The 554,529-nt window shown below is 42.5% G+C and overlaps 5 protein-coding genes, 2 non-coding genes and 2 gene segments (V, D, J or C); 8 read left to right on the top strand and 1 right to left on the bottom strand.

Moving 5' to 3' along the window:
* The first annotated feature begins 86,958 nt into the window (after nucleotides 1–86,958).
* AMPH (amphiphysin) lies at nucleotides 86,959–328,812 on the top strand. Of its 5 annotated transcripts, XM_055147150.1 has the most exons (22): nucleotides 86,959–87,110; nucleotides 184,275–184,355; nucleotides 218,402–218,456; nucleotides 224,371–224,465; nucleotides 230,009–230,104; nucleotides 253,664–253,771; nucleotides 254,759–254,844; nucleotides 267,817–267,892; nucleotides 268,563–268,645; nucleotides 270,876–271,014; nucleotides 272,213–272,341; nucleotides 280,572–280,688; nucleotides 284,654–284,677; nucleotides 286,550–286,573; nucleotides 286,838–287,347; nucleotides 289,422–289,454; nucleotides 294,538–294,588; nucleotides 299,037–299,159; nucleotides 320,668–320,859; nucleotides 323,215–323,385; nucleotides 324,486–324,587; nucleotides 327,577–328,812. In XM_055147150.1, the coding sequence occupies exons 1-22, from the start codon at nucleotides 87,042–87,044 to the stop codon at nucleotides 327,682–327,684; spliced, it is 2,472 nt and encodes an 823-aa protein (XP_055003125.1). In that variant the 5' UTR covers nucleotides 86,959–87,041; the 3' UTR covers nucleotides 327,685–328,812. The 5 variants fall into 5 exon arrangements, with proteins under 5 accessions (XP_055003125.1, XP_055003130.1, XP_055003126.1 ...); XM_055147155.1 differs by lacking the exon at nucleotides 286,838–287,347; XM_055147151.1 differs by lacking the exon at nucleotides 294,538–294,588.
* Nucleotides 155,319–155,424, top strand: LOC129401475 (U6 spliceosomal RNA). Its single transcript, XR_008628367.1, has one exon. It is a non-coding gene; the product is annotated as a U6 spliceosomal RNA (small nuclear RNA).
* LOC105942945 (histone H3.3A-like) lies at nucleotides 157,286–157,725 on the top strand. The gene has a single exon (XM_012932378.2). The coding sequence runs from the start codon at nucleotides 157,286–157,288 to the stop codon at nucleotides 157,658–157,660; it is 375 nt and encodes a 124-aa protein (XP_012787832.2). The 3' UTR covers nucleotides 157,661–157,725.
* TRNAK-CUU (transfer RNA lysine (anticodon CUU)) lies at nucleotides 275,707–275,779 on the top strand. Its single transcript has one exon. It is a non-coding gene; the product is annotated as a tRNA-Lys (tRNA).
* An 11,210-nt stretch (nucleotides 328,813–340,022) lies between the features above and the next one.
* On the top strand, nucleotides 340,023–353,863 carry LOC129402353 (T cell receptor gamma variable 8-like). The segment is given in 3 exon segments: nucleotides 340,023–340,057; nucleotides 352,490–352,722; nucleotides 353,769–353,863. Coding segments are annotated over 3 exon segments (363 nt in total).
* A 1,344-nt stretch (nucleotides 353,864–355,207) lies between these two features.
* On the top strand, nucleotides 355,208–356,084 carry LOC129402349 (T cell receptor gamma variable 8-like). The segment is given in 2 exon segments: nucleotides 355,208–355,448; nucleotides 355,525–356,084. Coding segments are annotated over 2 exon segments (606 nt in total).
* A 12,180-nt stretch (nucleotides 356,085–368,264) lies between these two features.
* On the top strand, nucleotides 368,265–368,411 carry LOC129403404 (T-cell receptor gamma alternate reading frame protein; the record flags this gene model as incomplete). The annotated part of the gene is given in 1 exon segment (XM_055131209.1): nucleotides 368,265–368,411. A coding segment is annotated over 1 exon segment (147 nt), but the record flags the coding sequence as incomplete, so codon positions are not given.
* A 5,499-nt stretch (nucleotides 368,412–373,910) lies between these two features.
* On the top strand, nucleotides 373,911–403,264 carry LOC101557335 (T-cell receptor gamma chain C region C7.5). Its single transcript, XM_055123647.1, has 7 exons — nucleotides 373,911–373,985; nucleotides 374,493–374,793; nucleotides 376,623–376,626; nucleotides 391,526–391,589; nucleotides 398,537–398,870; nucleotides 400,508–400,545; nucleotides 403,119–403,264. The coding sequence occupies exons 1-7, from the start codon at nucleotides 373,943–373,945 to the stop codon at nucleotides 403,262–403,264; spliced, it is 930 nt and encodes a 309-aa protein (XP_054979622.1). The 5' UTR covers nucleotides 373,911–373,942.
* A 9,096-nt stretch (nucleotides 403,265–412,360) lies between these two features.
* Nucleotides 412,361–461,003, bottom strand: STARD3NL (STARD3 N-terminal like). 2 transcript variants are annotated; one of them, XM_004606891.3, is made up of 9 exons: nucleotides 460,903–461,003; nucleotides 435,649–435,927; nucleotides 431,385–431,462; nucleotides 427,425–427,502; nucleotides 425,330–425,383; nucleotides 425,105–425,222; nucleotides 423,220–423,315; nucleotides 414,144–414,219; nucleotides 412,361–412,820 (listed from the first exon to the last, which is right to left on the bottom strand). In XM_004606891.3, exons 2-8 carry the CDS (start codon nucleotides 435,850–435,852, stop codon nucleotides 414,161–414,163), a joined length of 687 nt encoding a protein of 228 aa, XP_004606948.1. In that variant the 5' UTR covers nucleotides 435,853–435,927; nucleotides 460,903–461,003; the 3' UTR covers nucleotides 412,361–412,820; nucleotides 414,144–414,160. The 2 variants fall into 2 exon arrangements, with proteins under 2 accessions (XP_004606948.1, XP_054978601.1); XM_055122626.1 differs by lacking the exon at nucleotides 431,385–431,462.
* Nucleotides 461,004–554,529: the final 93,526 nt, after the last annotated feature.

Below are 554,529 nucleotides of genomic sequence, written 5' to 3'. Positions count from 1 at the left end.
GTTCTAGATGCTTCCAGCTGGGAAGTCCTTTGTTGGTTGTGAGGGCCCCACGGCCCCCTGTGACAGATGATTCCCAGACAAACATTCCTGCTGCCACGCTGCTAATTTCCTGCTCTGTGTTTTCACCTGAGGAACCCTGCTTTGGGGGTTCTAGCTGGGGCACTGCACCCAGATCAGCTGCATGTAAGCCAAGCACTTTGCCCCTGAACTCTCTCTGGCCCTTAGAGAATCTCTCTCTCTCTCTCTCTCTCTCTCTCTCTCTCTCTCTCTCTCTCTCTCTCTCTCTCTCTCTCTCTCTCTCTCTCTCTCTCTCTCACACACACACACACACACACACACACACACACACTACAAGAAATACCTATATTCATTATATACATAAAGAGCATATAGACTTGTTTCTGGCATTATCATTTGTGTAATAAACATGGGGCTCTTTCCTCAGGGTTGGTGTGGGTGGTTACGGCAGGGAGAAGGTGTGTGTCCTGCTTGCTCTTATTGCCCAGATGATTTCTCCTCTTGATACCTGGTCACTACAGAGATCCACTTTCCCTCATTTCCCTTTCGTATTATATGTGTTTTGTAAAAGTGAAGCTTTCTCTTCATTTTCAGAAATAGGCACATTGGTAAGGCCCTTGGATCCAGACATTAAAGAAGCCTGAACGGGTCCGATCACCACGTCTCATTATTCCTTTTGGCATTGATATTGTCATGCCCAGGATGTAACTTCAAGAGTTCATCAACTCAGCTTTGTCGAGAGCAGTTACACCATCTGTGAGCCAATAAGGACATTGAGAGAATGAGTGGGCACCACTGGACACTAAACAGTGGGACTCTGGCAACCTTAGGAATCTAGCACCATCCTCTGACACATAATACTAGTACTTCAGTCTTGCGTGCAAAGCGGGAGGACACTGAAAGCCAGACCCTAGGCACAGCCTTATAAGACATTTTGTGTAAGCCAACACAGTCGGGATAATTAATTTGCTCTGATCACTCTCACTTTTGCTGGTGGGAAAATGGCATAGATTGCGGAGAGAAGACAGGTGGGTGGCACTGGAGCTTGGGGAAAGCAAGTGGGGAGGGGAGGTAGTGATGCTTAGCTTCAAAGAGCAGGAAGGCATTAAACCACCATGAGATACACAATTATGAAATATTTCATGATTGGGTTTCAATCATACAGTCTTCCAACACCCGTCCCTTCACCAGTGTAACTGTCCCTTCGCCCAGTCCCATCATCAGCACCCCCAGTTTAACCAGTGACCAACAACAAATCAACGTTCATTTAAGTTCATTTAAAGCCATGGTGGTAAGTGGTAAGTGTTGGGGCTGGACTGAGCTATCAGGATGAGCCCATGTAGCTCACCAAGAGTTCATCAACTCAGCTTTGTGTACAGCAGTTACACCATCTGTGAGCCAATAAGGACATTGAGAGAGGATGAGTGGGCACCACTGGACACTAAACAGTGGGACTCTGGCAACCTTCCAACGGGCAAGAACATAGGGGGGCCCATGAAAATGGGCGAGATTTCTCATGTGTCCTGACTGTTTTGGATGAAGCTGAACATCTTTTTTCCTTTAAGCTGCCTTCAGTAAATAATTTCATAAATTTCAGTATATTGAGTCAGTTTTTCCTTTTCTCACAGAAGCCCAGTCTGATCTTTGACATGTAGATTCCGGGCTCTGGCCCAGTTTGTCTTTGGGATCACTGTACCCCTGTATCACTGTCATCCTGTTGCTCATTGACTTGCTCAAGCGGTCACCAGTAATGTCTCCATTGTGAGACTTGCTGTTACTGTTCTTGGCATATCGAATACGCCACAGGTAGCTTGCCAGGCTCTGCCATCCAGGCAGCATACTCTCGGTAGCTTGCTGGGCTCTCTGAGAGGGACTAAGGAATCAAACCCGGATCGGCCACATGCAAGGCGAACACCCTACCCACTGTGCTATTGCTAAAGATTTGTAGCCCAAGAAAGGTTTCAGTTCGGTTTTGTATCTCATTCCTTAGGCCAAAATGCACTGGCCTGCGGGTACAAGGAAACAATACATGCTTTGCCTACCTCGATGTTCTTTCTGTAACTTTTTTTGATGCTTCTGATGACATCACAGTATTGCACTGGGTAGAGGTTCCTAGATCAATAAAAGGAGATTTCGGGGCTCTCTACCTTTGTCACAGGTCTGAGAAAACCTGGACCCTCCATAATGTAAATTGCTTTCCCATTCCTTGTCTCAGTGCCTCTGACTGAATATTCATGCAATAGGTAAGTGCATGCTGCTTCAAATCTACAATGCCCTGGCTTTGATTCCTGGCGCCCCACTCCAAGCCAGGAATCAGAGTTCCCAGGTCAGACAGTGGGCAGTTCATCGCAGATCACTTTCTTTTCTAAATCTTGAGGTTCTTTCTAAATCTGCCTGTATTTCTGTAACTTCAATGATTTCAGAGAGTTGTGGGGCTTCATTTTTGGCTTTCATTTCTATTTTGTACTGTTAATAGTTGTTCTGAAAGAGCAGTATGCCGTACAAACTTACTTCACAATAGAAGTGACACTCATTGACACCTAAAGCCCTTCCACTATGTACAGACTCTCAGCACCCGACCTTGCTCCCCTGTCGCATTCCACCTCCCGCTTGCTCATAACTCACCCCTCTGGCCTTCTGTAAGTATTCCAGACTAATTCTTCATTAAGATCTTGTTGCTTGTTTTTATTTTTTTCCTTCCTGATATTTCTGATCCTTTTTTTACTTACATGGTTTTTTCATTTTCATCTAATACATTACATGTAAAAATTGGTCTGCATAGCCAAACCATTAAAAATACATAAATAGGGGGCTGGAGCGATAGCACAGCGGGTAGGGCGTTTGCCTTGCACGCGGCCGACCCGGGTTCAAATCCCAGCATCCCATATGGTCCCCTGAGCACCGCCAGGAGTAATTCCTGAGTGCAGAGCCAGGAATAACCCCTGTGCATCGCCAGGTGTGACCCAAAAAACAAAACAAAAAAAATAAAAATACATAAATAGTAAATAGGGACCAAAGAGCACAGCAGGTAAGACACTTGCATACAGGCAACTCAGGTTTGATCCCCGGCATCCCATGTGGTCCTCTAACCACTTCCAGGAGTGATTCCTTAGTGCAGATCCAGGAGTCACCTCAGCATTACCAGGTATGACTCAAAAACAAAACCAGTAATAAAAAATACACTTGTCACTTGTTATCCTGTTGATCTTCGAGTTGCTCGAGCGGGCAACAGTAACCTCTCCATTCGTCCCTGTCGCATGCTAGTGTAGCCCAATGGTATCTGCTCGCTCCAGGAACAGGAGGAGCCTCAAACTGTGCGTTCAGGGTTTTGACGAAGAAGTCTGACCATCTTGTAAGTGAACGGCCACGCGGTTGAAAATATAAAAATACATTGTAAATAAAAAATAGAGTGGTTTAGATTTAGAGAATTGAGCAAGGTTTTGGGAAGGAAGAACAAGCAACCTGGCTACTCAGTGACTTCTAAAGAAAGAAAAAATATTCCGCTTTGGAATGCATGACGTTAATCCTTGCCACTGCCACGGAATGTTCTGTATCATTGTTAATATAAGCAGTGTCACCGATTAGCAACTTTTAGCAAGAATCAAGGAACAGTGTTCCACAGTCATGAGGGACAGCAGCAAGCAGCAAGAGCTGCAGTGGCTGGGAACATGACACTCAGAACATCAGAACCCTGGACTTGCTGCAGTGTTGACAGGATTGTGGATAAAGGCATTGGACCAGCTTCATAGGACCAGTCCTTAGGAAAACCAGCTAGGGACTGCGTGACCTCAGCTGCAGTGAATTTCATACTCATCCATATTCACAAAATTTGGCCAGGAGTGAAAATTCCTTTAGTTTTTTTCAGTGTGTTTGAGATCAAAAGCCACATACCTTTTGTCACTAGGCTTTTGTTTTAATCCTGCTCTGTATCATGCCTTAGAGACACATCTATGCCCACTGGCTTCCTCTCAGTTCCTTATATAATGTTCTGTGTATAAATAGAATTTGTAGATGGTACAAGTTAGGTAAAAGTAATTCACAAATGATGTGAAGAATGAAACTCAGTAAGCATGTATGCATGGCAGAATTTAATAGAGTTACAAAGCAGAATTCTTCAAGTATGTATTTTATAAAAAATTTTATTGAGGAACCATTATTTACAGAGTTATCATAGTTGGTTTCTGGCATACAATTTTCCAACAGCTCATACCGTCATCAGTGTCAACTTTCCTACACATCCCCTCTCCCACCCCTCGCCTAGACTCCTTGACAGGCACGTTTTTAAGTTTGGATCCCATGGTTCTATAGGTTCTGTGTTCTATATAGTTACATAACATCTCTTTGCCACCAGTGTACCTGGGGTTCCCGTTACTATCCATCTGCCATTTCTTGATTTTCCCCTTCAGTTTTTTCCCTTCCCTATCCTTAGTTCTAGAGACCAGGTCCCAGACTAATCAAGTATGCCCTCTTTGATGCCCTGCTGTCATTTGTCCTGTTATACCATGGATAAGTGAGTTCATCAATATTTTTCCTTCTAACTTAATTCAACACAGTATTTTCCAGTTCTATCCAAGTTGTGGTGGGATTGCATGATTTTATCCTGTGTCATATCCCATTATATATATACACACACCCCTTCATCATCCACTCATTTGTCATTGGACACCTCCTAGCTGCCGTACTAAGTGCTGTGATGAAGAATGGGGTGCAATTGTGCTTTTAAAAAAAGAAGAAACCCTGTATATGAATGGATTAGGGTAGACCTGGTTAGTCTTTCAATTATTTTTTAAGAGTGATTTTCTCTGAACTTTCCCCTGCACTGTGATCGATGCTCTGTCAGAGAGAAACAATTTTTTTAGTCACTTCCTATTTCTAAGCCTCAGTTCCTTCCAGAGTAAACGGGGCTGAGGTACTTGAAGGCGATCTGCTTTGGAGGATGTATGAAAAGTGTGTGGTTCATACCAGCACTGGAAAAGGAACCATCATAGAGCAAATGCTTCGAAAATGCCCACCTCCAAAATGTCCTCCTTCACCAATACTGGTCTGTGATCAGCAGAACATGGCGAAAGTGACGGCACTTTTCCATATAAGGTTGCGCAAAGCACTGTGGCTTTTCTTTTTGGCTGCATGAAGAGACCCAGGTTGAAAGGGCCAGACTCCTGCCCATGGCATTGGGGGGCTTGGCATCACTCTCCCGTGCCAAGTCAGTGCCAGGGTTTCCATAGCATCACACTTGCGGATGATGTGCTCTAAAAAAGCCAAAATGGACTTGACTCCTTCGGATTTTTTTGTTTGTATGTTGTTTGCTGTCTTTGTTTGGGTTTGGTTTCATCCATACCTGGCTTTGACCTCAGGGATCACTCCTGGCGGTAATCACTCCTGCTTGGGGGACCGTCTGGGATCCTGGGGATTGAACTCCCTTCAGCCAGGTGCCAGACAAGTGCTTTGCCCACTGCACTATCTATCACTCTGGCCCCACTTGTCTCCTTTTGAAAGAGGTGATTTTATTTTCTCAATCTGTTGTGACAGTGAATGTTGTGACGTGTTGGGGAAATTTGCTAGCATTTTGGTGATAAAAATAATATTCAGATTTTGTCAAATTAAAAGAAAATATAAAATAATGTATTTTTAAAGATAATCTCAGAGAAGTTTTTTCTGCCAGGCAAGACCATGATTGAGCAATTGTAGGATGACATTGCTTTGTCCTTTTCCCCCCTTGCCACAAGGAGCTTAGGTTTATCCTGGTCACACCCATTAAGGTGCTCCCGAATCACTCCCATCCCTTTGTTTAGCTGTAACTACTTCTCGATGCTCTCGTCCCCAAAACAGTTAATCAGCTTTTCCGGCTAATCTGACTCTGTTAATTTGTAAGGTCAGACCTTTCTAGGACACTGAACTTACAAGTTAATATTGCCTTTCTCCTCTCTTTATGTCTTTTGAATAATTTACTTTAAAACAATGTGCTTTTTGTATAGACACAAGAAGACAATATTATGCTTTTGTAACTTGGGATTTAATTGGCTTTGAATATTATTAATTCCCTGGCACCTGCTTTCTCCACTTAAGCCTCAGTTGCCCTCAGTTCCTAGCACCCCAAAAGCAGGGTCCCAATGAGGGACAGAATGGGTCCAGGACAAGTGGTGAGTTATGTGCTACCCTGGCATCGAGATGGGCCTGGCCAAAGTGCCTAATTCTTAACTATAAGTTAAGAGCTTGATCATGGACAAATGCTGTCATGATCCAAAAGTAATGACGAGACTAGGATCCTCCTAGGGATAGGAAAGACTAATCTGGCCCAAGCACTGTAGTCTGAGATCAAGATGGCCCCAGGAGAGCAATTCTATAAGCTTAATGCATTTCTTATTGTGTCCATACAAAGTGATTAATATTATGAATGCTTATATGTTTGTTGGACGAGGAGAGGAGAAACACACTCATGGGACTCCGCCCTTGGGTGGATCCTCCTGCTGAAAGAGAATCTGTCCTAGGAGAAGCATCCTCTGAGGGAAAAGAACTTTACCCCTATTGATTGTGACCACACCTATGTGTAAGCCCCAACCCCCTCATGTGGGGGCGGGGGGAAGGGGGGGATTTAACTAGGCTATAAGAGTGAATGGCGGGGGGGGGGAGATCCAGAGAGAGATCAGAGCTGGGAGAGAAGCAGAGAGGAGAGAGAGAATGAAATAAACTGATCGAGCAACCAGTTTGGACTTTTTCCTTCCTTGACTAACAGCCACACACAGCGGTTCCAGAGCACCTAACACGGGCGGTGAGACAGAGCCGCCCGGAGAGCCCACGAGTGCACATGCCCGTCGGCATGTTTAGTTTTTTACAAGCAATGATCTTATTTTCCTAAAATCTACCAGAGATCTATAAAGATGAAGGGAGTGGGGGAAAGAATTTCTATTCCAATATGTCCATCATGGATGTAAGTGCTGGATAAAAGGCTGCTTTTCCAATCCAGGCAGCTAGAAAACACTTGAAAAGATGCGCACATGTGTTATGCAGTCACAGAGGTTGATAGTTGCTATCCTGGTTGCTCCTACTGAAGCGCTAAGGTGAGCATTCAGTGACTGTGGAAGCAGCAGGTCAGCATTTGGATGAAATATTCGTCTCACAAAAAGGGACCTTCGTTCTGTCACCAGGACTATTTTGTGTGAGACATCTTTTAACAGATTTTGACAAAGGAGTAATGAAAAGACTAACAATATAATAAAAACCCTTTTAAGAAATACGGGATTTGCTAGTATGTTCTTGTAAAGATCTGAAAGCCACAGGATGTTCTAAATGTCCAAGGTTTGTAAGTACAGCAAGTACAAAGGAGAAAGGGAAGATACGTGATTCACTTCAGAAGTTCGATTACTGGGTTCATCAGGAAAGTACAGTCCAAATGGTGAAAACAACATGCTAGAATATTGTGAAAGGTGGAGCTCACCTGCAGCAGTGAGTGGCTCCTCATGGGAGGAGACTGAGCCAGCCTCCCCCAGGCCACTTCTGGGCACTGCAGGTGCTTTTGCCAGAGGCTCCTGCCACCCTAACAGATCTGAATCCCACTAGAAGCAGCAACTTGATTTTATTCCTGCGCCACATCCGTGTGCTCAGGTTCCTGGCTATGCTCAGGTGCCCCCAAGCATGCTCAGGGGACCGTGTGTGGTCCCAGGGATTTGAACTGGGGTCGACCTCCAGCAAGGCAAGTGCCTTTTCTCCTGTTTGATCTCTCAGGCACTAGCAGCAGCAGATTTATTTGATTACTCTCAGGCTGTTATTTTAATGCTCAGACCCTCTGCCATCTGCGGAGTGTCTGGATGCATTTCTCACTGGCTGGTTAATTGGGTGTCACTTGAGCTCTTATTCCCATCCTCAACCCAGGCAAGATGCACGGGTCACTCCCATCCTACCCTGATACATTTTTGTCAGATTAATTTATATTCTTTTGCTTATAGTGTTGTTTCTTTGAGAGCTACCAGTGGTTTTTTTTTCTAAGAAAAAATTAGAACATTTCAACATATATTGTGAACCAATCACTTATCCCCTAAGTGCATATGCTGAAGCCCTAAAACCCCTTTCCCCACCTCAGTACCTCAGACTATTTGGGGAGATAGAACCTGTGAAGAGGTGAAAAAAGTCCTAAGTGGATCCAAATCCAACATGACATCCTTGTAAGAAGAAAATACTCAGGCACGGCTGGAGAAAGACCCTGAGAACCGCCGAGAGGCGACCATCAGCAAGCAGAGACCTGCTGTCTAGACCTGGAATGTGAGAAGATTCGTTTCTCTTAGTTAAGCCATTCTGTGTGCTGTGCTGTTGTGGCAGCCTAGCAAGTGAACCCAGATAATGAGGCCTTCCTCTGTCAATGAATTGTCTTGTCAACTGAAAGGCAAATGCTCCTGCCTGAGAGACCTGGCCTGCCACTGAAGTCTGCTAGGGCTGGATCTCTGCTGCCTGCGGCCTTCCCTCTCATTTCGCCAGAAATCATTTACCATACTTTGATTCTTTGGAGCCAAGTTTCCCCAGCAGCAAAATGTAAAGATGACAAGCATTGTATGACTGAAACAGAAGCACGAAAGTTTGTAAGTTTATAACTGTAACTCACGGTGATTCACTAATAAAAAATTTTTTTAAAAAAATTGCAGATCAACTGATGACTAATGAAAAAAATGCAGAGATGAGAGTCTGGCAGGAATTATCTACTAGATGTAAAGGAAATCAAGAAAATAAGGATCTAATTCTAAAAATCAGAAGAGATGCTCATAAGCTTATTAACAGCAGCAACGAAAAAATTGCAGGCGGTGTTTTCCTAATATGAAGCTTCCTGCAGATCTTTGGCTCCAGTGTTCTTTAAAGGGCCTTGGCTAAGATTTAGGTTCAGAACGTGTACTCTATTTTTTTTTCTTTTTGGGTCACACCCGGCGATGTTCAGGGATTACTCCTGGCTCTGCACTCAGGAATTATGTCTGGTGGTGCTCGGGGGACCATACGGGATGCTGGGAATCGAACCCCGGTTAGTCGCGTGCAAGGCAAATGCCCTACCCACTGTGCTATCACTCCAGCCCCTCAGAATGTGTACTCTTGTCTCTACAAACATTCACTAATACATTAGGCTGTGTTCATCACAACTCCAGGTTACAAAATAAGAGACACATGATTCATGAACATGGAGAAGTGACTATAAGGGTTGACGAATTGCACATGAAGTGGCCTAGTGTCAGGGATCTGGGCACTCTGCTCAGGGCCAGACTTGATTTGTGTGGAAACGTACAGCCTCACACAGTCAGGGAAGACAAGGCTGACTCTCTTGAGGGGGTGACTCCCAAAGCAACGTCCCCAGTGCAGCCCAGGAAGCAGACTGAGAGTGCAGCAGGAGTCCTTGCTACCCTGGGCAGCTTTAGACAGAGCCTGAGCAACATGGCCTTTGGGCACACTTGCAGTGGCCATGTCATATATTGCCATAGTCTCATGAACAATGTCAGCCCAAGAGTAAGGGGCTACTTCCCCCCATGGATAAGGACAGTGACAGCATTCAACTCAGGTGGGGGAGGAAGTGCAGTCAAGAGGAAAAGGCTGTCCTATTGGCCTCCAACAATGCCTGCACACCTTTTCACTTAAATATTGTTTCCTCCAAGGTGCCTGCTCCATTTCCCACACAACAAGAGCTTCCCATTGAACGGCCTTCCCTGAAGAGAATCCTGAATTTCACCAAGATTTCTAAACCCTTAAGGTTGTTTATCCCCACAGGGCTAATGCTTCTATGATAGCAATGTGTGCATCGTTTTATGTCTCTTCTCAGTGCTCTGAAGGAGTTGACTAAAAGGCTCAAGCATATGTGCACTGTTGATGAGTTCAGTGTCACTGAGGCATGAGATTAAAGTGAAGTTCACTTTGCAAGGACTCCAAAATTCTCAGCCCAAATTTAGTTGTCGAAGCTATGATTCTGAAGAATCCTTGTAGAAGCCTTGTCTTTGTTCAGCTCCCTCCCCTCCCTCTCTCTAACAGTCAAGTGTCATTGCCAGAACTCTGATGCTAATGCAGTTACATTAAGGGATTCACTTCCCCTGAGACTCTGGTGGTCCATAAGCCATTTAAGCCAGAATGAGCCTCGCCTCTTTCAGTGCTAAACTAGCACACTGACATTTTTCTGTACAGCATAAGCATGCTTACCAAAATCTCTGAGGGCTCTAGGGAGTTGAGGGCTCTTAACGTCCCCCGTGGGCTATTTATTAAAGCATTTGCCTTTACAGAACTCTGCATGCCATTGAAGCTAAAAGCATCTTTAAGGATGAAACAGCACTGACCATGCAAGTGGAAGCAAACATAAACAAATGGGACTACATCAAACTAAGAAGCTTCTGCACTTCAAATGAAACAGTGACCAAAATACAGAGAGAGCCCACAGAATGGGAAAGAATATTTACCCAATACCTATCTGATAAGAGATTAATATCCAGGATATACAAGGCACTAGTAGAATTGTATAAGAAAAAATCCTCCAACCCCATCAAAAAATGGGGAGAAGAAATGAACAGAAATTTTCTCTGAAAAGAAATACAAATGGCCAAAAGGCACATGAAAAAATGCTCCACATTGCTAGTCATCAGGAAGATGCAAATCAAAACAACAATGAGATATCATCACACACCACAGAGACTGGCACACATTCAAAAGAACAAAAGCAACCAGTGCTGGCATGGATGTGGGGAGAAAGGGACGCTCTTTCACTGTTGGTGGGAATGCCGACTGGTCCAGCCTTTCTGGAAAACAGTATAGACAGTCCTTCAAAAACTAGACATTAAGCTTCCATATGACCCCACAATATGACTTCTGGGAATATATCCCGAGGATGCAAAAAAGCACAGTAGAAATGACATCTGTACCTATATATTCATTGCAGCATTGTTCACAATAGCCAAAATCTGGAAAAAACCCGAGTGCCCTAAAACAGATGACTGGTTAAAGAAACTTAGGTACATCTACACAATAGAATACTATGCAGCTGTTAGGAGAGGTGAAGTCATGAAATTTGCTTACAAATGGATAGACATGGAGAATATCATGCTAAGTGAAATGAGTCAGAAAGAGAGGGACAGACATAGAAGGACTGCACTCATTTGTGGAGTATAGAATAACATCACATGAGGCTGACACCCAAGGACAGTAGATGCAAGGGCCAGGAGGATTGCCCCAAAGCAGGAAGCCTGCTTCATGAGTGGAGGGGAGAAGGCAGATGGAATAGAGAAGGGATCACTAAGAAAATGATGGCTGGAGGAACCAGCTGGGATGGGAGATGCATGCCGAAAGTAGATAATGGAACAAACATGATGACCTCTGAGTGTCTGTGTTGCAAGCCATAATGCCCAAAAGTAGAGAAAGATTATGGGAATATTGTCTGTCACGGAGGCAGGGGGAGGGTGGAAAAGGGGGGGTATACCCAGGATATCGGTGGTGGGGAATGTGCACTGGTGGAGGGATGGGTGTGAGATCATAACCCTAACATGAAAGCTTGTAACTATCTCACGGTGATTCAATAAAATAAAATTTAATAAATAAATAAATAAAACATTTGCCTTTAAATAAGGCAAACATAAATAAGTACCTTACAGATAGAGAGAGAGATGAATAGAATACCCTAAGGCAGCCATTTCAAAGCTATTGAGTATCTGTTTAATTAGTGGCCCTTTACTCAACCTTCGATACAACTATAACTAGGATATCCCTTTCCATTCACTGCTAGTTTTTCGGTTTGGGGGTTTGGGGAGTTATTTTTGGTTTTTGTTTTCCTTGGGTGGAGTTGGGGGGGCACACACAGCAGGGCTCAGGGGTTACACCTGGCTCTGCACTCAGGAACTACTAGCGGTGCTCAAGCCATATGAGATGCTGGGGATTGAATTCTGGGCGGTCACATGTAAGGCAAGTGCCCTACCTGCCGCACTACTGCTCCAGCCTCTCACTTCTGTCTTTCAGGTACACGTGTTATCTGTATAACAGTCCTAATAACCCCACGAGATAAAAGCTATTATCTCCATTTTACAAACTAGTTTACATGACTTGCCCAAGTTAGAAAGTGCCAGATCTGATGACTCCAAGCTTTACCTCTTGTTGTAACACCCCTAAATTGTTTTTTTTGTTGTTGTTTATTTGTTTGTTTTGCTTTTTGGTCACACCTGGTGATGCACAGGGGTTACTCCTGGCTCTGCACTCAGGAATTAATCCTGGCGGTGCTCAGGGGACCATATGGGATGCTGAGAATTGAACCTGGGTTGGCTGCGTGCAAGGCAATCGTCCTACCCACTGTACTATTGCTCCAGCCCCTCTAAATTGTTTTTAAACAATTTCTGTAACAGATGCAAATTAAAAGGTTGCATTATTTTCAAATTTTGTATAATATTTGGTAATCTTTATTAACCTACCAACCTGTCACACTAGTCGAAGAAAGAATGAAATACAGTGAGTATTAAGTGCTCTAAAAAGTATCTTACACCCAGTAGATGTTTTGTGTATAAAGGTAAAATAGATACCCTATGTAAGATACATATATGTACTTTTTCTATATCTGTATCTTGATTGAAATGTTACCAAATGGAACTGATGCACCTTTGCTAAGGGCTGTTCCTCTTGGTCCACTCACCTCACCAACTAATCAAATCCAGCAGGAGAGGCAGGCAATAGAAGAAATAGTCAATCTCATGCTCATCCAAATTCATAAAAAAAATGATTAATTTGGCAATTTCTGAAAAGGCACCGTTTTGTTTTGATGCACAATATAGAAGAAAGGGAGCAAACTACTGCCCCCCCCCTTTTTTACCTTGCATCCTATTTCACAACTTGGCACAAACTCAGGACTATCTGAAGTATCTTTGAATTCCTGCCACATAACCTTTAGGTGACCCCATATTCAAGGCAGCCCCCCTAATACATAGTTAGGATACTCATTCAAAGATCACTGGAAATATATTGAATTGTAGTCTTCTTCCCAAGTGCCTAAAATTTCATATGTTCATTTAATATAGAAAAATGGCTTTAATAACTCCAGCAGCCTGGTTCGTGGCAGTATCCACAGCTAAGATTTTATGAACATAATTTTTCTTTGTGGTCACAAAAATAATGGAAACTTCATTTTTTCTAGTAACAAGGGATAAAGTTTCTGAATTGGAAAGACACATTGGACTCTAGAGAGTAGAGTTCAGATTTTTCCCAGAAATGTTTTTAGAATCAATCTAAGACATGGCCCCAAAGAAGGAACCTCTCAGCAGTTCCGGGAAGTGCTCTATTTACCAGTGAGTAGCCCCCAGGTGGGTCAGCATGCGCACAACAGGAGCCCCTGGGGGAGTTACTCCCACTCAAACACACAGATGGAGAGTGAGGAGGAAGCTGGGAATGGGAAGGATCCAAGTTAGTGTTTTTAATATACAAAGGTATCTTGTATAAATCTATTTACAAAAAAACAGTAATTTCCCACCATCCTTATATCCTCATACTTGATAAAACTACTTGATTTTCTGTACTGTGCTGGGCAATGGGTTAAAATAACATGGTCCCTTTCTTTCAGAAAGTGGAGGGCTGGAAAGACAGTACAGCAGGTATGGCACTTGCCTGGAGCGTGGCTGACCCAGGTTTGATCTGGCACCCCCTGTGGTCCCCTGAACGCTACCGGGAGCGATCTCTGAATGCTGGGCGAGGAGTAAGTCCTGAGGATCAACACTGGATGTGACACAAAAACAACAACGAAAGTAGAGAGACAGTCCAGTGGGCTGAGAGTATGCTTTGCATGCTGGGAGCAAGCCTCAGCATAGAGCCAGGAGAAGCCCTCGAGCATCACCAAGTTGTGCTCTCTCCCCCGAGTAAAATAAAAATAATAAAGAAACTAGACATTCACATAGAAATTGGGAAGATAAAGAGAAACCAACTCCCGAATTGTATTTCAAAGCATAAAATTTAATACCTGGAAGTAGTAATAAAGATGCTCTAATTGCTTAAATATATATATATATATATATATAAAACTTAGTTAAAGAAAGAGTGAGGCTCGTCCAAGCATGTGGAGAGTGGCCTTGAGCATGGCTGTGGCAGGGTTTAGAGGTCTTCGGCTGCCGGGCCTCACGCATGAAGGAACTGGCAGAGGAACCCAGGTGTGCAGGACCCGGGGCTGAGACCTCCAAGCCTGCTCAGATCAGGACTGGGCCTCATCTGCCCAGATCCTCCATTTTCCAGTAGCTAGGAGGTCACACCCACAAACTGCCCCTGGCTGCCATGTAATCCCATCAACAGCCAACATCCAGAGACTATAAAAACAAGCTCCTAGAAGCGCAACATCTTATAGCCAAGTTCTCCCTCTCGGAGAGCCTGACAAGTTACTGAGAGTTTCCTGCCTGCACAGGAGAGCCTGGCAAGCTCCCTGTGGTGTATTCATATGCCAAACACAGTAACAATGCTGGGTCTCATTCCTCTGACCCTGAAAGAGCCTCCAATGCGGCACCATTGGGAAGGACAAGTAAAGAGTGGCTTCAAAAATCTCAGGGCTAGGGTGAATGGAGACGTTACTGAGACCACTCAAGCAAATCAACGATCAACGAGATGATAGTGGTAGTGATGGTGATAAAGAAAGAGTGAGAGTCACATCCCACAGCTGTGGCCACATAAACTCATTGGCCCAGCTTAACAGACTCACATCTAATCTTGGAGGGGATGAAAGACAAGCTAAATTCACAGGTACATCAGTCTTCCAGCTGAAAACTCTGGGAAACCCTCAGGAGGGGCAGGCCAAGTCACCCCACAACCTCAGACCACACAGTGGCCAGGCCAGCAATCCATCTCCAATGCTTCATGGCGACTCTGCAGAAATGCCAAGCCAATGAAACTTCAAGGTACACTGATTTTAAGGATGAGAACTCTGGGGTCTTTGCTTGAAGGGGCTGTTTACTATTACTAACTTTTAAAAATGTTTTTCTAGGAAACTGTTCACACATGTGGAAAGTAAAGGGAATGTTATGATGAATCCTTAATGTACCCAACATCCAACTTCAATAATTAGTTTTTAATCTTCTTTCTAAGCCCCTTTACCTCCTTCCTATATGCCAGTGAATAATTTCTGATTGTGTTTTGTTTATTTTGTGAAGGGCCCACTACGAGGTGTTCAGAGTGTGCTGTTCTCAGGCCTGTGGTTCTGAGGATCAGACCTGGGTCAGGCGCATGCAGAGCCTATGCATTGATGACTGTGCTAATTCCTGGGCCTCTGCAGTGTGATCTTAATGCAAACCTGACACATCACTTTATCTTATTCACAAATATTTAAGTATGTTCAACCAAAAGACATGAACTCTTTTAAATCACATTCTAATATTTAAAATTGCATTCTAATATTTAAAAATAATAATTTAATATCAAATACATAGCAATAGTTCTTTAATTCACATGACTATTTTACACATTAAAAAATAGTTTTGTTCAAATAAGGAGCCAAACCAGTCATGATGAAATAGTTCCTACTCCTACCAAATCTCAAGTTTACCCTGCCTTCTCATTTTTTCCCACTTGGATCTTTTTTCAGAGGGGACACAATGAGGAGGATGTGCTCAGTCTTAGTCATGGTTCTGTGCTCAGGGATCACTCCTAGCAGTGCTCCAGAAACCATATGGGATGCCATGAATTAGCCCAGGTCAGCCTCATAAAAGGCGAGAGCCTTACCCACTGTACTATCACTTCAAATCCCCACAAAGATCATTTTAGTAGACATTTTTCCAATGAAAAATTAATTTTAGATCTTTATTTGACTAATATTTGGAAAAAATATGAAAGTTCACAATAAAATTAGTTTTTAAATAACCCCAATTTAAAAAATTAATATCAATTTGAGGTTATTATTTCCTTCTGTCATTCAAACAAAATAGAAAGGAAAAATAAGAATGCCATCTTGCGATGAGACCAGTCATTGGCATTCTAGCCCCAATGTATTTTTGGTTGTGCCCTTACACTAAATCTTCAGCTCAAATGATATGCACTTTTTGTTTTTATTGAGTCACAGTGAGATACACAGTTAAAAAGCTGTTCATGATCAGGTTTCAGTCATATAATGATCCAACACCCATCCCTCCACCAGTGTCTATTTCCCCTCACCAATATCCCCAAGTTTCCCTCTGCCACCCCCCATCCCCCAGCATGGCTCTATGGCTCTATGGCAGGCACTTTCCTTCTCCGCCCGCCCCCCACCCCACTCCCCTTCTGGGAATTATTGTCTGCAACACAAATACTGAGAGGTTTCCATGTTTGTTCCTTTACCTACTTAGTTTGAACTATCTTGTCACTTGCATGGTGAAAAGGCTGTCAGTTTGTACCCTCACTGGCAGTGTTTGAGAGCAGAAACATGTATTTTGGTTAGCAGGCTGGCAGGAATAGAAAATGGATTGTCTTGGAAAGGTCACTGAATCCTCTAGGAATTCAGAGAAGTCAGAGAGGTCGATAGATTTCTGAGGGTGGTGAGCAGGGTGAGTCTAGGTGAATAGTGAGTGCCCTCGAACCCGAGGTCTGTCTCTGGTTCCTGCCCAGACACACACTCTTGTAAAAACGTGATCAAGTCAGAACCTTGGCAAGCGGTGGGGCGGGGGCAGCGAGCGTGAGTGAGCATTCTGCTGGCACTGTGTGCTGGAACAGTGTTGTCTTGACAACGGAGAAGGAGAGAAGATCCCTTCTGGTCTGTTGAGTGAATGTATGTGCCTGGTCAGGTATTACTACACATTGCTGGTCCTTTAGCCTTATTACCATCTCTATCTTGTGTGCTTGACTTTGCAATCTCTCACGTAGCTGAGGGTTAATCAAAAATGGTCTTTAGTTTTCTAACTTACACAATATGTAGCACAGTGGTAAATTCAAGAAACACTGAAGGGGTTAAAACAGTTCCCCACCTGCTTTTCACTGGTAGGAAATTATGCAAATGTTTAGCTCATAAAATCCAACAAAGTCAACCATTTTTTTTCTTTTTTGGGTCACACCCGGCAATGCACAGGGATTACTCCTGGCTCATGCACTCAGGAATTGCTCCCGGCAGTGCTCAGGGGACCATATGGGATGCCGGGGACCAAACCTCGGTCAGCCATGTGCAAGGCAAATGCCGTACTTGCTGTGCTATCACTCTAGCCCACAAAGTCAACTTTTAGAAGAAAACCAGATCTGAGCTACTTAAGGAAGTGAACATACAAAACACAGAAGGAGGGGCCAGAGAGACTGTCTAGTGGGTAGGATGCTTGCTGCGCATGTGGTCAGCCTGGGTTCTCTCCTCAGCCCCTCACGTGGTCCCCTGAGCCCCCCGCCAGGAGTAATCCTTGAATGCAGAGCCAGGATTAAGCCTTAAGCACAGCTGGGTGGGGCCCAAAAACAAATAATCAGAACTAAAATAGAAAGAAGCAATTCAGCAAAAAACAAGAACAAGTTGCAAAAATGCCACGTGGAAAGAGTCTGGTCTCAATAATATTTAGGGAAATGCAGTGAAATTTGTCAAGGCACTTGGCAAAGGTATAAGGAACAGATACATTTATCCACTGTAGGTTGGAGGTGTAAATTGGTCACAGTTTTTTTTAAGGCAATTTGGAAGCATTAACTAAAATTAAAAATATACACAGTCTCGAGCCAGAGCTATAGTTCAGCAAGTAGGGCGTTTGCCTTGCATATGGCCAACCTGGGTTCAATCTCCGGCATCCCATACAGTCCCTCGAGCACCACCAGGAGTGATTCCTGAATTCAGAGCCAGGAGTAATCCCTGAGCATTGCTGGGTGTGACCCAAAAAGCATATTTTATATATATATATACATACACATATATACATATATATATACATATTTACATGGGCTGGAGTGATAGCACAGCGGTTGGGTGTTCGCCTTTCACTCGGCCGACTCGAGTTTGAGTCTTCCGCCCCTCTGGGAGAGCCCAGCAAGCTACCGAGAGTATCTCACCCGCACGGCAGAGCCTGGCAAACTACCCATGCATATTGGATATGCCAAAAACAGTAACAATAAGTCTCTCAATGAGAGACATTACTGGTGCCTACTCGAACAAATCGATGAGCAACGGGATGACAGTGACAGTGACAGTGATACATATATACATATACATACATATATACATATATATGTGTATATGTATATATGTATATACATATACATATGCACGTATATATGTATGTATACATATATATGTATATATACATATATATGTGTATATATACACAGTCTCATTGCAATAATTTACTGATAGATAGCCTAGCAAAATTCTCACATTTGTGGGCAAAGAAACATGACCAAAGATGGTCAGTGTAGTTGTCAATCAGAAATGGCCTGTGTAGGTCATGTTTGATGCTATGAAATCCTGAGTGCTAGAGGGAACCAATCGCTATGACACTCTGAAGTGTAATTAAAGTGATAAACCAATACATACAAAATGGCCCATTTATTTGCAATAAAGTGAAGTAAGAAAGATTTTCAGGTATGTAAGCAGGTAAACACAAAGAAATAAAAGCAATAAATTATCTCTAGGGCTGGGGAAAGAACAATCAAAAGGGTTTGAGGGCATTTTATTTTTTATAGAGATACAATTGACATTACATTATTTTCAGCATAATGGATTGTGGTGGGCTGTTTTGCACATAATGATTTTGTATTTGTATGTGTTTCAAAAGGATCACCACACTGAGTCCAGTTAACTAGTCTAGTTAACCACCTCACAGGACATTTTAGAAAGATTTTCATTAAGGCTTACAATGTTATTCACAGATGTGTTTCAGACATACAGCGTCCCAGTACCAATCCCAGTGTCAACTTCCCTCCACCAGTGTCCCCAGATTCCTGCCTCCTACATAGGCTCATGTTTAAATTTGGCCATAGTTTGGGTTCCCTGATTTCAGTGTCGTTGGCTCTGTGGTTTGGATGTATACATATGCCTCACCTCTACACTGCCAATGTGCCTATGCCTCTGAATCCTGCCTGTTATTTCCCACACACCTCATCTTGTTTCTCTCTTCAATCTCTTTCTTTCTACTATCGTGTCAAGGGTGATCTGGTATCATCCCTTTAATACACTCATCCTGATATCCTATATACCACAGATAAGAGAGATCATCTGTGTTTGTCTTTCTTCTAACTTACTTCACTCAACATGATATCTTCCAGTTCCATCCAAGTCGCAGCAAATTGTATGATTTCATCATTCCTTGCATCTGCATAGTATTCCAATGTGTATATATGTACCGCAGTTTTATAATCTAGTCTTCTGTCCTTGGGCCTTAGTTGATTCCATAGCCTATCTAATGTGCTCAGAACTGCAGTAAATAATGGTGAATGTATGCTTTTGTGTCCTGGAGTAGGTACTTGGGAGGCTCATATTATACAGCAACTCAATACTTACTTTTCCTGAGAAATCTTTGACGTTTTCCTTAGGTATCGAACCAGGCAAGTTTCCCACCAGCAGTAAGCAAGAGTTCTTTTTTCATCACAACCCCACCAACACAGATTGCTCCTTGTATTTTTTGATATGTGCCATTCTTACTGGTGTGAGATGATAACCCATTGTCAGCTTGATTTAGATTTCCTTTATAAGTGATGTTCCTTTCCGTCTTCTATGGCCATACATCCGTCTTCTTCAGAGAAGCATCTGTTCATTTTTTCTCCCCATTTTTAATAGGGGTCTCTTTTTTTGATTTTATATACCTTAAATATCAATCCATTATCTGATGTGTTGAGTACAAATATTTTATCCCAACCCTCTGCTTCTACTACACCATCCCAGGTGAGGTTTGTCTCTGGCCGATATCACTGGGTATATTCCAGAGAGGGAGGCAGAACCCTTCTCGCTGGAGTGGGTCGCAGCAGCCTCCACACTTGACCTGTGCTATAGTGAGAGCCCAGACCACAGCTCCTGAAGCACACAGCCACTTATGCAGCTGCGCTAGACTACTCAAGAAATTATGCACCACTCACAGTTCTTGTCATTCTGTGAGGAGAGAGAGAGAAAAAGAGAGAGAGAGAGAGAGAGTCAGAGAGCAATCTCCAGTTTACACCTTCAGTGTTTTGTGGGGGGCATGGTGGTAACTACAAAGACGCACCCTCAGCACAAGAACACTAGAAAATCTATGGGGGAAACACACTGAAGCCCACCAAGCTCAGTGAGTGAAAACAGTATCAGTGAAGACATAAACACCACCAACAAATCCTCAGAGTGTCTTTAGTGACACTGTGATGAGAATGTTCAATGAGTTCAAAGAAAAAAATAGCACAGGTAGTCAGCAAAGTACAATAAAGTATGAGAGTCAAAATGGAAAAGTTACTAGGGTCAGAACTGACAGAAATGACGATATGGTAGGTGATAGCAAAAAGTTAGCAGATGCCATGAACAGAAGAATAACAAGCCGAGCAAAAGACAGGCCCTCCAAAGTGGGAAGGAGGAAACGGCAAGGGAGCAGCAGAAGGTGGGAAATAGCCTGAAGAATGAAGAGCACGCCGAGAACTATGGGGTGAGTTCTAGAGGGGCAACATGAGAATCTCAGAGTCCCTGGAAGGCAAATTTTATGAAGAAGAATTAGTTTAAAAAATCATCAATAAGAACTTCCCAGAGTTGAGGGTTACAGGCAATGAGATCCAAGAGGCCTGAAGGGTCCTAATGAAAATAGATACAGTTCGGAAAACTCCAAGACACATTATACTCAAATTGACAAATACAAAGATAGAGACAGAATATCGAATGCAGAAAGATCAAAAAGGAACTTACATGCAAAGAAAATCCCATTAAACGTATGGCAGATCTATCAAATGAGATTATGAAACAATATGAAAAGATGTAGTACAAAAATTCAGTGAAATGAACACCTAAACAAGAATACTCCGTCTAGCTAGATTATCATCCATAATTGAGGGAACTATACAGAACTTTTTGGACAGGTAACAGCTTAGGGAATTCATAGCCTTGAAAGTAGTTTTACAAGAAATGTTAAAAGACAGGAGCAACTTCCCAACATGTGCCATTGAGTATGGCACTCACTGATGGTGCCTATGGTGGTCCTCTACTAGATTAAGAAAGATTAAAAACATATAGCAATTCATCATCACAAACTTACTTTTATTGACTTTTTCTGATAAGTCTATCTGCCATTACTTCAGTTTTATTGGACTAAGAAATATGAAATAACTGTGTTGTGTGCCTGCCGAGAGGGTAGGCTAGGGGGTGGCAGGGAACCTGAGGACATTGGTGGAGGGCGGGGACATGGGTGGTGGCATTGGTGCTGGAATGCAGTATTCCTGAAACAACTCTATTATGAGTAACTTTGTCAATAACTGTATCTCAATAAACATTCCTGAAAATTTTGTTTTCTCCCATCCAGTTGGGTATCTTTTCATTTTAGACTGTGTACCTTTTTCCATACAGAGGCTCTTTAATTTTATGTAGTTCCATTTGTATATTTATTTATTGTTGTCCTAAGTGCTGACTCCCAGATCTGTACTCAGGGATCACTCCTGGTAGAGCTCAGGAGATCAAAAGTGGTGCTGAGGATGAAACTCAGGTCAGCCACATGCAAGGCAAGTGTCCTAACTGCCTTGTAGTAACGCTCCAGTCCCATTTGTTCATATTTTATTGTGTTGCCTTTGCCATTGAATTATATCAGTGAAAATACCTTTGAGGTCCAAATCTTGGACTGTTGTACTATTAGTTTCCTCCAGACCACTGATTCTGATCTGATCTTAAGTTCTTTGATCCACTTTGTTTGACTTTTTTGTGAGTTGTAAGATGTGGATCCAGCTTCATTTTTTTTTCACATGTGGTTACCCATTTCCAGAGATGGGGAGGTGTCCCAGGACTGGCTGAGGCAGAAAGGGCAGGATTCCAACTCCCCGCAACACACCTGACTGGGTCTGGGGATGGCCTCAGCTCACCGGGGTCCTTAGGACATGTTGAGAGGTAAGGGTATGGGAGGGCTCCCCAAAGTCAAGATTGGGGGAGGATCATAGTGACATTTTGTGTATGTGATTAGAACCTACTTTCTTAACAACGTTCAAATATACAGACATACTGTATTAATTGTTGTCACCTTCTGTACTACATACTACTTCCCCCAAACTGTCACTGTCACTGTCAACCTGTTGCTCATCGATTTGTTTGAGCGGGCACCAGTAACGTCTCTCATTGAGAGACTTATTGTTACTGTTTTTGGCATAGTCAGTATGCACGGGTAGTTTGCCAGGCTCTGCCGAGTGGGCTCGATACTCTTGGTAACTTGCCAGGCTCTCTGAGAGGGGTGGAGGAATCGAACTCAGGTTGGCCGACGAGTGAAAGTCGAATGCGCAACCACTGTGCTAATTTACTTTGTAACTAGAATTGTGTAATTTCTACTTCCCGCAACACCACCAATTTTGCACATGCTCCCCATATATCCACCCACCTCTGGCAGCCTCCAATCTAAACTCCAATTTAGATTGGAGTTATTTTTATATAATAACTCCATAAAGTGCTATGATATGGCTTTTGTCTTTCTTTGGCTTATTTCACTCAGTGTGATGCCCTCAAGGTCTACCATGTTATCAAAAATGGCAAGATTCGTATACTTGACTCTGATAAAAGTACTTACACATTGCTAAAATGAGTAAAAATAATTTATACCAAGTTGTTTAAAGGATCCGCAGTGGCAGAATTCAATTCTTTTAGTTTTTAGTTTTTATATGGAAGGTCTACCTGTAACTTTTTCCTCCTTGAAAATAAATGTTACTTATGAGTTTTCCTCTTTAATGTGGTTGATGACCCCCCATGTTTTATTTGTCTAGAATGCCTTTTCTTCAACAGGAGTTCAATTTCAAGTTCAATCTGACCTGAAAAGAACACTGTGTTTGTTAAATACTCTGGTTAGAGCAATTCTTGGTAGTACCAAAGGAAAATATTCCCATTATCCAGTATTTTGATGTAATTGGGTACCACTGTAACTTTATAGTTTTACTCAGTCATGTCAAGATCTGCTTGTGGAATGAGCCTTCAGTGGCATTTTCTCAGGGCCTATTCAAGCTGTGGATTTGCCAGTCATCAGGTTTGTGGGCGATGTACTTTTGAAAGAAGGAGGCAAAACTTGGCTTGTCTTCTATTGAAAGACATAATTTTATTTTCTAAATCTTTGCATCTTGTGACTCATGTTGAAACATTTTCTAGGATCAATGATAAAAAAATATTTTAAATTTTACATTAAATAGCATTTCTGTTGTACTTTCTTAAAGAAATAATCTAGAAAATGTTTTCTTCCAGACAAGGTCATGCTCTCTTACTTTCATGGTCCTTTTTTAACTTAAATATTTTTAACTTTTTTCATTATTTATTGAGTTTTTATTTAGATACCACGGTATTGTGCACAATAGTTTCAGGCATATGGCATTCCCAATACCCCTTGATCCCTGTTCCTTCCTGACCCCTAATTTGAGTTCTTGACAAATTTTAGGTTTAATCATTTTAGTTTGGAACCCATGCTTTCAGCACTATTAGATATAGCGGGTTAGATATTTACATATCTCCTGGCTCCACATCACAGCCAAGAACAATGCCCCAGACCCTTGCCCCTGTGTTAAGTCTAGACCCCCTCTTCTTACTTGCGTCTCCATTTCTCTCTTTCCTTGGCTTTGTTTGTTTGTTTGTTTGTTTGTTTTGGGTCATACCAGGCGATGCTCAGAGGTTACGTCTGGCTCTGTATTCAGGAATCACTCCTGGCAGTGCTCAGGGGACCATATGGGATGCTGGGAATCAAACCCAGGTTGACTGCATACAAGGCAAACGCCCTACCCGCCCTACCCACTGCGTTATCGCTCCAGCCCCTTTCCTTGGCATTTTTGTCCTATAATCCAGAGCCTGTGGTTTTCTGTCCTTTCATACTTCCATTCAATAGATATGAAATTAGACAGAATAACTCTATAGACATGTACTAGTGTGAAACAACTATGTATGGAATTCTATGTAGGCAGGCATGATGTACAGAAGATTAATAAGATGAAGGAGGAGACAGTGTCTGTTCTGTTGGGTCAAGCAACATTTTGCAAATTTTTAAAATATTATTTTGGAGGGTGGTAGATAGAGAGTGATATTTTGGAGGGTACCCACACCCAGTGATGCTCAGGGCTTACTCCTGACACTGCACTCAGGGATCACTCCTGGTGGGGCTCCAGGGGACTTATGGGGTGTCAGGGGCTGAATTTAGGTTAACACATGCTCAGCAAGCACCTTACCTCCTGTACTATATCTCTCCAGCCCTTGCAGTGATATTTAAGGAAAGATATTCAAGGAAATTATTTGGGTATTGTATAAATACAATACCCAAAGATGTGGTTCTAAGGTCTTAAGTTTACTCCAACTGAAAACATTCTACATTGCTTTCTTGCTTTCTGTAATTCACTCTTATATGCATATTGCTCCCATTGACAGATACTAAAATTAACACAAGTACACTAAATTATCTATAAAATTATGGACGTGCTCTAATATTTAACTGGACCTTTTAAATACACAACATATTCTATTGTGTACTATACCATTGTTTCTTTACTTGGTCATCTATTCTTGACTACTTGGGTTATTTTTCTTATTGTGGATACTATGAATAGTGTTGCAATGAACATAGGAGTGCAAACGTCTTTTCTGATCAGAGTTTTTGGGCCCTTGGGATAAGTGTCAAGAAGTAGATTTTCTGGGTCAGATGGAAGCTCAATTACTAGTTTTTTTGAGGAGTATCATTTATATTGTTTTCCAAAGAGGTTGAACCAATTGACATTTCCACCGACAGTGGATAAGGGCCAGTTTCTCACCACACACATGCCAACACTGGTTGTTTTTGTTCTTTGTCATGTGTGCTTGTCTCACTGGTATGAAACAATGTAGTTTTGATTTGTATCTCCTTGATGATAAGTGGGAAAAGCATTTTTCCCATATACTTATTGGCTATCTCTCTCTCTTCTTTGAGGAAGTGTCTGGGATTGATTATTTTCTTGTTAATATTTATTAGTAATTTTATGTATCTTGGATATTAACTGTATGTCAGAAGAGAGTGGTGGGCACATATTTTCTTCCAGTCTGTGATGTGTCTTTTTTTTCTGGTCATCATTTCTTTAGCCATCCAGAAGATTTTTTTTTTCTTTTTGGGTCATACCCAGTGATGCACAGGGGTTACTCCTGACTTTTTGGTAGAATTTACAATTAGGAAGAGAAAAGCCTCTGACTTATTTTATTTGTTTTTTTTTAAATTTTTTATTGAGTCACCATGTGGAAAGTTACAAAGTTTTCAAGTTTAAATCTCAGTTATACAATGCTCGAATACCCATCCCTTCACCAGTGCTCATATTCCACCACCAAGAATCCCAGTATAGCTCCACCCCGCCCCCTCACACCCCTAACCCCCCCACGCCCCTAGACCCCCCCCACCCTAAGCCCCGCCCCCGCCTGTGTAACTAATAAATTTCACTTTACTTTCACTTTGATTGCATACAATATTTCAACAAAACTCACTATTATTGTTTGGAGAGTCTCTCCCCTAAAGTCAGACCTGCTGAAAAGGAAGCATTAGATAATTTGTTTTCCATTGCTGAGGATGAAGAGGTATGAGGTCGAGTGACCACACTTAGCGGCCTCTCAGTTTTGGGTTTCTGTAATTTAGTATTTTAGTAACTAAGTCCAGAGGGACATCTGCCAGAAGTTGCATCATTGCCAACTTGTACTTCTCAGTTACATTATATTCCACATATGAGTGCAATCTTTCTATGTCTGTCTCTTTCTTTCTGACTCATTTCACTCAACATGATACTTTCCATGTTGATCCATTTCTATGCAAATTTCATGACTTCATGTTTTCTGACAGCTACATAGTGTTCCATTGTGTAGATGTACCAGAGTTTCTTTAACCAGTCATCTGTTTTGGGGCACTCTGTTTTTTTCCAGATTCTGGCTATTGTAAACAGTGCTGCAATGAACATAGAAATACATATGCCATCTCTACTATACCTTTTTGCCTCTCCGGGATATATTCCCAGGAGTGATATTGCTGGGTCAAATGGAAGCTCAATTTCTAATTTTTTGAGAATCGTCCATATTGTTTTCCAAAAGGGCTGAACCAGTCGGCATTCCCACCAGCAGTGAAGAAGAGTCCCTTTCTCCCCGCATCCACGCCAACACCGGTTGCTTTTGTTTTTTGGGATGTGGGCCAGTCTCTGTGGTGTGAGATGATATCTCATGGTTGTTTTGATCTGCATTTCCCTGATGATTAGTGATGTGGAACATTTTCTCATGTGCCTCTGAGCCATTCGGATTTCTTCTTTAGGAAAGCTTCTGTTCATTTCATCACCCCATTTTTTGATCGGGTTGGCAGTTTTCTTCTTGTGGAGTTCAACCAGTGCATTGTATATCCTTGTTATCAACCCTTTATCGGATGGGTACTGCATAAATATCCTTTCCCATTCTGTAGATTGTCTTTGTACTTTGGTCACTGTTTCTCTTGAGGTGCAGAAGCTTCTTAGTTTGAGATAGTCCCATTCATTTATCTCTGTTTTCACTTGCTTGGCCAGTGGCGTGTCAGCTTTGAAGATACCTTTGGCTTCAATGTCGTGGAGGGTTTTGCCGGCCTTGTCTTCAATGTACCTTAGGGATTCTGGTCTGATGTTGTGGTCCTTAATCCATTTTGATCTGACTTTTGTACATGGTGATAGGTGGAGGTCTAAGCCCATTTTTTTGCATGTAGCTGTCCAGTTTTGCCAGCACAATTTGTTAAACATGCTTTCCTTGCTCCACTTCACCTTTTTTGCTCCCTTATCAAAGATTAGATGGTCATATATTTGGGGGGATGTGTCAGAGTATTCAACCCTGTTCCATTGGTCTGCGGCTCTGCCTTTGTTCCAGTACCAAGCTGTTTTAATGACTACCGCTTTGTAGTAGAGTTGGAAGTTGGGGAGGTTGATTCCTCCCATTTTCTTTTTCCCAAGAATTGCTTTAGCTATTCGTGGGGGCTTATTGTTCCATATGAATTTCAGGAGCGCTTGCTCCATTTCTTTGAAGAATGAAAAGGGTATCCTATAGGGATCGCATTGAATTTGTACAATGCTTTGGGGAGAATTGCCATTTTGACAATATTAATTCTTCCAATCCATGAGCAGGGGATATTTTTCCATTTCCTCATGTCTTCTTTTATTTCCTGAAGTAGCGTTTTGTTTTTATTTGTAAGATTACCCAAACGTGAAAGCCTGTAACTATCTAACGGTGATTCAATAAAATTAAAATAAATAAATAAATAAATAAATAAAATTTTAAAAAGATTATTTTGCTTATTTGGGAGGGTTATTATTTCATATCAGCTTCAACAGAGTTTGGTCCGTGTCTTCAAATTTTTCATGCCTATCTTTATAGGAATCACCACTAATCTTTGTATTCCCTTGTATACATTGTCATTTTAACGATGTTAATAATTCCAGTTAATAATATGAGTCATCCAATTCATGAACAGGATTCCTGAACATAATTCATGTGTTTTCATTTATTTATATTTTGTTTATATGTTTTAACAGTGAAATACAAGTCTTTTGCCAAACTGATTTCCAGGTACTTGAATTCTAAAGGCACAATGTGAATGAGATTGTTTCTTTTATTTATCTCTCTTCTATTTCAGTTTTTGTCATGATCTGCATACATAAATAATGCCTGTTTTTAGTCCTCTTAAGAACACAAATTATATATATATTATACACATACATATATACATATCATATGTAATTTCTATATGACAGAAAATGTATACAATATTAAAGGCATGAATGAAAAAATAAAAGTTGCTTTTAACCCTTTTCTATCTTCTTTTTATGTATTATTTATTGCTACATAAAAATGACCCCCAGACTTCAGAATCCATCAAATAAAAACTAAACTTTTACCGTGTTAATTGCATGTCTCCAACATCCAGTAGTCCCTTCTTGATCTCTCCAGATGTCACACAGAGACTTTAATATGACCCAAAGTCTCACCTGAGGAGGACTTTCTTGCAAGTTCACTTCCTTGGTTGTTGATAGAATACAAATTCTTTCAGACCCTGACACGGGGGCTGACTGACTTACAGTGCTGGATGTAAGCCTCCCTCAATTCCCTGACTTAAGAATTTGTGTGTAAGACAGCTCAGAGTTTTGCGATTAGCATCTTTCTGAGTAAGCAGGCAGAAGAGAATAGAAAATATCCCAAAAAGTAGTTGGTCTTCTTTAAATAACCTAATCTTGGAAATGACAGCCATCATTTCTGTTGAATCCTAGTCATTAGATGCAAGTCACTAATTTCAGTCTATTCTCAAGGAAAGGGGGTTGTTCAAGGGTATAACCATTAGTATATAGGAACATTCTAGAGGCTTCCCACCCACCTACTTACCATAGCTTCTCTTCTTTAGGTTTGGCCTAAAGAATAACAACAGTTAAGTTTCTTAGGAATTCTTTCAGGACTTACAGAAATCAATTGAATTTAAAACATTTTGCAAAATTAGCCTGGAAATATTCCAATAGTTACTGCTAAGATTTAAATGTCAGCCCTTTTTAAAAAGACATGCAAGTCATCTTTGCAGCTGTATCAGACCAGATTAGCATTGAAACTTACAGCTTGTGTTCAAGAATAAAGGTAAATAGTACTGCACTGGTAATCCAGTTCAAGTGCCAAAAACTGTTTAATTTTCACAAATGAAAAAATACAACAAAAGAGCATACAAACCATGCCTCAGAAGAATTGTTTGAAATATATATTTGCTTAAGAAATACCTGCAATCCTGTGTCACAGAGCTGAAAGAGAAATAGGATCATGTTCCTAACATGCTCTGAGACTAATGAACACAAGGAAATGTCTGTTTGCTCATCCAGCTTCAGTATTCAGTTCTAACTCAGCTCTCGTGCAGTTGACTCTACCAAAATGGTGTTACTAGTAGCCCTTATTAGAGATAAGGAAGCCTTGGTTCTGAAAGAAAGTGGTTCACCCATGTACCAACCAGGGATTCCTGATTTCATGATTTTACTTCTTTTCACTTCACTCCCCAGTGCTGCACTCTGTTTCAGCCTCTCCCCACCTTTACTAATATCCAAACCTTCCCACAGCTTAACTCAAAATACAGAATCATGATTTCGTTGGGGAAGTGTCCTCCATCCACAAGGATTTGTCTCAGCTGTAACCTGCCAACTCCTCTCTCTATGTCAGAAATTCTAGAAATAAGAAGCATGTGACTCATCTTTAGTTTTAATCAGTCTCAGTAGAATATGCTTCACTAGGTCTTTTAAATTTTTTTAAATTAATTAGCACTGTAGCACTGTTGTCCCATTGTTCATTGATTTGCTTGAGCAGGCACCTGTAATGTCTCCATTGTGAGACTTGCTGTTACTTTTTTTTGGCATGTCGAATATGCCATGGGTAGTTTGCCAAGCTCTGTCGTGCGGGTGGGATACTCTAGGTAGCTTGCCTGGCTCTCCGAGAGAGAAATCAAACCCGGGTCAGCTGCAAGGCAAACGCCCTACCCGCTGTGCTATTTACAGAAATCTGCAAATCTTAGGAGGCATTCTAACATTGTGTATGCTGAAACAGGCATTTGTTATTGCTTTTGTCCTGCTTGAATTTAATGTCACTAAAATAGGTGGAAGATTTGGCTCTTTAGGGGTTGAAATCCTACGAAAAAATGTAGACACTGTCCAAATACCAATTAAACTTAAGTGCAATTATATTGGAGAGACTACTGGGAATTAGGAACAACCAGAAGCTACTTTATTTAGAAATTTGATCTGTGACTATCTTTAAAGTCTAAAGTGTTAAATACCATTGAACAATTTAACTTAGGAAATGCAAACATAAACAAAAGCATCTTAAATTCTAAGAGTTTAAGAGGCATACAAGAGTTGGGTTTTTTTCTTTTTGGGTCACACCCGGCAATGCACAGGGGTCACTTCTGGCTCTGCACTCAGGAATTACCCCTGGCTATGCTCAGGGGACCATATGGGATGCTAGGAATCAAACCCGGGTCGACCGCATGCAAGGCAAATGCCCTACCCACTGTGCTATCACTCCGGCCCCACAGGAGTTGATAACAGAAAAATAATTACAGTACTATTTCTGATGGCATTTAGTCCCAAATTCTTCTTCTCGTGAGAAACTTCCATTAAACAGCTATTGGCTTTTTTCTGGCTCTTTTCCTTTCCACTTGGTTAGTAACCAAACCACACTAGGGGTAAACTGGCAGATGGATAGTTTCGACAAGGAAATGATGCTATTTTCTCTCTCACTCCTCCTGCACTTCTTTGCTCACAAGAGGCATGATAATGCAGGTCCTGGGGCTGGAGAGATAGCACAGCGGGTAGGGCGTTTGCCTTGCTGACCCGGGTTCGAATCCCAGCATCCCATATGGTCCCCTGAGCACGGCCAGGAGTAATTCCTGAGTGCAGAGCCAGGAGTAACCCCTGTGCATCGCCAGGTGTGACCCAAAAAGGAAAAAAAAAACTAGATAATGCAGGTCCTGCCATCCTGGAGGAAATTTCGCCCAGACCGTAAGTGAGCCCATGTGAACACAGACTTCAGGATTCCGGTGTTCCAGTCCCTCTGGTCTGGAGATAATGTTCTTGTGTTTCATCTGATGTTACCTTTGTCTTATTTTTAGAGCTAGATAAGGCAGAGAATTGTGCTAACCCTTACAATCCTAAGAAAAATCAGGAATTGTGCATAAATTGTGTATATTGTTAGCTGTAGGACAGCAAGGAGAGATTCTCTTCCCATTGGGAACCTAAAGCACTGAAGGAGATGTTGTTGGAATTAGCCGCTGAAATTTGACAAAGAATTCAAGAAAGAACACACTAGGGCAGATAACGTAAGTGAACGTGTATTTCAGGCAGGAAACTTGATAAGGGTTCCGTAGTATCTAGGTGTGGTTTGGCTGTCGGAAGAGGGGAAGTGCAGTGAAGGGCCCTGTATGGGCCCATGGTACCACCCCCACCCCCACCCACCAGGATTCAGGGCTTCTGATATAGACACAGTCTTCATTACTTTTAGTGATTACTCTAGATCAGGGCCTCGTAAACTGTTCCCACTCGTGACATAGGGTATATAAGTATATAAAATAGTATATAAATCAAATATAAGTGCATCAGCTCCCTTGACCATTGGCAGGGCAGCCTTGGGCCACCTGTTTTACTAACATTAAAGTTCCACACAAGGCTAAGACTCCATGTCAATGACTTAATATCAACTATTACTAGTTTCCTCCCCTTTCTGATGTCATTTTCCCACTGTCCCGACGGTTTCCTGAAGTTCCAAACAAACTAAGTTGCTCTCAGTGCTACCTAGGCTCCGTGTATCTACTGGAGAAAATCTAACTAGGAAAGACAGAAGGAAATTTGGGGGGTAGGGAGGCGGCATACCTGGCTGTGCTCAGACCTTCCTCCTGGCTCTGCATTCAGCGATTACTCCTGGCGGGACTCGAAGAGACAAGGAATCAAACCTGGGCCAGATGTGTGCAAGGTAAGTGCCCTGCCCACTGGACTATCTCCCTGGCCTGAAAAGGGATAAATGAACTTGATTTCTTCTCTGCACTAACATAAATACAACTTTTGATGGAACACAATTATTATTCTAAACAAAATCAAACCATTCTTTCCAAACCTAAGAAACTTATTACATTATTCACAATTACATTCCAACATACTACAATCAAAATAGCAGCTGTAGTTTTCAAATACTTTTATATATGAGGGACCTATTAAATTGCAGCTTTGTATGTGGAAGCTCAGAGTGAAAACTAAATACAAAGACAAAAAATAGTACAAGTATTACCTTGATGTCATCAGCTGGAATTTAGAGATGAACCTTTGAAAATTTACCTTGTAAATCAAAATCAGGGTAATCAGTTTAATAACAAAAATGGCCTGAAACTTTTGTGTAATTGAGTAATCTGAAGTTTTTATGTTGTTTAACATATTAAACAGTATTTAACAGATCTCATTATTTGTAGTTAAAAAATATTTGATTGCTATTGAGGTAAGATGGTTATAATATTACTAATGTTTATTTTTCCGGTGTGCAAAATTATTGTACCTTCCTCCACAACCAGCAAAGTGCCAAATCTTTTCAACCTGCAATTTAAAAGTGGCAGTTGCAAACATGAAATTATTGGCAACTGGAGAGACAGAACAAATCTAACAGTGAGAGCTCAAAGGGATTATAAGATTCGATTATGGAATTCTATAATTAAACCTTGGACATCTAGATTTGTAGGTAGAAACTACTAATTTTGTGAAACCTAAATTTTCAATCATTTAAAAGAATCATAGATAACAATTATTTAAGTGATTTTTATTATATAATATTAATTTTGATAGGTGAAAAATCAGGTAAATTGAACTACATGAAAATTTAGATATTTACAATATCACAATCAAAAGAATAAAACTACAGCCTAAGAAATAAGGAGAAAATAATACAAAACATAAACCTGATAATAAGTTACTATGCTGTTTATATAAGACACTTCTACAACTCAACAAAGAAGCAACAATCCAACTGAAAAATGGGTGAAGGACTTAAAAAGACATTTTCCAGAAGGTTTTTCCAGGATATGACAATAAGCACCTGACAAGATGTTCCTAAAAAGTCACTCCTCATTCAGGAATGCAAACTGATATCTCAGTGAAATACCATCTCATTCCCATAAAGCTTAAAAAAAAGTAATAACATGGGTTGGCAAGGCTATTAGTGGAAAATTTTAAGCCTAGTGTACAGTTGGTAGGTATGCAGAATGGTCACTATGGCAAAAAGTTTCTCAAAAAAGTAGAATTGCCATATAATCCTGGACATATGAGCAAAAGAATTGAAAGTAGAGATGAAAGATTTTAGCACACCCATCCTCATAGCAGTATTTTTCACAAAAATTAATATAATAAAAGTATAATAGCAATAATCAAGGTGAAAGAAATTCAAGTGTTCATCAAAGGATGAGTGGATAAACAGAATGTACATACATATGCAGTGGAGTATTATTCAGCCTTAAAAACAATGAAATTCTGTCACTACAGACAGTACAGCGAGAGCGGCACTTGCCTTGCACACAGCTTACCCTGTTTCCAATCCTGCCAGCCCAGATGGTCCCTTGGGCTGTCAGGAGTGATTTCTGAGTACAAAGCCAGGAATCATGTTTGAGTACTGTGGAGTGTGGTCCAAAAATAAATGATAATGAAATTCTAGCAAATACTATGGATAAATTTGAAGGACTTTATACTGAGTGAAATAAGTTGGTGACAAAGTGAAATATTGCATGACTCCACTTGTATTACATACCTAGAGTAATGAAATAAATAGTCAGGAAGTAGAACCACTGAAGCACACTCTCTGCTGCCGTATCACTCTGTGATGTGTGCTTTCTCTTGCGATCTGATGCTCTTCACATTTTTTTCTCTCTGAGGTTCCTTTTATTTTTCTAAATAGAACTGTTTTGTTTCACTAGGGAAAAAAAGGAAAGAACGGTGGTTGCTGTTCTTTCGAAGGTTGGGGAGAAGGGATGGTGAGAAGTTGTAATTCAGTGGGTCCAGAGTTTAGTTCTGCAAGATGAAATTGTTCTGGCAGTGACTGGTGGAGAGGGTCAATACGTAATGCATGCTGTCAATAGTGAGGTCAATACTTAATGCATTCTGTCAATAAGTGAAGCCAATACTCAATGCATGCAGTTAACAAGTGAGGCCAATACTTAATGCATGCTGTTAATAGTGAGGTCAATACTTAATGCATGCTGTCAATAAGTGAAGCTAATACTCAATGCATGCAGTCAATAAGTGAGGCCAATACTCAATGCATGCAGTCAATAAGTGAGGCCAATACTCAATGCATGCAGTCAATAAGTGAGGCCAATACTCAATGCATGCAGTCAATAAGTGAGGCCAATACTCAATGCATGCAGTCAATAAGTGAGGCCAATACTCAATGCATGCAGTCAATAAGTGAGGCCAATACTCAATGCATGCAGTCAATAAGTGAGGGTCAATACTTAATGGCACTAGACTTCACAATTAAGAATGAGCACAATAGAAAGTTTTTTGTGTCTTTTAGCACAATTTAGAGAAAAAAATATTTAAGAAGCTAGTTTCAGTGAATGCAAAATACATTATAGTTGGACTCAAATATTTACATAGTTCAAAGTAAGGAAAATAAGATCACACATGTTCTTTATAAAATTTTTTTATTGAATCACTGTGAGACATAGTTAATGATTGAGTTTCAGTCATACAATGATTGAACACCCATCTCTCCACCAGTGTACATTTTCCACCGCCAATGTCCCCAGCATCTCTCCTGCCACCCCCACCCCATCCTACCCCCTGCCTCTGTGGCAGACAGTTTCCTTCTTATTCACTCTCTACTTTAGGGCATTATGGTTTGCAATACAGATACTGAGAGGCCATCATGCTTGGTCTTTTATCTACTTTCAACACACCTCTCCCATCCCAAGTGATCCCTCCAATCATCATTGACTTAGTGATCCCTTCTCTATCCCAGCTGCCTTCACCTCCAGCTCATAAGGCAGACTTCCAACTGAGAATATTCATGCATATTCTTCATTTTGTATAATTTGTACTGCACTTAAACTTGGCACCGGTGAATGAAGTATTATCTTCATTAAAATGTAGATCATGGGAATGACCATGATCCCAGAGGCACACAAACCAGTCTCAGAACCCAGTGACTTTTGGCAGAAATGCATCTGGACTGTGCATTAAACTACGGTGCTGTCCCACCCTGGGTAGAAAAAGGTGTTGTCCGTTTCACCTCCTCCTCGGCCCCCCCACTGGGGGCAGCTTGGTGGCCACCATCTTTCAGAGTCTATAGGTCAGCCAGCTACAAGACTGCAGTGACAAGATACGTGGGGGCCTCACGGGATAAGGAGTGGAACCGGCCCCTCTTCCCACCCCGATGAGGCCCCGAGTTGCCGCCCACGAATGACTCCTGGCTCCTGAATGGCCATGATCCCAGAGGCACATAAACCAATCTCAGAACCCAGAGGCTTTTGGCAGAAATCCCTCCAGACTTATTACTAAAATATCAGAAATCCAAAATCCAAAATCTTGCGGCCGCAATATTTCTTTTGTCGAAATATTGAATGTGATCAAAGTGGAGAGAGTGTAAAGTGGAAATCATCTGCCACACAGGCAGGGGGAGGGGTGGTATGGGGGTATACTGGGGTTCTTGGTGGTTAAAAATGTGCACTGGTGAAGGGATGGGTGTTTGATCATGTATGACAGAGACTTAAACTTGAAAGCTTTGTAACTGATCTCACAGTGATTCAATAAATTAAAATTTTTTTTAAATTAAATGTAGATCATGATATTTAGAGAAGTCAATAAAGGTAAAAATGGTATAAAGTTTGTTAAGCAAAAATTGCACATTTGAAGAAGATTAAGAACAGACATTTTAAAATTAAAGTTTTAAGTATGCTTTTAAAATACATTACTGATAGAGAAATGAACTTATTTGAGATTCCAGATTCCAGCTCTACCTGCTGCACTATCTCTCCAGATCTGTATAATACCTTTTTTAAAAAGAAAATTTTATAAACAGAAATGAGTTACCTTTATATTTTAGGAAATATTTTATTTTTAAAATAGTTGCAAAAATAGTACTTTATAGTCTGTTGGCATACTAAAATCAGGTAAGGGTCAATAAGTGAATGCCCAGCAAGTTCTTTGGGAAGAGGGATACACACCCAGCGGTGCTCAGGGCTGACTCCTGGCTCAGCACTCAGCACTCCTAGTGATGCTGGGAGCCGTATGGGATGCCAGGGACCAAACCCGGGTCAGTTGCATGCTAGGCAAACGCATACACGCTACTATTGCTCAGGCCCCTTAAAATAAATCATTCTTAGCAAGTATTTCTCAGTCTCAGAAGCATCCTTGCAATCTGCTCCTAAAGTTGACATACCCCCATTTGCTTATTGGTCTTGCTTCACAGAGGCCTGGGGGAGGAGGGAGGGACTGTGGGCCAAGACCTGTAGGTGACCTGCCAGGTGAGCATCTGTGTGTGCAGGTCTCTGTGTGCAGCTTCGGACACTGATGGGGAAGCGGACATTAGTGGCCATTCTGGCCCCTGAGAATCTGCATTAGCTGAAGACTCTTCTAGTCAGATGATCTATGGACACAAGTCAGCCAGGAAACTAGGAGAGAATTTCCTGTTATTTTCACTTGCTTTTTTTTTTGTTTGTTTCTCAGCCTGGGTAGCGAGCAGGGAGGGATATTAACTGCATCAGGTTTCTGTGTTCCATGGAAGCCTCAGAACTCTCATGTGTGAGATTCAGGCCTATTGTCTATGAGCTCCAGAGCGAGGCAGGTGGTCCTGGGTTGGGAAGCCTAGAGTGTGCGCCAGAGCCAAGAACAGTGAGAATAACTTCTGGCATTCTTAAGGCTTCAGGAGTCTCTGTCATTCACCTCCACCTCCTCCCCATCTGTCTGCTTAATTTGGGATGCTAATTCCTTTTTACTGTGCTCAGAATTTTATTACCCAAGGAGCTGGAGCAGTAGCAAGCAGGTAGGGCATTTGCCTTGCACGTGGCCGACCCGGGTTCTATTCCCAGCATCCCATATGGTCCTCTGAGCACCGCTAATTTCTGAGTGCAGAGCCAGGAGTAACCCCTGTGCATCACCAGGTGTGACCCAAAAAGAAAAACGAAAAAAGGAGAATTTTACTACCCAAACTGTTGATTCAGTCACAGAGGATAGAATAACTTATTTTACCAATGAGTAGATAAAGATAAATGAAAGTCTTATTATACAAGGACCTTATTATCCTGAGTTAAAAATAAATTGTGTTGGAGTACTATTCAGCCACAAAGTGAAATCATGTAATTCACCGCAATGTGGATGGAACTGGAGAATTCAAATTAACTAAAATCAGGAAAACAACTCAGATGTTCTCACTTCTCTGCAGTGTACAGAATCACAAGACACAGGAATGCAAGGCATCAAAGGTGACCAAAACCTTGGCCCAGGATAACAGAAATAAAAAAGTCAAAGGAAGGAGACAAATGAAAGAGAGAAGGAAGGGGAAGTGATCTAGGGATAGGCTTGGACATGTTGGTCATTTAGAGGTGAGGTATGTGTACACATGTTAGTTACAGAACCAACAATGCTATACGCATGGGACTCAAACCACAGTAACTGAACTTCAAAATGTGCCTGTTAAGGAGTGGACTGGCATGTGGGAGGGAACCTGGGGACATTGGGGAGGGACACTGACTCCGTTACAGGAATCCAAGCTGGAACATTGTATGCCCGGAACTCATTTATTGACAGTTTTGTAACTCACAGTGCTTAACTAACATTTAAAAAATATAGGCTGTATTATTGCATTATCATTGTCAAGTACTTCCATCGTGTTTCAGTAGAAATGTAATGCAACTCAGGAGGGCCCACTCGAGCTGCATTGACCAATCAGGGAAATAGTGGCTGACTTCTTGGCAAAATCTTCAAGAAAAAGTAGGTAATTCTTATATCAATTTTCTCCCTACCACAGCAGCTGGCAGTATTTTTATGAAGAGGCTGTATCACTAGTTTGGACCCAGAGTGACCTGCCGCAATAGACAGGTAATGTGAGTGAAAAATATGCCTTGAATTTTGGAAGTTTTAAAAATCTGGGTTGTTTGTAATGCATCATAACTTACCTGACTAATGCATAGTTACTATAAGCTTAATGGTCCGCAGTAAAAGTCAGCATGTAGCCAGACACTTTGCTTCTAGTTGCTTCTGGGTGGAATGAAAAGTGCATTAAATGCAAGATCCTTGCAGATTAGTAGGTCAGTACTCGGGAGCTGTTTCCTGGGAAAATCTCTTTGTTTAGGTAAGCAGAGCAGACAGTTAGGCACAATTTTGCTTGAAAAGTTGGTGTTCTCATATGTGGAGCATGGAAACAGGTGCCAAAGCAGATAAGATCTGCTCCTACATAGCATCCAGTCGGGAGTGTCTGGGCGCATTTTACAAGCTCCAGGCATCCAGCCTTGAGTCTCCTCCCCCCAACGAGTCATTCCTAACTAGCCCCAATTGGGACTGGCCAGGGCAAAGCAGAGTTGGAAAGGTGATAGGTCAGTAATGCTAAACTTTGTGATTGGACTATCCTCTTAGCCAAGACCCCCTATAAATTATGTGCGTACTTGGCAATAAAGTGAGCGGCCGTCAGCTGCTCCCAGAGGGGTTTCTCCACGCGCCTGTCATCCTTCATCACATGTCTGCCCAGACCCGGTACACAACATGTCTGGGCACGTTGGGGAAAAAACGGTTCCCCAATACTCATAGATTCAGAACTTGGTCCATTCTTATTCCTTATTATGGATAACTTCAGACAGTACACTATGGGTGATCAGATGAAGTAAACCAATATTTACACCCAAAAGCAAAAAGAGAAGTGGAGAATTCTGGGCTCAGAGTCAGCCTGATAGGGGCTAGAAAGGAACTTTGAATTTTTACAAGGGTTTGGTAATTAATTTTAATGTTTATATTACTATAATTTGGATTATAGTCACTGTCACTGTCACTGTCATCCCGTTGCTCATCAATTTGTTTGAGCAGGCACCAGTAACGTCTCTCATTGTGAGACTTATTGTTACTGTTTTTGGCATATCCAATATGCCACGGGTAGCTTGCCAGGCTCTGCCGTGCGGGTGCGATACTCTTAGTAGCTTGCCGGGCTCTCCAAGAGGAGCAGAGGAATAGAACATGAGTCGGCCACGTGAAAGGCGAACGCCCAACTGCTGTGTTGGATTACAGTATTGTAATAAATTTCACGTTTCTGGCATTAATGCATAAAGTTACTACCCAGCCCACCACCAAAGTTCCCTTGACCCTTCCCCACATCCCTGTGTCACCTCCATCTACTTTCCATCCCCCCTCCCATCACCCCACTATTTTCTGGATTCTAGTCACAATTTCAGTGGATACTGTTCTCTCCCAAAAAAATACCCATGAGCTTCAGAAGCTCCACTTATGTTCCCATTGACATGGTCCCCACCTTTGATTTCTCTGGATACTACAGGTGACTGAGATACTATAGATCATCTGCATTTGTCCTGCTGCTAGTTTATTTTGCTCATTATAATACTGTCCAGTTCCATCCAAGGAGCCATGAGTTTCATGGCTTTATTTACTATTTATTTATTATTGCTATTCTGGGTGCATAAAAGTCATTATATTACTATAGTTTAGAGACCATAGCTTCTCTATTCAATTGAGGTTTCTTCCATATCCTGGCTATTATACCAAAAGTACAATGAACATAGGTGTGCATTTCTCTGAACTATTAATTTTGTGTTTTGAGAGTAGATAACTAGAAGTGGGATAGCCTGGTCAAAAGTGAGCTCAATTCCTAGTTTTTTTTAGAAATTCCCAGATTGTTTGCACTAGAGGCTGAGGCAGGCCAAGTTCCAATCTGCAGTGAATGAGGTTCTTTTTTCACCACATTCCCACCAATATTTGTTGCTTTCAGCATTTCTAATATATACCATTATCACTGATGCAAGGTGATACCTCGTTGTCATTTTGATTTTTTTTCCCAGACTAAGTGATAATGAACACCTTTTCATATGCTTACTGTCTATTCATCCCTTTATCCCATTTCTGGATAGTTTTTGCTGTCATTGCTGAGCTTTGTATTACGTATTTTGGATAGTAGTCCCTTCTTGGAGATATTATGTCTGAACCTCTTCTCCTAGTCAGTTGGGTATATTTAAATTTAGCTCAAGTTTCTTTTGCCATGCAGAAACTTTAATTTCATATAGTTCCACTTGCCTATTTTGGCTACCTTTGTTAATGGAATCAATTCATTGAAGATCCCTTTGAAATCCAGATACTGGGAAGTTTGGTCTATGGCTTCCTCAATATATTTGGGGCAGGGAGGAGGCACACCCAGTGATGCTCAGGGCTTACTCCTGGCTCAGGAGTATTTCTGGAGCTTCCTGGCTCAGCTTACTTCTGGAGCTGCTCAGGGGACCATATGAGTGAAGGGGGTTGAATTCAGACCGGATGTGTGCAAGACCAATGTCCTACCTGCTGTGCTGTCACTGTGTGCAAGGCAGTGTCCTACCTGCTGTACTGTACTGTGTGAAAGGTCAATGTCCCACTTGCTGTACTACCATGTACTTTATGGTTCCTAGGTTTTGATCCATGAAAATTTGGAGAATACTATGACTGATCTTTAAATTCAAATAATTTAATATGCATCAACTGATTCATGTTGACCAGGAGTGACTGCTGTATCTATAGACAGCTTTCCAACACATAGCAGACTACAGAGACTGAGCACATGGAAGAAATAAAGGAGCTGGCAGGGTCAAGCATCCTGGGAGGTGCGGGGAGCAGAGGAAAAGGCCCAGTAATCTGTAGGGAATGTGCCAGCTCAATCTGAGGATCTAACCAGAAATATGAACAGTATCTAGATAAAACAAAGTGGCGTGATAGATTAACATTATTTTTTTATTCTGAATATTAATTTTATTTTATTATTATTCCCGTGAGATGCAGTTACAAAGCTTCAAAGCTTTCATGTTTGAGCTTCAGTCATACAATCATCAAACATCCATCCCTTCACCAGTGCACACTTTCCACCACCAAAATCCCCAGTATACCCCCCCCTCACCCCCATTCCAATCCTTCCCCTGCCTGTGTGGCAGACAATTTCCCCCATACTCTTTACTTTGGTTACATTCGATATTTTGACACCAGTCTCATCACAACTCAAGACTGCCAAAAAGGCAATGCTAAACAATTTGTTTTGTATTGCTTGTTATGGATAGAATATAATTCCAGGAAATTCTGTGTCATTCTCTTCCAGGAGCTTTAGTTTATAGTCTCTGGGTCTTGGCCATTGATAAGATCACATGGCGCCAGGGGCAGCTTGTGGGTGTGACTCCAAGCTCCTGGAAAATTGGGGACCTGTAGGGGAGGACGCCCAGTCCTGATCCAAACGGGCTTAGAGATCTCAGTCACAGGTTCCAGCTGGTCCACTCTCTGGTAAAGTTCATCCCGTTTTGGGTTAGGCTCGTCCCCTCTTGGGTGAGGCTCATCCGAGCGTGTGGAGAGTGGCCTTGAGCATGGCAGCGGTTGGCTTCTAAAGGTTTTCTGCCGCCCGGGTTCTGCTTAGGGCAGGGAAACTTAACCTGCCCCACCCCCCGCCAAGGTACCCAAGTGAAACAGCCTGGCATGGGAGCAGGATATTCTGCAGCACTCTCTTCGGGGAGCTTTAGTTTATAATCCCTGGGTCTTGGCCATTGATGAGATTACATGGCGCTGGGGGCAGTTTGTGGTTGTGACTGCCAAGCTACTGGGGATAGATGAACTTTAGAAAGTGCAGCATTCTTGCCTATGTTCAACCGTGAATAATTGATTATTCTAAACCAAAATAACCAAAATAGTGAGATCTGCTTCCCTTGGCCCAGATTCGTAAAACAGGCACACTTAGAATAGCACTGTAGCACTGCCGTCCCATTGTTCATCGATTTGCTCGAGGAGGCACCAGTAATGTCTCCATTGTGAGACTTTTTGTTACTGTTACTGTTTTTGGCATATCGAATATGCCATGAGTAGCTTGCCAGGTTCTGCCGTGAGGGCGGGATACTCTCGGTAGCTTGCTGGGCTCTGCGAGAGTGATGGAGGGATTGAACCTGGGTCAAACGCCCTCCAGTCCATAGCACAGTGGGTAGGGTGTATGCCTGGCACGTGACTGACCCGGGTTTGATTCCCAGCATCCCATATGGTCCCCTGAACATCACCAGGAGTAATTCCTGAGTGCAGAGCCAGGACTAACCCCTGAACGTCGCCAGGTGTGACCCAAAAAGCAAAAAGCACACTTAGAATAGGTAAAAAAATACAATCCATGTCCAGTTATATCTGTGAAAAGAAAAAATTACTAATTCTCTTTTCATACTACTGCTTTGTCACACAGTGGGCACTACTCTCATTCCTACTTAAGAATAGAAGACGTCAACCTTGAATTGACTACCTTTTTTGAATGCCTTTTAAAATTTGACTACAATTTCTGATGTAGGCAGGTACCTGCGTGCAGGAAAGGGCCCACACGGCGATGAAATTCCTAGGAAGTAATAAAACTAGTAGCCGCAAGGTTCCCAAAAGCCCACCTTTCAGACACGGCAACTAATGTCTGGTAAGACCCTCCTTTGTAGCCAACAACCCCAGAGCATGCTGGACTCCCTCTAGAAGTTCCAGCAGGAAAAATGGCCCCAGGAGAGGAATTTCATAGAAAACCATCAACCGTTTCCAAGTCTACCACCTTGGCAGCCACCCCAGCAATGGACTCTTACCTAGACAGTAGCCCCCTGTGGGGCAGGTTGGGAAAAATTCTATAAAAGGCAGCTTGAGCAAAATAAGTGTGTATATATGCTGTCTGAGCCCACATGCTGCGTGTGTCTACGTGGCAAAGCATATGTGCCTGAGCACATGTGTCCCCTGCATCTCCCCTCTTGAGGTGTGTACTGGGCCTCTCCACCTTTGCAGAAGTCCGCGTTCCCTCTTGAGAGCATCACTCTCTCTCTTTCTCTCCCTCCCTCCTCTTCCCCAAACCCTCCAAATTACATGTTTTTACTTCACTGCTGTCTCCTCCTGAAATTGTTTTCTGTGAGAAAGTCAAGGACCCCAAAGCCCTGGGTAAGGTCTAGGACTGGCTTTCTCTTCCTAAGAGAGACTTCTTTGCTCCAGCCTGAGTCCATGGCTTCCCAAGAAATCAGGTGGTGGGGATCAATTTCCATGCTGAAAAGCTCAAGTGGGCATCAGGTATGGCTTCACAGCCACCTAGTGGGACTGGTGGGACTTTGGTCCATTCTGAGAAGGGGTTTGTCGAGACTTTTTGAGTCCTAACCTCCCAGCCTGTCTCAGAGTGGCAGAGGTGGATGGGGAGAACATGGTCGACGCTCTCACCCCTCCACTTCACATTAGGTGTACAGGGGTAACTTCACCGACTTCAACTCTTAGGATAGAAACCTGTTCTGCACAATAGTGTTGCCTTATCAAAGACACATTAAAAAAGAACTGCTTATGATGTATAATACATTCCTTATACTTTTTGATTTCTTGAAGATAAAGCTTTCTGAAGATGCTCCCTTTTAATGTGTGTATGGAGGGGACGTGTAGCTCTGGGTGGAAAGCATCAAGGGAAAGTACTGCCTCTATATGCTCAGCTCTGACTCTTCGAGGCTACAGAACTTCAGGCTGAGGGCCGGCTCTGAATGAATTCAAATGCTGTCAACTTTAGGACTGATCACCACTTCAGGATACACAATCAGGGACTACAGTTCCGGGGACAGAGTTCTTTAATATTTCATTCTATCTTCAATTCTATTCCAAATTCTGCATCTTTAATGACTTCCACATCTAATAGATTGATTTTTCAATTCTTTAAAATTATTTTATCTCTAAAGAACTTTTCCCCACTCCTCTTAAACCACCATGGCAATGGGCTGAGGGCAGTAAACTGCCCCATTCCTCTTCTCTCTAAGTTCCATGGCATAGAGACATAGGAACTTATGTAATATTGTCCCTGTAAGATACACAGATTACACAAATTACATACAATTTTGTATACATTAATTTTTCCACAATTAAGAAACCCAAGTAAAATAAACCTCTTTATCTCAAAATTTTTTCCCAACCATCATATTGTCACTGCTCTTTTGAAATCAAACTTCTTGAAAAAGAAGTACATGTATATATTCAGTATATATATATTTATACATATACAAAAGAAGTATATATTCAGTCTTTATTTTGCTTTATCTCCTTCATACAATTCCAGGGTGAACGTGCTGGTCCCACACTCCCCTCTCTCCTCCCTTCACATCTCTGAGGCAGCTGTTATAAGGCCACCCGTGATCATCTCTCTAAACAGAATTCTCCTGTCCTTAAACAGTGGACCTTGTTTAGTATATATCACAGCACAATTTAACCCTCTTCATTTCTTGTCACCTTTCCTTCTCCTGCCTTAATGCTGCCACAACAGTCTCACGGTTGTTGTTTTCCCCTGACCTATCACCCTGACCCCAGAGTATGATTTGGGGGCTCATATTCTACCCGGTCGTCAGATTCAAAGCCTTTCGAGGCTCGGGTTGTTTCGGTGTGTGCGTTCTTTCCAGGCACAAGTGTTAGTTTTAGCTGTATGGGCTGTTATTTTAGTTTAGCTATTTCTACTCGGCCATGCATAAGGTAGGCTTAGACATTCCCTTTTGTTCCAGATCCACATGTTGCAATGCCTGCTGGATATTGTTCCTCAGTGTGTCTCAGGGACACTTTAGGCAGCTGATGTCTAAGATAAATCTGGGTTTTCCCTGACAAACCTGGTCTTCAGTCCCTGCTTTCCATCTCATGCATGAGCCATGCGTCTTCCACAGTGACATGCACTCCTGACATTCCCCGAGTTATGCAAAGATGGTCTCAGCTTCGTTCCCTAAAAGGTTTTCCTTTTTCTTCTTCACTTCTGTAACCCTGGGCATTATTTATTTGTCAGGGTCACTTCTTCAAAAAAATCTTGTCCCATGAGCTAGTTCAAAAATATTCTCTAGTATAGTCATTTCTACTTATCTGTGGATTTCACATCCACCAACCACTGATAAAGTGCATTTTGTGTAGTTAAGCTGAAAATGGTTCTGCCTGTACTGAACACAGACAAATTTACTTTCCTTATCACTGTTTCTAACTAGTACAGAATAACAATTATTTAAAAAGCATTTATATTGTATTAGGGATAAGTAATCTAGAGATGATTTAAAGCATGCAAGAGGACATACAAAATTTCAGGCAGATATTATTATATTTGTTCAAGGGACTGAGAATCTGCTGATTTTGGTGTCTCCAGGAAGTGGAGCCCTGGGACCAATACGCTTACCCATGTACTGAGTGGTAGCAAGGAGAGGCACCTTGCTCCCTGGCATACTTACATAGGTCAAATATTTGCGCTTTTTAATAGAATAAGACTAATGAATTCTTATGAGACTGAATTTTTAAAGTTTATTTCTATGAATCGGTTAAATTTAGAATCAGGGACAGAGACGCTGTGATCTTATTTCCTTAATCCACCTGCCTTTGGACCTTGCTGTTTTGCTAGACTTAAGAACCATTTGGGTTATCTGCTATGCATGTCTCATAAAACGCAATTTAGAAAGCCATCCTACTCCTTGGAAGAGAGTGCACAAACTAAAAGTAAATCTATTCCTAATTTAATTCCATCACTCTTCTCAAGCGATAGAGGGCTCCAAACTTTAAGTGATAGAAAGCCAAAGTTCTGCCCCAGAAATGTGACATACTCAGAAAATCACTCATGTCAGAAAAGTTGGGGCACAAAGGTTTAAGCTCCTGGAATTAGTGAATAACATCTCAAATGTACTATGACAGTTCAGTAAATATAAAAGGTTTCCCATGAGCATACTGGGGGCAGAGCAATAAAGATATTCAGGTAAGGGTGTACATCTGGGGACGTTCAATGTGTCCATCCTGTTGTCTAAACCTCTTGTGGACCTGGGTCAGGGCAGTAGGAAGCAACTCGCTAGGGCAACTTTCAGACTGCTGATTTCCTGGAGAGTGTTGAACACCAGAGCAAGTGCAAATCTTAGAACACCCACTAGAGGGAGCAGTGAGGGAATGGAAGGTGGTGGCAATGTGACAAGGACAAATGGACTGAGTTTTGATTAGGACACGATGCCAGAAAGGAAGATAACATAATGAAATTAATAAATAAGGATTAGAATGGTTAAAGTGCCTTAGGAAAAAACAGAAATTGTAGGAAGACATCAGTTAGTTAAAGTCACCATTAGGGATAATGTGGCAGAAGATACCTTGAACATTTCATGTGAAAGCATTTAGAGGTCAGTTCTTTATGGCAAATAAAATAAAGCACAGATGAACAAAGTTGCAGTAAGTTTCTAAGTGAGAATATTTAATAAGAAAACATCCATTCGTCCATTATGTAGAAATTGAATGTCGTCCAAATTAGAATCTTGATGTGTGTTGGTTTCTTTGAATAGAATATACTTAATTTATAAGGGTAGATATTCAATGAACTGGAGCGGAAGCACAGCGGTAGGGCATTCGCCTTTCACTTGGACAACCCGTGTTTGATTCCTCTGCCCCTCTTGGAGAGCCCGGCAAGCTACCGAGAGTATCCCGCCCACACGGCAGAGCCTGGCAAGCTACCCGTGGCGTATTGGATATGCAAAAAACAGTTAGTCTCACAGTGGTGACAATACTGGTGCCTGCTCGAACAAATTGATGAGCAGTGACAGTAACAATGACAGAGACAGATATACAATGATATCAAGAAAAGAATGAAAGGGATTGTATATGATATTAATTGTCAAAGTCTCTTATAAATGTCATAGAAATAGGAAAAATATAGGGAAACTGTAAAAAAGTACGCTGATATACTTTCCAGTGCCAGTAAGAATTTTTATATATTTAATATATATACATATATATTCATTCATTCAACAGAGATCTGTGTCTATTTAATAACTAATACTGGAAAAATTAGTATGTACTGGGAAAGAATACATTTTATTTCTTCCTTTTATACAAGAACAAATTCTATATGGATTAAAATCTTGAAGAAAAAGAGTAAAATAGGTGCTAGGAGTAGGGCACTTGTCTTGCACACAGCTAAGCTGGGTTTGATCCCTGGCACTCCATATAATTCCTCCGAGCACTGCCAGGAGTGAGCCCTGAGCAGAGAGTCAGGAGTGAGCCCTGAACACTGCCTGATGTGTCCACCTCCCCAACCCAAATATGTTATTCTATATAGCACAGATTTGTGAGAGCATTCGGCATTTGACCTTGCACTTCTGTCTTACTCCACTTAACATGAGCTGCTCCGTTTCCATTCAGAAACATGGTAGTTGGGAGAGGACTGAAGAATACCTGTGTCCACTACATGTTGGAAGCTCTGCACCAGGAGCACAGAAGCAGGCAGCTGGCCAGGTTTGGTCAAGAATAGGGAAGAATACCACATACTGTATATATGTGTCATGTATATACAGAAGCTTTATTACGAATCACATTATTTCTACCTGTGAGGGAGGGCAGATCCCAGGCAACCTCTCCCAGGTCTTAGGGGGCTCTGGCAGCAGAGCAGCCTACCCCCTTCTACAGCCATCGCGACCAGCTGGCAGGACGAACTGCCTGACCATTGTCAATAGGATGGCCATGGATTCTTTAAACCTAGCCTGGAGGTGGAACTCCTTTCTCCACCAACCCTGTTACCTTCCATGGGTTCTCTGGTCTCTCATCTCCAGCAGCTCAGACTCCATCTCTGCTTCTGGAGATCAGAGCTTAGAAACAGGCTCCCTGAATGCTACTGATTTTCTTACTAAATTAAGAAGAAAAATAAGGACATGTATAAAAATACATTTTTCAAAAGGAAAGGAACAGATGATGAACGCAGACTGTTTCAATTAATGATAATCTAATGTTTAGAAATCTGTCCATTATTTGGGTTGGGGGATATCTCCCAATTCCCTGTCCCCAGCCACCTATATGTGCACTGTTTCGAAGAAAGGAAGTTGGGGTCTCAATTAGTTGCTTAGGCTTGTAGCAAAATAGCACTCACTAGGAGACATAAAGCAACACTGGTTCTCTGTGTGGAGGCTAGAAGTTTGACATTCAGATGTTGGTAGAGCTAAATTACCTCTCCTAGCCACGGTAATTGCTGGGAATTTTTGTGTCCCCTGGGGTGCAGCTTAATCACTTCAAATCTCTTCCTCCAACACCAGTCACGTGACTTTCTTCCTTCACATGGCGTTGCCCTGTGCATCTATTCTGTATCCCTTCTCTTTGTATGAAGCAATATTGGGTCAAAAGCACGCGGATTTCAGCATAACCTCACCTTAATTACCTGTAAAGACCCTATTACAAGTAAGGTCATATTCTTAGGTACCAGAGGTTAGAACTTCAACAATTTTTTGGAAGTACTATAGAAAAGGAAAAAAGCACCTCATTGTGTGCATTTCCTTTCTCCTGACAAGACTTTGGCCACCAAGTGTGTGCATGATGGAGTTCCCCATCATAAGAAACTTTGCCACATAGTAACTGGGTATTCTATAAGTCAACTGGGAGCTAAAGTACCAGAAATTGGTGCCAGTTCCACAGATGGCATTCCCCACCCCTAATTGCTGATGGCTACCTGTACATCCACCCACCTGTAAACTGGAGCTTCCTTGGGTTTGATTAGTTAGTTGGTTAGAATGGTGACACCAGAATTCAGAGAAACATTTTACTTACAAAGTTACTTGTTTATTAAAAAAAGGCACATCTAAAGGAGCCAGCTGGGAAAGAAACATAGGGCAAAATATGTGGAAGCAGTGTGCAGCTCCTGGGCCTTTCTGGCTCTACCGTTCTCATAGTCTCTCCACAGGACCCCCAGGGCTCTGTTAATTCAGCCTCTGGGAGGCCGTGGAAGATTCATTGGCATGTTTGATGAAATCTTTGGCCATCTGTTATTGAACTCAATTCCCAGCTCTACATTTTCCCCCAGAGGTAAGAAGGGTGAGATTGAAACATATAATTTAATAATCAAACGGTTAATTCCTCTAGAAACTGGACCCTCTCCTTATGGTCTTTCCACGCTATACCAACAACGTACACTTAGGATGGAAAGCAACTTCCCCAAGAAGAGCAAGAAACACCTTTATTTCTCCTAATTGCTTGGCAAATTCCAAGAATTTTAGAGGCTTTGTGTCGAGAATATGGAGGAAAACCACATAGGGTATATATGTGTTATGTATATACTAAAGTTTTATTACAAATTACACTATTTTAAGGACACATTTCACCCATGATAGATGATGTCTAGACTAAGTCACTGAATCCTATGTATGCCAAATCATGTTGAATCATGGCAGGAATGTTTAAATGGGATCTCTCCTTAATTCTGTATATGACAAATAGGTGTGGCTAACTAAAATGCATAGCCCCTCTCCCTGCCCCGACAAGGCCCTGAGTTGCTGCCTACAAATGGCTCCTGGCTCCTGAAACAGCCATGATCCCAGAGGCACACAAGCAAATCTCGGAACCCAGACGCTTTAGGCAGAAATCCCTCCAGGCTTATTACTAAAATATCAGAAATCCAAAATCGTGCAGCTGCAAAGTGGTCACGTGACATCATATGTTCTTCATAGTCAACAATAGAAAACAACCTTCTACACTGCTGGTGGGAATGCCGAATGGTCCAGCCCGTTTGGGAAACAATATGGAAACTTCTCAAAAAATTAGAAATTGAGCTTCCATTTGATCCAGCAATACCACTTCTGGGAAAATATCCCAGAGAAACAAAAAAGTTGAAATGACATCTACACTTATATGTTCATTGCGGCACTGTTTACAATAGCCACAATCTTGGAAAAAACCAAGTGCCCGAGAACAGATGACTGGTTAAAGAAACTTTGGTACATCTATGCAATGGAATACTATGCAGCTGTTAGAAAAGATGAAGTCAGGAACTTTGCATATAAGTGGATCAACATGGAAAGTATCATGCTAAGCAAAATGAGCCAGAAAGAAAGAGACAGACATAGAAAGATTGCACTCATCTGTGCAATATAAAACAACAGAGTAGGAGACTAATACCCAAGAATAGTAGTATATAATACCAGGAGGTTGGCTCCATAGCTTGGAGGCTGGCCTCACACGCTGGGGGATAGTCATCCCAGATAGAGAAGGGAGCACCAAGTAAAATGTGATTGGAGGGGCTGGAGTGATAGCACAGAGGGTAGGGCATTTGCCTTGCACGCGGCCGACCCAGGTTCAAATCCCAGCATCCCATATGGTCCCTTGAGCACTGCCAGGGATAATTCCTGAGTGCATAAGCCAGGAATGACTCCTGTGCATTGCCAGGTGTGACCCAAAGAGCAAAAAAAAAATGTGATTGGAAATCCTGTGCGGGAAGGGAGATGCTTGCTGAAAGTAGACTAGAGACTGAACATGATGGCCACTCAATACCCCTACTGCAAACCACAAGACCCAAAAGGAGAGAGAGAGAACAAACTGGAATGCCCTGCCACAGAAGCAGAGTGGGGTGGGGGGATGGGATTGGGAGGTGGGAGGGATACTGGGTTCATTGGTGGTGGAGAATGGACACTGGTGGAGGGATGGGCTCTCGAACATTGCATGAGGGAAAAACAAGCATGAAAATGTGTGAATCTGTAACTGTACCCTCACTGTGACTCACTAATTAAAAAATAAATTAATTTTAAAAAATAGAAAACAAATGATCTAATGATGCCTTTTCAGCAGATCTGATTGTTGGGGGAAATTCCAAATAATAGTAATGAGTCTTTTGTCTAAATATTAAATGTGATCAAAGTGGAGAGAGAATAAAGTGAAAATCATCTGCCACACAGGCAGGGGGAGGGCTGGGCCAGAGGTATACTGGGTTCTTGGTGGTGGAGATGTGCACTAGTGAAGAAATGGGTGTTTGATCATGTATGACTGAGACTTAAACTGGAAAGCTTTGTGACTGCTCTCACGGTGATTCAAAAAATAAAAATTTTTAAAAATTCATAGTCTATGTTATAAAGTTTGAGAGCTTTAGCAAAGGGTTATGTTAAAATAAAAGGTGAAATGCCTGTGTACAGGTTTGAATCCCAGCATTCCCACATTGTCTTTGAGCACCTCCAGGAGGAATTCCTGAGTGCAGAGTCAGGAGTGCCTCTGCAATTTACCAGGTATGGCTCAAAAACAAAACAAAACAAAACAAAAAAGGAATGGATGGCCAGAGAGATAATGCAGAGGTTAAGACACTTAACTTACATGCAACCAAACCCAGTTGGATACGAGCACCACATGTGTTTTCTTAAATCCCACCAGGAGTGGTCCCTTGAGCCAGGAGTAGTAGCCCCTAAGTAGAGCCTGGTGTGGCTCAACCCCTACCAACTCTCCCACCCGCCCCTCTGCCCCCGCAAAAGAGCAAACAAGGAATATATGATTGTTTTTTATGCTATAAGGACCTGCAAGGATAAATTTCTGTGCCATTGTAACATGTGAAAAGTGAGTTTTGTGATAATACCCTTAGCTTATTCCAAATTATAAAACCTGGCATAGGTAGCATTTTGTTTGTTTGGTTGGTTGTTTTTTTTTTTTTTTTGCTTTTTTTTTGGTTCACACCTGGTGATGCACAGGGGTTACTCCTGGCTCTGCACTCAGGAATTACCCCTGGCCGTGCTCAGGGGACCATTTGGGATGCTGGGATTTGAACCCGGGTCGGCCGCGTGCAAGGCAAACGCCCTACCCGCTGTGCTATCTCTCCAGCCCCGGCATAGGTAGCATTTTTGACTTAACAAATTGAAGTGTAACTTGAAAGGAAGGTGAATTGGAAGTGAAAGTTAATTCAGTTCTGTCTAACTTGGATGAAGATCTGGAGTTTGAACCAGGAAGACTTTTTATGAGTCTTCTTTCACTCCAAGTGCCTCCTTAGAGACAACTGCAGGGGACCCATGAGTGGCATAGTGGGTGAGCATGCAGTTAGAAAGGGTTCATCGACTAATACATCTAGGTCCTGGATATAATTGTGAAGGAAGATTCCACTGGATCATACAAAAACACTTTAAAATTGTTTTAGTTGGGGCCCAAGGAGGTCACTCAGAGCTGGCGAACACTCTTTGCATGTGGCTCATCTGGGTTCATTCCCCAGGGAAGCGTGGATCCTCAACACTGCTGGGAGAACTCCTAAGTACTGGCAAGTTTGGCCCCAAGCACCACATTAACAAAATTATTATAGTCTGTGTGTTCAAAAAATAAATAAGAGTGCATGGCATGGGCTCTCTCTTGCCACGTTAATTCGGTGGACATGAGCTGCTTCCCCACCCCAGCCTGACGCCGCCACTAACAGACACATGAGGGAGGGAACAGGGCTGCCAGGCTGGTTGGTGATCAGTTGCCGTCTTTTCCATTCTCCCCACACGCCTGTTCTAATCTCACTAAACGCCCCATTCCAGTCTCACACTGCCCTGCATTCCTGTCTCTTCCTGTCCCCCATGCTAGTCTCTCCGTGCTCCATCTCGCAGCCTTAGTCTAAAGCCCTCCACCTCCCAAGGTTGGGGGAGCAACTACACCTACATCAGACAGCACAATCAACGTATGGAAAGCACTCCCTTCCAGGGAAGCTCTTCTAAGAAAAAGATCTCCCATGAGGAGATCAACTCAAGGGCAACTTTTTTATCTAAGGACATACTTCTTTCCTTAGTTCATAACCATTTAAACAGTCACCTTAAGTTTACTTCTTAATAATATTTCTAGTCATTTTGTATGGACACAGTAAGAGATATATTAAGCTTATAGGGTGGCTCTCCAGGGGACATCGCACTACAGATTCCAGACTACAGTGCTCAGGCCAGATAGCTTTTCCTAACCCTAGCAGGGTTCTTTTCCAGTTGTTTCTCTTTTGATCATGACAGAATTTGTCCATGACCATGCTCTTAACATATAGTTAAGTAATATAGTGCTTGGCCTGGCCCATTTCTATACCAGGGTAGCTCACAGCTTGCCCTGTGTCCATCCAACCCCTCGTTGGGACCCTGCTTTGGGGATGCTAGGAAGTAAGGGCTACTGAGGCTCAAGTAGAGAAAACAGATGCCCAGGAGTGAATATTATTCGGAGTCAATTAACTCCCAAGTTATAAAAATCATAGCAGAACTGTCTTCCTGTGTCTATACAAAAAGGACATTGTTCTAAACTATGCAAAGGACATAAGGAAACGAGAAAAGTGATATTTCACTTACAAATACAAATACAGAGATCTCTGAAGAGTTTGACTTTACAAGTCATTTTATAAGCCACTGCTTAGGGGAAATGAGTGATTAACAGGTAGAGAAAGCAGAGTACAGAGAAGTTAAATTCAGAGGAAAAGGGAGTGCCTTGGGAGCATTGTGATGGACATTATTCAGTAAACCTGAGCTCCTTGTGGCAGAGGAGAAAGCACAAAACAATGTTATCCTACAGTCAGTATCATGTTCCAGCAGTAGCTAGAAATGGATGCTCATGAGTTATTCTCACATGGGCATGCAGTTTTCAACAAATAGTTACAGAATGTCCAATAAGTACCGGGTAATACCGGGTAAATACTTCATCACTTCTGGTCACATATTCCAGAGTGGCTAGAATGAGCCACCTGGCAACTTGAAAATGAGCACTATTACCTCCAAGTTGGAGTGAAATGGTCTGGGAGCAAAGCACATTTTTTATATGCTCAGTACATATGTTATGATTATAGAACTGTTGAGAAATACAGACCTCCTTTTTCTATCCACATTACAAAATCAGATTAGAGCATGAGAAGGAAAGTTAATTATTCATAGCTTTATTTCACAGAAGATTTTCCATGTTCTAAAAATCTGGGAGAACAATTGGGAGGTTGAACAAACCGTACAGTGAAAATGGAAAGCTGGGGTTGTAAAGGAAAGATGAGTTCTCTGCGGATCTCTGTTCCGTGGTGGTGAAATACCATCATCTCAGCACAGCATGGAAGCAGAGGGCACTCTGGAACTCATGGTTTCGAAAACAAACATGGACTAATATGTTTCAGGACATTCTGGCATGCTTGAGCGTTCTGCAGCTTGCATGGCCGTGACTAAGATCCAAGGCAGATTCTTAAGCGCCTCAGATAAAAGTGACAGATTTTGAGCTTCAGTTTTTTCCACTGAAAACTTCTAAGAATCATGCTTGACTTGATACTTCAGTTCTTTCTGAAACCAAATTTTCTTTTCTCTTAGAACATTGAAAGTAGGCTGACCTACTCATTGAATCGTATACAAGACTATCCTGGGTTTTAGCACTGAAAGGCCTATGTCCTGGAAATCTCTTAATAGTAACAGCCTGAAATCTGTTTTGTCTGATGCTAGTGTGGTCACACTGGCCTTTCTGAAGAAGTTGTTTGAAGAATCATTTTTCAGCCTTTGACTTTGAGTGTGACCACCTGGCTACTGGAAAATGGGAAATCTGGGCGGAGGAGGCCCAGTCCCAATCCGAGCAGGCTTGGAGGTCTCAGTCCCCAGTGCCATGTAATCCTGTCAACGACCAGCATCCAGAGACTTAAAAGCAAGCTCTCGGAGGAAAGCGACACAGAGAGTCTCTTGCCCGCGCGCCTGGCTGTCTTCCCTGGGGCCTCCTTGGAGGGGATGGGTTCCAGCTTCCCTCCCCGCCCCGAGCAGAGCTCCCGGTGGCCGAAAACCTCCGGAGCCTAGCCACAGCCATGCTCAAGGCCCCTCTCCACATGTTCGGACGAGTCTCACACATGAAGGAACCAGCAGAGGAACCCAGGTGTGTGGGACCCAGGGCTGAGACCTCCAAGGTTGCTCGGATCAGGACTGGGCCTTCTCCGTCCAGATTTCCCATTTGCTAGTAGCTAGGCAGTCATACCCAAGGACTGCTCTCGGCGCCGTGGAATCCTATCAAGGGCCAACATCCATATACTTAAAAGCAAGCTCCTAGAAGTGACATCTTATAGCCTAGTTCTCCCTCTGGGAGAATATGGCAAACTACTGGGAGTTTCCTGCCCACATGGGAGAGCCTTGCAAGGTCCCCATGGTGTACTAATATGCCAAAACCAGTAACAAGCTGGGTCTCATTCCCCTGACTCTGAAAGAGCTTCCAGTAAGGCATCGTTGGAAGGATGAGTAGAGAGGCTTCTAAAATCTCAGGGCTTGGACAAATGGAGACATTACTGAGACCGCTCGAGAAATTCGACGATCAACGGGATGATGATGATGATGATGATGATGATGATGATGATGATGATGATGATAATGATGATGATGATAACTTTGAGTCTGTGTTTGCTCTGACTATTCAAATATGTTTTTTTAGGTAGCAGAGTGTTCAATCTAGTTTTTAATCCATTTTGCCACTCCATGTCTCTTAAATTGTGTGTTTAGACCATTAACATTGGAAGTGATTATTGCCATGGGGCTTTGTGCCATCTCTTTAGAGGATTGTTGTGTTTGTGGGGTGTGTCTGGCCTTAATGTAGACTCTTCAGTTCTTCTTTCAAGGTTCTTTTGAGTCTATGAAGTTCCAGAGGTGTTGTTTATCCACGAAGCTGTGGATCATTCCCCCAAAGCCAAGTGAGAGTCTAGCTGGGTGTCCCTGACAACCAGCCAAGCTCCAGCCAGGGGTGGGAGGGGACGGGGATGGAGCCGCGCCCTGGGGGGCACAGCGGGGGATGTTCCCCGCTTGTCCCCAGTGTCCAGCAAACAGGGGATCCAGATACAGAGGGGGATGATGCATGAGGCTTGGCCGGAATGTCCGGAAAGCGACTTGGAGCATAGTGGCCATTGGGTAGTGGAGGTTGGCTGCCGGGGCTGGGTCCTTTGGGGCAGGGAGGGTAAGAACCCTCTGGGGCACCCCGAGTGAAAACAGCCTGGCTCGGAGTCCCTCACCACCGTGACACCCCTCACCACTACCAAATTAGAATGGGCTGGAACGATGGGAGCTGAGGGACTGAAGCTTTGAAGCCCCAATCCCACTGCCAGGAAAACCTAGAGGAGGTGCAGGGGGTCAGAGTGGGCACTGGAACCCAGTACTGACTCTGCCATGGCCTGAGGGGAAGAGACAGCTTCTATGTGGGGAAGATGTGTGGTTGTATCTCCCCAAAAATTGGACTGGGTGCTGTCCCTAGGGATGACTGTACCTTCCCACCTGGGTCAGATCCATCATAGAAAAATGCTCTTAAAACTGGGAGGCAAACTGAACCTAAATAGCTGCAACTTATAGCAGCACTGTGCTGGTTTGCTCGCCAAGGGATGGTTGTGGAAGAAGGTTGTCACATAGATTGTGTGGCAAGTACCCTAAAGGTGTGGACTGTAGGGAATATGGTTGTACCTAGGTGCCCCCCACCCCCCACCGAGACACACACACACACACAGAGACACTCATGCACACACGCACGCACCCACCCATGCACACACACACTGATGTAATTGTTTTGTAGCCTGAAATCAGTGTGACTGGTCCTGTGTTTTCCCTGGGGAGCACAGTGGTTAGGAAGTGCTGTGGCTTTGTTTTGCTCCCTATGAGGAGAGCATGCCCCAAGACTGTGCTGGAATGGAATTAAGCACATCTAACCTTCCTATGGTTCCCCCACTCTTGCTAGGGCTTCCCTAAATCCCAGATGGAGTTATGGAGTTATTCGGAGCAAACCAGTTGACCACAAGTCACTGTCACTGTCACTGTCATCCCGTTGCTCATTGATTTGAGCAGGCACCAGTAACGTTTCTCATTGTGAGACTTATTGTTACTGTTTTTGGCATATTGAATACGCCACTGGTAGCTTGCCAGGCTCTGCCGTGCAGGCGTGATACTCTCAGTAGCTTGCTGGGCTCTCCGAGAGGGGCGGAGGAATCGAACATGGGCCAGCAGCCATGTGAAAGGCAAACGCCTTACCGCTGTGCTATCGCTCCAGCCCGACCACATGTATCAAACAAAATTTGAATTAGTATTAAAATATCTTTATCAGAACACAGGGAGATAGTACAGAGGAGTGGATTTCATGCCTAGTCCAGGCAAGTTTCCAAGTTCAATCCCCAGCATTGCGTGGCCATTTGGATAGCCCAGAATTCCATTCTGGTATTACTAGAAAACCAGCAGGTGTGCTTCTGGTGGCTCCTAGCACTTCCAAGGCCAGGCACAACCACACCACTAGGCCCAAGTACTATGCCATCACGCCTGCATTGTTTGACCAAATACCATCATGGATTCCAAGTACTGCTGAAAAAGGCTTCTATTTACAGTATTTTCCTGAAAGAAAGCACTAGATCAGGAAAATATTCTGAATATTACATGCCAGTCACTATGTCACTATTTACCACATTGCTGTTTGCTTCAGTTTTACCAAATCCCTGTAATGTGGGAAATTGGCATATAGAGGAAATAAATACCTCACCCACAGTTATTAGTTTTCAAAAAGTTCTGAATTAAGGTATCTAAATACTCGCAAAACATTAATGTATGCACTGTACTGCATTGAAAATCATTAATGACACTCATGGCCATTCAATAGATTTGATCTCTTATGTAGCATTACTATAACAAATGGCCTAAGGGCATGTAAATTTCTAAATCAGATAAGCAGATTTAAGTTTATTATATTAGATTTTATAGAATTTAGCTATAAATTCTAGCTGGTATGAATTCCAATTCTTATCACCTCCTGGTTATATAGGATGCTTTGAATATTCTTAAGAACAGTTATACAGGGGCTGGAGCAATAGTACAGCGGGTAGGGCGTTTGCCTTGCACTCGGCTGACCCGGGTTCGATTCCCAGCATCCCATATGGTCCCCCAAGCACCGCCAGGAGTAATTCCTGAGTGCATGAGCCAGGAGTAACCCCTGTGCATCGCTGGATGTGACCCAAAAAGCAAAAAAAAAAAAAAACAGTTATACAAATGAAAAATGAACTCGTGGTTGATTTTGAAGTAACTGCCTATCATGTTCAATATTTTTGGTATCCTGTCTTTTATTTAAAAACCAACTTATTACGGCTCAATTAACATGCAAATTCTATACATATTTCGAGCTTACCACTTGATATAGTTGTAAGTAAATATCGTCTCCATCTGTATTGTAACTGTCACCATATCCATCACCTCCAAAAGTTCCTACCACTTCTTACTATATTTGCATTTGAGACTCAGTACTTGCATGTGTTTTTATGGAAAAGAACAGACACAAAATGATCTTTCTCATATGTGGTATATCAAGAAACATAGTGAGTAAAGAAATAACAAGTGTCCAAAGGAGACGGAACCTGAGAACAGGTCTACAGAACTGAGCTTTCTGTGATGGGGAGAGCAGTTGGGTAGGACGAGGAGGGGGCCAGACTGGTGGAGGGAAGTAGACACTAGTGAAAAATGGGGTGCTGGAATGTTGCATGTGTGCAACTCTGCCATAACAGTACTGTAAGTTATAGTGGCCTAAAACTTAAAATATCATCTGAAGAAAAGAATACACTACAGTTTAAATTCAGTCCCCATCTTCTGGTTTTTTTTGGGGTTTTTTTTTTTGTTGTTTTGTTTTTACTTTTGAGAGTAGATGGCTTGGAAATTGAGGGAAGGGACATTATAGTACTTATGTAGTGAATGCAATGAGGAGAATATTCAAAAGATAGAGGGCAAACGTTATTTAGGATAAGTAAATATTGCATAAAAAAAGAAGTAGGGATTGAATTAGATAAAGATGGTTAAAATCAACAGAGATAAACTCAGATGATTAAGCATATTCTATGGCTACTGGAAGACAGATAACACTTCCCTGGGAGGTAGAAGATAACTTACTTTCCTTTTACATGAAAAAAAATGTGTTTTTTTTACTATCAATAGGTAATTAAACATTTTTGAAATCATAATAGTACTCATTCAATCAAAAATATTTTCCATAAGGTAGGGAAGTGATTACACATCAGTAATACAGGAATGTTTAATAGATAATCCCACCAACAAAACACAGCATGTCCAGACAACACAGTAGTCAAAGCAATGGAAATTTCATTATAAAGAACTAACTCAGATCCTTCTTCATTTCTATACTTTTGAATAAAGTGCATACCGAACGCATGGTGGGTCATGAAACAGAAAATTATGACTAAGAGGAAGAAAAGACTCTTGCTTTGTGCCCTATAATCTTGATAAGCCCACAAATTAGGCCAATGAGACTTTACCAGTTGAATGATGACCCCCATCTGTATCAAAAATAGGGTCACAACTGTTGTCATGATAATAATAATCATAGAGTAGTTAAAAATAATTAATTCCTCTAGATTGAGTTCCCTGTGGAACTCAAAGCATCGTTGTTCTGAGTTATGTGAATTTATCCCATATTTTTAAAAATAGCCAAAAAATGAGGCTACCTATCATCCAAATCATAATGCTTAAAACTATCATATGATATTTTTGTAATTGTTGTATCTGGAGTTTCTTAAAATAGATGAGTAATCGTAGTATGACAATTGTCACATAGAAAACAAATGTGAAGTACATGTGACCATATATTATACTACTGACCAAATGGCAGGCAAAAGATCCAAACTCCCAGACTCCTGAAATATAATAGCTAAGACGGAATGGCAGACTGACTTGGAGAATTGAGTGTAGCACAAGGATATTGAGAATAATCGTTGACATGACTGATTGCTCATTCCTTTTGGACATCACACATAGCATCATAATTGTTCCACAAATGCCACCAAGGAAAACGGTGCTGTAGAGGACTATCAAAATCAGCCTGCAGCGTTTGTCACTGTAGACCTGGTTTATTCTTGAAACATTTGACGTGATGGCTGTACTGATTGATTCCATATTTCACCACAAAATACTTAGAGGAGCATACAGTCCTAAATTAAAAGGCATAAGAAATTATAGTGAATACATAATATGTGTAAAGCAAGTCCCCAATTAATAGTTTTGAGTATCACAATACCGGACAATTACTTACAAAGCTACAACTGTTCCCAGTGCATATTGTCACAACTCCACTAACTTCTAAATATATTGAGCAGAGTGAAATTAACAAAACTTAACTTATACTCCTCATAATTAGAGTACCTGAAGGCACTCTAGAAGCAGATGTCAAATTAAGTTGCTATGCACAGGATTAGATAAGATACACTAGTCCCTGGCTTAAAAGTAAAGAAAAGAGCAAAAATATTCTCAGTAATCAAAATAAATATGTTAAAGCAATGTTTAAAAATTCAATGCAAAAAGATTTTGATGAAGAAAATTAATTTGTTTGTTTATTTGTTGGGGGACCACCCCCAGTGGTGCTCAGAGTTACTCCTGGCTCTGCACTCACAGGTCACTGCTCAGGGTACTATATGGGGTGCTAGAGATCGAATTTGGGTTGGCCGGGTGCAAGGCAAATACCCTATCTGCTGTACTATCACTCTGGCCCCAGCAATAAAATTTTAAATAAAAGTATAATAAGACTGATCCAGTCCAATTTGCATCATATTTATAAATGTGATCTCTCCCGTCAGGACATCTCATTGAAATTATATAATAACCATGTTTATCAGACAATTTGAAGCACTGTCTGGGACAAGTCTTTGAGCAAGTAGCAATACATAATATGCATGTTACTTGTACTCTGTTCTTTTTAACTCTGGATCTTTTCTAGGCCTTTATGAAGAGTTATAAAGTAATGGTAGGTTCTGCTTAGTGTCTCCGTAAAATTTCCAGGTAAAAATGTTTATGGGACAATGACTATAGCAGAATGAGCTTTAAGGTAAACTATGGTTTACCTTACCATAGTTTAAGGTAAACTATGCAAAAAACAACTTACAATACAAGTTCAGTGTCTTAGAAGGATCTGGTCTTACAAGTTAACAGAATCTGATTAGGGAAAACGGTGATTAACTGGGTGGGGGGGAGAGCACTGTGATGAGTGTAACCCGATAAACCTAAAACCCTGAGGCAAGGCTAAAGGGACAAACCAACACCATCTTGCAGCATCTGAGCATCACAGTGTGTGGCCCTTGAGGCTCCCAGCAACGGACCTTGCTGGTCCCTGAATGTTCCTTGGAAGCCCAACTCAAATGAAGTTATATTTAAAGGGGTAAAATGTCCCCATAGATGAAGAGCACTTGTTACCATCAGAGCACAGCATTTTCTTCAAATCCAAACCACACTTTGTGAGGCTGAATGTGGCTCCACTTTAAGACCAAAACTTAACAGGCCTAAGTCTTGGTTTCTCCCATCAGAAAGTCCTGATTCTCAGAAAATAATATCACCCTGGGCAGATAAACTGACCCATAGGAACACCTATCAGAGTAGGGGCAGGGGCAGTGGCGCCCAGCCAAGTAGAGAGGGCCCAGGGAGTGGAGTCACGGGACCAGATAGGGACCAAGAATTGGAAACACGGGATGAGACAGGAACCAGGAACTGGAAACATATGGCCAGTTCCTAGAAAAAATGTTGTTACGTAACCAAACCCCGTATAAACTGCTTAGAATTTGGACTCGGGGTCCTTGTCAAGACTCCACTGTGGATTATACTTGGACCCTAGCTTGAGCTAGCAATAACGGGGCCTTGCATTGGCCTCTTCACATCTGGTTGGGTCAATGTGTAAGCGAAACTCCCTTCATAGACACAACATATGGGGGCTCGTCCGGGAGTTTGACTTGTGCTGTGACCCCCACATTGCGACATGGACCTCACTCTTCTTGCTGATCAACACCATGGGGTCTCTTGGAGTCTCACGGGTAGGTTGCTGGGAAGGAGCAGCTGAGTGAAGATCGTCTTGGGGAGAGGCAGCTGAGGTAGGTCACCTCAGGGAGAGATGACTGAGCAAAGGTGGTCCCAGGGAGGGGTGGTTGAGTGACAGTCACTTCAGGGGAAGGTGACTGAGAAAGGTCATGTTGGGGTGAGGTGGCTGAAGTAGGGCGGTCGGTCAGACTGATCGTTCCGAGTGCCCAACAGGAGGGGTCAGAGGAAGGACCCAAGTACAGAGGACAGGCATAGGACCTAGGTGGATGCGCTGAAGAAGTCACCGGTGGGGCAGTGTGGGAGATGTCCCCACTGTCCCCCACGAGGAACCGCAGAATGGTGGACGCCAACGGTAAGCTTGATCACAGAGGGGCCAGCCGAGGAGTAGGGTTAGGTATCGTGCAATGAGGACTAGCAGCCGACATTTGTCTGTCTTCTACATAGAGTAAGTGAGTAACTGTGTCTTCAGTCTGTGTCTCTGTTCTGTTTTCAGACCATTAATCATTAACTTCCTTTGCGGGAACATGGGCCAGGGACAGACAACACTCCTGTTTCTCTTTACCAGTCACTTCTTAGACTTTAAAGCAGAACTCAGTCCATGGAGGTTAAAAAGAGTAAACATAAAACTTTTTGTTCTGCAGAATTGCTTTGATTTGCAGCCTTCAACACTGGCTGACCTGCTCAAGATACTTTTGATCTGGGGATCGTTCTTAAAAGCTATAGGTATAAGTTTCTTTTCAGAATCAGGAGGACACTGGACCAGATCCCTTACGTCCTGGTCTGGCAGGAGCTGGTTGAGAGACCCCACCTGGTTAAAAACAAGTGTTGCAAAACAGTGCAGAGATAAACATTAGATTACATCTCATGTTTTTATAAACATTGACCAATTCAATATTGTCTTATGCTGTTATTTAAACTTTGGTGAGTACCCATGGCCTCTTGATGTGTCTGAAAGCATGTTTGAATTCTGAAAATGTTAAAGTATCTGGTGCAAAAATCTTATGATTTGCAATAATCAAGAACTTTTAAAATTAAGTCAAAGAAGGATTGTAAGTCCTTTCTTGAAGAGTCAGATGGATCGATCAACTGTAAATATGTGCACATGTGCATGTGGTGTTTGTAGTCAGTCCATTGTCCATCTGCTGTGGAAGTCAGAAGTGGAATTCCTTAAACTTGGGCAAGAAGCATCATCACAAGAGCTCAGAGTGATATGCAACCCAACAATTTAAATGGTTTTGGTGTTTTTTTGGACAGAGAAATTGAAATTTTTATCTAATTTCTTATTGGAAAAACATTAGTAGTTATTAACAATTGAAAAAAAATTGAGCTTTGGAATCTGAACTATCTAGAAAAGAGCTGAAGAACCAGAGCCTGAAACTAAAGTGAAATCAGAGGTCAGAGACAGAAGGCTTTATCTTACAAACCTCTGCGAATCTAAATGAAAAATTAGGCTGTTTTTACAAACAACAGAGGTACGGAGCCATTAAAACAGAGATTTCTCATGTTTTTAAATAAACATTGGCAGTTCAAGTGTTTTCTTATGCTGCTATATCAACATATATTTGTTTGCATTTGCACTAGATTGTTAGAATTAGAGTTGAAATAATTGTGGTATCTAAAAACAGTTTCAAAGAGTAATGGTTTGGTTTAAAACATAAGTTTCTAGAGTTACAAAATTGGTTGCAAAACTTATCCTACCAGTGTTTTATTTGATCTCTGAGACTTTTGGTAACTAAAATTTCTAGAGCTACTTAGCAAAGAGTTGTAATGGATTAATTTCAGATGTCAGCCTGATAGTTTGAAGCCACAGCATTGAGCCTTTGTAAAAGTTTTAAAGATACCAGGTTTTCTTGCTGAAGTTTCAGATCAGCTTCAAATCTAAGAAATGGAAAACTGCCCCTTCTGTGGCATTGCAGCTGAACAGACGCAGTTACCACCCACCCCCCTCTCTTCTCAGTTGAGGCAAATGAGAGCTGAGACCTGAGATGATCAGTGTTATGCTGATTACAGTCTCAAAGTTAGGAAGTTAATAGCTAAGTGTTAAAAGTTTAGAATGCATTTTGAATAGAGTATATCCAGAAAATGAAATATGTATTTGTGGTAAAAAAAGAAAAAGAATTTAAAGTATTCTGGCAGAAGAGTTTGTCTCAAGAATTACGAGGAAAAAAAGAGTTAAAACAGAAACCTAGAAGGAATAGTTGACCTTCATATTATGATAAATACAGACAATCTAAAAATTTGTTCCCTTTTTCTATATTATCTTTTTTAAAAAGTTTTTAATGTAGTAACACTGCTATTCATTCAGCCATTGATTAAGCTGATTGAATTGGGCATGAACGCCACAAAAAAGTAAAAAATTACTTTTTAAAAAAGTTTTAATTTTAGATCCCAGCCCTAGGTGCCCGCGCGCTCCACACACGGCCCCCTGGACCCGATCTGCAGCCAGCATCCAGCGGGCAGGGACCTCGCCCCTCGCCTCCGCTGACCCTGAGCTTCCTGCTTTCTCATCCAGGTGTGCCTGATCCCCTCAGTGGGCATCCCAGCCCTCCGTGTCCGCTCGCTGCTCCAGCGGCTCCTGGACCTAATCTCAACCCAATGTCCAGTGGCCAGAAGGGGCATGGCCTCTTTGGTAGTGGGTGTGGCCCCACTGCAGTGGGCGTGGTCTCTGGGGGCGGTGGCCGCAGTTATTTTCCCCTGTTCTAGTATACTTGACAGACGTCGCAATCCCCAATAACTAACTTTGTGGAAATCTCCCCAGTTACCTCAAACACAAAAGGCTAAATTAATCACTAGCCTACTCCAATTGCACCAAAATATCGAAAACTTACAAAAAGAGAGATTAGCTCTAGTGAACTGGAAGGTCCCAGCTCCATACAACCGTGACAGCATGAAGAAACAGCCCAAATTCCCACAGCACAGAGAGGACGAAGAAATGAGTCCAGAAGCCTCAGCAGAGGTTTCCCACAAATGTGATCTCTCTGATAAAGAATTCAGAGAAGAAATTCTGAGAATGTTCATCGAACTTAAAGGAACTGTGGAGCAGTCAGCAAAGAAATTACGGGAAGAAATGAGAGCAGAAATAGGAAAGCTACATTCAGAAATGTCACGAATAAAAGACACTGTAGACTAAATAAAAAACACAGTGGGAGCCTTCAACAGTAGAATGGCTATAGCTGAAGAGAGAATTAGTGAGCTTGAAGATGAGCAACAGAAAGCCCACAGGCTACAATAAACAATTGGAAAAGACCTTAAAAAGGGCAAATCATAGACCTAGGGGATGATGCCAAGAGGAATAACATAAGAATCATTGGAGTTCCAGAAGGACTGGGAGGCAGCCCTAATGAGAAAGCCACAGTTAAAGAAATTATTGCTGAAAAGTTCCCAGAGTTGGATAATGCAGATGTTCAGATCCTAGGAGCCCAAAGGGTGCCAGCTAGAAGAGACCCTAATAAAAAGACTCCAAGACATATCATAGTCAGAATGACGGATGCCACGGATAGGGACACAATACTGCAAGCCGCAAGGTCAAAAAAGAAATCATATACAAAGGAACACCCCTTAGACTCACAGCAGACTTATCAGAGGAAACCCTCCAAGCCAGAAGACAATGGTGGGATATAGTGAAAAAACTCAACGAAATGAATGCCTTAGCACGAATACTGCTAAGCTCTCACTCAGACTTGAAGGAACCATACACAATTTCATGGATAAAAAGCAACTAATGAACTTTATAGACTCAAAACCAAACTTAAAAGAACGACTAAAGGGGTCCTGTAAGAAAAGAAAAACCCCTAAAAGCACAACAAACTCCTACAGAAAGATGGGACAAAACTCCACGACAATAATCTCTCTCAATGTCAATGGTCTAAATGCACCCATCAAGAGACACAGAGTGGCAAAATGGATTCAGAAACTGAACACAGCATTCTGCTGCCTACAAGAAACACATCTGAATGGTCAGAGCAAACACAGACTCAAAGTCAAAGGTTGGAAAACAATCCTCTAAGCAAACAACTCCCTCAAAAAAGCTGGGGTGGCCATACTAGTATCGGACAACATAGATTTCAGGTTGAAAAAGATTAGAAGGGACACTGAAGGCCATTTCTTACTAATAAAAGGATACTTACAGCAGAAAGAACTCGCACTCCTAAATGTATATGCACCTAATGAGGGACCAACAAAATGCTTAAAACAACTGCTAATAGATTTTAGAGAAGACATCACTAGGAACACAATAGTAGTTGGAGACTTCAGCATCGCCTTATCACCCCTGGATAGATCAACAAGATCAAACTCAGCAAGGAAACACTGGCCTTGAAGGAAGAAATAGAAGAGAGACAGCTAATAGATCTATACAGGGCTTTGCATCCACATAAAAAAGAATACACATTCTTTTCCAGTGCAAATGGAACATTCTCCAAAATAGATCATGTGCTGGGCCACAAAGCATACCTCCATAGAATCAGGAAGATAGAAATTGTATCAACTATCTTCTCAGACCATGATACACTGAAGATAGAAATTAATCACATACAGATGCTGAGGACCAAACCATACACCTAGAAATTAAACAGCTCAATGTTGAACAATGAGTGGGTCAGGGAGGAAATCAAGGAAGAAATCAAAAGGTTCCTGGAAACAAATAATAATGAGGACATGAGCTACCAGAACCTGTGGGAAAATTTACTATGGGGAAAATTTATAGCTCTGCAAGCATATCTCAGGAAGCAAAAAAGGGTCCACATAAATAACCTGACCTCACAGCTCAAGACCTTAGAAAAGGATCCACAAAGGGAGCCCAAACCAGGCAGAAGGAAAGAAATGAAACTTAGAGCAGATATCAATGATATGGAAACCCAAAACAATCCGAAAGATCAATGAATCTAAGAGCTGGTTCTCTGAGAAAATAAATAGGATTGATAAACCACTAGCAAGACTCACAAAAAAGAGAAAGAGAGAACTCAAATAAACCAAATTAGAAAGGAAAAGGGGGACATCACAGCAGAATCAAAAGAAATGCAAAAGATCATCAGAGACTACTTCAAAAGTGTGTATGCTACGAAATAAGAGAATATAGAAGAAATGGATAAATTCCTGGATTCTTATAGCCTCCCAAGGCTGAACCAAGATGATTTGGAATACCTGAATAGACCCATTACTATCAAGGAAATCAAAACTGTAATCAAAAGTCTCCCAGAAACAAAAGTCCAGGTCCAGATGGATTCACTAGTGAATTCTTCTAAACATTTAAAGAGGATCTATTGCCAATTTTTCTCAAGCTCTTCCAGGAAATCAAGGAAACAGAAACACTCCCAGACAGTTTCTATGATGCACATATCACCCTAATACCAAAACCAAATAGAGACACCACAAAAAAAGAAAACACAGATTGATGTCTCTGATGAACATGGATGCGAAGATTCTCAACAAAATATTAGCGAATAGAATCCAGCAACTCATCAAAAAGATCATACACCATGACCAAGTGGGAGTCATCCCGGGGATGCTAGAACGGTTCAACATTCGGAAGTCAATAAACATAATCCACCATATCAACAAAAGAAAAGATATGACCATATGACCATACCAATAGATGCAGAGAAAGCATTTGACAAGATCCAGCACCTGTTCATGATGAAAACGCTCACCAAAATGGGCATAGAAGAGAACTTCCTCAATATAGTCAAAGTCATCTACCACAAGCCTATAGCAAGCATTATCCTCAATGGGGAAAAACTAAGGGCCTTCCCTCTAAGATCAGGGACAAGACAAGGATGCCCACTCTCACCACTTCTGTTCAATATAGTACTGGAAGTACTTGCAATAGCAATTAGGCAAGAAAAAGACATTAAAGGCATCCAGATAGGAAAGGAAGAAATCAAGCTCTCACTATTCACAGATGATATGATATTATATTTAGAGAACCTCAAAACCTCTACCAAGAAACTCCTCGAAACAATACACTCATATAGTAAAGTCGCAGGCTATAAAGTCCATGGCTTTCCTATGTGCAAATAATGAGAGAGAAGAAAGTGATATGAAAAAAGCAACCCCGTTCACAATCATGCCTCAGAAAATCAAGTACCTCGGAATCAACTTAAATAAGAAGGTGAAGGACCTGTACAGAGAAAATTACAAATTGCTACTTCACGAAATAAAAGAGGATATGAGGAAATGGAAGCACATCCCCTGCTCATGGATTGGGAGAATTAACATTGTCAAAATGGCAATACTTCCCAAAGCATTATATAGATTCAATGCGATCTCTATAAGGATACCCATGACATTATTCAAGGAAGGAGACCAAAAACTCCTAAAATTTATATGGAACAACAAACCCCCACGAATAGCTAAAGCACTTCTGGGGAAAAAGAAGATGGGAGGCATCACCTTCCCCAAACTCAAGATCTACTACAAAGCGGTAATAATTAAAATTATGTTCCATGGTACTGGAACAAAGGCAGAGCAGTATACCAATGGAACAGATTAGAATACCCTTACACAAAACCTCAAATATATGATCATCTAATATTTGATAAGGGAGCAAGAAATGTAAAGTGGAGCAAAGAAAACCTCTGTAGCAAATGGTGCTGGCAACACTGGACAGCTACATGCAAAAAAATGGGCTCAGACTTATACCTAACACTATGCACATAAGTCAGATCAAAGTGGATTAAAGCCCTCAACATTCGACCAGAATCCATAAGGTACATAGAAGACAAGGTCGGCAAAACCCTCCATGACATTGAAGCTACAGGTATCTTCAAAGAGGACTCACCACTGACCAGGCAAGTGGAAACAGATGAACAAATGGGACTATCTTAAACTGAGAAGCTTCTGTACTTCAAAAGATACAGCGACCAGAATACAGAGACAGTCTAGAGAATTGGAAAGAATATTCACCCAATACCCATTGGATAAGGGGTTGATATCAAGGATTTACAAGGCACTGGTTAAACTCTACAAGAAGAAAACATCCAACCTCATCAGAAAATGGGGCGATGAAATGAACAGAAACTTTCTTAAGGAAGAAATCTGAATGGCTAAAAGACACATGAAAAAATGCCCCTCATCACTAATCATCAGGGAGCTGCAGATCAAAACAACAATGAGATACCATCTCACACCACAGAGACTGGCCCACATCCAAAAGAACAAAAGTGACAGGTGTTGGCGTGGATGTGGGGAAAAAGGGACTCTCCTTCACTGCTGGTGGGAATGCCGACTGGTTCAGCCCTTTTGGAAAACAGTATGGGCGCTTCTCAAAAAATTACAAATTAAGCTCCCATTTGACCCAGCAATACCACTTCTAGGAATATATCCCGGAGATGCAAAGTGACATCTGCACCTATATGTTCATTGCAGCACTGTTCACAATAGCCAGAATCTGGAAAAACCCGAGTGCCTGAGAACAGATGGCTGGCTAAAGAAACTTTGGTACATCTACACAATGGAATACTATGCAGCTGTTAGAAAAGATGAAGTCATGAAATTTGCATATAGGTGGATCAACATGGAAAGTATCATGTTAAGTGAAATGAATCAGAAAGAGAGGGACAGACACAGAGAGACTGCACTCATTTGTGGAATATAAAGTAACAGAATGGGAGACTAACACTCAAGAATAGTAGAGATAAGTGTCAAGAGGAGTACTACACAGCTTGGAAGCTGACCTCACACTCTAGGTGAAAAAGCAGCTCTGATAGAGAAGGGATCACCAAGCAACGGATGCTAGGCGGGCCCACTAGGGATGGGAGATACAGGCTGAAAATAGACTATAGACCGAACAAGATGCCTACTTAATACCTCTGTAGCAAACCACAACACCCAAAAAGAGAGAGTGAGCAAATGGGAATGCCCTGCCTCATAGGCAGGGTGGGGTAAAGGGGACAGGGTGGGGGTGGTGGGAGGGATGCTGGGACCATTGGTGGTGGAAAATGGGCACTGGTGGAGGGATGGGCATTCGATCAGTATATGACTGAAACGTAAGCATGAAAACGCGTAAGTCTATAACTTTGTCTCACAGTGATTCAATAATAAAAAAATTAAAAATAAATAAATAAAACTAAAAAAAGTTTTTAATTTTATAAGTTAGTTCACAACGTTTAATCACGTTCAACATTCAAACACCCATTCCACCACCATTACACCTTCCCGCCATCAAATTCGAGATGTTTCCATCCCAAGCCCGAAAGCCCTGTCCCAAAACACAACCGGTATAAGAGCTGGAGTGATAGCACAACGGGTAGGGCATTTGCCTTGCACGTGGTCAACCCAGGTTTGATTCTCCACATGCCATACGGTCCCCTGAGCACCGCCAGGAGTTAATTCCTGAGTGCGTGAGCCAGGAGTAACCCCTGTGCATCACCAGGTGTGTCCCCAAAAGCAAAACAAACAAACAAACAAAAAAACCACAATTGATATAGTATATTTTGTATTGTCTGTTATGAAGAACTACTGAACATGCTTACAAAAATGTGTTGAAATAGGGAACAGTGTGAAGATCGTTCTATTTTGCAGGAGCCATTAAGACATCCTATAGGATATCACTAACATGCTGTTAAAGTTTGTGACGTGAGCTTTGGTATATATGTCTGAAAATATGCATATACATATATTTCCCTCTATGATTTGTTGCCTACCATCTGAACCCCTTCAAATGTTGTGTGGTGATTATGGAGAATGGGTAGGGAGTGTTTTATGATGTGTTACGTGGCTGCAAAAGCAGCTGCGTGGCCCAGGAAAATGTTTACTCACATGTGAGGCTCCCCGAGCACATGGGGAGCAGCCTTGAGTGTGGCAGTGGTTGGGTTGTGGGGGTTTATGGTTGCCGGTACTGGGTCACTTTGGGTGGGGAGGGCTCTCACCTGCCCCACTCTGGGGTGCCCCATGTGAAACAGCCTGGCATGGAGTCTGGTGGCATGGTTATGGGGGCCTCATGTTGTGCTCTCTTTCGGGAGAAGCAGCCATGTGATATGGACGGTGACCGATGATGAGATTATCTGGCTAGTAGGAGGTGGCTTATGGGCATGGCCCCTGGGTCACAGGAGACTGGGGAAAGCAGACAGAGGATCTCCGTTCCTGGTCCCATTCAGCCCAGAGTCCAAGGTCACAAAGTTCCATGTTACCTGAGTTCTGTAGGACTTCACTCATGCATGAAGCTCAGCCTGAGCTCACGGGGAGCGGCCTTGAGCGTGGCAGCGGTTGAGTTGTGGGGGTTTTTGGTTGCTGGGGCTGGGTCCCTTGGGGCGGGGAGGGCTCTCACCCGTCCCCCTTTGGGGCGCCCCGTGTGAAACAGCCTGGTATGGAGTCCTGTGGCATGGTTATGGGGACCTCATGTTATGCTCCCTTTCAGAAGAAGCAACCTGGCGATCTGGGTGGTGGCCAATCTCCACATTACTTTTTTTTTAATTCTATTCTGAATGTTAATTTTATTTTCTTATTTTCTTACTGCTTTTCCCCTTTTTTGATTCATGGTGAGACAGTTACAACAAGGCTTTCATGTCTGAGCTTCAGTCATATAATCATCAAACACCCATCACTTCACCAGTGCATATTTTCCAACACCAAAATCCCCAGTATTGCTGCCCCTCCATCCCCATTCCAACCCTTCCCCTGCCTGTGTTGAGCTTTTATAGCTGAGCCAGAGGTGGTTTGTGGGTGTGTCTCCCACATACCTAACTTTTGGCCATTTAATTTCTTGGTAAACTTGGGCCTGGCCAAAGGCACAGTGGCAATTTTGAGGTATCAGGAAGCCTGAAGGCATCATCAAGCTGCTGATGCACTCGCCCCACAGGTACAGGTTGACCTAATGGCGGCACCATACCCCCCTATATTATCTTATTTTCAAGGATTGTTCAAAAAATTAACATAAGATTAAACTGCATATGTGACTATTTGATTTGTGTACTGGAGAAAAATAAAAGTTGAGGTTAAAGTCATTTAATAGAATAAAATACAAAATGCAGTTGATTGGAAGTGATGAAGTGGGCAAAGCTTGAAGGAATAAGTAGGCAAATGAAATATATGAATTTTGTGAGTCTTTTAACCCCCTTTTATCAGTATTTTCCTAGGATTTAGAATTCTGTTATAAAATCTTTAATTGTGAGCATTATAAACCTTTTGAATATTCATAGGACTGATGTAATATTGTTGAAAGTGTACTGCAGAGTACAGTTCAGTCATGGTAAATGAGATAATGATTAGCAAACTTCTTTCCAAATTTATTGGTAGATCAAGCTATATTAAGTTCAGTAAAATAACAAGGTTAAAGCATGCTACATGACAATAAGGAAGGAATATAAGTGTGTATTTAAGTAAAAAGGATGATGGATGGAGATATCATTAGTGGAACAAGGGGAAAGGAATCCTGCTAGAGTGAAATTGGTTTTGAGGAACAGGGCAGGGTGAAAAGGAATGTGAAGAAGGCTTGAGTATGTGAAGAAATGTAAGTGTAATATTGTGTTTTAAGATAGAAACTGTAATCAAACTATACTATAATAAGAACCCTAGATTATATCTGCAGAATTGTTCTAGTATCCATACTCCTATTAAAGTGCTCTTAGACAATTAGTAATCAAGGTTTTCAACATGGTACTAAATGAGTTAGACATGATGTTTTTAAACTGTATATTCTATCTCTAAAGAACTTAATGCTTCATTTAACTAAGACCCATAGAAAACGCATACATCTCATTGTGAGTAAGGTGAAATATTTGCTTTTCTCCCCTTTGTACCTTCAGCTTTTTCCTTTTAATGCTTCATGGCCCTATATTTGCTTCCATAAACCCAGACAAAAATTTTTCCTCTCTGCAATAGAGCCTACCCTGGTGCTGACAGGAAAACCCGCTATGCGACCTAAAAGCCCTCTTGCAGGGAAAGACGGGGGATTGGTCTAAATGACAGGAGCAGGTATCTAACAGTTGCTGTTTCAAATACCCTACAAGCCTCAGGAAGACCCTAACGGCAGGCTGGTTCAAGGAAGGACTGGACACCATCTGGGCCATGGAAAATGAGGACGCTGAAAATCTGCAATGACTGACTCAGGCTGGGCCCTGTCCGAAGTGTCAAAAACTGGAGGCCGAGATCTCTCCCAGGCCTGAGGAAGGGATGAGACAGACTCCTGACTGTTACAGATAAACAAAGGAATGAGAGTGACTCAGGAGCACTTTGATGGGTGTGACTGATATAACTAAGCTCCTAGTGGCAAGGGGAACAGGACAAACCGATGATATCCAACAACTCATAATTGTGCTTTCTGTACTATTAACAAAACTAGTGGAAATCGTGGGTCTCGCCTCCTAACATCGTCTGTTCAATATCAGGGACTTATCCAGGGGAGGCTTGGCAGCTTGGCTTCATGCAAAGAATCAAATGCTCAAATGTTTAAGGTATAAATATCTATTTGTTCTTATTGATAGCTTCAGTGGATGGACAGAAGCTTTTCTGATCTGTACTAAAAAATTCAGAGAGGTGGCTTGGTGTTTCTATGTAAATTAGAAAGATCTGGACACAGGAAGTCATTTTCTGTCAACCAAATTCATGGGTGAGGAGTTATTACTTTTCATTTTTATGACAAGACTGGGTATGCCATTAGGCTGCTTTGGTTTCTGTTGTGTTAACTTTTGTGATCTCTAAAACAGCAAATCATGTTGCCCTCAGTAAGCCAGAGAGGACCTTCTACACGTCCAGGGTCTAATCAATATTCCTGCCCTATTTGTCTGATCTTTTTTGTCAGATGTTGACAATTTCAGGAACCCAACCCATTCATTGTCAGGGCCCACTAAAAACTAAGGTAGCTTGAGATTTCATCCCTGTGCAGGCAGGGTCAGTGGCCCTGTGTCAGCAGGTGGCAGCTCCAGAAAACGGAACTTTAGCTATTTTTCCTTTAAAGATTTAAGGTGGTGAAATCTCTAGGGGACTATGATGTAGGTAGAAATTCCTTCCAATTGCCCTGTAGTGAGTGTGAACCCCCTTTAACGGAGGAACTTTGCTCCCTTTGAAATTATTTTGGGTTAACTACCACTACTCCAACTTAGCCTTGGAAGAAGAGTAGGCCAGAATGTATGATCTCTCTCTTCTCCAGTCATTACTGGCTCTGCAGGTTTCAAGGCCCAGCTCCATGTGGGGCTTGGAGCACACTGCCAGAGAGAAGGGGAACTAGTTACTCCTCATCTGTACACATTGAAGATCTGGTCTGGGTCAGGTGGCACCAGACAGCCACCAGCAAACCTTGGTGGAGAGGTCCTTATATTTTGATCCTGACTACATCAATTGCACCAAAGGTGGATGGAATCAAAACCTGGGTCCAAGATTCACATGAAAAAACTGTCTCCCCCTGAAGTAAGAAATTTCAAAGTGCCAATAATCAAATTCAGGGGACTAAAAAGATACTAGGATAGAAGTCGGGGTACCTCCTTCTTATGTGGCCAACTCAGGTTCAATTCCCCACCATCACTTATGGTCCCCAGAGCCCAACAGAGGTGATCCCTGAGTGCAGTCAGAGTAAACGCTGAGCACCATTTTCATGTGTAGGCTTTTTAAAAATGCAGGAATCTAGCACTCAAGGCATATGCTTTATCCCACATTCACGACAAGGGGGAAAAGTAGACTTTAAACATAGCAATGTTGTGAAAAAGGTGTAATTTAGGGCCAATCTCACCTGCCAAAAATAACAAAAAAAAAAAAAAAGGAAAGAAAAAACTGTCTCCCCCCATTGGAAGCAGAGTGACATGGACCAGTGACAAATCCAGACAATGGGAGATGACCCCCACCTTCAAGATAAGACTGAAGAAAGAGACTTAAAGGAACCACGGGAAGGGCATGGGTTATTCTCTGTTTCTGTATGCTCATAGTGACAAGTGTGGAGCGAGCTCCTTGCGTGCCCGTTTTGGGCACTGAGTACTTTCTGATGATGAGACAGGTAGAATTAACATTGATCCGTGCCACTTGTGGCCCACGCGGGGACATGTGTTTGTTCAGGGACCTGCTGAGCCTGTTGTAACCAAAACTAGAGTGGTCTCCCAGTGATTATACCGCAGGTCTGCTAGAAGAGCCCCTATACTAGGGACACAACAATATTTGGCTGCTTGCACGTAACCCTGTGCTTGTTTCCTTCATACTTTGACAATTCTAGTCCTCCTGAATGTAAAGATTGTGCTACAGGTATTGTCATAAAGGGGAGATAGAAAAGTCAACTTGTCACCCTGGTCCCATCCCAAATGGGACCCCTCTTGCTTCTACCTTTTGCCCAGTTTCAGGCCTGGAATAGCCCTTATGTGTTAAACTTAACCCTTTTCGAAATCTTATATGGCTCATATCCCCATGCCGGCTGAGAAGAAATATCCTTCTTTCTTGGGAAGAAACGCGGCATGGCGTTAACCATAGTATGATGTCCATTAAGCTGACACGGACCTGGTGGCGTGGGAATGGGATACAAGGGAATAAATTATTATGTACTTGGAACAGCGGGACGCTGGTGGAATCTTGAGCCGGGGCCGATACCAGCGTATTACTTTTGGTTCCAGAAACTGCTTGCAGACATTCTACCAGACTATCAACTAAGCCAGAGCCCCACGCCGGCTGATGATGGGAAATAACCATCTTTTTTGGTTTGTTTTCCCTTTGTCAGGCAGCGTGGTGATTACTAAACAGGCGTGATCTCGGTGGCGTGGGACGAGGGGGGAAAAAAATAGAAAAGTTATGTAACAAACAGCGGGATTTAATATCTCTACATTCTCAGCAATGGAGAGCCATCAAATGCTTCCTTGACAGTGGGACTGTCTTTTCTTTTTTTGGGGGAAACCCTAGCAACAATAGTGAGTTATGTGTTGAAACATGGACTGTAACCAAGATAAAGCGTAAACGAAGTGAAACTTATCACTTATAAGGGCGGGGACTGGGGGGGGGGGGCGGGAGGGGGCGGGAGGTATAATGGGGTGGTTGGTGATGGAATATGGGCACGGGTGAAGGGAAGGGTGTTTGAGTATTGTATAACTGACATAATCCTGAGAACTATGTAACCCTCCACATGGTGATTCAATAAAATTTAAATTAAAAAAAAAAAAAGAAACGAAATCTTATATGGCTCTTCCACACCCGTGTTTCCTTAGGCCCCCAGCCGGTTCCCTGGGTGGAATCGGGAGAGCCCCTGGCAGCCGTAACGGCTCTCTATGAGGCCCACCGGGACATACAGCCAGATATCAGGGAACTGTACTGGGACTAAAATGAGCAATGTTAGACCAAAATTTTGAAATTTGCCTAAACATTAACCAATAACATTTCTCACCAATAATTGATGTTTCCAATTTTGAGGAAGCCATAAAATTCTGATTTAATAATTACAAAATTAACGTACTTTGGAAGTCTGATCTGATTGCAATCTGCTGTAAATACTTCCATTTGGGGGAAGCTGGGAGGCAGTGCCAGTGGCTACAGCCCTGCAGACCATCTTCATCCGCAAAGACCGATATGAGAACACCCTCAGGGACAGCAGCCACTTTGGGGACACTCACAGCAGCACCCGTGGCAGAGCTGGAAGAGGGAGCTGTGTGGTGCATGAGGGAGAGAGAGGCAGAGACAGGGTGTCCTCAGGACCCATTGCCGGTGGCTTCTGCCCAACAGTTGCACTCCCCAAAGCCCTCGTGTCCCTCCACTTGCTCTGGGTGCCCCAGGGGTGCCCTGTCCCTGCTCACATGACGCACCCACACTGTTGCTCAGGGTCTCACCGGATCTAGACAGTCCTGGGGCAGGGGGTCACTTCTCAGGCTGCGTCTCAAGGGCGACCCACAGTGTCCCAAGGAGAAGGTGCCTTTGTGCTCTCCCTCCACGCCAGACACTGCCGCACCCCGTGTCCACCTCTGCTCCCGTCTCCACATGCTGCTTCCGGGAGCATCTGAGCCTGGATTCTCTCCTGCACAGGCGCCAGAGCACTGGGCTGGGCTGGGACGAGGGCAGCTCTATGTTGTCGTGAGGGCTGGGGTGACCGAACCTTTCTTGGGGGGAGGGGGCACCAGATTTCTTTCCCAGGAACTCCAGGGAAAAGTGAGGAGTGCACCCCCCCCACCCCCATGCCACGAGAGTCCACACAGGCAGCAGAGTCATCAGGGTGATTGGTTTATTGGCTCTCCTCACCCGAGCAGATACAAGGGAACAGTCTCCGCAGCCCCCTCCGAAGGGCATTCTGCCTGGGCGGCTGCGCTGCGCTGGACAGGGCAGAGGGACGGCTGGGGTTCTGTCCCCGCCTGCGTCCAACTCGAAATGGCCACCACCACCTCCTCCTCCTCTGGGAACCAGATCCCTCCAGGGCCCTCACAGAGCCCGAGTGACTGTGGACGGCCGGAGCACTGTCCTGGGGCTCTGCCCCATCAGGGCGCTGGTCCCCGGGGAGGGACTGGCTCACAGCGGGGGATGCTGGCTGCTGCCCCCCAGAGGCTCTCAGGGGGCGCACTCTCAGTGGGTCCCTGGGGAAGGACCTGGAATGTTGGCCCTGAGACTGGGCCAAGGGGAGAGCGAGGGACCGGGGTAGGATTGGTAAACACTGGGTGTGGGCCAGGGGCCTGGCAGGTGGTTCTGCACGTGATGCCCGAGGCCCGGAATAGCAAGAAAGAGACTGACCCCAAGTGTCCCCGCAAACTAGCCAGATTCCAGCCCAGTTGGGGCCTGAGGGTGGCGAGTCCTCGCCATCAAGAGGGGGCAGAGCCCCGGTGAGCTGGCAGCCACCCCCGAAGGGCCCCGCTCTGGAGAGCTGCTGAGTGTCCGGCCAACCCACACGTCTGCCACACCACAGCAGCACCCAGGCTCCATTCGGGGCGTGGAGGCCACTGTCCGCACGGCTGCCCCGGGCCCACAGGCACAAGGACTCCCCTGGGGGTCTGGCAGGACACAGGGAGCCATGGGTGCTCTGGGACGGGCTCTGCCTCACGCCCCCCACTTGAAGGAGGACTCCAGGGAGCTGAGCCACCACTAGGAACTCGGCCAGCAGAGAGACCCCAGAGGCCGTAGGGTGGCCTGAGCAGCTGTTGCCCAGAAGGGACCTGGAGCCAGGGTGGAGGGGGCTGAGCAGAGACCCCCACTGCGCAGAGCACAGTGCTCCCAGGGGCAGGGTGGGCTGCTGAAGGACCAGCACTAAGGTCAGCTGCTGGGCCCCCCAACCAGGCCTCTGTGGGCCCAGATGGGGTCCTGAGCTCACGGCCAGGCGAGGATCAACGCCCCCGAGCTCGGCCATCCCCTGGTGCCTGCACCCAGGGTGCTGTGGGCCCAGACGGGGCCCTGAGATAAAGGCCAGGCTAGCACAGTGGACGCCTGCCAGTGTGGCCAGCCCTCCGCCCCCACCAGGGCCCTCTGCAGGTGGGCTGGGTGTGAAGCTCGGGGCCAGGCCCATGTCAACACACACCATCTCAGTGACAACACTGAGGGCTTTTGAGTCAACTCCACACGCCAATGTGTGGGTCTTCACACACAATGTCCAGGAAGTAGTGAACGGTGGACAGCGGCACCCAGGAGGGCACAGGGCAGGGACAGAGTGGCAGGAGGGGAGGGCCTCCAGCGGGGGAAGACCCTCATGGAGAAGGGGCAAGGAAGACAGAGCCAGGGACCTCAGAGGGGCCAGGTAGGGGGGCGGCTCTGACATGGAAGAGCAGCTGAGGCGGCGCTGGGGGAAGCGGGGAGCACGCAGATGGGGCGGGGGCAGGGCCCGGGCACCGGAACGGCGGGTCCTCGCCCTGGGCGGGGGGCCCAGGCGGCAGGTGACCACTGCGGACTGGCCGTCCTTGTCCTGCGGGGGGCGAGTGCCCACGAGGCCGAGACGATGGGGGTGGAGCAGCGCCCTGGGGGGCACAGCGGGGGTCGTTCCGCGGCTGGTCCCGTGGCATCCAGCAGACAGGATGTCCAGATGTGGAGGGCGAGGACGGCCGCGGGGATCCTGTGGCTGGAGCCGTTGTCTGCAGAGGACACGGGCAAAGGATGGAACCAGGAGGAGAGAGGAGAGGCCCCGCTGGTACGGACGGGACAGCCCGGAGCCCCTCAGCCCACGCCCCTCCCCCGCAGGTCCATGACGTCACAGTGGCCGCTGCCCGCCCTAGGGCCTCCCCCTCCCGTTCCGAGGCCCCCGGCCTGTCCGCGGGAGCACCGGCCCTTGGGGTGTCCGGGGAGGCGGGGATAGTCACCGGGTTGGCACACAGCTCTGCAGGAGTGAAGAAGGGCTCCTGCAGGGGAGGAGGGGCCATCAGGGGCCAGCCCAACTGCCCGGCCAGCCCTGGCCGCCACCTGGGGTGAGCCCAGCACGTGGCCCCAGGCGCCCCGAGGCTCCCGCTTCAGAGAACGGCCGGACACACCCTCCGGGGGCCTAGAGACCTCCAGGGACCCGCCGTCCACTCTGGAAACCGGGGCCTGTCCTGTCCTCGCCCACTTGGAGGGCAGTCCCACCGCTTCCTGCCCTGGAGTGGGCAGGGGGACTCCCCGAGGCTCAGTTCCTGCCCGTCTCCCGCCGCCTCCCCTCCAGGGCCCTCAGAGGCCGCTGTCCAGGGACAGCCTCAGTCCTGGCCTGGGCCCGGATGGCCAGCACAGGGAGTGTCCCCTGGCGGAGCCCTCACCGGAAAGCCAGCCCCTCACCTGGGTCTGTGCCGAGCCTCTCCTTCTCCAGGCTGCCCTCCAGTGCTGAGAAGAAAGGGAGCGAGTGAGGGCCTGGGCCCCTCGGAGACTCAAGAAGCCCCCAGGCCCGGGGCTCCGGCAGTGACCAGCAGGCTGGGCTCTTGCTGATTCTGTTCCAGGGACGCTGACCCCTTCTCAGTCCCTGCCAGGCCAGCGCCCTGGTGCCAGCAGCGCTCTGACCCAGCCGTGCCTGCTACTGCCTCACAGAGGCCCTGGGCCCCTCTAGGGGCTCTGGGGTCACCCTGTCCTGGTCGGCCCCCATGGAGGCCCCTGTGTGAGTGACCCCTGCCCCGTGGGGTCGCTGACTACAGGTGTCAAGGGGGATGCGGTGCCCTCCTGAGCTGAGGCCCACAGGGACAGCCAGTTCTCCCTCAGTGCTCTCTGGGGCCCTCCCTCACAGAGTCTCTGACCCTGAGGTGAGACCCCGGGACACCTCGCCTGCCCCTCACGTCTGCGCAAGGACGGATGCTCTCTCCTGGCAGAGGCCCGTCTGGTCCTTACACACCTGCCCTCAGTCCCCCGGGACGTCTGCCCTGCGCTACCTGGTGCCCTTCGTCGAATTCGTACGGGCAGTGTATCTCTTTAGCAGCATCCTGAGTACCAGAAGGGAGCCCAAGAATGTGGGGTCCGTGACCCCCGCAACCAGCCATCGGGGCAGGTGCTCAGGGAGCAGGGGAGAGTGAGAGGGAAACTCCATCTACACCAGGTGAGAGAGACGGAAGCGCTTGCCTGTGGCAACTGAGGCAGAGCGCACAGGCCCGTTTATATACACTCCGCTGACATCACGGAACCCTGAGGAGTCACAAAGGGGCCCGGCGGGGGAGGGGACCCCAGGCATGGCACCCACCCGCCCTGCCCCACCCAGGCCTGGGTGATCTCCCGCCCTCCTGGGCTCGGGTTCCTCTGCCCTCCCTGCCCTCCCTTCCCAGCCCCAGCCCTGCTCCCTGGCCTGACTCTCTGGGGAACCCAGTCTGCCTCGCTGAGCCTCTGACCTGGGCACACTTTCCTCTCGGCAGCGTCCTTAGTTCACGTCCTCGTTCCTCCACAGCCTCCCAGGAAAGGTTCCCACGTGAACCACCTCGCCCCCATTGTGTTGGGGATTTGTAAACTCCACATCAGTGTGGGCCTTGCTCAGCCTTTGCCACCTCTGTCAGTGACGCTGGCCCATGGCCATCTCCTGACACTCACTGCCCTCAAGGACTGAGAAGTGGAAACTTCCCAGCCTCACGCTCTGGGGAGGGTGTTGATGCCTCTTTCTCTGATGCTGCTGATGCTCATGGACACCATGATTCGGGGTTACTGCCATGAAGTCATGGCTTGTAGATATAATTGTAGGTATGAACGATCTCCATTTTTATGTTTCTTATGCTGTTTTTTGGTCACAGCCAGCTGTGCTCAGGACTTACTCCTGCTCTGACTCAGGAGTCATTTTTCTCAAAAACAAAATTTGAACTATTTTATATTTTATTGAATCATGGTGAGATACATAGATACAAAGTTGTTCATGATTGGTTTTCAGTCATACAATGTCCCAACACCTGTCCCTTTACCAGGGAACATTTGCCACCACCAATACCCGTTTATCTCTGCCTGCCCCCTTCTGGCCTGACTATGGCAGACCACCTCGTCCTCCTCCTCCTCCTCCTCCTCCTCCTCCTCCTCCTCCTCCTCCTCCTCCTCCTTCCTCCTTTTCTTCCTACTCCTCTTTCTCCTCCTCTTCCTCCTCTCCCTCCTCTGTCCTCTCCCTCCTCTTCTTCCTCCTCTTCTTCCTCTTTTTTTCCCTCTCCTCCTCCTCCTCTTCCTCCTCCTTCTCCTCCTCCTCCTTCTCCTCCTCCTCCTCCCTCTCTCTCCTCTTTAGTTTTGGACATTATAGTTTGCAATAAAGTTTATTTTATATATCCCTTTACCAATTTTCAGCACTAGTTCTCATCCAGAATGATCATGTCCAACTGTTATTGTCATAGTGGTCCCCATCTCTATCCCAACAGCCCTCTGCCCGCCCCACTCTCCACCCTTGTGGTAAGCTTCTAAGCATGGACCAGTTCTCCTGGCCCCTGTTCCTAATGTCCTCTGCCCGCCCCACTCTCCACCCTTGTGGTAAGTTTCCAAGCATGGACCAGTTCTCCTGGCCCCTGTTCCTAATGTCCTCTGCCCGCCCCACTCTCCACCCTTGTGGTAAGCTTCCAAGCATGGACCAGTTCTCCTGGCCCCTGTTCCTAATGTCCTCTGCCCGCCCCACTCTCCACCCTTGTGGTAAGCTTCTAAGCATGGACCAGTTCTCCTGGCCCCTGTTCCTAATGTTCCTGGACATTAATCATCTCATATGATGTTTTTTTTTCATGTCTCATAAATGAGTACAATCATTCTGTCTGTCCTCACTATTTCACTCAGCATGATACTGCATGTCCATTCATTTATAAGTGAATTTCATGACTTTATTTTTCCTGGCGGCTGTGTGGTATTTCATTTGTATAGATGTACCCTAGCTCATTTATCTAGTCTTTGCTTGGGTACTCGGGTTGTTCAATTTCTGTATATTGTGAATAAGGGCTGCAGTAAACACAGAAGTGCAGATTTTTTTTCTGACGTGTTTTTGGTTCCCCAGGATATATTCTTAGAAGTGGTGATGCTGGGTCAAATGGGAGCTCAATTTCTAGGTTTTTTTTTTAATTTTGGAATTTCCCTATTGTTTTATAAAAAGGCTGGACTAGGCAACATTCCCACCAACAATGAATGAGAGTCCCTTTCTCTCCACATTCACCTAGGCACTGGTTGTTCTTGTTCCTTTGATGTGTGTGAGTCTGTGGCTTGAGATGATATCTCACTGTTGTTTTGATGTGCATCTCACTGATGCTTAGAGTATAGCATTGCTTATTTGCCTTTTGGCCATTTGAATTTCTTCTTTGAAAAAGTTTCTGTTCATTTCTTATGCCCATTATTTTATGGGGTTAAATTATTTTTCTTGTAAAATTCTACCAGTGCCTATATACCTTTGTTATTAAGTCCTTATCAGATAGTCAATGGGTAAATAATTTTCCCATTCCATGGGCTTTCTTTCTATCTTGGTCACTATATCTTTTGAGGTGCAGAAACTTCTGAATTTAATGTAATCCCATTAGTTTATTTTTGCTTCCATTTTCTTGATCATTGGTGTTTCATCTTTGAAGATGCATTTGGCTTCAATCTTATGGACGTCTCTGCCCATGTTTTCTTCCATGTACCATACGGATTCAGGTGGTCTGATGTTGACATCTTTAATCTATCTTTATCTGACTTCTGAGAGTGGTGTTAGAAGTCTGAGCTTATGTTTTTACATGTAGCTGCCCAGTTTTCTGAGCACAACGTTTTGAAGAGGCTTTCCTTGCTCCACTTCATATTTCTTGTTCCTTTATCAAAGATTAAGGGCTCCTATATTTGAGGTCAGTGTCAGGATAGTCAATGCTATAGTCTGTTTTATAGTCCCTATTCTATAGTCTCCAGGTCTGTCTTTATTCCAATAGCATGCTGTTTTAAATACTACCACTTTCTAATATAGTTTGAAGTTGAGGAATGTAATGCCTCCCATATTCCCCCAGACTGCTTTAGCTATTTGTGGTGGTTTGTTGTTGTTGTTGTTGTTCCATATTAATTTCAGAAGTGTTTAATCTATTTCTTTGAAAAAGGTTGTGGATATCTTTACAGGGAGTGCATTGAATCTGTCTAGTGCATTGGGGAGTATTGCCATTTTGACAGTGTTAATCTTTCCAGTCCATGAGCAGGGGATGTGTCTACAATTCCTCATGTCCTCTCTTATTTCTTGATGTAGTGTTTTGTAGTTTTCTTTGTATATGTCTTACAGCCTCTTAGTTAAGCTGATTCTAAGGTACTTGTTTTTCTGAGGCACAGTTGTGAATGAGTTTTTATTTTTAATATGCTTACTTCTCTTTCATTGTTTGTATATATGAAAGCCATGGACTTTTGAGTATTGCTTTTGCAAAATGCCACTATATTATGCAAACACATTGCTTCTAAGAGTTTTTTTGTAGAGTCACTAGGATTTTCTAAGTATGGTATCAAATCATCTGCAAATAGTGAAAGCTTGACTTTTTACGTTCCTATCTTGATACTCTTGATATCTTTTTCTTGCCTAACTGCTATGGTAAGTACTTCCAGTATGATATTGAACAGGAGTGGTGAGAGTGGGCAACTTGTCTTGTGTCTGATCTTAGAGGGAAGGTTTCTATTTTTCCCCATTGAGAATAATTCTTGCTGTTGGCTTGTGGTAAATGTTTCTTTTTTTTATATCAAGGAACATTCTTTCTAGTCCCATTTTGTTGAAAGTTTTTGTCATGAATGGATGCTTGATCTTATTACTTTCTCTGAATCTATTGATATGATTTTTTTTAACCTGTGACTAATCACTTTTCCCAGCACGATTTGTTGAACAAACTCTCCTTACTCCATTTCATACACCTAGCCTCTGTTATAAATTAACTGCCCATACATTTGAAGGCTTACCTCTGTGCTCTCAATTCTGTTAATTGGTCTGGTTGTTCTAGTGTCATGGGCTTTTGATCACTACAGTTTTGAGGAAAGATTAAAGTTTGAGAAAGCAATATCTCCCATCATTTTCTCAGAATTGATTTGACTTTTCTGATAACTCTTTTCTTCTCTTTTTGTTTTTATTTTTTGGGGGAGTGGTGTTTGATCCACACTGGGCTATACACAGGACTTAATCTTGGATCTTTGATAAGGGATTCCTCCTGACCGTTCTGGGAGGAGGTGGGTGTTATATGCAATGCAAGGTATTTAATTAGTATTGGCCCATGTGCAAGGCCAGTGCCTTAACCCCTGTACTATCTTTCCAGACCTTTGGGTGTTTTAGGGTTCTATAAGAATTCTAAAGGTATTTGGTTTTATATGTACAATATCATGGTGTATGTTTGGAAAGATTGCCTTAAATATTTAATTTGGGATTGTATTGCTTTTTTTTTTTTTAACTTTTTAGTAAAAAAAGTCACACTTGGCAATTCTCAGAGGTTATTCCTGGCTTTGCACTCAGGAATTACTCCTGCTGGTGTTCAGTGGACCATATGGGATTCTGGGAATCGAAACTGGGTTGACTGCGTGCAAGGCAAATGCTCTACCCACTGTGCTATTGCTCCAGCTCCCTGCATTTCAGCTTAATGATGTTGATCCTTCCAACCTATGAACAAGGAATATGTTACCATTTCCATGTTATCTTTGATTTCTTTTAGAAGTGAACTATAAGTTTCATCAAATAGTTTTTTGAGGTCCTTTGTTAAACTGGTTCTGAGATACTTGGGTTTTTAAAGACACAATCATAAATGGGGTTGTTTAAATATTTTTCTTCTTCTAGATCATTATATATTTACATAGAATACAACAATTTTTCCCTTTGTTCATGGACTGTGTAGCATGGTACTTAACTGTTTAGATTTATAGTTTCTTGGAGTTTTTAATCCTTAGGGTTTTATATGTACAATATCATGTCATATGTAAATAGTGATACTCTGGCTTCTTATTCACTAATTTACATTCCTTTCACTTTCCTTTCTATTTTAGTTGCTGTGGCTAGGACTTCCAGCACTTTATAGAATCATAGTAGTTAAAGTTTGTCTTGTTTCTCAGTAGAATCTTCAACACAATGTCCTCACTAACAAAATAAAACAAAAAATAGATGTAGACAAATGGCACTATATCAAATTTAAAAAGCTTCTGAGGTCTAGAACTGAAGTCTATGAAAAGTACATTCAATGATTGGGAGAAAATATTTGCACACCATATATCAAAAGGATGATACCCAAGATCTATAAAGCATCCTCAATCAATGCGCAACAACAAAAAGCAACCTTATCAAACAATGGGGAGAGGAAAGCCTTCTCAAAGGAGACGTAAATATGGCCAAAAGGCATTTGAAATTATGTTCCTTGCCACTAATTATCAAAGAAAGCCAAATCAAAATGAGATGTTACTTCACACCAATGTAAATAAAGTATATATAAAAGATTGGAAACCAGGTCATTGTGGACATGGTGAAAAAGGAATTCTCATTCCCTGTGGGTGAGACTGTTGCATGTATCAGCTTCTTTGGAAAATGGTTTAGGGCGTCTCAAAGCATTAGGAAGAGAACTTCCATATGACCCAGTGATTCTACTCCTAGAAATCTACCTCAAGGACACAAAAACAAAAACATTAATCTGAAAGGACACAGGGAAATCTGTATTCGTCACAGCACTATTTATGATTGCCAAAATTTGGAAACCATGCCAAGTGCCGCATAATAGATGACTAAATAAGGTAACTGTGGTATTTATACCCAATGGAATACTACTCAGCCACAAGCAAAGAGGTATCTTACAGTTTGCTGCAACTTGGGTGGAATTTGAGGGTATTGTGCTAATAAAGTGAGCCAGAAAATAAAGGTAAATTCCTAATGATCTTGCTAGCATAACTCAGAGTATAAAGATAAAATGAAATGGACTAGCTAATGCTTAATGGATACAAATCTTAAGATATGGTAATAGGCCTGGGAATGGAGGAGCCCAGAATGGTGGTGAGATCTAGAAACACTGGTGGGTGTTATTCACTAATTTACATTCCTTTCATTTTCCTTTCTACTTTAGTTGAACGCTCCAAGTGTAAAGCAATCTAGCACTATTGTAAACTATTGAAATTTTAGTAAAAAAATTATAAACTACAAAGAAAAGTAAAAGTTGATGCAAAGGGTGATGCAAAGTTGATGCAAAGGACCAGAGTTAGCATAGGGGTAAGGTGCTTGCCTTGCACCCAGAGGATTTGGGTTTGATCCGTGGCACCACATATGGTACCCAGAGCCAGCCCTCCAGGAACATCTCTGAGCACAGGGCTAGGAGTAAGCCCGGATCTCAGCTGGATGTGCCTTCCTTCTCCCCTCACCAAAAGCCTCAAAGTCTGTGAAACTCAAAACTCGATGTAACAATTCTTTTTTGTTTTTGAGTCACACGAGCTATGCTCAGGGTGTACCCCTGACTCTGTGTCCAGGGATTCTGGCAGTGCTTGAGGGACCAGATACAATGCTGGGAACTGAACCCAGGTTGGTTTCGTGTGCAATCTCTCTGGACCCCATGCAGTAATAACAACAACAAAAAGTTAAAGCAAAATAAAAATATAGAAGTTTAAAGCATGTGGGCTCGGGTCCCTGCTTCCATTCAGGGGACTTGTCTCGTCCTGTCGCTCTTTGTCCCCCACCCCCAGGACTTGGGCCTCCCAAGGGCGGGGCTCACACCATCCTTTGGACACTATAAGAGGTGGACAATATGGCCAGGGCCCTCAGAGTCCTAGACTGTCCTCAGCGCCCTCCGGGGTAGTGGCCACGGCTCCCCAGTGCCTCCAACCCCCTTCTCACCTCGCGCTCACCCCATCTCTCTCTCTCTTCTTTTCCTAAAATGAATCACTGTGAGATACAGTTACAAAACTTTTATGACTGAGTTTCAGTCAAGCAATGATGGAGCATCCATCCCTCCACCTGTGCGCATTTTCCAGCACCAAAGTCCCCAGTCTCCCTCCCGCCACCCCCACCCCCAGCCTACCCCCTGCCCTTGTGGCAGGCACCTTCCTCCTTTCTCTCTTCTCGGGGGCACAATGGTTTGCAATACAGAAACTGAGTCTCTTCTGTGTGTTCAGGACCCTCATCTCCAGTGCTGACTCGGCTTTCAAAGGCTCAGTCTTGCCCCTGCCCCTCCACCCACTCCCACCTCTCTGCCCCGCCCCTCCCCGATTTGCCCCGCCCACAACCGTCCTCTACCCCTCCCTCCCGGAATGCCCCGCCCACGTACACCTCTGCCCCGCCCTTCAGCTATGCCACACCCATATCCCGGCCAGTGTCGTTTCTCCCTGTCATGACCCGCCCACGTCCCGCCCCCTGTCCCTCCTGCCCGCCAGGTCCCGCCCCGCCCTCTCCGCCCCGCCCTTGCGTGATGCCCCGCCCATATCCTCTCCGCCTCGCCCTCCCTCGATGCCCCGCCCTGCCCTCTCCGCCCCGCCCTCCCGCCGTGCCCCGCCCCGCCCGCGCCAGCGCGCCCGCCTCCCCTGCGCGTGCTTGCGGTGCCGCTCCCCGCGCCGTCGCCGCTCGCCGCGGGCACCGCAGCCATGGCCGACATCAAGACGGGCATCTTCGCCAAGAACGTGCAGAAGCGACTCAATCGTGCGCAGGAGAAGGTGAGGGCGGGCGGCGGCGCGGGCGGCGGCCCCGCACTGCAGCGAGGCGGCTCCCGGCACTGCGGCCCGGCGGGCGGGCGCGGTTCCCGTGGGCAGCGCGGGGCCCGGGCACAGGCCGGGCTGCGGGCACCCGGACGCCCAGCGGAGCTCCAGACGCCCACTTTCTTTTCCCTTCTCTGGGGCGCTGGGCTGCCCCTCTCCCGGGCCCTCGTCCGAGAGGTGGGAGCCGAGCATCCTCTGCAGCCGCAGTTCCCACGTCCGCGCGCAGAGGAGGGCGTTCGTCTCCCGGGCTCCTGTGCCCATCGCGCGCGGGTCACGGCGGGAGCTGCCCGGGCTGTGCGGCCGGGCAGGTTGCGGGGCTCAGCGCGGCTCCGGGGCGCTCCCCACCCGCGCCAGTCTCGCCTCGGGCTCGCGGCGGCTCTGGGCGCGGGCTGCGCGGGTGCCGCAGCCAAGGACACCGCGCGGCCGCCGGCACCTGGCCGCGTCCTGCCCGCGCCGCGCGTCCTCCGTCTGCTGCCTGCCTCCACAGCGGATGGTGGAGTGCCCTGCCCGCTCCGAGTCAGGCTCGGCCCCCGCCCCCGCCCCCGCCCGGACACACTCACGCACACTCACACTCACACTCACACACGCACATATACTCACACATACACACTCACACACACTCACCACACACTCACTCTCCCTGGACAGCGAATTACCCGCTTCCAAGTCATGCTCAGTCCCTTCCCCACCCCAAACACACACACACACTCACACACACACACACACATACATATACTCACACACACTCACACACACTCACCTCACACTCACTCTCCCTGGACAGCGAATTACCCGCTTCCAAGTCATGCTCAGTCCCTTCCCCACCCCAGACACACACACACACTCACACACACTCACACACACTCACCTTACACTCACTCTCCCTGGACAGCGAATTACCCGCTTCCAAGTCATGCTCAGCCCCTTCCCCACCCCAAACACACACACACTCACACACACACTCTCACACACACTCACACTCACATACATACCCACCCACACTCTCTCTCTCTCTCTCTCTCTCTCTCTCTCTCCCTCCCTCCCTCCCTGGACAGTGAATTACTCTCTTCCAAGTCACGCTCAGCCCCACCCCAAACATACACACACACACACACACACTCAGTCACACACACTAACACACACTTACACACACACACACACTCCCTGGTTCTGGAGAAGGCGTGTAGGAGGGACACTGACCACACTGCTGCCCGCAGGCGCAGAGCCCTGTGGGCAGTCTTGGCCCCCTCTGGCCACACACACACCCTCCGTGCAGTAAGAGGATTGCATTTCCTTTAATATCTCCAAGCTCCCCCAAACCATCAGTCACCGACCGCTCTTCTGCCCTGCTCTGCCAGTGGCTGAGGTAGCGCCCCCTCCAGACCTGGTCACCTGTCAAGAAATAGCCCCCTTCTGCACGAATACGGGCCTTTTTTCATACTTCAGTTTACCCACTTTTTTGGAGAGGAGAGCATTCCTAGCAGTGCTCAGGGCTTTCACTTGGCTCTGTGCTCTGTGCTCCCTCCTGGAGGTGCTCAGAGGACCTTATGTGGTGGCCGGGATTGACACCACATCAGCTTTGCACAAGGCAAGTGCGCTACCCACTGTACTATCTCTCTGGCCCCTTTATGCATTTAAACTATTTTCTCACCTTCGCTTCCCTTCATTCCAAGTAATTACCTGCATCTTTGGTCTGTAACTTTCACAGTCTCCATTTCCATCTCTGAAGGAATTTAGTGATGGAGGCTGCCTATTCAGACAGGAAATTACTTCCTAATCTAGGTCACCAGCTGTTAATATGCCAAAAATAAATGCAAAGAAAACATAATCCGTATCTGAGAGCATTCAGGCCTGTGTCAGCTGGCAAACTGACACACTGTAGGCTTGGGAGGTGTGTGTGTCCTGATGTGACAGGCTGTGGTCAGGCTCCTGAGACAGTGCAGAGGCGTTTCCATTGTCCCCCTTTCTTCCTTAGTGAGCATCCTGTGAGAAGGACCTGGTGCCCTTCTTTAGCAGGTCAGGTTCCCTAGAGGGGCGAGTGTCCATTCTGGCACGTTCCACCTGCTCTGGGGACAGCAGAAGCCGGGGGGAGTTGCTGCAGGCTGAGGACCCAGCGTGTGACTGCCACGAGGCCTCACCTCACAGCACCTTCAGACTTTGTGTCTCTTTGTAGCTTCGGTCCCTTCTTCCTGCCAACAGACAGACACACCATCGCACTGGCCCTGTGTCCTGCTGCTCTCAGGCCATCTAGGCCTGGTGTCCAGCACCATGTTTTCTCAGAAGGGTGGGTCCACTCGCCGGACTCTATCCTTTGGAATAGCCCACAGAACCGGGGCTCTTAGAGCATGACTGAACTCAGAGGTGACTTAGATATATTTTAGAAATCTAAAATGCATTTCCCCCCTTCTAGGAAGTCTGTAAAGATTCACTGAAGAAGGAATGAAAAATATATACAGTCAATCAAAAATCCCAGAAAGATGAGAAAGCATAGCTTTACCCTTCAGTGATTGCACTTTTCTTTGGATATGTGAATATAGATAAATATGGTTAGATCTTTTCCCCTGTGTAGATGTGCATTTATTTAATTAAAGCAGTCCCATACTAGATGGTGTTATAACTTAATTTCAAAATGTGGACATTCTTTAAAACACGCACTTACTTTCTATCAGCATTATAAATGAGCAGTCTTGGAATGCATTGATTTAATGAGTCCCCTGGTTTAGACTCTGAGAACATTTGTAGGAAAAGTATTTGTATAGACCCATGAGTATTTCCTTAGGTAAATTCTTGGCTTTGGGATGTGGCTTGCTGGTAGAACACAGGCCTCCTTCGGTAAATTCCTAGAATTATTATATAAAGATATGCATGCTATTATTATAGTTGATTGCCTTTCTGAAAGGTCATATCGGTTTACATTCTCACCAGAGTCCTTTAGATACTTTCCAGTACTGGCTAATAAAACTTAGAACAATATTTAATGGTATCATTGGAACCTAATTAGTTTTTTCATTTAATTGATTTTTCTTTTTTTTTTTTTTAATTTTATTTTGATTTTCTTTTTTTAACCACATCCAAGGTCTTACTCCTGGCTCTGCACTCACGGGTCACTTCTGGTGGGCTCAGGGGACCATATGGGATTCCAGGATTCAAACTCGAGTCAGCTGTGTGCAAGACTGATGCCTTACCTGCTGTACTGTCTCTCTGATTGAGCATTTGCTTCATTTTTAAAAGCTGAATGTTGCACTAGGGCAATAGTACAGCGGGTAGGGCATTTGCCTTGCATGTGGCTCACCTTAGTTTGATCTTCGGCATCCAGACATGCCTAGGTTGGCAGTCCATGGCCTCCTGAGAGCAGGTATGTTCACAGGTGCGAGGATGGGAGCCTTCTCCCCCACCTGTCGTTTCTGCTCTCCATCCTTTCACCCTGTTCTCGGACAGTTGTTCCCAGTGGTCCTGTGGCTGCCAGCAGCTGTAGACAGCATGTTTTTCTTTCAGCATTTATAGACACTGCTCAGGAGAGCCTCACTGGCCCACACTGGGCCTTGTGCCTGTCCCTGGAAGAAAGCGAATCTTTCTAACTGCGAGCCAGGACCACCCGCTGGGCGAGTCACAAGCTCTGCTGACACTGGAATAGAGAGATCCCCTTGGGCCATATGGACCCAAGGTGGCGGCAGGCAGCGGGGCTTGAGGGCCCAGCAGGGCAAATGGCTGTGGGCTGGGAAGGAAGAATGTTCACTGAGGCATGTTAAAAGACCTCTTCTGGCCCGTGTTTGTAGAGAAATAATCACATAATCTTCCACAGTTTATTTTTGTTTTTCTTTACATTAATACATGCAATTAAAATCAGTATTCCTAAAAGGCCCATGTCCTGCCTGCTCCAATCTGCAGCTTTATTTCCCAGGGGCAGCTATTAGTAATCATAAGATTTCTCAAAAAAATATGTTTATGTAACTTCCTCTTAATCTCTGCATGTTTCATGAACATAGGTAAAGACTTAGCTCTCTTACATTTGCTCCTCACTTCCACATACCCTAATCGTAGACTGTAGCAAAAATTACTAATTGCTCAGGTTTATTTCTAAAAGCATGATTTCTTTTATGCAGCCAACCTAGGTTTGATTTTCAGCAACAGAAGGGTTTCCTGAACCTCAGCAGGAATGCTTCCTGAGCACAGAGCCTGGAGTAAGCCCTGAACACAGCCTATGTGGCTCAAAACCAGAAAGGAAAAAAAAAATTTTTTTTTATTGGAACAATTATAGACTTAAAATATTTAGCTTGATATTTCTTTTTTTGTATTTGAAGGATTATGTTTCTGGCTCTTAGCTGGAGTAACAGAAACATACCATCCTGCTTTTTTTATGTTCTGGACTGTATTCTTTAACTGTCTTGAAATAGCTTTGTGTAATTATTGAGAACTTTGAGATTTTCACTCAAATGTCTGTTAAATTCAAATGTTCATTCATTTGAAATCTTCACTTAAATGTCTGTTGAGGTCATTTGCTGATGTTTTTGTTTGGGTTTCTTCCTATTTCTTCCTGGCCTTTGAATATTTCCTGCAGGGCCTTAATCAGAAGGATAATTTCTAAGTATTTTGTCCCAGAAAGTGGCTGCCTATTTTCTTTCCTTTTCTTGGCAGGGGTGGAGGGGAAAAAACCTAGCAAATGTGCTATTACTCCTGGCTCTGCACTTAGGAATTAGTCCTGGTGGTGCCTGGTGATTCCTGTGCAAGGCAAACCCTGTGTGCTGTACTGTCTCTCTGGCCCTCTGTTTGTTTTCTTAATGGTACCCTTTGATGAACCAAAATTTTACATTTTTATGCTTTATTGCCTGAGAATTTAGTATTTCTCCCGGCTTTTTAAAATTCTTTTTTGGTGTGTGTGTGGGGGGGTGGTTGTAGAGTGGGTTGGGGACCACACCTGGCGGTGCTCGTGGCTTGCTCCTGACTCTGCACTCGGGACCTCTCCTGGTGGGCATGGGGACCGTATGTGGTGTCGGGATGGACAGCTGTGTGCAAGGTGAGCACCTAAGCTCTGTACCATCGTTTTGGCTCTGTGTTTTGTGCTCTAGTGAAATTCTGCTATCTAACACTCTAAGGATGTGTTCATGGTTGAGCTGAGCGAGTTTGGCTGTCCGCTAATACAATCTTCAGGTGTTATTTTTCATACACTATATATTTCCAACTATATTATAATTATTTGAAGACATGGCCTGATGCTTTGTGATCTGCGTGTGATCAGCAATGATACAATTACTTGACTTTCTGTATTTTTATTTACGTTGCACTCCTGAAAACACGTTGTCTTCATGCATCCTCCATCATTCTTTCTCTGACTTTGTGACATTTCCTTAAGGATTTCACTTTTCATTATTAGCTCTGCCATTTTGTGGCAGGTACGGCAGGCCCACAACAGTTCATTTTATATCACTTGTTGTCAGTTTTGAACTGAATGATCAGAAAGTATTTCCTTAGAAGAAAGTTAGTGTGAATTGTTGTATGTCACCTTGGAGACATTAAGTCCTTGTATGGACGATTACTAAGATGTTGTTACAGGTTAAGCCTTCACTGTTTGGTTTGTCAAGGTCCAGTCTGGTGTGCTGCTACTGGATCATCACTGTTAGAGAGTTTGGAGATGTTGCTCCAGGCAGTCCAGAATTTTTAACTGGGTGGTACAGTTGGAGTTAAATTTTCGACTGGGCAATGGCTTTGGGAGTGTGGATGTCACTGCCAGGACTTCTGGAAGTACAGGGTGATAGGGGAAGGTAGATGCAGAGAAAGCCTGTTGATATCTGTCACAAAAACCTACATACCTGCATTTTCAGCAAGTTGATTTCTGGGTTCGGGAGAGCCTAGCAAGCTCCCCGTGGCGTATTCATATACCAAAAACAGTAACAATGATGGGTCTCATTCCCCTGACCCTGAAGAGCCTCTAATACAGCACCATTGGGAAGGTCGAATAAAGAGAGGCTGCTAAAATCTCAGGGCTAGGACGAATGGAGATGTTACTGAGCCCGCTTGAACAAATCCAGGATTGACGGGATGACAGTGCTACAGTGATACCACATACTGCTGACCTTTCGTGTCCCCTACTTGGGAGCAGCTCCATGAATGTTAGTTTGGACCATGCTAAACTGTAGTTTTTCTAAGTCAAACAGTCAAATATTGGCAGCTGGTTGGTTTAACATAGTAGTGATTGTGTGATATGACAGAAAAAAAAATGTTTTCCTTTTTATAAAGCTAATTATGTGACACTTTTAAAAAAATTGTTACTTGTTGAAGAACATTTAAGTTTATTCTAAAAGAGACATGGATGGTGCTTGTGCATTTGTACGTGTGTGTGCAAGTGTGTGTGTGCGAGTGTATGAGCATGTGTGAGTGTATTTATGGGTGTGTGAATGTGTGTGTGAATTTGTGTGAATGTGTGTATGTGTGTGAGTATATATGTGAGCCTGTGTGAATGTGAGTGTAAGTGTGTGTGTGTGTGTGTGTGTGTGTGTGTGTGTGTGAGAGAGAGAGAGAGAGAGAGAGAGAGAGAGAGAGAGAGAGAGAGAGAGAGAGAGAGAGACCCTGATCTGTTCAGGAATTTTTCCTGCGGCCTCCTTCCTGGTAGAGGAGTGGAGCGCATGCCATATGTATCCCGAGGCTGCATGCCCATATGTATCCTGAGGCTGCTTTGCTGACATTGAGGATTCCCTGCATGGGATCTGGACTTTCTCGTTGCTGCTTTCATACACCTTGTCTTCCACTAAGGATATTTTTTTCTGCTTGCATTAGAGATTGCCACGTTTAAAATAACTAGTATGAGGATATTCCTGACAGATTGCTTCTTTCGTTTTTTCTCATAACACGCAAGCACCCATTTGCATCCTTTCTCCAGGGGTGAGTTCAGTAGGACATCATCAGCATTATGGGCATTCTAATTTTAAGATGAGTGAAAATTGCTGTCCCTCTTCACAGCATAGCATATTGTGTGTGTGTAATTAAGTTTTAAAGAACTGTGTGAGATATGTCAGGAAGCAGGTCAGAATATACAAAAGTGATATATACTGTCTTTTTCAAGTCTGGAGATTTCCTCTTTGCTTTTTAAGCACAATTTTTTATTTCTATTTTCTTTTGGACTATAGATAATCTAATCAGAGCTACTTGAGGAAATAACTAGGCTGGTGAGCTTTTGTGAAGAAAATAATAAATGTAAAGATTTCTGTTATAGATAGAATTATCCAGACATTCTCAATAATGAAATATAGCCATTTACATAGTGGAAGTATAGTCATCACAGAGTTCAAGGAATTTACCCACAAAAGAATATAGTAATATTATATACTCAGCATTATTCAAGATTAAAGTGATTGTAATCTCAATTCTTCAGAAGATATCCATTGGCCAACTTTTAATATAAAAATACTGAAACTGCATTTTTATTGATTTGAGATCTAAATTTAAGTGTAGTAGTTAAGTAGATGTACTTTCTGAGTATGTATTGAATGAATATCTTATGAGGATTGATGTTGGATAAATCCATAGAAAGATAATAATTTTGAAATATTTTCCTTGTTATAGTTATATACTGCCAGGGGTTATTCCTGAGTGCATGAGCCAGGAGTAATCCCTGTGCATCACCAGATGTGACCCAAAAAGAAAAAAAAAATCAGTAATGTTGTTAAAATAGCCCAAAACCAAAGTCTCAAGCTACCCATTAATATGAGTTTGATTATATAGCCATGCTCTTTTTTCTTCGTTTCTTCTTGGCCACATCTGGTGATGGTCAGGGCTTACTCTTACTCTTACCTGCTGTGCACTCAGGGATCACGCCTGTTGGTGCTCAGCAGGACCATAGGAGATTCTGGCGTATTCGATATGCCAAAAATAGTAACAAGTCTCAAAATGGAGACTTTACTGGTGCCCGCTCGAGCAAATCGATGAGCAACGGGATGACAGTGACAGTAATAGTTATATGAAATTTTGATTACCCTGTGTAAAAAACTATGCACGCCGAAGGGCATGTGCACTTGTAGGCTCTCCGGGCGGCTCTGTCTCACTGCCCGCATTCGGTGCTCTGGAACCGCTGTGTATGGGCTGGATCGGGACGGCCGCTGGCCAAGGACAGATGAAGGAAGAATGAGGACCAAGCTGGTTGCTGGTTACTGTTTACTCAGTCTTCCATCTTTCTCATCTCCCGCACTCCTAGCTCTGTCCTCTCTCTGAATCTACTGTGCTCTGGATTCTCTCTCTCCTCCCTTTTTCTCTCTTGCCCTTGCCTCTAGGCTACACACAGCCGGTAGCAAAATCAACATAAGAAAGCCCTTCCTGAGGGCAGGTTCAAAGGGAACACAACCTAGGACCATTCCAAAGTCCTTTCTGACTGCCTATAGGCAAAATACTTCTTAAGGGGTTTTTCTCCTTTCCTTAGTCCAAACACTCATTAACATCCTAATGCTAGTTATTTTTGTATGGACATAGCAAGAGATACATTGAGGCTTGCAAGGCAGCTCTCCTGGCAACATCTTGCCTACTCAGACTACAGCACTCAGGCCAGATTAATCATTCCTAACCCTAGCCGTGTCTGAATCTACATATCACTGTTTGGATCATGACAACATTTGTCCATGACCAAGCTCTTAACTTATAGTTAAGCATTAGGCACTTTTGCCAGGCCCATCTCGATGCCAGGGTAGCACACAACTCACCGCTTGCCCTGGGTCTGTCCCATCCCTCGTCAGGACCCTGCTTTTGGGGGTGCTAGGAAGTAAGGGCAGCTGAGGCTTAGGTCGAGAGAACAGATGCCCAGGAGGAAAATATCTTGTAGAGTCAAATGACTTCCAGGTTACAAAAGCATAGCATTTGCTACAGTCTTTCTGTGTCCATACAAAAGGACATGGCTCTGAATAAACTATGCAGAGGACTCAAGAAGAGAAAAACAATATTTACAAGTCAACAGAACACAAAGAAAGAAGTTACAGATAAACAGAGGAATTGGAGCACTGTGACAGGAATAACCCAATAAATCTAAACTATCAGAGGCTATGTTATTCTACAACCCTGAAGCTTCTTAGAACAGATGTACCAAAAATCAGAAAAACACCGTTTTGATCATTTTTATTTTATTTTAATTAATTACATAATTGAACGTTTAGTTCAATTTGCAAATGGGAAGAATCTGAATAGATCGAATTCTATATCAGTAATTTTCCTATCTTAAAGTACCTACAGAAATTTAATAAAATACACATGGCCCTGGTATAATGTGCTCTTGTTATAATTGTGTGTTCACAAAAGAGGAGGGGGGGCCTCGGGGCTCTATCTCTCCTACTGCCCAAGTTCGGTAGTCTCATGCTGCTTCCCCCACCCCGGGGAGGCTGATGGAGATGGGCAGGCGAAGGAAGGAACGAGTGCCAGGCTGGTCGCTATCAGTTGCAGTTTATTCCAATCTCCGTTCCCGTTCTGCTTCTCTCTCTCTCTCTCTCTCTCTCTCTCTCTCTCTCTCTCACACACACACACACACACACACACACTTCTGTGTGTTCTCCCTACTTCTGTCTCTTCTCCCTACTTCTGTCTCTTCCCCCTATTTCTGTGTCTTCCCTGTTCTTCTCTTGTGTGTCTCCTTCTCTGTCTCTTCTGTCTTCTTACTCTGTCTCCCATCAGTGCCCCCCTTCTCCTTCAGTCTCAGTTTATATAGCAAATTACACAGGGCAGTAACACAAACGTGGGTTGAACATTAACAAATCAACAAAGAAGGGTAAGACCATTTCTCGAGATTAACAAAATCTCACTAAGGAGATTACTAGGAGGTCCACTCAATGGTGGGATCCAAACAAGGGTGTGTCGCTTTCTCTTTTCCTCAGCTAGTAATCCACTTACATAGTTGTAGTAAATCTACTTCTAATATTCCTGGCAATGTCATTCTGTATGAGCACAGTAAGAGATATAAAGTTCGGTTTTTCCTGAGGACATCTCACTATACATTCCAGACCACAGTCCTCAGGCCAGGTTAATCTTCCTAACCCCAGCAGGGTCCTAGTCTCGTCGTTACTTTTGGATCATGACAGCATTTTCCATGATCATGCCCTCAACTTATAGTTGAGTATTGTGGCACTTTGGCCTGGCCCATTTCGATGCCAGGGTAGCTCTCAGCTTGCCCTGGGTCCATTCTGTCCCTCGTTGGGACCCTGCTTTTGGGGTGCTAGGAACTACAGGCAACTGAGTTGAGAAAGCAGATGCTCAGGAGTAAATATTATTCGGAGTCAATCAACTCCCAAGTTACAAGAGCATAATATTAACTGTCTTCCTGTGTCCATACAGAAAGGACATTGCTTTAAGGTAAACTATCCAAAAGACACTAACAATTTCAGAGTCCTTAGAAGGATCTGATCTTACAAGATAACAGAATCTGATTAGGGAAAAGGTGATTAACTGGTTGGGAAGGAGGGTGCAGAGAAGAGTTTACAGATAAACAAAGGAATGGGAGTGTCTCCAGAGCACTTAAACCTAAACTCCTTGTGGCAAGGGAGGAAGGACAAACCAATGTTATCCTACAATAATACCTAACATTTGTTAATTACAGGATACTAAATATACTCTGAAAACTTAATGTCAATCTGATATAATATGTTTGTATTTATTAAGAAACTGACATGTGTGCTGGAGCGGTAGCGCAGTGAGTAGGACAGTGCCTTGTATGCAGCCTTCCGGGTTTGGTTTCTTGGCACCATGTGTGGTCTCTGAGCACTGCCCACAGTGACCACTGAGCCCAGAGCAGGAGTAAGCCCAGAGCACTGCCATATGTGGCCCCCAAGCAAAAACAAACAAACAAAAAGACCTAAGATGGGAAAGGTATTTATTAGGGACTCACAGCTGTTGAAATTCCATTTTACATACAGAAGATAAGAGTTGGTGGAAAGAGAAGTCTTTGAGAATGTATACTCAGCTGCATTTCCCTTCCCAGGAAAGTAACATTTTATTTATTTATTTTTTAAGATTCACTGAGGCACAAGGATTTACAGTGCTATTAATTATACTTACCAAGCTTGCAGCATTCCCTCTCCCCCTCACCCATTGTGAGCTCAGTTCCTAGACAAAATCTTCAGTTCCAATGACTTTGGCCATTTGTTCTTACCTTAATATGTTTATTTTTTGTCTCATATTTGGGGTAGCTCTCTTTTTTATTGTGGAAGTATTGACACGTACACATATAAGTGAATGGAGAGTTAACCTGGAATTCCAGATTATTATAAATCAGTAATGATTGATAAAGTAAAATGCTTTTTAGAAATCTATATTTTACAAATATATAAGTTAAAATTGATGTTATGCATACTTCTGTGCTAGTACATATTACTTATTAATACAAATATAAAATTTAGTAAGAGTGAAGAGAGTTAAGGAAAACTAACTCTCTTCTTTATTTTGGGGAGACACCAATTAGGCTTGTAGAATTTAAAAACGTTTGTTTTATCCTTTGGGGAATATTGGCTTTTTGTTAGGAAACCTAGATACTGCTTAAGTGTCTGAGTGAATATGTAAAGGATTATAATAAAAATCTCTTTGAATGCTAAAAAAACCTAGTCAGATATATAACATTTAATGTAAATGAAATGTTAATTCGTTATCACGAATGTCCAGCATCCCTTAGCAGGACAGGGGTTTCACGCTAGCAGAGGGCGGCTGTTGGTGCCACGGGCAGCACCGTCTGCTGAGGAATACGCCTGGCCTTTTAGAGAAACTCTCCATATTTCTTACAAGACTGGTGACACAGTGTGATTCCCTGAACTCTCGCCTTTCCTGAACCTCTGTAAGGTCCCTTCAGATCTGAGCGGCAGTCCAGCTGGACGGAGTGGTGTTGGGGAAGTGTTTGTTTGCTTGAGTTTCTGTTCTCTAGTCCACCATTCTCTTCTGGCTTGTGGAAGCTCATTTGATAGAACTGCTGTAGATCTTATGGTCTTTCCTTTGTATGTAAGTTCCTTTTTTGATTTTGCTGCTCTCAGTATTTTGTTACTACCTTTCGCTTTTGTCATTCTGAGCACAGTGTGTCTGGAGTTTTCCTACTTGAGTCTGTTTTCGCTGGGACCCATTGGTGCCTGTATTCCTCAACTATGGGAAATTCCTGTCTGTGATTTGAGTTGATCTGTTCATCCACAGTTGGACGTTTGGGTTATTTCCATATCTTGGCTATTTTACTTAATCCTTGTGATGAATGTATCTCTTAGAATATTTGTGTGTTTTGGGTGTAGATGTTAAGGGGTATCACTGGGTAACATGGGATTTCTATTTCTGTTCCAATGTTTTTCATATTACTTTACATAAAGGCTGAACCGGATTGATTCCCCCAACAGTGGATGAGATTTCTTTTCTCCCCACAGCTTCTTAATACTGGCTGTTTCCAGTCCTTCTTATGTGTAGCATTTTCACCGTCATGAGATGATATTTCAGTGTTTTTCTGTCTGCATTTCCAGAATCACAAGGGATGATGAGCACTTTTTCATATGCCTATTGGCCATCTGTATTCTTTGAGGAACTGTTTGTTTATTTCTCCATTTTGGGTGGTATCACTGCATTTTTTTGTTGTTGAGTTTTTGTATTTGTTATTAGCCCTTTATCTGAGATAGTATGTGTATTTTTTTTTTTCGGGGTAGGGTGGGGGGTCACACCGTGACCAATCAGTGTTTAGGACTGATGAGGGATAACTCCTGGCGGGTTTGGGAGACGTGTGTGGTGCACAGGCTGGAATCTGGCTCTACTGAGAGCAAGGCAAGCACCTACCTACTGCACTCTATGCTGGCCTTAATGTGCACATATTTTCTCCCATTGAGTAGTGTGTATTTTTATTATATCTTGAGTCTCTTTTGCTGTGCAGAAGTTTTTGAATTTGATGCAGTCCCATTTATTTGTTTTTGTTGTTTTTTTCTCTGTGGTTATATGATTGAGGACTTCTCTGTAGTTTCTTGGAGAGCTCTGCCAATGTTTTCTTCGTTTTCCTTTTCTTTCTTTTCATTTTATTTTTATGAATTCTGGTCTTTTCCTAAGTTCTTTTTATCCACTTTGAATTTACTTTTGTAAATGGTGTAAGATAAGGTTCTAATTTCATTTTACGACAAGTGCCTATCCAGTTTCCCAGCACCATTTGTTTAAGAGATTTTTCTTTCCTCCATTTCATTTAGACCCTTTGTTTCATTGGGCTGAAGATCTGTCTTTATTCCAGTACCATGCAGTTCTGATTTGTACAACTCTGTCATATATAGTTAGTATAAAGTTAGGAAATGCATTGCTCTTCATCTTTTTTTCCTCCTCATTAGGATTGCTTTGGCTATTCAGGGAGTTCCGTGGTTTCATATAAATTCTGCTAGAATTTACTTTTAGTTTTTGAAACATGTAATTGGAATTTTAATGGGTATTGCATTGAATCTGTATAATACATTGGGTAGAAAGGTCATTTTGGCAATGTTGATCCTTCTGATCCGTGAACAGGGAATGTCTTTCATTTCTTGGTGTCTTCTTCTATTTCTCTTAGCAGTGATTTACAGTTTTCACTCTATAAGTCTTTCACCTCCCTTGTTAAATTAATTCGTAGATATTTGATGTTTTGGGGCACTATTTTGAATGTTTTCAATTTTTTTCTTTTACTTTTTTTTCAAAGTTTTTCTTTTACTTCATTATTTGCATATAGGAATGCCATGAATCTTTTGGGTGTATTTGTAACCTATTACTTACTGTATTTATTATTTCCAGAAGGTTTTGGTGTGTTGTGAGATTTTTAATGTGAGATTTTTAATACTTGTATCATGTCTTCTGCAAATAAAGGTAGGTTGATGCCTCTGTTTCCAATTTGGATCTCTGGTAACTTTTTTTTTTGTCTTATTGCTATGGTGTGTTTGTCAAGAAGGCATGCTGGGGTGCGAGGGAACCTGACACTGGTGGTGGGACTGGTACTGGAACACTGTATTTCAGAAAATCTATTACAGACAACTTTGTAAATTGTGGTGTCTTAATTTTAAATCACTGTATCACTGTCATCCTCCTGTTGCTCATCGATTTGCTTGAGTGGGCACCAGTAACATCTCCATTGTGAGACTTCTTGTTACTGTTTATGGCATATCGAATACGGCACGGGTAACTTGCCAGGATCTGCCGTGGGGGCGAGATACTTTCAGTAGGCTTGCTGGGCTCTCCTAGAGGAGCGGAGGAATCAAACCCAGGTCAGCTGCCTGCAAGGCAAACACCCTACCAACTGCACTAATATACACAATAAATAAACAAATATAAAAAATGTAGACACATGCACTTTTTCAAGGGCAATTTGGCCCTTGAATCAGATTTTCTGGTTTGTTTTGTTCTAGAATTTTTTTTTGTTTGTTTGTTTTTTGGGTCACACCCAGCAATGCACAGGGGTCACTCCTGGCTCATGCACTCAGGAATCACCCCTGGCGGTGCTCAGGGGATCATATGGGATGCTGGGATTTGAACCCGGGTCAGCCGCGTGCAAGGCAAATGCCCTACCTGCTCTGCTAATCACTCCAGCCCCATGTTCTAGAAATTTTTTGTTTAATCTAGTTCCTGTAATTTGTTGGCATATTTTTACTGTGTTCATGTATATAGTATTAATTTCTTTTCGAATAAGCTTGCTAGTAATATTACCTATTTAATTTTAAATCTAAAATAGGTAATATTACTTTTAAATTGTAATAATATAAAATTTATTTTATATTATATAATATAAATATAATTATATAATATGTATTTATATTATATAAAATAGTAAAAATATAAAACTTTTAAATTTTCTCCACATGTTCGGACGAGCCTCATGCATGACGGTACCGGCAGAGGAACCCAGGTGTGTGGGACCCGGGGCTGAGACCTCCAAGCCTGCTCGGATCGGGACTGGGCCTCTTCTGCCCAGATTTCCCATTTCCCAGTAGCTAGGCAGTCACTCCCAGGGACTGCCCCCGGCGCCATGTAATCCCGTCAACGGCCAGCTTCCAGAGACTTCAAAGCAAGCTCCTGGAAGCACGCAGCTGCTTTGCGGCTACCCTATATCTTATAGCCTACTTCTCCCTCTGGGAGAACCTGGCAAACTACCGAGAGTTTGCCCACATGGGAGACACCCGCAAGATCCCCATGGTGTATTAATATGCCAAAACCAGTAACAAGCTGGGTCTTATTCCCCTGACCCTGAAAGAGTCTGCAATACGGCATCATTGGGAAGGACGAGTAGAGTGAGGCTTCTAAAATCTCAGGGCTTGGACAAATGGAGACATTACCGAGACCACTCGAGAAATTCGACGATCAATGGGATGATGATGATGATGAATTTTAGATTTTAGTAATTTTAGTCTTTTCTATTGTCATTCACTAGAAGCTTGTCAATTTTGTTAATTTCTTAAAGAACCAACTTTTTTCTTTTAATTGAATTGCCGTGAGATACAGTTACAAAGGTTTCATGTTTGAGTTTCAGTCATAAAATGATCGAACACCCATCCCTCCACCAGTGTACACTTTCCACTGCCAATGTCCCCAGTATCACCCCCCTCCCTAACCCTCCCCCTACTTCTATGGCAGACAATTTCCCGAGTACTCTCTCTCTACTTTTGGGCATTATGGTTTGTAGTATAGATACTGAGAGGCTATCACATTTGGTCCTTTATCTACTTTCATCACACCTCTCCCATCCCGAATGATTCCTTCAACCATCATTGTCTTAGTGATCCCTTCTCTATCCCAGCTGGTCTTCTCCCTTGTTCATGAGACAGACTTCCAACTATGGAGCAGTCTTCCTGGCCCTTGTGTCTACTGTCCTTGGGTGTCAGTCTCATATTATGTTATTTTATATTCCACAAATGAATGCCGTCATTATGTTTTTCCCTCTCTTTCTGACTCATTTCACTTAGCATGATACTCTCCATAAAATCCACTTATAAGCAAACTTCATGACTTCATAGTATTCCATTGTGTAGATGTACCAAAGTTTCTTTAACCAGTCGTCTGTTCTCGGGCACTCTGGTTGTTTCCAGATTTCAGCTATTGTGAACAGTGCTCCAATGAACATACAGGTGCGGTGTAATTTTACTGTTCCTTTTTATATCCCTGGGATATATTCGCAGAAGGGGTATTGCAGGATCATATGGAATCTTAAATTCTAGTTTTTAAAGGAATGCCCATATTGTTTTCCAAAAAGGCTGGACCAGTCAGCGTTCCCACCAACAAAGAAAGAGAGTCCTTTTCTCCCCACTTCCATGCCAGCACTGGTTGTCCTTGTTCTTTTTTTTTTTTTTAAATTTAAATTTTATTGAATCACTATGTGGAGGGTTACAAAGTTCTCAGGATTATGTCAGTTATACAGTACTCAAACACCCTTCCCTTCACCCGTGCCCATATTCCATCACCAACCACCCCATTATACCTCCCGCCCCCTCCCGCCCCCCCAGTCCGCGCCCTTGTAAGTGATAAGTTTCACTTCGTTTACACTTTATCTTGGTTACAGTCCATGTTTCAACACATAACTCACTATTGTTGCTAGGGTTTCCCCCCAAAAAAGAAAAGACAGTCCCACTGTCAAGGAAGCATTTGATGGCTCTCCATTGCTGAGAATGTAGAGATATTAAGTCCCGCTGTTTGTTACATAATTTTTCTATTTTTTTCCCCCCTCGTCCCGCGCCACCGAGATCACGCCTGTTTAGTAATCACCACGCTGCCTGACAAAGGGAAAACAAACCAAAAGAGATGGTTATTTCTCGTCATCAGCCGGCGTGGGCCTCTGGCTTAGTTGATAGTCTGGTAGAATGTCTGCAAGCAGTTTCTGGAACCAAAAGTAATACGCTGGTATCGGCCCCGGCTCAAGATTCCACCAGCGTCCTGCTGTTCCAAGTACATAATAATTTATTCCCTTGTATCCCATTCCCACGCCACCAGGTCCGTGTCAGCTTAATGGACATCATACTATGGTTAACGCCATGCCGCGTTTCTTCCCGAGAAAGAAGGATATTTCTTCTCAGCTGGCATGGAGATATGGCTTAGTTCAGTCTATAGAGATGGCTACCACTTTGGTGGCCTTCAATATTTCAGCAAAAGACTTACTATTCTTGTTAGGATTTCCCACCAAAGTCCGACCCGTTAAAAGGGAACCATTTCATATTGGTGATGATTAAATGACAATAGGTTGCGCGGCCATGGCAGCGGCCTCTCGGCTTTGAATTTCTGTATAAAGTCCAGGGAGAGTACAGCCAGAAATTACACGTCGCTACAAACTTTAACCCTATTATGGTCCCCCCAAAGTCCAACCCATTACAAAGGAACCATTTCATATTGCTGATGATTAGATGACATTAGGCTGCCGCGGCCGTGCGGTTTTGGGTTTCTATATAAAATCTAGGGAAAATTCTGCCTAAAATTCTATCGCTACAATCTTTTACCCTTCAACAAAAAACTTAGTACTATTGTTTGGAGTTTCCCCCCACGTTAAGCCCTGCCAAAAAGGAACATTTACACGTTACTGACAATCAAGAGATATTAGGTCGCGCGGCTGGCGGTTTTGGATTTCTATATGAAGTCCAAGGAGAATTCTTTTGGTAATTGCATCACTCGCTGGCAGCGCCTGGGCCAGAAGCTCTGAGCACACCGTTTGGAGGCATTTTGGGGGCGCCGCTCGTGTCCAAAGTGGTTCAGTTGCCTCCCGGGTCGATCTCTCGCGGGCCAGAAAGGAGCGTCCCCACATGGCTCTGTGCTTAAATGTCGGCCGGCACAGGGCGGATCCGGAAGTCCCGCCCATCGGCTATCCCGGGCTTCCTGTAGAGTCTAAAAACCGGCTATAGCCTCGCTGCGTTCAAAAAGAAAGAGTTGAGAGAGAAAAGACCATACCCTGGCGGCAGCGCCTGGGCCAGAAGCTCCGAGCACACCGTTTGGAGGCATTTTGGGGGCGCCGCTCGTGTCCAAAGTGGTTCAGTTGCCTCCGGGGTCGATCTCGCGCGGGGCCGCAAAGGAGAGTCCCCACATGGCTCTGTGCTTAAATGTCGTCCTTGTTCTTTTTGATGTGTCCCAGTCTCTGTGGTGTGAGGTGATGTCTCATTGTTGTTTTGATTTGTATCTCTCTGATGATTAGTGATGAAGAGTATTTTTTCATGTGCCTTCTGGCCATTTGTATTTTTTTTTGAAGAAACTTCTGTTCATTTCTTCTCCCCATTTTTTGATGGGGTTGGAGGTTTTTTTTCTTATACAATTCTACTAGTGTCTTGTATATCCTGGATATTAATCCCTTATCAGATGGGTATTGGGTAAATATTCTTTCCCATTCTGTGGCCACTCCCTGTATTTTGGTCACTGTTTCTTTTGAGGTGCAAAACCTTCTTAGTTTAATGTAGTCCCATTTGTTTATATTTGTTTCCACTTGCTTGGTCAGTGCTGTTTCATCCTTAAAGATGCTTTTAGCTTCAGTGTCCTGGAGATTTCTGCCTACATTTTCCTCTATGTACCTTATGGATTCAGGTCTAATTTTGAGGTCTTTAATCCATTTTATTTTATTTATTTTATTTTTTTTTAATTTATTATTTTTTTATAATTTATTTATTTTTAATTAGAGAATCACCGTGAGGGTACAGTTACAGATTTATACACTTTTGTGCTTATACTTCCCTCATACAAAGTTCGGGAACCCATCCCTTCACCAGTGCCCATTCTCCACCACCCGTAAACCCGGCGTCCCTCCCACCCTCCCCAATCCCATCTCCCCCCCACCCCACCCTGCCACTGTGGCAGGGCATTCCCTTCTGTTCTCTCTCTCTAATTAGCTCTTGTGGTTTGCAATAAAGGTGTTGAGTGGCCGCTGTGCTCAGTCTCTAGCCCTCATTCAGCCCGCAACTCCCTTCCCCCACATGTCCTTCAACTACAATGTAGTTGGTGATTGCTTCTCTGAGTTGCCCTTTCCCCGGAACGTGAGGCCAGACTCGAAGCCATGGGGTCAACCTCCTGGTACTTATTTCTACAGTTCTTGGGTCTTTAATCCATTTTAATCTGACTCTTGTGCCTGGCATTTGACAGAGGTCAGAGTTCATTTGTTTTTGCAGGTAGCTGTCCAGTTTTCCCAGCACCACTTGTTGAAGAGGCTTTCCTATTCTGCTTCACATTTCTTGCTCCAAAGAATCAACTTCTGGTTTTATTCTGTTCCATTTATTTTCATTCTCATCCCCCTGCCATATATATTTTCTGTATTTCCTTTTTGTTTAGTTTACATTTAGTTTAGCATGAAGGTTATATTATTGATTTGGCATCCTCTTAAATATAGATAGGGGCTTCTATCTACAAATTTCCTTTTAAGCATTGTTTCAGTTGTGTATCTTAAGTGCTGGTATATCATGTTTTTATTTTCATTTGTCACAAAGTATATTCTGTTTTTTGTTATGATTTTTTTCATGTTATGAAGTGTGTTGTTTTATTTCTTAAATCGCTAATCATTGATTATTTCATTTTGTTGTAGTTAGGTAAAAATTTTTGTTACTTAAATCCTTTGAAATTAGTGAGTAGAAGGGACAAATAGAAGGTACTTGGCTGTCAGAAGGTACAAAATTCCTGTTATAGGAGAAATAAATGTGGGATGTGGTATTCAAAAGAGTGGTTAGAGTTAACATTCTATAATGTATTTTGCAAAATATTCTGTCTTAAAACTTTTCATATAAGAGAAATGAGGTGATGAATGTCAAGTACCATCTAGTAATTCCAAATAATTATATTGCATATCTTAACCTTATGTTAGTCAGTTGTTCTTCAGTGAATCTGGACAAAATAAATTTGTGGTAACTTGTTTTATGCCTCGATTGTGACTGACTCTTCAAGGTCATGTCCATGACTGGGGGGCCCACTGTGGGGATGGCAGGACTGCCCTGAGTGTGGGGGCACTATGGGGATGGCAGGACTCCCCTGATGGGGAGGGGGGAACTGTGGGAATGGCAGGACTGCCCTGAGTGTGGGGGCATGTGGGGATGGCAGGACTGCCCTGATGGGGAGGGGGGCACTGTGGGGATGGCAGGACTGCCCTGATGGGGAGGGGGGCACAGTGGGGATGGCAGGACTGCCCTGACGGGGAGCGGGGGCACTGTGGGAATGGCAGGACTGCCCTGAGTGTGGGGGCACTGTGGGGATGGCAGGACTGCCCTGATGGGGAGGAGGGGCACTATGGGGATGGCAGGACTGCCCTGAGTGGGGGGGGGGTGCTGTGGGGATGGCAGGACTGCCCTGAGTGGGGGGGGGCACTATGGGGATGGCAGGACTGCCCTGAGTGTGGGGGCACTGTGGGGATGGCAGGGCTGCCCTGACGGTTGGGGGGGGGGGCAAGGAGCATGGGTAGTGTGTGTTGTTTGAATCCTGGTCCAGGAATAGACTCACTATTCACTGGGCGATGCTTGGCCTGAGCGTGTGGAGAGTGGCTATGAGCATGGTGGCGACTGGTTCTAGAGGTTTTCGGCTGCTGGGGCTGGGTCCCTAGGGATGGGGAAACAGCCTGGCACAGGTCCGGTGGCATGGTTGTGGCGAGTGTCATGTTATGCCCCCTTCTGGGAGAGAAGGACCTGTGATCTGGATGGTGGTTGATGACAAGATTATCTGGGATCAGCCAGAGGTGGCTGGTGGGTATCACCGCTGAGTCACCGGAGACGGGGCGGGCGGAGGGAGGGCACGGGCAGAGGATCTCTGTTCCCAGTCCCATTGCGCCCAGAGTCCTCAGATCCGAAGTCCCGCATACCCGGGCTTTTCAGGGGATTCGCTCCTGGGTGAGCCTCGGCCCAAGTGTGTGGGAGTGGCCGTGATCATGCCGGCGATGCCCTGTACTTTACTTTGCTTCTTTGACTTCTCTCTGTCCTACGTTTACGTGAAGTCATCAGCTATTTGTCTTTTTCCCTTCTGACTTAGTTGAATCTTTTCTTAGAATTTTCTTATTTCTTTTTTGTTCCAGTGTTTCTTATTACTGTATTCCCTGTTACAAGACATTTTGTAGTATGTCTTTTTAACTCTCTATTGTCCCTTTTATTTTGCTGCTAAAATTATGTCCTTAGTGTTTTCCTGGCATTATAAGCAGTATTTTAACTTGTAGCATTCTAGTTCAGAATAATAATATTTAAGTAGGAAAATAACTTTTCCCTATTAGTTTCATTTATTTTCCCCTACTTTATTCTGTGGGCTGTAAGATATATAATATGTGTCCATCACAGGATTTATTATCAATTTATGTAGCTGTCATTGAAAATGAATTACAAACCAAAAATACAATTATACTTTGCATTTGATAATGCTCCAACATATTTATAAAACAGATTATTTTAATAGATTTGACTACTATATTAATAACTCAGTTAACATTTCAAGCCTAAAGCTCAATCATAGTAGATATCTAGTGTGTAATCAGTTTATTGTGTATAAATGTATGCCTACATTTTGTTGACTGTTGGGTTACTGAAAGTTTCAGACTTCTTTTAATTGTGTTATAGTTAGATAGCAGGTCCTGAGGAGCTGTGCGTGAGCTGTCTGCGTGCTGTGTGTGGGAGAGGAGGGGTATGATGTGAATGAACCGAGACCACTTGGACATCTTTCCTGTGGCTCAGACTCGGCAGCTGAGGCTGCCTCTCTGGGCTCACACCGGGCTCAAGCTTGGTGTGGCTTCTCTATGGAGGCAACTGCTTAGTTGTTTGTTTTATCTTCTGCACCTGAACCTCTGTCCTAAGATTTAGTTTTTACCATTTGAAATTACCTTTTATTTTGTGAATCAAAAATCATCAAATATCAGCTGTGCTTTTACAGTTCAGCTTAAGAATACCCAATTATCCCATCAATTTTTTTCCCTCTTCGGATTTTTTACCCACCTGCTGTTTGAGGATGATGGCATGGAAGCAGAGAGAGTTTTATGGATAGTACAGTGGCTGGAGCGATAGCACAGCAGGTAGGGCGTTTGCCTTGCATATGGCCGACCCAGGTTCGATTCCTTCATCCCTCTCGGAGAGTCCGGCAAGCTACTGAGAGTATCCTGCCCGCACAGCAGAGCCTGGCAATGCTACCCGTGGCGTATTCAATATGCAAAAAACAGTAACAGGTCTCTCTCTTTCTGACTCATTTTACTTAACATGATACTTTCCATGTTGATCCACTTATATGCAGATTTCATGACTTCATCTTTTCTAACAGCTGCATAGTATTCCATTGTGTAGATGTACCAAAGATTCTTTAACCAGTCATCTGTTTTTGGGCACTCCGTTATTTTTGTCTGGATTCTGGCTATTGTAAACAGTGCTGCAATGAACATAAAAATGCAGATGTCATGTTTTTTTTCTTTTTGGGTCACACCTGGCGATGCACAGGGGTTGCTCCTGGCTCTGCACTCAGGAATCACTCCTGGCGGTGCTCAGGGGACCATATGGGATGCTGGAAATTGAACCCGGGTCAGCTCCATGCAAGGCAAATGCCCTACCCGCTGTGCTATTGCTCCAGCCCCCGCAGATGTCATTTCTATTATACCTTTTTGCTTCTCCGGGATATATTCCCAGGAGTGGTATTGCTAGGTCAAATGGGAGCTCAATTTCTGATTTTTTGACAGTAGTCCATATTGTTTTCCAAAAGGGCTGAACCAGTTGGCATTCCCACTAGCCGTGAAGGAGAGTCCCTCCCTTTCTCCCCACATTTGCGCCAACACCAGTTGCTTTTGTTCTTTTGGATGTGGGCCAGTCTCTGTGGTGTGAGATGATATCTCATTGTTGTTTTAATCTGCATCTCTTGATGATTAGTTATGTAGAGCATTTTCTCATGTATCTTTTAGCCAAATTTGGATTTCTTCTTTGAGAAAATTTCTGTTCATTTCCATCCCCCATTTTTTGATGGGGTTGGAAGTTTTCTTCTTGTAGAGTTCAACCAGTGCCTTGTATATCCTTGATATCAACCCCTTATCAGATGGGTATTGGGTGAAGATCCTTTCCCATTCTGTGGACTGTATTTGTATTTTTGTCACTGTTTTTTGTTTTTTGTTTTGCTTTTTGGGTCACACCTGGCGATGTTCAGGGGTTAGTCCTGGCTCTGCACTCAGGAATCACTCCTGGCAGTGCTTGAGGACCATATGGGATGCTGGGAATTGAACCCGGGTTGGCCGCGTGGAAGGCAAACGTCCTTTCCACTGTGCTGTCACGCCAGCCCGTGTCACTGTTTCTTTTGAGGTGCAGAAGCTTCTTAGTTTGAGATAGTCCCATTTGTTTATCTCTGTTTTCACTTGCTTGGCCAGTGGCGTGTCATCTTTGAAAATACCTTTAGCTTCAGTGTTGTGGAGGGTTTTGCCAACCTTGTCTTCCTTGTACCTTATGGATTCTGGTCTGATGTTGAGAACTTTAATCCACTTTGACCCGACTTTTGTGCATAGAAAGATCGCTTATATGTGTAATATAAAGTAACAGAATGGGAGACTAACACCCAAGAGTAGTAGAGATAAGGAGCAGGAGGTCTGCCCCACAGCTTGGAAACTGGCCTCACATGCTGGGGGAAAAGGTAGCTCAGATAGAGAAGGGAACACCAAGTAGAGGATGTTGGGAGGACCCATTTGGGCTGGAAGGGAAGATGAGAGCTGAAAGTAGACTATAGACCGAACATAAAGGCCACTCAGTACCTCTATTGGAAACTACAACACCCAACAGGAGAGAGAACAAAAGGGAATGCCCTGCCACAGAGGCAGGGTGGGGTGGTGAGGGATGGCATGGGGGTGGTGAGAGGGATACTGGGGTCATTGGTGGAGGAGAATGGGCACTGGTAGAGGGATGGGTAAATGACCACTGTATGAGTGAAATGCAAACACAAAAGTTCATAAGTTTGTAACTGTACATCACAGTGATTCTCTAATAAAAAATTTAAAAAACGTAACAAGTCTCACAATGGAGATGTTACTGGTGCCTGCTTGAGCAAATCGATGAACAACAGGATGACAGTGCGACAGTGCTGCAGTTGACTCTGGCAGGCAAAGAAATTCTCTCGTTTCTAATGATGAATGGTGGATGATTTGGAAATTATCCAATAGCTGTCTGTTGCAAAGATTGATCTTTGTAGCTAGTTAAGATCTCCCTGGAAGTACTAGAAGGTTCTTTTATTCTCATGGCTTGGGCTATTGCCATGTTAATAGCCCAGCCAAGACTATCAAATAGATGACTTTGACTTGGGGTCCTGTTTTCCGTTGAACTGTGATGTGTCTGGGTCCTTGCCAGTGGTACTGTTGCTGTTGATAAACAGGAACAGTTTGGAGCTGGCCATGATATGTTAGAAAGGCTGTTTTAGTAAGAATAAAGCTGTTCTGTCAGTACCCACCTTAGGGAATACTGTCATTGTAGCACTATCGTCCCGTTGTTCATAGATTTGCTCGAGTGGGCACCAGTAATGTCTCCATTGTGAGACTTGGTGTTACTGTTTTTGGCATATCGAATACGCCACAGGTAGCTTGCCAGGCTCTGCCATGTAGGCGGGATACTCTCGGTAGCTTGCCGGGCTCTCTGAGAGGGATGGTGAATCAAACCTGGGACAGAGGAATCAAACCCAGGTCAGTTGCGTGCAAGGCAAATGTCCTACCCGCTTTACTAAAATTTGGACTTTGTTCCCAGTAGTGGGAGGAGATTTTCCAACTAATCTGATCTGGGTTTGAATCCTGACTCACTTACATCCCAGCTATGTGGTCTTGGGGCTTGATTTTCTGAACCCTGTTTTCCATTTTGGCAGAACGCAGAAAGTGATTTTTTCCCCAGATTGGTGTTAGGATCTGAGCTAGTACTTTAAAGTTGGTTCAATTGGAAATCTTTGTCTAGAATATAAATAGCTTTTAATTTTTTTTGTTTTTTTAAGGTGACAAATTAGCACTATATATTTTTATGTTTCATTAAAATAGATTAGCAAAAAGAGGATCTTAGTGTATATTCCACACATCTATTTGGGCCAAATGGGAAAGCACCTCATCTAAACTGAGAAAATCTGGTATATACATATACTTCCTTGGGCCAGACTCCAGTCTGCTGATGAGGTGGCCCAGAACCAAAAGTGTAGAAGGATCACTTGACCTCATCTTGCTTCCTTTGAGGACCTCATGCCAGGGACTGGGTTTGGCTCTTGATCCTGAGTGATGAGGGAACAGACCTCTGGGACCTTTCAAATATGAAACAAAGCATTTCTCTTCATGCAAAGAATTAGCTTTAGAAAGACCCATAGAGACAGACATTTTATCTTTTCTTTTTCTCACTTTCAGTGTACATGTGATATTGTCAGCTTTGCCGCACCCCACACTCCCGATCCCAGCACCAGAACAAGTCTCAGAACTAGCTGCTCTTCCTGATCGAAACTTTGCACCACTGATTGGCTCATCTCTGCTTCTCCCCTCCCGGCTCAGGCCCCGCCACTGCCTCTGTTTCATTCTCCCTTTAGATACTGCATTGAACCAGAAGCTTGTTTATGTTCTTCCCTGACTTAGTTCAGTGACCTCAAAGTTCATCTATGTAGTTGCCTATTACAAAGTACTATTCTTTCTGCTTTGTTCTGTTTTTGTTTTGTGCTGAGTGCTTATTTCTTGCTCTGTGCTGGGGGAGTGGTAGGGGGTGCCTACAATCTAATATGGGTTGGCCATGTGCAAGGCAAGTGTTGTGCCTGCTGTATTATCTCTCTGCCCCCTAGAATTTTTTCTTTAAATATTTTTATTTTAGGGACTAGTGTAATAGTACATATATTTTGCTCATGACTGACCTGAGTCCAATCCCCAGCATCCCACATGGTCCCCTGAGCACCACCGGAAGTGGAGCACAGAACTAGGAGTAAACTCTGAGCACAGCAGGTGTGGCCCCAAAACCAGTGCACCCCCTAATTTTCATTTTAGGGGAAGGACCTCCAAGGAGTGCTCAGGGAGTCTTAGGTCACTCCCACAGATAGCTGGCTGGCCACATTGGCCCAAGGATGTTTAGCCCAGGGATGAAGAGTTGCTTGGACCTTGTAGCCCTGGGGACCACCAGCATCACCTTGACTCTTCCTGGTGGTGCTTGGCATGAACCCCTGTGCCTCTCCCTGGTCTTGACTCTCCCTTTTAGAGGTTCACTGATGTCCTGTTGTATGTATATTCCACCACATTGTCTTAATCGCTCTGTGCTTTAATGGACATTTATGTTGTTCCCACGTCTTGAGTATAGTGAGTACAGTTGCAGTGAATATATATGAATATTTCTTTGAGATCTTGATTTCAGTTGTATTTTTCTATGTGTTTGTTTTGGGGAGGGAGCATCTGGTCATGCCAGGGGGCTACTGCTGGCCTGGTGCTTGGGAGTTGTTCCTGGCATTGCTGGGTGCGGGAGACCGTGTGTGTGGTGCCAGGAATGGAACCCAGGGTTCCGGCATGCAGAGCACGTGCTTCAGCCCTGCGAGCTCGAGCCTTTGAGTTTAGGTCTTTTGGAAGGATTCTCAGAAGTGATTGCTGGATCATTGAATCCGGTGTTTGGCCTGAGACTGTTTTCCTACCTTCCTGCTCTCTCATTCTGTTGCTGTCTCTTCAGTCCTTGACTCTTTGTTCCAGTAAGCTCACAATAATGAAATGAAATTAAACCTGTGTTTGCTGCAATATTGGTTGTTTCATGTTTTATTTTCTTACCTTCTATGGACTAGGTGAAGATGGATGAACCCATGCTTATAACGTGGCTTTTCTGTGGGAGTTGTTTGGCTTGGGAGAAGTCATTTAACCTTCGGAATTTATTTTTCCTAATTCACAACATTTCCAACACGTTAAATAATGAAAAGAAATAGTAAATAATAGAGCGGAACAGAGTCAGGGATAGCGGGATCTTTCCATGTACGGGGCATGGCCTCAACCATGCATTTGTTGATTTGTGCATTTGTCGTTTCTCTGACTCACTGGATTTTCTTTATGACTGGGGTTTTGGAAATGCTGTTTAGAAAATACTCATGAAATGGGTGAGTTTGTGGCTGTCCCTGTGGTGCTGAGCTGGGCAGTGCCAGGTGCAGAGTCCAGTCTCACACTTGCTTGCGTGGGTTCTGCGCTGAGCCACGTGCCATGGCCCATTCCCCTTGAGGATTTTCTGCCTGATATGTAACCGACTTTCCTTTTTCATAAATAGTTAACTTTATAATACTTATAAATGCTTTATATGTTCATTGGGGGTGGGGGAAAGCAACTACAGTCCACCGCCCTAAAACAGTCACCTGTTAAATGTCTAATAACCACTCTGTATGTCTATCTTGTATTTCTTTTATACCATTTGACCTTAATTTTGTTAGAAAAGACGGAGATTCCCCCATCCCCCCATTTAGCTCCATGTTTTTACTCAATACAGATGACTGACTTGCGTAAAGATGAACCATTCTTGAATGAGGTGGTTTCTCTTTCTTTTTTCTTTTTGATTTTTGGCCCACACCTGGCAGTGCTCAAAGCTTATTCTTGGCTCTGTGCTCAGGGATCACTGTATAGGGTGCCGGAGATTGAACCTGGGTCTCCTGCGTACCCGACAAGCACCCTACTCCCTGTACTGTTGCTGCGGCTCCAAGATGGTTTCTCTGGATTGTACTAATGAAGGGTCTGAGACCTGGAAATACTCTGAGCCAGTGTCCACTGCATCTGAGTCTGGGAAGGGGAATTTCTCGGCTTCATCGTGGCAACTGGAGGAAGTCTAGCAGATGTCTCTCAAGTTGTCTTTGAGTCAAACAGAAATAAAAGGCGAACATCACTGTAGAGCACAGCTCTGAAATCTCCAGATGCTGTAATTCTGCCCGAATAAATGCTGCTGCTTCCCGTGATACTGTTCCCGGGCATGGGGAATAATTCCAGTTGAAGAGAGAGAAAATATTGTGTTAAATGCAGCCAGCTCAGTGCAAAGGGCTATTGATCAGCTAATTCCATGCATACAAATACGAATAGTAGGTTAATCCGTACCAACAGAAAACAGGCTAGCGATTTCCAGGGCTTAGGGTGCGGGAGGAATGAGCTTGCACTGGTTAACGGGGATAGGATTTCCTTTGATGAAACTATCCTGTGGTGACAGTCACAAATAGTGAGAATGTATTAGTGCCACCTTTAGTCATTTCCAAGTGACTAATGTGATTTTATAGCTACATTATCTTAAAGCTTTTTTTTTTTAAAAAAAACAAACAAAAAGTGTAGAGTGGGACTGAGCTGGTTTTGAGTCCTGGTGTTACCCTCTGTTCACTGTGCAGGCTTAACTAAGGCTAGGTAACCCCGAATCTTCACTTGTAAGGGCAGCATTTTTTGTCAGTCCTCATTGTGAAGATCACATGAGATATGATACATTTTCTCACATGGCCACGGACATAGTGGGAGAGTGAGAGGCCCTTGTGCATTCTGAATGTAGAGAACGGCCTCTTGTCATCCCAAATGAATATTGGACCCCTTCTTTACAACAGATGCCAAATGCCTTCTTCCTGTTGGTTTTCCTGGAGAACCAAGTGTGGTCTTCAGAGAAGTCATTGGTTGTAATACAGGTCTTTAGTCTCGTGGAAAGGGGGAGTAGATAGAATGCTGCACAACATTTCTGGGGCCTTTCATTTCAGCTCCCTTTTCTCACTGTAACTTCCCAGAGTGCTGTGACTCCTGAAAAGCTTTTTTCTATTTTTCTTGTCTTTTAGCACCCAAACTTCATGTCCCCTTCCTTGCCTTCATGTTCCTCTGTCATCTCCTCACACTTCGTCTTATCTCCCTTCTCCCACCCTTCCTTCATGGTCTAATTATTGGCCTTTTATGGTCTATCAACCCAATTTGCTTTGTTGGTTGTGCAGTGATGCATTTACTTCTGATCAGTAGCCCCACAGCCCTCAGACCCCAATGATGAAATCCGGCTAGTAGTTGTATTCTAGTGACAGATGATTTACACTTTGTGGTAGCCTTGATTACCCTTCATTAGTTTCTGAATGAATCAGCTGTGAATCCTTTGCTATTTTTATAAAGAATGGAGAAGTGTTACTTAATAAAAATAATAACCTAGTTTTAGTCACCTTGTATTTACAAGTAAAGTAAATCATTAGAAAAATAACCAGGAAACTATAGTTTTGCACAGAATGATAAGAAAAGATAAAAGGAGAGAAAATTTGGGGGCTGGAGCGATAGCATAGAGGGTAGGGTGTTTGCCAACCTGAGTTCAAATCCTAGCATCCCATATGGTCCCCTGAGCACCACCTGGAGTAATTCCTGAGTGCAAAGCCAGGAGTAACCCCTGTGCATCACTGGGTGTGACCCAAAAAGAAACAAAAACAGGAGAGAAAATTTGTGGCAGGCAGTTTTCATCAGGCTCCTGGAAAATTAAGGGTGAGTGAAGTTTAGGTAGAGTTCATTACTATCTAGGAATAATGAGATCTTGGGAGGATGATGTCATTCATAGCTCAGGAAGCTTCAGGGCAGAGAATGTGGAAACTAAGACTTCAAGAAGTGAATTTACCTGATCAACTCTTCTGTAAACTCTGGATGAACTGGATTCCGTCCCTGGTTTGGGTCTCAAATATTTTGCCTGGGCAGGAACCATCTCATGAGGCTTTACCATCCCTCTCCTGAATACTTCCAGGCACCTGGGGATAACCCACTTCACAGGTAGGGGGGACATACAGAAGTAACAGAGGCTTTGGGGTCTGGGATCTGAGTTTTGTTTTGCTGTGGGGGCAGAGGTTGGTTGAACCACATTGGGCAGTGCTTGGGGCCTGTTCCTGGCTCTGTGCTCAGATGTATCCCCTGATGGTGGTTGGGGACCCATATGGGTGCTGGGGATGGAAATGGGGATCAGCTGCAGGCAAAGCAAGCCTTAACCCCTGCACTGTCTCTCTGTCCTCAAGGCGTTGGGGACTCATCACTCCATCTTTTGTTCTTGTGTTTCAGTCTGTCTTCGAATCAGGTGTTGGAGGTTCTGTGGTCTTCAGAGGCTGTGCTTGGGTCTTCTAGAGGAAGACTAAAGTGCTGTGGGTGTTTACCACAGACCACTGAGTCCAGCAGTGCCCTAAGAGACCCTTGTTCTCACGAACTTCTGAGGTCCCTCACTTGTGCTCTGTCTTTTGATTGGTTCCCCAGCCTGTTTCTCAGGCCTTGCTACTTAAAATTCAGCTGCTTGCTGAATGTGTCGTTATTTTCCTCACTCTGGATCTGTTCAGGTGTTTTTTCTGTGTGTTCCATTGAGGAATGTGCAGATATCTTTTCTTTTGCTGAGATTACCAAGCTAATTCTTTTCACCATAGAACCAAAGTCCTGTGTGCTGTGTGTGGTGTCTTTTGTCCGCTGAAGAAAAAAAAATGGCTCCTGCTCTTCAGTTATACACATTCCAATCTGTGTCTCTTTCCTAAGTTTAGTTCCTAGGGTGAGGACAGGGTCTGAATACAGCCCAGTTGTGTTCGGTCTCCATGTCCACTCTGGAACCACAGAATAATCTCAGGCCTCACCAGTGACTGGGAAGGTGATGAGCTGTCATACGGAGCTTGATGTCACACTGGGTTAATGTCACATTGGGTTTTGTGTCACACTGGGTTGATGTCACACCAGGGTTGATGTCACACTGGGCTGATGTCACACTGAGTTGAGTGGCTTTCAGACTTCTATTGTGTCTGTTATTGGTGCTTTCCCTTTGATCCACGGAAAACTGGTGCTTCTGCCTTGATCACGATAGCTTTGCTTGCGGGGTCTGGGCTGTGTGCACATCCTCGGGATGTCCGGGATTCTCTGTGGCATTCTTGGACTGTAGCATGAGGAGAACGCTTTCTCCCTGCCAGGCACTCTCCTTTGCTTTTTGAGGGTTGCACATAATCTGAAGAGGCTGCAGGATTAGCCCCGGTACGGAAGTGGTTGGATTCGCTTGCAGCAAAGTGTATGATCAAACAAGGGTTTCTGGATTGGTGTGTGGGACCCTGATGCCTGATTCTCCGTTATGCTCCTGCCCTCCGGGAAAGGGAGTGTATGTTCTGAACGACAGCAAGTACTGAATGACAGACTGAGGGCTGGTGAGAATGGAAGGACGGTTAAGGCACAGTAGGGACCGTCCAAATGTCGTATAAATTTGCTGCCAGATGCATCTTTGAGTGCCCTGCACATAAATATAACTTTTAATATAAAGTACCTCTTTATGTTAAAACACCTCCAAAATTTATTTTGGATGGAGCAAAGAAAATAAATGGGACAGGTCTTTGACCTTTTCTCCCAAGGGAGATTTTACTGGGGTGTGATTTTAACAGATCTCGACCAAGGAGCAGTCACACCCAGCTGCTTAAGAACTACCACTGTATGAATTTTTCTTAAGGTGCTATGATTTACAGAGTTATTCATAGTTGAGATTGAGGCATAGCGTGTGCCAGCACTGGTCCCACCACTAGAGTCATCTTCAGTGTCCCCGCTTCCCTCCAACCCCCAGCCTGCCATCCTGGTATACACAGTTTTAAATTTGGTAGTTATCGTTTGGGCCTTCTGCTTTCAGTATTGTTGGCTCTATGGTTTGGGTGTTAGATATTCCCCACCTCCAGCCCACCGATGTGCCTGGCCCCTTCCCCTGTTACTTTGTGTCTGCCACTTCTTACTTCTACCTTGACTTTTTTGCTTACTTGTCTCTCTCCTGCCTGTTCTGATTAGTGTCAGGGCCAGTTTTGGGAGAAGGACCAGCAATGCCAGTGATGAAGTTGGCCTCCGTCTGACAACCTGAGTATTTGGCATTATTTGCATCACAGCAGGACCGGGGTTGGCCTGGCCATAGGTGTGCCCTGTGCTGGTTGTAGAGAGGACACACAAGCTCTGAGCAAAGAGTCCGATGATGAAAGTCAGCATAACCAACAAGTACTTTGTCCGGGTTGGTGGGATGTGCAGAACCTTCTGCTCCTGTCAGCTTGGTATATTCATCTGTGATGGTGCCTGCTTCTTTATAACTGTGTCCGATACAGCCATCTATGACGGTACACAGAAAACAACATTTATAGGCAAATTGTCATTGAAAAATTTTGTCATTGAAAAATTTTGTATAATTCAACATAAAAATATAGTCAGTTAATAGGTGATTATTTCAATAGATACATGAAATTTGCTACCAATTCCTGGCTTGTTTGCTTCCTTCCTGAAGTATTAATATTAAACTTCTGGTAAACATGGAAAGGAACTCCAGAACTATTTAACAGTGATTACTTATTTCTACCTAATTCAAAGAGTTATGCAAAGAAAATAATACTATAAAATGAATGTGATGTGATTAACAAAAAAGATATAAATATTCAAATATAGTGCTTTAGTAACAGTGGGTTAGCCTACATGAGAAAAATAAATAACTACTTAATTTTATCATCAGTTTGGTAAGAAGAAGTTATTTCATCTAGCATAAAAAAAGTGTATGAAGGACTCAAGCCTTCTCAGTGGCATGTAATATTATTATTTTTAATTTTTTATTGAATCACCATGTGAAAAGTTATAAAGCTTTCAGGCTTAAGTCTCAGTCATACATGATCAAACACCCATCCCTTCACCAGTGCACATGTTCCACCACCAAGAACCCCATCCCATCCCACCCACCCCCCGCCTGTGTGGCTGATGATTTTTACTTTACTTTCTCTTTGATTACATTAAATATTTCAACAGAAAACTCACTATTATTATTTGGAATTTTCCCCCAACAATCAGACCTGCTGAAAAGGCATCATTTGATAATTTGTTTTCTATTGCTGAGAATGAAGAGCATATGAGGTCGTGCGGTTTTGGATTTCTGGTATTTTAGTAATTAAGTCCAGGGAAATTTCTGCCAGAAGTTGCATAATTGCAAGCTCGTACTTCTGTTTAGTGGGCCTTATAAGATGGTGGTCGCCACGCCACTGCTGGGGAAAGGAAAGACTGAGAGAGAAAAACCTTTCCCCTCCTGGGGCGGCATGGGCCGTAGCTTAGTTCACAGTCTAGACGCATTTGTGGAAGAAGCCGCTGGGTGCCAAAAGTAGTTACTTGGCCTCCGGGATCTTGGGCATTCAGGAACGGAGAGGAGAGGCCGCTCGTGTGGGGCCACTCGGGGTCACATCTGGGCGGGGAGCAGCGCTGCTAACGCCCCCCCATCTCGAGATCTCCCGCGCGTCCTGTCACTGACTGCCTGGCATGTGAGATTATTTGTGGGCAGATACTCTGGGCTCTGGGCTGGCTCCAAGGGAGAGGTACAGCCTTGCAGTGTGAGACTGTGAGCTCATGCCCCTTTGCACCACGTGTGGCACCCAGCCCCATTTTCCCAGTGTGCAGTTAGGTACAAGACTCCAGGTATGAACCTGGGTAGGTCTAGGTATGCGAGCAGGTGATGCTCAGGTATGAGCCAGGGTACATCTAGGTATATGAGTGGGTAACACCCAGGTATGAGCCAGGGTAGGTCTAGGTATATGAGCAGGAGATGCCTAAGTATGAACCAGGGTAGGAGTCCAGTGAGCACATGTGTGAGCATGATATCCAGATGTGCGAGTGTGGAGCCAAATGTGTGATTCCTGTTCATTGCAGCAATAGCAAATGGGAAGAGGAGGAGAAGTAACGAATCAAGAACCTTTAGGATGCACTCAGTGATGGCAAGAAAATACCCAAAGACGCAAGAAGATGCTGTGTCCTTTATCTTCCCAACTTTATCTCAATGTTTAAAAGTCTTCTCTGAATATAAGTAGGTGAAAATGCAAATGGACATTGTGGATTCTTTTGTGCTAAAAGAGGATGTACCTTCTTCCTAATTAGTATTCTATAAAGGAAAAATAAAGCAATTAGGTTCTTGTGCAAGTTTATATTGACCAAGAAATTTGAATCTAAAAACAGAAACGTAACTAAATCTGAGTTGAATCTAGATAGCAGACCTGTTAGGGAAGCCGCAGTATGATAAAGGCAGCGCTCAAGAGATTAGTGAAAAGGACGCTCATCAGTAGTCATAGGAAAGAGGTTACTTTGGGGAATTGATTAACAAATCTTCACCTTAAACAAAACATCTTCTAGAGAAGGATTAAGAATAAAAGAAAAGTCATACACAACGTTAAAAATTAAATGTGACTATAAAATAGAATTCATGCAGGATGAGCTTTTAAAAGCAGGACAGAGGTTAATTTACCTTTCAAGCACCTGTGTCAGTTCCTTGTACCACATATGTGCCCTTTAGTTCTGCCATGAGGGATCCCTAGCAGAACTCAAGTGTGGCCCCAATGTAAACAGCAAAGAGCAACAGATCAAATAGTTGCAGTTGTATAAAAAGTTAGAGCAAGTTTGTTTGAAGCAATGTTATAATGTACTAAGCAATGTTATAATGTAGATTAAATATATTGTTTGCTACATATCAGTTACTTTCTCATTTTCAGAAGGCTTTATAAATCAAAGTGATTTATCTAAAATTAAGTTGAAATATTTAAAATTAAAGTGTGGTAGTTAAAATAGTGTATCAGGAAAATAGATCAAGGGCTCATTCAAGAGAATTCATAGAAGCTATAAAAATGATTTAGAAAAAGGTCAGATTTTATAATAAAATAAATTCATTTCAGTTGGAATTTTTATCTTTTACTTTATTATACAGGGGAAAAAGACTCAAATATTATTTCTTGGAGAGTAGTAAAAGATCAGTCTAAAGATCATCCTGCTCCCAGATTGCTGGTTGGGATACAGTCCTTGAGATTGTTTACAACCTCTCAAGCCTTATCTGAGGATAATAAAATAACATTCATAAGTATAGTTGCGGTTCTGTGTTCTGAAGAGCAAAACTGTTTGCTGTGATTTACAATGGACTAATCATGGACTCATCCTCAACTACATTGACCAACGACTGGGTATGGTATCTGTACACAAAGGAATACTGCCATTGAAAGTTGAAATTGTGCCTGTGGGGTAAAATGGACAAAATGTTTGTGGGGTGATTATTCTAAGTGGAATAAGTAAGGAAATGCCACATTAGGTCTGACTTGGTAACATGTTTTCAACAATTGGGTGGTTTTCCTCAGAATGTAGATTATAATGAAAGTGAACTAGCTTGCAGAAAATGTGACATCTCCAAGACTTGGTGGACACTGATAGTTACTGGAGAGTAAAGGAAGTGTAAGGGAAGCAGATGTAGAAGGGCATTTTTGGAGGAGAAAATGGTGCTGGAACTTAGCTGATATAAAGCTAAATTTTGGAGAGTCCATAATATCATAAAACTGATAAATCAATAAGAAATAAAAAAGGAGATAATGTTTATGACCTTCGATTCACTCATTGTACTTTGAGAAATATATTAGATAAAAAACTGATAAGAGCATTTAATTTCTTTTAATTATAAAACTTTTTATTTTGTTTTGTTTTCAGGCCACACCCAACAGAACACAGGGGTTACACCTGGCTCTGCACTCAGGAATCACTCCTGGAGATGCTTGAGGGAATATATGGGATTCCAGGGACCCAACTCAGCTTGGCAAGCACCTTACCATTGTGCTCTCTCCTTATCCCTGGCAAGAACATTTTAATATAGTAGTGCTTCGGATGGAGGAATTTATCATAGCATAAGGTTGTAACAAAAAAAGTTAGAAAATGAGTTTTATCATCTAAAATGTAAAAAGTTTAGTTGTTGATGACTATCCACAAAATTGTCATTGTCACTGTCATCCCATTGCTCATTGACTTACTCAAGTGGGCACCAGTAACATCTCTCATTGTGAGACTTACTGTTACTGTTTTTGGCATATAAAATACACCACGGGTAGCTTGCCGGGCTCCCCAAAAGGGGCGGAGGAATCGAACACGGGTTGGCAGAGTGCAAGGCGAACACCCTACCGCTGTGCTATCGCTCCAGCCCCACCCACAAAACAAGTTTGCAAACTTGAAGCGATAGCACAGCAGTAGGGCGTTTGCCTTGCATTTGGCTGACCTGGGTTCAATTCTTCCACCCTTCTTGGAGAGCCTGGCAAGCTACCGAAAATATCTCACCCGCATGGCAGAGCCTGGCAAGCTACTCGTGCCTATTTAATATGCCAAAAACAGTAACAAGAGGTCTCACAATGAAGACGTTACTGGTGCCCGTTCGAACAAATCGATGAACAACGGGAGAACAGTGCTACAAAACTTTTATAAGAAAGACTTAAAGTGCTTTCAGTCTATTTTGTATTACCAAAATAAAAGTTAAAAATCTATGCTATAGGTTAAAAAAATCTATACATATATACATATAAATTGGAGGACATTATATATACATATAAAAATAGGAATAAATAGGTGATTTCTACACATCAGGAATGTATGTTCTTGCCCAATGTTTCAGTAATATTTATAGAATATTAAACTATGCAGATATCTTAATCTTGCATAACTGAAATCAGAGGTTACATAGATCACATCATACAGAACAAAGAATGAAAAAATACAAAACTTTACTGCTATTGAGCCACCATAGAGTAACCAAGAATTCTGTCTAATAATTAAATTCAAAGGAAAAAAATCAAGATTATACTAATAACCTATGTAGAAATTAATGGTTCTCTAGGTACACTAAACATTAAAAGTCATGAGACCTGTACCAAAGTATGTTCAGAGGGAACATTTCTTGGGACTTTTTTTTTTAGCTCTGTTGTTAAATAGGAAATAATAACAAAATAAAATGAGCTTCTACTTAAGAAGTTAAAAATCTAATTTCAGAATAAGGAGAAAGAAATGGTAAGGATAAAAGCAGAATTTGAAGAAACAATAAGGAGCTAAACAGGAGGTTGCTCTGTTAAAATTAGATGCAGTTCTTTGAAATGAGTAATAAAATAAACATAACTCTGAAATGACAAAGAATAATAACTATAGTACATATTAAAGGAACTAACAAGAAAGGTGATAGAACTGAAGGCCTGGGGTTGATAAAAATGCAAAATGCTAACTGTATAACTTGAAAATTTTGTTGAAATAAAGTGAGCCTTGTCTAATGAGATGTCAGAATGTGGTAACACAAGCAATAAATAATGACATTTTTGTGAAAGAAAGTAGACTTTGGGGGCTGGAACAATAGTATAGTACGGCCCTTGCCTTCCATGTTGCATCCCCTATGGTCCTCTGAGCACTGCCATGAGTGATTCCTGAGTGCAGAGCCAGGAGTAACCCTGAGCACCACTGGGTTTGGCACCCCCACACAAAAAATGTAGACTTTGTGAGATACTACAAATATAAATTTAGAAATAATTGGAAAATTTTAGAGAACTAAAACATAAAGTCAAACATATGTAAGAATCTGAGTAATTCTACTTGGATCATTATAGTCATTGATTCTCTGCTCTGTGTGCAAAAGAAAAAGATGGTACTGGTGTATAAGACTGATGATGAATACATAGAGAAACCAAAGATAGAAAAGTCTCTCTGGGCCAGGTACCAAGGCAGATTCCATAGCAGAAAAGATTGCACTCTGTAAGACAATACACACAACAAATTTACCAGAAATAAGGTTAAGAGATAAGAATATTTTCCAGTTCTAAGACAGCCCATAGCTTGTGGTGCTATTGTGCTTCAATGAATCTTGGTGGGTGGGTATTATTACCAACAGTTCAACTTCTTAGATATAAATTTTACTTTCTGTGGGTCTTCTCAGTAAACTTAATGGGACAGAATGGAGACTGTGCTCTATTGTGTATGAGAATCTTCATCTCTTCCAGATTAAGTCTCAGGTAGATCCAGCTACCTTGGCTCAGAAGTCTTTACCATACAATGGGTTAATAATCACTTCCTTGAGATTCCAGTGCCTTCTGTGAATTTTATGCACAGGAAGAACCTAGCATACTGTTTAATTTTAGGTAGAAAGCAGTGAATGTGGAGTCCTGTTCCCCAATAGCTAATTTACAGAGTGGAGGAGATGGTGTGCTTTGCCCAAGTGTCTGTGACTTCAGAGAAGGTCCTTGGAGGAACTTGGAATTCACTGCATCATACGTGTGTCCTGTGTTCAGTCCTGGCAGAATCTTGTCATCTGAGATTCCTGTCTTCTTGCCCCACATCCAGGCCATCAATAAATGATGGCATCTCTCATGGCAGAACAGGACTGGAATTAGACCCAGTGATCCAGGACACCATCCGCTCTCCTGCTTATAGAGCTAGTCTAATTTGGAGTCACATTTCTGCCCTTGATTCTGACAACCAGCCCTTCACGTGACCACCAGAGCATCCAGCCTCTTGCCAAACCTGCCGAGTGTTCTCCATGCCTCATGTTACCTGCCTGCATGACCTATTTGGCCTGAGTTTTTCTTACCCTCTCCCCAGCCTCTTCTCTTCCTCATTACTTGGTTCTCTGGGTTCCTTACTGCATCTTGATTATTTCCACCACTTAACACACCAAGTACTTGTTTACTGCTTTTCTTCCCAGTTCCCTGCAGGCTTTGGGCAGGGATTTTTGACTGTGTATTCACCACTCTATTTCCTGTGTCAAGAACAGTTGAAATCCCACAGATGTTTGTTGACAAGGGATAAAATTGTTGAAAACATGTTACCAAGTCAGACCTAATGTGGCATTCTTCTTTACAAAGCAAAACTATGAAGTCATGCAGCAAAATCACACTTGCTATTTTTATAGAGGCAGTTAAATTCCGTGATAGAATTGGGAGCAGAAAAGGGAAAATTACAGGTCCTCCACTATTTGTGTTTGATTAAATGTAAGAGGCACCCAGGGGTCATTGCTTATTATCCCTTGGTTGTGCGGATGTAATTCTGCAGTGTTTGTTCCCTTGATCACACATTCATTAGAGTGCTCTGGGAATGCGTTTTTCTTTCAGTTTTTATAAATGAATGCCAAAATGAATTAGTTGATATGTCCATGCACCGAATGAATAGATTCTTCTTTTTTTTTTTACTAGCATGAAACAGATGCTTTCATTAGTACAAAAAAAGATCGAATATTTTATCAACTATCTACTACACGCTTTATGAATTCTTTCCTCTAGAAAACCCTTCATGTCATTTAGTAAAAAATTTTATTATCTTTACCCTGTGGCAAGAGTTTTGCATGATATAAAGAGAGTATCAAAGTGATGTCTGTACCCTACATTACCTTGAAGTTTTGTTTAGAGGTAGATGCAGGTTCTTAAGAAATTACAAGCGAAGGTGTGTAATTACAATGTGAAGGGTCCAGCTCTCTGTCATGGTGGATTTTGGATGTGCCAGACCTTCCTCAGTATCTGTTGAAGCACCTGCCCTTGTCTAACAGCTGTGAGGTAGGTATTGCTCTTCTCACCACTGATTTCTGAGGTGCGATGCAGAGGGCTCAGGGAACTGGCTTGGGATCCTGCAGGTAGGACCCTGCAGTGAGAGAAATGGAATTTGAATCGAGCTCAGTAGAGCCCAAGGTTATTTTCTCTTCCTGTGCAAATGTGACCAAGGAAAGTGTCATGAGGGGGAAAAGAACTTAGGTCAGGAAGTATTGTCAGAGCAAGCTGAGCGGAGCGACAGTTTGGTGAGATTCAGAGGGTAAGTGACAGCGACAGGAACTGAATATTGAAGTAGATAAAGGGGTATGTACCTGATAACTTTTCAGTATCTGTATTGCAAACTATAAAGCCGAGAGAGAGAGGGGGGGCGGGGAGAAGAAAAGTGGATGCCAAAGAGATGGCAGGAGGAGGGCGAGGAGGGAAACTGGGGACACTGGTGGTAGGAATTTACACTGGTGAAGAGATGGGTGTTGGAACACTGCATAAAATTCAATCACGAGCAACTTTGTATTTCACTGATTCAATTAAAAATAAATTAAAAAAAGTTCCACATGAGGTTTGATCTCTCATGCCCATATTCTCCCTTGAACACGTGTCTTGCTTGCTTATGTCTATGTCTCTTTGCTTGCTTGCTTGTTTTTTCAAACTCGTGTTCTCTTAGAACACTTATTACTCCCTCCCTGCATCTTTAAGTAAATTTTGTTCAATAAAAGAGATTCTGCTTCACCCCACCCTCTGCCCCAGAAAAAAAAAAAAAGACAGTCTGACAGTTAAACCACACTTGACCAAGGTTAGTTGTTCACTGAGCTTCTATATTCTAGAAAAGGTCACTAATTATTCTTTATGAGACATCTCTTCATACTGTATCTCATTTGGTCTTCTCTCAGTCATATTTCTATCTTAATGTTAACAATAATACTTTTGTATCAATTAATGAACATGAAAATTGGGAGTTTGATTAGTGATAGAAGTTTAAATTACAGCATTTTACTTCTAAAATGTACTGAATGGACACAACTACTTTTGGGATCTTTTTTGAAACTGTCTTTTCCCTGATTATAAAAGTAATAAATACCAGTAGCTTGTTGAGAGAATGCCACAGAAAGTTGGGAGGAAAAACTATTTGAAATAAGAGAATATATGATAATACAAATTAGTAAGCTTACTTGAAGTTCAGGGTTTTAAAGACTGAAAGCTGAGTTCTTGAGTCAATATAGAAGCTTAATAGTAGAATAACTAAAATTTTGTTCTAGGATAATTGACATATTTGGCAGATATAATAATAATTTTTAGGACTATACAAAGGGCATATGCATATTTCTACATAGGCATTTGTAGGTGCATATATATATGTCTCTAAATGTTTTAGCATCTCAAAGCATATTATCTTTGTACCATATTTGAATTTAATTTGAGGTTTCCTTTTGTTGTTTAAGAATTTTTAAAAATTAGATAATTTGTACAAAGAGTTAAGCTCAGGCTTGTAGATGTGGTACAACAGTGTTGTCTTGCAGGTTAGTTTGGATGTTGGGTTACTGGCATAAATCAAGCTCAGATTGTTTTAATTTGCATATTCTAGACTCCCATACCTACCCCTGGTTATAATATTGTGCTTTTTCTATTGCATACTTCCCTGAGTTAGCTGTCAGAATCTCTCCAAACTCCGTTTTAGTATAAAGTGTTAATTATGATAAGAGTTTTTTATTACCTGTACTTAAAGACTGTTGACAATGCTGAAAGTTTTAACTTACAAACCTCCTCTGAAGGGCTTCTAGATATGCAAAGATTGTTTATTGATGGAACTCAGTAGCCACAACTGCCAGACTCCATGTCCTTGTACTTTGGGAAACAAGGCAGAGATATTTCCTAATATTTAAAGTGGTTTTATTTATTTTTTTTCTCTTTTTTTTTCACCATCTCTCTTGTCCCCCTTAATATTTTGTTTTAAAATCAGTATTATTTTTAATTTTTGTGTACATTAATTCTTAAATAATTTGCTATTGATGGCGCTCAATTAAAATACAATTTTGTCTTTAGAGAATGCTGTTTGATTAGTTGGCATAAACTTTAGTTTACCGAATTAATTAATAGCATCAATTGCTTTAATGTTTTAATTTTATTTTTTTATTTTATTTATTTTTTTTTTTGATGTTGTTTCTTTTTTTTTTTTTAATTTTATTAGCTCACCATGTGGAAAGTTACAAAGCTTTCAGGTTTAAGTCTCAGTTATACAATGCTTAAACACCCGTCCCTTCACCAGTGCACATATTCCACCACCAAGAATCATAATATACCTCCCCCCTTCCCCCCACCTCCCCAGCCCCCGACCCCGCATGTGTAACTGGTAAATTTCACTTTACTTTCACTTTACTTTGATTACAATCAATATTTCAATAAAAAAATTTCACTATTATTGATTTGGAGTTTCTCCCCCCTAAAGTCGATCTGTTGAAAAGAAAGCATTTGGTAATTTGTTTTCCATTGCTGAGAATGAAGAGATATGAGGTCAGGAGGCCGCACTAGCAGCAGCATAGTTTTGGATTTCTGTATTTTAGTAACTAAGTCTAGTGAAATGTCTGCCAGGAATCACAACATTGTAAGCTTGTACCTTTCAGCTACTTTATATTCCACATATGAGTGCGATCTTTCTATGTCTGTCTCTTTCTTTCTGACTCATTTCACTCAGCATGATACTTTCCATATTTAAAGTGGTTTTAAAGTGGTTTGTAGTACTATAAAGGGTTTGAAGTCTCTTAACATGCAGAATGACAAGGCTTCAGCTCCTGTATTTATTCACTCACTTAAGCAGCAGGGGAAAAACATATGCATCTTCTACATATATGTATATGTTTTATTTATTTATTTATTTATTTATTTAATTATTTATTTATTTTGCTTTTTGGGTCACACCCGGCGATGCACAGTCACTCCTGGCTCATGCACTCAGGAGCTGCTCCTGGCGGTGCTCAGTGGACCATATGGGATGCTGGGAATCGAACCCAGGTTGGCCACGTGCAAGGCAAATGCCCTACCAGCTGTGCTATCGCTCCAGCCCCATATATATGTATATGTTTGTATTTTCGTGTAGAGCTGGTAAAGTACCTTAAGATCTCAGATTTTAAACCAGATCCAACATAGGGACTATTTATTGCCTTCATTAACTCCCTAGAGATTCAGAATAGGTGTGGTCGACAATTGCTCTGTAAATACTGGCATTCATGTATGCATGTGTATCATACTTATATAGATAACACTGAGGTATTACCCAGGACCAGGGTGTTAATCAGGGAAGAGTGCGATCTTTGTGGTCGGAAGGATCTAGGTTATGATCTAGATTCTGATACACAAGTAATATAACCCCTTTAAACCTGCAGCTCCCCATCTGTCCATTGAGGATCAAGAACCCATTTTGTTGGAGGTTAAAGCCCTATGTAAAGTGTTTAGCACGCGACTCAGGATGGAGTAGGTCAGCAGTGAATGGGGCTGACAGCCAGGATGACCGGGTTGAGACCTCAGATCCCCCCAGTGATTAGTGGGATGCTCGTAATGTCTGAATTGAAGGTCCTGGAATAAACCTCGGGCTTTGATTTTGTGCACGCCTTGACTATAGGTCACATCTTTGATTATTCTTTGGTGAGAATAATCAAAGTAAAGGAGAAGATCTCTCTATGTGGGAGCTGACTTAGAGCAGTGGACAGCTTCTGGTTTTGATCTGTTGCAAGTGTGAGTTATTCTCTAGAGTAGTTTTGGAATGAGCTGATGCTTTTGATTCTCGAGACTTGATGACTAGTACCACAGGGTGAAAGTCTGAACAAATGTACAATTAGAAAATGCCACATGTGAGAGCCCCTGGTTTTCTAATGAGAAGTTTGTTTTGCTCAAAGAATACACTTAAAAATATTTGGGTGACATCAGATAAGGGGTTGATATCAGTGGTATATAAAGCACTGGTTGAACTCTACAAGAAGAAAACATCCAACCCCATGAGAAAATGGGGTGAAGAAATGAACAGAAACTTTACCAAGGAAGAGATACAAATGGCCAAAAGGCACATGAAAAAGTGCTCTACATCACTAATCGTCAGGGAGATGCAGATCAAAACAACTATGAGATACCACCTCACACCACAGAGACTAGCACACATCCAAAAGAACAAAAGCAACCGCTGTTGGAGAGGATGTGGGGAGAAAGGGACCCTTCTACACTGCTGGTGGGAATGCCGGCTAGTTCAGCCCTTTTGGAAAACAGTATGGACGATTCTCAAAAAACTAGAGGTTGAGCTCCCATTTGACCCAGCAATACCACTGCTGGGAATATATCCCAGAAAAGCCAAAAAGTATAGTCGAAGTGACATATGCACTTATATGTTCACCGCAGCACTGTTTACAATAGCCAGAATGTGGAAAAAATCCGAGTGCCCTAGAACAGATGACTGGTTGAAGAAACTTTGGTACATCTATACAATGGAATACTGTGCAGCTGTTAGAAAAAAGGAGATCATGAATTTTGCATATAAGTGGATCGGCATGGAAAGTATCATGCTAAGTGAAATGAGTCAGAAAGAGAGAGACAGACATAGAAAGATTGCACTCATATGTGGAATATAGAATAACAGAGTAGGAGACTAACACCCAAGAATAGTGGAAATAAGTACCACGAGGTTGACTCCATGGCTTGGAGGCTGGCCTCACATTCTGGGGAGAGAGCAACTCAGAGAAGGGATCACCAAGTATAATGGGGTCAGAGGCCATGCGGGGGAAGGGTGATTCGGGCTGAATTCGGGGTAGAGACTAAACACAGTGGCCACTCAACACCTTTATTGCAAACCACAACAGCTAATTAGAGAGAGAGAACAGAAGGGAATACCCTGCCACAGTGGCAGGGTGGGGTGGAGGGAAGTGGGATTGGGGAGGGTAGGAGGGATGCTGGGTTTACTGGTGGTGGAGAATGGGCACTGGTGAAGGGATGGGTCCCCGAACTTTGTATGAGGGAAACATGAGCACAAAAGTGTATAAATTTGTAACTACCCTCATGGTGATTCACTAAGTAAAAATAAATAAATTAAAAAAAATGTTTGGGTGAGAACAGTATGAACATGTGCCACAAGAAGGGCAGAAGCTGGGATGGGTGTGTAGGCTCATTTACTATTATCTCTATCATGGTGTATGCTGGAACATGTTCAGGATGAAATAGTTCCACATTTAAAAGATTTGGGATGGTTGGTTATTTTCCTGTTGAAGTAGTCCGGAGTAACCGATGCATGTTTAAATCCCAAGTCTGGCTTCACAGGGCCATCTTTTAGATGTTTAATGCAGTGTATCATTATTTATAGGCTGAGAGGATTCAAAGGGTAAAAAAAGATAAAAGGTAATTTCAAAAGAAATGTGAGAACATTATGTCATTGCGAAGAGATGAAGCTTAGGGAAAAAATATTGCCTCAAGCTCCCTGGCCTCTGATTTGAGGATTATGTAAGTGTAATCCTCTGGCTATCCAGAGTCCAGAGTATTTTGCATTCATTTATATTTAATTTTTCCTTCAAGGGAAGCAATTCATGCTGAAGCATTATTGATATTTAGAAATGCTACCATATATGGCACCTAAATGATAAGGCTATTCAGAAAAAGTCCTCCACTGCATTTGAATTGAATATTGAGTGGCAGGAAATTCCACAGCACGGGGACCAGTAGATCCATCTATTAAAACCCGGGTCTGTGTTGTGAGAAATCACATCAAAACCTACTAGAAAGTATTTTTGTCCCTATATTTACACAGGAGTTTCTGTGTGTAAAGAGAATGTATTTCCCCCCTGGAGCAAGAGAGGTAGTGCAGGATTTAAGACCCCAGTTGATCCCCAATACCACATACTAAGTACTGCCAGGAGTGATCCCTGAGCAGTTCTGGGTATGACCCCAAAAATTCACTTCGCTTGTATCACTTGTCATCCCGTTGATCTTAGATTTGTTCTCCATTCATCCCTGTCGCATGCTAGTGTAGCCCAATAGTATCTGCTCGCTCCAGGAACAGGAAGAGCCTCAAACCGTTCATTCAGGGTTCTGACGAAGAAGTCTGACCATCTTGTAGGTGGGGGGCGATACTTGATCTTTTGATGTCCTGTGGAATCCAGTTGGTAACAGCTATAGTCCAGCAGTCGTCTCTGAATCACATTACATGTCCAACTCCAAAATTTATAAAAAAAAAAATGTCCAAAGAGAATGTATTAAAAAAAAAAAACTCCTCAGCATATCTGCAGGTCCCAGAATGGCAGATGACTTCACAGCCTTTGCACCATCCAGGCGTGTCCTCATGGCAGGTGCCTGAGGTGAGCCCTGTCTCTAGCTGAACAGTTAACATCTTCTGCCCTCTGCCTTGTCAACCTTGGTAAGGGTGTTTGTCTACTTTGAGCCAGGGCCTTGAAATCAGACCACATGGCCTCAATAGCTCGGATCTCTATAGCACCAATCTTAAGAGCACCAATTCTCAGATCTCTCATCAGGTGGGAATGAGATCAGCCTCTAACCTAGGTGATAAGATAGAAATGTGAGCTGCTTCTCTCTGAAATAGTGCACAAGAAATGTGAGGGTCATCACGACCGTGATGCAAACCATGGCCTTAGGAGCCAAGCTGCGTTTGGCCACGTGGCCTGCAGCTTCCCAACCTTGGACACTGCCAAGTTTCTTGGTTGTCATGGAGAATTTATCGGTGACAATTTGTAATTTTTCCTCTTAAGGGAGGGGGAATTTAAATCTCTAACCTGAAGTATGCTGGTGGGGATGTGGGGAGGGTGGGCATGTGGTAGCCTGTGGTTGCTTGGCCATAGCAGACCTTGGCAAGTCCAGAGTCATGACCAGGCTGCGTCTGCTGAGGGGAGGACAGGGGATCCTGTCCATCCTTGTCTGTTTCTGGCTCTGCCTCAGGCTGGACCTTCCAGAGCTGAGGTGCTTCCCCCTTTCAACCCATAATGTGGTTCCTGGTCATATGGCAAGACACCCACTAACGGCTTCCTGCTGGGACTTTAATTTTGGCAGAATGATTTGCCTCCAGGGGCACCTTGTGGGGGCATTGACTAAAAAGAAAGGTGCTAGATGTTTACTATGTGTGACTTGCCTGTAGACTGCCTCAGGGACTGTCCACATCTGGAGGGAGACAAAGAAAAGGGCTAGAAGCCAGGATGTCCTTGCAGCTGAGGCTCATTTGTCACAAAGTGGCAGAAACAGTTTTGCTAAAACAGCCTTACTGTCTGCTGATTTCCACGTGTGAGCAGGACAGAGTGGAATGTCCTCTGCTTCCCTTCCGCATGCAGCGGCTCACTCAGAAGAGCTCCTGGAGGCCGAGATGGCACGTTAGGAGCATGGACCATGGAGTGACTCAAACACAGCAGTTATGAAAGCCAGTGTGCTTTTATTTAATTTTTCCCATTTTCTAAAATTGAATCACAGTGATACACACGTTTACAAAGTTGTTAATGATTGGATTTAAGTCATATAATGTTCCAACACCCATCCCTTCACCAAAGTACTTTTCCCACCACCAGTAGTCCCAGTTTCTCTCCCGCCACCCGCCCATTCCACTCTGCCATTATGGCAGGCACTTTTCATTCTCTCTCTCTCTCTCTCTCTCTCTCTCGCTCACTCTCTCTCTCTCTCCTTTTGGGCTTCTGCTTTACAATACAGATAATGAAAAGTTATCAAGTATATCTCTTTTCCTGTCCCCTTCACCCCACACACAGTCTTGTGGCAAGCTTCCAACCATTGACCTGTACTCCTGGCCCTTTTTTACCCTCACCTTTGATATTGGTCTCATACTAGATATATCCCACAAATGAATGCAGTTATTCTATACCTGTCCCTCTCTTGATCCATTTCACTCAGTGTTAGTTCCATCAATCGATCAGTCAGGGGCACAGAGACAAGCAAGGCATAATGGAATGATTCAAGCACGGAGGACTAGAACTCGCTCAGGCCATGTGGCACTGATCAGCTTCTGCAGTCTCCTTTTATTGGGTTAATGATCAAAACATCTAGCACACCTCAGAATACATCAAAGCACATAAGATCAAGGCACATCATGGTACGTATTATCTTGTAGCCTAATGAGCAGGATGTTCCTGACAAGCCAGAACACCTCGTGAATCTCTACATCCCACTCATACATTCCACATCCTCATTAGCCTTATCTAAGCATAGCACAGCACAGTTAATCTATAACAGAAAGCAGCTGCATTGTGGCATGCTGACCCCAGCCCAGTTCAGAGTTCCAAGCTGTTTGCAGCTGTGACACAGCCTTGCTTGCAAGACAGCGTCTTAGGAATGTCCTCATGACTCTGGTCAGACTCCAGCAACTCAGCATTATACTCTCCATGTCAATCCATTTATAAGCAATTTTTATGACTTTATTCTAACAGCTGTGTAGTATTCCAGTGTATAGATGCACCATGCTTTCTTATTGAATCATCTGTTCTTGGGCACTCGGGTTGCTTTCAGATTCTGTGGATTGGGAATAGCTATATGAAACTTCTGCAGAAACTTTTAAGAAGCTTCTGCAACTTAAAAGAAATGATGCCTAAGATATAAAGATAGCCCACAGAATGGGAAAAATTATTTGCCCAATACCTTCTGATAAGGGGTTATTATCAACGTTATATACAACACTGAGAACTTTAGAAGAAAGAAACCATCCAACCCCATCAAAAAATGGGGAGAGAAATTGAACAGAAACTTCCTCAAAGAAGAAATTCGAGTGGCTAAAGGACACATGAAAAAATGCTCTGTATCACTAATCATCAGGGAGATGCAAATCAAAACAAAAATGAGATATCATCTCACACCACAGGGACTGGCCCATATCCAAAGAACAAGAGCAACAAAGGCTGGTGCAGTTGTGAGGAGAAAGGAACCCTCATTCATTATTGGTGGGAATGCTGATTTATCCAGCCTTTTGGGAAAACAATATGGACATTTCTCAAAAATACCAGAAATTGAGCTCCCATTTGACCCAACAGTACTACTTCTGGGAATATACCCTGGGATCTCAAAACACACAGTAGAAATGCCATCTGCACTTCGATGTTCATTTCAGTACTATTCACAATAGCCATTGTGCTTTTAATTGTCCTACAAACGTTTTTGAAGAAATGCCACATAAAAACAGAGTAGTTGCAACCGAGACATTTTTCAGGGAATCACACAGGTGAGGTCCAAATTCTAAACCCTCAAACCACAGCAGCAGGGCGTGTGTTGCTGACAGCAGGTCAGCCTGTACTTGCGGGGAATTGCATCTGCAGCCTGATGGTGACTTCAGCTTCCTGATACCCCAGAATTGAAGTTGCGCCTTTGGCCAGAACCCAACAATTTGGAACCAAGTTTGCCAAGAAATTAAATGGCCAAAATTAGGTATGTGGGAGCCATGCCCACAAACCACTTCCGGCTCAGCTATGCAAGCTCATTTATTGGCCTTATTTCAGAGATCCATAAATAAATCTCGAAAGAGATTAAAAGCCACAGTTAGTCTCGGACCCGCACATGACTGAACGGACTGGGGTAAATTGGAGGGGGATGGCTTGACCTGTGCCCACTGAAGCACAGCCCTCAGCAGCCGCTTGCTTCCACAATCCAAAATCGCTACCATACCCCTGACCTGACTCCACCTCTCAGGATGGACCTTACCAAGAAAAAATTTGGGAATTTGGGTTTTGTGACTGAAATATCCAGATTTACTTGGAGTTGGATGGGCTAACTCCCACCACTTCCCGATATTCTTGGAAGCACTGGCAGTCACCCCCATGAACCAACTCCAGTGCCACCATGTAAGGGTAGCATTGCTTTAGAGACCCATACATAAATCTCAAAAGAGATCAAAAGCTGCAGTTAATCTCAGACCCACACATGACTGAATAGACTGGGGTAAATCAGAGGGTTGTGGTTCAGCCGGGTACCCACCCAAGCAGAGCCCCTGGCAGCACATTACCAAATGTGCTGTCAGACCCTCAGCCTGACTCCGCCATTTTAGGATGGACCTCACCGAGACATAATCTACGGAAAATTCTGGTATGCAGGTTTTGTGACTGAAATCTCCAGGCTTTCTTGGAGTCAGGATGGGCTACCTCCCCCCCACCTTCCTGTACTTCTGGAAGCCTTGGCAGTCACATCCACACCTCAGAGTTTTCACCCAATTGAAAAGCTGTTACAGCCTTACCATCCTGATAAAAATACTGAATGCCCTGAACAAACACCATGACCTCATAGCATCTTTATTGAAAACTATAATGCACAATAGGAAAAAGGGAGAGAGAGAGAGAGAGAGAGAGAGAGAGAGAGAGAGAGAGAGAGAGAGAGAGAGAGAGAGCAAGAAGGAAAGTGCATCCCATAGAGGGAGGCTGGGGGTGGGGTGTGGGGTGTTGGGGGATGGTGGTAGGAAACGGGATATTGGTGGTGGGAAATGCACACTGGTGAGGGATGGGTGCTGGATCACTGTATGACTGAAACCCAATTATGAACAGTTTTGTAAGTGGTCTACCTCAAGGATATTTAATTTAAAAAATTTTCAGAAGTAATGTGGAGTTCATGCTCATGTCAGTCAGCTTAAGTAATGGCTGAATAAATAGCAGTACTCCCTCATTAAAAAACAAAACACAACAGCAAACTTTTTCTTTTCTCAGAATTTTATGAATCAGGACTCAGGGAGCCGAGGGGCATGATGGTAGCAAGCCCATCAGAGCTGCTTGCTTCCAGGGGTGGCCACCTCGGGGGGCTTGGACAGCAGGCACTGCAGGATCCCGCTTGCAGCCCTCTGCAGCCTCTGCAGCCTCCTTTGTCTGGAGCTTTGTCAAGGTCTGCGTCCTTACCAGTGGGCAGGCTCCCTTGGGCAGGGACTCATTGATTCGCTTCAGTCGCCCCTGTACACGGAGATGTGTGTAGTGTAGCATCGCTTCCACGATGATACCTAACAATGTGGCTCTTCTACAAAGATGGTTCAGGCTGCATGCTGCAGGCTTTCTTATGAATATTTTCATATGCATTTTCCTCATGAATCCTTCCACACAGATGTATGTACACATATGCATGTGTACATGCATACTTTTTTACTTAGGGAATTCCGATATTACACCATTATTTAAAATTATAAATCTGTGCTCCATTATTGATACGCTTTAATTACCCACTGCTTTTTTAATGTCCTGATACTTGATGCTTTCAAGTATGCCTTTCACGGATGCCTTCACTCCATGAAGATTGCCTTGTTTGACTCTCACAGACCTTTGAAATTTTGTTCTAGAGGTGGAATTAAATACCAGAGAAATTAAGTAATTTTCATAGTGATAGACCCAGGTGTGTCAGATAATGAGATTTTGATTTTATTTATTTATTTTTTTTGCTGTAGCGAGATCCAGAAATGTAATGTCAGCTCATGGTTGTTGGATGAAAAGTAGCTTGGATGAATATAATTCTTGGGAATCAGTGAACAGTGACGATTCTTTTAACATTGAATTCAAAAAAGAATTCCCAGTTCCCACTAGTAATAAACCATGGTATTGCTAATGCACATTCTTTTATTATGTATGGAGAACCATTCTAAGCTAAATTTCCCCATAGACAAAAGTACAGCAGCGAGAGAATTTGAATCGATGGGCCAACTTTTGCTTGAGTGTTAAATGGTTAAAGGCACTTAAAAAAAAAATCAGACCCTGAATCCTTCAGATTGTTTCAGGATAAGCCTTTTAGAAAGGCCAGTTATACCGAGAGAAATCTGCTTTTACAAGGACTTGTGCGTCCTCCACATGTCCCTTTGGGCAGGAATTCTGCCATGTGACATGCCTCCAGGCCAGTATCACATTGCAAGCTGGTAGTTGATTCATAATCTAAGAAATACATGACTGATTTAGAGCACCAGACACTGGAGTGAGGAGAAAATGCAGTGTGGGCAGCAACCGGGAGCGGAATGACGGTCACTCACTTTTCTAGTATTTGTGTATCTCTATCATATATTAGATCCCGATTCTCTCTCTGTATCAGTGGTTCTCAAACCAGGATCATTTAATACTTTTTTTTTTTTTGCTTTTTGGGTCACACCCGGCTATGCACAGGGGTTGCACTCCGCTCTGCACTCAGGAATTACCCCTGGCGGTGCTCAGGGGACCATATAGGATGCTGGGAATCGAACTCAGATCGGCCACATGCATGGCAAACACCCTACCCGCTGTACTATCACTCCTGCCCCTATTTTATACTCTTAAAAACAGTTAATGACCTCCAAAGACTTGTGACTTATTTCGATTATGTTTATTGTTATTCCCCATGCTAGAAATTAAAACTAATATTTTAAATATAATATAGATACTTTCCATTAGCTATCCCAAAGGAATTGTCACCACACATTGAGGATTATCTGGAAAATTCCATGGTACCCTTGACTGAGAAAGTAAGGGTAAACATATTGTTGACCCCACGGACCTTTGAGGGATCCCATCAGAGGGGCCTGGACTATAATAATTGCAGATCTCTGTGTTTTTTCTTTTTGACCTGTCTCAGGCTGTTTACCTGCTGTGCTCCTTCCGTCTCTCTTGCTAAGGTCACTAGAGAGCTCAGTGTTGTTGGAGTCATAGCTGTTTCTTACTCATCATCATACTTGATGTCGCAAAGCAGTTTGGTACGGTTTATCATTCCATTGTCCTTGAAATATGTTTCACTTGGCTTCTAGAATATAAGACTCTGCCCTGTTTTGATTTAGCCTTATCTCCTTACCTTCTTAATGTGGAAGATATTTGCGATTCAGTCCTTGGACTTTCCTTTTCTTTCTTTCCACATTCTTGCTTTGTGTGGGTAACATCCGCCCTTACTTTTAGCTGTTTGTGTGCAGGTACTACAAGATGTGTATTTACATCTTGGCCTCTCACCCCGGTCTCCACATCCCTACGTGTCCAGTTGCCCACCTGACTTACCTCTTAGTATCTCCAGTGGCATCTCATACTTGCTGTGTGCAGCCTGGAGCTCCCCAGCTTTGTCTTCTGAAAATCATCTCCTCTCATAGTCTTTCTCTTAGCAATAACCATGTTTTAATTGCTCTGTCCAGAAACTAGCAGTCGTCCTCAGCCCACGGCCACTCTTACCTGCCTCCAACTCTGAAGTGAGTCCAGAGTCTGGTTGCCCTTTCCCGCCTTTCCCGCTCCCACTGCTGTGTCTTGCCCGAGTTCCTGCAGGGATTCCCGGTGGCCATGGCGCCTCCCTTGTTAATGTAACCTGTTTGTCATCAGACTGTGCCTGTGAAAGTGTGAGCAAGGTCATCTGTATGTGTGTTCCAGGGACTCTAGTCACTTTTCACCTACTGGAAAAAAGTCTTTAGAAAGTACTTTATTTAAGTACCATGATTTATGAGGTAGTTCCCAATGCAGTTGTTGTGGGCACTCAGTGCTCCAGCACCAATCCCTCCACCAGAATGATCTTCCCTCCATCATTGTCCCCATTTCCCCAACCACCCCCCCCCCCAGCCAAGCCTGCCCCCTTCATAGGCACAAAATAATTTTAGGTTGCATGTTACAACTAATGATCAATGAAATTATTAAGAATACTTCACTGAAAGACAGTTTGTGAAAATTGCTGTATCTCATCACAACTCCTTGTCTCTGGAGTTACTAAACTATTTGTTGTTAATTTTATTATTTTTGGTTATTGAGCTTTGTTGGCTTCTATGTTACTTTCCCTCTGCTTCAACTGGAATGTCAGTATTGTGGAATTTGGAGCTGTCACACGGCCACATATGAGGCCTCATAGTCCAGAGACTTCATCGTCTCTAGAACTCAGCCGATAAGTTGTACTGCTAATGGCTGTAGGAGGTGGGTGTGGCTGCCTGGCTTCAGGAAGTATAGGGGCAGGGTGGAGGCGGCTGCCTGCTTTCACTTTGAGAAGATCCCAGAGTTCTCAGTCTAGACACTGGGGTACCTGAAATTTTCACAGTTTGTTGTTTCTACTGAGATTCTTAGAGAAGCCGTGGGGATGGGTGTGGGCTTGGTGGTAGTTGTGGGGTGTGGGTAAAGCTGCTGGGGCTTCAGCAGGTGGGACTCGAGCCAAGGTCTCCCTGAGGGTGCCCTAGAGTGTTCAGCCAGAAGACCGAAAAGACAATGTTTTAATGAAGCCTCCACCACTTCCTGACTTGTGCCCGTGTTCATGATGTCTTGACTTCCCCTGACTCACTGTCCCCTGCCCCACTGGCAGTCCTGTGGCACCTCTGGACTTTGGTACCACATCCTCCTCTTCAAGTGCCAGGTTTCATTTTTCTCTGTTGTCAAAAACAGATAGAGTGGGATACCAGGAGACTGTTGGAGGTGTCAGAAAAGTGACCTTGATTGTGATGGTGGTATCACGAGTGTTTGCATATGCCTGGCTTTATCAAGTGGTCCTCACAGATCATCACACCCCAATAATACTATCAAAAGCAGTGTTCACCATCCTTCTCCAATGGGATTCCCCCTACCTCAGCATCCTTCTCAAGTGAGACTCTCCCCACCACCTCAGTATCCTTCTCCAGTGGGACCCCCTACCTCAGCATCCTTCTCCAGTGGGACTCTCTACCTCAGCATCCTTCTCCAGTGGGACTCCCTACCTCAGCATCCTTCTCCAGTGGGACTCTCTACCTCAGCATCCTTCTCCAGTGGGACTCCCTACCTCAGCATCCTTCTCCAGTGGGACTCTCTACCTCAGCATCCTTCTCCAGTGGGACTCCCTACCTCAGCATCCTTCTCCAGTGGGACTCCCTACCTCAGCATCCTTCTCCAGTGGGACTCTCTACCTCAGCATCCTTCTCCAGTGGGACTCTCCCCACCTCAGCATCCTTCTCCAGTGGGACTCCCTACCTCAGCATCCTTCTCCAGTGGGACTTTCCCCACCTCAGTATCCTTCTCAAGTTGGGATCCCACCTCAGCATTCTTCTCAAGTGGGACCCCCCACCTCAGCATCCTTCTACAGTAGGACTTGCCCACCTTAGCTTCCTTCTCAAGTGAGAACCCCCACCTCAGCATCCTTCTCAAGTGGGACTCCTCCCACCTCATCATTCTCCAGTGAGACCCCCGCCTCAGCATCCTTCTCAAGTGGACCCCCCACCTCTTCTGCTTTATTTTCTTCATGGGATGAATCACCATTTAATGTACTGTATATTTTACTAATTACTTACAGAATTATCTTCTACCCCGTCACAGCTGAACAATAGAGCAGACCTAGTTTTGCCTCTTTGTATTGTTGCTGTTCACTGACTAGCTGCCTATCCCAGACTGTCAGTAAATACATTTTTAAGTGGATACATGAGTGAAAAGTGTGCTGTATTTCTTTTTCTTGGGTCAAGAAAGAATCTATGAAGTTTTTTTTTTTTTTTTTTTTTGCTTTTTGGGTCACACCTGGCGATGCACAGGTGTCATTCCTGGTTCTGCACTGGTTCTGGCGGTGCTCAGGGGACCATATGGGATGCTGGGAATCGAACCCAGGTCGGCCGCAGTGCAAGGCAAATGCCCTACCCACTGTGCTATTGCGAATCTATGAAGTTTTAAAGAAACAGAATAGGAAAAGCCTAAATTTCAATTTTGTTTGTTTGGGGACCTCACCCAGCAGTGCTCAGTGATTACTCCCCTTTGTGCTTGGGCACCATATGTGGTGCCAGGGTTCAAACATGGAACAGTTGTGTGCAGGCAAGTGCCTTGCCTCTGTGCTGTCTTTTCAGCTTTTAATGTTTTTTTTTTTTTCTTTTTGGGTCACACCCAGCGATGCACAGGGCTTACTCCTGGCTCTACACTCAGGATTCACCCCTGGCGGTGCTCAGGGGACCATATGGGATGCTGGGAATCAAACCCGGGTTGGCCGTGTGCAAGGCAAATGCCCTACATGCTGTGCTATTACTCCAGCCCCTCAGGCCTTAACTTTTTTGGTTTTGTTCCCACCCCACTGTGCTCAGGCCTTACTCCTGGCTCTCTGCTGAGGGATCACTCCTGGTGGGCGTGGGGGACCATATGTTGTGCTGAGGATCCAGTTTAGGTTAGCTGCATGCCAGGCAAGCGCCCCACCTGCTGTGCTAGTCTCCAGCTCCTTAACTTTCACAGTTTAACGTTCAAAGTAATGTGTAATTTTAAAAAGTGCCTTTCAGACTAACACATAACTTTGATCACAGGAAAGCATAATATTATGTTATAGCTTTATGATGAGTTGCCTTGGACATAGCTTTGTAGTGAAGAAATTTCTATGTGGTACCCAGCCGTGAGGATGCGTGTAAGTAGCTCAGCAATCTCAGAGTATCAGCAACAGCGTCACACCCTGTTCACCTTTTGAGTTCTCGTACTCATGATCACACTGGTAGGGCAGCTATGCCAGACTCATGATACCAGGCGAGGAAAAGCAACCCTAGCAATTGTTCTGGCCCATCCACTCAGAACTTCCTGGCTAGGACCCTGCAGTGTGGTGAACTCCCCCCCCCGCCCCCCCCCGCCTTCAGTTTGCTATGGGAGGATATGTATATATCCACACACCTGAGGCATTATCACCAGATGTTATGCAAAGAGGGGGAAGACAATCTACCCTTGGGAATAACCAGTTAAAATTTCTGCTCTTTCGAGGGCCTTGTTTTGCTGCTGTGTATTGTGATGCTCTCATAATACAATGTTCCACACACTTACTAGAAGACAGAGCCTTTTGTTCCTGCGGCAGCTGGGGGGGGGGGGTTCATGAGTCTAGGTAATGAGCCCTTATTATTTGTATGCATTTCATTTCCCCCATCTTTTCTACGGCCTCCAACATTAGGAAGAAAACACCATGTAAATTAAGTAGAATGTAATGAAATTTTTTTTTTTTTGTCACAGTGAAAACAAGTGTCGGGAAGTATTATGTACACAGAATTGAAAATGTTCTTATAAGAATCTGTCAGTGTGTCCTCATCAAAATCACACTGGAAATGCTCATCAGGCTGACTTCTAATATGCTTGTTTCCCTGGGACTGATCTTTCATTGCATGTAGGTTTTTAGTCTTTTGTGTTTTTACTTCCCAGGGTATAATTTATTTAAAAGATTTGATGAGACGGGAGCTCAAGGTTTACATCCAAGTAAAAGAATGAGCACCTTTTCTTCAGATTTGACTATAAATATAAAAAAATGTTTTCTCATGAACATTTTTATGTTTTTTTGGCGAAGCAAGGTGGTTTTTATTGAAATTTATGTGGAAAGATATGAGGGGAGGAAAAGGGAGAAGTTTTGTTTGAAAGAACTCAGGCTTCTTCAGAATAGAAATAAGCTAACAAAGAAACATGCAGACAGACAAGCAAGATTAGTGTTTATACGTGTTCAAGGGAGAACATGGGCTTGAAGAGCAAGTGAACATTTAAATTTTTTCTAAAGAACTTATCATGGGAGTTTGCGCATGATATTCACTATATCACTCTTGACACAATTAGTGTCTCTTTTGTAAAACGACTTCTGAGCCAGACATTGCTTAAATCTTAAATCTCTTAAGATCTCTTAAGTTGGTAAAGAACTAATCACTTAACACAAGTCAAGGTGTTACCTCTCAGCAATCATTCACTGTTCAGAAGAGTCTACACTTGATGTATTTTAAGAATCAGCTTAGGAATTGTTGGTTTAGAAGTGAAATTGTGTGTCATACCTACGTTTAGGCTTAAGAGAGCCCCCGCTGCCCCTCCCCCGTCCCTCATGAAGACTGGTTCTGGTGCAGAAAGCTCAGCAAGCAGGTGGTGAAGAGGATTTCCTGTGTTCCCATGTCTCTCTTGGAACCAGTGTCGCAAGGAAATAGGAGCCAGAAATGGACATTTCTGTCTCTTCTACTGCCATGGACCCATGAGCTCACTGTTCGTTGTTTAGAAACCATAGGTAGGCACCCACACTTCAGACATAGAGACCACTGCTGTCTTTTCATCTTCCCTTCTTAGCTGATTCTGGTTCTTGAAATGTGGTGCACAAATTCTGCCAGAACCCAATCCTTTTTCAGGACTTGCTAATGCCCGTTTTCATAATTGCGCTAAGATATTATTTGCTTTTAGCTCTCTTTTACAGGGCATAGTGGAATATTTTCAGAAAAATGTATTTCAGCAGGTTGAGTGCAGAAGTAGATCTGAATGGCCAACTATCTTTTATTAAGCTCTACAGCAAAAAGATTAGCAAAAGTATAAAAATATAGCCATAAAATGGCAAACATTATTTGGTTGACATGGGTTTATTGTTATACGACATCTTTTTAAAAAATAAATTTATTAGTGAATCACCATGAAGTACAGTTATAGACTTACAAACTTTCGTACTTGCATTTCAGTCATACAATGGTCGAGTGCCCATCTCTCCAACAGTGCCCATTCTCCACCACCAATGATCCCAGCATCCCTCCCACCACCCCACCCTGCCCTCCCCCCACCCCACCCCGCCTCTGTGGCAGGGCATTCCCTTTTGCTCTCTCTCTCCTTTAGGCTGTTGTGGTTTGCAGTAGAGGTATTAAGTGGCCATCATGTTCAGTCTGTAGTCTACTTTCAGCCCGCATCTCCCATCCTGAGCGGGCTCTCCTAGCACCCTTTACTTGGTGGTCCCTTTTCTATCTGAGCTGCCTTTGTCCGAGCATGCGAGGCCAGATTCTAAGCTGTGGAGTAATCCTCCTGGTACTTATCTCTACTGTTCTCAGTATTAGTCTCCCATTCTGTTACTTCTGTTACTTTTAATTCCACAAGTGAGTGCAATCTTTCTATGTCTATCCCTCTCTGAGTCATTTTACTTAACATGATACTTTCCATGTTGATCCACCTAAATGCAAATTTTATGACTTCATCTTTTCTTTTTTTAAAAAATTTTTTATTAGAGAATCATTGTGATGTACAGTTACAAACTTATGAACTTTTGTGTTTGCATTTCACTCATACAGTGATCGTTTACCCATCCCTCCACCAGTGCCCATTCACCTCCACCAATGACCCCAGTATCCCTCTCACCACCCCCACCCCATCCCCCACCACCCCACGCTGCCTCTGCAGCAGGGCATTCCCTTTGGTTCTCTCTCCTGTTGGGTGTTGTAGTTTGCAACAGAGGTATTGAGTGGTGTTCATGTTCAGTCTATAGTCTGCTTTGAGTTCACATCTTCCAACCCGAATGGGTCCTCCCAACATCATCTACTTGGTGTTCCCTTCTCTATCTGAGCTGCCTTTTCCCCCAGCATGTGAGGCCAGTTTCCAAGCTGTGGGGCAGACCTCCTGCTCCTTATGTCTACTATCTTGGGTGTTAGTCTCCCATTCTGTTACTTTATATTTCACAGATGAGTGCAATCTTTCTATGTCTGTCCCTCTCTTTCTGAGTCATTTCACTAACATGATACTTTTCATGTTGATCCACTTATATGCAAATTTCATGACTTCATCTTTCCTAATAGCTGCATAGTATTCCATTGTGTAGATGTACCAAAGTTTCTTTAACCAGTCTGTTATATGACATCTTACTTAAACATTTAAAGTTTAACGATGTGGCAAATACTTGTAACACATAAGTAACCTAAAGATCTTTGTAAATTTTATATGAATATGCACCAAATCTTGCATTGTTATTTGACAAATTTTGGACACCTCTTGGTGCTTCTCCTGTTTTACAGATGGCTTGTTTTAACAGCTGTTTTACTTGCATATTTGTTGGCTGTCCACTCAGCATGTAGTGGAACCAGCTTCAGTAGGTAAGGGCACCATGGGTTCTTCCTGGTAGCTTTCTCTCTTTATGGGATTGGTTATGATTTTCTGTTAGAAAGAGTTTAAGGTACTTGAAGGACATGGCAATAAGGTTTCTGGGCATCTCGGCTTCTGTATGGCAGTGTCAGCAAGTAATCTCAGTCCTAAATCAGTGCATTTACCTCTGTTGTGGCTCAGAGCAGAGTGGAGTTGGTGTCATGCTAAGACCTTGGAACTCGCTAGGAGAACCACAGGGCCAGCTCACAAGTGATTTCACTACATTCCTTTTCTTCCCTTTCTTCCCGTTTCCCTTTCTGTCACCTCTTTGGTTTCTGTTTCTGTGTCTGTCCCTCTTTTTTAGCATCTGTTTGTTACATTCTGTAGTATATAAGGGTGTACTAAGGGACAGTTGGCTCTCAAGAGAAGAAAAAAAATCATGTTCTTGTTTTCAGGGTACTTGGTCTTACAGTTCTTCGCTGTTGGCATGTGCCAATCACAGGTCCAAGGGCACATGGCAGAGACTATAGTGTCCGTGCACATTCTGTGGTTGTGTGAGTGTCCTCTCAGTGGGTCCTGTTCTTCTCGTTTGTGTCCACAGCAGGGAGGGCTGTATGGAAGCCTGTCACTGGGAGAACTGGGATGCACACTGCAGTCTGGGAAGGGTAGTGTAGTGGAAGGAGAAAAGCACCGGCTGAATGAGAGGCCTTCGAGGCCTGGGGCTTGGAGCCTGGTAGGCCAGGTGTTATTCCATCCACAATGAGCTTGTTCCTCCCAGTATTTTAGCTTGGAATAAAAGGAGTTTGGGAGACCAGCGATCCTACCTTGAATGTGGCTGACCTAGGGGCGCCCTCTGTGGTCCCCTGAGCTGACCAGAAGTGATTCCTGAGCACAGAGCTTGGAGGAAGCCTTGAGCACCTCCGAATGTGGCCCCAAAAATCACAGGAAAAAAGGCTCTTTGGTGTGTTTGTTTAGTAGCATGTTGGGACTGAGGAGGCCCCAGGTGATCAGGGTGCCTGGCGAGACTTGGCCAGCTGGCTGGCAGTCAGTGAGAGGGGCCAAGGCGCCTCCGGGCCCCATCAGTGCTTAGGGGGCATGTGGTGCCTGGCTGGACAGCTGCCCTCACCCTTGGACTAAGCGCCCCCGGCCTGTGTAGGAGCAGTTTTCACAGTGATAGCAGTCTTGTGTTGGAAGTAGCGCATCTTCTGCTTATCCCCGATACTTAAATATCTGTCTTCAGATTCTTCCCGTTCTGGGACAGACGATCTGTATGTAGAGTAGAAGAGAATAAGGCGTACAGCCAAGCCTCATACACCTTTTCTTTAAGAAATGCTAGTAAGTACTAACTATGGAGAAGATTTTGTGATCCTTACATGCATTATAAATTGTCCCCATCATATAACAATTTGACTTTAAAACTCTCAATTTCAAGATGATGCCAAACTACTGTGCATTCAGTAGAAACTTCTTTAAATTTCTTATTTGGGTTTTCTGCTTTTTCACTTTCAATGCACTATTCAGTAAATTACACAAAATATCGATTATTATAAAATAGGCTTGGTATAAGACATTTCCTACCTGGAGACTGGTGTGAGTTTTCTGAGTATGTTTAGTGTAATCTCGGTTAGGTGATGCTGTTTGGTGGGGTAAATGCATTTTGCTGTCCATTAATTTCAGTTTACCCATTGTGGGTTGAGGAAGTTCTAAATTTCATCTGATTTCTCAGAGTTGCCCTGAGAGGCAGATTTTATCCTTTTAGTTTTGAAGGCAAGGAAACTAATCCAGAATGTTAACTGATATGTCTTGGGTCATGCAATTTCTGTGGCCAAGTTCATGTTGCTTACTACGTCCACGAGTCGTCTGTGCTAACTCATACCTCGTGCTCGGCAGAGAACGTGCCATGTGGACTCGCCCTGCCTAGAGTCAGGGTTGTGCCGTCTTTATTTTTTTTATTTCAGAAATCCACGTAGAAAAGAAGAATGTGAACCTTCATGCCCCATTCTTTGCCTTTTGTATTCTGTATTCTGAATTGATAAACATGGTCAGACTTTTCCCATCATCTAATTCTCATTCCAGACAACTTCCTGAAAGAAACCAGATGAGTCATTTGAGGTATTCTCAGGTGAATAAGCTGGGCACAAGAAAAATTTATGAATGCATAAATCAGCACATGATAAAGAAAATTGCCATAATTTAATATCTGAGTGTATTAAATCAAACATGGGAACAGCTGTCATGTGGTGTGGGAACTGGCTCTGTCCTGAAGGAATGAGCTGTAGAACCAATAAAGCTAGAAATTGCAGGCTGGAGCTAAATATTGGAAAGTCTTATTTCTGCTCCTATTCTCCGGCTCCTTCCCTCAGAGTGAGCTAGCTTCGTTAGAAGCTTTGGAACTGTCTAGCATGGCATGGGCACGCCTCTGTGTCTGGGGGAAGGTGCATTAGCCATGGGCTCTGTCCTTTAGAACTGTGACCTTGCATAGTGACACACCTTCGTGTTCTTGGAAATTCTAGGGGGACTCTAGCCCAGAGGCTTATCAAGTAATTGTTGCTTGAGAAGGGTCTTTGTTAAGAGTTATCCAAGAGAAGGTGGCTAGAACCCGTAACAGTGGACAAAGGTCATCAGTAACACCAGGTTTCAAGAGCACAGCTTGCAGTCCTCCCCTCTGTTGTGCTTTGGTTCCAGGGGTAGCCCTCTGAGATGGAGGGGCTGGGGCAGCAGAGACTGGCCAGAGGGGGAAGGGTGGGGTGAACAGGCCAGGTGAACATGTGCCAGGATACTCTGATGTGATGCCACTCGCTACCATTCAGTTCCACAAGAGCCTTCTCATCCAGTTTAATCAGGGACTCAGCTTTGCTTTTGTTCTCTGTTCTGGGGCCTGGTGTGAACTTCAAGAACATTGTTCACAAATGAAAGCTACAACAGGAAGCCTAGAATCTGGGTTTGCTCATGCTCACTAATTATTGTGAACAGTTTTATAACTATTTATTTAGGAAATAGTATTGAATTTTAAAATTCTAAAAATTTGGAAAAATGAAGTGACTCATGCATAATCCTATAACATAAATATAATGTTGGTGATCTCTGTCATATAACATTTATGTGTTCTATGATTTGTTTTGTAACAAAGTAGGTATTAGGTATTTCCTTTTGGTTTTCGATCTGTCGTGTTTTTCTTTTCAGGCCACCATTTCTCTTGGAGATAAAAGGCAATTTGTACGTTAGCTACTAAGTGTAAAGCTCATGTTTTCTCTTTTTTTTTTTTCAGTGTAGGAGTACTTCTGTTTATTCAGCCATTGGTTAAGTTGACTGAAGCAGGCATGAAATCTGCATTACTTTTTAAAAAAAATTTTTATTGATTATCCATGAGATAGACCATTACAAAGCTTTTCATGATTGGGTTTCGGCCATATAATGATCCAGCACCCATCCCTCCACCAGTGTACATTTCCCACCACCAATGTCCCTCTTTTCCCTTCCACGATCTCTCAACATCCCACCTCCTCACTCCCAGCCACCCTCTATGGGAGGCACTTTCCTTCCTGCTCTCTCTCTCCTTTTCCTTTTATGCATTATGGTTTGCAATACAGATGCTAAGAGGTCATGGTGTTTGTTCAGGGCATTCAGTATAGGATGGTAAGGCTGGAGTAGCTTTTTAACTGGGTGGCAGCTTTGGGGTGTAAATGTGACTGTCAAGGCTTCTGGAAATACAGGGAGGTGGGGGGAGGTAGCCTGTCCTGACCCCGAGAAGCCTAGAGATTTCAGTCACAAAACCCAAACACCCGAAATTTCAGCAGATTATGTCTCGGTGAAGTACGTACTGAGATGGTGGAGTCTGGCGGGGAGCATGGTGGTGATTTTGGACTGTGGAAGCAAGTGGCTGCCAGGGGCTCTACTTGGGCAGACACCAGGCTGACCCACCCCTCTCCGATTTACCCCATGTCTGTTCAGCCTTGTTTGTGTGTGAGATTAATTGTGGATTTTGGTCTCTTTCGAGACTTATTTATGGGTCTCTGAAGCAAGATGGATAAACGACCTTGTAGAGCTGGGCTGGTGGTGGTTTGTGGGTGTGGCTCCCACATACCTAACTTTTGGCCATTTAACTTCTTGGTAAACTTGGTCCCAAGTTGTTGGGGTCCGGCCAGGGGCATAGCGGCAATTTGGGGGTATCAGGAAGGCTGATGTCACCATCAGGCTGCTGATGTACTTGCCCAGCCCTGCGGGTGCCAGTTGACCTGCTCATGTGGCACTGCTACCTCCAAGCTTTCTAGTCTTATAATCTGAGGAAATCCATTTGACAGAAAGATAGTTGGCTGAAGTTTTTATTTTTGATTTTACGAGGGTTTCCTTGCATTCCAATCCTGCTGTTCGGTCAGGCCCTCTTGCTTGCTCTGGTCTGCTAAGGGTGCCATGGGGCAGAAGGCTCAGTTGTGGGATTTGGATTAATAACCTCATTTGTCTTTCTTACTGAATCATTAAGTGCTGAATGGGAATAACTGATCATCATTTCCTCTTCATCACTTTCACATTTGTGATGCCAAGAAAAAGAAGAATTTCTGTAATTAAGTTGATGCCCCTGATTATGAGAAATAAAGTTGGTTAAGTAGGTTTAGATGTTGCTAGGATTGTTAGCTAATTATTCAGTAAAGAAGGAACTTCAGCTCTTTGCTTTGCATTTTATTTTCAGATCTATTCCTGAGACAGCCTGGTATGTGTCAGCATGGAGAATCAGTATGAAACAGCTTACATCCTGGCTCTGCCACATATAGCTGTGTGACTTTGATCAGGTTCCTTTACCTCTCTGTGTCCCCACTTTTTCACTTGTTAAACAGGGATGTTATTAGTAACTGCCAGAGTAGTTGTAAGAATTACTGAATTATATTACTCTTTAGAACATTATCTAGCAAAATGCACTTTCCATACAATTGTTTGCAACATTATTGTTATCATGATTGTATTCTATTATGCTTAAAAAAGCTGTATTTTCAGAAACCATGGACAACCCGGAATATTACAAAGTATTCTTTGTCTCATACAAAGATTGGGGAAGGCTTCTTTAGCATATAATCCATACAAGGAACCCCAAAGTACAGATAAACACAAAGACATTTAGTGCATGTTATATTGCTCAGCATACAAAAGGAAAATATTTACAGTATTGAAAAAGGAAATAAAAACACAGAATAAATGTTTACAACATATCTTATCAGTGAAGGGTCAGTAATAATTAGGCTTCAAACTCAAGTCGTACCTTGAGACAGGCCTTGGATTTATGTCAGATTTTATTGTTTGTGTGCAAAAATGAACATAGTTTTCTTTTGTCTCTTGCTTTCATTTTATTCAGGCTTTTTTATAACCAAGTTCCGGGCACACTGAATGTATTTTTCTGTTTCTTTTAACTGCTTGGCATCTTAAAGTAGCTAAAAGAGTACAAAATAGCAAATATTTGAGATCCAGAAGGAATAAGCAGCAGGAGCAATGTAGGCATGAGGGCGGCTCTCTGACTGACGGGTCACTGAGGGACCCTGAGCAGGTTTGCCATCCAGAGCCCATATTTCCAAATACAAGAGATTGTTTCAGGGAAGTGCAAAACATTGGTTACTTAGAACAGCAAAGAAGACTTCTCTTCCTCCTCCCTCTCCTCTTCCTCCTACTCCTCTCCCACCTTTCTTCTTCTTTCTACTTCATCTTTTTTTTTGGGGGGGGGGTTGGGGCCATTCCTAGAAGTATTCAGGGCATATTCCCGGCTCTGTGCTCAAGAGTCACTCCTGAAGGTCTCAGGGGACCACATGGGTGCAGGAGACCCAGCCTGGGTCAGCCACGTGTAAGGCAGGTGCCCTCCCCACTGTACGATCTCTTCAGCCCCAGGATTTGTGGTGATGTCCTGCGAGGTTGATGATGATGGCGATATTGCCTTTCCTGCGTCTGCTGCAGTTGATGGTGTCCACCAAGAAAGCTTACAGGACAGTGCTCTCTCTTCTGAGGCAGTTGAGTACTCCCAAGTCCTGGCCAGTCTGCCCTCCGGTGCCTTCTTGTGGGGTCCCCTCTCCGATCACTGCCCTGGAGGTGGCTGGATTCCCGTTTTCCAGGCTCTAAGTTGGCCTCCAGCTGGGACTGACCAGGAGGGGTGACTCACCAGAGGGCAATTTCAGGGAAGGTGGGAGAAGCAGGAAAGATATTTCTCTCTACTCACCTGGCCACTGAGGCTTCTGGGGCAGTGGCTTGTGTCTGTCGTGAGTCCAGTGTCCCAGAACGAGCTCTCCACAGTGCCAGCATTTGTCAGGTGGCCTGACCCTGTGTGTTTATAACATCACTTTTGCCCCGGTGGCTCTGTTAGGTGTGGGAAGTGCTTCCCGTAGTGCCTCATCTTCTGAGTCGCGCCCTGCTACCCACTGGCTTCTCAGCTTCTCTGACCCCTGTGAAGGCTCCAAGTAGTTTTGGTCTGTCCTCACTTTTATTGGCATCAGATCTCAACAGACTGAATTGGATTCTCAGTGATGATATATTTTCTTACTAGTCAGTCAGATTAAATAGATGAGAAGTTTGAAGTTAATTTGCCTTATCAGCCAGTCCTGCAGTGAATGTGGGGTTGGTGACTCTGTGCTTCTTTGAGTACTTCATTGAAAGGCTGCTTTGAGGTTGGACTTGAGCAGTGCCAGCCTAAGTAGTTGATGTTATGGACACAATTGTAAGTGGTATTTAAAACATTTTTTTCTTCTAGTGTTTTGCATAGACATACAGCTTATTCCTACATACTGATTTTTAACTTGCTACTTTATTATATTAGTTTATCGTTTCTGAAAGCTTCTGGTAAAGTCTTTAAACTTCTCTTTGGGGGAGAGGGAGCACACATATGCAGAGTCAGGATCGAACTGGGGTCTGTGGCATGCAAGACAGGAGCCTTAACATCTGTAACTGTCTTTCCCTGGCCCACAAGAACATAACTCTTATCAATATACATGCACAAAATGAAGGGTAGCAAAGTTGTTAAACAACTGATGATCGGAGAAGAGAGACAAACAGCAAAGGTAAGAGGATTTTAACACCCCACACTCATCACTCCATCAGACAGAAAGTCAGTTGAGAAGCAGTAGTCTTGAAGGGAGAGTTGCAAGATCAAGGCTTGAAATAGATGCACAAGATTCTTTACCCTCTAAATACCAAATCACATTCTCTAGAGCACATGGAATATTTTAAAGTGATGATCAAAATATCCCGAAGAAATTTCAAGATATGTGAGGGGGGAGAAAGAGAGAGAGAGAGAGAAAGAGAGAGAGAAGGAAAGTGAAAGTGCCTGCCATAGGGCATGCTGGGAGTGGGGGCTGATGGGAGGGAACCCGGGGACACTGGTGCTGGGAGAGGTGCAGTGCTGGATGGATGGGTGTTGGAACACTGCATGACTGAAATCCAATCACGAACAGCTTTGTAAGGTTCTGTGTCACAGTAATTCAATTAAAAAAATTATATAGAGAGAGTAAGGAGCCATAGCACAGTGGTAGGGTGTTCGCCTTTCACGCAGCCGACCTGTGTTTGATTCCTCTGCCCCTCTTGGAGAGCCTGGCAAGCTACCGAGAGTATCGTGCCCGCACGGCAGATCCTGGCAAGCTACCCATGGCGTATTGGATATGCCAAAAACAATAACAATAAGTCTCACATTGAGAGACGTTACTGGTGCCCGCTCAAGCAAATCGATGAACAGCGGAATGACAGTGACAATGATTAGTAGAATCACAGTCCCAGGATCCCAGGATATATATAGAGAGTGATAACATTCTCATGATACATTTTTAAGAAAAATATGATTCCAATAATAAAAAAAACATATATAGCAATTGCATTGAATAAAAGGTGAATGGTAAGTGTTTTTAGATGATTGTTGAGATTATTTTGGGGGGATGGGTTGGTCTTTGAGGCATAGTCACTGGGGACTTACTCTGGCTGTGCTCAGGTATTACTCCTGGTGATATTTGGGGGACCATATGGGATGCCAGGAATCTACCCTGGTTTGGCTACTTGCATGGTAGGTGTCTTATCTGCTGTATCATCACTCTGACCCCTCATTTTAAATCATGTACACTATTGCTTTCCTCAAACTATTTTGAAGCCAGGGTTTAGGTATTCATACCAATTTATTGAGATTATGAGGGGTCATGGGGTTCCCTGACTTGGATGTTCATGCCATATTCTGGATTCATATGTTATCTGTATATTTATTTGATTGATTTTTAGAAAGTTACTGAACTTGAACCCTTTCCCTGGTATAGTTCGTAGCCTTCTGAGGAAAGTATTATGGGGATACTTAGCAAGTGCCATGACATGAAATTATTTTATCTTGACATGTTTGTTATTGTCCAGGGAGTTCTCAAACAGCATTTCAGAATAAATGATTAAATGAAATAATTATAAAATACTCATTTAGAAAGTCTTAGATTATAGAGTAAATATTGTTTGGAGGGCAATTATGGGCCTTAACTAGGTGTCCCTAAGTTCACCATGGAACTTGTTCTTTTATTTTCTCATTTCTCATTCATATTTTTAAGTGAGTATAACGTAGAATTCAGTTTGTTAATATATATGTAGCACTGTAGCACTGTCATCCCATTGTTTATTGATTTGCTCGAGTGGGCACCAGTAACGTTTCCATTGTGAGACTTGTTACTGTTTTTGGCATATTGAATATGCCACGGGTAGCTTGCCAGGCTCTGCCGTGCAGCTGGGATACTCTCGGTAGCTTGCCAGGTTCTCCGAGAGGGACGGAGGAATCAAACCCTGGTCGGCCACGTGCAAGGCAAATACCCTACCCGCTGTGCTATCGTTCCAGTCCAATATATATGTGTTTATATACATATATATGTATAATATATTTGAACCTTTTGCATTTTTAGTTTAAACTTGATAAAATAAAGATTTCACTCTTCTATACCTCTTGTCCTTTTGTTGTTCATCAGTCTACCTTAAAATTAGCACACATTTGGTGAAACCACACATGTGTTACTTTCAGACATGTTTTTACTTTTTTACTATTCCCTGGAGTACCTTCTGTTTTGCTGCAAGTGGCAAAATTTCAGCTTTTTTTTTGTGTGTGGGGGTAGATTTGGGGGCCACAGCCAGCGGTGCTCAGGGCTTTCTCCTGGCTCTGTGTTCAGGAGACACTCCTGGCAGGCTTGGGGGCCATCTGGAATGTCGGGGATTGAACTTGGGTCAGCTGTGTGCAAAGCAAGCACCCTGTCCACTGTGTTTCGCTCTTGCCTTGAAATTTCACCTGTCTTTAACTAGCTGAATTTTATCACATTATATAAATGTATCATATCTTCTTATGTAATCCTCTCTCGATGGCCCTTCAGTCACTTCCAGTAGTGTTTTAGCTAGTGTGCTTGCTTGGCTGCATCTATTCTAAAATTGGAATTCTACAGAGAAGATTAGCATGGTTCTGTGCAGAGATGACTCACATTTTAGCATTTGCAAATAGCACTGCTGTGAACTTTGGAGTGGATCTAAGTTTTTGTTTTGGTGTTTTGTATTAAGATAGATATCAGAAGGGTATCTGCTCGCTCTATCTTTAGCTTCTTGAGGATTCTCCATGTTTTCCAATATGGTTGTACCAATTTATATTCTCAGCAGTGGTGTAGAAGGCTCTTTTTTTCACACCATCTTAAACTTTAGTTGTTTCTTTTGATTTATACCATTCTCAAAGGTATGAGGAAGTATCTCTCTCTTTTTTTCCTCTCTCTTTGTAGTTTGGATTTGCACTTCCTGTTGATCAGTGATAAGCTCTTTTCTTACGCCTATTGATCCTCTTTGGAAAATTGTCTTTGTTATAGACCACTTCTTGATTTGGTCTTTATACTGTTTTTGTTTTTTGGGCAAATCTGGTGGTATGCCTGTCTTTGCATTCCAGGATCACACCTGGCAGGGCTCAGGGGACTGTATGGGGTGCTGGGGATTGAACCCACATTTGCCGTGTGCATGGCAATTTCCCTACCCACTGTCCTGTCACTCTAGCCCCTGGGTCATTTGTTTTATGATTGTTGTTTTTGCCCATGTTTTTGTTGGGCTGTTTGTTATTTAGGTTGTTAATTTGCATAAACTTACCTTGTACCTTGGACTGTAAGCCCTTATTTGAGGGGTTGTGCATGTGACCCATCATTCATTAGGCTGTCTTCATCAGTGCTGGATAAGCATCTATTTTGTATAATGATAAATATAAAAGGTTGTGTTATGTTCCCCTTACCCCCCATAAGTACATGTAAATTCACAAAGGAAAACGGGCTGGAGTGATGGGTAGGGTGTTTGCCTTGCACTCGGCAACCTGAGTTCGATCTCCGGCATCCCACATGGTCTCCTGAGCACCGCCAGGAGTGATTCCTGAGTGCAGGGCCAGAAGTACATCCTCAGCATTGCTGGGTGTCACCCAAAAAGCAAAAGAGAACAAAGTGGTTACTGTTGTTTTTCTGTGGGGCACAAGTGTAGCTGTCCTCCCACTATTGCTATGGAATTCAGGTTTTGGTGGCCGTGCTTAGGAAGTTGGCGGCTGCGTCTGAGACTGATGATGGCCTTCTCTGCTTCTCACGTAAAACAAGTCCTGGGGAGGTAGTCCAGCCAGACACTGGCGTCACGCTGTGCTGAGGAGGCTTGCCTTCTGGCCAGCTGGAGGGTGGTGCTTAGTCTCATGGTGTGTGACCTGCAAACAACAGGAACTGGGGCAGGCAGAGGGGGAGATATACCTGGCAGTGTTGTTTTTGTTTATTCTTTTGCTTTCGTCTTGTTATAATGGCAGATCACACATAAAATATTCTTCTTTTCTCTCCTTTCACTCCCCTCATCTCCGTGCCCCACTCTTCCTTTTCTCTGTCTTCTTATAATCCAGTAATCATTCCTTTGAGGATTTTGTTATAATTCCAATATTATCTCGAAGATTGCTGAGTCTTCTTTTTTTCATTTAAATTTTATTATTGTTTGAGTAACATTGTCACAGCAATGCCAGTGTGTATGGTTGATGTACAGAGTCACCACACTTTGCCACCATGACCTCCACCGTGTCCCTGTGTTACCTCTCGTCTGCACATCACTTCCCCAGACCTCGCCAACAAGTGATTGGTCTACAAAATGTATACGAAATTCACATATCTTAATAAAAACAAGCCAAGTAAAAATCTGTTTAAAACTGAGTTCTCCAAAGATGGCCCCTAGTCATATGGGAAAATAATCCCCATCCTTGCCAACAGGGAAAAACAAATCAAAACTTCATGCACATGTGGCCGTTGCTCTCCACCGCCAGTGCCGCCTCTTGCTCGCCTAGCTCCAGCCGAAGGATCAGGGAGGTAAGGTCTCTCTGCCATGGCTCGTACAAAGCAGACTGCCTGCAAGTCGACTGGTGGTAAAGCACCTAGGAAGCAGCTGGTTACAGAAGGTGCTCGCAAGAGTGCGCCCTCTACCGGAGGGGTGAAGAAGTCTCACCGTTACAGGCCTGGTACTGTGGCACTCCGTGAAATTAGGCGTTATCAGATATCCACTGAACTGATTTGCAAACTTCCCTTCCAGCATCTGGTGCGAGAAATTGCTCAGGACATCAAAACAGATCTGCGCTTCCAGAGCGCAGCTATTGGTGCTTTGCAGGAGGCAAGTGAGGCCAATCTGGTTGGCCTTTTTGAAGATACCAACCTGTGTACTATTCATGCCAAACGTGTAACACTTATGCCAAAAGACATCTAGCTAGCACACCGCATACGTGGAGAACGTGCTTAAGAATCCACTATGATGGGAAACATTTCATTCTAAAAAAAAAAAAATTTTTTTTTCCTCTTCCTGTTATTGGTAGTTCTGAACATTAAATTTTTTTTTTCCCCCCATGGGGTCAAAGGTACGTAAATATATGATTGCAAGTGGAAAAATAGGGGCAAATCAGGTATTGGCTTTTTCCCATTTTCATTTGTGTGAATTTTTAATATAAATGCAGGAAAATAAATCATTAATGAAAGTCAAAATATTTCAGTGAACAAGTTTCAGCAGTTCAACTTTATAACAATTCTAAATAAAACTGTTAAATTTTTCTGGACAATGCCAGCATTTGGATTTTTTTAAAACAAGTAAATTTCTTATTGATGGCAACTAAATGGTGTTTGTAGCATTTTTATCATACAATAGATTCTATCCATTCACTATACTTTTCTGAGTTGTCCTACATGCAAGTACATGTTTTTAATGTTGTCTGTCTTCTGTGCTGTTCCTGTAAGTTTGCTATTAAAATACATTAAACTATAAAAAACAAAACAAAACAAAAACTTCATGCACATGTAACTTTACAGCTGTGAAAATGACCTTATCAAAGAGAGTGAAAGCCTGTTTGGGTAAGGGTGTAAAGAAAAAGGAAATTCTTTACAGTTTAGGTGAAAATGTAATTTGGGGCAGCCTTTGTGAAATACAGGAAGGGGATCTGAAGATGTCTCAGTAGACTAAGTGCGTACTCTACATGCAGGACACCCAGTTTTCTTTTTGGCACTGTACCAGGAGTAGCCCAAGTACTACTGAGTGTGGCACAAAATTCCAAATCCAAACCTAAGAGTAGAAATATTTTATTAACCAGAAATTTTACTCCTAAAGATTTATCTGAAGTATTTGTAAATGCTAAAGGTTAGTTACAGTTTAGTTACAACCCAGTGTTTATTAGGTACTGTAGCCAAAACATGCAGTCAACTTTAATTTTCCCATTGAGAGATGACTAGAAAAAGAAATCACGCTATATATATTCAGTGAAATATTACTCAGCTAGTCAAAAGTTGCAGTCAAGCTTTCTGTAACAACTGGGTGGATCTAGAAGGAATTCTGCAATGTATTATTTCAGGACACTAAAGACAATTCTCAGAACAGGTCAGTCCTAGGTGGAACATAAACCAAAGCAAACAAACTGGCAGACCACAACAAAAATAGCTCGTAGAATAAGGGAAACATGTGATTGTTACGAAAAAGGAAAGGGAGAGAGCCAAATAAATCAATAAAGGGTCTTTTGATAACGTGATGGTATTGGAGCACTTGTGGCTTGTGCATTGAGATTTATGGAAATGCTGAAGGGTTTAACTGTACTCAACATTTTTCAGTATTGCCAACAAATGAGATAAATAAAGCATGTGAAAATTGTGATTTAAATAGAAAGGAAATGTGAGGTTAATATCGGAAAGGTAAAAAGACATAAAAGCCAGCTAGGTTGTTTATATGCTCTTCTAATTGCAACAGTTCTACCCCAAACTTGAATAGATCTACCTGGATAATAACCTGAAGCCTGAATGAACAAAGCTTCTGGGAATCAAAGGACAACACATGGATGTACTGGAGACAGAGAGATGCCCTTGCAGCAGAGGGGTTCGGTTTCTATAAAGAGTGGGATGGTTTTAAAAGTTTCCCTACAGGGCTCAAGTTTGAGAAGGCAAGTCATAAAAAGAACATTCACAGGTCTGCAGGAGAGCTGGAAGCCAGACCTGCGAAGCTGATTTATTTTTAGTGGTTTGAGGCATACCCATCAGTGTTCAGGCCCTCCCTGACCAGAGGTTGCTTCTGGCAGTGCTTTAGGGGCCATGGGGGCTGCTCGGCCATGAACTGGGGTGAGTTGCATGCAATGCCTTACCTGCTGTACTATCTTTCCTGCTCCTGGAATCAGATTTAGAGGAATATATTCAGGCCTTGGCCTTACCCAGACCAGCAGAATCAGAATTTGAGGTTCAGTGAAAATATTTAAAGATGTGTGGAAGCTCCCAAATGGCCAAATGTGGGACTATCAGAGAAATGGGGTGGGCATACAACAGAGTACTCAATAGTCAGTGCTTTTTCCAGAGTCTGCTGAGCACTGTAGCTTGGATGGGGGGGTAGATTTAGGGTGCTACGGAGTACACTGCGGATATACCAGAGTTTTATCTTCTTTACGCTGTGCCAGTCTGCTCAGTGTCATGCAAAATTCCACCCCCAGTTGTGACTTAAAGTGACCTTGTGATACACAGAGCTGAAAGGTCAAGGTGCAGAGTAGATGCAAATAGGTAAAGAGTTTTATAAGCATTTTTGGTGATAGTTTTCCACTGAATGTCTATGACTACATATCTTACTGTATAACTTTCATATTTTTGGTGACTGTACAACTTGGGGGTTGGTAATAAACTTGGTCAACAGTTGCTACAGGGACACTATAATGTCATTGCCTGAGAGTTCACTGAAGGTAGTCCTTAACTTGGTGTCTTGAAGTAGTTAAAAGATCATATCTATGAGGGGAAGGGAGGAGGTATATCGTGATTCTTGGTGGTGGAATATGTGCACTGGTGAAGGGATGGGTGTTTGAGCATTGTATAACTGAGACTTTAACCTGAAAGCTTTGTAACTTTCCACATGGTGAATCAATAAAAGAATTAAAAAAAAATAAAAGATCATATCTATATTTCTACCACTATTACTTTCTAGTTGGGCAGTGTTGGGTCATTTAATACCCATTTCCCCCCTCTGTAAAGTGGAAATAAGAATGGCACCTACCTTTCAGGTATTTATGAAATTTAAGTGAAAGAAAGCAGGTAGCATTGTTCTTGGGACTACAGGAAGCACTGGCACACGAAACTGTTATTGTTAGTGATCCGCCTGTCAGGCAAGGTAGATTTCCAAGTGTACCAGGACTCCTGGCCCCACTGGGTGTTGGAGTGTCTGGTTAGCGGTGCCAATTGTTCATTGCTGCTCGCATCCTTGGCTCCAAGCTCCAGGGAGAAGGGCCTCTGAAATCACAGGTCTGGCATCTTTCCAGGTCCTTTTGCTGAAGCCACTGCCATTAATATCCCACCTGAAAAACTAGATTTGCATCTTTCTGTTCTTTTTTTTATTCACTTTGCATAGTGATGAGCTCCAAGTTCATCAGGGCAGTGACTCCTCTGTCCTTTGCTGTGGTCTTAATAAGGAGACAGTTACCGATGGAAGGGAAGCTAGGGATCTGGTGGTGATTTCAGTGGGGTGTCTGCCGGGTTTGCTGATGGCAGGATTACAGAGTGCTGGCAGCTAACTAGGTGCATCTATTGCATCTGTTAGGAATTGGAGCAGGCGGGGAAACATGTGAAACGTGAATTCCACAGTTTAGCAATGTCAGCATGCCAAGGGCATGTCCTCAGTGACTTCAATTTTTCATGAAGCAAACTGTTCTTGAATCCGGAATCTCCGGTGTTGTAGGACACTAGAACAAGGATACCTGAAACGGAAGAATGCAAGGTGAGCCTCTTAATGCCAGTCTCTTTGGGGGAGGTGCCAATTGCTAAGCTTGTGAGTGTAGCTATTTTTTTACATTCTGCCTCAAGTTGAGGAGGTCTTGGACTCTGCTGGTCACAAAAGCTCCCGGTGGCTGCTGGGGTATCACAGGATTAACACCAATCACTGAAGGGTTCTTTTTAAGGCAACTTCACAAATGTGGAAACTTACATAACATGTTGTTTTGCATCTCCGAACCTACAAACATTTCTTCAGAAAGAAAATACACTTTTCTCAGCAGATGCTTACTCACAGCCTCCTTTCTCTGTGTCATTGCTCCTTCCCCCCGCCATCCTGAGAAGTAAAAATAGCATCAGTGACTGGGTTTGAAGTGTTTTTGGGGGCTTAACCTAAGGGTAAGTTGGTGGCAGAGCCCACATCTCAGGTCCAGAAAGGCTTTAGTCCTCATAGTAAACCATGATGCAAATTTAAACATAGGGGCTTCATTTCAAATCAGACTTCGGAGTTGTGGTCCCTGTATTTTGGCGCTGGGCCTGCCTCTGTGCTCATCTGTGGAGCATATAGCACCTAGCACCCTAGGGTCTTGCCGGACCCTCCGTGCACACATGTGTCTGCCTCCCACCTAGAGGCCTGTGCCCTACAGCCCTTCTCTGGACCAGCTGCTGACTCTTTTGCAGCTGAGCTTTCTGCAGGAACCGTGCATAGAGGTTCTGAGGAGACAATTTGCTGTGGCAGTTATGTTGATATTGAGCGTCCTGAAGGGTTCTAGCTGTTAATTGTCACTTTTTCTTTTTCTAGTCTTAAATGTTTGATGAATCTTTTCTCCTCTCTTTTTTTTTTTTACCATAGCACTGAATGATAGCTGGAATTATTTTAATTTTATTATTATTTTTTTCTTACAGTCTTTCCTGCTAGAAAGTGAACTCCACAGCAGAAGGGCGTTTGACCCTCTTGGTCACAGCTGTATCCCCAGAGACTGCCACAGCACCTGGATCAGAATCTAGCATGCCTAAAGCTAGAGTAGCTGTTACTGTTGTCTACCACCCATATAGTGTTCTTTCAGTATTTGTAGAATGAATAATTGATGTGGCTACCAGAACATCTTGGTTCAGTTTACCCTTCTCATTCTCAGCTGCCTTTGTTCTGAACCTTGGTAGGAATAAGAGAAACAAAGATGAGTGATTCCCTTTAAAAAACTTTTAATATTATTATAATATTATTATAATTAGTTGTATCCACTAATATTAAACATTTGTGCCCAATCTTTCTTTTTTTTAGCATTAACATTTTATTTTATTTAGTCACTGTGAGAGAAAACATTACAAAGCTGTTGATGGTTGAGTTTCATTCATACAATGTTCCAGCACCCATCCCCCCACAGTGTAATTTCCCAGCACCAGTGTCGCCAGTTTCTTTCCCACCCCCCACACCACCACTCACCCCAGCATGCCTCTATGGCAGGCACCTCTCTTTCTCTTTCTCTTTCTCTCTCTCATTTTAGGCATTATGGTTCTAGATGCAGATGGTGAATGGTTATCATGTTTATCCCTTTACCTGCTTTCAACACTCAGTTCTTGTCCAGAGTGACCATTTCCAACTAGTGTTGTCATCATGGACCCTCCTCTGTCTTAACTAGCATCCACCAGCCACACCCTTGTGGTAATTTCCAACCACTGACCATCCCTCCTGTGTGCCAGTCCTTCCTGTAGTGCCGTGAACTGTGCTACGTGCTCTCTTTCATTTAAATTTCACTTCAGCCCTCCACAACCACATCAGTTGTTCAGTTCCTCTATTTGCCACCCCTGAGTGCGTCTTCCCTGTTACTGTGTTAGGACTTCTGGTCCCCTTTTCCCCCACTGCTCTTGAGGTGGTGATGCTGGATCTCCCATCACCCGGTGCGTGCCATTCCCAGCTTCATCTGTCCCATCAGTGAACAACAACAGTGAGCATTTGGGGCTGGTATTACTCTGCACTTCTGGCTGTCTCTTGTGTCTTCAGTTTATTTAACAAGGTTTGAGGATTTATTATGTGCTGGACTCTAGATGCTGATGGAAACAGCAGTATGTAAGCGAGCTGTAGTGCTGTGCAGAGTTTGTAATAGGGTGGGGGGGCAGATAACACAAGAAGCAGTAAACAAGCTTGGGTAGTGGCATTTTCTATGAAGAAATGTAAAGCAGAGCTCAGCATAGGAAGCATAAGGCAGAGCTTGGCATAAGGAATAGAGAGTGGAGGATGACTTGTTTTTAGCCCAGTCGCCCTTTTCTTCCCTTTGACATTGGACAGTAATCTCCTTCATCCTTTATAAGGAAACCCTGGCCTCATTTGCCCCAGAAGCCTCCCTTGACTGTGGCCCGAGGTCTTCACCTGGGCGAATAGGCTTTCCTACACATTGCACACAGTGTGTGCGGGTGTATGTCCTGGTACATGTCGAATCCACATCTAAGCTCGGAATTCCCTAAAAACTGGGACAGGGCCTCGCTTGTCTTTGCTTCTCCTGACCCTAGCCAGGTCCAGCATATGTCTGCTGTTTAGTCAGAGTTACTGCAATAAACAGTGCTTATGTTTATGGCACTGTGGGGGAGAAGCGTCCCTGTTGGGTGAGCGAGAGCTGAGCCAGCCAGCAGTTTGTCTGGCCTCCAGCAGAGCTGGGTGGGTGGTGCTGCAGGCGCCTGGCACAGCCGCCCCGAGGGCTCCTGGGCTTGAAGCATCAGTCATGCTGATGGTGGTTGTAGGTGAGAGGCTGTTCCCTTTATTCACGGAGTTCTACTTTCCCATTAGTTTGTTGCTATCTGGGTGAGTCTTTTTTACTCACTTCTCAGGTCCCCCACCAGGTAACTTTCTAGAAGGTACCTGTGGGGGTTGCTCTCTTTCTTCCCTCTCAAATCTATCACCACCAATGTCTTGTTGCCAGTTGTTAAGATTTTCATGCAACACATCCGAAAGGACAAGGGCACTATTGCCGGTGCGGATACAGGGAGAAAGGGACTCTCCTTCACTGTTGGTGGGGATGCCAACTGGTCCAGCCTTTCTGGAAAACAATATGGACATTCCTCAGAAAACTAGAAATTGAGCTTCCATATGACCCAGCAATGGTACTTCTGGGAATATATTCTGGGGGTGCAAAAACACAGCAGAAACATCATCTGCACTCATATGTTCATTACAGCACTGTTCATAATAGCCAGAATCTGGAAAGAACCTGAGTGCCTGGGAACAGACGAATGAATAAAGAAATTGTGGCATATCTACACAATGGAATACTATGCAACTATCAGAAAAGATGAAGTCATGAAATAAAAGCATGGAGATGATGTATTATGCTGAGTGAAATGAGTCAGAAGGAGAGGATGACTGCATTCATTTCATCTATCTATCTATCTATCTATCTATCTATCTATCTATCTATCTATCTATCTATATTAGAAGAGAAATCTACGGCTAGGGAAGGCAGAGGCTAGGAGGATTGGTCAGTGCTTGTAACTAGTGGTTACAAGTGTGTGTGTGGGGCCGAGGGTAGGTAAGATAGAGAAGTGGCCAGTATGACAATAATAGCTGGGAATAATCATGCTGACAAGAACTGAGTGTTAAAAGTAGGTAAAGGAATATACTTGGTATCTTTCAGTATCTATATTACAAACCACAATTTGAGGAAGGGGAGAGAGAGAGAGAGAGAGAGAGAGAGAGAGAGAGAGAGAGAGAGAGAGAGAGAGAGAGAGAGAGAGAGAGAGAGAGAGAGAGAGAGAGAGAGAGAGAGAGAGAGAGAGAGAGAGAGAGAGAGAGAGAGAGAGAGAGAGAGAGAGAGAGAGAGAGAGAGAGAGAGAGAGAGAGAGAGAGAGAGAGAGAGAGAGAGAGAGAGAGAGAGAGAGAGAGAGAGAGAGAGAGAGAGAGAGCGCCTCAGGCTTGGGGGGCGTGATGGGAGGGACCTGTACACTGCTGGAAGGATGGGTGTTGAAAATGAAACCTAATCATGAACAGCTTTGTAAGGGTCTAGCTCACCATGATTCAAAATTATTTGATTTAAAAAAAATCTTAAGAAAGAAGATTTTCCTGAGAGGGTTCTATGAAGGCTTCCAGTGTCATGGGCACAGCCTCTGCAGTGGCTGTAATGAAGGGCTCTAGGGTTTCTTACTGCCACCGTCTCCTTATGAGTTTTTGAGGAATAGCAGATTGGAAACAGTGTTAGGTGGACATAGGTACCCTGTGCACAAGGGCCACCGAGCTTCTTTAGAGTTCAGCACAGGACCCTCTGAGAGAGGAAGAGGAGGGGCCTCACGCATGAATTGGTGTGTGGCATTCCTCACCTGGGGCAAGAAAAGACAGGGTTTCCTACTGGCAGGAATCCTAGGGTGAACCTTCCCTCAGGCTGGAAGGGCCTGGCCTGGCGCCAGGCCAGCTCACACTGTGCCAGTCAAGTCTGAAACATTCATTTTTTTTTGATGGTTTATTTCTTAATGAATCACCATGAGATAGTTACATAGTTACAGACTTAACAAAATTTTGTACTGATGTCTCAGTCATACAATAATCAAGTACCTATCCCTCCACCAGTGCCCATTGTCCACCACCAATGTTCCCAGAAACCCCCCCTCATCACCCCTTGGGGAACCCCCCAGGCCCCCACCCCCTCTTCTCTGTGGCAGGGCATTCCCTTTTGCTCTCGCTCTCTTTTTGGGTGTTGTGGTTTGCAGTACAGTTATTAAGTGGCCATCATGTTTGGTCTATAGTCTCCTTTCGGCACGCATCTCCCATCCTGAGCAGGCCCTCCAAATGCCCTTTACCTGGTGTTCACTTCTCTATCTGAGCTGCTTTTTTTCCCCAGCATGTGCAGCCAGCTTCCAAGCCATTGGAGCAAACCTCCTGGTACTTATCTCTACTATTGTTGGGTGTTAGTCTCTCATTCTGTATTCCACAGATGAGTGCATCTTTCTATGTTTGTCTCTCTCATTCTGACTCATTTTACTTAACATGGTAGTTTCCGTGTTGATCCACTTATATGCAAATTTCATGACTTCATTTTTTCTAATAGCTGCATAGTATTCCACTGTGTAGATGACTTTAACCAGTCATCTGTTCTTGGACACTCCAGATTTTGGTTATTGTAAACAGTGCAGCAATGAACATACAAGTGCAGATGTCATTTCTACTATACTTTTTGCATTTCTGGGATATATTCCCAGAAATGGTATTGCTGGGTCAAATGGGAGCTCAATTTCTAATTTTTTGAGAAGCGTCCATACTGTTTTCCAAAAGGGCTGAACCAGTCGGCATTCCCACCAGCAGTGAAGGAGAGTCTCTTTCTCCCCACATCCACGCCAACACCGGTCACTTTTGTTCTTTTGGATGTGGGCCAGTCTCTGTGGTGTGAAATGATATCTCATTATTGTTTTGATCTGCATCTCCCTGATGATTAGTGATGAAGAACATTTTTTCATGTGCCTTTTTGTCATTCAGATTTCCTCTTTGAGGAAATTTCTGTTCATTTCATTGCCTCATTTTCTGATGGGGTTGGATGTTTTTTTCTTGTAAAGTTCAACCAGTGCCTTGTATATTCTTGATATCAACCCTTTATCTGATGGGTATTGGGTGAATATCCTTTCCCATTCTGTAGATTGTCTTTGTATTCTGGTCACTGTTTCTTTTGAGGTGCAGAAACTTCTTAGTTTAATATAGTCTCATTTGTTTATATCTGTTTCCACTTGGTTGGTCAGTGGCGTTTCGTCTTTAAAGATACCTTTAGCTTCAATGTTGTGGAGGGGTTTTGCTGACCTTATCTTCAGTGTACCTTATGGATTCCGATCTGATGTTGAGGTCTTTAGTCCATTTAGATCTGACTTTTGTGTATGGTGTTAGGTAGAGGTCTAATCCCATATTTTTGCATGTAGCTGTCTAGTTTTGCCAGCACCATTTGTTAAAGAGGCTTTCCTTGCTTCACTTCACATTTCTTGCTCCCTTATGAGCAAAACACTGCTTATTCTTGAATGTTTTAAGAATGAATGTTTTATTGTCAAAATAGCAATACTTCCCAAAGCACTGTACAGATTCAGTGTGATCTCTATAAGGATACCCATGACATTCTTCAAATAAGTGGAGTAAACACTCCTGAAATTCATATGGAACGACAAACCACCATGAATGGCTAAAGCAATTCTGGGGGAAAAGAAGATGGGAGGCATCAGCTTCCCCAACCTCAAACTCTACTACAAAGCGGTAATAATTAAAACAGTATAGTGTTGGATCAAAAGCAGAGCTGAAGACCAATGGAACAGGGTTGAATATCCTCACACACACCCTCAAGTACACGGTCATCTAATCTTCAATAAAGGAGAAAATAATAAGGAAAACAAAAGTGAAAAAAATCAATCTGAGGATTTTCCACGTCTGACATTGAGCAGTGTTTTGCTCAATAGTCGGACCCGTGCCAATGACAGAGGTCAGTCTGGGCCAGCCTGGCTGAGGAGTTCTCATCTTCGGGGACCAGGGCTCCTCAGACCAGGGGCTCTATGCAGTTGAGACTTTCCCAAGACCTTCTATAAAGTGGTATTTGACAAATGAATTATGGGGTCAAAAGAATTTTGTTTAACCTTGCATTCCACATCTCCCTCGTGGAGCCTTCATGATGCATCTGACATACTAAGGCCACATGAAGTCATCTAGTTTTCTGGATAGTCCTGAGTGTTATTGTTTAAATTTACATTCCTTTCTCTTTTCTTTTTCCAGCTTGTTATGTAGTCCACCCATGAGTGCGTGAGTACAGCCCATATTCAGTAAGATGCCCATTTTAATTGCTCATGTGAGCAACTGAAATGATACTCAAGTATCATACAGACAGATCCTGATTTTTCCTTACAGTTGATACTTTAGCATTAAACAGTCTACCTTTTGAGCTTGCTCCCCCCTCCCCCCTCCCCCCAGCCTCTGAAACAAGGAGCTAAGTCGGGGTGAGAAATCTCTTGTTGGAAACCATTTGGGTTGAAGGAGTGGGGATCTGCGTCAGTACCTGCAGATTCTCTCACAAGCCAAACGCGGAGCCTTATTCAGAGCCAGGTGTGTGCGGCGGGGCACTTAGCAACTGGCTGTTAGGTCTGGGAGCAGGAAGCAAAGATTGGTTCATGGTGCTAGAGCATGTAAATTACTGGGCTAGAGCCTGTTTTTTTAAAAAAAATTATGAAAAAAATCATTATAGGATTTTTGACAGAGAAATAGATTTGTTCTTATTTACAGCTGTGATTGCCTGCTATAAAAACCCTCTGCTTGCAATTCAAGAGTCTTGAAACATTGGTTCTGAAATCCCAAACCAGATGCTGCTCATCTGCTTTCAGTTCTTGTTTCTGCCTGAAAGGGCAGGAGTATCCATCAGGGCTTTGAGCAAGCCAGTGGTTACTAATCATTTGGGAGGGTGGCCAGGGAAAACTTCAGGGATGGATCTGTTTTATTTGTATGAAGTCATCAATGTCCCCAAGTCAGAAATCTGAATTTAATTAACATATTCTGGACCAAAAAAAAAAGTGGCTTATCAGAACGATTCTACTTCCTATGGAGTGCTTTGCAGAATTGCTAGTTACAAAAGTGTTATTGTGATGACTTCATTAAAATGCAGATAAACTGCACATCACTAGTATCACAGCATTCAGCTAGTGGAACTTCTAAGAGAGGGGAAATGCTGAACAGATCTCAGGCCTCTTGAATAGTTCCAGCACATGTTATCCTGCCAGCATCTATTAGAGCTAGGCGGAGGAGCAGGGCAGAGGCTGTTGTTGATGGGGGTGGACAGGGAGGGAGTCGGGGAACCAGGGCCCCAGCCTGGCCTTTCTGTGGCCTTCATGACCGATAGGAGCAGAGGGCAAGGCTGACTGTAGCCCCTGAGGTTGGCTTCCTGGTGTGAAGAAAGTCAGTGTAGGCTGATGGGGGAAGGTGGAGTCTGCTCCCTGCCAGGGCCTGGAGGAATGTACAGAAGCTATTCCCGGGGCAGGTTTTACCGAAGCAGAAATTGTTGGAAAATCACCTAGGATTCCCTCGCCCCCAAACAGTTGTGCCTGGCCCACCCATTCCATCGTGCAGTGATCTCTCTTGAGCTTCTTGGGGCCAGAGAGGTAGTACCGTGGACCTCCTGAGAAGCCATGTGTAATCGGTTCTTCTTGAGTAATTTGTTCCCTGTAGATTGGGTGGTAAAAATTGTTGCAGAAACAGAAAGTTCTGGCTCAAATGAAAATAAGGAGGAGGGGACAGATAACCCTGGTGCAGCATGGTTTCCTAGCTGGTCTGTGCAGAGGGATCGTGCTCTCTGGGTGATGCTGCAGTGCCCAGGCAGGAGGTGGTGGTTGCTGTGTCCAGCCTTGTCTGAGGATGTATTTTCAGTGAGAATATGATTTACTTTCCAGTCTTCTAACAGTCTTTCCTCTGTCTCTCTCTCTCTCTCTCTCTCTCTCTCTCTCTCTCTCTCTCTCTCTGATTTCCACAGAGATCTGCACACAGTAAAATTTGTCTTTCCTTTGTATTTTATTTTATCATTTTGTGTGTGTATCTTCCAAGAAGCGCTTGGAGGCCCAGGGGTCTTTCCTGGTGGTCCTCAGCCATTTGGACCAGAGATTCAATTCAAGGGACCAGGGGTATAATGTGACTGGGGCCTTGTGGTGCCAGCGATTATCCTGACCAGCCTGGCAGTACTCAGGGGCTACTGGTTCACACCTGATGATGTTCTCAGTCTTCAGTGATGTATCAGGTGGTGCTTGGGAGAACTTGTGGTGCTGGAGCTTGAACCAGGTTCTGCCTCATGCGTGCACCTTAACCACTGTTCTGTCTCTCCAGGGTCAGCCTCGTGCACACACCTTAACCCCTGTTCTGTCTCTTCAGCTCCTAACCTTTGTTTTTCTATCAGGTGATTTTATTTATTTTTGAATTAATACTTATAATAATAATGTCAACCACTAGTTGAAACCACCAGTAAAATCACCTTTGGGACTGGCCATTCTATTAAGTCTGACCTAAGTCTTTGATAAGTGTCTGGCCTGGCATTTGAAATATATTCCCTAGCTTAGGGGTGGCCACTCAACTAACTGTGGAATTTGAGTGGCACACCAGTTTGAAATTATGAAAAGATTTGCTCCAAAGTTCTCTAAGTGTCCTCTAAGAAGAGCCCTTTTCTTTATGTTAATTCACAATGCCTTTGCATGGCAGAAAGGGGGAATTCACTGTGTGCTTTGGGAAGCAAGGCAGGGGTGCTTCCTGGCAGAGGCTGGGGAGGAGACTTCGGACAGTCACTGAGCAGCCCTGGGCAGCGTGGTGGGGGGACTTCGTGTCAGGATTCTCTTCACACAGAAAGGCTTCACCTGAGGCTTCTTATTTGGAGACTAAAACCCAGGCAAGGAAAACACAATCTGAAATTTTCTGTTGGGCTCAATCTCCAGGTCCAGGGTTCCTGATTCATGAAGAATTGGTCTTGTTTGGTTGCCTGGGAGGAAACTCTGCCCAGATGCTCTGGGAAGTGAGTAGTGACTGATGAAAAGAATTTCTAGGAACCTGCACAGCTCCTCTGGGCTTCTGGGGCGGCTTGGCAATATTGCCGACTCATATGTGTTTCTCAGAGTGAAGCAGTTTTCCAAGAGCACTTATTGAGCCCCAAGAAGAGAACTGCCAGCAAATCATGCTCTAATTAAAGATGGTGCCGTCTTACTTGCAGTGTCCCCTTAGCTCTTAAAATCTGTCTGGATCATGGAAGGTTGAGGACATGCTCTCAGCAGTGCACTGGGCGTTCTCCCAGGCCCCACTGGACTGCCCGGAATATCAGCTCTCTGATAGCTACTTGACATTGCTGCTTATTCGAACACTGTAATCAGGGTGAAGGGACTGATCCTTACTAAGCACTGGGTTTGAATTAGGCACTTCTGCTTATCTTCTTACTCTTCCTAAAATGGGTTATTCCACCCATTTCTAGACAAGAGGTAACAGACTCAGTATAAAACTAGATGGACAGGGCTCAGCTGGATGGTGATGGGGACCCAGCTGGATGGTTGCAGGCACTTGCCTTCACTGTGCTGAGGTCAGAGCAGTGGCTTGGTCATTGAAGGCATGACTCTGTTGTATTGGGTGTGCCCGGGCCCTAGAGAAAGCCATGTTACTCTGTTTTTCTCTACAGAAACCATCAGCTCATCTTCAGGTTAATCACTCCACGGTTTTAACCAACAGACTTGTCACTTGGGTTGCTGTATCACTATGTCTTCAATCAAAAAAGGAAACATTATGTCTTGAGCTTAGCTGTAGAATCCTAGGATTCCAAGATAGTACATACCTCAGGAATTACCCCCAAGTGCTTAGAAATTGTTCAGTAACGTGTTAGGATATTAATAATTCTAGTAGCCAGCGTTCTTGAGGAGATACTGTGGGGTGGGAAAGTATATTTTGACCTGTCTTCTTGAAACCTACACTAGGTACTGGGATTGTCCTTAGTTTTCAGATGAGAAAACTGCCCTAGAAAGATGGAAGACTTTGCCTAGGGCAGACACTGAGGGCCAGGGCCGACTATGGACATTTCATCCCAGAACTGTCTCGGTCGCTCTTTCTTGCTTCGTGTTACATTTCTATTCTCAGAGAACAGTCACCATTTTAGCTGTTTTCTTTTAAAACTCATTTAGGGTCAGAGAGATCGCTCAAAAGGCTGAGTGAATGCTGGAGGGCCAGCTTGGACCCTGTGCGATGTCATCCCGTGCTCAGCCTTGTGCTAGCTGTCCAGGCCTGCTTAGATGCTTTGAATTTTCCTTTGGTCTTTGGTTTTAGGGTCATCCTTGGTGGCACTCAGGGCTCACTCCTGGTGATGCTCAGGGACCCAGTGCCCAGGGCTAAGAATCAAGCCGGGATCAGCCTCACCTTAACCCCTTGACTGTCTCTTCGACCCTGTTTTATTTTCTTATGGGCATTGCCCTTTTCTCTCTCTCAGCCCTTAAGCAGCATTCTTTGCTACTACACTGATGCTCACTGGTATTTTGTCAGATTTGAGTCTGGAGTTTTATTAGAGCAGTTTTTGTGATGTCATCACACAGATTTTGATTTTGGAAACGCTGATTCAAAAAGCACGCTAAAGGGTGTGTTTTATTTATTAAAAAGAAATTGCTGTTGCGTTTGAGCCATACCTGGCAGTTCTCCTGACTCTGCACTCAGGAATTACTCCTGGCAGGTTGAGGGGAACATATGGGATGCTGGGAATTGAACTGAGGCTCACTGCGTGCAAGGCAAGAACCCTAACCACACTGCTTTATTGCTTCATCCCCTAAACAATGTGTTTTAAAGAGTGGCTTAATGCCAGATCCCAGTGTAACATAAGTTTGTAACATCCCCACAAAACAGAAAAGGAGCAAGTGTGCTCCTGATTTTCCTCCTGGTTCATAGAGTACAGAGCAGGTGAGCAGCTGGCCCAGGCTCCTGCCCTGGCAGTTCCCAGTATGCCAGTAGGAAGGCCTCAGACCAGGCCTGCAGCACACCACCAGACTGGCATTTTTAAAATTTATTAGCTTTTATTTTTATTGGATCATTTTGGGAGACACAGTTGCAAAGCTGTTCATGATTGGGTGTCAGGCAAACAGTGTTCCAACACCCATCGCCCACCAGTGTAATTTCCCACCACCAGTTGTCCAGTTTCCCTTCTCCCCTCAAACTGCCCCCCGCCCCAAGCCTGCCTCTAGGGCAGGCACCACTCTTCTCTCTCTGTCTTTCTCTTTCTCATTTTAGGCATTATGGTTTGCGATAATAGATGCTAAAGGCTTATCATGTATATCCTTTTGCTTACTTTTAACACTCAGTTCTTGTCCAGAGTGATCATTTCCAACTAATGTTGTCATCATGGACCCTCCTCTATCTTAACTACCCTCCACCCCCCACACCCTTGTGGTAATTTCCAACCACTGACCAGTCCTCCTGGCCTGTTTCTCCCTGACCTCAGATATTAATTCCACACTAATTTTATTTTGTAATCCCACAAGTGAATGCAGTCATTCTGTATCTGTTCGTTTGCCCATCTCGGACTTTTAGTTCACCACCAGATACACGAGAACAATCATGGACCAAACTTGTGAAACAGTTCCTGAGCTTTCTGGGTAGTCTGGAACCCTCCCGGACACTGTGCGTGACACTGTCCCAGCAAGAAGGAAGCGTGTAGTGTTGCCAGCACCATTTGTTAAAGAGACTATCTTTGCTCCACTTTACATTTCTTGCTCCCTTATCAAAGATTAGATGATCATATATTTGAGGTTTTGTGTAAGGGTATTCTGTCCTGTTCTATTGGTTTACTGCTCTGCCTTTGTTCCAGTACCATGCAGTTTTAATTATTACCACTTTGTAGTAGAGCTTGAGGTTGGGGAAGGTGATGCCTCCCATCTTCTTTTTCCCCAAAATTGCTTTAGCTATTCGTGGGGGTTTGTTGTTCCATATGAATTTTAGGAGTGTTTGGCCACTTCCTTGAAGAATGTCACGGGTATCCTTATAGGGATCGCATTGAATCTGTATAATGCTTTGGGAAGTATTGCCATTTTGACAATGTTAATTCTCCCAATCCATGAACAGGGGATGTGCTTCCATTTCCTCGTGTCCTCTTTTATTTCGTGAAGTAATGTTTTGTAATTTTCTCTGTACAGGTCCTTCACTTCCTTAGTTAAGTTGATTCCGAGGTACTTGATTTTCTGAGGCATGATTGTGAACCTCACACACTAGGTGAAGAAGCAGCTCTGATAGAGAAGGGATCACCAAGCAAAGGGTGCTAGGGGGCCCACTAGGGATGGGAGATACAGGCTGAAAATAGACTATAAACTGAACAAGATGCCTACTTGATACCTCTGTAGCAAACACAACACCCTAAAAGAGAGAGCGAGCAAATGGGAATGCCCTGCCACAGAGGCAGGGTGGGGTGAAGGGGACATTGTGGGGGTGGTGGGAGGGATGCTGGGACCATTGGTGGTGGAAAATGGGCACTGGTGGAGGGATGGACACTCGACCATTGTATGATTGAAATGTAAGCATGAAAACCTGAAAGTCTGTAACTTTGTCTCACAGTGATTCACTAATAAAATAAAATTAAAAAAAAATAAAGAAGGAAGCACGCAGAGTCGGAGACTGTTTGTGCTGCACAGATGCAGGAAAGTGAGTGGCAGAGGAGTGAGACCGGGGTTTGGGTTCGGGGCTGCCTGCACACTCCCCGGCCGGACAGAGCACGCTGTCTCTGTGCTCAAGGAGCATTCCTTGGGGGATTGGGAGACCCTGTGTGGTGCTGGGGGTCGAACCCTGGTTGGCTGTACTGTCTCCTTGGCCCCTGTGCTGTAGGCTCCTGACTTCCCAGCAGAAGCCCCTTACGAGGAGGAGTGGGGCGGCCCCACCACATTCCCTTCCCTGTACTGTCTGCAGGGCCACAGAATTCAGTGGCTCACAGCTGAGTCTGGAGCCAGCAGCCCCCAGCTCAGTTGTATGGGCCCCCTGTCTGTGGGCAGCCTCTGAGTCTCTCAGTTTCAGTGCTCCCATCACATGGAGCCCGGCCCGGCATTGACAGGAGGGTCATGTTCACCCTGCCATGGAATGGGTGTGGGAGTTTGTGAGGCTCGCTAATAGGACTTGGGAGTTCTCAAGGGGAGGAATTTTCACGAGGGGATGCCTGGCCAGCCGTGCACCCTCCCTCTGTTTTGTATCTCCTTTCCCTTTGCTAGCTGCTAGCATTAACCATTCTTCTGTTAATGGCAATTCGCATCTCCCAATTGAAAACTTGGCTAGGTTTTTGCAGACTTTTTGTCCTACCTGCTCGGTTTTTCTCTTTTTGCTAGTGAAGCGGGCCCCTGTGTCCTGGTTCTCTGAGGAAGCCCTCCAGGTTCCTCTGAGGGGTCAGGGGTACATCTGCTCCCATTGTTGCCTCCCTGTGGAATGGCTTCCAGGATCACGTGGCTGTTCAGATGCCCTCTCTGGGTGGACAGCCACCAGCTGGGCAGCTTTGCTTTCTCACGGACATTTGGCCACGGGTACAGGGAAGAACATCTTTCCCTTAGCTCAGCCCCTCAGGCTGAATAACCTCCCGAAGAGGAGGCTCACTGTGGAACTGCACAGTGTTCGAAGGAGACAGCTGTCTGCCCTTCAGAACAGCACAGGAGAAAGCAATTGGTTGGCTCGTCCCAAAGATGTCGGGAGAATGCAGTCTTTAACAGATGTCCATGACAGCGAATTTTGGTGTAAGCAGTATATCCTAGGTTGGATACTAGAGCTACCAGTGTTCATAGAGAAGAATTGTGTTGAGACAAGAGGATCCAGCCCAGAGGCCAGTGAGCAGGTACTGGACTCTCCAGAGAGGACAGCGTGGCAGATGCCAGGGCACAATAGCCATTCATCTTTGCTAGGTCAGTATTCTTCAAGCCAGTGGACGCAAAGCTTCATATTACTTTATTTATTTTATTCTATTTTATTGAATCACTGTGAGTTAGTTACAAGCTTTCATGTTTGGGTTACAATCTCACAATGATCAAACACCCATCCCTCCACCAGTGCTCTTTCCCCACCACCAATATCCCCGGTATAACCCCTTTCCCACCCTCCCCCTGCCTCCATGGCACACAGTATTCTCCATTCTCTCTCTCTACTTTTGGACATTATGGTTTGCAGTACAGATACTGAGAGTTTATCATGTTTGGTCCATTATCTACTTTCGGCACATTTCTCCCACTCCGACCAATTCCTCCAGTCATCATTTTCTTAGTGATCCCTTCTCTAATTACATTTGCCTTCTCCCCTCCACTCATGAAGCAGGCTTTTAGCTATGGGGCAATCCTCCTGGCCCTGGTATCTACTGTCTATACTCCACAAATAAGTGCAGTCCTTCTATGTCTCTCCCTCTCTTTCTGACTCATTTCACTTAGCATGATACTCTCCATGTATATCCATTTACAAGCAAATTTCATGACTTCATCTCTCCTAACAGCTGCATAGTATTCCATTGTGTAGATGTACCAAAGTTTCTTTAACTAGTCATCTGTTCTAGGGCACTTGGGTTGTTTCCAGATTTTGGCTATTGTGAATAGTGCTGCAATGAATATATACGTACAGGTGTCATTTCTACTGTGCTTTTTTTGCATCCTTGGGATATATTCCCAGAAGTGGTATTGCGGGGTCATACGGAAGCTCAGTTTCTAGTTTTTGAATGACTGTCCGTATTGTTTTCCAGAAAGGCTGGACCAGTCAGCATTCCCACCAACAGTGAAGGAGCGTCCCTTTCTCCCCACATCCACACCAGCACTGGTTACTTTTGTTCTCTTGAATGTGTGCCAGTCTCTGTGGTGTGAGATGATATCTCATTGTTGTTTTGATTTGCATCTCCCTGATGGCTAGCAATGTGGAGCATTTTTTCATGTACCTTTTGGCCATTTGTATTTCTTTTTTGAGGAAACTTTTGTTCATTTCTTCTCCCCATTTTTTGATAGGGTTGGAGGTTTTATTTCTTATACAATTCTACTAGTGTCTTGTATATCCTGGATATTAATCCCTTATCAGATGGGTATTGGGTAAATATTCTTCCCATTCTGTGGGCTCTTTCTGTATTTTGGTCACTGTTTCTTTTGAAGTGCAGAAGCTTCTTAGTTTGATGTATTCCCATTTGTTTATGTTTGCTTCCACTTGCTTGGTCAGTGGTGTTTCATCCCTAAAGATGCTTTTAGCTTCAATGTCATGGAGAGTTCTGCCTACATTTTCTTCTATGTACCATATGGATTCATGTCTGATATTGAGGTCTTTAATCCACTTTGATCTGACTTTTGTGTCTGGCATTAGACTGAGGTCAGAGTTCATTGTTTTGCAGGTAGCTATCCAGTTTTCCCAGTACCACTTGTTGAAGAGGCTTTCCTTGTTCCATTTCACATTTCTTGCTCCTTTGTCAAAGATTAAGTGGCCATATACTTGGGGTTTGTGACAGGATATTCAACTGTCATTGGTCTGCAGGTCTGTTTCTAGCCCAATATCATACTGTATTAATTACTACTGATTTGTAGTAGAGTTTGAAGTTGGGGATGGTGATGCCACCCATCTTCTTTTTCCCAAGGATTTCTTTAGCTATTCGTGGGGGTTTATTGTTCCCTATGAATTTCAGGAGTGTTTTGTCTATTTCTTTGAAAAATGTCATGGGTATCCTGATAGGGACTGCATTAAATTTGTGTAGTGCTTTGGACAGTACTGCCATTTTGATCATGTTAATCTTCCCTATCCATGAGCAGGGGATGTGTCTCCATTTTTTAGTGTCCTCTTTTATTTCTTAAAGTAGTGTTTTGTAATTTTCCTTGTATAGGCCCTTCACCTCTTTGGTTAAGCTGATTCCAAGGTACTTGATTTTCTGAGGCACTACTGTGAATGGAATTGTTTTTTTTAAAGTGTCTCTTTCTTTTCTTTTGTTATTTGTATATAAGAAAGCCACGGACTTTTGAGCGTTGATTTTGTAGCCTGTCACTTTACTATACAGACCTATTGTTTCTAGGAGCTTTTCTGTAGTGTCTTTAGGGTTTTCCAAGTATAGTATCATATCGTCTGCAAATAGTGATAACTTGACCTCTTCCTTTCCTATCTGTATGCCCTTATGTATTTTTCTTACCTAACTGCTATGGCCAGGACTTCCAGTACTATATTGAATAGGAGTGGTGAGAGTGGGCAACCTGGTCTTGTGCCCGATCTTAGAGGGAAGGCTTTTAGTTTTTCCCCATTGAGAATGATACTTGCCATGGGCTTGTGGTAGATGGCTTTGACTATATTGAGGAAAGTTCCTTCGATACCCATTTTGCTGAGAGCTTTCATCATAAATGGGTGTTGGGTCTTGTCAAATGCTTTCTCCGTGTCTATTGATATGATCATATGGTTTTTATTATTTCTTTTATTGATATGATGAATTATGTTGATTGACTTGGAAATGTTAAACCATCCTCGCATCCCTGGGATGAATCCTACTTGGTCATGGTGTTATCAGGGTGATATTTGCTTTGTAGAAACTGTTTGGAAGTTTCTGATACTTCAATTTCATGGAAAAGCTTGAAGAGGATTGGGAGTAAGTCCTCTTTAAAGGTTTGGAAAAGTTCTCTAGTGAATTTATCTAGGCACGGACTTTGTGCTTGGGGAGACTTTTTATTATCATTTCAATTTCCTTCATGGTGACAGATCTGTTCGGGTATTTCAGATCTTCTTGGTTCAGCCTTGGGAAGCTATAGGAATCTAGAAATTTATCCATTTCCTTGAGGTTTTCTTCTTTTGTGGCATAAAGCTTCTCAAAGTAATCTCTGAGGATCCTTTGAATTTCTATAGTTTCTGTTGTAATGATCCCCTTTTCATTTCTGGTTTGGTTTATTAGGGTTTTCTCTCTCTTTTTTGGTGCGTCTTGCTAGAGGTTTATGGATCTTGTTAATTTTCTCAAAGAACCAGCTCTTTCATTGATCTTTCGGATTTTTTTTTTGGGTTTTCATCTCATTTATTTCTGCTCTGAGTTTTATTATTTCCTTCCTCCTGCCCGGGTTGGGCCCCTTTTCTTGGCCCTTCTCCAAGCTCTTGAGCTGTGAGGTTAGGTTATTTATGTGGGCTCGCTCCTCCTTCCTGAGGAATACTTGTAGAACTATAACCTTTTCTCTTAATACAGCTTTTGCCATGTCCCGTAAGTTTTGGAACTGGTGTCCTCATTTTCGTTTGTTTCCAGGAATCTTTTGATTTCCTCTTTGGTTTCCTATCTAAGCCACTGATTGTCCAATACTGAGTTGTTTAATTTCCAGGTGTTTGATTTGACTTTATGTTTGTGTGTGTGATTTACTTCTCTTTTCAGCGCATCATGGTCTGAGAAGATTGTTGATACAATCTCTACCTTCTTAATTTTATAGAGGTATGTTGTTTTGTGGCTCAGCATGTGGTCTATCTTGGAGAATGTCCCATGCACACTTGAGAAGAATGTGTATTCAGCTTTTTGAGGATGGAGTGTCCTGTATACAACTACTAAGCCCCTTTCTTCCATTTCTTTCTTCAGATAAAGTTTATTCTTGCTAAGCTTGAGTCTGGTTGATCTATAATAGAAAGGCGATAAAGCAGTGTTGAAATCTCGCTAGTATTGTGTTGCTATCGATGTCTTCCTTCAAGTCTATGAGTACTTGCTTTAAGTATTTGCTGGTCCCTCTTTAGGTGCATATTTATTTAGGAGTGTAAGTTCTTCCTGCTGTACAGATCCCTTGATCAATAAGAAATGACCTTCACTGACTCTTGTGATCTTCTTCAGTCTGAAATCAATGTGGTCTGATACAAGAATGACCACCCCAGTTTATTTATTGGAGTTGTTTGCCTGTAGGATTGTTTCCTAGCCTTTGACTTCCAGTCTGCATTTGCTCTGACTGTTCAGATGTGTTTCTTGCAGGCAACAGAATGTTGAGTTCAATTTTCTGATCCATCCTGCCATTCTGTGTCTTTTAATTGATACTTTTAGCCATTGATGTTGGGAGAGATTATTGTTATGGGGTTTTGTCTCATCTTTCTGCCGAAGTTTGGTGTATTTGAGGGGCTTGTCTTGTCTTAAAGTAGCCCATTTAGTTGTTCTTGTAACCATGGTTTTGAGTCTATTAAGTCCCTGAACTGTTGTTTGTCTCTGAAACTGTGTGTTTTCCTTCTGATATGAACGAGAGTCTAGCAGGTAAAGTATTTTTGGTGAGGCATTTGTTTCATTGAATTTTTTTTCACTGTATCCCACCATGTTTTTGGACCATGACAAGTCGGCTGTGAATATTAAGGATGCTCCTTTATAGGCAATTTCTTTCTTTGATCTTGCTGCTTTCAGAATTTTGTCTCTGTATAAGGTTTTCATCATTTTGATCAGGATGTGTCTTGGGGTATTTTTATTTGGGTTTCTTCTAGCTGGTACCCTTTGGGCCTCCTGAATGTGGTCGCATGTCTTCTTCAGCTCTGGGAATGTTGTAGCAATGATGTTTTTGACAATTTCTTATTCATCAGGGTTTTCTTCTTGTCCCTCCGGGACTTCAATAATTCTTATGTGATTCTTCTTGGCTTCATCCCTATCTTCTCTTGACATCTTCTATCTTCATCCTTATCTTCTCTTGAGTCTCTTTTCCATTTTCTGCTCTTTTCTGAGGAGTCTCTGCCTTTGATCTTTGAGCTCACTGATTCTATCCTCAGCAGCTGTTCCTCTGCTGGCGAGGCTTCCACAGAGTTTGCCAATTCACCTACCTGGTTTTTCAGATCTCTCATTTCTGTTTGTAATTTTGTTTGCATTTTCCCCATTTCTACTTTCAAATCCTCTTGTATTTTATTGGTGGTGTGTTCCCTTGGTTCTTTTAGCTCCCTATGCATCCTCAGTAGATCCCTTCTAAATTCCTTGTCAGACAGGTTTTCTAGCACTTTATTACTGTTCGGGTCATCTGGGCTAGTCTCTTTACTGAGTAAGCTTGGTGGGCTTCTGTGTTGCTTTACCATTGTGACCTGTGTGGTTTAGACCTTCACATTCACTATTATTGTGCTTTTGGTGTAATACTAATTGAGGTGTGGGTAATGACTTACTGGTCTAATGTGTTTCTGTTGATTAAGATGCCCTAGTAAAGGTTCGACGTAAAAGGCTAGCTTATGCTTCTTATGGGGCATTGAGGGGGAGAATAACTCTCAGCCACAGCCCTGGGAAGGTCCCCTGCGCCAGGCGATACCTGGATTTGATGGGAGGAGGACAAAGGGCGGTTCTTGCTGTCTGTGTTCCTGTTTCCTGTCCTTTGCAGCTTGAGTTTAGAAACCGGTTTTGTGCGGGTCTTCTCAGTCCCTCGGCCCTGAGAGGGCCACCATGAAACGCCGGTGGGTGGGGGGAGGGGGCGAGAGGAGAGAGCCAGAATGTGGAGTATGGTCATGAGTGCAAAGCAGGTATGCCTTTGGCGATGGTTTCCACAATTGTCCTTCCAGGCTGCTCATCTTTTTCCCTCATTACTCTCTCATTTCCAGTTGCTTCTCTCTTTTATAGCATAAGCCTGTAGTGTGGGAGATTCGCATTTTCTTTTTACTCTGTTATTCTCAAAAGTTTTACATCTATAGATTAATAAAATAGAACAAGAGGTTGTGAATATTCCTGATTTTTATCTGTTCTTTTTTCTTTTGCTTTTTGGGTCACACCCAGTGATGCTCAGGGGTCACTCCTGGCTCTGCACTCAGGAATTACCCCTGAGCACATGATTGGCTGCTTCCCAGTAAACATTTCTCACGGTGCCCCGGTACTGTGGTGGGAAATGCAGGTCTTTAGTCTTGCACCCTGAGTTTCCTGAGTCTTGTGCACCTGCATGCCGGACTCCAGCTTTGTCCACAGTCCCCAAAGGTAGCTCGCTGCTCTGCAGACCGTAGCCCAGAGCAGGCACTTGGCCTTCAAGTCAGACACAAAGTGGGAGACGGAAGGAACAGCCTCTTCTCTGGATCCTGGTGGTTTGTCCGGAGGGATGCTGAGGGGGGATGCTCGTTCCCAGCTGGTGGTCGGGAGGTGCTCTGCTCGTTCCCGGCTGGGCTAGCACCTGAGTGTGGTGTCCCCAGGTCCTGTCCAGGACCACCCTGGGCTCCCGGGATGCTCTCAGCCTCCAGTCTGGTCGGGCTCTTGTGCCCTGTCTTGTGTTACTTCCTGTGCTCCTGGATTATGTTTCCTTGGGAAAATTCCAAGCATATTAACTGTATTATGAATGTGTATTTTATGCATATTAACTTATTGTGCATGTATAATTATTCTAATTAGAAATTAATACTTGAAGATATTTCATTCACTCTTAAAAAATTAATCTCCAGCTGGAGTGATAGTTTTGTCAGTGAGGTGCTGCCTTGCATACAACTGACCTAGGTTAAATCCCACGTGCCCCTTGTGCCCCCCCGCGCTCCACCAACAGTGATTCCTGAGCACAGAGTCAGGATGAGCCCTGAGCAATATTGTGTGTACCCTGAAAACCAAGCAAAAAAACCCACACAAATGAAAAAATGATTCTCTTCTCTGACATCTTTGTTGTTAACTTTAACTTCTTGAACAGTGATATCAATTCCTTTACCAACAATTTTCAGAAAGTAATGAATGAAATGCTTTACAAATTTTTGAATTCCAATTTCTACAGTAATATTCATGCCGTCTACCCCCACTCCTCCCTGCCCTCTGCCACACTCCACAGTAACTTTGGTTCTGAGGACAGAGTCCAAGGATTTGTTTCCATTCCCTTTCGCTCTTTATATACCACAGACGAGTGACATTATGCAGCATAGTTGTCTCTCTTGCATAAACATTTTTGTATGAAAGTTTTCTCTAAAAATTTCAAGCTAATAGCTTTCATGTGCTGATTTAAGTTCTTGATCTTGGTTTCTAGCAGGACAAGTTTTCTCTTTTCTGTGATGGCACTCTAGTATTAGAGGGCAGCTGTACTCTGTGCCCTTGCTTGTCCCTTCTCCCGGGAGCACACACCTTAGCCAGGGAGAGGGACTGAGCCTCTTCCCTCCCCGTGTCGACTCGCTGCCTTTCTGGGCTGCCTGTAGCTGTTCACTGCTGTGTGTACTCCTGTGCTGACCACCCTGTCCAGGGTAGACTCTCTCCAGGAGTCTCTTGTGCTTGTCAGTGCCCTCCGAAATCACAGTCGATGATTTGGTAGCAGCAGCATTTTGCCAGCTTATATTGATCACTGCTAGAATAATTCCTTGTTCCTGCTTCTGAGCAGAGACTGTATTCCTAGCATCCACCCTATTTATTTTGGAGTTATTTCTGTGCATTTTGGTTACAACTTGAATACCTAAATCCTATACTTAAAAGGTAGTATTTTTACATAAAGCATACCCTTGTTGCAGTTCATCTTGCCTTGTGGATCCCAAGTCGTATTGCTAACATGTCCAGTTTCTTTGACTACTTTTAGTCAATGGAGGCTAGACCTTTGGTGAAATGATTCAATGTAGCTCAACAATGATATTGATAATAATAGTGCCTGCTGAGCTTTAATTATATGCTAGACACCATAGTTCATTATTTAGATATGTAACCCCATGGTTCCCAGCAAACTGTGACAGCGTTTTCACCTGTCACTGTGCCACTGACTCAGATAGAGGGCCTCGGGCAACCTCAGGATGTGGTGGTGCTTTTGGGGTATCCGTGAACTCCACACTAACTTTATGAGAGTCTTTCAACTGATTGCTAACAAATCTGTTTAACTTTGGAAGACAACATATTGCTCTCATAACAGGATATTAGGATGAAAAACTTTTATTTTTTCTGTTCATTATAACATTGAAGAAATTATAAAAAATACTGAAGAAATTCTCAAGAAAGAAGTAACTGCACTAACATCTAGGCCCTGTTTCAGATCTTACATTGTGCTAAACATGAACTGGCTTGGGTTGGAAGAACGGTAATTAAATAACAAACATGCAATGTAGGTAAACAGCTTTTCTTTTATTATTAATATATTTTACTAGAAGCACTATTTACAAAGTTGCTCGCAGTAGAGTTTCAAGCTTCTCTTTCTTCTGGTCAGATTTCCTCATACAATTTGTTGTATCTTTGATTTTCTAAAGCAGACTAGAGGAATCTGATGCAAACCCATCTACCCATGAAAATCCTTTGGGTGTAGTTTACTGTCCAAGTGAATGTGTTTTAGGAAACACACCAGGCAGGGCCACAGTGTCTGTTTTGAATGCAGCAGTGTTTACTCTTTAGGGCTTTGAACTGGTTGTAGGTTGGTGTCGTGCAGAGACCATTGGCAGGGTCCGGGAGAGGAAAGCTGGTGTGATTCTCAGTATCTTTGTGCTCTTTCTATTTTTTTCTTACTGCATATAAACGAAATAATACATTGTTTTCTTTTTCTGTTGGCCTTATTTAGCAAGTGTCATACCCTATAGTTATGAGCCTTATTTTATTCATTTTTGTGTTTCTGGATGACTAGTGCTTATCATGGGGCCCTTATCATCATGTTTTCTGGGAACTCTGTGGGTATTGACTCAATTGAAGCAAATAACTGGAGATAGTGGGGAAAAACTTGCTACATTGTCTAGTTACTCTAAGGCCATTCGATAATAATAGCCTTACTCTGATTATTATTTGAAAATATTTTTAAGTCATGCTGTTTCGTTTTGTCAACAATAGGTCCTTCAGAAGCTTGGGAAGGCTGATGAGACCAAAGACGAACAGTTCGAAGAATATGTCCAGAATTTCAAACGTCAAGAAGTAAGTGCATTTATCCTGTTTCCAGAGTGAGGAATGGTTTGACTGTATTTGTGTTTTAGTTGACAACTAAGAGGCTTTAGGGCTGAAGAAAGCACATTATCTCTTGAAACTGGAACAAACCGGAAGAACCCTTGTTGATTCTGTGACTTCCCATGGAGAGGCATAGGTCTGCAGGGAGGAGACTGGACTGCTGGAAGCGCAGAGATTCATCTGGTTACTCAGTGTTAGGAGCGCAGAGGTTCGTCCTAACTACGTTACTCAGCTTAAGGAAGGATGATGTCCTTGGTGATTTAGATTCCACTAAGATTTAGAGAAGCAGTAGTTAAATCCTTCTGGCCAAATAATTTCAGTTTTTGTGTACTTTAAGATTATGTATTCTCAGGGAGTATTTTATATCTTCCAAGGGTGAAAACTGGTTCTTAATAAGTCAATAATTATATTTTTTGTATGTGTACATACTGTGTTATTTAGCACTAGATATGCCATATATTTAATAATAATTTATTTAACATAGAGTATTAAGACTTAATGGGGTATGTTTAGGAAAATGTTAGAAAGACTCCTCAGAGGAGGTGGCAATAATAATAAGGAAAGTTTGGGAAGGAGTTTGTGTTTTTAGATCCTTTCTTGTGATACGTGTTTAGTAGACTTGTGGATAAAGGAGCAGACTACTTTTAAAATGACACGTTTCATTCATTTATCTCATATAATATATCGACTTTCTTTAGCTATAGTCTAAATCACCTATTTAATATTGTAATATTATGCCACTGAGGTGTGAGTGCGTGGCTGGAATATCTTCAGAGAGCATCCCTGGGGGTCGGGGAGAGCCAGACCCTTTTGGGTGAGAAGCCTCCAACACAGAAGTGATTCCAGAGGTGGAGTGGGAGAAACCTGGTCCAGAGGCCTTGGGGTGGGGTGGGGACGGGCAGGGACGGGCAGGGGAAACACACAGATGGAGGAGGAAACTTGTCTCACGTGGGAGCCGATGACGAGGTTCATCAGAGGGTTACTCATCTCACCTTGACTCTTTTTTTTTCTTTTTGTGTCACACCTGGCGATGCACAGGGCTTACACCTGGCTCTGCACTCAGGAATTACTCTTGGTGCTGCTCAGTGGACCATATGGGATGCTGGGAATCGAACCTGGGTCGGCCACGTGCAAGGCAAACACCCTACCCGCTGTGCTATCGCTCCAGCCCCTCACCTTTACTCTTGTGTGGCCCTGCTCCTGGAGGTCTGTGGTTCCCATGTGCCTCTCAGGATCCCACTGTTATTTTGTTTTTTGTTGGATATTTTTGTGTTTTCAGCATAGACTTACTGTTTTCTCTCCTTACTCAACAGATGCTAAAACATGTGTCAGGCTTAGGACCAAGTAGTCTAGACTACACCAACCAGATTCCTGAATATCTCCAGGGTCAACTGGCACCAGGAGTCTACATGTGCAGGCAGATACTTATTGGACAGGATAATAATCTTGTTACATCTGAAAATAAGAAAGAGATTTGAAGAAGGAAACAGTAATAGAGAAGTGGGTCATTACTAAGAACTGAATAGGAATTTATGAAAGTAGAAAGGGGAAATTGTAGGGAAATGTTGAGCTCTGGCACCTCTCTCTCCTTGAACTATGTGGTCCTCTGCCTTCCCCCGGGTAACAGATGCGGCCTGTGGCCTGGGCATTCTCCTGTGTGTGTTCTCGTGTGTCTCTCATGTGGATAACTGGTTCCGTTCATTGTCTTGGATTGCAACAGCCTCTCACAGAAAATCTCGCTCTCCAGTGCCCAGTTCCTTTGGAAGGCAATCCAGAGTGTCTGCTAAGGCAGGGCAGAGCTCAAGAGTTGTGTTTGTAGTTTTCCTGACCGGAGTCTTACATTCTACCCTCTGAAACTCTATCTTCCTGCGAGGTATGCCCCTGTGGAGCTAATTAATTTTTTGCTCTTGGATTTGCGCTCCATAACTTTGATGACATTTTGATGTTGTTAGTCCCTAGGAAGGCTAACCAGGGAATCAACAAGTCATGCATTCATGACTAGGAGATAAATTTGCATTTTTCCAATTACAATGAAGTTTTAGTGCTCTTTTTCATACCGGATTGACTGAACCAGACAATGATTTTTTTCTTTTTCTTTTTTCTTTTTTGTCTAAGGTGTTAGAGAATGGGTCCACTGGGTAAAACAGCAGCTTTATCACTTAAGTGATTTGTTCTACTAAGATCAGCAGCATGAGGGGACTGTATAATGCATTTCTGCCACCTACCTCTGTTACTATGTACATTTTCAAATGTGATGGCACAAATGATATACTATGATTCTCGAAGATGTAACACTTTATTTCTCTTATTTCTCTAATCCTCTTAATTTGTTTCTTATTTTTACTATCTTTTTTATTATTATCTCTTATTATTTGAATACTCATAATTTATTTATCTTATTATTTTTCTTTATCTTAATAAATTTCTCTTAATTTTTTTCTCTAATTTATTTCACTTAAATTAGTCAATTTCAAAATCTGATAAAACCTCGAAATGTGAGGAAACAATTTTATTTTATTAAAGAAAATAGGAATGTAGAAATGATTTCTCAGAAGGTATTTGGTTCCTTTTGAAAATATTTTTGCATCAAAACATACTGCAATTACGGTATTCATTGACACTGTTTGAATGTAAGAGTTCATGTGTAGTATGGCAGTACAATGAAGATGGGATGGAACCATCCCTTTGGAGGGGAGGAAGAAGGGGAGGGGATGGGAGGAGGGAGGGAAGGGGTGGCTGACTTTCTTACAGAAACATGCCAGTGGTTAAAGTGTAGAGCTGAAGGTTAGTTTCTCAATTCCCTATCCAGAGGAAAGTGTCCATTTTTACCCCCAGTATGGATTGGTCACTGATTCATCCTTACCTATGCTGAAAGAGGTGTGCTGCTTCTGTAGAAGCATTCACCGAGGAAGAACACCAGGGCTGTGCTGATGGCTGAAGTGGTCAGAGGTAAAATGTAGCAGTGGATAATCACCGTAAAGGTGAAGGTGTCATCTAAAAGTGCATCTCTTTTCCAGTCCTTCTATATTTGAGTCACCACAATTTACGGTACTGTCAATGATAGAATGCTGTGAACACAGCGTTCCCACACCGCATCCCAACGCTACACGGTGGTGAAGAGTGAGGGGAGCAGGGATTATAGAAACCCAGCAGGAAGAGCAAAGCTGTACTCCAGTATTCTATCTCAGAGGATTCCCGCCTTTCCACTTCTCAACTCTAAGGCTATCTCGGAACAAGTAGCAGAATCGATATTGACTCCTTCCGGTTTCCTGGTTATTTACTGATGAACCTGTTCTCGAGCAGAGAAATGGTCCTGATGTGGAAGGGAGGTCCTTAGCGTCTGTTTCTCCTTCTCGCTAAAACATTTCTCCATCAAGGTGCCGTTGTTGATGGCGAGTGTACTAATGTCAGCAAGGGAATCAGTAACTCAGGATATAATGTGGCCTAAGTAACTAATTCGAGTTAGGTTTCACATGAGCACTGTGTTGGAACAGGACCAGGAGGAACCCTTTTAAATGAAGGAAAAAGGAGTCTGCCTTCTCACATTGCCATAGTGTTTTATTTCCTCTTAAATCTCTAAGTCCCCTGATCCATGGAGGGTATCTCCCAAAGCTCCAGTGGATGCCACAGTTAATACCCACCCTATGTGTCTATGTATGCAGGTGTGTTCGTGGGGATGTAGACACACACACATATATATTTTTTTGTGCATGTCTACCTTGTATATTTCTATGTGGGAATTGAACTGGTAGATTAGGGGCACTACTGCCTTGTCAGTATAGTTCTGCTGCTTTTCTTGATGCCCATCCCAAAGTACTTGGCACAAAGTAATTGGCATAAGGTCAGAGAGGAGTAAGAGGAATGCTGGGGCCTGTGAGCCACTCAAATGCTGGGGCTTGCGAGCCAGTGTTTATCACGGTGCCTGGGAAGGCATTCTCCTCACTCAGGGACTCCCCTCAGCTCAGGGACCCTGTGTGGCTGTGCCAGATCCAGCTGGAGGTCCTTGTTAAATGTACAGTGCTGGATCCCATCCACAGCTGATGACTTGGGAGCCGCACTGCCCGTATTCTGGCATTATCTCTTTTGCACATAGCACTGTAGCACTGTAATCCCATTGCTCATCTATTTGCTTGAGTGGGCACCAGTAACGTCTCCCTTGTGAGACTTGTTGTTACTGTTTTTGGCATATCGAATATGCCACGGGTAACTTGCCAGGTTCTGCCATTTGGGCGGGATACTCTCGGTAGCTTGCCGGGCTCTCCTAGAGGGATGGAGGAATCAAACCCGGGCCAGCTCCGTGCAAGGCAAACTTCCTACCCACTGTGCTATCACTCCAGTCCTATCTTTTGCACATAGACTTAATCTGTCACTGTCACTGTTATCCCTTTGCTCATCGATTTGCTCGAGCGGGCACCATTGTGAGTCTTATTACTGTTTTTGGCATATTGAATATGCCAATATTTGCTCCAGTTCTATCCTTTGCACACAGACTTAATAATAGGTTAAACTTGAAGCTGACCTGGTGACAGAAATGATTGTTTTGAAAAAACTTTTAGAGGAGAGATGTTGAATATTGTGTATTTTTGAAGTAGCTTCACAAAACATTTTTTTAAAAGTTGAGGGGCCGGAGCGATAGCACAGCGGGTAGAGCGTTCGCCTTGCACGCGGCCGACCCGGGTTAGATCCCTGGCCAGGAGTAATTCCTGAGTGCAAAGCCAGGAGTAACCCCTGAGCATTGCTGGGTGTGACCCAAAAAGCAAAAAAAAAAAAAGTTGAACCACCATGAGATAAAGAATTACAGAATTGTTTATGATTGGGTTTCAGCCCTACAATATTCCAACATCTGTCCCTCCACCGGTGTAATTTCCCAGCCCCAGTGTCCCCAGTTTCCCTCCCACCCCTTCAAGCCACCTCCCAATGCAGCCTACCTCTGTGGCAGGACCTCTCTTCTCTCCCCCCCTCTTTTTCTCTCTCTCTTCTCTCTCTCTCTCTCTCTCTCTCTCTCTCTCTCTCTCTCTCTCATTTTAGGCATTATGGCTTTTACAACATTTTTTTTTGGATGCACCTATATAAACAATTAAAAAAAAGTGCAGACTAGAGGTCTAAAAAGCTATGTAAATACAAAATATGCTCCCACAATGTGCTAAAATATGGGTCGAATTTTTATTTATGGTAGCACTGTAGCACTGTCGTCCCGTTGTTCATCTATTTCCTCAAGTGGGGACCAGTAAATGGTAATTATATCCTGAAAATTTCTGCAGTTGACAAGTATGGCCTTGCAGTTACCCCATAACTATTTTTTTTCAGATAACCATGAAGTGAATAATTAGTATTCCAAACATTTATTATATGAACAGTGACTACCTTTTGAAATTGCCATTCTCTTGATTACGTGTGAGTCCAGTGGGCTTTGTCTTGAAAGTGGCCTGGCTCGGATACGTGCCCTCGCCCAGAGCCGGTGGTGAGCGGGGGTCTGGTTTTCAGACTCGAGCTGTGCCAGATTCACCTGGAGGTCCTTGTTCATTGTGCGCTGCTGATCCCACCCCCAACTATGGACTCTGGAACCCCACGGCCCTGAGAAGCAGGCGTTTCCGGTCCCTTAGGACAAGCTGAGACTTGGCATTTCTTCCATGATCCAGCATCATGGCAGTGATAGTGTCTGAAAATGACTCATAACTCACCTTCAGACTGTTGTTTCCACGTGCCTCCTGAGAGCAGTCTTCAGCCCTTCTAATCCTGACATTGGTGTCTGTGTGCAGTGTCTTCAGGCCGAGCAGTGGGTAAGACTTGGTGGGCATGCTCTGAATCATCCAGGATGTGCATCCCTCAGTTCCACCCCAGGACCTTAGCTTTGCCTGGTGGGGGGCGTAGAGGCCAGAGAGCCTTCTTCCTTCCCATGGTTATTGAACCCAGGAACTGTTTGCCTCATCAAATTTCCCTGGACTAGAAACACAAACTGCTCACACCTTAATTAATGGGTTTGATAAGACTTATTCCAGAAACTGGCTTCTTTGAGGAAAGGGTAAGAGTTGGTAGAGCTGGAGACATCAGATCCTGACAAAGAGAAAAGAAACTGGGGTCAAATCACGGCAGCAGACCTTGAAAATGGAAAGGTCTTTTGTCAAAGCAGCCGGGAGCAATGCTGGAGGTAAATTTACAGCACTGTCTGCTTACATTAGAAACTAAGAAATTTTCCAAATCAATAAGCCTCCCACCACAGGAAACCTGGTGGGAGAGTAAAGGAAACCCAGTGCAAGAAGAAGGGAGGGAACTTAGACAGTAGAAATCAATGAAACAAAGTAGGGAGCAGAAAAAAATAAATGCAACAAAAACAAATTCTTTGCAAGTGTCAGTTGGCTTGGTAAGACTAAGCGGAAAGTGGAATCATCGGTGTTAGGATCGGTGTTAGGAGTAGAAGATAGTCTGTCACTGAGTCCTGAAGGCATTACAGGGTAGCAGAGGTATTGTCTGAGCAACTTTATACTTTGATATTTGCTAACTGATTAACTAAATGGACTAATTATTTGATAGACACAAATGATCTGAATGCTATAGATAAAGTTAATAGTCTAAATAGCCATTAGAATAATTAAACAAATTGAATTTCTACTCTGAAATATTAAAAATAATTTTTCATAATGTAGGAGCACTGCTGTTTATGCCATTGATTAAGCTGATTGAATTGGGCATGAACTCCACATTACTTTTTAAAATTTTTTAAAAATTTTATAAGTTAGTTCACAATGTTTGATTACATTCAATATTCGAACACCCATCCCACCACCATTTCACCGTCCCACCATCAAATTCGGGATGTTTCCATCCGAGCCCCAATCCCTGTCCCAAAGCACAACTGAAATAATATATTTTGTATTGTCTGTTATGAAGAACTGCTGAACATGTTTACAAAAAAGTGTTCATATAGGAAACAGTGTGAAGATTGTTCTATTTTGGCAGGAGCCATTTAGATATTCTATAGGATATCACTAACATGTTGTTAAAAGTTTGGGTGATGTGAGCTTTGGTATACATATCTGAAAATAGGTATATGGGTATTTCACATAGCTAGTCAGCAAGCATCCCTAAAGTTTAGAGTAAAATTATGACAATTTCTATTATTTTTGTCTGTTGCCCTTTCTATCCAAAACACCCTAAATTGTTTTATTCTGTCCTTTACTGGGTAAACTTTTGCTTGCCTGGAGGTGCATGTTTGCCTTCCTGATTATATTTTGTAAGAAATGATTCCCCGAAACTCATAATTAGCAATACTTAGCAATTAGAAATCGAGAGGAATTGCCTCAGCCAAATGAAGAGCTCCTACCCACCCACAGTGACATCGTTCTGAGGATGTCTTTCGTCTCAGAAAGCTGAGTGCTTTCCCCTGACAGGAGCCAGTCAGACATGTCTGCTGCTTCATGGAGAAGTGGAAGTTCCACCCAGTAAAATAAGGGGGGACAAAGGAAATAAAAGTCATACAGGTAGAAAAGAAAGGTATAAAACTGTCCCTGTTTGTAAATGACACGATTGTGTATATAGAAGGTCCCATGGCACGGCACATACGAGATAAGCTCAGTCACATTTTTACATGCTAAAAATAAACACATGCAAGCGAAAATTCAAAACATAATGACATAATCAGGACAAATAAAATATTTAATTTTGAATATTTTAAAATGAGTATAGGAGTTATCTGATGAAACTTACATAATGCTTATGAAAGAAATCAAACTAAATAAATGGAACGATATGTGTTCACGGATGGAAACCCAGCATGATATAAATGTCACTTTTTACAAGCACATCTATAGGTTTGGAAGAAATTTTACAATTCTTAGAGCAAGACTTTTGTAGAACTAAATAAGCTAATACTACGATGTATTTGGAAACAGAGATCCTGGACTAGGTAAAAGAGTGGCAGAAGGAGAAAATGAGAGGAATCAATTTACTCATTATTCAGACCATTACTTAGCTGCAGATTTAAGACAATGTGAACATAGCAGGATAGATACATAAATGAGAGATTAGGACAGATAAGTTTAGAAATTCTTTCTCATAATGGCACTCAGCAAATTTTTTGCCAAAGATCAAAAGGCATTTCAAGAGAGAGAGAAAAAAAAACCCTTTCAACAAACGGTGAGTAGTCATTGACCACTGATAGACAATTGAACCTTGATTTCAAACTCACCCTTATGTGAAAATTAATCAGACTAGATCAAGGACTTAAATGTAAATCATAAAATTTCTGTAGCAATGAATAGGAGAAAGTCTGCAGTACCGTCGGCTAGGGAAAAGAGTTCTTAAACTCAACATCAAAAGCATAGTCTAAAAAGGGAAAACTCAATAAATTGCATCTCTGCACTGTACTGTGGCAATAATGTCCCATTTTTCATTGATTTGCTCGAGTGGGCATCAGTAATGTCTCCCTTGAGAGACTTGTTGTTACTGTTTTTGTTATACCGAATTGGATCTCATCAAAATAAAAATTTTTGATATGAAAAAAGGAAGCAGATGAAAAGACAATCCATAGCTTTAGGATAGTTTTTGCAAAATACATATCCAAGAAAAATTAGTATATTTGAAGAACTCTCAAAACCCAATAGTAAAACAACAACAACAACAACAACAACAACAACAACAACAAAAGTCCAAAACCCACACAAAATACTCCAATTAAAAAATGGACTCGAGACATGATGAAGAGGATGTGGATGACAAAGGAGCACATGAAAATATGTTATTTAGCCATTGAGAGAGAAATGCAAATGAAAGCCATGAAAATTAAATGCAAATCACTACATACCTCAGAAGAGCTAAAAATACAAATTAATAGCACTGAATTCTGGCAAGGGTGTGGAGAAAGTGCATCACATTTATGTGAAAGGGTAGAACCATTCTGAAAAAGTCTGGTCATTTCCTGTCAAGGGTTAAAGCGCTTGCCTCGTATAAGGTCTGCTGGGGTCAGAGCCATGCACTGCCTCTGGCTCCCCAGGTGCCTCTGGAGGGATCGTCAGCACAGACTCAGGAGGAAGCCCTCCACACTGCTGGGCTGGCCCAGACCCCCAGATCCCCCAAAATGTTTGACCACTTCTAAAATAATATTTAGTAGCTATCATCATTTAAAGAAATTAAATAGCTATCATAAATCTAATAACTGCACTTTTGTTCCCTAGAATTGCGTACTTAAGTTCACAGGAAGGTTTAGAGCAGCTTTATTATAATTTATTATATTGTTCTTCAGCAGGTAACCGAGTGAAGGCGCTGGCATGTCTGCACCAAGGAACACTATGCAGTGATAAAGCACACACACCCATGCCTTAGTCCGCAGGGGTCACTAGGAAACACACGGAGGGAAGCTAGTCCTAGCAGAGTCTCTGCTTTCATTTATGTGACATATTTTCTATGAAGAGAGAAATGAAGGACTGGAGGGAAGGTGGGTGGGGTCACCACAGTATGATGGAGAGAGTCTTGGGGAGACAGCAGTGATGGATGCATGAACCTACATGTGAGAAAGCTGTTGCTGGGGGAATATGATTGGTGAGTCCTGTCACAGTTTTGAAGAATATTGTATTTATCTGTAGACCATATCTCAACGTTGGTTTGCCTCAGAGCCTCTTGTGTTAGCTTTCTGTGCTTCTTCCTGGCAGAATCACTCTGAAGACAGTGCTCTTCTTTCCTGCATGTGATTCATGCCTGTGCTGTGAATTTCAGCTCCTAATACTTGGGTAATAACAGACTATATTCCAAGGTGCTCCAGTTTGATGTTAATTAAGACATACTTTATAGTGTTAAATTGATAAGTATTTTGTGGGCACATACTTTGAGATTCTATAAAGATCTTTTCTCATGAGAACTTTACCTACTAATTTTTTTTTATTAATTTATTTTTTTATTGAACCACCATGTTGAAAGTTACAAAGCTTTCAGGCTTAAGTCTCAGTTACATAATGCTCGAACACCCATTCCTTCACCAGTACATATGTTCCACCACCAAGAACCACAGTAAACCTCCCCCTATCCCTCCACCCCACCTGTGTAGTTGGTAAATTTCACTTTACTTTCTCTTTACTTTGATTACATAAAAACAAAAAAAACCGCACTATTATTGTTTGGAGTTCCCCCCCCCCCCAGAGTCGGACCTGCTGGAAAAGAAGCATTTGATAATTTGTTTTCCATTGCTGAGAATGAGGAGATATGAGGTCCTGTGGCCACGATAGTGGCTGTGAGGTTCTAGATTTCTGTATTTTAGTATTTTAGTGACTAAGTCCAGAGGGCTTTCTACCAGGGGTTGTATCATTGCTTGCTCGTACCTCTCTGCTACTTTATATTCCACATATGAGTGCAATCTTTCTGTGTCTGTCTCGTTCTTTCTGACTCATTTCACTCAACATGATACTTTCCATGTTCATCCACTTATATGCAAATTTCATGACTTCATGCTTTCTAACAGCTGCATAGTATTCCATTGTGTAGATGTACCAAAGTTTTTTTAGCCAGTATTCTGTTCTCGGGCATTCGGTTTTTTTCCAGACTCTGGCTATTGTAAACTGTGCTGCGATAAACATACAGGTACAGATGTCATTTTGACTATACTTTTTTGCTTCTCCGGGGTATATTCCCAGGAGTGGTATTGCTGGGTCAAATGGGAGCTCAATTTCTAATTTTTTGAGAATCGACCATATTGTTTTCCAAAAGGGTTGAATCAGTCGACATTCCCACCAGCAGTGTAGGAGGGTTCCTTTCTCCCCACATCCACACCAACAGCGGTTGCTTTTGTTCTTTTGGATATGAGCCAGTCCCTGTGGTGTGAGGTGGTATCTCATAGTTGTTTTGATCTTCATCTCCCTGATGATTAGTGATGAAGAGCATTTTTTCATGTGCCATTTAGCCATTCATGTTTCTTCCTTGAGAAAGTTTCTGTTCATTTCTTCACCCCATTTTTTGATAGGGTTGGATATTTTCTTTTTGTAGAGGTCAACCAGTGCTTTATATACCCTTGATATCAACCCTTTATCGGATGGGTATTGGGTGAATATCCTTTCCCATTCTGTAGATTGCCTTTGAATTCTGGTCACTGTGTCTTTTGCGGTGCAGAAGCTTTTTAGTTTAATATAGTCCCATTTGTTTGTCTCTGTTTCTACTTGATTACTTAGTTCCGTGTCATCTTTGAAGATACCGTTAGCTTCAATACGTGAAGGGTTTTGCCGATCTTGTCTTCAGTGTACCTTATGGTTTGTGGTCTGATGTTGAGATCTTTAATCCATTTTGATCTGACTTTTGTGCATGGTGTTAGGTCGGTGTCTAAGCCCATTTTTTTGCATGTGGCTGTCCAGTTATGCCAGCACCATTTGTTGAAGAGGCTTTCCTTGTTCCATTTCACATTTCTTGCCCCCTTATCTAGGATCAGATGGTCATATATTTGGCGTTGCATGTAGGGATATTCCACCCTGTTCCATTGATCAGCGGCTCTGCTTTTGTTCCAGTACCATGCTGTTTTAATTGTTACCACTTTGTAGTAAAGTTTGAAGTTGGGGAGGGTGATGCTTCCCATCGTCTTTTTCCCAAGAATTGCTTTAGCTATTTGTGGGTGTTTATTGTTCCATATGAATTTCAGGAGTGTCTGATCAATTTCTTTGAAGAATTTCATGGGTATCCTTGTAGGGATCGCATTGAATCTGTATAGTGCTTTGGGGAGTATTGCCATTTTGACAATGTTAAGTCTTTCTATCTATGAGCAGGGAATATGTTTCCATTTTCTCGTGTCCTCTTTAATTTTGTTGAATAGCATTTTGTAGTTTTCCTTGTAGAGATCCTTTACTTCCTTAGTTAGGCTGATTCCTACGTACTTGATCTTCTGGGGTACAATTGTGAATGGGATTTTTTTCTTAATGTCACTTTCCTCTGACTCACTATTTGTGTATAGGAAAGCCATGGATTTTTGGATATTGATTTTATAGCCTGCAACTTTGCTGTACAAGTCTATTGTTTCTAGGAGTTTCTTAGTGGAGGTTTTAGGATTCTCTAGGTATAGAATCATGTCATCCACAAATAGTGAGACTTGATTTCTTCCTTTCCTATCTTTATACCCTTAATATCTTTTTCTTGCTTAATTGCTATTGCAAGTACTTCCAGTACTATATTGAACAGAAGTGGTGAGAATGGGCATCCTTGTCTTGTCCCTGATCTTAGAGGGAAGGCCTTTGGTGTTTCTCCGTTGAGGATAATGCTTGCCATGGGTTTGTGATAGATGGCTTCGACTATCTTGAAGAAAGTTCCTTCTAAGCATATTTTGGTGAGAGTTTTCATCATAAATGGGTGTTGGATCTTGTCAAATGCTTTCTCTGCATCTATCGAAATGATCATATGGTTTTTATTTTTACTTTTTTTGATATGATGGATTATGTTGATTGATTTCCAAATGTTAAACCATCCTTGCACCCCCAGGATGAATCCTACTTGATCATGATGTATAATTTTTTTTATGAGTTGTTGGATTCTATTTGCTAGTATTTTGTTTAGAATCTTTGCATCCGTGTTCATCAGGGATATTGGCCTGTAGTTTTCTTTGTTTGTGGTATCTTTGTTTGCCTTTGGTGTAAGGGAGATATGAGCTTCATAGAAACTGTTTGGTAGAGTCCCTGTTTCTTCAATTTCCTTGAATAAGTTGAGGAGAACTGGCAACAGGTCCTCTTTAAACATTTGGAAGAATTCGCTAGTGAATCCATCCAGGCCTGGGCTTTTGTTTTTGGGAAGACATTTGATAACAGTTTCAATTTCCTTGATATTAATGGATCTATTCAGGTATTCCAAGTCATCTTGATTCAGTTTTGGGAGATTGTAGGAATCAAGGAATTTGTCCATTTCTTTTAGGTTCTCTTGTTTCATGGCATAGAGATTTTCAAAGTAGTCTCTGATGATCTTTTGAATTTCATTGGTTTCTGTTGTGATGTCCCCCTTTTCATTTCTGATTCGGTTTATTAGGGTTCTCTCTCTTTCTTTCTTTGTGAGTCGTGCTAGTGGTTTGTCAATCTTGTTTATTTTCTCAAAGAACCAGCTTTTTGTTTTATTGATCTTTTGGATTGTCTTTTGGGTTTCCCTGTCGTTAAGTTTTGCTCTAAGTTTTATTATTTCTTTCCTTTGGTCTGGCTTGGGTTCCTTTTGCTGGTCCTTTTCTAAGATCTTGAGCTGTGAAGTCAAGCTCTCTATGTAGGCCCTTTCCTCCCTCCTGAGGAGTGCTTGCAGGGCTATAAATTTTCCTCTTAACACAGCTTTAGCTGTGTCCCATAGGTTCTGGTAGCTTGTGTCTTCATTCTCATTTGTTTCGAGGTATCTTTTGATCTCTTCCTTGATTTCCTTTTAGATCCACTCATTGTTCAACAGGGAATTGTTTAATTTCCAGTTTTTCGATTTGGTGCTCCGTGTCTGTGTCCTTAGCTTCTATTTTCAGTGCATCATGGTCCGAGAAGATGGTTGATATAACTTCTATCTTGCTGATTCTGTTGAGGTGTTTTGTGACCCAGCACATGGTCTATTTTGGAGAATGTTCCGTGTGTACTGGAGAAAAATGTATATTCTTTCTTTTTGGGGTGTAAAGCCCTGTATAGGTCTATAAGCCTTCTCTCTTCTATTTCTTCCTTCAGGGCCCTTGTTTCCTTGCTGAGTTTTGTTCTTGTTGATCTATCTAGAGGTAATAAAGTGGTGTTGAAATCTTCGACTACTATTGTGGTGCTAGTGATGTCCTCCTTAAAGTTTGTTAGAAGTTGCTTTAAATATTTAGCTGGTCATAATTAGAGAGAGAGAACAGAAGGAAATGCCCTGCCACAGTGGCAGGGTGGGGTGGGGGGAGATGGGATTGGGGAGGGTGGGAGGGATGCTGGGTTTACTGGCGGTGGAGAAGGGATGGGTTCCCGAACTTTGTATGAGGGAAGCATAAGCACAAAAGTGTATAAATCTGTACATGTGCCCTCACGGTGATTCACTAATTAAAAATAAATAAATAAATTTAAAAAAATATTTAGCTGGTCACTCGTTAGGTGCGTATACGTTTAAGAGTGTGATTTCTTCCTGTTGTACGTATCCCTTGATGAATAGAAAATGACCGTCACTGTCCCATATAATCTTTTTCAGCCTGAAATCTATGTTGTTAGTTGCTAGTATGGCCACCCCAGCTTTTTTGAGGGAGTTGTTTGCTTGTAGGATTGTTTTCCATCCTTTGACTTTGAGCCTGTGTTTGCTCTGACTGTTCAGGTGTGTTTCTTGTAGGCACCAGAAAGTCGGGTTTAGTTTTCCGAATCCATTTTGCTACTCTGTGTGTCTTGATTGGTGCATTTAGCCCATTGACATTGAGAGAGATTATTGTCATGGGCTTATGTGTCATCTTTCTGTAGGGTTTGTTGTTCTTGTTAGGGTTTTTCTTTGTCTTACAGCAGCCCTTTTAGACCTTCTTTTAGGTTCGGTTTTGAGTCTATGAAGTTCCTGAGTTGTTGTTTTTCTGAGAAATATGGTATGGTTCCTTCAAATTGAAGTGAGAGTTTAGCCGGATAGAGTAATCTTGGTGAGACATTCATTTTGTTGAGCTTTTTCACTATATCCCACCATTGTCTTCAGGCTTGGAGGGTTTCCTCTGATAGGTCTGCTGTATATCTAAGGGGTGATCCTTTGTATGTGATTTCCTTCTTTGACCTTGCTGCTTGCAGTATTGTGTCTCTATCCACGGCATCCATCATTGTGACTATGATATGCCTTGGAGTTTTTTTGTTGGGGTCCCTTTTAGTTGGCACCCTTCCGGCTCCTTGGATCTGGATGCCCACATTCTCCAGCTCTGGGAATTTCTTAGCAATGATGTCTTTAACTGTGTTTTTTTCATTGGGATTAGTTCCCTGTGCTTCTGGTACTCCCATGATTCTTATGTTGTTCCTTTTGAGGTCATCCCCTAGGACTCTGATTTGCCCTAGAGCCATTTTGAGGTCTTTTGCTATTATTTGTTGTTGTTTGTAAGCTTTGTGCAGGTCATCTTCAAGCTCACTGATTCTGTCTTCTGCTGCAGTCATTCTACTGTTGAGGGCTACTACTGAACTTTTTATTTTTTCTACCAATTCCTTTAATTGTGTGACTTCTGTTCGTAGCTTTGAAATTTCTGCTGTCATTTCTTCCTGTATTTTCTTGGTTGTCCGTTCCAAGGCTGTGTTCATATCCTTCCTTAGTTTATTGAGTGTTCTTCCATGGTTGTGTTCATATCCTCCCTTAGTTTATTGGTTGTCCATTCCATGGTTGCTTTGAGTTCCTCGACCATGTTCACAATTTCTTCTCTGAATTCTTTTATCTGAGAGGAGGTTGTATTTGTGGGTGACCTGTATTGAGGTTCCTGGAATCTCTTCATTTTCTGTTTGTGGCAGGTTTTTTTGATGTTTCTTCATGTTGTTATGGAACAATAGAGGTGAAACCTCCCGATTCTATATCACTATTCCTCTTGCTCCCGGAGGGGATTGTAGGCGAGCTAAATCGATAATGGTAATCTTTTCCCCCTTCTAGAATAGTTCCTTATATTACTGCGATCTTCCTAGTTTATGTAGGGCTTCTAGTCAAGGCTTGAGGCTATGGTCTGTTTATGAGGGCTTTGTGTACCTAGTTGTATTCCTGACACTTTTTCTGGAATTAGGATGAATTACTGGCTTATAGGCATATAGTGATTGGGATGGCCAGGTTCGAGTAAGTAGGTCATCGGGATTTGTGACCTAAGTGCGCAGTATAGGCAGTATAGGAGAGGACAAAATAATTTTGTCCCATCATTCTGCTGCCTGCAAGAAACACACCTGAACAAACAGAGTAAACATAGACTCAAAGTCAAAGGATGGAAAACAATCCTGCAAGCAAACAACCCCCGTAAAAAAGCTGGAGTGGCCATCCTAATATCCGACAACATAGATTTCAGGTTGAAAAAGATTAAAAGGGACAGCGAAGGTCATTTTCTGTTTATCAAGGGATATGTTCAACAGGAAGAAATCACACTCTTAAACATATATGCACCTAATGAGCGACCAGCTAAATATTTAAAACAACTCCTAGCAGACTTCAAAGAGGACATCACTAACAGCACAATAGTAGTCGGAGACTTCAATATGGCCTTATCGCCTCTAGATAGATCGACAAGAACAAAACTCAACAAGGAAACACTGACTCTGAAAGAAGAAATTGAAGAGAGAGGCCTAATAGACCTATACAGGGCCTTACACCCCCCAAAGAAAGAATACACATTCTTTTCCAGTGCACACGGAACATTTTCTAAAATAGACCATGTACTGGGCCCCAGAACATACCTCAATAGAATCGGAAAAATAGAAATTGTATCAACCATCTTTTCAGACCACGATGCGCTGAAGATAGAAGCTAACCACTCACTGACACGGAGAATCAAGTCAAACACTTGGAAATTAAACAATTCAATGTTGAACAATGAGTGGGTCAGGAAGGAAATCAAGGAAGAAATCAAAAAATACTTAGAAACAAATGAGAATGAAGACACGAGCTGCCAAAACCTATGGGACGCAGCTAAAGCCGTGTTAAGGGGAAATTTTATAGCTCTCCAAGCATTCCTCAGGAAGGAAGAAAGGGCCCACATAGACAGCTTGACTTCACGACTCAAGACCTTAGAAAAGGACCAGAAAAGGGAACCCAAACCAGATCGAAGGAAAGAAATAATAAAAATTAGAGCAGAAATTAATGACATGGAAACCAAAAAGACAATCCGAAAGATCAATGAAACAAAGAGCTGGTTCTTCGAGAAAATAAACAAGATTGATAAACCGCTAGCAAGACTCACAAAGAAAGAAAGAGAAAGAACCCTAATAAATCGAATTAGAAATGAAAAGGGGGACATCATAACAGAAACCAGTGAGATTCAAAAGATCATTAGAGACTACTTCGAAAGTCTATATGCCACAAAGCAGGAGAACCTAAAAGAAATGGATGGATTCCTCGATTCTTACAATCACCCAAGACTGAACAAAGAAGACTTGGAATACCTGAATAGACCCATCAATGTTAAGGAAATTGAAGCTGTGATTAAAAACCTCCCCAAAAACAAAAGCCCAGGCCCAGATGGCTTCACTGGCGAATTCTTCCAAACATTTAAAGAAGACCTGCTGCCTGTTTTCCTCAAACTTTTCCAGGAAATTGAAAAAACAGGAAATCTCCCAAACAGTTTCTATGAAGCACACATCTCCCTAATACCAAAAGCAAACAAAGACACCACTAAGAAAGAAAATTACAGACCAATATCCCTGATGAACACCGATGCGAAGATCCTCAACAAAATACTAGCAAATAGGATCCAACAACTCATCAAAAAGATCATACATCACGACCAAGTGGGATTCATCCCAGGGATGCAAGGATGGTTTAACATTCGGAAATCAATCAACATAATCCAGCATATCAACAAAAGTAAAGATAAAAACCATATGATCATATCAATAGATGCAGAGAAAGCATTTGACAAGATCCAACATCCTTTCATGATGAAAACCCTCGCCAAAATGGGGTTTGGAGGAACTTTCCTCAAGATAGTCGAAGCCATCTATCACAAGCCTACGGCAAGCATTATCCTCAACGGGGAAAAACTAAGGGCCTTTCCTCTGAGATCAGGCACAAGACAAGGATGCCCACTCTCACCACTCCTCTTCAATATAGTACTGGAAGTACTTGCGATAGCTATTAGACAAGAAAAAGAGATTAAGGGCATCCAGATAGGAAGGGAAGAAATCAAACTCTCACTATTTGCAGACGACATGATACTATATCTAGAGAAGCCTATAACCTCTACTAAGAAACTCTTAGAAACAATAGACTTATACAGTAAAGTTGCAGGCTACAAAATCAATACCCAAAAATCCATGGCCTTCATATATGCAAACAATGAGGCAGAGGAAAGGGACATGAAAAAAGCAATCCCATTCACAATCGTGCCCCAGAAAATCAAGTACCTCGGAATCAGCTTAACCAAGGAAGTACAAGACCTTTACAAAGAAAACTACATAACGCTACTCCATGAAATCAAAGAGGACATGAGGAAATGGAAACATATACCCTGCTCGTGGATAGGGAGAATCAATGTTGTCAAAATGGCAATACTCCCTAAAGCATTATACAGATTCAATGCGATCCCTATAAATATACCCATGACACTCTTCAAAGAAATGGATCAAGCAATCCTAAAATTCATATGGAATAACAAACGTCCAAGGATAGCTAAAACAATTCTTGGGAAAAAGATGATGGGAGGCATCACCATCCCCAACCTCAAACTTTACTACAAAGCAGTAACAATTAAAACAGCATGGTACTGGAACAAAGGCAGAGCCGTAGACCAATGGAACAGGGTGGAATATCCCTACACACAACCCCAAATGTATGACCATCTAATCTTTGATAAGGGAGCAAGAGATATGAAGTGGAGCAAGGAAAGCCTCTTTAACAAATGGTGCTGGCACAACTGGACAACCACATGCAAAAAAATGGGTTTAGACCTTGACCTGACACCATGCACAAAAGTCAGATCAAAATGGATTAAAGACCTCAACATTAGACCACAAACCATAAGGTACATTGAAGACAATGTCGGCGAAACCCTCCACGATATTGAAGATAAAGGTATCTTCAAAGGTGGCACGGAACTAAGCAATCTAGTAAAAACAGAGATCAACAAATGGGACTACATTAAACTAAAAAGCTTCTGCACCGCAAGAGATACATTGACCAGAATCCAAAGACTATCCACAGAATGGGAAAGGATATTTACACAATACCCATCAGATAAGGGGTTGATATCAATGGTATATAAAGCACTGGTTGAACTCTACAAGAAGAAAACATCCAACCCCATCAAAAAAATGGGGCGAAGAAATGAACAGAAACTTTACCAAGGAAGAAATACGAATGGCCAAAAGGCACATGAAAAAGTGCTCTGCATCACTAATCATCAGAGAGATGCAGATCAAAACAACCATGAGATACCACCTCACACCACAGAGACTAGCACACATCCAAAAGAACAAAAGCAACCGCTGTTGGAGAGGATGTGGGGAGAAAGGGACCCTTCTTCACTGCTGGTGGGAATGCCGACTGGTTCAGCCCTTCTGGAAAACAATTTGGACGATTCTCAAAAAATTAGATATTGAATTCCCATTTGACCCAGCAATACCACTGCTGGGAATATATCCCAGAGAGGCAAAAAAGTACAATCGAAACAACATCTGCACATGTATGTTCATCGCAGCACTGTTTACAATAGCCAGAATCTGGAAAAAACCCGAATGCCCCAGAACGGATGACTGGTTGAGGAAACTTTGGTACATCTATACAATGGAATACTATGCAGCTGTTAGAAAAAAGGAGGTCAAGAATTTTGTAGTTAAGTGGATGGGCATGAAAAGTTTCATGCTAAGTGAAATGAGTCAGAAAGAGAGAGACAGACATAGAAAGATTGCACTCATCTATGGTATATAGAATAACAGAGTGGGAGACTATCACCCAAGAACTGTAGAAATAAGTACCAGGAGATTGACTCCATGGCTTCGAGGCTGGCCTCACGTTCCGGGGAAAGGTCAACTCAGAGAAGCGATCACCAACTACATTGTAGTCGAAGGCCATGTGGGGGAAGGGAGTTGCGGGCTGAATGAGGGCTAGAGACTGAGCACAGCGGCCACTCAACACCTTTATTGCAAACCACAACAGCTAATTAGAGAGAGAGAACAGAAGGGAATGCCCTGCCACAGTGGCAGGGTGGGGTGGGGGGAGATGGGATTGGGGAGGGTGGGAGGGACGCCGGGTTTATGGGTGGTGGAGAATGGGCACTGGTGAAGGGATGGGTTCCCGAACTTTGTATGAGGGAAGTATAAGCACAAAAGTGTATAAATCTGTAACTGTACCCTCACGGTGATTCTCTAATTAAAAATAAATAAATTAAAAAAAAAAATAACTAAGGCTGCATTAGCGGGCGCTGTGCTGAAAATAGGCCACGCCCCTTTTGAGGTCATGCCCCCTGATGTAGAGGACACGCCCCACCAGCTGGAAGTCCTCCAGGCTGGGAGGAGCCGGCATGAGAGTTCTTTCAGAGGGGCAGGAAGAAGAGTTACCTGGCAATAGGGAGGGGCTGGCTAAAACATGGAGCAGGAGGGCTGGCGGCCTGAGGCAAGGGACCCCTGCCCTGGCAGTTCCCCAGGCCTACCTACTAATTTTATTCATTAAGTCTTTTTGTCTAAATGGTTATTTCTCTGGTGATTGTCAGCAATGTTCTAACAAATTAAAAGTAGTTTATTTAAAAATAATTTTAAAATGACACTGAAGTTGCAAGAATGTACAAATAACTATTGTAAATTGATTCAAGAAGTTGTAATTGCTAACATATGCTGTATTTGCTTTATGTTTCATATCTGTCTATTGATTTGTCTCCCCATAAATAAGAATTGAATTATCTGCTCTTAGAATTCTTCTTAAACCACAGTGAACTCACATTATCTAAACTTTGGAGGCTAAAGCATCCAGAACTGAAACTACACGGGGTTTACAGAGTGAATACGTGTAGTTTACAGGTGGAAGGCTGGGCTGGACTTAGTTTTGGTTATTTATTAAGATTTCTTTTATTTATTTATTTATTTATTGAATATATTCTGAATTTTAATGTATAATAAAAATGATAGTAATTCACAGCTTTTATATGCATAGATCTTTTCCTGGTTTTATTTTCATATAATCTTATTACACAAATTAAGATTTCTATTATGCTAACTAATTAGCATTCTAGTCTATAGTGAAACTTAACATTCTCCATTAGTTATGCCAGTAGGAATTTGAGGATTCTTGTTTGAGTTAATGACTTTAGCATAACCTTGTTAAAGTTGTTCTAAAGTTCAGTTGCTCCCATATTTGATTAATGGTAACTTATTTATTTAACTTTTTTAGAAAGTAGAAAAATGCATTGGAAAGAAGAGAAAGGAAAAGTTCCCATGTCAGGGAGGAACTTAGTATAGGACTAAATTTGATTAATGGGAACTTCTAGAAGTTTATTCCCATGCCCCTTCTTCCTGCCCCCATCACTGCTTCAGAACTTTTTATACTCTTCGGTATAAGATGTTCTGGGTTGATTTTGTGCTTTTCCTTATCTATCTCTGGAAGTTTCTGTTTCTCCAAGGATTGCTGGTTCTTTTGGTGAAGAATGGCATTTATAAACCAAGATCTGGGGACTGTGTTCTGTGTTGCTGGGGCCACACATTTCTGCCCTAAGTTGAATAGAATGCACACACATACATGTTTGTCATCTTCTTGAAACCATCATGCCTTCAGTCAGAGTTCATTTTCTCTTAATACTTCCCTTACCTTATTTTTATCCTCCTTTTTGAGAGGGAAATATGGTTGTCATTGTTGTTAAAATATGCATCTGTTTGTGAGATTCTTATATGAAACTGATCTTCGCCCATGCAGGCCTTCTTGCCTCCTCACTCCTGCCTTGCACCTTGGGTTGGTTCCTGTCCCATCAGTTGGCCTTCACCTGCTTCTGAAGCCTGGGCTTTCTCTCAGTGTTTCCCTCTGTCCTCACCAACGCTGACTGAGTGCCTGTGGCAGCACCTAATTATTGAATGTTGCTACTAGTTCACAGAAAACCTTTATCTTTGGAGCAGCATTGGCCTATAGATTAAAGTGTTGACCTATAGATCAACATGCTTGAAAATTATTATACACATAACTATATTAAATGAGCAGCACTATTGATGTTTTAAAAGAAAGTTCACAGTTGCTGCAGTCTGTTAATCTGCTAATGTGCAGGACAGTCTCCTTTCTGGTCCTTAATAGATGACAGTTTAATCTAAAATGTATGGTTTGCTTTATCAGTGAACAATTAAATATGTTTTCCCCCCTTGCTATTAACAATTCATGAGAGATGCTGCTGCTCCTAGGTGACCTGATAGTTACCTGGTAACCACCTCAAGGTGGTAAGTTGACCCTAATTGCTATTCTTGTTTGACTGTGGGCACTGAGAGGAATATGAGTATTTTCAGCATTGGAATGAGGCGTATTCATGGCAGAGAAACTCTGGTGGAGAGAATGGTTTATTTCAAGTGCATATTTCTCCTGGAACATATATTCATATATGTATATATGTTGGTTTGTTTTCTAGGGCTGGAGTGATAGCACAGCAGGTAGGTTCTCACCTTGCGCCCGTTAGACACGGTTCCAGGATCCCATTTGTTCCCCTGAGCACCACCAGGAGTAGTTCTTGAGTGCAGAGCCAGGAGCTAAACCTGAACATTGCTGGGTGTGGCCTCAAAACAAAAGAATTGTTTTCTAAACTAGAAAAGGCATTTTGTTTTGTTCTTCTGGGTCTAGTTCCCGGTAGTATTTGGAACCCTGGAAGACTGGAGCGGAACGTGGGAAATCTCAGCCTGAAAGCCACATGCTTCTGCTCCGTCACTGTTTCCCCAGCTCCTTGTTTTGTTTTTTATAGGAGCAGCTTCTGGCCATGCTGGACAGGGTCAGGGTATGCTCTGCTGAGGGTTAGCCCACAGACTCATGGTAGCCAAACTGTCCACCACTTAAGTACATCTCTCGCTCTTTACCTATTATTGATAGTTTAAATCTATTTTAATATTTAAATCTGATCAGCTTTTAGTTGAATTTTAGTTGAATATTGGCAAAAAATGATGTATTGATTCGCACTTTTTAAGTTGTCTTGCATTTTCTGTACTCTCTTTGTTTCATTTTTATTGTTTGTTCTTGGGCCACACCCGTCTGGCTGTTCTCAGAGTGTACTCCTGTCTCTGTGCTCAGGGATTCCTTTTGACAAGGTTCAGGGTGCTGCCAGGGATTGAACCTGGCCTTGCGGGTTCAAGGTACGTGTTCTAGCCTTACGCTTTTTTTGTGGCCCACTTCTCTCTTCCTCCCTTCCTCCCTTCCTCCCTTCCTTCCTTCCTCCCTCCCTCCCTCTCTTCCTTTCTTCCTTCCTTCCTTCCTTCCTTCCTTCCTTCCTTCCTTCCTTCCTTCCTTCCTTCCTTCCTTCCTTCCTTCCTTCCTTCCTCTCTTCCTCTCTTTCTCTATTTCTCTTTCTTTCTTTCTTTCTTTCTTTCTTTCTTTCTTTCTTTCTTTCTTTCTTTCTTTCTTTCTTTCTTTCTTTCTTTTCTCTCTCTCTTTCTTTTCTCTCTTTCTTTCTTTCTTTCTTTCTTTCTTTCTTTCTTTCTTTCTTTCTTTCTTTCTTTCTTTCTTTCTTTCTTTCTTTCTTTCTTTCTTTCTTTCTTTCATCACCGTGAGAACATTTACAAAGCTTTCCAGTTTAAGTCTCCGTCATACAATGATCAAACATCCATCCCTCACCAGTGCACATTTTTCACCACCAAGAACCCCAGTATACCCCCATCCACCTCTCCCCCTGCCTATGTCGCAGGTGATTTCTACTTTATTCTCTCTTCACTTTGATCACATTCAATATTTCAACAAAAGACCAACCATTATTATTTGGAATTTTCTCCAACAATCAGACCTGCCGAAAAGGCATCATTAGATAATTTGTTTTCTGTTGCTGATTATGAAGAGCATATGATGTCACATGGCTGCAAAGCGGCTGAATGATTCTAGATTTCTGATATTTTAATGAGTCTGGAGGGATTTCTGCTAAAAGCTGCTGGGTTCCAAGATTGGTTTGTGTGCCTCTGGGATTATGACCATTCAGGAGCCAGGAGCCATTCGTGGGCGGCAACTTGGGGCCTCATTGGGGTGGGGAGAGGGACCAGTTCCACCCCCCATCCCTGAGGCCCTGTGTGTCAGCCTTCTCTCTAGTTTTGGGCAGGTGCAGACGCTAGATCATTTAGTTTTCATTGCTCGCTTTGTATATCAGGAAAGGTCACTTCAGAGGAATAATCCTGTAGCCACATACTGGAGCCATGCTTGTAGAAGCTCATGGTCACCGGGATTCCATCTGGAGAAGGTGGGGAGACTGCACCTGCTCCATCTGGGGCATCTCAGAGATATCGGCTCCGTATGGGGCCCTGAGAATTCCCCGGGGTTGTGGTGCCCACCGGGTTTCTTCACTGCTGAGTGCAGCAAGTTGGCCCCACTTACGTCTTTTCAGCGCAGCTCTCCAGACTCCTCTCTCTACTCCCCGGCTCTCAGGGACCTGCACGGGTCCCCTCCTCTGGCTGACAGTGAAGCGCTGCTGCCAGGCAGCTGGGCGGGAGAAAGAAACCAAACCGCCATTGTCTCTTCTCTTCTCTGAAGTCATTGTTGCCTTCTATTTATTCTCTTTCATTATGGTGTAAGGCAGCCTGTCTCCACTGGATAGTTCATGAGATCCTCAGGTGAAAATCACGTACATAGGAAGTCTGGCACAGAACTGGGAGGCCGACAAGTGGGACTCAGGCCGGGAACAAGAGGGAAACAAGTTTGGAAGGTATCAGGGGTGGGTAAAGGCTGAGAAACCCTAAAGAGATTTGATTGAAATCTAATTAAAATCCCACGCAGACCAGATGTTCCAGACAGCTACTGCTTATACCATTCCTTAGGAATGGTGTTCCCAACTACAAACATACTCGAATAAGCAGCCCTTCCTATTCTTGTTCTAAGTGTCCTTTTATCTCTAACCATATCCTGGCTTACTTTTTAAATCATTGTCTTCTTTACTATATTAATTCAACATGCCAGCCGGAGAGATTTTCTTACCCCATTCCTCAACATCATTTAGAGACCAATTCTGTAGATCTCACACTTCTCTTTGGGCAGTCAGGTTCTACATAGTCAGTATGCTCCTTGCTAAGTGACCCGCAGATGAACGATAGAGTTCTGGTAGTGGGATGCCAGGAGTTGGGCATGCAGACCTCATCCGAGACTAGGGAACTAAGAATAACTATAATATCTGCAGGTCCTCCTGGTTTCAGGGTAACACTAGTGTTAGTGGTCCATGTTGCTCACGATCCTTTCATGAGTACCATACAGGGCCCATGGCTGATGTTGTACTAGAGTAGACTCTAAGTGACCAAGTGTCATGAAAGAAATTTCTGATGGTGACTGACTAAAAGTTAGAGCCTGATTCTCTTAAGTGTCTCTGTTGGCCATCTTCTACTGGAGCTGTGCACACCTGTATCACTTAGTTCTGTGTATCCTCGGATCTTCTATTGCTCCAGTGCTTGTAGATATAAATGTACTCAGACGCACATAACGGTTATTCAGGAAATAGAAGTACAAGGAAGACACCGGAAGGTTTTTCAATCAAATGTCAGTCACAATGAAAAATTATAGAAGAGGTTTCCATTTAGTCATTGGAATCAACTGGAGGTCTTTGAAGCTTTCTGGTTCCTAGCGCTGGCTCCAGATTCTGAATCAGAGCATATATTTGATTGCATCCCTAAAGAGCCATAACTTGATGGTAACGTAAGTATCCAAACCGAAGATCATTGGGACGAAGTAAGGAGAGTGTGTTCCTTAGTTGCATATCTACTAATATGTCCCTAAACTTGGTCATTGTAAGAATTGTCTAAAGGGCTTATGAAATTTAAGTGTTTCCTAGACACACTTTTGTTTGGCAAAAGCAGCACTGAACTATTTTAATTAATACATTTTATATTCAGGAATTTGGCAATAAGAAACTGTCTGCTTATTGCTCACTGTGTACTTAAAGTAATTCATAAGTATAATGCTGCTTCATATATTAGAAAATTGAGTAACTCAAAAATTCATTTTAAGAACAGCTTGATTGTACCTTTAGCCACCAGTACTTATACTTTCTTGTTTCTTTACAGTAATTTATGATATGGGATTTTTTTTTCTCATCAATTGTAAGTAGTTCTTATATGCATCTACCTAACTTACTCCTGTGTATAGTAGGATCTCTTGTTGTTCTATTGTTTTTAGATATTGACCTTGATGCATTAGACAGCATGAGAGCATTTGATTAATGCTAAATTACTCTCATGACAACAGTTGATTCTGCTCAGCAGCTGACCCATCTTCAGCTTGACTCCTTGCCTGTAGGAGACTGGAACTCTGAGGTGCTGAGGCTGTGGTTATACATGTAGACTCCTGCAGCAGATGATGGGACCTAAAAACAGTCTGCCAGAGCTCCAGTACTAGCATCTTCTAGTCACGTGACCAACGGACAGGCATCTCACCTTCTATGTCTCAGTTTTTCCATTTGAAAAAAATGTGTCAACCTCATGGAGTCATTGTGAGGATTCTGAGTTACTAGAACTGGGAGATGCAGGGCAGCAGACTTTGTTATTATATTGTGTAAAAGACTTGCTTTGAAGACCCTGTGCGCTGAACTGTGTGACCCTGTCTGTGACTGTTTGGAGTCTGGCCACGAAAGAGCTGTGGAAGGGGAATGGGGTGGTTCCTACCTGGTGTGGCTATGGCCTTCAGGGAAACATGGGAAGAGCCATATGAGGGCACAGTGAGCTTCGACTGTCTGCTCATGTGAGAGCGAGACCTTAGGAGAATTCAGACGCGGCAGGCATAGAGGATTAGAACCTAACTAGTTTCCAGAATGGCAAGGAAATACATTTCTGTTGTTTAGGCCACCAAATCTTTGGTGATTTACTTTGGTTGCCCTGGCATACCGGTGTGGGTATGATGAATGGCAGTTCCAGGAACACTGTAGCGGTTTGGTTGTGATAGAACATTGCCGATGGGACTCATATCCCCAGCTAGAAAAAGGGACATTGGGCAGAAGGACACAGGAGAGATAGCTGGGCTCTGGCTTCAGTAAAGTCTGCCTTAACTTCTGAGTCAGTTCCTTGTGATCCGGATGATGTATTGTATTCAATACTATACTCTAGATATTACAGAGAGGTCAAAGGATGTTTGCGTAATGCATTTAATTACATTAGACATCAAGTCAACACACACACACACACACACACACACACACACACACCACGGAAATAAAAAAAATGCCTTTCAAGAGACACATTCTCAGTCACCTAGACGTAACAAGGTTTATCTCTAAAGCATACCCCCTGTGTGCTAAGATGAATTTAATGCTTTTTTAGTTAATTCTATCTTCTTACACACAGAGAGGTTTGCTTTTTCCAAGATACCCGCAGAGGGGCCAGAGTGATAGCAGGTAGGGCATTTTCTTTGCACATGGAGACCCAGGTTCAATCCCCGGCACCCCATATAGTTCTTTCAGCACTGCCAGGAGTAATTCCTATGTGCAGAGCCAGGACTAACCCCCAAGCACTGCTGGGTATGACCCAAAAGTCCCCACCGAAAAGGCACCTATGAGCCAGAAATGTGTGAGACTTGGTTTTGAACCCTAGCATCAGCCCTCTTCTCCCAGCCCCTCAAAAAAAGAGATCAGCATGAAGACATAGATACCTGTTGTCTTTTAAGGAAAATTGTTTATAGAAAAATTGTAAATATACTTTTAGATACTCTTTAAACTTATTGAAAGGAAAAAGTATTTTATTTGGCTCACAGATCATAGTTATTCTTGGAGAGACAAACATGGATCATTGGAAATTGGGCTTTGGATCTTGAAATATTGTAGGAAATGAGAGGTTCTCTTCGATGGCATCCCCCTTCTACCCACCACCATTTACTGCCAGGTGCATGATTTTCAAACCCGCTTCTCATTCTTCAATATGCTCTATCTTTTGCGTCAATATCTCAAGAGAAATATTGAAAAACTGGGAAACTGTGGTATCAGGGGCCAGTTCCTTTTGTTCTTGCTTTGGGGCCATACACACTTGTTGGTCTGTGGGCTTCTATTCGCTCATGGTCCATGCAACGCTGGACCAAATCCTAGTCTCTTACATACGCAACACACGGCCTCAGCCCATCAAACTCTCTCTGGCCCAGTGCTCAATTCACAGTGGCACATCCTGCTGCACCACTGAGACCAAAGGAAGTGAGGACAGTAGATTTCAGACCGTCCCCCTTTACCTTTGAGAAACTCTGTTCTTCCAACTTAATAGCATTGAATTTGCCATAGGTGAGCTCTATTTCTCAGAAACCAGGAGTGTCTTTGGTGCTGTGCAGCCGAGCAGCCAGCAATGTGATCTTTGATCATTATGCTTTATTAAGCAGCAGTGAATCAGGGTGATTATTGCCTCATTCTCTCGCCTTGATAACCTAATTTTCTTCTAAGATTTGAAGATTATAAGAAAATTTATTAACATTGCTCTCAAGATTGAGTTAATCTGTTTGAACTCTGAGAAATTGATCCAGTTTTATTACTTAGCCCTTTCAAGAGAAAAATATCAGTCAAGACCCAAAATAATAATGTAACTATGGTAACTTTTGTAGGCTCATGACCACAGCTGAGATGATAGGATGTATCATTGTAAAATAACGACTTTGTGTATTGTGGTTTATGAGATCTGAGTTTCATAGGTCTGTAGGCTTTCTACCTGAATTTCTTTCTAGACAGTAGCTTCTCAGAGGCAGTTTTTAAACTAATGGTTGCTTTTTGCAGTGTATCTAATTCTATTTTTTTCTTGCATGGTCTTGTTATAACAAATGATACTTATAATTGTGAGTAAATACCACATTAACCGTATTTTTGAAGAAAAAAAGTTTACCTAGAGAAATTGGAGAAATGAGAGAGGAAAGAGAGATATATGCCGGTGAATCTCCAAAATAAAGAATGTGCCTATATTTACAGTATTTTATCAAGTCAGTTCAATGACCCATTACTTGTGTAGTAGATACCAAATCCCTGTTGCTGTCAGGAGTTTTGCTAACCCACATAACCTGATGAATAAAGGCACTCGATTTGATTTTGAAGGTTCAGTAGGACCACGGTCACACATGCCCTCATCCACAGTTGTACAGCACCCCCGCGTGCGCACGCACACACACACACACACACACACACACACACACACACCCCATCCATGACCATGGTGATGTTGGTGTGTACCGTCCTGACTTGACAGTCATTGGTGCCTACATTGTTTCCTGCACATTATGTATTATATCTATAATTCAGTTGGATGAAAACTTCAGCTCTGACACTTTGTTATATTGGCAGAAGTACTGAGTTAAAGTTGAGCTAACAAAAGTTGAGCTTCTTCATTGGCTTCTAAAGACCTAGACATCAGTTTTCTATTGCATTTTACTAATATGTTAGTTTCACTAATCGCTTCAGTGCTTCACAGTTTGGTGTCTGTAAGCAGTCGGTTAATCTTGTTGCTCAGCACAACCCAGATACTAAACCCAATGGCCGGACAGTCGCTCTTGGACATGGATTTTCCATCCAAGTTTGTGATGACTCTTCATACCAGGAACTTGACTTACTTGGAGGATAACTGTGTGACTCTTCCTTCAGTGCTCTTTACAGAGTGCAACATGAAACAAACACAGTAGCTTTATAGCTCCTCCTCGACAGAGTCCAAGTCAAATTTGTAAGTGCAGGAGAACTTAAGGTGTAGCTGGGTGCTGTCCAGGGGACTTAAAATGAGAACCGGCTGTCCCACTCAGCCTGAGCCCCCTCTCGCGCTGCAGGAGGCCACAGGTGCAGACGGTTAAGGAGTGGTGGGACTGAGAGCCAGCCTGGTGTGAAACCAGTTTAATTAGGTACGGAATGTTATCTTTCCGTGTCTGAGTAGCTGATTTGAACCTTCCTCGGACGATTCATCTAACGCCTCTAGCCCTCGGGGTGATGGTGCCAGCACAGCTCCCCCAAGCGTGCCTGTCCCCAGAGAAGAGAGCATCATACCACTCACAAAGGGAATTGAGGGATTTTTAAAAAAACTTGAGGCAGTGATTCTCAGGCCTTAGTAAGATTTTTAGAACCACGTCTACTTATTGCAGGCTTGCTAGATTCTGGTGTCTCCATGATGAAATCCACAGTGACCGGCTTATTTTTTGTAACGTGTAAAGGCAGTGATCTGGGAGCATCCTGCTCTCAGGCCTGGCGAGAGTCTGACCCCCAAAGTCAGGCTCTTCTCCCAAGGGTGGGAGAAGCTTTGGTGAGGAAGAAAAGGCAGTTGACGACCTCAGGCTGTGTGGACAGCCAGGGCCACGGGGGGGTCCTCTGAGCTTAAGAGAAGAAGCAACAGCTCAGATTCTTTCTGGTGCGTGTACCTCACACACAGCAGAGAAGCACTGACTGTAGCGCCACACGCTGCCGCTATACCAGGGCTAATGCTTTTGTTGGTGGTAAATTCTTCATGGATCTTGTCCACACACTTAGGACTCACTTGACCTCATTTTCTCATGAACACTGGGGGAGTTTGACTGAGAGTTCGATCATTCTCCCTTATCCTGTGGAGAATGGCATTATGCAGACAGGATGGGAAGTGCACGCCTCGTAGTATCCAGCTTGTGGAATTCTACTCAATTCTCTGCACATCCATATGCATGATAAGTAATTCAAAAATGATGTGCTGAAATGGTAATTTTCAGCGAATTTGGAATAGACTTCAAGTTTGTTAAAATAGGAGTAGCATTATAAAAATTTATATCATTATAAAAACATCTTTGTGGTTGGCATAGATTAATTTAGGAAAATTTTATTATGCAATAGATTTTCCACAGAAAAACTATTCTATGGCATATTGTAGTTGAAAAATTTCTCTTTAGAGCCTTTTATATTTTAATTTGGGCAGAATCTTATTTGAAATTTAATATGGCTATTACTGAATAATTTATGAACTTTAAACTTGTAGAGAAATTAAGAATTTAAGTTATTTGGAAAGAAGAAAGTTGTTTAAATTATACCCAGTTTATTCATTTAAATTGAAGTCATCCATTTAAGCCATTATTGTATAATTTGTTTTTTTCCTCCACTCTTATAATATCTTTAAAAAATCTCTTCTGGGGTTCTTAGTTAATTTTTAAAGATGGTTTCCTTTCCCTCGGGCAAGATGAATGCACATTTGGATTGGAGCCGGATCTTTCTTGATCTTTCTTGATCTGCACAAAAAGGCATTAGTTTAATTGTGAATTTATTTTGACATAATTTCTTCTTTAAATATACAGGAAAAGGATAACTTTCCCACTGCTTTCTTGCTCTTTCCAGGTAGTCTGAGCAGTGGCGGGCACTCGGCCATGGCTTCGCTGCCTGTTTCTCTGAGTGGAGGTGAGCCCTGCTTTGCCCAGGGCCCCTCTGCTTTGCCGGGGACGGAGGCACGGCACGGAAGCGAGCACTCGGGCAGCCGGCAGCCGCGTCTGGGGGGTTTCATTTTTGTGCAGCCTTTTATTTCACATCACAACAGGTGGTTTCAGGGTTGCAAAATAATAATTTTTCTTCTATTTGTTGCCCTCAGACATCACTAACTTGATGTTCGAGACAGATATTAGGTTTATCGTGGCTCTGTGTGCCTTCAGTAAACCATTGTGTACCCCGAGGGCCCACATTGGCCCGTCCTGAAAAGTGTAGCTTCGGGTGCTCAGGCCTAGGGAGAGCGTGGGGCAGTGGTGCTGGCTTCCCTGTGCACTCCAGCTGTCCGGGCACATTGCAGTGCCACCCTCTCCTGCTCCTCTTCTCCCTCTCTCATCACCTAACCCGCACTCGGGCTTGCCTTTGCTAAATCATTCTTCTGTCCTTAATCTTTTCAATTTGGTTTTCTTTTTGAAATGTTTCTGTAACTGCCTTTACAGCTCTTTTATTCATTGGCTTCCTTTGAGTTTCTTCTTTCCCTGATTAGATTTTAGCCCTTCCCATCCTTCATTATTTCTGCCATTAGTGGCCAGCCAGTGTTGATGCCACCTAGCGTCACTATGCTGTGGTGTCCGAGGTTTGTTCTCTCTCAGGGCTTGTGCGCAGGCCGTGTGCTTCAGGCCTGTCGCTGTCTGAGGAGATGGAGTCACATGCTGTACAAGCCTGGCCACAGGAGCAGCCACTAAGGGAGTCGAACCTGAAGCAGTCCCAGGTGTCGAAACTTTCACTTTAACACTTTTTCTATTTTACTGATGTCTAATACGACTACGTAACTGAAAATTTCCAAGGACACAATTTTATTTATTTTTTCCAAAATTTTATTTTATTAAAGCACTGTGAATTGCAATTATTCATAGTTGGGATGTTTACATGCAATATGCCATCACCAATCCCTCCACCAGGGTCTCGGCTCCCTTTCCCGCCCCCTCCCCAGCCCAGCCTGCCATCTTGACTGGCACCTTTTAGTTTGGTTACTAGAGTTTGGGTCTAGAGTTTGGGTCTGTGGTATTCAGCTTGGTCATTCCTTAGCAACACCAGTGTACCTGAATATCCTGGAGCCCTGTCCTGTTTCTTCCCATCTGTCTCCTCTCCCCTGCCCCTTCACTATTTCTCTCCTTCTCCCTATAGTCTGCAGCCAGGGATGATCTTGGCAACCACTCTTTAAGCCATTGCTGTTTCTCGTCCAGGTACTATAAATACCACAAATGAGTGAGATCATCCTGTGTTTGTCCTTCTTCTGACTTCATTTATTTGCATGGCATTTTATAGTCCCATCCATCCTGCAGCAGTTTGTGTGATTTCATCATTCCTTACCATTGTGTAGTATTCCATTGAGTACATATCTATGTCTTCCTGACCCACTGATCTGTTGTTGGACATCTAGGTTGACTCCAAGTCTTAGAATTTTACTGAGTGCTGCATATGTCCTTTGGAATGAATGTTTTTCTGTTCTGGGAGAGATACCCAAAAATGAAAGTGCTGAGGTAGATGGAAGCTCAATTTTAAGTTTACTGAGAAATCTTCATGCTGAGTAGACACATTTGTGTGTGTGTGTGTGTATGTGTTAAATGGTGCTTTTATTTTTTAAAAAATTTTTAAATATTTATTTATTTATTTTAATTAATTCACTGTGAGATAAAGTAACAAAACTTTCATGTTTTGTTACTGTTTCATGTTTCATGTTTAAGCTTCAATCATACGGATATCAAACACCCATCCCTTCACCAGTGCATGTTTTCTACCACCAGAATCCCCAGTATCCCACCCACCCCCCTATTCCACACCTCTCCCTGCCTGTGTGGCAGACAATTTGCAAAATACTCTTTCTCTACTTTAATTTCCTTCAATATTTTGAGACCAGTCTGTGTTTTGTATTGCTTGTTACGGATATAATATAATGTCACATGGCTGCGAGAGCCACTGTGGACTCTAGGAATTCTAAGATCATAATAATTAGGGTCTGAAGAAATGGCTGCAGCAGGTTGCTCGGGTTCGAGGTTTGTTTGTGTGTCTCTGGATGTGGCCGTGTGGGAGTTTAAGTAGTCGGTGGGTGGATGTGGCGTCTTCTCGTCTTCTCGGAGTCCTGTCGGGGCGGGGGAAGGAGAAGGGCCCACTCCTCCCCTGTCCCGAGAGACTTGGGATTTGTCAGCACCACCACTTGTACCTGGAGCTTCTCACTGACTTCTAGAAAATGACGGACCACTGGGGCTCTTAGAAGGCAGGAGGAGGGACAGCACCTGCCCCCATCTGGAGCCCAACAGAGATGGCCTACTGAAAAGTCCTGGGCCATCTCTGCAGCAAGTTGCTCGGGTATGAGATTTGTTTGTGTGTGAGTAGACACATTTTAAAGAGTTAAACATGAAAATTGATTTTAGTGATGTAGCTTTCATAATATATTCATAACAAATGAATGATATTTTAATATGAGGTTAATGCAAATATGCTATTTGTTCTGCACCCCATTTGATGTATTTTATTTTTTATGCTAAATATCTGACCTGATATGTATTTTAAACTTACTGTAGCACATTTTCATTTGAATTAGCCAAATTGCAGGCACTCAGCCCGAGTCTGTGACTAGTGACTGCCATATTGGACAGTGGGGATTAGCCCTCATTGTGGTAAAGCGTGTCAGGATTTGTACCTCTTGAACATATTGGGAGCTGTCTGGAGAGGGGGATCATAGTTTCCATCTTTAGCAAAGTCTTTTAAATGGAATACAATCTATAAATATACTGATGGGCATGGTGTTCAGTGTGCCTGTGTCATTCATGGTCTATAACAAAAGAGCCTCTGGGTTAACAACTCCGAGACCTTTTCTGCATGTAAAGCGAAGCTGGGATAATTCTTCCTTCTCTGCTTTTGTGTTTTTCAGGCAGAAGGCACCCGACTTCAGCGAGAGCTCCGAGGCTACTTAGCAGCCATTAAAGGTAATGAGTGTGTGGGTTGTTTCCTGCATGTCACAAGCACAGCTTATTCTTGGCATTTCTGTGTGATGGGACAGACTGTAATCACAAAGCCACTGGCTTTCTGCTAGGTGTGCACTAGAGCAGAAGTATGCCATTGTCCCGGCCCCCAGATTCCCACTGAAACAGTAATGCAAAGATACAAGGAAAAATGTGTCTGTCCTTCATGCTGAGAACCAGGAATAAGGATCTCCAGAAGGCGGAGATTTCTAGGAAATTTATTAGATAGAGTGAGCCTGGGACCCTGCTGCTCATAACAACTGCAGTGGGTCTCTATCTTGAGGGAGAGCATATCCCAGCGGTAAAATGCTGACATAGTGCCATTTAAGCGGATAACAGAAGGCAGCAAGGCATGATGCAAAGGCAGTGCTGGTCAGTGACAAACCCCACCTCACTGGACTCAATCTGAGTCTGGACTCTGGGAATCTCTGACCCCTGGAATTCTGCCACTGAAAGGGCTCTTTTCTTTTTCTTAGTCTTCCCCCGCCTACACTTTTTTTTTTTTTTTTTTTTGGTTTTGAGGCTACACACAGCAGTGGTCAGGGCTTACTCCTGCCCCTTTGCTCAGGGATCACTCCTGGTGGGGCTTGGGAGACCACAGGATGCAGGGAATCCAATTGCTGCTGTCCTATTGCTCCTATACCTCTGCCACTGGATGGACACAGGGAGACCCGGCACTGCTTTCTGACCTGACCCGTGGAAAACAGAATTGATGCTGGTGTGGAAGGAATAGAGAACGAGGCGCTGTGCCTCCTCTCTGTTGGCTGTAATTACACCACTTCCCGCTGAGTCACATACAAGGATGCCCAGGCAGGGATGGTCACGAGGCAGAGTTTAGGACTTGGGAGGGGAGAGAATCTGAAGAGCCTCAGATAAACTGACCAAATACTCAGGAAAAAGGGAATAAATTCACGCCCTCACACTCTCCCCTGCTCCTCCACATTTCTAAACATAGTGAAGGTGTAAATATGCAAAGAATTGTTCTGAATTAATAGAATAAAATGCAGTAGGCCTAGTCTTTTGACTGATAAGACTTTTACAAGGATTAAGATAGAAAAAATAATGTTTGTAAAATATGTTTGTAAATGTTTATTTTGACAACATTTAATGGAAGTTAACTAATATTGAAAAAAAAAAGAGCTCAGTAAGTTAAAGAAATGTAAGTTGCTTAGGAGCAAAATCTGATAGAACCAATATACAAAGATTAAAATTAGCCAAGAAAGAGCAACAGATGGATTATAAGTGTAAAAAATACTTGTCTTCTTGAGTAATCAGAATATTAAAACAAATAGAGATGCTCTAATTTTTCCAAATGTTCAAAGATGTTAGAAATTGTGAAGGCCTGTCATTGACAGAGTATGGGGCGAATCCCTTTGAAATATCTTTGCTGGTGCATTTGCTTTCTTGGAGAGCAATTGGGAAAATTCCTCCAATGAATATTTTTGTGTTATTTTGTTAATGTTTGTTTTTATATTTTTTGGTTCACACCTAGTGATGCTCAGGGCTTAATCCTGGCTCTGCACTCAGGAATTACTCCTGGTGGTGCTTGGAGGACCAAATGGGGTGCTGGGAGGAGTGTTGGGGTCCTTGGGTGAGGGTGAGTATACTGTTGATGGGTGCGGTGTTGCATTTATGGGCATGAGAAACCTTTGTTAATAATACTGTAAACCATAGGATCTCAATACAACTTTTTAAATAGTTTAAAAAATATTTTAGGGGCTGGAGTGATGGCACAGCTGGTAGGGCGTTTGCCTTGCACGCGGCCGACTCGGGTTCGATTCCCAGCATCCTATATGGTCCCCTGAGCACGGCCAGGGGTAAGTCCTTATTGCAGAGCCAGGAGTGACCCCTGAGCATCGCTGGGTGTGACCCAAAAAAGCAAAAAAAAATTATAGTTATTTTATATAAGGCTGAAATAATAAAAAGGAAATAAGTACCAACATATATTGAAATCACTAGGAAGTTATTCTCTACTAACTAATATCAGGAAGTTTGGTTTGTTTGATGTCAGTCGGCAAAAATTATTCAATTATATTTCATAAATATTCTTTGCTTTTTATTCAAATTTGGTTGATAAGCACTTTTCAACTCTACCAACAGTTTTCTTGTTTATCAATATTTTAGAGGGATGGGGCACTTTTTAGGTCACACCCGGTGATGCTCAGGGATTACTCCTGGCTCTGCCCTCAGGAGTTACTTCTGGTGGGCTCAGGGGACCAGATGGGATGCCAGGGATTGAACCTGGGTCAGCTGCGTGCAAGACAAATGCCTTCCCCACTGTACCATCACACCAGCCCCATAAATAATTTATTTTAATTAATTTTTCACATTCATGTAATAATAACAAAAATCTTTCAGCAAGAAAATAGGCTACACAATCCAGTCTGCATACTTCTAGAGGCCTTGCGTTCAAGCCTTTAGGAGAATCAGAGAGAAGTAATGTTTCTTGGAGAGAACTCAGCAAGGACAGTAGCTGGGACAGCTCCCTGTCGGTCAGCTATGAGTCCAGCCTGGAATGGTGAGGACTGGTGAAAGGAAAGGGTGTTGCTTATGGCTAAAGCCTTGGGAGCGAGAAGTGAACAGGCGACGGTAAGGAGGGTGTAGGAGAATTGAAGGCACCTGGGAGGCGGTTGGAAATAATGGTGTAAAAATCCTGACACGGGAAAATGAACACCCAAGATTTCTCCTGATCACTATTTCTTAGTTGTCAGGGACGTCTGTTCCCAGGTTGGGTATCTGAGCCCCTTTCATGCTGCTGACTCGACCCCCTACCCTACACACACACACACACACACACACACACACACACACACACACACACACACACACACACACACACTCACACACACACTCACACACGCACACACACACGCACACACACACACACACATTCCTGTATGTGCTTCTTGAGACCATATGAGAAATACTTTCCTGTCTGCTTCTTTCTCAGGCAGCTGATATCTTCACAAATGACAGTGAACAGTGGGCAATAATTCACATATTCTTTCATCAGGTCGTGCTGCAGCTGGTATTATCATGATGTATTTTAATGATGCTATTTTTAACTACAGCAGATACTCTTGGACTGTTCACGCAAAAAGAACTCTCGCAGCAGTGCAGACTATATGCAGCAGCTCTAGAGAGTGAAAATAGAAATCCTCAGTTTTGTTGTAAATAGGTTGGAGCTAGAGGCTGTTACGTTTCGTGGAAAAGTTTCGGTGTTTTAAAGAGAAGAAAGTGGTTTCTGCCTCCATAAAATGATTTCCTGTGTGATGTTGTACACCTTTCTTAAAATTTCAGAAACCACCACTCTTACGACTATTGGATTTTAGATATTATTAATGCCAGAGGTGGTATTTCACATTCTTTCCACTTTAGTTGTTGCCAGACTGCCTTGAAATGTAGTATGTTTTAGCTTTTTTCCCTCTATTTTAAGCTGTCAGCATCCCCAGATCTATAAAAACCCGCCAATCTCTTTCCTCTTTAGAACAAAACAGTGTCTTATTTACTTGTGTTTGATTCCCTAGCCAGTATTCTAGAAACAATTCCAATGTTAAAATGAATTCTTTCCAAGTTCTCTATCAGTACTATACACACAGCAATTAGGAGTTATTTTGGGCTGCTAATAGACATCTTTGCCACAGCATTGTGAGTTTAGCCCCAATGATTAAGGTCTTGTAAAATTTTATTTTGAGCTTGCATTCATAGGTTTTTTTTTTGTTTTTGTTTGCTTTTTGGGTCACACACAGCAATGTTTAGGGGTCACTCCTGGGTCTGTAGTCAGAAATTACTCCTGGCGGTGCTTGGAGGGACCACCTGGGATGCTGGGAATCGAACCCTGTTCGGCTGCATGCAAGGCAAATGGCCTACCCGATGTACTATCGCTCCAGCCCCGAATCTATAGATTTTTTTTTATTAGTGGGTTTTTGACTTTTTTTTTTTTTTGCTATTAAGGTTATCTGTCCTATGATGCTCCATTTTTTTCTTCTTCCTTTAAAGACATTGCTAAAAACCTAGCTTCACAGCTATCCGTAATTTCCGTTGAACATAAGGTAAATATTTCAAAGAAAATTTCAGTAGCCTTTGGTATCTGGGAGGTGGCAGGTGTCAGCTTTAGTGTGACTGAGGGTTGGCCTCAGGCTGAGTTTGGGTGTGCTGTTGTATCCAGGCGTCTAAGGGATGATTTGGAAACTTGGGTTAATGCTGCTGCCCTCGCAGTGGCGACCCCGGTTTATCCAGGAGAGCGGTATTCTCACTCGTTAGATTAAGAATGTTTGGGGGTAATGTAGCTTTTTTGCATATTTTTGGGTCTGTTTGTATACTTCCATGACTCAGTTTCTTCCATCCGAGTCACAGAGACCTGAAGCGTTTCTTTCCCTCCTGCATCTTGTGGCTGCAGCCTGTTTCTGCCCATAAGGTGTGTACTGTGTTCTCCAGCTCACGCTTCCACAAGCAAAGCGAGGCTCTTTCTGGGATGGGTTCCGGGCCACACCTCCCGCAGGCAGAGACCAGAGACCTGCCCACATCTCGTCAGACCAGGAAGGGGCGTGTTCTGTGCCTTCAGAGTCAATGGTGTCACCAAATGCCAAATGCCACGTTTCCTGTGGACTCTGATACCTACTTTTTAAGGATAACCATCGCTCTCACTCTGAGGTCACCATCTCCCTGTGTCACTTCAGAGCGACAGATATTGGTATCCTGCCCTCTCTCCTCACTGCTGAGCTCAGCCCTGACCACATTCTAAACAGGACATTTGTGACTGATCATGAATGTCTCAAACACTTTCCACCTCTGACCCCATGGCATTTGTTATGAGACACATTTGTGTGTATGGATTTTTCCCTCTTCTGCTTTTATCCAGCGCCCTTTCCTGCCCCTAGAGGCAAAGGCTGACCCAGGCAGTCACTGGGAAGACCTCTGCTGCTGTCTTTTGTGTGAAAGACACTTCTGCCGCGCTCTTCCTGGAGACATGTCCTGAACACAAACCTTCTTTTGTAAACATTCTTCTTGTTTCTCAAGTCCAGAATTGCTTGGACCCACCAGGGCCACCTCGGTGGTGCTCAGGGACCCTCAGTATTTTGAAGGAGGAGTAGGGGGAAGATGGGAAAGACTTGGTGATACTTTATATCATGACATTGCTCTCGGGAAATACACGTGTCCTGTTTTTAACCATATTTTTTTGGCAAAGTACTCAGTGTACCTCTCAGGAAAAATCTGTCCCATGAAGTTAAAAATGTTAAACTTTACACAACTTAATGATTTAAAACTATATAGCTTTTAAAAATAACATTGGAAAAAGTTTATCTTTTTTTTTTCTTCCCTTTAGAATCAGTTTAGGCCACTTGAATCACTTTTAACTGCAGAACCCTAAAACCCTCTTGATTTTGTTTTGTTTCCGTCTCTGAAGAGCGGCTGTTTTGTATATTCGAATTCATTTAGGATCGAGTTTATTTTTCGAGCTCTCTGGTGTTTGTCTCTGGCTCTGGGTTTTGGGGAACACAGGCTCTGTGCTCAGGGGCTGCTCCCCGCCAATGCTCAGGGGACGTGCAGTGCTGGGGGGGAAGCTGGGCCTCCTGTGTTCAGAGATGGGCTCAGTGCTCTCTAGCCTAGAGGTCTGTCATTTGGTGGGCCCGTGTTCTAGGCATTCTGCATACCTGTGCTTCACGTCCTAGGACATCGTCTTATTTTCCGAATGGGGAACCTTGTTGATGTTTTTCCAGACCTCAGCGTCTCTCCTTACCTGACAAGCAGCAGCTCTGTCCTCTTGCTTATCTGAACTAGTTATTCCTCAGAACCTTCCTGTGTCCAAGGAGAGGGGCGGGCGGTAAGAAGCTCTGCACACATTTCTGTCTAACTGGAGTTTCTGTCCCAACCCCAGGGATGCAGGAGGCCTCCATGAAGCTCACCGAGTCCCTGCATGAGGTGTACGAGCCCGACTGGTACGGGCGGGAAGACGTGAAGATGGTGGGGGAGGTAAGCGTGGCCTGGCCTGGCGCTGTCCCCGACTCTGGTACCACTCTGTCGCAACACTGAGTGACGCTCCATACCCAGACAGGGCGGTGGAATTCCATCCTAATACTCATCTCACACTTCAGGCTAGTTACAAACATTCATCTAGACTCACTTGGGCAAAAGATCTGTATTCAAGATTATTTTTATTCCCGCTAAGAGTGTTTTTAGTAAACTGAACAGAAACAAACCCTTTGTCTCTGACACAAAACCAAAGAAATATTGACTGTCGTGGGAGAAGGGAGAAGGCGGGGATTGAACCGGGTGAGGTGCTCGTTTGGGAGGTGATGAACGGGTAGTGCCTTCATAGAGACGCAAAGCCTTAGACTCCCACAGTATTGTAAAGCATGCTCCAGATTATTATTTTTTTTTCTTTTTGGGTTACACCTGGCGATGCACAGGGGTCACTCCTGGCTCATGCACTCAGGAATTACTCCTGGCAGTGCTTGGGGGACCATATGGGACACTGGGAATCGAACCCGGGTCGACCGCGCGCAAGGCAAATGCCCTACCCACTGTGCTATCGCTCCAGCCCCCTCCAGATTATTTGTTTATTGTGATCTTTGAGGCCACCCCCAGCAGTGCTCAGAACTTATTCCCGGCTCTAAGGGGTTACTCTGGGTGGGACTCAGAGGATTATAGGGGTACCAGGATTGAACACGAGGGCAAGACCCCATTCACTGTGCTATCACTCTGGCTACTCAATTTTTTTTTTTTGCCATTTAAAAAAAATTTTTTTATTAGAGAATCACTGTGATATAACAGTTGCAAACTTATGAACTTTTGTGTTTGCATTTCACTCATACAGTGATCGTTTACCCATCCCTCCACCAGTGCCCATTCACCTCCACCAATGATCCCAGTATCCCTCTCAACCACCCCCACCCTCCTCAATTCTTTTGAACAGAATATAGCTAATAGTTACACAAATACAACTTTCGCATGGCATCATTTCAGACTGGAGCTTGCACCTATGTGAAAAAGCTTTATTGAAATGTTTGGGGGGAAAAATACTGCTTTTCTGTCCTTCAAGCACGTCTTAAATACCCAGTGAGTGGGAGAAGTGGCTTCTGGCCCCTCTGTGTGTGAACTTCATCCCTGTACCCCTGCTCCCCCCTTCCTCTGAGGAGCGGGCCCAGAACTGCAGGAGCACCAGGCACTGTGCACCAGGCTGCCCAGCCGGGACTGGGCGGGACTGAAACCGAGTAATGTCTGGAATCTGCTCCCCAGCAGGCTCTGTGGTGGCAGAGTAGGACAGTGGGGATTGCTCTTTAGAGGCAGGCTGGGTGGGTGGGAGAGAAAGAAGGGCTGAGCGTGACACTAGTGAGTTCTTTCATCTGCTCGGACTTGAGTGTCCTCCTCTGCAGAATGAGGGTTGCGGCCCTGCGACGGTGCGTGGTGATGGCACTGGAAGGTACAGGGCGTGGCCCATGGCAGTCCCACTTCAGGGGTCCCGCTCAGGAACTGTCAAGCCTGGCTCTTTCTCTTTCTCGGGATGCTGCGACAGCCTCAGGCATTCCTTCAGACCTCTCATGCCCACACACAAGTGGTCATCATGCCCTGGTCACTGAGTTGAAAACATATTTGTTTTTTATAATGAAAGCTCTTTTTGGCCCTGCTACCTCTTTTGAAGACTTTCTAGCTATGAATTTGGGAAACCAGCCTTTATACATCATTTTCAAAGCAATTATTAAGTAATTCCACCTTTTCCCATTTATTCAACCTTGAGACACTGTGTTTGGATCTTGTTAAGTTCTTAGGTCATTTTGTACCTTTCTGATTAATGGCATATGATTAGAAATTCATCATGAAAAGATGTTTTTTCAAAGGAACAGTGGGAAAAAACTCCTGTTAATGGAAGTGCTGCCACACTAAAGGAAAAAAAAAAAACTGCTGTCCAGACTGGGTCTTTGCAGCTGCCAGGATTTGGAATCTTCATTTGCTGATCCAAATATTTGATTTTTTTTTTTAATCACAAAGGACCATTTTTGTTTGTTGTTGGGCCACATCCTACAGTGCTCAGGACTTATTCCTAACTCTGCACTTAGGAATCGCTCCTGGCAGGCTCAAGGACGATTTGGGGTGCCGGGAATCTAACCCCGTTCTGCCTTGTGCCAGGCAAGCACCTACCCACTGTACTATTGCTCTGGCCCTGATCACAGAGAACCTGAACACTGGGTGTTTAAGGGGCTCCTCCTATTCCACGGTAAGCCATTTATCAAGGTGATTTACTCTCTCTCTGCTTGTGCGTTTGTGTGGCTGTAAATGCCCCCATAGCACATGCAAAGCAAGTAACTTACCCGAGAGATTCCTTCGAAGCCTACTCTGTTGCTTTGTTTGCATAAAAATCTTTATTTGGGACCTGTAGCAACTGCAGTTAGGTTTGTGAAAAAGAGAAAAGCAAAGAAATAAGGAAATTTCCAGCAATGTCCCTTCCTGTCCAGGTGAGCGGGTCCACCTGCTTGCAGAAGGCAGGACTGTGAGGGATGAGCCAGTTCCTTTTCGTAGGTACCTTTCCTGAAGTGTGTCTCTTGGCTGCGCTTCACTGCTTGGAACTGGGGGCGTCCAGTCCAGTCTGGGTCCAGGGCACTGTGTGTCTGCCTAAAACCAGATGTTCCAGCTCTGGAAAGAATGGATAGATTCTGGGAACAGATGGCAGACTGTCAGCAAACCCCAAACGTAGTTGGAAGACACGTGATGCCTTTCTTACATCCTAGCTCAGTGCTTTGGATCCCATTAAGTTCTTTTCATTGTTAACTCTTTAAGTTGGGGGAACCCATTTTTCCAGGGCCACAGGGCCGGGCTTGGAGCCTGCTCTGGTGAGGCCGGCTGTATCTCACACAGTCCTGGGCTTTGGCGTCAAGGAGACAAATCTGGTTTTCCCTGAATTTGTCCTTTCTCAGCTCTATGACTGTGATCAGGTTATTTATGGTATCTACTCTCCAGCAGCAAGAAAAGACAAAGGTGTTTCTTCATAAGGCAGTTCTCCCTTGTTCCTCCCCGCGTAGTCTACTGCAGTGTCTCAGGAGTGATGGCGTGGTGGCGCCTTGCACTCTCGCGTGTTCATCGCCGTAGCACTTCCCAGCAGTCGGGTCTTCTTCCCCGTGGCCGCAGCATTCTCTGTGGGGCTTCAGTGACTTGGCTGTCTGCGTGGACATCCCTCAGTTCAGAGGGTGCTTTCTCAGTGGAGTGCGTCACAGTCTCAGCACTAAAGCTCGTCTACACAGAGATGGGCACTTTGGGAGTTTCTCCACTTCTAGGGGCCACACGTGGTGCTCCTCTGGTGCTACCTACCCCTAGCTCTGTCCTTGGGGTTTTGTTTTGATAGTGCTCAGGCGACCTTGTGGTGCCAGGGACCCAACCCAGGCCTGTGGCGTGCAAAGCATGCACCCGGCCCATTGAGCCCTCTCTCTGGCCCTTTTCTTCGTTTGTTTTAGTTGCCAGTCCAGCTCTGTGATTGCCCCCAGAGCCGCACATGGCTGTGATGGGGGACAGATAGTGCCAGGACCCAAAGGACCTTGCACAGTCTACATACAGGCTCTGTTCTTTGAGCTCTCTCCCCAGCCCTGCTTCTGTAACTGCTGGGAATTTATTATCAGAGATCGTGTCTTCATTTTTAAAGGTAAGGTTTCTTCAAGGTTTCTCCACTTCTAGGGGCCACACGTGGTACTCTCCAGTTGTTACTTTGGCACTGTGATTGACACCAGTATGCACAGCACAGTTCCAGGCAGTGCTCCAACCCTCCCTCCCCCATCCCTCTGCCCGTGCCCAGGGCCCCTCCCACCTTCCCTGCTTCCCGTCCCCTTACCAGTACCCAGGGCCCCTTCCCTCCTGCCTTTCCTGACTCTAAACCCAGTCCCCACTCCCCATCAGTGCCCAGCGCCCACTTGCCGTCCCTGTCGCCTCCTTGGAAAGTTCATTTAAAAAGAAGATAAAACCACCTTGATTAGAGTTTGGGTCCTGATCTACAACAGTGCTGCATGGAGTTACCTCGCCATGCCCACCCGCTCCCCGTCACCTGATATGGCAGTCTCCGCTCCGTGATATGGGCCAAGGTCTTGTCACCATTTGATATCTTCCTTTTTCTTGTCTTGTTTTCTGTGGACCCAGATGTATGAGGTCACCCAGTGTTTGTCCTCTCCCTTTGACTAGCGTCACTTGGCATGGTACTCTCCATTGCCAGCCAACTTTCAGTCCCCTTCATAAGTTCATCATTTTTTTTTAAGTTGTTAAAAACCTTTCAGCATCTGTATCGCAAACCATAATGCCTGAAATGAGAGAAAGAGAGAAAGAGAAGTGAGGTGCCTGCCATAGAGGCAGGCTGGGGTGTGGGGTGTGGGTGGCTTTAAGGGGCGGGAGGGAAACTGGGGACACTGGTGCTGGGAAATTCCACTGGTGGAGGCATGGGTATTGGGACTTCATATGACTGAAGGGCAATCATGAACAATTTTATAATGCTCTATGTCACAGTGATTCAATGAAAAAATAAAAATAAATAAAAGAGTCATTAAACATGTTTATTTGATTGAATTATTTACCATTGCACACTTATCTTACAGTCTTTTACCAATGCACACTTGTCACATAGTCTTACAGTTATTCATTTGTAGGTTTCTCTTGTCAAGAATGAAGATGTTCAAATAAAGCAATTTCAGATAGGATTTGTATCTTCAAGGGTTATCAATGATAAGAACCTTTTAAAAATTTCCTAGATAATTTCAATAGGCATGAGTTCATGTTTTCTTGTTATTGTTTGTTCTAAAAAAGTTTTAGGAAAAAAATTAAAATTAAATAAAAAATAAGTTTTAGCCACTGAGATTTACAATACTGTTAGTGATAGGGTTCTATGTGTACAATATTCCAACCCCGTGCCCTGCACCAGAGTGACCCTTTCCCTCTCCCACTGTCTCATAGTAGGCTCTGGGCTCCCTCCCCTTCACCTGCACTGTGTCCCTGCCAGCTCTCAGGTTCTGCTGCCAAGGGTCCAAAAACCTTGTTCTGAAAAGACATTTGCTCTCTTACGTTCACTGCAGCACTGCTCCCAATTGTCAAAATCTGGGAACAACTGAAGTCTCCAACAACAGATGACTGGGTGAAGGAGCTAAGTGTATGTGTCCACAGTGGAATATCATTCAGCTGTAAGAGAAGACGAAATTGTGCGATTTACTGATAATGGAGAAAAAAGTCGGCTAGAAGGAGAGGGACAAATACAAAATGATATCTTTCATACATGCAGTTTGTGTATTTGCCACTGCTTCCTCTCCTTTCACCCTTTCTTAGGCATTTGGATTGTTAACATGTTGCTGACCCTCTGAAATGGATTAGTGAAACTGGAGCAGGGATCCAAATTGCTTTGCAGTTTTACTGTGTCACCAGAGGGTACACATTCTTTCCGGTATCTCCCGTATGAGAAGTATTACACACCTAATATTACAGTTTCACAGTCTGTAAGTCTGATAAGAGTTAAACCTACTCAGCGCTGCTCTTTATTTCTTTTTTCCTTTCAGAAATGTGATGTGCTGTGGGAAGACTTTCATCAGAAACTAGTGGATGGGTCCTTGCTGACTTTGGATACGTATCTGGGCCAGTTTCCTGACATAAAGGTACTTCTGAAAAGGAAGGGTCTGCATATCCCCATATGCTTATTGAAAGGTGGACTAGAGGAGTTAGAAATACTCAGACTCACATAAGTAAGAGTTGCTAACTTCTCATTCTTTGACTATGAGATCTGTATTATGTTCTTATAAGTGTTAAATAAAATGTCATTTACTGAATCACATTTTTTGCTTTACTGAGATAGTTCTGCTTTTATTTTTTGCAGAAATCATTTTAGCCCTAATTGATGTAGGAGCATACATTCAAGATAGCCCAAATTCCAGTGTTCTTTCTGTTAAAGCCTTTGTATTTTCAATTGAGTGGGGTTGGACCACACATGATGGTGCTCAGGGCTGACTCCTGGCTCTGTGCTCAGGGCTCAGTCCCAGCTCTTTGCTCAGGGATTAGTCCTCAGGTGTCGGAGATGCTGTTGGTTCCCAGGATCCAGCTAGAGTCAGCCACTTACACAAGTGCTTTGCCCCCTGTGCTCTCTCTCAGCCCTATTCAAATTTTCCTATTATTTAGCTTTGGACAGAGGTTTCATCAGAATACAAAACAGTAACAAGAAAATGTTCATCATAAAAATGAGAGCAAAATCTGATCTTCATTGCAATATATTTTGCATCCATTCATAACACACCTGTGTACTTTTTCACATTGTAATTTTCAAGTTTGAATTGAATTATGAAGATAGAAGAGTCAAATACATTTGCATCTTGATCTAAAAATATATTGCCTAAAATATTCATCTTATTTGAGGTTTACTTGACTTGTACCATTTATTTTTTATTTTATTTTATATTTATTTATTATTGAATCACTGTGTCACCATGAGATGCAGTTACAAAGCTTTCATGATTGAGATTCAGTCATACAGTGTTCCAAAACCCATCCCTCCACCAGTGTACATTTTCCACCACCAATATCTGCCATCCCGTCTGCCATCTCCCCAACCCCCCAACCCCCCAGCCTGCCTATGGCAGGCACTTCTCTCTCTCTCTCTTTCTCTTTCTCTCTCTCCTTTCAGGCACTATGGTTTGTAATCGAGATGCTGAAAGGCCAACATGTTTGGTCATTTGCCCGCTTTCAGCACACACCGCCAATCTGGAGCAGTCCCCTCCAACCATTATTGTCATAAAGGTCTCTTCTGTGTCCCAACTACCCTTTCCCCTGGCCCTTGGGGCAGGCTTCCAACTGTGGACCATTCATCCTGACGCTTGTTCGCTTGTTTCTACTGTCCCTGGGTATTCATCTCTTACTCTGTCCTCCCTCCCTTTCTCTTTCCCTCCCTTCCTCCCTTCCTCCTTCCCTCCCTTCCTTCCTTTTTCTTCCTTCCTTCCTTCCTTCCTTCCTTCCTTCCTTCCTTCCTTCCTTCCTTCCTTCCTTCCTTCCTTCCTTCCTTCCTTCCTTCCTTCCTTCCTTCCTCCCTCCCTCCCTCCCTCCCTCCCTCCCTCCCTCCCTCCCTCCCTCCCTCCCTTCCTTCCTTCCTTCCTTCCTTCCTTCCTTCCTTCCTTCCTTCCTTCCTTCCATCCATCCCACAAATGATTGCTGTTATTCCATATCTGTCCTTCTACTTCTAATTTATTTCACTTAGCATGATACTCTCCATATCCATCCATTTATAAGCAAATTTTCTGACTTCATTTTTTTCTAACAGCTGAATAGTATTCCATTGTGTAGATGTACCATAGTTTCTTTAACCATTGACTTGTCCCATTTAAAGAAAGTACACAAGCAAAAGTTTTAATATAATAAGTATGGAGTTGCTTTTGGAGGTAAAGGGTTTTTTTGTTTGTTTTTATTTATTTTTAGAGAAAATTCTCATAGTATTTTATTGTAAATACAAAAAATTTATGAATTGACATAGGGACTATCTTAATATCTTTATGTGATTGAATATTTTTTTCCAGAACTTGCTTTTTCTCCATTTAATATTTTGGCAATCCCTTTTTCTTCAGTTTTTCTTGAGAGACCATGCCATATGATACTGTTAAAACAGGGTGATGCCCACCACCAGTGTCAGCCCCCTCCTCCAATGACTCAGCGTTCTTTCCCAACACCCCCTACCACTGTCCTTTGAAAACTCATTCTTTTTCAATTTAATTGTCATAGTTGGGGTCATGTATTTATTTAGTGTTAACATTTATGTTTTATAGATATGGTAACCTCACCTCACTTCTTTACCATCAAGTACCAAGACTCCACCAATGTCTTTACATTGCATCTAGTTTGCCTCATTATTCATTCCTTTCATCCATGCCCCCTGCATGCTTTACTTGAAAATATTATTCTGTGATCCCAGGCCCAAGAACTTTCCATATTGATACTTGTTCTCCATGTAGCACAGATAAGTGCATGCAGATGTCCAGTGTGTGTCCTTCTCTCACACTTCCTTCACTGTCATGTTACCCTTCCGTTCCAGCCTCTGGCATGACCTCGCCGTTTCCTGTGGCTGTCCAGGGTTCCATCACACACACATACCACAGCTTCTTTATCCACTCTTCGGTTGTTGTACATTTGAGTTCTTTCCATTTCCTGACTGTTCTACAAAGTACGCAATAACCACAGGCACGCACATAACTTTTTGAACTCATGTTTTGATGGTTAGGGGGTAGATGTCCAAAAGTGGTATCACTCGGTCACATGGAAACTCTTTTCGTGACATTTTGAGAAATATCCATACTGTTTCCTGTGGAGGCATCACCAGACAACATTCCCACCAGCAGCCAGTGAGGGTTCCTTTTTCACACTCCTGCTGATGCTGTGTGTTTCCAGAATTTTTGGTATACACCATTCTCACTGGTGCAATGTAGTGTCTCATTGCTCTTTTGGTTTGCATTTCCCAGATAATAAGTGATGGTAAACAGTTTCTTATATGATCATTGGCTATTCTTAAGTCTTCTCTGTGTAAGTATCTGTTCGCTTCATCTCCCTGTATTTTTGCAAAGGTTTATGTTCTTGATACTTGTGAGTGCTTTATATATCTTGGATATTAACCTCTTAAATGATGTATTGTGTGAAAGTATTTTTCCTTTCAGTAGGTATCTTTTTTCAACACATATTTCTTTTGCCATAAAAAACCTTTTAAATTTATGTAATTATTTAATTTATGTTTAATTTTAAACATAAATAATTATGTTTAATTTTTGTTCTCTTTGCCAGTAGAATCAAATTGCTAAAAAATATCTTAGTTCCATATCCTGTATATTCCTGCCTATATTTTGCTAATGTATTTTATGGATTCTGGCCTGAGAACAAGCTCTTCAGTTCTATGTTAAATTAACTTTTATGTATGGTGTGAGATGCAAATCCAGTTTTTCCTGTATTCTTTTTAGTAGTGAGTAGTAGTATACAATGTATAATTTCTTCCCTTTTTTTCATTAGTCCTGGTGATTTGTACGTGCTAAGGGGGAGTTCTGAGTTCTGGGTGCTCAGAGCCATGACCTGGTGCTCTGTTCATAGCATTTGGTTGGTGCTTACAATTCCCAGTTTCCTGGCAGCCACTGACCCCGGTGAATGTTTTTGGTCAGGAGCAGTGGGTTGGGGCTAAGTTCTTTGCTTGACTGGCAGGAGTTGGGCGTGGGACTGGGGGGCTATATTGAACTTGTGACCCTAGCCAGTTCACCACTGGGAGAGGAAGCAGGGAGGGTGAGGGGTGACCTGACGCATGGAAGTGGAGTGATGTATGATGTCAGAGGTGGTAGCTGCAAGCAGAGCCGGGCCCAGACTCCTACTGGCAAGGGTGGGCTGGGTTACCTGCACAAGGAAAGGTTGGCTGGAGGCGGGGCTCCCGTGAAAGCTGGTGGAGCCCGGGAGCCGAGCAGGGTCTTGGCCCATTGAAGAAGGGAGGGACAAGTGGCAGAGCAAAGACAGGACTGAGGCACTTGCAGGGGGCCTTGAGCAAACACGGGCCCATGCGCCGATTGGGCCTAAAGTTGTTCCTAAGCCATCCTGGATGCACACACTCAGTGAGGGCTGAGTTGCTCTGCCCCATTGCGAGTCTCTCCTTACTCCATAAGGAGCGCTGTGAACCATCTTCTTGTCTACAGGCCATTAAGTAGAACCCTGGGCATCTGCATTAATTAATAAGTTTTTTCTGATGCCCAGTTCCACTTTTATCGACTCCATACACCAAGTAATTGTCTGCAGTTATGTGCACCCGTCTTGATCGTCTGATATAGTGAAGCTGGATTACCAAAGTAGCACTAATATAGTGATATTAGTTCTGGTCCCACACAGCATGGTGAGTGCTAGTTATCGAACACACTTTGTCATATGGGGCCAGCAGCACTGCACGAGTTTTTTTTAAACGAAAGCATTTATTTATTTATTTACTTATTTTTATTGAATCACCATGAGATATAGTTACAAGTTTTCATGTTTGAGTTTCAGTCATACAATGATCGAACACACATCCCTCCACCAGTGCACATTTTCCACCACCAATGTCCCCAGTATCCCTCTCCCTCATCCCAACCCTCCCCCTGCCTCTATGGCAGACAATTTCCCCCATACTTTCCCTCTACTTTGGGGCATTATGGTTTGCAATATAGATACTGAGAGTCTATCATGTTTGGTCCTTTATCTACTTTCAGCACACCTCTCCCATCCCGAATGATTCCTTCAACCATCACTGGCTTAGTGATACCTTCTCTATTCCAGCTGCCTTCTCCCCTAGCTCATGATACAGGCTTCCAACATGGAGCAGTCTTCCTGGCCCTTGTGTCTACTGTCCTTGGGTGTCAGTCTCATATTATATCATTTTATATTCCACAAATGAGTGCAGTCATTCTATGTCTGTCCCTCTCTTTCTGACTCATTTCACTTAGCATGGTACTCTCCATGACAATCCACTTATAAGCAAATTTCATGACTTCATAGTATTCCTTTATGTAGATGTACCAAAGTGTTGTCTGTTCTTGGGCAGTCGGGTTGTTTCCAGATTCTGTCTATTGTGAACAGTGCTGCAATGAACATTTAGGTGCAGATGTCATTTCGACTGTGCTTTTTTGCACCTCAAGATATATTCCTAGAAGTAGTATTGCGGGGTCATATGGAAGTTCAATTTCTAGTTTTTGAAGGAATGCCCTTATTGTTTTCCAAAACGCCTGAATCAGTCAGCATTCCCACCAACAATGAAAGAGAGTCCCTTTCTCCCCACGTCCGCGCCAGCACTGATTGTTCTTGTTCTTTTTGATGTGTCTCAGTCTCTGTGGTGTGAGATGATATCTCATTGTTGTTTTGATTTGTATCTCCCTGATGATTAGCGATGTAGAGAATTTTTTCATGTGTCTTTTGGCCATTTGCATTTCTTTTTTTTGAGAAAGTTTCTGTTCATTTCTTTTCCCCATTTTTTGATGGGGTTGGAGGTTTTTTTCCTTGTACAGTTCTACTAGTGTCTTATATATCCTGGATATTAACTTTTTATCAGATGGGTCACTGTCACTGTCATCCCGTTGTTCATGGATTTGCTCGAGCAGGTGCCAGTAATGTCCCTATTTGTTCCTGTTGCATGCTAGTATAGCCCAATGGTGTATTGGGGGCTTTTTCAGGGGAATGAGGACCATTGTTGTTACTGTTTTTGGCATACTGAGTATGCCATGGGTAGCTTGTCAGGTAGTATGTGGGCAGGATACTCTCGGTAACTTGCTGGGCTCTCCAGATATCAGTTGGGTATTGAATAAATATTCTTTTCCATTCCATGGGCTCTCTCTGTATGTTGTTCGTGTTTCTTTTGAGGTGCAAAAGCTTCTTAGTTTAATGTAGTTCCATTTGTTTATGTTTGTTTCCACTTGCTTGGTCAGTGCTGTTTCATCCTTAGAGATGCTTTTAGCTTCAACGTCATGGAGGGTTCTGCCTATATTTTCCTCTATACCTTATGGATTCAGGTCTGATATTGAGGTCTTTAATTGACTTTAATCTGACTTTTATGCCTGGTGTTAGACAGAGGTCAGAGTTCATTTTTTGCAGATACCTTTCCAGTTTCCCAGCACCTCTTGTCTTTTTCGTTGAAAAATGTCTTTAAAAAATGTCTTTGAAAAATTTCTTTAAAAAATGAGTATCCTGATAGGGACTCCATTAAATCTGTATAGTGCGTTGGGCAATATTGCCATTTTGACAATGTTAATCCTCCTATCCATGAGGAGGGGATGTGTCTCCATTTCCTAGTGTCCTCTTTTATTTTTGAAGTAGTGTTTTGTAATTTTCCCTGTACAGGCCCTTCACATCTTTAGTTAAGCTGATTCTGAGGTACTTGATTGTCTGAGGTACTATTGCTAAAGGGATTTTTTTTTAATATATATATCTCTTTCTTCTCTTTCATTATTTGTCTATAGAAAAGCTGTGGACTTTTGGGTGTTGGTTTTTTAGCCTGTAACTTTACAAACCTATTGTTTCTAGGAGCTTTTCGGTAGAGTCTTTAGGATTTTCTAAGTATAGTATCAATCATCCGCAAGTAGTGATAGCTTGACCTTTTCCTTTCCTATCTGTATGCCCTTGATATCTTTTTCTTGCCTAACTGTTATGGACAGGACTTCCAGTACTATATTGAATAGGAGTGATGAGAGCAGGCAACCTTGTCTTGTGCCCGATCTTAGAGGGAAGACTTTTAGTTTTTCCCCGTTGAGAATGATGCTTGCAGTGGGCTTGTGATAGATGGTTTTGACTATATTGAGGAAAGTTTCTTTGATGCCCATTTTGCTGAGCATTTTCATCATAAATAGGTGCTGTATCTTGTCTGTATTTATTGATATGATTATATGGTTTTTATCTTTTTTAATTGATATGATGGATTATGTTGATTGTCTTGCGAATGTTAAACCATCCTGGCATTCCTGCGATGACTCCTACTTGTTCATGGTGTATGATCTTTTTGATGAGTTGTTATATTCTGTTTACTAGGATTTTGTTCAGGATCTTTGCTTCTGTGTTCATCAGAGATATCGGCCTGTAATTCTCTTTCTCTGTGATATCTCTGTCTGCTCTTGGTATCAGGGTGATATTTGCTTCATAGAAACTGTCTGAAAGCGTTTCTGATTCTTCAATTTCCTGGAAGAGCTTAAAGAAGATTGGGAGTAAATCCTCTTTAAAGATTTGGAAGAATTCACTAGTGAATGCATCTGGGCCAGGACTTTTGTGCTTGGGGAGACTTTTTATTACCATTTCATTTCCCTTTATGGTGATAGGTCTGTTAAGGTACTTCACATCTTCTTGGTTCAGCCTCAGCCGGCTATAGGAATCCAGGAATTTATCCATTTCCTTGAGGTTTTCTTGTTTTGTGGCATAAAGATTCTCAAAGTAACCTCTGAGGATCCTTTGAGTTTCTGTAGTTTCTGTTGTGGTGTCCCCCTTATCATTTTTGATTCGGTTCATTAGGGTTTTCTCTTTCCCTATCTTTGTGAGTCTTGCTAGAGGTTTATTGATCTTGTTTATTTTCTCAGAGAACCAACTTTTGGTTACATTGATATTTTGGATTGTTTTTTGAGCTTTCATCTCATTAATTTCTACCCTAAGTTTTATTTTTTCCTTTCTCTTGCCTGGGTTGGGCTCCTTTTGTTGGTCATTCTCCAAGTTCTTAAGCTGTGAGGTTACTTATGTGGGCTCGCTCTTCCTTCCTAAGGAGTGCTTGTAGAGCTATAAACTTTTCTCTTAACTCAGTTTTTGCTGTGTCCCATAAGTTCTGATAACTTGTGTCTTCATTTTCATTTGTTTCCAGGAATCTTTTGGTTTCCTCTTTGATTTCCTTTCTAAGCCACTTGTTGTTTCTGTAGTGAGCTGTTTAATTTTCAGGTGTTTGACTTGATTTTTCTGTTTGTTGTGTGATTAGCATCTGTTTTCAGTGCATCATGGTTTGAGAAGATCATTGATACAACCTCTGTCTTCTTAATTTTATGGAGGTATGTTTTGCAGCACAGCATATGGTCTGTCTTGGTGAATGTCCCATGCACATTTGAGAAGAATGTATATTCAGCTTTTTAAGGATGGAGTGTCCTGTATATATCTACTAAGCCCCTTCCTTCCATTTCTTCCCTTAGATAAAGTATGTCCTTGCTAAGCTTGAGTCTGGTTGATCTATCGAGAGGTGATAAAGTGGTGTTGAAATCTCCCGCTAGTATTGTGTTGCTATTGATGTCTTTCTTAAAGTGTGTGAGTAGTTGTTTAAAATATTGTGCTGGTCTCTCATTAGGTGCATATATATTTAGGAGTGTAAGTTCTCCCTGCTGTACGATCCCTTGATCAATAAGAAATGACCTTCACTGTCACTTGTGACCTTCTTCATCCTGAAATCAATGTGGTCTGATACCACAACAGCCACTCCAGCTTTTTTGAGGGAGTTGTTTGCCTATAGGATTGTTTTCCAGCCTTTGATTTGAATCTGTGTTTGCTCTGACTGTTGAGATGTGTTTCTTGCAGGCAGCAGAATGTTGGGTTCAATTTTCTGATCCATCATGCCACTCTGTGTCTTTTAATTGGTGTGTTTAGTTCATTGATAATGAGAGATATTATTATTATGGGGTTTTGTCCCATCTTTCTGCTGAAGTTTGGCATATTTGAGGGGCTTGTCTTGTCTTAAAGTAGCCTGTTTAGTTGTTCTTATAACCATGGTTTGGAGTCTGTGAAGTTTCTGAGTTGTTTTTTGTGAAACTGTGTGATGTTCTTTCTGATGTGAATGAGAGTCTAGCTGGGTAAAGTATTTTTGGTGAAGCATTTATTTCATTGAGATTTTTCACTATATTCCTCCACTGTCTTCGGGCCCTAAGGGTTTCATCACATAAGTAAGTTGTCAATCTTTTTTTTTTTTTTGAAGAATAAACATTTTATTTTCGTGGGTTTTTTTTATGTGTTACACTCAGCAATGTTCAAGGATGCCTCCTGACTGCATTCAGGGCTGATTCCTGGCATTGCTTAGGGGACCATATTCAGTGTGAGAATTAAACTCATGGGGGCTGATTGCAAGGGAACAACCAAACTGTATGTACTAGCTCTTGGGTGACAAGGAATAGCCACTTTGTAGATGCTTCCTAATAATTAAATTGACACAAGGCAAAAAAAAAAAAATTGAGCTCCCATATGACCCAGCAATTGCACTTTAGAGCATTCATCCCCAGGACAGAAAAATCATCCAAAATAATATAGCACACCATATTCATTGAAGCACCCAGTACAATGGCTAAAATTTGGAATCTACCTAGACGTCCAATGACAGATTAGTGGATCATGAAGATGTGGTATATATACACAATGGAATATTATACAGTTGCAAAGAATGATGAAATCATGCAATTTGCAGCAAACATGGTTGTAAGTGGAAGACATCATGTTAAATGGAGTAAGCCAGGAGACAAAGGACAAAGAGTATCACATACATGTGCTGTTTAGAATAACTATATGAGGGAATGAATGTTTTTTTTTCAGGGGAAACAAAAAATTTTAATTGGTTCTTGAAAATTATCTTAAAAATACATTAGGGAATATGCCCATACCATGTGTTTTATATATATACACGTACTGTTTTCTTCTAGAATATGCTAAGTTCGCTTTACAGGTAGGTTATTTTCTGCATTTCTGTTTACTTCTTTCTTTTTTTTTTAAATTTATTTAATTTTTATTAGAGAATCACCGTGAGGGTACAGTTACAAATTTATACACTTTTGTGCTTATACTTCCCTCATACAAAGTTCGGGAACCCATCGGTTCACCAGTGCCCATTCTCCACCACCAGTAAACCCAGAATCCCTCCCACCCTCCCCAATCCCATCTCCCCCCCCCCCCGCCCCACCCTGCCACTGTGGCAGGGCATTCCCTTCTGTTCTCTCTCTCTATTTAGCTTCTAAGGCCCGCAATAAAGGTGTTGAGTGGCCACTGTGCTCAGTCTCTAGCCCTCATTCAGCCCGCAACTCCCTTCCCTCGCATGGCCTTCGACTACATTATAGTTGGTGATCGCTTCTCTGAGTTGCCCTTTCCCCAGAATGTGAGGCCAACCTCCAAGCCATGGAGTCAACCTCCTGGTACTTATTTCTACAGTTCTTGGGTGTTAGTCTCCCACTCTGTTATTCTATATACCATAGATGAGTGCAATCTTTCTATGTCTGTCTCTCTCCTTCTGACTCATTTCACTCAGCATGAAACTTTTCATGCCGATCCACTTAAATACAAAATTCATGACCTCCTTTTTTCTAACAGCTGCATAGTATTCCATTATATAGATGTACCAAAGTTTGCTCAACCAGTTATCCGTTCTGGGGCATTCGGGTTTTTTCCAGATTCTGGCTATTGTAAACAGTGCTGCGATGAACATACATGTGCAGATGTCGTTTCAATTATACTTTTTTGCCTCTCTGGGATATATTCCCAGCAGTGGTATTGCTGGGTCAAATGGGAGTTCAATATCTAATTTTTTGAGAATCGTCCATATTGTTTTCCAGAAGGGCTGAACCAGTCGGCATTCCCACCAGCAGTGTAGAAGGGTCCCTTTCTCCCCACATCCTTTCCAACAGCGGTTGCTTTTGTTCTTTTGGATGTGTGCTAGTCTCTGTGGTGTGAGGTGGTATCTCGTGGTTGTTTTGATCTGCATGTCTCTGATGATTAGTGATGTAGAGCACTTTTTCATGTGCCTTTTGGCCATTCATATCTCTTCCTTGGTAAAGTTTCTGTTCATTTCTTCGCCCCATTTTTTGATGGGGTTGGATGTTTTCTTCTTGTAGAGTTCAACCAGTGCTTTATATACCATTGATATCAACCCCTTATCTGATGGGTATTGTGTAAATATCGTTTCCCATTCTGTGGATAGTCTTTGTATTCTGGTCACTGTATCTTTTGCGGTGCAGAAGCTTTTTAGTTTAATGTAGTCCCATTTGTTGATCTCTGTTTTTACTAGATTGCTTAGTTCCGTGTCACCTTTGAAGATACCTTTATCTTCAATATCGTGGAGGGTTTGCCGACTTTGTCTTCAATGTACCTTCTGGTTTGTGGACAAGACAAGGATGCCCACTCTCACCACTTCTCTTTAATATAGTACTGGAAGTATTAGCAATAGCTATCAGGCAAGAAAAAGATATTAAGGGGATTCAGATCAGAAAGGAAGAAATCAAGCTCTCACTATTCGCAGATGATATGATACTATACCTAGAGAAACCTAAAAGCTCTAGTAAGAAACTCTTAGAAACAATTGACCTATACAGTAAAGTTGCAGGCTATAAAATCAATACCCAAAAATCCATGGCCTTCCTATATGCAAACAATGAGACAGAGGAAAGGGACATGAAAAAAGCAATCCCGTTCACAATTGTGCCCCAGAAAATCAAATAACTTGGAATCAGCTTAACTAAAGAAGTAAAGGACCTCTACAAAGAAAACTATAAAACGCTACTCCATGAAATAAAAGAGGACATGAGGAAATTGAAACATATCCCCTGCTCATGGCTAGGGAGAATAAACATTTGCAAAATGGCAATACTCCCCAAAGCATTATACAGATTTAACGCGATCCCTATAGGGATACCCATGGCATTCTTCAAAGAAACGGAGCAAGCAATCCTGAAATTTATATGGAACAATAAATGCCCACATATAGCTAAAACAATTCTTGGGGAAAAGATGATGGGAGGCATCACCCTCCCCAACCTTAAACTCTAATACAAAGCGGTAACAATTAAAACAGCATGGTACTGGAACAAAGGCAGAGCTGCAGACCAATGGAACAGGGTGGAATATCCCCACACACAACCTCAAATGTATGATCATCTAATCTTTGATAAAGGAGCAAGAGATGTGAAGTGGAGCAAGGAAAGCCTCTTTAACAAATGGTGCTGGCAGAACTGGACAACCACATGCAAAAAAATGGGCTTAGAACTCGACCTGACACCATGCACAAAAGTCAGATCAAAATGGATTAAAGACCTCAACATCAGACCACAAATCTTTGTGAGTCTTGCTAGTGCTTCATAAATCTTGTTTATTTTCTCAAAGAACCAGTTCTTGGTTTCATTGATCTTTCGGATTGTCTTTTGGGTTTCCATGTCCTTGATTTCTGCTCTAAGTTTTATTATCTCTTTACTTCTGCCTGGTTTGGGCTCCTTTTGTTGGTCCTTTTCTAAAATCTTGATCTGTGAAGTCAATTTATTTATGTGGGCCCTTTCTTCCTTCCTGAGAAATGCTTGAAGGGCTATAAATTTTCCCCTTAACATGGCTTTAGCTGTGTCTCACAGGTTCTGGTAATTCGTGTCCTCATTCTCATTTGTTTCCAGGTACCTTTTGATTTCTTCCTTGATTTACTTCCTGACCCACTTATTGTTCAACATTGAGTTGTTTAATTTTCAGGTATTTGATTTGGTTTTCTGATTCTGTACATGATTAACTTCTATCTTCAGTGCATCATGGTCTGAAAAGATAGCTGGTACAATGTCTATCTACCTGATTCTGTTGAGGTGCGTTGTGTGACCCAGCACATGATCTATTCTGGAAAATGTTCCATGTGCACTGGAGAAGAATGTATAATCTTTATTTTGGGGATATAATGTCCTGTATAGATCTATTATGCCTCTCTCTTCTAGTTCTTCGTTCAGAGCCAATATTTCCTTGCTGAGTTTTAAACTTCTTGATCTATCCAGTGGTGATTGGACGGTGTTGAAGTCTCCAACTACTATTGTGTTGTGCGCAGTGTCCTTCTTAAGGTCTGCTAGCCGTTGTTGTAGGTATTTAGCTGGTCTCTCATTGGGTGCATGCACATTTAGGAGTGTGATTCCTGCTGTCCATATCCCCTGATTAATAAAAAATGGCCTTCACTGTCTCTTCTGATCTTTTTCAACCTGAAATTTATATTGTCTGATACTAGTAAAGCCACCCCAGCTTTTTTGAGGAAGTTGTTTGCTTGCAGGACTGTTTTCCATCCTTTAACTTTGAGTCTGTGTTTGTTCTGGCTGTTCATATGTGTTTCTTGTAGACAGCAGAATGTTGGGTTCAGTGTCTGAATCCATTTTGCCACTCTGTGTCTCTTAATTGGTGAATTTAAACCATTGACATTGAGAGAGATTATTGTCATGGGGTTTTGTGCTATCTTTCTCTAAGGGTTTGTTGTGCTTGTAGGGGTTTTTCTTGTCATACAATAGCGCCTCTAGTCCTTCTTTAGATTTGGTTTTGAGTCTATGAAATTCCTAAGCTGTTGCTTATCCACAAAATAGTGTATAGTTCCTTCGAGTTTGAATGAGAGTTTAGCCGAATAAAGTATTCTTGGTGAAGTGTTCATTTCATTAAATTTTTTCACTATATTTCCACCATTGCCTTCAGGCTTGGAAGGTTTCCTCTGATAGGTCTGCTGTGAATCTAAGGGGTGCTCCTTTGTATGTGGTTTCTTTTTTGACCTTGTTGCTTGTAGTATTGTGTCTCTATCCCTGACATCCCATCATTCTAACTATGATATATCTTGGAGTTTTTCTGTTAGGGTCTCTTTTAGCTGACACCCTTCGGACTCCTTGAATCTGAATGCCTGCATTCTCCAGCTCTGGGAACTTTTCAGCAATGATTCCTTTGACTGTGGCTTTTTCACTGTTTTTTTCCAGCAACAGGGGTTGCTTCCCTGTCCTTCTGGTACTCCAATGATTCTAATGTTGTTCCTCTTGAAATCATCCCTTCTGACTCTGATTTGCCCTAGAGCTATTTTGAGGTGTCTCCCCATTGTTTGTTGTTGCCTGTAGGCTTCTTGCAGCTCATCTTCAAGCTCTCTCATTCTGTCTTAGACTGTAGTCATTCTATTGTTGAGGGCACTCACTGAGTTTTTTAATTCATCTACCAAATCCTTTATTTGTGACATGTCTTTTTGTAGCTTTTTTATTTCTGCTCTCATTTCTTCCTGTATTTTCTGGGCTGTCCTTTTCATTGCTTCTGTCAGGTCCCCCTTTGATTTAATGGATACCTGGTCAATCTTTACATTGAGTTGATTGAACATCTTCAGCATTTCATCTCTGAATTCTTTATCAGAAAGCTCAGGTTTGTGGGAAACGCCTTTTGAGGCATCTTGACTCCATTCCTCATCCTCTTCGTGCGGTGGAGATTTGCACTATTACTTCATGTTGTTGTGGTGGTATGGAGGAGTGACCTTCAAGATGACTATCCCTATTCCCTCTTGTTGTGAAAAAGGATTCTGGATGGGCTTGGTCAATGGAGATCACCTTCTTATGTTCCCCCTCTGGATCATATCCTTCTCAGATGTTCTTCTATTCTTTTTTTTTTTTTTTGCTTTTTGGGTCACACCCGGCGATGCACAGGGTCACTCCTGGCTCATGCACTCAGGAATCACCCCTGGGGGTGCTCAGGGGACCATATGGGATGCTGGGATTCGAACCCGGGTCGGCCGAGTGCAAGGCAAATGCCCTACCCGCTGTGCTATCACTCCAGCCCCCTCTTCTATTCTTTATGTGAGGCCTCAGGCGATGCTTTTGGAGAATGTGCTCTTTCACATTTGGCTTGTACAGCTGCTTATATTCATTGTACTTTGGAAGATCCTAAACAAAATATTAGCAAATAGAATCCAACAACTCATCAAAAATATCATATACCATGGCCAAGTGGGATTCATCCTGGGGATGCAGAGATGGTTTAACATTCGGAAGTCAATCAACATAACCCATTATATCAATAAAAGAAAAGATAAAAAGCATATGATAATATCAGATGCAGAGGAAGCATTTGACAAGACTCAGCACCCGTTTATAATGAAAACTCTTACCAAAATGAGTATTGAAAGAACTTTCCTCAATATAGTCAAAGCCATCTACCACAAGTGTATGGCAAAGATTATCCTCAATGGGGAGAAACTAAGAGTCTTCCATCTAAGATCAGGGACAAGACAAGGATGCCCACTCTCTCCACTTCTGTTCAATATAGTACTGGAAGTACTTGCAATAGCAATTAGGCAAGATAAAGATATAAAGGGCATCCACATAGGAAAGGAAGAAATCAAGCTCTCACTATTTGCAGATGATATGAAAGCAGGGATCTGCCTTGTTTGCTTTCATCAACCCAGGTTCTATCCGAAGCATACATCTGGTACCCAAGCCCCACCCGGAGTGATCCCTGATGCAGGGCCAGGAGTAAGCCTTGGGCACAGCCAGGCTGCCCCCCATTCCCCGAAACAAACAAAAAACACATTTGAAAACTTGTTGAGTTTCAGAAATTAAAATTTAGTATCACAACAAAAAGAAGGATCTCAGGATGTTAGTGTCCTGAGCTAGTTCTTTGACAATTTGCCATACTCTCAAGGAACATTCAAGTTTGGAAGAACACTACACAGAAAAATTCCACTGTTGGAACATAGATTGAAATAAATGATGATGGTTGTATTGGCTAGACTTGTTTGTTCCATGGTAAGACGATGGTCTCAGGAGAACTTTGATCTGGCACTTTTTTCTCAGGGCCTTTGGTTAAGTTCAGGCACAAAGAAGACCTCCCAGTTACTTAACCATCTTTCCTCCAGCATCTAAAAATACCAACATTCTTTATTATCATCATCATTATTATTATTATCACTTGTATCACTTGTAGTCCCATTGATCTTCGATTTGCTTGAGCGGGCGCCAGTAATGTCTCCATTTGTCCCTGTCGCGTGCTAGTACAGCCCAATGATATCTGCTTGCTCCAGGAACAGGAAGAGCCTCAAATCTTTCATTCAGGGATTTGACGAAAAAATCTGACCATCTAGTTGGTGGGCGGCCACGAGGTCTTCTGACATCCCGTGGAATCCAGTCGGTAACAGCTCTAGTTCAGTGGTCGTCTCTGAATCACATTACATGACTGGCCCATCTGATTTTTGATGCCTTGGCAAATGAGACAGCATCCCTGATTTTTGACCATCGACGGAGGTCAGAACTACGGGTTCCTTCTCTCACTTGAGTGAGACATGATATTCTTAGCATAGCTCTTTTGATTCCTCTTTGGGATACCCTAATAGCATTCTCATCCTGTTTGCGTAGGGCCCAGGTCTCTGAGGCATATGTTAGTGCAGGAAGAACGGTGGAATCGAAAAGATGTGCCCGGCGTTGGAGATTCTTTGTTCTCTTAACCACTTCTTTGACGCTCTTGAATGCATTCCGTGCTGTTCTCTTCCTCCTGCGCAGTTCTGGCACCAAGTCGTTCCTCATGTTGATCTCTCGACCCAGGTACACATAGCTGCTGCATTCGGAGATGTTCATTCCATGGAGAGCAAATGGATCTTCAGGGACCAGTTTGTTTTTCATGAACATCATCTTGTTGAGATTCAGCTGCAATCCTGCCTTTCCACACTCGTGGTTGAAGTCGGCCAGCATTTGTGCTGCTTGGTTAATGTTTGGTGTTATGAGAACGATATTATCAGCGAAGCAGAGCTGGTGTTATTGCTGACCGACCGTCTATCTTCACTCCCATTCCTTCCCATTCCAGTTGTCACATGATGTTCTCGAGGGTGGCACTGAAGAGTTTCGGTGAAATGGTGTCACCCTGCCGCACCCCTCTCTTTACATCAATGATCTCTTCCTTGTAGAATGGTGAGATCTTGGTGGTGAATCCACAATACAGCTAGCGGAGGATTTTGATATACTGAGTTTGAATGCCCGTTTGGCCAGGGCTTCGATGACCACCTCAGTCTCAACAGAATCGAAGGCCTACTTTAAATCGATGAACGTTAGACAGAGCGGCATCTTGAACTCTCATGAAACTTCAATGAGTTTGGCTACTATGTGGATATGGTCTATCATGCTGAATCCCCTTCGGAACCCGGCTTGCTTGCATGGTTGTCCTTCATCTAGTGTTCTGCCTATTCTATTCAGGATGACACGAGTGAACAACTTGTAGACGACAAACAGCAGGCAGATTGGGTGATAGTTGCCGATGTCGTGGAAGTCTCCCTTCTTGTACAACAGAACAGTCCTACTGGTTTTCCACTGAGATGGAACCTTGCATTCAGACAGGCAGCGTGTGAAGAGTTGAGCCAGTGTATTGATGAATACTGGCAGCAGATTCTTCAGGTGTTCGGGTCTGACCTTGTCTGGACCAGGTGCTGTATGCGTCTTTACCAACGAAATGGCATGTTGGATTTCAGAAAGGAGGACATTGGGAACGACATATCCATCCTGCGGTATTCGTATGTGGGCAGGTGGACATGTCTGTCGAAGAGATCCGAGTAGAAGTCGTGAATAATCCTCTCCATTGCCTTTCTGGAAGATGTGATAGATCCATCGGGACATTGGAGGGCAGTCATCTTGGTCTTGTCGTTGGCAAATGACAGGCGAGTGTTGCGAATACTTTTCCCGGCTTCTGCTGCACTGGCCAACACTGCTGCTCTTCTCTCTTTGAGGTCTTCCTTTATCGCATCTCTGCACAGCTTTGTGAGCTCGGATGTTAGCTTGTGATTGCCTGAAGCTCACGCCAAACCACATTGACAAATGAGTTTGAGAGTTTCCGAAGACAGGCATCTGTGGCTTTCTCACTCTTGGCATTCTTCGCACAGACATGGAGGTGTTGAACCAGTCGATCGTATTCCTCATCGATGTTGTCAAGGACGGCATCTTCCCACGTTGCCACAATAGTGCCAAAGAGCTCCTAGTTGGTGGTCATTCTGGGAGTTGCCTTCTTAGACTTAAATTTTACAGACTTTTCTGCCCGCTCTGTGAAGTAGAATTTTGCACGGAGACAATGGTCCGATCCCATTTGGAATTTTGGGACAACAACGACATCGGTCAGGCAAAACCCTCGATTGAATAGAATGTGGTCAATTTCATTGTGGAACTGTCCACCTGGACACTCCCATGTCCAGCGTTTAGATTCGGCCTTCTGGAACTGTGAGTTACCATGGATGGTCTTGGTCGACATGATGAATTCAGACAGTCTCTCACCCTGATCGTTCCATTCTAGGCCATGAGTCCCAATGTGGAGTTCTTCGGGTGACTTTCTTAGACCTATCTTGGCATAGGTCCACTACTCAGCCACCGTCACGCTCCAGGCTGCTCTCCGACCATAAAACACTTAATACCCATTATTTCTGCACCATATTTCATAGGGTTCAAATTTGGTGTGAACCATGGTAACACCTCTAAGGGCGATTGGAGGCTACCCTAAAAGCCTCCCTCCGTCCCTCTCGGAGAGCCCAGCAAGCTACCGAGAGTATCCCGCCCACATGGCAGAGCCTAGCAAGCTACCCGTGGAGTATTCGATATGCCAACAACAGTAACAACAATTGGCCTCATTCACCTGTCACCGAAAGAGCCCTCAATATGGCAGCGTTAAGAAAGATGACCAAGGAGAGTTTGAAAAAATCTCGGGGATGAACTAGACCGCCAAAACAAAGAAAGACTAAGATGTTTGTCTGTACTTTCAATGCACGGACACTTGCATCAGAAGCATCCATCGAGGACCTGATGGTGCAAGCGCAGAAGATCAAGTACGACATCATTGGTCTGACTGAAACGAGGAGACATCAATCACATCACGCCATTTTCCACACTGGAGAATTGTTCCTCAGAACATGAGACAACAGAGGCGTTGATGGTGTTGGTGTCCTTGTCAACACGAAGTTGGCCATGAGCATCGATTCATTCGAATGCCTAACAACCCGAATTGGACTATTAAGCTTGAATAGATGTGGCTCACTGCCTGCAGTTTCTATCTTCGTCATCTACGCACCAACTTCCAACTACGATGAAGAAGAAATTGAGAGGTTCCACATGGAACTGGAGAAGTTCTATAAAGAAGACTACACCTTCTACAAGATCATTGTTGGTGATTTTAATTATTGTTATAATTATAATAATAATAGTAATTATTATTATTGAAACACCATGAGATACACTTACAAAACTTTCATGATTGAGTTTCAGTCATACAATGATCAAATACCCATCCCTCCACCAGTGTACATTTTCCACGATCAATATCCCAAGTATCTCTCCTGCCACCTCTACTCCATTCCGCCTCCTGCCTCTATGGCAGACAATTTTCTTCTTACTCTCTCTCTACTTTGGAGCATTATGGTTTGTGATTTAGATACTGAGAGGCCATCATATTTGGTCCTTATCTACTTTAAGCACGCATCTCCCATCCTAAGCAATCCCTCCAACCATCATTGACCTACTGATCCTTTGTCTGTCCCATCTGTTTTCTCCCCCAACTCATGAGGCAGACTTCCAGCTATGGAGTCCTTGTCTCCACTGTCCTTGGTTATTAGTCTTATGTTATTTTATATTCCATAAATGAGTGCAGTCATTCTATGTTTGTCCCTCTCTTTCTTACTCATTTCACTTAGCATAATATTCTTCATGACTATGCACTTATATGCAAATTTCATGACTTCATCTTTCCTAACAGCTGCATAGTATTCCATTGTGTAGATGTACCAAAGCTTTTTTAACCAGTCGTCTGTTCTTAGGCACTCAGATTGTTTCCAGATTCTGGGTATTGTGAACAGTACTGCAATGAACATATGGGCGCAGATGTCATTTCTGCTGTGCTTTTTTGTTTCCCTGGGATATATTCCCAGAAGTGGTGTTACTAATACCAGCATCCTTGAGCCATATTCCTGTAGAGAAATGAAATCTTTGTCATGATTTCTTACCAGCATCATGGAAAGAAGTGAAAGCAAATTGTTTCTCCGAAAACTTGTTTAGAATATCAGAGCATGTGGCCACCAACCAAGATAGGAAATCACGAAAACTTTCACTTGACAAACTCTTGGTGAAATAATGTTTAAGTTGGGAAGGAAATAATTTAGAAGTAGGGAGTAAATACTAAAAATGTTTTTTAATATTTTAATGATATTTTCTCCTGTGAAAATGTGCTTGTTTTACTGTCTGCCTTTATTCAGAGGATAGATACTAAAAACAGATACTCATTACTTCGTAGAGTCAGTGCTGGTTGATTATGTAAGAGTAAGTTGATGGAAGATAGTTGTTGATGATTAGTAATACCAAGTAGAATTTTCAAAGATTGAAACATAATGGACTTCTTTGACTCCATTAAAATCAACATGCCTTGTGCAGAAAGAACCTCAAGCAAATTTCCAAATATTTACTGCAACCACCAGAGTTCCATTCGTGAGGGAAGGGTGTTTGACTTTCCCAGCTGTGATTGGCAGGGTACCTGGGGTTATGGTTTTATTTTCTAGCCCTGACATCTGAAAATCAGTGTTATAATAAGAGTCAGCTTGTCACCAACCCAGGCAAGCTTACAGCTGCGAACAGTTATTGTAAAATGTAGTTTAGGTTCTATATTGGTCGCCATGCATGAGTAATTGAGCATTTATTTATAGCAGGTGCCAAAATGAATTCCAAACTAGGGCTGTTACTAAAGCCAAACTACAGTATATTATTTTCTTTATGCATGAGGCCAGTGCTGAAGAGGGGAGGGAGTCTGAAGAAATTTTAATTAAACTACTTGATATTTGATGAGTAAAACTTACTATTGGGTTGTTATTCTTTTACGGTCAAAGAGATCATGCCGGGACAAGGAAAACCTGCATCACCTGCACAGGGGTTCACGATCGAACCTGGCAGTACGTGTCTCTCTTCCCCTCCCCCTTGCCGCCACCACCCCCCAGCACTGCCAGGTATGGTCTCAGAGTCCTCTGACGTTGTCAAGGTGGCCCATGAGCTGCCAAGAACCTCTGGGCCCAAGCAACACTATGTTGCTGGCCCTTGCAGTGAACTGTCTTTGTGTGCCACATATCAAGGGAATGGCCCTGATCCACTGAGCACTGTTTGGGAGCTTCCCCTAGTAAAAGAATCACATCATTTTATACATAAAAGCCAAACTGCACTAACTCTACCCTTATGAGATCATTCTCAACCTTTACCCACTGTCAGAAAGTTAAGCAAATAAGGTGAATTGCTTTTCCTGAACAAAATAAGTGTGTGCATCCAGTGTGTGGCAGACTGCAATGCAGTCTCTGCGATCACTGTCAGCTGCACCCTGTAATTGACATGACAGCTACACAGGGAAATGAGTCATATTATTTACTTCATGTTTTTGAACAGTTAATGCCTCCCAGCACATCTTGCAGCCTTATTCTTGAGATTGGAAGGAACTGAATTTTGGGTCTTTTAAAAAAATAAAAAATATCTTTAAAGAACCAAAATTTGCTTCTTAGATAAAATAAAGAAACCCTTCCTGTATACACAGGTGCACACACACATGTATGCATGCATACGTCCTCATACGTGCACAAGCAAGTCCACAAGGCAGAGCTCTTGCGGGTACCACCGGACAAGGAAGACTACTGCTCCAGGGAACAGAGTTCCCCAAAGACAGCAGATGTCTCCTGGGAACCCCCTGCTCTCTCCGCAGGCTCGCCATGCATGTCTCCGGAAACTTTGCTTGCCTGACTGGGGCTTGTCCATACCCTGCTGTCAGCAGGGGTACTGTGTCCGCACGCTTTGCACTTACCCCAGGCTGGAGAGCTCGCTCCCGAGGGGACTGAATGACTGTTCCAGCCACCCGAAAGCAGTGGCGTCAGGCAGAATGAGGAGCTCCCCAGACACCTGGGAGCTGCTGGGGAGAACAGTAACTCCGGCAGGGTGCCCAGCACTGTCCTGGTTCCATCTCCAGGGCCTCATGGTTCCCAGGAGTGACCCCAGGCACGGCCAGGCACAGCCCCTGAGCACTGTGGGGCATGAGCCAGTGACACACCCCAAGAAAAGAGCACGGCTGGGGCAGAGAGAGCAAATGAGGACACTAGGACCCACGGCACGAGGGACACCTCCGCAGCGCTGGGCCTTCTGTGCCCCAAGAGCAAGGCCTGCCGGAAAGTGTGTACCCCAGGCGCCTCCTGCCTGACGCCACCCGGCACTGGTCTGGTAGCTGGTGTCTGGTTCGTCTTTTGCATGGATTCTCAGAGCATTTCTAGACTAACTGAGCTGAACCGTCTGTAACTTGAACCTCCCTCCATGAAAGGCGAGCACTATTCTGAGGGTCCCTGGGTTCACTGCATTTTGAAAGTCACAGACACTCAGGATGTTATTATTTTCCTTCTGAAAGTGCCAAATTCAAGTTTGCTCAGTCTTCCATGGTGGTTTTCAGCATCGTGCAAGCTGGAGGGATGACTTGATCACCAGGGTGTCCTCTTAGGAGGAGTGGGGCCAGAGGAAGGTCCAGTGGCTGGAGCACTGCAGAAGGCTCATTTGATCCCAGCTCCTCATGGTCTCTGCCAGAAGTGTCCCCTGAGCACTGGGTCAGGAGTAGCCTATGAACACTATGGGGGTAGTCCCCAAACAAATAGATAAAAAGTGACAGGTGCCTGGGCATTGCCTTGCATTAATGAAATCAGAATCTCAGAGTGAGGACCAGAAATTAGTATGTTTGATACTATTTGCTTAGTACTTACATTGTTTATGTCATTTTAATTTTTAATGGACCTACAATTGATAAAAAAAATTTTAGTTTATGTCTAATTTCAAGCACTTGCATGTATTGTCTAGCAACCTTATTACAATATATTTCCTGTGAGCATTGGTGAGATTAACTGGGTGGTCATTTTGCACTAAGTGCATTCCGATGTACATTTAAAACTAGGAACAGGTTATATGCCAGTTACAGCTCAGTAAAAAGGGATCCCTGCTCTCCTCTGTCTTCCTGTATTGTCATATACCTTTTGATATTATATAAATCCCATAATGTACTATTTCTGCAGTTTGCTCTAGATTTTCATGGACTTTTTAAAGAAATTGAGAGAAAACTCTCATTCTCATCTGCTCTTCCAACAAATGTTTGTCTGGAACATTCTACAGCACCCAACCTAGGCTAAGGGAAGACCTTAGCACAGTGTCCCCTGGGGGCTCAGACACCCAGTCACTCCATACTGACACATTACCCCGAATTGGCTTTGAATAATTTTTAAAATTGTAGCTAACTTCTTGTCAATTTTTATATTTACCAGTGCATGGACCAAGGTGAAATGTTGAGTGCATCTCATCTTGCTTGGAGGAAGTTGTCGTTGTGAGGTGCCTTTAGTTTGTTGCCTGTGACCTCAGGCCTCTGATACAAGCAAGAAGAATTACAGTTTTATAAATCATCCCGATCTGTTTTATTAATGTGCAATAACATTTTCATAGCTGTCCGTATCTTAATCAGAAGCCTAAGCTTGTATGAATTAGTAGATTTCAAGGTTCTAGTGTATTTTTAATAACCAAATGGAAAACTTACAGAACAAAAGCTTCTGAGCCAGCAAATCTGCTTTCTAGGCAGACTGTTAGAATTTTCAATCTTATAAAACCAATGCTTAATATAGTTTTCTGCTGTCTTCATAACTGAACAAATATTTGCAACAAAGACAGTCCAATATCTCTCTCTCTAGGTTTCTTTGCTCCTTCCATGTAGCCAACAATCAGCAAATGCCTCTTGTTCCTTGATCACATATTTGCTGTCAGATCTCCATCCCGAGAAGGGAAGTGATTTTCCGTAGTAGTTTTCTCACAGAGCGTTGCAGGCTGTAGCTTCCCAGGTTCTCTCGCCGACACTGAGGTTCCTCTCAGTGTCACTGTGGAGAAGGTGAGCACTGGGCGATGAGCAGAGCGGCTGCCCTGCCTCACTGACTGATGGCTTTCTCTTGGCAGAACCGCATCGCCAAGCGCAGCAGGAAGCTGGTGGACTACGACAGCGCGCGCCACCACTTGGAGGCACTGCAGAGCGCCAAGAGGAAGGACGAGAGCCGCATCTCCAAGGTGGGTCTGGGGCCACTGCTCCTGCGCCCATGCCTATGCAGCATGGCTGTGGAAAATCCAGTATTTCATCCGAATCTCAGCCGAAACGTGGTGCTTGGGACCTGCCTTTCATTGTTCTTAATTCAAATCGGTTTCTTTCCATTATTGTGAACGTCCCTGGACGTCCCTGAACGACCCGTCAGAGTCAGCCTTGTGCAGGCTAACAGAACTGTGCTCCTGCACTTCTTTCTGGGTTTTGTTTGTATTTTGTTTGGGGGCCACACCTGTCGGTTCTCAAGACTTAACTCTGGGCCCTGCACTCACAGATCACTCCTGGTGGAGTTCCGGTGATCATATCTGGTACCAGGGATGGAAACGGGTTGGCCACATGCTGGACAAGTACCTTACCCGCTGTGTATATATCTACACTCCTTATTTGGTGGAGGTGGTGTGTGAGGTCAGAAGCATTCTCACAGGCCCACCTGACTAGAGAGGCAGAAGCCAAGCGCAGGGAGAACTACTACTATGCAGTGTAGTGTGTCCTTCACCTCTTCTTTAGCAATCATTTGTTGATTAGTCAAGACTCAGCAAGTTAAAGTATCATCTTCGCTCTGGAACTTCCCCTGTTCTCTGCACGGGTCCCTTCGGAGAATGTATCAGAGCAGATGATAAGGTTTCCTTTGCATTCTGTTTTGAACTTCCTCCAGACTGGGAATTTCTTACGGTAAGTCACCCCACACTCAATCAGGAGCAGAGCTGTGCACGTGAAGTTTTCAAATAACATAAGAATGATTAGTATAATCATTACAGTTTCCCTGTTTTGATAAGATTTAAATAATTTGCTCTTATTGAAAGAGATCCTGTAGATTTTAATGATATTTCTCTCTTCCCCCAAATATTTCCAGGACTCCACAAAGCTGCTCCTCTTATTAATGATACTGGGTGCAACAAATGGTTTGTTGTTATGTGTTGTTCTTTAGTGTAAAACATATTGTATGTCACTTCTAGGCAGAAGAAGAATTCCAGAAAGCCCAGAAAGTGTTTGAAGAGTTCAATGTTGATCTACAGGAAGAGTTACCATCGCTGTGGTCAAGGTAAAAGTATTTCTGGCTGGGTTGTGTGTGTCACTTTTAGAAGTTCAGGAATAGTCCTGTTTTATCCTAGTCTACTTCCTGTAATGCTTCGCCGATGTCCCATGGAAGTATTGTGATCTCTGCTTCCAGTGTGGTAGCTATAGGCTCCAGGTGGGTGGGTGATGAACACTGGGAATAAGACTGACCAGAGAACAGAATTTGAAATATATTTACTTTTGTTTTTGCTTATTTAAGCTTAATGTCACATGGTGCCACATGATGGCCACATCTTGGATAGATTGTCCTTAACCTTAAAAATCTGCTGTCTTGGGGAAACAGCAGTTATTCCAGAACTCATCAAGTTTTCTGACACTGGTGCCATAACTCTGCTTTCACCCCTGTCAATCTCAGCTTCGTTTCCGTCTTAGGCACTGTTACTTTTATTTATCAGGGTTATGCAGTCCTCATACACTTTTAATTTCTTCTAACATTCAGTGCTTCTTATTCATAGGCATTATGATTTCTCTGCCACTTTGTGGTTTTCTACTCATTGATAGGACCAGAAATTGTGTAAAAGTGGGACATTGTGTCTCTCAGTTTTCATTAGCACACCTGTGCTGCTACCCAAAGAAACAGAATTATGTTTGCAGTGCAGCGTGACTTTACCTTAAGTCTTCTAGCTCAAACTTTAACTAGATCTTGCCCTTAAAATTTTCTTACATGAGGGCCAGAGAGATCGTGCAGCAGGTAAGACACTTTCCAGGTGTAATCCCTGAACTCAGAGTCAGGAGTAAACCTTGAACACAGGTGGCTGTGGCCCCAAAATAAAAACCCAAAACAAAAACTTTCCTACGTAGAAAATTCTAGAGCTATTAATTATCTTTTACAACTATGAGCAATTTCAAGGGCAGACTGGATTTGTTAATTTCTGTGTTTGCCACCAGTGTTCTCAGATTTGTTTTGTTTTGTGCCACACTCAGCAGTGCTCAGGTCTTACTCCTGGCTCTGTTCTCAGGCCTGGCTCTGTCCTGGTGGGCCTCAGCGTGCCATCTGTGGTGCTAGGAATCGAACTGGGTTTGGTCATGTATAAGGCAAGTGCTCTGCCTGCTGTACTCTCTCTCCAGCCTTGGGCTCAAATTTTTGCAAACATTAGGCACCCACTGTTGTTTTTGAACTGTTATTTTTGAACTCCCTAGAGAAAATTTTCACTATATGGTTATAAATAGTTTATGCTGTTTTTCACTCTAAAACGCGCTTCTGGGGGCACGTCCAGCTGTAACCCAAGCTTTTGCCTCTATGAAATAAACTCATTGCTCATCTGTATTGCTTATCCTTCCAATCCTACCTTTCTCTATTTTGGCCTGTCATTTCTTGACTCCTAGTGCCCAAGTCTTATTGCCCTTCACCGTACGAAGTGAAGGATCCATCAGGCTATCTCTTTCGGTGCTACCTTCTGGATTGATCTCTCCCTCTTTATTCACAAAGCCCCAGTCTTTGCTCTTTTCCTTCTCCTATGGATTATGATGATGCTATTACCATCTCATAGGATTTCCGTATTTGACCTCATCCTGTAAATCTTTTCATTCAAAGTTTCCACCTTGAGGGGCTGGAGTGATAGCATAGCAGGTAAGGCATTTGCCTTGCACACGGCCAACCCGGGTTCGAATCCCAACATCCCATATGGTCCCCCGAGCACCGCCAGGAGTGATTCCTGAGTGCAGAGCCAGGAGTAACCCCTGAGCACTGATGGGTGTGACCCAAAAAGAAAAAAAAAATTTCCACCTTGGGGCTGGAGCTGGTAGGGCATTTGCCTTGCATTCGGCTGACCAGGTTTGATCCCCAGCATCCCATATGGTCCCCTGAGGACCACCAGGAATAATTCCTGAGTGCATAGCCAGGAGTAACCCCAGAGCATCGACAGGTGCGACTCAAAAAGAAAAAAAAAAGCAAAAAACTGTTATACCTTGACATGTCAGTGGGCTGGTTTGGAACTCAGTGTGTCCAGAGAGCTCATCTCTCCTCTAGTAAGGAGCTTGAATATATAAATTTTTACATATATATATTTTATATATACAAATCAAATATTATTTTAAAATTTTATATTCAGTTATTAATATTTACTTAAAATACATGAAATTATGTCTTAAATATGTTTTTATTATAGTTTAGATAATTGGATTATGATGGTGTTCAAATTTATAATATTGATGTACAAAGTTACAGCACACTAGTGTCATCAAAGTGCCCCTGACCCTTGACCCCTGGCCTGTGCCGCCTCTGGTCTGATCTTTCCTCCCCCTATTTATGGCCTATTGTTGTTGACTGAAGCTATGGGCTTAGTGTACAGCCTTGCCTCCCTCTTCACCACCCCTCTACTCCACACACCCCATTTCTGTTCCCATAGTGATCCCGTTCAACTGAATCCTTCCCTTGGCCCTTCCCCCACATCCACCATTTATTATTGATGGTTGTTGTCCAGACCCGAAATCTGTTTCTCTCTACAGTGTAGATGGGTGAGATCATCCTATATTTGTCCATGTACCCTCTGGCTTATTTCACTCAGCACATGACCGTCCAGTTCCATCCAGGTTGTTGTGAACTGTGTGACTTTATTTTTTCCTGTGGGTGCAAGTGCACATAGTACAGTTCATTTCTTTATCCGTTCATCTGTTGGAAATGTGGGTTGCTTCCATATTCTGGCTGTCCTATGTCCTGCAAGGAATTTAGGTGTGGTATATCTTTTCAAATTAATGTGTTTGTGTTTTGAGGAGTAGATATTCATCCTTGATATCACTGTATCACATTGTCATCCCATTGCTCATCGATTTTGCTTGAGTGGGCACCAGTAACGTCTCTATTGTGAAACTTGTTACTGTTTTTGGCATATCAAATATGCCACAGATAGCTTGCCAGGCTCTGCCTTGCGGGCGGGATACTCTTGGTAGCTTGCCGGGCTCTCTGAGAGGGACGGAGGAATCGAACCTGTGTCGGCCGCATAGAAGACAAACACCCTACTAGCTGTGCTATCGCTCTATCCCCCTCTTTGATATAGATGGGTCAAATGGGAGCTCCATTGTTAGGTTTTGGAAGAATCTTCATATATTTTTTCGTAGGGACTGTATCAGATGACATTCTCAACTACACGGAAAGTTTTTGCCATATCCCCACCACACGGGTTGTTTTGTTTGCAGTATGCCAATCTCACTGGTATGAGCTGATGTTTCACTGATGCTTTGATTGGCATTTTCCTGATGATAAATGGTACAGCATATTTTCATTTGCCTTTTGGCCAGCTGTATGTCTCCTTTTTAGGAAATGTCTGTTATCTTCTCCCCCACTTTTAAATTTTTTATTTTAAATTTCACAAGTATTTTATCTATACTAGATATTTACCATTTGTCAGATGAGAGGTAGGCAAATATTTCCCTTAGTCCGTGGTGTGTCTTTTTAATTCTAATCATCATTTCTTTTGAAGCGCAAACACATCTTTATTTGATGCCATCCCATTTATTTATCTTTATTTCCATTTGCTTTGCAAGTTTTAGAGACTGCAGTGAATCTGTATAGTTATTTGATGATATTAATTCTTCCAATCCATGTCCAGGGACTATTTCCATTTATTTGTATTTTCTTTTATTTCTTTTACTATTTTTTTGTTCCTGTATAACCTGACATCTCTTTTGTTAAGCTGATTACTAAGTCCTTGGTATCTTGGTGCAATTGTGAATGGGAAGTTGTTTTTTGTTTGTTTGTTTTTTCTCCTTACTTCTACTTCATTGTTTATTTACGCATAGAAATGTCATAGATTTTGAAGCCGGCCACTTTACCATGCAAGTTTTTGTTTCTAGGAGTTTTGTTATTTATTTTGGTCGCATCTTTCTCCCCATATTTTGATGGGGCTATTTACTTTTTGTTGCTGAGCTTTGTGGTTGCTTTTTAGAGTTTTGGATGTTATTCCTTTATCTGAAAGATTGTGTATGAATATTTTCTCCTAATCAATTGAGTGGCCTTTGGTTTCCCCCCTCACCCCCGCTTTTTTTTTTTTTTTTTTTGCCACACAATAGATTTTCAACTTCATGTAGTCCTGCTTGCTTATTTTTGCTTTTGCTCTCTCTGCCATGGCATCAGGTCACTGAGATGCTTCTGAGCAGTCCAGGAGAGCTCTGCAGATGTTCTCCTCCATGTATTTCCTGGTTTCTAACCTTCTTTCGAGAGATTTGATCCACTTCCACTTAATTTTTGTGCATGATCTGAGATATGGTCTGAAATCACTTTTACACATTGTTATGCAGTTTGTTAAAGAGACTGTCCTTGCTCGCCTTCATTCACCCAGCTTCTTTGTCGTATAGCTGAGAACCTATCACTGCGGTGTCAGTGCTGATCCATTGTTCTTATTCCAGTTCTAAGCTATTTTGATTATTATAGCTTTATAGTATGATTTAAAGGCAGAGAATGCTCTACCTTCCAACTTCTTTTATTTTAGGATGATTTTAGGATAATTTTATGCTTCTTTAAAATTTTAGGAGTGTTCATTCTGATTTTTGAGAAATGTCTTTTTAAGAGAATAACTTCAAATGTTATCTTTAAGTCTCACAATGGAGACGTTACTGGTGCCCGCTCGAGCAAATCAATGAGCAACGGGATGACAGTGATACAGTGCTAAGTACATCTTTGATATTCATGCCTTGGCCCTTATTCTTTATTAAAGACACAAATCCATTAGTTTCAAGATCTTTCATGTATTTTGAATATCTAAACAGATATTTCATCATAAACATAGGTCCTTTGCCTATAGTGGTAGGTATTCTTTTGACTTCCCCTATAATTATACTGGTATCAACTGTAATCACGCCATTGCTTTTCAAATTGGTCTTTTAAAAGGGTCGGGTGTTGTAATATTTATTCCTTCTAGTTATGAAATAATAGTGCAAGAAAAATGCTCCAAATTTCCAAAAGATAATTATTATTTGCCTTTCTATTGGGTATGTAATGAATTATTTCTACTATTTTCTATACTCATCTAACTCTAGCATTGACTAATATCATTTCAGGCTTTTGTGTCCTCCATAAATAGTATTTATTAAGTGCTTATTATTCAAAATAAAGTAATTATAGAGATCTTTGTTAGATGAAAGACAGACACAATAGGAGTATTTGAGGGACACGTTTGAAGAGACATTCCTACTGATCTAGTTATAAAGAGAATAAATGCTTTAGTCTTTTTGCATTCGGTCTAATTTCTCACTCTGGCACTACAAGTTCTTTATAGTTCAATCAGGCCACATCCTTGGATCACATCCTATGATAATACCATCTAATAATACCCTTTACTATATAATATGTGTGTTTTTGTCAGAGATTATTTTTCGAACTTTCTATTCTCCAGGTATTATTTAATGTAGTTTACACACTACTCTTCCATTACTTACATATAGAGAAAGCAGAAACTAATTAATAAGGGGGATAAGATTTCATTTTCTTCATGGAGGAATATGTAGGTTTAATTGTAAAACACAGAATACTAGGATATTTCATGTGTTCTAAATTTAGGAGTCTATAATTAAGCTGGTAGTGACCTGCCACAAAGAAGGAGGGACTTCTTTTGCTAAATGTTGATAACTAATTAAACCATTATTTAGTGAAAAATTTGTTTTAGGCAGAGACAGACCAGAGATGAAGGTGTGAAGATAAAAGCAGATTTGTGGGCTTGAGGACCCATCCTGTCCCTCTGACCTTCACCACCTTCATGAGGAGGCAGTTGCAGTAAGGCAGAGAGAGGCAGAAATGGAGGGTTTGCCACGCACTCTTTCAGTTGCCAAAGATCCTGTAAATGTCCTCATTTTGATTTTCTTGAAGCTTACATTGAAGGTTAGAAAGAGCAATTACCAAGAGCAGAAATAAAGAATAAAATATCAGGAAGAAAATCCAGTGTAAATAATGAAGCAAGATAATAGAGAACAGCATGGATTGGCTGCTCTTTCTGGCTGGGTAAGGCTCCTTCCAGAGTGCTCAGCAATATATGGCAATTAATGGGGAAAAGGACATTGTTAGAGAATGGTGAGGCCCATTTTATATGTGACAAGTTTAAAGAATTTTTAAGAAACTGGGAAGAATATGTTTATTGAGCAAAGTTTAGAACTCAAGGGCTTATTATAGCCTACAGATAGTAGCTGATGCTCTGTTTGATGAGGAAATCAGAAAGATCAACTGGCAAGATGAGAGCCAAAGACACAGTGTTTGAAAGGACGTATTTAAGGAATACGTAGGAGAAACCCTGCAGAAGAATCTGAGAAAAAAAATCACCAGAGATATAGAAGATATAGAAGATAGAGAAAAAGACTGGAAGATGAGTATTTAAAATTTATGAGTGAAGGTGATTCTAAAACTCAGAGTGTTCTAGCAGAGATCACAGGTGAAGATTCAAACACTGATGATTTCACTCACATGTGGCATATATAGAAACAAAGCTAACACAGTAGAACAGTTGTTCCTTACTGAGGTAGTAACCATGGTTACAGCAGGAGAAGGAGGGGTTGGGTGCTTGAGGCACAGTTAGCTAGTGGTGGATAGTATTAGTCCTTTGGTGGGGAGTGTAGTGTGGTATATATGTGTCTGAGTGCATTGTGATACTCCTGAAACATAGTTTTTGTTTTTTTTAAATGATAAGTGGGCTAGAGAGTTGGTACAGGAGGTAAGGCACCTAACGTGCATGTGGTTGACCGTAGCTGGATTCCCTGCACCACCACATATGAACACAGAGTCCCAAGGGCACCGCCAGAGGTCACTCCTGAGCACAGAGGCAGAAATAGCCTCAGCACCACGGGCTGTGGCCCCCAAACCAAAAATAAGATATATGTAGCACTATAGCACTGCCGTCCCGTTATTCATCATTTTGCTCAAGTGGGCACCAGTAGCGTCTCCATTGTGAGACTTGTTGTTACTGTTGCTTTTTGGATTTTTTGGCATATCGAATATGCCATGGGTAGCTTGCCAGGCTCTGCCATGTGGGCGGGATACTCTCGGTAGCTTGCCGGGCTCACCGAGAGGGACGGAGGCATCAAACCCAGGTCAGCCACGTGCAAGGCAAATGCCCTACCGCTGTGCTATGGCTCCAGCCCCAAGATATATGATGATTCAATAATAAATGAAACCATGGACCCAGCATAGAACCATTAAAATACAATGTCTTTAGTGAACTTCCGAGAATGATCTGATGCTGGTGGGGTCAAAAGCCCTGCTGTGGGCAGTGGGACTCTGAGCAATGAGGACGCAGAAGCATTGGATATTGTCTGCTATTTTGAGGATCTGGTGAGCAAGAAATATAGTGGCATTAGACTTTCCTGTGGGGGCTTGGGTTGGTGGTGGTGCTGTGTGGGTGAAATGCATCGTGGTCTCGCCATGGTCTGCTCAGTGGTAGCAGTTGGACCAACAGGTTTTGTAGGCCACTGTGAAACAGATGGAATCTCCTAAGTTTGTCCAAGTCTGCTGAGATCTGCCTTAAGCGTAAGCCCGTCACAGAGGTGCCTTTGAAACCAAAACGACAAAACAGAAGCTGTGTTATCACTCAGCACCTCTCCTCCTCCCAGTAAAGGCAAGATAAGAGATGCTCGTTGATGATGAGCTATATACTTTTAAATCGCCCAGACAAAGGAGAACCTCCTTTATAAAGCAACCAAGGCAATGAAGCTAAAGATTACTAGAAGTCAAAGCTAAGAAATGAAGTAATCCTGAATTTTAAGCTCTGTCTTACTAGTTTTTATATGAGCACTATTTTTTTTTAATTAATAAGATACCCTAAAGCTGAAAAAAAGAAGTGGTACTAGAAGCAGCAGCTGGAGGGATAGAATCCTTTGAGATGAGCTTCTGGCATTTCGAGAAGATGACAGTGGCAAAGGTAGGGTGCTTGAGGTCCGAGGTGTTAAGCATGTGAGGAATTCCTAGGACTGGGGTCCTGACAGGGCTAAGCACAGTTATTCGTCTGCCCACCAGCTCTTGCTTAATAAAGCAAAATGCTGATTTTAAGAACATCAGCCCATATGTAAATGGACAGAGATTTCAGAGATTAAAAAATAGTGGAAGGTGGAAGTGAATGAATGATCTTGTGGCTTGGGAAATGAGATTAGTGGGTAGGCCACTGGGTTTCATTTCATTTATAAGTAGTAATAAGATCTGGGGCTGGAGCGATAGCACAGCGGTAGGGCGTTCACCTTTCACGCAGCCGACCCGTGTTTGATTCCTCTGTCTCTCTCAGAGAGCCCAGGAAGCTACCAAGAGTATCGCACCTGCACGGCAGAGCCTGGCAAGCTACCTGTGGCGTATTGGATATGCCAAAAACAGTAACAATAAGTCTCACATTGAGAGACGTTACTGTGCCCGCTAGAACAAATCGATGAACCACGGGATGACAGTGACGGTGAATAAGATCTGGGGCTGGAAATAGTGAATCCTTGCAGAACGCATCTATTTAAGGATTCTGGCATCACAGGAGTCAGCAGATTTGGAGTTGTTGGTTTTATGACTGCATAGTCATATTCATGCTATCTGCTGAGTTGATGTTAGGGTTTGATGAAACAATCTGTCATTGCGGACAGTCTACGGGGTCACTGGGGGCCAGGAGATTGGTGGATGAGCTGTGAAGGCTAGAATGGGGGCCGTCAGTTTCAGAAGTGGGCATTTAAGTGAGCTCAGCTGAAGGAGACTTTCTTCTCCCTGCCTAGAAATGTGGCAGGACAGAAGCTGCCTCCCCTGCTGCAGGGGGCAGGGGCATGGCAGGGACCCTCCCAGGGAAGGCTTCCTTGGCACCCAGCAGGGCAGAGAGCATAGTGGCTTGCAAACTGTGGTTGCGTTCAGCTTGCTTCTGATCCTTGCCGACGTTCCCAAAGAGAGAAAGGGCTTAATAAAGAGATTGAGTCTTAGCACCTGGGCAGAGGAGCTGAAGCTCTCTGTGAACTCTTTTGAGGAAATGGTGATGTCCCAGAGTCTCCATTTCTGACAAACTTGAAATGAAATCTTACAAGCAGATAATGTTAAAATTTAGAGCCTGATACACCTTGTCTTCATCTATTTCATTGCTGGTAATATCAATGTTGGGCTGTTTGTGTTGTTGTTGTTTATTTTCTAAGCCATGGTTGTAATCAGAACGTGCACAGAATGTATAGATTGATTATTTTTTTTTTCCTGCTTTTTTTTTGGGTCACACCCGGCGATGCACAGGGGTTACTCCTGGCTCTGCACTAAGAAATTACTCCTGGTGGTGCTCAGGGGACCATATGGGATGCTGGGATTTGAACCCGGGTCAGCCGCATGCAAGGCAAACGCCCTACCCGCTGTGCTATCACTCCAGCCCCCAGATTGATTTTTTCATTGGCTGTTCATTGTTCACTTCTTCATTCAGTCTTGGAGTATTTCCTGTATGCCTGCTCTGTACCAGGTGCTAGATCAACTAGTAGTGATCTAGTTGATCTAGTCTTTGGTTTCATAAATTAGAGAAAATTACTTAGAATTAGATGACTTACATCAGAGACATTGAGCCATTTTTAAAACATTAAATACATTCTAGTTGAATTATTAAATTCTAAAAATAAACCATAATATATTAGATAAATATAGATTTTTTAAGTTATTCTACAAAAGGTGTTTCTTTCTGGTGCTGTGTCAGTTATTGCTCTAGATAATCATTGCTATAAGCAAGGAAAGATATACTGTATATCAGAAAATAAAATTTAAAGAAGAAAGGATTCTTGTTTTACCTGAAAGCACTCAAGCTCAGTATGTTTAAAATAGAATTGCCTGCAAATAAAGAAATAAGAAAAATGTGTATAAGTCAAAAATATGAATAGATGGCTCAGAAAAAGAAAAATATAGGACAATGATTGAGTATAGTTAGTACTGATTAATTAATATGAATTTGAAAGTCAGTGAAATGCTCGCTTTTGTCTTCCCAATTTGCACAGATTTGGTTTGAAGACTGGTGTGCTTTTGCTTGTTTGTTTGTGTTACTGTTTTTTGTTTTGAACCACACCCGGCTGTGCTCAGGGCTCACTCCTGTGGTGGTTGAGGTTCCATATGTAGTTCTGGGTATTGAATCAGATCAGTGCGTGCAAGACAGATGCCCTGCCATGCTGTACTGTCACTCTGGCACTTGGTTTAAAGATACTTAAAGTTGAGGGAAAGCAAAGATCCGGTTACGTGGGACAGTTTGTGTGCATCAAAGCTGTTGTATGTACCTTTCGTTCAGCATGCATATTCTGGGCACATCCTTTGGGCATCAGAATTCTGTGTACAGTTAAGATTCATGGATCTCAATAGGGTTTTGATGATCAGATTGAAAAAGTGAATTCTGATAAAACCATAGCACTGCCTGCCCCCAGTAGCGCCCCCTGGCACCTGCCAGCCTCTGTCCCAGATCGTTCATTCTCCTGTCCCCAGTCATTCATTCTCCTGCCTTCTCCCCCACATGTTCCCAGCGGGCTCGGGACATGCTGCTTCTTTCTCTCCTGGGTTCTTTTCAATGTTTCTGTCTGTCTGTTCATTTTTGATCTTTAAACATCCCTGGCTTGCACATCCACATACTATTTTGAAATCTGTCTCTTGCTCTCACAAGTATGAATGGAACATATGTCCATTAAACAGCCCTTCAGGTGGTTCTCTAACTGGGGCTCTGGCCTCCTTGGGCCACCACTGAGTAGACACCTGCATTGCCTAGGCCTTGGTTGAATAGTTTACCGGGGAAGGCAGTGAGGGATTCCTGTTGGGTTGCCTGGGGTCAGCTGAGCAAGCGGGTTATAAAGGTTGCCCATCAGAGTGGCCAGCAAGACTTGTCCACAGATAACACAGTGACCCGCCTCCTGCTGCAGAGTGAGTGAGGGTCACTCTTTCCCCTTTGCTCCAGATGCTGCCTGATTGAGCCTCCTTGAAAACAGGCCTGCACCCCCTACTTTTTCCCTGTCTCAAACATGCCAGAGACCACCCAGATCACCGTTAGCTGAAAATACATGCCATAAATGCTGCGTAATCTGGGAAATTTCTTTCCAGAGCACCAAACTATGTCCCCCAGCTCTCAGCTCATCTTAGGGTCTGACGTTCCCAGGTGCTGTTCCCCAGACAGGGTCTCAGGATTCCTCCTCCTCTTCCTCCTCTTCCCCTCCTCTTCTTTCTTCCTTCTCTTCTTCCTTCCTCTTCTTCCTCTCCTCTCTCTCTCTTCTCTCTCTCTCCCCCCACACACACACTTTTAAATCATTTTTTTTAAATGTGATAGGGACACATGATCTTCCTGGGTGTAAAAAATTAAGTGGAATGTAGTAGGAATTTCAAGTACAAGATAAGCTACAGAAAATAGACTTTGAACTCAGATATTTTATTTCTGAACATATAAATTGGACTATAAGGTTTTGTTAAAACTCTAAACCACTGAATTCATGGGGGAAGAGTTTGGTAACTGCGATAAAAATATTCAAATAGAATTTCTTGCCAAACATCCCTGGTTTTGCTATTGCATGCTCCTCCCTGTGAAAAATGAACATACTGGTCCTCGATTGACAACTGCATGATGCTAGGCAATTAATGTCTATGCTTCAGTTTTCCTGGATATAAAACAAGAATCACTACCTTGGGAGTTGTTATGAGAATTGAGTGAACATCTGAAAGTCCTTAGATGGCTGCTCTGATGTTGATGATGGAACATCATTCGCTGCGTTTATTAGAATCCTACACACAGGAAGAACCTCTCATCAGCAAATGAGTGCCCTTTTCCTAACTTTTCCTAGCAGTTTAAAGTAGGTGGGTGCCTATTGTGTACAGGCATAACTGTCACTGACATCTGGTTGCTCACCAATTTGCTCAAGCGGGCACCAATAACGTCTCCATTGTGAGACTTGTTGTTACTGTTTTGGGCATATTGAATACACCACGGGGAGTTTGCCAGGCTTTGCCGTACGGGCGAGATACTATTGGTAGCTTGTCAGGCTCTCCGAGAGGGGCAAAGGAATCGAACCCATGCAAGGTTCGGCCACATGCAAGGCAAATGCCCTACCGCTGTGCTATTGCTCCAGCCCCTGTGTACAGGCATATTCTTATAAATTCCTAAAATGTATGTTTCTTCATGTATCAGACTTACCTAATGTGTTTGGTAGCTACTTCTTTAATTGCTTTGACTGAGATTTGAAATCAACCAATCAGGACTCTATAGTGTTCTTTTGAAGATCTGATTGAAGCAACAATATGAACTAAACAAAGTAGTTATTTGCTCAAACAGATACAGAAGGAGTGAAAAATAGTCAAATAACCCTCTCTTTGAGATACGAGGAACTTTCACTGGGGGTCTGGAATTGAATCCATTTCTGATACATTTCCTTCCAGGAACATAAACAGGAGGATTCAGGGACATTGCTTATGTCACAGAATCTCCATTTCTGAGCTATCTAGATCTTCATCTGCTCAATAGAACATACTATCTGCAGCTGAAAGAGCTAGTTGATGTTTGGATTTCAGAAAACTTTCTTTCAAACAAACATAACCTTCTCTGCCTCAAAATACTTACAAGACATTTACCTAAAGTACAAACAAATTCTTAGGGGAGTATTTCCAAGAGGACTGATCAACTCCTACTGTGGTATCAGTACCTCCTAGAACTTGAGAAATGGAACTTCTCAGATCCCACTTTAGATCTGCTAAATCAGAAACAAGTCTTCAGGTGATTTTTTTTCATAGCTGGTTGCAAAAATATATATATTTAATAAGTTTACAATATCCAGGTAATCCCTACACAGGCTAAAATTTGTAATATTAACTACAGTTTAGGAAAGGCTCTATACCAAAAAATATTATTTTGTTCACCAACATAAAAGGAAAGTTTGGTTATTCTTTGAATTAAATATTTATTTCATCCAGTGTGTGTTATTATAAAAAATTGTAACAAATGCATTTGTTATTTAAAATAGTATTACTTACTGGTATTTGCCCTCTTTTTTTCTTTTTTTTATGTATACATGGTAGACGAATTGGATTTTATGTCAATACTTTCAAAAATGTCTCTAGTCTCGAGGCCAAGTTTCATAAGGAAATTGCAGTGGTGAGTATTAATTCATTATGAATTATAGAATATAAAGTAAGTGAATGTTTATTTTTGGAAGCAAATGAAATGACAGAATTTTGTAAGAAAATTCTTTTGTATATTTCTTAATGCTCTCAGTAATAGTTCACAGTTTTACGTTGTGACCACATTTATATCTTTTAAAGATTTTAATTTAAAGATTTATTAAAAATAATAAATCAGTGCCTTTTAATTTTCTTTGATTTCTTTTTTTCATTTTGCTCTCTTATAGTCTTTATTTTTTTTTTAAATCCAGATTTTAAAATTTGAGTTTAACATTATAGGTTGGGGAAAAAACTGGTCTCTACATATTCAGATAAATTAGCAGCTCTTATTGTCTAATATTTTCTTAGTTTTGTGCAGTAGTTTGTGACGTTATATAGAAGGACCCCAAAAACAGTGGGTTTTATTTTCTGCTCTAAACTCATTAGTGCAAATATTTTCTTTTTTTAGTGTATATATTTGTGGCAACTCAGTTTGGGTGTTACTTTTAAATTGTCGTGTGTGCACAACTTAAATTATCCTGAGACTTATTTTTCATGCTACCATACTAGTTGTTGTTTTTTAAGATAAAGCTCCTTGCTTGGCACAGTATCCTCATTGGCACCAGAATGACTTGCAACTAATAGAAAAGTGTCTCTGCCCTTAGCTTTGCCACAAACTATTTGAGGTGATGACGAAACTGGGCGACCAGCATGCTGACAAGGCCTTCACCATTCAGGGAGCCCCAAGGTAGGTCCTGTTCCGCAGAGCCAAGTTCACCTGTGTCCCTCTGTGCAGTGTGTTGAGTTTCCTTTAGCCTGCTCGCCTGTACGACTGTGCTCATTCTGGCCGGGCCTAAACTAGAGCCGTTCCCTCTGCGGCCTCACACCAGCCTGCTTTCCCTGCTTCTGCGTTTACCTTCAGCCATTGTGTATTTACCCTATTGGCTCTTTCACGGTGTCACAGTCACATAGCAAAATGACAATTGTTGGTTCTTTTTGCTTCCCATGGGTCCAAATAGCAGTGGTATGAAAATTGAAATATATAATGTCTCACTGAGCACTTACTACTTTCTTTGGTGGAAAGAGAAATTCTCAAAGCGCATGAGAGTTAAGTCAGACTTTCTCTCTGCTGTTGACCTTTCTTTCCTGCATATGTTTGAGGAAAAGAGAGAGAAAGTAATCGAGGTCTCTCCACCTCCTCCTCTCCTAGTTCTCCTGGCCTAGAAAGCACTGCGTTCTTCCTTTCATTGCACACTGTTGTTTTGAGTTGGCACTCAAAAGCCAAAGACCCAGAAATCCAAAGGTGGCTTCTCTGGTGCCTGCTAGTCAGCTTCCCAGCAGCTCCTGACAGCTGAATCTGTCCTTCTCAAGGAATGCAGGCTGGTGAGCTCTGGGCTGGGAGTCAGAAGACTTTGTTTGGTCACTGGGTAACTTGAATTGCTTTATTTGAGTGAATCCGGTAACCTCCTTGGTTAATCATCTCATTTTTAAAATCATAGAAAAAAACATTGATATTAAGCCAACTTGTAAGTATTATACAACCCTAAAGGTTTATATTTAAGGCTTCAGTGTTATTATATGCAATAACCTCATGCAGACATTTATAAAATGCACTTATGCTCACACACACACACACACACACACACACACACACACACTCCTCATCTCCATGTGTCAGTCAGAGCATCCCACTGGGTATAACTCATTAATTTTATTCACTGCTGTTTGGATTAGCTGCACTATCAATCTCTATTATAATAGTCACACAAAATGAACATTAAGTACTTCATCCTTAAAATGATATCTGAAAGAGTTAGCTATTTTCAAAGATAGACTTATGTCAACTTGTGTCTAGGAATGAATGAAGAACTATAATAAGAATACTAGTATTTGGCTCTTTGAGAAATAAAATGCACTAAGAAATTCAGGGTTACTTTCTCCCGGAGGATGAAATATTTGATGTCATATCAGGTGGAGGGAAAGTTGGGGCCCTTTTAACAAATGCTCTTTTCATCTTTCTCAATGCCCTTCTGCAGTCTGGTGAGGTGAGTCCGTCCACCGGGTTCTCCGCCAGGCACAGATTGGCGCTCTGCTTCCCAACAGAGCCCGTGGTTCTGTGCACAGAGCCGCGGGCATGGGATGCATTGTTCTCTCTGAGAACCCTCCCCTACTCCCTAAATCTGTGTGCCCTGCTGCTGCTTATGTGCTCATGTATTTTGAGATGCAGACCTTTAGCAGTAGACCGTGAGTTTTAGAGTAGGCTGTCCCCTCTTACCTCTTAGTCCTCGTGTTTGGGCTATTCATAAACATCTGGGCCCATGCCAGCAACACAGTGAGCTGTCAATAAATGCCACTGAATCTCAGCCAGCACATTTGTTTGTACATGTCAGGGTATTCGAGTTGGGTCACTATTCTATAAGGTGCTAGAAGGAGATTGATGTGATAATAGATTTTCAAATTTTATTAGAAAGCCCTCCTACAGAATTTTCATGACCACCATCTTGAGAAAGCCTTTTGATTTTAAATCATCAGGGTATATTTTTTTGGGATGCTTTTCTATATGTATATGAATCAAGAGCATAGTTCATTTACCTTGTATTTGGAAGCTCTTGCAGTCTCCTGGCGGGCACAGTGGAAGGAATAGGGGAGTGTTTGCCCAAGCATCAGTGCAGATTTGTTAGATTTCTGAATGATGGTAGGGCTTCTCTGACTGCTTTGTGCAGCCCTTTACTTACCCTCCAAGCAGGACAGTAATGTCTGGGATTGCGGTGATTAAGCAGATGAGTGGGCTCTGGCCCACAGCAGAAACGAAGCTGGTACAGTTTGCCACTCATAAAGATGATGGCACTCCCCAGGGCGAGGGGGCGCTTGCAGGCGGTGTGTGTTGTGTGTCCTCCAGCATTCCTGTGGCATGGGGACCCGGATGAGTCAGTGCTGCTCACTAGGGGACCCTTTGCTCTCTATCTGTGTCTATCCAGTGACTCTGGTCCTCTCCGCATTGCAAAGACACCGTCACCTCCTGAGGAGCCTTCACCCATCCCAAGCCCGACAGCTAGTCCTAATCATACTCTGGCACCTGCATCCCCCGCCCCGGTGCGACCAAGGTCACCTTCACAGGTAGAAACAAAGTCACATGCATTGGAGGGGGGGAAGCACGGGGGTGTCCTGACACCATCAGGGCTGATCTTGCAGTTTTGGGCGGTCCTGGGAGGTGTTGGTTGGGGGCCTCTGTGATGGGAGTCTTTGCATGTTAGTACTGTCTCCAAGAAATCAGGTTTATTTTCCTTTTCTGGATTTTTGCATTTTCTCATGTACTCTAGGACTGTGAGTGTCAAGAATTCTTTCCCCAGTCTCTACTCCCTGCAGTGTTCATGCCCCTATCTCAGGAATACAGAATCCTTTCCTGTAAGATTCCATTCAACCCACTTTCTCCAAGAAATCTCTTTCACCTAGTTCCAATGATATGCAGAACAGCCAAGGAAAAACCGCTATGTTGATATAAGATTGGCATTTCTTCTGATATTGCACATGATACTGCTCAATCAAATTTTAGGGAACTAGTAGTAGTAAGAGAAAGGTAAATAGAAAAAGATTACCACCTTTTCCCAAATTTAAGTGAAAAGGAAATTTATACAGGAAAATTCGACAATCTTCAAAGTTTGAAAACTGCTTAACATGTCTGATTGAAACTAAGGAAAATTGTAAGAGGAGGCATGTAATAGAGGGAGCTGAGTTAAATCTCTGACGTCTTGGGATGTTGGATTGGAAAGGGAAGCATGCTCCCTGTAGTGGTCACTGTGATCCCAGTGACAAGCTTGCACAGCTTCAGTTTTTTAATTCTAGTTCATTGCAAAAGTGAAGAATGATTTTCAGTTAACTCCGGAGGAGATAGTGCTAGAGTTTAACTTTGAAGGCCTTGGTGCCAGGCCCCCTGTATGAGTCGGAGAGCCAGGAGACCGCATTCTTCACCCAGGTCAGGCATGCTTAGAGGAGATCCGTTAACAAGTCTCATTTTGTCCAAAGTCATTATGTTATGATGTTGATGAGAAAAAACAATCTGGCAGGCACAGGCTTAAAGGATCTTAGTTGAGGATCTGATTTTGTTATACCTCCTTATCTCATTTAGCTTCATGCCCTGCTTTACAGGATCTTATAGGGGAGTTAATGAGGGCTTAATGTAATTCTGTATGCATTCAAATTTTGAATGTTAACCAGTGATCAGTCTTCCATTGAACTCAGCTTATGTGACATTTTTTAATGCCTCACATGTCATCTTTGGCTAATTAACTAGTTGCTTGTATTTAATTATCCGTAGACAAGGAAAGGCCCCCCTGTTCCACCTCTGCCTAAAGTCACCCCAACTAAGGAACTGAAGCAGGAGAATATCATCAATTTCTTTGAGGACAACTTTGTTCCAGAAATCAGTGTGACAACCCCTTCTCAGGTAAGTGGGAGAGAGCTGGGATTTGCATAGAGGACTGGCATTTAGGGACTCACAGAGCTCAGCTCTAAATAAGTGGGCCGATGTTAAAGCTGACAATATAATTTCAGCTGTCATTCAGCTTTGTTTTAATTGCATAGTACTGTGTCTAAAGTATTTTTTTTAATATTTATTTATTTTGGTTTTGGGGCCACACTCTGGTGTGCTTAGGGCTCACTCCTAAAGGGGCTTGGGGGACCATGTAGGATGCCAGGAATTGAACCTGGGTCAGCCACATGCAAGGCAAATGCCCTACCCACTCTACTGTCACTCCAGCCCCTCTAAATCTTTTAATTTTTAATTAAAATTTTTTATTTTAATTTTTTTTATTGAATCACTGTGAGAACAGTTACAAAGCTTTCCAGTTTAAGTCTTGGTAATACAATGATCAAACACCTATCCCTTCACCAGTGCACATTTTCCACCACCAAGAACCCCAGTATACCCCCCATCCCGCCCCTCCCCCTGCCTGTGTGGCAGATGATTTCCACTTGACTCTCTCTCCACTTTGGTCACATTCAATATTTCGACAAAAGAATCAACATTATTATTTGGAATTTTCCCCAACAATCAGATCTGCCGAAAAGACATCATTAGATAATTTGTTTTCTATTCCTGATTATGAAGAGCATATGATGTCACGCAGCCACAAAGCAGCCTTGGGAATTTGGATTTCTGATATTTTAGTAATAAGTCTGGAGGGATTTCTGCCAAAAGCCGCTGGGTTCCGAGATTGGTGTGTGCCTCTTGGATCATGGCCGTTCAGGAGCCAGAGGAGCCGTTTGTGGGCAGCGACTCGGGGCCTTGTTGGGGCAGGGAGAGGGGCTGATTCCACCCCCTCCATCCCATGTGGTCCCAGTCTCATCACTGCAGTCTCATACCTGGCTGTCTGATAGGCTCTGAAAAGGTGGCGGCCACCACGCTGCCAGGGAGAAAAGGCGGAAGGGACAAACACCTTTCTCCACCTGGGGTGGCACGGTGCCGTAGTTTAATGCTCAGTCCAGATGCATTTCTGCCAAAAGCTGCTGGGTTCCAAGATTGGTTTGTGTGCCTCTGGGATCATGGCCGTTTAGGAGCCAGACAATCTTTTAATTTTTTATTTTAAGTTTTTTTTTTATATTTAAAATTTATTTTTATTGAATCACCGTTAGATATATAGTTACAAAGATTCATGATAGGATTTCTGTCACAATGTTTTAGCATCAGTCCCTTCACCAGTGTAAATTTTCCAACAGCAGTGTCCTCAGTTGCCCCCTACCCCTCACCTATATCTCTATGGCAGACATTCTCTCTCTCTCTCTCTCTCTCTCTCTCTCTCTCTCTCTCTCTCACACACACACACACACACACACACACACACACACTTGCTCGCTCACTCTTGCTCCCACTCTGTATTATACAGAAATACAGATGTTGAAAGGGTGTCATGCATATCCCTTTACCCCTTTCAGCACTCAGTTCTAATCTAGAGTGATTATTTCCACTGTCATTGTCATAGTGGTCCCCTCTCTGTCCTAGCTAGCACTGTTCTTTTTAATAACCACATAATGCTACCTGTTGATGTCCTTAGCATTTAAAAAATCTGTACATTTTTAATTGTGTTTGATATTTGTAAAAATAGTTTCTAATATATGACAGGTAACAGTAATTTTTCTTGATTGTGCTTTTGGGGTTGTTGGTATCTTGAAGTTACATGTCTACTTATGTATTTTCTTAGATGAAAATGTTTTTGAGAAATGAGATTTCAGAGTTTCATGGTACAATTTCATGCACCCAGTAGGACAAATAATAGATATTAAGACAATGGGCCCATCAGTCCAGTAGAACTTTGAAAAGAGTTGCTTTTAGTCACCTGGTTTGCATTTTCATTGCAGTGCAGACTCAGCTACCCCTCTCCTGGACCACCCAACTGGGAGCCCCTTCTCATGCCCACATCTTTATGTCTGTGGAAGAAAAGCATATGCTGTTATTTAAAAGCTTGGGTTTATCAGCCACACCTAAGAATATTGAATAGTGACCCTTTATCTGCAATGCTTGTTATCAAAAGTATAACAGAACTTTCTGTTCTCCCTCTGGTATCTAAAGCCATTTAAATGGGAAACATATAGTATTTGAAAATACCAATTTTTTATTAATCAGAGTATTATATGCTTATTATAGAAAATAGGAAAACTATTAAAGTATGTAAAATGATGAACTTTAATAATTATGTCATTTTAACATAGTAATATACTTTGGTATTTGTTTTCTTGTGTTTGTTTTTTTATTTGTTTTGTCTCTGCATTCTAGGTATATATGAGTTTTGCTCCATAAAATAAAGATTGCATTTTATATACACCTCATTTTCCTACTTAATTTTACCGAACATTTTTAATGCCCTAGTAGTGTCTTTTAAGAAAATACATGATTAGAAGATTCTGTTAAGTGTTCCAAAATGGAACATCTAACATCTAACAATGACATTTGTCGCCCCCCCCTTCTTTTGGTTTCTTTCCCCATGCTTTCATGATCATTAAATATATATGAATTCATGTTTGCACTGTCTAGAATTTCTTCCCACTAATTCCTAGCAGAAGATGGGAAGATCATGTCTAAGAGATGAGTATTTGAACATCCGGGATCATGCCCGCCTGTGGGGGTGGGTGGGGCATCTCCTTACCTCTAGAAATCTCCACATGATTCAGAATGGCCCCTAGTGCCATTTAAACAAAACCTGCCTTGAGGGTAAAGGTCCCTAGAGAAAGCATGTTAGTGTCCTTGCCTCCTTGTGTATTCAGGGTCAGGCGTAATATTTATGTTTTGCATGAAGTGCAAACATAGGACAATAGTTATTAAATGAATCAGTAATTACACTGTACGACATAGCAATTGGGATTACATTTCCTTAGATAGTAACAAACAACACACAGGTAACCAGATGACAGAAGCTTAGAAGCATGCTGTTGCTAAATCAAAGTTTGGCGTCTCTTTGAAGGACATTTTTGGGTTTGTTTTGGGGCCACACTAGCAGTGCTCAAGGCTTACTTCTAGCTCTGTGCTCAAGGATCACTCCTGGTGGGGTGTGGAGATCAGAAGGGTGTCGAGGATGGATCCTGGGTTGGCCCTGCACAACCAAGCGCCCTACCCACTGTACTGACTCTCCAGCCCCTAAGACATAAATGTTAAAACTCTTGTAAGTGTGTTAACCTTAATTACAATGACAATAAAAACGTTTTTAAAGAAAAACGTTCAAAAGAAGAAAATTTTTTTAATAAAGTTACTTTTTGGTGCAAAACATAACAGATTTATGTGCTAAGTTTGCTATTTTTATTATGTACTTCATGGGCACTGCCCGGCTAGCTCAGTCGGTAGAACATGAGACTCTTAATCTCAGGGTCCTGGGTTTGAGCCCCACATTGGGCATGAGTTTGGACCGGAGTGATAGCACAGCAGGTAGGGCCCACTCAAGCAAATCAATGAGCAATGGGATGACAGTGCTACAGTGCTACTTCATGGGCAAGAACATTTGTTTAATCCTATCTAAAAGCTCAATACATGCAGAGGAAGTATCTCTCCTCTGAGGATCCGTTGTCCCAGGTACCAGAGCTTTTCACAAATATCTCACCTGAGTGTGTGGGGGCTGGAAGCAGAACTGGATCCCAACGGAGCTCTCCAGTAGCCTAAACTCACTCGGTTCCGGGGGCTCTCTGGAGAGTAACCTTTACTGCCCAAAGGCCGAGTGCGGTTGTGGAGAGCAAAGGAGTCCTATTGTTTCTCAGGTCACTGTTTCCAAATCCACTCACGTTTCTCCTTCTTGTCCCTCCCCAGAGCTTTGTCTCTCTGTGTCTGGCTTATTACACTCCACATCGAGAGCAGTGGCCAGAGGGAAAGCCCACGAGGGAAAGAAAGACGGAGGTAGCTGGAGCAGATATTTGCAGCCCATGTCTCTGACCAGGGTCAGTAGCCAGACCCTCAGAGGCACTCGGCAGCCCTAGTCAGAGCAAAGTCGCTGGGTCAACAGCAGAGGAAGGGGTCTCAATAGACACTTTCCCTAAGATGCACAGACTGTTGACAGGCACAGGGAGAGGTGGCCAGTGGCATCTCTGTGGAGATGAAAATCAAAACCAGAGAGATACTGAAAACTGTTAGAATGACTGTTACCAGAAAACAGAAGGTAGGAGTTAGCGAGGGCGTGGGGAAGGGCTCTGGGACACGGTTGGTGGAACATAAATGGGAACCCTTACGGAAGTCTGACTCTTCCCCAGACCCTCCCCTACCCTCCCGCCCAGCAGCACGATTTCTTCTATGTACAGCCAAAGGTGTGGCGTCACTGTCCCAAAGAGACCCGCCTCCCCATGCCCACTGCCATATTCACAGTAGCCAGGCCACAGAAACAGTCTGCTCATGAGTGGACGGGGTGGGGGGGAGGTGAAGGCACTTGCCTTACACATGGCTGACCTGGTTCCATCCCCAGCATCACATATGGTCCTCCCAGCACTGCCAGTATGAACCCTGAGTGCAGAGCCAGGGATAAGCCCTGAGCACTGCTGGGCACGGCCCAATCCCCCACCCTCATTCCATCCCCAGATGAACTCATGGATCAGGGACAGAGCACGTGTGCTGGGGCTCTCTGTGTGGCCGAGGTGGCTTCGATGGTATGGTTTATAGAGGACGTACTGTATTTGATGTTCTGTACAAAGGCTGTACAGTCTGTAAAGTGATAGTTTCAAATAAATATTATTTACTGAATAAAAATAAAGAAATCCTGCCGTTTGTGACAACATGAATGAGTCTGGAGCTTCCTGAAGCTCTGCAGGGACTGAGGGATGCCAGCAAAGTGCAGATTGAGGAGTAAAGTGAAGCTGTTTCTCCACAGGCCTTGTAGTATTGTTATTGTTAAACTTGGGGAAGTGCATTATTATGAATTAATATTCATGTGCATAAGCAGCTAGAATAGTGTCTAATTTTTTTCTGAGCATTAGTAATATATACAACGTATAAATATTTGCAAAAATTTTAAAGTATAATTTGTACTAACATCTAACTTGGCGAAAAGCAACTCATGAAGATTTTGAATAGGGACAATTGTGATTGTCCCCATTAAATAAAGAGGGTTCTCAGAAGAGCATTAACTTGGTAAAATTTTAAGTATATGTGAGGAAGAATCATGCTACAAAATAGAGAAATCATACTATTTAGCCAGTAGTATGGCTAAATAAGTAGCTTTGCTTCTACAGTGAGTATGACATACTGAAAATAAGAATTATCTGTTATGTATTTTACTAATGCTTACATCATCATCATCATCATCCCGTTGATTGTCGAATTTCTTGAGTGGTCTCAGTAACATCTCCATTTGTCCTAGCCCTGAGATTTTAGAAGCCTCTCTTTAGTTTCCTTTCCAAGGTTGCCACATTGGAGGCTCTTTCAGGGTCAGGGGAATGAGACCCATCATTGTTACTGGTTTTGGCATATGAATATGGCATGAGAAGCTTGCCAGGCTCTCCCATGCAGGCAGGAAACTCTCGATAGCTTGCCAGGGCTTACATATAGATGTTATTTATTCTCAAGCTTTTTTTTGTAAATCACTATTACTATCATACCGTTGTTCATCAGTTGCTCAAGCGGGTACCAGTAACATCTTCATTCATCCCTGTAGCGTGTCAGTGCAACCCAACAGTGTTTTCTTGCTCCAGGAACACAAAGAGCATGTTATTGTTGTTACTGTTACTGTTTTTGGCATATCAAATACGCCACGGGTAGCTTGCCAGACTCTGCCGTGCGGGCGGGATACTCTCGGTAGCTTGCCGGGCTCTCTGAGAGGGACGAAGGCTTTTGGGGAGGCCTCTAATCACCTCTACAGGTGTTTCCAGTCTACCGAAAGCAAGGTCTTGGTCGGCTGGCATATTGTAACGATCCACACGCTGACAAACATGCACAAACAAACTTTATTCAAACACGGTGATTTACAAAGTTGTTTATAATAGAGTTGTTACGGGCTTTTGGTATTTGAACATCAATCCCACTGCAGTGTCCTTCCCTCCACCGCTGTCCATTTACCTAACCACTCCCAAGCCTGCCCCTTAGCAGCACACAGGCATTCATTTCATATTGCTTGTTGCAACCAAATGACTAAAGGAGTAATCAAAAGTACTTCAGCTAAAGAAAATATGTGAACATTGATATATCTCACCCTGGGCTTAAGTCCTTGTCTCAGGATTTACTGAGCTGTTGCTAGTCGGGCCTTCACTGTTATTGTCTTTGTTTCTGAGTTTAGCTGGTTCTGATGCCACTTTCCCATGTAATTTGGTGTGCACCTACTGGAATCTCAGTAATGAATTTGGAGGTGTTGCTCCAGAAACTTTGGGACCTGTGGTGTGGGCCAGGGAGTTGAAAGGCCTCTGGAATTCTCAGTTCATGTCTCTCCGGAGATTACCAGTGATGCGGTAGAGTCGAGCTCTTGGTGTGGCTCTGGGGCTTCTGCAGGGCTATGTCCCAAAGCATTTTATATATTTCTGTTTGTTTGTTTGTTTAGTCTGTTTGTTTTTGCAGGTTTCTCTAGTGGAGCTCCTGGAATTTCAGGGCCATTCCTGGTTATTCTGAGCCAGTCAAGCCCTTCAGTTATTGTCTGCCATGGAGGGAGAGGGAGGGTGCGAAAGGGGGGTTATACCGGGGATATTATAGGTGGTGGGGGATGTGCACTGGTGGAGGGATAGGTGTTTGATCATTGTGTGATTGTATGATTGTAACCCAACATGAAAGCTTGTAACTATCTCACAGTGATTCAGTAAAATAAAAAAAGAAAAAAAAGAAAGAAAAAAAATGCCAAGGCCCGAGGGTGCAGTGCTGTTCTGGCCCTGCAGGTGGCACTCAGGAGCTACACCTGCTGCTAGGGACCAGGGGGCTTCTGGTGACACTCCAGGGGCCATGTTTTGCCACGGACTGAACTGTGATCTGGCACATGCAAGTTGGGTGTCTTAACCACAGTGCCATCTCCCCAGGCCTGTAAGTTTAAAATGCTTGATCTATGATCAGTATTATAAATATACTGATCTTTAAGTTTTTTCTCTAGGGGCTGGAGCGATAGCACAGCGGGTAGGGCGTTTGCCTTGCATGCGGCCGACCCGGGTTCGAATCCCAGCATCCCATATGGTCCCCTGAGCACCACCAGGGGTGATTCCTGAGTGCACAGCCAGGAGTGACCCCTGTGTATCCTCGGGTGTGACCCAAAAAAGTAAAAACAAAACAAAACAAAAATACAAATAAGTTTTTTCTCTAAACATGTCTATCCTTTTCATGAAATACTCTGTCACAAACACATCGTTGTGGCCTCAAAGTAGAAAAGATGTCAAATATGAAACATGTAGCTCAAATTATGTCAAAACAGACCACAGTTGTTTTCATGGTGATGAAATACAGTCCTTTATGGGACTTTGTTTCAGTTCTGCTCCTAACTGTAGAGCTTGTGTCTTGGTCAGGCCAACTTCAAGTCCATATTACTGACCTAGATAGTGGTACTACAATAAAGAAACCTTAATATTAGTATTATAATATTTTGGTGTCATTATAGGAGTAGGTATACATTGTAATATCTATTTGGCTTCATTTTTTGTAATCCAAGAATGAGACTGTTTAAGGCAGGAGCTCTTTTTGCAGCAGGTACAGGGGATGGGACTACTGATCTTTCTCCTTCCTTCTCTCCTCCTCCCCTCCTCACATGCACTGCAAGGAAAGCAGGATTAGCAAGAAAGAGTAGCACTGACAAGAACCACACCAAGAGACAGAGTAGATCTAAGGCTTGGTGTAGGTCGGGTGTAGGCCACAGGATAATGTTCCTTCCTTTCAGAATTTTAGAAAAAGAATCAAATATTAGAGTAGTAATCAGCTACTCAGTTCGTGTCTCGTCCAGTTTTATCTGTCTGGCCATCTGCAGTTCTGGCTTTGAGATTTTTTGACTGGAAAAGAATAAAATTCTTTTATTTTATTAAAGACTAGATAAATAAATAAGTGAGTGTAGGTCAGACCCATCTCTCAGATGTAGTCTTTACCATCTGGACTTGGCGCTGGATGAAGGGCAGAGGGCCAGAGCGCGTCCATTCCCCTCGTACCACATTCTCATGGGCACTCCAGAAGCATAAGGATTGCACATGGGTCACATCGTAAAATCCTGTGAGATTGAAATTATTACCTGTGTCGTTTTGTTTTGTTTTAATAGAATGAAGTTCCTGAAGCAAAGAAAGAGGAAACTTTGCTGGATCTGGACTTTGATCCTTTCAAACCAGAGGTCACACCTGCAGCTTCTGCTGGAGTGACCCACTCACCTATGTCTCAGGTACCAAGGGACTATTTTGGTGTATGGGGATGATGAACGTTAACTAATAAGTGAGTAATTAAAATTAATAAGCTTGATAAGGTAACACCTACATTTTTGTGACCCCCCCCCTTTAAAATACTACTTATTTTTCATTTTGGTCAAAATATTACCTAATGGGAAGAAAGGTTAGGATAAAGGCTGTATTGGTGTGATTTACCCCAAACTTTCCGGTGTAGCCTCTTTAGAAATACAGCATGGATAACCATACATGCCTGTTCGCGCGGGAATCATCTGTTTCAGAATAACTATTCTTAGTGCCCACTTTTGTATTAAAAATGTCTGGGTTTGGGTGACATATTTTATTGTTTCATGAAATGAAGCTCTTCTTTTAGCTTTAGGTAAATCAGATTACTTTCGAGTAAACCCCTTTTACTGTTTCCCCGTATTTTGCAAATCAGGGCCTGTTTAAGAAGACCATGACATTATCCCCAAACAGCAGTGGTGTTAGACCTTTGGTATTCTGCCCTTGATGTTCTGGCCTCATCCTTCTCATTACAGATGCATCCCCCATTTGATCTGTGTTATGGCTCACATTGATGGTATAGGGTTGACCTTGCCTGTCTAGGCTTATCCCGACTCACCCGTTCCTCACACTCAGCATTTCCCCATTTCAGTATCGCGATGGCACTCTCCTTTGGTGCCATCTCCGGCCGCTTTACCAGGTGATTCCTCTGGTATATAATCAGGTGACCATTTTCTAAGTCATGGGAGGAAGTTAATTCAGAGGTTTGACTGAAAAGAACTTGTTTCTGTTTTGTGTCATGATAAGTTTTCACATTTCAAGTTGGGCATGACCAAAGATGCTAGAATATAGTTCAAATTTAGTGCATGAAGGTTCATCACGAAATTCAATGTAGAAATTGAAACCTATCCTGATTTCCTAATCTGAAGTTTAATAGAAGCCACTCGGAGAGACAGCTCAAAATAACTCTCAATTAAGTAAAACTCCTGTTTAAATCATACTTTGTCCTGTATGGATTTCTAAAGGCTTCCCTGTTATAAATAAATTCAATTAAAAAAATTCTTGATGTCAGTAAATCCAGGAATTGTATCGACCAGAAACTGGCATTGTTTTAAAAAAAAAAAAAAACACAAAACACCCAAAAACAGGTGTCTTGGGTGAATGTCTCAGGAAGTTGCTTCTCCCAAGTCCCCTCACTGGAGATTGACTGTGTGCATTAGTCTCAGAGACTCGGAACTTCAACAGCCAAACAACAAAAGAAAAATCTGTTTAACTTTGTTTTTCAAATTCACTTCAAATGAAACTTTAATGCTTACTGGAATATTCTTTGAAACTGATTTAGAGGCCTTCATAATCATCAACCAGTTTGAGGGATTGCCTTGAGGCCAAGGAAAGCAGAGACTGAGCGATGAATCTGTAATTCAGATTACTCTGCTCTCAGCGGTTTCTCGCTGTCTGGATGTCAGCGGGAGCCGTGAGGTTCCTTCTGATACACTCTACCCTGCGTCACTGTAGCGGCACAGGACGCTTCCATAGTGGACACTTTGCACTATTACTGGGTAAGATTCCATAGTATTTATATCTACAAGTTTGAGTCAAGAAACCTCTTTTATAACAATTTTTGAATAAATTGATTGGTAAATAATGGAACTCTGTGTGGATTTAGGACTGAAAATTCAGAATTTTTGAAGAATAGACTTGGTTTCTTCTTCAAACACCTTTGTTTGGAAGGAAATGCATCACTGATGCTCGTCTTCTTCCGTTGGGGGCAGCTAATAAAGTGGCTAGACTTCTGCAGGGCTGCCACCATGCAGCGCATTTGCTCCCCAGCCCCAGCCACATCTCGACTGCCACGGGGAAAGTCTGTAACCGAGACCCACCGTGTTCAGTACTGATGGCTTACCCCGTCCTCTTCAGCGGTCTCCCTTACATGCCACCTGATCCTGTTTCACATTGATGTTCTTGATAGGCAGAATGGCTCAGCTTGTGATCTCTGATCTCAAGCTAACATCCTTTTGTGATCCTGAGGATGGATAAATATGATGTTTTATCTGATTTATTGGGCTGGAGCGATAGCCTAGAGGCTAGTGCATTTGCCTTGCATGCGACCGACCTAGGTTTGAGTCTTCCATCCCTCTCAGAGAGTCTGGCAAGCTACCGAGAGTATCCTGCCCACACGGCAGAGCCTGGGAAGCTACCCATAGCATATTCGATATGCCAAAAACAGTAACAACAAGTCTCATAATGGAGACGTTACTGGTGTCCGCTTGAGCAAATCGATGAGCAACGGGATGACAGTGACAGTGACAGTAATCTGATTTATTATTTGTATTAGGAGGCCACACCCAGAGGTGCGCATGGATTACTCCTGACTCAGTGCTCAAGAATCACTCCCGGCAGTGTTTGGGGTTCATATGGGGTGCCAGGGATCGAACCTTGGTCTGCCGCATGCAAGGCAAGCACCCTACCCACTGTACTGTTACTCCAGCCCCCATTTCATGTTCTGCATTAAGCAAGAATATGTATCTGAAAAAAAAAAAGAAAGAAAAACAAACCAAACCTACAGTAACTTTTAGGCATCATGATTCTCAAGGGAGTTGAAGCAAACCAGTATTAAAAATCGGTATGTGCAGCACTTGCTTATTAAATGTGGAAGGATTCCAGATCCAGAAAACAGCGGTTTTCAGTGCAGCTCTGCTCTCAGTGTTCTCCTCTCCTTTCTCTGTCATTCCCCAAGAAAGTGCCAGTTAAGGGGTCACGAGACAGCAAAGATGTAAGACCCTGGGTCAGTGCACCCCAGAAGCAAGTCTGCCACATGCCAAATGAATCATTCTGTCTAAACCACAAGCCCATGTTTCGGTCTGTCCGTTTGTTTGTTTTGATCTGTTGTTTTCTTTTGGTTTAGCTTGGTTTCTGGTCACACCCAGCAGTGCTCAGGGTCTACTCCTGACTGCTCAGGAATCACTCCTGGTGGTGCTCAGGGGACCATATGCAGTACCGGGATTAGAACTGGGGTTGGCCATGTGCAAACAGGCATCTTAAGCCTTGCACTGTCTGCCCAGCTGCAACACCCACAGTTTACAGTACAGAATCCAAACAAGGCATCTCATACCATCTGCAAAAACTCATAAAATTGCAGTTCAGGCTCTCATTTGCTATTTGCATGTAGCGATCCAAAATGATTCCACACAAATGGATCCATTCTAGACATGAACACAGATGTATGCAAGAAAGGGTGTGACTTAAGCAATAATTCCAAGTCACGCAGGAAATCAGGAAGGCAGATGTTTCTCACTTTCAGTATACATAGTGGAAATTATTTGAATCTTCTCAGTTCACTCTCTAAGATCAAAAAGCTTTATAATTAAATTACCAGTATTACTACTGGTGTGATTCATCTGAATATCTTAAGGGCATCCTACAGGTTTGTTTAATCGCCAGTTAATTGAACTTTGTTATCCTCTGATTCAACACATTGGAAATGCTGCTTGGTCATCATTGCATCATCTGGTTTTGATGGGAAGAAGGAAAGAAATAGCATAAGCAGTCATCGTGATCTTCTCTCAGTATACTGTATTTTAAGTATGCATGTGTGCTTATGAAACTAAACCCATTCCTTTACTCATAGCAAAAGACAGGTTGACTACAACTGTGTTTTAAAATACATGATAACCTCTATGAAATAAGTCATCAGGGAATCAGTGTGGCTGTTTACTTTCACCAAATAAAATTAGGTAAAAAGAAAATTATTACTAGCACACTTGAAGTGCTGAATTGCCATCAGTAGATAGTGACTGTCATTGAACCTCATAGATGTGAGACATTCTTACCACCAAAGAAACTGTGCGGAATTCAGTGATTCAAAAATATTTATGATCTTCTTTCAAGAACTTGCACCACCTCAGTGGCTGGATGTGTGTGGGCTTTGCATACTGATGTGCTTTCCTCTCTTTGCTTTCAGACGCTGCCCTGGGACCTATGGACGGTAAGAGCTGAGATCTCTGCATTTTGCCATATCTGGATTCTGAAAATGACTAGAAACCTTCTTTATATTCCATGTGCAATATAACAAATGTATGCAAATGTCCATACATTCTGGTAGTGGGTTTCCCTTAACTGGTTGTCAGCCCCTCCCTAACAGTCCAGTACCTAGAAGCAGTGGCAAGGAAAGGAGTGTCTGTGTGTTGAGCTCTTGGATGGCAGAAATTTGAATTGTGACCTGTTTTGTTTCTTCCTGTGGTCACCATGGCTGGAGGTAGATGCTTGAGTGAAGCAGATGCACATTTACCGTTGCTCATAAACGGAATATGGAAGTGTGTTTGGAGCAATACCAAGTCTAGGTGACTCTGCACAGGAAACTTTTTTCATTATTCATAGTCAATAAAATTTCCTCAGTCAGGATTTGAGCCTTAAAACCAAATGACCTTGTTTTAGTCTGTCTTCTCCTATTTATAACAAATATGACTTGGAACCACTTCCCAGACTTTTTAAGCCTCAGTTTTTCTCATCTATGAAATAACAGCTGTCTCAGAGGGTTATGTGAGGAAAGAGTGCAATATATCCCAAGGCCTTGTGTGTATAAAATGGTATATATTGGTAGTTATGTATGGTATATAAAATGGTAGTTATGTATCAGTAAATTATGGTTGATAATATGGATTGAGTTCACCTGATGTGCAGGGATGAGTGTCGCTACAGCTATCCTGAGAAACAGACACAGAGCTTTGTGGCAGTGGCATCTGCTCTGAGATGGAACACACCCATTTGGAGCTCCCCATCAGAGGGTGCAGCCTTTGTCTACTCAGCTCCAATTGTCTAACCCAACATGAAGTTCATGGTTTTGTTTTTAACTTAGGTGAGCCAGAAACAGGAAAGTTTGTTAGTTCTAAGTATTTTCATTTACCTGTCCTTCTGAAGCAATCCTAAAGCAGTAAAATGGAAGCCAACAAGATCCCGGCCCCTTGCCTCCCAGCACTCAGCGGGTCGGGCACTTGCTTCCCTTATTGCCATTTGGGGGGTTCAATCCCTAGGACCCCATATGGTCCCCTGAGCCCAACAAGGAATGATACCTGGGCATCACCAGGTGTGGCCCTAAAATAAAACAAAAAAGCAAATAAAAATTGAAAGATAACTTTCCCTTCTTTTCCACAGGGATCCTACTTAAGATCCTTAGAGTATCATGGTATATTCTCAAGAGAATAGTGAAGCTATTTTGTTTCAAATGTTGACTACTTTAGAGGACATTACTACTAAGAATGGTAATAATGATAATACTTAAAATCTTGAACATAATTGCTCAAATTTATTGATTCTCTCAGCACCCCTGGCTGTTTTCTTTGTGTGCTTTCCAGGAAAAGCAAAAAATCTGAGAAATATCCTCCAGGCAATTAGATTTGTTATATCAAGTCATCCTTCACCAAAAATACCTCCAAGGCATAATCAAGTGCAGGAAGTTATCATATAATTGTGGAAGATATCATATAATTGTGGGGATGCGGGTGTTCAATCTTATTCTGATCTATTCAGATTTGCTTATTTAATGAAACTTTGGATTTCAAAGCCTGTAAAACATAAGCCATATGATAATCACAAGCCATTGTGGTTGATACTAGAAAAGGGCAGGTTTCTTTGTATTGAAACTCTGTAGTCTCAAACAATACTGGAACAAAACTGACTCATCATGAATGCAAGTTGTAAAATCTAATATCAACCTAGTAAAAGTCACAGCCTTCAGCAGAATGTTGACTTTGGACAGCAGAGGATTTTAACATGCTGATCAGTTTTCTTCTGTTACATCATTATTACTTGAACTTTCTTACTATGTGTGTGTGTTGTTTTTCTGTTTTTGTCCATGCAGACAAGCACTGATTTGGTACAGCCAGTAAGTACTATATTTAAACCAGAAATTTCTGGTTTAAATAATTAATATGCATTATATATATGACATTTTATCTAAAATGAGCTTTGATATCTCATGGCATTGCTAGTCAAAAATTTTACTTCAGGCTGTTCAATTTAAAAACTCCTAGTTTTATGTAACTGGCGCTGCACTACCAAATAGCTTTGTGTTTTTCATCAAATCTTACCATGATCTGTTTCATCTTATGTTATTTTTTTTTCCTTTGCTCTTCTGCATATTCTAAAGACTGATGCTTCAAAAAGTCTTTCCCTCTGTAACCTGATCATGGAGGAAACTCCTGACAGTGGGTTGGCCGAAGAAATTCAAAGCTCTCAGATTGATCTAGGTGCATTTATTCAGGGTCCTGATGCTAGTACAGGCAGTGTCAGCCAGGAAATTACCCTTGGTGGATCCCAGGAAGACTCTGTATGTCTCTCTGAACCAGAAAATGACACTGAAGTTTATGCCCAAATGCTTCCTTCTGTGAACTGGCACACCCTAGGTAAGCCTGTCCTGGGGTCAGCCCCGCCCTGTGGAAACGAAGAGCTGTTCCTGGAGCCTATTCCTGAGATTGGAGTTGCCACTGCTGCTTGTGTGGAGAAGGATCAGACTTACAATTTCCCTGGCTCCGAGATGCCTGCCACGGAAACTGGTGGCTTGGTCAGAGAAAGTCAAGATGTCAGAAAGCCAGAAGAAGAAGAAGAACAGCAAAGGATAGAAGATTCTGTGTTCATGAGTGTGAAGGCATGTGAAAAGGTAGACACTGGAGCTATTAGTAGCAGGACATTAAAAGGTATAGAGGAATTTGAAGAGAAAGTATGTGCAAGTTCAGGAAACCAGGCATTAGATCATACAAAAATAGGAAATCAAGACTGTGATGCCTTAAAAATCAATGAAAAGGAAGCTAGAGAAATTCTGACAGATAGATGTAAAGAAAACACAAGTACCAATGAAAAATATTTTGAGAAAACTGATAGAGATAGATGTAAAGAGAGCATAAGTACCAATGAAAAATATTTTGAGAAAACTGATGTATTAGAAAAAAAAGAGCAAAGAGTAGTTTTGACAGATAAATTTAATATCAGAAATGGGGGGCGTGAAGATGGGATTCAAGTTGTAATAAATAATTGTGATGTTGTAGAAAGTTCTGGAGCTGAATCTGCCAATCACACAGACAATTTGAATCTGCCTCTCTATTTTGACTCTGCATCCAATCTTGAAGATGCTAGTCTGGAGGTATGGGATTTAAAAAGAAAAGACATACAGCAATTGATAGATGTTCCTAATCGGAATATAATCTATCACTCAGAACTAGGTAGTGTAGATGCTGATGAAACTCAGTGTGAGATTATGTTACATGATTGTAGAGGTGACTGGGATAAAAATCAATCTCTTGTTTTGTCAATAAAACATGATGTGATAGCTCAGTCTAAGACAGGCCTTAATTATTCCCCGGGAACTAATACAAACAATGAAGATTGGTGTTCACATAAGGCAGGCCATTCATTAATTGAGGAGTCTGAAATTGCAGTGACTGGAATCTCTAGTCATACCACTGATTTGCCAAGAGTTACAAAAACAGAATCTTGGGGAACAGATACAGGTCAAATTTGGCAGCCAAGCTTGGGTTCAGAAATGAATAATACTCAGTTGTCAAAATTTTCTGGTATACCAGATGGCCAACCAAGTAGATTTGCCAGTTGGCTTGATTCTGATAACCATTGGTCTCTTGGGCATATGAAAGCCCTAAATAATTGCTTGGATCATTTAAGTATAGTTGAAACTAAGAAAGGGTTTAAGGTTGACTTACTAGTAAATTTACATGGGGAACAAGCAACTGCTGGTGGCTGGGAAGAGAGCCAGGCAATCACTCGGTCGCTGGCCCTGGGAACTTCCCAGGATGCTAGCACTGAGAGCTCCAGTAGTCCCCAAGACAATGAAGTCAGCAACTCAGACTTATCTGAAGATGAAATTGCTAACCAGAGATATGGATTGTTGTACCAAGAACTAGAGGCTGATAAAGAAGAGGTACTTACCCCAGTCTGTAGTGTAGACTAGCCAAGACTTCTGTAGGTTCTGTCTCTCCTCATGTCTCCTTCCACTGAGTTGTCCAGCTCTTTCTTCTCAAAGCCTGCCTCATCTCCTTGGCAGATTCCATGTTCCTTTTCAAATCTGTGCACATCAAATGCAAATAGCTTGACAAAAGCACAAACATGTCCACAACAGAAAGATTATGCTGGGAATCAATTTGTGTTCTCATTACTGTACTTACTCTTCCTACTTTTATTTTTATTATTGCACTAAAACTAGGTAGAACACATTGATTTATTGTTCCTAATCTATTCCAGTCCAATAAAAAACATCAAATGGTTTTTATGCTCTCCAGTAGATGCCATATTATCAATATTTTTCAATATGATTAGAGAAATGGTACAAATACTACTTTAACAAAATATTTCTTTAAATAATTTTTATTGAGGCACCTTTATTACAAAGTTATTCATACTTTAACAATATCTTAGTAGCCTGGCAAGGTAACTTCTTGAACCCTCATGCTTCCTATCAGGAATCATTTTCTTATTACTAATAATGTGAGTTTTGGCTAGCACTGAGCCACACCAGCAGTAATTGTAAACATAATTGCTTCTTTTGTCAACCTATTTAAAATAATACACTATGGCTTTTTGTATTTCCTAAGTACTTCTATGTTATGACCTTTTATATTATTTTAAAATTTGTAGTGGTCTTTACTTTCCACTTGTCTGATGAATATGTATTGATCCTACAGAGAGATAGAAAAAATAACATTCCCTGATTTTCATTTATTTAGGCTTCTGGTGGTTCATTTAATGGATTTACCCAGGTGAGCATGGATTTGATTGCAAAATCTATCTGTTGAGGAGGATAAAAAAAATTTAATATGTGTATCTATATTTATATATTTATCTAATATAGCACAGTGATCAAACTTGTCAGAGCAAAATTTTATGCCACATCTTAGAAATCCAATAATGGAAATAGTAGCCATATGGACATTTTAGGGTTGTTGTGAAGATGAAATGAAATACGCATGCAGAACCCCAGCCCTAATACTTACCCAGTATCCCGTGACTGTAGTAAAGTCTTATTAATGTTATTAGCTAAACTATGGAATTCTGCTGATTTCTCTGCTAGAAAATATACCTTGGCTTGACCTGAGAACTACACTAGATTTAACTATTAGGAAAGAGGACACAGGATTGTTTGAAACTAATGATATGGGTCTGTAGAAAATCTACAAGATTTTATTTGGATGTTTTTTGTTTTGTTTTTTGGATTTTTTGTTTTGTTTTACTTTGGAGGGTTTTTGGGTTTGTTTTGTTTTGTTTTGAGTAATCATACCTCAAAACATGATTACTCCTAGTTCTGCATTCAGGAATTACTCCTTGTGGTGTTCTGAGGACCATATGGGATGCTGGGATCTAAAGCAGGTCAGCTACATACAAGGCAAGTGCCCTGCCTGCTGTACTATCTCTCTGGTCCAAAAAAAGTCTACAAGATTTTTAAGAGTAATCTATAAAACTTTTATAGATTCATTGGTGCCCTATTACATAGAACATCTCCTTTTCAGAAAGTAATTACAGCATCAGAAGTTGTAGGGAAAATGTTCAGTAGTGCAGATAATGCAGTTGTTTCCTTGAGAGCATGTGGGGCGTCTAGGGTGGTGCCCTGTTTACTGCTATGTTCCAACAGATGAACACATTAGACAGGCCTCGGACTATTAGACTGGGATTCAGGAATACCTCAAACAGGCTTGTCTTGATAAATGCTTTGTTTCTGAACATGGACAATGTCTTAATTTTAGCATTTAGAATTGCTCTGCATAAAACTTTGACAACTTTTCCCCATATTACCTATAAAAAGCAAAACACCCCGTGGGCCACTCACTCTTTGTGTACGTGAGGGACTGGGTTTGCTCCCTGATGCTGCAAAAAAAAAAAAAAAAGGGAAATATCTGCAGACAGGAAGGAAAAGCAGGACACCTTTTCTGTTTGCAGACTTTTGAATTTATGAAAATTTCTATAATGTCTTACACTTTTTTTGGCAATGCCAGGTCAAGTGATTTTTTTTCTTTTGTGACCATGATTTATAACTTTTTTTTATATTTTGGATTTTGGTGCATATGCAGGGGAGCTCAGGGATTACTCCTGGCTCTGTGCTCAGGGGCCAGTCCTGGAATCAATCAGGGGACCTTATGTGGTGCCAGAGATTGACCTGCGTCAGCCACATGCAAGGCTGTCTCTCCAGCTATTTTTAATTTTAAAACTTCAAACAGCCAATTTTGTTTTTTAGAGGTAAATACCTTTACCTCTTTAGCAAAGTCTATAGTATCACCTTATCTGTGTGCATAACTTTCTTATCATGATTTCTGAAATATTATTGGTTAATTGATCTCTGGAAAATGAAGACTTACAGCACTCCAGCCTCTCTCCTGCCCTGCTGCCAGCAGGATTCCTCTCAGCCAGCCAGCCAGCCAGCCAGACTGCAATAAAATAACTATATGTAAATGTGGGTCTTATTTGCCAGGTGGTGGTTTTACGTGGTTTTTCATGTACTTACCAGTTCAGCTCCATACTACAGAGTGTGTATATACAGATTGTTGTATATGTTGTTGGTAACATGCATGGTTGCTGCACCTGTCACTCCCAGAGAGCTGAGACTCCCCACCACTGTCCTGTCAGCTCTTGTCGGCCTCTTTGTCCCCTCCTCCACTGCTTCATAGTCTGTGACCCAAGACCAAGATTTGTCATTGTCCACTACTGCCTTGTTTGGTCTGTGTGTTTTGCTCAGATGAGAGCGGTTATGCAGTATTTGTCCTTCTCTCTCAGTTTATGTCCGTTAGTGTGATGCCCTCCCATTCCACCCACTGTGCAGCACCCTGCGTGGTTTTGTTTTCCTTAAAGCTGCATAGTATTCCATTGTGAATATATACCACAACTTCTGTTTCCATGCATCTCCTGCTGGATATTTGTTTTGTTTCCATGCCCTGGCCTTTGTACAAGCACTGCAATCAGTGTGAATACATATTTTCAAATTATTCTTTTTATGTATGGGGATGGATGCCAAGAAGTGGAATCAGAGTCATATAGAAGTTCTGTTCTTTCGTTTTATAAAATTCTTCATGCCGTTTTCATAGGGGCTAAGCCAGACACATTATCACCTCCAGCCAGTGTCCTCTCATTTTGTGGGAACACGTTAAATACTTGGTTTCCTCTCCTTGAAGAGCTGGCCTCTGTCTACTTCCAAGTGGTCTCGTGAGGTCAGCCGGCAGCTCCAGGGCGAGTCCCTGCTGGACCACTGTCAGGGCCTCTTAAATAGATCCCGGGGATTGCTTACATTCTCTTTTCTGTACACCTCGTTTCTTCACACAAAACTTGCTTGTTTGTGGCTTAATTCCTCTATTAAGATACAACCTATACAAAATTAATGCACATCATTCGAAGTTTCTAGAGGAAAGTGGCATAAGACGTCTACACACCTGAAGTTGTCTCTGTTTCTTTACACATAATGGACTGTTGGTTTGTATGTCACATTTAAAATTATAACTTTTTCCTTTGAGTTTTGAAGGCATTGTTCAACTCAGTTTGTCATTTTGTCTCTTACTCATCCAACTCCTCAAAGTGACTGTTCGCATTATTTTCTAATTTCCTGTATCTTTGTGTGTGAATACTGCTTTTTCAATAACAGTCTCCCGTTGTGTCATGACTACATCATCCATTATATCTGTAGTGATATCAATAATAATAATTTTGAGGGGTTTCCTCTTCTTAGATCTTTGCTTTTCCACTTGCTTTTTAACTCTTTGGTCTCTTCTTTCTTGAGAGTTTTCTCAAATATATGATAAGCTGGTAAGCGTGGTGAGCACATGAAGCTTACATTCATATATGAAAGTAAGACATGGAAGAAATCAGTGACAAGTTGCTCAAATAAGTAAAGCTTATTGGCTGTAGGCATTGTTCTGGGATTTACCAGTTCATCCTTCCTGTTAAGGAGCTGCTGACATCAGATACCTCAGCATCTCATTTTCTTGAAGTCAGATTTACCATCTCTTGTCTGGGTGGGGCCGGGTGATAAAAGACTGCCTCTCTGAACAGGGAAGAATTTGTGGATCTGAGAGTTGAAGGAGAGAGGTTCATGTTCCCAGTCATTTTTATGAAAATTGTAACCTAATTCTGCTATTTTCCTAACATGCCTCTGCCTTCCACCTTAACTCCTGTCTGGAGGCGTGCTGTTTACCCTTTGTGGAAATAATCTCAAGCCCTATCCTGGGGTGAGGTGTGATATCGCTTGCTTTTCAGAGAGATAAAAATAGCATGAATAACTGGTTTCTTGTTCTTTCTCTCTTTTATTTCTTTCTCCACATCTGTCTGTGCTGAGGGACCATTCCTGGTAGGGCTTAGAGGACTACTCATGGTGCTGGAGATGGAACCCAAGTTACCACATGCAAGGCAGTAGCCTTCCCTGTCATGTTATCCCTCCAGACCCCAGTTCCCTTCTCTTTATTGGCACCATAACTTCTACTTTCTATGACCCCATATTTCTGAACACATTGGGACTACTGAGTATAGAATTGAATTGCTTTTTGGTATTTTTTATATCACCACAGGCACAGATGTTTTTTTGACCCACCAAACTAATGTTTATTTATCTTTCTCAATTCCAAAATTTCATTGCTTTTATTAGTTGGATGATTCATGTTATTATGAGATTTTGACTTTTTAAAACTCACTTTATAAAATTATCTACGATCTCCAACTGGTATGAGTGCATACATTGTGTGCAGAGGACCCAGATTTGATTCTCTGTCACCACATGGCCCCTGAGCACCATGGAACAGCCTCAGCAGTACTGGACGTGAAGACAGGGAAATAAAACAAAATCTCTCTATTGTTTGCAGGTTTGGATTCTGAAAGTAATAATTGCCAGTGTTAAATCCCTTATCTTTAACCAGACATCACTAACTCATTTTTTCTGTTGGGATTCCCTGATGTCAAGCTCTGTAGTCAAGTAATTTTCTTGAGCTTATTAGATCACTCAGTAAAGACTGCTCTGGTCTTGACTAATAAGTTCCAATTCTAGCTCCCAGCATAATGAAACACATATTCTCCGAAAGATCACTATTCCCTCCAATTTTTTTTCTAGCTTGATTATTTTTTAAAGATCACTGAACATTTTATATAAAAGTTTGAAGCTATGACTCATAATTCTCCCCGTAGCGATGATCCTTGGGTGATACAGTAAGATCAGATTTATAATACTTGAAATTTTAAATTTGTAGCATAGAATCACTTAATTCTGATTCACTGTGTCAGAAGTTGCTCACCCAACATGTCCCTGAAGACACTGACCTTTATTTCCTGATATTTATCACCATCATAGTCCACTGACTCAGATTTACATTTTTCTTTTCTTTTTTTTATTAAAGAGTCATGATTTCCAAAGTTACTGATAGCTGCATTCTAGGCCTACAATAATTCCGCACCAGCCCCTCCATCAGTGTCAACTTCCTTCCACTAGTGTTCCCAGATTATTGTTAAAAGCTACTATAAAAAATTACTCTTGAAGCCAGAGAGGACGCAGCAGATAAGATTCCTACCTTGCATTTAGCCAACCAGGGTTTGATTCCACACAGCACAGCACAACCCCTGAGCCCCAGGAGTGATCCCTAAGCACAGCGCAAAGAGGAAGCCCTGAGTACAGCCAGGTATGACCCACACTGCAGCCCTCCTCCACCATTACTTTTAAGTTTTCTTGACTTTAAAGAAAATTCTAAAAATTTTTTATGTATTTTCAGACAAAACTGATGGGTCCCAAATTATATTTGTTGTTTTCTGGGATTTTTTTAAATAGCAAATGAACTGAAACCTTTAAAATGTGTAATCTTCTATTTCCTTCCCAATTTTCAGCCCCAGGACACTTCATTATTCACGATGCAGACAGACCAGATCAGCAGCTTGGTAAATTGATTTGGGCTTGTGATTTGGAAAAGTTATTCATTGCCACCTATTCTGTTGCTCATTCCAGGCTCTCTGAATATCTGAAATTTAGTTTCTACATCATTTCTTTTTCAAGAGTATATAGAAAGGAGAATTGTGACCAAATCTCAGTGTAATTTGTATATTTTTAAATTTTGTGTGAGTCACACTCGAACTGCAGTCAGAGCCTCCCAGCCCCCTCCTGGTTCAGGAGACTTTTGGAGAGCACATGGTGCTGGAACTAGAGTCAGCCACCTTGACCCGTGCTCTCTTCCTGGGCCTTGGTCTGTATCCATCTGGTCACTGTGCAGAAGGCATAGGGATCCCAGTGGGAACAGAGGCCTCGCTGGACCACAGTAAACCCATCAATGTTTCTGTGTGACGATCAGCCGCAGGATTAAAGATGGAGTTGCTTTAAGAATCCAAGCTTCAGGGGCCAGAGCAATAGTACAGCAGGTAGGGTACTTGCCCTGCATGCAGCCAGCCTGGGTTTGATCCCGAACTGACTAGGAGTCATCCTGGCGCAGAGCCAGGAGTGGGCCCTGAGCACCATGGCGCCGCCCCCTACTCCCCCTGCCCCATGCTTCAGTATAGATCCTTGACTTTCCTTTAACCATAAGCTCTCTCTTTCTCCTCTGCATTGTGAGCTAGAAGAACTGATGCACAGTAGCATGTAATTCTTACTTAGCTGCGAGGGAACAGGAAGCAGGCAGGGTTACCCCTGATGCTCAGGAGATGCTTCCCCATGGTGCTGAGTTTCGGGAACCTTCTGAGCAGCAGTTTGCTGGGAAGGTGGAGTCAGAGCACCGCAAGCATCTCCAGCACGAGAGCCGGGAGGCAGCCCTGAGGCCCACGGGTGAGAGCAGTTTGTAGGGGCAGATGGAATTGTCCTGGCTCCTAGCTTTCACACTGCAAATCTAGGTGTTTAAGCACATGAGGTTTTCTTTGTAGGCGATTTCACTGTTAATGAAGAAATTCTGTTCTGGGAAATTTATCTTGAAGGTTAATTTGACATTTTCAAGGTCAGGTCAGTATCTCTGATACCATGTAGATAGGTTACCCTATATTTTTGCCATTTGAGTAGGCAGGTAAAAGGTGGCATTTCTGTAGCCTTCCAATGAGGCTGAGAGTGCTTGAAATGCTTCTCATATGCATAAATATTGGAGCAGAGACTCTCGTGTTTTATGATCCCCTGTGAGTATCAACCTGGCTCACGGAGTAAGGGCTTTGTTGATCCTTGAGGATAACATTTTTTAATTGCCAGTTGTGAATGGGGTACCATAAATGGAGAAAAATTGGAGTAAGTGGAAGCAAAGTGGGATGTAATCACTTCTATTACAGCAATAGAAAAGATCGAGGTAAAGAATTCTGCAGTGTTTAAATTTCTCTAAAGATCACCTTGTCTGCCATAGCTGATTTGAGGAGTTCCCATAGTTTGCCCTCTGCTTCTCTCTGTCTGTCTTTCTCTCTCTCTCTTTTCCTCTCTCCCTTTCCCCTCCCTCTCTCTCCCCTCGCCATGCTCAGGGCTCACTCCCCGCTCTGTGTTCAGGTTCACTCTGGCAGGCTTGGGGGATCATACGCAGTGCGTGACGTGCTGAGGTCTGCGGCATGCAGGGCGGGTGCCCTTCCTGCTGTACTGTCTCTCTAGCCCCTGCCCTCCCTTCTCTTCAGGGCGTCTCCCCGTTCGATTGGTGAGCTGGCTTTGTCATTCCCCACATTGCATTTGCTTTTGCGTTGGGCTTGCCTCGTGAGAAATAAATCACAGTGAGTGAAGGTCACACAAGCTCTTTGCAGGAGTGGGACCATTTCCAAACATTTGGTACGCTAACTGTTCTGAGCAAGGCAGAGGTTGCATTTGGGAGTCAGCACCACATCTCCCCAACCTGTTTCTTATGGCACCACGTCCCCTTGGGTACAAGTTTAAATCTTTTCAAATCTGCAAATCTTGATGAGGGTTCAGGGTCGCCCCTGTAGCCTATGAGGTCCTTATTGATGCACGACTACAAGTAGGGCCATAAGAAAATCGCCTTATCAGAATGTAACAGACGCTTAGGCTCACTCTCCTGGCCCATCTGCTTTGCCTCTACACCAGCCTACCTTTATTATCGCAGATACACTCAGGTGCACATCAAGGCTAACCTGATTTTGTTTGAAAAGAGGAATTTTATTTCTGAGCTCTCAGGACAGTGGAATCCTTGCTGCATCTTAGAGAATCACCCTTGAAAGGTATAACAGTCTGTACTCAAGAAAGCAATAGCCAGGCCTACCTGCCTCTCCTGTGTGCTCTGATGGGATGGCATGATGTCACCCCATTTGCTGTTTGTTGAGAGGCACGTTCCGTAGGGGGAAAATGGTTGAAGTACAGCATAATTTCAATAGGAGTATTTTATTTCTTGATGCAAGATTTACCTTAGTTTTTCTTTCAGTCTTAGCAAAATATATGTAATTTTAAATTTTCTTAGAAGAAATGGAAAGTGAGTTCTCTTTCCAAATTTGAGCGACAGATTTTAGATGCAGTTATGATATATTTTATCCTTACTCTTCAGTGAGTTATACTTTTTGCTCTGGAACTGAAATAGACACACTGCAATGCAATATTACACGATCTAGTGACTGTAAACGTCCAGTCCTAGCACCTCTGATGGCATACTTGTATTATATTGTGCAGTTTCAGAAAGTAAAATTAGACATTTATAAAATCACCTTACTTATTCTTGGCTTTGTAAAACTTCAGATTTTCTTTGGACTGCAAGGACACCCAGATTCTGATGCAAATACCATTTTTCATTTTATCTCAATTTTATGGACAATTATAAATTTATGAAACTCACAGTTTGAAACTTCTCTTTGTTCCTTCCACTAGCTTCATACTGCCTCTGCTGCAAGCATTCAGCCATCTGCTGGGGAGTGCTGGGTGCTTGGTCAAATCATCCTTCATCTCCTTTGCTGTGCAGTTCATTTGCTAAGAGCATGTTCCCTCAAATAGCATCCCCTGAGAGCTGACAGGGTCTGTTTGCTGCCAGGAACACTTGCCCCATCACAGAGGGAATTCTTGAACAATCAAAGTGAGGTCTTTTCCCTAAAGGACTCTGGGGAGTATATTAGAATGAATTCTCCCTTATTCTTTATCAAAAAACAGTGTCAGATCTCTTCTTACAAGTTATGAAATTCCATTGAGAAATTGGATCTTTGCAAATTTGTCTACCAGAATGTTCCTTAATTTTATTATGTCCTTTGAGGAAGAGAGGATGTTATAATAACAAGCATGACAATGGAGGGTTCCGGGGAAGGCACAAATAACTGTTCCCATTGTTAAATGTATTATATGTATCCATTATTGTATATTCATTATTCATTGTCTCCAATCTCATCATAGCTTTGTATGAATATATGCTAATTTAGAAAGATGAACAAAACTTGGGTTGGCTTTTAGTAGCTTACTGTGAGTTTGACTAAAGGTGGTGATTTCTACAAAGTATTCGTTGGGGGTTTATCTTGGGAAAAACCTTAAACTTTCTTACAATTTTCTTGATAAAGAAAATGGTTTAATGTTCCCTGTAATGGCTTTCCAATTACTGAAGTAAGCACGCCGAATAAATATATTTGAGTGTGTTCATCAAAATTAGCAAGGGTAGAGGCATTAGTTGTGGTACCCTTAATGACCTACTATTATTCAATATTGCTGATTTTAACACTGAAAATGTGTTGGCAAGAAGAGGCCAGAAGCCTCATCAGCAGAGCCTCTGGTTTGGATGCTGAGAGAGCAGTGTGGGAGGGAAGCCTCGCTGTCCACACAGAGGGAATAGCCTAGTGTGTGGGCAGTGTGCCCCGTGCTCCCTGATGGCATTGCTTTGTTGTATGAAGCAAATCGATTGCCATGGATTTTGTTGGTGGGAAAAGCGGAGAAAGTAAAATATCTCAGACTCTGGGTCTCTCTGCATTGCCAGCCCAATGGGGAAACTGGTTTCTTACTCGTGCAAACAATTACATTTGAGTCAGAATATCGGACTAACAGTTCAACTTTTTTGGTGCAATGCATATCAGTAGATCTGGGCAATCCCCAGAATGTATATGCCAGGAGCTCTTCCTCTGTACTTCCAACTGCAAATGTGGAACTCCTAGAACCTCCTGGCTCTCTGCTAAATCGCAAAAGCCAGATCTCTTATGATATCCTAAGTTAGAAGTCAGACATTTGCCGGTAAGTAAATGAGAAGCAGAACTTCAGGGTAACGACTGTTCTTGATGCAGTGCCACAGGGCGAGTCCATTTCTAGATGTTTCACTCTGTGGAGGCCCAGATGCCGAACATGAGATTTTGATATGACTCAGATTCCAAAATGCCGTTTGCGGGGCAGGTGATGAAAGAAATCTCCATCATGTTAGTGTTTCTCATGTGGACTCTCTTCCCTCCAACCCTCCAACCAAACAAAGGCTGAATCAGAACCTGCTCCCCTTGCTGAGCCAACTACAGAGGAGCCGCTGGCCGCTGGACCAGAACCTGGACCAGAACCTGGACCAGACACCCAGGCTGAGGAGCCCTTAGAAGGGGCAGCAGTGAGTACCCTTCCCTCTGTAGCCCCGCGGACCTCCTCCTCACACTCTCCCTCTCCGTGCGTGCTTCCCTTGGGCCAGGTCACCCCCAGGTCTCGTGTCTCCCCAGTTTAATTAAGCACCTTCATTTTTTTGCAAGGGAAACTGCATTCTCTTTTCGTTTGTTAAACAAAAGTATCCAGGCCAGATCTGATGACTAAAAAATCTAGCATAGTGGATAAGGTGCCTGTTGAGAATATGCTGTCCTGAGTTCAGTCACCAGCACCTTACAAGCTTCTTAAGCATCACAAGGTATAGTTCTAGAGGTCCCCAAGCATCCCCGGGTGTGGCCCCAGAGGCCGGAGAACCCCTGGGACAGCCATGGAACCCATGCAGGACCTCATTTTGGGAGTCCTGGCATTGAACTCAACATCACCAGCAGTGGCCCCAGGGCTCCTTAGGTATGCCTGGGAGCATCTATCTTAAAACAAAGCAAAACCTTTCATGCAGTGAGAGGTTTGGTCTTCAGAAAGTTCCAGAGCACCTGGATGTTGGCTAATGATCTCCTCGGGGTAGAGTAGGTTGTCGAATTCACAGGTGGCCACATTGGTTCATACTGTGCTCTGCCCTTGACATTGGAGACTGACCTTCAGTTAGACAGGGGGGCGGGGGGGCAACAAGGATACTGACATTGTTTGTTGTATCTACTTATTGGTTTCTGGCAAATTTCATAGGTTGATTATGGTCCGGTATTGGCTAAATACCATATAGCAAGCCCACAAATCTTCAAAATCTTAATCTGTGAGATGATTTGTTCAAAATCAATATTGATCATCACTTGAGGGACCTTGAGGTTTTCCCAGGAGGGAGACTCACCTCTCTGCCTAGAAATTGTTCTTTTCCCCAACTCCATGCTGACTCATGATAAACAGGAGTGAGCTGAGTGAAAAATCATAACGAACTGGTTAGCAGAGTGCCCCTGAGAGGAAACATAAAAACCAAGGTTAATGTAATCCAAGGTGTCTGTGGAGAGTGAAAAGTTACTTAAAAATTACAAGTCTCCTAGGATTTTCAGTTTACAACAGCCTTCCTAGGACCCAGAGAGAGAAGGAAACCTATTTCCTGTTGCCAAATATAAGTGTCAGGATTAGGCAACTACAGAAATAAATGTTCCGTTGCTTGTTTATGGTTCCCTGGGTCATTTTACTGTGCTAGGTCATCTCTTGGACCATAGTATATTAATAGAGTTGAAAAATAAATAGGACAGGGTAGTGATGGAAAGCAAAAATTCAGGAATCACTCAAGAATAAGCATGATCTTTTCCACCTAGACACAGACAGTATGATCAGGTCTTGTAGAGGAATCAAGAACTGTGTTTCAGTGGCGTGAGTCTCCCTAGAAGCACTGCTTGTACAGAGCAGAGTCTCCCAGAGGCTTTTCACCCAGCACCCAGGGATGCTCTTTCTTTCACCGTCAGATTCACTACAGATCTCAAGAACATAGTCAGATAGGACTTTCTCATTTAGGGTCAGACTATGATCTCTTCATGCGTACAGTTGATGCAGTTTACTATTTTAACCATGATTCACAAGGTAATTTGTTTTGTAAAGATATGTATACTGCACCAGAGTAGTAGTAGAGCAGGTAGAGCACTTTCCTGGTATGTGACTGACCCAGTTTCAGCCCCTGAGACCCCATACAGTCTCCTTACACTGCCAGGAGTAAGCCCTGAGCACCACCAGCTATGGCCCAAAACAAAGCAAAAATGAAAGAATAGTCAGGGTGCCAGGCATTAGAAAGATGCTGAGTAATTTTAAGTACGGGGCTCAAAACTGAGGCTTCCGTTCTGAAATTCCTAGATTCCTGATTTGAGTCACAGCATCTTCAGTGCGTTACCTCACATGGATTCTGTGTCATGTCTGCTGAGCAGGAAATCTAGTGCCATCTAGTCCAGGAGTTTGAACAACACCATCTGCTGTTACTGGAGAGATTTGGAAGGACATGTTGACCTCTGTGACCCCCTCTCAGGAAGCCGTACCTCTCAAACCACCTTATTTTAACAAACCCTATTAAGGTGGATTGTTTTAATGTTTTCCAGAATCCTAGCTCATTTTTCTCTTTTTTTGTGTAATTTTTAAATTTTGGGCTTTTGCTGTCACACCCAGCTGTGCTCCAAACTTTTTCCTCGCTCTGTGCTCAGAGTTCACTCCTCGGGGTGCTCTAAGGACCATAGGTGGTGCAAGGAGTCAAACCCAGGCCAGCCCTGTGCAGGGCAGGTGCCCTACCCACTGCACTGTCTTCGGCCTCATCATTTGTTTTTCTAAAGAAACTTTAATAGTTATCAATTACCTAGGGTATCATACTCTAGGTATTATAAATGTGTACTATCAATAACCTTTTCAACAGAGTAGTAGAAATATTTAACACCATATTGGATAAAAACTACCATTATTAAAACAAGTTTTTAGAATATCATCTAAGAAGATTTTTGGGAGAATTCTGTGTCTGGCAGATATTTATACCCCAGACCTTATAAGTGAATGCTAGAGAATGTAAAAATATGTATACCTTGTGAGACACAAGGCAGATAGTAGCTTCTTGGGAAGGGTCAGCGTTCATCTGCTGGGCCTGGAGATGGGGAGCCAGGGCAGGTTGGGAGTTCTCCTGAGCTGAGTTCTCCACGGATAAGTCCTTTCTCCATCCTCAGAGAAGCTGACGGCAGTGGCGGGGAGTGAGACGGGGCTCTCACAGCTGCTTGCTTTGCCCGGCACTTACCAGAAGTAGCTTCATCAAAGTACCTTCCATATTTTTCAAATTGACATCCTTGAATACAGTTCCATTCTTCTCCCTGTTCTCGACCTATAAAAATACATCTCATAAAGCTCTCTTTCTCCAATAAGACTTATCATTTCTTCTTGTCATGATAACATAGTTTTGCCATTGTCCTTTGCTAATGGAAGTCTTTGTTCTTGCTAGATGTGTGAAATTGAGTTGTAAAGTTAAAATTCCATGGTGCCTGGAGTCTTAATTATCAGAGTGACCACCATTGTCAGTCAGGATTGGGTTGACATGACCTTTTGAGGTCATCTATTTTTCAACCCAAATGTCACACCACAGTTATTATATTAAGCCTTGACAAAGTGCATTTCATCTGAAGTGAAATTGTGGTCTTATTATTTTTCAAAGAAACTAATGTGATTTGAAAACCAGGTCATTTTTTTTGTTCAGTGCTTCAGAAAGGAACCTGGGAGTTTCAAAAAAAGTCTAATTTTTTTGTTTCTGGTTTAATTCCTCTCACAGCAAACACTGTTAGTTTTTTCCTTCAATGCCAGTTTTTGTCAGTGTGTGTACAGGAGGTATTTTGAAAATCAACTCTTACTTCTTCAAATTTTTCATGTTCCATGTTATGTATGCCATGAAAATTTTCTCTAGATACAAAAATTGTCAATTTTTATTTTATATATATATATATATATATATATATATATATATATATATTATCCAGTCAGGTTAAGAAGTGAATAACAATGATTTTAGCCCACAGTTATTTGATTTTCTTTTTTTTTTTTTTGCTTTTTGGGTCACACCCGGCGATGCACAGGGGTTACTCCTGGTTCTACACTCAGAAATTACTCCTGGTGGTGCTCAGGGGACCATATGGGATGCTGGGGTTCAAACCCAGGTTGGCCGAGTGGAAGGCAAACGCCCTACCCGCTGGGCTATCGCTCCAGCCCAAGTTATTTGATTTTCTTGTAGAAAAAAAGAATTTTTTCCTGTATTTCTGTCAAAGCATTTTTGGTCAAAGTAAATGAATTGCCTCTCTCTCTTCTTATTTTTCATAGAAAAAAATGGCCTGTAGTTAAATTTGAGATTGGCATTCCTTCCAAAACACACAAATGGCAGAAAACCTAAAATTGTTTATAAGTTGGTGGGTGGCCAGAGCGGTCGTCCAGCAGGCAGGGCACTTGCCTTGCATGCAGCCAGCTCAGGTTCAACTCCTGGCACCCCCTGTAGCTCCCGTAGACACCAGGAGTGACTCCTTTGTCTCTCCTAGGGAGAGGAGGAAAGGACAGTGGCCTCCACCGGCACACTCAGCTCTGGCACAGGGACTAAGGCAGGATCTTTCTTCTCTCGATGTTTCACCAGATCATAAGGAAAAGATGAAAACAGGCAAATCTAAAATGACTCTAACAGAGCAGAGAACAGTTCCCCATGCCTCCTTGCAGACGTGGAATAATTGTGGGCTAAAGTCAGCAGACGTGGTCTGTCTGGTCTCTGGAGATCTGGGCCACTGCCGGCACTAAGCCTTTCGGGAGCCCTGTCCTGCCCCCCGAAGCTGTCAGGCCCCTCTGAGCAGGCAGAGCGAGTGAATGGACTCGTGATTATATGTCAGCATGGACTTCTAATGTCCAGTTGTGCCTTCACTCTTCAGAAGTCATAGTTTGGTGGTACTTAGTGATATTTTTTAAAGTTACTTTAAAAAAATTTTTTTTAAACTACGATGAGACACACAGTTACACTGACGTTCATGATCAGGGTTTCAATCATACAATGTTAAAACACCTGTTCCTTCACCAGTGCACATTTCCCACCACCAGTGTCCCGTTTGCCTCATTCCACCACCACCCATGTGGGTTTGGTGGTGGTGGTGGTGATTTGTGTTGTTTCTCTTTCTTTTTTTTTTCTTTTCCTCTTTTTTTATGTAAAATTCATACTCCTTGGGGGCTGGTATTTTGGGTCACTTCCAGCAGTGCCCAGGAGCATTCCTGGCTGTGCTTGAGGGAACATTAATCAGTGCCAGGAATCAAGCTCCAGCTCCTGCATTCAGCCTGTTGCTCTGACTCTCCCCTCAGATTAATCATTCTAAAGTCAGCAACTTGGTGACCTTAACACGCTCCTGGTGTTGTACAACTACCACATCTATTTCCTGTTCCATAACACTCACAACTGGAAAGAAAACATAGTTCAGCAGCTACTCTCTATTGACTTCCAGTCCTGGTCCCTCAAATTGCCAATTTTGTGGATTTATCTACACTGGGTGTTTCATACAAACAGAATCATACAATATCTCACCCTTTGAGTCTGCAGTGACATATGTTTTAGTTACATGCTAACATGCGCTTTAGCGTGACATTCTTTAAAATATGATTTTGATTGCAATTAAATCCAAGATTTAAAAAACTCTCCCCTATTCTCTCTTCTTAGTTAATATTGTGCTCAATCCACAAGCCTCATTAAAATCCATTCCTGTCACGAGTGAGAGCAATAAGATGAGAGTCATAACAATGTTTTTAAGAGACTCTTCTTGGATCACTAAGAAAATGATGGCTGGAGGGATCAGTCGGGATGGGAGATGAGTGCCGAAAGTAGATAATGGACCAAACATGATGACCTCTCAGTGTCTGTGTTGCAAGCCATAATGCCCAAAAATAGAGAGAGAGAGTATGGGGAATATTGTCTGCCATGGAGGCAGGGGGAGGGTGGGAAAGGGGGGTATACCGGGGATATTGGTGGTGAGGAATGTGCACTGGTGGAGGGATGGATGTTTGATCATTGTGTGATTGTAACCCAAACATGAAAGCTTGTAACTATCTCATGGTGATTCAATAAAATTTAAAAAGAAAAAAAAAAAGAAAACTCTTCTTAGACCATAATATCCACCAACCCAATCAACAACCCAAAGCCTCCTGCACAAATCAGCACTTTAAACTGGCAAAACCGGGGCCGAAGAGATTGTACAGCGGAGAGAGCTCTTGTCTAGCACAAGGCAAACCCAGGTTCAATCCCCAGCATCTGATATGGTCCCCCGACCTCCGTCAGGAGTCATTCCTGAGTGTAGAACCAGACCATCATTGGGTGTGGCACCCACAATGAAAGTAAATAAAACTGGAAAAATCTTAGCGTTACTCCCCAGGAGATCTCTCACCTGCAGAGTGAAATGGCTCTTTCTGTGTGCTACTTATTAGTAATATGAGCTGGAATCGCAGGTACAGACTGGGCAGAGTGCTTGATTGGAGACCGGAAATCCTTCCTTTCCTGTAGCAAATTGTCCTCTGTTCCTACACTGAGTCATAGTAATTTAAATGCCTTCTTGAAGAGCCGCCATATAGAGCCTGCATGAAAGGTAGAAGGGCTGAAAGGTCAAGGATGCTGCAGTGGGCAGAGCCATGCCTACCCTGCGGTGCTGCCGGTGGCACAGTGGGCATGCTCACATCGGTCTCATGGGACACCACATGGGTACCATTGTCCCAGTTTACAAACTAGGGAAACGCAGCCCTTTAAGTGATTTCTTCCAGAACACAGCCCCAGAAAGTGATGGCGTAAAGACCCAGTCCTGGTGAGCGGAAACACAGTCCCTCAGTCCTGATAGTACAGCAGTGCAGTAAACCTTGAGCACTACTGGGCGTCTCCCCCCCACCCCCAGCAAAAAAAAAAAAAAAGAATTGAAAACCCAGTCCTGGATTTTAATTCTCCACATTACTGTGTTTTCAAAGTGCCTTGTCTTTGCAGGCTCTTGTTTTATTTTTTTTAATCAAGTTACCATGAGATAATTACAAAACTTTCATGTTTGAGTTTCGGTCATACAATGATCAAGCACCCATCTCTCTACCAGTGCACATTTTCCACCACCAAGGTCCCCAGTATCTTCCCCCCTCCCAACTCTTCCCCTCTCTGTGTGGCAGACAGTTTCCACAATACTCTGTCTCTACTTTGATTATGTTCAATATTTCGACACCAGTCTCACCATTATTATTTGGAATTTTCCCACCACCACTGAAACCTGCTGAAAAGGCAATGCTAGACAGTTTACTTTGTATTACTTGTTATAAATGGCATAAGATGTCTCGAAGCCACTCCCGTGCACTCCTGGAATTCTGAAATTTTAGATAATTAGGGTCTGGAGATATTTGTGCAATGAGCTGCTCAGTTCCAAGATCCTTTTGTGTGTCTCTGGATTATGGCTGTTAAGGAGCTTAGATAGCAGACAGAGGCAGTTTGTGGGTCATCTCAGGGTCCCATGGGGCGGGGCGAGGGGAGAGAGGGACTGGCTCCTCCTCTGTCCCGTGAGGCCTGGGGTTTGCCTGGGCTTCTCACTGGGTTCTGGAAGCTGGCTGCCGCCAGGATTCCTAGGGGGCAGGCGGAGGGGCAGCACCTGCTTCTGTCTGGAGCAGCCTGGCAACTCGGCCTGGCGCAAAGTCCGGAGGCATCTCTGCAGCGAGCTGCTTGGGTCCGAGATTCTTCGGTGTTTGTGCAGGCCACTGACGGTATGCGGTGTGGGGAACGCAGCCCAGTCCCAGGAGCTCCCGAAGGAGAGCTGCGTTAGAGCAGGCGCAGCTGCTCGGGTTCTGGTTCCCAAGCAGCAAGGTGGCAGGGAGTGGAGACGGGATGGCGGAGCTCAGGAAAAACTTTCCTAAGGGATAGAGACAGAAGGGGCAGGAAGGCAGGGAAGCTCCCGGAGAAAGGCAGAATTCCCCTCTTGCTCTTTAACAAAGTCAGATGGTTGAGCGCATCTTTATGTGTTCCAAGAATGTGGGCCATTAGAACAGGGGAGAGCATGCTGAGATGATGACCTTGATTCTCTTCCGGTGTCTGTTTGGTCATGCAGGTTATCGGCCAGAGCCTGGTTCCCCAGCTCATTGGGCCTGGCCCACCTCAGGGCTTCCGTAGAATTCCTTTCCTTAGGCCATATTCCTGATCCTGCCTGCCTGCTCCCTTGGGTCCCTATCTCCGGAACCTTGTGCATCTTCCTGGTTTGGAGTTGAAAGGCCAAAATGAAACAAATACTTGTGGAAACTCAGCTTGAGATTCTCGGGGACAGTGTGCCACTAGTTCCGCAAAACAAGGAGAAAGTCTGGGAAAAACCTGAGTTGACGATCTGATTCTTCCAGGGAAATACTTCCTTAGAGAAATCACTTTACCTTTCCCTGCCTGTTTACTACTCTTTAGAGAGGATCTTTCTTAAATTATAACTTTTTTCCTCCTCTCAAAGTCTCCAGTTCAGTGATGAAACCTTAGCGGATTTCCAGAGTCCTTGTGATGAAGCTGTCCATTACTATGGCTGTCCCCAGCCTGTTCACTGGGCAGTTGGGGTGATACGCCTCAGTGGGTAGACTTATCCTTGCTACAGATGGTTCCGGGCTGGAATTCGAGGCTGGAAGGTGGATCCCCCAAGCACAACTCTTGGCTCCAGAAATTGGCCCTTGCACAGACCCCAGCTTTGAGTGTGGCAGGACTTGCTGTTTTTCTCTTTTCCTCTTTGGAGGGGCGGCACACCCAGCGATGCTCAGGGTTGAGCATCAGTGATCGCTTGACTCTACACTCAGGGGTCATTTCTTCATTTCTGGTGGCCTCAGGGGGCTATATGGATGCGGTGGTGGATTGAACCTGGGTCAGCTGCACGCAAGGCAAATGCCCAACCACTGTACTATCTCTCCAACCCAGGTTTTGCTATTTTTCTTTCTCATACAGAGAACAAGCCCATTTCTCCAAAACACTGTACAAAGAAAGCCCAAATCTAGACTCTGAATACCAGGACATATCGTGATTGAATATTCTTGCTGTGACCTTAAGAGTCAGATTAGTCAAAATTCATCAGCTTTGGCATTTCTGCAGAAGACCTTAAGTTTTAATGGAAGTGGGGGGCTGTCTCTACGGATGTTGCCATGGCAACTGGTTGCCAGCAGCCTACTTCAGGGGGACCTGGTGGCAGGAGGTTATGGTGGCACGAGGAGAGTGGGTTGAAAACAGTGGCTGACGTGAAGGCTGGGAGTGGGGGATCCCACTAAGCTTCTTTACTGGAAAGGAGATGCACAGATGTTTCCCAGGAAGCGCAGAATGGAGACGCCCCCTTTGGGGACACCCTGTTCTGTGGCCACGCCCACCCCACCATCAGGCTGAAGGAAAGTTAGGACCAAAAGTGTTTGTTTACAGTGTCGGCTGTATGAAGAGTTGTACCGGCCAGCAGCCCCTGTCTCAGTCGGGGAATCTTTCCCATAGCACATAGTGGGCCTGCTTCATGGCTCTGCTTGAACATGCATCCTGAAGAAAGCATATATATATATATGCTTTCTTGTAGCATCTGTGTTACCATATATATATATACATATATATGTATATATACATATATATGTACATATAAGTGTGTATATATATATGTGTATATATATATGGTAACACAGATGCTGCATGCTCCTGCCAAAGCCAAAGATGAGACAGGATCCAGAATAAGAGAAGGGCAGGAAAGCTCGTGGCCCGTAGCCAGGATTCCCATGGCAATGTCTGTCTCCCCTGGTTGTTTTACCAAAGGAACTAAGGGGCTACTCCAGCTCCAGTGCGAATTAGCGAGAGAATCAGGAGAGCTTCATCTCTTGCCCCTCTTACAGACCTTCTCTCATGCCGAGTTCCCCTCAGAAATGGAGAGCATTGCCTCAGGTGAGCTTGGGGTCCTTCCAGCTTTGTATTCTGTTAGTCTGACCTGTGAACTGGCTGTGAATGTTCCAGCTCCCACTCGAGTGCAAAAATTGAGTCCGAGGAAAGATGGGTTAGTCTTCTTTCCTGCATTCTCATTCTACATATGTATGTATACACTAGTCAATATGCTCGTCTGGTGGCCAAAATAATGTGGTGAAGTTCTCCCCAGCCCACCCCACTCTTCATCATTTAATGTCATTAATAAGAGAAATTTGGTGACATTGTTTAAATGTCCAGAGACTTCCTGTGGGACACACGGTCTCCATCAAATCCACATGCTTGGGAATTGTCAGAATTGAGAGGTGTATTGTTTTCTTGGATGAGGGTTGTTTTGTAAAAGCACAGGAGAGTTGATAACCGTTCCTGTCCTGGTTTAATGACTGAGTTATTTCAATTCTAAGTATTCATGATCCTCTTGAAAGTAGTAATGATATCTAATAGAGTTGTGGTATGAATAATATGTAATGTAATACCCTCAGAATAGTACCCGAACTGTTGTATGTAGGTTTGTAGTAAAACTCAGGCATTTCTGTATGCTACAAAACATACACATCTAAAACTTGCCTTATAGAGAGCTGACTGTAGATCACAGTTATCTTTGTTTGGACAAAGATACCTTATATCTTTCGGCCAAATACCTCTGCCCGGGAAAGTACTGGTTCCTCTCTGACTTGAGAGTGAAATACCATCTGCTCACAAAAGTATAGCACTTTGCTCAGATAGAAGAAGTTATATGGAAGTATAGATAAGGAGATTTTATTCTTACCCTTTCTGCCATTGACCCCAGAAATATACTTTTTAATTTTATTTCACTTTTTAGTTTACATTTTACATACCACCTCACCAAAATCGAACAAACCCATAAAGTAGACATTATTCTCATTCTGTTTGGCAGATGAGAAATCTTAAAAAATTGCAACTCTGCAACAGATAATCCCAAAGCTCAACTCCTACCCATTATGCTACTCTGACTTAGGTTTAAATGACTATTTTAAATCTAAGTACTACCAGTAAAACTTCTGCTGCCTGTCCTTCTACCTTTATTGGGGTACTTACAGTTTACAATACTGCTAATGAGTTTCATGCATACATTCATACATTGTTCCAATTGCTATTCTCACTGGCGTGAGGTGATATCTCACTGTTGTTCTGATTTGCATCTTCCTAATAATAAGGGATGGTGACCACTTTTACATATGTCCACTCAACATCCATGTGTTTGGTTTGAGGAAGAGTCTGCTGGTCTTCTTTCCCCATTTTTGGATATCACAGGAATATTTTAAATGAAATGTATCTCAGGAACTTGTAATTGAAGATTATGTGAGAAAACAAAAAAACATCAAAAAATAAATCACAAAAAACTATCATATCAGTCTAGCAGTCTGCCCTGTGCATATGTCCATCCCTATCTGCAGCATCCTGGCCTCTGGACCCTCTGGGGCTACTGCTATTCGCACACCAGCACATTCATGTACATATACATTTGAGGGATTCACATTGGAAAGATGGCTTGTACCGTCACTCCATGAATCCCTTCACAATGCCTGTCCAAAAGGACATTGTTGGCCTTCTCCCGAGAGGGAGAATAGAATGGGATGAAATCACGGTTCCATGTCTGCTGAAAAATTAGACTTAGAGTTTATCTAATTTTAGAAAACTAAATAAATAAGCACAGTTAAAAATAGAACAAAGCAACAGAAAAGTGGAAAGGGTTGCATAATAGGTATAATTAATTTTCAGAAAAAAATTAAAAATTGTACAAGGGAATTTTTTGAAAGTGCTCTTCCTTTTTCAGTAAAATCTAAGGCAGCCTTGATTATGTAAAACAAAATGCAAGATGAAACCATAACATTGGGATTTTAAGAGAGATGCTGATAAGATAGAAAGGAACTCAATGATGGAAAAAAATATTTTTTTAAGTTCCATTTTATATTTATTATTTTTAGCACTAAAAATGAATCATGGTATTGTTAATATGTTATATAATACATATACTTTTTTCCCCATAAACCCAACATCTTTTTTTTTTTAATTAGTGAATCACCATGAGGGTATAGTTACAGATTTACATATTTTTGTGCTTGTGTTTCAGTCATACAATGGGAAAAAATATGTTTTAAATAGTTTATCAAAGCGGGTGGGAGGCTGGGAGTGGATGCCGACACTGGGTGAGGCTCGACTGGCCACTGTGTGCCTGAAACTGTTCCACGCAGCCTACATAAACATCGGTCATAAAACAAAGGTTTCGAGGGAAGAGAATGTAATGCTTGAATTAAAATTTACATAAGAAATTGTAGACAGAAGCAACATTGTAGAGAATTGGCTTAGTGATCCAGAGCAAACAAGGGGAATTCTCCAGGCACAGAGAAGAAAGGTGATGTGGACCCAAAAACGGAGCTGCAGGGCCAGGACAACAGTGCAGCAGGCTTGCCTTGCATGCCGCCAACCGGGTTCCATCCCTGAGACTTCTTACAGTTCCCTGAGCTGCCAGGAGTGATCCCTGAGAGCAGAGCCAGGAGTAAGTCCTGGGTACCACCAGGTATCGCCCAAAAATGAAAAATGGAGCTACACCTCATGGATAACTTTTTTCAAATGACTTGATTTACACTCCATGGTTCACAGAGTTGTTCACGTTATAATTGTTGCAGGAAATTTAATGTTCCAGTTCAAGTCCCACCACCAATGTCTTTCCTTCCACCATTGTTCCATTTCCCACCCACCCTACAAGCCTATCCCCATAACAGACACAAAATAATTCACTTTTTATTGGTTGGAACGACTAAGTGGTTATGGGATTTATTAAACAGTAATTCAGTAAAAGAAAATTTGTGAGAATTGTTACATCTTACCATGGGGTCATTAAGTCCTTGTCTGAGAGTTTACTTACGCTGTTTGTTGCAAATTGAACCCTCTGTGTTATTGTTTGTGTTTGTTGAGCTTCTTTGACCTCCATGTTACTTTCCCATCTAATGTCAGTATTGTGGAATTTGGAGTGTCACATGGCCACGAGTGTGGCCGGAACTCCAGCATCTGTAGAACTCGAGACTTGTAGGTCCTGGCCCGCAATCTCTTCCAGGATGAGCTCTGGAGCCGAGCTGCTGAGTTTGCATGGCAGCTGCTGTGTGGCTTGGGGGTATGGGTGGGGGCAGGCTGCCTCCCCCCACTCCGAGAAGACCCAGGGTCCTCAGCCTGAAAACTGGCGTACCTAGGATTTTTGTCGATTGGCGTCTCTGTAGATATTAGTCATAAAGCAGTGCATTTGGGCTGTTCATTTGGTGGCAGCTGGGGGATGGGTGCAGCTGCGAGGACCTTGGCAGGGCAGGACTCAGCCCAGCATCCTCCCAAAGGTACCCCAGAGTTTCGTCAAGGAGACCTGTGTACCCTGATTGTAGCAGTTTGGCTTGCATCTCATCAGAGACAGTCATGCACCTGTAAAGCCGGGCCAGTGAGTGTACATGGTGGAGGCTGTGGCACGTGATAGATATTGTTCTTAAAGAGGAGACCAGAAAGAATAGACTAGATACAGCGTAGCCAGCGTAAGAAAGGAAAATCTGCTGGTGATGAAGTTTAAGTTTTTCTGCTTCAGAGAATGCAGGTCCTCAGAAATTACAAGCATACGACAAAATTAGATTCAACTTCACTGTATCCTTTAATTTTTTTTTTAATTCAGATTCTGCTCCCAAAGTTGTACAAACTTTCAGAATGCAAAGGGAAGAAGAGCAATTAGGTTGGCTTCGTACATGTTTTCAAAAAAGAAAGATTAAAGACTGCTAGGACTGCTTACAGACTTTGAGCGCGCACGCGCGCGCGCACACACACACACACACACACACACACATACACACACACACACAAAAGCACATTATAGTGTCCCAACCTGAAATTGGGACTGCACCCTGTATGAAAGCAATAAGGATCAGCATCCAGCTCTATAAGGGCGCCCATGTCTTACTGAACGCCTGAAAATCATTCAGTGCTGCGTTATGAAGCCAACAGATCACTGGGAACCAGGCACGTTCACTGCATGGTTTCTTTCCATTTTTCTCTCTGTTGACTTTTCTCTCATAATAAAACATTGGACAGAAGTCTAAAAGAGTCCTCATGAAGACATAATAAAAGTAACAGGGGCTGAAGAAACAGTGCAATGGGTAGGGCATTTGCCTTGAATGCAGCTGACCTGGGTTTGGTCCCTGCACCCCATGGAGCTTTCAAGCCTTACCAGGAGTAATCCAGGAGTGCTCCCTCTTCCAAACGATATTAAATTTTTAAAAAGGGAGCAGTGCTTAGTATTTAAATACTTAAACGTGTATATCTTAACTCGTGCTGTAGATGTTTTTAAACCAAATCCCTCCCCACAGTTTTGTAACATTTAAAATATAGAATCCGGCTAATTCTCAGTGTTAGAACTATTCAGTAGTTAAAGAAAAAAAGCATCAAAATATTACAATGCTATTTCTTTAATTACTTTTAGTCCTGTGGGATCCATTATATCTTAACATGAATATACCATTTTTCAGTTAAGACGACATTCTCTAGAGACATGTATGGAATTTCTTACTTGGTCATTTTTGCTCCAGACCAGTTATATAGTAACATCCATTTTCCAAACATTTTCAAAGAAAATGCTACCAAGAATGCTAACTGTGAGTAAATAAGAGAAATCAACTTAAACCAAACCCCAGGGTTACAAATCCCTTGCGCCCTCCTCCCTCACTGGTCTGGGTGTGCAGCCGTTGCTGTCTCTGTCCAGGCTCTGCACCGCCTAGAGGCCTGACTCGTTTCTGTCAGTCTTCTGGATTTTCTTGTTCTGCTTTGCAGGACAAAACTGCTATCATTGTGTTCTTGCATTCAGCTCCTTTCACTGCAAAGAACTTTGGATTGCAGAAAGGAGTGTTTGTAAGGACTCCCATGAATGCCCACACCACGTTTGCTTTTCCCACAAGGAGATGTGGGACCAGCAAAAAAGAAAGTGATGCGATAATTCGGGTAATGTGCACAAGTGAGCCAGCCCCCCCGACTTGCTCTCGGAGCTGGTTCCATCTGTGACTTTTGCGGGGCTAATGTGCAAGTTGGCATGTTCAGGGTGCTTAGGCTGGTAGACTTTGGGGATAACGGTGAACAGCAAATGCCTGAGAGCAGGGAGATTTTTGTCGGTCTCTCTTTTTTTGGTAGCTTGCTAGGCTCTCCAAGAGGGACAGAGGAATCGAACCCAGGTTAGCCACATGCAAGGCAAAAGCCCTACCTGCTGTGCTGTCGCATGCTACTGAGAGTATCCCTCCCACACTGCAGAGCCTGGCAAGCTACCCGTGGTGTATTCCATATATCAAAAAAGTAACAAGTCTCAGAATGGAGACGTTACTGGTGCCCACTCCAGCAAATCATTGAACAACGGGATGCCAGCAGGACGACAGTGGTACAGTACTACAGTACAGTACTTAGCTTTTTTTGTTTTAATTTTATATATTTAATTTTTTAATTTTTTTATTAGTGAATCACCGTGAGACAAAGTTACAGACTTACAGGTTTTCATGCTTATGTTTCAGTCATACAATGATCGAGTACCCATCCCTCCACCAGTGCCCATTTTCCACCACCAATGATCCCTCCCACCACCCTCCCATCCCCTTCACCCCACCCTTCCTCTGTGGCAGGGCATTCCCGTTTGCTCACTCTCTCTTTTTGGGTGTTGTGGTTTGCTACAGAGGTATTAAGTAGGCATCATGTTCGGTCTATAGTCTATTTTCAGCCCGTACCTCCCAACACTAGTGGGCCTGCCTAGCACCCAGTGCTTTCTTTTTTCATTGTATGTTTTTCACTGGAGATGTATTTGGCTGCCACATAGTACATTTTTGGCGCAAGGTAGGATTATGGTGTACCTCTTCAAATTTAGAGTCAAGAAAATTTAGTCACATTAAATATACTTTCAATAACTTCAGCCGTCTGGACTCCCTGGAGAGCATATAGAAACACAACAAAGCAAGTCATTTGTCACTGCTTTTTCCACAGGTAAGTCATCCATAGTACTAAGTAGAGCATGAGATACGTATTTTCTTTTTTAAAGCTACACATTTTTTTTCAAAGGCTAATTATGGCCCTCGATACTTTTTCAGTCTGATACACAGCCTTCCCCACTTATCTTAGCAAATGAATTTCTGGTTTTCCATTGTCATTTTAGCTGACTTTGTTGTATACTAGGAATATTTGAGTAAGAATGGGAAATGTGGAAGCCATTCCAGACTGACCCACGGTACAGCGCACAGGCAGAGAGACGTGTGGGCATATATGTAGTGGCCATCCTTTGCTCCCCAAATGCTTTTCCCTCAGTGTTTGCACCTGAGTTTCAAATTTGGAAGTGCATATTTGCAAGCAGCAATACAAAAGCATTCATAAAGAATGTATAATCTCTAAAAATGTCGAGAACATCCCTGCTCCCAGTCAATTTTTAAGTATGAAACTGACCAAAGTTAAGTACGTAACTTCTGTGTAACGAGAGAAGTTCATTTTCAAGGCAGATAAAATCCAGTCTTTAGGTATAAATGGTATGAATGACATTCCTTTTTAATTAATTTTTAAATTAAGGCACCATAATTTGCAAAGTTGTTCACAGTTGCGGTTTAGACACACGATGATCTCAAGTGGCCCCACCAGTGTCGCAGGCTCCCTCCCAGACCCCGAGAGCCCCCAGCTATTAAGTCTCGTTGTTCAGGTTTGGGGTCTCATAGCTTCAGTGTTGTGCGCTCTGTGCTCTGGATATTTGCTTCTGCCAGTCCCTAATGCCACCAGTGTGCCTGAGTCCTCTTGCTGCATGGCCCTCATTGCTTCCATCTATCTCTCCTCACCTTCCCCTTCTCTTACTTCCCTTTTCCTCCCTGGGGCTAGGGGGATCAAGGCATCTCCCCTTTAACCCGTTGCACTCCCTCATCCAGTTACCACATGTAAGGGTTACCACATCACCCTGTGCTGATCATTTTTATTCTGGCTTACTTCATTTGACATGATGTCTTCTATTTCCATTCATGTTGCTGTGAATTTCATAATTCCAGATTATAGCTGCATAGTATTCCACGGTATGTATATATGCCACATCATCATTGCCCACTGATCTTGGACATCTAGGTTGCTTTCAAATCTTTCCTTATTTTTTGATTATGTAAAACAAATTTAGAATTTATTTTATTGAATCATTGTGAATTACAAAGTTACAAAGATACTTATGATTATGTTTCAGGCATATATTGTTCCAACGCCAATCCCTTCACCCATTGCCCACTGCTCTCCACCAATGTCCCCAGCTTCCCTCCTGCCCCGCAGCCTGCCTTTGTGGGCAGACACTGTTCCCCTCCCATTGTCCTAGCGTTCCCTTCCCTAACTTATCGCCTCACACCCAGTGGCAAGCTTCCTACTGAAAACCAGTTCTCCTACTCTTCATTTCTATTGCCATTGGGCCTCCGATATTCCCCTAAGGTGTTTCTTTCTGAGAGGGATCATTGAGAGAGATCACTCAGATCTTGGTTATTGTACTGAATGCTGCAGTGAATAACAGTGTGCGCATGTCCTTTTTAATGAACATTTTTCTGTCCTGGGAAGAGAAACCTAAAAGTGGAATCACTGGGTCATATGGCAGCTCAATTTTAAGTTTACTGAAAGTTCTCCACACCTTTTCAAACCAGACAACATTCCCCGAGCTGTGGATGAGGGTTCCTTTCACCACACCCCTACCAACACAGATTGTCTGTTTTAAAATGTGCCATTCTCACTGATATGAGATGGTATCTCATTGTTGTTTTGATTTGGATTTCCCTAAAAATAAATCATGATGAGCATTGTTTCTTGTGTTTGTTGACCATCCATTTTCCTCAGAGAAGTGCCTGTTCATTTCTCCTCTCCTCCTTTTGATGGGGTTTGTAGATTTTATTATTGTTGTTGTTGATCTTTGTGAGTACTTTTTAGATCCTGGACATCAACCCTTTATCTGAGAATGCATATATATTTTTCCCCACTCAGTTAACGGTCTTTTATTTTTAGCCTGTTTCTTTTGCCATAGAGAAACTTTTTAGTTTGACAAAGTTCCATTTTAGTTTTGATTCTGTAGTTTTGGCCAATAGCCTCATATTGTTGAAGACATATTTGATGTCTAGGACTTGGAGCATTCTGCCTGTATTTTCCTCAGTGTACTTTATTCAGGTGTTTGATCCAGTTTGAGTTGACTTTTTGTAAGGTGTGAGATATAGATCCTGCTTTTTACACGTGGTTATCCAACCCTTCCAACAGCATTTATTGAAGAACCTGTCTTTTTTCCATTTCATGCTCTTAGCTTCTTTGTCAGTTAGTGACCATGAAAGGCAGTCTTTTAAAAATTTCTTAGCCGGGGGTCAGAATGACAATACAGCGGGTAGGGTGTTTGCCCTGCATGTGGCTGACCTAGATTTCATCCCAGCATCCCATACAGTCCCTCGGGCACCACCAGGAGTAGTTCCTGAGCGGAGTCAGGAGTAACCCCTGTGCATTGCCAGGTGTGACCCAAAAAGTAAAATTTCTTAGTCGTGTATGGTTTGAGCACGCAAAAACTTAGATAGGAGGGTCCACAAGGGGTGTTGTCTTATGGCACCCTGTTAAGCCAGGCTGGGGATGCCTTTGGGTGTGTTCTAAGCGCTACAATATCACTGCTAATTTTTCCTATAGCAACATGAATTTGTTGCTGCTTGAGTCAGAGAAGAATGGAGAAGCACTCCTTTTTTTCTTTCTGCAAGTAAGGTCATTCCGATGGTCTGACTTTTCCTCTTTGTAGCTGAAGTGCCAGTTCCCTTGCCAATTTCAGTATTTTGATGAGTTTTGTTTTCCATGATTTTCATTACCATTTTTTCAATTGCTCCCTTCCTTTTTGGGGACATAAATCTGGTACATTGTTGGTGCGCTGGAGTTCTGGAGTTTGAGCTGCTGCGAGATGTGCGACGTCAGACCGGCAGAGCCCTTGGCTTCCCCCTGCTGGTGACCAGCGTCATTGCTGTCAGTTTTCGCCTACACTGCCCTTGGCTTCCCTCTGCTGGCGGCCAGCGTCATTGCAGTCAGCTTTCGCCTTCACTGCCCTTGGCTTCCCCCTGCCTGTGGCCAGCGTCATTGCAGCCAGATCTGGCTTCACTGCCTGCCTGTTAACGATCTAGCAAAGGAATGATGGTAACATGTGGATCTTGTACTAGTAAAATCAGATGGATCATTATAGAGAGAGGGAGAAGTAAATTAGGCACTCATCACTAAATTTTGGTGTGTACGGAGAGAGTTCAAAATGACTTCTGAGAGTTAAACACATATTTCTCAAATATATATATACTCCTCTAGTGATATACCAGTTTGGCTCCAGGACTGTTAGCATGTGCTTGGAACATGCATGCATGGGGGAGTAGGCTGTCAAATACCATAGTGAGTGCATTATTTTATCTCTGTGCTGTTATGCGTGTTCTGTATATACTGATCTGTGTGCCCACACTGACAGGTGATAAGTATAAATCAGTAACAGAATCATGATAGGGTTACGGGCTTCATACATATGGATTCATGCATCCATTGCACGTGTGTTGTCTTCACATATGGTTTCTAAGGTGTAAGAAAATTTTAGGTCGTTAAGGATCTGGTCCATTTTCCCAAGTCTAAGCATTCTATATTCTAAAATTCTCCTAATTTATCTTCTGATTATTGCTTCCCTCGACAGTACAGACTAGTGTGGATTCACAAGTGGGGCTGTTCTATGAACATTGTGCTTCCACTTTTGTAAAACCTGTTTTCCCTTTGTGAGAGCAGAACCACACCAACAGTCTGCGCTGACACAGGCCAGTGCTGCACGCATGGTCACCGTACCCACATACTAGCTACACACATGGTCGCTGTGCTCACACTAGCCACATGTGTGGTTACCGCTACTCACACGCTAGCCACACACATGGTTGCCGTGCTCACACTGAATCACACTCATGGTTGCCGTGCTCACACACTAGTCACACATGTGGTCGCCGTGCTCACACACTAGCCACATGTGTGGTCGCTGTGCACACACACTGAGTCACACGCATGGTTGCTGTGCTCACACTAGCCGCATGTGTGGTCGCCATTCTCACACTAGCTGCACATGTGGTTGCCATGCTCACTGAGTCACATGCATGGTTATCATGCTCACACACTAGCCGCACACGTGATTGTCATGCTCACACACTAGCTGCATGCTTGGCGGCCATGCTTGCACACTAGCTGTATATGTGATCTCCGTGCTCACACACTAGTCCCACGCTTTGTTGCCATGCTCACACAGTAGCCTCATGCATGATCATTGTGCTCCTACACTAGCTGCACATGTGATTGTCATGCTCACATACTAGATGCACACGTGGTCACCATGCTCACATACTAGCTGCATGCATGATCACCATGTTTGCACTAGGCCTCATACTCTCTTGTCTGTTGCAGTGTCTGCAAATGTGTACTACATGTGCTGCAGCCCGGGCCGGGGCAGAGCCCGAGCACTGCATATGGCCCACGGGGGACCTTGGAAGGAAGCTCAGCTCTTCATACTTGCCAGTGGGCTCATCATTGAGCCATTTCCGGGGCCTTTCTCTAAAATTCTCAAATGTGTTCTTATTTTCTATCACTTAGCAAAAATATAAATCCCCATGTACTGGTCATCCTACTTCAGTAGCAATCAACGTTTATAATTTATGTAAGTAAATTGTACATAGAAAGAGAATGTCAGTGAACACTTTCATGGCAGGCAGGAGAAGAAATCAGCCAGCCGTGGTGCATGATTTCATTCCTCATCGTCCTAAGAAAGGGGAATACATTTCTAGGAATAGGAATTGGCCAGATAGGAATAAAATGTCAACATTATTTTTTATCCCCAAGGTAAAACATGTTGTTAAAAAATGGATTCTAAGCACAGGTTCTTTTTGTAAGTAAAAAGAAATTTGACTTAGAAGGAAAGTGTTTTTAAAAACTGGCTCCCTCGCTCGCGCTCACTTGCACGCTGACCTCATTCTCTCCCTCCCCTGGGGGGCTCCTGCTTTTCGATCCCTCTTTCTGCAGTACTCTGGGTTTGACAGTTAATCTCTGCAGCATTCGGACTTTCCTAACTTAATAGAACAAACTAACTGGGTAGAATTTATTCAGTAAAGAGAAATGAATGGCCAATGCTAATCACATCAGATAGCAACCTCAATTTTTGAAATATGTGTTCTGGGTTATTTATATAAGGGCAATCTGATACTCTACTTTTTAATCAATCTTTCTTATTTGAACCTCTCAACTCAGATCTGCCAAGTGAGTATTCAGTCTTATTCAAGACATGTGCGCCATAACCGAATTCTTAATAGCTAAATTTCTTATTCTCCTTATTTCATTTTTGTTACTTCTAAATATCAAATAAAAAAATTGTATTTTAAATGGAAAATACCCTTTTGAAACTATGCTTCACCTTAGAAACAATTTCCTCATTTATTTTCTATTTTGTCACCTACTACACTGCCAGATTTTTATTTGATTTTTATTATAAAGCATAATTAATCAGAAAATAATTATCCTCAAGAGGTGACATTGAGAACATTCCCTAATATTTTTCCACAAGTGTGAGAGCCTTTATCCCTGAACCCTTCCGTATGAAGATTTCAACATTGATGATGAAATGCGGTTTTGTAAAATTCTGACTTTGCATAATGGAGATGATTTTATATGGTTTCTCTCATGACCACGTAGAGAATCAGGCCTAACCTTTTATCTGGGGCCTTTCTGTCACCTCCTCTTATGCCATGGAGGCCAGCTGTGGGGGGAGCCCACACGCCGTCGAGGTCCCACTGTCGAGGGGATGCTCTGTCACTTGCGTTCACCTGCCCCAAGCACAGCTGAGTGGGCGCCCGGAGAGAACGGCTTAAGTGGACAGGTGCTGCTCGCCTCTGCTCCATCGGGGTCCTGGGCTTCTGCCCATTGCAGAGAGGTTCTGGCTGGGACGTGGAGGGTGGCAGGTGGGACTGGCCTCAGGGGCCCGGGCAGACCCTACAAGGCCCGTTTGGCTTCTGACCTGCAGGTCCCGCCTGGCACAGAGGCTGATGTGGCACCCGCAGCAGAGGGAGCCCCCGAGGGAGTGGTCGAGCCAGAGAAGGCAGCGGAGCCCGGGGCAGAGGCCAGGCTAGAGGAGACTCCGGCCGAGACGGACACCACGGAGGCTGGAGAGCACGAGCAGCCGCAGCCAGAAGAAGCAGAAGCCGCCGCACCGCAGGTGAGCCTCCAGGGAATGAATAAAGGCTCTGCAGGGGGGGCGGGGGGGGGGGGGAGCTCGGTTGGTGTTGGGGTGGCCCCAGGAGTGGGGTGTCCACTGCACTCGCCCAGAGAAGTGTCTCAGGACAGTCCACTCGGCCAGCACCGGCACAGACTGGGCTGGTCGCCCAAGAGGAAGGGAGGAAGGAACAGGAGGGGAGGGGGAGGGAACCACAGGGTTGCTGTGTGACTGAGAAGTGACTTGAAGGGACGTAGGCCAGTGCAAGGTGAGGGTGAGAGACCAGCTGTTGGCCATCCAGTCACATGGTGGCGAGAGCTTTTCTGTGGTGATGATTGCCATCAGCCCTGTTGTTATTAAATTTGCTGTTAAATTTCTCTCGCCAAAATCCCATCTCTGTGTTGGTCTTTCCAAAAAAAAAAAAGTCACTGAATACAGAAGGGAAGTTGGGGTCAGCACCTGCTCTGTGCTTCCTCCTGGAGTGTTTGGGGGCGACTGTCCACATAGCTCCAGCTGCAACCTCAAACCCAGGAAGACACGTGGGCGGCTCCCCTGAAGCTTCCTTCCCTCAGCCCCTTGGGGGGGGCAGGCACAGGGTAGAGAGCTGGGTGGGCTTGATAACATCAAGCTTTCCTTTTTCATGATTCCTTGACACATAATAAATTTCCCCAACTATCTCTAGAGTTCCTTCAAGTTTAAAATTGAATTATCACTTTTAAAAGCACTGGTACCGGGAGTGTTTGGAGAACACTTTATTACTTTTTTCATTAGATTTTCTGGTCACGGTGCCCAAAGCTTTTTTGTCTGTATTGTTGTACGTATTAAAAGAGTGTATCATTTTCTCCAAATTGGAGAATAGACATACTCGTGTCAATTAGTAGCTGAAGGAGTACAGAATTTGATCCCAAAGGCAAACATGTCTCCAGACTTCCATCATGCTAGGAAACTTTCCTCTCATTGATCTTTATTAAAAAGTAGAAGTGACTGGCTGAGGAAATGCAGTGGTTCGGAGGAGCATGCCTGCATCACCCTTAGCCCCAGATTTTAGGGAGGAGAAGGGAAGAAACAGTGAAGGGGAAGGGGAGAAGAGACAGACAGAAGCAACGGGGGCAGGGGCCAAGGGCACTCAGATACTTGGGTGGTGTCAGGGAGTGAGAACCGTAAATACCCAAACCACAGAACCATAACACTGGAATCACGAGATGCACATTTTAATAGCCAGCTTTCAATGATGCCTGTCAGATGGCAGAGTGGGGCAGGGAGGGACCCTGGGGAAGCTGTGGAGGGGAGCAGACGCTGGTGGCAGGATCAGTGATGGGCCATTGTGTGTCAAAAGCCCAATTTTGAATAACTTTATAAATCATGGTGCTTTAACAAAATAAAATTTTGGAAAGAAAAAAAGAAGTAGAAGCAAGGTCTGGGTTCTTTGGTTTTGCTTTGACCCCAGAGAGCAGCCCACTGGAGCCCCTTCAGTGCTGGGGGGGTGCCAGTGACAGCCAGCATGGCAGGGCGGGTGTTACCCAGCTCAGGCCCGACACTGCCATCAGGGTTTCAGGCGGCCCCAGCAGCCCTGGGTGCAGAGGTGGCACAGGTGAAGTGTCAGCTTCAAGCAAGCGCATGTGCCCAGCCAGCCAAGATTTGGGTCGCTGCCCGTGTGAGACCATGCTAGGACCCCTCCACACCCTTCCAGGGTGGGTCCCCGATATTCGACTCACCCTCTCGGGGTCCCCGGACCCTCACTCTTCCCAGACTGCCTGACTGGTCAAGCATCCAGAGATTACCACACGGGCTGGAGCGATAGCACAGTGGGTAGGGCGTTTGCCTTCCATGCAGCCGACCCGGGTTCGATTCCTTTGTCCCTCTCGGAGAGCCCGGCAAGCTACCGAGAGTATCCCACCCACCCGGCAGAGCCTGGCAAGCTACCCGTGGCGTATTCGATATGCCAAAAACAGTAACAAGTCTCACGGGCTGGAGCAATAGCACAGCGGGTAGGGTGTTTGCCTTGCATGTGGCCGACCCCGGGTTCAATTCCCAGCATCCCATATGGTCCCCTGAGCACTGCCTGGGGTGATTCCTGAGTGCAGAGCCAGGAGTAACCCTTGTGCACCGCCAGGTGTGACCCAAAAAGCAAAAAAAAAAAAAAACAAACAAGTCTCACAATGGAGACGTTACTGGTGCCCGCTCGAGCAAACCGATGGGCAACGGGATCACAGTGACAGTGACAGGTCCCTGTCTCAGGGGCACTGTCAGGACGGGTCTTAAGGCAGAGGCCGGAGCCAGCAGGAGTCAGGGCGGAGTCTGAGGAGCAGGAGGCCCCTCCCAGCCTGGCCTGGCCACAGCGCATTGCTCTTCCTGCAGGAGAAGGTCATCCCCTCCGTGGTCATCGAGCCTGCCTCCAACAATGAAGGGGACGGAGAGCACGACGTGCCGGCAGGGACGGCTCTCCCAAGCGGCGACTCGGAGCAGCCCGCGCCCGGCCCCACGGCAGGCCAGGCCCTGCAGGACCTGCCACCCGGCTTCCTCTATAAGGTCTGAGCTGGTCTCCTTTCTCCATCTGCTGGTCACTCGGCCTTCCGTTGCCCCGAGGTCCTCTGGCTTGAAATTTAGGATCTCCAATGTGTTGGCAGGAGATAGGCTTTGTGTGTACGGCTTCCCCTTCCCCAGACATTCTGAGCCAGAAACCCGGTATGGTATGGTCTTTGCAGAAGAAGGCCATGAGAAGTGATTCCCCTGCTGTTGTACTGTCACACCGGCCCCAGTTTCCTTATTAATCAGATTTTAAGAAATCTTTCTGTAACAGGAAAGATGGGTAAAGAGACAGGGCAGCTTATTTTTAAGGAACGAACTTGGAAGAAGCAGTAATTAAGCCCTAGAGAAGTAATACACAAAATAATGAATATAAACAATACTGTATTATAGTCCTCAAACCTGCTAAGGACCAGGACTTAATTTTTCAAACCACTACAAAGAAATAATAATGTGTAATATGACAAAGGCATGCAGTGTGGTCATACTGTGACATGTACATCAAATTGATGTGCTGTATACCGTAGAGTAGACTTAGGCAGAGATCCAAGTCAGATGTATTTTATTGGGGGAAAAAAGGGAAAGAAAGATGCAGATTGGCATGTTTTAAAGGCTGTGATAAGGAATGAAGTGGATTTAAAAAGTAATGGCTAAAAGTCAGTAGGTTTTTTTTTTTATAACCTAAAAATAGTAATTTTACCAGTTATGAATCTTTGTTCAGAGGAACTATCCAGTGAGTATTTTGAGTTCTGGTTAAGAAACATAAAAAATATCAGTGAGAATAAGACAGCAATCGTCCAACAAAAAACCCCTAAGAATTAGAATTAATGACCAACTTCTCAGCTGTTGTTTGTGACCAGAGGCATTAGGTCAGTAATACACACCCAGTATAGTGACTTCAGCCTGAGTGGGGCTGAGTCAGAAGCTGTGTTTTATGTAAACAGAGAAAGGCCTCTCCCTGTCCTGGGGGCCTTCTCCTACTCTGAGTGTGGCCTGGACCTCTGTCTCTGTCCTGACTCTCAGTTGATAATCTGCTTGGAATATTTTTATGCCTGTGCCCCTTTTTCTTTGAAATGAGCCGGTTCTCCCGAAATCCTTTGCAGGTGGAAACGCTGCACGATTTTGAGGCGGCAAATTCCGATGAACTGAACCTGCAGAGGGGAGACGTGGTGTTGGTGGTGCCCTCGGATTCGGAAGCCGACCAGGTAAAGGGCGGGCAGAAGGTGCTGTGCTCTGAGGAGTTTCATCAGGTGTCAGGTTGGCAGGTGACTTCTGGAAACAAATGTTTGTTTTCTGAGATGCTGCCCGGAGGCCCTGAAGGGGGGTGCAGGCTTGATCTGACCTGCAGGATGCCCAGCCCTCTGTCAGGACGCTCTTACCTTACTGGGTATCGTCACGGGTGTGGGGGCTACCTGTGTGGATGCGTTTTACAGAGTCAGTGAAGAGACTCTGTGTAGTTATCTTGAATTCATGGATATTTGTTCTACATATTTTTGTATGTGGCTGGAGTGATAGCACATAACTGGTAGGGAGTTTGCCTTGCATACAGTTGACCTGGGTTCAATTCCTCCGCCCCTCTTAGAGAGCCCGGCAAGCTACAAGAGTATCTCGCCCACGTGGCAGATCCTGGCAAGCTACCTGTGGTGTATTCGATATGCCAAAAACAGTAACAAGTCTCACAATGGAGATGTTACTGGTGTCCACTCGAGCAAATCTATGAGCCACAGGGTGACAGTGACAGTGATATGTTTTATATATATATTTATATATTGTGGGTCTGTTTCAGTTTTGTGTTTACTCTGGGCTATTTGTCCTGGGCCATACCTCAGAGCCGTGGCCTGTCTGGTGCTTGGGTAAAGAAACTGAGAGGTTTAATCCGTTCTGTAGTCTGGTGGGATCCAGCCCTTCAGCCCTTCATTCCCCTCGGCAGTGCTGAGTCTCAGGCATTTGGTCTCCTTCTGCAGCGCCCTCTGGAAGCCTGGCACAGCCCTCGGCCCTGAGGGCCGGAAAAGGGACTGTCGGTATGCTTCTCTGGGACGGGGACTCCCCCCACCTCGGACGCCTTCTGTCCAGATGGCGCCTATAAGCTGGAGCTGTTCTCAAGCTCCCCTTCATCCTCTGGGTCTCTGCCACTGCTGAGGACGGTCCTCGCAGAGAGGATCAGCGCCACAGTAGCTCCCGTCTCCCCCGAGCACTTCCCTGCGTCGGGGTCTCAGCATTCTCTGCCTCCTGTGGAGCACGCTGAGTGCTCCCAGAATGCTCCTACCATGTCCAGCCTCATCATTCATGACAGTGCCACTGAGTAAGCTTTTGTATGGAATGTTTTATAAGACATCGTCCTTTCTCTGTATGATGAGTTGGTTATGTGTATATATGTGCATATTGTGATTTTGTAAATATGACTGTTCTCATGCTTAGAAAATGTTCTGTACAGCAGTATTTTGCTAATACAGTTGACTTTGCCATTACCAAAACTGGGAATCTTTAGTCTGCCATATAGCTTAAGGTGTTAAATTTTAATATTTTAAATTTCCTAGCTAACGATTGAAATTAGGTAATATTCCCACTTTACCCTGTAAATAATATTGCAGGATGCCATGATTATGGGTTTTGTGTCTGCCATTTATTTGAACACTTTTTAAACATGTAATTTTACTTGGTTCTATTAGACTCATTCATTGTAAACAAAGTCAAATACAGACACTTCTGGGGAGAACAAAGTTTTATAATCTTCCTAGAGGTTTATAAGACATTTTGTTACCATCTTTAATTTTAAGTATAACTTTATCCTTCAAATATGTAACATCATAATTTTAAAGAAGACATTTTTTCTCATCGGTGAGGATATTCTGAGTTGTTTTATTGATTCATTATTTTCTCAGTGGTATTTTCCTGCGGTTGAAAATTGGACTGTCTAAATGCTTGTATTTCTTGTCTACATAGTAGCATCAATTTATAGCCTTAGATTATATCAAAAGGGAATGTATTCAGTTTCCTTATTTAATTTTTGAGACCTCATTTTATCTGATGTACTTGAGCTGTACTGGGGGTTGGTTCCGATTAAATCTGGCCATTGTTCATCCTCCTTGGAGAGTAAAGTCTCTCCTGGGCCAGTTAACTTTAAAAAGATGGTCATTTCCCACTAATTTTGCATCCCACGGTCTGTGTGTTTCACAAAGCCCTCGCTCAGCTCCACGCCCCCCCACCCCCCAGCGCTGCTCATCGTTGTCTCAGGAGTAGGCAGCGGCTGTTCCTCAGCCCTGTCCATCTCCAGTGCCGCCGTCAGGGACAGTTCTTTAATGCTCCTGTCACCCTGTTCTAGCTTTATAACGGCTCTCCCATCTAGGCGCATCTTTATAGGCCCTAGACCATCGACAGCTGTCTGGGATGGATGTTTCATGACGAGCTGGATGCTTCAGCGAGGGTGGCCTGGCTTCAGCCGGTGTCTGGTTCATATAAACTTGAAAAGCGGATGGTGTTGGGGCGGCAGCAAACTCAGCAGTGGCACCAGGGACACATCAGCTGGCGTTTGACACGCCTTCTATCTGATATTTACTCCAGTGGTGAGACAGGAGCCAGAGAGCCCCCAGGTGGTTCTGGGTGGAATACAGAAGGTCCCCCTCCCTCCCCACCGTGGCCTCAGCAGGGCCCTCGAGCCCTTTCCCACGAGAGACAGGCCTTTCCATGAGATGGTATTCCCACATGTCCCTGGCCATGGTTCTTTTCTCACGTTCTGAGCTAGTTAGCATCCATTAATTATACTTCATATGAGATAACTGGGGTTTTATTTTGGGGACGGGGGGCTCCACTCCTGGCTCTACTCAGAGTGATTCCTGACTCAGCACTCAGGGCTCCTGCCAGTGCCCAGGGAGCCATGGGGGGTGCTGGGGCTGAAACCCAGGTTGGCCATATGCAAGGCTCATGCCCCGCCCACCATACTGTCTCTCCGGTCCCTAAAATTATAATGTTAATATTAAACTTTATTATATGTCGAAAAATAACCTGAAATGTTTATTCCTTCACTTTAAACTAGCATTTCGTTGGGGGTGCTCTTGCCGTTGGCCTTGCATGCCACGTACAGCCATGCAGCATCTTGCCGTGGGACCTGGGTGTGGGCTGAGCTCCTGGCCTGCGCGTTCTCGGTGCAGTTCCTCCAGTGTTCGCTGGCCTCTGAGAACCCTTTCTCTGTTGCAGGATGCAGGCTGGCTGGTGGGAGTGAAGGAGTCAGACTGGCTTCAGTACCGAGATCTTGCCACCTACAAAGGCCTCTTTCCAGAGAACTTCACCCGGCGCCTGGATTAAGCACCCGAGTGTTGCCAGAGTAGCCTGCTTACTGGTTTCTTCACCCTGCGTGGAACTGGAAGTGCTCACTTTTGCTAAGACACTCTCGGTGATGGACAGAGTGATGCCGTGGCAACGCTCGTCACGGCACATCCGTGGGGCATGTGTGCAAAAACTCTAAGAGACAAAAGTGAAGAAAGCAAAGTTCCTCACTGATTCTCATGTTATTGATCAAAGGTTCGTTTGTGCTTTGTCCGAGCAGTGGACACTCGTGTACTTGATGCCCTCCCGCCAGTTCCAAGGTCGCTTTCTCCGAACCAGAACCTTAATCCTCTGCACCAAGTGTCTGGTATTGAGTGGCCGCCCTGCAGATGTGATGAACTACCCTGTAGTGTGAGATTATTTTACTCCCCAGCACAGGTGTGAGCACGTGAGCGCTCTCTTCCTTCTCTCTCTCTCTCTCTCTCTCTCTCTCTCTCTCTCTCTCTCTCTCTCAAGTTTACTGTGTTTAAAGGTAAATTTGCTGCAAAGGTTTTCAACGTTCTTTCAAACACAATTTTCTCTCTCTCTCTCTCTAGACAGTCACACTATTTCCCATCACACCTGGGTTTATGTGTATGTGCCGAACTGCATACACATAGCTGCTCCCTTTCCTTTTTGTGGTAGCTCTTTGCCTCTCAGTGTCATTGGTACATGCATTGCTCTTACTCTGTCTGGCATTACAGTTGCAGGTTTGCCTTAGGGCAAAACCAACCATCTGATTGCCAAAACAGTCAACAGTATCTGTGTTTGTAACGTGCATTTTTTCAGGATGCGGTGACACATAGCATGTCTGAGCTGCCCCCTGCCCCTTGGAGAAAGCAGAGCCCGTTATCTGCAAGTCTGGCCGCTGTAGGCAACTTAGAACGGGCAGCTAAGAAATCTTAACTGCTGCCATCCTGAGATTGGCCTGAGATGATGTGGCTTCTAAATCCACCCCAAAAGAACACTTAAAAAAAAATCCTATTTATTTCCACCTCTTTATATTTATGCAACTCATCTTCACAGATCGTCCTCCAATGAATAGCTGCTGTATGCTGTATCCACAGGTCATCTGTAACGATCACGTTTTCAGTGCTGTGTCATCCAATAAACCCTTGGTGATCTCCAGCAACTGCCCAGTTCCTTTTCGAGAGTCCTTTGTTTGGGAATGATTGCTTCAGTTGTACGGCTGAAACAGTTGATGTCGGAGCTGTTATCTGTGCAGAAATGTGCTTGTGCCGCTGGGCTGTGCTGCCCTGTCCACACCTTGCCCCAGTCCCTTCATCCCCTCGTTGCTGGTCCCTCGGGACCCCTGCCACCCAGCGGTCACTAGGCACAGATAGCCTCTCAGCATGCTGGCGGGGCCGCCCCATCTGTGTTTCACCAAAGCTGATCAAAATTTCTTCTCACGCCAGCCTCATTTTAGCCACTTTTCTTTTTGACGTGTGTATGTTCCTAGCACATAAAGTAAATAGACCAGATGGAAAGGGAGAAAGAAAACCAATTCAGCGAGCTGCTGTTTAGAGAATTCTTAAAATCCAACATCTCTGTGTGATTTGGACTCTTCTCTAATAGAATCCTTGTCCCCTAAGCTGATCACGAACAAGCCTTCTTAGACTTCTGGTGCCTGGTTTGGATTCTACAGGGTTAGTGACTTTGATGTTTAAGTTTTAATAGGAAAATGGTTTCCTGACCCAAGTTTGCCGGGGGCTAATTTACAAGGAAGCTGGACTCTCACCGTGACTAGTTTTGTGCAAGAAAATAGCATATCAATGCATGACTGCTAATTCAGTGCATAAAAAAACACAGCAGTGTAAGATGTATACTAGGAAGCCACTCCTGACAGCAGAGACACAAGAGATTGAAACCTGAGACTGGAAAATGAGTTGTTACAATAGAGTGCACCCAGTATTCACAGGGTCATCCCTCACCATCTGCATTCCTCTCACACTCCTCCCCGTGGTGGCCCTTGAAGTGTCCAGTTAGGCAGGACAGAGTTCCTAGGTAGAGTTAGGCCACGCCTGTAACAAGGTCTTCTGAAATGTTATTTCCGTGAACTACTTCGCCTTGGTCTGTGGTGTTTGGACTCCTTTTTGTAACACCAAGTAAAAGTAACCTGGTGTTTTGTTGCAGGAGTTTTCATGATCCAAGATTCCCCACATCACTGAAAATTAAGATGAGGGGGTGAGGGATGGGACAGTGGTATTCTCCAGAAATATCTCTGGGTCTGAAATGGACATTCTGTTGCAGTGGGTCTCCTAAGAAAGTGAGTAGATTCAGGGACTCTCAGACAGTTCTCTAGACTTCGCCTTCTCCTATAGTCAAATCCATGCTCTCAGACCATCAGCTCATCGCAGCACACCACCTCACTGTGTACTGGCAGACTTGTAACGGGAATTACAATGAGACTTTAGCAGGGGAAGCCTTACCTGAGACTTGTTATTGTGTCTAAAGTTCTTACAGACTCAGTGGCACTAGCTCAAAGGGCCTTTCAGATATGAATCGGACAGAGCAGGTTGTGTTTCGTACTCAGCATTTGTAGCCCTCATTGCTGCTGATACCATGGGTAGACTCATTTAATCCCCAGCGATCGGGTGAAATTGCCAAGCAGTGCCCTCTGAGGTTCTGGCTTCCCAGGAACGTCTCGGTTTAGCTAGGGCCCTTGAGGTGGGACAGTCTCCGTGCTCGCTGCCGTCTGACTCTTCCCCCAAGGACAAGCACTTCTGCATGAAGTTGGGGCAGCTTTGGGGACAGTGCATCTGTACATAATGTCACAGTCTTCATAAAAAGCGAGACAAGTGCAGAATGTCCTCATAAATAAACCTATAACCAGGTCATGGTAAAATTCTCAAGACCCCATGGCCCATTTTGATGAACCACCAACAAAAATGACTTTGGAAACTGAAAGAGCTACAAGAAATTAATGAGTTTAAAGAAGACGGTGTTTTGTTGCACACATATCACACGGTTGAACATCTCAGGGCCTTGGGAATGAACTGATTTCCCCCTCCTAGGGCCTCAGTTCTTTCCAGAGGAGCCCAGCTGCCTTCTGCCTTTCATTTGGAACCCAGCTGAAAACCTCGTAGCTTTGTGAGTCAGATCTTGGAGATGAGTTGATCTTATGCGATGTGGCAACTGTCTTTCCTGCATATGTATAACTTGTTTTAAGACTGAAATACTATCAGACATTTGGTCATGCGTTAGGCAGATGATGACTAATAGTTTGTTGACCCACTTAGAAAATCAAGAGCCTTTTGGTCTGTGCATCCTTGAGCCCCTACCAACTATAGAGCTACTTTATGGTTATCCTGTGCAGCACCGGGTAAAGAACACCCTGACCACTGGTTACAGCCTGACCATAGCACCACTCAAGGCACACCCTAAGTTTGAGAAACTGTTCATGAAAGCAAAAAGCAATATGATGACATGGGACTAATAGCCTGTTCCAAGGGGTTTGAAAGTCATTGTTCATGGCAGCAGATACTGCCTTTTCTAGGCTCAGCGGTCTGTGTTGAAATGGAGACCCAGCAGCTTGATGCTATTATAAATTTACCTAAATCTACTCTTGCTTTCCTAAAACCCAGTGGATTCCCAGCCCCCATGATCTCAGGTTTAGTGCTCAGTTTGTCTTGTACATTGGGTCACTCCTATGCTTATTCCCCTCTGAACTTTACCAGGTGACTGTGCCCTCAGCCCCTGAGAAATGCTTCCTGATCCTGTGTAACACAGATACCCACGCAGAGGAGAGCACGTTGCTCACTCCCTGTCACGTGGCAGATCACCCTCCTTAGTCAATAACTATTAAACTCTGTATCCTAGTGCCCTGTTCTCCAAAGTCCTACTGTGACCAGCGAATGATAGACATGGCATTTAGAAATGCCACCAAATTTCTCCAAATTCTCAGTTTTCCAACCTCTCTGACTCCTCCTTTTCTGTGAACCTTACTAATTTTCTTCTCTCTGGTACTCGGTTCTGGAGTGGGCGTGGGGACAGGCGGTATTATATTCTCTCCCTCACACTGTGCCCCACTCTTGGTCCTTGGAGTTTTTGACGACTCCTTACAAACACCCCCACCCCCCCCAGTTCCTTTATCCACCCAGCAGTTGGCAGGTTCTTGCTGCGTCAGTCCCTACACCTCGGGACCTTGTGTTCTGAGACTTCACTCAGGCATTTCTCTGCCAAGTGTGCCCTGGAGGGGCTGCTCCTTGGAGCCCCGAGCTTGCACACCTGGTGCTCCACTTTCCAGGTCATAAACGTCCTTTGTTTCTTCTGTTCCTACAGGGAGCCTTGCGTGGGAGCCTGCCACCAGTCCCAGGAGTGTCCCCATCCCGATCAAGACAGACCTTGATTCTTGTCTTCCTGAGCTCCCTCGTTCCCTTCTTAGTTTCCCTCCTTCACAGATTCCATAGTTGTTTCTTTTTTAGAGGTTTCATTGAGTACTTTTATTTTATTTTATTTTTTTAAATTTTTTATTAGCGAATCACTGTGAGGTACAGTTACAGACTTACAAACTTTCGTGCTTACGTTTCAGTCATACAATGGTTGAGTGCCCATCTCTCCACCAGTGCCCATTCTCCTCCACCAATGATCCCAGCATCCCTCCCACCACCCCCACCCCTTCCTCCCCCCACCCCACCCCACCTCTGTGGCAGGGCATTTCGACAAGGTGCAAATAGAATAATTTGTGGAGAGCAAAAGGGAATGTCCACAAATTATTTTATTTGCACCTTGTCAAACTGTTACTGCTCCTGTCCTTGTCTGCCCCCCCACACCAACATGCCACTAACATACACATCTCCACACCCCCCCACACCAACATGCCCACTAACATACACATCTCCACACCCCACACACAGACCCCAAAACACACACACACACACACACACACATACATACACAAATAGTCATTCTCATGTGCCATATGGAATCCCTGCGTGTTTGGCTTTCAGAGCCAAAACATCTTCACCAGTGCTTGCCTACAGCTGTCAGATGCTCTTCATGTCCTCCCCTGCCCCTCACCGCTCATCTACACTCTCCCCACCTCCTCTTGCTCTAGACTCTCTTGTGGCTCAAGCATAGCTCAAATACTACCTTTGTCATTTCATCCTTCTGCCCACACCGAAATCCCTCTCAGTGGGTTTAGTCTGAAAGTCCCTCTCAGTGGGTTTAGTTGAAAGTGATTCCACATCCCATCCCACACCATTTCTCCCACCGACCAGTCTCTGTTAGCGTCTCTGTATTCTGCATCTACTCCCAGGCCTTCTAGCCACATGAGTGAATGAACAGGGACGGAGTGACGAACAGTTCAGGGTGTCGAGAAACTTCATTCCGTGATCAGCATGGAATGAAATCTACAGTAGTATAAAAAGAAAATATTGAATGCTTTTGTGTAGTTGGAAGACAAAAAGTTGTTTGAAACAACACTTCCAAAAAGTACCAAGAAGTATTTAGTTAAAGAGAGTCTGAGGGGCTGGAGTGATAGCACAGCGGGTAGGGCGTTTGCCTTGCACGCGGCCAACCCGGGTTCGAATCCCAGCATCCCATATGGTCCCCTGAGCACTGCCAGGGGTAATTCCTGAGTGCAGAGCCAGGAGTAACCCCTGTGCATCGCCAGGTGTGACCCAAAAAGCAAAAAAAAAAAAAAAAAAAAAGAGAGTCTGACTATAAAATCAGGAATTCCTGTTCAATGGTAGATTGTTTAAACCAAAATAATAAATAAATGATAGGTTTTTTTCCTGAGGATATCTAAAGTGACCAAAGGAATAATTAGACTATACAAATTCAGTTAAGTAAAAAACTAATTGCTAAAAAGCTAAGTTCATATAATTTAATCATTAAGTCTAAAATGCCATTGTGTTACTGCTAATGGCAAATAAATTAGTAAGTCACCTCTCTGCATACTTACTGTTTACCAGCCCTCTCTCACTTTTTCTGCATGTGTAAATTCATACACTTTGCACAAAACTCTGAGCTAGTTGCTGTTTCCTTTTTGCAGATGAGGATGCTCTCAGCCAATTGGTGGCAGGACTGGGAATAAATCATATACACTGACTCTAAGGTCGCTTTTACCCTCTGTTTTCTCACTACAAAAATGTGGAATAGATACGCATTTTTCATGGACACCAGGTTTGAAAAGACAGGTTTAGGTGCCTAATAACCAACCATGAGATCCTGGTGGGAAAGTTGGTTGGTGCCGACAGAAGTGTGAGATCACATCACCTGGACAGCCTGGTGTGGAACCGTATTTGCAGTCCTTGTGACCAGCAGCAGTCCCAAAGGTGCAGATGCAGTGCAGTGGAGGTTTCCTGTGAGGTGTCCGACTCGGCTTTACTGGCCCTGACCAGTACAGGCTGCCTTTGAGGTGCCCATCACTGAGGGCAGATGAGTACAATGCTGGGACTGCAAGCAATGATCAGCAGAGGAGCAGCAGATGGTCCATGCAAAGGTAGAAATGCAGTATTCCCCACTCAGTTTTTAAAGGTTCAGAGGCTCGGAGGACATATATCAGTGCATTACTGTGAGTGTCTGTGGGGATACTGGAATAGAAAGTGAAGGAGGGGAGAGAATGAAATGAGCAACAAATACATGAAATCACTGGGCTGGAGAGACAGTGTGATAGATAAGACACTCGCCTAGCATGTGCCCAGCCCAAGTTCCAGCCCCAATACTCCATAAGGTCCCAAGTCCCTCGGGAGGGATCTCTGAGTTCAGAGCTCAGAGTAAGCCCTAAGCACTGCAGGGTGTGGCCCTAAAATAAATAAAGTCATATAACTGGCACAGATTCATGACAGTATGCCATGCACTAAGTATGACAAAAAAAAAAGAGAGAGAGAAATGGGGCAAGAGATAGTACAGAGGTTGAGGGACTTCCCTTGCATGGAGCCAACCCTGGTTCATTCCCTGGTATTGCCAGGAGTGACAGCCAGGTTCTGTCCTCAGCACTCCATAGTTCCACCAGGAGTCTCTCTGAGTTTAGAACTAGGAGTAAGCCCTGAGCATTGCCAGGTTAGAACCAATCAACCGCCCTGCCCCGCTGTCCAAGAAGTCGAGAGCTGGTTGTGAGAGTACAGTGTGGCGGGGGAGGGGCTTGCTTTGCAAATGAACAGCCCTGGTGGCTCCCAGGCACCCGAGCATCTCCAGAAGTGATCCCTGAGCACAGAGCTAGCAGTGCACCCTGGGGAAAACCGGGTATGGCCACATTCCACCAACCTCCATATGAAAACTAAGTTTTCAAAAATAAAGTCCCATAAGAAATCAGAAAACTCTCAGAGACACCCACAGGGGTACTTACTTCAGGATAACCCACTTTTTTCTTTTGGGGGGCCCTGAGATATAATTTTTGGCTGCCTATATAAAACTGTCAATGCTAAGTGATGGTTTTGACTTGTAAGTTTAGATCCAGGTCATTTAGACCCCCAGGGACAAATCCAGGGGATTTGTCATCAACTTCAGTGGTCATGGAAAACATGACTCATGACACTCTCCTTCAGGGGTCATCTTTGTAGGCTCACTGCCAGGGCTGGCCTCGCTGTGCTGGTGGGAGCAGGGCTGGTCTCCCACCGCATGCGTTATTCTTCTCCAAGACAAGGGAGGCAGCCTCCAAGGCAGTGGCCTCCCCAGAGAAGCGCATTGGATACAAACACCAACACCAGCCTCAAGGCGCTTGGGGGAGGGAGCTCAGGAATGAGAACTTCACTTTGTGTCAAGATATTTCTCAAACGCTACTCCACGAAATAAAAGAGGACAGGAGAAAATGAAAACATATCCCCTGTCATGGATAGGGAGAATTAACATTGTCAAAATGGCAATACTCCCCAAAGCATTGTACAAATTCAATGTGATCTCTATAAGGATACCCATGAAATTCTTCAAAGAAATGGACCAAACACTCCTGAAAAATTCATATGGAACAACAAATGCCCATGAATAAACGCCCATGAATAAAGCAGCTCTTGGGGAAAAGATGATGGGAGTCATCACCCTCCCCAATCTTAAACTCTACTACAAAGTAGTGACAATTAAAACAGCATGGTACTGGAACAAAGGCAGAACCACAGACCAATGGAACAGGATGGAATATCCCTACACACAACCCCAAATGTTTGAACATCTAATCTTTGATAAGGGAGCAAGAAATGTGAAGTGGAACAAGGAAAGCCTCTTTAACAAATGGTGCTGGCACAACTGGACAGCCACATGGGCTTAGACCTCGACCTAACACCATGCACAAAAGTCAGATCTAAATGGATTAAAGACCTCAACATCAGACCACAGACCATAAGGTACATTTAAGACAAGGTCGGCAAAACCCTCCACGATATTGAAGCTAAAGGTATCTTCAAGGATGACACGTAACTGACCAACCAAACAGAAACAGAGACAAACAAGTGGGACTATATTAAACTAAGAAGCTCCTATACCGCAAAAGGTACAATGACCAGAATACAAAGACAATCTACAGAATGGGAAAGGACATTCACCCAATACCCATCTGATGAGGGGTTGATATCAAGGATATACAAAGGCACTGGTTGAACTCTACAAGAAAAAGACATTCAACCCCATCAGAAAATGGGGTGAGGTCATAAGGTACATTGAAGACAAGGTCGGCAAAACCCTCCACGATATTGAAGATAAAGGTATCTTAAAAGGTGACACAGAACTAAGCAATCTAGTAAAAACAGAGATCAACAAATGGGACTACATTAAACTAAAAAGCTTCTGCACCGCAAAAGATACAGTGACCAGAATCCAAAGACTATCCACAGAATGGGAAAGGATATTTACACAATACCCATCAGATAAGGGGTTGATATCAATGGTATATAAAGCATTGGTTGAACTCTACAAGAAGAAAACATCCAACCCCATCAAAAAATGGGGCGAAGAAATGAACAGAAACTTTACCAAGGAAGAAATACGAATGGCCAAAAGGCACATGAAAAAGTGCTCTACATCACTAATCATCAGAGAGATGCAGATCAAAACAACCACGAGATACCACCTCACACCACAGAGACTAGCACACATCCAAAAGAACAAAAGCAACCGCTGTTGGAGAGGATGTGGGGAGAAAGGGACCCTTCTACACTGCTGGTGGGAATGCCAACTGGTTCTGCCCTTCTGGAAAACAATATGGACGACTCTCAAAAAATTAGAGGTTGAGCTTCCATTTGACCCAGCAATACCACTGCTGGGAATATATCCCAGAGAGGCAAAAAAGTATAATCGAAACAACATCTGCACATGTATGTTCATCGCAGCACTATTTACAATAGCCAGAATCTGGAAAAAACCCGAATGCCCTAGAACGGATGACTGGTTGAGGAAACTTTGGTACATCTATACAATGGAATACTATGCAGCTGTCAGAAAAAAGGAGGTCATGAATTTTGTATTTAAGTGGATGGGCATGAAAAGTTTCATGCTGAGTGAAATGAGTCAGAAAGAGAGAGACAGACATAGAAAGATTGCACTCATCTAGGGTATATAGAATAACAGAGTGGGAGACTAACACCCAAGAATTGTAGAAATAAGTACTAGGAGGTTGACTCCATGGCTTGGAGGCTGGCCTCACATTCTGGGGAAAGGGCAACTCAGAGAAGGGATCACCAACTATAATGTAGTCGAAGGCCATGTGGGGGAAGGGAGTTGCGGGCTGAATGAGGGCTAGAGACTGAGCACAGCGGCCACTCAACACCTTTATTGCAAACCACAACAGCTAATTAGAGAGAGAGAACAGAAGGGAATGCCCTGCCACAGTGGCAGGGCGGGGTGGGGGGAGATGGGATCGGGGAGGGTGGGAGGGATGCTGGGTTTACTGGTGGTGGAGAATGGGCACTGGTGAAGGGATGGGTTCCCGAACTTTGTATGAGGGAAGCATAAGCACAAAAATGTATAAATCTGTAAATGTGTCCTCATGGTGATTCACGAATTAAAAATAAATTAATTAATTAAAAAAAACTTCTGTCTCAATAAAAAAATTATCTGACTTCTGTCAGGGTGATTTATACAGTCTTGAATTAAAATTTTAAAAAGTCAAAAAAAAAAAGAAAATGGGGTGAGGAAATGAACAGAAACTTTCTCAATGAAGAAATGCGAATGGCCAAAATGCACATGAAAAAATGCTCTTTATCCCTAATCAGGGAGATGCAGATCAAAACAACTATGAGATACCACCTCACACCACAGAGACTGGCCCACATACAAAAGAACAAAAGCAACTGGTGTTGGCGTGGTTGTGAGAAAGGAACTTTCGTTTACTGCTGGTGGGAATGCTGACTGTTTCAGCCCTTTTGGAAAACAATATGGACATTTCTCAAAAAATTAGAAATTGAGCTCCCATTTGACCCAGCAATACAACTTCTGGGAATATATCCCGGAGAAGCAAAAAAGCATAGTAGAAATGACATCTGCACTTGTATGTTCATCAAAGCACTGTTTACAATAGCCAGAATCTGGAAAAAACCTGAGTGCCTGAGAACAGATGACTGGTTAAAGAAACTTTGGCACATCTACATAATGGAATACTATGCAGCTGTTAGAAAAGGTGAAGTCATGACCTTTGCATATAAGTGGATCAACATGGAAAGTATCATGCTAAGTGAAATCAGTCAGAAAGAGAGAGAAAGACATAGAAGTATTGCATTCATCTGTGGAATATAAAATAACAGAATGGGAGACTAACACCCAAGAATAGTAGAGATAAGTACCAGGAGGTTTGCTCCACAGCTTGGAAGCTGGCCTCACATGCTGGGGGGAAAGGCAGCTCAGATAGAGAAGGGAACACCATGTAAAGTGTGGTTGGAGGACCCACTCGGGATAGGAAATGCATGCTGAAAGTAGACTATAGATTAAACACCTTGGCCACTCAATACCTCTATTGCAAACCACAACACCCAAAAGGAGAGAGAGAACAAAAGGGAATGCCCTGCCACAGAGGCGGGATGGGATGGGGGGGTGGAGTAGAGGGGGTGGGAGGGATACTGGAATCATCAGTGGTGAAGAATGGGTACTGATGGAGGGATGGGTACTCCAGGTACTTGAGCATTGTATGACTGAAACACAAGCACGAAAATATGTAAACCTGTACCTGTACCCTCATGGTGATTCACTAATAAAAATAATAAATTTTTAAAAATAAAATAATAAAAATTAAAAAAAAATTTAAGATATTTTTCAAGCCATCATCACCCACCACGTTCTTCAGGAAGGACGCATTAAGTATGCTATTGTTAATCTCCACGATTCAAGAGACAGTGAAACACACAAACGTTTTAGTTACCAGCAAAGTGGACCTACTGTGGGAGTGGTTCAGACAGAAGACAGAGTCAGACCCTCCCAGAAATTCTTTGTGCCTGTTTGTATTTATCAAGAGGGTTTCTCGTTCCTGCAACTCTGCAGTCCCGCATGGCTCCCCCTCGGATGCCAGGGCACACAGCACGCTTCACAGCTCAGTCTGGCATTTTTCTAAGGTGGAATTTTAAGCTTCCTGCTGACCCCAATAAGTCTGGTGGGGGAAGGCCCTCCTGGAGAGGTCAGTCTGGGTGTCAGAACTACTGACTGTGCACAACCTTAAAAGTTCATGTTTTGTTTGTTGTTAATCAAGGGAGCTAATTGTAGTAAAATTCTCCTGGAGTAGGCTCATGAGGAAGCAAGCAATATACATAACTTTTATACATACATTACATAACTACATTGAAATAAAAACATGCTCATCATTGTTCATTCTGTCTCACGTTACAATATCTGGAGCATTAGAACTGAAATTATTCAAAATTACTAGAACTGAAAGAGAGCAGTTCTAATGAATCTGAAAACATCATATACAAATAAATACGTGTGGAGGCTTGTGTACGTCTCTTGCTAAAAACTACAAAGCATATTAAGATTTCAGGTGGGAAATTACATTTCCCAATTTGCATTTTAGTGCCCTTTCCTTCTTTCTGAGGCTGGGACTCAGCATGGGTGACATCCCTCAATGGCCAGGAGAGGGTGCTAGAAGCTAGAATTAATGTTCTGTTTTCGTTTGCTTTTTTACAATAAATGATCTATATTTAAAGCAGAACACACCAATGTAAAATGAATCAGACATTTCGGGAGAAACGGAATTGTGGTGTGACCACGAGAAGCAGAAGAAAGCAAGGAATTATGGGACCACAAAGCAAACCCTTAGTCTCCGTGGCCAGAGGCAGAAAGGGAAAGAAAAGACCCCAGTGCACTGCAGGAAGGGAAGTCAGTCACAGCCTGCAGGCTTGTTCTTCCAACAACACACAAGATCCTGTTTAAAACCAACTTTAGCAACTTTTTGTTCAAGTCTAACTGGACTTAGAGCAACCATGGTGGACTGTCTCTATGCCGTGTGCATTCCTTGGTACCGCAATTGACTGTGTAATGGTTGGAACAGAAACGGGAGCAGAAGTGTGGAGTGACTTTCAGGACTGCCAGGGATCCATGGTTTGAACCATTCCCTCACACAAAGAGCCTACGCAGACGACCACTGGGCATGACCGGTGCGTGAGGCCATCACTGAGGGGACCTTCGAGGAAGAACTGGGAGCCCTTGGTTCCCACTGCGTACCTCTCTACTCAGTGACAGCACTCAGTGGATGCCAGATGACTGTGGTCCCTTGTTCTTGTTCTTATGAGAAAACGCTCTGTTGCCTTCCTTTAACTTTTTCTGTTGCCAGTTCACTAAATATGCTACAGCATGCTTTTGAGTTGTCATCCCACTCAATCATTTTCTCTGTTATGAACTGAGAACAGTTAAATAAGGCTCATTCTGATGCTGTTTTTAGAATGATGTACTTTGCATCAAGACAAAGTTAATTGGTAACATAGCAATATTATGGTCTGCATCAGAACCAACAGTCCAATGAGCCATGAACCCCTGAGTCATAAACAACAGGCAATTTACTTAAGGCTTCGGAGAGATCAGCAGACATGATTCTGGTTCTTGGTAAGGCTAGGGTCAGTATGTTAACCATAAGCCTGTGTTTCACCAGATGACAATAAGAATGCCTTATCTATACCTTCAAGGAAGAATAAGTATGTGAAAGTTTGACATTCAATAAAGGATGTTATAACCTCTAAAAGCAAATAATCTTTTACAAAAGGCCATTAGCTATCAACTCTAAAGAACTCCAAGAAATGGCTATTCCTTTTTGGGGTCTGCCGCTATTATAATTAATATGAATTGAATAAAAACTCTTCAAGAATTTTCTGTACTCTTTGCTTATGAGCACCAGAGAGTTATTCTTGAGCTTCTATAAGTATTTTGAACTTTTCTTCATGTTCTCTTGCATTTTATAGTTTAAGCATAAGTACCAATATTAAGTGCCCTTCCTGCTATATGAATGGTGATGTAGGTTTGGGTATTTGTTAGACTTAGATATCAAATCAAGCAAATCAATGAACAATGGTACGACAGTGCTACAGTGCTATTTTGTTGATGAATATTCCTAGCATGGTACACAGGGAACCAGTGGTCTTTCCATGCAGATCACATACTCCATCTCTCTGGCTCCTTGATATAGTTTTTACTTAAAATACTTTTTATGTTTGATGGGTTTATAGGAATAAAAGACCATTATAAGTTAGAAGTTGTGTGATTAGCTCTATCCTTTCCCCCCTCCAACTGATAGTGTGTTTGTGTATGTGTGTGTATATGTGTATGTGTATGGAATTTCTCCTGAGTTCTTTAAGACAAGTTACAGATGTTATGTATTTCATGTGAGAGAGTCTCTTGCCCCCATGCCTGGCTGTCTTCCCCGGGGCTCCTCAGAGGGGGTGGGCTTCAGTTTCCTTCCCCGCCCCAAGCAGAGCTTCCTTGGCCAAAGACTTCCGGAGCCTAGCCACAGCCATGCTCAAGAGCCCTCTCTACACGTTCGGACGGGCCTCACCCATGAAGGAACCAGCAGAGGAACCCAGGTGTGTAGGACCCGGGGCTGAGACCTCCAAGCCTGCTCAGATTGGGACTGGGCCTCTTCCACCCAGATTCCCCATTTTCCAGTAGCTAGGCAGTCACACCCAGGGACTGCCCCCAGAGCCCTGTAATCCCACCAACAGCCAACATACAGAGACTATAAAACCAAGCTCCTGTAAGACGTCTTATAGCCAACTTCTCTTGGGAGAATCGGGCAAGCTACCAAGAGTTTCCTGCCCACATGGGAGAGCCTCGCAAACTCCCCGTGACATATTCATATGCCAAAACCAGTAACAATGATAGGTCTCATTCCTCTGACCCTGAAAGAGCCTCCAATGTAGCACCATTGGAAAGGATGAGTAAAGAGAGGCTTCTAGAATCTCAGGGCTAGGACGAATGGAGACGTTACTCAGACCTCTCGAGAAATTTGACGATCAATGGGATGATGATGATGATGGTGATGATGAGATATCAATTCAGACTTCATGAACTACTTCCTAAGTGACGTTTCAAACTTTTTAAAAGATTCCAGTTTTCCCCTCTGTGGAACATAGATGATCATAAGTATGTTCAAGGTTGATAATAGGATTAAATAGCTGTGAGATTAAATTGGGCCAGGCAATGAAAATCTCATGTCTTGGATGCTTAAGGCTTTGAGTTTGATCCCTGACACCAAATGGTGCTACCAGGCGTGTTTTTGGTGGTTCCAGCACAAATACCAGCCCTGAAACAAGTAGCCCCCGGGGTGGTCGCAGGGCCCTGAGCACTGATAGACACCAGCCTGCGCCCCAGTTAGGGATTCAGCTGTACTTAAGAGTGTTTACTTAGATGACATGACACAGTTCCGGGTGTGCACTGGCCGCCATGGCCAGCGTCATTGTTGCTATGCTCCTTGATTTCCTAAGATGGCATGTCCTCACAATGGCTGTGTTTGGACGTCACTGTATTTCTGTCTTCTCCAGAGCACCATGTCCTCACAGAATGATAAAGTCTCAAGTCACGCTCTCCTCCAGGTCCCTTTGGTGGTGCTGCTTCCGAGAGGACCATCTCCTCTCAACCATCACCGGCTTCCCAGAGCCCAGCTTCTAGGCTAAGCCCAGGACGGAACATTGGCCGGGAGAAGTTGTGTAGGGAGCCATTTTACCTTACTGATCTTATCCTGTCACTATTTGTTTAATCACTAGCTAACCCCATGCCACACCTAGCAAAGGTTGCCACTCCTAATCTTACTGATCTTATCCTATCAGCATTTGTTTATTACTAGCTAAATCCCGTGCCACACCCTGCATTTCTATTGGGGGTCCCGGCACCACCTCCTCCCAGCAGGGAGGTATAAATACTGTAACTGCCATAGAATAAATGCCTTTTCTCCCTCCTCTGGGCTCTGCATCTGTTCATTCGGCTGCCCTACGAAGGGTTCTCCCTGCTGAACAGAACGAAGACTTCCACTTCGACTTCCACAAAATTGGAGGCCTGGCAGCCCTGCAGGACCCAGTGCTCTTTTCCCTGGGGAGCAGAGACAGCGGACAGCCACAGAGCCTGGGGACAGAGGCAGGGTGGAAGCTTAGGTGGAGACAGCTTTCTTCCCTGAGCCAGGTTTTTGTCCACGCCTACAGTGCTCAGGCCTTACTCCCATCTCTGCTCAGGGATCACTATTCCTGGCAGGTCTGAGGCCCATATGCAGTGCCAAGAATGAGCTAGGGGAGCTGGATGCAAGACAAGCACCCCACCTACTGCGCCATCTCTCTGGCCCCTGGCTGAGAGTTCTGGGCCACTCTCAGCTTCCCTGGAATTTGAAATTGGTCAACCATACCACCAGGCAAACACATCTCCTTCCTGGGAGCTGCATGACAGAGGAGCATGGTGGGGGCGGGGGAGTCGCGGCATATAGGGAGCAAAGGGGAGCACAGCAGACCATGGTGTGACACAGGCCTGTACAGGGGAGCACTAGAAACACACCTTCAACAGCTCATCTGGCCTTTCTCCCCTCTGACGTCGGTTCCTATTTCATTCCACTACTAAGCGATAGTTTCACAAGAATCTGTCATTGTTCCAGCACAGGTGCATCGATATTATGTTCATCTGCCTTTAATCGTCTTTGGACAGAGACCTACTAAATCCTGAAATCCTAGGAATGTACGGCAACTCATGATAAATAAACTATTTTCATATTGCTATAGGAAATGCCTCAAGCTAAAATAGGAACATAAACAATGATCTATATGCTAAGAACTTTCTTTCAGAAGCAAGGCTTCCCAGACCTCCTGTCATCGTGATAAACTTGGGTCTGGGGTCTCACCCATGGTTTTTGAGGCTTGATGCTGCCTTTGTGCACAGGGATCACTTCTGGTGGGACTCATATGGGGTGGCAGGGATCAAACGCAGGTTGGCTGTATGCAAGGTAGGTGCCGTCCCTATCCCACTATCGCTCCAGCCCCTCTACCACTGCAAATTGTTAATTTGGTGGGTCACATTGATGTCGGTGGGCCCCACGGGTGACTTATGTGAAGCAGGGAAGAGAAAGATAGTCACTTTCTCCCGATCCGCCTCTGCCACCTGGGACCCGGGTTACTGGGTTCTTGTCTCACCTCACAGAAAGGAATTTCAGTAGACAAGCAGTGAAGTATATAGATTTTATTTGGAGGTTTTTTAAGGTGTGAAGGGGAAGAGAGTAAGAGAGAGAGAGAGTAACGCACTCAAGAGAGAACACGGGCTTCTCCAGGGGCTGAGAGAGCCCCTACACACATCCTAGCACTAGACACGAAAGCATGAAAGCACACATCTCAAGAGGGGAGATGCGGGCGACACATATGCTCAGGCGCCACATGTGCTTGGCCACGTTGGCACAAGCAGCACATGGGCTCGGGCAGCATATGCACGTGCTTCCTTTGATCAAGGTGGCCTTTATAGGGTTTCTCCAACCTGCCCCCGCGTGGGGCTTCTTCCAGGTAAAAGCCCGTTGCTAAGGAAGTTACTGGGGAAGTTGGGAGTGTTGATGGTCTTCTTTGGGCTGGATTACTCAGATTGAGGGAGAGGTCTGAGGGAATTCGAGGAATTTCCTTCATGGGGAGGGGTCCAATCTCCTCAGGGTCCAGCTGAAGGTCTTATCAGGTCTGTTTTCTGTATCCACAGGGCAGATCAGTCGTAGGATTTTCCTCCCAGAAGTTCTGTTGACCTGAGTTTCGTTGCCGAGGGCCTTTGCCTATCTACCTGCCCACATCAACATCAGTCAGTGCTCAGATGCTGCACAAATTGTATATTTACCTATTATTGCACATTTGTTTTTATGTATTTTATGTCATATAATGTTATGAGATATGTAAAGCTCCCTCACTGCCACACAAAGAAACAAGAGAGTGGAGGTAGGTAGAGAAAGACAAGAATGCAGAGCAATGTGGAACAAAGCAGAGAAAGGGAACTAGGGCGGGAGACAGGAACAATTCCTAAGTTTAGCATTAGCAGCAAGTTCACTCCCTGGCTCTGCTTTCAGTGTAGGTGTGTCATTCTCCGGAACTACCTGCTCCTCCCTAAGGCCCCGGGAACCACTGAAAGCAGAGCCGCCTTTCTTGCCCTTTGCCCGCCCTCTGCTCGTGGAGACGGTATCTGTCTCCGAAAGCTTGACTTGCGCACCTGCCCAGCCCAAAGTCAGCCAGTTTTCATCTGAGACCTCGGGGTCAGTGAGAAGTGAAGGGACAGTGCGCAATAGAGCTCAGTGAAGCAGGATGGAGGTGCCGGGCGTGTCCAGACCTTTGAACTGTTACTTGCTGCTTTTTAGGGAATAGCCAAAAAATGAGTTTTATTTAGAGAAAATAAATTCAAATTATAAATCATAGCTTTATTTAATTTAAATTTAATAAAAATAAAATATTATATTTTATTTTTTCTCCTGTCCTAAACTCTTTATCCCCAGTGTATCAGTATTTTCTCTAAATAAATGTGTAGAAGTATGGAACATTATAATTATAGTTATTACTAATCCCATTAGTCGCAGAGGACGTGACTTTTGGCTCTTTCTTCTGTTTCCTTATTTCCCTTCCTCCCTCACTTTCTTCTTTTCCAATACCTTCATTTTTTCTTTTCTTTTTTTGTTTGTTTGGAGCCACATCCAGTGATGCTCAGGGGTTATTCCCGGTACTATGCTCAGGAATTACTCCTGAGGGTGCTTGGGGGACCATATAGAATTCCAGGATTGAACCCGGGTCAGCTGCAAGCAAGCACCCTACCTGCTGTAATATCACTCGGGCTCTCCTTCCTTCCTTCCTTTCTTCCTTTCTTTCTATTTTTCTTTTCTTCCTTTTCTTTCTTTCCTTCTTTCTGCTTTTTTTAATTTTTCACTTTTGTCTTAGTTTTAGGATACACAATCAATATACTATTTAAAATTATTTGAAATCATTCTCTATATATCCATATAACCTTTGAAAAATAGCCAGGTTTATTTATTTCTATTTGCATTTTACATTTTTGAAATTGGTTATTTATATTTAATTTGCTCAAGTAGAACAAAAACTTCCATGAATACAAAGTCAAAAGTCTGTTTCCTCTGCAGATTTCTCTTTTGTAGTAAATCATTTTATTTCATTTATAATAGTAAAATCATTTTATTCTATTAGATTTTCACACGTATAATTTATGTAAATTAACTTTCAGTTTTAAAGACATTAATATTCAGTTCACTATATGTGCAATATATATTATTTCCATTTGCTTTGATCATTTTGTTGAGAGATAATCAGTTTGTATGCATTTTAATCACTTTTGCTATCTGACCCCTGAGTTTTATGCCTTAAAAATATGATACATAAAAAGTCCTTACTAATTCTTTCAATGTTTTTGATTTATTAGTTAATACTTGTATCATTAACTGAGTATCTGGACTGGGGGGGCAGTTTGTGAACCACACGCATTGGTGCTCAGGGCTTAGTTCTGGCTCTTTGCTCAGGGGTCACTCCTGCCTGGGCTTAGGGGACCATGTGGGGTGCCAGGGCTCAGACTAGACCCATTGTGTGCGAATGCCTTACGTGCTGGACTATCACTCCAGCCCTTCTATACAGGATTTTTGATGTCATACTTACTGCAGCTATGAAGCAAAGCATGGGCCAGGGAGATGGCGGCGAGCAGAGGCCCTGAGGATACAGGGCCCTGAGCTTGATCGGCCACACCACTCTACCCTGCAAGCATTCCAGGAGAGCCCTGGCTCTGACGCCTAGAAAACACAGTGAAACAAAAACAAGAATGCATCCTCAATATGGATATAATTCTCTGTATTACAATCACAATAACAGCGCCTTGTTAAGTATTATCTTGAGTACCTGGAAGTGCTCAGGGTTTACTCAGCTCTGTGCCCAGGGGTCCGTCCAGGTGTAGCAGCCGCACCTGGCAGTGCTCCAGGGGCCGCAGGGTGCTGGAGGTGGAACACGGAGCCTCCTGCATCCAAGGCCTGTGCTCTACACACAGCCTGGTCCTTGCACGATCCTTACACACATCAACTCATTTAATCTTAACAAAAACCCACCAGCATTTTAAGAGATCAGAAGTTGAGGCAAGAGGGGTAAAAACACATTCTTAAAGTAATAAAGTTTTAAGTGGTAATTTAAAAAACATGAGATTTTATTAATTCAATTTAGATGGCCTTATATCTAATGAGGATGAATGTAGTTATACAAGTTTATTTCACAAGTTTAATGATCATTTATATATTTTTTGGTGTTAATTATTTTTTGTGCTCCTGGCCTATTCTTATAAATTTTATTGTAATTAATTAAATTAGTTTTCTTGTAGGTCTGTAAGAAGTCTTTACGACTATTTTAGTGATATTAGCTCTTTAAAAATATGTTGGAAGCCTTTGGATCCGGCTGTGGATCGAGCATGATGGAAGAGCCCAAGGGAGCGCCCTTGGACTCCAGGCAGCCCACTGAACTAATTCCGGCATGGGACCAGAGACCCCACGGTGCGCTGAAACAGTGGGACCCGGGCATCCCCCAATTCTCTTAACCTGTCTCTCTCTCTCAACTCCTCCCTCCTGAGCACAGCGCAGGATCCGCGGTTTTCCTGAGCGCAAAATGGAGCCGGCGATCCAGCTGAAACAGGGCGCTTTCGCGCGCTTGCGGGAGACCCCAGGGGGCGGGGGCGGCGACCCCCGCCCACAGCAGATAGATATTTAAACCCACCTCCCCCACGTGTGCTTCCCTTTGGATCCGGCTGCGGAGCGAGCATGATGGAAGAGCCCAAGGGAGCGCCCTTGGACTCCAGGCAGCCCACTGAACTAATTCCGGCATGGGACCAGAGACCCCACGGCGTGATGAAACAGTGGGACCCGGGCATCCCCCAATTCTCTTAACCTGTCTCTCTCTCTCAACTCCTCCCTCCTGAGCACAGCGCAGGACTTCTCCATCTTATGAGCACCATAAAAGGGTAAAAGTTTGTAGTGATGTTATTTCTGGTTGTACTTTCCCTGGACTTTATACAGAAACCCAAAACCGCGCGGCCTAATGTCATCTTAGCATCAGCAATATGTAATGGTTCGCTTTTAATGGGTTGGACTTTTGTGGGAGATCCTAACAAGAATAGTAAGTCTGTTGCTGAAATATTGAAGGCAATCAAAACGGTAGCCATCTCTCTAGACTAAACTAAGCTATATCCCCACGCCAGCTGAGAAGAAATTTTCTTCTTTCTCGGGAAGAAACGCGGCGTGTCGTCAAAGCAAACAGACCTGGTGGCGTGGGAATGGGATATAAGGGGAAAAATTATGTACATGGAACAGTGGGACGCTGGTGGAATCTCGAGCCGGAGCCGATACCAGCGCAAGACCTTCGGTTCCAGAAACTGCTTCCAGACACTCTACTAGTCTATCAACTAAGCCAGAGCCCCACGTCTGCTGATGACGGGAAATAACCATCCTTTTCGTTTTTTTTTTTTTTCCCTTGTCAGGCAGCGTGGCGATTACTAAACAGGCGTGAACTCGGTGGCGCGGGGCAAGGGGGAAAAAGAAAAGCTATGTAACAAACAGCGGGACTTAATATCTCTATATTCTTAGCAGTGGAGAACTATCAAATGCCTCCTTGGCAATAGGACTGCTTTTCTTTTTTGGGGGAAACCCCAACAACGGTAGTGAGTTGTGTGTTGAAACATGGAATGTAATCGAGATAAGGCATAAACGAAGTGAAACTTATCAAGTACAAGGGTGGGGACTGGGGAGGTGGGAGGGGGCGGCAGGTATACTGGGGGGGTTGGTGATGGAGGATGGGCACTGGTGAAGGGAGGGGTGTTTGAGAATTGTATAACCGACATAATCCTGAGAACTATGTAACCCTCCACATCTTGATTCAATAAAATTAAAAAAAAAATATGTTGGAAGGATTTTTCTTTTCATTTCCTAACCTTTTGCAACACTTTTTGGTAAATGCTGATTTAGATTAAATAAATTAATTTTTTTTCTGGTCTTTGCTTTAGATCTCAATTTTTTTAATGAAAAGTATTAGAATTTACAGTAATAAATTGCATGTGAACTATGAGTGAATAAGCCTCTTAAACCTCAGATAAAAAAAAAAGAGTCTTCAATGGAGCCAGAGAGATAGAACAATGGGCAGGGCACTTGCCTTGTCTGTGGCCAACCAGAATCCAACCAGGGTTGGTCTCTGATACCCCGTAAGTTCCCCTGAACCTGTCAGCAGTGATCCCCAAGCACAGAAAAAGTAGTGAGCTCTAAGCACTGTTAGATGTGACCCAAAAAAACTAAATAAAGGCTAAAAAAATGTCTTCAGATACTTCAATCTAATGGTGTGGGAAGTAAAATAAATAAACAAAATAAGCAAAAATAAACAAATGACAGTATATTGAACAAAAAAATTATTCACAATCAAAGAAACTTGAATCAAAATAAAATGACATCACATTCAATGGGAAAAGATATTTGCAAACCATATCTATGACAAGGGGTTAATAATAAAATGTTATAAAGAATTCATACAACTCAGTAATATCAACAAAAACGTTTGATAAATATGCAGAGGATTTGGGCAAACAATTTTCAAAAAAATACATCAGACAGCCAACAGTAATATAAGAAGGTATTTATTACATAATATTACTAGGGAAATTTAAATCAAAACAACAATAATAGCTGGTAATAGCTATTATTAAAAAGACAAGAAATCCTCTGTGTTGGAGAAGTTGTGGAGAGAGGGAACCCAGGTCTTCCGTTAGTGGGAACATAAATAACACAAATACAGTAATTTGAAGAAATACAAAGAGAAATGTGTACTCCCATAGTCTCTGAAGCTTTGCTTACTACAGCTGAGCATTGGGAACAGCCTAAAAGCCCATCAACATGTGATTGGGTAAAGATGCACACTACATTGTCACACTGGTCCCTTCTCTGTCTTACCTGCCCTCCAGCCCCCACACACTTGTGTAGATTCCAACCATTGTCCAGTCCTCCTGGCCCCGTTTTCTTTGATCACGCTGGATAAGAACTAAGTGTTGAAAATAGGGATACATACATACATGTGTGTGTGTGTATGATAATCTTTCAATCTGTGTGGCAAACCACAATGGCCAGAAGGAAAGAGAAAAAGAAAGGGGAGGAGGAGAGAAGTGGAAAGGAGGAGACAGAAAGAGAGACAGAGACACAGAGAAAGACAGACAGATATATAAGGAACAGAGAAAGAGAGAGAGAGAAAGGGAGAGAGAGAAAGAGAGAGAGAGAGAGAGAGAGAGAGAGAGAGAGAGAGAGAAAGGAAGAAGAAAACTGCCTGCCATAGAGAATAGAGGCAGGCTGCTGGGGTCGGGGGAGAAGTTGGGAGGTGATGGGAGGGAAACCGGGACCTGGTGCTGGGTAATGTACACTGGTGGAGGCACAGGTGTTGGAACACTGTATGACTGAAACCTAATCATGAACAGCTTTGTAATGGGCTATTTCATGGTGATTCAATTAAAAAAAATTTTTTTAAAGATGCAGTATATGCACACAACAGAATACTATTGAATTGTTTTTTTTAAAAAAGAGGAAAATCTTGTGGTTATAGATTGTGTTATGTGTGACATCTTATTATTAATGGTATTATAAAACTATAGAGTATAAAATTTAAAAACAGAGTTCCTGACATTTGCAACAATATGTATGGACCTAGAGGGCGTAATGCTTAGTGAAATAAACCAGATGGAGAAAGACAAACTCAATATGATTTCACTCAAATGTGGCATATAAAAAACAAACTAAGAAATGAAAATATAAAAATGAACTTTCAGACTAGAAAACCAAACTAGTATTAACCACAAAAGCAGGAAGAAGGGGAACATTAAATTAGATAAAAGGGGCAATTGTCTGGTGAAGGTTTGAAGGATTAAGCAGGACTTTGAATGGATCCCGGAGGAGACTCAAAGAACTAGAATCATGCTGGACACAGGGAGGCCGGGTTTCATTCCCAGGACCATATGGGCTCTGAGCACAGAACCAGACATAACTCCAGAGACTGCTGGGTGTGACCTGAGAGAAAGAGAGAGAGAGAGAGAGACAGAGACAGAGACAGAGAGACAGAGAGAGACAGAGACAGAGAGAGAGAGAAGGAGAGAGGGAGAGAGACAGAGACAGAGACAGAGAGAGAGGAGAGAGGGAGAGAGAGAGAGAGAGAGAGAGAGAGAGAGAGAGAGAAAGCCAGAGACAGAGACACAAAGAGAGAGGGGTAGAATTTGAATTTTAGTGGTACATTTAATGTAGACTACACAGAATATGCAGACACTGATGCATAATTATTCACACCTGAAATTATAGAATGGTATAGTGCAATGTTACCTCAATAAAAAATGACCTTCAGAAGTCTTGTCTGTTTTCACATTTATTACACCAGATCACTGTCTCTACTGAAATTTATTTGCCAGTGTCAAGGTAAAAATCAGTATTTGTTTCTCTATGGTAAACCAATTCCTAAAGAGAGTTTACTGAATGATCAATTATTTTCTATCTGATTTGAATGCACAGCTTTATCACATGGCAAAAGATAGTCTTGAGATTTTTCACTGTATTTCAAGATAGTGTGAGAACCAATTTAGAAACTATTTTGTTAAATGTCATCGGCCACCCTCCAGAACTCACAGCTGCTTCTCCTGGGAGGGAGCATAAAATGAGGCCCCCATAACCATACCACTGTACTCTGTGCCAGGGGTGCCCCAGAGGGGGGCGGGTGAGAGCCCTCCCCACCCCAAGGGACCCAGCCCCCAGCCCCAGCAGCTGACCTCCACTACCCAACCGCTGCCACGCTCCAGACCTCTTTCCACACGCTCAGGCCGAGCCTCACGCATGAGTAAGAATATTCCTGGACTGTGCGGCCACTTTGCAGCCATGGGACGGGACACATCATCATAAAGGGAATATATATATATATATATATATATATATATATATATATATATTGCCTTTCACGCAGCCGATCTGTGTTTGATTCATCCACCCCTCTCAGAGAGCCCGGCAAGCTACCGAGAGTATCCTGCCCGCACGGCAGAGCTACCCATGGCATATTGGATATGCCAAAAACAGTAACAATAAGTCTCTCCCTCCCTTTCTTCTTCCCTCCCTCCCTTCTTCCCTTCCTCCTTTCCTTCTTTCTTTTCTTCCTTCCTCCTATTTTGCGGCCACACTTGGAATGTTCAGGGCATACTCCTGGCTCTGTGCTCAGGGATCATTCTGGCACTGCCCAAGAGATCGTATGTGATGCAGAGGATTAAACCTGGGCCATCTGTATGCAAAGCAAGAACATTATCAACTGTACTATAGTGTCCCATCTTTTTCTTTTATTTCTTTTCTCTTTTTGACTATTGGAGACCAGACTAAAGCATGCTAAAATATTATTGCTACATCTTCATTTTGCTGTTGCTGTTCCCATTGCAGCCAATCAGACACCTTTCAAGTCAAGTCAGAAAAAACAAAGATGTTCATCACGAGGCCAGCTGGGTCATCCATCACCATCACTGGTGACATTCTGGATCAAAATGTTGACTACATCCACTGGTACAAATTCCAGGGTGAGAAGGTCCCACAACATCTCCTCTACTACAAATTCTTCAGCTACCAGACTGTGATGAATCCAAATACCAAAGCAGACAAGTACCAAGCTCATACAGGTCCAGCGAGGAGTTGTAAACTTGTGCTCCAAAATCTAGAAGCAAGTGATTCTGCTGAGTACTATTGTTCGGCCTGGGTGTCACAGTAACTCAGATTTCCCCCCCGCTGCAATAAAAAGTTTGCTGTGACTTCAAAGAGCAGCTTTGGTACATAGGTATGGCCCCTTGCAACTCTCCCTGTACTGTGAGGGAGGAAAAACTCAGCTTCCATCCCAAGTTCAGTGTCATCCTCATAATGTTCTGCTCATCCACCTGCCCCCATGAGCACTTTTCTAAAAATTCCTCACTATGGGGCAAGAACCTGGAAGTTTAGTTCATTCTTTTCTCCTAGCACCTAAGAGCTAGTAAGGCCATTCGGTCTGAAAAGGTCACTTAGGGTTGACCTGTTAGTGAAGACATCTCTAAGACAAACAGTATTAAATACTCACTCATTATCCAGAAATAATGTCAGGGAGTTGAGTTATTCATCGTTAAAAATGTGAAAAATGATAGAATACAAACTTTCTTCTATGTAGTCCTCAGCTGGTACCTTTCTTATCTTTAATTCAGTTATCTTTCAGACAAATTTGTTCTTTTAGACAATGATACTTCTCTCACCACAACTAGATGCTGCTGTAGATATGTCGACTGCTGTGTTTGAAATTTCAACCTACTGCCAGAATTATTGTTATAAGCAAGTAAAGCCATAATCTCTGTATTTATGCCAGTATCCCCTAATATTGATCATCAAGTCATAGGTTGGAATGAGTCTTATTGGAAATTTTTTTTCAAGAATTAAGAATAATGGACACCTTGGGTAAACATTCAGAGAACAGACACTACATATTAAACAGGAAAATCAGAGTGATTTTGATTGTCATTTTAGACAATGCTTAAGGATATAAAATTCATCTTTAAATATAAAATGCTGGATTCATATCTTTATATTATGTTTATTAGATCAATTAATCAGACATATATCTTGCTTGTCTTATCTACCAACATCCTACTAGAACTCTTTTTTTACCTGAAAAGGATTTTTAAATTTTCTTGCTTCACCCCACCAGATACTTCAGTTTTTACTAAGATTAGTAAACTTCTCAATCTTGAAGAATCCATCTTAGAGCAGTACAGTCTAGTGTTTCTCAAAGTGTGGTTCTAGGACCACCTATAATAGAAACATCTGGAGTCTTTGAATAAAAGAACAGATTCTGAGAGAACTCAAAGAAGTGAATTATAATCTTGGGTTAAAGGCTGAACTTGTGCATATTCCAGCAGCCTCCATAGTTGATTCTTATTTAAACTGATTTTTTAAGAATTGCAGTCCAGGCAGTAATAGAATGTAACATGTCATCCTGTGAAATAGGCCATTAATTAATTCACTTGATTAATGAATGCTTCTGGAAATGAGGCCCACAAATCCATCTTGACTTATAGTCTCCTGGTATTGCTACTCTAACATCACATTTCTGCCAGGTGTGGCAAAAGGAATTGTGGAGTGACTGGCTGAGCTTAAATGCCTCCTACTGCACAGTCTGTGGAGCATTCTGAGGCTTTGAGAAGGTCAGTTCTGCGTTGCTCTTCAGGTACATGTTCTCCTTGAAACGTCTATCTTGCTTGCTTGTCTCAACGTGTCTGCTTATTCACTCCACTCTAAAGAAACCTGTGTTTTCTCTCTCAAATGGGCGTTTCCTTTCTGTCTTCTCACATCTTTCTAAGTTTTCATTCAGTAAAAATAATTTTATTTCAAAGAAAGAAAGAGAAATAGAGGAAGAAAGAAAGGAAGAAAGGAAGGAAAGAAGGAAGGGAGAGAGAGGGAGGGAGGAAAGGAGGGAAAGGAAGGAAGGACAGAAAGAAAAGAGTAAAAAGAAAGAAAATAGGGAAAGGAAAATATAAAGAAGAAAGGAAGAAAGAGAGAAAGAAAGAAAGACAGAAAGAAAGAAAGAAAGAAAGAAAGAAAGAAAGAAAGAAAGAAAGAAAGAAAGAAAGAAAGAAAGAAAGAAAGAAAGAAAGAAAGAGAGAAAGAAAGAGAGAGAGAAAGAGAGAGAGAAAGAGAGAAAGAAAGAGGAAAGAAGGAAGGAAGGAAGGAAGGAAGGAAGGAAGGAAGGAAGGAAGGAAGGAAGGAAGGAAGGAAGGAAGGAAGGAAGGAAGAAAGGAAGGAAGGAAGGAAGGAGAGAGGGAAGGAGGGAGGGAGGGAGGGAGGGAGGGAGGGAAGGAAGGAAGGAAGGAAGGAAGGAAGGAAGGAAGGAAGGAAGGAAGGAAGGAAGGAAGGAAGGAAGGAAGGAAGGAAGGAAGGAAGGAAGGAAGGAAGGAAGGAAGGAAGGAAGGAAGGAAGGAAGGAAGGAAGGAAGGAAGGAAGGAAGGAAGGAAGGAAGGAAGGAAGGAAGGAAGGAAGGAAGGAAGGAAGGAAGGAAGGAAGGAAGGAAGGAAGGACAGGCATCTGCGTTTGGAGGCCGGCCGGGCGCCCCTGTCCACAGCGGAGGACCCGGCTTTCCCGGAGCCGGTCCCCCCTCGGGAAGCGTGCGCCTGGCCATGAGGACAGTGTTGGGCTGTTGGCGGGGACAGCAGGGCTGCCACGTCAGAGCCATGCCCCTCGCCAGCACTTGGGCCCCGCCCTGGCCCCTGCCCTCACCTCTCCTGCGCAGCCCCCAGACCTGAGCTCGCTGCACCGCATCTCTGTATCTCACCGCGTCTCTCCACCATGCCAGGGGGGCTCCTAGCTCTCCTCTGGGGCCTCCTGCTTGCAGGTAAGCCTCATCCCTTACCCCGGCTGGGGTGGGAGCAGCTCCGGGGCCGCTTCCCCAGGGTGCTCTCTCCCCGCAGGCAGCCAGGAGGCCTTCCGCCTGCTGCAGGACCCCGTGGTCGTGGGGCGCGTGGACACCTCGGCCAGCCTGACCTGCAAGAGCAGCACCGCAGTCCACTACATACACTGGTACCGCCAGCAGGAGGGCCGAGCTCCGCAGTGGCTCCTCAGTCTGTACATGTTGGACTCGGCTGTGCGTTTGAGTTCGGATCTGGGAGCAGATAAAGTCACGGCCCTAACGACCACGAAAGGCCGCAGCTGCAGCCTGGTGGTGCTGAAGCTGGAGCACAGAGACCAAGGCATGTACTACTGTGCCACAGGGCACACAGCGCCGCGCGCCGCCCGGGACCCTGTGCAGAAAGCTCAGGCCCACGGCTCCCGGACCTTCTGCCAGCAGGAACCTCCCGGGATGCTGGAGCTGGGCCGGCCTGAGGGACCCGGGGCGCTACTTAGGCAGCTTACCTCTCCAAACAGCGTTCGCCACGTACGGCAGGCCGCGCTGACTGTGGCTGCCATCAGAAACCAAGGGAAACTGTTCATTAATGTGTGTTCAGTAGTGCCATCATGTCGTATTAGATGACACTAGTCTTAAAACTAATTTTTCCTATTACTTTTTAAAAAATGCAACCTCTAGTTGTGGCTAGAATGATTATAATACAGCAGGTAGGGCGTTTGCCTCAAAGGTGGCCAACATGGGTTCAATCCCAGCATCTCATATGGTTCCCCCAGGTCCCTCATAAGTGTAGAGCCAGGAGTAAACCCTGACAGTGTGAGGTGTGGCCCACAAACCAAAATTTTTTAAAAAGAAACACAGCAGCTAGACATTTTAATTCGTGACTTTAATTGGAAATTTGCCTTTATTTCTCTTGGATGAATGTTCTTATAGACTCACAAATCAAGGCTCTGACCATCTCCCCTAAAGATGCACGAGTTGAAATATTTTGGCCAGTTATTTTAAGAATGAAGGGCTCTTCAGAGCTTCACTATAACATAATTGAAAGCTGAAACTGGATATCAATTCTTGATTCCAGTTTCCAAGATGATGTGTCAGCAATGCTGATCAGGGATTTCCCAGCCTGGGAAATAAATTCCTCCAGTGAGTTCATTGGTTTATAGAAAGTAACATTCTTCCCTCAACCCCTGGTAATCAGATAATCACTGAAATATGGCCACCAGAAGTCCTCAGTCACAGAAGGAGCCCTGACCTCACTCTTGTCTCATTTTTTGGTCTCCAGTGCCCCTTTCCTGCTGTTCCCAAATAGCAGAGGATAAAGAAAGATCTTTCATACAGGAAGCATGGGTCTGGTTCCCAGATAAGGTACACAGGAGAGAAAGAGAGGGGAAGAATCCATCTGGGGGTGTTAAAAAATCAAGCAGATAGCCAAGAAGTGGGTTCTGTTTGTCCCCACATAGTAAAATAAGTTGGCAAGTAGGAAGAAGATTTTTAACTAGTTTCTTTGATTTCACTCTCCACAAAGCCACCAAGAGATTCCTCCTCTAACAGAACAGGATGTGGCCAGGCTTCCCCAGCAATGGAACAGGAAACCGGGCAAGAGTGAGATATTATTGGTTAATTTTGTACTTTCTATTCTTTTTATTTATTTCTTTTTGGTTTGTGGACCATGCCTGGAAGAGTTAGGTCTTATTCCTGAAAACTACAGTTTTGGTGGCTATCATAAAGTAGCAGATACAAACAGTTGAAGACTATGAAACTTTATATCTGAAACCCATGTGGTATTGTACACTAGCATTACCTCTGTTAAAATGGATGGAGAAGGGCAAGCATCATCCTCAATGGGGAGAAACTAAGAGGCTTCCCTCTAAGATCAGGGATGAGACAAGGATGCCCACTCTTGCAACTTCTGTTCAATATAGTACTGGAAGTACTTGCAATAGTGGTTAGGCAAGAAAAAGGTATTTAGGGCATTCAGATAGGAAAGGAAGAAATCAAGCTCTCACTATTTGCAGATGATATGATACTATACCTAGAGAACCCTAAAACCTCTACAAGAAACTCCTAGAAACAATAGACTTGTATAATAAAGTTGCAGGCTATAAAATCAATACCCAGAAGTCCATGACTTTCCTATACAGAAATAATGAGAGGGAAGAAAGTGACATGAAAAAAGCAATCCTGTTCACAATCGTGCCTCAGAAAAACAAGTATCTTAGAATCAGTTTAACTAAGGAGGTAAAGGACTTGTACAAAGAAAACTACAAAATGATACTTCAAGAAATAATAGAGGACACGAGGAAATAGAAAGATATTCCCTGCTCATGGATTGGGAGAATTAACATGGTCAAAATGGCAATACTCCCCAAAGCATTGTACACATTCAATGCGATCCCTATAAGGATACCCATGACATTCTTTAAAGAAATGGAGCAAACACTCCTGTAATTCATAACAATAAGCCCCCATGAATAGCTAAAGGAACTCTTCGGAAAAAGAATATGGGAGGAATCACCCTCCCCAACCTCAATCTCTACTACAAAGTGCTAATAATTAAAACAGCATGGTGCTGGAACAAAGGCAGTGCTGCAGACCAATGGAACAGGGTTGAATATCCTGACACACACCTTCAAGTATATGATCATCTAATCTGTGATAAGGGAGCAAGAAATGTGCATTGGAGCAAGGAAAGCCTCTTCAACAAATGGTGTTGGCAAAACTGGACAGCTAAATGCAAAAAAAAATGGGCTCAAATATCTACCTAATACCATGTACAAAAGTCAGGTCAAAGTGGATTAAAGATCTCAACATCAGACCAGAATCCATAAGGTACATGGAAGACAAGGTCAGCAAAACCTTCCATGACATTGAAGCTAAAGATATTTTCAAAGATGACACGCCACTGGCTAAGCAAGTGAAAACAGAGATAAACAAATAGGACTATCTTAAACTAAGAAGCTTCTGCACCTCAAAAGAAACAGTGACCAAAATACAAAGACAGTCTACAGAATGGGAAAGGATATTCACCCGATACCCATCTGATAAAGGGTTGATGTCAAGGATATACAAGGCACTGGTTGAACTCTATAAGAAGAAAACATCCAACCCTATAAAAAAATGGGGGGATGGAAATGAAAGAAATTTTCTCAAACAAGAAATCCGAATGGCTAAAAGACACATGAGAAAATGCTCTACATCACTAATTATCAGAGAGATGCAGATTAAAACAACAATGAGGTATCATTTCACACCACAGAGACTGGCTCACATCCCAAAGAACAAAAGCAACTGGTGTTGGCATGGATGTGGGGAGAAAGGGACTCTCCTTCACGGCTGGTGGGAATGCCGACTGGTTCAGCCCTTTTGGAAAATAATATGGACGATTCTCAAAAAATTAGAAATTGAGCTCCCATTTGACCCAGCAATACCACTCCTGGGAATATATCTCAGAGAGGCAAAACAGTATAGTAGAAATGACATCTGCATTTGTGTATTCATTGCAGCACTGTTTACAATAGCCAGAATCTGGAAAAAACCTGAGTGCCTGAGAACATATGACTGGTTAAAGAAACTTTGGCACATCTACATAATGGAATACTATGCAGCTGTTAGAAAAAATGAAGTCATGAAATTTGCATATAAGTGGATCAACATGGAAAGTATCATGTTAAGTGAAATGAGTCAGAAAGAGACAGACATAGAAAGATCACACTCATCTGTGAAATATAAAATAAAAGAGTGGGAGACTAACACCCAAGAGTAGTAGAGATAAGGACCAGGAGGTCTGCCCCACAGCTTGGAGACTGGCCTCACATGTTTGGGGAAAAGGCAGTTCAGATAGAGATGGGAACACCAGGTAGAGGATATTGGGAAGACCCATTTGGGTTGGAAGATGCGATCCAAAAGTAGACCATAGACCGAACATGAAGGCCACTTAATAACTCTATTGCAAACTACAACACCCAAAAGGAGAGAGAACAAAAGGGAATGCCCTGTCGAAGAGGCAGGGTGGGGTGGTGGGGGATGGAGTGGGGGTGGTGAGAGGGATATTGGGATCATTGGTGGAGGAAAATGGGCACTGGTGGAGGGATGGGTAAAGAATCACTGTATGAGTGAAATGCAAACACAAAGTTTTAAAATGTACATCATAGTAATTCTCTAATAAAAATTTTTTTAAAAAGGATGAACCTTTTTTTCACAAGTATATTCGTGTTGGCATACTTCCAACTTCAGTTACTGAAACATTTTCTCCTTTAAAGAGAAATGTTTCCAAATAGCTGATGAAGTGGTCCTGGTGTATGTGAGAACAGAAGAATCTCTCCTTTGATGCAATCTCTGAGGAGTTTTACAACTGAACACCTGGAAGTAAATCTCAAAAGTCCGAATACTTTTCTGGCAATCTTTATTTTTTATTATTTTATTTTATTTTATTTTTATTAGTGAATCACCATGAGTTACAGTTACAAACTTGTGAGCTTTCATGTTTGCATTTTGTTTATATCCCTCCACCAGTGCCCAGTCCCCTCCACCAATGTTCCCGGTATCCCCCCCACCCCACCCTACCTCTGTGGCAGGGCATTCCCCCTTGTTCTCTCTCTCTCCTTGTGGGTGTTGTGGTTTGCAACAGAGGCACTACGTGGCCATCGTGTTTGGTCTATATTCTATTTTCAGAGTGCATCTCCCATCCTGTGCGGGTCCTCAAACCACACTTTACCTGGTGTTCCCTTCTCTATGGGAGCTGCCCCTTCCTCCAGCATGTGGGACCAGCTTCCAAGACTTGGAGCCAACCTCCTGGTACTTATCTCCACTATTCTTGGCTGTTAGTTTCCTATTCTGTTATTTTATAAATAGTGGTATGTTAACCAGTTGGTCCTATTTTCTTCTTTTTCTCATATTTCCTTTCCCAATACTATCATTTTCCAGTGATTATTGGTAGAAAACAAACTTTGAAACATGTCAGCTTATCTGAGGAAAACCTATTGAATGTTAAAGGTGATGAAAACCAAATCAAGCAAAAAACCAAACTTCCAGTATTAAGTTTTTTTCTACTAGTCATGCCATGACACATAGAACATGTGTAAAAGCTGTAACCAATGTGATACCACAAACTGGATCTAGATTTTTGGAGAAGGAACTAAGCTCATAGTAATTTCCCTGGGTAAGTCGCATTTCTATTTTTACTTTTGCACTGAAAACTGATAGATGGGGTGTTTTTAAAAGCAACTTTGAGATCACCATGATCTGTATTCCACCCTGTGTGATCAGTAGTTTTGAAGGTCTGATAACTATCACTGTCACTGTCATCCCATTGCTTATCGATTTGTTCGAGCGGGCACCAGTAACGTCTCTCATTGAAAGACATATTGTTACTGTTCTTGGCATATCCAATACACACGGGTAGCTTGCCAGGCTCTGCCGTGCGGGCGCTATACTCTTGGTAGCTTGCCGGGCTCTCCGAGAGGGGCGGAGGAATCGAACACGGGTCGGCCTCGGGAAAGGCGAACGCCCTACCGATGTGCTATCGCTCCAGCCCCTGATAACTATATGTAAACTAAACTATTTTGTAAATGATTATTTCCTTGCGTGTGAGCGGACTAAAATGCCACATTTAGACAGCATAAGAGAATATAAACATGGATAGATGCTAGCTAGAAATTAAAATATCTGGGCACCACATTTGTAAAACATTAATATAGGTTATTGATCCTAGATAATTTTCTTGTAGAAGGTGTTTTAAATGAGATAATTTGTTACTACTTTTCTGCTTCTGATTTAAAGCATAGAGGTCTTCTCTTTTCATGTTTGAAAAACCTGTTGTTATATTGATCTCATCTTTAACAGTGATAAAAGAGATCAAAACTACTCTTGTAGTAAATGGCCATAGAATATGAAAAAATTCCACTTACTCTTATTACTGTACCTTTTTACAAGGTGGGCTTAGCCCTGTTGTGATTATGGCCCTTGCCACATTGCCTAGAGATGGGCCAGTTTAATGAACTTCTGTGAATTCAATAAACCAGTTCATCTCCTGAGTCCATGAAAAGGTTTACAATCATTTTACATCTTCGTTTGTCCATATATATTCTCAATATTTATTAAAAATAATTTCTGTGCCAAGTATTAGAGATAAAGGAGATAATAAGACAATTCTCCAATTCCTACAAATTTCTAGGCTAGCAGATAAGCTATTGACTCTCTTTTGGGACCTCTGTCCTTTGACCTGTAGCTGCCAGCAAGGCAGAATGCCTTATATTCATGAGCTCTCTTCCTTTCAAATCCATCATGCTGAATCTGCATTTATATTATGCTCAAATATTATGCTTATGATATTTCTATACATTGACAAATGATTTGATACTTTTGATTCAATTTTCCTTCTCTACCAGCATCAGTAGTATTAAAGATACAGAAGCTAGTACAATGCTATAGATTATACTAAATTTCTTTACCAAATTAAATAGCTCAGAGCTCACTTTATACTCCCAACTAATTGAAAAATTAATAAACAGGGCAGGATTAAAATTTCTAGTAAAAATATCAGAAGTTAATTAGGTTGTTTTGTTTAAATAGACTGTGTTTAAATATTTAAATAGAATTTTAGGTTGTATCCAACATTTTCTTTCTAAATACTAGGATTTTGGAGAAGACAAGTAATTGTTTATTAAATTGGGATTTTGGAAATTATAGTTCTGCAACATGACTTTCAAAAGCTCTTTTGAAAATTCTAGAAAAACTGGAGCCCAGTGGAAAGTAAAAAACTTTACTGGAACTGGTTTGTATGCTTCATTCTCCTCAGTCTTGTTACAACCTCCCCAAATACTGAATTCATATAATAAGGGTCCCATGAGCTAAAAATATCATATTGGATAAGTCATCCTGAACATATTTCTTCTAATGATGATAGTTTCTTATTTCCAAAGCAAGCTTAGTTAAATTGCTTTGCACATCCCATTTTATTATTTTGTTCTTACTATTTCAGGAATTTGCATAGATTTGAGCTTATATTATTTTCAGATTAATAAGAACCATTTAAATTTACTTTAATATAATTAATATAATATAATTAACATAAATATTCAGTCATGGAACTTACAAGAAAATGAACCAGAACAAAAATCTGGCCTTGTGAATCATAGACCACCAAAATTCTCTGCAACTCCAAGAAGCTAAATTAGTATAAGGTTTTTGAAAGAGGTTGAATCACTGTGAAAACGTGGAAAAAGTCTTTGGTGGTGGAACCAAACTTGTCATCACAGGTATGTACCAGAAGAACGCAAATTTTTCAACTGAAGGGAAGCTGGGAAATGATCATATTAGAACAATAAGTAGTAACAGTTTTAGAAAAATATGAGGACAATGGGGATTAGATGCTGAGCTCTGGACTGGGGATGGTCAGAGACTAGAGCAAGAAACTGGCATGCACCCATCTCACCTTCTGTTCCCAGAGCCACAAGATCCCCCCGCATCTTTTTTTTTTTATTTTTTAAAAATTTTTATTATATCACCATGTGGAAAGTTACAAAGTTTTCAGGCTTATGTCTCAGTTACACAATATTCAAACACCATCCCTTCACCAGTGCCCATATTCCACCACCAAAATCCCCAGTATACCCCCCGCCCCCCACCCCAACTGTATGACTGATGAATTTCACTTCATTTTCTCTTCACCTTGATTACGTCCCATATTTCAACACAAAACTCACTATTGTTTTGGGAGTTGTGCCCCCAAACAAGATAGCCCTACTAAGGAAGCATTTGATAATTGGTTTGTCATTAAAAGATTGTATATTTTCAGTTTTTAGAAAAGGTCGCGCGGCCGCTAACGCGGCCGCGCGGCTCGGATGTGTTCCAGTCCCGCAACCCGGAGCCGTGTTAGTTGCTGCTCAGTGTCGCCAGGGTTCCATCCGGAGAAGGTGTGCCAGCTGTACCTCCTCCGTCTGGATCCCTGGTGTTGTTGGCCCGGATTCGGGTCCGAGCATTTCTCCGGCTGCGTTGCTCACCAGACTGCCTGGCCTCTTCTCCCCCCCGTATCTTTGCATGCATTCTTGAACACCGAGAGCTGGTTGGGATAATCCTGGGAGCCCCACCTCAAAGTCATAAATTAAAATAGAGGTTGGACTAGTAGGAGATACTTTAAACCAAATAATTCTAATAAAAGATATTTTGGACAACACTGTGAAAATATTGTGGTAGGGTTCAGCTGTGTCTACATGTCAACGTGTGTAGTGTTGGTACTTGCTGTATGCTGCCGTCCTGCAAGTGTGTAGCACAAACAGGTCAGTATTGTGAGGTGATACATTAGTTTTCTGATGGCTAAGTTATGAAAGAGCTTTGGAGTCGGCTGACCTGGAGCCTTGACGCCATCAATTACTATTTATGTGAACCAGGGTGAGTGGTCTCTGGCCTCAGTCTCCTAATCCATAAAATAGGAAAGTGGTATCCAGTTGGGATTGTATGAAAAACTGAATATGAATAAAGTACTTGACACATTGTCCAACACATAGCAAGTATTGAACAAGAGTTCTATTAATTGGAATGAAAACAAAGAGAGACTTGTACCTAGCATAGAGTTTGTTCTCGTCCAGTATTATTGACAGCAGAAATTCCTCAGGACTTCAATTGTACTCCTGAACTGTTAAAATGAAGAATTATTTAAATTTTCATTCATAACTATTTTCCTCTAGTGAGTTTTTTCTCACTGTATTAGACCAAAAGTTTAAGATGTATTTACATTTTGTTTTTGTTGTTTTTAATGTGTTTTAAATCATAATTAATTCCTCAGTTTAATTGATAGCATCACCATGACGATAATATATTGGCCTTTAAATTTATAACCAATAAATAAGAATTTTACATATGAAAGTATGGGTTTTGCATGTTTATCAGAAGAAAGATGTCACTGTCACTGTCATCCCATTGCTCATAGATTTGTTTGAGCGGGCACCAGTAACGTCTCTCATTGAGAGACTTATTGTTACTGTTTTTGGCATATCCAATACGCACGGGTAGCTTGCCAGGCTCTGCTGCTCAGGGTCGATACTCTCAGTAGCTCTCCGAGAGGCGCAGAGGAATCGAACTTGGGTCGGCCGCGTGCAAGGCGAATGCCAAACCGCTGTGCTATCGCTCCAGCCAACCAAGACATAAAATTACAAAGATATGAAAATTTAAATGTTAAATAATCACAATTATTTATTGATAAAAGAAGTAAATAAAATAAACACAAATAAGTATTGCTATCAATATTAGATTAAAATTTTATTTCAATTAAATGTAATCGACATGTATAAATTTATATAAATTTTCACTCCTACATCTTAATGAAATATAAACAACTCAGATAATATACTTTAATAATATTATTTAATTTTGTAAATAAATACTGCACTGCACTGTCTTCCTGCAAATCATCAATTTGCTCGAGCAGGCACCAGTAACATCTCTATTGTGAGACTTGTTGCTACTGTTTTTGGCATATCGAATATGCCTGGGGTAGCTTTCCAGGCTCTGCTGTGCAGGCGGGATACTTACTATAGCTTTCTGGGCTCTCCGAGAGGGACATAGGTACATGGTAATAATTTTGAAATGTTTCTATTTTACCTGGTTTACATTTTATGTACAATAGAAATTATTTCAACCACACCAAAACACTGCTAATTAGCTTACAAAACATATCTAAAGAAAAAAATTAATATGTAAGTTCAAAAGTGTAGGCATTAACCACATATAATTAAATATATTGTATAATATAAAATAACTGTCACTGTCACTGTAATCCCGTTGCTCATCGATTTGCTTGAGCGAGCACCAGTAACGCCTTCATTGTGAGACTTGTTACTGTTTTTGGCATAGCGAATACGCCACGGATTGCTTGCCAGGCTCTGCCGTGCGGGCGAGATACTCTCGGTAGCTTGCCGGGCTCTCTGAGAGGGGTGGAGGAATCGAACCCGGGTCGGCCTCATACAAGGCAATATAAAATAAATATTAATAAATTCATTGGTTAATGTTGGCTATATCCTGAGTTAAAATAGTGAAACAAATAGTGTATCTAAGGAAAGGGTAAGTCAATAAGAATAGTGTTGTAAAATGTTTTAAAATTAGTAAGCTGATTTTAATTTTTCTTAGTATAATGTATCAGAAGTATTCCTACAAAGAAGCAAGGATTCATGGAAATAATTAGGATTCTTACATACTCATACGTAAGAATAGATGTGTGTGCACTTGTTCTTAGGTCTTGTCTGCTCATGCTCTGTTTACTCCTGGTGGTGTGAGACCCTGTTTGGTGCTGGGGATTGAACCCAGCTTGGCTGCATGAAAGGAAAGTGCCCTACCTGCCACTCTGCTCTCATATTCCAGATTCTTCAATATATTGGCAGCCAAAACTATCTAAACATATGGTTAAATTAAAAATAATTCTACATAACATTTCAAAATGTATAAACAAAGTATACAGTTGGAGATATACTGTATTATCACTATAATCAATAAAATAACACCACTAAAAGCCGACTGACTAAAATTGACGTAAACTCATTATTGCTCAGTTATATTTATAATATGACATAAAACCCAGTACTATTGCATATAGATCTAGTAAAATATCAGAAGTTTTGCTAACAAGACAGAAATCCTCAACAATTTTTTCCTTTTCTTCTTAAATAAGAAATATAAAATTGCCCATTGACTTTTAAACTTACTCAAAACTTGTTCAAAGATATTAACAAAGCATTTGAGTTTCATTGCAAATAGAATTAGAGTTTAATATTTAAATCATTGTATTGACAATGAATGTACTACATAATTGCTGATTATCATTGAGGCAATATATATCTTTGTAATTTTTTAATGTATTTTGATATTATGTGTGCAAGAAAATTTGGAAGAAGTACAAAATTTCACCAAATATAAAAACACTTTATTCAGCAGGTAGGAAGAAAATGCTAAACCCTATAGAAATTTGAGAAATCTTATATTATGTACAATTTTTAGGGGAAACAAATATTTTTGTTTTGGTATCAAAGATCAAATCCAGAGTCTCGTGCATGCAAATCACTCTCTCCAACACGAAACTACAAGCCTAACCTTGAAATTCCACAGAAAGATGTTCTTTTAGCAAACATTTGCTATAGTGAGATAAAATTCTGTTAAGTACATTACTTGAAAAGATCAATAGAGAATAATTTTATCAATCTGAAATTAATAGTTGAATTTTAACAGACATCTTGGAAATATTTTTCCTTTGCTTCTATATTCATGGCAAAGAAAATAATCTTGAGGTTTAGCCTTGACAACATCCACAAAAGAACTGCGCAACGTTCAGATATTAGACTGAAGTGTTGTATTAAAACGAAAATCGCCAAGAGAGCTTCACTACTTCCAAGCTGGGCATAGAATGCACATTTGAAACTAAATGCTGAACTTGATAAATTTTACCACAGCTTGAAGCAGAGTTCCATTAACAGAAGTTACTGTGTTGTTTAAAACAGTCATATTCAATCTTTTTATATCTGTAGGCCATGAACACAGGAGAAATATTTTGATAAGGCAGAAATGAAAGCAATTACAGTAAGAATATGTACATATGTAGCTAGAACAGCTGAGGTACTTGTCTTGGTTGCGGTCAACCTGGTTTCTATGTCAGGAACCACAAATTTTCCCTCAAACCCCTGAGTACAGAGCCAGAAGCAAGACCTGAGAACATCTGCATAGTAACTCCAAACCAAAGGAAAATGAAAGCTATATTGTATTTTAATACTTACTAAGGTACCACTATATGATCCAAACTTTACCATGTGTTAGTAATAATCTTTTTGTAGTTCAGCGACCTGACAGCAGTCCTTGGTATAAAGCAATTTTAAAATGATAGACATCCTCCTGGCATTTATATTATAAATGATATAAAATGGTGCATTCCAGATTCAGTGAAAGGAAGAGTGGTGTTATGCAGGATTACAGAACAAGGAAGTGTGTTGTTTTTCAGAGACTTAAAACAAATTCACGAGATGTGAAAGAAATGACATTAGAACCTACCAAAAGCATTGGCCTGTAAAGTGGCCATCAACTGACTAGGTTCCTCTCTCATGATGAAACAATAAAAGCTTTTCTTTTCTTTTTTTTTTTTTTTGCTTTTTCAGTCACACCTGGCGATGCACAGGGGTCACTCCTGGCTCTGCATTCAGGAATTACCCCTAGCGGTGCTCAGGGGACCATATGGGATACTGGGAATCGAACCTGGGTCAACTGCATGCAAGGCAAACGCCCTACTTGCTGTGCTATTACTCCAGCCCCGAAAGCCTTTCAAAATGCATGAGTTTGTGAATGCTGGAAGCCTGATATGAGATAGTTCAAAATTGTACCATCAGCGGTGAGGTAGTGCAGCAGGTAAGGTGCTTGCCTTGCAGGGACTGAGTGTGCCTTCCCAGGGCACTGTGGGCACTGTGACCCCTGAGCACAAAGCCAGGAATAACCCTGATCACACACACACAACCTCATCCTGGTCAACAAAGTCGTACCTGTCATTACCATGTGGAGAAAGGACAAAAGACAATTTTCTATTCAGGTTTGAAACCTAGTAGTTGTGACTTTGGAAAAATTAAATAACATGTTCAATATCTTTTCCCATTGAAAGTAAGGACAATAATAAGTAGCTAGTGATAATGAGTAGATAAGTGATTCCATGAGGCCATAAAGCTCAATGGCAGTTCTTATCCCTTTCATTGTGCTCTGGGTTGTTCCCAAACCACACAATGCTTGTGTTCCTCAAATAATGCTTATAAACTGCCATTCCATTTCCTCTCACAGAGAGACTTGATGGAGATTTTCCCTCCAAGCCCACTGTTTTCCTTCCTTCACCTGCTGAAATAAGCCTCCATAAGACTGGAACCTACCTCTGTCTTCTTGAGAAAATTTTCCCTGATGTAATCAAGATAGATTGGAAAGAAGAGAATGGCGATAAGATACTGGACTCCCAGCAGGGAGATTCCATGAAGACTGGGGACACCTACGTGAAATCAGCTGGCTGACAGTCACCGGGGAGTCAGTGGAGAAGAAGCACAAATGTCTCGTCAAACTTGAGTTTAACAGAAGAGGGGTTGATCAGGAGATTCTCTTTCCTTCAGTAAAGGAAGGTAGGTGTATACATAAATACAAGCCCCCAACCATTCCCGCCCTCAGAGAATCCCTGTCTTTTCTGACAGGTACTAATAAAAAATAAGCAAATAAAAATGTTCTTAAAACATCGCTATACTAAATGATAGCATGCATATTATATCTCTCACATAATAAGATTGTATGAAATTTAGAATTTAATAAAGATGGCTCTTTCCACCTCACTTTCATTATATGGACTATTGAGGTCAGAAATGCTGTTTTTAGGAAAATGCTATGAGCTAATGGAACAAGATCCTTGGGGACATATAATAACTTAGCACACAATAAAGGCTCAGAAAGAGAGACCCCTTTTGATAATCTTGATTTTGAAATAAGAACAATGATATGTCTTTCAGGAATGCTTTACTCAGCAAACAGAATCACATTATACAAGTCTTGCTACACTCAATGAAAACTTCTAGCAAGATTTTTTGTGCAGGAATGTTCATTCACTATATCTTCATTAATAGCAACTCCAAATGAACACAGATGCCCAATAAGAAATCAAAATAATAAATTAAGGAATGCCTGTGATAGACTGGTATGGCCCCATAAAATTAAAATTATAGATTATTTAAGAGACTAGGACAATAGTATGGTGGGTAGGACATTTGCTTCACAAGCAGCTGACCCAGATTCAATATCAGCACCCCATGTGGTCCACTGAGCTGCACTAGGAGTGATCTCTGAACCAGAGATCCTAGAGCCAGGAGTAAACCCTTGCACACTACTAAGTGTGGCCCCACAAAAAAGAATTAAAAATAGACTGTCTAAAAATGGAGATTGTCTAAAGAAATTAAAAATATATAAAAATATTTTTATGGAGGGGGTACAAAGAAACATATGCCCAGTGGCAGTGTAATTAAAGATTATGAGAACTAGTCTTCAGTAAGAAGCTCTCCACTAGGAAGGGCCTGGGAAGGGACCACTATGACAAGGGTGAAGGGGGTGGTCACTCCGCAGGTGGACTCAGTGATGAAAGGAAGTCAAATTCACGATAGCCTCAGCAACAGTATTTTAAACCACAGTGCCTAAAGGAAAGGGAAATAAGAGGAAGAAATTACCTGCCACAGAGGCAGATTGGGGTGGGTGCTGGAGGGAAGAGTACATTGGTGAAGGGATTGGGGTTGGATCATTGTATGCCTGAGACTGAACCATGAATAACTTTGTAATTCACAGGGATTCAATAAAAATATCTAATCAGAATTTTTTAAAGAAAGAAAATAGGCATAGCTAATACCTGATTTATATTAAAATGTTAGATAATATCTTCACCTGGTTCAGAACTTCAAATTTCTTCAAAATGTACTAAGCAATTTTGCTGCGGTCACTGTTTCCTCCTCTCCAGCTCTTACAAGTATGTAATTTGTTTTATGTATCCTTCCATGCTTATTAAGACACCAGGAGGAGCTATAGATTTTACTCAAAACTCTGGAAGAAATGAATCTGGTGTTTATTTCTTTGCTGGTCTGAGAAAACAAAACTAAACTTTGTGAAACATTAACCAACAAAACCTATTAGTTTGCCCTGAAATGTGAAAAATATTTATGAACTTTAATGAAACAAATGAAATATCGGTATTATTAATATATTTTACAAAATATAAATTAATAAAATGTCTATTGTTGAAGGATGTCACCCTGGAGATACTTGTGATGCATTCTTCTTACACATCCTGGGCACCGGGATTTCCCTTGCATCATTGCCACACACATTTCCGTATTTAGTTAGTTACTGTCACAGAAACACAGCCTCATCATCCACTTGCTAAGGACGCTGGTCCTATTTCCCAATGCAGGGAGGTCACTAAAAGAAAGGAAGGAGATTCACAGAAAAGACTGATACAAAATCCACCTCTTAAGCTTCCTCTTTCTACGCTAATGCACAGCATCTTTCAGGATTCTTGACCATTCATGTCTTCTCTGACTAGAATATCTCTTCCGTGGTCTACTAACCTTTGAGTAGAAACTGTGGTAAAGAGCCAGGCCCGAGAGAAACACAGATTCTATCACAAACCTTTCAGTCAGGAACACCAGGCATCTTGCAGAGAGTCCTGCTCTCGTTTCTGCGCTGTTTCTCATCTAAGCTCAGAAGAGCTGCCATGGCAGTACTGAGGGTCTACAGTGAGCCACTCTGTCAGAGCTTAAGACTAATTGTCCATCAGATTTTCATATGTTGGACTAAAGATTGAGAAGTAGGGAGAAATATCCCAGGTTTATATTGTGTTCAAAGAATGGCAGTAGAATAAAATGTATTACTGTATCACTGTCATCCCAATGCTCATCAGTTTGCTTGAGCAGGTACCAGTAACGTCTCCATTGTGAGACTTGTTACTGTTTTAGGCATAGTGAATACGCCACGGGTAGCTTGCCAGACTCTGCTGTGTGGGCGAGATACTCTTGGTAGCTTGCTGGGCTCTCCGAGAAGGGTGAAAGAATCAAACTTGGGTTGGCCGTGTGCAAGGTGAATGCCCTACTTGCTGCGCTATCGCTCCAGCCTAGAATAAAATGTAGCCATTGAAAACAATGCTACTTGGACTTATAAAATAATTTTAAAATATTCACACTAATATATTTTAAAAATCATGAATATACCATAACCTCAGAAAATAGAAATATCTTTATTAGTTAGAAGAATTCAGAGAATGGAAAATAAACAAACTCATAGAAGATTATCCCTTTGAGAATAGATGACTTATTTTGCCTCTATACTTTGATTAAACTTACATTTTTTAAACTGGGCTACTGTAGTTTTATCTTCAAAATATTTAAAGTATTACCATTGTGTATGTGATGATTCAAGTCTCCTCATGCCTCTAAATATTTATGCTTATATATGCATATGTAGTATGTATATATGTAAGGAAATAAGACACAAGATATAATAGTGACCTATAATATAATTGAAGTATAATTAAACACCTCTGGAACCCAGCCACAGCCATGCTCAGGGCCACTTTCCACACATTCAGATGAGCCTCATGTATGAAGGAACTGGCAGAGGAAGCCAGGTGTGCGGGACCCGGGGCCGAGATCTCCAAGAGTGCTTGGATCGAGACTGGGCCTCTTTCACCCAGACCCTCCATTTTGCAGTAGCTAGGCAGTCACTCCCAGAAACTGCCCCTGACACTGTGTGATGCCATCAACAGCCAACATACAGAGATGGCATAAGTGCGCAATGTGGCCTCGTGACATCTAATAGCCTAGTTCTCCTTCTTGGAGAACCTGACAAGCTGTCGAGTCTATTGCCCACACGGGAGAGCCTAGCAAGCTCCCCATAGTGTATTCACATCCCAAATACAGTAACAGATATATACATACCTCTCAGAGAGCCTAGCAAGCTACCGAGAGTATCCCACCCACACGGCAGAGCCTGGCAAGCTACCCGTGGCATATTCGATATGCCAAAAACAATAACAATAGGTCTCATTCCCCTGACCCTAAAAGAGCCTCCAATCGTTGGAAAAGACGAGTAAGGAGAGGCTTCTAAAATCTCAGGGCTGAGTGTAATTGAGACATTACTGGTGCCCACTTGAGTAAATAGACGAACAACAGGATGACAGTGATACTATAATATCTCCAGTATATAATATAATATACTTACTATATATTGTTATACATTATAATGAATAATTTAAATACATAATGGAGATTTTAACAAAGCATACACACACAGGGATCAGTAAAACCAAATCAGAACATAGAACTTTTGATATATGTCTTAACAACAACCCCTGCTAGTATCTCATAGATGTGAGCACTTATTTAAGCTACAGATTAATGGTACACAGGAGTCTTTATCTTTGGTTACTGAAATAGATGTTCACACAGATGATATAAATACTTGCAATATTCTAACAATAATAGGCTAATTGAAGGAAAATATAAATCCTAATATGAAAACGCTAGTAATATTGATATTTTCTTGTAAACCATGCAATCTTATTCTGACCCATAAACTTATGGAGATAAATTCAAAGTATAAGTAAACAGAGTGTCTTTCTTTTCATTTTTTTCTTTTTTTCTTTTTTTCTTTTTTGCTTTTTGGATCACACCGGTAATGCACAGGGTTACTCCTGGCTCATGCACTCAGGAATTACTCCTGGCGGTGCTCAGAGGACCATATGGAATGCTGGGAATTGAACCCGGATTGGCCATGTGCAAGGCAAACACCCTACCACTGTACTATCGCTCCAGCCCCTTTATTGTCATTTTTATACCTAATTTGACTAAGTGTTTTTTGATTGACTCATACTTATTGGAGCCGTCATATTTGCCAACACAATGGTTCTTAGTTAGTCTATTTGCCATGGCACTCATCTTTCAAATGGAGATCACTATGAGAGCTATCTCAGCTATCTCACAGAACTGTTAAAATAATTAAATAAGATGATCTTAAAATAACATTTACTAAAGGACATACTTACAATGACTTACACATCAAGTCCTCAACAGACAAAAGATGTATTGATTTAAAGCTTACTATTAAATATTGAACAAAAACCACATATATTTATAAAAATATAGTAGTTAAAATCCCATACCTATATGTAAAGGTCAGAGAAAAAAATCTGGGTGCCTTTATTGTCATTTTTATTATGACTCATTTAAATGATATTTTCTGTAATGAATGACTGCTACTTATTGGCGTTATATTTATCAGCAACATGCTTTGTGTTAGTCACTTTTCTTGCAGGTGACATAATATTTATGGAACATTTCCAAGATCTAGGGTTAGTAGAAGCTCATTTCCATAGCTTCTCTGCTTTATTTGTTCTCCAGCATTTGCAGGTTAATTCCTTCTTGGCAGCACCCAAAATATCAATGAAATTTGATTCTGAGTTGTAAGATAAACTAGCTTGAAAAATACTTAGTTCTTGTCATATAAACTAGTGTCAATTAGATTAGATTTTCATTGCCTTATTTTTGCTTTGTTGTGGTACATAAAATTAGATTTTATATTCAAGTCTTAAATCACCCACACATCATGGGAGGCCAGACATGAGCTTTTTGTGGCGAAGACTCAGCAGGTACAGTTTCTTTTCTGGTACAGTTTCTTTAATGCAGGATTAAGGGGAACCATTGAATAAATATGAAGACCAGACTTCCCCACAGCTTCTTTGCAGATATAGAACGTCTTGACTCATCTGTACTGCACTCTGCTAAAAAAATCTTCATTTGCCAGATCATGAAGCAGCCCAGAGATCGACTATCTCAAGCTACCACTTCCTCAGAGACACGGAGTCACCCCACCTCTTTCTACTGGCTTAAGGCCTAGTGTACCCTAACAAGGCCCTCACTCTCTCATCTTCTCCCCGGAAAGACAGTCTGGATGAGGAAATGTCTTCCCTGAAAGCAGTCATATTTTCATTCTTCTGGGCATGTGAGTTATTGCTCCATCATTTCAGTCTACTGGAAACACTAAAATAATTCATTATGTGCAATATGTCACTTATTCATGTGGATATCTCTTCCTTTCTTCCTTCTCTTCTTTCTTTTTCTTTCTTCCTTCTCTTCTTTCTTTTTCTTTCTTCCTTTCTTTCTTCCTTCCTTCCTTTCTTTCTTTCTTTCTTTCTTTCTTTCTTTCTTTCTTTCTTTCTTCCTTTCATTCTTCCTTTCTTTCCTTCTTTCTTTCTCTCTCTCTTTCTTTCTTTCTTTCTTTCTTTCTTTCTTTCTTTCTTTCTTTCTTTCTTTCTTTCTTTCTTTCTTTCTTTCTTTCTTTCTTTCTTTCTTTCTTTCTCTCTTTCTTTCTTTCTTTCTTTCTTTCTTTCTTTCTTTCTTTCTTTCTTTCTTTCTTTCTTTCTTTCTTTCTTTCTTTCTTTCTTTCTTTCTTTCTTTCTTTCTTTCTTTCTTTCTTTCCCTCTCTCTCTCTCTCTCTCTTCAAATGCAGTTAGCCTTGGGCAGATGTCTTTGGAACAACCTGAAAAATCAGTTTCTATGACCCTAGAGAAGAGTGCCACCATATCTTGTAAGATGCACAATGGAGACTTTTACAACGCATACATACACTGGTACCGGCAGAAACGCAATAAGAACATGGAACGTTTGATATATGTCTCAACAACAACCCCTGCTAATCGTCACATAGATGGGAAGAGCAAACTTGTGGCAAGTAAAAACACTCAAACATCTACTGCAACGTTAATAATAAAATCCCTGGAGAAGGAAGACGAGGCTACGTACTACTGTGCGTGCTGGATGCACAATGCTGGAGTCACCCAGAGAGCCCGCACAGAAACCAGGTGCAGGGCTGAGCTGCCCTCGGCCTGCCCACGAAGCCTGCATGAAGAACCAGCCTGGACAGGCCTAGGAGACAGCACAGGCAGCCTTCCTGTTTATTACCGACAGTGCAGAGAATTAAAGACTCAAGGGAAAACCCTTCGTGCCAGAGTGTTTTGGTGATAGTACCGCCCACATTATCACTGTAATGTTTGTGCCATAATTGTCATTTTCTCCCCTTTAATATGGTCATTTGAAGCTTGGATAGATAAAACAACTTGAAAACTGCAGAGCGATTGCTTTTTGCACTTGGTCAGTTCACTGAAAGAAACTCAGCATTTATTATGTTGTTGTTGTTTTGGGCCACACCTTTGTTGTTGTTGTTGTGCCCAGGACTCCCTTCCTGCTCTGTGCTTAGGGAAACTAATGCACTAAGGAATTAATCAAAAATTGACTTCTCTGTTGAGTCTGAATAATAGAGTTCTCTTCCTCGTGTAAGTATAATTGCAGTGGCTGATAAGACTTCGAGAACATGAAATCATTTTTAAAAAATAAATACTAAAATGTAAAGTGAAACCAAAGACATTATTTACATATTTAAAAAAATGAAAACAGATGAAAGAAGAAAATTTTTCTTTAGATATTTATAAAAGGACATCTTTCCCTGCCATTTCTGAAACTCAGATATGCTCCTTCACATACAATCTGTCTTATTTGCATTATAGTGGCAGAGGTGAGTAATTATAGAAAAGGCATTGAGGTTCCCAAGCCTAAAATATTTATTATATCTTTACCTAAAAATTTAAATGATAATTATCTATTATGATAATTATTATCTAATGCTTTACCCCAAATTCTTGCTGTGCTGCATGGGGTTAAGATAAAATGTTGAAGATTTTACTATATGAAAATAAGAACAAAGCTTATGTGGTGAAAACTAACAATAATTAATCCAAAGACAATGGGCAATCACTAGAATATCTTTTCAAGGGCCAGGGAGGTGACTCAGTGGTAGGACATCTCCCTTGTTTGTGTGAATCCCTGAGTTGAATCCCTGACACTGCAAATAAGTTTTAAATATCCTATAGACAAATGGAAAAAACCATGAAACAGGAAAAATGTCAAATTCATGAAGAGAAACTTAAGGAATAGTTATAAAAATCATATAAAACTGTTCACATTCATTTATAATATAAATGCAGTTTTAAATCACATTAAGGTATCATTTCTCACACATAAGACTGTCAATACTGTAAGTTTTACAAAATAACCTGTTTGTGACTTGGTGGAGAGAATGATAGGTGAGAATGATACATTGTTAGTGATAATGCAAATTTTAAAATATTTTAAAGAAAGTTTATAAATATTTACCGTTCGACCTAGCAAAAGCATTCTTAAGAAATTTACCCCAAAATGTACAACTTCAATAATAAGAAAAACATATATGAAAGGACTGATGCAATAGTACTGCAAGGTAAGGTGCTTGCCTTGTACTTGGCTGAGCAGGTGTCAATCCCTGGAACTTCATTTGGTCTCTTTAGCCTACCAGGCATGATCCTTGAATCCAGGAATAACCCCGACCACAACCAGGTATAGCCCCAAAACAAGAGAGAAGGAGAGAGAGACAGAGACAGAGACAGAGACAATAACAGAGAGACAGAAAGAGACAGAGGAGAGAGGAGAGAGACAAAGGAGAGAGAGAAGAGAGGAGAGACAGAGGAGAGAGAGCAGAGAAAGAGTTTCTCATGCAAAACTAAAATTAAATTGTGGGTATTTTTTGTCAGCTTAACCCCTCTATAAGATATGTTAATTCATTTAGTCAGAGAAACATAGAAATAGGTCCCAAACTTGAAACTACATACACATATAAAAGATAAATAGTAGAAACAGAATCAAAAAAGTAAAATATAATGTATCTGAAGTTATTTTACATTTCTCTATAAGAGAAATTGGCAGACTTTCTCTGTAAAAAATTATATAGAAAATATAGCAAGTTATCCAAAAGAGCAAGCTACAAAGATCATCTACAAAGGTGCTTACATGAAACAACATATTTTCAGCATAGATGAAATAGCTTTATAGCTTTATGTTGACAGACTAACCAGGCAAAGTAAATAGAATATATCCTAGAAAGGATTTATCACCTAGATGCAATGAAGAGTGTTTATGATTCTTATGGGAAGATCAGACTATTAACAGGAGTTTGGAAGAGGGCTATTTTAAGCCACATGGATGACTCAAGACTTCATGAGGCAGGAACTGCATACAAAAAGAAATAACAAGAAGACTAAGCCTGAAAATAATGCCTGATGATAGAACTCAATTGCTTCAATCTCATAATAATAGAAAATAAAAAGCTATTTATTATGAATGAGCAAAGGAATAGATTTTTGGAAAAGGAATGTTCTCACAAAGACATTGTAAACATTGTTAAAATGACAATAGATTTTTAAATTCTTTTTCATATTTTCAAATGTTTTTTTTTACATTTTTTTTGCTTTTTCTTTATCAACTAAGTTTTAAAACTTAGTTCATAAAGCAGAGCATAAGATTGATTCCAATGTTTCCCCGGTAATTTATCAATGACTTACAATGATATGGCATTTCAGGGGTACAGAATGCTTCATTGACTGCTGTGGAGGCTAAATCTAACACTACCTATACTGGGAAACTGTAACATTGATCCGAGTCACTGTATTCACTTTATCCTGCTGGTTTGGACTTGAACCCACAGTATTTCCCAAATATGTTGTATTTTGCTTTTGCATTACCACACAAGCCATTTTTAATTTTAGACTTTGAATGACAGGAAACAGTTATGACAACTGGCAGAATTCCCTGTGTTGAGAGAGCCTCACAGCTGGCATGGCCTTTACTATCAGCCTAATTTTAACCCCCTAAATATACCTGGGTATGAGTAGATAGTTTATTTTAAAGGTACAAATACCTTTGGAGGTCAATAAGAAAATCAAAGAGGGAAGGGAAGAGGAGCATGGCTGAAAATTAATTGGACTTCAAAACCAGCATGATAAATTGAGCAAAACTAGTGATAAATAAAATATGAAGAACCCAAAATGATTTTATCATTGACATGGTAATAAAAGGCAGAATTTTGCTAAAAGTTAAAACACTCTAAGGATGTATTCAAAAGGTAGAAATTGTTCATGGTATAAAGTTGATCTAAGACATTGTCACTTATATCAAGGACCAAATGGAGAGAATAAATGCAGCGTTGTAAAGGAAATCTAGTCAGATCTTACAGGAATGAATAGTTTCTCCAGAAATCAGTGGAGGACTTGAGGCAATCTCCACATATTAGGCTGCCCATTTACATCTCTGTTTTGCCATGTTACCCTGATCCGTTAACTTGATCCACATTGGAATGAACATGGCTAAACTATCCGGTGAAAAAGCCAAATAGCTTGCACATTTCCCCCCTGCAAGTCATTTATTCCGTGAGTGACTCCAGAGCAGTGACTGCAGGTCTCTGTTCCAACTCCCAGGTTCTTCGATATTTTTTTTTTAATTTTTTATTGAGTCACCATGTGGAAAGTTACAAAGTTTTCAGGTTTAAATCTCAGTTATACAATGCTCGAATACCCATCCCTTCACCAGTGCTCATATTCCACCACCAAGAATCCCAGTTCTTCGATATTTTTAAGAATAAAATATTGAGTGACAAAGACGTTCAGATTCTGAGTTGGAAAGTAGAAAACTTTATTGGAAAGTAGAAGAGGAAACCAAAAGGCGCTCCCCAGGTGGGGAGGAACTTGGTATAGGAACAAGTTACTGTGGCTCCTTTTGTGGGGTTTTTATAGGAAAACTGGGTCTTTGTGTTACAGAGAATGCAGGAAGCTAATTATGGTTCTAGCAGGTTTGATCTCTCTGGCCATTTGCATTGGGTATTTTCTATACCCTAATCTCCCTTTACACCTAAATTCTGGGGCAGAATTTTATGTTGGACAGCTGTTAAGTCCTTATTTATCAGAAAAATCCCAAGAATTTTCAAGAATTCAAAATGTAGGATTGGGGCAGCCAAAAAAATGGAACTGATCAAAGCAGCTGACAAAGGTAAACTGAGGCTTCCTTTCTTATGTGTAATTCAGAGTTCATCGCTTTGAGTTTTGGGCTTGTAAATAAGACTCCAAAGGCTTATGAGGCTTCCAAAAGCCTTGAAATAAATTCACCTTTCTACTTTGCTTCATTCAAGATACAGAGGTTGGTTTTTGACATATTAAGTAATAAAGACAAAAAATTGAATGCAAAATTATTATATAATTTTGTATGATTATATAAAACAAAAATTTAAAGAGGAACAGAAATTAATTGTTAGGGGTCTATACTAAACTATTAACAGAATTTAATATATCAACAGAGTCCACTTTCTGGGTAATGGGGAAAAGAGTAAATAGTTCTTATTCCTATTTGTGTTTCTTTATAATATACATTATGATTATGTATGCATTCACATCATAATAGGAAATAACAATGATCTTTGTTTTAAGACTCTCTATGATTCCCATGTAATTTAATGGGAATTCTTTTCTCTGATGGGGTCATCTAAAGTCTACAGTCAGGTAAGCTCAATTTTAAACCAAGTCCACAACTGTCTGATGAAATGTGAAATATGCAAAGCTACTAGAAGTCCCCCATGGCAAATGAAAATGTAGATTTCCTGCACAGCATCTCCTCACGTCTGCTAGTTTCCCCCTTCCCTCCATCTCCCTCGCTCTGTTTTAGAACAATGGATGACTTTAACACTTTAACAGACAAATGGTTCCTTAATGAATATCAGATGGAGAAACTTTCATAGCAATGGGAGAAATTTACTGATAAATTTGCAGACCTATTTTAGCAGGAAGTTTTGGGGGAAGTATGAGTCCTTTTCTTTGAAGTCTGTGGGTCTAGACTGTGCATTCAGAACACCACTTCCTCTAGCTAAATCAGTGCTCATATTTTCTCTGCAAACCTTCCACTGTTCAGTAACGACCCCATACCACTGCAGGCAAAATGCTGCTCCCCTCAAAAGCCATCCTGGTGACCTTTTTGACCTGTGAGTAGCTGTACTCAAGGATACAGCCTTCATTCAAAGGGTGGTGGGCTTGGGAAGTTAAGTCAGCCTTCCTGGGTAAAAGGGAGCATATGGTCATTCAGATCAAACTGCTAGATTCCATCTTTACCTTGAATTCTTCAGGAAGAACATGTAGACTTTGGATTTAGACCATTTTTTGATTAGAGAATAAATGTATATACCATTTTAGTGAAGATCAAAAGTTTTGCCTTTTACCTTTCTCTTTTAGACACAAGTGCAGACATCCTAATAACACAAATGAAAACATCCATTATTAAGAAAGAAGGAAACACAGCATTTCTTGAGTGCCAGGTCAAAACAACTGCCCTCAAAAGGAATGTGTATCTACACTGGTATCGACAGAAGCCAGAGCAGCCGCTACAACGAATTCTATATATTTCCTCAAATGAAAATGTTGTTCATGAACAAGGTATTAGTGAGGAAAGATACGAAGCCAGGAAGCTGCAGAGTGAATTGCCAGCAAGTCTCCGGATACACCAGACAAAGGACGAGGACGCTGGTCTGTACTACTGCGCGTGCTGGGATACACTGTGTGGAAACGTCCCCCTTTACTAAACAAAAACCCTCCCATGCTGCCACGCACACGCACACACACACACACACTCACATACACATATACACATATACTCACACACATATACTCAAATACATTCACCCATACACACACTCACATACACATATACTCAAATACACTCACCCATACACATACACACATACACTCTCACACTTACAGTCACATATACTCACATACACACTTGCACAAATACACACTTACACACTCACACACACTCACACATATGTTCACACACATACATTTTATCTCCTTCCTCTAAGAACAGGGAGTTCAAGGAACAATCTTGACGCTTGTTGCCCGGTTAAGCCCTTTCTGGCTTAACCTCACCCTTCTGGGACCAAGGGAAGCTTTTCTTTTCTTTTCCAATTTTTGTCAAGGCCCCTATTTAGGACACGGTTGCATGCATACAGTTTTCTACCATCACTCCCACAACTGCTTTTCAGCTTCCCTCCACCAATGAATCACGGGTGCTTCACATCAACCCCATGCTTGTGTCAAACTCAGTTCTGTAGGGCAGTTTTCAGGTTCTCTTTGATACCTTTGGCCACTTGTTATTGCCTTGCTAGGTTTCTTTATGACCCACATGTGGGAGATCACTCTGTATCTGTCTCACTGCTGTCTGACTTCTCTCAGCATATCTTCTAGTTCTATCCAGACCATGGGAAATCTCATCTTATCTTATATCTGCATAGTCAGGCTTTTCCAAGTGCCAGAAATGGTCTCTGCTTCACCAACTACTGGAAGCCTCTTAAAAAGGCAGCCACAAACCAGTGTTCAACATAGTATGTTGACTTTGACTGAAGTAGTGTACGATGAAAGATACAAGTCTTTTGAGTCACATAGACCTGCACTTCAGATTCTTGTTTAGCATTCACCAATGGTGTGGTCCAGGAATATTATTACACTGTTTAAATTGTTTTTCACTCTGCATTCCCAATTTTAAGTAGTCGTAGTGCTTACGACCTCATAGTACTGAACTGCTGAGGCCTGGATAAGTTCCTATATATCAAAGTTTAGTATAATGTTCAGTGGAGGACATGAGGCAATCTCCACATATTAGGCTGCCCATTACATCTCTGTTTTACTGTGTTACCTTGTTCAGTTAACTTGATCCACATGAGAATGAACATGGCTAAACTATCAGGTGAAAAAGCCAAATAGCTTGTACATTTCCTCCCTGCAAATCATTTATTCCGTGAATGACTCCGCAGCGGTGACTGCAAGTCTCTGTTCACGACTCCCAGGTTCTTCAATATTCTTTAAAAATTTTTTATTAGTGAATCACTGTGAGGTACAGTTAGGTTCTTCAATATTTTTAAGAATAAAATATCGAGTGACAAAGATGTTCAAATTCTGAGTTGGAAAGTAGAAAAGTTTATTGGAAAGTAGAAGAGAAAAGAAAAGGCGCCCCCCAGGTGGGGGCAAATCCCAGTGTCTTTTCCCATTATGGTCAATAAACAGAGCACAAGAACATCGAAGACTGTAGCAATAACTTTAGCATCACACTTGGTGAAGTTTCTGTAAACTTAAGATCGACAAAGTATACAGAGTTCTGCAGAAGGTTATGGAACACTACTCACTTTTTATCTTGTTTTTGGGCCACATCCAGCAGTGCTCAGGTATTACACCTGGTTCTGTGCTCAGAAATCACTCCTGGTAGGGTTTGGGGGACCATATTGGGTTAGTGCTGGAGACTGGAACTGGAAATTGAATCATTTCCACATGCAAAGCAGGTGCCCTACACACTGGACTATGTCTCTACCCCCTTATCTCACTTTTTACTACATGCAGTAATATTTTCCTTCCAGTTCCTGTGATAGCCATGCATAGCTGCCTCAACATTAAAAATGTGGAAGGAAAATAACTTGTGGCTCAGGCATTGGAAAGGAGCAAAAGAATAAATATACTTGAAGCAGTACTTAAAAGGAAAATGAGAATTACCCTCAAAGGGAAGCTAACATTATTCTCTAGTAGTTTGCTCCTTCATACCAGAAGTTAGACCACATGACACTGCAACAGTTCTAAGGACTTTCATTGGTTCTAAAACAAACCTACCTTCCCTGTCCCTGCCTCCATGTGGAACAGAAGGCCACAGCTGCACCAGAGCCCTACTTCACAGTGTCTGGTGGGGACCATTCAGACCAGGCACCGACAATGCTGTCCTTATGGATTTTTCTCGTATCTTTGGCTTGGGTTTGTAGGTTGATACTTTCCCCTTCTGTATGTTATTGTATTTTGTTCAGTTATCAAAATATTTATATTAAACAAGATTTTCTTTGGAAAGTGTGAGAAGAGAGAAAGAGAGGAATTGCATGCCCAAGAGAGAGTACCGGTTTCCCCAGAGAGGAAAAAGCCTCTTATTATAGTTTCTGTGTTTGAAATCAATCATTTTACGTGCCTAATTTCCCTTCCTTCTTTTTCAGATGGAAACACCAACATAAGAATTTCCCAAGATCAATCCTTTACCCGAAGACTAGACAAAACGGTGCATCTAAGCTGCAAGCTGTCTGGGATTCCTCTCGACAATGCCATAGTGCACTGGTATGAGCAAAAAGAAGGAGAACCCCTGAGACGAATTCTTTATGGCTCAACCAAGAGTTTTAAGCAAGACAACCTCAATCCCCGCCTGGAGACAGATAAGAAAGATAATGGAATATTTTACCTGATCATCAATAACGTCATAGAGTCTGATGGAGCCACCTACTACTGTGCCTGCTGGGATCTCACACTGTCACAGAGCCGGAAGGGGCCTGTAGGGAAACCTGCTCAGGGCCACCCTCCCCTGGCTCACACACACGCAGTCTCACGGTCTCTGGTGCCCACGCAAAGTCTCACTCCATGGACAAAAAGCCCGTTGAAAGAAGAACATGTGAGGACAAGTCTAGCCTGAGGCCCCCATTTAAATGAGGGGTCTGAGGCCCACAGCTGGTGGTTTGTCCAAGGGTGGTTAACCACCGAGTGGTGCCTACACCTGCATTTCAGATTCTCAGTCCAGACCCATTTCCTGCCGCAGAGCTTTCTCAAGTGACAGCTCCACAACCCAATCACCTATGATACATTGACAAAGTATGTCATAGTCACACTGCTGAAAAATATGGGTCAGCAATGGGTGGACCCCAGCCCTGTCAACTCACTGTTTGTGAACACACGCTATTTGCTTTCCTTCCTTTCTCTAGCTTCCTATCTCTTAAATATGCAAATCTGGATTTAATGCCCCATCATGCACAAATCTATTGGCAAATGGGAGGGAGAGGTGTGTGTGTGTGTGTGTGTGTGTGTGTGTGTGTGTGTGTGTGTAAGTATGTAAATTCCCAATTCTTTGCAGAAGGGAATACCAGAGCTTATCTACAGAAAGACCATCTTTGATTTTGATCACCGGGACAAATCTCAAGTAGATAGTACAGTAGATAGAGTGCTGGGTTCAGTCCCTGATATCTCATATAGTCCCCTGAACTCCACCTGGAGTGATCCCTAAGTGCAGAGCCAGGATTCAGTCCTGAGAACCACCAAGTGTGTGGGGGGAAAAAAAGAGTATGCAATTGCTTCCTAGTTTGGCAGCTCTATCCTGTCTTCAGCTTTAATAATACTCAATAATAATATCTTTATAATAAGGCTAACTTCTACTATTACAATGTCTTTTCACTGTTCCATTAAAAAATTCTCAATTATCTCTTCTCCCAATTAGAATTTTTATTTTTGTAAAATTTTATTTATTTTTAATTAGTGAATCACCGTGAGGGTACAGTTACAGATTTGTACTTTTTTTTTTCTTTTGCTTTTTGGGTCACACCTGGCGATGCACAGGGGTTACTCCTGGCTCTGCACTCAGGAATTACCCCTGGCCATGCTCAGGGGACCATATGGGATGCTGGGATTTGAACCCGGGTCGGCCGCGTGCAAGGCAAACGCCCTACCCGCTGTGCTATCTCTCCAGCCCCCCAATTAGAATTTTGAAACACCATAAACATCATATTCTTACACCACAGAACAAAATACAAAATATGTAATTTTGAAAGGAATTACGGTCCATTCATATGAAAATATTATTAATGATTAGTATCTGTACAATATTTAATGTTTTCTTTACAAATACGTAATTCTCACAATTCACTTATGGCATTTCTCACAATTTTCATAGGAGTTTCATATCCTTTAATAAAATCTTAAGTTGTTTTCCTTATATAATTTTGTAAATATAATAAACTATAGCATTTTATTCTTTTAAATTATACTACTTAACTCCTTCATAAATCACAATGTTTTCATAAAAAAAAGAATAATATATCAGACATTCCCACAATGTCATTATATTTCTTTGGCACAGGCAGTGACAAATTTTGCCCCTGGGACTATGGCAGGACAAGTAGGGTAGGTCTAGAGAAGACAGGGTGGCTTTCAGGCCTGTCAGAAGAACAACCATCTGTACTCGAGGAGCACTCAGCTGCTTCTGGCTGCTTCTTTTTCCCCCTGATTTGAGATGAGGGGCAGGAGACTGCACAACAGCCTCTGGAAGTTTCTTTTCTCAATATATCAGACAGCCGAATCTTGTTTTTAAGGTTTAGCTTAAATTAGAAATCTGCTCTTTCTGTTTTGCAATTTTTTGACATATAGAATAATTTAATGAAGCAAACAACTATGTAAGTAAAGAGTTGGAAATATTAGGCAGGAAGTGCAAGCGAGAAGATCCTGGAAGAGAACTAGTTTGGAGTGGTGACGGAAGGTCAGTGTAGCTGACGGTGTCTAATGCCAATGTGCAGCAGATGCTGGTGGCAGAGAATGAGACAGATACATAAGGAGACACACACATACAGATTGTCAAGCTTTAGTGCATGGGTGGCTAGCCAAAAGCTCATTAAAATTTTTTTTTTAATTGAGTCACTGTGAGATACAGTTGCAAAGCTTTCATGATTGAGTCTCAGCACACAATGATAGAACACCCATCCCTCCACTCCACCAGTGTGCATTTTCCACCACCAGTGTCCCCAGTCTCTCTCCCATGAGCTCATTTTTTAATACAGTATGGCTCCTCCCTCCCCGCCGTGCTCCCTATAGGCGAGCCACTGTGGACAGAGACACCAACACAGTTAGTGAGCACATCAACATGCAAAATGGGTAAGGAAAGCAGAGGTGCTCACACAACACCCACGAAGATAAAGTGCAGGGCGGGACCAGTGGTACGACAGGTAGGGTACTTGGCTTGATTGCGGCCAATCCGAGTTTGATCCCTGGCATCCTGTAGGGTCTCTGAGTACCACCAGGAATAATTCTTTTTTTTTAAATTCTTTTATTGATTCACCATGTGGAAAGTTACAAAGCTTTCAGGTTAAAGTCTCAGTTATACAATGCTCAAACACCCATCCCTTCACCAGTGCATATAACCAGGAATAATTCTTGAACACAGGGTCAGGAGTAGCCCTTGAGCACCTCTAGGTGTAGCCCCAAGAAACCAAAATAAAGTCCTGACAGTTTCCTATTCTATTTTGCCCATCCTCTACATCTAAAACCTTGAACAGTCTAATTCTATGACTTCTGCTTATTTGCATCTGGTATATATTTATCACATATTCTATCCTTTCTTGATATCCTATTCTTTCCTGAGTGCACATTTGCAAACCCTTTGTATTCTAAGACCTGAGCTAGTCTACCTAGCCTTGGGGGTTTTTGTTAGGGAGACAAATTTTCAGAGGAGTTTATGAGCAAAGGGGAGAATGGGTGAAAATATAAAATGGGAGAGAAAGTTCAGGGGCTTTCAATTTATAGTTTCTGACCTGTAGATAGACACAATAAGTGTGATAGTTTCTAAAATCCTAATTGAGAAAAACCACTTTTTATTTTTTGATTTTTGGGTCATACCCAGTGGAGCACAGAAGTTAGTCCTGGTTCATGCACTCAGGAATTACTCCTGGCGGTGCTTGGGGAACCATATGGGATACTGGGAATCGAACCCAGGTTGGCTGAGTGCAAGGAAAATGCCCTACCCACTATGCTATCACTCCAGCCCAAAATCACGTCTTCTTGACCTTTGAAAATCAGAAGAGAATTTGAGACCATTAGAACAACTGAAAATTTAAGGTAGACTTTGGTAACTAGAGAGCTAGGGAGCAAGGGTGGTGGAAAGGGTTAAAAATGGAGGGGTCAGATTGATAGTACAGCAGCTAAAGTGCTTGCCTTGCTGACCCGGTTTTGATCCCAGACACCACATATGAGCACAGATCCATACATATTTGGGGGAGGCTTGAAGACCACATCGAGCACTGTTGAGTGAGAGATGAATCTCAGCATCCTAATGAGAGAAAATAAAAAAGACTGAGCAGAAATTTGAATTGCCACCAAAGAGACAGATTTTGCAGTGAGTACGATGGAATTCAATCAAAAACCAATACTTAGCAGAGAAATAATATAGGGTTCAGAGACACAGAACCAAATATGTTGCAGGCAGGAAAATTGGGAGGCCCTGACAGTGTGTTTTGTGGAAGTCTGAAACCTGAAGCAGCTCTAAGTCCTGGGGGCCTTTGACACAGAAGACCCGTCTGGAGCCAGAAAGCCAGCATGAACATCAAAAGATACATCGACTGCTCCCAGCTCTCCTTTCTGACAATCACCCTAGCAATTAGTGGGGGGGTGGCGGGGGGTTCAGGAAGTATCATAAGAGCTGGCTTGGACAAAGCAAGGGCATGCATGTGCTGCTGAGTCCATGTGCTGTCCCACACATGAAGCCCGAGCACACGCCTGCCACATGTCCTGGCAGATCTGAGATCTGACTGTCATGCTTCCAGGCAGGGATGTGTGCCACCTCTCTCCACTCTGGAGAAGCCTGTGCTCTCTCTCAAGCACATATTTGACCTTATCTCCCTCCTTACCTCCCTCTGTTGCCCAATAAACTCGTACTGTTTGTTTCCTCCTGAAATTCTCTTCTGAGAGGCAAAGGCAACAGAGCCGAAAGCCTGGGGAATGTCTGGGACTGACTCCTTCCCTCTCCTGCAAAGCCATTCCTCACTCCAGCCGGAGTCCACACTCCCTGAGAAAACAGGTGTCGGGAGTCAGCTCCCGAGCTGCACAGTGCAAGTGGTCATGAGGTGCAGCTGAAGGCTGCCTCGTGGGCTGGCGGGACAGGGAGTGTGCACCGAGGAGGGGCTCAAGCCGACCTTCTCAGTCTTAAATCTCCTAGGCATCCCCCATGTGACAGCGGTGCGGAGAGGGAAAGCAGGAGATTTCCTTCTTGAGGTGGCCACGCCTCTCCTCCCCATTTCACAGAAGTCACCTGGAGACCTCCATGGGCAACAAATATATAAAACATCTGGAATCCAACTAGAAACGCTCAATAAGTAATGCTGTGGAAAGTATGCTGATGCAGTTGGGCATGGTGACATCGCAACAGCAACGAGATCTAGTATCTCTGATATATTTTTACAGGCATCACCCAGTGACGCTTCACTCACAGTGCAGGGCTGACAGTTCAGTGCTCAGGCCTGCCAATGTCTTTCTGGGGTCTGGCAGTGATCAGGGTCCCCAAGGCAGTCAGTTAGACAGGGAAGGGTCCCTATGGCAATAGAATTCCTGGGAAATTATAAAACCCTATGATAGCCCTGAGGTTGCCAAAAGCTCACCTGTGAGCACAGGAATTAAGGCCTGACAAGACCTTTCTGGTGCCAATGGACCCAGAGCTGGACCCATTCCAGGAGAAGCCCCAGCAGGAGCAAGGTCAGAAAAGGAATTCCAAAGGACATCAACCACTCCCCATTCTACTCCCTTGGAAACGACCCGCACAACCAACTTTTACCCCGCTAGAAAGTGCTACGTGGGACACCTTGGGAAAACCCTCCAAAGCCACGTGAACAAAAGCACTCACATATGCTGCCCCAGCCCATGTGCTGCTTGTGCCCACGTGGCTGAGCACACGAGGCGCCACATCTCCCCTCTTGAGACGTGTATGTACTGGGGCTCTCTCCATCTCTGGAGAAGCCCGCGTTCTCTCTTGGGTGCGTTACTCTCTTCCCTTTGCTCCCTGGCCTTCCCCTTCCTAAAAGTCTCCAAATAAAATCTGTTTTTACCTCACTGCTTGTCTACTTTTGAAATTCTTTTCTTGAGACAGGAGAAAGTACCTGGAAGCCCTGGGTGCGGCCTAGGACTGACTTTCCTTTCCTGCAAAGAGCAATTCCTTGCTCCAGCCCGAGTCCGTGGCTCCCTGAGAAATTGGGGTTTGGGGGTGGGAATCAACTCCTGGCCAAGAAGACCAAGTGAACATCAGGTGTGGCTTAACGGCCGGCCGCCCGGTGGCGGGGGGGAGAGGAAGAGTCTCTTGCCCATGTGCCTGGCTGTCTTCCCCAGGGCCCCTCGGAGGGGATGGGATCCAGTTTCCCTCCCCACCCCGAGCAGAGCTCCCGGCTGAAGACTTCTGGAGCCTAGCCACAGCCATGCTCAAGGCCCCTCTCCACACGTTTAGATAAGCCTCATGCATGAAGGTGCCGGCAGAGGAACCCAGATATGTGGGACCCGGGCCTGAGACCTTCAAGCCTGCTTAGATCGGGACTGGGCCTCCTCCACCCAGATTTCCCAGTTCCCAGTAGCTAGGCAGTCACACCCAGGGACTGCCCCCCCGGTGCCCGTGTAATCCCATCAACGGCTAGGACAAATGGAGACATTACTGAGACTGCTCGAGAAATTCGAGGATCAACAGGATGATGATGATAATGATGATGATGAAATAAATTGCTACTTCCAGGTAGCATTTCTTTTCCTTTTATAATTCCCTTATGCATTATACAAAGGGCAAGTTTAATGGAGATGATTTACTTTACCATTGTTTACTGAAAAGCTGTTTATTTCTCCTTCAAATCTGAATAATAATCTAGTTTCTAGAAAATTTTGACTGTTTTGTTTGTGATTTTCTGTTACACTAGCAGCGCTCAGGACTAGCTCTGAGCAAGTGGCATATTCGATATGCCAAAAACAGTAACAATTAGTCTCACAATGGAGACGTTACTGGTGCCTGCTCAAGCAAATTGGTGAACAACGGGACAACAATACAGTGCTACAGTGCAGTGCAATTCTTCTTAGCAATAATCTTGTTAGCTGAATAATAAACAAATGTTTCCTTAGAAGAAAATTACTGTAAATTATTGTATCTCACCAAGGAGATATTCGGTCCTTGTATGAGGGATTATTAAGATGTTGTTACAGGTTAAGCATTCTCTGTTTATGTTTTGTTAATGAAGATTAGTTGCCTTCTCCTTGCACCTCATCCAACCTGGTGCTCCTACTGGTTTATTACTTTTATAATGACTGATCTATAGTCCATTTTCCCAGTTAAATTATTTCTAGTTATTTTCTAGTAATTCATTTTATGAATTGAAATTTCCTATTTTTTTACTTTTTTGAATCACAGTGTTCCAACACCCATCCTTCCACCAGTGTACATTTCCCAGCACCAGTGTTCCTTCCCTCCCATTATCCCCCACCCCCACCCCCTGCCTGCCTCAATGGCGGATGCTTTCTCTCTCTCTCTTTCTCTCTCTCTCTCTCTCTCTTTCTCTCTCTTTCTCTCTCTCTCTCTCTCTCTCTCTCTCTCTCTCTCTCTCTCTCTCTCTCCTTCCTCTTGGGCATTGCACCCACTGCTTTTCCTATTTATGATTCTTCCCTTAATCGACTAATATCATGATCCATATCAAATGCCAATTTTCCTTCACCATCCTATCATCATTTACATAGGATTGTTTACTGAGTGCTGAGAATTGGGCCAGGGTCAGCTGCATGCAAGCCAGGCGCCCTACCCTGTACATTATTGCTCCCTTCCACTGCTAGAATATTCTTGGTCAGAGATCTTTTTACTTAATGTTTGTGGGTTTTGCCACTAAAAAATCAATGTGCTTTTTCAAAAAACAAGAGTATTCTGTGATGTAATCATAGTACATAAAAATATCAGAAAATTTACAGAGATCAAATTCTATTCCTAACCTTTACATTCATAGTTTCTTGTTTGTTCCTAAGTTATTCTTTGTATCAAAAGAAAAGGTGACTTACATGTGACTTTCAATCTTTTTTTATGTCACTCTGTTTTTTAAACAGTAGTGGCAGTGGTTGCTTGACTTCACCTGCCTGAATCGTGTGGCCATGGACAATTTTAAAGACAATAAGTCAGGTATCTGCCCTCAATTTTGAGTTTTCTCATGTCACTTTCAGTTTATGTGTGACAGAAATAGGCCAAATGTGATGATGTATTGTATTATTTTTCTCAGTGCATGAGGTCAGAATAAATACAGTATTACTTGTCCTATTCATGCAAGTAATAAACGTGATCATTTGTTGTAATAGTATCTGCTAGATTTATTTGGTACAGAAATGCTATGTTTTCACTTGTAACAAGTGGACAAAACATATGGAAATATGTATAAATAATTCTCCTTTCTGTTAAATTTATTCCTAGCTATTTGATGTTCTTGGACAGTATTTTGAAAGGGATTAAAAAAAATCTTTTCTTCTAATTTGTTGTTTGCACATAGAAGTGTCTCAGGCTGTTGTGTTAATTTTACAAACTGCTGCTCTAATATGTTGGTTTATTGTTTCTAAAAGTTTAAGTATATTTGTGTTAGTATGTTTGCATTTTCAGTTGCTAAGTTGTTTGCTATGTTCAGATATGCCTTCCCAAATTTCAGATGCTGCAGGCCCGGTGGTTGTGAGAACAGAAGGACGTTTCCTTTGATGCAATGTCTAAGCTATTTCACATGACTGAATACCTGGAAATAAAAACGTCTTAATTCTCTGAATGCTTTTCCTTGTAAACTAGGAAAGCAGTTGATGAATCAGTTGATGCTGATTTTTTTTCTACCTTTTTCCCTTCTATTTTCTATCACCACTTTTTAAGGGTTAAGTCCTAGGTGGAAAACAGCCAGAGGATCAACTTACTTGAGGAAAAGCAAAAATAATCAGATCTCAAAGTATCAAAACCTTCCAAAGAAACACAAATAACCAAATTTCCTGTACAAAGGATTTTTACCTTGTCATGCCACAACACTGAGATTTTTGTAGAAGCTGTAATCAGTGTGATAGCACGGGTTGGATCAAGATATTTGGAGAAGGGACAAAGCTCATAGTGATTCCCCGGGGTAAGTAACTTATTTCTATTTTTATTTTGGCAATGAAAGTTTGCATAGATAGCTTTTTTCTTTTTAGAAAGCAAACTGAAGATCATTGTTATCTGCCACATTTCATGTTTCTTTCTGTGATCCATGATTTTGAAGTTATGATAATTAGAGGTAAGTAAAACTATTTTGCAAGTGATTTATTCACTTCTTTGGGAGAAGATTGAAATGCCACTTCTAAAGTATACACAGTGAAAGGTTTACTCGGGCTAGACATTGAAATATTTTAGGGACCAAGTTTGTCAGCCTCTGACATGTTATAATTCAATCAAGAGTTTTCTTCGAGAAAGTTTTAACGTAATTTATTATTCAGCATCACTTTTTCATATCTTGTTTGCAAGAAAGTACTCCTTTCTCCTCAAACCAGAAAGCCAATATATTATTTATCAAGGCTGTAGGACGGAATATAAGCAGAATTTTAAAAATGTTTTGTAGTCAGGGCCGGAGCAATAGTACAGCAGATAAGGTGTTCGCCTTGCACGCAGCTGACCAGACTTCAATCCTTTGGCATCCCATATGGTCCCCCTTATGGCCTTGATCTCATTTATCTCCTCTCTAAGAACAGTGAAAATGATTTTTTACAGTGACTACAAAACATTTTTTTTTTTTTTGCTTTTTGGGTTGCACTGTCACCTGGACTGGAGCAATAGCACAGCGGGTGGGGCATTTGCCTTGTACTCGGCCCACCCAGGTTCAATTCCTCCGTCCCTCTCAGAGAGCCCGGCAAGCTACCGAGAGTATCCCACCTGCACGGCAGAGCCTGGCAAGCTCCCTGTAGTGTATTCGATATGCCAAAAACAGTAACAAGTCTCACAATGGAGACGTTACTGGTGCCCACTTGAGCAAATCGATGAACAATGGGACAACAGTGCTATGATAGCGCTACAGTGCTTTTTGGGTCACACCCAGCAATGCTCAGGGGTTACTCCTGGCTCTGTACTCAGGAACTACTCCTGGTGGTGCTTGGAGGACCATATGGGATGCCGAGGATTGAACTCTGGTCGGCTGCGTGCAAGGCAAACACCCTACCCACTGTACTATCACTCTGGCCCCGACTACAAAACATTTTAAAAATTCCGCTTATATTCCACCCTAGAGCCTTAAGAATAAAACCTGTCAAAACATATGCCAATATTCATTGAGAGCCATAATTCATCCTAAATAATTTCAGTGGCTTACCTCCTAGCCCAAAGCCCTGTACATGCATCCTCATTCATAAATATACCAGGATTAGAGAAGTTCAGTCATGTATATAAATTCACATGACAAGTTGCCATGGCAAAGTCTGAGATTCAATTGAGACTTGAGTATCTCAAATTCCATGTTCTGGGCCATTACATAATACTAGAAACATTATTATATTTTGTATTCTGAGAAGTTATTCTATCGCCTAATGTTTTAAAGGCATTTTTTAATTAATTGCTTTGTAATAGCTCATAATTTCTATTACTCCTTATAAAATGAAAACAGCGTTCCATTTCTGATCATGGAAGGCAATTACCCATCCTAGACCCAATAAGGTGAAGTAAATCATGTCAAATATGCATTTACTAATACTCAAAATATTAGTTTTAGAGTATTTCTAGGTACTGGAAAGTGAGTTGGATACCTTTCTATTCGATTTTATTTTTTATTAACATCAAAATTCCTATGAATATTTAATTAGAGAATGATTGTCATATAAATTTCTTTATTTTACTGCATACACCAGTTATCTTTGTATGTATGATGGTAAACTTCAGAAACCATCCATATAGAATTATCTGAGAAGCAGACCAGAATATTAAGTCAAAGTTCTGGAAATTTTAAGGTTTTTTTTTGTCAGTGTTTTACATCAATAAATTGCTTAAGGTTTCATCTCTATGAGTTTTCACTCTTCAGCAATTCATTTGGTCTGCTCTAAGTAGTTAAAATCAGGGAATAAATTTTTTTTATAATTTTATTATTATTATTATTTTCTTTTTCTTTTTGCGTCACACCCAGCGATGCTCAGGGGTTACTCCTGGCTCTGCAGTCAGGAATTACTCCTGGCGGTGCTTGGGGGACCATATTGGATGCCGGGGATCGAACTCAGGTTGGCCGCGTGCAAGGCGAACGCCCTACCCGCTGTGCTATCGATCTGGTCCCGAGGGAATAAATTATTTTAAAATAAATCTTGACACCCCCTCCTTAATACATATGTACTTTAAAACCGTAAAGCATATTGAATATACATCTGTTTAATACCCAAATTTGTTTCTATATTTTTCCTTATGAAATTTAAAGAAATATCAATTCTACATGTAGGCCAAGGATTGGTTTTGCACAGGAAAATCCTTTACAGGAGATAGAGGAAGAATGGTGAGAAAAGATAAAATCATATTTCCCATGTACATCAGGGAAGATGGGGAAAAGCGAAACCCAAGCTTCCAGGCAAGAGAGAAGTCAGTTCTCCATTTCTTATTTAGATTTTCACTAGTGAAATTTTTGTTGGATTTCATCTTTGTTTACTGTTAGCAGGACTAATCTTTACATGTTTAGACAGACATTGAAAATATAAGACCAATTTGAAACAGACACATGGGGAGATTTCTAGAAATTTAGTATAAGATAGAGAGGAAGAGGGGGCTGGAGCAATAGCACAGCGGGTAGGGCGTTTGCCTTGTATGCGGCTGACCTGGGTTTGATTCCCAGCATTCCATATAGTCCCCCAATCACCGCCAGGAGTAATTCCTGAATGCATGAGCCAGGAATAACCCCTGTGCATCGCCAGGTGTCACCCACAAAGCAAACACACACACACACACACACACACACACACACACACACACACAGATAGAGAGGAAGCAGGTAATGCAGGTGCTGCTGACCAGTTGCTCATTCTGACTCAGAATTTCTGGCCTCAGTGCGGTTTGACCACGTATCAACCTGGAAATCTCTCGGGAGGTTGCTGATGGTCTAGATCAAGTATTCTGTGACCTTCTTAGAACGACAGCCCCTTGCCAACCCTGCTTCCTTTCTGTGTCACCCTGTCCTCCCGTTGGCCCCTAGTTTCATGCTGTAGTCTCCTTGGGATTTTCTGGGGGCCAACTGAGGGTTACATGGCTCCCAGTAACTGGAAATGCTTTGATACACAAACTTTAGTCTTTTATCTAAGCTGACTTCTCAAAAATTTGAGATGAACTAACATAAAATAATCACCAAAACTAGAAGGTCAAAAGCCGCAATGAAGGCAGACAAAAAGGGAGCTAAATAATCTAGCAAGAAGCACAGGTAAAATCTGTATTTAAAGGAAAGGTAAAATGCAAAGTTTATGAAGTGAGGCACACCACATTTACAAGTTCAATGTCTTTTCCATTGTAAAATTATTTAAGAGGAAAGTGAAGTAAATAATGAACACTGTCTTCAGGACCCATTAATAAAATGGAAGAAGTGGAGCTGGATTGATAGCACAACTGGTAGGGGATAATGTCTGTTTTGCACGTTGCTAATCCAGGTTCTATCCCCAGCATCCGTTATGGTTCCCCAAGCACCCCTAGGAGTAATTCCTGAGTGCAGAGCCAGGAATAACCCTGAGCATTTCTGGGTGTGACCCCAAACTGGAAAGGAAATAATAAAATGGTAGTGTTTAAACAAACCCATGAATACTACTTACCACTGCAGCATTGCCCTGGGCATCATAGCACTTAACACCACTAACAAGTAACAGAAACAATCTAATATCATTTACAAATGACTTTCCATTTTGACCTCAGCAACAACGTCCAGGCAGATTAATATGGAGACAGGAGGAAGTCAATTCTCAACCATTCTGCCTTGTAGGCCTCTTCAGGAGCATCCATGAACTCTGCATGGTTACCCTCCAGATCACCCAGGGGACCATATTTTGTGGCAGAAATTCAACCAAGGTTGCTGTGTTATCTCTTTGGCCAGAGAAATATTTTAAGTTCATTAGTTACTTAAATTGTTTTTAGGATTTTAACTAGAAGTTGACATATAAATAAACAAAATATCCAGTGCATAAAAATCACTGTCACTGTCACTGTCATCCCATTGCTCATCGATTTGTTCGTGCAGGCACCAGTAACGTCTCCATTATGAGATTTGTTGTTATTGTATTTGGCATATCAGATATGCCACAGGTAACTTGCCAGGCTCTGCTGTGTGGGCGAGGTACTCTCAATAACTTGCCAGGCTCTCCAAGAGGGGTGGAGGAATCAAACCCGGGTCGGCTGTGTGCAAGACAAATGCCCTACTGCTGTGCTGTTGCTCCAGCCCATGCATAAAAATAGATTCTTTAATACATTGACCTAGACTAAAATTATGAATGCATAATGTGCAATTGAAAACTGTCTTATTTTGTACAGCATGGTCTTATAATTAAAAATAAAAGCTTGTAATTATATAGACACAGTTCTGTACTAGCAGAAAATCATATAAACTCTTGATGACAATTCTATATTGACAACGTGGTTTTAAAACCAAGCATTGGGCTGGAGGATGAAGGACAGTGAGCAGGGTAGCTGCCATGCACGCAGCCACTCTGGATTTGGCCCCCTCAGCATCACCAGGAGTGGTCCTGAGCACAGAGTCAAGAGTAAGCCCTGAGGACCGTTGGTGTGACACTTCCATTGGAACATGAAATAAAAACTCAACATTATTTTCTTGCTGACTTGGTATAAAAATCAAGAGTGCTCAGAATTTTTTCCCTTTCTTCTAAAATGATAAATACAATTTTGAAAATTGCCCATTGAGGGACAGAAAGATAGCTCAGTGAGCTGAATTTTGTAAGCAAAAGGTCTTGATTTGGGTTTAATCCCTAGTGTGATTGAAGCAGAAACAAGTTTTAAAACTTTCTATAGTACAGTGGGTAGGGATTTTGTCTTGCAAGCTGCCAAACCTGGTTCAATTTTCTGTACCACAGATTTTTCCAAGCTCTGCCGGGGATGACCCCTGAGTGCAGTCAGGAGTAAGCACTGAACATTGCCACATGTGACCCCAAAACAACAACAAATTCTATTAAATTTTTAAACTAGTCGCAAACTAGTACAAAGAAAAAGATTATTAGTAAAATATTTGAATGATTGTAAATAAAATGAGTCTAACATTTATAATTTCAGTCACTAGATTAAATATATGTATCAGCTGAAGTGATAGCAGAGCGGGTAGGGCATTTACCTTGCATGTGGCTGACCTGGGTTCGATTCTTCCATCCCTCTCGGAGAGCCTGGCAAGCTACCAAGAGTATCCTGCCTGCACGGCAGAGCCTGGCAAGGTATCCATGGTGTATTCCATATGTCAAAACAGTAACAACAAGTCTCACAAAGGAGACGTTACTGGTGCCCGCTCAAGCAAATTGATGAGCAATGGGATGACAGTGATGACAGTGATGACAGATTAAGTATAAATGTACTATCCAATAACATCAATATTCAAGTGATGTTCTCTTATAATTATATGCTTTTATAAATGTATTTTGACATTATGTATGCAAGAAACTCTGGAACTGTAGCATAAAAGTTCCAAATATTGCTCCAAATATCACAAGCTCTACTCATCAGAGAGGAAAAGGAAAACAGTAGTTCTCTAAGATAGTTCAAGTGCCTAAATAAGGTTGAGGCAACTTCCACTAATGACAAAAATCAATTATGTTGGACTCCTATCCATGTTCAAATTTCAAATGCAAGTTCAGAATATGTATATGTGTTCGTTTTGGTACAAAGGATCAAACCATGGCCTCATATCTGCGTGGCAGAGCTCTTTAACCCCAAGCTACAAACTCACCCTAAGTTTCAACATAAAATATGCTCCTAGTGGACCCTTGTTATAGTGAAATAAAATTCTGATAAGTGTGGGTTGGAGAGATAGCACAGAAGTTAGGGCATCTGCCTTGCATATGGCTGACTCGGGTTCAGTGCCCCGTACCACATATGGTCCTCCCAGTCCCACCAGGAGTCACCTCTGAGCACAGAGCCAGGAGTAAGCCCTGATCACTGCTGGGTGTAGTCAAGAAAATCAAATAAATTAACAAAAATGAAATACACTATGATAGGTACATCAGAATTATAGGAGTTGATAAGAGTAAGATCATTTTAAAATAATGAGAATCTTCATAAATGTTTTGGGAATAGAGGTTCTGCTTTATACCTTACCAACAAAACAAAACAAAACTGAAGGTGCTCAGATATGACATTGACATTCATATAAATTTTAAAAATCAGTCAGATAAATTATATTATTTCAGAAGTGGGTGTGGGATCCACTTCTTGAAGTTTAAAATTTGAAGTTAAAAATTTCAAATTGGCAATTTGTTAAGTTTAGGTGAAAGTAGATTCCATGATAATAGATACATTCTTTGAAACAAATGACGAGCTTCCTCATGACAAGTATTTGCATAAGACAGATTAAATGGTGCATTCCAAAGTTGGTGAAGTTAAGTATAAAGTAACCACGGAGTTACAGCACATAGAATCTGTTATTTGATCAGCGAGTTAAACTTAAAAGAAAATTACGGATGGGCAAGGAAAGATGTTTTAGAAGCAACCGAAGATTTTTGTCTGGAGGTTCAGTTACCTAGTCTTGCCTCTAATCCCTTCACTGTTGTGAAACAAGAAAAACTTTTTAAGTGTGCTCCTGAATGTTGGAAGCCTGGTATGGGACAGAAGTGTTTATTACCTGACATTCTAGAGGAAGAATAAAGGTTTAGTTTCTGTCTAGACCCTGTCTTTCAGTAGCTTCGATTTGGGGGAAGTTAGATACCTCCTGAACCTTTTTTCCATTGAATATAAGACCTAAAAATAATTCATAACCCTCAATGGATTACAAATTAAGGGCTGTGATAGGTGTAATGGCTACTTTCCTCCTTTTTACTATGCCACATTCTCTTGAGTTCCTCAATTCTTTTTAAATTTCTGTTCCATTTATCCTCACAGATAAAAACCTTGATGGAGATTTTTCTCCCAAGCCCACTGTTTTCCTTCCTTCGCCTGCCGAAATAAGCCTCCATAAGACTGGAACCTATCTCTGTCTTCTTGAGAAATTTTTCCCTGATGTAATCAAGATAGATTGGAAAGAAGAGAATGGCGATACGATGCTGGACTCCCAGCAGGGTGATATCATGAAGACTGGGGACACCTACATGAAATTCAGCTGGCTGACAGTGACCGGGCAGGCGATGGGAAAAAAACACAAATGTATCGTCAAACATGAGTTCAACAAAAGAGGGATTGATCAGGAGATTCTCTTTCCTTCTATAAGAAATGGTATGTGAATATAAATATAGCCTCATCCAAAAATACCAAATAAAATAGTGTTCTCTTTTTTAAAGTGTTCTTTAAAAAAAGTATCAATGTGATGCCTTTTTTTAAGTATTAATGAAAGTTAAATATAGATCTTTTGAAAATGTTAAACTGGTAGCATGAATTTTCTATTTCCACATAATGTTGTAGGTAAATACAATTTTTATCTCAGCTATATAGATGTATATATTCATATATATTCCATTCATAACATTTTATAAATGAATTTGGATTATATTTTTATCCAACGAATTGCACCAAAGTGCTTAACTCCTTCAGTGAGTTTGTTGGGTGTGGTGGTGGGCCAACCTGGTGATACTCAGAGCTTACTCCTGAGTCTGTGCTCAGGGACCACTCTTATAAGATTCACATGTACTTCTGGGGATTGAACCAGTGTCAGCCAAGAGCAAGGCAAGACACCTTACCCCTGTTTTATCTCTCCAGCCCCAAAATGCTTAGCTCTCAAAAGGAAAATGTTCTCATAATGAAAATGATTAAGTTATCTGCAAGTCAAATTTTAAATTGTTCACGTAGTACAATTATGTTCACTTTCCATAGACTATTTATATTTCATTGGCTGGCTAACATAAATTACTTTCACATATTCTACCTTATTTAACCCACCACAATTATTCTCTGGATACTGGTTCTGCCAGTCATTGTTTTACTTCGGGAAAATTACATATTTTTTTGGTAATTCATGTACAAAAAAATTATGCATAATTTTTATGTATAAAATTATGTATAATTTTTACATAAAATTATATGTAAAATTTTATATCTTACATATAAAATTTTCTGGTTTGTAACATGGAGTCTTCAAAAATACAACTTAATTTGCTATGACTGGAATATAAGATGAAATGATTCATTCAGCAGTTCCTGGTACAGTAGCAATCATTCAACAGGCATTTCTTTAAAAAATACTTCCCTGTCCCTAAACAACATAATTCTAAAAAATTAAATGTGTGTAAGGTAGGGATATGGTGATTTGTAAAAATATGGTTACTTTGTTTAGATAATAAATATTCCTCATAAGATTCTTTCAAACATCTTCTAAAATTTCAAACATGATTGATTCACTTTTGTAGTAACTCTTCATAGCATTATATTATGTGCTTAATACATACGTGTCACTTTTCCTTTTCTGCTCAACAAATACTGATCAAATACGTACTTTGTAATTAGAACTGTGGTAGGATGTATGAATACAGGAATAAAAGAGGTGATCTTGAATATACCATTACAGCTGCGACCATAAGAATAAAAATGGTATATATTCCTGAATTTAAACATTTTGATGTGAAGGAACATAACTTTAATCAGAGGTTCTTCTTATGTAGAATCAGACTGTGACTGAAATTGTAGGTTCTTATTTTCAATGACTTTCTCTTTATTGGCAGATTCTTTCCATACGCATACTTTCAGAATAAGAAAAATGAGTATGATTAATACTTGATTTAATCTCTCCTAGAGGTCACTGCTATTGAGTCTACAAACACTTCTCCAAAAGAAGAAAGTGGTAAGTTTTTGTACAAAACAATTTTATATGTGTATATCATGCTAATTGTCAGTCTAATCAATTTAACTTTTGAACTTTCCTAGTTTAAGTAGGAAAATGACTGTATGCTTCAGAATACAGTGTGTGATGTTTTAAGTTAATTTATCATTTCCTAGAAGTTGTATTAACACAACAAACATTTATTTTGGTATGAAGTGACTGTAAATTAGACTATATAGTGGTATGCTTTGAAATATTTTAACAAAAGACTTTACTTGTTGAAAGATTGGGAATGGGAAAGAAGATGCCCAATTGTGTCTAGATTTTCTTGTGTCTGTTTCTTTCAGTGTCTAGTAACACAGACTGCAAGTACTGAGAACTTCCTAGAAACAAACCTTTTCGTAGTGCTTTTCTGTTTTCTTTCTGTTTTCTCTCTGTTTTTGTTTTCTATTTGTTAGGCCCTGTTTGTGCTCAGGGCTTACTCCTGGCTCTGCACTCAGGGCTTAGCTGGGCTTGAAGAACCATGAGGTACTGGGGATTGAACCAGGGTTGATGGCATACAAGGCAAAATCCCTGTCTGCAATCCTCTCTCTGATCCTTGGGCCACACATCTTGAAACATTCGTTGGTTGAATTCTCACAAATGTCATACAAGGTGGTGGACTTCTTCTCCTTATTTTACGTATGATAACCAGAGTGAAAATTAATTAAATCTCAAGCACAATTAAGTCACACACCTAGAACAGAGCCCAGGCCATCTGAAATAAACATTAATCCAGTTATTTTCCTACTATTACTTTAAGACAGGGACATGGAGCAAGAGACAGAATACCTCGGGCCTCGAGACAGCAGACACAGGGTGGGATGCTTGCACTCCACACTGGACCTTCATGGGCTCTAGTGGGAATTTTTCAATTATTTGTTGAAAGAATATGGATGAAGCACTCATCAACCATTATCTGTGTGTGCTTTCCTAACCTGTCTGTTGGGGACAATGACTCCATGTGCAGCTATTAAAGAGGTCAGGGTGCCTCTGCATGGCATAGTGAGTCCCACTCGGCTGGCACAAACATCAGTCCTGCGTCCGGGCTCCTCCCGCCTACATTCATACAAAGTGGCTAGGAGCAGGGACTCTGGCCCTGCCATACTTTCCTCTCTCTAATATCAAAGGAACTCTGGGCTCGACTGACACCTTTATGACCAATAGCAGGAGTCATGACCACAATCCCTTTGACAGCCCAACTCAAGTGTTACTTGATGATTCTGGAATTCTGAATCACTAACAATAAACCAGGTAAAAGAGACTTAGCCTGTGGTGCATTGAGTAGCTGATTTGGTGCACAATCATTGTTGCTATTTCTTTATAATGCAAATAACATTATGCATTCCTTGCAAAACATATAAAGGCAAATATCTTTTAACATCAAAACCACAGTGAGAGATATCCAAGAAAGACATGCAAGTGAATCATAGCCTCCTGTCATTTTAGAGAATTTACACTGACTACTTTCTTCCACTCTATGGAATTCTCTCTACCAAAACCTCTATGCACCCATCAGCACATCCATATTTCTAGGGATTGTTTCATTTGTAGCAATCTCACTGTGTATAAACCATACGATAAATGATATTTTTAGATAGGAAATCCAATGACTCAGTTAGGCTTAAATTTTTGCTCTATGGGGTGTTTATTTCTATATTTTTATTTTATTTTTTGACCCTGGGCTGGAGTGATAGCACAGCGGGTAGGGTGTTTGCCTTGCACGTGGCTGACTCGAGTTCGATTCTTCCATCCCTCTCAGAGAGCCCAGCAAGCTACCAAGAGTATCTCACCCGCTCAGTAGAGCCTGGCAAGCTACCCGTGGCGTATTCGATATGCCAAAAAAACAGTAACAAGTCTCACAATGGAGATGTTACTGGTGCCCGCTTGAGCAAATCAATGAACAGCGGGATGACAGTGACCGTGACAGTACTTTTTGGCCCACAACCGGTGGTGCTCAGGGGTTCCTCTTGGCTCTTCTCATAAATTAGTCCTGATGGACTCAGGGTTCTGGAGACTGAACCCAGGTCAGACATATGCAAGGTAGATGCCCTCCCTCCTGTACTATGGCCTTGGCCACTGTCTATTACTTTTGAAGATGCAGAATTACATAGTACATGATACTGTGCTCTTTATAGTCATATGGTTTGTATTGCTATCTAGTTTCTGATATTCACTAAACACATGGCATCAGACAAATTCACCTTCACCTCAACATGTGTTAAATTAAAATAAAACTATTTAATCATGTAGGACATTGTAAAAATCAAATATGATGAAAACTTTGTGTACAAAACTCTCAGAATAAGTGTTGTCATTTAGTTAGTGGTTAATCATTATTAGCTATTTTTATATTTGGGGAAATCAATGCTAAAAGCTATTTATCACAACTATTTTTTCACCTTTCACTCATTTACCAAAAATGCAACCTTACATCTTGATATTTCAGAATGTTCTAAGTAAATATAGCAGAGGTTTTTACTTGACTTAAGCTGCAGGTAGATTCTAAGCTGCCTATTTGTCAGTAGTGATGGTATATTTTAATTTTGTTTTCGTGGTTTGAGGGGTGTCACTTGAATGTAGATCATCAGGAAAAAATAATTGTCATTTTATTTTTCTTAATATGTCCTATGCTTGCAAAAGAACAGGCAAAACTAATGAAACTATGTCTTTTAGATGAAGAACTGCAACTACTGTTCACGATCAACTCTGCTTATTATACCTACATCTTCCTCCTCTTCAAGAGCACCCTCTATTTGGCCATCGTCACTTTCTGTCTGTTTAGGACAACAGCAATGTGTGGCAATGGGAAGAATTCATAATGGTGGTACCAAAGGGTGAACGTTTTTTCTATCACTTAGACCCTCCCTAAAGGTATTTGCCGAGGATATAGTTGCTCTTATTTTATAGATTTGGTTTATGTTATATCACAAGTGTATTTTCTATTGTTATTGTTTAAAAGCTAGTCCCGCTTTCTGCTAGTTACAGATAGCATACACTTCTATTCCTGTCACTTTAATTAGCCAAGAGCCTTGAAGAACTTGCTTTCTATAAACTATTAACATGCCATCTTTACCGTTGGATTGCTGAATTGCTTTTCCTACTAGGTACAATAAATTTTTTAAAATTAACTCTGTGTTTGTTTATATGTACTTGAATTTTTGGAATCTAATGGAAAATCCAAGGTAAGAGAGTTCAGCTCTGGGCATATTGATGACCAATACCTCATTTTCCTGAGAAACAGCCATGATGCATTCTTGAGGTCACTGGTCCTCAGATAAAACAGAGGTGCTAAGTCACTTCTCCTAAAAAGGACCCAGACTCGTCCCTCCACTGGGGGCATTCTGAAGGCAACTGTGGCTAATGTCTACTGTGACTCGCACTGTGCTCAGTGCAGTACTAAAATCTCTTGACACGTTGTTCTCTCACAATAACCTCACCAGAGCTGCAGGAAACGCGGAGACACAGAACATGACATAAAGGTGGACACCTGTAATCTAAGCCCTCTGACCCGAACCTGGCATTAGTGTGATCCTTGGGTGTGTATTCATGAAACAAATAAGAAACCCACGGCTCTCTCTTGGGGAAGTCTTGGGCCGCTTCCCCACCAGGGACAGCCGATGCCAAGGGTGGATGAAAGAGGAAACGAGGGCCAGGCTGGTTGGTACCAATTGCAGTTTATTCCAATCTCCTCTCCATTCTCATCTGACTCTCCTTCCCCGAATCTCTTTTCCTTCTCCTGGATTCCCCTCGATCCTCCCTGATACCCAGATTCTCCTTGATTCCTCTGCCCCGGACCCTGCTCCTACTTCTTCTCTATATTCTTCCCTCTACACTTTTCTCCTTCAGTCCCCCTTGCTAGTCTCTTCGTGCTCAGACTCTCCATCCTGCTCTCTAGTCTCTCACACCTCCAAACCTTGGCGGTAGCAACCACACCCAGGTAGGTAGCACAATCAACATATCAAAGCCCTTTCTGATCTCCTGCAGCCAGAACATGGCTCAAGGGCAAAATACCACCTAGGGTGTGTTTCTCCTTTCCTTAGTCCAAAAATCGTTCAAATATTTATCTTAATTTTACTTCTTAATAATGTTAGTCATTTTGTATGGACACAGTAAGAGATACATTAAGCTTATAGGATGGCTCTCCTGGGGACCTCTCGCTATAGATCCCAGACTACAGTGCTCAGGCCAGATTTGTCTTTCCTAATCCTAACAGGGTCCTAATCCAGTTGTTACTGTTTGGATCATGACAGAATTTGTCCATGACCATGCTCTTTAAACTTATAGTTAAGTATTATGGCGCTTTGCCTGGCCCATTTCAATGCTAGGGTAGCTCACAGTTTGCCCTGGGTCCATCCAGTACCTCATTGGGGCCCTGCTTTGGGGATGCTAGGAACTAAGGGCAACTGAAGAATAAGTCGGAAGAACAGATGCCCATGAGTGAATATTATTTGGAGTCAATTAACTTCCCAAGTTACAAAAGCATAGCATTAACTGTCTTCCTGTGTTTATACTAAAAAAATATTGCTCTGAAGTAACTATGCAAAGGACATTGAGAAAAGAAAAGCAATATCTCACTTACGGATATAAGTCCAGTGTCCTTAGAAAGATCTGACCTTACAAGTTCACAGAGTCTGATTACGGGATACGGTGATCGACCGGTTGGGGAAGCAGAGCACAAAGTAGGAGGTTACAGATAAACACAGAGGAATGGGAGTGCCTCGGGAGCACTGTGATGAGTACTGCTTGGTAAACTTAAACTCCCTGCGGCCAGGGAGGAAGGATAAGCCAATGTTATCCTACACTTGGACAGTTATTTCAACCCCTTTACCATAATTTCCTTACCTACAATATGAAGCTACACTTTCCTGTCTTCTGAAGTCACATGAATTAGATGACCTAGTTAATAATGCTTGGTGCATACAAGTCCTTGTCAGCTCATTACTGTGAAAACAGTGGGTCCTGCACACTCCCAAAGATGCTCACAACCTTGTGGAGATGTCGTTCTTTCTTTCTTTTTATTGAGTCACTGTGAGACATATTTTAGGGGTTCACTCTATTGCTTGAGCTACTTCCCCAGCCCCTAATCTAATTTCTACCACACAACACAAAGAATATCAGGAGTTGAGGTTCAAAGGACTTCATTCATATCAGGAGTGAGTGGAACTAATAAAAGAGAAAGAACAAATAACACAATGAAAATAAATCTACACTGGCAACAAAATGGTTAACAGAGAGGAAGGAGTGAGGGGTCAGGGCCTCAGAAGCGGTGGTGGTGCAGCGCAGGAAGCTGTGCTCCTGGGACTCCGATCGTCTCTCGCAAACTGATGGAATAGCAATAACAAGAAACCATCCCGATTACTTGTGGAAGTCGATGTGGAGGTCTCGTTCTGTTCAGCAGGGCGAACCCTTCGTAGGGCGCAGCCGAAAGAACAGACGCAGAGCCCGGAGGAGAGAGAAAAGGCATTTATTCCATGGCAGTTACAGTATTTTATACCTCCCTGTTGGGAGGAGGTGGTTCCAGGACCCCCAACAGAAATGCAGGGTGTGGCACGGGATTTAGTTAGTAATAAACAAATGCTGATAGGATAAGATCAGTAAGATTAGGAGTGGCAACCTTTGCTAGGTGTGGCATGGGGTTAGCTAGTGATTAAACAAATAGTGACAGGATAAGATCAGTAAGGTAAAATGGCTCCCTACAATTACTAACATCCTCATCATCGTGAGCACTGCATCGCGTTTACTATGTCCTAGTGCATATAGAAGTGGGTGTTCATTCTCACAAGAACTGCCTGAGCTATGCATGATCTCTCCACAGACTGAAACTGAAGCAGTGAGATTATAAGAACATCCTCACCCAAGAGTAAAAGGGAATGTGCCTTCCACAGAGACGGTGGGGGGGGGGGGGGGGGAAACGCGGTGGGTTGAGGGGTGAGGAGGTGGGAGGGATATTGGGACTGATGTTAAAAAATCTCCCTAGCACGAATCACCATTGACCTAATACCTTTTAATTGTCCAAATTGCATAGGAGCAGGAAGAATAAATGGAGACAAAACACTTGGCTTCAAACTCCTGCTCTGCTTTTTATCAGCTGCCTAACAGTGATTAGTAATGGTGATTCGTGCTAGGGAGATTTTTTAACATCAGTACCAGTAAGACTTGTGTGCTCAAACACCACAGCACTTCGCTGGATCACACATACGCCAGGACAGTAGTCTACATCCACAGATGTGCAGTGGGAAGTGAGGCAAAGCATTGTTTGGCCCCAACAGACGAGATAGTCGGTAGGGCGCTTGCCGTGCACAAAGCTGACTGGGTTCAATAACTGGCATCACATGTCATCACCAGAAAAACAACAGGAGTTATCCCAGAGCACAGAGCCAGGTGTAAGCCCTAAGAACAGATGGGTGTTAGCTAAAACAAGCAAAGAACTAAAAAAAAGTCTTACAATTTTACAGAAATTCATCCACCATGTCTTAAAAGTCTTACAGAGCTAGAATATTCCATGTATCCCTCAAGTAAAGGTAAACTTCTAAGCAATAATTCTCAAATTTGTACGGATTCTGTTTGGGAATTCTTTTCCTTGACAACTAATTTTTGAAGCTTTTCTAACAAGCAGGCCGCCACCCTAACTTAATTTCCCTATTAAATCAAGGAGATCCTGTGAACCCCAATTATGAATAATAAGAGTTAACACACCAAGGTGAGTTATTTATCATCTAAAAACCTAGAAAAAACATTTTTGCTATTATGAAAACGTATCTGAGTGAATGCATGGACTCTGCCATGTTCTATGGGGCTACATCCTTAGGCCAGAGGAGAGGGAGCATTGTGGTCATTTCACGGATAGCCAGAGGCCCAGTGAGACCCACAGAGATGCCCAAGGTAAAAGCCAGGGACAGTGCCCCTGTCCATGTGAACCCAGACCTTCTGAAGATCCACTGCTCAACCCCGTTGTATCAGAGACTCTCCTCTTTGGGCCTTTAAAATCACCGAGGCTCACACTCTCGCAGGCTGGGCCCAGGATCCTGAAACTGAGTAATCCCACTGTGTAGCTGTGCACAGGGGCCCGCAAGGGGCTGCGAAGCCCGAGCACCAGCGCCACAGCCTCTGATTCAGAAGTGCTTATTCACTTTATTGTCATTAGAGTAATCCCAAATGAACTCAATCAATGAGAAATTAAATTAATAAGCCAAGGAATGTCCTATACTAGTCCATTAGTATGCTCATCTCAACAAGTAGTGGAAAGAAATAGGTCAGAAAGTACTGATAAGAATACTTGGTATGGCTGTGCTAAAACTGTTTGCTATACATAAATAGCTCAGGTATGCCGTTTCTTTTTCCTTTCCTTGATTTTTGTTTTGGGGTCATACCCAGCAGTACTTAGGCCTAAATCCTAGCTTTGCATTCAGGGATGACTCCTGGAGGGGACCAGGGGAGCATATGGAATACCAGAGAGAGAATCTGGATTGGCTGCATACAAGGCAAACACCTTACCTGCTGTACTATCACTTAGACCCTCACATGGTTCAAATTTCAAATCTCCCCCACCAATGCATTAAGAAATCCTGTTCAGGCTGTCAGGATGGTTCAGTGACCAAAGTTGCTGATCTTGAGAGCTCAAGCTTGAGGTCTTCAGTTTGAGTCCTGGTGATCCCTGTGCGCCAAGCATTATGGCTCTGGTTCCAGGAAACCCCAGTGAGTCTGCAACAGAAAGACAGGCAGCCCCAGCACACACGTGTGCACCAGTGACCCCGTGCAGGCCCTAATACCCAAGTTATGGGCACGCCAAGCAAAAGCGCAAAACTCCAGATGTCACCACACACAGAAAGGGGGGAGGGAAAGTAAGATTTTAAAATTCCCCCCAAAAAAGAGAGACATTTAAACTCAGCTGCTGTCACCGTCTTTACCACTGTACTACTTGTGCACCCTCTGATTTCTCCTTATGCCAGTATTGATGCACCTATGCATACAAGATCTACCCTTGGATGCGTCATCAAAGTTCCTCCCTTCTCAAAGAAATGTGACAAATGACAGACTCCATTCTGCAGTTCTCACTATCACCCCTAGAGCATTTTAGTACGGAGTGCCATTCTAAAAAACTGCTGAAATTAAGAGTTTTAGGTCATCTGAATGTGTTATTAATAACTTTGCTAGGTATTGCCAAAAGAAACAGTACACGATGTAAGTGCAGCCGAATGGGTGCTGGCGAACAATAGGCTGTGGCTAACCTGCTGAAAAATAGTAGTCATTTGGTTTCAATTCGCTTCTCTTACAACCAATTATTTGTAACTTTCATGTATTTAAAACCTACATTTCTCTTTTTGTAAAACATTTTCTTACAACCTCTAACCATTCTTTAGAGTTCAAATAACAAGTATGATATTTATCGGTGAGAGTTTATGTCTGTAGACATAGCATAAAACACAATAAAATTACTGTATAGTTTTCATTTTCCCTAGTGGACCCTTTTAGTGTAAAACCTTTCATACATTTAAAAATATATCATTTCAAATTTTGGAGGGGTTGTTTCATTATAATCAGTTTCCATTTCTATGAAACAGGTTCTTTTGAGAAACTACTACTAGCTACCCATTTGGAAACAAAACCTCACTAAATACAAGAAAAAGGAAATTTAAGGCAATTATCCCTAATTCTCATACATTTGCCTCTTTGGGTCAAATAACTGGACTTCTATTCAGATATTTGAAACTATTTCACACTAAAAAACTTAAAAGCAGAAAGGATCGCTGAAAGCTCTGAGGAGTGATTTCACTGCCAGGATAGTATTGAATAGTGGCTTAAATGTCTTGGCATTTTTGCCATTTCAACGGGGCGGCCGTGGCGTGGGGAGGGCAGAGAAGGGCCATCAGTGGTGGTAGAGGAGAGGCAGCGCAGGTGGCGAGAGGGGGCCGGTGTGGTGGAGGTGTTTATTAATTTCTCAGGCTTCTGTGCTTACGTGCTCGGCCAAATGTGGTTGGTTCATGGAAAATGCTTGAGGGTAAACCAGCTTCTTCTGCTTGTGGCGGTGCAAGTTTGTGGCTTGGTGTTTGAAGACTAAATCGAGGACAGTTAAACCACAATCAGCCTAGTTCACTTTCAGAGGGCTACTGCTGATGGGAGGAAATACCCACCTCCACATGCGTGTGCTTGCGACCAGACATACGTCTAGATTAGGGGCAGGGGCGCCACTCTGAGTGGACACAGTTCACTCTGACCAGCTACCATGTGAGGTGGGCTCTCGAGTCTAGTTCTCTCTCGTCACTGCTTTTTGGGTCACATCCTGCGATGCACAGGGGTCCCTCCTGGCTCTGCACTCAGGAATTACCTCCTGCGGTGCTCAGGGGACCATATGGAATGCTGGAAATCAAACCCGGGTCGGCTTCGTGCAAGGCAAATGCCCTACCCGCCGTGCTATCGCTCCAGCCCTCGTCACTGCTTTAAAGTAAAGATCGAACAGGACTCCACGGAGTAGTGAAATAATCCCTAAAATTCCAGGGCATTCTCTTATTTATGATGAGAACCTCTGGCTTCATTTTCTCAGTGTAGAGCAGGTGACAAAGTCCAATTGTGATTTTGTTATACGAACTATGGACATGAGCCACCGAGATGTGCTTTTATCTCACAAGTGTTGGATTTTAGTTCTAAGTGTTTTAAGAAGTAACATTGATTTGTCCTTTCTCTCCCCGCAGGGAGCTCAGGTTTATTGTTACACCCCCACAGTGCTCCTGAGGCACACCCAAGTCCATTGAGCACTTCCAATCCTGTTTATTCTTTAACCTCTCCTTTGTGTTTTTCTTCCTGCTAATTACAACTGTCCTTTGCATAGTTTATTTTAGAGCAATGTCGTTTTTGTACATTGGAAGACAGTGTATAACGCTATGCTTTTGTAACATGGGGGTTAATTGACTCCAAATAGTATTTCCTCCTGGGCATGTGATATTTATTCAGCTTAAACCTCAGTGGCCTTGGTTCCTAGCAACCCACAAAAGGGTCATGCCAAGGGACTTGGATAGACCCAGGACAAGCTGTCGGAGACCCCGGCTTCAAGAAGGAACAGACTGAGCGCTGTAAGAAGTATAATACGTTCAAAGCACAGTCATGGAACAACTCTGACATGACCCAAAAAGAAGTAACTGAATGGATCCTGTTGGGGTTAGGAAAAACTAATCTGGCCTGAGGACTGGAGTGTGGAATATATAGTGAGATGTCCCCGGGAAGAGTAACCCTGTACGCTTACTGTATCTCTTACTGTATTCACACAAAATGATTCGAAATATTAGTAAGAAGTAAATTTAATATGATTTAATAGGTGAATATCCTATTAGGAATCTAGAGTCCTGAAGCCCCTAAATGAGATTCTGTCCTTGTGTGGGTCTCCTAGAAGAACGTCCCCTGAAGGAAGGGCTTTACATTTGTTCATTGTTCATGATAAAGTTCAACCACCCCTATGTGTAACTGCTAACCTCCAGCCCTTCATGGTTTCCTTATAATTAACACTGTGAGACTTGAACAAACGACCACTGACTACCAACCAGCCTGGTGGCCCCCGTTCCTTTATCCATTGCCAGCCATCTGGGAGGGACAGTGACCAGCCCTGAGTGCAACAGAGGACCCCCAGGTCACCACAGGATGGTGATTCTGAACAAGTATCCAGCTAGACAGAGATTCTGAGTTTAGCTACACAGTCAAATGCCATCTACTGAATCATATGAGTCTTGCTATTCATTTATTTATCCTGGTTATCTGGCCACACCTGGCAGTTCTCAGGACTTCCTCCTGGCTCTGTGCTCAGGAATCAGTCCTGGCAGGGCTTAATGTCGTAGGTGGCACAGAGGATAGAACCCAGATCAACCATATACAAGGCAAGTGACCTACCCACTGTATTACTCTCTCTCAGGCCCATGCGTCTCTAGCAGTCAACATTACTACAGTGATATTTTGAGCAGGCCTTACTGGAAGGCATGAACATCCGATACACCTGGGATTAAAGTCAGTTACAAGAGGACTACTCAGCAACATGAGCATAAGGCCCAAGTACTATCACCCTCTCCCCGCCAAGAATGGCACAGAGTGGGGACCCAGGGCTCAGTCTCTGCAAGCCCAGGAGGACAGCTCTGCTGAGATTCCCAGTTTGGGCTTTTAGTCCGAAATGGCAACACCTTTAAATCACGTACTTTCCCCCTTAGTCTGTGCTGTCAGAGCCAACTTCTGGGTGAGTCTTGGCTTCCTCTGAGGATGGTCATATCCGACCAGCTCAGCTCAATCTGCCTGTATGGCTCCTTCCTCAGTTCAATCAACACACTGAGGCACAGTTTAGCAGTGTGTGAGCCTGCAGTATGTGCAACCGACTTCCAAGACAGGCTGCTCTCTCTTGACAGCCACTGAGTTCCGATTTTGGTGTCACGGTTCCAGACTCTTTGCCTCTTTCCCACTGTAAGGAGCTTCTCATATGTAGGCCCCCTCCTCCCAACCAGCCTCCCACTCACATTTCTGCCACTTGACCCATTTTTAGAAGATGCACAAAAATGGGTTAAATGTGCTTAAAGACAGTTTACACAGAAATCAGCATCACGAGCAGTATCTACAATTACATTTTTTGAAAGATGAGAAGACTAAAAGATATGTTGTGTTGATAGGATGTAGTAACACAACCATGTTTGAAGAAACACCTCAATAAAATATTGCCATTTTAATTCAAATTAGCGAGACACAAAGGAGACACAAAGTGTAGTTTTAAAATATGAATGTGCAGACTATTTCATAGCAATACTCTATGAGAAAAAAATATTTTATGACAAAAATAACACAGAATATTTGGGGACAGTTTCCACGTTTCCACCATCCTTCTTAGATTTCCTTTTGTAGTTCTAACACTTTAGGTCAAAGGCAGTGAAAAACAAGAACAATGAAACAAATGATTTTGATATGTTGGTTTTATTACTTTTTTAAATTGTACAAAGAGTGCATGTGCATGAGTTTAAGAAAACACAAGGGAAATGTAGAGCGTTAACAAAAAGAAAAACAAAATAAATCTGAGACATGAAACCAAAGAATTTCATTCTGCAAATCCAAGTAAGAAGACAGTTTGCTTACTGGAAACAATGTTACTCCCCAAAATGAAGAAGTCTCTGATTAGGAATGCAGCGCAGGGTTCTTCCGCGACTCTTCATCAGTGAGACTCAGGCTCACTGACTCGACAGGCCCCACCAGCCACAGGCAGGCTACGAAACGTATGTGGAAATGGTACAGTGTTGTGAGGTATTACAATAAATAAGTTCTTTCTAACCATTCAATAGCACTGGATGTCACCATTCAATTTTCAATCAGACGACACCTGGCTCTGGTGCTTTTCATCCTCATTGAAATTTTTTCACACTTAGAAAAAGAGAGAAAAAAAAGTGTTTGAGATGTAAAAGGTAAAAATGCTACTTCTGGCCATCTATTTTCATAACAAAGTTTATGTAGAGAAGATCAGCTATGTTATAGAAAGAACCATGGGCATAACAACACACAAGAACTTATTTTGGAATGTTTTAGAAAAGGAGCAACTATTGGGTCTGGAGACAGCAGGAAGGATGCTGCTTTGCAGCCAACCTAGTTTCAGTCCCTGGACTACATCTGGTCCCCTGAGTTCTTCCAGAAGTGATCCCTGAGCGCAAAGCCACGGGACACCACCTGGGGAAGTCTTGAGTACTACCGGGTATGGCCCCAAAACAAAAACAAAAAAAGAAAAGGACCAACAATTCACATGCCCCATTGACGCATAACGTCTCAGTCACTCTAGTAGAAAAAAGAATGTTGCTAGTGCTGGTGTGGGCCCAGCCTCCATCCACCCCAACTCCGGCGGTCTGCCACCAGCATCACAGTGACTCCTAACCACACACTCATTGCTCTTTTCTTTAATTTTTTTTTCTTTTCAAATGTTTTCCCCTTTTATTACTATGTAACTGACATAGAACATATGACATTAACTGCAGGTGTACCACCTACCAATTTAAAACCTGTTATACTGGGAAATGACCACCATAATGAACCTCATTAACCTCCATCACCAGTTATAAAATGTCTTTCCTTTAACAGAAGACTTTTAAGGTCTGCTCTTTTCACTCTCAAATGAGGAAGCTGAGCAGCTGCTTCTAAAAGTTCCCTTGTGTTTGCCTGGCATTTCCAAAGTTAAAAACGCCTTCTTCAATCACTTGAAGGGATTTAACGCTACCCCACTGGGAGTTCACAAATCCTCTGAATGGAAGATGATATCTCTCATATTTATCTAAGACACCCCCAAACCCTTGAGAGAAACGGGTGTAGAGGGCTCAAGATGCTGAGACTGGTGTGTCTCTGACACCTACCACCCTGTGACCCGGCCCATTTACTCCCCAGGACAGCTATATCCTCACAACACAAGACATCCTGGGTTCATAATGAAGGGTTCACAACTAAGTGATGCCTGACAGAGATATTCTGAGTTGGTAAGCAAAAGCAGCTCATCCTGATTTTTATTTGGTAATTCAAGTACTTTTCATACTTCACAAATATAAGCCTATGCAGAAGATGTTATAGATTCTATTCATATGTGACCAGTAAACTTCATGCAAATAAGATGGATACTTCCATTCACATATTTTAAATCTTTGAAACTACTCACAGAAAATGCTCTAAAGTTACACATTTCCTTACAGATGAAATGCTAAGACTTACTTTAAGGAAAGTTGTCCTCATAATTCCAAGAGTGGTTTCTCACTGTCCTGCTTTTCTTCAGCTTCTTCTTCAGATCCTACATGGTAAGGAAAATGTTGGCATTTTACTAATGTAATAAATAATTTCACTGAAGCCATACTATCTGTGTGAGATATACATGTTGACTCCTCAAAAGGTCTTGGCTAACAGAAATGCAACTGTGATACAAAGTCTCACTTTATTTCTGGTAGGGAAAAACCCTTAATACAGGATTTATCAGCCAAATAGATTTCACTTAAGTACTGTTAAAAATATTCACAGTCCCAGATTACTCCCACTGCTCATCCTCTTTCACCTCTCTGCCGACACGTCATCATGTTTTTCAAGAAATATATGCAACAAATAATGGAACAAATCATTTAATAAACTTTAACAAATCATGCCCCAGTGAGTGCAACAGTGAAGATTTCCTGATGCTGCAAATGAGACCAGAGTCCCCCGTACTGGGCACTGACCACTCCTGGCCGCAGTGTCTCAAACCACACAGTAAGGCCCTGGTGCAGTCGTTTAATTCTGGACTCAGTGTTAGGAAATGTTTGTCAGCCCTTTCGTATGTTATTCTCTCGTGTGTCATTTTACCTCTAAAAAAATGTATGTCGCTGAGAAGTGAAGAAGTATTATATTTCCAAGAAATGTCCCATAGTGAAAAAAGAGTTAACTAAGTCTCATATATCTTCTATCATACATATCTTCTATCAGAGCCAGAGCAGCAGTACAGCGGGCAGGGGACAGGGCTGCACACAGCAGACCCGGGTTCACTTCCCAGCATGTCATCGGGTCCCTGAACACTGCCAGGAGAGAGCCAAGAATAAGCCCCAAGCACTGCTGACTGTGTCCCCAAATTAAAAAATATGTATCACTGTATCATTGTCATCCCATTGATCATGGATTTGCTCAAGTGGGCACCAGTAACGTCTCCATTTGTCCTAGCCCTGAGATTTTAGCAGCCTCTCTTTACTCATTCTTCCCAGCAGTGCCGCATTAGAGGCTCTTTTAGGGTAAGGGGAATGAGACCCATCTTTGTTACTGTATCTGGCATATCAAATACGCCATGGAGAGCTTGCCAGGCTCTGCCGTGTGGGCAGGATGCTCTTGGTACCTTGCCAGGTTCTCTGAGAGGGAGAACTAGGCAATAAGAGGTCACGTACTTCCGGGAGTATTGTTTTGTAGTCTCTGGATCATGGTGTTGGGAGCAGTTTGTGGATGTGGCTGCCAAGCTACTGGAAAACATATATATCCACTTAAAACTGGGTTCATATTGCTAATAAAATAATGGAAAATAAGCTATAAAGCAAAAGTCTAAATACACACAGAAAATGCTTGTTATAAAGTCAGTATGTGATGAAAAAACTAATCAGAAGATCATATTTTGTAATAATAGTAATAATAATAATAATGACAACAAAAGAACTAAATTATCAGGGCCAGAGAGATAGTTGGGCTAAAGTACTTGCCCATACTAGGTCAACCTCAATATACAGCCGCCAGCCCGTATATGGCCCTGAGCTCAACCAGGAGCTGACCCCAAGCTGGAAGGAAGCCCTGAGCCCAGCAGGCGTGCAAGCCCCGGAAACAGCCCCCGAAATAGCCATGCACTGATCAAACAGACGAGAAGAAAATGCCCAAATAGGGTAAAAGTTTTACAACAGGTTGATTTTGTAATCACGTTTAAATGACAAGTTTTAAAACAGGATATAAATTCTATAGGCAAGATGATCACAATTATGTGACACTGCAGAGAGGGAACCAAGAGGCAGCAATGGGCACTGCTGAGCTGGTTGAAGGACGGGGAACCTTTCACTCTGACTCTTGCCACAGTTCTATAAAAAGCAAGTATCACCTGAGCAAAGTGAGAGAAAGGAAACAAAATGGAGAAGTGAAGACGCAGAGAGCAGGCTGGGGTGACCCTGAGAAGCAGCCTGCCCGCTGCTGCTTCGCTCCTCTTGGAGAATATACTCCAAAAGAGGACTCTGCCCTGCTCGCAGAATGTTCGCCTGGGGGGTAGCCAAGGACACAATGTGATTCAGAGAAAGGACAGCTCAGAATCCTGAGAAAGATTATTCCACATTTTAATCTCACAAAGGACACATAAATCAGCGTGAGTTTGTGGTAAGATAAAGAGATAAGTGCGCAGTGTGGTGGGAAGGCTCCAGGCTGCAGCTAACTGCTGCGGATGGCGGCCGGGGTGGTTTAACTGCCGCATCTTTCCACACACATGTGAGGAGGATGGTCCTACGGCAATTCCAGTCTCAGGCTAACAGCATGTGACCAACAACTGCTGTGTTTAGAATTAATGGGGAGGGGGTGTCTAAATAACTGACTTTTAGATGGAACAGAAGGAGTATATATGCTTGATGCAATTACAAAGAGAATGTCACAAGATCTCCACTGGGCTTCTATTAGGAGACGGAGCAAACTTCTGGACAAGCCTGAAACTGCACGAACGGAGCCAGCCCAACCCTGGAAAGTGCCCAAAGACTACGCTTCAGCCTGGGCAAGGCAGAACTTCGGGAGCAGAAGAGGTGCTTCCCCTGGGCTGCCCCTTCCTGCCCCCCAACCCGAGACCTTGGGCAGGAGCCACGTGAGAGTGTGCGCTGCTGTGAGGACCCACAAGAGAAACAGGAACTCTAAGAGAGCCCAGGGAGAGTGGCGGGATCTAGCATGTTCTAGGGGTGACGGAGCACAGGCGGAAGCTCTGCAGCTCGAAGCTTGTGGTCAGGGCCACACAAACACCGACTGAACTGGCTGGACACGCCGAGTGCAGACTCAAAGGCACCAGCCAGCCAAAGGCACGCTCTGCCTCTGTGAGCACATGAGAAGGATCAGCAGAAGCACAGACAAGGGGACACTCAAAGTGTTAAGACACTCAAAGTGACAAGAATGTTAACGTGTCACCTAAGGCATACACATAACCACGGGCAGGGGTCAAGGGTGACTCAGAACTAACGGGTGAGGCTTGAGACAGCTCCAGGGCTCAAGGCCATGTGCTTTGCAGGTGGGAGCTCCCCTGAGCATCACCAGGAGGGGCCCCTGTGCTTGGGCGGCAGGTGGGGGTGGTCCCTGAGAACCACTGGGTCTGTTCACCCCAAAACACAAAAATCAGAAACAAAAGCATAAGACATACTTGATGTGAATGCACATAATCTCTGTTCTGTCCCAGGCCACCACTAAGCTCTGTAGACACAGGGGCTGGACCCCACGGAGAGACTGACAAATTGAAGGAAGAAAAAAATACAAGCTGTTGTGAGACCTCAGCAAGCAAACACTGCAGGGGTCACAACTGCAGAGTTCACCCCAGGAATCTGCTAAATTAACACCGATGCCAGCAACCTTCAGGAAGTCCAGCTCAGAATTTTGAGTTGGTACAATACATTTTTATCAAATCATTTTCAAAAAAGGACTGCAAGACAGGGAAAAGAACAAAAAATGTGATACTCTCAGGGAAATAGACAACTCAGTACAAATGAAGTTTTTCTGAGCAGAAAATGACACTAAAACATCTGTTTCTAAAGATGCATGTATTCCAAGCATTACTGGAATCATGTTTAGAGAGTTAAAGGAAGGCAGGGGTGTGGCTTAGGGGCAGAGTCAGGTTTGTCTTCACGGGTTTGACCTCTGGCACCACAAAATAATTAATTATACAGTTATACAATGCTCGAACACCCATCCCTTCACCAGTGCACATAATCCACCACCAAGAATCGCATTGTATAACTGAGACTTAAACCTGAAAACTTTGTAACTTTCCACATGGTGACTCAATAAAAAAATTAAAAAAAATTAATTAAAGGAAAGCAGAGCAATATTACATCAATACGCTCAGATTCTCAAGGAGAAAACAATAACAAAAAAGAGAATATGTTAAAAAAAAACATCAAAACCCAAAAAACAATTGTGGCTTAGAAATGTGCAAAAACTGAAGTAAAATATTCACTAAAGAGATGAAGGTAATATTTGCACTGGCAAAGAATCAACAGGTGCTTTTCAGCCCAAGTAAAAGAGGGGAGAAAGAAAAAAAAACACAAGAATATGTGAGTGGCATTCAGGGACCTCTGAGTTAACACACCGCAACATACATGCAGTGAGACTTTTCCCAAACAGAAAAAAAAGAATCAGAAAAAAATGAATGTTTTACAATGGAGTGGACCAAATTCCTCAAATTTGTTTAAAAATATTAATATGCACCTATAACAAATCAAATATGTACTAGTTAGGGTTTACATAAAGAGATACGCATGTAAACATCTCACACACCTCAGTCAAGATATGCGTGAAATTAAAAACACAACTACCAAAATTCACACAGGGTGCTAAAGAAATGCATAAAGCAAAACTTACACCTTCAAATGTCTATACAAGCAAAAATATCTAAAATTAACCATAAAAAGAGAAAAAACCTATCTCAAGTAGAATAGAGAAAGTACAAAATTATCAGCATAGATAAGAAACCGCAAGCTAAAATTACTGAGTAGAAATGAGAGAAGCCTCAAATTTATCACTGAGGAGAAAAAAGAATGTCACAGTCAACTATGCACAAATTTAAAGGGATCCTAAGATAATATGAGGTACAATTTGTATCTACAGATTAGACAACTCAGAAGAAATGGGTGAACTCGTAGTAAGATAAATGACCACAATGGACTCAAGAACTCAGAAAAACCGGGCTGGACCGATAGCACAGTGGGTAGGGCGGTTGCCTTGCATGCGGCCGACCCGGGTTTGATTCCCAGCATCCCATATGGTCCCCTGAGCAGCGCCAGGAGTGACTCCTGAGTGCAGAGCCAGGAATGACCCCTGTGCATCGCTGGGTGTGACCCAAAAAGAGAGAGAGAAAAAAAAAAGAACTCATAAAAACCCTAGAGAGAACAGTAAAGTGCCTCAGAGCGCTGGCGAGGCAGTGCCAGGATGACGGCATTTGCTCGACAGGCGCTGGGCCCCGTGAGATCCCAACACTACCTACGGTCCTCTGGGCACCTCAGGAGCGATTCCCGAGCACAGAGCTGGGAAGAAGCCCCAAGCTGCTGGGATGACCCCCGAGCCGGGAATAAGCCATGGTGTGTCCTACCCCCATCCCCCCCAAAAGCAGCTAAATCCTAGTTAAAAATCTCCCCCAAAGGACACTGGGCCCAGAAGGCTTCCCCAGGAACCAGCAGCCGCCAGACTGGGAGTGTGCGAGCGAGCGCCTTGGTCCTCCAGCCCATGTCTGCCCAGCCTGGGTGTGGGAGGGGGTGGCGGAGGGGTCTCACCCAGCACGCGGGGCCTTCCCTGGCACGGCGGCCCTGGTGCCTCCACACATCCTGGCTCTATCTGCACCCCCCCGCTTGCTCAGCCGGCTCTCTCCTCAGACCGCCCGTGTCCCTCAGCTCCCTGTCCACACCAGGGCCCCCGCTGCCTCTACAGACACTGGTCTACATGGTAAAAGCCACACCTAGTCGGGTGCAGTTCATGGAGGCTCTGGAAGGTGGCGGCTCTATGCCAGGACCTCAAAGCCCACTGGTCAATGACCAGCACAGTCACTACGCGGGCACTGTGCATGGGCCCAGGCTGCCACACACAGAGCTTCGAGGTGGGGTTTGGCATGTTCACAGCTGCCCTAAAGTGTGCTTCGAGGCTGCAAACAGCACGAAGCCTCTTGTGTCAATGCATTAACCGTAAGCCTATTTTTTTGATTTAAAGAAAGAAAAACAATACTGTGCCTTTACAAAAGGAGTCATTTGAAAACAGAGAAGGAAACAACTCCCAGCTCCCAGGCCAGCCGCTACCAAAGAAAGCCAAAGCCACGAGAAAACTAGACAGACCAGGACAGCAGATCACATCCAGAGATGTACTGGATGCTGAAGCCCAGTGGGATGTATCCCAGACACACCAGTTAATTTAACATTCCCCAATACGTAACTGTGAAACAAATCGAATTCCGGGGGAACATCACATGGTCATGTCAACAGACACATATTTTGAAGGTGTTTGACGTATTTAAACATTCGGTTTGATCAAAAATAAGCCACAAAACAGGCCTGCGGGACGCAATGTTTGTATTGTCATGAACAAAGCGCCACCTAGTGGACAGAGAGTCTCTTCCTGTTTAGCATCACAGTCTTGAAAACATGTCCAGCCGCCACTGGGTGGTGGTAAAGTGATGGGCTGGAAGTCAAGACTTCACATCAGAAGCTGACTCAGACGTGGAAACCATGGATGAGAGGCTCGGAGGGCAAGCGGCAACGCGCGTTAAGGAAAGAGAGAGCCAAATATCCAAACGAGAGTCAGCAAAACTGAAATCGGTGCATTTGCTGCCTGACCCATGTGCTTCTTGTGCCCGCATGGCTGAGCATGTGGTGCCTGTGCACATGTGTCGCCCGCACCTCCCCTGTTGAGATGTGCACTTTCACGCTTTCCTGTCTAATGCTGGGATGTGTGTAGGGGCCCTCGCCGCTCGCCCTCTCTCGGGCATGTCACTCTCTAGTCTTTACTACTTTTTCTCCCTCCTCGCCTTCAAAACCTCCAAACAAAATCTATTTTCTTGGGGCTGGAGTGATAGCATAGCGGGTAGGGCGTTTGCCTTGCACGTGGCTGGCCCGGGTTCAAATCCCAGCATCCCATATGGTCCTCTGAGCACCGCCAGGAGTAATTCCTGAGTGCAGAGCCAGGAGTAACCCCTGTGCATCGCCAGGTGTGACCCAAAAACCAAAAAAAAAAAAAAAACCCAAAAAAACTATTTTCTTAAAAAACAAATAACAACAAAACACTGAAATCACAAGACTCAAACTTAATGAACAAACAGAATGGTGCCTGTTGAGATGGCAGCTCAGCAGGGTTCGGGTTCGGTGATGGAGCACTGTATGTCCAGAACCCAACTATGGGTAACTTTGTGGACCACAGTGCTTTCATAAGATAAAATGAAGGAAAAACAAACAAACCCCCAAACAAAAATAGGTGGCAAAACTTGAGGTGGCATAACTCAAATTATTGCTCATGTTACTGAGATGGTAAAACTCGTATTGTTATCCCAGTTTCCAAATTCTAGCTAAGAGATATTAGTGCCGAGAAATTTTTAGTCTGAAAGATAAAAAGCTACACAAAAATATGAAATATAGCACAAACATTTAAACGTTTAAATTAAATTTATTTTTTCTTAAAGAATGAGTCCTGATTCTTGGGGAAAATTTCCAATCAATAATAGTGAGTTCTGTATGGAAATATGGAATGTACTCAAAGTATATAGAGAATAAAGGGAATATCATTAGCTACTTAGATGGGGGTGGGGTGGGAGGGGGGTGTATTGGGGTTCTTGGTGGTGGAACATGTGCACTGGTGAAGGGATGGGGGTTTAATCAGTATTTGACTGTGACTTAACCTGAAAGCTTTGTAATTTTTTTCTTTCTTTTTTTCACGGTGAGTCAATAAAACAGTTCTTTAAAAAAAAATTAAAAAAAAAAAAAAGAATGAGTCCTAAGACATACAGAAATCTAGTTTAGAAGCCAGAGCGACAGTATAATGGCTAGGGCACTTGTGCATGCAGCCAAACTAAGTTTGATCCCTGGCACCCCACATGGTCCCCTGAGGCCTGTCAGGAGTGACCTCTGAGCTCAGAGGCAGGAAGGAGTATGCCCTAAGCACTGCTAGATGCACCCCTCACTCCCCCCAAAATGAAAAACAGAAGAAACAGAAAAAGGCAAAAAGAAAGCAATAAAGCAGCAAGTGGGCAAGAGAGATAAAGAGAGGGAGAGGACGGAAGGGAGGTAGGGAGGGAGGCAGGCAGGCAGCCTGGAAGGATGCCCCTCTACACCTGCTGGGACTGAAGGAGTGGGTAGGGGTAGGAAGGTCCCTCTGAAAATGTTAGTGAGACACTGATTGCAGTGGGGTGGAGTTAGGGTAGAAAATGCAGTGTCTTGAGGGTTTAGGCACAAATGTTCCCCAAAAGCTAAGAAGAGAAGAGTGTACCAAAGATGTGACTAGAAACTTGATCACTGTATCACTGTCACTGTCATCCCGCTGCTCGCGGATTTGCTCGAGCACGCATCAGTAACGTCTCCATTGTGAGACTTGTTGTTACTGTTTTTGGCATATCAAATACACCACGGGTAGCTTGCCAGGCTCTGCCGTGCGGGCGAGATACTCTCAGTAGCTTGCCGGGCTCTCTGAAGGGGCAGAGGAATCGAAGCCGGGTCAGCTGCGTGCAAGGCAAACGCTCTACCCGCTATGTTATCGCTAAAGGTGGCTTCTGCCAGATTAGAGATCTGGGACTTTCTTTGGACACAAACTGGGTGGTGCTCAGAGACCAGGGGCACCAGGGATCAACCCTGGGCCCGGCACAGTCATGCCCGGGGTGGGTCATGTCTCCTCGCTATACCACTGAGGGCCTCCGGGCTGGAGCAAATGCATCCAGTTAGCATTTCATTCATGCTGAAAGCTAAATAAGGTAAGGACATGGAGCCAGGGCACATCCCATGCACCCCTGCGCCCTTAATCCTCGTGTGACACTGGAAAGCGGACTTCCCCTCAGGGAGACATCATAGAGCAGTTAGGAAGAAAATGCACCTGCCCTTTCTCAGAGGGCACTCTGGGGGCCGCCGAGGAAGGAACGCGAGGAGGCTTCAGTCTCTGAGACTGGACTGGGTAAAAGCGACGATGGGGTGTCATGTGGATCAGAAAGGACCAATATGGCTTAGTGAGCAATGGGTTACGGGCTGCAAGAAAGGGGCTGGGACCCCCGAGATGTTTCTGACTTAGGAAATCTGAGGGTGGCAGCTCCTGCACATGGGGAATCCTGGAAGGCCAGCTTAGGGGCTAGCAGAGAGCAAAGGGCACCGAGACCTTGCCCTTGCCCTTGTCCTCTAGGGAGCAGGTCACGGGTCAGTGTCTGCAGCTCTCTATTGTCATTTTTACCTCCCTGGGCTTCACCCAGGGCACACCAAGGTGCTCCTTAGTTACTCTCATATCCTAGACGCCCGGTATGTTGGGTGTGCCTAAATGAACAAGAGGGCCAAAGGGGAGGGCCTGCTGAGCGTCTGGGCAGAACCATCCCTAAAAATCACCTTACCTGCTTCAGACTCGGGAGGAGAATAAAACTGACCGTCAGAAAGACCGCCGGGTATCAGCAGTGCCCTCTCGGAAGCATCCGGAACTAGCAGGAGTCCTGGAAGAGAAGAAGTTCAGATGCTGGGAACGACGCCATGTTCTAGTCGCTTCTTGATGAGGGCCATCACCAAAAGTGGTGTCACCATTCCATACTCTCCCGAGGGGCGTGCTGAAAGTATCTCAACTGGTTTTTACTGATAAGGCCAGGCTCCTACAGGTTTGAAGCGGGCCTGTTCCTAGGGAGACTCACTGACCCCAAATGCACAGCACCTGTCCCATGGTTATCCTTCCCCGCCCTAAGGAAGTCAACAGCACGGACAGCAGGAGAGAAGCCAAACCACCAGTCCATACTAGAATGGTCAGCGCACGTCCACGTCAGCATAATCTGGGAAGCTCTTTAAGAGGCAAATAACTAACGTGGCACAGAAAATGGCCGTGCCAGTGGTGTTCGTAAAACACCAGCAGGAGCATGTGTGGTGCCTCACTAACCCTCTGAGACAGCGCGGGGTCGAGCTCTGTGGCAGACGCTGTGCCAACACTGAGTAGCGGAGGAAGCACCAGGCCAGCACCAGCTGCCCGGCTCCTGCTAACAGTCGCAGTAACAGCTGCCTAAGGTTTCGTGGGCCAGAGCGACAGGACAGCACACAGGGCATTTGCCTTCCTGTGGCTGACCCAGGTCAATACCCTGGCCCCCCTGGGCCCCTGAGCACTTCCAGGAGTGATTTCTCAGTGAAGAGCCAGGAGTATCCCCTGAGTACTGCAGGGCGTGGCCCCCAAGGCCAAATTAAAAGCTCGCCACGTTCTCTGTTTTATGAGCCACTGTGAATTTGGATTAGACAGCATTCAGGCCTGATAAGTATTTAATAAAGTTTAATTTAGCATTCATGCATGCTGAATTCTACCTTGCTACCCCACATCAATACCATTTTTAAAGATGAGAATTCAAAGGAATTCTACTGCTCTTTCACCACAGCATGTTTCCACAAAGGACAGAGAGCGAGCACAGACGGCGGCGTGGCCTGACTGATAAGTGTTTTCAAACTCTTACAATAGAATTCTCATAGGCTTCTTCCTTGTAACTGACATTTTCCCACCCAAAAGCACTGGAAGGGGATTTTCCCCACCGCTGTTGGAGGCTGTACCTTGTTGGGTTTTGTTACGACCAGGGAGGGGTCACTAAACACTATATGTGTCAGCGCCCTGTGAGGACGGGGATGTGGGAGGTGCACAAAGCTCCCCAAAGGTCACTGTGCCGGTGACGCGGGAGGCACAAAGGTCACTGTGCCCGGTGACCCGGCGGAGGCACTTCTCACAGACAGAAGCGGCCATGTGGTCTGCTCGGCCCAGGGGTCTGCAGTCATGGTGGCCACCAGGGAGGAGCTGAAGGAGGCGGCTGGCGGGCCCAGCCCCGAGTCTCCTGGAAGGCAGCTCCAGGCGGAGCCATCATAACAAGGCCCAGGGGGCCGGTCAGTACAGCCCATGCAAAAGCACTGCTAGCTTCCTCCTGAACTGCCGTCTCTACCCGGCACCTCTCTGCTCCCCCATCACACTACCCTGCGAAGCGTGCGGTGCTTAGTACCCGCGGCCGCTCAGGCTGGCCGTGCCAGGGCTTGGCTACTTCTGCTGCTGCTCAGGGTTCACACTCGCTTCCCAGCCAGCCTGCCTGTCCCGAGCGGGGCGCTGCATCCTGCCGCTGTCCCATCTCTGCTAGGGACAGCCGTGAGGAACGAAGGCTGGGGCTGGCCGGCCAGGGACAGCGTGAGGAGTGGACGCTGGGGCTGGCGGGCTCTCTCGACCCAGCCCAAAGCCTCGCCAGTCTCGGGAGACTAACTTGAAAAGAAACTTACTGTTTTCTTCTTCTGCCTCTTGAGGTAACACTTTGAAATCCAGGAACCACGTCTCAATCCAGGCAAGAATGAATGAAATGATGGGCAGCACATAGCCAAAAGCCCCTTGAGAGAAAAGCTGGAAGAACAGATGTGTCCGGGAGATAGAAATGCAGTTACCATGAGCTCACAGTGGGGAAACAGGGCTTCGCGCCTGTCACTGTGTAGGAGAAACGGTGGCCGTACCTTGGAGAGGATCACTTTTGCTAGTAAGAAGGCACTCGTCACTGCCGTCGTCAGCTGAAAGACACAGAACCCAGTGCCACTCAAACGTGCCACCGTCCAGCGCACTGTCCAGTGCATTCCTGTGAGCCAGAAGCACAGGGTCCCTGCAGATGTCACTGTCTACACGACCCCTTAGCCAGGGCCAATGAAACAAAGTCCAGCAGCCCTTGGATAAGCCCATCCCTCAGGGGCACTCAGGGAACAGTTCAAAACCCACTGGGGTGAAAGCTGGTAGAGCAAAGTGAATACTAATTTCAGCCTGCAGGGACAATGAGGCCACACATCCTGGGTCCCGACAAAATCACAAGCGGTGCTTGTTTGCCAACAGCACGCACACAAAGCACTGTCAGACAGGAGGAGAGGTGGCCGGAAGGCAGCTAGGCTGACCCCGGTACCATCTAGGCCACAGCCTCCCAGCTGCCCCCGCCTCTCCGTAAACACAGGAGAGTCCCAAATAAGAAAACAGATGCCCTCAACTGGAGTTATCCCTTTGTCAATTTCAAAACAGATGTAAAGTCACTTTCTTTTGCACACTTCTACGTCAACCATTTTTCTGAGGCAAAACCGAGGCAGAGATAAGCCCACGTGACAGTGCCGACAGTGCGGAGAACAGAATGTCCCCAGTGCAGTGTCAGCCAAGAGCCACTGAAGGTCCAGGCTCTGTGGCTCTGTGGCAGGGGTGAGGGAATTCTGGAGCAGGGGTCCAATCTGGCTAATGCTACAGGCTCAGTCTGCAGTGCTCCAGACGCGGCCAGTGCTGGGTGGGACTGGGCCTGCTCAGGCGTGTGGGCCTCCCACTCAGGACCAGCAACTTGGTCCATTCCCAGCCCACAGGGGACGCTGGCTCACACATTCCCAAAGCAGCACTGTGATAGATTCGGGGGCCCTTATGGAGGTGCAAGGGCCCCCTGGATTCCGGTCTGATTTGAGTCCTCAGAAAGAGAGCATGTTCAGATGTCTGAAAATGGCAGAAATTGTTGGCCTCTTGCTTATAAGTACGACTGCTTATATTCTTTTGATCAAATTTCTCGAGGGTGAATACAGTGCCAAAGCTGGGGATAGATGTACAGGAAAGAGATGAATAAAATCCCTTCTGCCTTCAAGAAGCCTGAAGGCAATCAGAAAAGGAAGTTTTCCGAGTGAAGAGAGGGCGGGGGCCAGAGTGATAGTACAGTGGGTAGGGCTCCTTGTATGTGGTTAACTCAGGTTCAATTCTCGGTATCCCATATGGTCCTCCAAGCATTCCAGAAGTGATCCCTGAGTTCAGAGCCAGGAGTTAAAGTCTTGAGCATTGCCAGGAGAGGTCCCCAAACAAAACCAAGTACACAAAAAAGGTTTAAGCAAGGGGAATACAACAGGACGGAAGGCAGGTAACAGAAAAAGCATGAAGAAGCAGATCAGAGCAATCACCAACAGGAGGCTTCCAAGGATCTGTGTGAGAAGAGAATGATCTCATCTCTCCTCGGAGGGCTGAGGGAACGGTGCTCGGCCAGTATCACTGCTGGGCCCCTACATATCTCATCGGTCTGTACATTCATTAGAATCCTAAACAAGACTGTCTACTCATTAGCATCTGGGAGAAGCCACGGGCTAGAAACCTTCTGGAAGGTTGAGAAGGGAGCCCAGGAAAAGCTAGAGGCAGCCAGACCGCATGGAAACCACCTTTGTGTTTGGAGAGGCAGTGCAGGTGGGAGCTGACCCAGGCTCCATCTCGGGTACCACTCAGGGCCCCCTAAGCCCCACCAGGAGTGATCCCTGAGTGCTGAGAGGTGTGGTGCACATATACACACACACGCACACACACATACACATATACACACACACACGCACACACACATACACACACATACACACGCGCACACACACATACACACACACATACACACACATACACACGCGCACACACACATACACACACGCACACACACACACACATGCATACACACACACACACACACACACACACACACACACACACACGCGCGTCCCCAGTCAGGTGACAGCCAGGCCACAGCCAGCAGCACTGGGGCGGCAGGTCACCACCCGGCGTACTCACCGCGATCGCCCACCAGTGGCGCAGCCTGCACACGGCATATGCGAGTATCAACACTTTGAACCGGAAAACTGCCAAGAGCTATGGAAAAAAAAAGAGTTTTAAAGTTTAAGTGCAAAACAAAGTGAGTTGGTTTTAGGACAGATCCATCAAACTGTCTTCACTGCAGTGATGTAGCTGATGTGGGCTCCAGATGAGTTTGGACCAGCATGCGGGACCCTGCTCCAGAATTTACGTCACACACAGGAAGTTGCCCAAACACGCATCCAAATTACGTTCTCATTATCAACAACAGAAAAGTAAAAAAAAATGTTTACTTTTCCTTTCTTTTTAAAATCTAATTTTATTTTTTAAATTTTCTTTTTAATGTGGACAAAAGCCACAAGTGTTGATACAATTACAGGGCTGAAACTGATTCAATAACAAAGCTCCAATATTAAAATCAATAAGTATAGAAAAATCTAGTTTTTAATGTGAACATTGTTACATCTCATCACAGGGCTGGCAAGTCCTTGTGGAAGAGTTTACGAAGCTGTCTGCACCTAGCTGAGCTTCCTGTGTTTACCTCTCTACTTGACCTCACACGTACTTTTCAGATCTCTCCAGGCTAGGGATAATATTGAAAGGTTTGACTTTCTCATGCCAGGTGCGATATTCACTAGCAGAAAGTACAAGTCTATTAGCAAAGGCCCACATAATGTAGTGGATTTGTGGGTGTTGCAAGGGCTCCATCTGTCCCAGAAGCTCCCAGAGGCTCGCACGTACCATTACCTGCAGTTTCGGAAAAGCAGGCTGACCAGATGGGGAAGGGCGGAGTGAGCACTCAGAGGTGCTGAGAAATGGGAGTCTATTCCACGCCAGTGGGTTCAGAAGGAGCCACCTCCCGGAGCAAGGAGCAGCTGCAAGCTGGGCGACTACATGACAGTTCTACTCCTTCTGTGTCTGTGCTGGCACACAGGCTTCTTGTGCATGGGGACAAGAACACAGGGCCACGGGGGAAGTATCTCCAGGGGATTCCCACTGGGGACCTTGGTGCTCACACAAAACAACAGGTAGGATTAGAGAAGGAGTAACTCGTGGGCAGAGGGGGAGAAGCTGGTGACCCCGCAGCAAACTGAGCAGAGAGGGGAGAGCACTTTTCCTTTGTGGGAATGGGGAGCGGCGCCTTTAAGCTTCCGAAGTGGCATTCTCGGAACAGGGATTCTCAGGTTCAGCTACAATACAGCATTATTCCCACTCTACAGAGCCGATGCACAGACAGTGCTCCAAGTCCACAGAGCTCCCTGGAGAAGAAGCCAAGATCTAACCCCAAAGTCCAGGTGTGACTCCTGAGCACGGAGGCAGGAGTAAACCCTGCGCACAGCTGGCTGTGCCCGAAAATCAAACAACAGACGAAAAGGTAATCATAGACATTCACCATATCATTCACTTAATTTCTAGACAGTATCCTTATCACTGGGATAAGTGCTTTTCACGTATTATTTCATCTGCTGCTCAGAATTATGATAATATCTCATTTTTACATGTAAGCAAATTGAAGCTTAGCCTGACTAGACTGAAGGATAGGAAATAAGTGACAATGTGGCCAACTGAATCCAGATTTTTTTTGCCTTGAGAGAAAATAAAAATAGTCTTTAAGAGTTTTGTTGAAGAATCTGAAGAATCTGCTGCCAGTACTTGTCAATACAATGGCTCGGCTCTTCACATGCTACCTGTCTGAATGCAAGGTTCCATCCCAATGGAAAACCAGCAGGACCATTCCATTGCACACAAGAAGGGAGACATCCACAACATCGGCAACTATCGCCCAATCTGCCTGTTTTCCGTCGTCTACTAGTTATTCATTCGAGTCATCCTGAATAGGATCAGCAGAAAACTAGAAGGACAACCATGTGAGCAAGCCAGGTTTCGAAAAGGATTCAGCACAATCGACCATATCCACACGGTGACCAAGCTCATTGAGGTTTCGAGAGAGTTCAAGATGCCGCTGTCTAATGTTCATCAATTTAAAGAAGGCCTTTGATTCTGTTGAGACTAAAGCGGTCATTGGAGCCCTAGCCAAACAGGGCGCTCAAACTCAACACATCAGGATCCTCTGTGAGCTGTATTACGGATCCACCACCAGGATCTCACCATTCTACAAGGAAGTGATCATCGATGTAAAGAGAGGGGTGCGGCAGGGTGATACCATTTCACCGAAACTCTTCAGTGCCACCCTCGAGAACGTCATGTGACGACTGGAATGGGAAGGAATGGGACTGAGGATAGATGGTCGACAACTACACCACCTCCGATTCGCTGATGACACTGTTCTAATAACAGCAAACATTAGCCAAGTGGCACGAATGCTGGCTGACTTCGACCGCAAGTATGGAAAGGTCTGACTGCAGTTGAATCTCACTGAGACAATGTTCATGAAAAATGAACTAGTTACTGACATTCCATTTGCTATCAACAGAATGAACATCTCTGAATGCAGCAGCTATGTGTACCGAGGTCGAGAATTCAACATGATGAGCAACCTGGCACCTGAGCTGCGCAGGAGGAAGAGAGTGGCATGGAACGCCTTCAAGAGCGTTGAAGATGTTAAGAGGATGAAGAACCTCTGGATCCGGGCACATCTTTTCGATTCCACCGTTCTTCCTGCACTAACATATGCCTCAGAGACCTGGGCCGTATGAAAACAGGATGACAACGCTATTTGGATATCCCAAAGAGGAATCGAAAGAGCTATGCTTGGAGCATCACATCTCACTCAAGTGAGAGAAGGAGTTCCAACCTCCGTTGATGACTGAAGATCAGGGACGCTGTCTCGTTTGCCATGGCATTGAAAATCAGATGGGCTGGACACATAATGAGATTTAGAGACGACCACTGGACTACAGCTGTTACTGACTGGTTTCCACGGGATGTCAAAAGAACGCCTGGCTGCCCACCTACGAGATAGTTAGACTTCGTTGTCAAGATCCTGAATGAATGGTTTGAGGCTCTTTGTGTTCCTGGAGCGAGCAGATGCCATTGGGCTACACTAGCATGCGACAGGGATGAATGGAGACGTTACTGAAGCCCACTGGAGCAAACTGATGAGCAATGGGATAACAAGTGACAAGTGACAAGAGTTTTGTTTGAAAAAGCTGTACTAGGGATTAAGCCCACGGTACCACATGTATAAGGAGCATATTTTACCACTGATCTATATCCTGGTCCTGCGGCTCCCCCTAACCACTGTCCATGCTGTTCCTAAAGACAATGAATAAATTATTTTAAATTAATTTGGGGAATTCACTGTGAATTTTAGCAGACTGCGCTATATCTAAAACTATACTAGAACTAGGCTTACTCACATTCCTAACTCCAAGGATACCTCATGGAGATGCTTCCAATCCAACCAAGGGCACAATGTGTGCTAGAAAGATAACGCAAGCACCGGTTTGAATAAAGGATGTGTCCTACCTACAACCCATAAATGTTGCTCAAAATCACACGCACCCACACACAAGTAACTTTCCTCGAAGACCCTTACTATATAAAAACAGAGCACAGAATTACTCTTAGAAGTACACTGAGGTAGAAATAAATCTCAAGCCTGAAAAGAAAGGCATTTCCATTGTAGGCTTATGTGAATTTTCCTTTCAGAGATTAGGGTCTGACAAGTATGTCAGTGGTTTCAACAACAGTTATGTAAAAGAATAATGGCTCCAAGGGGTAGGAGTTGGGAGTGAGGGGAGAGGAAAGAGAGGAGAGAAAAAAAAGAAAGAGAGAGAAAAAGAGGGGGTGGTGGGAGAGGAGGAGAGAGGGAGAGAGAGAGGGAGGGAGAGAGAGAGAGAGAGAGAGAGAGAGAGAGAGAGAGAGAGAGAGAGAGAGAGATGGAGACAGACACTGAGATCTTCCTCTATTGAGAATAAATTTGCCATTGATTAGTTTCATCCCTATGGGAACAAATATGAAAGAGAAAATACTTACAAATATATCAAAATAAGAAGAGTAGTAGTCATACTGCACCACCTCCTTCTCTAACGTGTTCTCAATGCCCCCATTCACCTGGGAAGGAGGGAGAGAAAAGAGGAGGTTTAAGTGGGAGAAGAGAACAAGAGAACTGTAACAGAAGACAGTAAGAGAACATAGAAATGAGGGCTCGTATGTACTTCCCTGCCTCGTGTCTCAGGACTCAGAGTGCCAAAATACAGAACAAAAGGGTCCTTATTTCCATAGGAAATGCTGAGACACACTTTCCCCTTCAACTCTGAATTCAGTTATTCAACATGTATAAATGTACAATGAAAGACAAGGCGCTTTTATGTAATTCTCATTTTGGTAACGCAAAATGTAAAGTCAGAAGCTTTTGTAAACAACTCTAAATTATAGTGTCTGAAAAAATTAAATTAAAACATAATGCTTTTTTTCTTTGAAGACAGGCTTTGATCGTATTTTCTCTCAGTCCCAGCTCAGGCTAGACCATTTCAAGTCTCAGAAGACCAATGGGTGGTGCCTGATCACTGAAGAACTGATGTAAATGGTATCAACTGCATCAGTATCAAGACACAGGCTAGGAAGCACACAGATTTTCTGATTCTTCTTGGTTTTACTCAGCATGTTTACAGCATGTTCATTTGAAATGGAAATGTATCACACATACCATCTGAGCCTTAAACCCCTTCAGGGAATTTAGGCGTTTGTGCAAATGACCTATAGCCTATAGCCCTAGACTCTGCGTAGCAGGAGCAAAGATGAAGCCTTCGAAGAAGCCAACCAACCACCTAATCCCAACTGCTGTGCCAGATGAAGGACATTTATCACTATCCAAATACTAGAAGAACTAGGTATTGGAGAGAGTACAAGGCAAAGGCCTTGCCTCTCATCCACCCCAGTTCAAGTCACCAGCACCTGACATGGTCACGGACAGGAGACCACCCTGAGCAGAGGCAGGAGTAGCCCCGGGCACCCCTGGAAGTGAGAGTGAACCTCATCAGGATCACCAAGCTAGTTCCAAATGCTGGGGCACACACTGGATGCACAGCCCTGGGCTAGACTGAAACCACCTGCCTCCAGCACCGGCTGGTCGGGACCTGGGAGCCCCAAGCATGACTGGGGCAGAACACACAGCCTGCACGGTCAAGGAAAGGGGACCTGGGCCTCCTGAGCTCTGCCGGGGGACCACCCCCCCAAAAATGAGGAATATTTATTCCAAGCAACCGACAGCTTACAGCAAAGAGCGCAGAGACAAGCCCTGCAGCTGAGAGCCCAGCATCCAAGCTGCCCACAGCATCCACCACTCAGCAAGGGGCAGCCAAGCGCCTGCTCTGGGCTCGACCCACGGAAACCCAACTGTGCTTTGGGCAGAGGATGGAAACTGCATCGCTGCATCATCATCAGCATTTACTTCAGAATCTGTCTTGAAGTTCAGGCCCCAGGTGCCCCAAATAGGCGCCTTAGAGTGCCTCAGGGAACGTCTCCCCACCCGGCGCGAACAGCCTGTCCACGGGCGCCACCCTGGAAAACAGCAACTCCAGCTTCTCAGTGAGTCTTCCTCAGTGTCACTTCCCTCCACGCCACCGTCCGCTTCCATTCCTCCAATTAACTCAGCTTCTGGATTGTGGGGCCACAGAGACAGCACGGGGGTGAGTCACAGCCCCCCACCCCCGCCAAAGCACAACACAGCAAAACAAGAACTAGTGTTCTCGTCAGACCAGCACGAGCCACTGCCAAACACTCGCAAACACCAAGGACTCGCCGAGCACCTTGTTGATGCCAAACGCTGATGCAGACACAAAAACACAAAGATCCACCTTTACGGAGCTGACGTGCACCCGAGGGAGAGAGGTAAGCGCTAACCGGAGGTCAGGAGCAACACACAGCACAGGACAGTGGCTGGCTCCCTCGGGTGGCGGTTCTGTCCCTCATGGTACCGACATTGGCTGATGCCAACGTACAAAGCAGTCAGGTCGGCATTGAGGGAGCATCATCACACGGAGGATAAAAAGTCCATCAGAACAGAAGGAGGTGCATGGCTGATATGAAGAACCAGGACCAGAGGAGGCGGGAGAGCATGCAGCGGGCACTGGGAGACAGAGAGCAGGGGAGCACTTCCTTTGCCCGGGGTTTATCCCAGGCACCACACATGGCCCCGAGCACTGCCAAGAGTGATCTCTGAGCACAGAACCAGGAGAGATCCTGAGCATAGCCAGGTGTGACTCGACCCCCCAATTCCACCCCCCCAAAAAAAAGGAAAAAAGGGAAAGAAAAGTGTCTGCCGTGGCATTGCAAGTCAAGCCATGGCGCCGATTTTCTATTCTAAGTGCTCCAGTTAGTCACTGGGGGTTTTAAACCAGCAGTAGCACTATCTGGTTTATGGTTTCCCTTTTCTAAGTCACTCCTCCTACTCTGCAGACAGTGGCTAAGGAGGCAAGCGAGGATGCAGCAGGCCAGTCGGGTACAGGGGCAGTCCTTTTGAGAATGAAAATGCTGGCCTGGCCCAGGGTGGCAGTAACAAAATCAGAGAAGATGCCACAGTTTGAATATGTTCAGGCAAATTGTACAGGACTTAGTTTTACGCTGAATGTGGGGCATTTGAAAGACAAACACAAAACCGGGCAAATCAGAGATGTGTCAGTTTTTGCTCTGCATTTGGCCAATGTTTACTAAAGAAGAAGAAAGTGTAGGAGAGGTAAGGGATGTATATGTGGTGTGCATGCATGCATGTGTGTGTATGTTTGTGTGTGTTTTCAAAAATAATATATTATATTTGAAGTCCAGTTGGGCAGGTAGGTAGTTACATAGAATAGAAATCATTTACCTCAGGAAGGTCACAGACCCCTGATTTCCAATCTGTTCCAAATACGTCTACAGATCTTCAAAAGATGGGGGCAGTCTAGGGGGGCTGAGAGAGAAAACAGTGGTAGGGCACTTGCCTTGCATGCAGCCCACCTGCTGCTGCCTTGCACCCCATATGGTTCCCCAATCCCTGCAGGTGTGCCCGCTGGCCCCAGCAAAGAAAGGGAGATGGTGCCAGTCTGATCCCTACTCAGCTGTGCAATTCCATTTTCTATAAGCACCTTACTCTCTAGCAAAACTACAATCTTCTCTGCCTCTGTTCCTGCACGTGAATGAGTGTATACACACACACACACACACACACACACACACACACACACGCACACACACACCCCCTGCCTCCATGCTTCTACTGACCTTGATCTCAAAACACTTTTACTCAATCGTCATGTAATACAATCCAGCCCCAAATCAATCTCTTTCCCAAATTCTATCCTTCACTCCAAACTCAGTTCACCACCATCATCTCCATTCACACCTTTATAAAATTCCATCCTAATCCCGTCTCCCCTCCAGCCCCCCCACATTAAGTTCTCCTTGGCCATAAGAGTTTGTACAACATAGTGGGAAGATGAAATCAGAATCAAAGCCACTAGGATAAAATATATACTTTTTTGTAATGTAAGAAAAAAAATATATATATAAAGTACTTCACACCTTTGGCTTTACACTCTTTCTGGGAAGCAAACCAAGAGAAAATAACCAACATTTTTTGTTTTAGGACATACCTGGTGGTACTTAATTACTCCTGATTCTGTGACCAGGGATCACGGGTTGGGGATTGAACCCCGGTCAGCTACATGTAAGGCAAGGCCTAACCCCTTGTACTATCTCTTTGGTTGCAATAATCAACATTTTATTCCTTCTGGGTTAAATTTATTTTAGTTAATAGTAAATTACACAACCTACATTTGTGCAAAGTATTATAGCTGCCAAAGGACTGCTGTGTACAACTTTTCATTTCATCTTCACAAGAATTCACAAAGAAGGTAAGATAGGGATTACTCTGAGGTGTGAAGAGAAGGAAATCAGTGGTCTAGAAAGACTGGTCGATCCAAATGCCTCAAGAATGTCTGATAGGAATAATTTACTTACAAGACATTTAATAATTGCACACAAATGTTACGTGTGGGAACTAGCACAGTAGGTGCAACACCTAAAGCACACTCAAGAAGCAAGCTAAGGATTTACTCTGGAGCAGAGATCAGTCGTCTTTTCTGAAAGGGTCATCAAGTTTGTTTCGTAATGGCAGTCAGGGACAAGAAAGGTGCCCACGGGCTGGAAAAGAATAGCACTGCCTCACTGGGGAGAAGACGGAGGTCAATGAATGAGACGGAAATGGTAAGAAAAATAAGCTCTGGGTCAACACCTGAGAACACGTGGGCAAAGAACTTACATTTAACTCTATTATCCACAGTAATGTTACGAATAAGAGGTCGAAGGTGACGAACAGACAGAAAGTCCTCCGGACATCAGAGATGCCTTTCTTGTCTCTTCCTTCGTAGGACTCGATTCTGGCCATGAGCTGTGCAGGGTTGATGGAGTGGACATCACGCAGAGAGGCCTGCGAGCACTGGCTCCCCGTGAGAGTGCTGTCCATGTCTTCACGCAGGGGTCAGCCCGGAGGAGGCACCGAGGACACTTGTGCCGACTTCACCATCCCTGGACAGGAGAGCTTTGGGAATTAAAAAAAAGAGAGACACCATGTTAAATCAGGGCTCACCCACGAGCCCCTCGCTGCCATGCGACCGTTTGTGTAACACAGCGCTGGTTTAGTGTAAGTCGCGTAAGGACAACAGTACAGGGTCGAGCCGGAAGCTAAGTGCACTGAACAGCTGGTGCAGAAGGCTCGTGGGGAATGAGTGAAGCCGGTTCTGTAGCTGTGAGAGGGAACAAAGTTCTATAGCTCAAGGTAACTACCCAAGGCCTAGGAAAACAAGCACCGGATTGCTCCCCAGAAAGAGTGTAAAACCAAAGGTGGGAAGTACTTAAACAACAACAACAACAAAACACATAAAACCCAAAAGCCGAAAATCCCAATTCCTAAAGAGGTTGTTTTGGGGCTCTTCTTGGAACTGAAGCATCAGTATCACTCTCCGTGTAAGCGGACAGGCCGCTTCATTCCCCTGATGCTGAAGGGCAATGAACTGAAGACACCGACAGGCTGAGAAAGAGCTTCCCTGGCAGGTGGGCAGATGGTGCCTCCTGTCCTGCCAGTGACCATCCTGCCTGCACAAACACAGAAGTTATTACAGAGAAAGAGAAGAGGGAAGCAGGGTTTTAGAAAGGGCTGGGTCCAGAGCAGCGTGCAGGGTGCCGGACTTGACAGTAATACCCCACCCCGGTTGGTCCCATTCCACGATTCTGGCAAACCTAAACTAAGGGCTTTGTGGGGAGTCTAAGACGAGAACAACTACCCTTGCACACACAAGTTTTCTGGCTTCTAATATTGAATTCAGCTCTTATCTGCTTCGGGCCAGTTTTGATTTCATTTGTCTTCTTCTCAGATGTGTTTAATAAGCAAATCAGAAAGTCTTCGGAAAAATTCAATAGGAGTTCTCTTCAGCTATGGAAAGCAAAATATAAAGGTGCAAACTCTGAAGTATTTCTCTCCAGTTCATTTCTGCCCCATAAGCTCGAGACCGTGCCGGCGCGAGGGATTCTGCTGAGACCGACACCCCCAGATGCTGTCCTTCAACCCGGGCTGCAAAGCACTGGGTGCAGCTGCAAATATCCTGAAGTTTAATGCTGGAATCAGTCAAAAATGTTTTTGCGATAGAAAGACATATTTGAGCGAAGAAAGACTGACACAGTCTCTGAGATGGAAGAGACATTTCTGCAACTGTATTTCTACAGTAAGAAAGAGCAACCCTGGAGCCTTTGTACTTTTTTCTATTTTTATTTTTTGATGTCCTGGGGATGGAACTCAGAGAAAAATAAAAGAGTGAACTTTCTCTTGTGTCTTGTCTTCAGCCCCAATCCTGATCTTTTCAGGCACCATATAAGCCTTCAGCATCTATATTTAGAAGTGCACGAACACTCTTCAGTTACTTGGCTTTCAACACAATGAACAAATCACAATTCCAACTGAAGACTGGCCTGAAGAAGAATATCATTTTTTGGCAGCTCAAAGATTCCCTCATTCTCTCATGCCTCCTTCTTTGAGTGCATGCTTCAGGAAGTGGGCTCAAAGGTCACATCTGTTCTTAAAAAAAAAAAAAAAAATACCGAAACACTAATCTCAAAACTCTGAGGCTGTTTCAAACTAACATCAGACACAGCTGACATATGAAATAATTATTACATAATTTTCCAGATGAATGCAGATGACTGTGAACTAACTTGAATTTATAGATACTTGCAAAACTTTAATACAAAAGTTTATATATATACTTTAGAAGTATATATATATACTTTATATATATCCTTAAGTATATATATATATATATACTTTATATATATATATATATATATATATATATATATATATATATATATATACACACATACTTCTTGGAGAGCCCAGCAAGCTACCGAGAATATCCCGCCCACACGGGCAGAGCCTGGCAAGTTACCCGTGGCGTATTCTACATGCCAAAAACAGTAACGATAGGTCTCATTCCCCTGGCCCTGAAAGAGCCTCCAATTGTTGGGAAAGACGTATATGGAAAGGCTGCTAAAATCTCAGGGCTGAGTGTAATAGAGACATTACTGGTGCCCGCTTGAATAAACTGACGAACAACGGGATGACAGTGATACAGTGATACAGTGAAAGTTACTCAATGTGCAGATTATTCAACTAGTTTGACCTTGATCCAATTTATCTTTGTAACATGGACAGGCTGAATAGGAAGGAAGCTTGTGCGAATGTGTAAGTGAAGGATGCTTCAACAAGCCCCTTTCCACTCGACAGTAATTCATCTGAACCATGTCCTGCAGACACATTCAGTTTTAATCACCAGTTCCTTCAGGAAAACATCCCTGAAATACTTCCCACATTCTAATTCACAAGCAAGGCCATGAGTATCCCCTCCAAATTCATGAGACCATGAATATTCCCAAAGGCTTCTCCAGGCCAAGGTCAAAGGCAGTGGAGGTAGAACTTAACTTCCTACCCCAAGCAAAGTTCAGCACAGGCTGATGAACAGTTCAGTCTAGCACAGCTGTCCATGTCCCAAACCAGTGATGAACAAACGATGGCCTAGTTGCCCTGAGTGCCAAGCCTCATGAGAACACACAACTAATGTCTACAGATACCTCCACTCAGAAGATACGGATGAACACTTTTAGTGGAGACCACCTCATTTTAAAAGCCTAAAATATCTACTTGATCATCTCCAACTTCCTTATAAGGGAAACACACCTGGATCAGTTCCTCAAAAAGGTGATACTCATGGCAGATTACTTACCTTTGGAAAACAAAAAGTTAACTAAAAATATTAATTTTCCACATTCTGGAGTTCACAAATCTTTCTAGAGAGGAGAAGGATAGAGAAGGAAAGAAATCAAGGGGCGAAGACGAGAATGAGAAGTGATGATCACCCATTAGGTATCACCCATTAGGGTTTCCGCTATCCCAGTGATACGGGTGTGTGGACGAGCCCTACATCCCAAACCCAGCCTCAACAAAACTGGAAACGTGACATCTAAGCTGCAACCACTGGAACTCTGCAATGTGCCTGTCCAGGCAGGGCTGGAGCAGGGGTTGGGATGGGAGGGAATCTGGGGACACATAGAAGGCAATACTACTCAGCTACAAGAAACCATGTAGCCTTTTGCTATAAGATGGATTGAACCAAGCAGGTGTTATGCTAAGTAAAACAAGAGGAGAAAGATAAATACTCATAATCTTATTCATTTTGTGGGTGTGGCTGCCAAGATACTAGAAAATGATCAACGGCCTAGATCCAGAGACTATAAAACAAAGCTCCCGGAAGCACACGGCTGCTTTCGTGGCCATGTGACCTCTTATAGCCTAGTTCTCCATCTCAGAGAAACTGCTGAAGTACCGAGAGCATCCTGCACGCACGGCATAGCCTGGCAAGCCCCCCGTGGCATATTCAATATGCCAAAAACAGTAACAATGATAGGTCTCATTTCCCTTACCCTGAAAGAGCCTCCAATGCAGCACCGCTGGGAAGAACGAGTAAAGAGAGGCTGCTAAAATCTCAGGGCTAGGACAAATGGAGAGGTTACTGGAGCCTGCTCAAGCACATTGATGATCAAAGGGATGACAGTGATACAGTGACAGTGAATCTTACTCATGTGAGGTATAAAGGAATTAAGTCAAATAAAAACAAGCCCTCTGACTCAGAACTAAGGCTGTCAGACGGTGAGGGCAGGGCATCCAGTGGAATATGGTAGAAGATCATTAGTACTTTGGTAGTAGTTGTGATGTGGTAACACTTGTCAAAAGGTGTGTAGCTGAAGACCAGAGAGATAGCACAGAGGACTGGATGTTTGCTTGCATGTGCCTGACCAGGATTTGATGTCAGGCACCTCATAAGGCCCCCCAATCTTTTCCAGAAGTAATCCCTGAGTATTGACAGGTATGTCACACACATTAAAAGGTGTGTAGTTGGACTCAAATGCATGCACCGTCTTGTAAACCACTGGGTTACTTTCATAAAAAGATAATAATAAAAAATTTTAAAGCCTAAAGAAGAGAAGGATGTGGAACAGAAGTGAATCCTGAGCAGTAGGAAACAAAATAAGGCAAGCTGCATATTCTGAAAAAACTGACAAGACCTGAAATCCTGTATGTCAGATTCAACCAACTACTAACTTTCATAAAATAAAGTTCCGTACTTGGTAACTGCGAAAATAAAGCCGTTCCATTTATTTATTTATTTTCCTTTATTTAAAAAAGAATACCCCAAAATGGTCAGGGCTGGAACAACAGTCTAGCAGATGAGGTGCTTACCGTGTATGCAGCTGACCTGTGTCTGAGCCCCAGCACCCAGAGACTCCCCAAGCCCTGCCAGAAGTAACCCCGAGCACAGAGCCAGGACTAAGCCCTGAGCACCGCCAAGGATGTCACACACACACACACACACACACACACACACACACACACACACACACACACACACACAAAGCAAACAGACAAAAATCACCCCAAACTGGTATTCAGCAAAGATGTAGCCTGGAGAGGCAAAAAGGTATAGTAGAAATGACATTTGCATTTCTATGTTCATTGCAGCACTGTTTACAGTAGCCACAATCTGGAAAAAAACGGAGTGCCCAAAAACAGATGACTGGTTAAAGAAACTTTGGTACATCTACACATGGAATACCATGCAGCTGTTAGAAAACATGAAGTCGTGAAATTTGCATATAAGTGGATCAACATGGAAAGTATCGTGTAGAGTGAAATGAGTCAGAAAGAAAGACATAGAAAGATTGCACTCATATGTGGAATATAAAGTAGGAGAGAGGTACGAGCTTGTAATGATGCAACTTCTGGCAGAAATTTCTCTGTACTTAGTTACTAAAATACTAAAATACAGAAATCCAAAACCTCGTGGCCGCTATTGTGGCCACACAACCTCATATCTCTTCATTCTCAGCAACGGAAAACAATTTATCAAATGCTTCATTTCCAGCAGGTCTGACTTTGGGGAGGGGACTCCAAACAATAATAGTGAGTTTTTTGTTGAAATATTGAATGTAATCAAAGTAAAGAGAAAGTAAAGTGAAATTTATCAACTACACAGGCGGAGTGAGGGGGGCTGGAGGGGTGGGATGGAGGTTTACTGTGGTTCTTGGTGGTGGAATATGTGCACTGGTGAAGGGATGGGTGTTCGAGCATTGTGTAACTGAGACTTAAGCCTGAAAGCTTTGTAACTTTCCACATGGTGATTCAATTTTTAAAAATGTAGATAATAAAAATTATGAACCACTGGGTGGTGCTTCTACATATAACTGTGACAATTTTACTGTCAAAAGATTGGACTTGGTAGAACCACGAGGAAGTGACTCTAGGAAGCCTGCAGTGGTACTTCGGCAAGGCCGTGTGTCTGTGCTGTGTTTGAGCTTCTTGGGCCAGGAACTACGAAGCAGCACAGAACATTTCAAAAAGTTCAGATCCTTCTTTGGCAAATTGCCCACAGTCTTGTGCATATTTTCAATCAGCCTGGGGTTACTTTAGGCCATATGTGGTCCATGTTAAATACACTGTCTACAAAAACACTTCCAAACTTCTAGAATTTTAAACCATCTATGAATCACATTCAAATTAAAGGAAGAAACAGAACATTACTGGATAAAGAAATCTGGGGGTATCAGTTATTTCAAAATAGTATGTGAAAAAAATCAACTATGTAGAGTCCAGAGCAACAGTACAGCAGGTAGAGCGCTTACCTGTCATGCAGCTGACCTGGGGTTTGATTCCTGGCATCCCACACGGCCCCTTGTGCACCAAGAGGAGTAACCCCTGAGTGCAGAGCCAAGAGTGACCCCTTAGGTGAGCTCTGCCTGATGTTTAAGAGATTCAGGTAGGAGAGAATGAGGGGCCTTCAGGTCTCAAGAAGGGGTCGTGGGCTCAGAGCTCAAAGAGGGCAAGTAGGAAAGTGCCCATCAGAATGTGGCTGGGTTTGTCCAGAAAACAGAGAAAAGGGATGTCACCAAAACATCACTTGCATCACTTTTGCTCATTGATTTGCTTGAGCGGGCACCAGTAATGCCTCCATTTGTCCCTGTTGCATGCTAGTGTAGCCCAATGGTGTCTGCTCGCTCTAGGAACACGAAGAGCCTCAAACCGTTCATTCAGGGTCTTGACGAAGAAATCTGACCGTCTTGTAGGTAGGCGGCATGCAGTCTTTTGACATCCCATGGAACCCAGTCAGTAACAGCTCTAGTCCAGCGGTCATCTCTAAATTGCATTAATGTCTGGCCCATCAGATTTTTGATTCCTTGACAAACAAAGCAGCGTCCCTGATCCTTGATCGTCCATAGAGGTCAGAATTCCGGATTCCTTCTCTCACTTGAGTGAAACGTGATAATCCAAGCATAGCTCTTTCAATTCCTCTTTGGGATACCCGAATAGCGTTCTCATCCTGTTTTTGTAGGGCCCAGGTCTCTGAGGCGTATGTTAGTGCAGGAAGAATGGTGGAGTCGAAAAGATGCGCTCAGAGCCGGAGGTTCTTCATCCTCTTAACAACTTTTTTGACGCTCTTGAGGGCATTCCATGATGCTCTCTTCCTCCTGAGCAGTTCTGGTGCCAAGTCATTCATCATGTTGAGTTCTCGACCCAGGGAAACATAGCTGCTGCATCCAGAGATATTCGTTCCATTGAGAGCAAATGGAACATCACGAACTAGTTCATTTCTCACAAACTTTGTCTTTGTGAGATTCAGCTGCAGTCTGACCTTTCCACACTCACATTCATGTTGCTTGGCTAATGTTTGGTGTTATTAGAATGATGTCATCAGCAAAGCGGAAATGCTGTAGTTGTCAACCATCTATCTTCACTCCCATTCCAGTCACATGACGTTCTCAAGGGTGGCACTGAAGAGTTTCAGTGAAATGGATATCACCCTGCCAAACCCCTCTCTTTATGTCGATGATCACTTCCTTGTAGAATGGACATTCTACAGAGATCCTGGTGGTGAATCTGCAATACAGCTCGCAGAGGATCCTGATGTACTGAGTTTGAACACCCTTTCTGGCTAGGACTTCGAAACATAAACATAAACAAAAACCAAAACATAAAATAAAACAAAATGTAGTAGCTGTGTCCAGCCTGCAATCCTCCGAGTCCTCTGTCTGCTGGCTCTGAAGTAGCTGAGGTTCCACTGTCAGAGGGTTCCAGTGATGACCATGATGACATCAGGGCATCACCAGGGCCTTTTGTGACTGAGAACTGAATAATTCCATGCATATGTCCAGAACCTCTTTGAATTCTGTATGTGACAACAATGGACTGGTCAGCTGGAAACAAACAAGCAGTCTAAATGGTGGCTATTGTGCTCACCGCAGAGTCTGGGACGTGACTGCATGGATTTGAGCACTGGCATTCCCCCAAGGGGCTTCAGAAACAGAAGCTGACAGGTTCTCAGGCTAAGAAACTGGGCCGGACCCTGATCAAATACTTCCCAGGTCTTCCATGGCAGGTGACTTCTCACTGTCTCCTAAATACTTACCCACTCAAACATGCCACTGGCTTTGAAAAGCATATTTAAAAGAATTTATTTGGGGCCCAAATGTGCTGAATTGTGTACATTTGGATTAGTTTTAATTGGGGGCCTGGCATAATCTTAAACTTTGTGGAACTGTTTCCACAGATAACCACTATCTCCTATTTTCCTTAAAAGGCTCTCCTGGGTCTCTGACTCCCCAGACAAGATGAAACTGGCAGGTGACAATCACCTAGGAGACAGCGAGCAAGCAGAAAGACAAGAAAGGCAGGGAGCCAACGCTTCAGCTATCAGGCGTGGGAGAGACCACCTTGTTGAATTACCAGTGGAGTTCATGAATCTAAACTATAATAGGAAATCCACCAGATAGCAAGTTTGAGTTAGATTTTAAAAATAATAAAAGCTGCCTTTTCCCTCAGCATGTGAAAAAGCAGAAAAGGCAGCTGAGCTAGAGAAGGGAACACCAAGTAGAGGATGTTGGGAGGACCAAATCGGGTTGAAAGATGCGTGCCGAAAGTAGACTATAAACAGAACATGATGGCCACTCAATACCTCTATTGCAAACTATAACACCCAAAAGGAGAGAGAACAAAAGGGAATGCCCTGCCTTAGAGGCAGGGTAGGGTGGCGGGGGATGGGGTGGGGTGGTGGGAGCGATACTGGGAACATTGGTGGAGGAGAATGGGCACTGGTGGAGGGATGGGTAAATGATCACTGTATGACTGAAATGCAAACACGAAAATTCATACAAGTTTGTAATGGTACCTCACGGTGATTCACTAATAAAAATTTAAATAATATTAATAATAATAATAATAAAGCTCCAAGGTGAAGGAAAACTCAACTATAAACTCAATCTATAAACTCAAGCTATAAACCACCATCTGACATATATTTTACTAAACTTTTCTGTAAAAAAAAATGTGTGAACATAATAATATCTACAGATGCTAACGATGCCATCAAAATTCAGCAGCAAATCAATAAAACGATTAACTAGTTGTTATCATACATGAAGAAAGAGATCTACATGTCAAAATGTACTGAAGGCTGTAAAAAAGTTCATGAGATGATCCCTTGCATGGTTTATGGCCTAGAAAAAACTTTAATACACATAATTTTCAGATCAGGAAATTCTTTTTGTTTTTTCTTATTTTTTTAAATTGAATCACTGTGAGACACAGTTACAAAGCTTTCATGTTTGAGTTTCAGGCATACAATGATCGAACAACCATCCCTCCACCAGTCTTGACTTGTGCAAGGCCCTGAGTTGGCCCCCGTGACCACACAGCTCCTGGGTGTATCCCAGCAGCCCACCATGGCAGGGACACGGCTGCCCAGCCCCACAAGTCAAGCTCCCAAGCACCAGGACCCCTGCCAGGCTGAGCACTATGGGGAGAGGACATGGGCATCCCAAAAACATTTTTCTCAAAATACTAAAAGTGAAACTTAAGAGAAAAACAGCTAATAATGTGAACCTTAAAAAACTCCAATTAGATCCAACGACAACAACCAAACTCTATAATGTGCCTGTCACAGCGGCAGCCAGGGGCAGGGCAGAGACAAGGGCAGGCGGCCCTGGTGGTAGGACGGGTGTTAGAGCAATATAGGCCTAAAGCTCAGCTCTGTAGACTGTCCATAGTACCGGAAACTGTAAATTATGGTTCCTTGATAAAATAAACAGAAAATATGATGTAAAAGTTCAAAAAACAAGCTGACAATGTTTAAGTATGCCAGTTTAACTGCAATCTTAGAATGTTTTAATAAAACAAGTAAGAAATTTTTAAAAAACTTCAATTAGAAAGAAAAAAATGGAGAAAGAAAAATCAAAGCCTACAAGAATAGAATATATAGCGATGATTAAAACAATTCTTACTCAACAACAAAAATTTTATAGGAACAAATGAAATTTATGAGATCACCTACTAAACAGTGTTTTCTCAGGCCTTCAGACTGCACTCAAAAGACTTGATGTTGCCTAACCAACCACATGGCCTACTTCTCCAGAAACACTTGACCAAGGAAGTATCACAAGCTGTTTCCTAAGGAAATTCCCTCTTTAGCAACCTCTGCTTATCTTTTCCTCTCATCTTCATGGCTCTTATCTACAGAGCTGAACTCCAAGCCTCAGTCTCAGGGAAATTTCCCACATTCATATCTCTCTTATCTGAAAATAGTGTAAACAAAAGTCTTGGCTGACATCTAACACCCTATTTGAAGATTATTTGTGGTCCACCTTTTGGCTTCTTATTATTGTTATTATTATTGATACTAAGGCTCTAGCCAGGCAAGGAAGTGTCTTCTACAGGTGATGAACACTTACAAAACAAAAATAAACCAACTGACTGTTGTAATTCATCTAAGAAAGAACCACTTAAAATAGCATATGTAAGAGAGAAAGGAGAAAAGTGCCCGCTATAGAGGCTAGGGTCCTGGGGGCGGGGTGGCCAGAAGGAAACTGGGGACATTGGTGGTGGGAAATGTGCACTGGTGAAGGGATGGGTGTTGGAACATTGTATGACTGAAACCAAATTATGAACAACTTTGTATCTGTGTATCGCATATACTTATTTCAATTTAAAAAATAGCATATAAAAAACAAGATCAGTAAGGCACTGCCGTGTCTGTAGCACTGTTGTCCAGTTGTTCACCGATTTGCTCGAGCGGGTATGAGTAACATCTCCATTGTGAGACTTGTTAGTGTTTTGGCAATAGCACAGTGGGTAGGGCATTTGCCTTGCAAGAGACTGACCTGGGTTTGATTCCTCCGTCCCTCTCTTTTTAAATTAAAACCATTGCTACCTTCAACATAGGTGTGTGTGATCTTTGTACCCATGTTTAAGTGTTTTGTATGACAGAAATATCCACTGAATCTGCTGTACAGGGGCTGGAGCAATAGCACAGCAGGTAGGACGTTGCCTTGCACGCGGCTGACCTGGGTCCAATTCCTGTGTCCCTTTCGGAGAGCCCGGCAAGCTACCCAGAGTATTCTGCACACACAGCAGAGCCTGGCAAGCTCCCCATGGCGTATTCGATATGCCAAAAACATTAACAAGTCTCACCATGGAGACGTTACTGGTGCCCGCTTGAGCAAATCAATGAGCAATGGGATGACAGCGACAGTGACTATGACAGTGTCTTCAATGAAATATATCTTTTCCCTGAAAAAAAGATTTAAAGATAGTAATCTTAAAATGCTAAGATTTTGGGGCAGTCTCAGGCCGGGGCCGGAGCTCAGGCTCCGGCCGAGATTCGACCCAGGTGGCCATGCCTTTGCACAGCCGCGTGGATGTGGAACGAGCAGGAACCAGAGACAGCTTTAGGACTTGGGGTTCCAGCGATTGCTTGCCACCATGTACGGAGACTGTGAACTAAGCTTTTGCTACATGCTGTTCCAGGAAGGGAAATGATTCATTTTCCAACTTATATCTCCCTGGACTTAATTACTATAATACAGAAATTGTAAACTGCGCGGCCGCGCGACTTTTTATCTCTTCATCCTCATCAGTGGAAAACTTATTATCAAATATTTCCTTGTCAATAGAGCTGTATTCTTGGGGGATAAATTCCAACAAAAATAGTGAGTCTGTTTTGAAACTCCAACAACAATAGTGAGTTTTGTTTTGAAATCTGGAATGTAATCAAGGTAAAGAGAAAAGGAAGTGAAATTATCAGTCACACGGGGGGGGGGAGTTGGGGGGTGAGGGGTGGGATGTATACTGTTTGTTTTTGTTTTTGTTTTGTTTTTGTTTTTATTGGTGGTGGAATATGGGCACTGGTGAAGGGACGGGTGTTTGAGCATTGTATAACTGAGACATAAGCCTGAGAACTTTGTAACTTTCTACATGGTGATTCAATAAAATTAATTTAAAAAAATAAAATGCTAAGATTTTAAGATTTAAAGATAGTTGAATAAACACATGGATTTTCATAATTTTTGAGGCAAATCGAAATTTGCCTGGTAGAGCCTGGCAAGCTACCCGTGGTATATTTGATATGCCAAAAACAGTAACGATAGGTCTCATTCCCCTGACCCTGAAGGAGCCTCCAATCGTTGGGAAAGATGAGTAAGGAGAGGCTGCTAAAATCTCAGGCTACGAGGAATAGAGACATTACTGGTGCACACGCGAGTAAATCAACGAATGACGGGATGATAGTGATACAGTGATTTTCATAATTTTTGAGGCAAATCACAAACATAATAAGAAACAATTTAGATGCAAATTAGAGATTTAAGAATCACACTTGATAACTTCTGAAAATTCAAATTCTGCCAAGAGTATATCACATCTACCAAACTCCACAAATATGATTCTAAGTAGCAATTATATTCAGAAAATCAGGGCATAATCCACTGTGTTCCACTATGTTTGGAACAAGCTGAATTGCGAATTTGAATATATCAATCCATAGATCTGTCTACAAACGTTTTGAATACATTTAAACATAATACATATATAATATACATAATATGTATGTATACATATCAGCTTATCTACTTGCTATATAGCAAATGGAGTCAAGGTGAGTTACCATTCCAGAGAAGTATATAAATTACCTCTGCTGCCAGATAAACCCGGAGCCGCTGAGCGCGAATCGGACCCTCTGCGGCGCTTAAAGACTTTGACTCCAAAGATGTAACACATTCGGGCATCCAGCGCAGCACCCGAGAGCAATGCATTGGGACACCAAACTGGGCTACAACTCGGTGCTGCTGGGGGTGGATTTTTTTTTTCCTCCCCACCCTGTCTTCCTGCATGGAAAGCGGCGGGCTGGCGGCACCATGTGGCAGGCGCCATCTTCTGATTCCAGACCCACAGGTATTCGGATTTTACTTTGGGGGCTCCCAGGAACTCATGGGAAGGGGGCGTAACCGGCACGCCCTCGGCCCAGATAAACCCGGAGCCGCTGAGCGCGAATCGGACCCTCTGCGCCTAAAGACTTTGAATTCAGAGACTTCTTACAGCAATGCACTGGGACTGTGAGCTGGGCTATGTAATTTCTGGCAGAATTCTCCCTGGACTTTATACAGAAATCCAAAACCTTAACATTTATAATTGTTCAGCAATGTGAATCGGTTCCATTTGAACAGGTCTGACTTGGGGGGGAAACTCCAAATAATAACAGTAAGTTTTTGTTGAAAATATTGAAGGTTTTTAATGTAGCAGCCACCTCTGGACTGTGAACTAAGCAAAAGCCCCACGCTGGCCGACGTGGCGTGGCGTACACCATACTATGAGGCGCAGGAAGGGGGATGAGGGGGAAAAAGAAAAAAAAAAAAGGGAAAAGGAAAAAGAGAAAAAAAAAAAGAGAGAGAGAGAGAGAGTTATGTCAACTATAGTGAGTTTTGTGTTGAATTATGGAATGTAATCAAGGTAAAGAAAAAATGAAGTGAAATTCATTAGTTATACAGTAGGGGGTAGGGGGTGGGGGCGGGGGGTATACTGGGGTTTCTGGTGGTGGAATATGGGCACTGGTGAAGAGATGGGTGTTTGAATATTGTATAACTGACATATAAACCTGAGAACTTTGTAACTTTCCACATGGTGATTTAATAAAAATTAAAAAAAAATAAAAATAAAAAAAAAATAAATTACCTCTGCTGTCCCTTTCTGCGAGCACTAGGGGTACAGCACTGAGCAAAAGTGCAAACACTTTCCACCTGCTAGAGTAAGGGGCCGGTGGCAAACAAAGGGACATGGCTACTGCAGCCAGAGGGGATGGGAGGTACACGGAGAGGGGCAGAGAGCAGATACCTGCAGGGAACAGGGAGCTGAGGAGCCTCCAGGCTGAGCCCAGCGCAGGGCAAGGGTAAGAAAGACTGGGCTGCCACGCAGGGCTGCAAGCCCAGCAGGGAGAGCTGAGAACAACGCACAAGTGGGGTGAGGACTGGCCCAGGGGCCTGTCTGACCCGGACTCTTTGACAATAACTCAGGAGAGGAGACATGTCACTCAGAAGACGAGAGCACCAGGGTGGGGTCAGGGGGCGCCCGCCCAAACACAGCCCCCCAGGGCAGCTTCTGGCCCCCACATCCCATGCCCTGGCCCGACCCCAGCAACTCGGGACTGGGCCTCACGAGAAACTGACCGGCTGAAACCTCAGGTCCTGTGGCTGAAGGGTCTGGGCCTCCTCAGAGTGGGGGTGGACTCCCCCCACTTCCCTGGACTTTGGGTGCCCTGGTCACAGCCACAAGCCACCTCCCCACCATGTAAGCTCACCAGGAAGCATCAAGCATGTGGCATCTCCAAACTCAGCAGCATGACAACCCGGGAAGAGCATCCCAGAGGGGTCCATGGATGGAAACAATCCCGCTGCCAAAACAGCAACACATACACACACACACACACACACACACACACACACACAGTGACAACTGTGACAAGTTACTGTAGCAACATTTTAGTAATCCCATAGATCACTATCACTATCACTATCATCCCGCTGATCGTCGATTTTCTCGAGCGGGCCCAGTAGCGTCTTCATTCATCCTAACCCTGAGATTTTAGCAGCCTTTCTTTACTCATCCTTCCCAACGGTGCCGCATTAGAGGCTCTTTCAGAGTCAAGAGATTGAGACCCATCATTGTTACTGCATTTGGCATATGAATATGACACAGGGAGCTTGACAGGCTCTCCCATAATTCCACAGATAAGTACTTAATATCCACATGGTGAGAAACAACAATTTTCACTAATATTCTTCCAAGAAAACATTTTTTGGTCATTCTGTTTGCTATTGAGTGGTAACAAGCAACATAAAATGAATTATTGTGGGCCTGCTCTAGGGTCAGGCTTGAGGGTGCTTGGAAAAACACACAATGGTAGAGGGAAGGTGACAATGGTGGTGGGACTGAGGTCAGAATACTGAATGCCTGTAACAAATCATCATGCACAACTTTGTAAACCACGGTGTTTAAATAAAGGGGGGTGGGGGGATGTTCTGTACCAGAAACCAGGACGAAGACAAGAAATATGTTACTTATACATTACAGTATGACATGATGGCTGGGATTTGGGAAGCTGTTTAGTCTGTGAGGTGATCTTCTAATAGATCAAGATATGGTTAAAGGTAAGATATGTTTAACGGGTTGGGAGAAAGAGCCTTGGGTTCTATAATAGAATTGCTATATTAGCCCTGCACTGATTATCTTTGTAAGGAAACTTTAATCCTGTTGAGAATTTTTTTTATTTTAAAAGCATTAGTGTTGAGAATGGTTGGTTTCGAACACAGAACAAATGCATCTGGGGATAGGTTAGATTTGACGTATGGAATGAAGGGATGCCTAAGGACATTGAAGCACGGAGGTATGGTGAACATAAATGGGGAGACGTAGGGGCTTTGCGGGACCTGTAAACTCAGCCTGGATGCATACAGCATTAGATGTCCATTAACATCTAAGAGAAGAGAAACGTGGTTGGATATAAAACAGGCATTCAGGGGAGAGATCTGAGCTAGAAATAGAAATTTGGAAGTCAAACGCATACAGATTAAAATTAAACTACAGAAATGAGATTTTTCCTTTTTCTCCATAAAAACTGAGGGAAAAGAGCGGGTAATGTGTACTTGTTGAAAGAAAACTCATGTGAGGTGGGCTCTCTGTATAAGGCCACAGAGTTCCCAATGTAGTAAATGACGAGCACAGAACACCAGAACACTGTAACCCCGGACATGCCAAGGTCCCAAAAGGTAACGCACGAGACGGCTGCTCTCGCTGCGGGCACAGAAACACCAGCAAGGGGCAGACGAGGGGACAGAAACCAGCATATACTCTGGATGGTCACCAAGGTTCAGAGGGGGCCAAGTCAGCTGGACACACGGCGGGCATCAGACAACATCTGTGTCCGACTCCACCGTGGTGGACGGGCAGCACGGCGGCATGCTGGGGGTGGCACGTGCCACTGCTCGTCATCCCACGCAGGCATCACTACCCTGAGGGCCACGGCATCACCAGCCATGCACGCCACATCAGTGGCCAAAAGAAACTCCCTGGGCAGCAGCAGGGTGGGCGTCTGCCTGGCACACAGCCCACCCAAATTCTATCCCCAGCCCCACCAGAAGTGACCTCTGAGCACAGAGTCAGGAGTCATCCCTAAGCACTGTGCAATGGGGTCCAAAACAAACACTCCCTAGTGCCGCATGTCTCAATCTCTTTCTGACCACTTAGGACCTTGCTTCCTTCCCGTCCCTCCACTTGTTCCCCTCGTGCCATGCCGTGGTCTCCCATCTACAGTTTATCACCTGTGCCCCCTTAGAACACCCCCGAGGCCCACACGGGATCCTGTTGAAAACACATCCCCTTTTCATGCCTCTGGTGACAAGAACAACATTTTATTTCTTCCACTTTCCAGAAGTCGCTGTCAGGTGACTGCGGACAGAATGCCTCTCCCCAGCTCCCGTCTCCCTCCCAGTTGCGGCTTCTAGTGGATATCCTCTGGTGCACAACTAATTTTGTAGCTTTTTCCTCTTGCTTTGGTTTTAGCTGTAACTCACATACACTTAAATATTTTCTCACAGTGCACTTTTAAACTCCTTTAGCTTCTAATGCCTAGAACTTCCTCAGAACTAGGTTTGCCAAGTTAAACAAGTCATTGCCACAATGCAGAGAAGAGCCCATAGTTCTCCAGAACATCTTCTTGTTCTCACAAAACAAAGTCAACTTACAATAAAAAAGAAATAAAACACAATAGATCAGTGATGAAATATCTGATTATCAAAGGATGAGCTTCTTCCCCCTAAATTTTGATCTTATGACTAACGTAAACCATCAGCGAAGAGCAATTATGAGAAATCCTTGTTGTTTCTCTGTGCTGATATATTCTCACGATTATTTATTTATCTCATTTACTTACTTTTGGGTTTGTGCAGTATCTCTGATCTTTCATATGTGTGTCCTATATTGCTTACATGCCCTTTTCTCAACACTATACCAAAGTTCCTAGAAGATACTTAGAAATCTTTTGCACCTAGAAAAGTTCCTGGCCATATGTTAGGCATTCGTTTTATTAAACTCAAGAGTTACAAATATCAAGGTACAAAAGTATGATATGTGGATACTTTATAAAGCTAGAAAAGTTTACCCATATGTGTGGACTTTCAATAAACCATGTTAAAAAAATCAGGAATATTTAATCTGATTTCCATAATTGCTATAATGGAATTAACTCAAGTATCCCAACCTCCCCTCAATAAATTAATCTGATCATCTTCTTTTCCAATATGTTTTGAACACTATGAACTGGCATCACTCTTAACATCTTTGTCGGTAAACTGGCATGAGAAAAAAAAGAAAGAAATTACTCATCTAGTGAGACATTAGGTAAAACCTCTGCTGGAAGCTGGGGAATGTGGAGATCGGGGGGGCAGAGAGAAGACCTTGACCCCCAAGCAGAACACAGTTTTATAAAGCAGGTAAGTGGTTACGCAAATAAGCAAAAATCAAAGCCTACTATTAGTATAACACAGAGAAGACTGAGCTGTAGATCTGTGTGGCCGGGAAAGGACTGAGAGAAACAGGCTCGGCCCAGAGACGTCTGAAACAGACTCCACATGGAAGTCGGCCAGAGTGAGCATGCCGGGAGCCACGGACTGTTCACACGGAGACCCAGGGTTCGAGCCTTCAGGGGCACATGTGGGCGGTACAAAGGCCCTGGGAGCCAGCTGGGACTCACATTCCAGAAGTCAGGTCAAGAGCCCAATGGGAAATGCTCAGCACAGCTTAGAGGCACTAGCGCACATGGACCTGGTGAAAGAAGCTGGGGCTGGACACTGCTCTGATGGGCAGCAGGAGTGGACACTGCTCTGAAGGGCAGTGGAGCCCTGTGTACAGTCACCAGGAGAGAGCCTGGTCATCCAAAGAGGTAAACCCAGACCCCAGGATGACGGGCTCCGTGGAACTGTGGCGTGACTGTGGTGCTAGGGGACAGCCCTAAACTCCAGAACTGCATGTCCTGTAAGGGGTCTCCACCGCCACAGCGACAGGGAAGGTGAGTTCTGATTATGCAATCGCAGAAGAGAAACCCCTGCGACGGGCACTGCCGGAGGACTGAGTGTGCAGACAGCTGTCCCGAACAATGCAACATCACAGTTTCCCAGTGTGAGGCTGGAGTGTGAGGCCATGTCAGCAGACAGCAGGCAGCCCCAGGCCCTACCTCAGCCAGGCCCCATGAAGGAAGGGAAACTGCCGCTCTAAGCCGCCAAGACGGGCACCCCTCGGACGAGAGCCTCTCTAGGTCACACTCTGCCCAGGGCTGAAACGCGGTCACCCCAGCCCAGGGCAGGACACGACGTCTCTCTGCTTACCTACAGACAGTTCACCAACACCAATGGGCACTGGGAAACGATAAGAGGGCAGGAGAGACAGTGGCCAGGGCGGAGCCCAGGCTCTACCAGCGGGAGGTCCAGGCCCTCACCCTACACGGAGCTCTGAGCACAGCCGCAAGAGACCCCAGGGGTCACGTGAAACAGCCTGAGCACTGTCTGGTGTGGGCCACAGCCCATGACCACACATTGTTTTTTTTTAAAGATGGGAGCTTTACACACAAAACCTGGATCTCTAATTCTCTGGAAAACACTAGGCAGTTCTGGCGGTGCTTCCCTGTCTGCCACGTTGCCACCCAGGCACCTGATTTGTTTGTGTCCCTGACTGATCCCTGTGGACATCTACTGTGCCTTCTGGATTCCAGGTACCTGAGCACCCCACCCGCCTCCGCCCAGTGCCAGCCCCCACATGCCACACTTGGTCACAGTCCAGAAGGAACTTCCTGGCACTCAAATCTAGCACTTCTGCTTACTAATTATGCAATCTCAGAAAAGCTACTTAAGGGACATCGGGGAGTACAGCAGGTAGCACACTTGCTTGCTTTGCATGAATGTACAGCCCTGACACCTCATATGGTCCCCAGCGTTCCACCAGGGGTGACCCTGGAGTACTACTGGGTAGGACTCAAAAGCCAAACCCCAAAAGAAAGATATTTAACTTCCCTGTGCCTCAGCTTCCTTATTTACAAGATGAGGATAATAAAAATCCAACTTGGTGTGGTAAAGAGTAGCTGAGTTCGCTTTGTTTGGGGGCTCTACCTGGTGGTGCTCAGGGCTTACTCCTGGCTCTGAGCTCAGTGATCATGCCTGGTAGGGCCTGGGAGATCATTTGGGGTGATGGGGATTAAACCCATGTCAGCCATGTATAAGGCGAGTGCCCTAGAATAAATGAGTTTAGCTGTGAGTACTTCTCAAGGGAGCAGCGTGGGGGGGCCCTGGGCAACCCATCGTGCCCTGGACATGTCTGGAGACACTCAAGAATTCATGGCATTTAGTTGGTAGGGACCAAGATGCTGCTATGCATCGTCCAGTGCCCAGGCAGCCCCCGCACAAAGAAGCGGCCAGTGCAAAATGTCAGTGCTGCTCAGGCTGGACAACCCCCACCCAGCACTGCGGAACTGTCAGTGTTTCCCAACAGCAACAAAAGTCAGGTCCTGGCCCATAACTTCCATTTTGGCTGAAGAAAATCTATCAGTGCAAGCTCTCTCCACATAAAGGAAGACACAAACTGATGGGAAATGCCGAGCTTGAACGTAGCATACCAGAGAGTTGAAAAATGGACTCGGAATTCCCCGGCTCCACATCATTAACTCAGCAAGCGATTAATTTAAAAACAAGACCAGAAAGCACAAACTTCCGGGATTATATTTTCCTGAAACAACGAAAGGAAAACAATAAATTCTGGCAAGGAATAATGTGCAGTACCTGCAAGACCAACTCCCTACAACAACGACACAAAGCAACTACGGCAACTTAGAAGTTAACACGGCAAAGTCCTCCAAACCCCAAAACCCAAGTTTAGTACTACAGAGAACACCCACCAGTCCCAAGATTTTTTTTTTAAACCATAACAAAAGCATAAGTACAAGAGAAGCACATAAACTACAGAGCCTGCCCCATGCAGTCCTGCTTACTGCCTGACAAGGGTCCCGAGGCTGAGGAGGGACACAGGGGAGATGATGCTGAGTGGCTACAGCAGAATCTTCCTGACCCAAGTCAGCTTATAGCAAGTCAAACAAAGCAAGGGCCTGAGAGATCGTACGGGGTGGGTGCCTGCTTTGCGTGTGGCTACCATGGGCTTGACCGTCAGCACCTCATACAGTTCCCTGAGTCCCTTCAGGACTGGAGTCATCCCTGAGCCAGTACCAAGAATAAGCCCTGACACTGCTGGGTGTGGCTCACTCCCCAGCTCCCAATCAAACCCCCCCCCCCAAGAAAAAAACCCAACAAGCAAAGCAGCCCCTGGAGGCCCTGCAGTCCACACGGCCCCAGGAGGCTGCCAGGGCTCTGGTGCAGGGTGGAAACGATGCCAGTCTGCACCAGTCCTGCTGCTGGGAGACAGAAGCGCTAGTCAGGCTTCCTGGCAGGCATGTGAGGGCTGCACTGGACTTTCTGATTTGGGAGATTTTCTGGGTTTGGGGTTTTTATTCTGGCTTTTGGAATCACACCTGGCGATGCTCCTGGCTCTGCACCCAGGAATCACTCCTGGTGGTGCTCAGGGGACCATATGGATGCCGGGAATCAAGTGAGGTTGGCCACAAGCAAGGCAAACATCCTCCCTGCTACACTATTCACTCCGGCCCCAGCTAGATCTCTAGATCTCACCTTTCTTACCTTTGAAGAAAGGAAGAAAGAAAGAAAGAAAGAAAGAAAGAAAGAAAGAAAGAAAGAAAGAAAGAAAGAAAGAAAGAAAGAAAGAAAGAAAGAGAGAGGGGGAGGGAGGGAGGGAGGGAGGGAGGGAGGGAGGAAGGAAGAAAAAAAGGAAGGAAGGAAGGAAGGAAGGAAGGAAGGAAGGAAGGAAGGAAGGAAGGAAGGAAGGAAGGAAGGAAGGAAGGGAGAAAGGAGAGAAAGGGAGAAAGAGAGAAAGAAAAAAGAAAGAAAGAAAGAAAGAAAGAAAGAAAGAAAGAAAGAAAGAAAGAAAGAAAGAAAGAAAGAAAGAGGAAGGAAGGAAGGAAGGAAGGAAGGAAGGAAGGAAGGAAGGAAGGAAGGAAGGAAGGAAGGAAGGGAGGGAGGGAGGGAGGGAGGGAGGGAGGGAGAAAGGAGAGAAAGAAAGGGAGAAAGAGAGAAAGAAAAAAGAAAGAAAGAAAGAAAGAAAGAAAGAAAGAAAGAAAGAAAGAAAGAAAGAAAGCGAGAAAGAAAGGGAGAAAGAGAGAAAGAAAGAAAGAAAGAAAGAAAGAAAGAAAGAAAGAAAGAGAAAGAAAGAAAGAAAGAAAGAAAGAGAGAGAGAGAGAGAGAAAGGGAGAAAGAGAGAAAGAAAAAAAGAAAGAAAGCGAAAAAGAAAGGGAGAGAGAAAGAAATCGAGAAAGAAAGGGAGAGAGAAAGAAAAAAGAAAGAAAGAGAGAAAGAAAGGAGAGAAAGAAAGAAAGAAAGAAAGAAAGAAAGAAAGAAAGAAAGAAAGAAAGAAAGAAAGAAAGAAAGAAAGAAAGAAAGAAAGAAAGAAGGAAAGATAATGCTTTAAAAACATTTTTATTTTCTGATCCTGAATATGACACATGATCCCCCAGGGATGGCCCTGGCCGCCCCCAGAACCTTCAGCCTGGGCAGCGCTGTAAGCCAAACTGAGCATTGCTAGGAAAACTGAGGGGGAACTCTATCTAAAAACATTTCTTTTTCTGAGATGATAAACACCGAGTCTATTTACGACAATGTACCTTCAACATTCAGAGCCCAAGAATTTGGACCAGACAGTTTCTGGAACACAAAACTTTACATGCAGGAGGCCAGGTTCGATCATTGGCCATGTCTGGTCCTCCGAGCACTGTCAGGAGTGACTCCAAGCACTAAGAAGGTTGTAGCCACTGAGTACCCTTAGGTGCAGCCCTCAAACAGAAATGAACACACAGAAAGACACACCCAGAGGTCTGAGTTCCTTCCCTGTGACTCCTCGGTCACAACGGAAGTCAGCCACTTGGCTGCGAACAGAAAGAGCCCCGCTGGAGGAAAGCCAAGGGAAGACTAAGATGCTTCCCGCAAAGGTGAGGCTGGAGGCCGCAGAGACAGAGCGTGGCAGGCGGGAGATGGTGGCGGAGATGCTGCTTTGAACTCAGCACCACAAGTCCCCTGAGCACGGAGTCTGGGAGCAGCTCCCTAACCCTTCTGCACCCGGCCCAAAAGCAAAAAAAGCAGAAACATGAGCTGCAGATGTGTGCACGCCACAGCTAGGAAGAAAACAGTTTGGGGAATCTGGATGAACAAGAGAGGGTCACGTGTATGAGCTCCACAGGCAAGGAGTGAGCCCCTCCACAGGCTCCACGGCAAGAGCAGACCACCATAGCCCAGAAATGAGAGGACTCCCCAGGCAGTGCTCTGAGGCCCCGGGACTGAAGCAGGAACAAGAACCGGCTGGACATGCGGGAGTAGTTAAGACAACTGCCTTTCATGAGCTGACCCAGGTTCGATCCTGGCAACCCATACGGTCCTATTCCAGCATCCAATATGGTCCCCGAGTCCCACCAGGAGTGACCCCCAAGAGCAGAGCCAGGAGTAAGCCCTGCCAGGTGTGGTCCAAAACCAAAAGGAGAAAGAGCACAAAAAAACAAAGATGAAGGAAAGGAGGAGCAGAAAGGGAATAAAGAAATAAAGAAAAATAAAGATATAACCCAAAATAAAGATATAACCCATCTACACAAGCATGTAGACCACGAATTGTTAAGTGTCTTTTAAGCTCGAGCCTAGGTATCTTTGAACACACAAGTACAAAATAGAGCATCAGGAACACACCAAGACTGGTGAACAACACCTGGGAAAGGCGCTCAGGAGCGCAGGGGAGAGAGAAGGCTTCCGCTAAGGAGACACAGGCTCTGGGCAGGAACGGGCGGCAGCAAGCACCCTCGATGGACTATTCCCTCCAGCCAGGACCCTCTGCAGGTGCTGTCCGAGACACTGGATGCGGCCTCAGCCCCAGGAGGCTAAAGCCTAACTGCGGAATCTCTGGAACTCAGGAGCGAGTCCCCTAACACTCTCGAAAGAATGAAACCCTCAGTGAAAACAGCCAATAGCACCTGGGACGGTAGCTGGGATCCAAGCGCTTGCCTTTGCGAGCCGTGACTGGAGAGAGAGCCCCAGGAACACGATGCCCATGAGTCCAGACAGAGTCTGGGCTGCTTGCACCCAGATCATCTACCTATCCCCAGGAGTGGACTGTGGGCCGCCCCAAATTGAGCAATTTTTAAAATAAATTCAACAGATGTGCTAAAAGAGTAAAAGGCCTCTTTAGCCTAAATGTAAAAAAGGTGTTGATTCCCTCAAAATTCTAATGTGATATGCAAATATAATCGTTTCCATCTAAAACAGAAGAGTTTGAGGGGCTGGAGCCATAGTACACCGAATAGGGCATTTGCCTTGCATGTAGTAAAGCCTGGTTCGATCCCCAGCACCCCAGATGGTCCCCTAAACACCAGCAGGAGTGGTCCCTGAGTCAGAGCCAGGAGTAAGTCCTGAGTACCACTGGGTGTGACCCAAAACAAAAATATTTTTGTAAGTTTACAGATAGTAAGTTCCTGCAGAAATACCTATTCATATGTGTATATATACACATATGAATACCTATGTCTATATATATATATAGAAATACCTATGTAAAATATATGTGTCTATATGTATACACATACATGTATGATGAAACTGTTTGGTATGGACTTTTTTGAAAGGAGCAGTAAAAATACAACAGCCTGGGAATCATCAGGAAGAGAATTTGGTGCTAGTTGTGTTTTAAAATCACTGCAGACCTATGGGACCCCAGCAGCCACTTTTTAATTGAGACCAAGGTCACAAGCACTGAAATGCCAACCCATAAACTCACGTTTGTGGCTACCTACAGGGTGGGGCACCAAGGGCTTGGCATTGGGGAAACCGAAGTACTCAAATCTAGGCTCCCTCAAAACAAACTGGGTGGTCTTCAGTTTATCTTCTTGCTCAAGATTATTTGCCTCTACAATAGGATGAAAAGATGACAACAATGTAATGCACTTATATCTTGTTGGCACTCGTTGAAGTAGACACCAGGCCCATGTTGGGTAAAAAAAGCTCTAATGAAGAATGGTAAGTCACTTGACAATGCATTTTTCTAGAACTCGGTTGGAATGAATGGCCTGCAGTTCATTTTAAGCACGCCCAAGATTATACTGGGGAATACTAGAGAATGTTCCTAGGTGGGAAGAGGAGGGTACAAGCAAGGAACTGGAGACAAATAGACTCTGCATCCTGCAGAAGTAACAAGGACCAGAAAACTGCCTGGACATGGGGTTTGTGGGGAGGGATTCTCCCTCCCCACAAAACATACTGGGGAAAAAATACAGAATGAATGACTGGGACGATTCCATGACCAAAATAAAGCAGAGAGCTTTGAGGCCCTCCTAGTACCACGAACGAAAACAAAGAGGGCCTTTCTCTGCCATGGCCAGCTCTGTGATGCAGCCTGGTACTTAGTTCCTGCACACCTCTTACACAGGATGGCAATCACCATCTCCCTGAGCCTAGGTGAGGTCAAGTCCCATGCCCCAAACACAGTGCTATACTCTGTAAAGGTCCATGGCAAGGTTTTAAGAGAATAACCCCCTCCAATAGGCATGACATATCATAGATGTCTGCTGTTGTACAGGACATGTTTTACTTTATAAGCAGAATCATGTCCTTGCCTACTAGACCCCATAAATAACAGAATGGGACATAGTTGTGCAATTGCCTTCTATAAGTGAGGAAGTATGTGCATACTTTCTAATTGTTTTTGGTTTTGTTTTGTGTATTTGTTTGGGGGCCACACGCATAGGGCTTAGAGCTCACTCCTGGCTCGGTGCTTAGATATCACACCTGGCGGTATGAACCACATGTAGTACCCAGGATTGAACCACATATAGTACCCGGGATTTAACCCAGGTCATCAGCGTGCACGGCCAGTACCCTACCCGCTGCCCTACCCGTCCAGCCCCTCTCATTACCTTCCAGACCCTGCCAACCAAGAACTCCAAGACAGGTATGAGTTAGAGGTGGGACCTGCACCTGTCGGCGCTAACCGCACCAGACTGTGACAGGTGATGAATGCAGCGAGTGAAATAAACGACAAGTCAAAGGCTGCAACTGTCACTGGGCAGGATGGCCAGGAGAGCTCGAGTCGGCCCACCTTGGACCAAATGCGGAAGAAGGACCTCGCTCGCCCCCGCCCGCGACCCTCAGATCCGAACTCCTGGCAGGCGGCCCTGAGCTGGGCGTCGTGTAGCGACACCCTGGCCGGACACGTTTTCGTTTGCCGATTCCCTTCGTTTCCAGAGGGTGTCTGCTGGGCGCATCCCGCGGGCCGGTCAGCACCGCATCCCAGTGCTAGCGGCCCGGCCGCCCTGCACGGGCCCGGGAGGTCCAGCGCGGGGACCGACCCCGCCCCGCGGCCACCCCGGCGCCGCCCTCCTCTCCCCGGGCCCGGAGGGGCCCCAGGCCCGGCCTCGGGCGTGCAGTCTCCGGAGCGGGGCAGCAGAGACCCTACCTCCTCGGGCGGACGGCCGGCAGCTCCTCCGGGAGCGCGAGCGCGGGGGGCGGCGCGGACCGAACCGGGCCGTGACGTAAGCACGCTGGCGTCCGCATCCCCGTGGCTGAGACCCGCGGGGCCAGCAGCAGAGGTGGTGATAGGGCCACAGATCTGTCAGTCATCGGCTGCCCAATAAGCGCTGCGGAAGGAGGGAGGAGGCGGGCCGCGCGCTCCCGGGGTGGGTGGGACCCCAGCGGCGCCGAAAGCACCGGGCCCGAGGCTACCGGCTGGAAGTTCCCGGGCCGGAGCTGCCGTGCATCACTGCCCGCGGCCCACTGTCCACCTGCTGGACTTGCTCCGGGCCCGAACTGCCGTGCCTCCCGACCACGGCCCGCTGTCCCCGGCTGACTTGCCCCGGGTCCAAACTGCCATGCATCTTTGCCCGCCGCCCGCTGCCCGCCTGCTGGACTCGCCCCTGGCCCGAGCTGCCCCTCCGCCCGCTCCAGCCCGCTGTAAGGGGTGCAGACCCCCGTGACTGCGTTTCAGGGCGCGTGTGCCCCTCGCAGTGCGTTTTGCAGCATAAACATTTCTCCACACCTATGTCAGCTCTGCTTAGAACTTTAGTCTTTTTTTTTTTTTGATAACCAACAATTTATTGTCAACTTAGGCACAGCAAAATTGTCTATAGTATAGGAAATAGGGTTTGAACATTTGGAGTCCTAATTTATTGTCTTTGGTGGATAGATGGAATATAGTCACCTGCTTATTTTTCTAATTCTGCTTAGAACTTTTAGCAAATTCCCCCAGACCAGTGAAAATTCTTGGTTTGCGTTTTCTCGGGTTCTCAGATTTCTGTGGGCAAAGGGTATCGCGAACTTCCTGGTATTCTTCCCAAAGCATTCTAAGTGCTATTGTTAATTTTTAATTACATACAATAAATGTAAGCAGCATGAAACAGGATAAATACCTTTTTCAGACACTATTTACAAGCCCTCCTCTCTGTGTTTGCATGTGTGTGTGTGTGTGTGTGTGTGTGTGTGTGGTATTTCCCACTGGAGATTGTATCATTGAGATCTTTCGCTCTTGTTAGGCTATCAGCCATATTCTATGAAGATCTCTGTGGTGAGGAAGGAGACATAGGGCAAAGGAGTGAGCACTATGTATATATAGTGGAGAACTCTGGGTGTCACCCTGGCAGCGCGTGAGGCCCTCAGCACCAAACCAGAGTAACCCCTAAGCATTGTGACGTGTGCTCCACCCTAAATTTTTTAAAATTCAAACAAAAAACACTGCACATAGGCTCAGAACCAATAGATATAATTTATAATCTTCCTCTTTTTAAACTTTCTTTAATTGCTGTTTAGGTAATGTGGTGCCTCTCTCTTTTTAAATTAAACCATTGCTACCTTCAACATATGTATATGTGATCTTTGTTACCTGTGTTTAAGTGTTTTGTATGACAGAAGTATCCATAGAATGTGCTGTACAGGGTATGCACATTTTAAATTTTGGAGTAACTGAACTCTATTTGTGCCCTACCTAATAGTTACAGTTTACAATCCTCCCTGTAACACAACTTCCTGTCACCCTCGCCAAAGCTAATAAACATGTTTTTTTTATTATTTATTTATTTATTATTTTAAAAAATTACTTAATCACCGTGAGATAGTTACAAGTTTTCATGTTTGGGTTACAATCAAACAATAATCAAACACCCATCCCTCCACCAGTGCACATTCCCCACCACCAATATCCCGGGTATACCCCCCCCCTTTCCCACCCTCCCCCTGCCTCCATGGCAGACAATATTCCCCATACTCTCTCTCTCTACTTTTGGGCATTATGGCTTGCAACACAGACACTGAGAGGTCATCATGTTTGGTCCATTATCTACTTTCAGCATGCATCTCCCATCCCGACTGATTCTTCCAGGCATTATTTTCTTAGTGATCCCTTCTCTATTCCATCTGCCTTCTCCCCTCCGCTCATGAAGCAGTCTTCCAGCTATGGGGCAATCCTCCTGGCCCTGGTATCTACTGTCCTTGGGTGTCAGCCTAATGTGATGTTATTCTATACTCCACAAATGAGTGCAGTTCTTCTATATATGTCCCTCTCTTTCTGACTCATTTCACTTAGCGTGATACTCTCCATGTGTATCCATTTATAAGAAAATTTCATGACTTCATCTTTCCTAATAGCTGCATAGTATTCCATTGTGTAGATGTACCAAAGTTTCTTTAACCAGTCATCTGTTCTAGGGCACTTGGGTTGTTTTCAGGTTTTGGCTATTGTGAACAGTGCTGCAATGAATATATAGGTACAGATGTCATTTCTACTGTGCTTTTTTGCATCCTTGGGATATATTCCCAGAGGTGATATTGTGGGGCCATATGGAAGCTCAATTTCTAGTTTTTGAAGGACTGTCCATATTGTTTTCCAGAAAGGCTGGACCAGTTGTCATTCCACCAATAGTGAAAGAGTGTCCCTTTTTCCCCACATCCACTCCAGCACTGGTTGCTTTTGTTCTTTTGAATGAAAACACACTTTTAAAAAATGTTTCTGAATTGATTGCTATGAAATACTTTTTAAAGGTTAGCACATATACAAAAGAAGGTCATAATCATAGGAATATACTTGCTAACAATGAGTGCTGTTGAATCACCTCCAACTAGACCAGTTTTTTATTAGTTTGTAAAATCCCCACAGCCCTAGGCCCTCCGCCAGCCACCTTGCTGATCCCAGCATGTTCTGTGGGGACCTTGAGCTTCACCATTGCTTTTTTGCAGTCAGTTTGGGGGGTGCTTGGTGCAGGTGCTACCAGTATCAGGACCACCCACAATGCCTGATAGTTGGGAGAGTGTGTGTGTGGATGGGAGGGTTTGTGTGTGCGTGTGTGTGTGTGTGTGTATGTGTTTGTGTGTGTGGAGGGCTTGGAGGTGATGGAGTAATCAGCATGTGTTCAAGTACTTAAGATCTCTCCCTATGCTAGATCAATATTTGAAAAGATTGCCTGCAATATTGCTTATCTTCTTCTGGTCTCACACCCCTAATGCATGAAGAATCACTCTCTGAACTTTACCACCCAAATGAATTTTGCTGCTTTAGACTAAGGAAGCCGTCCCATGCATATGGCTCTTTCTGCCGCATACACTTTGTATACACTCTGTACTGTAAGGATGATGTCCATTAAAGAAGGTAGAACCCTTTTATTCATTTTTGTGTATAATCCTCATATTTCTCTTTCATGTCCTACCATTATTGGACATTAGACAATGTCATCTGGGGTCATTAAAACTGATGCTGCTGGCACTCAGCAGTGAAGAATCCTGGCTGGCAGGCACCACACACCAGAGAATGCTCCCGACCCCAGACCAAGCCGATAACACCGGGGTGCCCCAGATGGAGCAGGTGCAGTCACCCCACCTTCTCCAGATGGAATCCCGGCGACCATGAGCTTCTACAAACTTGGCTCCAGTATGTGGGGACCAGGACTATTTCTCCAAACCGCATAAGTGGCCACGCAACCTTTCCTGATATACAAAAAACGCTCAGGAATGGCTCCTCCACCCCTGAACAGCCATGATCCCTGAGGCACACAAACCACTCTCAGAATGCAGCGGCGGCTGGCAGAAATGCTCCTGGACTGTGAACTAAGCTAGAGCTCCGTGCAGCCCTGGGAGATAAAGGGTTTTTGTCCCTTAGCCTTTTCCCCATTGCAGCAGCATGGCGACTGCCACCTTTCAGAGCCAATTGGACAGAGAGATAGGAGCTTGCAGCGATGGGGTGCGCAGGAAATCTCGAAATGTGGGGCAGAACCGTCCCTGCTCCCCGCCCAGACGAGACCCTGAGCCGCCGCCCGAGAATGGCTCCTCCGCTCCTGAACAGCCATGGTCCCAGAGGCACACAAACCAATCTCGGAATGCAGGGGCTGCTGGCAGAAATACCTCTGGACTTAATTACTAAAATACCAGAATTCCAAAACCACCCGGCCGCTGTCATGGCCATGTGACATCATATGCTCTTTATTATCAGCAATAGAAAACAAATTATCTAATGATGTCTTTTCAACAGGTCTGATTGTTGGGTGAAAATTCCCCAAAATAATAATAGTGGGGTTTTGTCGAAAATTGAATGTAATCAAAGTAAAGAGAGAGTAAAGTGAAAATCATCTGCCACACAGGCAGGGTCGGGGGTGGAATTGGGGTTCTTGGTGGTGGAACGTGCAATGGTGAAGGGATGGGTATTTGATCATTGTATGACTGAGACTTAAAATTGAAAGCTTTGTAACTGTTCTTATGGTGATTCAATAAAAATTAAAAAAATAAATAAAAACAGATGCTGCCATTACTAGTCTAGTACAAGTCTGTTTATACACATAGATGTGAATCTTATTTTGATGTATACCCAGGGGTAGTATATTCAGTACTGGTAAACACTGCTTAAACAACTGTTATTTTCCCAGGTTACAGCTTACCAGCAATAAGTAAAAATTCCAATTGTTTCATTTTCTTTTGAGTTCATCATCTTTTATGTTTCTCTATGTTTTCTGCTTTCAACTTATTAAGACATACTTAAATATAATACTCACATGTATTTTTTTAATTTTATTTTTTATTTTATTGAATCACCATGAGATATAGTTACAAGATTTCATGTTTGAGTTACAATCACACAATGATCAAACACCCATCCCTCCACCAGTGCACATTCCCCACCACAAATATCCCCGGTATACCCCCCCTTTCTCACCCTCCCCCTGCCCCCATGGCAGACAATATTCCCCATACTCTCTCTCTACTTTGGGGCATTATGGTTTGCAATGCAGATACTGAGAGGCTGTTATGCTGCCTTCTCCCCGCCCCCCCACCCCCCCCCTCCCCGTGAAGCAGGCTTCTGGCCATTGTATCTACTGTCCTTGAATGCCAGCCTCATGTGATGTTATTCTATACTCCACAAATGAGAGTGCAGTCCTTTTATGTCTGTCCCTCTCTTTCTGACTCATTTCACTTAACATGATGCTCTCCATGTCTATCCACTTATAAGTAAATTTCATGACTTCACCTCTCCTAACCGCTGCATAGTATTCCATTGTGTAGATGTACCAAAGTTTTTTTTAACCAGTCATCTGTTCTCGGGCACTTGGGTTGTTTTCAGGTTTTGGTTATTGTGAATAGTGCTGCAATGAACATATAGGTACAGATGTCATTTCACTGTGCTTTTCTGCACCCTCGGTATATATTCCCAGAAGGAAACTCACATATATTTAACATAACATTTTGTGGGCTGGAGCAATAGCACAGCAAGTAGGCGTTTGCCTTGCACACGGCTTACCCAGATTCGATTCCTCTGTCCCTCTTAGAGAACTTGGCAAGCTACTGAAAGTATCTTGCCCACACAGCAGACCCTGGAAAGCTACCCGTGGCGTATTCCATATGCCAAAAACAGTAACAAGTCTTATAATGGAGTCTTTACTAGTTCTGCTCGAACAAATCGATGAGCAATGGGATGACAGTGATGATGCAGTGATACAGTGATTATTTTGTGGGCTGAAGAGATAGTACAGCAGTTGGGCTATTATTTTGTGCTAGGGCATACACATAAAACGGTCATCTTCAGTGCATAAAATAGTCATCTTCAGGGAGCCAGCAGCAGCAGAGACCAAACCCAGGCCTCCTGCCTCTGAGCTTCCTCTCCAACCCCTCAAGCTGTTTCAGTGCACAACTGCTATGTTAAGTCTATGTTGGAAGGAAAATGTCCAGCACTTGTGCTTGTATAATTGCAACTTTATAACAATTCTACAGCTTCCCATTTTATCCTATTCTATGGAATCCACTCTGCATTTAAACCTTTATTTGAGATACTTGATGCAAGTCATTAGTACCTGTTCCTCTTTGATTGCCTTAATTTACTAAACTTAATATTTTTCAGGGTCACCTATGATGTTGCAAAAATGTTTTTCCTCAAAAAACTTAGTAATATTCCATTGAATAGATTGCTACCAAATCCTGGCTTTTGTGACTCATGCGCAACTGAATGTACAAGTTCAGATACCTATTTGAGTTTATACTTTAAAATTTTTCAGATATTAGAGCATGAGAGAGATTTTTTAGTTATAAGGTAGAATAAATAGAAAATATTTTCAGACTAATAAAATGTAAGAATATTGAACCAGTAATGAAAAAAACCCTATCCAAGAAAAGTCCAAGACCAAAAGGTTTCATTAGTGAAATCTACTAATGAAAAATCAATATCAATGCTTCTGGAACGCTTCCAAAAACAAAGCGTAAACAATTATCACAGTCAGCATTTCCATGTTACCAATTCAGAAAGAAGAAACAAAACACAAAAAAATATGGTGAATTGATTGATGATTAGAGACGCAAAAATCTGCAACCCAGAATTCTAACAAAAAGATTTATGAGTACATTAAAAAGAATGAGACATCACACTTGTATCACTTGTATTACTTGTTATCTTGTTGATCTTCAATTTGCTCGAGTGGGCACCAATAATATCTCCATCCGTCCCTGTCACATGCTAGTGTAGCCCAATGGTATCTGTCCCTCCAGGAACAGGAAAAGCCTCAAACCGTTTGTTCAGGGTTTTGACAAAGAAGTCTGACCATCTCGTAGGTGGTCGGCCATGTGGTCTTTTGATGTCCTGTGGAATCCAGTTGGTAACAGCTCTAGTCCAGTGGGCATCTCTGAATCACATTACGTGTACAGCCCACCTGATTTTTGATACCTTGACGAACGAGACAGTGTCCCTGATTCTTGATTGTCAACAGAGGTCGAAACTCCGAATTCCTTCTTTCACTTGAGTGAAACGTGATACTCCAAGCATAGTCCTTTTGATTCCTCTTTGGGATAACTGAATAGCATTCTCATCCTGTTTTTGTAGGGCCCAGATATCTGAGGCATATGTTAGTGCAGGAAGAACAGTGAAGTCAAAAAAATGTGCCTGGAGCTGGAGGTTCTTCATCCTCTTAACCACTTCTTCAATGATCTTGAAGGCATTCAACGCTGCTCTTCCTCCTGAGCTGTTTTGGCGCCAAGTTGTTCCTCATGTTGAGTTCTTGACCCAGGGACACATAGTTGCTGCATTCGGAGATGTTTGTTCCATGGAGAGTAAATGGAGCGTCAGGGACTAGTTCGATTTTTATGAACATTGTTTTGGTGAGATTCAGCTGCAGTCTGACCTTTCCACACTCGTGGTTGAAGTTGGCCAGCATTTATGTCACTTGGTTAATGTTTGGCGTTATTAGGACAATGTCATTAGTGAAGTGGAAGTGGTATAGTGGCCGACCGTCTATCTTCACTCCCATTCCTTCCCATTCCAATTGTCGCATGATGTTCTCGAGGGTGGCACTGAAGAGTTTCGGTGAAATGGTATCATCCTGCCGAACCCCTCTGTTTACATCAATGATCACTTCCTTGTAGAATGGTGAGATCCTGGTGGTGAATCTGTAATACAGCTCATGGAGGATCTTGATGTACTCAGTTTGAATGCCCTGTTTGGCTAGGGCTTCAATGACTGCTTCAGTCTCAACAGAATCAAAGGCCTTATTTATATCGATGAACGTTAGATAGAGCGGCATCTTGAACTCTGGCGAAATTTCAATGAGTTTGGTCACTGTGAGGATATGATCAATCATGCTGAATCCTTTTTGGAACCCTGCTAATTCGCATGGTTGTTCTTTGTCTACTGTTCTGCCTATTCAATTCAGGTTCACTCAAGTGAACAACTTGTAGACGACGGACAACAGGCAGATTGGGCAATAGTGGCCGATGTCATGGATGTCTTCCTTCTTGTACAACAGAATGGTCCTGCTGGTGTTCCACTGGGATGAAACCTTGCATACGACAGGTAGTGTGTGAAGAGCTTGCCAGTGTATTGACGAGTACTGGTGGCAGATTCTTCAGGTGTTTGGGTCTGACCTTGTCTGGACTGGATGCTGTACACATCTTTACTGACGAAATGGCATCTCAAATTTTGGAAGGGAGGACGTTGGGAATGACTTATGCATCCTGCGGAATTTTGTATGTGGGTAGGTAGACGTGGCTGTCAAAGAGATCAGAGTAGAAGTCGTAAATAATCCTCTCCATTGACCTGATGGAAGATGTGATGGATCCATCAGGATGTCAGAGGGCAGTCATCTTGGTCTTGCAGTTGGGGAAGGACAGGCGAGCGTTGCAAATACTTTTCCCGGCTTCTGCCACATCAGCCAACACTGCTGCTCTTCTCTCTTTGAGGTCTTCCTTTATCACTTCTCTGCACAGCTTTGCGAGCTCAGATGTTAGCTTGTGGTTGCCTGAGGCTCGTGCCAAACCACGTTGGCGAATGAGCTCGAGAGTTTCCGAAGACAGGCGTCTGTTTGTGGCTTTTCCACTCGGCATTCTTCATGCTGTAATGGAGGTGCTGTACCAGTCGATCATATTCCTCGTCGATGTTGTCAATGACAGCATCTTCCCATGTTGCCACAATAGTGCCAAAGAGCTCCCATTTGGTGGTCATTCTGGGAGTTCTCTTCTTAAACTTAAGCTTTGCAAATCTTTTTCCCCGATCTGTGAAGTAGAGTTTTGCACAAAGGAGACAGTGGTCCGATCCTATTTGGAATTTTGGGACAACAGCGACATCAGTCAGGCAAAGCCTTCAATTGAATATGATGTGGTCAATTTCATTGTGGAACTGTCCACTTCTCCATGGGAGGAGACTCCCATGTCCAACGTTTAGATTCAACCTTCTGGAACTGTGAGTTACCGTGGATGGTCTTAGTCGACATAATGAACTCAGACAGTCTCTCACCCTGTTTGTTCCATTCTAGGCCATGGGTCCCAATGTGGAGTTCTTCAGGTGACCTTTTGGGTCCTATCATGGCATTAATATCACTAACAATGACCTTGTAGAAGGTGTGGTCTTCTTTATAGAACTTCTGCAGCTCCATGTAGAACTTCTCAATTTCTTCCTCATTGTAGTTGGATGTTGTTGCAGAGACAACGAAGATAGAAACTGCTGGCAGTGAGCCACATCTATTCAAGCAGAATCGTCGAATTTGGGTTGTTAGGCATTTGAATGAATCAATGATCATGGCCAAGTTCATGTTGATGAGGACACCGACGCCACCGACACCCCTGTCGTCCCATGTTCTGAAGAACAATTCTTCTCCAGTGTCGAAAATGGCATGATGTGATCAATGCCTTCTGGTTTCAGTCAGACCAATGATGTCATACTTGATCTTCTGTGCTTGCACCATCAGGTCCTCAATGGATGCTTCCGATGCCAGCGTACGTGCGTTGAAAGTACAGACAGTCGTTTTCATTCTACTTTGTTTTGGCAGTCTAGTGTGTCCCTGAGATTTTATCAGCCTCTCCTTGCTCATCCTTCTTCTTCTTTTTTTTTTTGAAGTAAACAGATTTTATTTATAGGTTTTTTAGGGAAGGAGGAAGGGATAAGTGGGAGAGAGAATAGTAAGAGTAACGTGCTCAAGACAGAACGAGGGCTGGGCTGGAGCAATAGCACAACAGGTAGCGTTTGCCTTGCACTTGGCTGACCGGGTTTGATTCCCAGCATCTCATATGGTCCCCTGAGCATCGCCAGGAGTAATTCCTGAGTGCACAGCCAGGAGGTAACCCCTGTGCATTGCTGGGTGTGACCCAAAAAGCAATAAATAAATAAATAAATAAAAAGAGAGAATGCTGGCTTCTCCAAGAGTGGAGAGAGCCCCTACACACCTCTGAGCTTTAGACACAAAAGCATGAAAGTACACATATCAAGAGGGGAGTTGCAGCGACACATGTGCTCGGGCACCGCATGTGCTTGGCCATGTGGGCGCAGGCAGCACAGGGGCTCAGGCAGCATATGGGCCAACCTTGATCATCCTTCTTAATGCTGCCGTATTGGGGGCTTTTTCAGTATCAGGTGAATGAGGCCCATTGTTGTCACTGTTTTTGTTACTCCACTACCCAACCACTGCCACGATCCAGGCCACTTTCCGGACACTTGGTCTGAACCTCACGCATGAGTGAAGCCCCACAGAACCGTAAAGCAGAACTTTGTGACGTTGGACTCCAGGCTCAAGGAGACCTGGAAACAAGATCCTCTGTCTGCCTCCTATAATCTCCGGCGCTCCAGGGATCAAACCAGAAGCCCCACCCTACCGGAGCCAGATAAATACTTCACTGGCCAACCTCCATTACCTCCACTACCTAGCCACCGCCACACTCCATGCTGCTTTCCGGAACCGTGCAGCCCCGAACCATAAGACACTTAATACCCATTTTTCATAATTTCCACACCATATTTGATGGCGTTCAAATATGGTGTGAACCATGGGAACACCTGTAAGTGTGATTGGAGGCCGCCCTAAAAGCCTCCATCCCTCTCAGAGAGCACGTCAAGCTACCAAGAGTACCCCGCCCACATGGCAGAGCCTGGCAAGCTTCCCGTGGCGTATTCGATATGCCAAAACAGAGACATCATAAACAAATGAAATTTATTCCTAGCATTATGGGATAATTATATGATAATAAGTCAATAAATGTTATTTACACTATCTTAGCAGAATGAAAAGTAAAAATTGTATGACAAATCCATAGATATGGAAAAATCAATTGACATAAAATACCACTTCATAATAAAAAATAAATAAGTAAATAACTCAAAACATATGTAGGAAGAAGTCTGTGAGAAGGCCACAGCTAACACTATATCCAATGGCACTGAGAGATTTTCCTCTAAGACAAGATCAAGACAGAATTTCATCATTTGTCAACACTTTTACTCATGAAATACCAACTAGACAAAGTAAGTAAAAAACCAAAAGACATCTAAATAGCTCATTTTTAGAAAAGTAAAACTGTCTGTTTGAAAAATGACACGATATTATAATAGAAAACTCTAAGAATTCTCCCCAAGAAACAATATTGTTGGAATTTAAAAGTTAAATCACTGAGTTGCAGGATAAAATCTAAACATATAAAATTACTTTAATTACTAGTCACTAAAAGCTATATGAAAAAACATGGGAAACATTCATTACCAATAGTATTAAGAAAAGTAAAATATTAATAAATCAAAATGTTTAAAAAACTGAAAAATATATACACTGAATACTGTAATATACTAGAGAAATAAATGACAGAGGACACAAAAAGACATATAATGTAACATATGGAACATATAATGTAACATATACTCACATAACAGAACATTTCATATTGTTGACATGTCTATACTATTCAAAGTAATCTACATATTCAATGCTATATCTTAAAAATTGCAATGTAATTTTTACATAAATATAAATGCAATTCAAAACTTCATACAGAATAACAAATATACTCAAAATTAGTTGGAGTGAACTTGATAAATATGAACTCCAGGGACTAATCACTTTGTAAAAGATATGATGTTTTCTTATAAAATTAACAATAAATTAAAATTAACAATAAAATTAAATATATGCTGATAGTGGAATTCAGCAATTTCACTTTGAAAGAAATGAAAACACTAGAAAAAGAAAGATGGAAATAAAAAGAATGAAGGAGAACAGGAAGGAAAAGTTGAGAGAATAAAATATAAACAGAACAGAAAGACAAGAAAGGAAGGAAGGAGGGAGGAAAGATAGAAAGACAGATGGAAAAATGAAAGAAAGAAAGAAAGAAAGAAAGAAAGAAAGAAAGAAAGAAAGAAAGAAAGAAAGAAAGAAAGAAAGAAAGAAAGAAATTCTCAGGTAGTTGGTTCCCTTACATTTGGATGACCCCCATTTGATCCCCAGTGGCACCACATTTGGTCCCACCAGCTCTGCCAGGAGTGGTCCCTGAGCACAGAGCCAGGAGTAAGTCCAGCCAGGAGTGGCCTAAAAAACAAATCAAGCAACCAAGTGAATAGTGAAATAGAATTATATCAATAGTATGGATTTAGTCTTCATGAAACATTTTTTTAAAGAAACTGTAAGTAAAAGATCATTTGATTAAAAAGCATAATGAAATACTTGAGAGAGAGTTTTTTTGCTGTTGTTTGTAAAATGAGGATGTGCTAGAGTATCAATATATACGAGGGATTTAGTAAACAACAACCATATCAAAGGCAGGCTAAGTGCTCAGAAAATGTGGGAGAAGAGCCTAAACTTATATCTCAGTTAATCTCTAGGCTTTGGGACAAGCAGAAAGTGAAGACTAAAGTAGAGTTATAAATGGCCAGATGATCAGATGAGTAAAGGAGTTCAAAAGTATAGAACTAATCTACCAGTGCTAGGCAAGATTTGTCTTATTTCTTTATTTGTTCCCTTAGGTGTTTGGGAAACCCCTGTGAAAGTGCTTGCATAGCACAGTGTGGAATGTAGACTTCGAAAGTCTGCCTTAAAATTGGAGATTAGCAGTCTTCCTTCCTTCCTTTCTTTCTTTCTTTCTTTCTTTCTTTCTTTCTTTCTTTCTTTCTTTCTTTCTTTCTTTCTTTCTTTCTTTCTTTCTTTCTTTCTTTCTTTCTTTCTTTCTTTTCTTCCTTCCTTCCTTCCTTCCTTCCTTCCTTCCTTCCTTCCTTCCTTCTGCTTTTTCATTTCAGAAATTTTATTTTGGTATAGAACCAGCTTGAATGTTTAACAGAAATGAATCAATAAATAAAATGCGGTCTATGATTTAAAATAATACTTTTTGATATTTATTAAACTTACAAATATTTCTTTGTAGGCTAAAAGAATCTGAAGAGTTTGTATCAAGGAAACAATTATTTTAGCAATGTAATAATCATAAAAGTTGCTAGTGCAGATTGCAATTTTATTCTCATAAAATGATACTACAATGTAAGTTTAGGAGTTTAAAATACGTTATTAGCAGTTTTAAAAGCTTAAAAAATACCAATATTGGAAAGGAATGGAATGTCTGACAACTGTTGAGAAAGCAATAATCACGGAGTCCAAAGGACATGGATCCTGAGAAAATTGATGCACTTAGACTTGTCCAAGATAGACTTCAAATGCTAACTTTCTGTTGAATGAAACATACATTCTTATGACATTTATTGAAAAGGCAACTTCAGTTTCAGCAATGTTCACTCTTAGAAGTTGAAAAGACAAAGTAAAATATGATTTATGAGGCCAAAGCTAAAGTTAGAACTTCATAAAACTCTGCCAATCTCAACCGTCAGTGAATTTGGTTTCATCCTGTTCTCTCCTAATTTGAGGGATTTGGTTGCATCTCGATGAAGCTGTTTGGCTCACCATGGACTCTCACGTTACCCAGGACCACAACCTCAATGAGCATCCTCTTCTCCCGAGTGAGTCAAACAGCCAGGAAGGACTCTCTCCTCTGCGACTGTGACTCATAACGCATGAGAGGCAACTGGTGTCCGTGGCAGGGAGTGACTGCACCTCCTTTACATGCTGGCCAGATGTTAGCAAGGCTGGTCAAACCACCAAATCCACACGTCAAATCAGTCCTCTGTCTTGTAGTTGCTAAGAAGTCATTCAAAGGTCACTGGTCTATTCTTCCCAGCTATGTTTGTAAAATTTTATCGCAATGCTTATGTTGGCAAGACACAGCTCCTGCAATATTCTAGCGGTAACATGCAAGGAAGGACCAAAAAAATCCAGGAAAGCAGTGTATCATTCTTATTAATTATTCTATGTTCAAAAAAATTGCCATACAGCTTAGTTTTTACTTATTGGAGCTTTTCCTAGGCTTTACTATAAAAATCTGTAATGTGATGTGCCCTTCATATGTTTAAAAATTCAAATAAAATAAGTCATTCATTCTATTTCTGTATTTTGGTGATGCTGAAATGGAATCCAAGTTGTTTACATGCAAGGTATGAACTTGATCAATGTAAAACTCCCGTAAGTCAGTTTTTTGAATGAAACTTGCTTTAAAAGATGTGAGTGGAGAAAAATAGGGGAAGTGTGTTCAAGAGAGACATAAACATGCAGAGAAACATCAAGACAGAGAGTGAGATACATGTTCAAGGAAGAACACGGGTTTGAAGAGCTAGCCAGGTTAGTTTAAGAATTAAAAGTTAATGCTTAACTCCTGGAATCACGATGTCCTTTTAAAAATTTCTTCATAAATTATGCTACCCATAAGGAGGTGTTTGATTTGTGGTGTCAGGGATCAAACCCAGCGCTTCACATAAATGAGGCCTCCATATGCTCTTGTTGAGCTGCATCTGCAAACATAAAGATGTTTTTAAAAAACTAAAATTATTTAAACACACAGTATTTTAACACTCATTAGCTCTCGGTGAACTTATTCACTATAATTATCTAATAGAATTAGTAAAAAATAGGTAATTCCTAAAAAAAAAATGGGGCTGGAGTGATAGCACAGCGGGTAGGGTGTTAGCCTTAAATGTGGCCAACCCGGGTTTGATTCCCAGCATCCCATATGGTCCCCTGAGCACTGCCAGGAGTAATTCCTGAGTGTAGAGCCAGGAGTAACCCCTGTGCATTGCCGGGTGTGACCCAAAAAGCAAATAAATAAATAAATAAATAAATAAATAAATAAATTCTGCTAAAAAATGTAGAGTGAAAAGGAAATGCTTTTATTTCCTCCCTCCATTCCTTCCCTGTTCCTCCTCTTTTTGTTATTGAGTTAAAAAAAATATCTATCATAACCACTAAATGAAACAATTTTTCCTGACCATTCATGTCCTGAAGTTCTTTCCTGTGAGGGGAGACAATAAGACTGCAAACCCAAGTGGAGGTAAGGACTGAACTTCCTTTTCCTGCCAAGTTCAACTCCTTGCTCCAGCCTGAAGTCTCAGATCCCCAAGAGTGGCAGTGGTAGAGTGTAGGATAACATTGGTTTCTCCTTTCTGCCTTGCCAAGGGGAGCTTAGGTTTATTGTGTTACTCCCATCACAGTGCTCCCATTCCTCTGTTTATTTGTAAACTCTTTCTTTGTGCTCTGCTTCCCCAACTGGTCAATCACCTTTATCTCCTAATCAGACTCTGTTAGCTTGTAAATATTGCTTTTCTCTTCTCTTTATGTCCTTTGCATAGTTATTTCAGAGTAATCTCCTTTTCATATAGACACAGGAAGACAATTAATGCTATGCTTTTATAACATGGGAGTTAATTGACTCTGAATTATATTCACTCCTGAGCATCTGTTCTCTTGACTTAAGCCTCAGTTGCCCTTTCTTCCTAGCACCCCAAAGCAGGGTCCTGACGAAGGACTGGGTGGACTGAGAGCTACCCTGGCATCAAAATGGGCCAGTCCAAAGCGCCGTGACACTATCTATAAGTTAAGAGCATGGTCATGGACAAATTCTGTTATGATCCAAAAAGTAGCAACTAGATTAGGACCCTGCTAGGGTTAGGAAAGACAAATCTGGCCTGAGCACTGTAGTCTGGGATCTATAGCGAGATGCCCCCAGGAAAGCCACCCAACAAGCTTAATGTATCTCTTACGGTGTCCATACAAAATAGCAAATATTAAGAAGTAGAATTAAGATGTTAAGTTATTGAACTAAGGAAAGGATAAAACCCCCTAAGTGGCATTTTGCCCTTGAGCCTGATTGGCCATCAGGAAGGGCTTTGATATGTTGATTGTGCTACCCCCAACGCTGGAAGTTGGGAGAGACTAGAGAGAGACCAAGGTGGTAAGTCAGAGAGTGGAGAGACGAGTGAGGGAGACAGGAGGAGACGGGAATGAGGGGCTCAGTGAGATTGGAAAACGTGCATGGGAAGAATGAAATAAATGGCAACTGATCACCAACCAGTCTGGCCCTCGTTTCTTCCTTTGTCAAACATGGAGGGGGGGGGGGGATTCATAGCCACTTGGAGTTTACACAGTAGAGATCCTCCTACCTCCCACCTTTCCCAACAGCACCTACCAGGTCACACATAATTCAGATATTATGTGTATGCTTTCCTTCATAATTCATACCCCAATGAGCACTGTTAGTCATTAGTTAGTATAATCTTTTCCAATTCTTTTGTGTTATACGTGTTGCCATTTGAAACCAGTACACTGAGTATATAAAAACCCAGTAAGTAAAGCTAAATAATGAATTTATTGTTGCTTCCCACGCTTTTTAAACCTTTCTTTTAATTTTAATATTATTAGAAAAGTTATATTAAATATAACTGTATTTGAAAAATAATAATTAAGAAGTTCCTTAATTAAAGGGTAGAATGGAATTTTCAAATAGGAGAATCATTAAGAGTCCCAAGCAAAATAAACTAAAACAGATATATCTTCAAATATACTACAATTAAAGTTTAAAAAACTAAATACAAGAATATACTACTGTAAACATCTAGGGGAAATGAGCTGCATATAAAGGAAACATGTGAATTTTTCAGTAAAAATCAATACAAAAGAGAAGAAAAAAGCAAAAATATTTAAAATTCAGAAAGAAAAATATGTGTCACAGGAATAGTCTACATACTTGTCTATTATAAGAATAATAAAAAGGACAAAGATAAAAGCAATTAATCACCACCATTTGATGGACTCTTAAGATGAAAACAATCTCACTTTATAAAGTAAGACACAAAAATACAAAATAGAGGTGGGGGAGGGAAGTAAAAATGTGACTCATAAATTCTATAAGAGCAATCTGCCCAATATATGACAATCACTGTATCACTGTCACTGTCATCCCATTGCTCATTGATTTGCTTGAGCAGGCACCAGTAACATCTCCATTTTTATTTTTTTGAGACTTGTTGTTACTGTTTTTGGCATATACAATCTTAGGGCAACCATAAAATAAAATATATGAAAGAAGTATACAAGAAATTAGAGGCCTATGGAAAAATGATAATATTAAGTTACAAGAGAAGAAAAATGGAGAAAATCAAGGCACAAATAAAACATCTAAAGTAAATAATAAACGATAATAAATACTATATTTTAGTTATTCCTTACTTGGAATTTTGTCAGTTAAAAGACATTGAGAGGCTGAATAGATCAGAGATAATTGCTGTTACTGTTCTGATTCTGTGCCTGGTAACACATAGGGTCCCCAAACCCCTGAGTACTTCCAGGCATGGCCAAACACACCCAACTCAATAGAAATAAAAGTAAAACCAACTTTTTCTGACCACAGGAAATACATTTTATCTTCCAAGACAAATAAAGGTTGAAAATAAGATTGGGAAATGATCCTACAACAAATGGTAGCTTGAAAAAAGGTAGATATATCTATGGTAATATCAAATTATAGTTCTCACTTTAAAATGGTAATAATGCATAGTGATGGATAGTATACAAAGATTGAGAGCTTATTATAATAAGATATATATTTGACATGCATGTACCTAGTGGAAGGAGCACTGAAACAGATTAATCAACTATTAACTAAACTAAGGAAGGTTATAAAGAATAACAGTAATAGTAGGGGTTTTCACATTCTACTTATAACTACAAGAAGATACCCTAAACAAAAAGAAAATATAAAATATAAAAACAAACAGAAAATCTTAAATGGTGAGCAGAATATGTGAATTTAATAGACATCTATAGAACATTTGACCTGCAAATAGTGCATAGGAATTTTGTTCTAAGAAAGTCCATATGATGGGTTACAAAACAAATACCAACAAACATAACTATTAAAATCATATCAAGTATTTTTAATTTCAATAGTATAAACCCAAACATTAACGGCAGAAAGAAAAGTTGAAACACCCCAAATACATAGTTGGAGAGCCAGCACCATAGGTAGGTCACTGGCCTTGCTTGTGGCTGACCTGGGTTTGAGTCTCAGGACTGTGTATGGGCCCCTGCTTACCTGTGGAGTGATCCCTGAGTGCACAGCCACAACTCATACCTGAGAATCACCAGGTATGGCTTAAAGACAGAAACAGAAATCTCAAACACACAGTAATATTAAATAAACTTTTCTGAAAATATTGAGTTAACGAAAATGTTAAAGGATACATTAAGAACTACCTGCATAGGGGCAGGAACCATAGTACAGTGGGTGGGGTGTTTGCATTGCATGCAGCCATCATGGGTTTGCTCCCGGGCTTCCCATTTGGTCTCCTGAACACCGCCAGGAGTAATTCCTGAGTGCAGAGCCAAGAGTAACCCCTGAGCATCGCCAGGTGTGACCCCAAAACCAAAAACAAACAAACAAACAAACAAACAAACCTACCTACCTGGAGAAAGAGATGAAAATAAACCCACAAGTTGTCAGAACCTATAAAATACAGCAAAAGTGATACCCAAGAGGAAAATTAATCATGAGATAAACCAAGTGGATAAAAGAACAATAAACAAACTCAAAAACTAATTAAAATGGAGAAAGAATTAGAAAAAACAGAAACATAAGATAGAAACCATAAAACAATATGAAGGTCAATGAAGAAAAGGGCTTTTATTCTTTTAACTTTATCTGATTAAACTATAATAAAATCAATAGACATTAAATTAGACTCAAAAAGAAGAGACAGAACACTAATAAAAGTAGAAACAGAAGAGAAAACATTATAAAAGATATCATAAAAAATACCAAGAATTGCAAGAAGTTACAGTAACCAAATAACATGCCAACAAATTTGAGAAATAGACACTTGAGTTGACCGTGATAACGTTAGAGATGCAAACAGCAATTAAAGTTTTCCCGGTGGACCAACGAGATTGCTCAACATGCTGGAATCCATGCTCTACATTCAGGAGGTCCAGGTTTCATGCCCGGTCCTGAAGGGTTTTCGAAGTACCATCCAGGGCCTCTGAGCATTAAATCATAAAAGCTGGCTAAGCACGATTAACTGTAGCCCCCAAACAAGACAAAGATCTCTCCCCAAATCACTTATCTTAGACCAGATGCCTTTACCACTGAATTTTACTAAATTGTTTATGACCTCAAGTCAATTCTCATAATTTTCAAAAAAAATCAAAGAAGGGATACTTCCAAATACATTTGAAAGGCCATTACTCAAATACTAAAGCCATACAACGTCACAGAAAATAGGAAACTACAAACTGATGTCCATGATGAACAAAGGTGCAAAATTTATTAATTGAATATAGCAAATTTAGTTCAACAATACAGTAAAGGGACTATACATTTTGGCCAAGTGGTGTTTATTATTTTAAATATTTAATTTTGGGTTTGGAGATCACATCCAGGTATGTTCAATGCTTGATCCTGGCTCTGCACTCATGGATCAACCCTGGTAGTTCTTGGGGAACCACATGGGATATCAAGGATTGAACCCAGGTTGGCTTCATGCCAGGCAAGTATCCTGCCCATTGTACTATCACTCTGGGACCTGGGGCTTATTCCAGGGTTGCAAAAATGGTTCAACATATTAAAAGTGAGAAATGCAATGGAGTATGTTAATAGAAGGAGGAAAAATATCATCTGATAATATCAATAGATGTTGAGAAACATTTGACAAGATTTACAACCCACAAATAAACTCTCAGTCAAATGGGGAGAGAAGGAATACATGTCAGCAAAATAAGGCTCAGCACTACAGCCCATGCTGGTACCATAGTCGATTATGAGCAAATTAAAGTTTTATTTAAAAGAAAATCAGGGTATTTAATTTAGGTTAGAGGTCTTAAATAATGTAATTAGACAACTTAAGAAATAAGAAGAAGGCAAATTGGAAAGAGAAGTGAAGCAGCTATTATTTACAGATGATAACATATGTAGAAAACCCTAATTATTGAGTAGAAATAATTCACAGAAGCGTAGATATTTCTACTTTTCAGCAGTACAACATTACCATACCACACCCATCACCAAAGTGTTAAGTGGCCTCCACCACAGTCCTTGAGACACTTTTCCTTTTAATCTCCCTAACCCCCAACCTGTGTAACTTCAGTCTTGTTCTCAGAGTCTACAAGTTTGTTTTAAGTAGACCTTTCCTATTCCTTTGCAATGGTCTTTATAGACTACCTAGGAGTAAATCTTCAGAATTTTTTGAGAGTAAGTATAATCAAATCTGGTAGAATGGGGGATTACTCCTGGCTCTGTGCTCAGGGATCTCTCCTGGCAGTGCTTGGGGGATCATATGCTGGGCCAAGGACTGAGCTAGGTCAGCTGTAAGCAAGGCAAATGCCTTACCTCCCGTGTGTCTTACTGACTCTGACTATTTGGACATAAACCTCCAGTTATATCCATATGTTAGCAAGAGGCGAGGTTTCATCCTTCTCTATTATTGAGTAGTTTTCCACTGCGTATATATAAAACTTTTTTACCACTTACCAGTCATTGGAGAACTGGAGGGATCCTACTTGTTTTATAGAGTTGACAAAACACTAGTGTTTTGTCAATTTATTGCCTGGAGGAATAACACAGTGGCTTACAGCAATATTTCCCCATCCTTTCCTGATGGTGGCTTTCTTGACCTTGTTTCCTTCCTGGGATCCCTATGTCCTACCAGTTTGCCTCCAAATCTCATGCCATGGTCTCACACTTATACGTGTCTCACCTGTTGCCTCCAAGCATATCCTGAGAGCTTTTCTGGGCCCAGTTGAGACTTTGAGCAGCTACCTTGCAAGCATATGGTAATGGTTCAAATCTCCTTTGTTCCACATGCATGCAGTGTAATCCTGGCAGCTCTGCATGGGATTTGTTTGTGATGCCCAGTGTCACAGGCAATTTTCAGTCACACCACAGCCAGTGCGCTTAAGCAGCACCAGTGGGACTGAGACCACGATGGAGCACTGAAACTACCGTGTTGTTTGAACAGCAGAGCCAGGCAGTGCTCTTCCTGGTGAGCATGCGTGCAGACGCTGCATGAAAGGCGGGCAGGGGCAGGATTGCCGAGCATACCCCAGAGGCAGCACGGGTCCAGTCTCCAGATCCACACGGTCCCTGAGCTTCATCAGGGCTGGCCCCTGAACACGAGCAGGAGGGGCCCCCAAACCAAGCATCATTTTTTCCGCCTAGAAAATAAAGGAGTGGGAACCTCAGTGAGCCCTTCCTCTAGAAGTGTGTCAGCACTACAATCTGCTTTGTGTGCAAACCCTGTTTATTGAAAAAACAACAGAACAATGAGGAGAAGTGTTAGGGAATTTAAAAATAAATGTGCTCCGTGATTGTGTTGACTGTCCTTACTTATTTCATATATGTTTTGAAAATTTTCTTGCAGGTGTGCTAAGAGTGAAAATTTACCGGAACACATACCTTTAGTTATTCATGTTTTAGATCATCTTCACTAAGACCATCTGGCCACATCCAGAATCAGTGTTTTGTTTGTTTCTTGTTTCAGGGGCACACTTGGCAATGCTCAGGGTTAACTCCTGACTCTGCACTAAGGAATCATTCCTGGCAGTGCTCAGGGGGGTCTTATGGGATGCTGAAGATTGAACTCTGGTAGGCTACATGCAAATAAGCCCCCTTCCTACGGTACTAATCTCTCCAGCAACTAGAACCAGGTTTTGTGTAATACCATGAGAATTCACTGCTGAAGTTCTTCCCTGCCCTGGACACTGAGCAGATCAAGTTCTGAACCAGCCTGTAGCTGGTTTTCCATTCTTGTTTAATCACGTTATTTACATGTTTTCCCTTCGACTTTTACCCACAGGCTCTTAAAATCTGTAGTCAGTTTTGGTCAGCCTCAGCTTGCTGGTCCTTTTTTTTCACTGTGCCCTTTCATAACCGGGGCAGCTCCGTCCCAATCCCTGGAATTTAGCAAGTCTGGCTCAGAGATTCTTTGTCTTGGACGAATCTCCTCCTGGCCTCTGCTTCACAGGGCCCATGCTCCCAGTGGCCTCCACGCTCGGCACTCTGCAGAGCTGTGGGCAGCCCTGCTGACCACCAGCATTTTCTTTCAGTTTCTGGTTCAGAGAGATGTTTATCTTCTCAGTCTTGGCTGTCTTTTTATATTTTGACTTCCTCCATCTTGAGGCAGTGAAATTCTAAGTACCTCTCCCCTCTTAAAAACTTAAAACATAAAGATTGCATTTTCATTTTCAGTGAAAGTCATTAAAATTTTTAAATACAGAGAAATTCTTAAACTTGAACTTCCAAGAAAATGCACAGTTTAAAGAGCAGGTATAATGTGTCTATTTATAACTTCTCTAACACCAAGACCGGGAAAGAGACTATGACCTTAAGATGTGTTTATAAGACATCCTTGAATTAACAGTTTTTCTTCCTCTTTAATCAACACTCAACAGCTAATACCTATTATTTCCCATCTTTATTTTTCTCTGTTTGTGTCCTTTACAAAACTGTTTAACTATTCTTCAACACAATGGAAAAGAAAGCTTTTTTTCCTATTTATGTGGTATTTTTCATTCTTATACTTACAGCTGTGTGTCATCAATTTTCTATGGTGTAGTATATTGTTGTATAAAATATACCACAATATTCATTCTCTTTCTGGGCATTAGGGATTCTTTTATGAACATGGCTGGGACACAGTCTCATGTACATACATCCTAGTTTACATATGCAGGATTTTAAGGTTTATACTGTCTGATTTAGTGCAATATTTCAGGAAAGGCCAAACCAATTTCCAAAGTGGCTGCTACATTATACATGCTCTTCAGTTGCAGATAGGGGTTCAGTTTGTTTCATATTCTTATGTATATTTACTTTTGAACAACTAAAAATTTTTCCAAATCATGTATAACAAATAGCATATTATTTCAGTATTTACTGTATTTAATCAATGACTAATAAGCAGCTGATATACTTCCTATTTTTTTTTGAAATTTTTATTCACTTTTCTTGGCCGGTTTTGCATTGAGCAAATTTTTCTACCCAATCTTTTATTGTTGGTATTTTTTTCCTTCTTGGTGTAAATATGCCAAACTCTAATATTTTTATTTGTAAAATTTTTAACAAATTTTTCACTACTATTAGTTTTTATTCTTTGTGATGTTAGATTATTTTGATTATCCTTCATTTGAATGCAGTCAATTTTATTAATTCTTCTTCATTTTTTTTTTGCTTGTTTTTTTCTTTTAGGACTATACCATGCAATGTTCAGGGGTCACTCCCATCTGTGTTCAATGGATCATTTGGTGTTGGAGACTGAACCCAGGCCTCCTAAATGCAAAGCTTGTGGTCAGCCACTGGAGCTATCTCTCCAGCCCAAGTTTATTCTTTCCCAAAGAAAATAATTTACACTTCTTGTTCATTGTTTAGGGAAATTCCTACTTTGTTTTTTTGTAACTTCCTCACAATAGTTTTTTTCCCCCTTGGTAAGCAACTTGATTCTCACTCCTCTGCACTTAAACTAAAGTCAGTTTACCATTAATTAGCTTGTCAAATCCCACTAACAAGTGTTGAGTTTTTCATGGAATTGTAATAAATCAATAAAGGTGACATAGTTATGATATTTAACTTCCCACTCCAAGAATATGATTTTTCACGTTGCTGCTTTTATTTCTTATGAAGTTGAAATGTCTTTTTAAATTAAATTGTTCATTCTTTACACATTTTTCTCTAACCCATGTGAAATTTAACCCAATATCAAGCTTAAACTTATTTTAAACTGACTAACTGGATTTCCCCTACTTTATAAACAAGTTTGTGTATTTAGTAAATGAAGTTACTGATATTGTTAGTAGTCATGGGGAAACTAGGGTGCACATATCATAGAAGACATGAACTCTCAGCGTGACCACAAAACATTTGAATACCTAAAAGAACTATGAGTGCTTCCATTATATCATCTAAGGTATAGTCAGTATTTAAATTTCTATCTCTTATCTTGGTAACTGATAATTAGCAATTTCAATATCTCTTCTATATTTTATGAAAATTAAAATTTAGGTTTAGAAAGCCATAGATAGGTTTTTGACTAAACCTTTTTATTGTTTTTGCTTGGGGGCTACAGCCAGTGGCGGCTCAGGGCTTACTCCTGGCTCTGTGCTCAGGGATCACTCCTGGAGCTGGAGGGAATATACTGGGTGTTGGGAATTGAACCCAGGTGGGTCACATACAAGGCATGCACATTATCCACTGCATTACCCCCCTGTTCCCCCAATCAGCTCTTTTTTGGCCATCAATGTTAGAAGTAATCTTATTTTTCATATTGCAATCACAGTCATGTCAAGGTGTTCCAATATTAATGATGCCAAACCACCTGGTTTAGGTATTGACTTGCAGACTTCTCAATTTTACAGTAATTTTTCTTTTTAATTGATTACTTACCTGTGAGATCAGATTTGTCAAATACTCACTCTTGGTAGCTTGCCCTCTAATGATTTTTAAAGACACAAATGGGATATACATAAATATTAACTCTTGCTCTATGTATCCAAAGCCCTCAAGTTAAGAAAGCTGACATCCAAATTGGAAACAGCACACACACACACAAAACTCAAAGTAAATCTTCATATACCTATACACTGGAGTATTCCTGAGCATTAATAAAATAAATGAACATGAAACAACATAGATTTATGCTTAAAGCATGGACTCAGTGAAAAGTCAAACAAAAGCACTACATAAAAATGTATTTATTTATATGAAATTCTAGAAAACATAATACTATAATAATAATAATAAGAAAATCAGTGGTTGCCAACACGAAGGGACAGGAAAAAGATTGATTGTAAAGTGCATAAAGAACATTTTGGAGTGGCATAAATGTTTTATATTATAATGATGACTATATTTACCAATGTAATCAAATTTTCACTAAATGTTATTATTATTATTTTTTTTTGCTTTTTGGGTCACACCCAGCAATGCTCAGGGCTTACTCCTGGCTTTGCACTCAGGAATTACTCTTGGCAGTGCTTGGGGGACCATATGGGATGCCGGGGATCGAACCCGGGTCGGCCGCGTGCAAGGCAAACGCCCTACCTGCTGTGCTATCGCTCCGGCCCCCTCACTAAATGTTTTCAATTTTATTTTATATGCATCTTAATGAATTTTGTTCCCAATTAAACAAAATAACTGAACAAAAACTGTTTATCAACTTGAAAACATAGGAAAATATTATATAATTTTATATTACTCTGACTATACACATTGAGTGTAGTTCTAAGAATGATATAATGCAAAGATACCCAAAATTAGTATTCTTATTCTTTACATTAATGCTGGTATAATTATGAAACTTTTAAGTATAATGTGAAATAAAGCACATATATGTTTTAATATTATTAGTAGTCAACATTTTCTTTGTCATAGAAAAGATAGTTAAAAAATTTAAAGTGTTGATTTTAAAAATCCTGAAATATGAACTTTTAAGTGAAAATATAGCGATATTTATTTATAGCTTTAAAATATATTCTTATTGACTCACAAAAGGGACTCCATATTCTCCTGTATCATTTCTGATGGCAGTTTTCTCATTTCTGCTCCATGATTTCTTGTGCTATCATTTCTTTGAGAATTCATGCATGTCCCATTTACATCTTAAAAAATCCAAGAACCGGAAAGGATATTTACACAATACCCATCAGATAAGGGGTTGATATCAATGGTATATAAAGCACTGGTTGAACTCTACAAGAAGAAAACATCCAACCCCATCAAAAAATGGGGCGAAGAAATGAACAGAAACTTTACCAAGGAAGAAATACGAATGGCCAAAAGGCACATGAAAAAGTGCTCTACATCACTAATCATCAGAGAGATGCAGATCAAAACAACCACAAGATACCACATCACACCACAGAGACTAGCACACATCCAAAAGAACAAAAGCAACCGCTGTTGGAGAGGATGTGGGGAGAAAGGGACCCTTCTACACTGCTGGTGGGAATGTCAACTGGTTCGGCCCTTCTGGAAAACAATATGAACGATTCTCAAAAAATTAGATATTGAGTTCCCATTTGACCCAGCAATACCACTGCTGGGAATATATCCCAGAGAGGCAAAAAAGTATAGTCGAAATGACATCTGCACATGTATGTTCATCGCAGCACTGTTTACAATAGCCAGAATCTGGAAAAAACCCAAATGCCCTAGAACGGATGACTGGTTGAGGAAACTTTGGTACATCTATACAATGGAATACTATGCAGCTGTTAGAAAAAAGGAAATCATGAATTTTGCATATAAGTGGATCGGCATGGAAAGTTTCATGTTGAGTGAAATGACTCAGAAAGAAAGAGACAGACATAGAAAGATTGCACTCATCTGTGGTATATAGAATAACAGAGTGGGAGACTAATACCCAAGAATTGTAGAAATAAGTACCAGGAGGTTGACTCCATGGCTTGGAGGCTGGCCTCACATTCTGGGGAAAGGGCAACTCAGAGAAGGGATCACCAACTATAATGTAGTCGAAGGCCATGCGGGGGGAAGGGAGTTGCGGGCTGAATGAGGGCTAGAGACTGAGCATAGTGGCCACTCAACACCTTTATTGCAAACCACAACAGCTAATTAGAGAGAGAGAACAGAAGGGAATGCCCTGCCACAGTGGCAGGGTGGGGTGGGGGGAGATAGGATTGGGGAGGGTGGGAGGGATGCTGGGTTTACTGGTTGTGGAGAATGGGCACTGGTGAAGGGATGGGTTTTCAAACTTTGTATGAGGGAAGCATGAGCACAAAAATGTATAAATCTATAGCTGTACCCTCATGGTGATTCACTAATTAAAAATAAATTAATTAAAAAATCCAAGAACCAGATTGTAGAAGGGTTAAGACACTTTTCATGCACCCAAGCCTAATTCAGTACTGGTTACCACATGGCCCTTGTAAGCACTAATGGGTATGACCCTGGAGGGCCCAATATACATGTTTAATGCAGTTCCTATAAAAATACCCTTGACACTATTTTTTCAAAACTGTATAGCTTTCTTTTTTACTGGTATATAAATTTTACATGAATGTTTATGTGCTAGTACATTTTAAAATTTACATAAATGAATAAATCCTACAAATGTGAAACTTAGTAAGAATGAAGAGATTTTTTAAAGTTTTATGTGGAAAATCTGAATAGGCTTACATAAGTATAAAAGTGTGCATTAATTGGGGCTGGAGCAATAGCACAGTGGGTAGAGCATTTGTCTTGCACGTGGCCGACCTGAGTTCGATTCCCAGCATCCTATATGGTCCCCTGAGCGCCGCCAGGAGTGATTCCTGAGTGTATAAGCCAGGAGTAACCCCTGTGCAAACGCCGGGTGTGACCCAAAAAGCAAAAAAAAAAGTGTGCATTAATCCCTGAAAGGGAATATTGGCCTTTGTAGGATTACATTGGTTTGTCCTTTCTCTCTTGCCACAGGGAGCTTAGGTTTTCTGGGTTACACCCATCACAGTGCTCCCGAGGCACTCCCATTGCTCTGTGTTTATCTTTAACCTCTTCTCTGAGCTCTGCTGCCCCAACCGATCAATCACCTTTACCCCCAAGTCAGACCCTATTATGATTTGTAAGGTCAGATTCTTCTGAATTTTGTATTTGTGAGAGAAATATTGCTTTTCTCTTTTCCTCATGTCCTTTGCATAGTTTACTTTGGAGCAATGTTCCTTTTTATAAACACAGGAAGACACTTAATGCTATGCTTTTGTAACTTGGGAGTTAATTGACTCCAGATAATATTTACTCCTGGGCATCTGTCATATTTACTCGACTTAAGCCTCAGTTGCCCTTAGTTCCTAGCACAAAAGCAGGGTCCTGACTAAAGGACTAGATGGACTCAGGGCAAGCAGTAAGCTACTCTGGCACCGAAGGGTATTATGGCCAGGCCAAGTGCCATAAAACTTACAATAAGTAAAGAGCACAGTCGTGGACAAATTCTGTCATGATCAAAGGAGAAGTGACTGAACAAGGACCCTGCATGCAGGAAATAGGAAGGACTAATCTGGCCTGAAAACTATGGTCTGTTCCTAGGAGATCCACACTATAAGGTTAATAACCTCTTACTGTGTCCATACAAAATGACTAGAAAGATTATTAAGAAGTAAATCTAAGATGATTGTTTATGGACTAGGAAAAGGATAAGTATGTCCTTAGATGAAATTCTGTCCTTGAGCAGATCTCCTAGTGGGAGATCTTTGTCTTAGAAGAGCTTCCCTGGAAAGGAGGGAAGGGCTTGACATATGTTGATTGTGCCTTCCGACCTAGGGGTAGCTACTACCCCCAATGCTTATAGGCTGGGCTCTAGACTGGTCCTGGGGAGAGGAGCATGGGGGACAGGAGGAACACAGGAATGCGGGGGACTGGAAGGAGGCGGGTGGGGGGGAAACGAGATTGGAATAAATCTCAATTGCAACTGATCACCAAACTGCTTGGCCCTCGTTTCCTCCTTTTGTATTCGCCCATTGCCATTGGTCATCTGGGGTGAGGGAAGTGGCCCCAGACCACCGAACGCAGGCAGCAAGAGAGTGCCAAGCTTCTCAAATAATTATTTTGTGATTACAGAGGCCTTATGTTAGAAAATATTATATTACAGGTGCTGCCTAAGCACCTGCATTTATAAATAAAATATAATAAAACTCTCCATGGATGTTTTTTTTTAATTTATTTATTTTTAATTAGAGAATCACCGTGAGGGTACAGTTACAGATTTATACACTTTTGTGCTTATACTTCCCTCATACAAAGTTTGGGAACCCATCCCTTCACCAGTGCCCATTCTCCACCACCCGTAAAACCAGTGTCCCTCCCACCCTCCCCAATCCCATCTCCCCCCCACCCCACCCTGCCACTGTGGCAAGGCATTCCCTTCTGTTTTCTCTCTCTAATTAGCTGTTGTGGTTTGCAATAAAGGTGTTGAGTGGCCGCTGTGCTCAGTCTCTAGCCCTCATTCAGCCCACAACTCCCTTCCCCCACATGGCCTTCGACTACAATGTAGTTGGTGATCCCTTCTCTGAGTTGACCTTTCCCCGGAACATGAGGCCAGCCTCGGAGCCATGGAGTCAACCTCCTGGTACTTATTTCTACAGTTCTTGGGTGTTAGTCTCCCACTCTGTTATTCTATATACCATAGATGAGTGCAATCTTTCTATGTCTGTCTCTCTCTTTCTGACTCATTTCACTCAGCATGAAACTTTTCAGGCCCATCCACTTAACTACAAAATTCTTGACCTCCTTTTTTCTAACAGCTGCGTAGTATTCCATTGTATAGATGTACCAAAGTTTCCTCAACCAGTCATCCATTCTGGGGCATTCGGGTTTTTTCCAGATTCTGGCTATTGTAAACAGTGCTGCGATGAACATATATGTGCAGATGTTGCTTCGATTGTACTTTTTTGCCTCTCTGGGATATATTCCCAGCAGAATGGGAAAGGATATTTACACAATACCCATCAGATAAGGGGTTGATATCAATGGTATATAAAGCACTGGTTGAGCTCTACAAGAAGAAAACATCCAACCCCATCAAAAAATGGGGCAAAGAAATGAACAGAAACTTTACCAAGGAAGAAATACGAATGGCCAAAAGGCACATGAAAAAGTGCTCTACATCACTAATCATCAGAGAGATGCAGATCAAAACAACCATGAGATACCACCTCACACCACAGAGACTAGCACACATCCAAAAGAACAAAAGCAACCGCTGTTGGAGAGGATGTGGGGAGAAAGGGACCCTTCTTCACTGCTGGTGGGAATGCCGACTGGTTCAGCCCTTCTGGAAAACAATTTGGACGACTCTCCATGGATGTTTTAAAAAAGCAAAGGTAGAAAGACAGAAAGAAGGAAATTGTCATAGAGGCAGGGGATGGGGTGGGCTTGGGGTGGCGGGAGAGATACTGGGGACATTGGTGGTGGAGGGATGGGTGTTCGATCATTATATGACTGAAGCTCAATCATGAAACTTCCTAACTGCATCTCACGGTGATTCAATATAAAAAAAGAATACACAATCTTCATTGAGAATCTAAAAAAAAAAGGTGTATTCATGACACCCTAATCTTTGTCCCTTAATTAAAGTATGGGTCAGGAAAAGTCAAGACAAAGGTAAAAATTAAAAAAAAAAAAGCAAGCAGGGCCAGAGAGATAGTACAGTGCATAGGAGACTTTCCGTCTGTACTGCCAACCTAGGTTCAATCCCTGAATTTCCATATGGGCCCCTGAGCCCACCAGGAGTGATTCCTGAGTAACCCCTGAGCATGGCTGGGTGTGGCCCCCAAAGAGAAAAACAAACAACCTGCTTGGACATAACATATTCAATGTAAATGAAACATTAATTCATTATTAAAAACGTATAAAATCTCTTAGTAAGCTAGTACTAAGCAGCCCATTCTCAGTCTAGTGAAGGGCGATGGCCATAAGCCCCATGAGTGAATGCCATACTCGGTGTCAAGTGCTAAGATTGAAGAAGCCTTTTCAATCCTTCTTATAAGTCTGGTTTCAAGTTTATGAGTTTCCCTAACTATTGTTTATTTCTGAAATTCTGTGTCATTCCATGAAATCCAAATGATAATCTAGCTGGATAGAGCATTCTTGGTGACGTGTTAATTTTATTGAGGTTTTGTAACATTCTCTTCTCTTCATTCTTTTGGCTCATAGAGTTTCATTTGAAATATTATGGGCTATGAATCTGATGGAATTCCTTTGTATACAAGTTCCTTTGTTGCTTTTAGTATTCTGTCTCTGTCTTTAGATTTTGTCATTCTGAGTACAATATCTTGCAATATTGTAAGTACAAAAGTACTTACTTTTGTACTGAGTACAAAAGTCTTGCAGTTTTTCTAATTTTCTAATTTGAGTCCATTGCCTCTTGGATTTGGATGCCTGTATCCTTGACCTCTGGGACTTTTTTTTTTGCTTTTTTGGGTCACACCTGGCACTGCACTCGGGAATTACTCCTGATGGTGCTCAGCGGGCCATATGGGATGCTGGGAATCGAACCTGGGTTGGCTGTGTACAAGGCAAACGCTCCACCTGCTGTGCTGTTGCTCCAGCCCCCTCTGGGACATTCTTATCTATGATTTATTAGTTTTTCTTCAGATTAGCCATCACGTTTTCATGTTCTTCAGGGAACAAGTATTATATTGTTCCTCTGGACTCATCATATTGTTTTCTGGTGTGCTGTTTATTTTTTCACACTTTTTTCCCCCGTCTTCTCTTATTTTCTAAATGTTTCCTGTATCTCATCTTGTTGAATCTTTTTCTCAGCTCTGATGCCCTGAACTTCTATTAAGTTTCATATATCACCTTCTATACTCTCCAGTCTGTCATTTCTGATGGCAATTTTCTCATTTCTGCTCTCATACTTGTACCTTGCCATCATTTTCTTTGAGCATATTAAGCATCCTCACCATGATGTCACAAAGGTCATTCTATGATGATTTAAAGAGCTTGTTGGTGTTGGCTGAGTCTTCTATGTTGTTGTTTTCACTCGTTGAACTTAGTGGACTTCTACACTTCTCTTCCCCATGGTTTGATGTGTGCTGTGATGCTGAGTGAGTCCTTAGTTAACCTCCTTAGGAGATTCTGAAGGATTAGACTGCGAATTGCTTTTCTCCTTCCCTTTCACCATTCACCCCATAATAGGAAGTAAAACCAAGCAATATGAAATTTCATGAGTAAAGCTGTTGAATGGCGATGTGTACAGCTATAAGGTATGATATATCACAGTGTCTTAGAAAATACACAATGTTCCTAGAGATTTCAACAGACTATAATTTGAACTTGGCCTTTGGACTATTGTTTGTCCACCCCTAATAAGGAACTTGCTTTCTGAAATTTTTCAAATGTCCAATATCTAAAACACCATAAGCTTTAAAATTTGAACCATAGGTTATTTGTTAAAAAAGCATTTAAAATATATTTGCCATTATAATTGAGCATATTTGTTTGTTCTCCTCCTTGCCCCTTCTTGTCCTCCTTCTCTTTCTCCTTCTCCACCTCCTTCTTCTCCTCTTCCTCTTCACCCCCTCCTCTTCCATTCTTACACCTGGCAGTGCTCAGGACTCACTCCTGGTTCAGGGAGCACTCCAAGTTGGGCTGAGGGAGCCAGAGGGTGTGCTGAGTACTGAGCCACAACCAACCCCATGCAAGCGCCTTAACCCTTGTACTATTTCTCCAGCCCCTTTTGTTTTTCCTTAATCTTTTAATGAAGTTGTTATTAATAAGATACTGGATCTCTTGAATTATCTTTTAAATCATATTTTCCTACTCAATTTTGGGTTTTGGTCATGATTTGAGGAATTTTTTTATATTTTGACTTTTAAAAAACTATTTCAACCCTTGTGCTGACATTGAAAAGCTATGTTTCTGTATTTCTATATTCTCTAAGAATTCTATACTTATTTTCAACTGTTCCTTTTCCATAGCACTTTGGTGTGCCCACAAAATAGCTCTTCTGATCCTTGAATTGAAGAAAATTTCAACACTTTTCAGGATAGTTTGTTCATGATAGTTTGGTATCTTTTGTTCACATGGAGGTTTTCTCAGATGCCTCATCAAGTTTCATTTCCATTAATATTTCGTGGTGAGACTCTGAGAAATATATTGAAAGTTTAAGGTGGTCTCTCCTGATGACTCATTAATTGGATTTTTTTGTTTGCTTGTTTTGCTAAGGAGCTGGATCGATAGAATAATGTAGGTAGGGCGTTTGTCTTGCAGGAGGCTGACCCGGGTTCAATTCCTCCACCCCTCTCAGAGAGCCCGGCAAACTACCGATAGTAATTCCCCTGCACAGCAGAGCCTGGCAAGCTATCCGTGGTGTATTCAACATGCCAAAAATAGTAACAAGTATTACAATGGAGACATTACTGGTACCCGCTCGAGCAAATCAATGAGCAAGGAGATGACAGTGATACAGTGTTTTGGTAAAATCCCCTGGTGAAAGATTAAAGGCACATTAAATAATTCAGAGAAGAAACTTCTATTTCTTTGCCTGCCTTTCATGCACAAGGCAAAAAGATTGGTGGAAGCAAAAATTCGTTTTCCTCCTACTGTCTCCACCTTGTTTTTTTAACTTTGTATCTTCCAATATTAAGCCCCTCCTGTCCTGATAGTGGAAATATATTTGTGAACACATTGTGTTAACAGGATAAACAGCTACATATGTTCTGTTTTCAAGAAACTGACTGAAATTTCACCTTTGTTCCTCTCCTCTACACCTTGTGATATTTTTGTTTGTATATTTTTACCCTTTTTCAAAGCATCCAAGGATTTAGACTTTAACAGACATTTCAGAGCAAGATTATAACTTTACAATTATGATCACATCCAAAATATATCTTAATTATAAATTTTACCTCTATATAGACACAGTAGGATAAATTGTTCTCCAACAAAATTTATGGCCACAATTTTTACGGAATAGCTTCATTTTATGGGAAAAGAAAAAATAGAGAGCTGGCATATAAATAATTTCTAAATATAAAAGGGAAAGACTTCTCGAATATTTACATTTAACTTCTACTACTTATGGAATGTTTGCATAGTCATGACTTCTAATGAATACTCTCCTTAAAAATGTTCATTTCAAAGAAATAAAAAAGTTATTGCCTGAATTAAAGAAACAGAAAACAGTTTTGTTTTGTTTTGAGGCCACATTCAGCTGTGTGCTCTGGCTCTGTGCTCTGGGATCACTTCTGGCTGGCTTGGAGGACCATATGGGGTGCTGAGACTTGAACCAAGATCTGCTGCTGAGTTTAAGGCGAGCTCTCTGCCCACGCTACTGTCTCTCTAACAAAGGAATCATTTTAATGAACGGGAATGCTATTCATTTTATGCTGCTGTAGCAGCATCATGTTTGAAGAAGGTGACTCTGATCTCCATACCTGAAGGCGTATGTAAGGGAACCATAAAGAAGTAATATATTAAGTTGCCTAGTATTATTGTATAGGTAGATATTCATTTCCTGGTACTACATGAAAATGATTCAATCAGTTTTCATCTAAGAAAAGTGATTGGAAGCTTTGTGAAGAGTGAACCCAGAGGGACATAAACACCAGAAATAGAGTTTGATGTTTCTGTACCTCTGAGAGAGTTAGTATGGAAATCGGACACCTCACTGTTCAAAGGAGGTTCCAGGTACTGAGTGTTTGAGATATGATGCTGAGGGAGTCAGTGGACATTAGGAGGCTTTGAAGAAGAAGGTCAGGATGGTAGGAAGTTGTCAGTTTTATTGAGATTGGATTTAGTTCTCCTCTGAAATATCCATAATCAGGGAAAACCAGCTAGTAGAAATATTTGTTCAAATATCAGGAAGAGAGCAGGGGAGATGAGTTGAACTAATAAACTTGGAAATCAAAAGTATATTGATGGCAGTTTAAATAATGTTAATTTTGCTTCACTTGAAATTAAGGCAGAGATACAGGAAATAAATTCAGAATTCAAGAATATGTAAAAAATAAATTCCACTTATAGAAATAGGATAGAAAGAAGAAAATATAGTGTCTTGGAAGAGAGTGGTAAAGTAAAATTTTGAAAGAATGAGGTAAATAATATAATATGGAGAGCTCTAATAGAGAAACTTAAAATGATTGTTAAATTTGGTTTAAATGTTATTATGAATTCCCCACAGAAAGGGACTTCAGCAAAATATTAATAGTATGAGTCAGAATGCATTAAGCAAAATGCTATTACTAGAAAAAAATAGCCTAAGACTATTTTCTATTTCCTTATTAAACTTAGAAAGTAAAAAGTAGCTCTTGATGAATAAAATTCAAAGAATGATATTTGCTTTTATTTTGTTGCGGTGAAAGGGAAGATAATGCTGAAGAGACTGTACACATACAATTGGCAATGGATGGTAGAAGGGGTCCTAGGTTGTTGGCACCATTGTGAGAATTTAGATATGAGAATATAAGGTATAAGTGGATTGTTGGCAAATAAATCTGTAGATAGGGTTAAAATTCCAGGATGGAAGTAATAACAATTAACCACTGACATATTTAAATATAGCATAACGGTGACATATGACAGTAGATAAGTGAGGAGTATGGGGGGACCAGCTACAGTAGTTAAGTGAGGAGTAGGGAGGGGACCAGCTATTGTAGATATGTGAGGAGTAGGAAGGGGGCCACCTCCCTACATGCCACCCACACAGAAGAGCCTGGCAAGCTACCATGGCATATTCGATATGCCAAAAACAGTAATAAAATAGGTCTCATTCCCCTGACCCTGGAAGAATCCTCATTATAGCAGCATTGAGAAGGATAAACAAGGATAGGCTGATAAAATCTCAGGACTGAACTAGGCTGCCAAAACAAAGAATGACTAAAATGACTGTCTGTATTTTTAACACATGTACACTGGCATCAGAAGCATCCACAAGGACGTGATGGTGCAAGTGCAGAAGATCAAGTAGGACATCATTGGATTGACCGAGATGAGAAGGCATCAATCACATCACACCATTTTTGACACTGGAGAAGAACTGTTCCTCGGAACATGCAAGAGTAGAGCCATCGGTGGTGTTGGTGTCCTTGTCAACATGAACTTGGCCATGAGCATTGATTCATTCAAATGCCTAACAACCCGAATTGGATGCTTACATTTTTAAAAATTTTATTGATTCACTGTGAGATAGTTACAAGCTTTCATGTTTGGGTTACAATCACACAGTGATCAAGCACTCATCCCTCCACCAGTGCACATTCCCCACCACCAATATCTCTTAGTGTCTGTGTTGCAAGTCATAATGCCCAAGAATAGAGAGAGAATATAGGGAATATTGTCTGCCATGGAGGCAGGGGGAGGGTGGGAAAGGGGGGGATGCTCACGTTTGAATAGATGTTGCTTATTGCCGGCAGTTTCTATCTTTGTCGTCTACGCACCAACATCCAACTATGACGAAGAAGAAATCAGAAGTTCTACATGGAGCTGGAGAAGTTCTATAAAGAAGACCACACCTTCTACAAGGTCATTGTAGGTGATTTTAACGCCAAGATAGGACCGAGAAGGTTGCTCAAAGAATGTCACATCGGGATCCATGGCCTAGAATGGAATGATCAGGGTGAGAGACTGTCTGAGTTCATCATATTGACCAATTCCATCCATGGTAGCTCGCAGTTCCAGAGGTCGAGTATAAACCTTGGACATGGCATTCTCCCCGTGGACAGTTCCACAATGAAATTGATCACATCATATTTAATTGACGGTTTTGCCTGACTGATGTTGCTATTGCCCCAAAATTCCAAATGGGATCAGATCACAGTTTCCTTCATGCGAAATTCTACTTATGAAGCAGGGAGAAAGGGTTGCAAAGTTTAAGAAGAGAACTCCCAGAATGACCACCAACTGGGAGCTCTTTGGCACTATCCCAGCAATATGGGAAGATGCTGTTGTTGACAACATTGACAAGGAATACAATGGACTGGTTCAGCACCTCCACGATTGTGCGATGAACATCAAGAGAGAGAAAGCCATAAAAAGACACCTGTCTTCAGAAACTCTCAAGCTCATTTGCCAGTGTGTTTTGGCGAGAGCCTCAGGCAATCATAAGCTAGCAACGTCTGAGCTCAAAAAGCTGTGCAGAGAAGCGATAAAGACCTCAAAGAGATAAGAGCAGTAGTGTTGGCCGATGCGGCAGAAGCCAGGAAAAGTATTTGCAATGCCCATCTGTTCTTCGCCAACTATAAGACCAAGATGACTTCCCTCCGACGTCCTGATGGATCTATCACATCTTCCAGAAGATAATGGAAAAGGTTATCCAAGACTTCTACTCAGATCTCTTTGATAGCCATGTCCACCTGCCCACATACCAAATTCCACAGGATGGATACGTCATTCCCAGTGTGCTGCTCTATCTAACATTCATTGATTTAAAGAAGGCCTTTGATTCTGTTGAGACTGAAGAGGCCATCGAAGCCCTAGCCAAACAGGGTGTTCAAACTCAATATATCAGGCTCCTCTGTGAGCTGTATTATGGATTCACTACCAGGATCTCACCATTTTACAAGGAAGAGATCATTGACGTAAAGGGAGGGGTTCGACATGGCAACACCATTTCACCAAAATTTTCCAGTGCCACTCTCAAGAACATCATGCGATGACTGGAATGGGAAGGAATGGGAGTGAAGATAGATGGTCGGCAACTACAACACTTCCACTTCACTGATGACATCATTCTAATAACACCAAACATTAGCCAAGTGGCACGAATGCTGGCCGACTTTCACCATGAGTGTGGAGCTGAATATCACCAAGACAATGTTCATGAGAAACAGACTAGTTCCTGATATTCCATTTGCTCTCAATGGAACAAACATCTCTAAATGCAGCAACTATGTGTACCTAGGTCGAGAACTCAACATGAGGAATGACCTGGCACATGATCTGTGCAGGAGGAAGAGAGCAGTTTGGAACACCTTCAAGAGCATCGAAGAAGTTGTTAAGAGGACGATGATTCCTGGCTCTGGGCACATCTTTTCTACTCCACTGTTCTTCCTGCATTAATATATGCCTCAGAGACCTGGGCCCTATGAAAACAGGATGAGAATGCTACTCCGGATCACCCATAGAGGAATCAAAAGAGCTATGCTTGGAATATCACATTTCACTCAAGTGAGAGATGGAATCCAGACTTTCAACCTGTCTATGATCAAGAATCAGGGACGCTGTCTCGTTTGCCAAGATATCAAAAATCAGATGGGCCGGACATGCAATTCAATTTAGAGACAACTGCTGGACTAGAACTGTTACTGACGGGATTCCACGGGACATCAAAAGAATGCATGGCCTCCCACCTACGAGACGATCAGACTTTTTTCTTAAGACCCTGAATGAATGGTTTGAGGCTCTTCATGTTCCTAGAGCGAGCAGACGCCATTGGGCTACACTTGCATATGACAGGGATGAATGGAGACGTTACTGGTGCCCTCTCGAGCAAATCCATGAGCAACTGGATGACAAGTGAGTGATACAAGTGACATATGCAAGAACAAGAAGAAGGTAGAAATTGAGTTGTGAATTCAATGGAACAGAAATGATTATTCAGATTTAGAAGTCATTGTATGGAATGCAAGGAAAAAGAAATCACTAAAAGAAGTGCAGAGAGAGCAGGAGGTAGGAGATACAAAGAACTGTGGAGCCAGATGCTTGAACTGCAGTTTCATCAGTTTAAAGAATCATGTGACTTACTTCAGACCTCAGTGCCCTCAATAGGAGAAACAGGAACTATTTCTTGCCTTATATCCAGAGGTATTATGCCGAATGGCTGCGGAGGAAGACCCAATCATAATATTCATGGTAGGAAGTAAATCCACTAGTGAGAGATTATTCACACTTGAGTGGGGGCTAGAGCTAAAGAGAGTCCCTGAGAACTGGAAGGTGAGGAGCTTGTGTTCAGGAGTATAGGATATTGGAACCTCTAATTCTGAAACTTAAACACATTTTTCTTCAGGGTGTAGAAGTCTCTCCAGCTTCCCAGAATTCACTTTCTGTGACACTAAGCCTGGAGGTGTAGTGTTTGGGGGCTCACAGGTGTTGGAGAGGCACATGGTATCCTATTGGAGTCTCTTCTTGGCTTCTAGTCTCAGGCAACAACTAAACCTTTGGTATTAAGCACAGAAGATGGAGACCCAGTGAATTATGTTTATTACATTTGACATATAATCATCCATGCCTGTGATCAATACTAAGAATAAAGTTAGCATAGTGCTTATAAATTCATACTTCACTGATTCCAACTCTTTTTATCTTATCATTTTAGGAAATTCTTATAAATGCAAACATTACTGGGTTCCTGGGAAGAGCTAACTATGCAGAACAATTGGGAGGTTAATCTATTAGACCATCTCCACTCTAGCTGACTGTGATTATCTGCAACCACTGGTGGGAACACTTGCATGGTGGGAACATTTGCAAGGTGGGACTACTGTACCACAGGAAGTATCATATTATATGCTTGTTTCAATATATTTTAAGAAAATGCAATGTGATGGAATAATCTGATACTAGGTGTAGTGTTTATATACGTCAAAGAGAGGATGATTTAGCTTAGAGGTTTTGAGACACTATGGAAAAATGGAAATATTGAGCTGTTTTCATTAAGTATTGTGGATAACCACTGTATTTCCCAATCTTTAGAGTGCACAGCTGTGGAATCTTCACTAGGAAAATCTTCTTAGAAAATGGCAAGAAGAAAGTAGGTATTTTTCCCTAAAGCAGTGTTTTGAACTTTACCTAATTTTCCGTACATAATAAAATATTGTCGCTGATAATTCTGACAGGAACCAGACTACACTAATATCTAGGGTGCTAATTATTTGTCACCTTTTCAAAACTTCATGAACTTTTATTTGTCCCCAACTCATATGAGTCTTTCATCATATAATAGTAAAAATTAACTTGGGCATTTTTTTTGGATAATTATATGGCAATATTTGGATTTCCAGGCCGCTTCCTTCAGGATTGCTAATCTAATCTTGGGGAGAAAATAAAACAAAAGTTTAACAACTGCTGCAGGATTCAGTGCCTGTCTAAGCAATATATTAAGAATTCAAGAACCATGCTGGTGAAGTTCAGTAATTATTGTCATAAACACATCATTTTCTTTGCTTTGATAGAGAGTGTTTATGTACTCTATGGATATGAGATTTTCTACCCCTGTACTTACATTTTTCATCCCATCAGCAAAGTTCAACTGAATTGGATTGAAAGTATGCATTCTGATAGGATGAGCCATCCTCCAAGTTACTGGCATCAAACTGCTACTTAATTAGGCTGCATATATTTGGGGAATAAAACACTGTCTGACCCATCAAATGTAAATGTTTAATAATTCAGAAACATAATAGCACAACTTGCTTTGATTTCATTTCCTAGAACCCAAGCAAACTCAAGAAAATATGTAATAGAAATTCCAGCCAACTTAATTTTTTAAGAACAGGAAATATAGAAATTAAAAATAAAAATGCAAGTTGAAATCTTTCTCAGCACTATAGGCATCTCAGGCTCAATGTCAGATAGAAATGAACTGTTGGCTTTGATAAACCCATAGTAATACCATGGTTACAGGATCTGTTTAGAAATCTAATAAAAACTATTAAATCCTTTGTCCATACAGGCACACACACAGTAAATTACTTTCCTTCAGTTTTTCTAACTTCAAGAGTTTAATCTTGCTCATTTTTTTTTAGTTTCCAAACAGCATCTTAATTTACATAATAGCCTATACCTTGAACTCTCTGTGACTAAATCTGAATACATCTCTGTATTATACTAGTATATTTAATATGATAACATATTTCCCATTCTAAATAAGGTACAGCACTTGATGAAAGAAGCTATAAAATGCCTTTCTATGCTAGGGCTCAGCCAGTTGTTTTCTTTGAAACAATTTTCTTTGGAAGGTGTTTTCTCCCCTGGGAGAGGGAGCTTGGCATAGTAAGCCCTGAGGTAGAGGCAAGGAACATCCTCTCCCAGACTCCTTCCGAAGGGAGGGAGAGTTCTAATGTTACTCTTGCGGTTCTGTTCTGCTTTACTGCACTTTGTAATAATCGCTTTGGTCAAAAGACCACGATCTGATGAAGTGGCACAAAACTGCATGTCATCCCACAGCCTCTGAAAGGAGGTATCTGTTTTTATTTTATGTACCATAACATAGTATCCCATCACAATCTTTAAGAATTAAAATAAAACAGTGTAAAATTGATATTAAGATTGCCTGTAAACCACAAAAGAATTGCCTCTATGCCAGCAACTTTCCTTCCTAGTTCTTGCCAAGTGTTCTAAAATCTGTCTCTCTGGGTTCTAATGTGGAATGTCATTGATTTGGAAGGGGGCTGTAATGTTTTTAGATGACATTGATTGATTAGTTCTAAAGCAATGCAGTATGATTTTTAAAATAGTTTCTTAGAAAGAAATTTCAGGGCATTTCCCCAACTCTTTAATAATTATTTACAACTGAGCTCAAATCATTTGAAGCCCTTTATTTAACAGACATCAAAAGTGTTGTTGAACGTATGTTTTCTAATCTGTGAGCAAAAAGCCAAAGATGAAATTTCATGACCTATAGGCTACATTTCTAGGAGTTTCCCTTTCTGCCTTGGGTTAGGCCTCACCATTGAGATTTTAAAAAAAGTATAATGTACTATTTCCCATTTAAAACTAATAACAGCGCACTTGCAAGGCCAGCACTCTACTGCTCTGGGCTATATCCCTAGGCCCCCAAATTCTCTTTTAAACTTTTGAAAAAAATTTTAATTGAATAATCATAAATTACATTTGTAAGTTGTGTTTCCTTGAATACTCTACTATTAATCCCCACACATCAGAGAAAAAAATGTCAGTTTAAAAAAATTTTTTTATTGAATCACCGTGAGATAGTTATAAGCTTTCATGTTTGAGTTACAATCACACAGTGATCAAACACCCATCCCCCCACCAGTGCACATTCCCCACCACTAATATCCCGGGTATACCCCCCCATTCCCACCCTCCCCTTGCCTCCATGGCAGACAATATTCCCCATACTTTCTCTACTTTTGGACATTATGGCTTGCAACACAGACACTGAGAGGTCATCATGTTTGGTCCATTATCTACTTTAGGCACACATCTCCCATCCCGACCGATTCCTCCAACCATCATTTTCTTAGTGATCCCTTCTATTCCAGTTGTCTTTTCACCTCTGCTCATGAGGCAGGCTTCCAACTATGGAGCAATCTTTCTGGTCCTTTTATCTACTGTCCTTGGGTGTCAGTCTCGTATTGTGTTATTTTATACTCCACAAATGAGTGCAGTCCTTCTATGTCTGTCCCTCTCTTTCTGATTCATTTCACTTGCATGATACGCTCCATGTTTATCCACTTACAAGCAAATTTTATGACTTCATCTCTCCTAACAGCTGCATAGTATTCCATTGTGTACCAAACAATTGTGTACCAAACAATTGTGTACCAAGATGTATCAAAGTTTCTTTAACCAGTCATCTGTTCTAGGGAACTTGGGTTGTTTTCAGGTTTTGGCTATTGTGAACAATGCTGCAATGAACATATAGGTACAGATGTCATTTCTACTGTGCTTTTTCTGCACCTTCTGGATATATTCCCAGAAGTGGTATTGCGGGCTCATATGGAAGCTCAATTTCTAGTTTTTGAAGGAATACCCATATTGTTTTCCGGAAAGGCTGGACCAGTCGGCATTCCCACTAACAGTTAAGGAGCATCCCTTACCCCCACATCCACTCCAGCACTGGTTGCTTTTGTTCTTTTGAATGTGTGCCAGTCTCTTTGGCGTGAGATAATATCTCATTGTTGTTTTGATTTGCATCTCCCTGATGACTAGGGATGTGGAGCATTTTTTCATGTGCCTTTGGGTCATTTGTATTTCTTTTTTTGAGGAAGCTTTTGTTCATTTCTTCTCTCCATTTTTTGATGGGCTTGGAAGTTTTTTTCTTGCACAATTCTACTAGTATCTTGTATATCCTGGATATTAACCCCTTATCAGATAGGTATTGGGTAAATATTCTTCCCATTCTGTGGGCTCTCTCTGTATTTTGGTCATTGTTTCTTTTGAAATGCAGAATCTTCTTAGTTTTATGTAGTCCCATTTGTTTATGTTTGTTTCCACTTGCTTGGTCAGTGGTGTTTCATCCTTAAAGATGCTTCTAGCTTTAAGGTCATGGAGGGTTCTGCCTACATTTTCCTCTATGCACCTTATGGATTCATGTCTGATATTGAGGTCTTTAACCCACTTCGATCTGACTTTTGTGGCTGGCATTAGACAGAGGTCAGAGTTCACTGGGGAAAAACTAAAAATCTTTGCTCTAAGATTTGGCACAAGACAAGGTTGCTGGCCATAGCAGTTAGGCAAGAAAAAGATTTTAAGGGCATACAGATAGGAAAGGAAGAGGTCAAACTATCACTATTTGCAGATGATATGATACAATACTTAGAAAACCCTAAAGACTACAGAAAAGCTCCTAGAAACAGTAAGGAAAGTGGCAGACTACAAAATCAACACACCAAAGTCCATGGCTTTCTCATATAAAAATAATGAAAGAAAAGAAAGAGACATTAAAAAAAACATTCACAATAATACCTCAGAAAATCAAGTACCTGGGAATCAGCTTAACCAAAGAAGTGAAGGACCTATACAAGGAAAATTACAGAAAAAAAAACTACTTCAAGAAATAAAAGAGAAGACTAGGAAATGGAGACACATCCCCTGCTCATCTACAGGAAGGATCAACATTATCAAAATGGCAATACTGCCCAAAGCACTATACAAATTCAATGCAGTCCCTATCAGGATACCCATGACATTTTTCAAAGAAATAGACAAAACTACTGAAATTCATATGGAACAATAAACCTCCATGAATAGCTAAAGAAATCTTTGAGAAAAAGAAGATGGCTGGCATCACCTTCCCCACATTCAAACTGTACTACAAAGCAGTAGTAATTTAAAAATGTCAGTTTTAGAAAACCATGTTAAGTATAAAAGCTTATAGCTTGGTGGGTGGGAGTGGGGTAACAGTAGAAGGTACATGGGCCATTTAAACTTTGACTTTGGGTTATGTGTGAACTTATTTCTTCTCTAACCATCTGAGACTTGACTATGTGTCTCAATTATTGCTTATCCAGAATAAAATGAAAATTTTATCAAGGTTCCATCTTACAGAATCATTTCATGATTCAGCATTTTTCCCACATGTATTCTTTATCTCAAATTTCTACTTAAATATCCAAAAAATATTTTCAGAAGAGAAAACATTGCCATATTGTAATTACCTTAAATACACATTTTACTGAATTGAAACCTTTTAAATATCAGTTGTTATTTAGTTGTATGAACTTCTAACTCTTATATAGTCAGTCTTAATATCATTATTTCCCTCTATGTACCTTATTAAAAACATCAGTTTGTTTTTAACAAGAAGGTATTTGGAGACCATCATTTTGGTGAGGATGTTTCACACTCAAGTCTCTGAGACTAAAATTCATATGAGGTAAAATAAACTAAAATTTATACATGCAGAGTAATTTGGGAGAAGAGAGATTTCTGAGCAGTTCCTTGGTTGAAATGGAAGAAAACTCCGCCAAGCATAGCCATCTACTTTTGAGTGTGGCTTTTGTAGAAATGGCTAATAGGTGAGCTTAGTCAGCAGCAGAGTTAGCAGAGTTGAAAGTGATAACGGAGTGGTCTCTCCCAGTCGGCCGCTGGCAGAGTGGGAGGGGACAGACCTGCTCTGTGGTGACCTGCAGCCATAGCACCAGTCTGAGACTCAGCACCAACACTGTGTGGCAAGAACCCAACCCGCCCAGAGTTCTTGTGCTTCATCAGTGACACCCCGAGGGACGACCCAGACAGACGCAGCATCACAGCTAGAGCTGGTTTTCTGCTTGTTTTTCAGGCCCGAGTAATCATCCTTGGGGTTTATATCTCTCTGGAGAGAAGGGGAAGGACTTTCCTAATCAACTCTGCCCCCATTGTGAGGAGTACTTGGTTCCCTTCTCCTGAATGGAGAAAATAGAGTACACACACATCCTTTTCTTGTTCCAAGAATATTTCAAGTTTATACACCACGAAGTTTAAAAGTTATTCATGCTTGGGTTTCAGGCATAGGATGTTTCAACATGGATCTCTTCCTCTGTGCTCACTTCCCTCCATCAATGTCCCAACCCCCTCCACCACAGGCATTGGCCCCTGCCCCAAGACCCTCAAGGACGGCATATTTCCTACTGAAGACAAGTCCTCATCTTCTTGGTTTCTATTGTTTTGAGTATTTATTGTTGCACCATTTTGTCTTTAATTTTCCACATATGAGAGACACCATTCTGTGCTGGTGTCTCCCTCTGATTAACTTTACTCAGCATGATTCTCCCCAGGTCCCTCATGTAGCAGCAGATTGCAGCACTCTATCTTACTTATGGCTGAGTGGTATTCCACTGTGGACATACACCGTGGTTTTTTTATCCAGTCATCTGTTCTTGGACGCTTGGACTGTTTCCAGATTCTGGCTATTGTGGATAGTGTTGCAAGGAATATAGGGGTGCAGACGGCTCCTCCATTTTGAAAGCCTGGGCCAGTCGACATTCCTGTCAGCAGTGAATGAGAGTCCCTTTCTCCCTGCACCCATACCAGCATTGATTGCTTTTGCTCTTTTTGTTAAATTTTATTTTTATAAAGTTGTTTATAATAATTGTTTGCATTTAATACTTCAAGACCAATCCTATTACCATTACACCCTCCCACCACTGCCCAAGCCTGCACCATAGGCAGATGCTAAGTAATTTTTTTGAACCTGGTGGCATCTCTGTGGTGTGCTGCTCTCTTCCAAGATTCACTTGTGAGTCTCTGAATAATGACCACTGATGCACTTGAATGGCTCCCAGAGGCAGTTTGTGAGCATGACTGTCAGGAAACCAGAAGGGTGGGGAGATGGCGGGAGGTGGCCCATCCCAGATTCTGTGAAGCCTGGAGTTTTCAGTTCACTGGTCCCTCATACCTGGGTTTTTCAGCAGATTTATTCTCATACATGGGGGGCTTGGACGAGCCTGTGAAGGTCTGCTGTGAACATGGAGGCAACTGGGTTCTGGGGTTTGCGACTGCTGGGGTTCACTTGGTGCAGGCAGAGGGACACACCTGCCCTGCTCCAAGGTACCCCGGTGAAATCAGCCTGGCACGGGGTGGGGAGACCATTTCTGGTGTGCTTCTCTCCTCTGAGATTTATTTGCGAGTCTCTGATTTTGATATCTTCTGAGATTTCTTTGTGGGTCTCTGAAGCAGGCCAGTAAATGATCTTGTATAGCTGAATCAGGTGCTTTGTGGGCGTGATTCCCACATACCTAACTTTGGCCATTTAATTTCTTGGAAAACTTGGTTCCAAGCTGTTAGGGTCTGGTCAGAGGCACAGCAGCAAATTTGGGGTATCAGGAAGCCTGAAGACACCATCAGGCTGCTGATAAACTTGCCCCGCAGGTTCAGGGTTCTTTTTTATGTGTGCCCATCTCAATAGTGGAAGATGACATCTCGTTGTTGTTTGATTTGCATCTCCCTGCAGACCATTTTTTCACATGCCTTTGGCCATTTGTAATTTTTCTTTGAAGATGTTTCTATTCATCTCTTCTCCCACTTTTTGGTGGGGTTGTATGTATTTTTCTTGTAAAGTTATTCAGTACCTTATATGTCTTTGATATTAATCCCTTATCAGATAGTGACAAGCAAATAATTCCTCCCATTTCTTTGGGTTGTTTTTGTATCCTGTTCCATGTCTCCTTTGAGGTGTTTCTTACCTCAAGACAGTCCCATTTGTTTATCTTTCTTCCACTTGCATGGGCAGTGGAGTTTTATCCTTGAAGATACCGTTAGCTTAGCTGTCATGGAGAGTTTTGTCTACATTTTCCTTTATGTTCCAAGAATTTTCACCTCACTCAGCACAAAATTTAGGATTAGTTCATTGGAAGTGCTCAGTTTCAGATTCCCTTTGAAGAAAATAAAATCACATTTATTTACAGAGAAGCTCATAGTAAAGGCATTAAAATGGAAGCTAAGGTTGGTCTTACATCTGATCTACATGGATTTAACCCAGTTCTAATTCTGCCACCTACCATCTGTCTTTTTTTTTCTGTTTTCTTGTTTTGGGTCACACCTGGCTGTGCTCAGGTCTTCTTCCTGGCTCTATGCGAAGGGATCACTTCTGGCAGGCTTGAAGTACCATATGTGTGCTGGAGATTGAACATGTTTCATCTGAGGCAAGTGCCCTACCTTCTGTGTCACTGCTCCAGCCCCACCACCTCTGACTTTGGAAATGTTATCAAGTCTAGACTTCACTATTTTTATTTTACAATAGAGAGGAGACAATACACCTCAAATAGTGAATATGAGAATTTTTTGTCTTATTTTGTTTTTATCCTGCCCGCACATCAGAGACTGGCAAGCTACCCGTGGCGTATTCGATATGCCAAAAACAGTAACAACAAGTCTCACAATGGAGACATTGCTGGTTCCTGCTCGAGTAACTTGAACAATGGGACGACAGTGCTACAGTGCTATTTTGTTTTTGTTTGGTGGCCACACCTACTGGTATTCAGCATTTATTCCTGACTTTGCACTCAGGGATGACTCTTGGAGGGCTTTGGAACACCATATGAAATGCCTGGGATTAAACTGGGTCCACTGTGTACAAAGCAAGTACTCTACCCACATTGTAGTATCTCTCAGGTCCACTGAATTTTAGAAATTTACCTATATAAAATGTTGAGCCAGGTGCTAAACTGAGTCATTCAGCATTTTAGGCATGATATTAGATTTTTGCCTCCTCAGACTATTTTGCTGCTGACCTTGCTCTATAAGGTCAGGATTTCCACTTTTATTTCATATACAATATTTTTGATCATTTAGCACAGAAGGTAGGGTGTTTGCCTCGCACGCAGTCGACCCGGGTTCAATTCCTCCGTCCCTCTTGGAGAGACTGGCAAGATACTGAGAATATCCCACCCGCATGGCAGAGCCTGGCAAGCTACCCGTGGAGTATTTGATATGCCAAAAGCAGTAACAAGAAGTCTCTCAATGGAGATGTTACTGGTGCCCGCTCGAGTAAACCCATGAACAATGGGATGACAGTGCTCCAATGCTATCTATGAAGTAAGCCTCTTATTTTCTTCTATTCAGGATGCATTTCATGACCTGGTAACTGGGCTTTTATTCATATATTATTTCTCCCATGTTAATGTATGTGGTTCTTTAATTTCTACATTAAATTAAGTTTTTCTTCATCTTTAAAATTATTAAGCACTGTGAGCTAAAAAAATTCTGGTACAAATACAGTGAAATAATCACAATTAATTACTGGTGGAAGAGGACAGGAATCTAAGTGATTAAAGAAAGTAAGAGAACTAAGGAGTGTTTGACCATGAGTATTTATGGCCTATCTTCAGGCAGAGAGTCTCTTGCCCGCACGCCTGGCTGTCTTCCCTGGGGCCCCTCGGAGGGGATGGGCTCCAGCTTCCCTCCCCACCCCGAGCAGAGCTCCCGGCGGCTGAAGACCACTGGAACCTAGCTACAGCCATGCTGGAGGCCCCTCTCCACTCGTTCGGACAGGCCTCATGCATGAAGGTACTGGCAGAGGAACCCAGGTGTGTATAATTCCATCAACGGCCAACATCCAGAGAGAGACTTAAAAGCAAGCTCTCAGAAGATATCTTTAGCCTACTTCTCCCTCTGGGAGAAACTGGCAATCTTCTGAGAGTTTCCTGCCCCCATGGGACAGCCTTGCAAGCTTTCCATGGTGTATTCATATGCAAAATCCAGTAACAAGCTGGATCTCATTCCCCTGACCCTGAAGAGCCCCCAGTGCAACATCCTTAGGAGGGCAGAGTCGAGATAGACTTCTAAAATCTCAGGGAAAGGATGAAATGAGATATTTCTGAGCCCGCCCGAGAAATCGGTGATTAACAGGATTTCATGATTTCGGGATTCGTGATCTTCAGGAAGAGCCTGTAGACTGAGCTGATTATCTATAGATAAAAGCCAAGTGTTGTCACATCTATTTTTCAAGAGAAGCAAGGAATATTTATAATTTTAAATCTAGTATTAAGGGTGTTTTGTGTAGTATCATGTAGGAGGTAACTACAGGCCTAGAGATTCTCAGGATTACTTAGAAAATCTCCAGTAAGAGAAGGATACTGTTAAATGTCAAACCACAGATATATTAATAATCTGAAAGAAAGGAGTCTTTTGAATTTGTCATTTTAGAGGTAATGATGACCTGGAAGAACCATCTTAATGGGTTGGGAGTGAAAGTCAGTGATTCTTAGTCTCTAGCTTACTGCTAACTTTCACTGAACCTTGTGGAGGGCCAAGAAGAGATGGACTAAAAATCAGGAGTGGGAAGAGTGCAGAGATTTTTCTTTTTTCATGATGAGACCGGTGAATTATGAAAGGGAACAAGACAGGTTAGCACTGATCTCGAAATCTAGTCTGTATGAGTATCAAGAAGAGATTGAAATCAGGAAGTCTGATCTCTGCTCTGCAGAGTCTTGGTTCAATAGGCAATGTGGGGCCCTGGAATCTATGCTTCAAAGTGAGTGCCTCATTTTTAGAAATAGTATAAAAAAGTGAAAGTAAGTGAAGCAGAAACTAATAAAAATTGATTCATCAACAACAAGACAGAGTGAGGTCTAGAACACAGGTTATTAAATAAGTATTGTATACATGCTTACCACACTGTGATAGAAAGGAGGTATATGTTTTTTGTAAGTTTGCAAAGATGAGTGAACTTTATTCTAAAGTGTCATTCAGAAACAATACGAGTGTTGTTAGAACTGAAGAGGAGGGACATGGGGGAATGCATTAGAAATGAATCAATTTTGGGGGGGACACCTGAAGAGGTGGTCATGAGTAGGACACCCCATTGTAAGCAAGTAATACCTGAGATGAAATCTGTTCCTGTGAATTGAAGTGACAGTGACAGTTTTCACGATTCCCCCAAGAGCCCCAGAGTTGTGCAACTTTAAAGACAGCATTTCACTCTTGCAGAAGCAAGGGCCCATTCTTCTTTCTGCTGTCAGTTTATGGTCGCTCAGCTCCCACATGCACTCCTTGCCCTGCCTATGGCTGCTGTGAACGTCTCTCCCACCGGGTGCTCATGTGGGATCTGGCCAGGAGACAGTTGGAGAGCAGCGGCTTCTTCTCTGCCTCCAGTGCGGCTGCCGGCAGTGGCTCTCTCCTGGCGGGCTCTCCTCCACTGTGGCAGCTTGCCTGGCAGTGGTGATGCTGCCCAGGGGGGCTTCCTGGCGCATTGGTCTTTTGGGGAGGGTACCTCTGGGATTGTTTGTCCTGGTTCTTGAATTTTCTCACAGAGCCCAACCCTACACCTCCCTACGTGGGTGCTTCCTACTCTCTTTACTTTTACTGTTCTCATCTCTGTGTCATGCCCTGTTGTTACGTTACTACTTCTTCATGTTTAAAATTCATTTTGTGGGGGCTTCTAAGCAGTTCTCAGGGGACCCAGGGTCATTCTACACTCAGTTGGCTACTGTTTTAGTGCTAGGGCCTGAAATCATATATTTCTCTCTGTGTATATGTATGTATATATATTAGTATATATACTAGTATTAGTATATATAATAACATATGTATTAGTAATGCATATTAAGATATATACTGGCTTGGAGGGCACACCATATGGTGCTCAGGGCTTACTCCTGGCTCTGGGTATGTGGTGCCAGGGTTTGAACCAGTAAGTATCTTATGCAGGGCAAGCACCTTAACTCTGTACTATATATATTGACCCCAGGTAACGAATATTCTTTAAAATAAAAGCCCAATTTAGGGGCCGGAGTGATAGTAGGGTGTTTGCTCTGCACATGACTGACCCAGGTTCTACCCCCACATTCCCTATGGTGTCCTGAGCCTTCCAGGAGTCACCCTTGAGCACAGAGTCAGGAGGAGTAAGCCCTGAGCTTCCCAGGATGTGGCCCCCAAACAAAACAACAAAAAGAATTTCAATTTAAAATAGCAAATTCCAACTTGTTATTTTCTACTACTAAGAAAATATAATGGAAGTTTTGCTTTGCTGCCATGTATCATCAGCATTTTGCTGGCTCTGGGAAGTCTTTCACTCATGTCACACATTTACTGATCTCTGAATAATGTACTTGGCAACATTCGAGGTCAGGATACAGAGATGCATAACTCTGACCCCTGTCCTTGAGGAAATCAAGAGAACGCAATTTTCCTTCCTTTACATGTTCTCAAGTACGTAATTTTATCCAGATTTAAACAGTTACTATCTTAGACATAGCTGGCTCATGGAGGCACTGAGGGCTAACTCTCAGCTCTCTGCTTGTTAATTACTCCTTGTAGTGCTCAGGGAGCCATACATGATGCTTGGAATCAGACTGAGATCGGCCACCTGCAAGTGAAACACCTTAACCAGTGTACTATCTCTCTGGTCTAACTATTCATTTTTTTGGGGGGGTCACACCCTGCGATGCTCAGGGCTGACTCCTGGTTCTGCACTCAGGAATCACTCCTGGCGGTTCTCGGGGGACCATATGGGATGCTGGGAATCAAACACGGGTCGGCCGCATGCAAGGCAAATGCCCTACCCGCTGTACTATCGCTCCAGCCCCAACTATTCAATTTTCTAATGCCAGTCACAGAACTTGATGAGTCAATGTCACTTGCTTTGAAGAAAAATCTGGAGAAAAGAGTAAAATCCCCATTTTAATATACAATGGAGGGCAACATATTCTGACACCCCAAAGGCAGTGTTACAGGGAAACCCAATGGCTATTAGCACCTCTAATTTATAGCGTTAAATTCCGAATAAACTTTTATGTTAATAAAGCAACATACTTTTCTTACATTTTCCTTTTAGTGTATTGAGAATTGTGCATGACAAAAGCATGCTAAATGTCTGTTTTAAAGAGTTCTATAGCAAATATAAATGAAAACCTAAGCCATACTTTAATTATTCTTTCCTTCTACTAGTATATGTAAAATAATTATGTACCTTTTAATTAATAATATAAAGTAATGGCAAAATATGAAATAAATTTTCTCCTATGAGCTTGGAGCTTATTACAGAATATTATTAAACCCCAGTTAGCTTTTAATCTTTGAAAGGGGCAAAGTAAACATTTTAAAAAGTGTTTGTTCCTCTATCTCCAACCTCCTATTTGTTCGCATTTAAGATTCCTATACACATGTTCTTAGGAGTAGAGCAGACTGAAAATTTAGTATAGAGTAACAAAATTCTATAATTCACATTTATGGTAGAATATTACAAAACTCTTTTTAGTAAATTGTCACACAATATACTAATTCATATTTTGCTGAATTCTTCCCCATGCATCTCTCCTTGAGTAGTGACATAGATAGAGAGGATGGTGGGTGGGGTTAGTGGGAGGGAGATAGAGAGAGATAGAGACGTACACACCTGAAATTATTTTGTCAAACACACCCTGTTAATGGTGTTAGGTCTGTTCATAATTATGTAGCTCCCTCTATTTAAAGTTACAGAGTGATTATCATTTGATCCTGATAATGGGGTGACTACTATATTTATGACCTCCACTACCCAGCCACCACCAAGCTCCAAGCCGCTTTCCAGACACTCGTGCCGAACCTCACGCATGAGTGAAGTCCCACAGTACCAGGTAAAGCGAACCTTGGGACCTTGGACTCCAGGCTCAATGAGACCTGGAAACAATATCCTCTGTCTGCCTCCTCCAATCTCTGGTGCCCCACCCCAGGGATCAAACATAGATGACCCACCTTACTGGAGCCTGATAAATACGTCACCAGCAGACCTCCACTACCTCTAGTACGAGCCACCGCCATGCTCCAGGCCGCTTTCCAGACACTTACTACCCATTATCTATAATTTTCGCACCATATTTGATGGTCTTCAAATATGGTGTGAACCATGGAAACACCTTTAAGGGTGATTAGAGGCCACTCAAAAAGCCTCTGTCCCTCTCGGAGAGCCTGGCAGGCTACTGAGAGTATCTCGCCTGAGCAGCTGAGCCTGGCAAGCTACTTGTGGCTTATTCGCTATGCCTTAAACAGTAACAACAATGGGCCCCATTTGCCTGACACGGAAAGAGCCCCCAATATGGCAGCCTTAAGGAGGATGAGCAAGGAGAGGCTGATAAAATCTTAGGGATGAACTAGACTGCCAAAACAAAGTAGAACGAAAATGAATGCCTGTAATTTCAACGTTCATATGCTGGCATCGGACGCATATCATATCGAAGACCTGATGGTGCAAGCGCAGAAGATCAAGTATGACATCATTGGTCTGACCGAAACGAGAAGACATCAATTACATCATGCCATTTTCGACACTGGAGAAGAACTGTTCCTCGGAACATGAGACAACAGAGGCATTGGTGTCATCGGTGTCCTTTTCAACACGAACTTGGCCATGAGCATTGATTCATTCAAATGCCTAACAACCCGAATTGGATGATTATGCTTGAATAGATGTGGTTCACTGCCAGCAGTTTCTATCTTTGCTGTCTATGCACCAACATCCAACTACGATGAAGAAGAAATTGAGAAGTTCTACATGGAGCTGGAGAAGTTCTATAAAGAAAACCACACCTTCTACAAGATCATTGTCGGTGATTTTAATGCCAAGCTAGGGCCCAGAAGGTCTTCCGAAGAACTCCACATTGGTATCCATGGCCTAGAATGGAACGAACAGGGTGAGAGACTGAGTTCATCATGTCGACCAAGACCATCCATGGTAACTCACAGTTCCAGAAGGTCGAATCTAAACGTTGGACATGGGAGTCTCCCAGTGGACAGTTCCACAATGAAATTGACCACATCATATTCAATTGAAGGTTTTGCCTGACCGATGTTGCTGTTGTCCCAAAATTCCAAATGGGATTGGACCACCATCTCCTTTGTGCAAAATTCTACTTCACAGAGGGGGAGAAAGGTCTGTAAAGTTTAAGTTTAAGAAGAGAACTCTCAGAATGGCCACAAAATGGAAGCTCTTTGGCACTACTGCGGCAATGTGGGAAGATGCTGTCATTGACAACATCGACGAGGAATACGATTGACTGGTTCAGCACCTCCATGACAGCACGAAGAATGCCGAGAGTGGAAAAGCCACAAACAGACGCCTGTCTTCGGAAACTCTCGAACTCATTCACCAACGTGGTTTGGCACGAGCCTCAGGCAACCACAAGCTAACATCTGAGCTCGCAAAGCTGTGCAGAGAAACGATAAAGGAAGACCTCAAAGAGAGAAGAGAAGCAGTGTTGGCTGATGTGGCAGAAGCCGGGAAAAGTATTTGCAATGCTCGCCTGTCCTTCACCAACTATAAGACCAAGATGACTGCCCTCCGACATCCTGATGGATCTATCACATCTTCCATCAGGGCAATGGAGAAGATTATTCATGACTTCTCGGATCTCTTTGACAGCAACGTCCACCTGCCCACATACCAAATACCATATGATGGATATGACATTACCAATGTCCTCCTATCTGAAATCTGATTCGCCATTTCGTCAGTAAAGATGTGTACAGCACCTGGTCCAGACAAGGTCAGACCTGAACACCTGAAGAATCTGCCACCAGTACTCGTCAATACACTGGCTCAGCTCTTCACATGCTACTTGTCCATAGCGTGGTTCCGTCCAAGGTTCCGTCCCAGTGGAAAACCAGCAGGACCGTTTGGTTGTATGAGAAGGGAGACATCCATGACATCAGCAACTATCTCCCATTCTGCCTGTTGTCTGTCATTTACAAGTTGTTCAAATGAGTCATCCTGACTAGAATAGGCAGAACACTAGGCAAAGGACAACCATGTGAGCAAGCTGGGTTCTGAAAAGGATTCAGCATATTCATCTACCATATCCACATGGTAGCCAAGCTCATTGAAGTTTTGCGAGAGTTCAAGATATCGCTCTGTCTAACGTTCATCGATTTAAAGAAGGCCTTTGATTCTGTTGAGACTGAAGCAGTCATCAAAGCCCTAGCCAAACAGGGCGTTCAAACGCAGTACATCAAGATCCTCCTCAAGCTGTATTATGGATTCACCACCAGGATCTCACCATTCTACAAGGAAGTGATCATTGACATAAAGAGAGGGGTTCAGCAGGATGATACCATTTCACTGAAACAAACTCTTTAGTGCCACCCTCAAGAACGTCATGCGATGACTGGAATGGGAAGGAATGGGAGTGAATATAGACGTTCGGCAATACACCACCTCCGCATTGCTAATGAGATCATTCTCATAACACCAAACATTAACTAAGCGGCACAATGCTGGCTGACTTCGACCTCGAGTGTGGAAAGGTCAGAATGCAGCTGAATCTCAACAAAGCAATGTTCATGAACAACAAACTAGTCCCTGATGTTCCATTTGCTCTCAATGGAATGAACATCTCCGAATGTAGCAGCTATGGGTCAAGAACTCAACATGAGGAATGACATGGTGCCAGAACTGCGCAAGAGGAAGAAAGCAGCATGGAACACCTTCAAGAGCATCGAAGAAGTGGTTAAGAGGACAAAGAACCTCCGACTCCAGGCACATCTTTACAACTCCACCATTCTTCCTGCACTAGCGTACACCTCAGAGACCTGGGCCCTAAGAAAACAGAATGAGAACACTATTCAGGTATCCCAAAGAGGAATCAAAAGAGCTGTGCTTGGAGTATCACATTTCACTCAAATGAGAGAAGGAATCTGGATTTCCGACCTCCACTGATGGTCAAGAATCAGGGACGCTGTCTTGTTTGCCAAGGTGTCAAAAGTCAGATGGGCCAGACATATAATGTGATTCAGAGACAACCGCTGGACTAGGGCTGTTATCGACTGGATTCCATAAGAGGTCAAAAGACCACGTGGCCGCCCATCAACGAGATGGTCAGACTTCTTCGTCAAGACCCTGAATAAGCATTTTGAGGCTCTTCCTGTTCCTGGAGTTAGTAGATATCATTGGGCTATACTAGCAAGTGACGGGAATGAATGGAGATGTTACTGGTGCCTACTCGAGCAAATTGAAGATCAACGAGATAACAAGTGATACAAGTGATACTATAGTCATACACTAAAATAGAGTCTATTTTTTGCCTTCTAAATTTTTAATTTTATTTATTTATAAATTTTATTTTTTAATTTTATTAGTGAATCACCATGAGACAAAATTATAGACTTACAGGTTTTCATGCTTACGTTTCAGTCATACAATGATCGAGTGCCCATCCCTCCACCAGTGCCCATTTTTTACCACCAATGGTCCCAGCATCCCTCCTGCCATGCCCACTCTGTCCCCTTCACCCCACCCTGACTCTGTGGCAGGGCATTCCCATTTGCTCGCTCTCTCTTTTTGGGTGTTGTGGTTTGCTACAGAGGTATTAAGTAGGCATCATGTTCAGTCTATAGTCTATTTTTAGCCCTATCTCCCATCCCTAGTGGACCCACCTAGCACCCTTTGTTTGGTGATTCCTTCTCTATCAGAGCTGCTTCTTCACCTAGCATGTGAGGTCAGCTTCCAAGCTGTGGAGTACTCCTCTTGATACTTATCTCTACTATTCTTGGGTGTTAGTCTCCCATTCTGTTACTTTATATTCCACAAATGAGTGCAATCTTTCTATGTCTGTCCCTCTCTTTCTGTCCCTCTCTTTCTATGCCTTCTAAATTTTTAATTTTATTTATTTATAAATTTTATTTTTAAATTTTATTAGTGAATCACCATGAGACAAAGTTACAGACTTACAGGTTTTCATGCTTACGTTTCAGTCATACAATGATTGAGTGCCCATCCCTCCACCAGTGCCCATTTTCTACCACCAATGGTCCCAGCATCCCTCCCTTTCTGTCCCACTCTTTCTATGTCTGTCCCTCATTTCACTTAACATGATACTTTCCATGTTGATCCACCTATATGCAAATTACATGACTTCATCTTTTCTAATAGCTGCATAGTATTCTATTGTGTAGATGTACCAAAGTTTCTTTACCCAGTCATCTGTTGTCGGGCACCTGGGTTTTTTCCAGATTCTAGCTATTGTGAATAGTGCTGCAATGAACATATAGGTGCAGATGTCACTTTTACTATACTTTTTTGCATCTCCGGGATATATTCCCAGAAGTGGTATTGCTGGGTCAAATGGGAGCTCGATTTCTAATTTTTTGAGAAGCATCCATACTGTTTTCCATAAGGGCTGACTCAGTCAGCATTCCCACCAGCAGTGAAGGAGAGTCCCTTTCTCCCCACATCCGCGCCAAGACTGTTCACTTTTGTTCTTTTGGATGTGGGCCAGTCTCTGTGGTGTGAGATAGTTTCTCATTGTTGTTTTGATCTGCATCTCCCTGATGATTAGAGATGAGGAGCATTTTTTCATGTGTTTTTTAGCCATTCGAATTTATTCCTTGAGAAATTTTCTGTTCATTTCATCGCCCCATTTTCTGATGGGGTTGGATGTTTTCTTCTTGTGGAGTTTTAACCAGTGCCTTGTAAATCCGTGATATCAACCACTTATCCAATGGGTATTGGGTGAATATCCTTTCCCATTCTGTAGACTGTCTTTGTATTCTGGTCGCTGTACCTTTTGAGGTACAGAAGTTTCTCAGTTTAAGATAGTCCCGTTTGTTTATCTCTGTTTCCACTTGCCTGGTCAGTGGCAAGTCCTCTTTGAAGATACCTGTAGCTTGAATGTCGTGGAGGGTTTTGCCAACCTTGTCTTCAATGTACCTTATGGATTCTGGTCTAATGTTGAGGTCTTTAATCCATTTTGATTTGACTTTTGTGTTTGATGTTAGGTATAAGTCTGAGCCCATTTTTTTTTTGCATGTAGCTCTCCAGTGTTGCCAGCACCATTTGTTAAAGAGGCTTTCCCTCTCCACTTTACCTTTCTTGCTCCCTTATCAAAGAATAGATGAGAGTGTATAGTCACTGGTTAATTTACACCCACATAGTATGACTTTCATAGAATGACTCAGGGTAGAAAGATAACACTTTTGTTTTATTCCATCATCACATATTTTATCCTCATTAGGTTCACTGAGCGTTTCAATTTATTCTCTACCCCAAACCCACAGGAATCAAACAAATGTGTCTTTATGGATTTCTCTAATTTCTTTCTGCAACTGCATGTTGGAGAGCAGTCACTGTAGCCCAAATACTTGCCTGTGAAGCAGGTTAAAAATGACAGATATCTTGGGGTTAGAGGGATATAGCACAGAGGGTAAAGTGCTTGCCTTGCATGCAGCTTACCTGGTTTTGATTGTTGACATATTTTTTGGTTCCCAGAGCCAGGAATTATCCCTGAGCAGTGTCAGGTGTAAGTCCCAAGTACATCCAGGTATAGCCCCCAAATAAAACAGAACCAAAAAAATAATAAAAGGGAGAAGGAAATCTAAAGAAAAAATTAAAAAAATGTTCATTATTTTCATATATAATACATGTATTTAGCTACTATATATTATCACTCCCAAATACTTTAAATCTATGCTCACTGTAAATGACATGAACTTCAACTTATAAAAACAGATATGCTTGCCACCATTCCTGGGTGTTAAACTGATTGGCAAGAGATATCAATACACAGTTCCAATTAAGGCAGCATACTCTAGGTTAATTTTACTTTGAAGAAAAGAAAAGAATAAGATTTTCCAAAATTACTGGACACCATCTCTGAAGTGACAATTAAGGGAGATCCAGCATATCAGTGTGGGTTAGTGGAAGTTTTGTGGCTAGTTGTGTCTTAGAAAAGGTCTATTTTAAAGGGGCCCATGAACTCTTCCTGTGATTAGTTCCAGATAGCATGGTTGGAATAACAGACATACATAGCAATAAGTGAATCAGAGCAGTTCTCAAATGCTAATGGTACCTGAACTGCATGGAGGCCTAGGACAAATCCCAGTAGCTGTGTGTTTTCTTCATAAGTTAAGCAATAGGAATTGAGCATTTGTTTCACTGATGCTTCCAAAGCGGTACTGACACTTTTAAGGATGCTTTTATTTGAGAAGGACATACTTAAGCTATGGTGATGTTGAAGTATTTAATTTTGAGTGGATTTCTCAACTGTGGAGATCAGAGGTAAGTTCTATGGAAATAAAAAGTGTGAGGATGTAGATGGATTGGTATAAATATAAAATAAATACAAATGATAATGGTTTAGGTTTTGTATTTGTAGATAAAAAACCAGTGAAAGAATCTTTTCGAATCAGGAATCAAGGTTTGGATTTTATTAGGAGCGCTCTCTGATGAGTTTGAAATACACGGAAATTCTATTAGCTCTTTTATTCTCTCCTATAACTTGAAACAGGAATCACAGTTTTAAACATAATAAATTAAACATGTTTAAATAACAGATTGATAAAAAAATTATATATGTTTCCTAAGACTGCCATAATAACTGGGCTGGAGCGATAGCACAGTGGTAGGGTGTTCGCCTTTCATGCAGCCGACCCGGGTTCGATTCTTCCGACCCTCTCGGAGAGCCCGGCAAGCTACCGAGAGTATCTTGCCCGCACGGCAGAGCCTGGCAAGCTACCCGTGGTGTATTGGATATGCCAAAAACAGTAACAAATAAGTCTCACAATAAGAGACGTTACTGGTGCCTGCTAGAACAAATTGATGAGCAATGGGATGACAGTGGCAGTGGCGGTGGCCATAATAACTACCACAAAGTGGGTGAGTTAGTGTAATATAAGTTTATTCTCTCAGAGTCAAGAAGGCAAGAAATGTGAAACATGCTCACATTTCCACTGATATTTCTAGGAAGAATTCTTTTCACCTACATCTAGAATATGGAAACACTCAAAATATCCTAGGGAAGAAGAATGGATAAAGAAGTTGTGGTCTATATACACAATGGGATACTATACAGTAGTTAGATAAGATGAATCAGGCAGTTTGTTATAGTCTGGGTGAAATTAGAGGGTTTTTAATTCTAATTCTAAGCAAAGTAAGTGAGAGGGAGGATAAAGACCAGATATTCTCACTTATCTATGGCATATAGAATGACAAGACAAAGGAGTGAAGTGGAGGGATGAGGAAATAAGGAAAGAGGGACTGGTGACAACATAAGAGCTCTGGTAAAGGGTTTTGGTCATTTCGGTAGCTAAGAGGTGGTATAGCCAACCCTATGATAATATCTGATATAAACTAAAACAAATGCATTTTTTAATGGAAAAAAATGAGTTTGCTAAAGGGGCAGGGTAAGAGAAGGAAAAAACCTCAGTGGAGGATTATGGACACCAATGGTGGATTTGGAATTGGGAGACTTTAATTTAAAAAAATGTTTTGCACCTAGTAAAGAATGTTGGGAGGATCCATTTTGGTTGAAAGATGAGTGCCGAAAGTAGACTATAGACCGAACATGATGGCCACTCAATACCTCTATTGCAAACCACAACACCCAAAAGGAGAGAGAGAACAAAAGGGAATGTCCTGCCACAGAGGAGAGGTGGGGCGGTAGGGGATGGGGTGGGGGTGGTGGGAGGGATGTGGGAACATTGATGGGGAGAATGGGCACTGGTGGAGGGATGATGGGTAAACGATCATTGTATGACCGTAATTCGAACACGAAAGTTCATAAGTTTGTAAATGCACCCCACGATGATTCACCAATAAAAAAAATCTATTAAAATGGAAAAAAAATGTTTTGATATGTTGACCAAACAACACACCAGATTCTTTTTGCTTCTCATGATTCTGGAGGTTCTAAATGTTTCTGGCTTGTGAACGCATAACTGCAATTTCTGCTCTGTCTTCATATGTTTTTTTCCTATCTGAGTCTTCTCAATTAGATCTACAGCCCATATAAATCTTTAACATGACTTACCCATTACTTACTTATGTTCTCAAAACTCTTCTTTTCAAATAAATCACATTTTAGGTAATGTGGATTATGGCATGGGGAAAAATTAGGGACTATTATTCAATCCACTACAAACCATAATTTCTTAAAGAATTCTTTTCATGTGATTTAGTGTTTGCTAAAATTTCTCTATGTGGAATTCTTACACACAAAGAGTATGGGGTACTTTTGCAATTATATTGCTACGTAACCAGAGACAAAGAACAATAGCAATGGGCTTTGCACTGTTCTTTTGTTGGGAAACAGTTTTATTTGTATCTGATTGAAATAAGATAAAAGCAAAAAATGTACAATAGATTGTTTGCAAAGTTGGCTATCATCCCCAACCCAGAGCATGTATTTCCCTTCCTTATGACAGGGTCATTTATTTTTACCCCCTTTACATTATTCTAGCTCTTTGATTTGCCTTGATCCATCAGAAGTGGTAAAATGATTTTTTATACCTTACGGGTATAGGTCTTAAGAGTGTATATGTGTACCTTTTTGAAAATATTTATCATGTGAAAATGCCAAAACACCTCATAGGAAGAGAAGGCATATAAGCAGAAAAGAGCACTTGAGGGAAAGAGTACTATGCCCGTCAACCCCAGATGGTATCAAGTGATCATGTGAATATGCTCCCAATGAGTTCTCCTTGTCAAAATATCATGGTGCCAAGAAGTTCTATTGTATCTAAAGTTGCAGAATCTGAACAAATAAATTAGTGTTTTAACCCTATGTTTACCAATGTTTCGGTTATTTTTTGTTGTACGGTAGCAGATGACAAATTTAAAAAAATTAAACCATCAATATACTTTCAGTATTTAATGTATTTAATGTATTTAAGTATTTAATACTTTCAGTAATACTGAAACAGTAAAGTTATCTTAATAAAATTAATCCTCACTTTTACTGTCGCTCGACTGGAGCGATAGCACAGAGGTAGGATGTTTGCCTTGCACGAGGCGGACCTGGATTCAATTCCTCTGTTCCTTTCAGAGAGCCCAGCAAGCTACCAAGAGTATCCCGACCGCATGACAGAGCCTGGCAGCTACCCATGGCGTATTTGATATGCCCAAAACAGTAACAAGAAGTCTCATGATGGAGATGTTACTGGTGCCCGCTCGAGCAAATCGATGAACAATGGTATGACAGTGCTACAGTGCTACTTTTACTGTCAGTAACTTTCCATGAGAGAATTCCAGAACTTTTCTGATTTCCAGTTATTTTTTTTCAGTTATTTTGCCCTGAGTTCAATGTCAGGACTTGAAAGGGTTAAGAAATATCTTGGCAGGAAGAAGCAACTGTCAGATGAGTATTATGCCTTTTTCCATGTTAATACTGCTATAATAAATGGGTGACTGAAGATATATAGAAGATAAAATACATTGAAGTAAAAATTTAAAGACATCATAAGAGTTTTTTGTTCACACACAAATATACTCAGGGCTTACTCCTGTCTCTTTGCTCAGGGATCACTCCTGGAAACGCTCTGGGACCATTGCCAAGGATAGAACCAGGTCAGCAGTGAGCAAATCAAGTTCCTTACGGCACTGGACAATCTCTCCAACCCCAATACAAGCACTTTAGGCTGAGCAGTAAAGAGTTATTCAATGTGGCAAATTTTCAAAATATGTTAGTAAAATTTAAGTTTCAGATTTAAAAATCATTGGTTTTTCCCGCTGCTTGTTAATTAATATGTATGTTGTAGATTTCTTTAAGCACCGGTTCTAGGATACTAGGGTACTCAGTGGGAATATGTTGCAATGATCAGATAATAATATAAATTCTAGCGGTATATCAAAGGTGATTTGGAGCTCACAGTTGAAAATATCACAGGTGAAAAGAAATTTCACCAGAGATGCTGAATCACGTATTTGAGCAGGGAGAAGGCAACATCAGCAATCTTGAAGATAGAGCAATTAAAATTATTTAGTGAAAAAGTAAAAGGGAAAATCAGACACAAGCATTCTAGAAGACCCTATATTATGTGAACAAGATGGAGGGACAGAAAGAATAGTTGGAGAAATCATTGTTGGTAATTTTCCAAAATGTATAAAAATGCCTGAATCTGAAACAAATAAGGTAAGAAATGTTCAGGTGAATATTCTCAGAGATGTAGTCTGGGGTACGTTAAAGTCAGACTACTGGGCCCGGGAGACAATGCAAAGGACTACTGCAGATGGTTTGTATGGCAGACTTGGGCTTGATCCATGCCACTAGATGGTCCCTTGAGCATATCTTTGTGCCTTATTACTGGGGTTCACATTGGTTTGTAATTTGCACATAACTTAAAACTTAATTTAACTTAAAACTTAATTTATTTAAATTAGATTTTTATGAAAAACTATATTAATGAACATACAATATATACAAAGAAATTTTGTTGACAATAATGACAGAAGAAAGTTTTACTAGAGGATTTGAATCACAAAAAGTAAATCTTATATAGATAAAAATTTTAAAATGTTATGAATAAGTCATTTAAAAATATCATCACTTTAAATTGAAATAGATTAAATTTATTGATTAAAAAAGATTGGCAGAGCGTACATGTGCTATCTACTATATAATCTATATCCTGTCTATAAAAAAATTCACTTTAGATCTAAAGACAGAGAGTAAATTGAAAATAAATCATGCCAAAATAAAATTCCAAACATCAAGTACCCAAAGGAATGCTAGAGTAGTCATGTTAATACCAGGCCATAGAAGTGAAGCATTACAAAAAAAAAAAAAAAAGAAAAGAAAAAACAGAAGTGAAGCATTACAGTACACAAATAAGGATATTATTTATAGGTGAAAAGGTCATATTTCATCTATAAAGTTGTAATTATTATAAACACGGGCAACAAACAATATAGATTCAATATATATGTATATATGCCAAGTTGACTAAATTGAAAGTGATAGGCAGTCATACAATCTAAGAGACTTCTCGCCCATATTTAATGAGCAGAAGTAGGAGCACACTAAATCAAATGGGAAAGCAACATTGAAGCCAACTAAACTCAAACAAAAACAATAATACAGAAGGTTCAACTTGCAACAGTTTAGTAAATTCTTAAACAAGGACTAATAACCCATGATGAGATATAAGAATTTTAATATAAAAGTTAATTTTCATATTTATTTTAATACTAGAGTTTTGTTATCTAATAGATTTCAACTAGAACTACATCAACAGTATGGCTGTTTTTACGTTAAAATAAATTTTAAAATACTTGAACAAAATCTGGGAGGAAATTCAAGAAAAAAAACTGTAGAATTGAAGGTGTAAATGGACGTGCATTGAATGGATTTGGAAAGTCTATCAAAATACCTGCTGCACCAATCTCACTGTTGGTGAATAAAATGAGCTTACTAGCATATATAGTAAACATAAGACTTTTTCAAATGAGCAGAAAAATAAATAGTTATTGAGATCTTAAGAAGGAAGAAAAATACAAAAGGTTTACAAACCAGTAACAAGTGACTATGCAGAATAAATATTTTTCTAACAAATAAAAAGGTCACAACTACAGCTTCACCGGTGAATTATATTAAATATTTAAATAGTTAATAGAAATTCTACTCAAATTATACCAAGAAATAGAGGAGAAAAGATTTCCAACTTGTTCCATGAAGTTGACATTACATGAAGACAAAACAAAAAGAACTACAGATCAATTTTTCTTATTGATATGTGTTAAAATAAAGTATCTTTCTAAAATATATTAAGTATTAAAATGAATTAAAAGGCATATTAAAATACATACACCATGACTTAACAGTGTATAGTTTTATTTATTTAATTTTATTAATTTAATTTTAAAATTTTAATTTTATTAAAGTAATTAAATTATTTAAGTTTATTAAAATTTTGCCATGACTTACAGAATTATTCATGGCTCAGTTTTATGCATAGAATGTTCTAGCATCAACTCCACAACCAGTCAACTTCCCTCCACCGTTCTTCCCAGGTATCCTCCCATCTTCTCAGCCTGCTTTCTTGACAGGCACATTTTATTTTTTGGTTTGTTTTTTTATGGGCACACCCAGCAGTGCTCAAGACTTCCTCCAGGCTCTGCATTTGGAGTTCATTCCTGGCAGTGCTCGGTGTATGGACATCAAGGATCAAACAGGCAGGTGCCATACCCAAGTGTACTATTTTTCCAGCTCCAACAGGCATATGTTTAAGTTTGGTAGCTGTGGTTTGAATCTCCTCCTTTCAGTATTGTTGGCTCAAAGGCCTGGATATATAGCTATATAAGAAAACCAATTAGTGTAATTTATAGTGCATTGATGTAAAAGAGTGCAGTACACTATCATCCAAGTTGATGCAGTAAAAGCATTTAACATAGTTTAGCACCTGTCACACACATATACCTAGAAACAGAAGATTTTAACCATAACCAAGTTATTTGTGAAAAACTTACAGTTGACATAATCTCAGTTATGAAAAGCTTAAAAAAAGTTTCTTCCATGGCCAAGAACAGAAAAGAGGCCTACCACTATTAATGTACATTATATGACAAGTCACCCAGGAAGATTTGACAGGGAAAAGAAATAAAAGTTGTCTAAGCTGGAAAGGAAGGAATAAAACCATATTTGAAGATATTACATGTAGAATATCATTGGGCTTCGAGTATTATTCACTCCCGGGCATCTGCTTTCTCAACTTAAGCCTCAGTAGCCCTTAGTTCCTAGCACCCCAAAAGCAGGGTCCTGACGAGGGACTGAAGGGACCCAGGGCAAACTGTGAGCTACCCTGGCATCGATATGGGCCAGGCCAAAGCACCATGGTTCTTAACTGTAAGTAAAGAGTTTGATCACAGACAAGTGCTGTCATGATCCAAAAGCAATGACGAGACTAGAACCCTGCTAGGGATAGGAAAGACTAATCTGGCCTGAGCACCGTAGTCTGAGATTGAGATGACTCCAGGAGAGCAATTCTATAAGTTTAATGCATCTCTTGTATGTCCATACAAAATGATTAATATTATGAATACCTATATGTTAGTTGGATAAGGAGAGGAGAAACACATCCATGGGATTCCGCTCTTGGGTGGGTTTCCTGCTGAAAGAGAATCTGTCCTAGAAGCAGCATCCCCTGAGGGAAAGAACTTTATCCATATTGATTGTGATTGCCTTGCACATGCCCAATCCGGGTTTGATCCTCAGCACACCTGGTCCTCTGAGCCCCGCCCAGAATGATTCCTGAGCACAGAGCCAGGGGTAAGCTCTGAGCACCACCAGGTGTGGCCCCAAAACAAAACAATCCCCAGAGAGGTAGTTAACTTGCCCAAGATGCCGCCACTTCTGGAGGGAATAAAGGATCTGAATCAAGGACTCTCAAACCACAGCAGCACCATTATTCTCAAGGGGATCTATTCGTTCATCGTAACAAATCTGCTCTGGGTGCAAGGATCAGGTCCACACTCTGCCTTTGCACGAGAAGACACTTGTGAGTTCCCAATCCCGGGGCTCAAAGAGAATACTGTCTGCTCCCTGTGCGGAGTGAGAGGTGGGGAATCAGGGCCGAGGAAGACACTGCATGGCCTGTGCCTGCCTGCGTCCTGTCTCCATCTCCTCCAGGTGGACACTGATGTGCGCAGCTGGGGTCAACTGATTCGTGACTGGAGTTGCATTCATTCACGAGACAACAAGTTAGGAAGCATCTGCCAAGTGCCAGGCAGAGTGAGGCACTGAGGTTAGGAACTAGTTTTATTTATTTATTTAATTTAATTAATTGATATACTTATTTTGAGTTTGGGGGCCACACCTAGTGATTCTTAGGGATACCTCCTGGCTCTGCACTCAGAACTTACTCCTGGCAGTACTGAGGAACCACATGGGATGCTGGAGGTGGAACCTGGTTGCATGAAAGGCAAGTGCTCTACCCACTGTACTATTTCTCCAGCCCCACTAATATTAGAACATGCAGGGACAGAGGAATTGAACCTGGCTTGGCTGCATGCAAGGCAAACACCCTACCCACTGTGCTATCGCTCTAGTCCTTATTTTAATATATTTGAATATCAACCTATTGTTGGATTCTTGATGTTCAAATCTTCTTGGAAATGATAGGTTATTTTTGGTTTTAAGGTAGTTTATTTTACTGTGTAGAGATATTTTAATTTAATGTAAATTAAAATTTTTTTCTTTTGCTTTCTTTGCAAATGGAATGCCTCAGGGATCAGAATCATAGTACAGTGAGGAGGGTATTTGCCTTGCACACTTCTGACCTAGGTTTAATCCTCCCTATCCATGAGCAGGGGATGTCCCTCCATTTCCTAGTATGAGATCATATGGCACCCCATATGGCACCCCATATGGTCCCATAAGTGCTGCCAGGAGAGATCCCTGAATGCAGAGCCGGGAGCAAGCCCTCAGCACAGCACGGTGTGGCTCAAAGCCAACCAACCAAAGAAAAACCTGAAGTGTCTCTAAATGCATCTGTGATATTGAGGCCCTGGAATCATCACCTATACTTTCTCCTTATATTTTATAATTTTGGGTCTAATTTTCAAGTGTTCAATCAATTTTGTGTTTTTCCCAGAACAATTTGTTGAGGCTTTTCCTTCTTCATTGTATAGTCTTGGTTCTTTTGGCATAGATCAGACCTCTATGTTCATGTTGGTACATTTCCAGGCCCTCTGTCCTATTCCATTCGACTGTGTGATTGTTTTGTTCCAATACCACAGAGAAACATTTTGCATTTGCTGTACAAATTATGACCTGGAGTATAGGAAAAGTAAGAACATAATCCTGTCTATAGTACCAAGCACAATTTAAAATTGGCAAAATACCTGGGAATAAACCTAGCAAAGTAGGTGAATATCTTATACACCGGGGCCAGAGCAATAGTGCAGTGGGTGTTTGCCTTGTATGTGACCGAACCAGAGTTGATCCTTGGAATCCCAGAAGATACCCTGAGCATTGCCAGATGTGGTTCCTGAGTGTAGAGTGAGGAGTTATCCTTGGAACACCACTGGGTGTGTCCCCCCAAAAAACACAACAACAATTATGCCCTAAAATTATAAGATATTATTAAAGAGATCAAAGACAAAAACATACATCCCATATTCATGGATTTGGAGGGTAAACATTACTGAAATTAAAAAATTGCCTAAAGCAATACATAGTTCCAATGTTATTCCTTTCAAAATACCAGTGACAAAGCCTTCCCTCTAAGGTCAGGGGCAAGACAAGGTTGTCCGCTCTTGCCACTCCTATTCAATATAGTACTGGACGTTCTGGCTGTAGCGGTTTGGCAAAGAAAAGATATCAAGGGCATACAGATAGGAAAGGAAGAGCTCAAGCTATCACTATTTGCAGAGGATATGATAGAGAATCCTGGATTCCAGAGACCTTCTAACACATTTTGACATCCACCGCAGCTTCTTACAGCAATGCACTGGGACTGTGAGCTGGGCTACAACTCCCGGCTGCCCGGGGATGGATCTTTCCTCTCCACCCTGTTTTTCTGCACGGAAAATGGCGGCGGCAGCAACATCCACGTGGTAAGAGCCATCTTCTAAGACTCCTAATCCAGAGGTATACGGTTTTTACACTTGGGGCTCCTAGGGAATCATGGGAAGTGGGTGTAACCGGCCCGCCCTAGGCCCAGATAAATCCGGAGATCCTAAGAGTGAAATGGACCCTCTGCGCCTAAAGACTTTGATTCCAGAGACCTTCTAACACATTTTGACATCCAGCGCAGCTTCTTACAGTAATGCACTGGGACTGTGAGATGGGCTATGCAATTTCTGTCAGAATTTTCCCTGGACTTTATACAGAAATCCAAAACTGCATGGCCACGGCTCTGTCTGCGCGACTTAACATCTCCTAATTGTCAGCAATGTGAAACGGTTCCTTTTTAGCAGGTCTGACTTTGGGGGGAAACTCCAAATAATAACTGAGTTTTTGCTGAAATTGAAGGTAATCTAAGTAGCAGCCATTTTTCTAGACTGAACTAAGCAACAGCCCCACGCCAGCCGAGAAGAGGAAATATCCCTCTTTCCTGGTTGTTTCCCATTTTCGGGGAGAAATGCGGTGTGGCGTCCACCATACTATGAGGTGTGGGAAGGGGGATGAGGGGGAAAATAAAGGAAAAGGAAAAAGGGAAAAAAAAGAGTTATGTACTTGGAGCAGTGGGGCTACATATCTCTTCATTCTAAGCAATGGAAAACTAATTATCAAATGCTTCCTTGGTAGTAGGGCTGTCCTTGGGGGGAAACTCCAACAACAATAGTGAGTTTTGTGTTGAAATATGGAATGTAATCAAGGTAAAGAGAAATTGAAGTGAAATTCATTAGTTATGCAGTTGGGGGTGGAGGGGCGGGGGCAGGAGTTATACTGGGGTTTTTGGTGATGGAATATGGGCATTGGTGAAGGGATGGGCATTTGAATGTTGTATAACTGAGACATAAACCTGAGTACTTTGTAACTTTCCACATGGTGATTCAATAAAAAAAAATCCTAAAGACTCTACAAAAACCTCGTAGAAAGCTTCTAAGCTGCTAGCTTTGTATAGCAAAGTGGCAGGTTACAAAATCAACACCCAAAAGTCCATGGAGTTCCTATACACAAATAATGAAAGAGAAGAAAAAGATATTAAAAAACAATCCTGTTCACAATAGTGCCTCAGAAAATCAAGTACCTCGGAATCAGCTTAACCAAAGAGGTGAAGGACCTATACAAGGAAAATAACAAAACACCACTTTAAGAAATAAAAGAGGACACTAGGAAATGGAGAGAGATCCCCTGCTCATGGATAGGGAGAATTTACATTATCAAAATGGCAATACTCCCCAAAGAACTATACAGATTTAAAGCAGTCCCTTTCAGGATACCCATGACATTTTTCAAAGAAATAGACAAAACACTCCTGAAATTTGTACGGAACAATAAACCTCCACGAACAGCTAAAGCAATCCTTGGGGAAAAGAAGATGGGTGGCATAACTTTCCCCAACTTCAAACTGTACTACAAAGCAGTAGTAATTAAAACAGCATGATATTGGGATAAAAAGAGACCTGCAGACCAATGGAACAGAGTTGAATTTTCTGTCACAGATTCAAATATATTATCACTTAATCATTGATAAAGAAGCAAGAAATGTGAAGTGGAACAGAGAAACCTCTTCAACAAGTGGTGCTGGGAAAACTGGACAGCTACCTGCAAAAAATTAAACTCTGTCCTCTGTCTAGCACCAGGCAGAAAAGTCAGATCAATGTCAGAAAAGTCAGATTAAAGACCTCAATATCAGACCTGAATCCATAAGGTACATGGAGGAAAATGTAGGCAGAACCCTCCATGACATTGAAGCTAAAATTATCTTTAAGGATGAAACATAACTGACCATGCAAGTGGAAACAAACATAAACAAATGGGACTACATTAAACTAAGAAGCTTCTGCACCTCAAAAGAAAGTGACCAAAATACAGGGAGAGCCCACAGAATGGAAAAGAATATTTACCCAATACCCATCTGATAAGAGATTAATATCCAGTATATACAAGACATTAGAGAATTGTACAAGAAAAAAACCTCCAACCCCACCAAAAAATGGGGAGAAGAAATGAACAGAAGCTTCCTCAAAAAAAGAAATACAAATGGCCCAAAGGCACATAAAAAAAGGCTCCACATCCCTAGTCATCAGGGTGATGCAAATCAAAACAACAATGAGATATCATCTCACACCACAGAGACTGGCATACATTCAAAAGAATAAAAGCAACCAGCATTGGCATGAATGTGAGGAGAAAGGGATGCTTTTTCACTGTTGGTGGGAATGCCCACTGGTCCTGCCTTTTTGGAAAACAATAAGGGTATTCCTTCAAAAACTATAAATCAAGCTTGCATGTGACCCTGCAATACCAATTCTGGGAATATATCCTGAGGGTGCAAAAAAGCACAGTAGAAATGACATCTGCACCTGTATATTCATTGCTGCATTGTTCACAATAGCTAGAATCTGGCAATAACCTGAGTGTTCGACAACAAACATCTGGTTAAAGAAACTTCAGTATATCTACACAATGGAATACTATGCAGCTTTTAGGAAAAATGAAGTTATGAAATTTGCTTGTAAGTGAATGGTCATGGAGAGTATCATGCTAAATGAAATGAGTCAGAAAGAGAGGGAGAGACATAGAATGACTGTGCTCATTTGTGGAATATAAAATAACATAATGTGAGACTGACACCCAAGGAGAGTAGACACAAGGGCCAGAGTGATTGCTCCATACTTGGAAGCCTGTCTCATGATCTGGGGGAGAAGGCAGCTGGAATAGAGAAGGGATCACTAAGTTAATGATGGTTGGAGGAATCATTCGGAATGGGAGATGTGTGCTGAAAGTAGAAAACGGAACAAACGTGATAGCCTCTCTTTAACTGTGTTGCCCAAAAGTAAAGAGAATATGGGGGAAATTGTCTGCTATAGAGGCAGGGAAAGGGTTGGGATCGGGACATTGATGGTGGAGAATGTGCATTGGTGGAGGGATGGGTGTTCGATCATTGTATGACTGAAACTCAAACACGAAAGCTTTGTAACTGTATCTCATGGTGTATCACTGTACCACTGTATCACTGTCATCCTGTTGTTCATCTATTTACTTGAGCGGGCACCAGTAACATTTCTATTACACTCAACTCTGAGATTTTAAGCAGCCTCATTTACTTGTATTTCCCAATGATTGGAGGCCCTTTATGGATCAGGGGAATGAAACCTATCGTTACTGTTTTTAGCATATCGAATATGGTGATTTAATTTAAAAAATACCAATGAATTTTTGCAAGAAATGTGAGCAAACAAATACAAAATTTGTATATAACCATAAAAGGTCACAAACAGTCAAAGCAATTACCAAATTTTGGTATTTAAATGTAAGGAATGGGATTGTACTGATGTATAATGGTGCCTTTATCTTTATGTCATAGTGATGGTTTCAGTACAAGTTGTAATCATATGGTAATAAGCAGAGGATCGATCTAATTATGGATCATGATTTTCTTTTAATATATCTTATATGCCTTAACAAAGGACAAGAGCATTAGTACATTATATCTGGTAAGTATAATTTCAACCCCATAATCGACTATCTCATCCTGTTCATTGTTGGACATATTGTACTCAAAGACCACATCTCTGACTAATAGAAATCTTAGAATTATGAAAAGGATTCTAAACAGAATCAGTCCTTTCGTGAAGATATATTTGCTTGGGTCTCATAATGTGGAGACTGTAAATTGTCTACTTCCTTTAAGGAAAATTTTGGAGCATGGGGCAATATTTAAGCAAATCCCTGGAACTCATAGTCAATGGCATATTTTACAACAATTAAATTTAATATGGTTTGGGGTTTGCAATAAAAATCTCATATGAACCTAAGCAAAGAATGAAATTTCCTTCCCGAAGTCCAGGAAAGAACTTGGACTGACAATATACAAAATAGATGAAACCAAAGGAAGCGGACAGTAGGAGAGAACCCTCTGCCAACACAGGCTGGACTGGAAAAGATAGTCCCATACATTATCATTTTCCAAAACATCCTCTCTTCTGGAAGCCAGTGTTACCACTTGGCCTGCCAAAGACCATCTGAGCAACCATTAATAACAAACTCAGATCAACCATATCCTATGATGCTCTTAACCCTTTAATCTCCAGACACTGCTGTTTTAAATATGTGTTGGCATAGTTCCGTGTCCAAAATGGAGATTTTAGGTAGCCTGAAGTTATCGCGAGGATATTTTTATTTCAGAAGTTATATATTTCTCTGCTGAGAACTGCAGAAGATGACAGTTTTAAATTGTGCCTAACATTCTGAGGGAATCATAAAAATTGATGAGCAAATACTAGTTTTTTGGTATTTCTCAAGCAAAGGACTTTTTAAAAACAAACCTTATGTTTAAACACATGAAACAGCAATCAGTAGTGGTGATTGACTTTATGAAATTTCGATTTCATTCCCATTCTTGTGCTACCCCAAGAAAATATGACCAAAATTTTCTTTGCAACATAAATATAAATTTCTTAGTAATTAAAAAATAAATTAAATTAGTGCATCTATTACAGTAGTACTAATGCTTTTCTTTTCAGTTTGGTGGTTAAAATTCTATTACCTAAAAATTTCCAACTTAACTTTGTTTGGGGACCACACTCAGTGGCGCTCAGGGCATACTTCTGGCTCTGTGTTCAGGGATCTCTCCTGGCAGAGCTCAAAGAACCATAAGAGTTAACATAGACTGAACTTGGGTGGGCTACTTACGACAAGAACTTACTAACTGCCCGAACTTTCCATCCCCTCTTAAAAATTTTAAATGTATAGTTCAGTAGTATTGATGCATTTATATTATTGTGTAGCCATTACCACAATCACAGCAAAAACTAACCTTGAACAATGGAAACTTTCAAACAATAGTCTCCAATTTGACACTCCTCCAATCCTCAGTAACCACTATACTACTTACTGTCCTGTGACCAACTATTATACTCTCTCATGTAAGGAATCACACAATATCTATCCTTTTGAACCTTGCTCAGCTCACCAAACAAAATGTCCTTGAAGTCCAACTAGAAGCATCAAGTCCTTCCTTTTAGAAGCTGAAAAGTATTTCACTATTAGGCAAAAGGTTGTGTTTATCCAATTTTTAATATAGGAACATGTGGGTTGCTTCCACACTTTAATTCTAAAACTTCTATGAGAATGGGTGTGTAAATATCTTTCAAAATCTCTGCTTTAGCTTCTGTTTTATTTTTAAGTACAGGCTCAAGGTGGAATTAGGGATTATATGTTAATTTATGTGAAGAATTACTATGCTCTTTTCTAAAACAAAAATGCTTCACCTGCCATCCAGTCCACTCATACACAGTTGTTCACAGTACACTCTAATTTACATTTTTAAAATTAATTTTAATTATTGAGTCACCGTGAAAACAGTTACAAAGCTTTCAGGTATAAGTCTCAGACATACAATGATCAAACACCCATCCCTTCACCAGTGCACATGTTCCATCACCAAAAACCCCAGTATACACCCCCATTCCACACACCCCCTCCCCCGCCTGTGTGGCTGATGATTTTCATTTTACTCTTTACTTTGATTACATTCAATGTTTCAACATAAAACTCACTATTATTATTTGGAATTTTCCCCAAACAATCAGACATGCCGAGAAGGCATCATTAGATGTTTTCTATTGCTGATATTGAAGAGCATATGGCTTTAGATTTCTGGTATTTTAGTAATTAAGTCTGGGGGAATTTCTGCCAGAAGCCGCTGGGTTACAGAGTTGGTCTGTGTGCCTCCGGGATCATGGCCATTCAGGATCGGAGGAGCCGTTTGTGGGTGGCCACTCGGGATCCTCTAATTTACATTTTTACACATTCAGTTTAATCTCTTTCCTTTCATTGCTTATTTTAGCTGCCTGAATTCTATTTCCTTCATGAATTTATGGATTTAATTCATTTGTAAATTTTGTGAATTTGTGTGTTTCTTTTCTTTTTTCTTTTGGTGGGGAGTGGGGGAGTTGGTCGCATCCGGCAGTGTTTAGGGCTTATTCTTGACTTTGTGCTCAGACACCAATTCCAGTGTTCAGGGAACTATGTGGGGTGCCAGGGACTGAACCTGTGCCAACTGTGTGCCAGGCAAATGCCTTACTTGCTGTACTATCTCTTCAGCAGCAATTTCATGGGTTTAATAATCAACTTTTGATTTCAGTTTTTCTCTGTTTTTTTCTATCTTATTTTATTTGTCTCTACTCACATTTTCATTGCTTTCTTTTTTCTGTATTTGGGATTAGATATTTTTTGTTTGTTTCTTAAATTCTGGGCTGGAGCGATAGCACAGTAGGTAGGGCATTTGCCTTACATGAGGCCGACCCAGGTTCGATTCCTCCATCCCTCTTGGAGAGCCAAACAAGCTACCGAGAGTATCCTGCCCCCATGACAGAGACTGGCAAGCTCCCCATGGAGTATTAAATATGCCAAAAACAGTAACAAGTCTCACAATGGAGACGTTACTGGTGCCTGCTCGAGCAAATCGATGAACAATGGGACGACAGTGCTACAGTGCTTCTTAAATTCTACATTTTGGTTGTTGATTTGGGACTTTTCTATGTTTAAGAGTGTAACCATTTATAGTAAAACTTTTACCTTTGCTAAATCCTTTCATTGTACTAAATTAATTGTGCTATGTTGTGCTTTCAGTTTCATTTGTATGTATTTTCTAATTTCCCTTGCTATATTTTTTGATATGTAGGTTATTTAAGAGTGTTACTTAATTTACGTAGATTTGTAAAATTTCTAGTTTTCCTGTTAATTCCCAAATTATTCCATTTGGGTTGGAGGATGTACTTTATATAATATTGATCTCTTTGTATGCATACTGATATATATTTTTTATCTAATATATAAAACTTTCTTTTTTTAAATAAGAATTTTATTTTATTGAATCACCATGTGGAAATTTACAATGCTTTCAGGCTTAAGTCTTAGTCATACAATGCTGAAACAACCATCCCTTCACCAGTGCCCATATCCCACCACCAAATAAAAACCACAGTACACCTCCCAACCCGCCCACCCCCGCACCCCCCCACACACTCCCCCTGCCTTGTAACTGATAAATTTCACTTTACTTTCTATTTACTTTGGTTACATTCAATATTTCAACACAAACCTCACCATTATTGTTAGGAGTACCCCACTAGAGTCAGACCTGTTGTGAAGAGAAATGAGGTCGGGTGGCCGCGGTAGCGGCTGCTCAGTTTTGGATTTCTGTACTTTAACAACTAAGTCCAGAGAGATTTCTTCCAGATATTGGATCATTGCAAGCTTGTAAACCCTATCTGTGGTCGTCATAATATGGCGGTCCCCACGCCCTTCATCCCTGGAAGGGAAGAGGCGAGAGAGAGAAATACCTTTCCCCTCCTGGGCGGGCATGGGGTCGCTGCTTAGTTCTCAGGCTGGAGACATTCTGCAAGGAGCTGCCCATGTCGAAAGTGGTTTAGCTGGGTCTGGATTCACGCTCGTGCAGTTGCGGAGAGGCCGCACACGCATGTGGCCCCCGGGATCACATCTTGGCGGCAGGAGGGGCCGGTGCCTCCCACCTTCCCAAGTGCCTCTAATATATAAAACTTTCTAGAAATCTCTGCCTTGTTCACTTGAGGAGAATGTGCTATATAGTTTTTTATATATCTGTTAGTTATGATTGTTTTATCATGTTAAGTTCAAAATTAATTACTTATCTGTCTGTTCTATTATTGGTAGGAGGGTAGAAGTTTCCAGTTATAATTTTATTTCTACTTTTGTAAATTTTTGCTTTAGATATCTTAAAGTCTGTTATTTTGTCCATACAAATTTATAATTGCTATATATTTTTGCACGAATTCCTCCGTCCCTCTTCAAGAGCCTGGCAAGCTACCGAGAGTATCCCGCCCGCATGGCAGAGCCTGGCAAGCTACCCGTGGAGTATTCAGTATGCCCAAAACAGTAACAACAATGGGGCTGAAGCAATAGCACAGCGGGTATGGTGTTTGCCTGTATGCTGTCAACCCGGGTTCGATTCCCAGCATCCCATATGGTCCCTGAGCAACACCAGGGAGTAATTCCTGAGTGTAAAGCAAGGAGTAACCCCTGTGCATCAGCAGGTGTGACCCAAACAACAACAACAACAACAACAACAACAAAAAACCCACAGTAACAACAAGTCTCACAATGGAGACATTACTGGTGCCCGCTTGAGCAAATCAATGAACAAGGGGACGACAGTGCTACAGTGCTATATATTTTTGCTGGATTGAGGATTTTTATTACTTTGAACTTTATCTTATCTCAAAACTTTTCATTGAAATTTGGTTTTTGTTGTTTCGATTTTAGGGGAAGGGGGTGAGGTTGGGCCACACCTGGCAATGCTCAGTGGTTCTTTGTGACTGTGTTCCCAGAGGTCACTCCTAATGGGGCTGGCTGTGGTACTGGGAATCTAGCTCAGATTATTTGGTCTGTGCAAGACAAGTGCCTTACCCACTGTATGATCACTCTGGGACATAAAGCAAAATTTTATAGCATTATTAGTAACTTTACCTTTCCTTTCTTGATTACTTCTGATATAGATTGACATTAACCTTCTTTTTTAAACTTCCATTTGATTGTGTCCTTAAATCTAAACAATCTTTTTGAAAAGACATAGAGGTGAACTTTCAATACCCTGTGCTGACATTCTGTTTTTTTTTTTAATTGGGGCAACATCCATTTACAACAGTGTATATATTTCTGTATATTTAGAGGTATCAGACCCACCACCAAACTGCCAATATTTGTCCATCACTGTTTACCAGATAGTGCATCATCCCTTACTATCTTTGGTTGTTAGGAGAATTTAAGGTTCATTTTTATGGGGCATTGGCTAATTTCTTGTTTTGTTTATACATACCACATTTGAGCAAGATCATACAGTATCATATTAGTCCTTCTGACTAATTTTGTTTGGCTTGATACTTTCCAGTTCCATTCATCTTATAGCAAGGCCATTTTGATTTTATTTATTGAAGAGTTTAATCCATTTATAATGAAATTAATTACAGATAAAGATGATTTAGTTCTTTCATTATATTATTTTCTATTATTTTTATTTTCTATATGTTTTGTATATTTTATCCATTTTTCTTACATGCTGTCTCTTTGAATTAGTTTTTTTATTGTAGTGAAATGTTTTAAATCTATCCTCAATTCCTTTTGTGTGTGATCTATAGCTTCATTTTTTAATAAAATGGTAATTATATTGAGCAACCTATAGTGTCATAATATTTTTAATCTTTATCCTAATCACTTTTATAGCTCACAGAATTGTTCATGAACAGCACATTTTTATGTTTATATTTATTAATATTACAAAATTATATCTTAATACATAGTAAGTTTGAAAATATCACCTGGGTATTGGTTTTGTGTGGGAAGACTTTGTCTTTTAAATTATGCAGAAACAAAATGTGAAGTTATGATAAAAAGTTATGAGAGTAGTTATCATAGGTCATAATAATAAATGTAATATACATTTATAATAAGAGCAGCCTTTCAACTAACATTTGGAAGGAGTGCATTGGTCTCTTAAATCATATATAGAACCAAAGCATTTATAAAACACTTGTACAAAAGCACTCACCATGCATTTTCCTTTAGAAGTGTCTTTTTATTCAGGCTTTAAGATTCTGTCCCTTTATTTCAATATGCAGCCTGTTCCTTTGGATTTCTTGCCAGGTTGTCTAGTGGCAACAAATTCCCTCATTTTTGTTTATCTGAAAATGCCTTAATTTCTCATTTACTTTTGAAAGACAGCTCGAAGTTATTAGATATTTGTTTTATATTTTTTCTCTTTTCACATTGAATATATTAATACATTACATTTAAAATTTTGGGTTGCTTTGGGGCCACACCTGGTGGTGATCAAGGTTTACTCCTAAGTCTGGGCTCATGAATCTCCTGGTGGGCCCAGGGAACCATATAGAATGCCAGGGTTCGAACCCAGGTATGCCACGTGCAAGGAAAGAACCCTATCTGCTGTATTGCTGATCTATCCCCTAAGAAAGATATCCTTCAGTTTTAGCCTTGCTTCTTTTTCAGATGGATGGATATAATACCACTAGATGGATATAACATCACTTACTTGTTTTTGAATCTCTGGCCATTAGATTTCACTCCCCAAATATGTCATAAAGCCAATATAAGATTCTAAACTTTATGTTTTAAAAGTCTATGATTATTGAGTCTGCCATATTATTTTTCTTGGTGACATTTTTATTAGTCTACTTTTTTCTTATGAATTTGTCATACCTCCATATTTCTTTGATGTCTTGTGATATTTTTTGTTCTTATTGAAAACTTGATACTTGAATCTAATAATGTGGTGACTTTGGAAATCAATCTTCCTTTTCTCCAGGGTCCGCTGGTTTGTAAAAAATGTGTTGTTTTGTTTTGGGTTGTTATAGACTGTTGCTCTGCCAAGTAGCAGACTGAGATATACAATTAAGATACTTTTATGTCTTTTTCCAGCTTATTCCTTTCCCTGGACATATACTTGAACACATTAGCTTTAATTCTCTGCATATGCAATTCACTTGGAATGTTTTCATCTTTGATGTTTCACCTCCAAAACAAGAAAAAGAGAACAATGAAGCTAGAGTATGACAGAGGAAATGCTGGACTTATGTATCAGTGAGAAGGAATGATACTTCAACAACTGCAGGAAGGTTATAACAGTGACCACCTGTGTCTTGCCTGAACCTCCATAATGAGAAGCATCGACCAGCGGTCAGGATACAGATTCCCTGACATTTGAACGATACAATACTTATTCCCTGATCTGATGTTTTAGGCCTCAATGCACGTTGCTCCAAGAACAAGTTCGTAGCTTCCTATGATGGTTTTCAGCACGAAGACTTGGGGTGCTATTGCTAAGAACTAAAATCGATGGGGGTATGGTGCCACAGCAGGTCAACCTGTACCTGAGGGGTGAGTGCATCAGCAGCCTGATGGTGCCTTCAGGCTTCCTGATACCCCAAAATTGCCTCTGTGCCTTTAACTGGACCCCAACAACTTGGAGCCAAGTTTACCAAGAAATTAATTGGCCAAAATTAGATATGTGGAGCCATGCTGGCTCAGCTATACAAACTAATTTATTGGCCTTATTTCAGAGACCCATAAATCTCAGAAGAGATAAAAAGCCACAGTGAGGGCCAGTCCTGCAGGGCCTATGCCAATAGTTTATTTCCCTGGAAAAGATGCAAACAAGGGCCATAATCAAGAGACACACAAAAGAATCTTCAAACCGACCAACTCACTACAGAGATGCCTCTGGACTTTATGTCAAGCCAACTTCATCAGGGTGACTCAGATAGGGCAAGTGTTGTCCCTCAACCTGCCTCCTAAAAACCCCAGTGGCCACCAACTTCCAGAACCCAATGAGAAGTGAAGGTGTGTGGGTTCAGTGATGGCAAACTCCAGGTTTCAAGGGATAGGGGATGAGCCAGTCTCTCTCATCTCCTGTCCCCATGAAACCCTGGAGGTCACGCCCACATACTGCCTTGGGCCTTAAACTTCTTAACAGCCATGATCCAGAGACACACAAAAGAATCTCAGAATCAACCAGCTCACTGCAGATATTTCTCCAGACTCTATCTAAAATCTTAGAATTACAAGGAGCACAGAACCGCTCTCTCGATTGTGTGACATCTTATGCTATTCATAGCAAGCAATACAAAAGAGTGTATGGGGGAGATTGTCTGCCATAGAGGCAAGAGGAGGGTGGGACAGGGGATACTGGGGACATTGGTGGTGGAAGATGTGCACTGGTGGAGGGTGGGGTGTTCAATCATTGTATGACTGAAACAAACAGGAAAGCTTTACAACTATCTCATGGTGATTCAATAAAAAAATTTAAAAATAAAGTAAAATAACATTCTGAATAAAAAAAACGTCAAGTTCATGCCCAACCCAATACGCTTAGTCAATGGCTGGATAAATAGCAGTACTCCTACATTTTTTTTTTTTTTTGGCTTTTTGGGTCACACCTGGAGATGCTCAGGGCTGACTCCTGGCTCTGCACTCAGGAATCACTCCTGGCGGTGCTTGGAGGACCATATGGGATGCTGGGAATCAAACCCGTGTTGGCCGCATGCAAGGCAAACGCCCTACCCGCTGTACTATTGTTCCAGTCCCAGTACTCATACATTTTTTTAAATAAGAACTAAAATTGATTGAAATTGACCATGATTTTCACCAAACTTTTCTTTGAAAACTAAAAGACTTCTGTCTTTATATGTGGAAACATCAGAGAATCAATAGCAGTGCAACAACTGTTAATGTAAATATTTTGGACACTGGTATTATTCCTGATTATTTTCTACTCTGTATTCCTGATATTCTGTACTTTGTCACTTATGAAGTCTTCACCCTCATTACTTAGCCACTCTCCACAGGTTTTACCTGGGAAGACTATCCATTAGAATTTAACATATGAATTGGTCCACATATTTTTTCTATAGCAATATTTGAAGCCAGTTGTACGTAGAGAAAACACAAGACAACTCAATTCATTGCTAAGTTGACTCAAACTTAAGAGTAAATCCCTAGCAGAGGAAATGTGTTCATTTTCAGAAATGCCTCTTTTTATACTATGAATCCAAGATGTATATCTTTTAAAAATATTGCAAAGAAGCATGCAAATAGCAACATAATAGCAACATTTTTCCAAAGAGAAAATGTACTCAAGAGAACTAAGCTATAGCTCAAATGCCATTAACTGGTAGACAGAAAAAGTAGAATAACAGGGTTTTAGTGTTAAATATCTGGTGTGACAAAAGGTTGGAATATTCATGAATAGAAAAGTAATTTCAACAGAGATGAATATTATAAAAAAGAAACACACTGGAGATACTAGAAATGACGGCATAGTAAAAGAGATAAAGAATCTCTTTAGTAGGTTCATCAACATCCAGAAGAAGAAAGAAAGCACTAAGAAATAAATGAGAGTTAAATGGTCAGAAGAGAAAGTAAGGGGCTTGAAAAAAGTATCAAATTATCCAACATATGTGTCATTGTATCTCCAGAAGGGGAAATCAGAAATAATAGAGCAGAGAAATATTTGAGAAGACAATGGCCAATTTTCCAAGATGAATGACAGATACTTAAATACAGTTTAATAACCCCTTCAAACACCAAGGGGAAATAAATGCAAAAACTAAACAGAAAAGTGTCCTCAGCACATAAATTACTGAATCTTAAAAAGGAAGATAACCAAATAATCTCTCTAAATCTTTACCAGAAGGCTCAATTACACCTTCAAAGTTATATATATATATATATATATACACATATATATATTATATAATACATTTGTTTTGGCAACAATAAACCACACCCAGGAATAAAGATTCTTCAAGTTGGTTGAAAGAATTTCCCCCCCTATTTATTGATTCACTGTGAGGTACAATAACAAAGCTTTCATGTTTGAGCTTCAATCATACAATCATCAAACATCCATCCCTTCACCAGTGCACATTTTTCACCACCAAAGTCCCCTCTACCCCTACCTGTGTGGCAGACAATTTGCACAATACTCTTTCTCTACTTTAGTTACCTTCGATATTTGAGCCGAGTCCCACCACCACTCATACCTGCTGAAAAGGCAGTGCTAGATAATGTGCTTTTTATTGCTTGCTATGGATACAACATAAAATCTCACGGCCAAAAAAGCAGCCGCACACTCTAGGAATTCTAAAATTTTAATAATTAGGGTCTGAAGAGATTGCTGCAGCAAGGTGTTCGGGTCCTAGATTCGTTTGTGTGTCTCTGGTTCATGGCCATGTGGGAGTTCAAGTAGATGGTGGCTGGGTGTGGGCATATTCTCAGTCCCATCAGGGCAGGAGGAAAGAGAAGGACCCACTCCTCCCCTGTTCCATGAAGCCTGGTGTTTCCCACCACTGCCTCTCGTGCCTGGAGCTTTTCGCTGACTTTTGGAAGATGGCAGCCACCAGGACTCCCAGAGGGCAGGTGAAGGGACGGCACCTGCTCCCAACTGGACTGGCCCGGCGAACATAGCTATTACAAAGTCCAGAGCCATCTCTGCAGCAACTTGCTCGGCTCCGAGATCGTTTGTGTGTCTCGAAAGACAATTCTTTAACTCGCCAGACTGCAATGTACTAAAGTAATAGTAAATGTTAATCAAAAAGGATTTATCATAGGGGCTGGAGAGACAATACAGTGAGTAGAATGCTTGCCTTACACACGGCCAACCCAGATTCAATCCCTGGTATCCCATCTGCTTCCCTAGAGCCCCACCAGGAGTGACCCCTAGAAACAGAGGCAGAAGTAATACTTCTTTTGCTTGTTTTGGTTTGGAGTCCACACCAAGTACTGAGTGTATTCAGGGCTCACTCATAGTTGTGCTGAGGAAATCATACATGGTGCCCAGGATGGAGCCCAGGTCAGTTACCTGCAAGGCAAGTATAACTGCTTTACTCCCTGCACTAGCTAGCTTATTTCCCATATCATTTTTTAAACCAGAAATGATGTATTGCTATTTTGCTTAGGTAGGTTCATCAGAATAAATACTCATCAAGAAGCCAGTTGGAAAGGTCATCTGGAAAGCAGGGAAGGGCCCTGAGCTGCTGGGAAAGGGAAATTGTCCTCTGGCCCGTGAGCAGGCATGTTTGTCTACTGAGTGGTTTCGGTGGTTTCATCTGTTATTGACAGAGCCAAGGGAAAGGGATAAAATGGGACCGTAACCCACACCGCAACGAGCAGGCCAAGTGTTTTGTTTGCGTGCTGCTTGTTCCTCTGGCATATGCAGTTGCGAGCACATTGTATGGGTTTGTAGCCATCATGGTAACCTGAGTGACCTGACCTTGGGGTTCATTGATTTTTATGCTGCTTGCTACTCTCCAAAGGTGCTAGTTCATACAATTCCAAAGTATGAGTTTTTTTAAGCATAGTGTTTATGGAGCTAAGGATAAACATCTTTCATATATATTTTTTTTTGTTTATTTGATACACCTGATGGTGCTTAGGGGCTGCTTCCCGCTCTGTGATCAGGGATAACTCCTGGTTTTCTCCAGGGGTGGTTGGAGGGACACACCAAGGATAGGCCCACCTCATGCAAAGTACATGCTTAGTCCCTCAGATATATCCCAGAGAGAGATATCTCTGACCCATCCTTCCATATTCTGAAAACATCTTTGAGCTCATTGGCTGTTCATAGAGGATAAAAATAAAATATCTAGAAACGGATTTGTGCTTTCAGTTAAATAAATACTGAGCTCTAACTTCCATTTGAAAAATAGGTGGGAGATATAACACAATTTGAGTTATGGAATTTAGATTTTTAGATCTGGGATTGGATAAGTAGTAACAGAGATTTCGACACTTGCCTTGCCTGTGACTGACCCTTGTGAATCTCAGGCACCCACATTTCTGAGGACTGCTGGAATGTCAGACAAAAATACCCAGGAGGAAGCTGAGCCATATGAATATTGCTTGGAATGCCCCAAATTCATATTTTTAAAATATTGTTTCACTGAAAACATGTAAGTAGATATTTGTATGCATGTATAGATTTTCTGGAAAGTACACAGTAAATGTAAAACATTTTTAATCCATGAGACATTAAATGTTCTTTTTCTCTGGTATTTTTTTCTTGACCTTAAAGTGTTAAGAAATAATGTCCAAGTAATGAATTATAAGACTACTTCATGTGAATCAAACTAATAAAGATATTTTTTAAAAAGAGCAAAAACCAATATTTTTAGAAATTTTGTAAGAAAATATAAGAAAAAAATATGAGAAATTTAAGAAAAATTTCTGCTTGTAATTAGGATCTCAAATTTTTAGTTCTTTACTGACTTTGCAATTATGCTAAAGACTTACCTAAAGAATAACTGAAAGGATCGGAGAGCTGATTCGGACCCGGCTCCGGAGGGACATACTCGTTCTCACCCCGGGAACGCTCCCCAGGCACCTGGCCTCTCCCATCCGGGATCTCCAAGCCACGGGCCCCGGTGCCCTCCAGTCTCTCGCTGCGTATTCGAGGGGATCCCCAGAGCCGTGGAACTTCCTTGCGTTTCCCACACCTCCGGGCCGCCTCCTCCTGGAACCGGAAAGGCTGCCCTGACCACCCCTCCTCGCCCACCTTGCAACTTAGGTGATTTCCTGACGCAGGATCCTTGCCATACTTCATCCGAACACCACTTGGCCAATTACTTTATCGCAATGTAGCTGTGGCAACGACCTGAGTTGTCCTTACCTGTGTTTGAGCCTTGCCCACCTTTGAATTTCTGACTTGAGTACCAGGCGGTGTGTAGCTCTATTGGGAATGCATGATAAAGAAAACAGGACAAAGGGGTAGGTCTTCAGCCAATATGGCTTGGTTCTCCTAACTTTCTGTATCACAGGAAGCTTCTGAGATTATTGCCATTTTGATCCCACCTTTCTTGTTACTCAAGGTGCCACACCCAGCAGAGCTAGGGTGGAGGACCTGGGTGCCAGGCACTCTCTGCAATACCTGTGCATGTTAGCTGGCGCTGTTGTGCTGTTCAGGAGCATTATAGCGAGACTGGTGAGATCTGGAATACTAGATGCTGGATGACCACAAAGGTCCCTGGGACAAAGTGCCAGGGACAGAGCTGCACAAATGTTTGTCATGTGCTCTGCCCCTTCAGCTATCTTCCTTGGCTGACCCCGCTTTGAAAGATATGATTCATTTGATGATTGCTTATTTTTCTTCATCGTTAACTTCCCCTTTCATTCATGAAATATACTCTTCCAAGAAACCATACTGGTGCTTTTGATACCATGCAATAATAAATTTGATGTTAGAGAGGCAAAAAGAATAACAAAGAGTGATGAAATGTCTAAGTATAAGGATTATTTTCTTAATGTACCTTACCCTATAAAAATTTAAATAACTTAAATGTTTAATAGTGATTAAAATGTTTTTCATCCTACAGATGTTTATTTAGTAATTCCCTTAAAATGTGTGAAAGCATATTTGACATAAGAATTTATTATTTAGGGGGTGGAACATACAGCTTTGCTCAGGGCTTACTCCTGATTCTGCATTCAAGTTTCAGTCCTGGTGGGCTTCAGGAACCATATGTGGTGCTAGGATCCATCCCATGTTGGTCCTGTGTAAGTCAAGTGCCTTATTTGCTGTACCAACTCTCCAGCCCCACCTTGTTCTTTTACTCATTAGCTTTTTTGTTGCCACATCTAGTAGTGCTCAGGGGTTACTTCTGACTCTGCACTCAGGTATTAGTCCTGGTGGTGCTTGGGGGGACCATATGAGATTCCAGGTATCAAACCAGAGTCAATCTTGTGCAGGCAATAACCCTATCAGCTGTACTATTTCTCCAGCCCTCTTATTAGCATGTTAAAATGAAAAATTAGACCTACAAAAATGATGGGCTGGAGCAATAGCACAGCGATAAGGCATTCACCTTTCATGCGGCCGACCCATGTTTGATTCCTCCGCCCCTCTCGAAGAACCCGGCAAGCTACCGAGAGTATCGTGTCTGAACGGCAGAGCCTGGCAAGCTACCTGTGGCGTATTGGATATGCCAAACACAATAACAATAAGTCTCACAATGAGAGACGTTACTGGTACCCGCTCGAACAAATCGATGAGCAACGGGGTGACAGTGACCAGTGGCAAAAATGATAACCATATTACACAGAGAGCATTCATAAAATTACCACTTAGATGCTATTATTAACATTTTACTCTATTTCTTTAGCATGAATTATCTATCCATCTACCTGTCCTTGTCACTATATTTTAAAAAACATTTAGAAGTTCACTTTAGCATGTATATTATTAATTTGAGCCCAATATTTGCAGTTCTTTCCTTATGCACACAATGCAGTGTATAGATTATAGTCAAGCATTAGATGAGTTTTGCCATCTAAATAGACCTGAACTGTCCAATCCTTTCTCAGAAGATATGTTTACTAACACCCTAAAAAATTCCCTCTGACTCTTATTTATCATACACACTATTCTGTCAAAGAAACTACTTAAACATTTTCCATTCTGATATAAGCTTTGCCTGACATAGAAATCACTCATATAAATTAATGCATACATTATGCCCATTTTTAGGATAACGCATTCAGCATCTTTCACTCATCTTTCAAAATTCATCCATATCATTATATGCATAAAGAATTTACTCCTTTTTATTTTTGAGTACTACTCCAAGGTATTAATGCTTCATATTTTGTTGACTTCTTATACCATTTATAAACATCTAGTCTAGGAATGTATTCTTTAGTGAAAGAAAAGACTGAAAAATATGACAGGCCACAGTTTCTTATTTGTAAAACACATACTCAAATATTTGTATACTTGCATATAACAATATTATCTCTCTATATATACATATATATACATACATATATACATATGTATCAATAGTTCTATCTGTATCTAATCAGGAAGACATACACACATCTGAATCTATGATTTTTTTATTGAATCACTGTGGAGAGCCTCCATGGAACCGTGCTTCGTGAACACCTGTTTCTTGTTGGTTGCACCGTGCTTCGTGAACAACACCTGATGGGGAATCAGGATGTCTTGTCACGCTCACAAGTTATGGCTGGTTTATCAGCTGCAGACACTTGAGGGCAAACAGGCAGGGAGAAGTATATAAGGGGGGAAGTCACCTGGCTGGTCGGTTCTCCCTCATGCGTCCCCTTTTCCTCCTTACTCCACGTCCCCGTTCCTGATTTTTTCTCTAACGCATGAGAAAGTTCCTGAATAAATCGCAGCCAAAAGGATCTCCGAGTTGCGTGTTTCTTCGCTGGACGAAGCGGCGCGCGACAAATCACCATTTCAAAGTTACAAAGCTTTCCAGTCTAAGTCTCGGTCATACAATGATCAACCACCCATCCCCTCACCAGTGCACACCCTCCACCACCAAGAACCCCAGTATACCTCCCATCCCACCCCTCCCCCACCTATGTGGCAGATGATTTCCACCTTACTCTCTCTCTGCTTTGATCACATTCAATATTTTGACAAAAGATCCATCATTATTATTTGGAATTTTCCCCAACAATCAGACCTGCTGAAAGGCATCATAAGATAATTTTCTATTGCTGATATGAAGAGCATTTTGGATTTCTAATATTTTAGTAATAAGTCTGGAGGGATTTCTGCCAAAAGCTGCTGGGTTCCGAGATTGGTTTATGTGCCTCTGGAATCATGGCCATTCAGGAGCCAGGAGCTGTTCGTGGGCAGCAATTCTGGGTCTTGTTGATGTGGGGAGAGGTGCCAGTTCCACCCCCCCATCCCATAAAGCCCTGCGTGTCATGTCACTGCAGTCTCATACCTGGCTGTCCAATAGGCTCTGAAAAGGTGGTGGCCACTGCGCTGCCAGGGAGAAAAGGGAAGGGACAAACATGTTTCCCTACCCAGAGTGTCATGGTGCCCCAACGAGGCCCTGAGTTGCTGCCCACAAATGGCTCCTGGCTCCTGAACAGCCATGATCCCAGAGGCACACAGACCAATCTTAGAACCCAGCGGCTTCTGGCAGAAATGCATCTGGACTGAATATTAAACTACGACGCTGTGCCATCCTGGGTGGGGAAAGGTGTTTGTCCCTCCCGCCTTTTTCCCCGGCAGTGTGGTGGCCGCCACTTTTCAGAGCCAGGTATGAGACTGCAGTGACGTGAATCTATGCTTTTGAGAATGATTTAGATAAAAAATATAGAAGAAAACAGCAATACTATAATAAGATATTTACATGATGGTAGAGTTTATCTGATTAACTTTTTTAACATGCATTCACAATTAGTAATAAATAACAACGTTCTCCTTTTTATTGTTTGATACTATTTGTTAGGACAATAAGAAGCTGAAATTGAAACTTTTGCTATGAAAATTTATGACTAAAATTTACTATACATATTTACTGTGAAAAAATTTCTTAGGAGACTGAAAACTTTAAAGTTTACTATGAGTCTCCTTCCCTGAAATCAATGGGAAGAACAAAAGCGGAACTTGGCTGGACAACTCATGGCATGGTCGTCTGTCCGCACAGAGAGGTTAGGTTACTATAAAATGACCAGTGTTTTCTGAGAGGATGAGCTTGTGAAAACTCCCTCTCTAAGCAAAGACACAGGCTGGGGTGTATGCCTGGAATAGAAAGCCACCTCATAAAATTCCCTGTTATTTTTTCTCTACAAAATGTGTGTATTTTGTTGTTTTTAAAGGCGAGAATATGGTGAAGAAAAGCATAAAATGATTTACTCAAGATTACTGACAATAAAAGTGTCTATAAAGAAGGAAAAGCTTGAGTTTGTATAAAATTATAAAAAACAAATGCCAAGTGCATCATCTCACATGACCTTTAAAGACGTGGAGATATATTAGGTGTTCGTGTTTTACGGCCAAGTGCAAGTAGTTAACAGACATAGTTTACATTCCTACGTTCATTACAGCACTATTCACAGTAGCCGAGATCTGGAAACAATGCAATGCCCAAGAACAGTGTGATGCACAGTGGAATATAGCTTGGCTTTAAGGAAATATAGAAACATTCAACCCACCCCTAAGTGGATGGGATTAAAGGATATCATCTAAGTGAAGCAGTCAGGGGAGGGACAGATGCATAATGGTCTCTCGAATGTTCATGCAAAGAAACGGAAAGGAGTAACAAACGGCCAGAGGCAGCAAAACATTACAGTACTTACTCTAGATACTGAACATGGTGAGTCAATAAAAAAAAAGTGAAGGTAATCAAAGTAAAGAGAGAGTAAAGTGAAAATCATCTGCCACACAGGCAGAGTGTGGGGTGGGATGCGGGATATACTGGAGTTCTTGGTGGTGGAACATGTGCACTGGTGAAGAGATGGGTGTTTGATCATTGTATGACTGAGACTTAAACCTGAAAGCTTTTGTAACGGTTCTCACGGTGATTAAAAAAAAAAAGACTAAGAATAAAAAAAAAGATTCATGCCAAAAGTAGACCATATACTGAATATGAGGGCCACTCAATACCTCTACTACAAACCACAACACCCTAAAGGAGAGAGGGAACAAAAGGGAATGCCCTACCACAGAAGCAGGGCAGGGTGGGGGGACAGGGTGGGGGTGGTGGGAGGGATGCTAGGACCATTGGTAGTGGAAATTGCACACTGGTGGGGGGATGGGTACTCAATCATTGTATGACTGAAATGCAAACACGAAAGATTGTAAGCCTGTAACTGTACCTCACGGTGGTTCACTAATAAAAGAAATAAAAATAAAAAATTAAAAAAAGATACTGAAGGGCCTGGGACCAGGGTGCAGAGAGGAAGAAACAGAGTCCAAGAGGAGAACTAGGCTAAAAACTCGTTAGAACTATTGGAAAGAGAGCGCTCTGGGGCAAATCTCATAGGCCTCTAGGGAGGCTAATGAAGACTGTGGCATCCTGTTTCAGGGGAGGCTTATACTGAAGTAAAATGGGCCAGGGGCGGGCTTGGTTGGCTAGCATCAAGGTCAGGAAGGTGGTCTTTTCTTGTGGGTTCCAGGGATTCTGGAGACAAGAAACACCCCTCCGCCCCCCCCCCCCCCCCCCGGGGCAGCTGCAGAACTGCATACACAGGTTTCAAAGTGTCCTTCTCTGGGCCAACCTATCAGATACCAGGTTTAATATTTTCCAATCCAACATTTTTATTTGTAGTATATCATATTAAAATATCATTTTTAAAAGATACTTTATACTAGGACATGATAACAATAAAAGAATAAGTGATTGATAATTGAGCATTGAGGCTTCAGCTAGACTATCCACTTTACCACAAAGTAGCAAAAGATGAAAAATTTATTTACTCTCTGCTCAGTTTCCTAATCTATAAAATAATAATAAGAGCATTGTCCTCATAATATTCTTAAGCATTAATTTATATACATAAATTTCTTAGATACACTGAGCTAGTGTATCTATTTCTTAGATACACTAAGCCATATATGCTGTGATTATGATTATTATTCATGATACGCACTTAAGAGAAAGAACTAACACACTTGTGTGTTATTTTGGTGGAATTAATATAATGATAGCAGTGGCCATCTTTATATTGCATGACTTTGAAAGTTTATTGTATCTGATTTGATATCAGTATTAATAACTACTCAAGAACTATGTAACACAAACATGAAAGCTTGTAACTCTCACGGTGATTCAATAAAATTAAAAATAAAAAAGAAATTCAAAGAAGCCCTTAGTGATGCAGCTGATGCAGGAGTAACAATGGCAGGTCTCGCTTGTGATTCCCAGGTTCTTCAATATTTTCAAGAATGAAAACATTGAGTAATACAGATGTTCAGACTCCAAGTTTTTGAAAAGTATAAATGTTCGCAAAGTAAAAAAAAAGGAAAAGGAATTTCTCAAGTGGGGAGAAACTTAGTATAGGACTAAGTTAAAAGGAAGTTTTGCGTGTGTCCTTTTAAACAATCTTTGCATTCCTTATCATTTGACAAGTATTTACAAAATATGCCAGAAAAATCATATGTATGTCTAACCGGTCAAAATCTCTCCATGCATAATTGCATGTTGTCTTAATTTCCCTGTCAGCCTAGTCTTTAAGGCAGAGTTTTGTGTCCCTGGGAGCCCCTAGGATTGCTAAGACAGAATCTTGGGGATGGACTGTGTGTCAGGTTGATGGGGGAGAGAGGGCACATCTGGAGAGAAAACATGACGTGGCTTCTTCTCCACTGGCAAGGGGAAACTGAGGCTTCCTCTTTCATTAGTAACTCCAGTCTTCCTAGGTCTGGGCTAATCTAGTTTGAATATTCTGAGACAGAATATGATTAATCAAAAGCCAAGACCTCCTGGATATAGTCCCTTAACTCTCAGTCGGCATAAGCAGCTGCTCTATGCGGATGGTCTGGACCAGGGTCCCAGGGAGATGGGTGTCTTCTCTCTAACTTCACCAGCCCAGTTCCCTGCCTGGAGAATCCCCAGAAACACACCAATCTGGACCCACTTTTTGTTTGTTTGTTTGTTTTTTTGTTTTGTTTTTGGGTCACACCCGGCGATGCACAGGGGTTACTCCTGGCTCTTCACTCAGGAATTACTCCTGGTGGTGCTCAGGGGACCATATGGGATGCTGGGATTCGAACCCGGGTCGGCCGCGTGCGAGGCAAACGCCCTACCCGCTGTGCTATCGCTCCAGCCCCCTGGACCCACTTTTTCCATTGCACCTCCCAATTCTTTTCCTCAGATTTATTTGCCCTGGAGTGCAACTAAGAAGAATTCTTTAAAAAATGGACTGCTTTTCTCCCTTTCTGCCTTCGCTAAAATTATACTTCTGTTCTAACCACAAAACACTAGCAACTCAAAGACCGAATCAGTGCGAGATTAGGGAATGTACATCAGCAGGAGAGTGCAGGCCTGGAGCAGGACAGCAAAGTAGCACCAGAGATCATTTTTCAGTAATGAAATCCCTAACATCTGACTAGGATGACTATCCAAAATAAAAGGGGGAAAAGTGTCCAGCGGAAGCAAACTGTGGTAGTAGAAGAATTTCTAAGTACACTTTTACAAAATAGAATTATCTTTTTAAAAGGGAAAACCCAATTGTAATTCTTTTAAAAAAAACCTATTGCGTTGATTTAACAGAATTAAAAAAAATTAATTTCAGGTGAGAAGTTACAGATTCCCAATGAAAACAATCATTTTCAAAAAGGAGACAGTTTGTGTTTCACTTAAATGCAGTTATCACCATACTCAGATAGTCTGTGTAGAAAATCTCTGAAAAATCATGAGGTTAAGTCAAGAGAACAAGGCGTCGAGGCAGAATGACTGGACACTAAGGCATTAGGATTGAGTTTCAATTGATTTGTCCCAGGTGGACTCCATGAATTTACCCCTTATAGAACCATTATGATATCATGAGTGATTAGAAATAAATATTTATTTGGGTGGCTGCAATATATCCATAATCCACAGTAATTCTTGGGATATTGAGTATAAGAACAATGGGAGAACATATTTTTTCATTTGATATATTTAGTTAGTTTTATTTGTTTGTTTGCTTTTTGCAGGGAAGGAGCAGGGGTTACTCCTTGTAGTGATGAGGGGAGCTTGCAATGTCTTAAGAGAGAACTAGAGTTTTTGAATGTTAAGCACATTCAAAAGGCCCTACAGTCCTTTAACTTTTTTTAATTTTTATTTTCATAAAGATGTTAACAATGATGAATTACATTCAATATTTTGACACCAGTTCCACTACTATAAAAACTTCCCACCACCATTATTTTGAATTTTCCTGCCACAACTCAAACCTGCTGAACAGGCAGATGGTGAATAATTTATTTTGTACTGCTTGTTATGAATAGCATAAGATGTCATGTGGCCACAAGAGCAGCCGTGCACTACTAGAATTCTAAAATTTTAGATAATTAGGGTCTGGAGAAATCTCTGCAGTGAGCTGCTCAGTTCTGAGATTCTTTTGTATATTTTTGGATCGGATTGTGGCTGTTAAGGAGCTTAAATAGCAGCTCGAGGCAGTTCATGGGTGTGACACCCAGGGTCCCATAGGGGTGGGGAGATGAGAAGGACTGGCCCATCCCCTATCCCTTGAGACCTGGAGTTTGCCGCCACTGGTCCCATGTAGCTGGGCTTCTCACTGGGTTCTGGAGGTTGGAAGTCGCAGGGATTCCTAGGTGGCAGGTAGAGGGATGACGCCTGCTCCCATTTGAGATGAAATCAGCCAGGCACAAGGCCAGAGGCATCTCTGCAGTGAGCTGCTCTGTTTGGAGATTCTTTTGTGTATTTCAGTCCTTTAATTTATCTCTTTGGACTGTAAACATCTTTTGTTAAAATATTTGAGCTCTTCAGAAATCATAACAATGAAAACTCTTCAGCATCATAAAGAAGATGTGAATGTCTTGTTAATCATAGCAAGCCCTTATCATCCACAATCAGTTTTTTGTTAACGAGGTGACTGGAAAACCCTAAGAATGGGGCTGCTTTTAGGGGCACCAACAATGAAGGGAAGGTTGTAAAAGAGAAAATGGCCTGAAGTTGAATCTGTCACTAATGGACAGGACAGGAATTTAATAAACCATGCCTATGTAATAAAAACTCAAAAGGTTGTAGTTCAGACTTCCAGGTTTAATAGGTGGACATTCTGAAGGGAACTTCACCTTCATGATAAGCAGAAGAAACATCAAGCACTTCTCAAGAGGTATGTACAGAGCTAACTTACACAAAATGGATGCCTGTGATTCCTGACTGGCTAAGGATGAGCAGTGATCTCTTTGGCAGAGGATAAGCCAGCTCTCAGCTGCCCTCTCTCCATCTCAGTTCCAGGTTTCTTGATTAGGCCATAGATTTTGATTTTGATTTTTTTATCCATCCCCTTTCGCATCATCATTAATGTCATAAACTATTATGATTCTTCAGGGACTACAATCTTTTCACACTGCAAATTTTTGCTGACAATGTTCTTAGAAATTATTTATTTCCTCTCCATTTGTCAGGCTTCTGACTTAAACTTGTGCTTGATTCTTTTTTCTCTGCCCACATACATAAGCATCACTGAAACCCGTATGTAACAACATATGCTGCCTCTACAGTTTTCATATAGTTCATCTCGTACAAATACACTGTAGTCTGTAGTCTAAGATTGTTAAGCAGGAACCTCATTAAAATGACCCCTCCAAGAGGTTCAGGAAGAACCTCCCTAGAATGTAGCTCCTGAGACAAACTATATAAAGTTTACAAAAACCTAATAAGATAAAAGTTCAATTTTCTAGAATATCTATGTGATGCTTTCAGATATTGGTTACTTTCTTAATAGGTCAATGCAATATAGTTTTGGCCCTGAGTCCCTTCTAATATGACCCCAGCATTTCAGTTTCTACTCAGTGTCCCTAAAGTCATGTCTTTTGCCTTTGCTTATTTCTGAGCCAATTCAAAGGAATCAAGACAACTTTTTGCCCTCAAATCTTCAGACTTCTGTGTGTCTTCGCACTTTTGATAAGTTCATCATCTTATAACTTAGGAAATTTAAGAAGTTGAGGATGCACTAAATTTATAGCAAAGAGTAAGAAAATAACAACTTCAAATAGACTTTCTCCTGCTTAGATGAAGAGCACACAGAATTAC

This window comes from Sorex araneus, chromosome 1 (genome assembly GCF_027595985.1).
Source record: "Sorex araneus isolate mSorAra2 chromosome 1, mSorAra2.pri, whole genome shotgun sequence".
In the NCBI taxonomy this organism is placed as follows: domain Eukaryota; kingdom Metazoa; phylum Chordata; class Mammalia; order Eulipotyphla; family Soricidae; genus Sorex; species Sorex araneus.
The sequence above is the reverse complement of the archived record's forward strand: the minus strand, read 5'-3'. Positions and strand labels throughout refer to the sequence as shown.

Bases quoted from the DNA above. Each gene is read 5' to 3' on its own strand.
- AMPH (XM_055147150.1), top strand. From the start codon at position 87,042: ATGGCCGACATCAAGACGGGCATCTTCGCCAAGAACGTGCAGAAGCGA. The intron at 271,015-272,212 runs GTAGAAACAAAG...AATTATCCGTAG, and splicing joins GACCAAGGTCACCTTCACAG to ACAAGGAAAGGCCCCCCTGT. The intron at 289,455-294,537 runs GTGAGCATGGAT...CCCAATTTTCAG, and splicing joins CATTTAATGGATTTACCCAG to CCCCAGGACACTTCATTATT.
- LOC105942945 (XM_012932378.2), top strand. From the start codon at position 157,286: ATGGCTCGTACAAAGCAGACTGCCTGCAAGTCGACTGGTGGTAAAGCA.
- LOC101557335 (XM_055123647.1), top strand. From the start codon at position 373,943: ATGTCTTCCCTGAAAGCAGTCATATTTTCATTCTTCTGGGCAT. The intron at 398,871-400,507 runs GTGAATATAAAT...GAACTTTCCTAG, and splicing joins CCTTCTATAAGAAATGGTAT to TTTAAGTAGGAAAATGACTG. The intron at 400,546-403,118 runs GTGTGATGTTTT...TATGTCTTTTAG, and splicing joins TGTATGCTTCAGAATACAGT to ATGAAGAACTGCAACTACTG.
- STARD3NL (XM_004606891.3), bottom strand. From the start codon at position 435,852: ATGGACAGCACTCTCACGGGGAGCCAGTGCTCGCAGGCCTCTCTGCGT. The intron at 427,503-431,384 runs GTAAGTATTTTC...TTTTTTCCATAG, and splicing joins CTTCTTATTTTGATATATTT to CTCTTGGCAGTTTTCCGGTT. The intron at 423,316-425,104 runs GTAAGTTTCTTT...CTTCTCTTCCAG, and splicing joins AGAGGCAGAAGAAGAAAACA to GACTCCTGCTAGTTCCGGAT.